Genomic DNA, 532839 nt, shown 5'->3' with positions numbered 1-532839 from the left:
AAAATAAGAGGCCACAGAGTTAGTTACAAATAGAGGATTGTGGCGAAGTTTTGTAAATTCACTGAGGCTTGCAGACTAAAGATGTTTGGATAATTATTTTGCCTTGCGTTTAACATTTTTATATTTTTTGGTCTCGAAAATGATAACTCACTTTAAGCCCTAATGTGAAAATGACTACACCATCAGGTCTTCTGGCGTTTATATTACAAGAACGGACGGACTTGAAGGACGCGTCCCACCATAACGACAGCATCAAGTATTTTCCTCAGCCGGGCTCAGACGGTTAAGGCGCTGGCTTTGTGAGCCCACGTTGACAGGTTCGATCCTGTTAAGTCCGGTGATATTTGAAGGTGTTCAAATGCGTCAATACCGTGTCGGTAGATTTACCGGCAAGTAAAAGAACTCCCGAGGGACAAAATTCCGGCACCTAGGCGTCTCAGAAACCCGTAAAGTTAGTTAATGGGACGTAAAACTAATAGCATTAGGCTTATTATAATTAATATGTCCTCCTCTGTGTTGTAGTGGTTACTGTGATTAGCTGCCACCCCCGAAGGCCCGGGTTCGAAACCCGGCTCTACCACGAAATTTGAAATATTATACGAGGGCTGGAACGGGGTTCACACAGCCTCGGGAGGTCAACTGAGTAGAGGAGGGGGGTTCGATTCCCACCTCAGCCATCATCGAAGTCGTATTCCGTGGTTTCCCACTTCTCCTCCAGGCAAATGCCGGGATGGTACCTAACTTGGCGTCGTCCTGATTGCGAACAAGTGGGTGCCTGAAGGGGATGATTTGTGTTTGACACACATTAATGAGTCGAGATTGCGGCCAGACATACAGTAGAGGCGCTTAAGCGAGAATATAATGAGCAAGAATATATCATTTTATAATATGTCACGCTGCTTATCTAGGTGGATCACTAGAGGGACCTACAGTCTTCTGAAGTTCTTTAGAAAGCCGCTTCAATTATTACCAGGGAGATTAAAATTTATTCACAAACCAGCTCTGGCAATAAAGAAAGCAGCCAGAAAAATTAGCCCTCAGTTGGTTCACCAAGTTCTGATACACACAATTGGAATACTGGGTAATACACAAAAAAAAGTTTAAAGCATGTAAGAAAAAACCCACTTGTTTCCAAATAAATTATTTCACTTCTTATGTATTATTTTGAATAGTAATAATAATAATAATAATAATAATAATAGAATAGAAAAAAAATGATGACCTCTACAAATACACCGAAAAAATCACTGTCACCATGCGAAAGCGAAGGTTAAAATTCTATGGGCATCTAGAAAGAATGGATGAGAAACGGTTAACTAAGAAAATATTCAAGTACATCACTGGACTGAAAGCTTCCACGAAGAGGGTAGAAGAGGTACAAAGAGATGCAATAGAAAGTGGACTTACAATTGATATGGTTCACAACAGAAAAGAATTTAGAAGCCGAGTGGACAGCATCAAAACATTCCAGGTGAAACCACCAAAATGTAGACCCAAACTGGTCATATCTGAGAAAGAAAGGAAGATCAGAAATGAAAGGATGAAGTAGTTCTGGGAGGAGGAGAAGAAGAAGAAGAAGAAGAAGAAGAAGAAGAAGAGAAAGCCTTAAGTTCAATGCGGTCCATAGGCGGCCAAATTCGGAAACAAGAAATAATAATAATAATAATAATAATAATAATAACAATAATAATAATAATAATAATAATAATAATAATAATAATAATAATAATAATAATAATAATAATAATAATAATAATAATAATCAATATTCTAAAGGCTAATGCCTTGTCGATGCAACCACTCACTTCTTTCATTGACATAATAATAATCATACCGGGCGAGTTGGCCGTGCAGTTAGGGGCACGTGGCTGTGAGCTTGCATCCGGGAGATAGTGGGTTCGAATCCCACTGTAGGCAGCCCTGAAGATGGTTTTTCCATGGTTTCCCCATTTTCACACCAGGCAAATGCTGATGTTGTACCTTACTTAAGGCCCCGGCCGCTTCCTTCCAACTCCTAGACCTTTCCTATCCCATCGTCGCCATAAGACCTATCTGTATCGCTGCGACGTAAAGCCACTAGCAAAAAAGAAATAATAATAATAATAATAATAATAATAATAATAATAATAATAATAATAATAATAATAATAATAATAATAATAATAATAATAACCTATTAATAATACAGCTCTCACTAATCCGCCATAAACAACTACCCCTCTAGTTATGTTATACAATACCGAGCTCGATAGCTGCAGTCGCTTAAGTGCGGCCAGTATCCAGTATTCGGGAGATAGTAGGTTCGAACCCCACTGTCGGCAGTCCTGAAAATGGTTTTCCGTGGTTTCCCATTTTCACACCAGGCAAATGCTGGGGCTGTACCTTAATTAAGGCCACGGCCGCTTCCTTCCAACTCCTAGCCCTTCCCTGTCCCATCGTCGCCATAAGACCTATCTGTGTCGGTGCGACGTAAAGCAACTAGCAAAAAAAAAAAAAAAGTTATACAATAAAAAAGATAATCTTCAAAATAATGGTAAGATTACCTCAAAGTAAATTATTACACATTTTCAACAAGAAAAAAGGTTTTAGAAATATGGTTAGGTCATCTAAAACATCCCAATGTACCAGTTAATGTTAATACTGAAAATGAAAAAAATGAAAACCTACAACCTGTTTTCCAGTCATTGACCGGGTCAGGAATGAAATGAATGAATCATATATAGGCTATTAGTACGATGGGGTCGCCACTCCCAAAGTGATTTTTATTAATGACTGATAGATGCCATGAAATGAGAAAGGAGAGTGTTGCTGGAATGAAAGATGACAGGGAAAACCGGAGTACCCGGAGAAAAACCTGCCCCGCCTCCGCTTTGTCCAGCACAAATCTCACATGGAGTGACCGGGATTTGAACCACGGTATCCAGCGGTGAGAGGCCGACGCGCTGCCGTCTGAGCCACGGAGGCTCCTCAATGGTAATACTACTAGAACAAAAATGACATAAATGAGACTGTTTTGAAAATTGTATCTGTTTTATATATCTCACATCAACACTAATCTCTTGTTCGCAATCAAGACACAACCCCTAACTTACGTACACTTCCTTCCCTCTTCCTTGTCTATCCCTTCCAATCTTCCCATCCACCCCATCAGCCCGCCACAAGCCACCTTTTCAGCATAACAGGTGATGCCGCCTGGGCAAGGTACTGCCACCCCTTTCCAGTTGTATCCCTTCGACGCAAAGTCTCACGCTCCAGGACACTGCCCTTCAGACGGTAGAGGTGCGATCCCTGGCTGAGTCCGAGGGAAAAACCAGCCCTGGAGGGTAAACAGATCCGAGGACATGTTTCACTTCTTTCTATTCGACTCCCATGGGTGACCTGCGCGTCTGGATGTGGAATGATGGTGAGATGAGGTAGGGAGAGGTTGAAACCCGGTGTCGAATAACACCAGGTGGCGAATTTTTTCTCCAGCAACGGGACTCGAAGTGGCTAACCATTCTGTAGACCATATAGATTGGACGCCTTTAACGATCATACTCAGCAGGCTTATATGATATCGGCCGTCATAAAGCTATTTGAGGATTTGTCTCCCCACTTCTTGCCTGATGCTGTAGTTCTGAGTAGCCACGATACCAATCTGAGGAGAAGAGGTTTAATATTATAATTCTGAAGGGATCAAGTAGATAATGAGGCCCCTTTGCTTGTAGGGAGGTCCCTTAACATGCATTGCATGCAGTAGAGAATTGAAGTGAACCTCTAGCATGCATTAATTGGCGCCAATCCGAACTTCTCCTGCTGCCCCCCACCCGACCCCCTCTCTTCTACGTCCCTCCGATATCATCTTGCATAATCCTCTTATAGTTAGTCCTCCCCTCCCCCACTCCCCTCTTACATGCACCGGGCTGGGATTTCCCGTCGCCATTCAGCAGCTCTGTTACACAACGCATTAAGATAACATCGTACATTGCGATTCTTACGTTCTTCAAACTTTATACGTAGGTGGTTCTCAGTAAAACATTGAACTTCACAAGAAAACAACTCAGAAAACAGCTTTCTCTATTTTATTTCTATTAAAGGAAGCATCAGCGAAGAAAGCAAAGAGTTCAGTCTTAAAATGTCCAGAAAACAACATTCATAGTAAGCAGCAATCTGACGGCTAATGTACGAGAGAAGAAAACCCCAGACTGCACAGGCGAAGGAAGCTTTCTCAAAAGAAAAAAGTCTCTACTAACACCTAAGACCAACTGCATGGAAATACGAAAACACTTTGTGAAAAGTTTTGTATGGAGTGTTGTAAGCTATGGCCCAGAAACATGGACCCTGTAAAAAGCGGAAGTGATGTAAGTCAGGGCCTTTGAGATGTGGTGCTGGCGTCGACTATTAACAATACCTTGCACTGTTAGTCACAAACGAGAACGTTCTCGAAGGAGAAAATGAGACACCCACCTTGGTTGAAACCTTGAAAACAAATCCACAGTTCTATCCCTTCAGGAGAGTAACTCAATGTAAGTTACTAATATTAGGTAAATATTGTTACGAGGCAGCCCCGTGGTAACTCATTTCAGTACTTCCAGGAAGGGGCTCCCAGCCGGCCTGTGGGGTGGGGCCGGCCTTTCCGTGTATTGTTCTCGGTGGCCGGCCTAGTTGCGAGATCCTTGGAGATTCAGCGGGAATGTTCTGCTTGTAGTGACATCGTGAAATTTCTGGATCAAATCACGTGAGCTATAAAAAGACGGGCTAACAGCGGACAGTCAGTCAGAGTTGGGAGAGTCAGTGTGAGACTCAGTGAGCTGGGATTCAGTGGCTGGGCTGAGGGTGACAGAGGTGTTGGCTGTCGCCAGTGTCCCACCGAGGTCTGAACTTCTGTTGTAATGTCGGAGAGACCAGTGAATGTGTAACTGGAGGCGACAGAACGGTAGGCTGTACTGTGTTTTCGTGTAATTCTGTGGACTGTGAATCGCCATGAACCAGCAAGGAAACGCCCTATCGTGAGTGCGAGCATAAATGGACATGTGTTAATGTTCGCCGTTGTGAGTATCGTCCTGTTGTTGAATACTGTTGAGCTGTTCAATTTTCCGCTGCATGTGACTGTGTGAAGTACTGGACTATATCACTGGAGTCGAACCGACGAACAGTCGTCGTGTGTTGTATAGCCAGAGGCACTGAGTTCAAATCCAGCTGTCTACGCACAGTGCCTGTAGGAGGTGACTGGACTTGGAGGAAAGTGAAAGTAAGGATTAGTGTCCCAGGTAAAGGAACGGGCTGGACCCTCGCTGCGCCATAAGGTAGAGAATTGTTTATGTTTGAATATGTGTGTGTGCATTTATTAGGTCATCTTGAAATAAATTAGAGTAATGAAACACATGGAGTTATATTCGAAACAATATAATAAAGTATGAGAATATATTCCATATTTATTTATTCCTAAAAAATACAATCCTTTTCTTAATCATCGTTATCCAGTCGATTGATTAGCAGTTTGTCTTTTTTCCACTACGAGCGCTAATGTGAGTCGATACAGAGTTTCATTTAAGCCCTTATGACATTTTTCAACAAATAAGAAACGCCTGAGGGTATTGAACCAAGGAACACATTACAGAAAGAAATGTGTAAATAAGTTAATTTGGCTAGGATTTGAAGACGCGTAAAGAAACAAGTGATTTTAGGCTGTTTTTCCGGAACTGCATTTAGGCCGGAAGTGATATTCGAAGTTTATTTCCTTAGTTTGATAGAGCTATCCAAGATTTACAATTTGTAATAATAATAATAATTCTATTTGTTTTACGTCCCACTGACTACTTTTACGGTCTTCGGAGACCGCGAGATGCTGGAATTTAGTCCCGCAGGAGTTCTTTTACGTGCCAGTAAATCTACCGACACGAGGCTGTCGTATTTGAGCACCTTCAAATACCACCGGACTGAGCCAGGATCGAACCTGCCAAGTTGGGGTTAGAAGGCCAGCGCCTTAACCGTCTGAGCCACTCAGCCCGGCATTTACAATTTGAAACCTTTCCGGGTTGCCCTTCAGTTTTCGGCACAATTGAGGAAATTGCTTAATTTTATGTTTTTCGTACAATAGGGAGCCCCCCATTGTGAGCTAAGAATTGTTTATAACATTAAAAGAGCCATTTATTTATTTATTTATTTATTTATTTATTTATTTATTTATTTATTTATTTATTTATTTATTTATTAAGTGGCGAAGTTAGGGCTCTTGGCCCTCTCTTACACTTAACCACGTACAATTTTTTTACAGTAATAATTTAAAATGTATTGTATGTCATACTTTATGGCAACCTTTAAAGTAATTATTTTATTTTCCTAGTATACGGTGATTACAAAGGATGATGCCCGATTCGTTGGCTGAATGCTCAGCGTACTGGCCTGCGATTCAGAAGGCTCTCGGATTCGATTCCCGGCCGGGTTGGGCTTTTAACCTCCATTGGTTAATTCCAATGGCTCGGGGACTGGGTGTTTGTGCTGTCCCCAACATCCCTGCAACTCACACACCACACATAACACTATCCTCCACCACAATAACACGCAGTTACCTACACATGGCAGATGCCGCCCACCCTCATCGGAGGGTCTACCTTACAAGGGCTGAACCCGGCTAGAAATAGCCACACGAGATTATTATTATTATTATTATTATTATTATTATTATTATTATTATTATTATTATTATTATTATTATTATTATTATTATTATTATTACTGTGTGTCCTCCGCGCTCAGCTCCGCGCCTACAAGCTCCGCAACCCGCCGCTTCACCAATGTTTCCAGAGCCTACGAGAGGACTGCACTGCGCCTGGCATGCTCGTCGGTGACGTCAGCCAAGCGTTATATAAGGAGCGACAATCCTCGCCTTACCGAGGACTACCCCAGTGTCCAACAGCCAGCCCACACCGCAAGTCAAACACGGAGGCATTCCTCTTAAAAATGTGTCTTGAACAGGTGGACAGATTGCTGGTTGTGAGGTCTCACCTCCGGACATTGCCTCATCTTCCCTGATTCTCGTAGCCACGTCGAGCCCCGAGTCATGCATTCTGCTACACTCTCAAGTCCTCACCAGTGCTCCGACGACTATCTTAGCATTCTGCGAATTAAGATATTGATGCAAGTTCCTTGCAAGTTTAAGTCCAATAATAGCATTATACTAACGCGACTCTCCCTACAAGTTACGCTCGTTACCCCACAACAGATAGTTTTCGACTATCCAAGGACATTTCCCAGTGGAATAGACTATCTCCTCAAGATAGGTGTGAATGTGTACATAGGACTCTCTCTTTGTAAATATATATTTGTGCCACAGACTTTCAATCTAGCATTTGATAACAGCATTAACTGCGTGCAATCAATCAAGCTTCAAGACAAGTTTCATTTTATTTCTTGTAAATACTGTATAAAACTCTTGAAGAAATAAACTTTATGTTGTGTTACTGTATACCAAGTTCCTTGTATATAACTATTATTATTATTATTATTATTATTATTATTATTATTATTATTCCTTCTTCTTGCGTTCCGGCCTTCTAAGAACCACGTTACAATTTCAATTGTTCCTCCTTAGTTGTTCTTTCCTTTTCTTCCAGTATTCTTTCATTGTTTCACTGTGTTTCTTTTTCCTGTCTTCAGTCCACTTTGTGCCTGTTTTCTTTTCCTTCCTCCCTTGGAATCCTTCCATTTGTAAGACTTTCTTCCTAAAAATCTTTCTTTCCAATAATTCTTCTTCTCGTATGTTGTTCCTTCCCAGGTCTTTCTTGACTTCTTGAATCCAGGTGGTAGTTGATTTCTTTTCCCAAAGGTACTTGAAGATTCGTTTAGTTAGTCTATTGTCATCCATTCTGTAAATGTGTCCAAGAAATAGCAATCTCCTTTTTCTTATTGTTTCTGATATGTTTTCTACGTTCTGGTAAATTTCATTGTTACTTCTTAATTTCCAAAACTCTGCAATTCTTGGAGGACCTAATATTTTCCTTATAATTCTTCTTTCTAATATTTCTAATTTATCAAGCTTGTAGTTCAGTGCTAGACATTCGCTGGCATAAAGGCATTCTGGTTTCACTACTGTGTTGTAGTGCTTTATTTTAAGTTTTCTTGATAAGCACTTTTTGTTGTAAGTATTCTTAGTTATACCGTATGCTCTTTCCATCTTTTGTATCCTCTCCTCTATAGCAGATTTTTCTAAACCATTTTCTTGAATTGTCTCACCCAAATATTTGAATTTCTTTACCTTTTCTATTCGACCAATATCCGTTGCTAAAAACTTTGGGGCACTTTTTATATTCGTCAAAAATTTTGTTTTCTCGGCAGAGATTCTCAAGCCTGTCATGTTGGCTGTCTTTTCAAGGAGATTGACTTGCATTGCTGCATCTGTAAGGGTTTCTGAAAGTATGGCAAAGTCATCTGCAAATGCTAGGCAATTTATTGCAACACCTTTGTTCTTCTTCCCCAGCATGAGTGGCAATATTTTAGATTCTTTCAGTTTTTCATTCCAAATTCTTACAATTTTCTCCATGACACAATTGAAAAGGAGTGGAAATAGACCATCGCCCTGCCTGACACCTGTATTTATTTTTAAATTATTATTATTATTATTATTATTATTATTATTATTATTATTATTATTATTATTATTATTATTATTATTATTATTATTATTATTATTATTATTATTATTATTGCAAAGGATGATATTTTGCACATTTTGTGCAAACGCAGTGTTGAACACATTTCGTTATGTATGAAAGAAAATATATACGCATCGTACAGAGTACCGTAGTTGCTTGCGCTATCTAATAACATCGTAGGTTAGCGCCCAGAACAGCTGTTTCTCCTTGCACGGAGAGCTGTCAGTCAGCTCATGACCTTTTATCGGCGCTAAGTGAAACACTGAATTTACTCACGAACGGGACGAAACTTCAGCGTTCAATCATAATAGTAATCATTGCTTCAGTTCGGAGGGCGTTTGAAACTAACAGTAATTAGAATTATATTTAGCTTAGTGAAACAGTGCTTTATTTGCTTCGGCCTAGTGCACGCCACTGACCTTCTTCTTCTTCTTCTTCTTCTGCTTCTTCCTACCGGGCGAGTTGGCCGTGCGGTTAAGGTCGCGCAGCTGTGAGCTTGCATCCGGGAGATAGTGGTTTCGAATCCCATTGTCGGCAGCCCTGAAGATGGTTTTCCGTGGTTTCCCATTTTCACACCAAGCAAATGCTGGGGCTGTACCTTAATTAAAGCCACGGCCGCTTCCTTCCAACTTCTAGGCCTTCCCTATCCCATCATCGCCATAAAACCTATCTGTGTCGGTGCGACGTACAGCCACTAGCAAAATAAATCTCCAGCTCGGCCACGAATCTATTCCGATGCCGTCTGATTGATCGGGAGGCCATTATGTCGATCATTCAAAGAGCCGGACGCCACATTATTATTATTATTATTATTATTATTATTATTATTATTATTATTATTATTATTATTATTATTATTATTATTATTATCTGCCTGCTGTCACTTCTTGATGGATACAGTACTTTTGCATCCATCTCTTGGCACAGGCCAGAGTAAAGTGTAGCTTCCACCAAAGTCCCAGTCAACATCTATGGCTGTGACAATATGGAAGTTGCTGAGGTATGAGTAGTGCTGAGTAATGACATTCAGAGCATGACTAGTGCATCTGAGTTTTATGAGAGGTGCTGCTCATATGGTCAGTCATGCTGCAATAGTACTTTCTAACCCAGTGAGGAAAGCAATGGCAAACTACCTCACTCCTCATCTTGCCTAGTATGCCTCATTTTGGTGCTGCCATTGGTTTTTGGGGTCTCCTTATGACCGCATAACCTTTGGTGGTGCTATTTGAGGATCCAACCAGCCCCTGGGTTGATGACCTAACAGATCTTATTATTATTATTATTATTATTATTATTATTATTATTATTACTATTATTATTATTATTATTATTATTATTATTATTATTATTATTATACATCAATGCCATTAAGACAGTGGTTGAAGTTGAATATTAGATGATTATCCAATTTCGTCTTGTTTTTTCTTTAATCTCCTCATTCTTTGACTGTGTTGTTGTTTCCTTTCTTCAGTCCATATTTCCCCTGTTTTTCACTCTCTTTTACTTCAAATTTCACATTCATTATTTTAATTCTGAATAAGTTATGTTTCTTTCATTTATCATTGCCTTGTCGATACCTGCTTGTTGTAGATCTTTTTCTATTTCTTTCAGCCAGTTGTTTTTCTTTATTGAGCTATTAGGTACATCAAAAATCCTCTTTGTGAGTCTATTTATGTATTAATGATTTAAATCCACTAGGGAGCATTAATGGCTGCTCGCTTGGTTCCCAATATCTCTTGAGTCCTTTCTTTCCTATGAAAGAGGTTTGCGGGATTTAACAACGTTTGTTAGAGAAGACCACGACACGAGTTTACCATTTTACTAAATTTGGGACGGTCTGAGACATGAGTACCAAAAATCCCAGCAGAAGCTAAGGTTTGTTTTGTTTTGTTTTTCATTAAGCCACATGCTACCGTCTTGTAGCTTTTGATGAGTGAGATCTTCGTATGCCTGCGGTCGTCCATTCTCAGCTGCCCATAAAACTTTAGTCGCCAACGTCGCAGGCTAGTGTTAATGTTACTGTTGTTGAGCCGTCAGGGCGTGCGGGATTTTGGAAATGAGTTCGATTCAACAGGAAGTCCCGTTGCTATGATCAAGGTATCAACCGGCACGTAAAATTAATTCTTTAGGTGTTGGTGAAAGAAATATTCAGTCTTGACAGGGTCCCCGTAGTCGTCGCACACGCTTCTCAATTTATGAGCCTGTTGGGGGAACCTCGGGAATTTATCTGGGGGCTTTGGGACATAAAGGAATTAAGACATTTCTTGGTATAACGTACTGGCTGGGAGTGTACTTGAAGACGAGGGGGAAGCAGAGGAGAGCTAATACTCCCCCATCCCGACCCATTCTCACCCCTTTCAACCCCCTCTCTCACAACCTAGTTAACAAAGTCCCGTGATTCTAAACTCATTTGCATAAATTAAACATTTCCTTTAATTGCTTCAGTACGTAGCCCGCCGGTTCTCTAGGGTGTGCCTGCCTAATTACGTAACAAATCTTTAACAACTTTCAGGCAATGAGGATCTCTTCCCCTACCCCACACTAGAAGAGGAAGAATACCTAAGTGTGTGGTTACAACGGAGAAGACTGAAGAATGGAAAAGTAGGTGGTTGTACAGGAAGGAGATAGTGAAAAGAAAAAAAAAAAAAAAAAAGGAAATTGAGAGGTAAGTTTAGAACTTAGGGGAAGAATATCAAAGTCTTCACTTCGATCATTATTTTTGAGTTCTGGATTTCTCTCAAACTTACTATAGATCTCTACCTGTTTAACAGTAAGGCATGAACTCCGAGAGTAGGTATTACATTGTACTACTACTACTGAACGTTTTCATTCCTCCCCTGAAGGGGGAGGCGGGCCTCTTAGACGGTGACGCCGTCTCTCAGGCCGGGAGATTTGTTACGGTGAAGGAGTTGTGTGGAGAAGGTGAGAGGGTAGGCAGCCGTGGCCTATATTACGAACTGTCCCGGCTTTCGCCTTAGTGCAGGAGAATGGAAAACCACGGAAAACCATTCTCAGGACAGCCGACGGGTGGGACCTGGCGTGAAGTCCAGCACTGTACCCCTAGGCCCGTCTCCCGAATGCAGAGGCGTGGAGCCACGGTAGAGCAGTGGCCAACTTTCCTCTGCTCGGTTGGCCGGTCAGAGTACAGAGCTTTTGGGACAACAACCCACTGTGCATCTACCGACCTACATTGTAGCGAACGAACGAACATAGTTATTTCATTCCCTCTCCTCATACGAGGAGCGGCGGGCCATCAGCTCAACAAAGGAGCTCTTTGGCCATATATAAAGGGATGAAATTCAGTGTAGGAGATTATGGTGGATGGGGTATGTTCATACATACCAGATGGGGAGGACCGTTAGTGAAGTTGGCGTAAGGGCACCGTCACAACAAGCGAACCCCTTCAATACTAAAGGAGAGGGAAAAGGAAATTTACTTATTTTGATGCATCTCGGGCGCGCATTCCGGCAGAGTAGTTATATAGAATTACATGAGCATTAGTTACATAGAGTTACATGAGTATATTACATATATTGAGCTGGTATGAGTTTGGAGTATGGAGTAGGGTAGTGTTGTGAGAGAAGGTAGTAAAGGGTTGTGGTAATATTGGTGATGGAAGTGGCCAGTAGGCGAAGAAGGTCTAATGTGGGTAGGGGCGATAGGATAAAGTTCGATTGTGGAGCAGGTAGGTTGATGGCTTGCGGTGGGGTGTTGGGTGGCCGGGTGGGCGATGGGCTATGAGCGGGGCTAAGGTGAGGGGAGCGGTCGGTGCGGGGTGGGGAGCGGGAGTGCTCCACTCGATAGGTTCGCCTGCGAAAACGGACGCCGGTCGTGAGTAGATGGTCTACGTCGCCTGGAGATGAGAGCTGTAGGCGAACCATGAAGGTCGGACCGTTAGCGTTAAAAATACGAAACGCCCGTCGGGCTGGGACGCCTGCCAGTTGTACTTCATCCAGTAGGTCCTGTTCGGTGATGGCGGGGTCTAAGCCACGGATGACACAGCTCGTAGATGGAGACTGCTGTTGGTGCGCCGGTATTGTAGCTGCGTGATCTTTGGAGGTGAGCTAAGCTGCAATGGCGGCATTCTTGGTGGTGGCAGGGGGAGGGTGCTTACTAGATAGCGGGGTAGGTGAGGAGGGGATGGGAGTGGACATGATAGGAGTGTGGTGGCTAGACATTGAATGAAGAAGAGAAGTGGACGGGCAAGTATGGGCAGAAGTGGTGATGGTAGCGGTAGTAGTAGTAGTAGTAGTAGTGGTGATTAGTGTGGATGTGATGACGGAGGGAGGCGGGGGAGACTGTTGGGATGGGCGAGGGGGATGGACGTAAACAGTGGAGATGGGGTTAGGATGATGGCGCCGCGCCTGTATGAATTCCTCCGGAGTAGAGACCACTTCATGGAGTCTGCCAGCGATGATAGCGCCGTTGGTGATCAGGGCTGCCGTGGGTTTTGAGCGGTAGAAGAAGGCCAGAACATCCGGTGAAGGTTGACCTGTGAGTTTGTTTCGGAGCCGGAGTACATCATAAATATCATAACCGGACTGGCCGACTTCACGGGGAATAAACATGTTGGGGAGAGTGATGTCCACAGCCTTAATAAGGCAGGTATAAAGCATGGTGGAGTGAGGAGGCGACAGCCAACTAGGCGTCTGCCCGTTCAATTATTCTTGGGCCGACTGAGTAGCAGCAAAGAAGAGGGTCACCCAGCCGAAAAAATTGTGGACATGCGAATTACGAAGAGTATTGTGAGTGTACATTGTAGACTTCGTGGTCGTCTCCTATACATCCTGATAGCAGATAGAGGGTGCGAACTGTGTCACTCAGTGGCGAATTTCCCATACATGTGACTGATGTGTTACATCCCTTGTATTTTCAAAGAAAAACAAATATTAATTGTTCATGTTTAAATGGAAGTTATTTATATAAAATTCAAACGCACAGTTATCGATACTCGGATAAGGATGGAACGAGCGTCGCTGGCTAATGATTGCTACTAATTGCCAAACTACTTCAGAGATGGCAGCACGAGCATTGGGCCCTTGTAGTTTGTTGATCTCTTTCGTGGGGTTGGAATGCGGAACGAACAGCCACATCCGTGAAGAGGGCGGTGCAAGGTGAGATCCTGTAAGTTATCGCGTGCGGCCGGGATTTATTTGCTATTCGTGAAATACTTGAGTTCTTGCTTGTGAGCTGTTCTTTTCTTGTGCTATAAATGATGATATATGACAAATGTGTGTTGTAATATAAATGATTAAGTTTCGTGCGCTTGTAGTGTAAAACAAAGAAAATGCGGGAATGATGCGATTTTGAAATGACCTCTCACCGATCCGAGAGTAGCGCCAGGGTCTGGCGGTTCTGCCGCGCAATCCGAATTGAAATTCTAACCATTGTGTAACTGAACGATTATTAAGAGAACCATTTAGTACACATTATTTTACGGAGAAGAGCAGAATTATAAATGAAGGACAACCGCGACCAACTCTGAATGTAACTATACAACTTATTTCAACAGAAATATTTATGAAACAGACCATTGGATTAGTGGATGTGAGATCTTAAATAAACATTTCTGTTGGCCTCGTTTGTTTTCTCTTGAAAGATATGTTTGGAATGACGGTCTGTTTGCGTTGATGTTAGCATTTTTTTTTTTTTTACATCCCCTAAACCAGAAGTCAGGATTCGCCACTGGTGTCACTCCCTCTCATAGCTGGGAGACACCTGAAAATTAGGGGGAAAAGATGTGGGTGGAGGCGGAAGAATAACACCACCCACATCCCTGCCTGTCGTAAAAGGCGACTAAAAGGGGCGCCCATGTGCTCTCAACTTGGGAGCTGGGATTGGTGACAGCGGGACCCTTAGCTGAGTCCTACCATTGCTTCCACCTACTTGTGCCAGACTCCTCATTTTTATCTATCCTATCTGGCCTCTCTTGGTCTTCCCCTGTGGGTCCGTGTGTAGAATTACACGCACGGTATCAGTTGCCTGTTGTAAGAGGCGGCCGAAAGGAGTTCCAAGGGCTCTTAACTTGGGAGCGTGGGTAGGCGACCACGAGGCCCTCAGCTGATTCCTGGCATTGCTTACACTTACTTCTTCGTAGAAGGTGACTTAAAGGGGCCCCATAGGCTCTCAACTTGGGAGCGTGGGTTAGCGACCGCGGTACCCTTAGCTGAGTCCTAGAATTGCTTACTCTTACTTCTTCGTAAAAGGTGATTAAAAGGGGCCCCAGGGGTTCTCAAATTGGGAGCGTGTGTTGGCGACCACGGGACCCTTAGCTGAGTCCTAGAATTGCTTACTCTTACTTCTTCGTAAAAAGTGACTAAAAGGGGCCCCGGGGGTTCTCAAATTTGGAGCGTGGGTTGGCGACCACGGGACCCTTAGCTGAGTCCTAGAATTGCTTACTCTTACTTCTTCGTAAAAGGTGACTAAAGGGGCCCCAGGAATTCTCAAATTGAGAGCGTGGGTTGGCGACCACGGGACACTTAGCTGAGACCTGGTATTGCTTCCACTTACTTCTGCGCGGCTCCTCATCTTCTTCTATCCTATCCGGCTTTCCTTGGTCTTCCCCTGTGGGTGGATGTGGTAGAATTACACCCGCGGTATCCTCTGCCTGTCGTAAAAGGCGAGTAAAAGGGGACCCAGGGGCTTTCAACTTGCGAGCGTAGGTAGGTGATCACGGGGCCCTTAGCTGTGTCCTAGCATTGCTTACACCTACATTCATCTATCCTATCCGACCTGCCTTAGTCAACTCTTGTTCTTTTCTGACCCCGACGCTATTAGAGCATTCCAGAGCTAGGGAATCTTTCATTTTCACGTCTTTTGTGGCTCTTGTCTTTCTTTGACCGATATCTTCATTTTTCGAAGTTCGGACCCCTTCCGTATTTTCGCTCTGATTACTGTTATACAGAGGATGGCTGCCCAGTTGTACTTCCTCTTAAAACGATAATCACTACCACCACTGTGCCACGCGATGTTTTCTAGCAACCGGGAAGGCTGTGATGTGAAGTATTGATGGATGGCCATGACTGAGAGACTTATGGAAGGGCTCTGTACCTATCTTAGTGAAATGATATAAATACAAATGAATCGTCATCAGTTTTTGAGTTTCATTTATTGAAAGACATAATCATTTATGATCATTTGATTTTTTGAAGGGAAACTTGACACCGTTTTTCACGGCCGGATGCCCTTCCTGACACCGAACCTATATGGAGAGATGTCTTCACTATTGCGTGTTTCTGTAGTGGTAGTCAGTGTGGCATGTTGCGTGTATCTACGAGGGATGTACTGGGAGTTAACCGGATGCAGTTAAAAAACCCAACCCTGCTGGGATTTGAATCCATGACCCTCTGGATCAAAGACCTCTGCATAGTTCTGACAGCTGATTTTTTTTAAACGTGAAATGGTGGATTCGAACCCCCACAACAGTTTGCCATTTTTACAAGAGGCAGATGCTGAGGCTATAACTTAATTAAGGCCACGGACACTTGTCAATCAATCAATCAATCAATACTGATCTGCATTTAGGGCAGTCACTCAGGTGGTAGATTCCCTTTCTGTTGTTTTCCTAGCCTTTTCCTAAATGATTTCAAAGAAATTGGAAATTTATTGAACATCTCCCTTGGTAAGTTATTCCAATCCCTAACTCCCCTTTCTATAAATGAATATTTGCCCCAGTTTGTCCTCTTGAATTCCAAATTTATCTTCATATTGTGATCTTTCCTACTTTTATAAACGCCACTCAAACTTATTCGTCTACTAATGTCATTCCACGCCATCTCTCCGCTGACAGCTCGGAACATACCACTTAGTCGAGCAGCTCGTCTCCTTTCTCTCAGTTCTACCCAGCCCAAACTTTGCAACATTTTTGTAACGCTACTCTTATGTCGGAAATCACCCAGAACAAATCGAGCTGCTTTCCTTTGGATTTTTTCCAGTTCTTGAATCAGGTAATCCTGGTGAGGTTCCCATATACTGGAACCATACTCTAGTTGGGGTCTTACCAGAGACTTATATGCACTTTCCTTTACATCCTTACTACAAACCCTAAACACCCTCAAAACCATATGCAGAGATCTGTACCCTCTATTTATAGTCCCATTTATGTGATTACCCCAATGAAGATCTTTCCTTATATTAACACCTAGATACTTATTAGATGATGATGATGATGATGATGATGATGATGATTATTATTATTATTATTATTATTATTATTATTATTATTATTATTATTTCTACGTTAGGGTATTCTAGGGACCACGTGACAATTCAATGCTTCATTCTTTGTTGTTCTTTTTTCTTCCTCCAATACTCCTTCATCTGCTCACTATGCCTCCTTTTCCTCTCCTAGGACCAGTTTGAGTCTGTTTTCTTTCCTTCCCGACCTTGGAATCCTTCCATTTTCAGCACTTTCTTCCTAAAAATATTTCTCTCTGTTGTTTCTTCTTCTTTCCAAATCTTTCATGGATCCAGGTTGTTGCTGACTTCTTGTTCAAAAAATATTTGAAGATTTGTTTGGTTAACATGTTATCATCCATTCTGTATAAATGTCCAAAAAATACCAATCGCCTCTTACACATTGCATCTGTTATGTTTTCTATGTTCCGGTATATTTCACCATTACTTCTTGATTTCCAGAGTTCTGTAGGTCTTAGCGGACCAAGTACTTCTGATTAATTCATCTTGTAATTCAGTACTAGACATTCACTCGCGTATAGGCACTCCGGTTTGACTACTGTGTTGCAGTGTTGTATTTTGAGGTTTTTTGATAAACACTTATTATTCTTCGAATGTCCGGCTCCATGGCTAAATGGTTAGCGTGCTGGCCTTTGGTCACAGGGGTCCCGGGTTCGATTCCCGACAGGGTCGGGAATTTTAACCATCATTGGTTAATTTCGCTGACACGGGGGCTGGGTGTATGTGTTGTCTTCATCATCATTTCATCCTCATCACGACGCGCAGGTCGCTTACGGCAGTCGAATCGAAAGAACTGCACTTGGCGAGCCGAACTTGTCCTCGGACACTCCCGGCACTAAAAGCCATTCGCCATTTCATTTTTTGTTTCATTCTTCGAATAACCCATTTGAGGGTACGATAAATCAACTTTGGTTACTTCGTTTGCATTTAACTTTCTTCGTTTCCAAACTTTCTTCATTTTCTTCCGGTTGTTAATTTATTTCTCTCCTGAAATCCTGCTTTTCGTGTTACTTCTCTGAAATGTGTTCTGTTTTCTATCGTGAAAAATGAAAATCCACAGCCTGTTTCCAGTCATCCGACTGGGTCAGGAATGGAACGAATGAATCCCCCATCTAGCGGCGAGGATTGGAAATGTGCCGGCTGCCGAAGCCTGTCGGACTCCTCTGGGGCAATAATAAATGACTGACAGATGAAATGAAATGTTAATGGAGAGTGTTGCTGTAATGAAAGATGACAGAGAAAACCGCAGTACCTGTCCTGCCTCCGCTTTGTCCAGTACAAGGCTCACATGGAGTGACCGGGGTTTGAACTACGGTATCCAGCGGTGAGAGCCCGACGCGCTGCCGCCTGAGCCACGGAGGCTTCTGTTTTCTATCGTATACATTTTAATTCCAGCGTTTTTCATATCCATTTCAATTTCAATGAACCACGTTAACTTGGATTTGTAACTGTTCAATAAGTTGAAGATTAGTTTAGTTAGTATATTGTTATTCATTCTATAAATGTGTCCAAAAAACTGGAGTCTTCTTTTCCTCATTAGAGGTAGCAGTTTTTCAACTTTTAAATATATCTCTCTGTTTGAACGTATTCTAAATTCACCATTGTTGTTTCTTATAGGTCCCAGTATTTTTTTCAAATTCTTCTTTCAACTTTTTCTAATGTTTCAAGATTATTATTATTATTATTATTATTATTAACTCCCACGGGTGGGATGCGATAGAATAACACCCACTGTATCCCCTGCTTGTCGTAAAGAGGCGACTAAAATGGGTCCCAGCGGCTCTCAACTTGGGAGCGTGGGTTGGCGACCACGGGGCCTTTAGCTGATCCTGGCATTGCTTCCACTTACGTGTAGGCCCTCTAATGACCACGATATTCAACTATGTTTTCGTATACTTCATCATTAGATCTTAATTTGCATACTTCTGTTTGTTTTCACAGAGCCTAAAATTTTTCTCATGATTCCCTTTTCTAGTACCTGAAGTTTATCTAATGTATAATTTCGTACTAGGCATTCACTTGCATATAGACATTCCGGTTTCACCACTGTGGTGTAGTGCCTTTTTGTTGTTGTTGCTTTACGTCGCACCGACACAGATAGGTCTTATGGCGACGATGGGATAGGCCTAGGAATTTAAAGGAAGCGGCGGTGGCCTTAATTAAGGTACAGCCCCGGCATTTGCCTGGTGTGAAAATGGGAAACCATGGTAAACCATCTTCGGGGCTGCCGACAGTGGGGATCGAACCCACTATCTCCCGATTTTTTGCCTTTTTTTAGATAGAGACTTTTTGTTAAAAAAATATTTTTTTCGTTTTAGCCGGGCTGGGAGACTCAGACGGTTGAGGCCGTCTGACCCCAACTTGGCAGGTTCGATCCTGGCTCTGTCCGGTGGTATTCAAAGGTGCTCAAATACGTCAGCCTCGTATCGTTAGATTTACTGGCACGTAAAAGAACTCCTGCGGGACTAAATTCCGGCACCTCGGCGTCTCCGAAGACCGAAGAAGTAGTTAGAGAGACGTCAAGCAAATAACATTATGAAAAAAATTTCTTTGTGATACAATATGCTCTTTCCATCTTATGTACCCTTTCTTCTGCTGCAGATTTGTCTAAACCATTTTCTTGAATTATTTCTCCCAGATATTTGAATTTCGTTACTCTTTGCACTGGACCAATTATTATTATTATTATTATTATTATTATTATTATTATTATTATTATTATTATTATTATTATTATTATTATTATTATTATTATTATTATTATTATTGAGAAAGAAGTGCGACGTAAAGCAAATTGTAAACTTTTTTAATGATGTAACAAAGGTATGTATTTAAGAGTACCATGAGTGGTGGTGATTATTGTTTTAAGAGGAAGTACAACTAGGCAACCATCCTCTAGATAACACTAATCAGAGAGAAAAAAAAGGAAGGGGTCCGACACTTCGAACAATGAAGGTATCGGCCAAAGGAAGACAAGGGCCACGAAGGGCGTCAAAATGAAAGACTCCCTAGGCCTCCATACGTAATACCGTCGGGGTCGGAAAAGAACAAGTGTTGACCAAGTAAGGTCGGATAGGATAGATGAAAGTGAGGAGCCTGGCACAAGTAAGTGGAAACAATGCCAGGACTCAGCTTAGGGCCCCGTTGTCGCCAACCCACGCTCCAAAGTTCAGAGCCCCTGGGGCCGCTTTCAGTCGCCTCTGACGACAGGCAGGGGATACCATGAACAGTTCTGTGAAGAAAGCAGAGATCTGTATACTGTAGACGTTTACTCAGGTCCAAGATGTTGAAATATGACAGAAATTGGTTGGTATTATACTGTCTCAGGTCGGTGTTCCGGACTTTCGCAAAGTATTAGAATACGCTGTTAATTTGATTGACGTGGTGGCAGCTGATTTCTAGATGGGAGTGCAGAAATCATGATAGAAAGAACGAAAGTACAGAAGTATGATTTAAGAGAGTTTATGTCACGGATTTCACTGAGTCTGAACAAAAGCCGAAGAGACCGCATGGCACGGTATTTCACTTAGTCTATATGAAAAGAGAAATTTAGTTCGCTATCATGAATTATTATTCCAAGATTATTCCAAGTGGAGTGCCGTTTATTTTATACCTGTGGTTAAGCTCACGTTCATTCAGGCAGTTGGATATTTTAACACTGTTTTCGGCATTAATTTTCAGTTTCCATCTAGTTACCCAGCCGCTGGATAAGACACGATATACTGACAAGAGATAGTATACACACACAAAAAAAAACTTATTGTAGGGAAAGAGGTAGGGGACGAAGACGAAGAAGAATTAGATGATAACGCGTTTTTGTTTCTTGTTTTGCCTTAAGACAATTACAACAAAAATCACCACCACGATTGAACAATATTATTTGCATGTTAGCGAAACTGGGCGTTGAAGCAACAAAGGTCTAAATTAATGAATACCGTATCTCAGTTATCACACCCGGTACCCGGTACAATAAAACTATACTATAAGGCATACATGATCGGAAATTGTATTCTCTATACAGTTTGTTATGTAGTATTTATCGATAGGACCGCTACTAACATAGTTATTTGAGAATTAAATTTTAGAGGTGGTGAGCGTGAAAATGAGACTGCCTAGGCCTCCACACATAATACCGTCGGGGTCAGAGAAAAAAAACAAGAGTTCACCAAGAGAGGTCGCATGGTGGTGGTGGTGGTGATGATGATTGCTTTAATAGGAAGTACAACTAGCCAACCATCCTCTATGTAACACTAATCATAGAGAAAAATTGGAAGGGGTCCGACACTTCGAAAAATGAAGGTATCGGCCAAAGGAAGACAAGGGCCACGAAGGGCATGAAAATGAAAGACTCCCTAGGCCTCGCAAACCTAACAGCGTCGGGGTCGGAAAAGAACAAGAGTTAACCAAGGGAGGTTGGATAGGGTAGATAAAAGTGAGGAGCCTGGCACAAGTAAGTGGATGCAATGCCAGGTATCGGCAAAGGTGATGATTATTGTTTTAAAGGAAGTACAACTAAGCAACCATTCTCTATATAAGAGAACAAATGGAAGGGATCTAACACGTTGAAAAATGAAGGTATCGGCCAAAGAAAGACAAGGACCACGAAGGGCGTGAAAATGAAAGACTCCCTAGGCCTCCATACGTAATACCGTCGGGGTCTGAAAAGAACAAGAGTGGACCAAGGGAGGTCGGATAGGATAGATGAAAGTGAGGAGCCTGGCACAAGTAAGTGGAAGCAATGCCAGGACTCAGCTCAGGGCCCCGTGCTCGTCAACCCACGTTCCAAAATTCAGAGCCCCTGGGGCCCCTTTTATCGCCTCTTACGACAGGCAGTGGATACCGTGGGTATTATTCCACGGCCCCCACCCACAGTGTGATGTGGGGAGTTATTCTAGCGCCCCCACCCACAGGGGAAGCTTTGATGAAGAGACCGATGAACTAGATGATTAGGCCCATTTAAACAACAATCACTGGTGAAGTCAACGAACACCGGATAGAGCTTCTTTGTAGGGTGTCGTAGTATGTAATTTATATTTTCCAATAAGTTTGCTATGGCATGTTCGGTTCCCTTCTTCTTTCGAAAGCCGAATAGTTCAAGCGAATTCGTGTCCTCATCCCGAGGTGGTGCAGCTCAATGGAGGTGAGGTGGATGTATCATTTTAACCACATATCAGCCATCCTGCTATCCTTAAATGTTTCACTATACCGGGAATCGAACCCGGGCCACCGAGGACGGCAGATAATAATGCTGTTACACTATGAAAGTGGAGAGCCGAGTTGTTCATCGGGTACCTGTATTGAGTTCTCTCTTTATGTTATTAGCCTATTGGTTATACTTTTCGAGTAAATCTTTTATATTATTCTCCAACGTGATTCCACGATATGAATTTGTGTCATCCTTCTCGGTAGTTTTGCTGACACATAAAATAATTCCTGCAGGACAAATACTGGTAGGCCTACCTCGGCGTCTTCGAAAACCGTAAGAAAAGTTAGGGAGTCGTAAAACCATTATTATACATCCTGTTCTGAGGGAAACACAGAGAGGTAATACGGGGCAGAATTTATCATATCAGTCTTAAATAGGCCTATTTGACCTTTCCTTTACAATTTGTCCAATGTATTAAGTTATTCATAGATTGCTGAGTTTCTTCACAGTGAAACGTTCCCTGGCTTTAAAAATCGTATCAACCCAGAAGAGGAAGTACCGTATCCAAGAGGAAAACTTAGTATCAGCTGACATCTGTGAGAGATAACATGCCAACTTATTCCCATCACAGTGCTCCCGCTGAAACAGCTTGCTTGTCTTCTCGTCCAGACATTTGCTATCCCGATGATAATTCCAACTTCTTCCTTGTGTTACGCAGTTCTGCATCCTTAATAACTTCCACTAATAAAACTTGGTAGGGAAGAATTACATGGTCCCTAACCTTTAAGATCACATTTCACATCTCCCAAGGGCCTATTCCAGCTGATTACTAGTGGCCTAACTGACATTTCGTTCGACTCGGTCGTTATACGTTGTAGAAGGTCCTTTGTTCTGAAGAGGCGCAGGTTCCGATGGTTAAACAGAGCAATCTAATTTCTCGTGAGTCTTCTGTTCGTAAGATTGGATATGCTCAGGCGTGATATTCTCGCCATCTACCGCACATAGTACATAAAAGCGAGGTTAACTTATACGCCACGATATGGCAGCACTTGTATCCACCGGATGTGGGAGTACTAATTTTCATAACAAAATAACCAGCTGTGTGGCGTGTTGTTGGGGTTCAGGCATTGTAATCAAATCACCAGCTGACAGCTGGCAGATAAGAATCACAGCACTTTCTTTTTGTTTTCTTTGTAGTCTCGCACTGATTGAGGAGAAACGTTGCGTTTCATTTCATTTCTACGTCGTTCGTTAGGCTAATAACACCACTATGGCTTCTCAAGTAAGTAGAGATATACAATCGAGGATATTAACCTAAGAAATTTAGCCTTTATGCGGCACTTTCTGCTTTCACTGTATATTCTTTCAGGTCCACGAATTTAAGGTTGAAATGTCGTGCGGTGGATGTTCGTCTGCCGTCGAAAAAGTCTTAGGAAAATTAAAAGGTACAGTACACGTACTTCAAAACGAACATATTATTCGTGAAATGAGAGTCTATTGATACAGCAATGTGTATTCAGATGTAGGCCGATTTTGAAATGTGTATTGGAAGTTTGTGTACAGTGTGGTTGCTTGTCATTTCAGTTTTACGGTGGGCTATTTTATCACTTTATTTTTGTTGTTAATCTTAGTTTTTTATTCTCGTCACTCCAAAACGTATTAGATTGAAATTAAATAGGTTAATTAGTGTTCATTTTACTAAATGGAGAATTTAAAGTGGTTAAATAATAATCATCCTTATGCTCATTGTTCTCATAGTATTGCTCTGCTGATACTGTCAAGGTTAAAATTACATTTTTATTCAGACAGTTAAGCACAGGCCCAAGGTGAATGATTTTTTTTATCCTTGTAATTTAAGTACAAATTGAGTATCTCATTGCATATACTGAGTGTACTGTAGGCCAGGCTTCTCTACCCTTCCTGTCCCTCACACTGATTGCAAGGTGTTTTCAAGGCCTAGTGTCCATTAATTAGCATCGTCACTCTTTTAAGGGGAAAGAAGTGGATATTTTGATGAACTAATTATGATTCTGGAAACTTTCAAGATATACATTCTGCAGGAGGGGGGAAAAAACTAACTTTTCCCCAAATCTCCTCCAGATGATGATCTGTTTCACAAAATTTTTTATGGTGTGGTTGTCACAGTTACACAGGTTCGGCCAAACTTTCAAGACACATTCCTTGCACGTAGAACAAGAAAATATGTCAAATGGACATCGATGGGAAACTTTTTTTTTCCATGTTAGAACTCATTGTCTACAACTCTACATAGAACAATAAAGGAGAAACACACAGGTACAGAACATACCAGCATACCACATGAAACACTACTGGTTTTTTAAGATGAAATGTTCAAAATGACCCTTTGTTAACAGTCAAATTTAAGCCAGCAATTTCCAACCTTAGTAACATTAATAGGAATTAGAATTTATAGAAATCTTTATTGGAAATGCTTTTAGAAGAGAGATGTGTTCATTGTGATGTACTGGAACCCACCATCCCACCCCCAGAAGTCATTTACTTTTATAACCAAAGAGAAAGCAACAGTTGTCATTGTGTGTTCCTGAAGTACGAACTTGCATTCTTATGGGCCAACGTGAAGTTGCATGTGGAGCATTGTCGTCAATCGCAGTAACCAGATTGTATTACCAACCTGCGCAGAATAAAAGCACAAAGAATGCTGAATGCAGGATTCCTTTCTTATGGCCTGGAACAAATCTATGTTTTAAAAGTTCTGAAAAGAGTCCAACTCGTTGGCTGAACGGTCAGCGTACTGGCCTTCGGTTCAGAGGATCCCAGGTTCGATTCCCGGCCGGGTCGGGGATTTTAATCTTAATTGGTTAATTCCAAAGGCACGGGGGCTGGGTGTATGTGTTGTCTTCTTCATCATTTCATCCTCATCACGACGCGCAGGACACCTACGGGTGTCAAATAGAAAGACCTGCACCTGGCGAGCCGAACCCTTCCTGGGATATCCCGGCACTAAAAGCCATACGACATTTCATTTCTGAAAAGAGTTCAACCGTACCCTAACCAGCGCAGGCTAAAGACCCCCTTTGCTTTTCCCCACCACTATCCTAACCAATCCAGACCAATGGTCTTGTCCCCCTGTGGGTGGGGGGGGCTGTAGAATAACACCCACTATATTCCCTGCCTGTCGTAAGACGCAACTAAAAAGGGCCCGAGGGGCTCTGAACTTGTGAGCGTGGATTTGCGACCACGGGACCCTCAGCTGAGTCCTGGCATTTCTTCCACTTACTTGTGCCAGGCTCCTCACTTTGGTTTAACCTATCCGACCTCCCTTGGTGAACACTTGTTCTTTTCCGACCCCGACGGTATTAGAGCACTTGAGGCCTAGGGAGTCTTTCATTTTCACACCCTTCGTGGCCCTTGTCTTCCTTTGGCCGACACTTTCATTTATCGAAGTGTCGGATCTGTTCCGTTTTTTTCTCTCTGTTTAATGTTATACAGAGGATGGTTGCCCACTTGTACTTCCTCTTAAAATAATAATCACCACCACCGCTACCACCAATGGTCTTGTGCATCCCTACACTAACCAGCACAGACCAATGGTGTTTGCACAGGGGAAACTAGAGGCCTAAGGTCACTTCGCGGCTCTAACCTGTGAGCTTGTCCCATCTTAGTCTTAAATAAAAAGGTTGGCAGCCTTGTCCACTGCCCTGACCACATCCGCCACGAGAAGGAAAGTAAAGACAGTCACTCCGGGCGGACTAATATTGTTAGTTGCAGCCTTAACATTGATAAATGCATCAACCTGCTGTCACATTGAATCCTGGATGTGGAGATGTAACGATTCTCACCTTTTTTCTCTTAACCCTCCATTGCTGAGTCCTTTATTCTCCTCGGTAACTTATCCTCCTCCATTCGCCAATCATGACCCCACCAGTAAAGCTGATTTCTAATTTAACCTGTAACTCTCAGGTTTAAGCTTCACCAAGAGGAAAAGTCCTCTCAGTTTTAATTACTGTGTTGATGGAGTGAAAGTTCCTTATGAGGATCACCAACTAGAGTATGGTTCCATTATACGGGACACTCACCAGGATTATTTCCTTTGAGAACTGGAAAAAATCCAAAGAAAAGCAGCTCGATTTGTTCTCGGTGATTTCCGACAAAAGAGTTATGAAAATGTTTTAAAGTTTGAGCTGGGAAGACTTGGGAGAAAGGAGACGAGCTGCTAGACTAAGTGCAGCCTAAACTTGGAATTGTGACACCGCTATAAGCAACAGAAAACATACGATCGGTTTTAAAAATTACAACATTTAAATAACACTCGATCTTATCTAATTTATTCTTAAATATCCAGCTGTTGTTTATAATTAGTTGACATTGTTTTTATCAAGTTCAGGTACAGAACATTTGGGATTAATGTACCCAAAGATGATTACACTCTTTACCGAAGACTGTTACTATCCCAATGATCTGCAGATTAAAATTTTTTAGTTTTCATTTTCACGAGTATAGACACTATCAATTCTCAATACTCGTAGTGTGTAACGTGGCATTTTTTAATATTATAATTGAAGCACGTTAACTTTAAGATGTTTTTAATGTGTAACATATTTTTCATTGTAATCCATGTATGAATAGACAATGTTTCATACATTTGACCTTAAGGTTACCTACAGGCTGATGATGCCCTTAACAAGGGGCAAAACATGTCCCTGGGAAGTATATATAGTGTAGCACGTGGCTTGTATTGAATAGGTGGTGATAACAGAATAAATGATTTTTGTGATAATTTGCTTATAAGCGGTATTTTCCGAGCTGTCAATGGAGAGATGGCATGGAATGACATTAGTAGACGAGTAAGTTTGAGTGGTGTATTTAAAAGTAGGAAAGATCACAATATAAAGATAAATTTGGAATTCAAGAGGACAAATTGGGACAAATATTCATTTATAGGAAGAGGAGTTGGGGATTGGAATAATTTACCAAGGGAGATGTTCAGTAAATTTCCAAATTCTTTGCAATTATTTAAGAAAAGACTAGGTAAAAAAACAAAACAGATAGAGAATCTGTCCTCTGGCCGGCTCCCCTGAATGCAGATCAGAGGTGATTGATGAAGGATGTAAAGGAGGTCTTTGGTACGACTTAAATTAGAGCCATCTCAAAAGGACTAGGCGAAAGTCGTATGTACTCCTATAATGACAATAGACAGTTGTGCTGTGCAGAGTGCAAACAAATATTAAAGACTAAGATTGGATTAGCTAGCCACATCCAAGCACACTCAAGAAAATATTAATGCCAGGATGTCTTCTGCGACAGATTTGTCAATGAGGACATCATCATCATCATCATTATGAAGAAGAAAATAGCAAAAGCTGCTCTTTCAAACTGTGAAGTAAATTTTTGAACAGCTTCTAATGTTGCTTTATTATTTACATTTAACATTCTGGAGTTATTTCTACTGCACCCTGTCATATTTGACCATCTACATACAGATCAAAAAATGCAATTTAAGATTAGCATAATTAGGTCATAATGCGTAATGTCCTAATTCTTTTGTCTATACTTGTCTGAATTGTAAATTTTCCATAAAATTTCTTATAAAAGTCTAAAATATCTGTTTTAAACCTAAGAGAAATGTTAATCTGTGATGAAAGCTTTTATAATAGCTTTTATAAAAACCTAAACATCCGGACCCTAGTTATTGATTAGATTGTGTGATCGCTGAAAGGAGGAATGAGCACCTGGTGTTGTATGTTCTTCACATTAAATTTTGTCCAGATGGCAGATTTATTATCAGTTGGTTAACTAACCTTTTAGTAGTTATTGTTTGAGTCATCATTCTGTAGACTGGTTTGATGCAGTTTCCATGCCACCCTGCCCTGTGCTAATCTTTTCATATCTACTAATGTCGTCGTTCTCCCCTTAAGATCGCTATTGGTAGCCGCTAAGATGTGTCCTACCAATCTATCCCTTCTTCCGGTCAAATTTAGCCAAATAGATCTCCTCCCACGAATTTGATTCAATATCTATTCATGAATCGATCTATCCATCTCACCTTCGGCATTCTTCTGTAACACCGCGTTTCAAAAGCTTCTATTCTCTTTCTTTCTGAACTAGTTGTCATCCATGGTTCACTTCTATACAATGTCATGCTCCAGATGAAAGTCTTCAATAACATCTTTCTAATTCCTGTATCACTGTTGGAAGTGAGCAAGTTTCATTTCTTAAGAATTTAGCCAAATTTGCTTGTGTTAGTCTGCATTTTATGTCCTTACTTCTGTCATCACGAGTTATTTTACTACCCACATAACAGTATTCATCTACTTCCTTTAAGACTCCATTTCCTAATCTAATATTTCCTGTATCACCTGACTTTGGTTGACTGCACTCCATTACTTTTATTTTGGACTTATTTATTTTAGTCTTGTACTCCTTTCCTAAGACTCTGTCCATACCATTCAGCAAATTTTCCAGATCTTTCTGCAGTCTCAGATAAAAATTACAATATCATTGGCAAATCTCAGGGTTTTGATTTCCTCTCCTTGGATTGGGATTCCCTTTCAAAATTCCTCTTTGATTTCCTTTACTGCCTGTTCTATATAAACATTGAGTAGGAGGGGGGGAGGGTACAAACTGCAGCTTTACAAAACTCCTTTCTGGATTGCTGCTTCTTTTTTTTTTCAAACCCTCAGTTCTTATCTCTGCAGACTGATTTTTATACAGATTGTAGATAATTCTTATTTCTCGGTAATTGATCCTGATCACCTTCAGCAACTCAAACAACTTGGTCCAATCAACATTATAGAATACCTTTCCTAGATCTACAAAGGGAGTTCAGTATATAATGCAACACTTTTTTTTTTCTAATAGCAGGTTGATTTTATTGAGGATTCAAATGCACACCATGTTATTCCCCAATCCTTTTGCTACCATACCTTATTTTTCAACATAATCTCCATTCAATGCTGTGGCCTTACGCCACCGTAGTGTGAGGGCCTCAATGCCTGCATGGCACCACTTGACTGGTCGATGTCAGTGCCAACGTCGTGCTGCATCGATAACTTTTCCATCATTAGTGCTTTCCACGAAGTGCATCCTTCAATTGGCCAAACCGATGGAAGTCAGTAGGCATGAGATCCGGGCTGTAGGGTGGATGAGGAAGAACAGTCCTGATCAGAGATGTTTGCTCGACCTTGTTGTGATGATGAAACACGCCTCGCCCAACGAGTCACCGTGCTTTTGTCCACTACCAGGTCTCCGTAGACATTCTGCAAGCGCCTGTGAATATCTGCGATGTCCTAGTTTTCCGCCAAAAGAAACTCAATAACTGCTCTCTGTTTGGTATGCACCTCCGTTACAAATACCATTTTGAAGGCTAGTTATTGCGCTGCCACCTATTGGAAATGAATGAAACTCTACAAGACAAAGCGGGAATATTCAAAGATGTCATCATCATTTTACAGTTCCAGTTTCCCGGGTACTGTTGGCGAGCCTCTTCCATTCTATCTTATTGAGATACATTCTGTTGTTAATTACGTCCTCCAGTGTCCTTCCCCGATCTGCAATGTCCATCTTTACGATGTCCATCCAGTGTGTTCTTGGTCTTCCCACTATCCGTTTCCTTGCCACGTGTCTCTCAAAGTTAACATAAGCTGTCCTTGTTGGCTCCATCCTCATTACATGCCCAAACCACCTCAGTCTGGACATGCTGACCCGATCTAACAGTGATGTAGCAATCCCAGCTTCCTTCCTAACCACATTTCCTTAACTTGTCCAGTTTGGTTTTTTGAATTGTGGCCCTAAGGAACTTCATCTCAGATGCCTGCAACCTTGATGAGTGAGAGTGCAGGTTTCAATACCATAGGTTAAGATTGGTATGAAGTACTGATTGAACATCACCAGCTTTGATTTTGTTGGTAGTTTGGAATCCCAGAGGAGTGTTTGTACTTGCTGGTAAAAGTGAGAGCTCGTCTGCACTCTATTTGCCACCTCCTTTGTGGCTAGTGTATCTCGAGATATTACACTGCCGAGGTATGTAAAGCTTTCCACACTTTCTACTGGATGGTTTCCTAGCATGATGTTCGCCCATCATCCCTCTCTGTTTATTGCCATCACTACTGTTTTGAGTTCGCTTATCTTGAGATGAAACTCCTAGAACTTAACCATTCAAAGATGTCCCAAAAAAAATTCCAACTTTTTTAAAACCAAAATTGGCAGAGAAATAAAATCTGTTGCATTATATATTGAACGTGGGCTTGTCCTTGATTCTGTTAGTTATTCGGTTTTAGTTATTATCAAAATGTAATTCACCTCCCATGTAGATGCAAACCCTGTTGATACTCACAGCAAATGTATATTTCAGTTGCTCGCTTTTCCCTCACTGACTTGTCCTTGTTTTCATCCTATTGTGTGTGTTCCTATCTTGTCCCTCTCTGACTTGTTTCTGTACCTGCATGGAACTCGCACAGTACCATGTGCTAAATTTTTTTGATTGACTGTACATGAGTTCTGAATGTCTTAGTACAGACAGATTATATATGAGATCCAAGAAAGAACTTACATAAAATGTGTTCTCAGCAATATCTTAATAGCAGGTGCAATTTAATTAGTTTTCACTTAATCTTCAGATTAATTCAGTGCAACTACTGTAAATGGCACTCACTTCCTTTATCATCCTCTTTAAAGAAGACAAGGTCTGAGTCATGCATTCTCCTCTGTAGAGTAACATATGGTATGGATTAATCATTTTTAACATAAATGTGTCTTATGGCTGGGGAGAGGGGTCATGTGAAAACTTGCGTTACGGAAGTTAGTGTGATGGAAGTATTACCTAGCAACCGTGCAGGCTGTGATGTAAAGTATGCATGGATAGCCACACAGTGTTACTTAGCAACTGTGCAGGCTGTGTCTTAGAGCTGGTGGTCATTTGAAATTAGCAGCCGTTGATGGACGGCCATGAGCGAGAGACACATTCATCATCATCGGTTTGCCCTTCCAGCGAGCCGGGTAGGGTGTTTGAAAACGAGCGTCTTCCAAAGTTGCCTATTCAAAAACATTTCGTTGTCCAAGACAGATTCCCAATTCCATCCTCTTCTCTCCACGTCTTCCCTCAGTTGGTCCATCCATCTTCTTCTCGGTCTTCCAGCTGGTCTTCTACCTGTTATTCTCTTTTCCAAATAAGCACATGGTAACCTTGTGCTATTCATTCGTTTAACATGCCCAAACCATTTAAGTCTAGATGACCTAAGTCTTTCCTCCATCGATTCATTTAGACCTAGGTTAGATCGGATCTCATCATTTTTCACATGATCAAGTCGGGTCTTTTGGAGGGCAGTTCTAAGAAATTTCATTTCACAGGCTTGAATCCTACTATAATCCTTTGATGTTAGTGTGCAGGTTTCCAGAGAATATGTAAGGATAGGAATGAAATATGACTTGTACAGGGTCATTTTTGTTCTTTGTGGGACTTTCTGATCCCATAGTAGGTGTCTAACGATGCTGTAAAAGTTAGAGCCTTTGGTTACTCTGTTTGTTATTTCTATCTCAGCTCTGTTATTACTAGCGATTACGCTTCCTAAATAACTGAATTGGTGTACTACTTCAACTTGGTGGTCCTGTATTTTTATGTTGCATTCTGTATAATGTCTGCTGATTTTTAATGCTACTGTTTTTGATGGGTTCAATTTCATTCCATAATCATCAAACTTCTTACACCATGCATTCAGATTATTTTGCACTCCCTCCTCTGTTTCATCCCATATTGCCACATCATCTGCAAACACCAGAGCCTGAAGATCTTTATTACCTTTTCCTTTTAGTTCCTTTAAAATGGTATCCATAACTGCTATGAATAGAAGTGGTGACAAGGCACTTCCCTGTTGTACTCCTTTGGTTGTATTGAACCATTCAGAGTGACCATCTCCAATTCTGACACAGCTTTTACAATTACTATATAGCATTTGGATCTTCCTAATAAGGTACTCCGGTACACCAAGTTTTCTAAGACTTTTCCAAATAGTTGATCTAGGAACATTATCATACGCCTTTTCAAGGTCCATAAACACAATAATTAGGTCTTTTCCTCTTTCCCAGTGTTTCTCTGCCAACATCCTCAAAGCAAATATCAGATCTGTTGTGCTTCTTCCAGCCCTAAAGCCATGTTGTTCCTCTTCTAAGATAGGCTCTAGACACATTCATGATCAAAAAAGTTGCACACTTACCTTGGTAGAAGTGAGTCCTTCTCCGCACATTGGGGCCAATAATAAGGAATAAAATTACATCCATTACTACAAAGAACGTTGCCACTACGGCCCCAAGTTGACTTTAAATTCTGAAGCATTGAATATATTATACTATCTAAGGAATGCATATCAAAGATTTAACAAATCTTTCATCAAGAGATACAAATCACTTGTGCTATTTACAACAATTGATCATTTAAGATTTTATAAAGCACAACTGGTATTTTCCAAGAATATCATCAAGAGTATAATGGACAATTTAAATGTTTTATCTATCATATGACTTACAATTTTAACAAAATTTCTAAGATCTCATTTTAAATGTCGTAATTTGGCAGATTTTAATGTGTCCAATTTTAATAATATCGATTTTGTATTTCTGATATATTAATGTTAATTTATTACAGCTGATGATGTCCCTTAGGGGACAAAACATGTACTAAATATAATAAATTATATATTGTATTGAATAGGCAGACCACTTAGTTTTAATATTTAAGATTATCTTGAATATTTACTAATTGATTATAGACAATACGGGATTAGTATTGCTTGAAATGAAGCTGTTAAAGCTTATCGCTTGTAATTTAGCATCATCTCGGAAACTATCAGTCATTCACCACTGCTTTTAGCGCTGTTGCCCAGGTGGCAGATCCTGTATCAGTTGTTTATCTAGTCTGAGTTGAAATGAAAGAAATTGGAGATCTACCAAACATCTCCCTTAGTAAATATTCCAGTCCCTAATTCCTCATCCTATAAACAAATGTTTGCCCTAATTTGTCTCTTGATTTCCAACTTTACCTTCATATTATGCTTTTTTCCTACTCTTAAGAACACCAACCTTATTTGTCTACTAATGTCATGCCACACCATCTCTCCACTGACGGCTTGGAACATAGCCTACTGCTTAGTCGACCTGCTTCTCTCCTTATTCCTTCCCAGCAGTTGTATTAACTCAGAATTCTGTTAAATTTGGCAGATTTTAAAATGAAACTCTGGATAAATTTTCCAATTACCAAACAGCAGATTTTTTTATGGATTTTGAAACTTGTGTTAATGATTTTAAGCAGATTGGTTCTGTAACACAGACGAGTCCAGATTTCCTCTGACACAGCATGAGGGACGTCAACATGTACGGAGATGCCGTGGTGAGCAGTACATGCCAAATGTTGTCCAGGAAGGCGACCGATTCGGACAGAGTTCTGTGATGGTGTGGGGTGGAATCAGTATTGATGGCCGTACAGATCTTGTCATCGTCCATGGTAATCTTACCGCTGTGGAGTAGATTGAACAGATACCAGAGCGAGAACTGGACATTCAAGAGATGGAATGGCCGGCAGTGAGTCCCCACATCAATCCCATTGACAGAAGTGTTCGTGGACGTCCTGTTCCACCACAGAATCTCGAAAGACCTGGAACAGGCTCTCATTGAAGAATGGGACCTGATACCGCAAACTGACCTCCGTTGACTTATACGGAGCATGCCACGTAGATGTCAAGCTGTGATGAATGCTCGTGGAGGACATACACCATACTGAAGCTCTCCATTTGTGGTAAAAATCCACCTTGGAGGACTGTTATCACTTTGTTTTTGCCCCTATTTGGACATTTCCGTTTGTGTTCTGAAAATGAACGCGAATCCATCAAAGTTCTTTTGTATACTTCAACGGTAAAGAATAAAGGTGTAGTTGGTAATATACCTGGGTGTGAGGTATTGTGTTGTGGAGCATTGCATACATTCAAAACAAGTGTTCCCCTAATTTTTTTGAACTGTGTATGATGGCCCAGCCATCTGTCTTTGCTCCATCATTAGTCATCCCATGAGGCTCGTGATTTCCCTCATTTTCTACACCAGCTCTGAAACTTAAGGTGGGCGGGCCTCAACTTCAGTCAACAGTTTGGTGTTGCAATTGTTACTATAACTTTGATGAGCTGTGTAGTGTCATGTGAGATATGTTTCTTTTGAAATTAGTTTACTTTTGGTACATCACTCTGCTGGAAGAAAAGGTTAAAAAGAAGTCAGAATTGTATGAAAGAGTGGCTAAATGGTGAAGCTTTAAAAAAAAATCCTTGGTTGAATTTCCCAGTGATCCCAAACACTGTCAGTGTAGATATTGTCAGTACAATATTATTGCAAAACTCTCTGGCATTTTTAAGCTTGGAAAAATGTAGTAAACACTTAAAAGGAGCTTTGCTGTTTTATTTGCAATGACAGCCAAATATAGAATTCTCTGTTAAGCATTCTAAAGATTGTAGTTGTGCAGAAGCAACAATATCATTATTTATTTTAAACCATTGTGCTATACAATCCGTGGATCATCTTTGCGATTGACAAAAAATGTTTTAAAAAGGCACATCACGCATACTCTCTGCGCATTCATCGAACAAAATGTAGAGGTATTCCAGATTTGAAGTCTGAACTGAAACAGCACCTCGGGGATTATGTCATTTCGGTGTTCTGTTAGGCAAGTCAGCGGACATAAGAGTTGAAATACTGCTAACGATGTGTATTGTGTACTTTTCACAAAAAAAAAAAATCATAGTTGAACTGTCGCTCCTTTCTCACTATAGTAGAATTGGACCATCGAGCATGTGCTTGTGCAGTTTGATTCACATAGCTATCAATTTGCATTCGGGAGGTAGTGGGTTCGAACCCCATTGTCAGCAGCCCTGAAGATAAATATATTTGAGAGAAATTTCACCTTTTCAATATGCTAAAATATGTATTTACTTATTAAAATATAACTGGATTATGGTGGAACATGTTTTGTCCCTTCGTTTGGGATATCTTCAACCATTTATTGGATAAATATTGTTCCAAAACACAAAATACATACACCAGGTTAAATTCACATGCTCAGTCCAGCCACAAATATTTGATACTTTGATAGAGTATTTTCCATTAAAATCTCCTTGATAGTAGTAAACAGTCAAATGGGCCCATGAGAGGCAATGAAGTTAGTACAATTTTACAATTTACAGTGGTTGACTAAACTGTGTCCTTAAAAAATACAATTATGTGATCGATGAGGTAATGTTCTAAGATGAATAATATGTTAATAGCAGCTGGTTTTTATAAAATAGTCCATACAGCGTTAGCGCTGATGTACTGAACATACATACAGTAAAAAATCCAGTTTTTAGTATTAAAGATAATCCTTACAATTCATGGTTGTAAAATTGGAACAGTTTCAAATGAATACAGCAGAAAGTTCCTAGGAGTGACGCTGTAAAGTTACTAAGAGTAGAATCAGGAGGAACTCCTATTACGCTGATAAAAGTTGTTGGCAGATTGCTGATGCGTGTAGAAAAGTGTTCCCTTGCTAGACTACTTTTGTGGCAGGTTTGTGTAGGACTAGAAGATGGTTTTCCATGGTTTCCTATTTTCACACTAGGCAAATGCCACTCCTAGCCCTTTCCTATCCCATCATCGCCATACAACCTATCTGTGTCGGTGTGACGTAAAGCAAATTCTAAAAAGAAAAAAAGAAAAGGAATTGGACCCAGCCGTTATTAATAGATGGAAAATTTTGTTTCGCAGAGGCTTGAATTTTCAAAGCCTAATTGTCGTTGGAACAGATGATGCTCCAGTGATGCATACTGTATAGAGTTAATTTAACCCTAGAAATGGTCTTTTTAAAGAGGTCAGACCAGGGGAATAGATATGTTTTTATGGGGATTTTAGAGAAGTTGGCTACTAATAAGGGTGGTCTTTAGGACAGTTTTCACTGTGCTGGTATAGGAAATCCTAGTGGAGACAGGTTATCAGACTTCTCACTCACTCACTCACTCACTCACTCACTCACTCAAAATATGTGAGGTTGTTGACCTCCACACAGTTGTTGGAGAACATTGACATTCCTTCCAAGCGAACTTTGGTTTGTCATATCTCTAGAGCTGGGGAGAGGCAGCTGAAAGTAATTCTGCATGTAACACAATAGCTGCTGGAAACCTTGTTAACAGCAAAATACTATGTGATAAAATAGCTATCAAACTATTTCTTTAGCAGCTCATATCAGAATTGAGATAAAACTCTAAATCAACAAACAAGAAAGTCATTCAAATGATAAGAGACATTACAAGAGAAATGCATTGTGTTGTCAAGCATGGAATAAGACCATGTGAACAACAATTAACTACTACTACTACTACTACTGCTGCTGCTCTGTCTTGACAGGTATCAACTGTACATCCTCCATGTCCTGAACATCTTGTTTCATTTGTTTCTACCTTGCTTTACATCTGTTAACATTTCACATGTTCCTCTTCTTCCATCTATTTCTCCCTCTATCACCCTCTGTTGAAATTTAGTCCTGTGCGGTATGTGGTGAGTTTTTCAGGTATCACAAGGCTGTAGCCAGAACAACAATTAACTGAGGTTTTGCCCTTGCTTGTTGGATAATGGGGCATTGCTTAACAAGGAAGGAACCATGGTATATCTTAATTTCAGCCTGACAGTAAGACTCCTCTAGAAACTCCACAAATACTTCCGACCTTCCTTTCCTTCGTAAACTTCCTGGCTTGACTGCAGTTAACTTGCTCTATATGCATCGAGAATAAAACATGGCAAATAAGACAGAATATTCACCAATTCCTATATATGCAGTAATATCAAAATATGCTCAAACATGCACTATGAATGTTTGCCGTATGCCGGACTGAATGGCTCAGACAGTTAAGGCGCTGGCCTTCTAACCCCAACTTGGCAGGTTCGATCCTGGCTCAGTCCGGTGGTATTTGAAGGTGCTCAAATACGACAGCCTTGTTTTGGTAGATTTACTGGCACGTAAAAGAACTCCTGCAGGACTAAATTCCGGCACCTTGGCGTCTCTGAAGACCGTAAAAGTAGTTAGTGGGACGTAAAGCAAATAACATTAATTAAAGCAAATAACATTTATTATTATTGTTGTTTGCCGTATGCCTTTAATTCCATGATATTTGTTGGACCCCAACATTTGGTTGAAATATACCAGGTTAGTAACGACATGCATTTGCACATAATTCTCCCTTACACATTGAATGTTATTTTTTGTCTGTATTGTCAGATTTGAACATATCTTCTCATAACCCAGCCCGGCAATTCCACTTTCAACAACGTAATATGAGAAAAATTTGCCTACACAAAGAAGTCCAATACTGCACACGAGATCAAGTCTGTACAAATACTTTACTAAAAGCAGTTGGAACAAACCTAGACTGTACATCAATTAATCATTCACCGTTTTACTAGTAACTCATCAATTGTAAAAAACATAAGACTTTACTATAGTTCATTCAATGACAACCTTACGAGTGAAGAAGAAAATCCTCGGCAACATTGGAGACACAGTTTAGAAGTGAAGAGAAGTGTTCCTTCCACCGCTCTAAAATTTCTCCATTGTCAGTTAAAATGATGGAGTTGTCAGCAGTCTTCAGTGACCCTGATGAAGATTGAATTGGACCATACATCTCCTTTATGCCAGCATAGAAGTTTTGTAGGTCACAGACATCAGATAGTCTTTGCAGTTCTTCAGCTTTTTCTTGCCACCAGTTATTCTTAATTTTCCTAATTTGTACCTGACATTTTTCTTTAAGTTCCAAGAAATGTGATTTCTTCACATTGGAAGACGGATCTTGAAGATAGGATAGGTGGGCTTCCTGTTTGGCATTGATCAGACATTTAATTTCTTCATTATTTTCATCAAACCAGTCCTGTCTTTTTTTCCTCACAAAACCAATTTTTTCCTCAGCTGACTCAGTGATGACCTTCTGAAGCATGGCCCATTCCTGATTTGTTGTATAACTGCTGACTGGATGGCTAGCCAGTTTGTTTGAGTTTGCATTTCTGTAATCTGTAGCAATGTATTCAATTTGAAGTTTAGAAGTATCGAATGTCTTTCTGGGCAGGTTGTGGATGGATCTTTTTGGTTTGCGACAGACTGAGATTCTCAATTGACAGTCATCTATGTTTCTTGCCGTCCTTGTAACAAGGACATCTTTTTTATCACATTGCCTGGTGCTGGTATAATCAAAGATGTGCCAGTGCTTTGAACGAGGATGCATCCAAGTGGTCTTGTAGCGATGAGGCAGGCGGAATTGAGTATTAGTAATGAGGACTTCATGTTCAGCACATAAACCAATGAGCAGTAGACCATTGGCATTACAGTTGCCAAGTCCATGTTTTCCCATCACATTGCCCCATGATTGGTGATCTTTACCAACTGTGGCGTTGAAATCGCCAAGTAGTAAGAGCTTGTCTCTTGGTGGTTCTTTGGTGATAGTAGTGCTCAGCGTTTGTTATAGAATTGATCTTCAACATCTACATCAGCATCCAAGGTGGGAGCATATGCAGAGATGAGTGTCATAGATTTGGCTCCAGAGAGTGGAATTCCGAGTCATAATTCTTTCCATAACAGCTGTTGGAGTTAGCTGATAATCATTCATCAATGTGGTCTTCACAGTGAATCCCACACCATGAATGCGGTTTTCTTCCTCATCTTTTCCCTTCCAGAAGATTGTGTATCCTGAGCTGAACTCTGTAAGTTTACCTTCGCTGGACAGTCTGGTTTCACTTAAGGCAGCAAAATCAATGTTCATTCGTCCAAGCTCATGGGTGACAAGCACTGTTCTTCTCTCAGAGCTGTTATTGTCTTTCAAATCAGGTAGGGTTCAAACATTCCTGGTTCCTATAGTCAAAATTTTGGTAATCTTCGTTTTTCGACCGCATAAAGGGTGACCCGCTGGGTGCGACCTCCCAGCCGGCTGAGAGTGTGACTACCGATGCTTAGCCCACATTTTCTATGGCCTTCCGCATTGTGGGCAGTGGTGATCCTAAATAGGCCTGCCCAAACACAGATGCAGGACAGAATTCCTGTGTAGTCACGGGGTCTCAGAAAGACGACCATCACACATCTGCTGCCAACGTGCAGGTCCGAACTAGAGGCTTCCAGTTTCACCGGAAAACCTGCCTCCACCATCCTTATCCCATTGCCGTTGGACTTGAGTTGAAGGGAGTGACGGCAGGAAAAAGTGCCATAAGAGGGATTTTGTTTAAGGTGGATCGCAGCTTGCAAGGAAGTGATCCACACAGTATGATCTTGGAACTATATCCTGCAGCACAAATATATCAGATATACCAGGAACAACTCTGTGTATCTCTTTTTTCTTATACCTTTCTCGTCTCTGATTTTATAGGCAATTCTTTCCTCTATTCTTGATTTATCAAAGCTAGCTGTTCATCTAGTTAGGTCCTTTAGAACTACAAATATTTCACTTCTTTCCACACTCAAATCTGTGCAGAAAATGACACTTTATTTCATACTATGCCGTAATTGCCTTCTTCCCATACTCAAGAGTACGGAAAACGACACTTTACCATACTGCAATTACTTTACGTAGTGTTTTATAACAAATCAACAAAACAAATCTCCGATTGGTCAAACTCAGCTTTGCAAGAACATAAACACGGATAGTCAGAGAGATCATGAATCAAGGAACACTAAACTTAACATGGTAGAATTGTTGCAGCACCGTAGTTCCATACTCATCTACACAAAAAATGGCATCTCTGCATTTCCAGCTCAAGTAATCTGCTGCCATCTCAGTATTGATTAATGTATAGGTTAATCCATTTCCAACAGATGGATACTGAATATATCTCAGTATATCATAAATCCTTCATTAATCCAAGACCAGAGAACCCTGTTTACGACTCCGGTCGCTTAGTGGACTGCTTGCCGCTTCAGATAACATTAATTTTAATGCCTTATTACAACATAACCCCATGTTTTCACCTCTTATAACTTTCATAGCAAGACACGAACAACAAAACAAGAAAACATCAATCTGTAGATCACACATGGACGATTTGCAGAGTGGCATATCAAAATTATTTATAAATTCATTTAATAAGTAAATTCCCCATAGTATGAAATAAAATATTGTACGAAGCAGCCATAAAGTATAAGTTTACGATACTTGTTTCTAAATTCCACCTTCATCTGCGATTCTGATGTAAATATCACTTTCCGTGGAGGATGATTATGATGATGCTTGGTGTTTAAAGGGGCCCTAACATCTAAGGTCATCGGCCCCACAGTGGCTGTTACTATTTCCAAAGCTATCTGACATCATTCATTATCTCAATTCTATTTAGAAATGTCCGCTTCAGATGAAATGAAATGTCGTATGGCATTTAGTGCTGGGATATCCCAGGACGGGTTCGGCTCGCCAGGTGCAGGTCTTTCTATTTGCCGTCCATAGGAGACCTGCGCGTCGTGATTGGAATTAACCAATAAAGATTAAAATCCCCGACCCGGCCAGGAATCGAACCCGGGACCCTCTGAAATGAAGGCTAGTACGCTGCCCGTTCAGCCAACGAGTCGGACTCTGCTTCAGATGACGTGCTCCTTCAAAACCAGTTCTAATTCTGGGTAGATTTAATTGGAAGAAGACCTTCAAGAATGTGTTTGCCATGGCTGCCCCAGAGACATTGGAGTTATCCTACCAGCTTAGATCATGATTTCCTGCCAGGTTTAGAGCATAAATGACTGCCTGCCTAACTTCACGTTTGCTAATTTCAGATCAAGGAGTCGAGAAAGTAGACATCTCTCTCGAGGACCAGAAAGTTACAGTGACGTCCACGCTTCCTGCGGACACGCTCCTGGAGGCTATAAAGAAGACTGGAAAGGCGACTACATATATCGGAGTCAAGAACTGAAGACTATTAAATGCTACAAAGTCTATAACTTTCTTACGGGGAAATGCCGAGCATTTTCACCCCATGCAATATCTATACAATCCTGACATTACATAATGCAGCTTATATAAAAAATATTGTATTTTTTGACTTTTGTTGAACATTTGTCTATAAAGCTCTAACATTGTAAATAAGTTTGCCAGTATCATTTTATAATTTTATTGTATACATTGACAGTGTTTCCCGTTTTCGATCTCATCTGTTCAGAGTAGAAAGAATGCAGGTGTCAAGAAATCCCATTATTGTAAAGTGGGAACTATGGAGGATTACTATAAGTACATGTAAGAAAGTAGTGGAATTTGCATTAAAAATAATTTTAATTTGTTGTTATAACTGCCATAAAATGGGAATGCTAATGCAGTTTAAATGGTATCTCTGTGTGAAACTACCTAACTTATTCTGTCATATCTAATTTATCTTAAAAATGTGCAGATATTGTTATTTAATTTTCAGGAGATTCAGCTCATTATACCTTGGCACTTGCTCTAATTCTACCTTGAATTTTATGGACACTCTTAATTTGTGGGACAGAAATGTAAATTACACAATGCCCTATGCTCAAGTTTTTAAAATCTGTAATTTCAGCTACCCATTGACTTGCCGTGTATTGACTCAGATGTTTATTTTTATAAGGTTGTGAAACATATTTCAGGAAGGGAAACTTTTTAATGTATTTGGCAATATTTTGAGTGTTTACTTGATATTTAGCAATACTCCCGCAAAACACTGAATGGCTGATAAGATACTATACCTCACATCCAGTTGACTTTATTATATTACTGTATAGAATCAAAATGATCACCTTTTTGTTTGAATATGTCAGTTAAAAATCTCTCATGTGATTTGATCTCTTCAATAAATCATATATTTTGTGTTATTACAGAGTCTTTATTTTATAACAGCAGTAATGCATATCAGTAGCCACGATTGGCAATAAGAAGTGGGGGGTGAAAGGGACACAAAAATGTATAGACAACAAAAAGTACCCGGGTCTGAAGGATACAGTGTGGGGGAGGGGAATCAAGATTTTTTAAAAAGCCATTAAATGGTAAGTTTTCGATGCTCCGTGAGTGAATTTCAATAAAGACATATAAAGGTCGGCATACTACCAACTTATATGCGGTAGTAATAGTACTATACAATGAAACTTTTACCAGAAGAACATTAATTATGCATGTATTACAATTTCACCAAGAGAGTTGGCCGTTCAGGCGGCTAAAGAATAAAAATGTATGTTTCTCAAGTAAGTGGAGGGGCACCCCCTGCCCCCCCCCCCCCCCCCCCGCGGGAAATCGCCACTATTGATGCCTATTAACATACCGTACTATATCACCCCACCCAGCAGCCCATCTGAGGCTCCAGGTAACTCCACTACCATGGCTGCGTGTGGTATAACAGCATACGCCTAGGATCGCATCCACCTTGCACAACTTGAAAATAAAGACTGCATTTTTATCATGGAATTTTTATCCAAGTTGGAAGCAGATATCAGCCATAGCATCTGTACCTCAGAGAGGCGGTCACAATTTTCCCTGTGTTAAGGGTGGCTGACAAATAGCCTAAAAGGGCATTGAATAGGGCAACGGGAAACACCTCAATTAATCTTCCCCAGGATATGATTGAATCACAGCCATGATTGGACCAGCCGAAAGGCAGAACAACTAATCAAGTACGTAGATCGAGTCATAAGTCATGGCAACTATTTTTTTCTCGCAAAAAGGAGACAACACGGAAAATCTAAGATATGCCTTTGGAAACGTATGGTATGTACTTGCATTTGATGCCACTAGATGGTGTATGTAAACAACAGTGCGGGTCTAAGCATGCCCCCAAAGTTCCGTGTGTGAGAGAGAGCGTCACAAATTGGAAGTAAACGAGCAAGGTGTTCTTGTGTGTCATCCAGTGCACGAGGGGCACACTGTCAATGCAGTTTATTACAGTTCCTTCTTGTTGTACCAATTGCGCTGTACAGTGCGAACCAAAGGTCCAGATCTTTTGGACAGCGCCATATTCCTACACGGTAACGCGACATCGCACATAGCAGCCATCGTTCAGCGTTGCTTACAACGGTGGGAATGGGAGGTTCTTCCACACTCGCCTTATTCACCTGATCTGAGCCCATGTGACTATGATGTAATCCCCCAAAGTCAAGAAGCCATTACGTGGACAACGGTTTACTAACAAATAGGACATTGTAATGGCATTTCAGAGAGATGTGTCGCACGTTAGCGATACACATGCAGCGAATGGTATTCAGCGCCTGCCCCACCGCTGGCAACGCACAGTGGAAACCTTGGGTGATTATTTCGAAGGTCTGTAACCAGTGGAGACCTGTCCTTTGTACGTAGTCTTGTGTATTTGCTGTCTATACCACAATAAAACAATGTTTACCAATGGCCTGTGTTCTATCACTTTCCTACGAGAATCTCCTGAAGTCAGAATTTGTCTTCAGGCACTATGCAGAAGTACATGCCCTATATTTCCAAATGCATATCTTAGATTTTCCATGTTGTCTCCTGTTTGTGAGAGAAAAATAGTTGCCGTATTTTTATTATTGGCCTTGGCTGTCAAACCAAGGACGTTTGAAGAATCGCCACCTGGGCGGCTTGTTCAAGAATTTAATCATTTTCTTTTCCACTAACAGGTCACATTAAAGTCGGGGTTAAGAAGTCAACCCTTCCAGTAATGAAATCAGATTGATATAGATGGCTTAGAACACTTGACAGGTTATATTGTGAATAGATCCTTAATACAGTTGTGAACAATTTGTCCATCTTGAAATTCTACCTCTGGTGCAAGAAGCCATTTTGTATTATATGAAGCCATTTCTTTTCATGATGGCAGAGTGGCTTTGTTGCGGGCTTTTCACCAGATTGGTCGTGGGTTAACCCTGGGCATTTTTGGAATATGTCTCATCCCTGTGGCTTGGATTCCACCTAAAACTGTGGGTCTGCAGTTAGGATCAGTACGTAAAGTTATTTCAAAATATCAAGACTGTCATTCCCTTGCCAATCAAGCAGTCGGTTGGTCGTCTTCTGTATCATGGGTTTACAAACAAAACACGTTAAGGCTGTTCTTGAGATTTTGATATTTTCTGTCAGTAGAAATAAATTTTCAGCATATTGGGGTTGTGTTCAGTACGTATCGAAGAGATGCTAAGTACAGAACAAGAAAGACCAACTGGACACGTACAGGATCTGCACCCAGATCCTTCCAGTTTTACATCAGATGCTTTTACCAGCTGAGCTCTGGTGGCCATGTTCATATTTGTTCTGTTGAAAAGGATCCAAGCTACAGGTTTTGCATTAATGCCAGCCCATCTGTATAGTACTCGGCACGTAAGGTTATACATTAAAAAGCAAATATCGCCTCTTTTTTTGTAACTGCTCATCACTGCTACCAACTTGACTAGTTACATACTGAAATCACAAGACATAACCAGCAACAAACTAACCTCAATGTAAGTAACAAATTTCCCTTTCCAAAGTAAATGATCAATCAAGATATTCACAATTGAGTCAGTTTTCAAACTCAATGAGGAATTAAGGAAATAAACACTTTCTCTCACCCTCAATTTAATTTAATGTTATATATTTCTGCCTTTATTTTGATGTACATATTACTATAACAGTATTCTTTGCTGGTCAGCTCCCTTCTTCAAATTTGCCATGACTTGTCACACTTTTGTGAAACACCGCTGTAACAATACACACGAGCAAGTAATATAATAATAATAATAATAATAATCATGTGGCCTCGGCTGCTGTGTGCAGACATTTCAATTTGACGCCATCTTGCCGTCTGCTCGTCAATTTCGACGTTCTGTTTTACTCAAGGCCTACTAGATGGCAGACCGAGTAAACCGGAACTCTCTTGGGCGTGTATGGCTGAGATTTAATGAATTTTATCAGGTAAACCCCAAATTTGTTACCAGAGATCTTTTACATGCCAACATCATACAACATGGAGTGTCAAATGGACTTTTCTTCCGCCCTTCCAGACTACCTCTGCCGGGTTTGAACCCGCTGTCTTGGGATCCGGAGGCCGACACTACCGCTGATCAACAGAGGCAGCTTAGCAAGTATAAACATGTACATATGGCGTAAGTCAATAAGAATACACAAAGGCTAAGTCTACAAACAGTACCAAAGTCATGACAAGACAAGGTTAGGTTATAGGTTGATAACAAAATTTCCTTCCATTTCAACTGAACTGGTCCTTATGTAGGAGGTTATGTTTCTTTCCTTTTTGGAGGAGTTCGTACAGATTTTTCTTGCTTCTTATACATCCAAATTGCTTTCTCTATACACAAATTGAACGAATTAATGCCATGTTAATAAAATGCTGCTTTTGTCATTTAACACCATCTACGTTATTAAATGCACTATTTGAACTTACCATAATTCTATTTACCTGGTATTACCCAAACAGATTTATAATCCTACAAAAACAAGAAAATATGCTTTACTTATACCTGCAAATGTTCTACTAGTTATTTTCACAATACAGCAGTGGCAATTCGTAAATCTCACAAGTCACGACAAAACCATGACTATACAGTGCCAACATACAAGATAAACAGTAAGTGCACGACGACGTATCGGCAAGTAGGGTCACTAAACTGTGTGGTTAGCAACACTGAATCGAACCAAACAGACAGAAAATAACTAAAAATTGCTACCTTCAGTAAAAAGGGGAGAAAGAGTCGGGTTGTACCCTTAGTGTATAGGCTTACATGCCAGGGAGTACAGTATCAGGGTACCTGTTTTCTGGAAAAACAGGGAAAGCAGGAAAGTAAAAATGCAAAAAAAAAAAAATATATATATATATATATATATATATATATACAGGGAAATTACTTGTCATGACAAAATTAAGTTTTCGATGTGAGACTGGACCCGAATGGAATTATGGACAGAGTCTGATTTGTAATCATATCCAGCAATTAGTGCTTTAAGAGTGAGCATTAATTTAATTCCAGGTCCTTCTCAACCGAAGGCCAGTACGCTGACCATTCAACCAACGAGTCGGACTTCAAGATAATGATTCCAGAGTACGATAACCATACTAGAGTGTCACTCTTATGTACCATGCCCCACTAAATTGAATGCAGCAAAAACTAGAATATTCCGTGGTTAATACAGGGAAAACATATTTAGATTACTAATGTGAACCCTATGTAGATTTACTGTATTTATTTAGCATATGGCTTTACAGGTACAATACATACGTGATTTTGGAAAGAAAACTACATCTTTATGTCAAGGTTGTTTATGTAACTAATTGTCTCTGGAAACGCACAAGGAAAATCACTGATGTTGCCGCTGTACTTTCTTTTTGGGCACTCAGTGGTATGTTGAATGGTCTGCTAAGAGACACCACAGTCGCAGTTAGGTTTAGCAATTCTTTTCCATTTATAGTTGAAATCTGTGCAGTTACCATGGCCCAATTGTATCCTGTTAGGAGTAGGACAGGTTTTTGACGAGGAAGCTCAAATCCAGGTGCCAACGACGAACCAATTTGTGGCAGAGTTGACTCAGCCCTAATATCTTGTCTTCCCTGCCATTCCTTAGTTATATTGATCAGCAGTTGAGGACTAGAGGAAACATTCTGGGAGCTACCTATCAAGCGTATGGTAATGCCACCTACGTACGCTCTTATCATAGATGATGCTTACTCTGTGTAGTGTGTGTGCGCAAATCGCCCATTGCTGGGCCAATTCAGTGAATATTTAATTTTTTTGACTTTGTATATTATATTTCAAGTTAAAAATTTCATGATTGTTCCGTATTGAATAGAAATATTGTTTATTTTTTTGTCTGTGATCATTGTGTTAGTTGTTTTTGGATCTTTATGTCTTAATTTTTGCACTGCTTTGCTTGTTGGCTGATGATGACACTTCAAATGTGTTGAAACTGGTCCCAAATGAACAGGTTGTAACTTCTATTTGGTTCAACTTAACAACAGAGTATTGAAAGGTGGATCCTTTCTACTATATAATGTATATTTGTATATTATATGTAATCTTAATTCAATACGGAACCAATAATGAAGTTTATAACCTTGAATGACTTCATTGTACTCTAAATAAACTTTCATTGCATAGTATTAGAAATAATTATTTGTATTCTGAGAGCAGATGTTGGCAGAGAAAGATAGAATAATTTCAAACATCTTTTTTTCTCAGAGTAAGATTTTTGACTTTGTGTTTAGGCTGTAAACATATGATATAAGGTTTTTCACTGTGCAGTTAATTTGAATCCATTGAACATGTCAACAGGCTTGGAATGTGTAGATTTTGAGTCACATGGCAGGTCAGACAAGTGTCTTAAAGATCTTTTACAATCTAATAACTTGTATCGAATTGAACCTGGACTTATACCAGTGCTTAGGACAGTTATTTAGAGATTCTATCATGAACAAAAGCTGAATTTATATTTCACTTTCTATAAACTGTCCAACTTATAGATGTTATGTAAAAGAAATGGGCAATATGTTTCACCGTTAGAACCCAGTGGAGTTTTATGTTGGTGTAGCTGTGTACATTATAATAGACAGTCTGAACTTTTTTTTGTTGTTAGAAGTGATAGTTTTTCAGTTATGAGGCACACATTTTATATGACCTACAATGGTCTAGCTTTTGAGTGTCATACTGTTTTTATACTTCTTGTTCATCTTTTTCTGCAACAATAAAGAACTGATTCTTGTTAAGGGAGAGCTGGATTATTTCTCCTCATGTAAACCCCCTTCAGACCTGAGTTTTTTAATTTTTATAGGCACTAAATATTTTTTTTTCCTCCTTAAGTTCCAGCTGCTAACACTGGCTGCAGCACTGAATGTGTATTGAGTATACAGTACATGTCACCTGAGACAGTCAAAAATACTGCAGGAGTCTTTTCATTTTGTTCCGAGAGAAAATATGTTGTCTATTGTAATGGGCACTGGATCTGAAGAGGTCAAGGTAGACCTGTAAATATTACATTCTTTGTTCAGATTGGACCATGTACCTTAGGTACAGGTTACTCTTGTTTAGAATACATTTTATTTCTGTACCAAGTCCAGATGGATTATTATCACTGTTACCGTGTTTCTGTGGCTCACAGAGGAACAGGAAGCGCTTGGGTTGAATGGGCAGACAAGCAATAATCAAAGTATAAGTTAAACTAACAAAATTCAAGAAGTTTTATATATTTCTTCTCTAAAAGACTATGATTTAATCACAAGTTTACAATACTTACAAGAGCAAGTTTGCTCAAAGAAGGCCTTACAACTTTGAAACAATACTGGAGCTCGTCAGCTTGAGAAAATAAAATAAGAGCTAAGAAGCTCTGACGCCGGTACAACATGAGCCTATTAGCTCCTAAGAAGTACAGTTATCAAGGGATTGAGCTTCCATTTACATTAACATGACAATGATCGTGATCACTCTTAACAACAACAAGACCTTCAAATTCTCCATTTATGTAAGAAATGAAATCTATTGAATATTTTAGAAAACATCTTTATAAATATTGAACAAAAATGTAACCCGATTTATAATCTTAATGAGATATCGGAGGATATCAATATACTTTTCGAGAAGTTAATCAACAAATTCTTTTCACGAAGGCGCGTGAGTAATACGTTACCTCACGCCTCTCCCCTTACGTCAAACTCCTCTCAACCTCCCCTCACAGTCAGTCCTCAGCGACCTTCGAGGACGTCACTCAGTTAGCCTTATCACTTGAGGTGGAGTGGTCGACGTAGGACGGGCAAGGAGGTGAGTGACTGGATGGGCTCTTAGTTCACATTTTAACGGAATTTTATTCTTCATTTCATTCATATTTTCTTTTTCTTTTTTAGGCCCCTATTGTCAACACACAATCAGGTTCAACTTGCATCAGTATAACTCCACCTCCTAATCAAGAAAGCTATTAAAATGTGGCATCATCACAACACTGTTTTATGTACAATATGCACATAATTTTATTCGCATAGCCACTTACGGTGTTTTATAATTGACAATTCGTTGTTTTGAACAACAGTTTTAACATATGATTTTAATTGGACTTCATGGTTCATTCTGCACCATTTTAACATTGAAGATTGACAAACCGCTATCACGCCGCGTAACAGGATACAAAGACTTTGCATTTACTTATTTTAATGTGTCCTCGCCTTATTTTTAATGTTATGTATTTGTATTTGTGACAAGATGTCCTATAAGAGAACGAAACATGTTTCACGATTGTAATTTAATGTCGTCTTTTTAATAAAGACAATTACAGTATTGTAAAGGTGGAATTATAAAATCTAAATATTCACAAGTTCACTCTTAACAAGGTCGATTTGATACATTCCCAAATCAAATAGATGCTGGTCTGACCATTTGAGAAAGAGACCACGTCTCTATTATTATATTTCCGAACACAGGTCACATCCCATTTCACAATTCTTTTACAGGATCAGCTCCATAGCGGGCTATTGATAGTCTTTCAAATTACATTAGTGATACCCACTTCACCTATTAGGTTATGGCTCTGTTATGAGAAAATATATATAACAATTCTAGTTCTTGTGAAGGGCTGCCATGTTACAACGTAAAAAGAGCAGAACATAATACAATTTTCTCTGCAGTTTAGAAGAGATCTATATACAACAATTATGTGGGCATTTTCTGTTTTCTTTACTAAGGTTATCCTTCAACAAACTTATATACAGAGGTCAAAGGGCTACACTAGTTAGCCACAGCAGAACTAATTTAGAAAAGGAAATCTTTACAGCAGGCTGATAACTAATTAGAAAGAAGACGGACATCAAGTATTGCAAAATGAAAAGATTCAAACCCTAAGTGGGCTGATGGCCCAAAGAAACAAAGGCTAATCCCATAATACGGGGTGATTAAGTGGGAGAAACATCTAAAGCCGAAAAACATACTGCAAGTTCAATTTAAGAGTTAAAAAAATTTAGTCACCCGATTGTTTGAATGGTAGAATTACGAGGGTAACCACTCATGCTCCCTTACATTCACCCAATTTCCCATAAGGAAAATAATTATTAAAGTCCGGATATCAGATGAGGAAAGAAGGTCCTAACAGTTACATTTAAATGAAAGCTGCAAAAATCTTTCCTACACTTCACACGCAGTTAAGTACACTTAGATAAGTGTATTCTGCCATACCTTATTAGCTGGGACTTCCTTCAGGCCAAAACCCCTGTCTTCATATATTTCCGAGGGGAACCCTCTCTCTTCTCTGACGCTACGTGCACACAACAGCAATGCAAGACACCGAGTGTGAAGATGCCTCGGCTTATGTATAGAGAGAGAGCCCAAAAGGTCTGGATGTTTACAATCCAAGGATCGGATTGGACGGCTTCCATTAATCAAGAGCGACCCAAATTTGTTAGAAATATTACATTCTAGCTTAAGATAGGCTGATAGAATTAGAGGAGGTGATAGAGGAAGTATGTGCAACTTTGGAACTACAAATACTAATAACAACAGCATGAACGGAAGGTCTTTGAAGTGCTGTTTTGCCCAACCCCCAGTAGGGCCACATTCAAAATAACAGAGCAGATGTTGTTGCTCGATATCTTCCCTTCTCTACAGTGGCCCAACTTTATCCTAGTTGAGTTGAGGACGGGAAATGCTAGTGTGACGTCCACCGACTCTACTGTACATGCTCACAATGAAAAAGAGTTCATCTGTGTGGAGTTTACAGTGCTCTGCAGTTCTTTCCTCAGAGGAATTGGTTTGAGGCATGCAGGATGTGGCTTTTTAAGAGAAAGATCTTACTTGCTTCAAGTATGAACCCTTAACATCTGTTGATATGGAGGGAAGTTTCTCAATGTTTCATAACGTACTGTCTGAAAATCAATAATCCTTTACCCTTGAGAACCGGGAGATGACTATTGTGATACACTCCAAAGGAGGTAAGGTTTCCGAATTCCAATTTCTGTAATGCTAGCATGGTTAAAAGCCAAACATGATTCCAGTTACACTAATTTCAATTTCTTTCTCCAGGATGCCCATTGTGGGTTCACTGAATTCATTCTAAATTCTGCAAGTACTGTTTTTAACAAACACAGAATTATTTTGTTCTTATGTTAATCTAAAAATATGTCTGAAAGAAGTATTTCACTCATACATTTTTGCACTCTTGTCAAGACAAAATGAAGTGGGCTGGTGGGTGCCCTTACTTTTATATGGCTGTGAAGGTGGCGCCAGCTTTGCCTTGCCTTGCCACTCTCTCAGATTGTAAAAGGTTTTGGATTGACCATAACTACAGACAAGACAAAAATGGATGAAAATCAGATGAGAAGAACCTGTGAAGGGAAAAGTAGTAGAACAAACAGCATCATTGAAATATCTTGGAAGGCAGGTGATGAGGAGCCGAAAGAGAATAGCTTAGGGCTTCCGTCCACTAGAGCAATAAGGAGTCTAGTGTTGTATGCAGGGAGACATGCAATATTTTGAGGTTTTCCACATGCAGGTATGGAGAAGGTGAAACGGATGAACAGTGTGTGAGAACAATCGAGAAGAGGAAACTTATCATGCCTTGGGTACATCTTGAGGAGGGATTGTTTGCTGGAGAGTACTGATAATTTGCCATTATCAGAATTGCTGTGAAAAACACTGTTATCCTGAATCAGCTGTTACTTTGAAACACATGCAACAATAGGCCTAGTTTCAAGGGAGGCACAAACGGACCACTATATTGTAAGTGAGGAAAGAAATAAGAGTGACCAAGAAGAAGAGTTGGAATTCCACTGAAGTTCAACTTGTAGGATTCCAGCAAGATATAGCAGATTCAGGAGGTCAAATGGACTTTATCGCGATTAACATTTCCTAGGGTGGAACACGGGAGACTACTGGCAAAAATGAGGTGTAATTGGACTCGACAAAAGAGTGACTGAATGGGTTGCTATATTTATAGAAAATAGAACTCAGAGAATTAGAGTAGGCAAAGCTTTATCATCATCATTATCATCATCATTTCCCTTTATCCAGCTGTAGCCGGGTAGGGGCAAATATGGTTCCTCTCCACTTTCTTCGGTCTTTCCACCACTCCTCCTCCAACACTGTGTCCCAGTCCAGGTTCCTTTCTATAATGCTGCGTTGGATGGTATCCTTCCATCTCAATCATGGTCGTCCACGGCCTCTCCTTCCTTGGATTTGCATTTCCATCACCTTTTTTGGCATTCTTTCGTCGCTCATGCGCTTTATGTGCCTTATCTGACCCTGTAATAATTAAGAGGGGAATTTCTCAGGGCAGTATTATTGGACCTTTGTTTTCTTATATGTATCAATGATATGTGTAAAGAAGTGGAATCAGAGATAAGGCTGTTTTTGCAGATGATGTTATTTTGTACAGAGTAATAAATAACTTACAAGATTGTGAGCGGCTGCTGGGTGACCTTGATAGTGTTTTGAGATGGACGGTGGGCAATGGTATGATGATAAACAGGGTTAAAAGTCAGGTTGTGAGTTTCACAAATAGGAAAAGTCCTCTCAGTTTTAATTACTGCATTGATGGGGTGAAAGTTCCTTTTGGGGATCATTGTAAATACCTAGGTGTTAATATAAATATAAGAAAAGACCTTCATTGGGGTAATAACATAAATGGGATTGTAAATAAAGGGTACAGATTTCTGCACATGTTTATGAGGGTATTTAGGGGCTCTGGTAAGGATGTAAAGGAGAGGGCATATAAGTCTCTGGAAAGACCCCAACTAGAGTATGGTTCCAGTGTATGGGACCCTCACCAGGATTACTTGATTCAAGAACTGGTAAAAATCCAAGGAAAAGCAGCTTGATTTGTTCTGGGTGATTCCCGACAAAAGATTAGCGTTACAAAAATGTTACAAAGGTCAGGCTGGGAAAACTTGGGAGAAAGGAGAGGTACGTGTTACAAACTTCATAATTGTTCCATATTGAAAGTTGTTATAACTTAAAATCCAATTAAGGTATTTTATTAGTCCACCTATTCAATACTATCCACTTATAAGTGGTTACAAATAGAGTACATACAATTACAGCCACCTTCAGGACATGTTTCGCCCTTTTATAGGGCATCTTCAGCCTTAATCAATCTTAAAATACTAACCTTAAATATTAAAACAAGATTTAGCTAATTAGCCTTGTGACCTTATATGCTTAAAATTCTGGTACACTAAGTGTGACATAGGGACTACACTAAATAAAAATTGTGATAAAATGTCATTGAAACACTATCACTTAGTCATTTTAAAACCATGTGTTCAGAGACTAAAACAGGATCCTCTTCTTATACGAAATTGGGAAATCCTTATTGAATATCACTTTGAACCGTCTCCTATTTCTCCAAATGCACTGGTAAAAACATATGTTCTAACAAAGGAAAATTGATTTCATTAACACAGGAACTATGTCTTGTGTAAGACGTGGTCATGCAGCTACTGTTGTCATTTGATGTGAGACAATTTAAACTTCTCTTAGGGTGGTTGTAAAATGAGGTGCGAACTGGAACCTCTGTATAAAATAGTGAGGCTAAAATGTAGAATACCATGTGGTCACATTGTGTGTAGGACTCGTTGTAGAGAACATTTGTTAGTCTACTGGACCATTCGTTCTGTGTTCGCCATGAAGTGTTACACATGACCTTCCATTATAGCAGTAACAGTATTCACTTGTTTTTTTTTGTTTGTGTTTTTAACGAACTGTTCCCTAGCCTCAGCATTCGATTCTCCATTCCAGTGGTTTATGGGGTCAAAATGTAAATACATCTGGTAACTGATCAATGCAGTTTGATGATTTTATTCAAATAGGTTTTTCAGGGAATAGTTTTTTGATAAAAGTTGTCCTCTTCCAGGGTAACAAGTGAATACTGCTATAAAGGAAGGTCGTATGTAACACTTCACGGCGAACACAGAACGAATGTTCTAACAAATGTTCTCTACAAGGAGCCCTACACACAATGTGACCACATGGTATTCTACATTTTAGCCTCACTATTTTATACAGAGGTTCCAGTTCGCACCTCATTTTACAACCACCCTAAGAGAAGTTTAAATTTTCTCACATCAAATGACAACAGTAGCTGCATGACCACGTCTTACACAAGACATAGTTCCTGTGTTAATGAAATCAATTTTCCTTTGTTAGAACATATGTTTTTACCAGTGCATTTGGAGAAATAGGAGATGGTTCAAAGTGATATTCAATAAGGATTTCCCAATTTCGTATAAGAAGAGGATCCTGTTTTAGTCTCTGAACACATGGTTTTAAAATGACTAAGCGATAGTGTTTCAATGACATTTCATCACAATTTTTATTTAGTGTAGTCCCTATGTCACACTTAGTGTACCAGAATTTTAAGCATATAAGGTCACAAGGCTAATTAGCTAAATCTTGTTTTAATATTTAAGGTTAGTATTTTAAGATTGATTAAGGCTGATGATGCCCTATAGAAAGGGCAAAACATGTCCCGAAGGTGTCTGTAATTGTATGTACTCTATTTGTAACCACTTATAAGTGGATAGTATTGAATAGGTGGACTAATAAAACACTTTAATTGGATTTTAAGTTATAAGTGGTACGTTCCGAGCTGTCAGTGGGGAGATGGCGTGGAATGACATTAGTAGACGAATAAGTTTGAGTGGCATCTTTAAAAGTATGAAAGATCACAATGTGAAGATAAAGTTGGAATTCAAGAGGAGAAATTGGGTCAAATATTCATTTATAGGGATGGGAGTTAGGGATTGGAATCGGAATAACTTAGAAGGGAGATGTTCAATAAATTTCCAAATTCTTTGCAGTCATTTAAGAAAAGGCTAGGAAAATGAAATGGCATATGGCTGTTAGTGCCGGGAGTGTCTGAGGACATGTTCAGCTCGCCAGGTGCAGGTGTTTTGATTTGACACCCGTAGGCTACCTGCGTGTTGTAATGAGGATGAAATGATAGAAGACAACACATACACGCAGCCTCCATGCCAGCGAAATTAACCAATGATGGTTAAAATTCCCAACCCTATCGGAAATCGAACCTGGGACCCCTGTGACCAAAGGCCAGCACGCTAACCATTTAGCCATGGAGCCGGACAAAGGCTAGGAAAACAACAAATAGGGAATCTGACACCTGGGCGACTGCCCTAAATGCAGATCATTAGTGACTGATTGATTACACTGTATGTCGCATACCACCAGAATTTTACGTTTTTAAACATTATATCCCTTCAATGTTTTGTCATTAAAACTGCAATTATGAATTAATTTGGATCTCATTCGTATGTCCTTCATGCCAGTTTTAGATCCTTTTTTCATATATTATTTAGGTCTTTTTACATTTCTTTTTTTTTTTTTAGGTAATTTATAGGTCTTCAACTTCCAAGCCCTAGTTTTCGGTAACCAATTGTCTCTATTCTTTCACTTTTCTTTCCTGGCTTGGCTCTTCATAAGTTTAAGTTTGTGTCAGCAGTTAGTAAGTATAAAGCTCTGAAGAATTCTGTCTTAATCAAAGAATGAAAGCAGGACAAAAAGAATTAAGATCATTTTTTCAGCGTATAATACTGTGTATATTTTTTTCTTGTACAACATTAAAAAGTTAATAAATTATAAATTATCAATGACTCATACATTGTTCTATTCAGTCATGTCTTGAAATAAATTCTTTTTTTTCGCTAAAAGTAATTATGAATAACCAAGGCAAAGTCAAGAAATTAATTATCACAATCGTTCCAGTGAATAAATTATGGTACTAAAAATAAATAAAATAGATATATCCTACAGCTAATATTAGGCTATATAAATATTCAAATTAAAATTGCTCTGAAAAGTCATATCTCCTGAGAGAAGACTCAAATAACAATTGCAAAATCTTTGCCACATGAGTCTTCTCTCTGCAGAAACTAATTGCTCATTTATCATTGTGTTCCTAATTTGTTCTATTTTCCTTTTTTTCTAAAAATAAGTTACTGGCACCGAAAGGGTACAAGGCTTGTTTTGAAAATGTGTTACCACACACCATGTACACTCTGGCCAGATGACTTTGTGATGTTGATAAACAAGTATGGCCAGTTGAAGTAAGGGTGGCAGATTCTTCTGCAACCTCTTGAAGCTAAACTACACAAAGCTACTCCAAACTGAGCTCCAATAACTACAGCAGCCCAGAGTAAAAGGAGCGCCACCACCACTCCCAAGATATGATACTTGTATTTGTTCAGCCATCCCAGAAAAGTCTTCTCTCTGAAACATTGACAAAACATCAATATTAGGAGTGTAACCAGGGGGCAGACTTCCCATTCAACATAGATTATTACTTAAGCCTACATCACTAAACAACCATTCATCTGCTGGACAATGCGCGCAATGTTGAATGTTCTCCTCCCCCCCCCGACCTTCCGATAACACCTTTTGCTTTTCCTTCTCGGTACCTTTCCTAGTATGCGTCCTAACCTCATAAAGTGTGAAAGTTCCTTTGTGCCTAATTTCATTTTAGTGTTACGGTGTTAGTGTTAGGAACGAATGGTTAGTTCGTGACAGTACGGACTACAGAAGAAAGACCTACTGTAACATTGCCTTCTGCATATTTCTTTCTACATAATCAACATGTTCCATGTCAATCTATGTACGGTATATATAAAATAAGAGTTTTGTCTGCACATTGCTCTGAATTTAAAAAAGGATGGTATGTCTGTACCGGTCGTGTCCACATTAACAGGGAAATGCAATTTTTAATCTTCTGCCTGTACGGGCATCACGAGAAAATGGCAGAGGAGAATTTAATGAAAATTGGTATGTAAACTCGGGGAATGATGCACTACAATGTACGCTATAAATAATTTTATTCATGCCGAGTGAAATGGTACTTTAAGGGAAGGCCTAAAATGTAATTCTCAAATATTTGTTAGAGTGGTCCTATCGATAAATACTACATAACTTAAGTTATGTAGAATTGAATTTCTGATCATTTATGTCTTATACATTTTTATCATACCGGCTGAGATAACAGAGATATTAGTGAATTTCGATTTTTGTTGCTAAGTCCATATCAACGCCGAACCACGAGAGAATGGGTGCACAGAATTTAATGAAAATGGGTATAAAAAATCTGGAAGTAAGGTGCTAAAGTCTAGGTTATAAATCATTTTTATTGATGCTGGATGAAATGGTAGTTTAGGGGAAGGTGCCTAAAATGTAATTTTTTAAATACCTGTGTTATTGGTCCTATCGACAAGTATTACATACCAGTACATAAGTTATAGAGAATACAGGTTCCGATCATTTATGTCTTATACAGTTTTACCATACTGACTATGATAATAGAATAACGAATTTAGACTTTTGTTGCTCAGTCCATATGGACGAGGAAAATTGTGAAGATGATTATAAAAAATTAGAAAGAAACGTAAAGGAACGATTACTTGAAGAATAAGAAAAGAGGAATTCATGAAAGAAGCAAGGACTGCCTTTACATTAGATGCCCTGATATCACAGAGTCGGAAGAAAACTAAATGTGAGGCCTACAATATCAAAAGATAAAACAGATCAACAATAATATTATGTTGACCATTGTTGTGATGTGATTTGTCTCTTCTGCTGCCACTCATCTCCAATAGATGGAGTAAAACAGCATGCCTGAATATTGTCGAAAAGTAGCTAGGGAGTTTGATACATTTGCACATTTCAACAATGGGTACTGCAGCTAGTGGTTACATAACGTACTGCCACAATATTTTGAGGAAAGGAGGAAAGCCAGTCTTTCGAACGACCTATGCACAGCAGCTGAGTGATGATCTGATTACACCTCGCCTTCGGCACCGCCTTATGCAGCCAACTTTCTTGCGGCCGTTGAGAACAATGATAGGTCAAATACTCAAATGCAGAAATACGCAAACCTGAACCTGCAAGAAGGGAAACGTGTATTTTCTCCGTCAAAGTTGAAGACTCGTTTCTTTTGCACTGCTTGCAGTCGGCCAATATGTATTGACTACCTCTCAGATACTTGAATAGGGTTTAAGTGATATGTAGGTAGTTAAGAGCAAATAGACAGACCTGAAAGTGAATTATCATTTTCATATATTAATGATACACGCTTAACAGTAGGATACCAATGCAATTATCAAGCGAGCTGCTGATAAGAAACATGATTCCGTGTTCAAAATCATGATGGCCATTAAGTGTGATGCTGATTGAAGTTTTCGGAAAAAAAAAAATGCAGTGGTAGAGAGATTAAACCCAGAACTGAGCAAAAGAAATAAAATTGAATGTATTGAAATTGGTGTTTCCTTAGTGTATTGGTCACAATGGAGATATGCAGCAACTAAGAATCGAACAAGCGCTGCCCATGTAGTAATGAATGTTAGGATTTTGAAAATAGCAAAGTGTGCTTGTATATTTGTGTTTTTAAGTTTTGGTCTACTTTTATTATGTGCATAAAGGTGACAATCGCATATACTGGTGGTTTTATATGCGTAGTCCCACAGACGATTGGTTAGTGATAATGTTGGTCATGTGAGAGGTTAGTGATGAAGGGTTAACCCTAATATTGTAAAGTCACAATCTGTTTAACACAACATACCCATACATTAAAAGGAAAAGCCTCTCAGTATGGCTTTATTGTAATTATAATATAAAGACCCCCCCTCCATATTGAGGGAGATGGTGGTATTGGTATTGGTGATTGGCAATGTCCAAATGGGGACTTGGTCCCTGGCACCGTCACATTAGTTGTTGAAGGTCTGGCAAGATAATGGTATGATGGTAAATGAAGAGAAAAGTCAGGATGTAAGTTTCACCAAGTTTCACAGTTTTAATTACTGTGTAGATGGTGCAACAGTAACTCAAAGGGATCATTGCAAGTACCGAGGTGTTAATATTATAAGGAAAGATTTTCAATGAGGTAATCACTTAAATAGGACTGTAAACAAAAGTTATTGGTCTCTCCACATGGTCATGAGGATATTTAGGAATTGTAGTAAAGTTGTAAAAGAGAGGGCTTGGAAGTCATTGGTAAGACCCTAATTAAAGTTTAGTTCTGGTGTATGGGACCCTCACCAGGATTGATTCAAGAACTGGAAGGGATCCAAAGGAAAGCAACACGATGTGCTCTGTTATGAAAATGTTGGGAACTTAGGGCTGGGAAAACTAGGGAGTAAGGAGATGAACAGCTCAAATAAATGGAATGTTAGATGTATGACTTTTCAGGCGTTTGCTCTATTAACCAGCATTTCATCTTGGGTCTGACACTAGACTCTTCAGAGTGGGATGTGTCAGACCCTACCCACTGATGCTGGGGTGTATGCAGGTGAACTTATCAGAAGCCTTTTATGAGGCACAGTCTGATATGCTCTATTGGTGGAAAAATATCTAATTCCCTCCATGGGCACTTAGAATTTCCATTTCTAAATGAAATGTTCTGAGCTGTCAGCGGAGAGATGGCTAGGAATAACATTAGTAGAATCATGAGCCTGATTGGAGTTTTAAAAGCAGGAAAGGTCATAATTATGAAGATAAAGTTTGAATTCAAGAGAACAAATTGGGGCAAACATTGGTTTATAGGAATAATTTACGAAGTGAAATATTTGATAAATTTTCAACTTCTTTGACATAATTTAAGAAAAGAATAAGTAAACAAATGATAGAGAATATGCCACTTGGATGACAGTCCTAAATGCAGATCAGTGGCGATTGATTGATTGATTGATTGATTGATTGATTGATTGATTGATTGATTGATTGATTGATTGATTGATTGATTGATTGATTGATTGATTGATTGATTGATTGATTGATTGATTGATTGATTTGTAGCATTGCTTCGGGACTCAGCGTGTACACAAAAATAATAAAGATGATAAAACTGGCATTTAATATGAAAAGCGAAATGGTAAAATAACACAGTGGCGGTGATTTCATATCAAAACATGGAAACGTGACGGAAAACTTCTAAATACGCAAAATCAAAGCGTACGCTGGGAACTTATAGGCCTAGTAATGACAACTAAGACAGGATTGTGGAAGGTGCAGAAACCCTATGAGGTCCATGGGAAGGTATGGCGTTATGGGGGAGAAAAGGCTCACAAGAAACACCCTCTAGCTCAACTATATTAAAAATAACAAAGAAGATTTACAAGAAGAAAGTTAAATTACATAGCAACGGGTGCTTGACTCAACGACAGATACAGGTTGACTAACCAAAGCGAAAACATAATCAGGATGCTTAAATCCTTAAGTAAAACACAAGTTAAACGTATGAAGAATTACACATGGGTTGTCAATTAAAATGCAGGTAGATGATTTGAATTTACAACCTACGGGAATCTAGGGCAAGCCCGGACACATTAAATAAATAAAACACTTTAAAAATTACATTAAGCGAGAAAACAGTGAAATGCAAAAGGAGTTAAATTAAATCCAACGAAATCAGAAAACATTGAGAATAACATGAAAATAGCACAGAAATAACACTTAACCGCGGAAAGCTGGAGTTCCCAAGGGGAACTCCTCGAGCGCATCCGCACACGGGGGCGGTCAGATGGAAATGACGCCGAGCGCAAGCATAATTTTTCCGAAGCCGGCAGAAGACCGGAAATGGCCCGATCACAATTAACCAATAAGATCAAACTTACACTAGATTCTCGTTCCTTTTCGCCAATAGGAACACCTTGACTATATATGGTCATTTTAAGATCGTTAGCAATTTCTCGAGTCTTCCTATTGCAACACCCATTTCAACAGCGGTAATCGCACGTGCGGTACAGGATGCCTCAATTTGAAGAACCTTTTAAATGTTTAAATCACATTACAAACCTCGAATTAACATTTGGTCAAGTTACAAAAAAATCCTTCAGTTATTCTACTTCTCCATACAATAAAAAAAAATATTTTCAAATAATTCTTCAAGTTAAAACGTCCCAAATGTCTTTTCCTCACACATGCTGACAATAATTTAAATGATCAATTACATAAAATGTTTATACAAAAAAGTTACTTCGGAAACAATTTCTCGCATCTTGAATGTTCGTTTACAGTTCCATATATCCTGATGTTTCCCTGAATTTCATTTTTTTAAATTATTACAAACATATTCAAATTAATATTCTCCTCCAATTACATACAAAATATTCCAGCATAGTCCAGAGTTCTTACTTCTTCATTTTTCACAATACAAAAATATTACCGACAAAAATAAAATCCTGCTGTCCGTTCTTGATGACCAAATTGCAATTCTGCTGTTCGATCTTGATGACACACCTATCACATCTTCCCCTCCTTCAAACTCGAGCTAAGATCGAGAAAAAAGCACTTAAACTTTACCGAAGGGGTTGTGACCACACTACATCCGACACTTTACATCACAATACTTTCGTTTTCTTCAGGAACGTCTATACAGGTAAAAACAAGCAGAGCGCTGGTATCGCTGTCAAACCAAGGTCTATCTAGGGAGGTCAAGTCACGAATGCTGCTTATGGAGCCGCCATATTGGGTCTCTAGGCGAGCGTAACCAAAGGCAAGTGTATTCGAATTTAGAGGATTTCGGTACCGTACATTGAAATAAAAACAAAATGCCAACCAATTTTGATAAAGAATTTAATTGGGCATCTCCTGGCCATGTACATATAACTGTATAACACTTAAATGATATGAATACATTCACAGCTATTTGAATAGGAAGATAATTAACAGAGCCTGAAATTCTATTTTTTTTTTCCTTTTTTGGGAAACAAGAATCAACAGAAAAACTCATGTTCTTCTCTTTTACTTCCTTACAACTTTGTCTTACTTCTTTTTTAATTAATATCATCTGTCAAATACGCAATCTTATTGACAGAAACATAGAAATCTGTACAGTACCTGTGTCATATTATGATTACCGGTACATGAAATACTGAACTTGAAGTACCGGTACTGTATTTAAAGTACTAAATGACGGTTGTAATAAATTTCCTTCAGCGTTTTCTTTATTAAGAGAGTAATTTCCGATACTGCGTTTCTAAAAGGTTACCCCAGTATGTTGACAAACACTGAATGCCTCTTGAGTTGAGTGCATTAAATTATGTATGGTAACTGTTGTTATCCATTCGTGTGGTATTTCTTTCGGTTGTAAGTCAAAAATATTCTGCACGTATACAACAGGAGTGATGTTCTTAGCTACTCTTAACTAGTTTATTGATAACCCATGCAGCTATATATTACAAAGTGGTGGTGGTGATTATTGTTTTAAGAGGAAATACAATTGGCAACCATCCTCTATAAACACTAATCAGAAGAAAAATGGAAGGGGACCAAAACTTCGAAAAATGAAGGTGTCGCCAAAAGAAACATGAAGGCCACAAAGTGCGTGGAAATGAAAAAACTTCCTAGGCCTCGAATGCGCTAATGCCGTCGAGGTCGGAAAAGAACAAGTGTTGACCAGGGGAGGTCGAATGGGCTAGAATAGTGAAAGCAATATCAAGACTCAGCTAAGGGCCTCCTAGTCACAACCCAAAATAGATTCCCCCGTGGGTGGGGGCAATAGAACAACAATCACGGTATCCCCTGCCCGTCATAAGAGGCGACTGAAAGGGGCGTCAGGCTCTCCTAACCAGGGAGCATGAGTTGGCGACCACGGGGCTCTTAGCTGAGTCCTAATATTCGTGCATATAATAATAAGAAGAATGGTTAAGAAAATTAAAGCCACTGGTTGACACGATTTCATAAGAAAGAGAAATTCAGTCACGATTAAGTTGCATTAACCTAGGTTAGGCTATTTTAGGGATTACATTAGGATATTATGTTAGGCTACGGTACATTAAATTACAATAGTTGGTTAGTGCGAGTGAAGCGAGTGTTGTGATCTTTTAAGTATTTGTCCAGCCATATAATGTACTCTATAGAGCATTTAAGATGAATGAAATTTAGCTGTAAATAATAACTGCAGTACAGTATAAGACTGCTATTATCAATACAGTTGTTGTAATGATGGCCAGCTGGACATAAATTGTTGGTTTGAAGTGATAGACCTATTGTTTGTTGTGATTATAATTGGTAACTGAACAGGTACAAGCATTTCAAATATCTGTAAAACATTTCTACGTTGCATGTAGGCTTAGAATAATACTGTCTCTAGTTTACATGAAAATGAATGGAATGAAATGGCGTTTGGCTTTTAGTGCCAGGAGCGTCTGAGGACAAGTTCGGCTCGTTAGGTGCAGGTCTTTTGATCTGACTCCCGTAGGCGACCAGCGCGTTGTGATGAGGATGAAATGAAGACGACACATACACCCAGCTCCCATGCCAGCGAAATTGACCAATTATGGTTAAATTTCCTGAACCTCCCGAGGATCGAACCTGGGACCCCTGTGACCAAAGGCCAGCACACTAACCATTTAGCCATGGAGCCAGACACACGAAAAGGAAATGTTCATAAACATCAATACTAGTATTACACATTTCCTGTTACTTTTCTTGCTTGTTTTGAAAGACAATTCCCTTTCTTTGGGAGGTTTCCTATTATATGTCAAAGACTTAGGTGGATTAGGGACTTTGAAAATTGTTGGGATGGAATTCCACTTGAGTAGTTTCCGTCCATCTGCCCTCTTTAGTTCAAATTGCGATTCTTCAAAATGATGCTAGAAGAAAATACACCGGACGAGTTGGCCGTGCGGTTAGAGGCGCGCGGGTGTGAGCTTGCATCCGGGAGATAGTGGGTTCGAACCCCACTGTCGGCAGCCCTGAAGATGGTTTTCCGTGGTTTCCCATTTTTACACCAGGTAAATGCTGGGGCTGTACTTTAATTAAGGCGACGGCCGCTTCCCTCCAACTCCTAGGCCTTTCCTTTCCCATCGTCGCCATAAGACCTATCTGTGTAGGTGCGACGTAAAGCCACTAGCAAAAATATATATATAGACATAATAAGACCTATAAATATAAAACATCGTTCATATAAACATACTGTTAAACTTTACTAACCTCGCACAAGAATCAATTATCTGTAGGTTGCCATTTGTCACGCCTACAGTTTTGTACCCACTGAGCTCTCCTTTGCTTATCTCTCGGGAAGCGAAACACTCTAATTCCGTCAGTTGTCTTATTTTAACAATTTGGTGCGGTGGAGTATCCCGTTTTCCTTCAAAATACAAGTAATAACTCACATCAATACATCGGGCACGTCCACGTAACAACTATATTTGAGACCCAATATGGCCGCCACCGCAAAGGATTGTGGTAGCGTGACCAGACCTCCTTGGACAGACCTTGTGTCAAACGAAGGCGCTGACCGCGGCCGATGCCAACGTCTTCAACCACATTGCACTCCCACCATAGCTCTCTTACAGCCTCAGCACAGCCCACCAGCTTAGTGAACTGGTCTATAATAGGCGAAGGTTGCTGGCGCAGCGCTGCCTACTGCCGCCATCAGAAGCACCTTCCCATTCCACCATCAGACATTAGTGGCCAATAGGTGCGTTGCAGGCTCCAAACAGATACCCCAGGTTGAAAGAGGCCGTGGTATTGCAGTCACTGGAACATAAACAGACGCAGCAGAAACTTGGAACTGAAGGAATAAGGCCACTGGCTTGAACTATTGAAGACTTAAAGTTGATCTTCTAGGGTGTTTTTTTTTTTTTTTTAGTAACAATAACAAGACTCCTTAGGGAGGTCCCTTCCCACAGTCTTGGGATAGCCCAGCCCCCTTCGCAAGTGCTCTTTCAGAATTTAGGACAACTTAAAAGACTAAAAGGAACTCTGCCAGAGTTTACCCTTGTACCGAAAACATTACAAAATTCCCTAACTATGCACATTAATAAAATTCTAACCTTACCCCAAAATACATTACATTACAGTATACCTAATACGGTCACAAATGACCATACTCATTACAACAAAGGCAACCCTTAATTAAATTATTAATTATAAGGTCCATTCTCATCAAAAATCAATCAATACTGATCTGCATTTAGGGCAGTCGCCCAGGTGGCAGATTCCCTATCTGTTGCTTTCCTAGCCTTTTCCGAAATGATTTCAAAGAAATTGGAAATTTATTGAACATCTCCCTTGGTAAGTTATTCCAATCCCTAACTCCCCTTCCTATAAATGAATATTTGCCCCAGTTTGTCCTCTTGAATTCCAACTTTATCTTCATATTGTGATCTTTCCTACTTTTATAGACGCCATTCAAACATATTCGTCTACTAATGTCATTCCACGCCATCTCTCCGCTGACAGCTCGGAACATACCACTTAGTCGAGCAGCTCTTCTTCTTTCTCTCAATTCTTCCCAACCGAAACATTGCAACATTTTTGTAACGCTACTCTTTTGTCGGAAATCACCCAGAACAAATCGAACTGCTTTTCTTTGGATTTTTTCCAGTTCTTGAATCAGGTAATCCTGGTGAGGGTCCCATACACTGGAACCATACTCTAGTTGGGGTCTTACCAGAGACTTATATGCACTCTCCTTTGCATCCTTACTACAACCCCTAAACACCCTCATAACCATGTGCAGAGATCGGTACCCTTTATTTACAATCCCATTTATGTGATTACCCCAGTGAAGATCTTTCCTTATATTAACACCTAGATACTTACAATGATCCCCAAAAGGAACTTTCACCCCATCAACGCAGTAATTAAAACTGAGAGGACTTTTCCTATTTGTAAAACTCACAACCTGACTTTTAGCCCCGTTTATCAACATACCATTGCCTGCTGTCCATCTCACAATATTTTCGAGGTCACGTTGCAGTTGCTCACAATCTTGTATTTATCACTCTATAGAGAATAACATCATCCGCAAAAAGCCTTACCTCCGATTGCACTCCTTTACTCATATCATTTATATATATAAGAAAACATAAAGGTCCGATAACACTGCCCTGAGGAACTCCCCTCTCAACTATTACAGGGTCAGACAAAGCTTCACCTACTCTAACTCTCTGAGATCTATGTTCTAGAAATATAGCAACCCATTCAGTCACTCTTTTGTCTAGTCCAATTGCACTCATTTTTGCCAGTAGTCTCCCATGATCCACCCTATCAAATGCTTTAGACATGTCAATCGCGATACAGTCCATTTGACCTCCAGAATCCAAGATATCTGCTATATCTTGCTGGAATCCTACAAGTTGAGCTTCAGTGGAATAACCTTTCCTAAAACCGAATTGCCTTCTATCGAACCAGTTATTAATTTCACAAACATGTCTAATATAATCAGAAAGAATGCCTTCCCAAAGCTTACATACAATGCATGTCAAACTTACTGGCCTGAAATTTTCAGCTTTATGTCTATCACCCTTTCCTTTATACACAGGGGCTACTATAGCAACTTTCCATTCATCTGGTATAGTTCCTTCGGGCAAACAATAATCAAATAAGTACTTCAGATATGGTACTATATCCCAACCCATTGTCTTTAGTATATCCCCAGAAATCTGATCAATTCCAGCCGCTTTTTTAGTTATAAGCCCATTAACTAGAATTTTGCTTACAACTAAATAAATTTCTAATACCTACTAAATTAAATTACCGTGTGCATTCTTAATCACACAACATTAAGAAACGAACCAAAAAAATAAAAGGAAGACTTTAGAATGTTGCAAGGGAACTCAAAACAGGGCAATAAATACTTAAGTACGTTAGCTTGCAACCATTTTCAAGTAATTGAGGTTAGTAAGTCACTATGCGTTTACCATGTCATGTACTCGTAAAATGTTTGCATAGATAAACTCACATTACGTATTACGTGTCACACCAGTCAAATTAAGGCGCAATTGAGCCAGGAATAACAAATCAAAATCTCATTCCATTTACTAACAGGAACTCTGAAATGAAAAATGAAAGCGATGCAAAAGTGCGCATACAGAAATCCAACTCACTGATATAAGAAATAAAAAGGCACAAGTAACGCCTTCATACCAGCGATTATTAGATAACAGCATAACACACAAGACACAAGTGCGACGACTCCTGAATCAGCGTAACCAACCAATGGTAAAAGGTACGAACGAACTCAACACCGACTCCCATCACATGACATCACAAAAACACGCTACACAAATACCCGTGCGATGACACATCAAGTAGTACCCAAAAATGAAAAAAGACAGTACATGACCTCAAGTACACTTGAACTTATCACACGACAATGAGACTGTTAGGGCCAATATCGTACTCCCAGGACATGAATAGCCTCCCAGCATCTTAAGCCAAGACAGACATACAGTATTTTACAAAATAGGACAGATACAGCCTGGCTACCCAATTTTGAACCTTACTCAGTCTACAGAATCCTATACTTCCGCAAATTGAGTAAATAAATGTCGGTGTTTTCTCCTTAATGTAATTTTTGAAGTGTTTTTTTATTTATTTAATGTGTTCGGGTTTGCCCTAAATTCACGTAGGTTGCAAATTCAAATATTTTACCTGCATTTTAATTGACAACCCATGTGTAATTCTTCATACGTTTAACTTGTGTTTTACTAAAGGATTTTTTTTTTGCTATGGGCTTTACGTCGCACCGACACAGAAAGGTCTTATGGCGACGATGGGATAGGAAAGGCCTAGGAGTTGGAAGGAAGCGGCCGTGGCCTTAATTAAGGTACAGCCCCAGCATTTGCCTGGTGTGAAAATGGGAAACCACGGAAAACCATTTTCAGGGCTGCCGATAGTGGGATTCGAACCTACTATCTCCCGGATGCAAGCTCACAGTCGCGCGCCTCTACGCGCACGGCCAACTCGCCCGGTACTAAAGGATTTAAGCGTCCTGATTATGTTTTCGCTTTGGTTAGTCAACCTGTATCTGTCGTTGAGTCAAGCATCCGTTGCTATGTAATTTAGCTGGCTTCTTGTAAAACTTCTTTGTTATTTTCAATATAGTTGAGCTATAGGGTGTTTCTTGTGAGCCTTTTCTCCCCCATAACGCCATACCTTACCATGGACCTCAAAGGGTTCCTGCACTTCCACAATCCTGTCTTAGTTATCATTATTAGGCCTATAAGTTCCCAGCGTACGCTTTGATTTTGCATATTTAGAAGTTTTCCGTCACGTTTCCATGTTTTGATATGAAATCACTTCCACTGTGTTATTTTACGATTTCACTTTTCAATTTAAGTGTCCGGTTTTTTATTATTATTATTATTATTATTATCGCACTATTATCATTATTCTATTTATTTTTATTTTGTGTACGCGCTGAGTCCCGAAGCAACGCTATAAAATCAATCAATCAATCATTCAATCGCCTTGAGGAATTCCCCTCTTAATTATTGCAAGGTCAGATAAAGCTTCGCCTACTCTAATTCTCTGAGATCTAGAAATATAGCAACCCACTCAGTCACTCTCTTGTCTAGTCCAATTGCACTCATTTTTACCAGTAGTCTCCCATGATCCACCCTATCAAATGCTTTAGATAGGTCAATTGCGATACAATCCATTTGACCTCCTGAATCCAAGATATGTGCTATAACTTGCTGAAATCCTACAAGATGAGCTTCAGTGGAATAACCTTTCCTAAATTATTGGACCTTTATGTTTATATATATAAATGACATGACTAAAGGAGTGGAATCAGAGGTAAGGCTTTTTTTCGGATGATGTTCTTCTGTATAGAGTAATGAATAAGTTTCAAGATTGTGATCAACTGCAAAATGACCTCGATAATGTTGTGAGATGGACAGTAGGCAATGGTATGATGATAAACGCGGTTAAAAGTCAGGTTGTGAGTTCCACAAATAGTAAAAGTCCTCTCTGTTTTAATTACTGCGTTGATGGGGTGAAAGTTCCTTTTGGGGATCATTGTAAGTATCTGGGTGTTAATATAACGAAAGATCTTCATAGGGATAATCACATAAATGGGATTTTAAATAAAGGATACAGATCTCTGCACATGGTTATGAGGGTGTTTAGGGGTTGTAGTAAGGATGTAAAGGAGAGGGCATAAAAGTCTCTGGTAAGACCCCAACTAGAGTATGGTTCCAGTGTATGGGACCCTCACCAGGATTACCTGATTCAAGAACTGGAAAAATACGAAGAAAAGCAGCTCGATTTGTTCTGGATGATTTCCGATAAAAGAGTAGCGTTACAAAAATGTTGAAAAGTTTGGGCTGGGAAGAACTGGGAGAAAGAAGACGAGCTGCTTGACTAAGTGGTATGTTCCGAGCTGTCAGCGGAGAAATTGCGTGGAATGGCATTAGTAGACGAATACGTTTGAGTGGCGTCTTTAAAAGTAGGAAAGATCACAATATGAAGGTAATCTTGGAATTCAAGAGGACAAAGTGTGGCAAATATTAATTTATAGGAAGTGGAGTTAGGGATTATAATAATTTACCAAGGGAGATGTACAGTAAATTTTCAATGTTATTGAAATCATTTAAGAAAAGGCTAGGAAAACAACAGATGGGGAATCTGCCACCTGGGCGACTGCCTTAAATGCAGATCAGTATTGATTGATTGGTTGATGTGATCAAAAGGATCCTGACACCCCCCAAACGTTTGTTTTTCATCTTAGGTGCATTGTGCTGCCACCTACTGCCAAGTACTCCATAGCAGCGACCTCAGTAGTCATTAGACATCGTGAGAGAGCAGAATGGGGCGCTCCGCGGAACTCACGGACTTCGAACGTGGTCAGGTGATTGGGTGTCACTTGTGTCAGAAGTCTGTACGCGAGATTTCCACACTCCTAAGCATCCCTAGGTCCACTGTTTCTGATGTGATAGTGAAGGGACACGTACAACACAAAAGCGTACAGGCCGACCTCGTCTGTTGACTGGCAGAGACCGCCGACATTTGAAGAGGGTCCTAAATTGTAATAGGTCGGCATCTATCCAGACCATCACACAGGAATTCCAAACTGCATCAGGATCCACTCCAAGTACTATGACAGTTCGGCGGGAGGTGAGAAAACTTGGATTTCATGGTCGAGCGGCTGCTCATAAGCCACACATCACGCAGGTCAATGCCAAACGACGCCTCGCTTGGTGTAAGGAGCGTAAACATTGGACGATTTAACAGTGGAGAAACATTGTGTGGAGTGACGAATCACGGTACACAATGTGGCGATCCGATGGCAGGGTGTGGGTTTGGCGAATGACCGGTGAACGTCATCTGCCAGCGTGTGTAGTGCCAACAGTAAAATTCGGAGGTGGTGCTTTATGGTGTGGTGGTCCTTTCCATGGAGGGGTCTTGCACCCCTTGTTGGTTTGCGTGGCACTATCACAGCACAGGCCTACATTGATGTTTTAAGCACCTTCTTGCTTCCCACTGTTGAAGAGCACTTCGGGGATGGCGATTGCATCTTTCAACACGATCGAGCACCTGTTCATAATGCACGGCCTGTGGCGGAGTGGTTACACGACAATAACATCCCTATCATGGAATGGCGTGCACAGAGTCCCGACCTGAATCCTATAGAACACCTTTGGGATGTTTTGGAACGCCGACTTCGTGCCAGGCCTCACCGACCGACATCGCTACCTCTCCTCAGTACAGCGCTCCGTGAAGAATGGGCTGCCATTCTCCAAGCAAACTTCCAGCACCTGATTGAACGTATGCCTGCGAGGATAGAAGATGTAATCAAGGCTAAGGGTGGACCAACACCATATGGAATTCCAGTATTACCGATGGAGGGCGCCTCGAACTTGTACGTCATGTTCAGCCAGGTGTCCGGATACTTTTGATCACATAGTGTATGACTCCCGTAGGCGACCCGCGCGTCGTAATGAGGATGGAATGATGATGAAGACGACACATACACCAAGCCCCCGTGCCACCAGAATTAACCAATTATGTTTGAAATTCCCGACCCTACCGAGAATCGAACCCGGGACCCCTGTAACCAAAGACCAGGACGTTAACCATGGAGCCGGACATACAATTTACTTACCGACATTATACGGCCACGCGAACACGCGATCCTAGTGGCTGTATGGTGAACTAAGGTGCCGCCCGTTTTCATTGGTAAATTTCAAGGCCTTGTATTATAGCGTAGGCAACGAAAAATGCCCTACGACGATGTTAGGTTATAATAAGTAAATGTTTCGTGGATCACTGGCCTTGGTAGGTAATTAACCCCATTTTTTCCTTTACAGAAACGATGAAAATGTATTCTAGTTACCTTTCTTTCTTTTCTCGAATTTTCCTCAACTCTCCTTCAAATGGGTCTTCCTTCATCCTTGAAATCTGCACCCTGCAAAGATCAATGAGGGGACATTTCACATGTTTGAGCTGAATAACATTAGCATCCTTTTCGGGTAAGCTCGCACGTAATAGCTCTTTGGTCTTGGGAAGAGTTGTTTGCGTCTCATTGCAAAAAGTTATATCATCCTTATCAGGTTTAGACTTTGAGATTGAAGTATCACTCATCGTAATATTGTTTGTCTCGCTAAAATCCTCTCTTCATTGCGAATCACTTAGCAACCTTTCATCATTATAGCTTACATACTGTTGAAGTTTGTTGATATATTGAATGAATGAAAGAAAGTGGTTGTGTTGTTTGTTTTACTGGCCAAAGTAGTGGGAATGTCAGTCCCGCGCTTCTGTACCGTACATTTGTTTGGGTATCTACTCGCTTAATACTCTATAACCTCATAATTACAGTTGCTCTACACTTAGGGTTACCATAAGGTTTAGGATGAAATTCAGGACACCAACATTGACAAGTTCCAACCATAGCGCCGACTCCACGGGAGCACTTGCCCCCATCAAATAGCGAAATAAAGAAATTATACTTTATGTAAAACACCTACTGGGGCCGATGACCTTAGATGTTAGGCCCCTTTAAATAACAAGCATCATCAGCAACATCGAAACACCTACTTTACAGACCACTCCAAAATTAAATAATATTGAATGTTATTTGCATAGATTTTTAAGTAGCAGATGGGACAGCTCACGTGGAATTACTCATTTCTCAATAACACGGATAAGTGAAAACTGAAAACAGCATTTATTTACCTTTGCTTAAAGATATATATGACACAGAAGAGTGGCCTCAGGGGCTCTGAACATTGGAGCGTAGGTTGGCGACCACGAGGCCCTAAGCTGGGTCCTGGCATTGCTTCCACTTACTTGTGCCAGGCTCCTCACTTTCATCTATCCTGTCTGACCTCTCTTGGTCAACTCTTGTTCTTTTCCGACCCCGACGCTATTAGGTTTGCGAGGGCTAGGGAGTCTTTCATTTTCACGCCTTTCGTGGCCCTTGTCTTTCTTTGTCCGATATCTTCATTTTTCGAAGTGTCGGATCCCTTGCACTTTTCCCTTTGATTAGTGTTATATAGAGGATGGTTGCCTAGTTGTACTTCCTCTTAAAACAGTAATCACCACCACCACCTGACACAGAAGTGCCCTGATGTTCATACCAATCATACTTTTCCGAACTTGACACACTTTTTAGCAACTCATCATATTTTAAATGTAATCATGAAATTCCTGCCAAGGTATTTCTTTAAAATTGTATTGCAACAATAATATTGATTTAACAGATTCTACTTTCAGTCTATATCTGTGATCTGTCTATTGTGAATTCATTAAAGAAAAACTTCTTTCCACACATTCATTATGGCCCAGGTAAACAGAAATAGAATAGAATATTGCTCACTGGATTTACATCGGTTTTAAAAATTGAACCCATTTATAATTAGGTAACATGGATACAAAATCATTTTCATCCTTATCACCGCCGTCTCGATCCTCTTATACTGCCTGTTCTATGCCACTAGTTTAACACAGAAAGGCGCGACTACCAATATTTCTCCAAGTCACCGTAAGTGTGCAGCAGTAGACGCACAATCTTGGCTGTCAGTGTGGGGTGTAGCACTGTGTTATTGGAGCATGATTGTGTGTGAAAACCTGAATTATTTCGTACAATGAGTGTCTGGTCACTTCCGTTCGTACATGAGATATTTTGTATAGAACCGTGAAATGAATTAATCATGTTATGCTTATAGATATGTCAAAAGTGATTTTAAGGTGTTGGTACTTGTTTCTTACCGTTCATGCAAGGTATATTTTTCGTAGAACTGAAACTTCAGATTCTTTCCCCGAAATACTCAACTCTTGTGTACCATTTTGCCAATCTCGGCAAGGTGGTTCGCAGCCAGAAAAGGTACTACTCCATGAAATACCGTCTAGAAGGGAATTAAGAGAAAAGCGGCTGTCGGCTTTATCTAGGTAAGGACCTAATAAAGGAAGAAATTGGATATCCTCAGATTACTCTCGCGTCTGTGCCTTTACACCTTATTTCAGAAGGTGATGGAGTCTCCGCGGCTCAGGCGGCAGCGCGCCGGCCTCTCACCGCTGGGTTCTGTGGTTCAAATCCCGGTCACTCCATGTGAGATTTGTGCTGGACAAAGCGGAGGCGGGACAGGTTTTTCTTCGGATACTCCGGTTTTCCCTGTCATATTTCATTCCAGCAACACTCTCGAATATCATTTCATTTCATCTGCCATTCATTAATCATTGCCCCGGAGGAGTGCGACAGGCTTCGGCAGCCGGCACAATTCCTATCCTCGCTGCTAGATGGGGGCTTCATTCAGTCCATTCCTGACCCGGTCGAATGACCGGAAACAGGCTGCGGATTTTTTTTTTCGGAAGGTGATTAAAGCCGTGTAGGATGGTGGATTCCTTGTGATAAGAATTGTGACGGACAATCACAAAAGAAACGTCTTCATGTGTAGACATTTTGGACAACCTAAATTATCCAGACGATAATATCCCAATCAAACTAGAAACAGGAAATGAAATCGTAATTTGCGAGTACCGGTACTTGGTTCGTATGTTTGAGGAGAGGACGGAGTGTGATATTTGTGTCAGCAACATCTCAGTGCCTAGAGCTTCGACACCGCTGAATGGACTTGGGACGTCTTCCCTTTCAGAATGTTTTTTGTTACAGTGTGAGGTGAAAGAACATGAGCAAACTGTTAGTGAAATTATCTTAACCAAGTTCGTAAGACCTCTAACTGATATTGCGTTGGCAAGAACACAAAAAGTACAGTACCACTCCAAGCCTTCAACCAGGAAAATCTTTGAATTGTGCATGACGGTGACTTCATACATGAAATATTGCCGATATGTAATATTACTGACGTAATTTACGAGCTTCAGTCTGTCGTTATTTTATTCGTGCAAAATGCCTCGATTTACTACCGCATGTGAATATGTCTACAACTTGCTATGTCCCGGGTTGTAAAACGGGTTGCGATAAACAGCATTTAATTTTCACCCCCAGAAGATCCCACTCTCTTGTCAAAGTGGTCGAACTCTATCCCACGTCAATATCTACCTTAAGTGATACTACCCTTAACATCATTTTTCTCAGACGGTTGAGGCGCTGGCCTTCTGACCCCAACTTGGCAGGTTCGATCCTGGTATTTGAAGGTGCTCAAATACGTCAGTCGGTAGACTTACTGGCATGTAAAAACTCCTGCGGGACTAAATTCCGGCACCTCGGCGTCTCCGAAAACCGTGAAAGAGTAGTTAGTGGGACATAAAGCAATTATTATTATTAACATAATTTTTCAGTCAGATTAGAACCATGGCCATCATAAGTACAGCTCAGAAATTACAACAAGCTTACATTTGATCAGTTTTAATGTATTATTATTATTATTTTGTTCCACTTCTTCTCAGGTAAATATTTTTTGCAAAACTCTCAGAATATGAGAGAAACCTCTGAGGGTGAACTCGAGGTATTAGGGAAAGAGAACCTAACCCCCGAGCCCACCGCCCAGAGATTTTTTCACTCTACCATTCATACGAATCATACACACAGGCCGATGAAGAAGGTTATACAGCGGCGATTTCCAAGAAGGATATGTGGCCGCATATCCATCAAGGAAATCTAGGAGATTCGAACTTCAGGAGTTCTCGCCTCCCAGCTATCTAACCAACACCTAAACCACTCGGCCAAAGCGGCTAGGCGGGAGAGGCGGAGAAAAGAGATGTGTCGACCTTCGTGAGTGTTCAATCAGTTCAAGAGTGTGCCACAAGAGGGCCGACCTTTGTGAGTTCAATCAGCTCAACAGTGTGCCACAAGAGGGCCAACCGTTGTGAGTTGAGTTAGTTGAAGAGTGTGAGTTCAAGAGCGCGTAATACTACGAAATGGAATTATCATAATTTCCTTCTTCTTCTTTATCTGTTTTAATAATAATAGAAAAGCGCACAACGTGCATAGATGTTCTGCATATAGCAATTTAGTCGCTACAAAGTTGTATTAGGGATATACGTCCCTGATGGTTATGAATTTCATGTTTTTGGTCCGTATTGAACAATATATAAGTAGTAATAATAATAATAATAACTTAATGTTTCCACCTTTTCAATACAATATATTCACAAAATTACAAAATTATACGGTACTAGTTTCGACCCATCTAGGGGTCATCATCAGCCGTATTGGAGCAAAGATCATTTGTGGCGAAATCCTAAGACACAAATGATCTTTGCTCCAATACGGCTGATGATGACCCCTAGATGGGTCGAAACTAGTACCGTATAATTTTGTAATTTTGTGAATATATTGTATTGAAAAGGTGGAAACATTAAGTTATTATTATTATTATTACTACATATACGTCCCTGGTGACACCATACCGCATGGTGCCGATCACACTGTTCACATACACACGATGGAAACCCTTTTTCTTGCATACGCGATGGGGGAACCCGTACGCTGCGAATCGCGTCAGCGTGTGGCGCAAATCGTAGTCCGCACCTTTCCAGTCTGTAGATGTCATTGCTTCATTCGAGTAGAATTCGAATCAATCAGTCACTACTGATCTGCATTTAGGGCAGTCACCCAGGTGGTAGATTCCCTATCTGTTGATTTCCTAGCCTTTTCTTAATGATCGCAAAGAAATTGGAAAATTTTTGAACATTTTCCTTGGTAAGTTATTCCAATCCCTAAGTCCCCTTCCTATGAACGAATATTTTCCCCAATTTGTCGTCTTGAATTCCAACTTTATCTTCATATTGAGATCTTTCCTACTTTTAAAGACACCACTCAAACTTATTCGTCTACTGATGTCCACCCACGCCATCTCTCCATTGACAGCTCGGAACATACCACTTAATCGAGCAGCTCGTCTCCTTTCTCCCAAGTCTTCCCAGCCCAAACTTTGCAACATTTTTGTAATGCTACTCTTTTGTCGGAAATCATCCAGAACAAATCAAGCTGCTTTTCTTTGGATTTTTTCCAGTTTTTGAATCAAGTAATCCTGGTGAGGGTCCCATACACTGGAACCATACTCTAGTTGGGGTCTTACCAGAGACTTATATGCCCTCTCCTTTACATCCTTACCACAAACCCTAAATACCCGCATAACCATTTGCAGAGATCTGTACCCTTTATCAACAATCATATTTATGTGATTACGCCAATGAAGGTCTTTTCTTATATTTTTATATTAACACCTAGGTATTTACAATGATCCCCAAAAGGAACTTTCACCCCATCAATGCAGTAATTAAAACTGAGAGGACTTTTCCTATTTGTGAAACTCACAACCTGACTTTTAACCCAGTTTATCATCATACCATTGCCTACTCTCCATCTCACAACACTATCGAGGTCACCCAGCAGCCGCTCACAATCTTGTAAGTTATTTATTACTCTGTACAAAATATCATCATCATTCCACTTCTTTCCACGTATCATTGATATATATAAGAAAACATAAAAGGTCCAATAATACTGCCTTGAGGAATTCCCCTCTTAATTATTACAGGGTCAGATAAAGCTTCGCCTACTCTAATTCTCTGAGTTCTATTTTCTAGAAATATTGTCACCCATTCAGTCACTCTTTTGTCTAGTCCAATTGCACTCATTTTTGGCAGTAGTCACCCATGATCCACCCTATCAAATGCTTTAGATAGGTCAATTGCGATATAGTCCATTTGACCTCCAGAATCCAAGATATCTGCTATATCTTGCTGAAATCCTACAAGCTGAGCTTCAGTGGAATAACCTTTCCTAAAACCGAACTGCCTTGTATCGAACCAGTTATTCATTTTGCAAACATGTGTAATATAATCAGAAAGAATGCTTTCTCAAAGCTTACATACAATGCATGTCAAACTGACTGGCCTGTAATTTTCAGCTTTATGTCTATCACAGGAGATACTATAGCAACTCTCTATTCATTTGGTAAAGTTCCTTCATGCAAACAACAATCCAATAAGTACATCAGATATGGTACTATATCCCAACCCGTTGCCTTTAGTATATCCCCAGAAATCTTATCATTTCCAGCTGCTTTCCTAGTTTTCAACCTTTGTATCTTACTGTAAATGTCTTTGCTGTCATAGGTAAAATTTAATACTTCTTTATCCTTAGTCTCCTCCTCTATCTGGACATTATCCTTGTAACCGACAATTTTTACATGCTGCTGACTGAATACTTCTGCCTTTTGAAGATCCTCGCATACACACTCCCCTTGTTCATTAAAGATTCCTGGAATGCCCTTCTTGGAACCTGTTTCTGCCTTAAAATACCTATACATACCCTTCCATTTTTCACTAAAATTTGTATGACCACCAATTATGCTTGCCATCATGTTATCCTTAGCTGACTTCCTTGCTAGATTCAATTTCCTAGTAAGTTCCTTCAATTTCTCCTTACTTCCACAGCCATTTCTAACTCTATTTCATTCCAACTTCCACCTCCTTCTTAGTCTCTTTATTTCTCTATTATAATAAGGTGGGTCTTTACCATTCCTTACCACCTTTAAAGGTACAAACCTTCCTCAACAACAATTGCTTTAAACCCATCCCAGAGTCTGTTTACATTTTTATTTACCATTTTCCAGTGATCATAGTAACTTTTTTAAAACTCCCTTATGCCTGTTTTATCAGCCATATGGTACTGCCTAATAGTCCTAAATTTAATACCTTCCTTTCTTTCACATTTATTTTTAACTACGACAAAAACAGCTTCGTGATCACTAATATCATCTATTACTTTGGATTCTCTATAGAGCTCATCTGGTTTTATCAGCACCACATCCAAAATATTCATCCCTGTAGTTGGTTCCATCATTTTCTGAATCAGGTGCCCTTCCCATATTAACTTATTTGTCATTTGTTGGTCATACTTCCTGTCGCTCGCATTACCTTCCCAATTGACATTTGGTAAATTGAGATCACCCGCTACAATCACGTTCCTTTCCTTATTGTTTCCCACATAGCTGATTATCTTATCAAATAATTCTGAATCAGCATCTGCGCTACCCTTTCCCGGTCTGTACACTCCAAAGACATTAAGTTGCCTATTATCTTTAGAGATGAGCCTTACACCCAGAATTTCATGTTTTTCATCCTTAACTTTTTTGTAGCTTACAAATTCTTCTTTCACCAGAATGAATACTTCCCCTCCTACCATTCCTATCCTATCTCTATGATACACACTCCAGTTCCATGAGAATATGTCTGCATTCATTATATTATTTCTCAGCCATGATTCAACTCCTATTACAATATCTGGTAAGTATATATCTATTAAATTACCTAATTCGATTCCTTTGTTTACAATGCTTCTACAGTTGAGCACTAACATTTTTATGTCATCCCTACTTGATTTCCAGTTCCCTGTTCCCTTAACACCGCTCCCTAGGCCACCCCGTTTCCCTGAATGTACCTCCCTATTACCCTTCCAAACAAATTTTCTAACTTATACGTACCACAACGGTTTAAATGAAGGCCATCCAAGCGCAGATCCCTATCTCGTACCCACCCATTAGGATCTAGAAATTTCACTCCCAGTTTCCCACATACCCACTCCATAGTCTCATTTAAATCCCCAATCACCTTCCAGTCAGTATCCCTCCTACACAGTATTTCACTGATAACAATCTCCACTTCCTTAAACTTCATCCGTGCTGCATTTACCAGATCCCACACATCCCCAACTATCTTGGTACTTATACCAGCTTGCCTTACGTTGTTGGTTCCAACGTGAAACACTACCACCCTCTCCTTTCCTCAACATCTGCCTCAACCTGATTCCTGGATAACATTCTACCCTGGCTCCCTTTCCTCCACACACTTTCCCCACATGTGTAACGATGGAATCCCCCATGACCAGAGCCTCAGCCCTACCCACCTCATTTGAACCCCTCCCCTGCTGGTCAGCCCTATCTTCCCTCACTGCTGCAGAAGCGACTTTCTCCTCCCTTTTCTCCATCCTATGACCCTGTTCCATCTGTCTTTTCCTATCCACTACTCTACATTTCCCTTTCTCCTACTTCCATACATCTCAGCAACAGTTCCCTGTTCCTCATCTTCCCTCGGTTGTTCTACCTGCAGTGACTCGTACCGATTTCTCACAAACACCTGTCCTTAATTCTGATCCTGAACAGAGCCCTTAGCCTGCATTCTTCTCCCTTTTAAAACATTAGACCACCTATCTTCTACAATTCCCCCATTTCCTTCCCATCCCTCCAGCCATATCTCTTTTTTCTTGTTCTGAAGTTCTTCTAAGAGTTCCTGATATGCCTTTGTGGATGGTAGGGACATTTTCTGTCTTAATTGTTCTATGAAGAAAGGTCCTCCGAAAAGCTCATATGTTGGTCTAGAGGGAGTGAATAATTTCAATACACATAATAGTTTCTTAAGATATGTTGCTTTGATCTGCTCGATGTCTTTGAGATTTGATTTGGTGAGATGTGTCCATATTAATTCTAGTCCGTAAGTCACTACGGGCATTATCTTGGTGTTGAAGATCTTTATGGCAGTGGGTACAGGGAGTCTGCGGAGGAGTTGGATGTCATTGATGGCCATTATGGCTGCAGTTGCTCTATTTCTGATGTGCTTAGTGTAGGTCGTTCCAGTTCCACTTTATCCTCCAGGGTCGGTTTTCCCTCCGACTCAGCGAGGGATCCCCCCTGTACCGCCTCAAGGGCAGTGTCCTGGAGCTTCAGACTCTGAGTCGGGGATACAACTGGGGAGGATGACCAGTACCTCGCCCAGGCGGCCTCACCTGCTATGCTGAACAGGGGCATTGCGGGGTGGGGGGGAATATTGGAAGGGATAGACAAGGAAGAGGCCGTGACCTTAAGTTAGATACCAACCCGGCATTTGCCTGGAGGAGAAGTGGTAGACCACGAAAAACCACTTTCAGGATGGCTGAGGTGCGAATCGAACCCACATTTACTCAGTTGACCTCCCGAAGCTGAGTGGACCCAGTTCCAGTCCTCGTACCCATCATTTTGTTATCAATTACTGTAATCCTGGGAATTAGCTAAGAAAAGACAAGTGGCAATTTGGATTATTAAACATAATCCGAGAAGGGAAACAAAATTTCATCAGGCAGAAATATTAAGAGGAGCTAGTAACAACGCTGAACATATTAGAGCCGGGAATGGAACCCGGGCCTCCGGGGGTGGCAGCTAATCACACTAACCACTACACCACAGAGGCAGACGATCGTAATGTCCTTTTTGTTTTGTTTTTAATCACATTTACATATGGTCGAAATGTTTTTGTCCGTAGCCTGTAATATTGTTGGTTCTTCAGTCTTGCCCATGGTACCGTTCCATTCAATTCGTAACTTTCTTCCTGAAATGATGAAACTGTTTAAAGAAGGGTTTGAATTTTCCCTGGTTTTAAATTTGAAATTGATGATGCTGTCAGAGTTGTTTTTTCGTATTTAGGTTACAGCAGTATTACTACAGGATTCATAAGTTAATCTACGGAAGAATAAGAAATCAAATATCGTTTGAGGTTGTCGTAGTGTAGCCAGAATCGCGCGATGGAGGGGGTTATAGAAAACAATGAAGGTGCATGTGCGCGAATGCTATGTTCAGTTTAAGTCGAACTTTGGAGTCTTCTTAGATCATATATTCAACAGATCTATTGGTTCTACAATTATGTCTCTGAATGTTTATTGCCAGGTTCTGTTTATTTTTATTTGTAGAAATAATGCGTGGGTGGAGGAGGTTCTAACTCCCCGTAAGCCCCCATGGCTATTTATTGAACATCTCCCTTGGTAAGTTATTCCAATCCCTAACTCCCCTTCCTATTAACGAATATTTGTCCTCTTGAATTCCATCTTTATCTTCATATTGTGATCTTTCCTGTTTTTAAAGACACCAGTCAAACTTATTCGTCTACTGATGTCATTCCACAGCATCTCTCCACTGACACTCCATGGCTAAATGGTTAGCGTCACAAGGGTCCCGGGTTCGATTCCCGCCAGGGTCGGGAATTTTAACCATCATTGGTTAACTTCGCCGGCACGGAGACTGGGTGTGTGTGTGTGTCGTCTTTATCATCATTTCATTCTCATCACAACGCGCAGGTCGCCTACGGGGTTCAAATCAAAAGACCTGCAACTGGCGAGCCGAACATGTCCTCGGACAATCCCGGCACTGAAAGCCATACGCCATTTCATTTCCACTGACAGCTCGGAACATACCACTAAGTCGAGCAGCTCGTCTTCCTCCTCCCCAGTCTTCGCAGCCCAAAAAACTTTGCAAACCTTTCGTAACTCTACTCGTTTCTCGGAAATCACCCCGAAGAAATAGAGCTTCTTTTCTTTGGATTTAATCAAGTAATCCTGGTGAGGGTCCCATACACTGGAACCATACTTTAGTCGGGGTCTTACCAGAGACTTTTATGCTCTCTCCTTTACATCCTTAGTGCAACCCCTAAATACCCTCATAACCATGTCCAGAGATCTGTGCCCTTTACTTACAATCATATTTATGTGCGTACCCCAATGAAGATCAATCAATAGGCCTACTGATCTGCGTTTAGGGCAGTCGCCCTATCATCATACCATTGCCTACTGTCCATCTCACAACGTTATCGAGGTCATTTTGCAGTTGCTCACAATCTTGTAACTTATTTATTACTCTCTACAGAAAAACATCATCCGCAAAAAGCCTTATCTCTGATTCCACTTCTTTATACATATATCATTTACTAGCTGATGTACCCGTGCTTCGCTACGGGATTTTCAGGATGACTGACTTTGTGGTTTTCCTAACTGAAGTCATCATAGGTCATTACAAAAACGTCAGTAGGAAAGTAGCGATTTAAACAACGTTATCATATGAAATACTCGATCAAAGGAAAAACCGCACATTTTTTCACTTTTAACGAACAGTACTACGGTGCCGATCTAAAAGTCCGAAGTTCCAGAGCTGGAATGACCAGGCCCCAGACAGCCGTAAACACTCCCCTGCCTTTATTCCGTTAAATATGCACACTGCTCATTCCAATCAGTGCCTCAGAGTAGGAATCGAATAGCTCGAATGCTATGATGAATGAACCAGTGTGTAACGTACCAGTAGTATCAGAAAATTTATGAACCAGAGGAATGACATGCTAAAGAAGAGAGTTATCTAACTCCCAGCTAGCTCTCGCCAATATTCAGGCTGGCTGTTATACTCGATACGACCGCGCGAGTTAGCGGCGCGCAGCTGAGAGTTTGCATCTAGGAAATAGTGGATTCGAACCCCACCGTTGGCATCCCTGAAGATGGTATTCCGTGGTTTCCCATTTTCACACCAGTCAAATGCTGGGGCTGTAGCTTAATTAAGGCCAAGGCCGCTTCCCCCTTTCCTATCACATTGTCGCCATAAGACCAATCTGTGTCGGTGCAACGTTAGGTGAATAAAAAAAAAATACTCGGTACGCAGCAGTAATCCTATCTATCGGAGATGAGTGGCAACAGAAGATATGAAGCATATCACAATAAAGAATGGGCAATGTAATGTTATTGTTGATCAATTTTATGAGCTTTCTATATTGTAGGCCTTCATATGCAGTTTTCTTTCGACTTTGTGATATTAGGGCGTCTTATAAAATAACTTATAGCGTAGACTGTAGTTTCTTATTCTCCGACTTTACATACCCGATTTTCATTAAATTCTCTTCAGCCGTTTTCTCGTGATCCGTGTACATACATACAGATAGACTGACAAAAATATAGTGCTACTGTGGTCAATACTGGTACAGCAATACCATCCTTTTTTTTTTTTAATTCTGAGCAATGTACAGACATAAATCTTATTATATATATATATATATATATAAGAAAACGTAAAGGTTCATTAATACTGCCTTGAGGAATTCCCCTCTGAATTCAGGGACAGATAAAGCTTCGCCTACTGTAATTCTGCTATGCTGAATAGGGCATTGTGAGCGGATGGGAAGGAAGGAAGGAAGGAAGGAAGGAAGGAAGGAAGGAAGTGGCCGTGGCTGTAAGTTAGGTACCATCCCGGCATTTGCCTGGAGGAAAAATGGGAAACCACTTGCCAGGATTACTGAGGTGGGAATCGAACCCTTTACTAAGTACACCTCCCGAGGCTGAGTGAACCCCGTTCCACCCCGCGTACTACTTTTCATATTTTGTGGCAGAGCCCCGAATGGAACCTGAGCGTCCGAGGATTGCAACTAATCATAGTATCCACAGAGACGAACCAAAATCACTACTGGTACGTGTATTTGATTGTAAATCAACGAGAAGGAAGTTTACCGGCCTGCGAAAAGACATCCTGAGGTAGACGAACAGCTTAATTCGTACAATCAATCACTGATCAGCATTTAGGGCTGACGCCCAGGTGGCAGATTCCCTATCTGTTTTTTCCTAGCCTTCTCTTAAATGATTGCAAAGAAATTGGAAATTTATCGAACATCTCCCTTGGTAAGTTATTCCACTCCCTAACTCCCCTTCCTATTAACGAATATTTGCCCCAATTTGTCCTCTTGAATTCCAACTTTATCTTCATATTGTGATCTTTCCTACTTTTAAAGACACCACTCAAACTTATTCGTCTGCCGATGTCATTCCACGCCATTTCTCCACTGACAGCTCGGAACATACCACTTTTAGTCGAACATGTAACATTAACGTTCTTATATTTTAATAATGGGAAGTCTGTAAATGAAACTCTGCGTAGAAAATTGAAATTTGCAGATCTTGTATATCAAGCGTGCGCATTAGATTCGAGTAAATACGGTAACTGAATGTAGGAATCAGTCTGTGGTAGGAAACTGGAATTGACCTGAGACTAGAAAACATATTTTGTCATATCGTACTAATTTTGAGAAGTGGCTAAACACCATTTTTACAAGCAGATTTTCAGTTGTATTGATGAAAATCAATCGTGTTATACAGAGGAAATGAATAGAGAGAGATTTGTAACGACTGTTATTGGCCTGTTCCGGTTGCTTCGGCAAGTGTGTTTGGTCGTTACGTTACGTCATTGAGTGGGGATAATCCCACCCAGTGTTCATCAATCCTTCATTGCAAGGGGATTCAACTCGTGACGGTGACATGCTGTGAAAAGTACTCTGCTTGCTACTGTAACCATTTCAAGTAAGAACGTTGAAATGCTTGATTGAAACATGGCCATATAAATCAGTCTATCCCATTGCTGAAAGTCGTGTAATGTGATTTATACCGTACTGATCGTATTAAGATAACTGGGAGACTGATAGGAAGGAAAAGCCTCAAACTGTTTGTGAAGAAAATAGTAAAAAAACAGATTTGTTAGACTCAAATTCACTTAAGAAAATAGGAAAATGACAGATAATTTTAAGAAATGCAAGTTTGATAAGTTTCAGTAGGATGTTTGAATGGGATATGTTGGTGGCATAGTAAGGTCGAAATTGTACAGGACATTGAAAAATGGTATAGCTTAGTAAGAAACTGAAAATAGACTTATTAGGCGATAGAAGTTTTAATGTATACTAAGGTAGGCCTACTCCTGTTTTCGATTATGAGTGGCAAGGGTGTCATCGGGAAGTAGGCCCTACGTATATTTGATTATTTTGTTATAAAAAATGGTGATATCGAAATATCTTACATGAAATGGCTTGATTTATTTCTGGGTTATAGAATGTGTGAGATCAGGTTGCGTCCATGTAAGCTACAACTTGGGCTACATTCCGGTGTTGTTTTCCCAATTAGACGCTCTGAGGATCGACGCAGAGAAGCAGTCATGGAGATCTGAACGGCAATTTGATCAAATTACTTGGTCCTAATGGAGGGAAACAGAATATGGATATTACGTAAGGAATTCATTTCCTGCTCTAGAACAGTAAATACACCGAGGAAGCATTAATAGTTGTTAGCACTGAAATTTGCTGCACTACACCAAATGCAGTAGAGTCTGCACTGTACTGTAGCCTATTTGACTACACCAACAACGTGAATCACCCTCTTATTGGGTGCAATTCCTCTTAATTGAATTGAAGTTCTGTATGTATGTATATATGCACATATTTAACTTTTTACTTTGGTGGCAAGAAGAAATTTATTGGACGATTCTGAACGACGACTTAGTGTAAGGTGTTTCGATTCAGTGTGTAATACGTTTATGTAGTTTAACTGTACGCGTTTCAAGTAACGTCTTATCGAGTGAATAAGTGGAAAGAGTATGAGATCCCACCTGTGTAAAATGATACCGTATAGAATAGCTTCCATAATCTGAAATTTTAACTTGTACGTCAAACGGTTCAGGAAGAACGGCTGGTTTTTTTTTTTTTTTTTTTTTTTTTTTTTTTTTTATCGGGGCCTTAAGGTTCGAAATGTTATTTTCATATTTTAATTCTAGAACGTAAAAGAACAGCTACCTATGTGTAATTTCGACGTTAACTATTTTTGGAGGATTTGATATTCTGGTTTTAGAGCCTCAAAACCCTGAGGGATGAAATTTTTTAAAGCATGTCTTGTTTAACATGTAGGACATAAACGCGACCGTCTTGCGAAATGTCGGCTTGTATTAAGTGGTTTTAGAGAAATGATGATCGTTAGCAGTTCTAACGTTCCCTTAGGGTTATAAGACAATTTGTCGAACTAGATGAAACTGTTTTGGAGGAATGAAAAATTTTGTTTTTGAAGCTAACCCCGATTAAATTTGATAAAGGTTGAACATTTTCCAAGTTTGGCATAAATGAGTAGGTAACCATGATGTGAAATGTTATGTTCGTAAGCGAAATGCTTTTGAAGGAAAGAATGTTTTAGTTTTCGTATATCAGCTATTAATACAGTACCTTTCAATCTAGTCTTATTTAGCAAGTATCGTAACTTATGTGATGCGTCGCTCTAGGGCCGTGAGAAGAGCAATAACCATGTACAATTTCAACTTTGTACACTGAATGGTCTGCGAGAAATGAATATTTAAGTTGTTCAAGTCGTAATGTGTCGGTTTATTATAACTTTGACAATATTACTGTTCTCTCTCTCTCTGCGTTGGATGAAACAAAATTTCTTCTTGCTTCGTTACGGTACGTTTTACCGTGATCAATCTTGCAGATGCTCCTAACTGTATTAACCACACTGATGAGTCTGTTATTTCCTCTACATGTTTGACGAATTTCTCCCCTTTCAAAAGCTTATGGGGCCTAACTGAAATTTTTCTTTCTGCTTCAGTTCCATTTAAAAAATGAAATTCGTCCTGTTTTATGAAACATTTTAATGATAGTCTATGTATATTGTTTGATCAAGAGCTCCGCCATCAGATGCCATAGTTGGCCTAGGGAAATGTTTGCCGTTGCTTTCCTTATCGAGCCAGAAGTTGTCCTGTCGAGAATTTTTAGGCTTGTGTTATTTAAGTGACCCGGAAGTCAAGTGGCTTTAGATCGGGTGATCTAGCGGGCCAGGGAACGGGTCCTCTCCTTCCTATTAATTTATTAAAAATGAGAATATGAAGCGTGAAAATTGGAGGGGCGTGCTTAGGTCAGTGGTTTAACACTCCAGTTGTCGCGTGGATCACAATAGTGATCCAGCCGTTTTTTTTCTTTCCTCCTGTTTTTTTGTATGACTGTTGACCTTGAGCATCTGTGTACCTTCCTCGCGCCCCATCCACTCTCTGATAATGCAGTAGTCTGCTAACCTTGACTGATTATTGTTGCGTTATAAAGCAATTTATTATTGTGGATCACAACTGTGATCCGTGTGATCACTAGCGTGACTTCCTTTGACTTTGTTTTCTTATTACGGTGTCTAATCTCAGTTCATGTGCATATATCTACTCCGCTGTATGAGTTTATATTAATTATTGGTCTATAAGTACAAAATGGATGACTATGGGAATATAAATCGATGGCTGAATGAAGTGAGATACCTCAAAAGCATTATGGAGAGAGACGAATTACAGTATCTAGTCATTTTTCAGGTATTTCTTATACATGCATGCATAATTATATTGTACAGAAAAGAAAGTTCCTTTCACAGTGCATAAGCATATTTGTTGAATAAATAGCATAGCATAGACTTATATCACAAAGAAAGTACGGATCACAATTGTGAGGCTTTTCAGGCATTTGCTCTATTAACCAGCGTTTCATCTTAGGTTTGACACTAGACTCATCACAGTGGGATGCGTCAGACCCTACCCACTGATGCTGGGGTGTATGCAGGTGAACTTATCAGAAGCCCATTATAAGAGGCACAGTCTGATAATTGCATATGGGAGATAAGTCTCTACAATGGAATTATTGCTCGCCTAGCAATTCCGAATGGAAAATTCTAAGCATGCTCTATTGGTGAAAAATATCTAATTCCCTCCGTGGAAACTTAGAATTTTCCATTCACAATTGTGATCCGCGCGGCCACTGACATGACTTTCCTTTGCGCGACCACCAGAGTGTTAACTGCTGCCTTCCCAGCCGGACGTCTGGGTTTCGAAGCCCGGTCAATTCATGTGAAAAAGCTGAGTAGCTCTGATGGTTGAGCGCCGGCTCCTTCCGAACCCAACTTTGCTCAGTCCGGTGGTATTTGAAGGTGCTCAAATAAGTCAGCCCCATGTTGGTAGATTTACTGGCAAATTAAATGACTCCTGTGGGACAAAATTCAGGCACTTTGGCATCTCTAAAAACAGTAAATAGTAGTAAGTGGGATGTAAAATCATTATCTGAATAAACTTGGACAAGGTTGTAAAGAAGATGTGTATTTCCTGAAGTAATGGCAGTCAGGTCTTGGAAAGGCATACCAGCCAATTGACGAGTCCAATGGTACGCTATGGGCCAATTGACGAGTCCAACGATACGCTATGGGTGAATCACTGTACGCAATTCTTTTGTGTCATTCTGTTAATATGTATTCTATTTGTTTCCCTAGCCTTTTCTTAAATCATTGCAAAGAAATTGGGAATTTATTGAACATCTCCCTTGGTATGTTATTCCAATCTCTAACAAATATTTGCCCAATTTGTCGTCTTGAGTTCCAACTTCATCTTCATATTGTGATCTTTCCTACTTTTAAAGACACCACTCAAACTTATTCATATATTATCGGCACACTTTATCTGGATGCATTTGTGTACGGTGGTGAGGAATAAGGAGGGAGCTGTCCTGGTTCCAGTAGTGCTGCCAACTGAATGAAAATGAAACATGAATTGAATCGATAATATGATCGATCGATATGAAGTTTCTAAACCATTATCATCTTAAGCCAACAACTGTGTAATATACACATTATATAACATTTCTCGATGCGAATCTTGTTCCTAGCATGAATTCTATAGTTTGGCTTTGCTGTGTAAAGAACAACAGGACTAGTACGTAAGTGTACGCCAGATGACGCACAACGATGCTTAAGCGATTCATAGTTTGTGTTTCAAAAGTTGCCAGTATGAATCTCGAAGATTACCAAGGTCGACTGATTCAGCACTAAGGGTGTAAATGCATCCAGATAAAGTATGCCGATAATACTAATGTTATTCCACGCCATCTCTCCACAGACAGCTCGGAACATACCACTTACAGAGACTTACAAACTTACTTGCAAACATACCACTTAGTCGAGCAGCTCGTCTTCTTTCTCCCATGTCTTCCCAGCTCAAACTTTGCAATATTTTTTTTAATGTTACTCCTTTGTCTGAAATCACCCAGAAGAAATCTAGCAGCTTTTCTTTGGATTTTTTCCAGTTCTTGAATCAAGTAATCCTGGTGAGGGTCCCATACACTGGAACCATACTCTAGTTGGAGTCTTACCAGAGACTTATATGCCCTCTCCTTTACATCCTTACTACAACCCCTAGATACCCTCATAACCATGTACAGAGACCTGTACCCTTTATTTACAATCATTACCTCAATGAAGATCTTTCCTTATATTAACACGTAGGTACTAACAGTGATCCCCATAAGGAACGTTCACCCCATCAACGCACTAATTAAAACTGAGAAGACTTTTTCCTATTTGTGAAACTCCCAATGTGACTTTCAACCACATTTATCATTATACCATTGCCTGCTGTCCATCTCACAACATTATCGTTGACATTTTGCACTTATTTCTTACTCTATACAGAATAACATCATCTGCAAAAGGCCTTATCTCTGGTGGACTTGAGGGAAATAAAATACCTCTCGTGGAACAAACACAAAACCCCTTGTGGGTGGGGGACGCAGAGGAAGAATACACCCACGGTATCCCCTGCCTGTCGTAAGATGTGATTAAAAGGGACAACCAATTAGAACCATGAGACTACTTGTAATTAGTACCATCACGCAGGGAACAGCATGGGTCGCATTTACTTGCGCGTAGTACCACTATGTTACATATGCAATAGGTTTGTGATTAGTAGCGACAGCGTGTGAATCCGGAGGTGGGTCCAAGAGTACCTGTGATTCATACCCCTATATGAGCGACACCATGGTTCTGCCTTACCTATGTGCAGTTCCCACTATGTGTGGAATACCACAGGATAGTACGAGTCCCTGTGGTTAGTCCACTTATGTGAGGAACGCCATAGGATTGCGTTGCCTGTAAATAGCGCTGCAATGTGCGAAACACCATAGGTGTCACGTGCGCACTACACTACCTGTGAATAGTACCGTAATGTGTGGCATACTGCGAGTCTCCGCTAATTTTGATTAGTACCGCAACATTACACATAGCATGGTTCTACTTTCCTAGCAATAAATACCATTGTGAGGGGCCGATGGCCTGGATTTTGGACCCGTTTCGACTAAAAGAATAATCGATTCAGCATTGTGCTATAGAAGCCGTCCCTTGGTCAGTAATACTATTGTTTTGTGCCAACTTCTATGCATGTGGGGCACTGTGGGTTGGATCCACTGATCGTTTTAAATTCATATCCGTCCATCCATTCATTCTTCGTCCTCATGCTTTGAATTCTGGTCAGAGGAGGCTTTTGGACTTTTAGTTTTTTATTTCATTTCGTACTGTTGGGGGGCCGATGACCTCGATGTTAGGCCCCTTTAAACAACAAACATCAATCAATTCCACTTCTTTACACATATCATTGATATACGGTATATAAGAAAACACAAATGTCCAATAATACTGCCTTGAGGAATTCCCCTCTTAATTATTACAGGGTCAGATAAAGCTTCGCCTAATGTAATTTTCGAGATCTATTTTCTTGAAACATTTATTACTCATTCAGTCACTCTTGTGTCTAGTCCAATTGGACTAATTTTTGCCAGTAGTCTGCCATGATCCACCCTATCAAATGCCTGAGATGGGTCAATCGCGATACAGTGCATTTGACCTCCTGAATCCAGGATATCTGCTATATCTTGCTGGAATCCTACAAGTTGAGCTTCAGTGAAATAACCTTTCCAAAACCTGAACTGCCTTGTGTCGAACCAGTTATTAATTTTGCAAACATGTCTAATATAACCAGAACGAATGTTTTTCCAAAGCTTATAAGCAATGCATGTCAAACTGACTGGCCTGCAATTTTCAATTTTGTGTGTCATCCTTTCCTTTGTACACAGGGGCTACAATAGCAACTCTCTAACTTGGCATAGCTCCTTCATACAAACATTAATGAAAGTGTATCAGATATGGTACTATATCCCAACGCCTTGTTTTCAGTATATCCCCGGAAATCTTAACTCCAGCTGCTTTTCTTGTTTTCAACTTTTGTGTCTTATTGTAAATATTATCATAGGTAAAGTTTAATACTTCTTTAGTATTAGTGACCCCCTCTATCTGGACATAACCCTTTAACCAACAATCTTGACATACTGCTGACGGAATAGACCTACTTCTGCCTTTTCAAGCTCCTCACAGGCACACTCCCCTTGTTTATTAAGGATTCATGGAATGTCCTAGTAACCTGTTTCTGTCCTTAATTACGTATACATACCCTTCCATTTTTCACTAGAAATTGTGTGACTGGCAATTTTGCTTGTCATCATGTTATCCTTTAGCGGACTACTTTGCTAGATTCAATTTCCCAGTAAGTTCCTTCAGTTTCTCCTTACTTCCACAGCTATTTCTAACTGTATTTCTTTCCAACCTGCACCTCCTTCTTAGTCTCTTTATTTCTTTGTTATAACATAGGGGTCTTTACCATTCCTTACCACCTTTAAAGTTGCAAACCCCAGGGCGAGTTTGCCGTGAGCTTGCATCCGAGAGATTTTGAATCCCGCTGTCGGCAGCCCAGGAGATTGTTTTCAGTGTCTTCCCATGTTTACACCAGGCATATGCTGGGGCTGTACCTTAATTAAGGCCATGGCCACTTCCTTCCCACTTGTAACCCTTTTCTATCTCATCGTCGCCATAAGATCTATGTGTGTCAGTGCGACGTAAAGACGATTATGATAATAGTAGTAGTAGTAGTACAAACCTGTTTTCACATTCAATTGTTTTAATTCACACCCCACAGTCTGTTTACATTCTTATGTACCGTTTTCCCACTAATCATAGTTCCTTCATAAAAACCCCATGCCTGTTTTATGAACCATATGGTACTTACTGCCTAATAGTCCCACTTTTAAGACCTTCCTTTCTATTACATTTATTTGTATTTATGACAAAAACTACTTCGTGATTACTAATACCATCTATTACTTCCGTTTCTCTTTGGAGTTCGTGGTTTTTCCAGCACTGCGTCCAGGATATTTTTCTCTATTTCGTTCCATCACTTTCTGAATCAGCTGTCCTTCCAATATTAACTTATCCACCATTTGTTGGTCATGCTCCCTGTCATTTGCATTTCCTTCCCAATTGATATTTGGTAAATAGAAATCACCTGCTACAATCACGTTCCTTTCCATGTCGTTTCCCACATAGCTGATTATCTTATCAAATGTTGAATCAGTGTGAGCGCTACCCCTTCCTGGTATGTATACTTACAGTGGATCAGTGGAAGAATATCAGCCTCCAGATCCCAAGGTAGTCGGTTCAAACCTGGCAGTCCGATTTTTGAAGGATGGGAAAATGTTGATAGGACATTCCATGTCGTACGATGTTGGCATCTGTTGTGACACATTTGATGTTCACCCAAGAAAATTAATACTCAGCCATAGATGCCCAAGGGAGATTCGGTTTATTCCGCCATCTAGGAGGCCAAGAGTAAAACGGAATGTCGAAAGTGACGAGCAGAGAGGCGGATGGCGTCAAATTTAAATGATTGCACATGCATCTGAGGCTATACAATTATCATTATTAGTTAATACTTGTATTGATAGCAGTTTGTATGTATACTTCTTTTTCTTCATTGTTATACTGTACACCAAACAAAAGAATTTAAAGGGTTATTGCGGTGGGCGTGAAAGGTGTAATTAGTAATGGCAAGTAGTTCGTAAAAAAAACCCAGGTGGTCATTCAACCTACAGGTTTTTCCGTGCTGAAAACATGATGAAATCCTGGATAAAGTGTAACATGATGTATGAGGAGTGATTGTGGTTTAATATATATACGACGATGAGGGAAGGACAAAGAAATATTAGACTGAGGCCTAATATAACATCTGAAGAATGGTGTGGGTCATATACTTCTTGATTTTATTTAATTTTTACAGGGCACGTGGGCGGCCAGCATTGAGATAGGCTCCATGAAATCGAACATGAACGTGTTGCTGAAGTATATGGCTGAAGACCAAAACATCTGGAGTGCAGTCTCCATGAGTAGACATCCACTTGACAGCACCTCATCATCATCGGTGGTAGCAAGATGAAGATTAGACAACCAGCCCTGTTAGTGAATCAAGTCGGGAAGTTGAAAGGTAAGGTTATTCTGCCTGTTGCCATTTCTTGATGGATACAGTATTTTTGTATCCGTCTCTTGGCACAGGCCAGAGCAAAGTGTAGCTTCCACCGAAGTCCCAGTCTCATCCATGGGTGTGACAATATGGAAGCTGCTGGGGTATGGGTGGTGCTGAATAATGACATTTTGAGCACAACTGGTGTCTGAGTGTTATGAAAGGTGTTGCTCATAGGATCAGTCATGCTGCAGTGGCACCTTCTGGTCCAGTGAGGAAAGCAATGGCAAACTACCTCACTCCTCGTCTTGCCTAGTATGCCTCATTTGGCTCTGCCATTGGTTTTTGCAGTTTCCCTATAACTGCATAGCCTTTGGTGGTGCTATTTGAGGATCCAACCAGCCTCTGGGGTGATGACCTAACAGACAGATTCAAAGTTCATGTATTTTATGTGTGATTGTTGAAAGAAAACTCCAGTGTTGTGATAGGTTAGTCTCTCCAGATTTGTGTCACAGCTGTTGGATAGTTACAACAGGTGTCTCAGTGTTATCTCCCTTAATGTAGATTTTGATAATCAAAAATATAAAAAATTTAAAAGGGGTCACTCAGGATGTCATGTCATGTCTTGGCTCGGAGATAACCACCATTTCAAACCTTTAGGAGTGGAATATTTTTAAAATGTTGTAAGAGAATATGTAGGACCATAGGAAGTGGAACGGAAGTATTCATCCACCTCCAAAAATGTTCCCTTCAGGATTTATCACCACGTGACTTTTAATTAAATTTGCAGTAAACTAGCATTATCTGCCATGACCAAAGAAGAGCAGGGAGGATTAATTGAAAAAAAAAACCAGGAGTACAGCCCCCATTACGTACAAAGTCATTAAAAAGATCATGCCGCGTCACCGTTCAAACAGAACATCTATACGCAGTATATAAAAGTGACTTCCTGTATCTGCGAGATCCTGCAATGTAGGAAAATCAAATTTCGCACGATGGTTATGTTAAGTGCTCACTAAGAACGGGGGGTTAATAACCTGCAAAAAATGGAATATTCATTTCTTGGACACTTCTCTGAACAAAATTGAAATTTCACGTACTTATTGCTTTTATTTTGTTTACAAATGATTTGTTTTTTCGGCCTCAGTTCCCTGAGGGACTGAAATTTTAAGTTCGAATATGAAAAGAGATATTTCTAAAATTTAGTATTTTTACCTGTCCTAACACTCCATTCAAACTCCTTAGGGTATGACAATTTGTCCACCTGGTACATGAAACTGGTTTTCGCAGCTAATCCTGATTAAATATGATGATAGTGGTAGAACATTTAAAGCGTTTCCCAAATATCTTTTTGGACATAAATCAGTAACCATGATGTGAAATTTCAAGTTCGTAAGTCAAATGATTTTGGAGGAATGATTGTTTTCATGTGTTAACTCTCTGAGTGAGTATTATTAAATTAGGATATAATAGAGCGCTATACTGATGGGTCTATTATTTACTCCGTACCTTTGAAGGATTTTCCCTTTCGTACTGTTTTGAAGTGTTAATGTTCGAAAGGAGGTCACTTCCACTCGTACACCATAAAAGGTATGCATGTTGGCCTACACGTCGTGCATGCTCCGGAAATGATTTTCCCGTTGCGAGAAATTTCAAGCTTCTGTGCTTTAAGTGACCCGACCGGAAGAATGGTTTAAGATCGGGTGATAAGGCAGGCTAGTGAATGGGTCCTCCCCTTCCTATTCATTTATTAGGATATGAAGCGTGAAAATGGTGGCAGGGGCAGCGTGGTTAGGTCAGTGTCTTAGCTGCTGACATTCTTCCCTCACGTCTGAGTTTTGAATCCTGGTCGATCCTAAGTTTTTGTCTGAAAAAGCTAAGCAGTTGAGACGTAGGCTTTTGAGGGCAACTTAACAGGTTTGATCCTGGCTCAGTCCATTTGTATCTAAAGGTGCTAAACTATTTCAGCCTTGTGCCTGTAGATTTACTGGCATGTTAAATGACTCAGGTAGGACAAAATTGACACCTCGGCGTCTCCAAAAACCATAAGAAGTAGTTGGTGGGACATGAACTCAATATTATATGAAAAAATGAATGAGCATGCGTTTGCCCAGTTTTGCTCAGATGAGTACAGGGCGAACCAAATGGATCTGCATGCCTCAGCCCGATCCGAATGTTGTTGGTACCTCAAAGCAAGCACATGCTCTGTTCGTGCTCAGTGTGGATGGTTGATGACGAGTGGGGTAGCCCGAACAGTATGAGCCGACTGCTTCCGCTATCCATATGTAATTTCACTCGTGCAAGTGAATTGACGGAAAAGTGTGAAAGATAATTTCAAGTTGAAATGGAATTGTCCCAGGATAATTCTCTTGTCCTCCTGCAGTACTACCACAAGTATCCTGTTCTGTGGAACCCCAAGGACGAGTTCTGTTACAATACCTTAAAAAAGGATGATACTTGGAGTGAAATTGCTGCCCTCATGCAATTTCTGAAAGATGAGTATGTTGGGTACTCAGCCTGAAGGCTGGTTTGATCCTCTACAGCTCCACTAACAGCTGTCATAGATAGCCTAGGTGTCACTGAAGAGGCATGCTAGGGAAATGAGGAGTGAGGTAGTTTCCCATTGCTTTCCTCACAGAGCCAGAAGTTGCTGTTACATATCAGTCTGCCAAGCTCACTGGAATGCATGCACCAACCGACCCTATGAGCGATATTTTCACACCATTCATAACAGGGACTGGCTGCATAAGGAATGGAATTACTAGCATGGCTCATACCTCGGTCACTTTCATATTGTGAAAGCCATGGATGAGACTAAGACAGGTCAATGAAAGTAACAAATTTATTCTAGCTCATACCAGAAGACATAGTGTACTGTAAACACTACATCTTGGCAGAGTGCTGCAAGAAAATTGAAAGCCTTAAGGGTTCCAACCAGAGGGAAAAGGCAACAAGGAAAGGAAGCAACGTGACTGGATCCGCACGAGGTCCGGACACAGTGAATACTTGCTCAACAGATTGGCATGGGATCGTGCTTGTGCGCTCCCACATTGGCAGCGCACACTCATTCGGGGCGAATGCTCAAGTGTATACGCGGCTTAAGAAGTAGTTGGTGGGACATAAAATCAATATTATATGCAAAAATGAAATGGGAGGAATCTTTCTAAAACTTGGTATGAATTTCTGGTAGTAATGGCAGTCTAGTCTTGGATAGGGTGATGTGTTTTGTTTTGTCATAACATTGATATTTGTATGATTTAATTATTATTAGTTGTTAGCTCCCTATGTGGACCAGCAGTAGTGTCAGCCTCTGAATCCCAGTTGGTTCAAACCTGGCAGAGGTAGTTGGATTTTTGAAGAGAGGAAAAGTGTCCATTACTCATTCCATGTCATACGATAACAGCATGCAAATGATCTCTGGTGACACATTTGGTGTTTACCTGACAATAATTGAAACTGAGCCACGGATGCCCAAGAGACATTCGGTTTACTCTGCTATCTAGTAGGCCTAGAGTGAAACTTAACGTCGAAATTGATGAGCAGACAGCCAGATGGCGTCAATACTTGCACAAGGTAGTTGAGGCCATACAACTACCATTATTGTTTGTATGTATTATTTGTATTTATTGCTGTGTTTTTCTGGCAGGAAGTTCGTAAGAAACAGGGGGTCATTTTGTATGGACTAAAAACATATTTGGAAGGAAGTGTAACATACCTAACATTTGAATGAGGAAATTAATGAGAATTAGACCTATTAAAACATCTGAAGAATATGTGTCATATACTTTATAATTGTACGTTATTTTTATAGGCCCGGTACCTACAGGAGACGAGGCCGGCCAGCATTGACACGGATCGACTCCATCAAATTGAACCTGAACGTGTCACTGAAGTATATGGTTGAAGATGGAAACATCTGGAGGCTGTCGATCCATGCAGTCACCAGGAGTCAGTGTCCACTTGACGAGGTCACTTCCACACGTACACCATAAGAGGTATGCATGTTGTGTTAGTTAATGTGTTGTGTTCAGTTAATACCAGTCATTGGTACACAAGGTTTCTTGCAAAACATCTTTTATTAGAATGAAGCATCAATTAGAGATAATGTGGCAGGTTTTAAAGAAAGAAATTTTGTTGCTGCTCCAGATAAAACGAAAGTAATTCAACAACCCATCAAACCTCAAAAATAGCATCCAACAATTTCCAAAGAGTTAGAATCTCTCAGAAATTAAAGTAGTAGAAGCACAGTGGCCAGCCACAGGGGGAGCAATGCAGCTTAACTGTGTGCCGGTCCCAAGCCCGGGAAAATGGCTGGTTGAGTCCCAGTGGAGGTGCCTCTGGAAAATACTGGGAAATGCTCTAGTTGGCAGGCTCACCTGACTATGCAACCAGCAAATCCTACCCCGTATGGGGATGCGCGAAGGCGAATGCCCGGCGCCTTAAAACAGGGCCTTCTTGGCTAAGGTATGGTAACCCTAACAGAAGGTTCCCTGGTTCTCCAGGTTGGGGGTTGGCCAAGGGGTTAACAGCCCCACCTCGTAAAAAAGAAATTGTTACGAATCCTCAACATACAGAAGCCGGAGGGATTGAATATAGACGACCCTGCAATGATAAATGGGTTAGATTTGGAACATGGAATGTACGATCATTGTACAGAACTGGTGCCCTCAAAAATCTTGTAATATACAAGAATACAATATAGATATCCTAGCCCTGCAAGAGATACGATGGCTTGGGAATGGCATTATGGAAAAGAAGGAATACAACATGTATTATAGCTGTTATGATAAAACACACCAGTTTGGTACTGGATTCATTGTGGATAAAAGTACGAAGCACCTAGTCATTGATTATCAACCTATCACACCAAGACTATGCAAACTGCGTATCAGCGGAAGGTTTAGAAACTACACTTTAGTCATTGCTCATGCACCAACAGAAGGAAGGAATGAATGAAGAGGAGAAGGATTCCTTCTATGAACTCCTAGAAAGAGAATATGGAAAGTGCCCCAGACATGATATTGTGCTGATGCTGGGAGATGGTAATGCCCAAGTGGGTCAAGAGGAACATCTAGTACCAATAATTGGCTAGTATAGTCTTCATAGAGATAGTAATGAAAATGGCATGAGACTAGTTGTTTTTGCAGCCTCAGGTGACATGGTAATAAGAAGTACAATGTTCCTGCACAAAAACATTCATAAAGGAACGTGGACTTCCCCTGATGGAAACAGTGAATCAGATTGACCACATTCTTGCTGATACACCACGACTGACCTGGAAGATGTACAAACCTTTAGAGGAGCTAATGTGGACTCTGTTCATTTCTTAGTCATTGTGAAATTGAGAAGTAAAAGTAAGAATAACTATCAGAAACAAAGCAAATTAAAGAAATATGACATGGAAAAGCTAAAAGACCCAGAAACTAAAATAAAAACTCTATCAGGAGTGGATAAAGAAACATTTTACTATGGTAGAAACTGCTACAAAAGCCAATGACGAAAGTTGGATGGATTGTAAGAGTGATAAAAGATACTGCAGAGGAAGTAATTGGTGAAGTAAGCAGAGATAAAAGCAACACCTGATGTGATAGTGTGCAGAAATAACTGAAAGGAAGAATATAGCCTATAAAGCAATGATCGATAAACGTACCAGAAATACTGTTCAAACATACTGAGGGCTAAGAAGTGAAAAGCAGGTACACAAGAAGAAAAGGTAGTATCATGAAGCAAGGCTCAAGGAAATAGAAGAGATAATTTGGAAGCGCATAACTAAATAAATGTTAAGTGCATCTCAGCAACCATCCATATATTGCAAATTGTGAGACCAAATAAATTAAAAAGGGACAAAACTCTTCATATTTCATGTTAGATAAGGCCTTACCTTATAAAACGAAGTTTAATATGTTATTTCTTCTCATAAAACATGTTGTAGAAACACACGTAATCATAGAATTCGTGTCAACCAACAGGACATAAACACGAACCTAGCGGTGCATTGCTTTTAATGCAAGAAATTGGCTCTCTGTCCAGGCCTTCTAGTATCTAGTAGGCTTTGTATAAGTACAACAGTTTCTATGCGATGTTAGAGACCTTGAGGATCGATACTTACATTCAAAACCTTATTCTAGAGTTCAACATAACCTTTAAAAGTCAACGTAGGCCTAATTTACGCGGCACAAGATTTCCATAAACTGACTACGAACAGTATACCGGTGACTGAATTCTAATGGAAAATTTTAAAAAGGGATTTCACCATCCTGTTGGGTGCTTTTGTATCTCATGTGCTTATTTTGTGTTAGATTAGGGAATTAAAAAGTACTTGCATTAGATTGTTGTTTGGCTTGGTGTAATGGATATTAGATTTCTCGAAGAGTTTGTCTGATCAAAATTGCTGAACTGAAAGAATTTTTCAGAGGAAACTGACAGTTTTTCCAGTAAAACTGAAGGTAAAGTTTTGAGATTTTGAACTCTCGTACTGGTAATTAATGTTTGATGCCGATTGTGCGGTCTAACTTGCCTTCCTCTCATCCAGAGGGTCCATGTTTGATTCCTGGCCAATTCAGGCATTTTTACCTGGAGATAAGGGTTGGTTCCAGGTCCACTCAGCCTACGTGATTACCTTTAATTGTAGAGCTGTGTAATGGTGAGATGGTGGCCCCGATCATGAGAGCCTGGAATAACGGCTGAGAGGATTCGTCACACTGACCATGCGTCATCTCGTAATCTGCAGGCCTCCGGACCAAGCAGCGGTTGCTTGGTAGGCAGAAGGCCCGTTGGGGCTGTGGTTTGGTTTAGGGGTGTTTATAAGATTATAAGTATAGCCTACATATTTTTTTATTTTTTTTTGTTTAGCCAAATTGTTGATGGTTCATTCACTCCTGGAATTTGCAGTTTTCCTGTATTGTAGGTTATTTCTTTTTTTTTTTTTTTTGTCCGTGGTCCCTCCAAAAACGGAGAGTAGAGGTTCCACTGTATTTGTGACAAAAGGTCCTGTCTGACTGTGACTTGTATGAGGGCAGTACAGTACATAGTTTTGTTAAGGCGACACAATACGAGTCTTGTAGTTGATAATTTTATTTTATTCTTATACGTGCAGTACCTACAGGAGACGATGGGAACGACTCAATCAAATCCAACACGAACATGAAGTATATGGTTGAAGACTGGAAATCTGGAGGCAGTCCATCCAAGCAGTCACCAGGAGTCAGCGTCTACATGACAGGAGCTGATGGAGATGTACTTGGTGGTAGGAAAATAATAATAACCAGTCCAGTCAGACGAGTTGAAAGGTAAGATATTTTTACTTTCATTTATTATTTTATGCGTGATTGTTGAAACATGAGTTTTGTTTAAATCTATGAATTTCATTTTTGTCCGTATTGAACTGAGAACCTAAGATAGGAAACATAAAAGGGTCCATTTTTTACAATACAGTTAAATGTTATAGTTTATTTACAACATATATTTACACTTGGAACTAGTTTCGACGCTGTTTGGCGTCATCTTCAGCCAAAATGTGGGAAATAGGCATAGGTGTAAGCGTGCAGACATTTATATTATACATGGTGTTAAATCAGTGTGATTAAATGAGAGACATGAAAATGTGAAGTACAATGTCAGTTTCAAAATGGTCATGAAGGGTGAGTCAAAATTGTATAAACATGAGATAACATAATCACTAAAATAAAAGACATATAAACTGTAATAAAAGTATGCAGAAGTTTGAGATGATTGGCATTGGATATTCAAATTATTTCAGACAATCTTCCATTGAATGTTGCCTGCCGCGAGTGTAGTACAAAACATAGGTTACATTTCAATAAACACAATCGTCTCAAAAATGCACATAACATTTAAAAAAATATTTTTGGGTTGAGATGAAATTTGGCAGTTAGGGATTGAAACCACTTATTGAATAAGCGTCAATTAAAAAAAAACAGCCGTGAAGAGTGTTTGAAAGCTGTTTTTTTGAAAGACTAGAGATTGGAAGTTCATATTCGCAGGATGTGTTCATTAGGGTTGGGCTCTATGTCCCTGTTTCGGTGCACGGTTGTGTTCCGCTGTTCAATTGTTCCGAAACATTCTCAAGCGAGACTGAGACGGTGACTCGCTGTCCCGCCAGAAGCGCCGCTATGCACAGCCCTTTGCCTATTAGCCAACTATCTCTATGCTAGCTGTGTGCTGCCACTTACTGGAGTGTTCCACGTTCTGTCACATCGTCTTTGATCTGAGAGTTCCTTTGCACCAGCAACTGGCCTTCGGTACATGCGAATAATGTAATGTGTTGTGTTTTGTAAGAGTGTTGTCATGGAAGTCTAGTAATATAACCATACGAAAGACTGTAAACTTTGCATGAAGTCGCATCAAAGTCCTGTTTAGGACTGTATTTTAATAGAATTGAACTGGACAGAGTGAGTTACAATTTTTCTTCTTTTTTCTCTGTAAAGGATCTTCAACTGGCACAATGACAAGACATTTTAAACTTTAACATCCCACAATTTTTATTTTCATGTTCTGCTTGCATATTGTGTATGTGAATAGAGTACTGATGAATGTTTCTTCAACTGTGCGAGTGTACTAATGATTGGTGAACATAACATTGCGACATTTGTAAACACATGTATTGCCAGTGTAATTGTGACAGGTGTATTTTGGAATGACTGAAAACATTGTTCTCCTAAAAACATTTCGTCATTATTTTTTTGGGTGTGTATTTCAAAGTTCTGACTGCTTTTTCACGGGCTGTGAAGTTTTATCTTGGCCCTAATTACTCACAATACAGGCCGATACATTCACCTGGTGAAATTATCCTTTGATTAAAATTAACTCAACACCTGTATTGCCATGGTGACAGTGCTATGTGTATTTCATATTGACCGAAAAAATGTTAACCTCAAAGCAGCCTTTAAACGGAATTATTGGCCACAAATTTGAATCTTCGGACTGTTCCTTCACGTTCTGTGCACCTTTATGCTGGCCATAACTACACACAGTACGTCTGGTACAGCAGTACTTTCCTGCTCATATGGAACATGTCATGTTGCCTCTCAAATTTCTCTGTTCTGTGCAGTTACAGTCCTGTATGCTGGCACACTGTACCGAAACACTCCACCTCAAGCTCCTAATGTTCTGGAAGAACTGACTGTTCTTGTCTGCCCAACCCTAGTGTTCATTAGTATGTTCTACAGAAACGATCAGCATTTCAGTCACGTAGGTTCAGCATGTGTCCTGTTGCCTAGTTGGCACTGGGTCATCCATGGGCACTGAGAACATTTTCCATGCATGATGGCATCGACTTGTATAAGGCACGAATGATGTCCTGGAGTATAGCCATCCATGGTGCATTCACCTGGTTCCACAGTTCATCTTTGTTGGTTGGTATGGGGTCGCAGCGCTGCACCCGTCGTTTCACCATATCCCATCATTTTTTATTGGCAACAAGTCTGGTGATCAGGTGGGCCAGGGCAACAGTGAGACATCCTGTGACAACAAGAAGGCATGTGTTCGTGCAGCGACATGTGGTCACGCATTGTCCTGCTGAAATATGGTGTCTGGGGTGTCTTGTAGAAAGGATATGACTACAGATCACAGGATGTCATTCCTGTAGATGAAACTGGTCACAGTGCCCTGGACATGCACAAAGTATGATTTGTGGTTGTACCAGATAGCACCCCACACCATAAGACCTTGAGATGGTGCTGTATGTCTTGTGTGAATGCAATAATCAACGTGATACCTCTCCCCCTGTGTGCGGTGAACCTTAATGTGACCATTTTCAAACGGAGAGAACCTGGATTCATCCAAAAAACACTGTCTGCTGCCATTCCTGTCTTCAGTGATGTTGTTCCATTCACCATTACAGTGTAGCATGTTTATGGACATTAGTCAAAGGTAGGTGGAGAAGCGGACGATGTGCCGTTAACCCAGACTGTAATAAATGGCGACGGACTGTCACTCCTGATAGTTTATGGTGCGTTACTGTACCACTGTTGCGCTGGAGTCGAGAACGCAGATATGTTGTGCAGTGCCATTGGGATGAGGTGCCGATCTCTTTTGTGTGTGTGTGACCAGACCTGTGTTGTCGTTTGTATGACCTCTGAACCATTCTGGACACACCCGTTCCACTTTGTCCCGGATGGATGCATCGTGTTCTCTCATGCCAATAATGCACAGTGTTACAAACTCTCATTTGATGGTACGGTTGTTGCATACGTCTCCGAGGCATCCTTCACATCTGCTAAAGTTGCAATGATCCATTACCTTCGGTTTATAGCGACAACAGGAGCTGCTTGCATATCTTATCAGTAGGTGGTGGTGCACTGCTGAGATATTGATGTGGACCTTGAACCTGAGGGCTGACATAGTTCAAATCCTAATACAGTACTAATGCACATGTCCTGTGAATATGAACTTCCTATCTCCAGTCTTTCATGGTGTTGTGGTTGTTGTGAATAAGAGTATATATCCTTCTCACATTCCCAGCTCTTTTCCATGATCTGCCTCTGAATGTGAAAATGGATTCTACTGTTGACCTTTCACTTCTGAATCCAAATCATTCCTCTTGTGGAACCTGTGGACTGCGAATTAGGTGAAGGTGTGGCATAGGTTGTAGCTTGGCTCCTTCCCTTACCCTTTAATGTAGCCATGAAATTCTCATATTCTCTGCTATTTCTCACATCCTATCTTTAGTTTTTGTTATTGTGACTATTTTGAGAAGTTTTCTTTTACTATATAATGTCAAATTAATGCAGGAAGGTTTGCATTACTCATGTTCTTGGTAGAAGGTACATTTTATTTAATTTGTTTTTTCCAGGTTTGTTATGTGTGCTGACACTGCTGAGATTGAAAATGGAGCATTTCTTGAAACCTAGGAAGATATATGGTGTACTTACCTGTCTTGGAATGAACTGTGTCTTTTAGTGGAAATGTACGGGAAAGACTGGCAGGAATTTTTGCACATGTCATCAAGAGATAATTTGTTTTTTTTTAATATGTAATATTCATGAAATAAAACATTTGTGCATTGCTTGTCTCAATGTTTATTTCCAAAAGTCATGTACAATACTGCATGATATGGAATTTATTGCTGAGTAAGAAATTAAGATATATATGTACTACTGAAGAAGGGGATACACTTACATGTTGGCTGTGTAGGAACAAGTAATGTAAAGTACTGGAGTTGTGAAATTATGTAAGTTGGAGGAATGAATTGAAAATGGGTTACTTGAAGAAAGTATATATGGGGAATGTGTTACAAATACTTTCTGTAACAGGTATGCATTTTCTTTTATGCACTCAATGCAGAACACATCTGTAGAGCTATACACTATTTTTATTATGATACATTTGTAAGATTTAGCTATATAATGAAGTAATGTCATGAATCAGAATGTAACATGTGTTGACTTTGAAATGTCACATATGAAGGTATAGGAATGATAGGGTAATGGATTTGCAATACACATGTATTGTACTATTTATAAACAAGTTGTGCTTGTGATTGAAACTGTTTGGTGTATTTTGCAAAAATGGGGATGTGATGTCATCTTTATTATTACTGCTACCTTTGAGTAGGTTAATACATCAGATGATTGAGGAAGAATGAGATGTGTGGATGGATTTGGAATGTGTTCATTGAATGGTTACATTTTGAAAATAGGTAATATATGTAGAATGTTAAAAGAATGGGAGCAATGCAATTCCCAAGTGGAAGAGCATTGAGCAGGTTTGTTATGATGCTGTCTGTATGAAATGGTGGGGTTTGTCAATCTATATTCCTTGTATGTATAGTTTCTGAACATGAAATTCACTAGTACTTTGTAATGTATGATTACATGTTTGCTGGAGGTTAAGTGTAAAGTCAATGTTCTTCCAGTGGTATAATCTTATTTCAATCTGACATTTGTATGTAAATTATGAGTATTCATACTGTGCCAAAGTAGTACCCCATTAGAGTGAAAGTGTTGTTGATGTATGTACATGCTATGAAATAAAATGTATTTGTAGGTTGTCTTAATTTATTTGACCAAAATAATATATTATCATGTATAAGTAAAGAAATAAATCTTTGACGAATGTATGGCAACAACATTGCAGATTTTATTTTTGCAACCGGTAGACAAAAGACAAAAGACAAAAGACAAAAGACAAAAGACAAAAGACAAAAGACAAAAGACAAAAGACAAAAGACAAAAGACAAAAGACAAAAGACAAAAGACAAAAGACAAAAGACAAAAGACAAAAGACAAAAGACAAAAGACAAAAGACAAAAGACAAAAGACAAAAGACAAAAGACAAAAGACAAAAGACAAAAGACAAAAGACAAAAGACAAAAGACAAAAGACAAAAGACAAAAGACAAAAGACAAAAGACAAAAGACAAAAGACAAAAGACAAAAGACAAAAGACAAAAGACAAAAGACAAAAGACAAAAGACAAAAGACAAAAGACAAAAGACAAAAGACAAAAGACAAAAGACAAAAGACAAAAGACAAAAGACAAAAGACAAAAGACAAAAGACAAAAGACAAAAGACAAAAGACAAAAGACAAAAGACAAAAGACAAAAGACAAAAGACAAAAGACAAAAGACAAAAGACAAAAGACAAAAGACAAAAGACAAAAGACAAAAGACAAAAGACAAAAGACAAAAGACAAAAGACAAAAGACAAAAGACAAAAGACAAAAGACAAAAGACAAAAGACAAAAGACAAAAGACAAAAGACAAAAGACAAAAGACAAAAGACAAAAGACAAAAGACAAAAGACAAAAGACAAAAGACAAAAGACAAAAGACAAAAGACAAAAGACAAAAGACAAAAGACAAAAGACAAAAGACAAAAGACAAAAGACAAAAGACAAAAGACAAAAGACAAAAGACAAAAGACAAAAGACAAAAGACAAAAGACAAAAGACAAAAGACAAAAGACAAAAGACAAAAGACAAAAGACAAAAGACAAAAGACAAAAGACAAAAGACAAAAGACAAAAGACAAAAGACAAAAGACAAAAGACAAAAGACAAAAGACAAAAGACAAAAGACAAAAGACAAAAGACAAAAGACAAAAGACAAAAGACAAAAGACAAAAGACAAAAGACAAAAGACAAAAGACAAAAGACAAAAGACAAAAGACAAAAGACAAAAGACAAAAGACAAAAGACAAAAGACAAAAGACAAAAGACAAAAGACAAAAGACAAAAGACAAAAGACAAAAGACAAAAGACAAAAGACAAAAGACAAAAGACAAAAGACAAAAGACAAAAGACAAAAGACAAAAGACAAAAGACAAAAGACAAAAGACAAAAGACAAAAGACAAAAGACAAAAGACAAAAGACAAAAGACAAAAGACAAAAGACAAAAGACAAAAGACAAAAGACAAAAGACAAAAGACAAAAGACAAAAGACAAAAGACAAAAGACAAAAGACAAAAGACAAAAGACAAAAGACAAAAGACAAAAGACAAAAGACAAAAGACAAAAGACAAAAGACAAAAGACAAAAGACAAAAGACAAAAGACAAAAGACAAAAGACAAAAGACAAAAGACAAAAGACAAAAGACAAAAGACAAAAGACAAAAGACAAAACTGCCTACAACAGTGTTTGCCACACAATACCACTCTTGAGATCTCTCAAAATTTATTGCAAGAAACAGTATCTGAGCTACTCTCCAGAGCTCACCTCAGACTGCCCATCGCTATTAGCATCGAAAAGCATTACCCTATATCGTTTGCCACTACAAGCTTCATAATACAAGCACACTCTGCCATACTGTGCACATGAGAATACTGCCAAATCTCTTTCATGCAGGTGGAATACTAGCAGTCCAGACCTTTACTTCCATCCCACAGCCTCTACTTCTATATAGAGCATGTAGCTAATTTATACCAACAATAAATCCCACCCCAGATGCACATCATATAAAAAACATTGGTGGAGAAACTTTTTTGTCCAAAGAAAATGAAGTTACTTTCAGCCACACAATTCAAAATGACTAACTCTCCATACTGCTACCCGTTGCTGTGCTTCAGGGAATGTCGGATAAGTAGGGTGTATGTTAGATGGAGACAGATATAATGCTCGCTGCAAACACACAGGTTCTTTCTTAGACTTGTGCAGAATTGTCCTAGTCTCTCACAGGTGATTGTACCATTATATTTAACCGCGAGAATGGATATTTAACGCAGTAAAAATTTTGCAGTAGGACGCCGCTTGTGAGGGCGTGATGCTATATAGAGCGCGGGAATCGAGATGGGATTCTGTCTGGGGGAGAGACCTGCCATCTTAACAGAGATTTTTAGCGGGAGCAGACAGGCCCACCACATTACGGAAATTGAGTTGTAATTCCCGAAATTGAAGGTTTCTCAGGAAAATAAAAAGATGGAAATGATGGCCAGAATCTTACGAAGCTATAGATACCTTTAGGTTTATTAACATAGAATTAGATCAATAAATAGGTACCAAGCAGAACCACCGTGGGAAGCTCTGTAGTGGCCACATTCCAGACTCAAGTTGTTTCTCGGGACTTTCCCTGGCGTCCTTTGGTGTGTTGCCTCATATAAAAGCCGAGTGATATGGGGGGAGATCACCCAGTCGACGATCGTATCGCTGCCAGTATGCGTCGCACATCTGCCTAGATTGCGCCAGAAACCTTTTGTTCAGAACAAAGACAGTGTGTAATTATTGCTGTGCGATAACTTTGATCCAGTGGATCGGTGACTTACAGAGTTACAGGTGTTGGATTTATAGGTGGCGCAATGTTCAGATACCTATCAATGAGATCGCGTGTGGTTAATTGTATCAGCAACAAAAGAACGCCATACTTATAGACTCTGATAATAGCGGCAGAGGCGAAGCTCCCGAGGTGCTGAGGAAGTGTGGACAATAGGCTAAGGGGGTCTATACTTATCCTCTGAGAGACTGTTGAATCCAAATTAAGCGGGCATAAAAACACAATAACCGAGTGGATAGTCTCTAGAGCAGAAAATCGTTTGTGGCATAGTGCACAAGTTAGCGAGTATTCAGTTATACGAGAATGGAGGACGAGGAACGTATATTGCGAAGTGTTAGCGCTGTATGTTAGCTCAACCTAAATGAAGTCCAGAATGTTGCGTTGTGTTTAAAGTGAATATTTCATTGTAGTAAGAAGTCGAGACATTTCGAGGGAAGTGAGGTGCAAGAACTTCAGAACGTGGCTTCGAAGACGCTACCTTGAACGAGGCATCCCTCAAGAAGAAGACAGCACCATGGGCCAGCGGGGCGGGAAGACCGGACTCCAAGAATCGACCCTGGCTGAGACCTCTACCGTGATGGGCTAAATCATGATAGCCTACCCGGAGGGACAGAGGAGATCACCATAATGAGATAAGTGGACCATGAGATACTAGACATATGGTAGAGTTAAGGTGTCACGCAGAGATAGTAGAATTAAACTTGTAAATATTAATATAGGATTTGATTGTGGCCCATCAGGCTGCATATTAAGATTGTTTTGATATATCTAAGGGTAAGAGTAGTTAATTTGTTTTTTCATCTTTATGTAAAGCAGACAATGATTTAATCTTGATAACACGGCAAGATGTTGCGTGCCACGCGGATATAAGTTGCTTGAGAGTGGTAGACGGGATATGTCTTTGTGATGTAGATGTTGATTCCCATAGGGAACCTAAAATATTTGTCCTGAATGAGTAAATTTATAATACCAATATATAATTTTCCAGCTAACTCATTCTTGGTTGCCTGCGTTTCGCCCTCGTGTGCTAAGTTTGTGTCGGTCGTTGGATACGTTTTCTTTTCTCTTGTATGATTAGGGTACTTGTATAATCATCCTTTCATCTTATGGGGAAGGGCAGACATATCTGCGTGATGTTAGGAGTGCATGCTAATCGTATTTCAGTCATAGGCATGGCTCTATTTATGCAACTTAAATGAACGTGATCTGTAACGCTGGTGGAGACATTAATATTATTGGACTCTGTGAGACTCTGCCAGACAGGGCTTGAACCACAGACCTTAGGTGACTGTGACCTCGTCGTAAATTTGACGATATTTGATTTATCGAGGTGTAGTACGATCGTAGAATTTTTATGTTATAATTGGGGCCCGTAGTTGTTTGTCAGTGAAATCGGATACATAGTGTAAGATGTATTTCCTCACTTATTTTGTGGCTATTTTGCTTTGTCAAGCGTAGATAAATAAAAGCCCCTTTGTGAAGTTAGCTCTGGGAGCACGAGAACCAGGATACTGGGTCACAGCCGGTCGGTGTGTTTACAAATTTTTTGCTTAGGGCGAGTCCCTCATGGCTAGACGAAGCAGGTCAATGCACGGCCCGCACTCTGGGGGTGGTACAGCCATCTTGGTGTAGCCCGCGGGAAGGTCATCTTTCCTTTGAAATAGAGATGTTTTCTGGGGACACTGTTACCTCATTCATTCGTACGTTTATCTCCTTTCCTTTATTTTTTTGTTGTTTCTGCATTTCTTATGGTTGCATATTTACCCTTAAGTTATCTTGCACGATATAATTATTGTGAGAGTCCATCTGTTGACACGAAGTTCTGCCTGGTGGACGTGGGTTCACGTCCGTGTAAATATGAAATTGAGGGCGCTAGAGTAGGTTATCTGAGATTATTTTTATTACTTATTGTGCTGCTATTTTTGTCTATATAAATATCCCGGTATGGGAGGAAACTTTCATAATAGCGGTAATCTCTGCGGGTATCCTTAATTCTACCATCATATCATTTTATGTCGCAGGCATAGGGATGCGGTTTCCATGTGGGGGAACACATCCGGTCTTTCTTAGTTCACAGATCGACAAACTTCAGCATAACGTCATCATCCAGATTGTATTTTCTTTGTTTTCCTTTTAAACTGTAGATGTGAGCTTTTGGGGCACTTATTTGGGCACTCCAGGTGCAATCATTGTAAATAATTTGAGTTATGAATACAAACTTATGCTCAAAAATTCTGATCACAGTGAAAGTGTTCCTCATTTCGTAGTTTAATGTAATTGTATGAGTTCCCCATGATCCTCTCGTCATAAGAACCAAACTATCGACCATTTCTGCCGACTGCAGCTGAGCTGGTGCCCGTATGCAAGAACAGATGAGCAGGTAGGTATCATCCTGCAGTATTAATGTGCCCTGTAGGGTACATGATATCCACAGTTACTTCATTCATGAGCCACAATTGCACTTAAATCAGGGGATCAGTCTTGGCACATCTCATTTCCAGCTTCCTGTTAGTTACAATTTAGGACTTTCTGAACAATGACATTGGTTTACTGCCATATGTGTGACCATATACCAACCTCCTATCCAAACATTGCCACTGGGTTTCCATCAACACAAAAGCCTAAGCATTGCCTTCCAAACTTCATTACATGGTAAATGTGATTTTACCACCATCATCCCATGGTGGATCCGCACCCCATTTCAGACTTACAGGCATTCTTTCTCCAACTACTTTCTACACATAACACAATATCTTCAGTCATCCTCTTGAATGACCCCTCTTCCTCTTGAATAATTTTCCACCATACTTACAGCATGGGCACACTACAGTAACCTACTTACCTTCATGATTTCCACAAGGCCAGAAGCTCTCAACAGTCTGGAGACCTCACTTCTTGCACAGCACTATACTGTTACATGGTAGCTCCTTTTGGTACTTCCAGGAAGAGGCTGGTAACTCAGACGACCTCGAGTCCCCCAGCCGGCTTTTCTGTGTATTGTTCTCGGTGGCTGGCTTACCTGTGATACAACGGCAATATTCTGCCTCTACTGACATTGTGACATTCCTGGATCAAATCGCCCGACCTATAAAAAGGGAGGATAGCCGCGGACAGTCAGTCAGCGTTGGACTCAGAGTCAAAGTTGGACTCCGTGCGGGAGTCAAGCTGAGACTCGGAGAGTTCTGGTTCGGTGGCTGGGCAGAGGGCGACAAAGGTGTTGGCTGTCGCTAATGTCCCCTCAAGGTCTGAACAAGGAGCTGTTGTTGTGGTGTTAGAGAGACCAGCGAGTGCATGAACTGGAGGCAACAGATCGGTACACTGTACTGTGTGCTCGTGTAATTCTGAGGACTGAGGATCAGCGTGAGCGTGAGCCAGCAAGGAAACGCGCTATCGTAGTGCGATGATAAAAGGACCTGTGTTAATGTTCACTGTTGTGGGTATCATCCACTGTTCAATACTGTTCACTGCATGAGACTGTGTGAAATACTGGACTGTATGTGGAGTCAAACCAACAAACAGTCATCGTGCGTTGTATAGCCACTGTTCAAATCCACCTGTCTACGCACAGCGGCTGTAGGAGGTGAATGGACTTGAGGGAAAGTGAAACTAAGAATTAGCATCCCAGGTAAAGGAACGGGCTGGACCCTTGCTGCGACATAAGGTAGAGAGATCTGTAAATAGACTGGTAATTAGTGTGGCCATTCATAACTGGTTAGAAATGTTTGTGTTTAAATATGTGTGTGTGCATTTATTAGGCCATCCTGATATAAATTAGTGCAATAAAACAGATGGAGTTTCATTCGCAACAATACATTCTCTACTGCATCCTCCTCTTATCAGGGTTTTAAGTGCCTCTGTGATTCTAACACACAAGGGTCAACTCCATACGCTTTACAACAGCATAGCAACCACAGTCTTGTAGAAAATTGTCTCTATACTCTATACCACATTCTCTTCCCACTTTCTCTACAGCAGTATCACAGCAGGGATGTCCAAGAGCATCAAGTTGCCTTACACCGTTCTTAATCCAGAGGTACTCAAATCTTGTCTAACACTGCATCTTACTTACTGTAACTTTCAACGGAATTAATAATTAATTATTCACTTCCTCAGAAATAAACCTTCATATTCTTCCATATTCCATTATTTTCCTCTATACCACGTACCTTCATACATACACTTCCAGGACCAGGAAATGACATTCTTCTATTCATTTGGGGATATTAAGTTGCAGTAATGTGACCAGCATCGTCTTCAGAGCAATAACATATAATGACAATATTCAATTTACACCACCGCATTGTAATCAAAATCAACTTTCAACCTTTCAGGTCCTGTTGTGTACATGTCGAAAAGATGTTCACTACAAAACAAAAATGGCCAAGCGGACACCAGTTGGATCCGAAACCAAAACCTCCCAATTTTGTGTCCCTTCCTCCACCAATTGAGCTATGGTGGCCTACGTCATCTTCGTTCCGTTGCAAAGGATCTAAGCTACAGGTCTAACACTACTGCCACCACACTGTAGAGTGTGTGCAAGTTGCCCGTTGTGGGACAAGTCAATGAATACTGAGGTTGTGGGTTCAGATACCACTGGTGTCCGATTGGCCATTTTTGTTCTGTAATTAACATCTCTTCAATATGTACTAAATATACGTAACACGACCTGATAAGGTTGAACATTGATTTCAATAACAAATAATGTACTGGCAACTGTCATTCCATAGTAACCAGACTCAAGACAGAGTCCCTGTTACAAATGTACTTCATTCCAGGGCCTCCAGAGTCAAGGGGAAGGGTGTTGAGTTAACTATGGAGGGTAGCCATGATCACCTCAGCATATATACGTCACCTTTGAGAACATTATTCCCATCTTTACCTATTTCTATCACCTCAAAATTGCTTCTACATGCCAAATGTTACTCTTCATAACAGACAAAACTTGCATCAAAAGTGATTTAATGGTCATTATGTACAGCACGTTCTGCCACAGCAGACTTCTCTCCCTGCGATGTTCCTTAACCCTAGTTGCTACTTTCCAACATGTTTGGCCAACACAAACCGATCCACAGGAGCAAGGAAACATATATTCCTGCATAGTTTCAATCAATAGGATCTTCGAGACATCGCCAGCATTTGCCCATGATAATAGCGATGCAATGACTACAACTGACTGGCAACAAAGTTGTTTTGAACTGAGACACGCGGTGACCCGTGCAGCGGTCCACGGATTTCACCACAAGGCTTGTGCTACTCTCCGCTTCCACGATCCGAATAGTGACTGTGTATGTCGATGGTGCAATAGACTTTGTGGCCGTTACCACGCTTTGGAGTGCCCAAAGAGAGCCTACTCTCTGAAAAGTCTCTGTAGTGAATAGTCCTATGTATTCTATTCTTTTATTTGACCATTGGTTGCAATAAAGATTTATATAATAGTAGGCTTTAAAATGGCCTCGATATTGTGGCTCCTGAGAATAATGCCAATCCTATCGGTGACAGTTTGTACATATGCCAACAAGGCCACTCACAGGGCGAGAACCACGTGACAATTTGTCTTTTGGATTAGGATGTAGCACTTTGTTAATCTGTTCCCTTGAGTAGCCAATGTTCAGGAATGTTCTGGTTAGGAAGTCAAGTTCACCATTTAATTTATCTTCCACACAAACCTCCCTTGATTGGCGGATAACGGTGTTAACCACAACACCCTTTCAGCAAGTATGGTGATGAGAGGACCCATGAACCTATCTATTTTAGTATGGGTGGGTTTACGGTGGTAAACCGAATGACCTAAAGTTCCATCTCATTTAATGACCATCAAATCATTTTTGATGAAATTTCTGTAAAAGAGAACAATTTTATACCTAGAAACACTTGTGCAGTGATAGAAATTGCTAAACAACTGAATGATTTTAACAAATGTGATGGCTCTACACTGAGAAGATCGTGGCTACCCTCCCTAGTTAACTCAACAACCTTCCGCTTGACTCGGGAGGCCCCGAAGTGAAATACATTTCTAACAGGGTCTCTCTATCTTGAGTCTGATTACTATGGAGTGACAGTTGTTGCTCTGAAGACGATCCTGGTGGCAGGATCGAGATTATAAACATTACGCAACCTAATATCCTTAAATTAATATTATAATGTTACTTGTTGTAATTTCAATATTTCATTATATATGAGAATTGATGGTAGAATGACTTCTTGGTTCATGATACTTACAGTTAGCAAGGCTGTAATCTATCACCTTTGCTGTTCATACTTTACAAGGATCATCTCCTGAAACATATAAAGTGGCAGGGAGGGATTCAATTAGGTGGAAATGTAGTAAGCAGTCTGGCCTATGCTGACCACTTGGTCTTAATGGCAAATTGTGCCGAAAGCCTGCACTCTAATATCTTGCAGCTTGAAAATAAATGCAATCAGTATGGTATGAAAATTACTTATATGCGCGAATGATGCCTGGAATCGCGAGAATCGGTTCCTACGACTCCGAGGCCGCACTCAATGTTGCATGCGAGGAATCTGTTCCCCTATGACGTCACCAGAGTGTGCTGGGCACACTCACTAGAGTGAGTTGTCCGTATAAGTGGGGCAAATTCTAACGTGCAATATGTACAATTTCTTTTGTATACAGTGAAATGTCTTATTGGTTGTCATGAATGAATTATGTCACATAATAATGACATACCAATTTATCCTGGTAGTCTGGAAATCACATTACACATTTCGACACGGGGTGTAGCAATCAATATTGTTATTTGTGCTTATACCGTATTTTCCTAATGGGGTTTTCAAATATCGCTGGTATAAACGCATAAAGTCTGTGGAAGTAAGTCAGATTTTTAATAAGTACAAAACTTGTTTCATAGCACACCTGTCTTCCGTTACATTTAATTTGCAATAAACATTCCGTGCTACTGTATGGCTCATTGGCTGAATGGACAGCGTCGAGGCCTTCGGTTCAGAGGGACCCGGGTTTCATTCCCAACCGGGTGGGGAATGTTAATCACCTCTGATTAATTCTTTTGGCCCGCGGACTGGGTGTTTGTGTTTGTCCCAACACTTTCATCTTCATATTAGGACAACACACTACACTACCAACCACCACAGAAACACGCAATAGTCATCCCTCCATATAGCGTCAGCGTCAGGAAGGGCTTCCCGTCATAAAACAGGGCCAAATCGGCACGTCTCAAACAGTTCGCACCCGCGGCCACACAGGTTGTGGGAAAAGTGGTAGAGAAAGAAGATGATGAAGAAGAATAACATTTCATACTACTGCTAAATATTATTATGAGAAGTTGTTAGAATTACTATTTCTGTTTCCATCACTGCTTGATATTAGTTAAGGTTGACTCTTTACTACAATTGTATTTTGTTGAAGTAGTAGTATTACATCATAATCCCCGTACAAGTTTCAATTTCTTTATAATTCATACATTTTCATTAATCTGAAACAGAGAATCATACATACTCTAATGTGTTTGTAATTTGATCAGAAAATAACTCCAGGACACTATGAGGAGAGCAGGCATGGCTTGCAGAGTGACCTGGCTAAAAGCCAAGACAAACTCAAATTACAGAACACATTCGTGCTCCACATGTTTACGTACCTGCATCATAGATGGTGCTAATAGTTCCTCGGAATCCATTTCGGAACTAGGTACCCGATTCCCCAGGCATATGGAATCTACTCTACGCGATTCCAGTCGCAACCCATCACTAATGAAAATTAGCCATTTCAAGACTACACTGATGTCAGTAGGTAAGAAATTCACCAGAATTAAATGTCACATTGGTGATACAAAGCTGGAACAGGTAGATAATTTCAAGTATTCAGGTTGTGTTTTCTCCTAGAATGGTAATACAGTAAGTGAGATTGAATCAAGGTGTAGTAAACCTAATGCAGTGAGCTCACAGTTGCAATCAACAGTATTCTGTAAGAAGGAAGTCAACTCCCGGACGAAACTATATTTACATCAGTCTGTTTTCAGACCGACATCAATTTACGGGAGTGAATGCTGGGTGGCCTCAGGGTATCTTATTCATAAGTTAGAAGTAACAGACATGAAAGTAGTGAGAAGGATTGATCATACAAAACAGGTGGGAACAATGGCAGGAGGGTACTCGGAACAAGGAGATAAAGACTAAGTTAGGAATGAACTCGATGGATGAAGCTGTACATATAAACTGGCTTCGGTGGTGGGATCATGTGAGGTGAATGAAGGAGGACAGGTTACTTAGGAGAATAATGGACTCTGTTGCGGAGGAAATGAAATGGCGTATGGCTTTGAGTCGGGAGTGTCCGAGGACTAGTTTGGCTCACCAGATGCAGGTCTTTTTGATTTCACACCCGTAGGCGGCCTGTGCGTCCTGATGAAGATGAAATGATGATGAAGACAGCACATACACCTAGCCCCCGTGCCAGAAAAATTAACCAACTATGGTTAAAATTCCCGACCCTGCTGAGAATGTAACCCAGGACCCCTGTGACCAAAGGCCAGCACGCTAACCATTCAGCCATGGAGCCGGACTGTTCTGGAGGGTAAGAGAAGTAGAGGGAGACCAAGACGATGATGGTTAGACTCAGTTTCTAACCATTTGAAGACAAGAGGTAAAAACCTCAATGAGGCCACAGTACTAGTTGCAAATAGGGGATTGTGACAATGTTCATTAAATTCACAGGGCTTGCAGACTGAACGCTGAAAGGCATAATGGTCTATTATGTCAATGTATTTATGTTTCATTATCAATAACTTTCACATGTCGCCAGCCACATTGTGCACAACTCAGGCGAGACCATGATTAACACAACTAATACAACAGTGTGTGGAAAAAAAAAAAAAAAAAGATCAATTTGGAGATAAGTTCAGAAAATCAACTCTCGAGAGGACATTTCAATCAGTCACAGAAGCTGTTGCTAAGCAAACCACACCTGAACCAATCACCGAAGCTTTCTAAATAAAAGTGTGTGGAAATTACGTACCGATATTTTCTGTATAATTCTCTGGGACAAAGAATGAAAAAATCTCCATACTATGCAGTAATTTCCAATTCCCAGGATAAAATTCTGACAACCTGGGAAGAAGCTCTGAAATTGGAAGGAAAAGGTGGAATACACGTGGGCTTAGAAATGAAGTGCATAGCTTTTGCCGATTAACGGATTGTCTTCACCAAAGACAATATATGGAGTACAAGGACCAATGTGAGAGGTATATGGAGATAAAACATGCGAAGATTAAAAGGACAGAGGAGTTCAAATACCTGGATAATTGATCCAACCCAACCGACTGCATAAAGAGGCAAACAAGGCATGGGCCAGAAAATTAGATCTGGCCTATAAGCTAACACATAACAGGTGTAACAAACGGACAATATGCTACACGGCCAAAATACAACATCGCATTATGTGTAATAATTATGACTCAGTAATAAAACTGGAGCAATTCTACAGTTTGGAGTGTCTTCTTTTTTTCAATTCAAAAAAAAGGGGAGCTGCAAGAACTCCAGAAGGAAAGGAAGACTCTGAGGAAAATTCCGGGACTGCATAAGAAAAATGAGCAGCTCTACAAATATAATGAAAACATCACCGACACAATGCAGACAGGAAGCAGTCCATAGTCGGCCAAATTCAGAAACTAACACAAACTTCCTCTTCCGACATACATGACATACAGTCACAATAATGTGGGAACTCGCCACCACCACCACCACCACCACCTTTAAGAAATGTAATTATATCTGCGAACCATGTGACCCTGCAGCGGTGGGGAAGCTTCCACGTCCCAATGAAGCAGATAGCCGAGCCGCAGGTGCAACCATATCGGATGGATATCTGTTGAGAGACCAGACTACGGAATGGTTCATCAAAAGGGGGGTAGCAGCCTTTCGGAAGTTGCAAGGGTGACAGTCTAGATGATTCACTGACATGGCCTTGCAATAATACTCAACATGGATTAGCTGTGTTGATACTGCTACACGGCTGAAAGCCACAGGAAACTACACCTGTAACTAACTCCCGAGGACATGCAGCTCTCTCTGTATGAATGATGTACTGATGATGGCTTCCTCCCAGGTAAAATATTTCAGAGGTAAACTAGTCCCCCATTCAGATCTCCGGGTGGGGACTACACGAGAGGGGGCGATCATCAGGAAGATGGATACTGACATTCTGAGAGTCAGAGAGTGGATTGTCACAACTTTGAATCACTGTGGTAGGTTACAGAATCTGAAAAGGGAGATGGATACACTAAAGTTAGATGTAGTTCGTATAAATGAAGCACGCTGGCAGGAAGAGCAGGATTTTTTGTCAGGCAACTACCGAATTATCAACACAAAATCAAACAGGGGTAATTCAGGAGTTGGTTTAATAATGAATAAGAAAATAGGGCAGCAGGTAAACTACTACAACCAGTATGGTGAAAGAATTATAGTCATCAAGATAGACACCAAACCAATGCCCACCACAATAGTGCAGGTCTATATGCCTACTACTTCACCAGATGATGAGTAAATCAAAAGAATATATGAAGAGATAGAAGATTTAATAAAATATGTAAAAGGTGACAAGAATCTAATTGTGATGGGAAACTGGAATGCAGTAGTAGGCCAAGGAAGAGAAGGTAATACAGTAGGAGAATTCAGATTGGGACAAAGGAACGAAAGAGGAAGTCAGCTGGTTGAATTCTGCACTGATCATAATTTAGTCCTTGCCAATACTTGGTTCAAACATCACAAACGACAGCTGTATACGTGGACGACACATCTGGAGACACTGGAAGGTATCAAATAGACTTCATTATGATTAGGCAGAGATTCAGAAACCAGGTGTTGGATTGCAAAACTTTCCCAGGAGCAGACGTGGACTCTGACCACAACTTGTTGGTCATGAAATGCCATCTGAAGTTGAAGAAATTGAAGAAAGGAAAGAATGCAAAAAGATGGGATCTAGACAAGTTGAAAGAAAAGAGCACGAGGGATTGTTTCAAGGAACATGTTGCACAAGGACTACATGAAAAGGCTGACGGAAACACAATAGAGGAAGAGTGGATAATCATGAAAAAGGAAGTCGGTAGGGCTGCTGAAGAAATGTTAGCAAGGAAGAAAAGATCAACTAAGAATCAATGGATAACTCAGGAGATACTACACCTGATTGATGAACGACATAAATACAAGAATGCTAGAAATGAAGAGAGCAGAAAAGAGTACAGGCAATAAAAGAATGAACTGGATATAAAGTGCACGGTAGCTAAGGAAGAAAGGCTGAAGGAGAAGTGCAAGGATGTCGAAGGTTGTATGGTCCTAGGAAAGGTAGATGCTGCATACAAGAAAATCAACGAAACCTTTGGAGAAAGGAAATCTAGGTGTACGAATATTAAGATCTCAGATGGGAAGCCACTTCTAGGGAAAGAAGACAAAGTAGAAAGATAGCAGGAACATATCCAACAGTAGGATCAAGGTAAAGATGTACACGATTTGGTTCTGGAACAAGAAGACGGTGTTGATGTTCATGAAATGGGAGACCCAATTTTGAGGTCAGACTTTGACAGAGCTGTGAGAGACCTAGATAGGAACAAGGCACCTGAAATTGATGACATTTCTTCTGAATTACTGACTGCCTTAGGAGAAACCAGCATGGCAAGGTTATTCCATTTAGTGTGTAAGAGGTACGAGACAGAAGTGCCATCCGATTTTCGGCAGAATGTTGTTATACCTATTCCCAAGAAAACCGGTGCTGACAAGTGTGAAAACTACCGCACCATTACTTTAGTATCTCATGCCTGCAAAATTTTAACACGTATTATTTAAAGAAGAATGGAAAGACAAGTTGAAGCTCAGTTGGGAGATCAATTTGGCTTCAGAAGAAATGCAGGAACACGTGAAGCAATCCCGGCTTTACGTCTAATCCCGGAGGATCGAATTAAGAAGAACAAGCCCACGTACATGGCGTTTGTAGATCTAGAAAAGGCATTCGATACTGTTGATTGGACAAAGCAATTTCAGATTCTGAAGGTGATTGGGATCAGATACCAAAAATGAAGAATTATCTACAATCTGTATAAAAATCAGTCTGCAGTCATAAGAATAGAAGGCTTTAAAAAAGCAGCAGCAATCCAGAAAGAAGTGAGGCAAGGCTGCAGTTTGTCCCCCCTCCTTTTCAATCTTTACATACAACAAGCAGCAAAGGAAATCAAAGAGGAATTTGGAAATGGAATCACAGTCCAAGGAGAGGAAATCAAGACCTTGACATTTGCTGATGATATTATTTTATCTGATACTGTAAAAGGTCTCGAGAAGCTGCTGAATGGTATGCACGAAGACTTGGGTAAGGAGTACAAGATGAAAATAAATAAGTCCAAAACAAAAGTAATGGAGTGCAGTTGAGCAAAGGCAGGTGATGCTGGAAATATTACATTAGGAAAGGAAGTAGATGTATATTGTTACTTGGGTAGTAAAGTAACTAACAATGGCAGAGTAAGGAGCACATAAAATTCAGACTAGCACAAGGAAGGAAGACCTTTCTTAAGAAAATACATTTCCTCACTTCAAACACTGATACAGGATTTAGAAAGAAGTTTCTGAAGACTTTCCTCTGGAGCGTGGCATTGTATGGAAGTAAAACATGGATGATAACTACCTTGGAAAGAAAGATAATAGAAGCTATTGAAATGTGGCGTTGCTGAAGGTGAGATGGATAGATTGAATCACGAATGAAGAGATACTGAATCACACCGGTGAGAGGAGATCCATTTGGCTAAATTTAACGAGAAGAAGAGAATGATAGGGCACATCTTAAGACATCCAGGACTTGTTCAGTTGGTTTTTGAAGGAAGTGTAGGCGGTAAGAACGGTAGGGGTAGACCAAGGTATGAATATGACAAGCAGATTACAGAAGATGTAGGATGCAAAACTTACATCAAAATGAAAAGGTTAGCACAGGGTAGGTTGGCATTGACAGCTGCATCAAAAAAGTCTATGGACTCATGACTCGAACAACAACAACATCTGCTCAGCAGTCGGGTCATGCAAACTACATCATACACTTCCAAAACATGCCATGTGTTTTAAATAACCAACTCTTATTGCTCTGTGTAAGTATTAACTGGGTTAACACTGACACTGGCCATGCTTGTGTCAAACCTGTGGTCCTGCAGGTGCACTTCTTGCTCATCAAAACAGAGACAATGCTAAGTTCACGCCATGGCCTCTGGGACATATCTACACACACAATTCAGTCAGCAACACCAGAAAAGCGAGCTCCCAACGTCTTAAGACTCCACCAGCTAAGGAAAGACCGACTCCAACAGGAAAAAAACATTGGCCCTCCAAATTGTTGAAGGTTGGCGAAGCACTGCTGACTCCACCCTAACAACTTTTTGATCCCAAATCTGACAAACAGTTAGCCACACTGACCTATTTGACAACTTGAGAAGTGGATCATGAAACTTGAAAGTACCTCATAAAGGTAGCAGCGATTAGGGGGTGCTGGGGAGAGTTTCCCCCCCACTTTGTGGAGGAAAAATGATTTTTATTCCATTCTTGCCACCAAAAACTATGAATTATAAAATGAGATTTCCAAAAAGTGTTGTCTTACCGCCTAATTCTTTCCTTTCATTTCTTTAAATATCAGAAGAATGACATAGTGGAAATACACAATATCCTTCGACGTAGCTAAACAGACGTACCAAGTATTGAAGACTACCATACCAGCATGTACAAGCGCAATAAGCATCTGATGGCCCAAAACCCTACATGAGTCTTGTACGCAGACAGTCCATGTACTGCAGTATCAGTGAACCTTCACTTTGCTACTTGCTGCAAAGTGTTCACATCGGCTCCCAGCAACTACAGTACTGTGATGACGATTATGGTATTATGGCAACGATGGGATAGGAAAGGGCTAGGAGTGGGAAGGAAGCAACCATAGCCTTCATTCGATACCATCCCGCCATTTTTCTAGAGAAGAAGCGTGAAACAATGGAAAACCACATCCAGGATACCACTTTTCAAATTTCATGGCAAAGCCGGGAATCAAAGATGGGCCTCCGGGTGTGGCAGCTAATCACACTAACCACTACACCACAGAGCCGGACGCTGAAAATCGTGACTCATGGTACTAATGTTGCTTAGCACAGCGTAAAACTTAGCTAACTTTACTTTCTACGTTGTATGTTATTCTCTGTAAAACTAAATAAGAATAACAAACTATGGAGATTCCCAGATCAAAGATATTAACACACCATTTTACAATATCCTCCCACCTCCAAATTGCTGTACCAATTTCACATTTGACATTTTCATTTTCAAATGAAATTCACAAATGTTGTTTCTGAGCAATTAATTATTGCTGAAGGCAAGTTTTTGAAAGCACAAATCAGGGAGATCTTAATGCAGATAACATTTATGGCATTTATTACAGCATTATATTTAAAATGTCTAATAATTAGTTTTCCCACTCTTCAGACTCCTACACACTGGTAAAGATAGTCCATCATCTCAAGTTTTGGGAAATTTCTTGACATCACCCTTCACCACTAGGAGTTACAGATGCTGACTGGAAGTACCACTGACTTGGGAAACGCCATCTCTCTTTGGTTTCGGCGATAATAGTATATTACATGTGATAAATATAATTTTTGATTCGTATTGATGATATTTGATTGAAAAATAACAATGAGTTAATTTCTTAATTTGTCCACCTAATCAATACAATAAATCTTGTCTTTGTTGAGTTACAATGACATGTTAATTAAAATGGTACATGTTTCACCTTAGATATAGGCATCATCAGCCATGGGTTTAACCTTCAAATAAAATCAGGCACCTGATTTACATACCGCTAGTACCTCCCATTCAAGTAAAACCAATAGACCTATAGCTACACCCACTTTAATACCGCTCCCTCCAACGGCATCCCACCGCTACAATATGCAGCAATACACTTTCTTCTTTCTCCCCTACCGATAGTAGCTCCCCTTCAAGTACTACAAACACGCCCATAGTCACGCCTGCGCAAACGGATTTCCCTCCAACACAATCCTACAGCTACAACACACGTGGCAAGAACTCGACAGTCGTCAACAACTTGTAGCTCATAACATAACAAGTTACCCTCACCATCGTCAAATGGTAAGTGCACATGATTTCCACCTATACATTTTATTACGATTTTTTCATACAATTAACACCACGCTTCTGGTCTCCTTTTACAGATTTCACTTCTGATTCAACACTCAACACTTTAGCTACATTCAACGGTCACATTGTCTTTCCGACCACCATGTCAACAAATCCATATTTTTAATAACGTTATAACATCATATCAATTGAGATGGTCCATGGAGTTCCAATATAAACATACGTATATTACCGTTCAATGACAACCTCGTACGTTTTCATCAAAGTGAACCACAACATCACCATATGCTATTGACTTTTGACTTTTAACTTACATAAACAAATAATTACAAGTCACTTGACCATCTTTCAACTTTATTTTATTCAACATTATGTTTTAAAAATACGATTTTGATAGTCATTCTCATTATTATCTAATTCCAACCACTAGTCAGTCAACATAATTTCATAGCAATTTTACCACTTGTTTATAACAAACTGTTGCTCTATTAATTTTATTTTTAATAGTAATCTTTCAATGTTACTATTGTAAATACTTTCACCAATTATAAACTTGTCACTTCCAACATTTTTTTAAAACCAACATTGTACTAGTCTTTTATCATACGTTAATTTTCTTTCATGTCTCTTCAAGGCTTTTTATATATTAGTTTTATCTTATTTTTATGTAAATTAGGTGCCTGATTTTATTTCAAGGTTAAACCCATAGCTGATGATGCCCATATGTAAGGCGAAACATGTATCATTTTAATTAACATGTTAATGTAACTCAATAACGACAATATTTATTGTATTGATTAAGTGGAAAAATTTATAAATTAACTCATTGTTATTATTCAATCGATAATAATATATGCCACCAAGCAAGTGGCTGTGCAGTTTGGGTCCCGTAGCTATCAGCTTGCATTCAGGAGATAGTGAGTTTGAACCCCACAATCAGCAGCACTGAAGATGGTTTTCTGTAGTTTCCCATTTTCACACCAGGCAAATGTACCTTAATTAAGAAAATGATCGCTTCCTTCTCACCCTTATTTCTTTCCTACCCCATCATCGCCCTAAGATCTATCTGTGTCGGTACAAAGTAAAACAAATTGTTAAATAACAATAATAAATAGACTGTATTCAAACCTTTTGGTTGGTGTACCCCCAAAATACAACTGTTTTACCTTCGTAACCTCGAAGTACAAGGATATTGCGATTATATCAGAAATAACAAACAGCTGTTGCTGGATGCCAAGTAATATTAACTATCGTCACCATCACCATCGTCCACAGCTTATAATGCTTCCTCACAATGCATGCACTGAGGCATGAAAGAGTTGTGGCCAGGAATTTAAGCTCGCATGCCCTTCCTGACACCATGGGATACCCCAGCAACACCTGGACTTAAACCACGGTTGTCGGGATGACAGCCAAGCGGCTAAACTGCTACACCACCCTCTTTGTCAATACTAACAATAGTGTATTCACTGGGCAAAGGAAACCTTGTTAACTCCATCGGAGTAAAATTTACAGAAGCAGCTCAAAACTGAGCGGTCAGAATTGTTCCTGGCATTTTCGTTTGCTTAATGATAGCCCAATTTTTCGACCATTGGAATCTTCTGTTCCCTTCTCATGCAACGCAGCGAGCCAGACAGATGGATGGAGAAACTTCGTTTTCTTGTAGGTGAGTCACGAGGTTTTCATTGCCTAACAACGACACGCACACACGCATCTTAAGTAAACATTTTTACTTACCTAATCAATCGGAAGTACAAACACACACATATTTTAGAATGAATAGTTAAAAAAGGGGACTCTCTGTAGTGGTAGACAAAGACACTAAATCAAAACAAGATTTTATTGAAAATGAGCACGCTCAACTCATTTCCGAACTACTCACTGAAAACAAAAGCTACGAGAAATCTGCGTACCCTTTGAGACTATACCACATACCCCTAGTGGTATGGTCCTAATCCATCCACCTATCGATTAGATGGAACAATTCCTCTGCTTGATTTATTGATTACCCCTCATGGTACACGTACCACTGGTCTAGTGGCCACGCCATCCTCTTCTTTCAGAACCTAGCAACACAACATATCCTTCTTTCAAGGTATTCATCTTTCCTCCTCACGGTCATTGGATCAGTGGGACAAATAATGTCTGACTTTTTCCATCAAAAGTTGCCTGAAAGGCACGTATAATTGGAACTTACCCCCCCCCCCCCCCCTTTTTTTTGCTAGTTGCTTTACGTCGCACCGACACAGACAGGTCTTATGGCGACGATGGGACAGGGAAGGGCTAGGAGTGGGAAGGAAGCAACTGTGGCCTTAATTAAGGTACAGCCCCAGCCAGCATTTACCTGGTGTGAAAATGGGAAACCACGGAAAACCATTTTCAGGGCTGCCGACAGTGGGGTTCGAACCTACTGTCTCCCGAATACTGGATACTGGCCGCACTTAAGCGACTGCAGCTATCGAGCTCGGTACTTACCCCTTTTCCAGTTTTTCTACATCTGGTAATCCAATTTCCATTGCCTCGTGCAGGAGCATTGCCGCCAAATCATCTAGTCTCTCTCAGAAGCCGCAATCATCCCTTTGTGGGCAGTGGAAATACTTCTGGAACAAACACATTTCAGATATACTGCTTTGCTTCACTTCAAGTTCAATTATTTTTACATGGGTACTTCCTTTTCTTCAAATTGTACCCATCTTACTGGTTTCTACTATAAAGATTAAGCATATTAGTTTGTCAAATCAATTATTTCAATATTCTGACAATTAAACTTCCAAGGTAATTGAAAAAATGTAATTTCTTGAATTAATTCTTGAATTTTTGTTTTCAAATGAAATTTACATTTTTAAAAAAATTTCCTCTGGGCAATTCTAGTTAATTCCAGTAAAAATGTATTCCAATGTAGCCTAATATTTATTCCCAACAGCACCAATAAAATAATATTTGTAATATTAATACATTACCTCTATCACGTAATATGTATATGATTACAATAATAAAATGCTGCCTACATACCTGCTGCCGCCTGATGTCATGTCTTGTCGGGAATACTCCTCGAGAATGAAATCAAATATAACACTGTGTTTTTCCACTTTCCTCAACGCCTCTTTATCAACAGGTGACATCAGAACACGTTGCTCAGATAGTGTTTCACTGCAGATCGCCCAGGTTGCTCGGATAGTACTAGGCGAGTAGATCAGTGTCGAATTGCTTTCGTATTGCCCTGTTGGTGACTCCCCACTCCTTTACGTAGGAAGTGCCAGGGAGTGGATATTGTATTGGTACTGAATTGCTTTCGTGTCCCTTTATTTAGGAAACTGACCCTCAACAGGTTTGCCATAGGATACAGTATTGTACCATTTTTATTTTTTTACACAGTATAAATACTTGAAATAAGCACGGAACGACGCACAGCTGCCTCGGCAATCGTGGCTAGGTAGCTTTCCTAGACAGAAAATCCCTTCCACAACTCAGTACCTCTTGCACCCACTAACAAACCACAAACGGTGACTGAGTTTACATGGTACTTCTCCACAATGTAATTTGATACTGGAACGTAGATTGCCCGCTTCTCAGAGTGCACACCGTGTAGCTGTTGCCGTTCTGTAGGGTCCAATATTACAGAATGACCTCTCTCTGCTTATCGAAGGCTAAAATATCTACTCTTCTCATGCTACCGTTTCCAGCAAAGCAGTTCACTTCCTCATGTACCTCCCGCCCATTATCGCGGAAGGCTTTTGCAACAAGGTCGCGAATTGTGTGATGGCGAGTATTCCTAAACAATGAGCCGAATGGAGAACATGTCCCACGCCAGCAGTGGTTGTTCTACCATACAAGCTTCTTACTGGAGCCACGTCTTTCAGTCTGTTCTCAAGTTGAAAGGCCTATCTTTACTGCAAACCACTTGAGGGTGCTGTGCAAAGAGGACAATTCCTTTACCTTCTTTAGGAAGGCAGCACCAACTCCTCATTTGTAGGCCTTTCCCCGATAGCTCTGCCATTTGTTTTTGTTGTCGATTTCCCTGCATTACTGTTCAAATTACGGAAGCAATCAGCTTTTTCTTTCTCAGTATTTGTCCCAAACAATGCCTATACCTTATTCGATTTCTCTAGAATGTTTACCATATTAATACGTTGAATAAATGCTTCCCACTGGGCCTTAACTAGCTCAACCTTTGTATTATGTAGGTGAATAAACCATGGCATCTGGAACATCAGTAGGAAGTGAAAGAATCTATTTGAGCATCATTCGTAGCGCTTCTCCTTTCCCTTCGTCTAGTCGATATCTTCATTTTTTGAAGTGTCGGACCCCTTCTACATTTTCCCTCTGATTACTGTTAATAGAGGATGGATGCCCAGTTGTACTTCCTCTTTACCCATTGGTCCACACCTTTAAGCATATGATACCTGGCTACAAACAGTCACAGAGAAGCAAGAATCTTTCAATGCTGAGAGTGGATACTAATTTCAAATGAATAGTTCTTCAGACAGAACACACCGTCTCCCACAACCTGCAAGGTCAATCCCCATAAACTCAAACAGGGGTTGCAACTGGTAAAGGCACAGGGACAGGTTCTGCATGTTTAGCATTCTGTCCTTGACACTGAACACATTCATTTTTCTGCTCTGTATTATCCAATATTTCAACAGCAGCTAAGATAAATATGTATTTCTTAATTACAATGACAATGACGTTGTTCCATAAGCACAATGACTGCTGGAAGTTCATTTGGCAGCAACATCTTAAGTTTTCAAGCATAACAATTTGTCTTGACATTCATCACACCTATCTTGTCTAGAAGAACCTGGATTCTATTATTAACACTCCTGTCTTCAGAGACAGATTCCAGTTATGTACTTCAAATTAAGGTCAGTGCAATTACTTTCACCTCTTGTCATTTCACTATATTCTTCTGCCAACTGTTCTGTTTCGTTTTACTGATGAATCTCCTCATCCATCCTATACTGATTCTTTCCATCTGAGAAATTGTAAAAATCCTCAATATTTCGATGGGGGTTTCATTCATTCCATTCCTGACCTCGTAAAATGACTGAAAACAGGCTGTGGATTTTTATTTTCACCTAGCTGGCAATCATAATCTAGAAATGTTCATATTATTTTGGACCTCTCCCTTTATAAATGGTGACGATGAGGGTTTGAAGCACCACATTGTTTCTGCATAAACAGTTTACCATTTCCAAGTAACAATGACCTTATCCTTCCTTACCTTCTTGGGTTCACTCTTCTGAGATCAATCATTCTTGAGGAAGATTACTCGTACATCCGGTGGCAGACGCATTTCACCTTCACTTTACAGTTGGCAGCTTTATACCCAGAAGTAAAAGCATTTCTCTCTCACCCAGTGCCTTGGAATGAGTAACTCTGGTGGCTCTTTTTGCAGAAGATGTAACTTTCCACGTCACTATCATGTAAAGTAGTCACAGAAAGCAAGTTGTCACCTTTCTTCTCAGGTTCTGTTTGTCTTTTGAATGCTTCACAACATCTTGCCTTTCTTTTCTCACACAATTCTCAAACCCTGATTGGGCCAATATAATTTTCATTTTTATTAATTCAAAACGTCAATCAAGTCACTGACTTGGAAAAAGCCTTTGAAAAGTACAGTGGAAAAAATTAATGGACATTCTAAGGAAGAATGAGTTAAATGGAGGAAAAGAACGCAGCTTAAGTAACTATACCGTACCTACAACAGGAAATACGAGTGCAGGCAAGGTTGTTGTCTCTCCCCAATACTGTTTAACATGAATTAGGAACATATTATTCAGAAATGTATGGAAGGAAAAAAGAGGAACGCAGGTTGGTAGTAGGATAGAATGTATTTGACTTGCTGATGATGGTGTTATCGGCAAAGAGTGAAAGAGCAATGCTTGCAATGATGAAGGATTTAAACAAGACCTATGAGGAATTTGGAATGAGAATCAATAAGAAAAAAGACAAAATTTATGGTGATATCTGCAAGAAAAGTAAGGACAAGTGTAAAATTTAGGACGGGAAGATATAGAACAAGTAAGTGCTTTCAAATATCCGGGAAGCATACTAACTTAAGGCATGAGATTCAAGCAGGAGGTAATAAATAATATCGCAGTTGTCAAGGAGGCATTTAATAAGAAGAGAAGGCTTCTTTATGGATGCATGGAGAGGGAACTGAGGAAGGAAGCTGAGACATGGACTCTGAGGAAAGAGAAATAAAGAAGACTGGACATCTTTCACAAGAGAAGAGAATGTTTAGTGAAGGATGCTACAGGAAGAATGGTGAATGGAAGAAGAAGAAGAAGAAGAAGAAGAAGACGAAGAAGAAGAAGAAGGAGGAGGAGGAGAAGAAGAAACCAGATGATTCAGAATATAAGGATAGGTGCTAGTGATGAAGAAACAAAAAGGGTAGCACTTGACAGGATTGCATGGAGACATGCCATGTGAAGACCTGTCCTAGGGCACAAGACTAATGATGACGAATCAAGTCCTGTTTGAGAATTATTTTCTTGGGTCCGTATCTGTTTGGAACTCCCATTCCTCTGCAAAGGCCAGAAACTTTCTTCAGGGACACTTCGACTCAACCACATGAAATAGACACATACTTCTATCTGCAGAATCCAAATTTAGCATCTTCAGTTGTAGAAGTTGCGATTCAAACTTGATCTTCAACTTTAATAATGGCATCTTTTTGGTACGACTTTGGTTTCTGGTTCGCAAAATATTAGTTAAACATCCAACATGGTGGTGGCGTATGAACAGGCTTACCAACATCCATGTATTGTACATAGCTATTGAATAACACGGAAGATGAATTAAGAAATAGATTACAGCTATCAAACACTTTGCCGTGCAATCAGTATGTGCCGCAGCCTCCGTATAATTTCTGTGACACAGATTGGCCTAAGATAAACATGAAAGAATAGGTTAGAACTGCTAAATGAATTTTTATTTCCTTCCTGTGCAAACAGTATGCACCACAGCTGTAGAAAAGAGTCTCTGTAAAGTAGTGTGGCCCCATAGGGGTCACTGCTTCATGACAAGAGACTGGCCTGCACACTGGACAAAATGTGAATAAATGATCAATGATCTATAGGGATATTACGAGCATTGATTCATTCCAGGAGGATGCTATTCATCACCATGTGTACGATTATTATATTAGGCAGGAGCATCCCACTGTTAAGAAATTACTGTCCTCTCTGAAACGGAGTAAGTTATTTCGTGGAGAAAGAACGTCTCTGCAGAGTTTATTACACAAAATCAGTTTTGAGTACTGGCAAATTAATGGAAGGATTCTTTTACTCGAAAGAGGTGACATTGTTTCCAAAAGTTGTGAATTTTTAAAGAAAATTCGGGGCAAGAATTTTAGGGATATCGTATGGCTTGACGAAACTTGGGTGAATGCTGGGCACATACAGTCAAAGGGATGGACTGACGGCACATTGCAAGGGACTATGGCTGGTGCTACCGGGAAGGGAGGAAGAATTATCATCGTGCATGCCGGGACCTGTGACGGTTTTGTAACCAACGCTCTCCTACTATTTAAATCGAAAAGAACTGGAGATTACCATGATGGACCACGATAGTTTTGAAAGTGGTTTGAACAACAGTTACTGCCAAACATTTACCATGATGGACCACGATAGTTTTGAAAGTGGTTTGAACAACAGTTACTGCCAAACATAAAGTCCAACAGTTCACTATAATGGACAATGCCCCATATCACTCTGTTCAGATAGACAAGGCACCTACAATGTCATGCAGAAAGGATGAAATGATCGAGTGGCTCATTACGCATGGCATTGAAGTAGACCGCACTATGACAAAGGGACTTCTTTTGAGTGCAAGTGACTAATCTCATGTTCCATAATTTTAATGTATGTTCCTATTAAGCACATGTAATTAAGTCATGTATACAAAGATTTTATATTTTATGATTTTCTAATAGAATAAGTTTTAAGTTTGTCAAAAATGTTCTAATAGTTCTTAAGTCTTTATTTACGTAAATAACAATTATTTGAGATTCATATTTTGGCTGATGATGCTCTATAAGGGAGCAAAACATGTCCCATATATAACTTTTTAACTAATGAATTTATTTTAATGTAACAACATTATAATGTATTGAACAGGTGGATTCATAATAAAACTTTATTATTGTATACTTCTTTTGAGTGTCATTGATAATGTTAGGCCCAGGATTCCTCGGTATTATGTCGATGAACTTGCTAGGAAACATGGCCACGAAGTCATTAGGCTACCACCTTACCACTGCCACTTCAATCCCATAGAACTCATATGGGCTCAAGTAAAAGATTATGTTGCCAGCAACAACAAAACATTCACCATGGCAAAGGTCCCAAGACTTGTCGTTGAGGGCATTGGTCAGGTAACCCGGGAAAACTGGGAGGATGCCGTAGGACATGTAGAGAGGGAAATAGAAAAGGCGCAGAAACGGGAAGGATGTATTGACAGTCGAGTGGACGATTTAATTATTCACTTAGGCAGTTCTTCAAGCTCCAGTGAAAATGAAACTGAATGTGAAAGTGACAACGAGCAGGATAGTAGCCCCTTCTAGATGACTGATTGCTGTCGGCAGAGCAGTGAGTACTTTTTTTCTTTTTTTTAAAATATTTCGGTTCAGTGCTTTGTGTACATTACATGTCTGTACATTTTATTGCTATTTTCTGAGCAATTATGGGGGAAAGTCTAAATGTCTCCTTAATTCCATTATTGTCATTCATATTCTGATTTCTTTTCTTGATGAAGTATCGTCTTCCTATTGAGTTTATTATACCGTAGTTTATTCCTGAATTGTACAGGTACCGTTAACAATCGGCATTAAAAAATTAAAAAAACTATCAATGTGGGTAGTGTTGTTCTATACTGTAATTAACATGTGCATTTGTTGAGGTTATTGTCAGAAACTGATGTTTTTGTTAGTGATTATGAAATCTTTTATATATCGATAATGTCGTGTTCAGTCTTAAATGCTGGAATTATTAACATGAGCTTAGGAACCGGTCAAGTGTAAATGAATTGCATTTGGCCTAGGCCTACATGTTTTATTAAACACTCAGCCTGTCTGAAGGGTGGTAGGCCACAGATGGAGGTAACTATGACAACGCAGCGTACTTCGTAGTTACTGCTTTCGCCGCTCACCTGTCAGACTTCAACTATCGTGGCCCTACTATACCTTTATGGCGCGGCGGGGATACAATGTGACAGCTGTGAGTACAAACTGCGGAAGCCACCATGTTTGTTCCGAACTCCGCTCCAAATGTGGTAGTAGCAGTAGAAGTGATTATTGTAAGGGCATTCTCTTTGTGTAAGAGGAAGTACACCTAGGCAACCATCCTCTATTAACACTTATCAAATGGGAAAAATGGAGGGATCTAACACTATGAAAAATTAAGGTATCAGCCAAAGAAAGACAATGGGCCATGAAGGGTGTGAAAATGATAGACTCCCTAGACCTTGAATTCCTTAATACCATTGGGGTCAGAAAAGAACAAGAGTTGACCAAGGGATATATGCAAGTGAGGAGTCTGGCATAAGTGGAAGCAATGTCAGAACTCAGCTAAGGGTCCCGTGGTCGCCAACCCACTCTGCCAAGTAAACAGTCCTCAGGCCCCTTTTAGTCACCTCTTACAACAGGCAGGGGATACTGTGAGTGTTATTCTAGCGTCCCTACACACGGGGGTCCAAATGTGGTAACCCTGCGATGACACATCATGTGAACTCTATCGGAGACAATATAGATAGATAAATGTCTTGATTGGCGTAGTTAAGGTCATTGTGTCTTCTGTTACACTAAACCAATATGACTGTTGCCTTCCACAACTGATCACCTATATGGCTTTTAGTACCGGGAGTGTCCAAGGACATGTTCAGTTCGTCAGGTGCAGGTCTTTCTATTTGACTCCCGTAGGCAACCTGCGCGTCGTTTTAGCGAAATTAACCAATGGTGGTTAAAATTCCCAACCCTGCCAGGAATCGAACCCGGAACCCCTGTGACCAAAGGCCAGCACGCTAACCATTTAACCACTGAGCAGAACTGATCACAGCTAATCAATAGCAACAAAGAAATATTAGAATTTTACTTTCAGACGTGGTTCATGTTTGTGGGTTACTGTAGTCACGTCCTAGTTCGTGAACCACGGGCAACGGCTGAGTGGCCTAGTAAGTGGTCCTGAGAGTCGGGATACCAGTTGCTATGGAATGGGAGTGGGCATCTCGGACATATTCTGAGTCCTGGCCCTCCTTGTGCTCAAGCGGCTAGGACTATACAATCCACCGGTGGTCCATAACCCGTTAGAGGAGAGATCCTCACTTGGACTATGTGTAAGTAGGGTAGTATCCTGCTTCATGAATCTACCGAGCTCAGAACATTTTAAGCAAGCCTCGGAGTCCCACTCCCATTTGACAGGCGAGGGACTCCTTGGAAACAACTTGGCGAATGAAATGGAATTCGATGGGCAGCTATCAATATTAATGGGGCTTATGGAAGAAAGAAGGTAGAACTGGCTGAGTCAGCAAAGAGGATGCATCTGGATGTGCTACGAGTAAGTGATATTCGGGTAAGGGGAGAAAACGAGGAAGAGATAGGAGATTATAAAGTGTACTTGACGGGTGTTAGAAAGGGAAGGGCAGAGTCTGGGGTAGGGCTCTTTATCAGGAATACCATTGCACGCAACCTAGTTTCTGTTAGGCACATAAATGAGCGAATGATGTGGGTAGATTTGTCATTTGGAGGAATTAGGACTAGAATTGTGTCCGTGTATTCACCATGTGAGGGTGCGGATGAGGATGAAGTTGACAAGTTTTATGAAGCATTGAGTGACATCGTGGTCAGGGTCAACAGCAAGGATAGAATAGTGCTAATGGGCGATTTCAATGCGAGAGTTGGGAATAGAACTGAAGGATACGAAAGGGTGATTGGTAAATGTGGGGAAGATATGGAAGCTAATGGGAATGGGAAGCGTTTGCTGGACTTCTGTGCTAGTATGGGTTTAGCTGTTACGAATACATTCTTCAAGCATAAGGCTATTCACCGCTACACATGGGAGGCTAGGGGTACCAGATCCATAATAGACTATATCTTAACAGACTTTGAATTCAGGAAATCTGTTAGGAATGTACGAGAGTTCCGCGGATTTTTTGATGATACAGACCACTATCTGATCTGTAGTGAACTAAGTATCTCTAGGCCTAGGGTAGAGAAAGTGAAATCTGTCTGCAAACGAATAAGGGTAGAAAATCTCCAGGATGAGAACATTAGAAAGAAGTACATGGATATGATTAGTGAGAAGTTTCGAACAGTAGACAGTAAGCAGGTTCAGGATATAGAAAGTGAATGGATGGCATACAGGGATGCTGTAGTAGAAACAGCAAGGGAATGCCTAGGAACAACTGTGTGTAAAGATGGGAAAAGGCGAACATCTTGGTGGAATGATGAAGTGAGAGCAGCTTGTAAACGTAAAAAGAAGGCTTATCAGAAATGGCTCCAAACAAGGGCCAAGGCAGACAGGGAGTTGTACGTAGATGAAAGAAACAGAGCGAAACAAATAGTTGTTGAATCCAAAAAGAAGTCCTGGGAAGATTTTGGTAACAACCTGGAAAGGCTAGGTCAAGCAGCAGGGAAACCTTTCTGGACAGTAACAAAGAATCTTAAGAAGGGAGGGAAAAAGGAAATGAACAGTGTTTTGAGTAATTCAGGTGAACTCATAATAGATCCCAGGGAATCACTGGAGAGGTGGAGGGAATATTTTGAACATCTTCTCAATGTAAAAGAAAATCATCCTGGTGGTGTTGTGAACAGCCAAGCTCATGGGGAGGAGGAAAATGATGTTGGTGAAATTATGCTTGAGGAAGTGGAAAGGATGGTAAATAAACTCCATTGTCATAAGGCAGCAGGAATAGGTGAAATTAGACCTGAAATGGTGACGTATAGTGGGAAGGCAGGGATGAAATGGCTTCATAGAGTAGTAAAATTAGCATGAAGTGTTGGTAAGGTACCTTCAGATTGGGCAAAAGCAGTAATTGCACCTATCTATAAGCAAGGGAACAGGAAGGATTGCAACAACTATCGAGGTATCTCATTGATTAGTATACCAGGCAAAGTATTCACTGGCATCTTGGAAGGGAGGGTGCGATCAGTCGTTGAGAGGAAGCTGGATGAAAACCAGTGTGGTTTCAGACCACAGAGAGGCTGTCAGGATCAGATTTTCAGTATGCGCCAGATAATTGAAAAATGCAACGAGAGGAATAGGCAGTTGTGTTTATGTTTCGTAGATCTAGAGAAAGCATATGACAGGGTACCGAGGGAAAAGATGTTCGCCATACTGGGGGACTATGGAGTTAAAGGCAGATTATTAAAATCAATCAAAGGCATTTATGTTGACAATTGGGCTTCAGTGAGAATTGATGGTAGAATGAGTTCTTGGTTCAGGGTACTTACAGGGGTTAGACAAGGCTGTAATCTTTCACCTTTGCTGTTTGTAGTTTACATGGATCATCTGCTGAAAGGTATAAAATGGCAGGGAGGGATTCAGTTAGGTGGAAATGTAGTAAGCAGTCTGGCCTATGCTGACGATTTGGTCTTAATGGCAGATTGTGCTGAAAGCCTACAGCCTAATATCTTGGAACTAGAAAATAGGTGCAATGAGTATGGTATGAAAATTAGCCTCTCGAAGACTAAATTGATGTCAGTAGGTAAGAAATTCAACAGAATTGAATGTCTGATCGGTGATACAAAGCTAGAACAGGTCGATAATTTCAAGTATTTAGGTTGTGTGTTCTCCCAGGATGGTAATATAGTAAGTGAGATTGAATCAAGGTGTCGTAAAGCTAATGCAGTGAGCTCGCAGCTGCGATCAACAGTATTCTGTAAGAAGGAAGTCAGCTCCCAGACGAAGCTATCTTTACATCGGTCTGTTTTCAGACCAACTTTGCTTTACGGGAGCGAAAGCTGGGAGGACTCGGGATACCTTATTCATAAGTTAGAAGTAACAGACATGAAAGTAGCAAGAATGATTGCTGGGACAAACAGGTGGGAACAATGGCAGGAGGGTACTCAGAATGAGGAGATAAAGGCTAATTTAGGAATGAACTCGATGGATGAAGCTGTACGTATAAACCGGCTTCGGTAGTGGGGTCATGTGAGGCGAATGGAGGAGAATAGGTTACCTAGGAGAATAATGGACTCTGCTATGAAGGGTAAAAGAAGTAGAGGTAGACCAAGACGACGATGGTTAGACTCAGTTTCTAACGATTTAAAGATAAGAGGCATAGAACTAAATGAAGCTACAACACTAGTTGCAAATCGAGGATTGTGGCGACGTTTAGTAAATTCACAGAGGCTTGCAGACTGAACGCTGAAAGGCATAACAGTCTATAATGATAATGTATGTATTATGGCCGTGAGTAGGTCACAGCTGACTGGACAGGTGTTGGTGTGTGGCTTGTGTTCGCTTGTCGGCGAGAGGGAGTGTGCGCGACCTTGGCGAGGACGAGAACAAGCTTTTTTCACGTAAAGAGGGTGGCTGGCCGACTAACAAAATAAAATAAAAAAATGAAGGTTGGCGAGAGAAAAAAGTTGCTAGCGCGTGTCACTTGTAATTGCAAGGAACGATATGAATGAAATATTTATAATATCTTTCGTGGCATGACATGCATAATTACGAATGCTCAAGGATTAAATTAAAATAAACTGGATAAATAATAGTACGTTTAGATGATATAAATTAAAAACTAAAATTTTTGAACTAATTTACACGACCTTTTGGCTAAAATGGTGATAAAATTATATATTCATACGGTAGAAGAATTTAGTATCTAAATTGACTTTACTTCCGTGCGTGTGTGCCAGACACGATATTTAAGTCATGTGATAAGAATACTCACTCTCACATACTGACGTGTTCCCGAACTATCATCTTCAGTCGCTCGGAGCCCTTGCCAGCAAGATTTTCAACGTAGAACATCGTGAATACTGTCGTCAGGAATAGTGGCTTCACTCTTGTGCTCTACACTTCTGATAATTGTCTACAATGTAGAACAGTGCTGTGATCAGACGTCGAATGTGCAGATATTAATTCCTTAAGTACGTGTCATTTCCAAAATACAGTTACGTGTGTGTTTGGAGTTTATTCTAAAACACTTTGTGTAAGTTTCAGCTTTCTCACGAGTGAACGTGGAGGACCTGAACGTGATCATTTCCAGAAGAGGACGGAACTTCGTATTATGGATTACCTGTGCTTCACCATGAAGTTCTAAACCATCGATCACCGTCGGCGGCGTCGGGATGCAGATTCTTTCATCCTAGCACGGCTGATTGAGAATCCAGACTTCCAGACGTGAAGATATCTCCTTAAGTTAAGTCGATTACGTCTCATTTATATCTGTTCTATTCTTTCTTTCTTCTTAGTAATTTATTTTGACACATTTTATGGTTGTATCTTTTGCTCGGATATGTCGTAAAATTAGCACATACGATTGCTTAATGACCATGTGGCCATGAATTTGACAGCGAGGGTTCTGATAGAGTTATCCATGTGTTATCGAAACCATCTTTGCTTATCGAGAGAATTTCGTTACGAATATGAGTTGATTTATGTCCGATGGATTTAATGAAAGGATATTTTGTCAATATTTTCAATATTTTCCTTGAAATGGACTTCTACTTGTACCTCGTGTTTGAGATAACGTGTCATCGGGATATTAAGTCTGAATTCTATGTATGAATTTAATGAGAATATGTGCATTGTGGCATGTGATAATTAATTGGGTTAATTAATCATCGAGACACATTTAAGTGGATATTATGTATTTGTAGGACGATGGTAGGTTCTTATATTTTGTGGCTACACATATCTGATATTAGGATGCGACAAGTTAGAGTCGTCATTGTGGCACACTGTACATGTAAAGTATATGGAATAATTGCGCATGATATGAATCTTCGTGAAACCGAGTTTTTCACATGTTAATGTCGTAATATTAGTAAGCCTGATGTTGATTAGGTTGTAATGTGAATATGGATTATTCGAGACGAATGCAGTGTAGTCTAATATTAGTGTCTTCAGATGAAGAAAATGAAAGTCCATGTTAATCGATGTACTTCTTAATTCGTGAGAATATCCCAATTTTGCTCAAGTAATTCAATAATTTCAAGTTGAAGGCACAGGCGAATGTTCACGAAGGCCTTAGGTTTGAAGAACAAATCTTCGATGAAATATCTCAATAATATTTGATTCGTGACTATGCAAGTTCATTCGTTAATGCAATTTTTTCGCTCTCATGAGGTAACTCGATCTTGTTGGAATGTAATAAATCTGTTAACAGGAGAGTGATATAGTTGATCGACACTTGTCGACATGTAAATATTGTAGATATTTTCTTCTTGATAATCACAGTCATCCTGATAATTTCAGTAGTTAGCTGTAGATGTAGTAATTTGCTAGTAGTTAGAGAATTATTTTCTATGTGTTTTGTTCTGATAATGTGTGACACTTTGATATTATCGATGGATAGTGGAGGGAATTTCCACATGGATGATATTCTCTCCATTTATGAATGTTCGTAAGCTCAGAAGGCGTTTATTTTGTTCAATTATTGATCAGATGCTTAAAGTTCAGCATTAATTCTCACGAAAAGAGATGTGGGACGACGTGAACAGATATATCCGACGTCTCGAATTAACTTAGAGAAAACAAAGGCAAATTCAACTTTTCATTTTATAACTACAAAATTGTTAATATAACGAATGTAAATTTTATTTTGCTATAACTGTTAACTTATTGAATCTTGGATATTTCTTTATTATACTCGTTCTTACAATTACTGCATTTTTTCCAGATTGTCGATGAAGGCTTGACCCAGACCTCATTTTTCTGAATAACAATTTTTGATTCAACTTTAAATAAATAATTTAATGACTTTAAAGACAATAAAGAAAATTAACAATGTAAAATACTCTGTTAGAATATTAGGGAAAACAACTGCCGTGTACCATCCCATTTGTTTGCATTTAGGTTTGTTACATCAAGAGCCATATTAAATTACATAAAGTAGTGATCATAGTCATAATCACAGACTTCAGGATGGCGAATATTTCATTTAATTCAATAAAAGTGTCATATTTGTTTTATGCCTTGAACATGCTTATTTTTCGAACCCTATGTTAATCCTGCCACATTCATTTATTTTTTAAGCCTACAGCCACCGAACTGAGCACCCCTGGGGTGTCTCGTGTTCGCTGACTGACTACGTCGGGGACAGTATGTATGTATGTACTTTCAGATTGTCTCAATTATTTCTTACATTCAGCACCCAATGAAAGGGAAGTACACAAGAAATAATGTTATTGGCTTTACATCCCACTACTATTTTACGATTTTTTGAGACGCTGAAGTGCCGGAATTTAGTTCTGCAGTAGATCTTTTATGTACCAGTAAATCTACCGACACGAGGCTGATGTATTTGAGCACCTTCAAATACCACCGGACTGAGCCAGGATCAAACCTGCCAATTTGGGGGTCAGAAGGCCAGCGCCTTAACCGTCTGAGCCACTCAGTCCAAGTACACGCGAAATGACTATGATGACCCAATGAACGGCCCTGGTAATGTTAACATAATGTTGACATATGGCATAGCAACACTTCACATAATGATAGTAATCTTAGTAATGAAACGTTCAGACACTAAAGATATAATAGACTTTTACCCATTAAAGAACATGAGTGCAAAATCTCTATTGACTTAAACATTGACATTTAACCACATGGACGGGCTTCAGTTCAGTGTAGTCTGCTTGATAACAGATAACCACAGCATGAATCAAAAAGGTGTTGGTAGTATAAAACCTTGTGTTACAAACCCAGCTAATCCCTCCAAGTCACTATTTCTTCTGTCTAACAGTATACAGATTGTTGCTCCATCTGTCATAAGTTTTGTTATACGGTACTCCACAAGATCCAGGCAAACATTTCCGCAGGCAAGCACAGATTGTTGTAAAATACACTTGCATCTAAATCACTCGACACTTTAAAGCACATTCACACTGATAGATTTTCACAATATCGATTACATTCTATCTAAATAAATATTTTTTGAGCAATACGAATAGGTTCTCCGTTTATAATCAGAGAAAGGTCTTCCCTAACCTCAGATTGATTCTCAAAATAATGTATAGGTCTATGCACACTGCAGTTTTGTCATCGACTTTAAAATAATCACGATGTATATTCCTAATCCATTTCTCTCTAAATATTTTATTCCGTAGAAAACTTAAGAATAGTTGTAAGAGAGGCATTGCCGTTAAACCTGGTTCACAACACGATCAAAACCAACACATTCTCACATTACTGCATACAATTACAGATCCAAGTGTCCACTGACTCATATAAATACACTCGCACACTTGTATTCTACAAATAAACTAACATTTATCGTCAACTTTCATCTGTATTTGATTAAGGTCAGAGGATTCAAGGATTGGAGTCTGTCTTGGCCATGGCTATGTGTTTTTGTTGTTGTCGGAGAGGTTATGGGCTCTATTATCAATATTATACACGACACTTACGGATTTCGCCTTGCTAAAATGGGAGACAATTCGACGGTGGCGCTCCTAGTGACTTGACCTGAACAAATCGCGCTAAATTCAAATATCAATGGAAATGTATATACGGAAATGGATAAATAAATTACGTCTAGAAAGACAGTGGTATTGAGATATTAACTTCGAAGTTGCTAAAGCAATTCTGGATAAATGAATGAAGAATTATTTACAAGGTTAATATTCAAAGACTGAAATTAGACATATAAACAAGGTGTGAAATGGACTGCTGTGAAATGGCTTGATCTTTCACTTATGTATTACTTTTTTAGCTTTAGCATACCTACCTGAAATCTTACGGTTGGATTTTTTTTTCTTCATTTAAAAACAACGTATCATCACATTAAGACATTTGTCAATAAAAATATCGGCACATTCCTTACACATATGATGCAATGAATTATCATTTAATAGCTGGACAATTTTCCTCTTAACATGAAGCCTATTAACAGAAAGAAAATCTATAAAATCCCGGCTTTAATCTGAGAAGAGGGATAAAAGAAAGAAAAGTTTGAAAATGTTGTCGATAGTGATGCTTTGAGGAATATTTACGTACAATTAGAGTAAAAATGTAACATACCCTTGGCTGTATAGTCGAGGATTTTTAAAGTCGCTGGCCTGGAAATGATCTGAACAGATCTTATAATTCTCATACAAGCGTAACGTCCCTTCTTTCTTGTGCGCTTTATCCAAATCGCTTCTGTGACATTTCAAAACCTACAGATCACACCTACAACAACACATCGGTATTGAAGGTTAACTGCTGCACTATACAATAAAATATGCGTATTATATTTTAAGCCCGTTAAAACATGGGTCGAGCAGGTCAGAAGATTATGAAGTACTATAAAAATCTCTGTCACTGGAAGAATATATATGCAAACACAATATTACTTACATGTTCTTGTCACGAGGGAACCTGAAGAACGAGCGCGCATTTTTCTCTACTTCGTAAATAGGCCTACTGCAGCCAAACACAGCACATACCTTTCCCCTCATGTTGAGAGGAGATATCAAGGAATGACACACGCTACTATTTAATTATGTCAACTCGCTGAAAACGCATAAACAACACCAAAAACTTCACACAAAAATACACGTGCTCTTATGACAGAATCAGTACCGTTCATGTCTATCCGCTAGAGTGAGCTCCAATAGCTGTCCCTCGATATCTCGCTCAGTGTCGTGTATAATATTGTCTCCAAAGAGAATAAGTAGATTGTCTCTAATGTATTTGCTATTATTTCACCACCCAGCCACTACACTTATTATCGTGATAGTACACTTATAATGCGAAATCACACGCTACGATGGCTATGTGTTTGTGTGTTTGGTATGTGCCAAAGAGAATGTGTGTAGTGCACCAAAGAGGATGGTGTGCCATCTGTATTTACAAATACAGTATACTGTATTTGGTATTTAATACATAACTATTGGAATGGCGGTAATAGCCGGCGATTTGAATTTCTATCGCGTACGAGTTCCTGTATTTGCTAGTTCCTAGCAAATTTGGATTTTTGCCGTGTTCTACTTTCTAGCATTTGGGTCGATGATTTGAATTTTTAGAGCTTCGTAGCGTTTTTGTCTTGGATTCTGGATGAAATTCTCGATTTACAGTTATTATTCTGGGCTTTTCTATCATTACGGTGAACTCTGCTTGGTTTTTGGTTTATCGTCTTGGATTCTGGATTAAGTTTGCTTTGGTCTTTGAATTAATAATAATAATAATAATAATAATAATAATAATAATAATAATAATAATAATAATAATAATAATAATAATCAATTTGCTCGGTATGTTTCATTTGATCCATTATTACGTTTAACTCCACTTGATTTTTGGTACACTCTCTTGGGTTCTGTATGGACTTTGTCGACTTATCAGATCTTTTTCTACCGGGCGAGTTAGCCGTGCGGTTAGAGGCCCGCGGCTGTGAGCTTGCATTCGGGAGATAGTGGGTTCGAATCCCACTGTCGGCAGCCCTGAAGATGGTTTTCCGCGGTTTCCCATTTTCACACCAGGCAAATGCTGGGGCTGTACCTTAATTAAGGCCACGGCTGCTTCCTTCCAACTCCTAGGCGTTTCCTATCCCATCATCGCCATAAGACCGATCTGTGTCGGTGCGACGTAAAGCCACTAGATATTTAAAAAAAAAGATCTTTTTCTGTTAGTGTAATATGAGCATTAATTCCAAAAATATTGGGAGAGAAGGAGGAAGTATTCTCTACGCTAATGAATTGCTGTTTGGAACCACTGTGTATTGCAAGCTTCCATATTCCTTCTTCTTCTTCGCCTTCTCCTTCTTCTTTATCTCTTTACCCTTCAGAGTCGGTTTTCCCCTCGGACTCAACGAGGGATCCCCCCTGTACCGCCTCAAGGGCAGTGTCCTGGAGCTTCAGACTCTGGGTCAGGGGATACAACTGGGGAGGATGAACAGTACCTTGTTCAGGCGGCCTCACCTGCTATGCTGAACAGGGGCCATAATGGGGAATGGGAAGATTGGAACGAATAGACAAGGAAGAGGGAGGGAAGCGGCCGTGGCCTTAAGTTCAGTACCTCCTGGCATTTGCCTAGAGGAGAAGTGGGAAACCACTTGCAGGATGGCTGAGGTGGGAATTGAACCCACCTCTACTCAGTTGACCTCTCGAAGCTGACTGGATCCTGTTCCAGCCCTCGTACCACTTTTCAAATTTTGTTGCAGAGCTGGGAATCAAACCCGGGCCTCCGGGGTTGGCAGCTAATCACGCTAACCTCTACACCACAGAGGCAGACCTGTTATTTTTTACTATCTTATTATGCTCATCAATTTTCTTTCTGTAAGCTGTGCTCAAACAGAACTCTATTCTGGACCTTCAGAACTGAATCATATCGGCAACAGCATTGATGTGTGCTTGAAACACCTCATAGCGTCCCTTTAAAACTCTGAAACTATCTAAAGTGTCCACACCATCTTTATTTCAAGCAGTATTTTCTGAGGAAAATAGAATACATGGCCAACAGTACAGTTTAGGGTACGTTTATGGCTGGCACATGTATGCTCGCCCTAGCATCTCGCTGCTGACTATAGCCAAATACTGTATTTGCTATAGTCAGTCTGCTCACCATGGAGCTTTTACCCTGCAGCAGTCCCACACGCTGCTGACAGCTCTCAGCTGTAGTCAAAAATTCAAAACAGTGGAACTGATAGTTAAGGCTGTTTGTATTTTGCATAAATTGATTAAAGATTTAGAGAGGATGAACACTTAGACTACGAAGACGTACTTCCAACAGCTACCTCGTTGAGGAGAAACAACGCAGCTGCAGCTGAAGCTTTTGAAGTGCGGAATAAATTCAGAGATTTTTCTTAGCGAGTGAGTCGCAGCTCTGTTGGCGAGTGTACCGTATCTTACAATAATTTGGTGTACTGAATGTTAAATAAAAAGTGTAAAATTACTCGCCTGGATTTTTCAGTGCATTTCTCGTGCGGGAGTTGATTGTAGAATGAAGCTAAAAATGTTACATTTTGTAATTTAATAGTGTACTATTGAATAATGTACAATAAGGGGTTATGGAGTATCTCATTTTGACTTTAGTTAGGTCTCCTAAACAAAATATATTTACAGTTTGAAAAAATAACTGTCAAACTTTCCATGAAAAACGAGGTATGTAATTCATATAAATCACCTGCTTGTAATGAGAGAGGTCTCCTAAATAGCAGGAATAAAAGAACAAAGTTGACGTAATCGTTCCACATTCTTTTGCCAATTCATTCCATAGTTTGATGATGATGATGCTTGTTTAAAGTGGGCTAACATCTAGGTCATCGGCCCCTGATGGTACGAGATGAGACGAAATGGATTAAAAGTTATAATTAACCCACTGACTAGCATTAGAAAAATAATAATGAGGAGGAAAATTATTATGAATTTAAAGTAAGCAGTGGATCTAATTCGCAATGCCTTATGTTCCTCTAAAATTAAAAAAAGTAAAACATAATAAAATTGAACAAGGCACTGACAGAAGTAAATAGATAGATAAACACTTAGTCAATAGAATAAAATAGTTTTTTTGCTATTTGTTTTACATCGCACCGACACAGATAGGTCTTATGGTGACGATGGGATAGGAAAGGCCTAGGAATAGGAAGGAACAGCCGTGGCCTTAATTAAGGTACAGCCCCAGCATTTGCCTGGTGTGAAAATGGGAAACTACGGAAAACCATCTTCAGGGTCACAGACATTGGGGTTGGAACCCACTGTCTCCTGGATTCAAGCTCACAGCTGCGCGCCACTAACCGCATGGCCAACTCGCTCGGTAGAATAAAATAGTAGTTAACAATTAAAAAACTTCACTTTTAAACACGATAAAACAGGCCACTCTCCCTCATAAAACGGAGAACGAGATCTATTGGCCGCTCGTCATCTTGTCACTTCTTTTATCCCATATGAACCTCTTATGATGATCGCATTGCGTTCGAAGACAGGTTCAGATAGCAAGTGAGCAAGCATCACTGAACATGTGTGTAGAGTGCGAAGAGGGGAAAAGTGGGAGAGCAGGTGACCTTCAAAGAACCAATCACAGTCCAAGTTACAAGAAAGTCGGCGATGGGCCAGGCTCAAAAATCAAACGTGTTTGAGACCATGGATGTGGCGAGGATAGCAGCCAGCAGCACAGCTATAAACCGGGCTCCAGGGTAAAAGCATTGATTGAGATACATTGGTTTGTTTCATCATCGCCTAACATCGAGCAGCGAGGCTTGGCGATGTGCCATCAGCCAGGCTGCAGCATAAATGTACCCTTATTCATTTTTGCACAACGACATAACCAGTCCAGATTTATGTACCACAAGTCATGAAAATATCATACTGTTCTTTTCGATTCCTTGAATAAATTTTTAACAGGAGGCGTGGGTCTACCTTTTTCAATTATGTTTTTCCTTTCTTCAACATTTCTTAATGAAAATGGCATATTCATTAAGCTTTCTATTATACACAAACATTCTGGGCCAGACAACTCAGTTATTTTCGAGGTGGAAGAGACAGCACTCATTTTAATGTTTAATATATTGTGCAGTCCTATAGGCTATCCTTACCTAACATAAATTCACACTTTAATAAGAGAAGTCACATCGTATTATAATAGAAAACAATAACATAATAATATAACAATGCGCTGTTGAGCGCGGCGGAACAAACGGACAGAACAGCTCAGTACCGACGTTACAAGCTTTTGTTTCCACTTTCCACTGTGGTAACATGACTGGAGAACGTAGCAGTATACATCCTAGTGTCGAGGGGAAAGGAGCCTTGCTTGACGCAGGTACAGTAATACTCGTCTAGTTATTAGAAGAGATTCAAAGTGTAACCACTGCATGGAGTGGTAACAGGCTCTTGCTCAGCTTTGACGGTGGCAGACTGCTGCAATAGAGTTCTCGTGATACGTCCCGGGAAAGAAACAAAAACATTAAATATTAATATTAAAGAATATTCGATTTTTATATTTTCAAACTGTTACCAGTGGAAACAGTGGATACTAGCACTAATTTGTTGATGGTTCATGATGTGGGTTACTGTAGTCACGTCCTAGTTCGTGAAGCATGGGAAATGGCTGAGTGGCCTTTTAAGTGGTCCTGAGAGTCGGGATACCAGTTGCTATGGAATGGGAGTGGGCATCTCGGACATAATCTCAGTCGTGTCCCTCGTTGTGCTCAAGCGGCTAGGACTATACAATCCACCGTGGTCCCTAACCCGTTAGAGGAGAGATCCTCACTTGGACTATGTGTAAGTAGGGTAGCATCCTGCTTCACGAATTTACCAATCTCACAACATTTTAAGCAAGCCTTTGACCTACAGGAGTAATGGAGTCCCACTCCCATTTGACAGGCGACGGACTCCTTGGAAACAACTTGCCGAACAAAATGGAATTCGATGGGGAGCTGTCAATATTAACGGGGCTTCTGGAAGAAAGAAAGTAGAACTGGCTGAGTCAGCAAAGAGGATGCATCTGGATGTATAGGATTATGTGATATTCGAGTAAGGGGAGATAACAAGGAAGAGAGAGGAGATTATAAAGTGTACTTAAGGGGTGTTAAAAAGAGGAGGGCAGAGTGTAGGGTAGGGCTGTTTATCAGGAATAGTATTGTACGCATCATAGTTTCTCTTGTATTATGTGTTTTTAGAAATTTATGATTTAATTTTTGCTCTGCTTTGCTAATTGGCTGATGATGACACTTCAAATGTGTTGAAACAGGCCCCAAATGAACAGGTTGTAACTTCTATTTGGTTCAACTTAATAACAGAGTACTGAAAAGGTCGATCTTTCCCTCTATTTAATATTGTATATTTCTCTATTCATTACGGAACAATCATTAAATTTTTAACTTTAAATGTATCTCAATAAGACGGAATGGAAGAGGCTCGCCAACAGTACCCGGGAAACTGAAACTGATGATGATGATGATGATGATAAATAAATTCCCTCAAAAGCAAGACAACAGAGAGAGCACAGCATACGCAAGATAATGGGTATCACGTTAGTATCCAAGTAACACATGAAAAGAAAACAACAGAATTAAATGCACAGAGAAAACGGCCCTGCAGTGTAGGGGTAGCGCACCTGCCTCTTATCCGGAAGCCCCAGGTTCAATTCCCGGCCAGGTCAGGGATTTTTACCTGCATCTGAGGGCTGGTTCGAGGTCCGCTTAGCCTACGTGATTACAATTGAGGAGCTATCTGACGGTGAGATATCAGCTCCGGTCTAGAAAGCCAAGAATAACGGCCGAGAGGATCCGTTGTGCTGACCACATGACACCTCGTAATCTGTAAGCCTTCGGGCTGAACACCGGTTGCTTGGTAGGCCATGGTCCTTTGGGGCTGTTGCGCCATGGGGAGGAGGGGAAAGAACTGAGACAGAAATGTATAGAAATACATTAATAGAATCATTCAGCTTCCAGCCCCTGAAGTGTGCTCAAACAAGAAATACAGAATTTCAGGAGGACTGGCGAAGAGATATTTCTCATCACAAGCACAAGGAACAAAGCTTTACAGAGTTTACAATTTCAAATAGCACAGGCATATAGGTAGAGCCTTGCACGGATGTGGATGTCTGCGGATTTATCCGTGAAGTTAGTGTCTTGGCGGATTCAAACTGTACGGCAGTGTGGATAATTTTGCTGATGGTTCCCAAATAATGACGGTTATTGATTTTCAGTCAGGTATACTCTAATTTTTCTTGTGGTTAGGCGACCCTCGACAGTGGTATGGGAGAATAGTGATATATAAAGAGACTTGAGACCATAAAGTAGTAAATCTGATGTAAGCCTAACTGGCTCCTGCCCGCAATTAATGGAAGGAACAAAGGTCAATTCGTCGATAGTTGTTGCAAGAGAAAATCCCTCATAAAACTGTGACTGTAGGGGTTCTGGTGCCAGGTCTATTGTATTATGTTAACAGATCTCTCCATTTCAATACCTTGGCTGCAATATACCGTAGTTAAATATTTACAATATCCGTGGATAACGATTCACGGACGCTGATAACCATTCGTGGATGTGGATGCAGATGTGGATGAAGGAAGTGCAGATGCGGATATCATTTTGTAGGTACATAGAATTCAAACAACACAAATGGCATCCAGGGAACTATCGCTTAAAATCTATAAGGGGTATTTGATATATAATGCAACATATGTTATCCCTTGGCCAGTTTTGGTTTTAAAAAATTGGAGTTTTGTTTGGGACATCTTTGAATATTCCCGCTTTATCTCGTACAGTTTAATTCATTTCTGATAGATGGCAGTGCTATAACTAGACTTCAAATTGGTGTCTGTAACGGAGGTGCTTACCGAACAAAGAGCAGTTATCGAGTTTCTGTTAGCGGAAAACCAGGGCATCAAAGATATTCATGGGCGCTTGCAGAATGTCTACAGACACCTGGCAGTGGACAAAAGCACAGTTAGTTGTAGGGTGAGGCATGTTTCATCATCATAAAAAGGTCGGGTAAACCTGTCTTATCTTCCGCGTGCCGGCCAGCCGCACACAGCTGTGACACCTGCGAAGTTGGAACGTGCGGACACCCTTATTGGAGGTGATCGATGGATCACAGTCAAACACCTCGCTGCTGAATTTGATGTCTCTTTTGGTAGTGCTGACACACTTATCCACCAGTTGGTGTATGCGAAGTTTTGTTCCCGCTGGGTTCCTCGACACCTAACGGAAGTTATAAATTTTCCAACTAACTCATTCCTGGTTGCCAGCGTTTCGCCCTTGTGTGCTAGGTCGAAACGCTGGCAACCAGGAATGAGTTAGCTGGAAATTTATAATGTCCAATAATGGACCATTTATAATGGTATTATAAATTTACTCATTCGGGACAAATATTTCAGATTCCCTATGGTAATCAACATCTATATCACCTAACGGAAGATCATAAAGAGCAAAGAAGGAACATCTGTGCAGAATTGCTTGCTTGTTATGAGGCTGAAGGTGACAATTTCTTGTCAAACATTGTCACAGGCGATGAAACATGGATTTATCTCTTTGAACCGGAAGCAAAACGGCAGTCCATGGAGTGGCGCCACACCAACTAGCCCATGAAAAAAGTTCAAAACCGTACCCTCAGTTGGTAAAGTCATGGCTACGGTCTTCTGGGACTCTGAAGGGGTTATTCTGTTCGATGTCATCCCTCATGGTGAAACAATCAACTTTGAAGTGTATTGTGATACTCTAAGGAAACTGAACAAATGACTTCAGTGTGTTCATAGCCACAAAAATGCAAACAAACTTTTCCTCCTCCACGACAATGCCAGACCCTGCACAAGCCTGTGCACTTGACAGGAACTCACAAAACTTCAGTCGACTGTTCTTCCTCATCCACCCAGCAGCCTGGATCTTGCATCTTCTGACTTCCATCTGTTTGGCCCAATGAAGGGTGCACTCTGTGAGAAGCAGTACGTGGATGATGGGGAAGTTATCAATGCAGCACGACGTAGGCTCTGACATTGACCAGTTGAGTGGTACCATGCAGTCATATAGGCCCTCACATTGTGGTGGTGTAAGACCGTAGTATTGAATGCAGATTATGTTGAAAAATAGGCTATTGTAGCAAAAGGATTGGGGAATAAAATAGTGTATTTGAATCCTCAATAAAACCAACCTGCTTTCTGAAAGAAAAAATTTTTTGTTGCATTATAAATTGACCTCCTTTCGTATATGAGTGAATTTGAACAAAGTTCACTGATTGGGTAAAGTCGGATTTAATGCAAACCAACAGCATTAACTCCACAATACTTTACGTTATATGACTAATTCGTTGTCAGAAAGCTCCACTGATTGAAGTTAGGCTCCTCCTCCTCCTGCACTTGTCAACTCGATACCTTCTCGTCTGTGCGTATGTTCACTGTTTTTTCTTGGCAGCGTGTAAATTATTAGGAACGCTTTGCAATCTGTTGAGTATATTTCAAAACTGAGGAAGATCCGAGAACCAAAGAGTATCTAGCACAGAATAGCATTCTTCCGTGATCAGAGAACGTGTATACTCTCTTGCTTCACAGGTAGTAATCAAGCATGGCTGCATGCAATCGCATTACTAAGGATGAAAATCCCATATATATATAATGAACCAGCAACCAGCGAAGTATGGAATGCATTGCAGGCTAGGGTAAGCCTTCGTCTGCGATTATTGGAATGACCATTTAGTGATTAGATTTGATTTCATCTTGAAAATAAATATATATTTCCGTTGACTTTTCAAGAAATGCAAGGTTTTTCCTGTAATATTGAGACGATTTGGAAGATTTTGGTACAAACCGCACCTTTTAACTCCCTCCGGTTAAAGACCTCGAGTTTTGTGAAACATACATGGTAGCATTATATATATATATATTGATTCCATAAATTGGCTCTTTTTATTAGCAAGATGATGTGCAAGTGTTATATTGATCTGTTGATTTTTTTTTTTTTTTGTAGCCTCTGGTGCCTGAACACTTCAATTATTAACTATTCCAGCTATCATGTGGCGTGACACCTACCTTATCTGTTGCCATAAGATGCTGCGAATCTTGGGGGAGACCTACAACCCACACCCTGCCTCTCCAGGACAAGGAAGCTTAAAGCGGATGCATCAACTCGGCAACTTCACTTTTGCTGGGGTAGCTCTCTTTCTGAATCGGCAAAGAAACCCAGCTCTCTGGAAAGAGTTGAACTGCGGTAGAGCAAGCAGATTGTGGAGACAGCTGTAGTTAGCTTGACTTAACTGTTTGCAGTATTTTAAACTTCATAAAAAAATGTTTCAAGGCATAATAAGAAAATGTAAGAACAAAATACTTTGCTTCAGCAGGCCTGGGGTAGATGGGATTCAGTGCATGCCACTGCACTGGACTAAGCCAAGATTGAATCTGCCAAATTTTTGTACCATACCTGTATATAATTGAGAGCCCGCCTAGTGGCCATGATCGTAAAGGCGTTCAAGTCTAAACAGTCTGACACTGTGGTTAGCCGGTTCGTGTCCTCTTGGTCGAAAAAAATGTCACCATCAAAATGTTGGCCAGCAGGGTAGGGGAGGTAGTGGTATACAATTTATAGATTCTAGATTCCAGATTGCATGCCAATAGCCTGAATTGAATTCCAAACCTCTACACGGTGGTCATATGGAGTGAAGGCATGTGACGCTGTTGATCGTGATTCGTCTGTCAGATGGAGACATTAAGCCTTGAGCAGACCCCTTGGTGCTATTCGACGGGAGTACGCTACGTGTCAGCACCGGGTTTCACCCTCCCCCTTCCTGCTATCATATATCATGCCAACCATTTCATCTCCTTAACTGCTCCGATGAGGTCGGATGTCATAAAAAGCCACCACGACAGATTCATTTCGCCTCATACCTGACCCCATAGAGAAACAGGATGAGGGTTGGACAAACAAACAACAACCTTTATAACTGAGATTGCTTTTATAAGAGTTTGCTCCACAGCATATGTTCTTGATCTCTAGTTACTTTTATAGTCTTGTATCAATGTGCAATCATGTGAAACATGAAAGCATTTTATTTGCAAGTCTTCCGTAATATTCTGACATGAATTTCCAATAATATTGTTTATGCATGCTTGTTGTTTAAAGGGTCCTAGCTTAAAGGTCATTGGACCGGGTGACTTGGCCGTGCGGTTAGGGGTGCGCGGCTGTGAGCTTGCATCCGGGAGATAGTGGGTTCAAATCTCACTGTCGGCAGCCCTGAAGATGGTTTTCCGTGGTTTCCCATTTTCATACTAGGCAAATGATGGGGCTGTACCTTAATTAAGGCCATGGCCACTTCCTTCCAACTCCTAGACCTTTCCTATCCCGTCGTCACCGTAAGACCTATCTGTATAAAGATAATCCCATGCTTGTACCTAACAAGCAGCAAAAACAAACAATTAAACAAGGGATTGAACCCTTTCCCATCAGACTAACTTTAAACATTTCCAACTGGCTTTCATATTAGACCACAACTTTACAAATGGTAACAAACCATAGAACTAATGTCAATAAATGTAAACCCCATTTTAATATATAAAACAAGTACAGAAGGTACCACATACTTGTATTTTAGCATTAAGGATCTATTTTAATAATGTACTATATATACCAGTATTTTAGTCATGAAGAATCTATATTAACAAGATTATTCTATGTTTCTTCCATTTGACCGAACTATAAAAAGTGAAATTTCATAACTTATATATAAGAATGTAATTAGGCTATTAACATTTCAAAAAAGCGGATATACAGTGACGTACCTCAAACAACGGTATTTTTTGAAGACCCTACAATAATCTCACTATTATCAATGTGCACAAATGCAAGAATAATTTTATTCTATACTTTGTAATATAAATTGTAATATAACAACATATAACAAACAACATGTACTTTTAAACTAAAAAATGTACACACTTTACCATTTCAGTAAGCAATTTGCCAGTGTTTTCATCAAATAGATAAATTATATTGAATGTAATAACTTTGACACTGTATGCAAAGAAGTATAGGACCTATATACGCAATAATTTAGACATAGTGAGCCTATAAATCTCACACATATGTTTTCAAAATAAGATGTACCCACCAACATTCTAAATACAAAAATTTTTTTGACTAAATTGAATTAACTAAAAGATTAATATTTTACATGTGATGTTTTTGTATATATCTTTTTTTATATGTATGTCAACTGGAGATGATCCCTTAGGGGTCGAAACCAGTCTTGACCTAATTTACCAATTTTGAAGTAAATAAATCTGTGTATTGATAAGGTGGTGACTTTTAAATTATCTTTATACTGTGATACTAATCAATACAGAAATGAAGCTAATAGATTATAATAGACCTATCTGTGTCGGTGTGACATAAAGCCACTAGCAAGGTCATTGGTACCAATGTAGTTTAGAACTTACCAATCAAAATTTTGAAAAATCTGACTTAAAAAAAATACAGGGTTGTGAATTTAAATGTCTGCATTGATCAGATTAAATGTTTAGTTACAGTATACAGTCACTAAAGGAACTATACCGCATAGCTAAAGAAGCTCTTCCTATCCATTGCTTTTCTTAAGAGTGGTCACACCCTCCCCACCAGCCACATACAGAGTCCATCACAACTACTGGGATGATACCTTAGTTAAGACATGGCTGCTTCCTTCCCACTCCTAGCCCTTTCCCATCCTTGTGTTGCTGAAAACCCTCAGTGTGTTGGTTCAAAATTAGACCACCACAAGAAAATAAAAAAACAAGTGTGTGAAGGAAAATGAACCTTAAATACATACATGCGATTCTTATTTTATTATTGTTTTTGTTCTGTTTCTGCCGGAAGTTATTTTATACTTGTGCCGAGTTGCCAGCTACTGTTAAATCAGAGCTCAATTTTGTTTGCTTTGCCATTGCTTAATTACTGTTTTTATTTTAGTTGTGTTGTAATTGTATAGTATACTTTTAAATTTGTTTTGATATGTTGGTTGGGAACATATTGCCATTGTGATCAGATCTCCAATAGGAGCTGGCCAGAGGCCACCTTGCCTTGGTGATGATTAATTACCCTAATTTATTTTATTTTGTTAGTTTGCTTATCTAATTTAATATAATTTAAATAAATAAATAAATAAATAAATAAATAAATAAATAAATAAATAAATAAATAAATAAATAAATAAATAAATAAATAAATAAATAAATAAATTAATTAATTGTACTCCCCCCCCCAAAAATACATACATACATTATACAGTAGGAGTGTGTAGACATACATTCCCACTGTACATTATGGTAAGGTTCAATTTCCTTTAAACATTAGCAGAGGAAAATCACATAGAAAATTGTTCTGATGGACTACATATTCAATTGCGGTTGGGAGGTGTGACCAGTCTTCAGAAAAATAATGGATATGAAGATCATTGTCAGATACATGGTATTGTTTCTTCAGTGACGATATGACTGATTTGCCGCATGTGTTCCCTCCCCTTGCACATTACATTTAGTATACAGGCTTCTGGCTACTGTACGGGCCAATTTTTGGATAAGACATGAGCCCATAGAAATTGAAATTGATTGTTGGGGAAAATGTTTCAGCCATGAAGAGATTGAACAGGTGCAGTTGCACTCCTGGGGCTCATGGTTGCTTATCCTACCATCCATGAAGTATTTAAAAGAACACATACTATTGACATTGTTTTTCTTTAAATGAAGTTTTTGGTAGCCTTTATCCATTACACTCTCTTTTCCAGTGTTAGAAGAAACTTGATAACATAGCAATGGTAGCATTCTAGTTTGGACTTTCTCTCTCATTCGTCAGAACCATACCTTCACTTAGAGCTACGAGAGGAGTAAGGTGGGTCCCGGTGAAATCCACAGACTGAGGTCCCAAAGTTTCCGAGACTGGACACATTAGTGCTGTAATAGATCTTCTGGATAACTAGATGGTGACTGGAATTGTTTCGTTAACTTTCTTTAGAGCAGTCTCATAGGCCAAATGAAATTTACTTTCTTTTCTTCTAGAAAATTTTAACCCCCTTTATCCAGTGAAGAAAAGATTGCTTAAGATAAAAATTGTATGGAACTAAGAACACTAGTGTGAGCAAAAATGTAAAACAGAAAACAAAATGTTTATACAGTAATTGCTTTCACTGTTTCAGTGGACCAAACCAGTGGTGCCAATGTAGCAATGTTATCACTGGACCCAGTGCACGGTTGGGGGGTTTAAAAAGTGCAGTGTTCATGTAGGGATTCAGTTGTTATTTCAACTCCCTCTAGCAGCAACTTGGGTTGATAAGTAAAAAATGAAAAATAAAGTGTAAAGAAACTTTAAAACTTACTTATTTAGTGGTTGTCCTCTTGAGAGCCCAAGTTTCTCATACAACCCCATTTTCTTCCATTACAGATTGGAACTTCACTGACGGTTTCCACTATGGTCGCATACAGTTTACCATGCATCTCTTATCTTCTCTAACACAGCTTCTCAATTTTTTTGCTGCCCTCGTGACTATTTAATAAGGCAAACACACCTAGGCAATATTGGAAACAATCACTGAGAATGAGACTGCTAAAATTGTGCTACTATTCTAAAATTTGAACTTCATTGGCGATTTTCTACCACGTGTCGCATACATTTCACCTGGCATGTGTTTACTCTCAAACTTAGTTTCTCAAGATTTTTGCTCCCCTCTTAACTATTTGTGATGGTGACTTTACAGAGACAGTCTGTCAATTCTGAATTTTTAATACAGTGATTTTGTCCTGTTTTTTAATTATATCACACTGCAACCTCACTATAAACACTTATTGTTCGTTTCTGTCTTATGTCATTTGTTCTCACTCTTTTCTTTTAACACACTTTTCAGCATCAATTATGTAAAAATGTTAACTTTTTTCACTGAAGATGTCTCAAACGATTTCTAATGATGAAAATGTGTATATATTGAATTTTTTTCCTGTCATGTCTCTTTTGTTTTTCATTTGTTCCTTCATTATGTTTTTAACATATAATTAGCTTCTATTATATATACTAGCAATTACCCGCGGCTTCGCTCACATGGATTTCGTAATGTGATCAAAGTAATCGTTCCTTGGCATTATTCTAAGATATTATCTGAAAATTCCTAAAGTATAAAAACTCACCCAAAAATTGAGTTTCATTTACCTCAGAAATTCTTTGTAAACCATGTTTGTGGTATTACCTTTTGGGGCTAAGGCGACCATGTGACATAGAACTGTACATGTGAGAAACAGTCTTCTCTCGAGTCGAAAAAATAAATACATAAATACACCCCGCTATTTCCACATCTCTAACATCTTCAGTTTTTGAGATATACATGAGTAGCCCCATAAAAAGAATTCAACCCTTTGATCAGCCCTTCCCCCACCGCCATTTAAGTGTATTTCTCAAAACAAAAATACTTGTTTCTTTATTTTTAAAGAAGATTCCAAATACCAATTTTCACATCTGTAACATACTCAGTTTTTAAGATATAAGTATCCCCATAAAAAATAATTCAACTATTTTTCACTTCTTTTCACCCCACGTTAAGTGCCTTCTCCAAAAACAAAAAGGTACATGTTCCTGCGTTTTTAAAGGACTTTCCAAATACCAAGTTTCTTGTCTTTAACGTGTTAAGTTTTTTGTATACCGGTACTCATTTGAAAAATTCAACCGCTTTTCCAATTCCTTTCAGCCCCCTAACTGGATTTTCCGAAAACAACAAAATACGCGTTTCATTATTTTTGAAGGACATTCCAAATACCAGTTTTCATGTCTGTATGTCTGTAACACCTTCAGTTTTTGAGATAAATGTATACACATAAAAATAATCCAACTTCTTCTTCTTCTTTCCACCCCCCTCCCGCCTTAAGTGGACTTTCCAAAAACAAAATAAATACATGTCTTTTTTTTATTATGAAAGGAAATTCAAAATACCAACTTTCACGTCTGTAACAGGTTCAGTTTTTAAGATAAGTATCCTCATAAACATATTTCAACTCCTTATTTACTTATTTTCAACCCCACCCCCCTTACGTAGATTTTCTGAAAAAAACAAATGCGTGTTTCCTTATTTTTAAAGGAGATTCCAAATACTAATTTTCACATGTGTAACACCTTTAATTTTTGAGATATAAGTATCCTCATGAAAAGAATTCAACTGGTTTTTCACTCCACCCAACCCATTAAGTTGGTTTCACCCCACCCAAATAATTGCGTGACTCTTTATTTTTCAAGGAGATTCCATATACCAATTTCGAAGTCTGTAACCTTCAGTTTCGAAATATAAGTTTCTCTGAAAGAAAATTCAGTTTTTTAACTTCCTTTCACACTCCCCACTTAAGTGAATGTCCCAAAAATAAACAGTACCCATTTCTTTAAAAGAGCTTCCAAATGTGAAGTTCACGACTGTAACATCTTCAGTTTTTGAGATATATGTATCCTCGTAAAAGAAATTCATATCCGTTTCCCCACCCCCACCACAACAAAGTTGATTTCTCCCACCAAAAGAATGTGTATTTCTTTATTTTTAAAGGAGATTCCAAATACCAGTTTTCACGTTTGTACCATCTTTAGATTTTTTGGTATGTATATTAAATGCAAATCATTCAACTAATTTTTCAATTTTTTCACCCCCCTCCCACCATTAAAGGGTTTATCTGAAAACAAAAGAATATGTGTTTCCTTATTTTTAAAGGAGATTCCAAATACCAATTTTCATGTGTGCAACATGTTAAGTGTTTGAGATATACTGTAGATATGCTAATTTTAAAAATTCACCCCCCTTTTTCAGTTCCCCTTAAATGGATTTTCCGAAAATTATTTGTTTCTTTACTTTTGCAGGAAATTCACATGACCAGTTTTAAAATCTGTAATATGTTATGTGTCTGAGATCATTTTCAGATACAGTCTTTTTAAAAATTCACCCCGCTTGTCACTCGTGTTCACCCCGTATTCATCGGATTATCCAAAAACACAAAAATGTGTTTTTTTTATTTTCAAAGGAGATTCCAATTTTTATGTCTGTAACATCTTCAGTTTTTGAGATATAAGTCTCCTCATAAAAGGTGTTCAACCACTTTTCCCCCATTTTCACCCTCTTAATAGGATTTTCCGAAAACAAATAGTACGTGTTTCTTTATTTTTAAAGGAGATTCCAGATACCAATTTCTGCGTCTGTAAATTTTTCAGTTTTTGAGATATAGATATCCTCATTTTAAAAATTGTCTCCCCTTTTCAGCCCCCATTAATTGGATTTTCCAAAAACAAAAAAATACGTGTTTCTTTATTTTTAAAGGAGATCCCAAAAACGAATTTTCAGGTCTGCAATATCTTCAGTTTCTGAGATATAAGTCTCCTCATTAAAGGCATTTAACCCTTTTTTCACCCCTCTTATTGGGATTTTCAAAAAAAAATACATGTTTCTTTATTTTTAAAGGAGATTCTAAATACCAATTTTTACTTCTGTAAACTTTTAAAGTTTTGAGATATAGATACACTCATTATTTAAAATTCACCCCACTTTTCACCCCCTTAGTAACGGAGTATCCAAAAAACATCCCTTTGCGAGCACCTACATTGCAACAATAATGTATCCCCAAAATTTTATTCCTTTATGTCCAGTGGTTTTGGCTCGGTGATGATGAATCATTTAGTATTAAAAACTTCATTTTTTGTCCGTATTGACTCAAGATTTTACAATGCTTAGTAAAGCTAAAGGTTCCACCTATTCAATACGTTATCGTAATGGTCCATTTAGAACATCACATATTTATTTAACTTATCATAAAATACATCTTTGGTACCGGTTTCGGCAATCCACTATGCCATCATCAGCCATTGAGTTTTTTATAGCAAGGAACATTCAAAAATTTAAAAATATGCAATAGCAAGTCCTATTCTTACATGAAAAACATTAAAAATATAGCTAAATAGCATAGGCCCATTGTACTATACAAATTAACATGTCTTTTTTGAAAAATACAATATTATTTAGTGCATCTAAAATTATTTTATATATAATTGGCAAAGTCTATGATTTGGTATACCTTATGTACAATAGAATCATGTAAAATTGATAAAAGAATCTACTTTTTGCCATTTAACCAGTTTTTAAAACAACAAGTCCTATTTTACATGGAAAATATTAAAACTTGGCTAGTTAGTATTAACCCTTTTTTTATGTTATACAAGTAACATGTTTTGTTAAAAAATAAAGTATCTTTTTGTGCGTCTAGAATTGTTTTTTAGGTGCTTAAAAAGACTATGGTTTGATATAGTTGATACACAGGAAATTTGATGTTTCTATAAAAACCTCTGTCATTTTTAACACAGTTTCTTAGTTCCTCATAATATGCGACTTATACTGTTTTAGATAATAAATACAGGTTCTTCTTCCTTAAAACTTATTGAAACAACAGTCTGTTTGACTATGTAAGTCCTGATGTGTTTTTTCTTGTTTGAGTATTGCTTCTAGTATTTTCCAATGTAAATAACTGTGTGGCTGAGGCCGAAACTATGGTTAAGATCTTGAATATTATTTTATGTGCCAGATGGAAATTCTTCAATTCTTTTCTATAGTACCGCGTATCGTTCTCAATAACTCATACTCATTTCACTATTTCCTTTTTAGGTCCGTACTGGTTCGAGATTAACACTATTTACGGCCCATTTCCATCTGGCACATAAAATAATATTCAAGATCTTAACCATAGTTTCGGCCTCAGCCACACAGTTATTTACATTGGAAAATACTAGAAGCAATACTCAAACAAGAAAAAACACATCAGGACTTACATAGTCAAACAGACTGTTGTTTCAATAAGTTTTAAGGAAGAAGAACCTGTATTTATTATCTAAAACAGTATAAGTCGCATATTATGAGGAACTAAGAAACTGTGTTAAAAATGACAGAGGTTTTTATAGAAACATCAAATTTCCTGTGTATCAACTATATCAAACCATAGTCTTTTTAAGCACCTAAAAAACAATTCTAGACGCACAAAAAGATACTTTATTTTTTAACAAAACATGTTACTTGTATAACATAAAAAAAGGGTTAATACTGACTAGCCAAGTTTTAATATTTTCCATGTAAAATAGGACTTGTTGTTTTAAAAACTGGTTAAATGGCAAAAAGTAGATTCTTTTATCAATTTTACATGATTCTATTGTACATAAGGTATACCAAATCATAGACTTTGCCAATTATATATAAAATAATTTTAGATGCACTAAATAATATTGTATTTTTCAAAAAAGACATGTTAATTTGTATAGTACAATGGGCCTATGCTATTTACCTATATTTTTAATGTTTTTCATGTAAGAATAGGACTTGCTATTGCATATTTTTAAATTTTTGAATGTTCCTTGCTATAAAAAACTCAATGGCTGATGATGGCATAGTGGATTGCCGAAACCGGTACCAAAGATGTATTTTATGATAAGTTAAATAAATATGTGATGTTCTAAATAGACCATTACGATAACGTATTGAATTGGTGGAACCTTTAGCTTTACTAAGCATTGTAAAATAAGATGATGAGTCAGTCAGTCAGTCAGTCAGTCAGTCAGTCAGTCAGTCAGTCAGTCAGTCAGGACAAGTTATTTTATATATATAGATAACTTTAACCCCCTTTTTTCCCTAAAGATGACTCAAACAAGTCAAAACATGTTTGACTATTATTACTCCATCTAATGATGGAGTGGTGTTATGTATTGAATAGGAAGACATGTTAAATTTTCCTTTGTAAAGTGAAAACCATCAATACAGAATGATTCTAATATCTTGTAGGAGAGAACATAAGTGAATAAGGACAATGATATTTTAAAATTCATTGAACAAAACTGTTTGTTTAGTAATCGTCAAAGGACAAAAGTAAATAAATGAAACAAAAAAAACCTATTCATTAGGATTTGAATACAGGGCGCAAAATTGTGAATCCGCGACAAAAGCCACTGTGCACTGCATCGGTTGAACTTGCTACATGCTGATAGCCACATAAAGCATGGCCAAAACTTCGACCATAATTTTCTTGGAAACGGTTGAAAAGAAATGGCATATGGCTTTTAGTGTCAGGAGTGCCTGAGGACATGTTCGGCTCCCCAGGTGCAGGTTTTTTGATTTGACGCTCATAGGCGACCTGTGCACCATGGTGGTGGTGGTGATGATGATGAAATGATTATGAAGACGACACATACACCCAGCTCCTGGGCCAGCAGAATTAACCAATGCTGGTTAAAATTCCTGACCCTGTCGGGAATCGAACCAGGGACCCCTGGAACCAAAGGCCAGCACGCTGACCCTTTAGTCATGGAACCGGACGGAAACAGTCAAGTGTCTACGGGATAAACCAAAACAGGTGTTCGCTTATTTCATTGACCAAAGTTTCTAGGAAATCCGGTTGTTACACTTGGCAGGTTCCCCTCATAAGACTGGCGTAAAAAACCTGAATCATTGTGCTCCACCTCATCTGAACCCCACAAGCCACCATCGAGATCGAATGCAAGGAGGAAGGAAAGAATGAAGAAAGCACAGGTCTGTACTATAAGTAACAAGGTATTATTAATTTATTCTTCTCGATCACTATTGCGATCAACAAACAGTATTATTATAACTACAATAAAATATTGAACATTTAAGTATACAGTACATAATTTTAACACATTATACAAGAGCACTCTTTAGAACCAAGCATCATGTTAAACCACCACATACATTTATATTGGTAATATGGAGGGAGCTCGGAAGAAAAGGAAAGTCACTACTACACATTAAAAGTCTATGTCATGGCAGTGATTGTGGTGCTTCAGACCTGATACAAGTCTCCACACCAATGCAATGACTACAAATTAAAAAAATAAAAAGAGCTTCACATGACTGTACAGAAAACAATTTCCACTGGTCATGAATATATTGTACTGGCACATCATTCATTGTTTAGAAGGAATCTGCTAATACTGTGCAAAATTTCTATTTAACCCAGGAAGTACAAAGGATCGCACCTTCCTGTGGTGCCAGGGTCGCTTTTTGAGATCCTCAATAAGTGTGTGTTCCCTTGACTGTTATGTCATCTGTTGGTGAAAAATTCATACTACATCAACTTGAATGTCTCTAGTTCACACTTATCACCACTATTGTCGCTTTTGGTAGTATTTGTTGCAGCATCAAAATCAAAAACATTGCTAACTGAATTTGATAATTTACAAGCTTTTGATGAGGGTAATGTCTTTAGTGAAATTGATAGTGAAAATGATTCTGAGGACATTGAAAATCCAGGCAAAGCTGGAGGAAGTTTGGATAATTTGTCAGATGACAATACACCATCACAGACAACTGAGGAAGTGCGCCGTATGTGCGATGAGAGCAGAAAAGCGAGGGCAATCCAGACTTTGGTATCCATGATGTAATGTGGGAGTCCATGAAACATGCTGGGATCAGTTCGAGCACACAAGAGGAAGAAATCCCAGGAAGAGGAAGTAGGATCAAAATAAGCAAGAAAAAAGTGAATGTTTTCTGTTTTTCCTATTGTGACCTAAAGTTGTCTAGGAGTGCTAATTACCTGGTACAGATTTTCTTGAAACTTTCAGGGTTATTTCAGCATTGTATGGGGAACATTTTGAATTTTTTTTGTTATGATGTCAATTTTTTGTGCAATTTCATTTTGTGTTTTCAAGATAACAAAAATTCAAACCAACAAAACATTTGCTTTTTATAAACGTTCTTTAGTTCTCATTTTTATATGTATTTTATCACGAAATAACTCTTTGATCAAAATGGTGTATATATTGTTGGTTTCTGATAATATTTACCAATTTTATCAGATATTTTCTAAACTACTACAGTTTCAGCATTAATGCCTGGCACTTGTAGGGTTAAAAAATGAGATGGTGTTTGTTTGATTCCAGATAGGCTTGAAAACTACTGGACTGACTGAGCTGAAATTTGGTAAATCTTGAGTCACGCAAGGGACACTTTTGATTTTGTTACATTTCACTGTTTCAAATTAGTGGGAGATTTTACAGGGCTTTGTTCCAAATTTGGGCAGTTTTTGCCCTACCTCAACTGAAATCATGGGTAAACGGTTGGGCCTATCGAGAAATGAGTGCAGCATGTTTTCCTTGAAATGAGATTTCCTACCAGAAACGTCATATGCATTTTTTTTCGTATCTCTTAAGGGGGCTAGTACACCGCGAGATATCAAAGTTTCCGTTTTCTCTCTTTTGCATTTATATGAAAGGCCATAGCTTTCTTAGCACATCTGTTAATTTTCAGAGCTAAATTAGGCATTTTGGAAGAGATATAGTGTATTACGTGAGACCATGTGCACATTTGCAGATACAAAGTGTTGAACTGTCAAAGCTATTTTCCCGAAAGTTTATTTATTTTTTTGGAGGGAAAACGCAATATCTCTGGAACTATTTGAGGAAACTGAATGAAACTTGGCATAAATATCCCTATTAATGATCTCTATTGAATGAAGCATGTTCATGATGTTATATTTTAAAATAACTAAGATATACTTCGGAAATGAAACAAAAAGCTGTTAAATTTTTGAGAGACAATTTAAATTTTTTGTTTTAAAAAAAATAATTTCCAGTATAACATTCATTGTGCTTCATCCTTTAGATTTAAGCATCTTCTTTAAGGAAAAAGGAATCAATCAATGCAGCTCACTATTTTTTGTTGTCATGTTTTTTGTGATTTATAAAGTTAAAAGCCACAGCAACGTACCTGGCTGAATAAATTATGTTTATGTAATACAATTGTACAGTTTGTTTGTTGTTCATTGTTTATGATGTATTCCTAAACAAGCTTTTATGTCAGCCTGCAGTATTTCTATGAGTACCAGTACAGGTAGAAGTCAAAGAAGCATTTAGTTATCAAATGTCACATTACAGTAATTAATTTTGGTTCCTACACATAACTTAATGAAGTGGATATAATTAAATGCATTTACTTAGCACATGGCATTTGTATACAAAATAACTTTTGTTTCCTCACTATAATCTAAGTAGAACCATAGAGAGGAGAGTGAGTTCAACTTCCTTTGCAGGCCAATGATAGCACACCCATGTACACTGATTCGAGATCTGTCTTTTCTTTTATTGTTGCTTCACTGAGGTCTTTGAGTTTTTTACTTTATAAACTTTTTTATTACATCCTCCTTTTTGATACACGAATCCATCTTTTGATGGAGTGGACCTTGGTCTTTCTCTTATAAAATGCCCACAAACATGTGACTCATCAAAGTAGACTGTTCTTACATTTTAATTTGTGATTTTGTCCTCATTTTAAAGTGACATACAAAACTTTTACACTGAGAGGTTTACAACCTTGCCACAAACTCATATTGTTTTAGATTTATCATCATGTCTAACTTGGTTTCTATATTTTCTTTCTCATTAGTTTTGATGATACTCTTTCAACATAATTTCATGTAGCTTATAAAATATTTTTTTCACTAAATTTGACTCAAAATGAGCCAAAACATGTTTGATTAAAAAATCACTTCATCGAAAGATGGAGACATGTATTGAACCGGACGACATAACAAAACCTTTTCTATTGTAAAGTGAAAGCTGTCAAATATGGGACGATTCTAATATCTTGTAATGTCTTTGAGTGAATCTAGCACCGAGACTTCAGTTTTAGTGATGTACCACTTGCAATGAAGTGATTGAAGAATGTGGAATGAAAATTAACACAGAAAAGAGTAAAAGTGGTGTTGTTACATGAGGACCAAGGAATGGAAGAGGTGTAACAATTCAGGGTGAACCAATAGAGGTAGTAAAGAGCATTTCAGTACCTTGGGAATGTGATGTGACCAGTAGATAGGCAGAAGAGTACAGTAACCTGGAGGGTTTTACCAAAGTGTAAGAGGACTACTATGGAGTAAGGAAATCATGTACAAGTTCTACTTTCTACCAGTCATGACGTATGGAGGTGAAACTTTGATAATGACCAAAGCAGAGGAAAGTAAAATCCAGGCAAGTGAGATGAAATTCCTAAGATGTATCCTGACCAAGGCAAGACAGGAGCGAATAAGAAATAAGGTAATACAAGAAACACTAGGCTTATGCGGAGTGAGAGGCAGAACAGAATTACAGAGACTGAGCTGGTATGGGCATGTGAAAGGAATTGGAGGATCCCATCTGAACTGGAAGTTGAAGGCAAAACACCTAGAGATACACACAGAAAACGATGGCAAGAAGAAACTGAACAAGATGTCTTTGATGAAGAATGGTGGAAAGACAGGCAAAGATGGAGATCAATGACCCACAACCCAATATCAAAGTGGACAAGGCGAATGATGATGATAACTTGGAGGCGCTGTTACCAGTGTTTCTTGTCAATTGTGGCATTAAGTGATAACTCCCTAAGATTTTATTTTCTTGTTTGTTGAAAATAGGGTACTGTACTGTTTTCATATATGTTAAAATAGGAGATGAAAAGTGCAGTTTATTCACATTGCTCAGTAGACACCCAGAAAGTCTTCTTTCTGAAAATATTCACCTCGGTAAACAAATCAACAGAAGCCAATATGTTGGGTTCATCAGTACTATATGAGGCAGAACCAGGAACAAAAGAGTTATTAATTATAAATGTCAGTTTTTGACCAGTGGAAACAGATAATTGAAATGAAATTAAAATAATTAAGTAAATAGTAAAACCTTGGATTGTGAGCGTACTGGTCTGCAATTGTTTTGCAAGATGAGCAAAAATTTTCAATGTATTTTAACTTCATAAACGAGTAAGGTTTTCTGTCTGCTGTGCGTCAGGTAGCCGCAAAAGTGCCATTCCCTTTCCCTCATGCTGTGGGATTCTGGATAATATTCTCCCATGCTTGAGTTCAGTTATTGTGCTTCATTTGTACAGTCAACATCCATACGAGTGTATACCAGTACCTACATTACTCTATATTAGAGCATTGAAATCACAAAGCATTTCTTATTTTGTGTCCAAGTACAGGAACTATTCTTTAATAACTTTACTGCAGCAATTGGCCCCATGGAGAAAAAATATTGAAGATGATGGCAGTAAGAAGAAGGAAATGATAACACTGGAAGTTAAGAAGGAACACCTACAAATGTGTGTGCTTAATATTGCAAGATTTTACACAAAGCCTGCATCAACAATCTGCAGGCTCTGGATGCAGCAAAAGGAATCATGAGAATACGAAGGCAATGACCATGTGTTCTAGAAAAAGTAGGAACGTTGCTCTCATGGGGATAAATTGATAGCAATACATATATTTTGGTTGTGGAACTAGTCGTCTAATTTTCAGTTATTTCTTATAGAAAAAAATCACTTTGATGTACAAGTGCTTTGGATTACAAACACTTTTACAGAACGAATTGTGCTCGCAATCCAAGACTTTACCGTATTTAAATGCAATATAAAATCTATCATGTTGTTGAAGAAATAATAATTTAATAAGTTATAATTTATCCTGCCAAGTATGTAGTATTATACTCCAGTAAAATGTACAATAGGTGGAACATCAATATGACACTTTAAAGAAATATTTTTTTTTGGGTTTTAAAGCCTATAGTTTTTCATTCAAATTTTAATCTGGCAAGCGCTAAGCAAGTCTAAATATTATAAAGCAGTTACTAAATAGTGAGAAAAGTCTCTGTGCATACCTGCCAATAACGTATCACGAAAGGAAAATTATCATAGAAATTTGTTTTGTTTATTTCCAGGTACATCAAACATTCCTTACATATGTCACAATGAGAGATGATTGAAAAATAAACTATGTATCCTTTGCCAGTCCAGGCTCTCCAACTGACTACGCTCTATAAACACAGAAAAAGTGATTTTGTATATCATAACAACAGGATCCTTCTACAAGGGATGTATGAAAATCGTTGTTAATTAAACTACCTACCTATGTATCTTTATCAGAGATGGTCTTCATTGGTGTAGGCTATGAGAATTATAAGAATAACAATAACCACTTCCAAGAAAGGTAAAAATTTCATCATCACTTAACCTTTCCAGAAAGCTAGGTGTAGTAATAAATTAGCCTTTTCCAAAATTTTCTATCCAATGATAGTCACTGTTCCAGTTTTTATTGCCATCCTGTATCTTTTAGCCAAGTCTCTCCATTCTAGTTTTTCCCAGATGTGTCCAGACTTCCTCATGGATCCTGTCAGGAGTCATACCACTTTAGTCTGTTCAGTTTTAACATTGCTAGCAAGCTCATTTCCATCCCAAGCTGCTTTGCAAAATTCCTCATTTCTTCTTTCCTCTCTCCTTCTCTGCTGGAGACAGAAGAGGACAATTTTTCTTGTTCAATCATAGTAGCTGATCAAGTTCATAGCTCATGACTGGCACGATATTGATGGCTGAGAATGAAAATATTACAATTCAAAATCCATGGTTTTTCAGGAGAAGAGTTTAAATATTTTAGCAGTTGATTGTCTCTCAAAAACGCACTTGTTACACAATTTTTATGAAAACTGGTGAGTATGTAGTTCTTATATCACTGAACGAGTTGGCTGTGCAATTAGGATCATGCGGCTGTGAGCTTGCATTAGGGAGATAGTGGGTTCGAACCCCACTGTCGGCAGCCTTGAAGATGATTTTCTGTGGTTTCCCATTTTCACACCCAGCAATTAAGGCTACAGCCATTTCCTTCCCACTCTTAGCCCTTTCCTATCCCATCCTCGCTACAAGACCTGTGTCGGTGAGATGTAAAGCAAATTGTAAAAAATATTTCTTGTATCATTTATTATAACCTGGAAAAGAGTTAAAACTCAAATGACCCTTTGGAATTAAGCAAAATTGCTGTCAGAGCATTGAAAACCATTAGAAGTGCTTCCTGCATGAATACATTAAATTTTTTTTGGTAACATTTTTGGAGGTTGTACATTTCAAAATTACCTAATACATTGATTATTAAAATCTCAAAACTGCATTTCTTTTCAGTTGTTACCCTATCATTTCAGCCATTAATATGTTTTATACCAAGACTTTTGACGGTTGAGGAAGAGATCCGTCCTAGGGAAGGTTAAATTGAGAGCTGTAAAAGTGAGAAACAGTTTGTATTTGATCACTGGTTTCATGTTTGACCGTATGATACATCAGGTTTTTAAGGCTAACGATGGCCCAATAGAAGGGTCAAAACAAGTCCTAATATAAATAATGAATAAATAATAAGAACATATAATTTAAGGTGGACCTACCCATCTTTGTTAATAGTGATAAATCATCAATACAGACATAAGGCAATTAATTTCACATGATTTAGAAAGTGCATATTCACTGAAGATTTTGACAGTCAATTTTCTTCGTGAAGACAGATGGGGATGACTGACAAAAAGAACAGACTTTCCTTAAACACAGGGAAATCTATGTTAATTGCAAAAGTGGTCTTCCAGACTGCATAGGCCTGTGTTTGATTCTCAATAGCCTACTCCCAAATATTTAAAATTAGCAGGAAGGCTGATATGTTGTGGAAAAGGTACTCCACTGAGGTGGGGGGGTGCGTGAAAAGAGCTGCACCATCTCGGGATGAGGACAAACTTTTAAATCTAGAATATGTGGAAATAAGGATGAACAATAATTGGAAGAGAATTCTCTTTGAGATGTTACTGACATTTCATCTTTTGATTTTTTTTTTTTTAACAAGTTGGTTTACGTTGCAAGACACAGATAGATCTTATGGCGACGATGGGACAGGAAAGGGCTAGGAGTGGGAACAAAGCAGCCATGGCTTTAATGAAGGTACTACCGGGCGAGTTGGCCATGCGCGTAGAGGCGCGCGGCTGTGAGCTTGCATCCGGGAGATAGTAGGTTCGAATCCCACTATCGGCAGCCCTGAAAATGGTTTTCCGTGGTTTCCCATTTTCACACCAGGCAAATGCTGGGGCTGTACCTTAATTAAGGCCACGGCCGCTTCCTTCCAACTCCCAAGCCTTTCCTATCCCATCGTCGCCATAAGACCTATCTGTGTCGGTGCGACGTAAAGCCCCTAGCAAAAAAAAAATATAAGGTACTGCCCCAGCATTAACCTGGCGTGAAAATGGGAAACCATGGAAAACCATCTTCAGGACTGCCGACAGTGGGGTTCGAACTCACCATCTCCCAAATACTGGCTGCACTTCAGCGACTGTAGCTTTTGAGCTCAGTATTCTTGATTTTCTTTAAATTATAATAAAAATCTTAAGATCATCAGATGACAGTAGGATGTTTTGTCTTTCTGCAATTCCTTCAGCAAACTTTGGCCTATACCTATGTTAAATATTAGGAAAGTGCTGTATTTTTGGAAAAGAAATCTATGAACTCTATACAGTGTCACATCCTCTATTGCCAATGTCAGTTTACCACTTCTTCACATTAGAAATGTTCTTGTAACTTCATGCACTTTGTAGCTTGGCCTTAAATACATCCTTTTGTTTCCAATCTTTGTACATATCAGGGGCCATACCATTTTATTGTATCTATTACTACTAATTTTTACTTATGCTATCAGTGAGGCTTGCAGGCTCTGTACTGAAAGGCATAATAGTCTTTTAATGTATATATTTTACATGAAAAAGAGCATTTCTGACAAAATTTGCCCTTTGTTTTAATTGTAAAGAGAAATTCTCTTTAAATTTCCTTAAAAAAGGATTTTTCCTACTTCACATTTATCTATGATTATTACTACAATTATTTAAGTAAAAGTTATTGGCAGGTATACAGATTGATATCCAAGTATTTTTTTATTCATTTCCTGTAATTCAAGATGAACATTCACTCAATAAAAACCTTGAAGTCATAAAATTGTAATTCTCTCATTGTATCCATATCTTTCTCCATTTATTTCTTTTTCTTGTTTCAAAAACTGAAAGACAGCAATGGGCTGAGAATTCAACAGTCTACTTTACAATGTTTGTTGTTGTTGTTGTTGTTGTTGTTGTTGTAGTCATTGTCTAAGTTATTAACAAAGCAGTACAGTACATTTTGGCACAGAAGCTAACAATTAAAGTTTCTTCCTTTAAAAAAAAAACTAGTACATTGTTATTATTATAATACAATACATTCAACATATAAATTCTATTACCTGTTCACATATCCTGTTTTAAAAAACTGTTTTATGTTCTCTTTATTCTTTAATGTATACTGAAGAGGGACAGTCAGTTCTTTTTAATATATATATTTTTTAAAACACACATTAGGGTACACTCACGGTTTGTAACGCACATTTGAAAAAAGACCACTTTCACACCATTTTTTCCTTTCTTTAGTTTTTCCTTTCTTTCATCAACTTCCTCTTTCTCTCTCTCTCTCTCTCTCTCTCTCTCTCACACACACTCCTAAAACATAAGAAGATCACTCATTAAATTTTAACACTAGATTGTATTTTCTTTCCTCTCTCATTAACCTGTTTCATATTTCGTATGTTTTGGTTCATTCATATATATGCTGCAATGAGTTTTATTCCATTCTACCCATAATTGGAGGCTGCTTAACTAATGATGTCTTAAAATCACAAAAAAAAGTAGCCTATACTGCATTTACAACTAAAAGTAACAGGATTAAGAGGATACTGCAATTAACAGATTCATTTTAATGATACTGAAACTAATTTAAACTTCATTAGTAGACTACAATGCTCAATGTATAAACACACTTCATTAATCTACATGTGTCTCAGGCTGAACTTTTTACAGGAGACAACCTTCAAGGGTATTGTCCCTCTAGCACCAATCATTAAGCCTATTATTTCAATAGATGTTAATTAATATTTCTCTTGGTATTATCAGATGATGGAGTTATAGATCTGACACTTCTGTGGGCTGATGTTCACCCATTTCCATCCTCATGGCAAAGTCAATAACAAAACCGTCACTTGAGCCGTCCTGGATAGAAAATCCTTAGTGTGCTCTCAAAAGAGAAAGTGCACTGTATTCAATATATTGTCCAGCTCCATGGCTAAATGGTCAGCATGCTGGCCTTTAGTCACACAGGTCCCGGGTTCGATTCCCAGTAGGGTCAGGAATTTTAAGCATCATTGGTTAATTTTGCTGGCACGGGGGCTGGGTGTGTATGTTGTCTTCATCATTTCATCCTCATCATGACACACAGGTTGCCTGTGGGAACCAAATCAAGAGACCTGCACTTCGCGACACTCCTGGCACTAAAAGCCATACACCATTTCACTTTTTTATTCAACGTATTCAATACAATTCAATACAATTTATAATATAGATTTAAAAAAATCTATATTATCGTAGGAACAGGGATTTGTATGTTATACTGGTCTCTTGGTATTTCTTTCCACATTCACATACCCAGAACATAATCCGGCAGAGGATGCCATTCAGAGAAAATGTGGGTGGGTCCCCTGAGGTGGCATGGCCATGTCTCGAGAGAAGCGACCGTTTCTGTTACAAACGACCTCACAAAAGGCAAAAATAAATGTTGCACATTAGTCACCGACATGGCAATCGTTCAAAGCTAGGAGGGTTCTTGCATATATCCAGGAAGCCCCGCAGTGCAGGGGTTGTTGGTATTTTTCACTTTTCTTTCCATTTTGATATAATGTGACAATTTTCTCTTTCTTCAAGATTTTAGTCTTCTGATCTCTGTAGTATCAGAAATATCACAGTGGATGGGAAGTTTCTTACCTTCCTGTATTCTCGAAGAATCTTGTTGGTGGTGCAGGCTTGAGGGCACAATGCTACTTCGGACAGGTAGCCAGTACACAGGCATGGATCTGATCCACAGGAGGGCTCCACTATGCTAATCGCGCATTTTACTTAATCAATAGGACAACGACCAATAATACTAAATATCTTGCAGCCTTCCAGGGCTGCATAAGCCATAGTTGGACAATTTTAACCAAAAGATATAATTTCTAACTTTTCATTACATTTTACATACTATCTCCTTTTCAACCATATGAAATATGAAACGGGTAAAAACTGAGTTAAATAATCTAGTGCTATTTGACAAGTTATCCTCTTTAACCAGTTCATATATCACTCCTTTCTTCATTAAGACAACTGGGTGGAGAAGAAGGGGTACGAGGGAACTAAAACTTAAAAACGTTGTAAATGCCAATGTTTAGATTTCGCTTGACTAGTAACAGAGTCATCTTGTGTTGCTCTCACTATGCACACACGGGACAGCACTCTCCATCACGATGGAGTGGGTTCTTGCAGCTCAGCTCGGCACACTTCACAGTCGTACAGGTGATCTGTTTGTCCTGAAAGAAAGAATTCAGGGAAATTAGGGAGAAAATGTATGGGAAAGGTTACTTACTAGCATACCGATACAGTGAAAACTTATTAGTGCCTTCCTCATTAACCTGTTTTCTCGCATAGCACGTCATAAATTCAAAGTCACGATCCCTATTTATATAAAAATACCTCGCTTATTGCATCACAAATGTTCGCTATTACTTCTTAGTATGATCAAATTCTTTCTAGCTCTGAAAATGTTCTTTGTCGTCACTTGTGAGAGGAACATGATTTTTAACACTGATAAGAGCCCCTGCTACACGAGGAAAGTTGCGTGATAACAAGAAAGGGCCTTGAATTCCTGAACTTCACACGGTATGTAGCACCTTTGGGGAGCAAGCCATTAGTTGTAGGAATTTCAATTTTTTACTGGTTAGCAGCAAGATAGCCGAATAACCCAGTGAGTCTGTTTGTGTTTCACATTCCATTCAGAAGTTAGAAATTTATTCTGTGTTGAGTGGTACGGTACTGTACAGTTAAGGGTAGCGAATTTGTTGCACTATAGCTTACCTACAGATTAGGAACATAATCGTGTGCAGTTCACTAGCAGGGTGTATATTTGTCTTGTGATAGTCTAGTTGTGGATATGGAAAAAGTCCTGAAATTGCATATTAATGAAGACAAAATTAAAATCCTTCAGGAAGTGGACTGTCATCTGCATCATTAAGAGCTTAGAGGTGGTGTGAATGTTGAAACACACACCTTCAAGTTTCGTTGCATTCAAGATGGTGGCCCTACATATTCATTATAGGACGAGGGACTATAGATAGGAATAATTTACCAAGAGAGGGGTAGATACACTTCCGACTTCTTTGAAATCTTTTAAGAAAAGCCAGGTAAACTACTGATAGGGAATCTGCCACATGGGCGATAGCCCTGAATGCAGATTACTGATGATGATGATGATGATGATGATGATGATGATGATGATGATAATTCCAGTAAGCAAACAAAGATTTACAATGATAGGATTGTGAAATGTGGAAATTATAGGGGTATCACTCTACTTTTTCACTCACTTAAACTTCTGGAGAATATAACTGAAAGAAGAATCAGGAATATAGTTCAACCATTATTGGAGGAGGAGCAACATGGGCTCAGGAAGAACCGAAGCACTACAGACCTGATGTTTGCCATCAGAATGCTAACAGAGAAGCACTGGGAATATGGTTAGAACTTAGTGATGGTTTTTATGGACATCGAGAAGGCCTATGACAGTGTTCCTAGAGAGATAATCTGGAAATGCCTAGAAGGTATGGGTATACTAAACTTCCTGATCAATTAAAAAAAAAAGATGCTCTATCAAATGTGCTCAAGCTGTGTGTAAGTAGGGGATGGAAGATCAGATTGGTTTGAAACCAAAAGAGGAGTCCAACAGGGAAGTGCCTTGTCACCACTCATGTTCATCATTGTTATGGGTCAGAAGTCCATCAAAGAACATTGCAAAGAGTGTAACACACTAATACATGCAGATGATGTTCTGATCTGCAGAGAAAATGAAGCAGAAGTACAAGAGAAACTAAATCTTTGGAATGGCAAGTTTAAAGAATAGGGACTAAACATCAGTAAAACAAAAACTGTTGAAATGACAATCAAGAGGAAAGGCACTCTACTGCAGTCTGTTTCTAACTTCAAATACCTTGGAAGGATCATTTCAGAAGATAACGCAGTAAACCAAGAAATACTTAACAGGACTCGGAAAGCTTCTCAATTTTATTTTCAAGTGAGAAATCTACTCTGGAATGATAAAATACCCCAGAATGTAATATTGATCTTTATACCTACTTCATTCCAATTAAAACATGTGCCCTGCATAACAACGCAAGTAGGAAAATCCAGTCAAAAGAAATGAAATTCATGAGAACAATGAACCTTCAGACCAGGAAGGACAAGGTTAGAAATGAAGCAAACAGGAAGGAGGCTGGCATCAAAAGACCTGTTACCGAGCTTTTAGGAAGACGCAGACTACGATGCTTTGGACATGATATGAGGATGGACAAGGAATTACTTTGAGAGAAAGGGGAGAGGCCAGTTGGGAGGCCAAGAAATAGATGGATAGACATGGTGAAACTGGAGGTCAGCAAGAAGAATGCCAAGTGGGAGGACAAAGAGGAACAGAAACTATACTTTGACAGGAAGAAGTGGCGAGCGCTTGTACACCACACCCGAGAAACTGGAACTGGAAAATGATTATGATGATGATGAGGAGAAGGAGGAGGATTGTGAAAGAGGCATCATTTGAATACTTGAGGTGCCACATAAATGACGGCTGAGACTTCTCCGATATACAATTGAGCAAGCAGACTTCTTTTCAAAAAATTTGTGACAAATCATGATCTGTCCTTAAATCTGTGCACTTGATTACTTGAATGTTATGTACTTAGCATTCTGCTGTATGGCATTGAATCTTGGACATCAACAGACACTGGAGACTGGGGACATTTGAAATGTGGACAGACCGAAGGATACTCAAAATACTTCGGAGAGCCAAAAATTACCAACGCAGAAGTTTTGAATCGTATGAACAAACGACCTGAAATTCTCAATGCCATCAAGAGAAAAAAAAAAAGTTTACTTTGGTAATAAGTTATGCATGACAATAAGTACCATCTTCTGTAAGTAAAACTCCAAGGAAAAATTAATGGAACACATAGCCCTGGGGAGAAGAATATCTTGGCTCAATATATTAAACCAAATGTTTGAGCTAAATATGGTTTCATGATTTACAACAGCTGTTGATCTTAAAACAGATCATGTACTGATACCCTATGGTTGTGAAGAAGGAGATTATTAATAATAATAATAATAATAATAATAATAATAATAATAATAATAATAATAATAATAATAATAATAATAATAATAATAATAAATTTTTTACACTTTTTTTCTGATTAACTAGAAGAATTGAAAGAGATGGTATGTTTGTGTCTGACATTTTTATGTATTGTGCTCCAGTGAAAACGTTTTCAAACTTGAGGAGGGAAAAATTACCGAAATCAATTACTCAACAGGTGAAAAATAAATTCTTGGTTTATCATCATCATCATCATCATCATCATCATCATATGTAGTTTCTAGCTGTTGGCCAGGTCTGCTTGGAACATAAGCCTCTCCATCTCCTCTTCTCTGCCACTCCTTTTATCCACCTGTCTCTTGGTCATTTTCCTGTTATCTCCATTTCGTGCATCCTCCTCGGTAGCCTTTCCTCTGTCATTCTCTTCATGTGTCCATACTATCCAAGTCTAGATGCCTCTATCCTTCTGTAGTGGCTCTTCTTTTGCTACATCTCTGAACTTCTTGTTTATCATCTTATCCATTCTTGTCACTCCCATCCTGCTTCTCAGAAATTACATTTCACTTGCCTGTATCCTATCTGTCTCATTACCCAAGTTTTTGCTGCACACATCAGAATGGGTAAATAGTACATCCTGTATAGTACATCCTGTATATCACTCTTTTGCTTCTCACATCCTTGCTCCATACCAGGCTTCCGACACTTTTCAGGAATGCTTCTGCTTGACTTTTGACACTCAATTATTTCCTCATTATTTCTTCTATTTTCCTCTATGATACTGCTCAAGTACTTGAAACTCTCTGCCTTCCTAAGCTGTTCCTCTCCAAGCATTATCCTTCTCATAGGTCTCTCCTTCTTTCTAGTTGTGTTTAGTATCTCGCTCTTTTTGGCATTAAATTTTATCCCATATTGTTTCACTTCCTCTTTCCATATATAAAACTGATTAAGGGGTTAATTATTTCATAACGAATTCCCAGATATGCTCCCTTGGTATGCTACCATGAGCCTTTCCGTTGTCTAAGAATAGTTCAAATAATAGTTTACCTTTCTCCCAGTGCTTCTTCATTAATTAATTTTGATGCTACTTATTGACAAAAATTCTTCTTTTCCTTGGCCGTACATTTGTCGACAGTGTAAACTCTCCTAAGTGACACAAAGTGGTGGTTTCTTTTGATCCATAAAGAGTATTCCCATCACTTCTGTAACTGGGTGTCAGGAACATCCTTCCACCTCAAGGCGGTTGTGTGTCCTTGGTCTCTCCTTGGTTCGGCAATGGCAAGAGCTCTCTTTACAGGATGATCACCAGGAGCTTGATGTACCATACCAGTGGAGTTCTCTCTCCTCCAGTTTCTTAAAGGATCCTTGCGTGTGCTCATCATGCACTGAATCGGTCAGAGGAACAACCACAGACCACCACAGCATTTGCATGTCTGTGGTGTTCATTTCCTGATAGTGCTACTTCTGTCTTGCCCACCATGAGGATGGCTCTGATAATCTTTGTGGGCATCCAACCATTGTACGTGACACCTGTTAGGGATTGCCTTTTTATCCTCATACTTATTAACAGAAATGTTGATAAAAATATGTTTTCAATTAAAAATAACCATAATTGTACAAATTATTCCTGTAACCTTCCTGAGCTTAACAACCAAATTTTAAACCTCAAAACATAAGCATTTTGAAAAGGATGACTTTTTTTTTCAAAAGAAAGAAATTCCAAATCTAATTGCTCTAATTAAACAAAATTTAGATTATTTTAACTGCCTCACCAAATATGGTTCAAATCTGGCTAAAATAAAAAAAAAATAGATTATCCAATAGAGTGTAGATATTGCCCAAATTATTCTTAACATGCAGAAAGTTTTGGGACTCTATTTGTGCTGAATCAAAAGATGATGGAAAGTCCAAATTCCCAATAGGGAATTAGAGTTATTTTCCACCAACAGAGCATTTCAAAAATTAGATGGAAGGTTTTTCAGAAGTTTGCTCTATAAAAGCAGTGTTTCGTCTTAGGCCTGACACTAGACCCATTAGACTGGGACATGTCAAGCCTTATTCACGGATGCCAGGGTGTATGCAGATGAATTTAACAGAAGAAGAAGAAAGGGCCTCTGATAAATTCACCTGCTTATACCTAAGTGTCAGTGGATAGGGCCTGACACATTCCACTCCCATGATTAGTGTCTGGTCTAAGACGAAACGCTGGTTTTATAGAACAAATGCCTGAAAAGCCTTACATCTAATAACAAATCAAAGGATCATCACTGTTCTCTTACACTAGCCCTGTTGTTGTGAAATTCTCTACACAATTATTATAGAAGAAATGTGGTATGTCTAAAAAGTGTGTGCTTACCTTACAGATGCAGTCTGTACAGTTATCCTTCTTCCAGACTTCATTGTTCTTTCTCCAATCACCCTCACTATCAATACACTTGTTGGAAGAATTGTGTTTTCCCATGCCATTGGCTTGGCAGTGATGTTCCAACTTTCTAATCTTCCGCCTGAGCTGTTTAATGGTCTTCTGGAACTCTTCCAGTGCTGTCTCGATGCCTTCTATCCTTTCTTCATCCACTTCCTCTTCGTCTGCAGTTCGGCCAGATGATGACGAAGAAGACGAGGGTATCTCATTCTCGGTGTGGTCCACTGTGGGTAAAGGTCCGCTGGTCGAGCTGATGGTGGTATTGTCGAAGTATGGATGAGGTGTAGTCGAAACGAACATGGGCTTGTCACTAGCATAGGAATAGTCTAGGGCTCGCCTAGATCTTGCCGATGAGAATGGGAGTCTAGTGATGCTGTTAAACTGTCCTGAGTTACTGCAATCTGTGGAGAAAACATTACAATCAGTGTAAATACTAGATTACAAGATTCAGTAAATGCAACAAAGTCAGAACTATGTTCCTGGGTTAACCCTGGAGAGGACACGTAAAAATAACCCTGTGAAGATGCGCACACAGTGTTTCAGACTGAGTATGGAGAAAACAGCACAAATGAGTAAATATTACAATGTCAACCAACACTTAATTCATAATTAATATTTATCCATGCCTCTATTGGAAAGTTTGGTTTATGACGCATCACCCCAGGTGAGCGTCTCACTATATTTCGTGCAGGTGTTCTCGTATTTCTATTCCTTGGAGGTCAGTGGACAGCCCATGTTATGTTGTCTTTTCCAATGAACCGAGGTCCTTGGCACTCAACTTGCTCCTATTCATTAGCAGATTCCTCTGCTCCTTGTATTTGTAGCTTGTTTTCCATGTGATCATCTGATGCAAGTCGTCAATCACTTCAACAGCAGGTTAATCGATAAACTATTGGCGCCTAACCATTCCTGGATTTTCACTTCTCTCCTCTTCTCTTGCCGATTCCTTCTCAACTCTTTCTAGAAGTCTTTTGATTTCTCTTTCCCTATTTCTATCCATGATGAGCTGGACTTCAGTAAATATGAAGGCACTATTTTACACAAAAATAAAACAAAACTGACACATTTAAAAAAAATAAAACTTAGCTCAGAAATACTCATACATAATGAGGCACGCCGGGAGTTTTAGACTGGGTCCATCAAACAATGCATTCAGGTAGATTCTGAGGAGCATGAGGGGTGAATTGTTTATGCACATTGACAGTGGACGAGTCGAATGTAAGGTACTGAGGGGATGGAAGCTAGCAACCCACTACGTTAAGAACTATAAACATTTATCTCTGAACCCGGTCGAAAAGACCGTGGTGCACCCTCTCCAGGGTTAATAATCTAATTATAGATAATTACAGGTATGAAAATTACAATTTGAATGAATATGCCACATGCTTCAATATAGGAATTCACCGGATGTCAGATGATACTATAATGAAATTGTAGAACTCCCTCAAAATACAAAATATCACAAATTTCTCAACCAAACCAATCTAAACTGGGGCTGTAGTATTAACGTTTCCACACCGGCAAAACAAGAGTGGACATTAGCCTTGAGGACGGGGACCCTGCTGAATGGATACTTTCTGCTCTCCACTTTCTTGGTCCCATTTGTTCACATTGTTAAGACACAATAGGTTGACTATTTTTTGTTAAATTGGGTATATACAGCATATTCTCGATTATCCGGGCTAATCACCAGACAAATTCGCACGGATAACTGAAAACTTGGATAATGTGATTTTGTGCATTTTAATGGAAAATGAAACTTTAATAATACAGAACATACAGTACTGTTTGAAAATGTAATAATGTCGAACAATCGATACATTCAATAACCACTTTTATCAATAAAGTACGCTAATATTAAAATACTTATGTCTACTATTGGTAAAATATCTGAGGCACCGGTACAAAAGTATTAAAAATCTCAATCCCATAATCATTCACTAATTTCTTTACTGATTCTCCTTCAATTAATTCAAGCTTTCGTTTTAAAGTTAAAGCAACTTTGTCTTGCTTCATAGCCATGACTGCTATCAAATAACTGTTATACAGCACACTAGCGGTCGAGAGCTCAAATTTCAAGCACGCTGTTCACAATTATTCAAAATGCCGTGACAAAAATAAAGGAAATAAAATAAATATATAGTAAACACTTCGGAGGTGCATGGATATCCCACAAACCAGATATTCCGCATCCGGATAATTGGGAATTTGCTGTAGTTCAGTCAAATATTTTTGTCATTTTTGTTCATGCAAAGCTTCCTGTCCTTATTTAGATACGTGGATTTGAACACAGCACTGGCAGAGTTAAATCTTTCCAGTTTTCATTTTCTTCAAAGTCACTGCCCAATATGAGGACAAGAGATTCATCCGTGGTATTCAGTTTTTCATACATTATGAAATATGGTAATACATTGGCAGTGAACAGCAATTACGTGGCAAATGACTTGCACAAAAGTCACTCCTCAAATTAAAATAGTAATCAATTATAAATAAGATTATAATTTCATAAAGCATTTTTTAAGGCTGATTAACCCATATGCACCCAGCTGCCATGTTCACTGACATCGATAGGAATCCGCCAATCTTCTAGTGTGCAGCGTTGGTGTTATAGACTGCAGTCAAAATGCTTTCAGCAGGACTGTTCCAAAATGCCACGTACAAGTTTGAAATTGCCTTATCTGCAACGAATAAGGTACTGTAATAATAGGAAGAAAAGAAGAAGCCGTATTTGATCGAATAAGCCCTCATCAACTCTTTTTTTCTTTCTTTCTCCACTACTTTTCCTAAAGAAGATGTAAGAAGAAGAGAAAAACAAGGAGTCATATTTGATTGAGTAAGTCCTCATTAACTGTTCTTTTTGTGTCTTTCTCCATCACTTTTCCTAAAGAAGACGAAGATGACAAAGAAGAAGAAGAAAAAGAAGAAGAAGAAGAAAAACTGATGTCATATTTGATTCAGTAAGCCCTCAGCCACTGTTCTTTTCTTTCACTCTCGCTTTTTTAAAAGAGGAGAAGAAGAAGAAGAAACAACCGATAGGTCCTTTTTGATTCAGTAAGCCCTCAGCCACCGTTCTTTTCCTTTTCCCTAGCTTTTCTTAAAAGAGAAGAAGAAGAAGAAGAAGAAGAAGAAGAAGAAGAATAGGAGCCCCATTAGCTTGAGTAAGCCCTCAACCATTGTTGTTTTTCTTCCTGTCCCCACCACTTTCCCATTACTCTAATGGGGTTACGGATGCGGACCAGTACATTTATGGATATTTGTCCTGTAAGACAGAGCGCGTACCAGTCCGCTTACAGGTGCATTTGGGTTACAAATTTTTGAAGGAAAAGTTGGAGGAGGTGCCCTGCATTTGAATAAATACAGTAAATAACAGAATGTAACACTTTTTGTTTCTTGTTCATCTTTAGAATATTATTATTGTATAGGCTAGTTGGCATCCCTGGAGAAGAAACACATTAATAGAGGTTTGATTTTGGTTATACAGAGCATGTACCTGAACAGCAAGCAGAGTTCAGTTCAAATATAGGGTTGAGCCAGTCCCTACTTTCGATTATCGGGTGGAGCGCTGCAAAATGTGAAAGAATGAACACAGGAGTTGCAGGACCAGATAAGGAAACTTAGAAGGCTAGTATGAAGATTAAACTTTTGACTGGTAACAGAGAACTAGAGGTGTTAGAGAACTCTAAATACTTAGGAAGTGTTCTGCCGCAAGGTGCAAAACTATGAAATGAATTAGATAAAGAATTACACAGGCATTAAGATTCTACCACAACATCAGAAGTCTTTCGTAGAAGGAAGAAGTGCCTGTTGAGTGCAAGAGAATGCCATTCCTGGAACAAGAGACTAGGACACAGCCTCAAGGTCAACCATAGAAATGGTGGAATGAAGCAATCATAGAGTGTATAGACAAGGGATGTTGATGTACACAAGATAACGTACCAATAGGGGTAGTTAGATAGACAAAGATGGATGGCCTCAATATAATACCCAACCCATGTAGCTGGAAAAGGATGATGATCAGTGTTTTCGCCAGAAATTTTCATCAGCCGGGTGGCAGGAATTAGTAAAAATTGAATATGAAAAAATTTCAGTTTATTCCTCTCGCAGCATTAACAATAATATCAGACAGGTAAAAATTAACTGCAAAACTGAACTATTTTAGTGTTAAATGAAGTTCAGGAAACTCATCACGAAGAAGACATAAACAGAGTATTTTGAACTTTTAGCATTCTACTGCTCCTTCATAACCATGTACCAGCGGGCTTAGGCCTGGAGAGCCATATGGGTTTGCAACGTCATGCGGAATAGAGTGCTCGGATGTAATTCCACGCTAATTCAGACACCGCTCGTGCATGACACTATGTGACAGCAAAAATAAACATTTAAACTCCAATATAACTGATGCAATTATGCTGACAATAATGATTTATCATTTAAATCAACAGTTTTACAGTAATTACATCTTAATTTGGAGCACCCAATGACTCAAATATGTATTAATATTATGTAACTAGCCGGGCGGCCTGTAAAAACGGCAGGGAGAACACTGATGAAGATGCTATTGTTGCTTCTGACAAAATTAAATAAATCTGGTGATCACAGGTGACACTTTAAGTTGTTCATCACTTCATCTGGGCTGCATAAATCCTTATGATTACCTCTTCCATGAGTTGGCCAATATTAACAATTGTAGACTTGAGGTATAACATTTGTGGCAGATCCTCTGCCATCAACTTGAATTGTTCCATTAGAGTGACTAACATGTAAACACGCTTATTATTCTTAAAATTTCCTTAAGAAGAAACTTACCATGACAACATTCTGTCCAAAATCTGAGTTCCACCTGAGGTATCTCACTGCAGGACTGGAATGCAGGGATCTGGCGTTTAGGAAGAATGAATACATTCCTTGTAACGTCAGTGATGTCATCTCCATTGTCACACAAGACTCGTGCTAGCGAGGTTTGTTTGATTTGAGTCAATTGCTCTGGTTTGAATACTGATGGATTCTCATACCAAAACCTGAGAGACAACAATAAGAACATTAGTAACATATTGAAGAAAATAAAGAAAATGACACCCACATTTGCAGCTAATTGAATCATAACACATCATTTTTAAAGTTCAAGCAATGAATCTGAAGCTCATACAGGCCGAGAATTTATGTATACCAGCAAATCAAAAGATAACACACATATTTGGGAGTACTTTATTTTATTTATAGAATTTTTCTTATCCACGAACATTAGGCAATAATAATGATGATGATGATGATGATGATAATGATAATAATTGTTGTATGTCCGTCGCTCCCTTCTCGATCCGCCAGCCAGCTACAAGCGTGCCAGTGTGTTATTCTTCGAGCCTCAACGTGCAGCCCTCAGTGTGCGTGCCTGGAACGTCGTGTGTGCTATATAAAGGAGCTCCTAGCCTGTCCAGACGCCCACTGACCCCGGTGTCCAGCTCCAGAATACACCCTACGTCGAGCACGGAGGCTACTCCTCTTGAAAATGTGCTTCAGCCAGGTGGACTGAATTTCTGGCAGTAAGAGGTCTCACCTCGGGTCACCGCTCCTCTTGCCTATTCCGCTGTCCATGCCCAGTCTTACCATTATATGCCACTATCATTCCCTAGCTAATGCAAGCTCCCATTATCGACTTAGTTTCGCTAAGTAGGAACTCTTCAGTCATTGAACTTACGTTAATGAACTCAGACACTTCAACAAGAAAGGACTCTCTGAGATATTTACGTCAGTGCTTCTGATAGTTTTCGACTATCAAGAACTTTTCATGTCACAAAGACTATCTTTCCGAAATAGTAGTGAACGTGAATACTCCAACGTGTATATAGTGTACAAAGACAGACTCTTTCTCCAAATTCATAGTTCAATTTGCTTCGAGATAACTTTCAGTTTTGTTAGTGTAAATATTGTAATTTTACTTGTGAAGCAAATAAAGAAGTTGTGCTTTTTGTAAACCCAACCTTGTTTACAACAATAATAATAATAATATTGCCTTAGCTACCATGTGCAGACATTTCGATTTGACGTCATCTAACTGTCTGCTCGTCAATTTTGAAGTTCTGTTTTACTGTAGGCCCACTAGATGGCAGACCGAGAAAAGCAAAACTCTCTTGGGCGTCTATGGCTGAGATTTAATTAATTTTGTCGGGTAAACACCAAATGTATCACCAGACCCATGCCAACATCGTACAACATGGAGTGCCAAAATGACTTTTTTCCGCCCTTCAAAAATCCCACTACCTGTGCCGGGTTTGGACTTGATATCTTGGGATACGGAGGCTGGCACTACGACTGATACACAGAGGCAGCTAATATTACTGATTTTTTGGAGTGCCAAGTTTTCAACGAAGTTCAATATACTTTTCCTCTACCCATATTCTGTACTGTTGTGACAGATAATTGAAAGGTATATCCTTTTAGTATAGTTCTGGTGCTTTTGTGCCTTTTTTTTTTAATGTACCGTCTATGGAACACGACAACCCACTGAAAAGCTACCTTGAATCATAGTCCATTTCTCTTTAGGAGCATTAATTCAACTGCTAATCATTAACACAGTTGGTAAAACTGCAGATCTCTGTGTGCTCGTCAAGTTTTCTGCCATGAGGGATCATTTTGGGATTTATTTCTTGTCATTAATGCCACAGATGCGACCAACAGTTATATCATACTCTATGACAGGGATGGCGAACCTGTGACACCCGAACAGGACTTTTGTTGCACGTCAGGCAACATACTAACATACTTGAACTTTCCTTTTTTACAATTTTATTTACGTCTTATGGTGATGATAGGATAGGAAAGGGCTAGGGGTAGGGAGGAAGCAAGCGTGATCTTAATTAAGGTACAGACCCAGCATTTGCCTAGTGGGAAAATGGGAAACCACGGAAGAACATCTTCAGGGCTACCGACAGTGGGGTTCGAACCCAGTATTTCCCAAATGCAAGGTGATAGGTATGTGATCCAAACCATGTGGCCACTTGCTTGGTCTTTGAATGATTTTAAAATGTAATAAACAGATCAGAAATCTAGCAACATAGGACATTGTAACATTACGCTTTTAATAATGAAGTATGTCTCAATTAATTTTATGGCCATATTTTTTACAAAGGGAAGCCTCTGTGGCTCAATTGGCAGTGCGCCGGCCTCTCACCGCTGGGTTCCGTGGTTCAAATCCTGGTCACTCCATGTGAGATTTGTGCTGGACAAAGCAGAGGCGGGACAGGTTTTTCTCCGGGTACTCTGGTTTTCCCTGTCATATTTCATTCCAGCAACGCTTTCCAATATCATTTCACATGTCATTCATTAATCAGTGCCCCAGAAGAGTGTGACAAGCTTTGGCAGCCGGCACAATTCCTATCCTCACTGCTAGATCGGGCTTCATACATTCCATTCCTGACCTGGTCAAATGATTGGAAACAGGCTGTGGATTTTCATTTCATTTTTTGCAAATGATATTAGGATAAAGCAAAAATATACCTTATTCTTAAAGTTTACCTTTTTGTTTTAATGTAAATAAAAAAGAGGTAATTTTTGTTTAATGTAATAACCTCCAAGGCTCAGGCGGCAGCATGCCGGCCTCTCACTGCTGGGTTCTGTGGTTCAAATCCCGATCACTCCATGTGAGAGTTGTGCTGGACAAAGTGGAGGCGGGACAGGTTTTTCCCTGAGTACTCAGGTTTTCCCTGTCATCTTTCATTCCAGCAACACTCTCCAGTATTATTTCATCTGTCATTCATTAATCATTGCCCCAGAGGAGTGAGACAAACTTCGGCTGCCGGCACAATTTTTATCCTCGCCGCTAGATCGGGGCTTCATTCATTCCATTCCTGACCCAGTCAAATGACTGGAAACAGGCTATGGATTTTCATTTTAAATGTAATTTTCAGTGATGCTGGCAAAATAAAATTATGAAACATTCAGGTATGTAATGAAAACTAATATTTACATGAAGTCAGATGGTGGGTTTCATGGTGATTTTAAAGGAAAATAACTGAGGCACACTAGAGAGTAAACAGTAATAAAGAAGACCTTAACTGAAAATCTACTTCCAAGAACGTGTGTGCACACTCATAAATGTGTTAGGGTATTTTCAAGATCCTGAATGGGACCTTATATTACACAGGTATATATTATCAAAGAACAATATGTTATGCATTAGTGCTGGTGGTGATCATTGTTTTAAGAGGAAGTACAAGTAGGAGTGGAAAAAAATAAATTTAAAAAAAACCATTTATTTAATGAAGGAATTTCAAAATGAATTACAAAATAAAACAAAAAACTATAATATTAAGCCAAAAAGGTCACTAATGAATCCAAAGGGAACATAAGTTCTGTGAGTAACAGAACACTTGAAATGTACATATCCTTAATTAATCCACTGTCGCATATAAACCAGTATTGGAATTATAACAATAAGTTAATTTATTGATTTCACCACCTAATCAATACAATAAGTCTTGTCTTAGTTGATTTACTTTGGCATGTTAACTAAAATGGTACCTGTTTCGCCTTGAATTTAGGCATCATCGGCCATTATCTTAACCTTAAAATAGAATCAGGCACCTGATTTACATATATATGAAATAAAACAAATTTTTTAAAAAACCTTGGAGAGACTTGAACTAAAATTAACATATGGTAAAAGACTTGTGATGAAGTTGGTTTTAAAGATATTACAATGAGTGGGGAAATATACAGTTGGTGAAAGTAGTAGTAATATTGACATTAGAAGGCTTCTATTATAATTAAAATGAACAAAGCAACAGTCTGTTATGAACGAGTGATAGGATTGCTAAAACATTATGTTGGCCGATCAGCTGTTACAACGAAAATGATGATAAAAATTGTATTTAATAAATAATGTAGAATAAAATAATAATGAAAGATGGTTAAGTGACCAGCAATTATTTGTTTACAAGGGATAAGAGTCTAAAATCAATGGCATATGGTGATATGGTTCAGTTTGATCAAAAAATACAAAGTTGAAGTTGAAGGTTGAGGAATGATGTTTAAATAGGACCTTTATGGACCATCTCAATTTGATGCAATGCTACAATGTTGTTAAGAATGTGGGTTGATTGACATTCTAGTTGAAACGGAAGTGTGACAGTTGAATCATTAGACGATGGTGAGGGTAATTAGTTACGTTATTAACTGAACGTTATTGTCGACTGTCTGCTTCTTACTACGAGTGTTATAGCTGTAGGTTTGAGCTGTATATGGAACATGTAATATAAACCAGTAGTCACGTCATCCACTAGTATGCATTTGGGTGACTCCTGCAGGCCAGAGAGATCGGCACACTCTTGCGAAGACGTGGGCCACGGTGAAGTCGGCACCACAAGAACACAACATACTAACAGCAAATTAAAATAATTCTCATAATATTTGCATTTTTCACTTTTTAAGTTGTAACAGTATTTATGGCTAGACTAGGAGCTCTTAAAAGCAGGAAACATCATATATGAAGATAAAGTTGGAATTCAAGAGGACAAATTGGGACAAACATTAATTTATAGAATGAAGAGTACGGGACTCGGTTAATTTATCAAGGGATAAGTGTGATAATTCCAAGTTCCTTGAAAACATTTAAGAAAAGTCTAGGTAAACAACTAATAGGGAATCTGTCACCTGGGCGACAGTTCTGATGATGAGACCTTGTACTTGCCAACATGAATGACATGGTGTAGTATGGATATTTTCGTCTTCAAACATCCACCCTCCTCGACAGTGATGAAACTTGTGTGGTGGAACCATTTTGAGTATCTGAGCAATGGTCATGTAGGAGAAATAAAACGGAATACAGGTAAACCCCGTCATACGCAAATTCGTTATCCACGATTTCGCACATACGCGATTTTGGTTTTAAGTCTAGTGCTGCCATCTGTTAACAGTATGGAGAAGCTGTAACTCCTTAAGGCTGATACAGACTGCGTGCCAAACTCTGTAACGTACACAACGTCGCGCGCCGAGGTTAAGCGGGGCAAGCGCATCTCTACGCACATCTTCTGTCGTGGTTGTCGAGACGTGAATCGTCAGTTCCGGTCAGTAGAGCTGTGAAGTTGCACTTACAGGTTTCGTATTTAAAATGCCGAGTAAAAGGAAAGAAAGTGTGTCCGTCGAAGGAAAGAAGCGTGTACCAAGGTCGCATTCGTTAAAAACAAAGTTAGAAGTTTTGGATCGCTATGAGAAAGGTGTGCGTATTGTTGACATTTAGCATGCTTTGGGACTTAGTGAGTCCACTGTGAGAACTATTCGTGACAATGCGGAATTAATTCGAAAAACTGCTCAATCTACTAACTTAAGTGTGACCAGATCTTGCTCGGAAGCGATGGAAAGAATAGATTGGATAGAGCATCACAACCACATGCCTCTCTCTGGAGCTGCTATTCAAGCTAAAGCAAAGAACTTGTATGCAGAGTTTAGTTTATTCTTGTGTTTTTTCAGTGTTAAATTTTTAAGTGTATAAAGTTTGCAAAAAAATGTGTTTCGGAAACATGATAATTTTTTTTTTGTAAAAATACTAAGAATCTCTATTTTTTTTAAAAAAATTATGCGAGTAAAAGGGAACCTAACCCTATATTTCACATATAAAATGAGTCTTGATTTACGCAAATTTGGTATCCGCGATAATTCCACGGAACGTAACTATCCCGTATAACGAGGTATACCTGTAATTAACCATACTGAAAAATAATATAGAAATATAATTCGCTTTTACCTGTCACCGCTCCTAAGGCGTTTAAATTGTTCCACTAGAAGGCATCTGAAAGTTGGTCCCACTTTAGCACCGTCAGCCAAATCCTCAAGGATGCCTCCCACCCAGATATCAATATTTCCTGGACAGAAAAAAAAAAAAAGTAATTTTTACTTTAATTTCATATTTGAGGAAAAAAATTTCAATCCTTAATATAAACTGAATAATAGTCTGTTTGTCTTGGTTTCACATAAAAACTATTCAACACATTGAATTCAAATTTGGCAAGCTTACATCTGGTACATTCTGTGAACATAACAGTAAAAGAAAATGTGAAGCAGATCAGGGGATCATTAAAAGTGAATGCACTGCCTAAACGGTTATTCCAAATAAAACATTGAGACTGCTAGATGTACTAAAAATTCATTTTCTTCTAACTCTGATAGTTTTTCTGGAATAATAATAATAATAATAATAATAATAATAATAATAATAATAATAATAATAATAATAATAATAATACTGGGCGAGTTGGCCGTGCGGTTAGGAGCGCGCAGCTGTGAGCTCACATCCGGGAGATAGTGGGTTCGAACCCCACTGTCAGCAGCCCTGAAAATGGTTTTCCGTGGTTTCACATTTTCAAAACAGGCAAATGCTGGGGCTGTACCTTAAGGCCACGGCTGCTTCCTTCCCATTCCTAGGCCTTTCCTGTTCCATCGTCGCCATCAGATCTATCTGTGTTGGTGTGACGTAAAACAAATGCCGGTAGCAAAATAATAATAAGATACGTCACTATGAAACAGTTCTGAAGCCAGTAGTTCTATATGCAGCCGAAATCCTGTCTCTAATTGCCAACAAAGGACTCTTTGAAGAAAAGGAGAGAAAAGAGCGCAAAATTGTGAGAGAAATCTTGGGATCGAAGTACAGAAATGGAATCCATCAAAAGAGATCCAACGAGGAAGTCTACAGCAAAATAGAGAAAATTACGGACACAATCAGAAAAAAACGGGCGCGATTTTACGGTCATCTGAAAAGAATGGACGGAAGAAAGTTAACTAAATAAATCTTTCAATTTTTTGATTCAAACCCCAAAACCACATTTCCAAATACTAAAGAAGACCTGCAAATGCTACATATCTCAGCTGAAGACGCCCTTAATAGAGATCCCTTCCGCAAGAAAATATTGACGAACGGGCTAAACCGAGACGAGCAACCGAAGAGAAGACACGGTGCCCCTTGGACAGAGAAGCGTAAGCAGGCTCACTCGCAAAGAATGAGGGAATTTTGGACTCTAAAGAAGGCTAAGTTCAGTGTCAAATGCAACAAGACTTAACATGGTCCTTGATGGCCCCAGCGAATTATATATAATAATAATAATAATAATAATAATAATAATAATAATAATAATAATAATAATAATAATAATAATAATAATAATAATAATAATAATATCTCGAAACTAGAGAGGGCATATGGATTGACAAAGAATAAGTCATAAATGAAAGAAAAGTTCCACCTAATCAATACTATCAATACTATTGATTAGATGGAACTTTTCTTTCATTTATGACTTATGGTGACTATCAATACGGAACAAAAATGAAATTTATCAATCAAGATTGACAAAGAATATTGACAATAAGAGGTTTTGTAGAAGGTGAAGGGGAAGAGGCTGGCATTTCTCACACATTTGTACAGAATTAATGGAAATACTTATCAGGAAAATAAATTATTTATTCAACTATGTGAGGGTGATAGACGTAGAAGCTAGAACCAGCGGTGCTGCATGCGCATTGTGGCCGGAGAATTCGCTTAGCTGGAGGCGAAGGGCATAAATATACAGATGACATGGCAGATGCACTGTGAATCCTCCTCCTCACTCAACCACTGTCACATCAGTATATTTTTTGTTACTTTTGAAATAACTCTCTCGTATGCAATTGCAGCAATAATAAGGATTAACTTTAAGTAAACATTTGGTTGGTGTGTAATATGTTACAGAATATTTTTACTTTTTTTGCTATTTTGCTTTACGTCACACTGACACAGATAGGTCTTATGGTGACGATCAGACAGGAAAGGACTAGGAATGGGAAGGAATTGGCCGTGGCCTTAATTAAGGTACAGCCCCAGCATTTGCCTGGTGTGAAAATGGGAAACCATGGAAAACTATCTTCAGGGCTGTCGACAGTGGGGTTCGAACCCACTGTCTCCCGGATGCGAGCTCCCAGCTGCTCGCCCCTGAACGCACGGCCAACTTGCTCGGTGAATGTTTTTACTATGGAATACCTTCAAAATCTTTTTGAACAGGAACCCTAACTTTATTGGGGATCCTCATTTGAAGCCCTGGTGCGGTAAACTGGTTGTACCAGCCTAGCTATGCCGCTGTGTGACTGGCTTTGTAATGTGCACAATCACGTGATCATCTGCCCTCTCTGATAACAAAAGTAATGAAGATGACTTCTAAGATGAGGAAAAAAATGTGAAGGAATGAGCACTCAAGGAATAAGAGGTAAAAGAATTCAAAAGGAGAGGGGGAAGGGCAAGGCCTCGGAAAACCTAATGTCACAGAGCTAAAAGAAAACAAAATGTGGTGATCTACGAAGACCCTAAAACTGATCAGCAATAACATAGTAAAGATTGACTGTTGTTAGTTGAGAAGTGCAGGGTATGTGAACGAATCATATACATGAAATTTCATTATAATTTTTGTCCTAAATGGAAGACAATTGCTTTTATGCAAATTAACACTTTAGCGTTGACGTGTACATTTGCTTTTTTCGTGGTAAACTGCTGAAATGCGATATACATTTTTCAGGTTGTTGTGGGCTAGGGATGTTCGTAATTTCATTTGTAGATGATAATCAAAGACATAATTTATGTTGAAAGTTACTATTTTTGTGTTATTAGGTTGACTATGCAACAGAGAAAGCGCAGGGGTGACGGCCTTTTTACCTTTGTTGTTGTTGAACACTATGCTCTGTGTTGTGAGCTGTTGATTTACGCGCCTTTCAATGAGTTCCTTGTAATTTACAGTTTTGTGACAAGAATTTAATTCATGTTATGTGTCTCTGTGTTGAGTAAGCCATGATTACCGATAAAGAGATAAAAGAACAGCTTGAAAAGGGTTTGAATGTTCAATCAAGAGATGCTGACATTTAGGGCTTGCAATGTGATGCCACCTTTTCTGAGTCAGAATTCGACAGTAGTTTGTGTAGTGAGGACATTAGCAAAGATTCCGATGCTGCATAGGGCGATGATTCAAGCAAATCACCAGCCAGTGTCCGCCTCCGTAGTGTAACGGTTAGTGTTATTAGCCTCCGTCCTCGGGGGCCCGGGTTCGATTTCCGGTACTGCCACAAATTTAAGAATGACAGGAGGGCTGGTATATGGTTGAAATGGTACATGTAGCTCACCTCCAATGGGGGTGTGCCTGAAAAGAGCTGCACCACCTCGGTATGAGGACACGAGTTTACGTTTACCAGCCAGTGACAATTACTGGGGAACATTCTCAGGTTTGCAGAAACATTTTTATTCACACGTAGCCCCAGTTTACAATTTCATCTGAGTGCTAAATCTCAACCAGTATGTAAGAATAAAGCAATAATAAACTCCAATCCACATTATTTTCCTTGTCATTAATAATTGAATTCTGATGGCTGGGGGTGACAAATGTCAGAGAAATTCCACTGTCTGTTGCGCAATGCACAGCATGGTGAGAAAGGAATGGACACTGCGCTGCACTGTATGAACACCTTACGTGAACAAGCAATGCAATACAACAGCGAATGGTAGCGCTAGTTTTATGCGACAGCCTAAAGCTGAGAGGCCTGGACACACTAGCATGTCACCCCATGAGGGGTGACATCGCCTTCAAAGTGTTAAGAGTAAAATTAGTGGTAAATGAATAAATACAATTATTACTAGAGAAATATCCACATACACACTTTGCTATATTAAGACTATGGATTCTACTACGTCACAGCGCTTCAGTATGTCTTTTGTTCACGAAACACTTTAGTGTGTGAAGTCTTTGCTCACTTCTTTAAACTTCTTTACTTCTTTGTTTGCTTTACTTGATGTTACTTGGTGGGGTGAGTGTCGACTTGTGCCCATAACTCATTAATTAATATAATTATTGGTCTAGGGATCATGCTATTTTTCTTCCAATAAAAATCAAATTTGTGTTACTAATGATATTCTTTTCACCTCCATTTTCCCCATTTGAACTGCTCGCACTAGTTATGGTGGACAAAGATACTAAAATACACAGGCATAGCACTTCCATTCCCTGGACCTCAGAAAGGAAACAAAAGACAGCACGATGAAGTGGATTGCCACAGAACAGAGTCATGACAGCAGTCGCCATAATTGGGTATCTATATTTCTCTAGTAATAATGGTATTTATTAATTTACTGCTAATTTTACTCTTTATTTGTGTAAAAAAAAAAAAAAAGCAATTATCCTCCATTTAGGACAAAAATTACAATGAAATTTCATCGATATGATTAGTTTACGTAACCGAGATGCGCTTCCACTCATCTCCACTAGGTGTCACTACTGCTGCAATTGTAAAAATCTAACCTCTCAAAAAGGGGGCTAACAGCTGGTGTGGTATAATAGCAATGCTAGTGATAATCAGTCTGCAGGGGAATAGCCAGCAAGAGTAAAAATCTTGACACAAACATGAGGCTAGAATACCAGGTACATATCTTACAACAGGTACTTGTGAGAAATGGATCCAGTTAAGTGGAACCAAGATATATCCAGGCCTAAAATGTTTATATCCAGAATTTCACATAAAGAAAATGGTGCTCATTTCCTTACCTGGATGTCCATACAGCTTCTTGAGTCCTTCTCGTACAGCACGGTTGCTGATCTCATTCTGTAAATCATCAAAAGTCTCAGCTTCAGTCAGATTACAGAACTTTCTCCAGCTGTTGTAGGCTGGTATACCATGATCACGCCCTCTCTGGACGTTGATCGCAGCTAGATCCAATGCTACTGCATGCGCTACTTCGAACAGATGCTCTGTCAGCTCTGTGTTCAGGTTCTGATGGGGAACCTTGAGTTTGGCAGGTACTGTAAATAGTCCACGGAGCAATGGATCCACACCACCCTCTTCAACCAATCTCCAAGGAGAGAAGAATGCCTTCTGGAGAGGGATGTTACCTTCTGGAATAGTCTGGAAAGTCTTATTAAGTCTGTGAAGTATAGGATTAATTAAGGAATGCCCAAATCTCAAAGCTGCTGTAGCAAACACATTAGAAATACTAGGTTCAACTGTTGGATCATATCCTGTGTATTCACCAAGCATTTCCATTCCTTCAGGACCTAAGACAAGAGGCAGCCAGTGCGTATATGTGATGTGTTGCACTTCAGCACCTACAATTTTCCGAGCCTCATGATAGAGCATGTTGCCATCCCAGTGAGGGTTGATCTCTCGAAGTCGTGTTGCGACACGGTTGTGTTCTCGGAACCATATCGTATGCATGGCTAGCAGTCCCAGTTGCTCATTGGAACGTATGTCACCGGCGATGAAACAGCCGATGTCGCTCTCAGTCGGGTCACGTCGGCAGTCGTTTGGTTGACGGTCAGCCAGGGGGAGCAATGCCTTGCGGCCAGGCAGTTTTATCCCTTCCCGTAAGAGACCATAATCACGAGTGAGATCTCTGAGATCACGCGCAACTTCTTCAGAGAATCCATACACCTAGAAACATAACAGAAAAAAAATGTAATTTTAAATTCATAATGACAGTTATATTTCGAGGAAGCTACAGATATAAAGAACAACATACAAATATTAAATTTGTAAATCGATATGATGACTAGTCTTAGATAAAAACAAAGCATGTCTAGCCTTAGACCCGTTTTCTGATACGGGGTCGAAGATGAGGCAAGATGAATGTATATGACATGTTTTTTACGGCCAAATGCCCTTGCTGACACCAACCTGTTAATGAAGATGAAACAAATGTGTAAGGAGGTGGAAGGAATCAGGTGTGGGCTATGAACAGGAACTGTCCCAACATTTGCCCGGAAGTGAAAATCGGAAATGACAGGAAACCATTCTCAGGACAGCCAATGGTGGGGTTTGAACCCAATCATCTCCTGAAATCTGAGCTTGGTTCTATAGCCGTAGCACATTAACTTCCAGTGACAACCTGCTCCCGGAACTTCTTTGCTACTGGTCCATTGCTACTGAGACAATCTTCTTTTTTACTAACACACTGGCATTGCTACTCTGTTTGCTGTACTGGGAAGTTTTGTTACTGCTATCCGCTAATGGTCCGGCGACAACAGAGTTGTTTGTGGTTGTGCTGTACCATTAAGGTGGTTGTGATAAAAATAAGACGGGAACATATTGGTACAATGTTTCTTATTTCATGTGAACTAAAAGAAAACCTCACAGTAACCTACTTAAACATTAAAACGTGTCTACACATTCTTCTTATTATTAATGGTTGCTTTTGTTAGGATAGTTACAATATATGTCTCAAATATTATTACAATATTTATAAGTCCACCTGTTCAATACAATACAATATAATCCACTATTTCATATGGTTAAAATTTATACATAATACATAAAAGTCAATGGTACATGTGTCCTTTATGGGCATCATCAGCCTATATCAATCTTAAAAATAATACATATGGAGTCTTTCTAATCTTATAAATTATAGGGTAAAATGTTGAACCATGATTTCATAAAATATTAGACTATACAATAACATCTAAAACAACGATATTGCACCAAAGTGTGTTAAAAAAAACACAGTAAATTAACAGTTTTTTAAGATTAAAACGTGGTTAAACATGAATATTTGAGAGTTTAAAACTAAAATGGATCCTGGTTCAGTGGGGAAAGCAATGGGAAACTACCTCACTCCTCGTTTCCCACTTTTGTGATGCCTAGGCAATTGACAGCTAATGGCTGAACTGTTGAGGATCCAACCACCTTCGGGCTAAGGAATGAACATGCAGTATGTAAACTTGGAAGATTCGATCCTGGCATAGTCCGATGTTATTTGATGGGGCTCAAATACAACAGCCGGGTGTCTCGGTAGATTTACTGGCACGTTAAAGACCCCTTTACCAGGTGAGTTGGCCATGTGGTTAGGGGTGCGCAGCTGTGAACTTGGATCCGAGAGATAGTGGGTTTGAACCCTACTGTTGGCAGCCCTGAAGATGGCTTTCTGTGGTTTCCCGTTTTCACACTAGACAAATGCTAGGGCTATACCCTAATTAAGGCCATGGCTGCTTCCTTCCCTCTCCTAGGCCTTTCCTATCCTATCGTCGCCATGAGAGCTATTTGTGTCAGTGCAACGTAAAACAAATTCTAAAAAAATAAGGAACTCCTTCAGGACAAAATTCTGCCACCTCGGCGGCTCCAAAAAACCATAAAAGTTGTTAGTGGGATGTAAAACAACACCGATTCTCGCCAGCTAGTGCCTCCTAGCAGACCACCGGAAAGTGCAATCGCCAGCCAGAGCGGGACAGCCAGAACTGCTACGCCTCATGGACTCTGGTAAGACCAGTAAGCTGCCTTCTTTCTACTCTCTCTATCCAGCAAGGGCCCCTACACCGTAAGCTGGCGTGGTTCCCCAGTGGAGCTTAAAAAAAGCATTCAGACAGGTGGACTAAGCGGCCTCTCGAGGGGTCTCACCCCAGGACTGTTCACTTGGTGTAGGGGCCTATGGAGGGCAGCTGGAGGTGTCTCCCGGTTCAAACGGGCACACCCAAGGACCCTCAGGGGTGCCAAACCCCAGTAGCTCTACCCAACCGTAGACATTATATTATATTATATTATATTATATTATATTATATTATATTATATTATATTATATTATATTATATTATATTATATTATATTATATTATATTATATTATATTATATTATATTATATTATATTATATTATATTATATTATATTATCATGACAAATTCTGCTATTACACATTAACATGCTATCTTTCCGTGGAATAGCTCTTGCCCATTTTACAAATTGATTTCTATCCTTTATTGGTGGAAAAAATCACCTGACTTACAGCCAGGCACGAAACAGTACAGCAACCTCAACTGTTAAATTAATCAAGCCACATAAGATACATGCTTGAGTACACAGTACACCATTAACTGAGTTTACAAACTGAAAGCAAAGAAAATTCAAGTTATTCACTGAAATATATTGCACAGTAACATCTCCCTTACTTCTTTATACCTAGCTTGCCGGAACTACTGGAGCACGTGTGGGATATAATCACTTGCAGTGCTTGCAGTGCTTGCAATGACGGGGCCACAAACTACCATGTTATAATGGCTGAGTCCTCACACTTGGTCTTATGATCGTCATGTCCAGACTGTCCGCTTAAAACAAAAATCACCACTACCATCTCTTAACCCTGCCTGCTCCGACATCTGCATCTCACAAACACTTTCACAGTTGTACGGGATAGCGAGAGCGTTGCCCAGACATAGTTGTGCTCCTGGAACCTGATAGTATGTGAGGAGCGCATGTCTTGGCCACCAGTGGTGTGTGAGGTAACAAATAAACTAGTACTATGAGTAAGTATCTTATCCATCTGTCTGTGGATACATCTGTCCATAAAGAACATAAATATAATGAATTAAATTACCTGTGAAGCATCAATGTACGATGTCAACTGATTGATTTGTTCCCGGGGTACAACATTTTCGAAGAACACAGAGGTATGCCCAGAGCCACAGATGGCACTGCTGCGAACAAAGTCTATGCACCTGCGGTTTCTTATCCTTGGATCATTTGGCGGGATCTCTATCGGATAACATGGAGCAGCATAATCACAAGACCTAGAGGAGAGAGAGAATACACACTTCAGTATATGTACCATGGACACCCACAGCTGGTAAATTTGTTGGGATTTTCATATACATGGTGTATCCATGATGATATTACAAACTTTCAGGGAGGTGGAGGATGGCAAATGGATCAATTTGAGATCAGGAGCTATATTCCGGAAACGATCGAGTCAAAAGTTGAGCAAAATTTTACTCATTTAAGTCCATTTACCTGCACAAGTTTCACAAGATGCTCCATTTAAAACAAATGTTCAAAATGGCATTCACCTGCATCAATACTGGCATGGAATTGTTGCACAAAGTTCTGTCATACCCGTTCGAATATCCCCGGTGTCGTTTGAACAGCGTCACAGGCAGCAACCTATTCTGCTCGTCGGGGTTGTCACCTCTATTGTACTCCTAGCACGTGTAGTGTACAGTACGGTCAGAGGTATCAGACCGATTTGTGCTTTAACTTTTGACTGCCGGCCGCAGTAATATAGTGGATACGTCGTTGGTCTACTAATCCCAAGTTAACGGGTTCAAACCCGACTGAGATTGGTGGCTTTTAAGGGTGTTTAAAGGTGACAATCCCATTTCGTTCACTTCCGGCATGTTAAAGAAATACTGCGACACCCCGGCGTCTGTTAAGAATGGATGGACATAAAACAACTTGGATCATTAGTAACTATCGACTCAAACGTTTCTGGACAATGGTTCTTTTTCTCAAAGTGATAGATTTGCAGTCCTCCATCATCCCCCAAAGTTTGTAACAACATCACAGATACACCCTATAAATGTAGTAGTTGGTAATGAACAATTTGATTTTCACATCATTAAAGATAATCAGCCTCCATTGCCATTTGATTTAAAGACATGAAATTAAGAGTACTGTGAAAGAATCCAGTAAACTAAGTCTGAACGATACTGGTTTTCTCCAGGTCTTTTTAACAGATATTTAGGTTGTGCCATATTCTTCAACTAGTGGAATGTTCTAACATGAACAATTAGGGCATCTTCGTCTGTACAACTTTGTTATAAACAGGCATGGTTGAAGACTACCAGTAGTTGGTAGTATACTGAATGTACAAAAAAAAATCTATAATTTGTGCAACACATTACGGGCCTAGGGTCTGCCGAGATGACTTTGCTCATACCACAGATATTGGCATGTCACGTCAAAAAATGATGATTTTCTAAGGAATTTTGCTTGACTTTCTTTACTGAAAATTAAATTTCATATTAATCTTACCCGGGTGAAAATTTATGTAAGAGTTACCGTACCTGTCTGTATTCTTGCACATTGAAACCCGTATACAGGCTTACATAATACTTTGAAATATTTCAGGTTCTCTGTATTAAAATAGTTTTACAGATAGTCAACAGATGACATAAGCTGCACTTCCAAACATTTTAAAGCAGGATGCTGGTGTTAAAATTATATTACGCACACTTCTTTGCGAGTCATCAGCTGAGTTCATCGACCGTGCATGGTTGAAGAATATTGTGGTTTAAATTTTCATTTTTTTCCTCTACATTTTTGGCAAAATGGTTGAAAGAAAACTAATCAAAAGTGATGAGATACAGGCAATATTTAATGAAAGTGGCAGCGAAGTGTCAGAATGTCATTTAGTAACAGTGAAGGTCAATCTCCTGAGATTTCTAGCAGCAGCAGCAGTGAACGCGAGAGCGGCACAAGTGACCATACAGACGATAGTGCACATGCACCCAGCTCTGCCTGGACAGACGTGAGTAATTTTGATCCTGGCCCATCTACAACAATTCCAATATATAATATTCAGCAGGGGCCTATAATACCATCACATTTTCATCAAGATACTGATCCACAAGAGTATTTTTATCTTTTGTTTGATGAGGATATTTTTTAGATAATTAAATATGAAACTTGTATTCAGGAAAACACAAATAAGAAGAAAGCAACACCCGAGACTAAAAGGGCAAGAATTTCATCACGGTCTCCCCGAAGTGCCTGAGATATGAAAATTGTTATTGGTGTGGTGATTATCATCATCATCATCATTATCATTATTATTATTATTATTATTATTATTATTATTATTATTATTATTATTATTATTATTATTGTGCTGTCTCTTTCATGTGGTATTTGTTCAGTGAACAATTGTTACAGTGTTAACAAAATTTGGAACTGTGCATAGCTTATTTTCAGGATTATTATTCATTAATTTATTTATTTACTTCCTTCAGGCTAGCAACCTGTCGGAAGGACATTTGATTGCTTTCAAGGCTTGCAAAAAGAAAAATGCAAGACCGTAACGGGACACATGGCCCAATACTTGGAAGGAAGATGATGATGATGATGATGATTTATTTTATTTAAATTTTTTAGTCAACATAGGACTACTTCAGCCAGCTTTATGGAGGTCTTTCTTCTTTTTGTCAGCCCAATACTGTTTCATTCTTTCTGAACATAATAATAATAATTATTATTAGTCTTTTTCATATGGTATTTATTCAGTGGACAATGATTACAGTAATAACAACAACATATACACAGGTTTATTATTTTAAAAATAAAAAACAACCTCCTCTATTAACAGGCTGCCATGAATGACAAAATAATATAGATCACACCTGACAGAGACTTTACAAAGGAACAGATATAGAAATTACATAATCTCTGAAGTTTTTATCAGTAACGACATTATGTGGTACCTCACATGGAACCTCAGAGGGTTATTGTTATTATTTCGTGAATGCCCTCCATGGGTAGCGCTTCCATGTGTCAGGTGAAGTGTCGAGGTATGGTGCTGCATGCTTCCAGCATTAGTCTTATTACTTCAGTCTCTTGAAGATTGTAATTTGGCTTGTAATAGGGGATTGTGGGTTTGTAGATCTCTTGTTTCTTTATGTTTACCTCTTCTGGTTGGCCTTTGTGGTGTTCGATCTGTACAGTTGGGTCTATGATGAAACCTTTTGGACTGTACATTGATGATGATGATTATTATTATTATTATTAGAACTGTTAGACTCTTTCCATTTCAATGCTTCATTCTTTGCTGTTCCTTCTTCTTCCTCCAATACCATACTCCTTCATCTGCTAACTATGCCTGTTTTCTTTCCCTCCCGACCTTGGAATCCTTCCATTTTTAACACTTTCTTTCTAAAAATCTTTCTCTCTGTTGCTTCTTCTTTCCTTATGTTGTTTCTTTCCAAATCTTTCTTGACTTCATGATTCTAGATTGTTGTTGACTTCTTGTTCCAAAGATATTTTAAGATCTGTTTGGTTAACCTGTTATCAACCATTCTGTATAAATGTTCAAAAAATATCAATCTCCTCTTCCACATTGTATCTGTTATTTTTTCTATGTTCTGGTATATTTCATCATAACTTCTTGATTTTCAGAATTCTATTATTATTCTTGATTCGTTATGCCCGACTAAGGAGTGAGTTTGAACTTATTAGAACTTTTTTGGTGTTTCTTCTTCTCTTCACAATATCTCTTCATCCTCTTACTGTGTTCCTTTCTATGTTGTTCAGTCCATCCTGTATTTAGTCGGGTGGGCTTTACAGAAAATGTGTGTTTGTGAATTAAGGTTTTGAATTTTATTCTATCTTGAATGGTTTATTCATTAATACCAATTTCATTTAGATCTTCACTGATTTCTTTTAGCCAATTCTTGTGATTTTGCATTGATAAGGCTAAGTTTAAAATTTTCTTTGTGAGACTGTTACTAGCCATTCTATGCAAGTGACCATAAAATTGTAATAGTTGTTCCCTGATTGTATCCGTGATTTTTTCTGTAACTTGATACATTTCATGTGATTTCTTTTTCATCCAAATTCCATTTTTGCATTTCAGTCCTAAGATTTTCCTGAGGATATTTTTTCTTGTTTTTTGATCATCTTTATTCAAGATCTGTCATCAATTATAATAGTTTCAGATTCATAAAAGTGTTTCTATTTTAACTACTGTGTTATAATGTTGTAATTTAGCCTTTTTATTATTATTATTATTATTATTATTATTATTATTATTATTATTATTATTATTATTATTATTATTATTATTATTATTATTCTCTGTTCTTGTATTTAGTCAGTGAATTGTGATGATAGTAACAAACTTACAAGAACAATTTCAAAAACTTCATTATACCAGTAAAATTGTTCAGAGATACTTGTGCCGTTCTTGGAGTAACAAATTTTTGCAAAATAATAAAACTTGTTCCTTGAGAAGATCAGTGCATAAATTCAGCAAAACCCAAAATATACATTCTTTTTTATAAATGAATGTAATGTAGCATAGTCTTAGCAGTATTTGCATCAAATAACCTCTTCCCAAAATTCACCTTTCACGTTTTAAATAATGCAAGGAATTAATAAATTGGTTAATTAGTAGTAGGTCATCTTTTAATCCTTGTTCATTATATACATAATATAAACAATGACATTATTATTATTATTATTATTATTATTATTATTATTATTATTATTATTATTATTATTATTATTATTAATTTACCACAGAAAAATAAACCCTGAACTTAAGTATTACAGATGATCAGCATTTGTTACTACAGCCCACTAGTAAATTTTAATGTTTTTTGTTGTCAACAGGAAATTTCTCTCTTTGTGAAAGATTTCACCTACCGTTTGCAGTCGATTCCATCCCAGCTCTCACTGCTGACAGATGGAATGGCATGATCCAGGTCGTGGTCAAGGAATTGGCCCCACTGCATCAGCATGTGTGTCAGATGTTCATCAGGGGTTATCACATCCGTGCTTATAAGTTCCGTAGATATTAGACGAGCACTTGGTTTCTGAAAGCCAAAGTATTTCTTGCTTTTCTTCCAACCTGTGAACACAGAGATAGCAGATGAATAAAATATCAGGAAAGAGAATGAAGCTAAACACGACAGAATAAAAATTTCTATTATTCCAGTCACCACAGAGAATCAAGGAATCCGGGATATAAATACTTGAGTAGGGAAGCTAACTGAGATTGGCTTTGTATAAGTTGAGGAAATAGATGGGGCAGCAGTAATGTACACGATAGGAATGCAGTTAATAGCACTTACAAAACTTAAGATTGTCAAAAAATTTCAATGCTTCCTATGTATGAAATTATATTTGCTATTAACAAGTAGTGGACTTCTTTCAGGATATTTACCTTCAGAAACATTGCCAATAGTGTGTTGATGGATAAGTTGGTAACACTTGTTTGTGGTCTGGCATCACTGCAGTTGCTTGCAATTTTTTATTGTTTATCATTTGGGGTGGTATTATTGCACTTATGGATACACTTTGAGTTTTGCATATTTAAAGAAAGTTAGTGTAATTTATGGGCCAAAAAAAATTAATTGGAATCTTATAGATTCTCACCATTCAGTAATTAGCAAGATATACACTGAGTGGCCAAAAGTCATGAGAAGACACTGAATGTGATGTTAATAATGAGTTGCTCCTCTGTGAGCCCTCAAAACAGCAGCAGTACGGCAGGGCATTGATTCCACAGTGTGTTGGAATCGTTCCGGAGGGATCTGGACCCATGCATCTTGCACTGTTACTTACCCACAATTGGTCTTGTGTATAGTAGGGCCCACGAGAGTTGAAGTCTGACAGGTGAGCGGCAAAAGCTGTAACTACGAAGTTCGCTGCGTTGTCATAGTTACCTCCATTTGCGGCCTACCACCCTTTCAGGCAGGCTGAGTGTTTATTAAAACATGTAGGCCTAGGCCAAATGCAATTCATTTACACTTGACTGGTTCCTAAGCTCGTGTTAATAATTCCAGCATTTAAGACAGAACACGACATTAACGATATATGTAAAATATTTCATAATCACTAACAAAATCATCAGTTTCTGTCAATAACCTCAACAAATGCACATGTTAATTACATAGTAGAACAGCACTACCCACATTGATAGTTTTTTATATTATTTAACTCCGATTGTTAATGGTACCTGTACAATTCAGGAATAAACTACGGTATAATAAACACAATAGGAAGACGATACTTCACCGAGAAAAGAAATCAGTCAGAATATGTATGGCAAAAGCGACTGAGAGCAAGCCAACCCACGTGGTGATAGCGTTCTAAAATGTTGCAGCTCTGTTATCGTTGCCATAGTAACAGGCCATTTTCGAGCAGCGTTAGTCAACTTTTTCTCGCCGGTGATGCTAAACACCAGACTTCAACTCGTGTGGGCCCTACTGTAGTTGGTGCGATGTTCATGTAGCATACACCAGCATCGACAGTGTCCCATAAATGCTTGATCGGATTAAGACTGCAGGATCTGGAAAGCCAAACCATAGTCGTAATTTCACTGGATTGCTACTCCAACCACCTGCATGCCACCACAGAGCGGTGACATGGCGCATTGTCCTGTTGACACATGGCATCTCCATCAGGGTACTCTAGGGCCAAAAACGGATGCAGATGGTCTGAAAGAATGTCCAGATAACTTGCACCTATCAGCACTCCCTGCAGCTGGAAAATGGGGCCTAACTGCGACCAGGAGAACACCGCCCAGACCAGAATTGAGTCACTTCCCGCCTGGACACAACCTTGTTGACACACAGAATCCAGAGCTTCACTGGGGAATACGCCACACTCCCAGGCGCCCATCAGCTCGATACAACTGAACCGGGATTCATCGGACCATACCACATGCCTTGTTGAGTGCGGGCCAATGCACGACATTAAGCTCCGTGTCGAGGTGTCATCAAAGGGACACGAGTTGTCATCGGCTGTTGAAGCCTATACGGTGCAGTTGCCTCCTTACAGTTCTGGTAGAAATGGGATCCTGTCTCCCAGCATTCAACTGGGCAGTGGAACGCCCAGTATGGTTCTACAGAGGTGATGTGATGTCCGTTCGTTAAATACCTGTGGTCTTCCCATGCGGCGCTGTACGTGGGTGGTAACATTCTCTCTGTGATATTGAAGATCCACCCCTGCCACTGTTGACCTCGGAAACCTGAATTCGCGTGTAATGCTATGACCTGGGCGCGGGATGATCATCCAATGTTGAGAGTTGGCTAACTCGCGACGTGTTGCCATCTTCACGACACTAGTATCTGTGACAGACCGCTCAGCTATGCCACAGGTAGCCGCAACGCTCAGGGGTCGTACACGGTACATTTTCTATATGGACACTCCTTCCCATGACGTTTGGCCACTCAGTGTATATACCTAATATTAGAACATGTTTCAGTCTGTGAGACCTTCTTCGGCTAATGAAATAATATTTTTATTTAATTAATGGTGGAAATATACAAGATTCTAATAAAGAAAATAATTATATTATAGAAAATGGAGCATTAAATGGAGAAAAGTGAATACTTGTGAGGCATTTTTTCTAATTTTTTTTACCAAGAAATCATGCTCATGACTAACAACTTGAGAAGAAAATTCTCAAAATACTTTTTTAGCATCACACTAAAACATCCAAGGTTTTTGACAACACAAGGATAGGAAAGGGCTAGTACTGGGAAGCCGTGGCCTTAATTAAGGTACATCCCCAATATTTGCATGCTGTGAAAATTGGTAACCATATAAAACCATCTCCGGGCTGTCGATGTATTTTTCTTTTTTGAGTTTAGTAGAAGGGCAAAAGCATCTCAAAACATTTGCAGTGAGAAATTACAGCAAGGAAATGATTTAATTGTTTTAAACATGGCCACTTTGACATGGGTGACTTCACTCTTTCAGGAAGACCATCGGACTCTGATAAAGAGAATGTAACGAACTGTGACCAGTTATTCACGATGCGATATTTGCACTCTGTGTAAAAGTTCAGAAATTGGTTGAGTGGGCACTGCATATTTTAAGCAGATAAGAACAAAACAGAAATCAGCAGTTAGACCTTTGTGCTTTTTTGCTTGTTCATTTTTGGTTAACAGCAATTATTCCTGTCTAGGAGAGCGTATTGCAGACACCTGAGACCATCCATGAGAGTAACCAGGATCTCCTTCCTGATATGTTTGGGCAGTGCCATGCTACCTGATCTCCATGCTCCTGTTGGCATGAGCTGGCTGAACAACTTAAGGTAAGTCAGCAGATTCTTTGATTGCAACATACCCATACACCTGAAAGCCAAAGTTTATAGGAGCATTTTACACCCAGTCGGGTTCTATGGTTCTGAACGTTGGCCAACAGCCGCTAAACACACAAACTATACATGTCATGAAGATGCATATGCTGCACTGGGTGCTTGGTCTGAAGCGACTTGATTGTACCGAGAACAGTAATGTCCAATCAAGTATGGGAGTTTGTGAATTCAATGTTCATAAATGATTCATGATGACAGTTGCACCCATAACTGACAAATTGGGAGTGGCTCCTTTATGCTGGTACAGTCATGTTATGCGCAGTGACAAGCAATCAGTTGTCAAGACCGTCCTGTGCCTCAACCCAGATGGACATTGGTGTCTCTCCTTGTTGTGCCCTTGATCACAGACATGACGACTGGCATGCAGACCAGCAGAACCTATGGCAAAGCAGGAAAAGTGCGAAGAAGTAGAAGAAGAAGAAGAATCCTCACCTCTGTCTCTAGTAAGGTTACTGGTGATGAGACTATAACTTTATCTGAGTATTCAGAAAGGAAAGGAATGACTGAGCCCTGACAGCAAAGCAACTTTCTGTCGAAAAGTTAATGCCAATCTGCAGAAGGTAAAGTTAAACATCTGGTGGGATAAGGATGGCATTGTGTTTTGGGTGGGATAAGGATGGCATTGTGTTCTGGGAATTGCTTCTGAGAAATGTAACCGTTAACATTTCAAGTGGTTTTAGAAAACTGACCAGGAAGAAGACAAAGTGTTGCTGTAACTTTGTAAAGCATGCCTACAGAAACTTGGGAGCTTGGTTGGGAGGTTCTTCCACATACTTTTAATTCCCCCAATCTTCTGTATTCAGATTTCTATCTTTTCTGTTCTCTATCCAACAGTATCGAGGGAAACTCCTTTGATAATGAAAATGCTCTTCGAACTTGGCTTGAAGATATCTTTAACTCATTTGCTTAGTTTGACGAGTGCCACTCGTGCAATACTTTTTGAGCCCTAAGATACTCTGCTGAGTTGAACTTACAAAGTCATCTTTTTTTTTTGTATTTGCTTTACGTCGCACCGACACAGATATGTCTTACGGCGACGATGGGACAGGAAAGGCCTAGCAGTGGGAAGGAAGTGGCCATGGCCTTAATTAAGGTACAGCCCCAGCATTTTCCTGGTGTGAAAATGGGAAACCACAGAAAACCGTCTTCAGGGCTGTCGGCAGTGGGATTCAAACCCACTATCTCCCGGATGCAAGCTCACAGCTGTGCGACTCTAACCGCAAAGTCTTCTGCCATTAATTTTTGGCCTTTAAATTGTTCAAGTTATGGGAGGAATTCACTGAAATTTTCAACTCATGGAAGCACAGCCTTTTTCATAAATAATACTTTGTTTCATGCTTCTTCCCTGTGTGTCCATTAGTCTAGTTATGGGCATTCATCAGTCTGCATGAAAGTCTTTGCATGAGCATGATGGGTATTTGTGCTAATTTCCTAAAGACTGCCTGTTGGATGGTTGTAGAGATACTGAAGAATGTATCTCCATATCAGAGTGAAAGTAGCAGCAGTAATAACGAAGATGATGCCGTGAGTGGAATGGAAGCTGCAAGTAGATCTCTTGTCAATGTACCCGCATATGACAACACATGGCAATGGTTCACAACATTCCATTTATACGTGAGAGTGGTGTAAGTGAAGAAGTTCACAAGAAGTTCTATATTCCAAATGTAATACTGAACTAAGCGTGTATATCTTCACAATGTGCACTGCCGATATGTTGCCAAAGGTTTAATGCAAGGATAAACCAAATATTGTAATCTCATACCAATGGGCATACTGAAGCCGTTCTCATACTCTGGCTTGAGAACACGTCGGAAGCCAGTCAGGGATGCTCCCCACATAGGATGCTGAAGATTGTTGCATGTTCCATCGATAGAACGATACTTGCTGTGGAAACACATGTCTGAACAGTTGACATGTGGACGATGAGTCATACAGCCCGACAGATTTGCCACAAGCTGTAGATGAGATGGTGACAACAGGTCCTTGTAGGAGAAGTCTGTAAGCAAAATTAAATGTACTTTTATTAGAATACAGCACCTTTAGTAGTTTGAAAACAAAAACAACAACAACAAAAACAAATTTAAAATTTGTTTGTTTGGGAAACCAAAACAGCGAGAAGCCGAATTACAGAGTTCCGCAATGAAAGAAGTATTTACAATGGAGTAGTACAATGCAAACTTAAAAAAATGAAAGAGCAGTGAAGAAAAATCATCTAATGACAAAAGTAACAGAAGAAAATTAAAAACTAACAAAATAACTGTAGAGAGACAACAATTAATAAGATAAAATGGGAAAAGAAAAGAAAGAAGAAAATTAAAGAGAGAAAGTAAAACGAAGAAAGGAACTTATAGGTAGGCACAGTAAGACAATACAGATGACACATTAAGTTAAGGATACTATAGTAAAAAGTAAATAAATATTACATTATGTACAACTCCATCGATTTGGGTCTAATGTTTGGGAAGCCAGGCTCTGCTTGTCACTAGTCTGGACAAAGGGGGAGCGATAGAGGAGTAACACCTCTTTAAAAGTCCTTGGTCCAGCTGATCCAGCTGGTAGTTCCACATAAGGTCCCTTGCCAGGGTTACGATGACGACCTCAATAGCAGTGAAGGCGGGGAAGAGGGACTTCGAAATGGTGGAACTGGTGGAAAGGACAACCTTCCTATTCTGGGTAAATAGAACAGGAAGTGCTGCCTTGCAGTAGAAGTGGGAACTTCAAAGGCTAAGGGGAAAAAGCCCCGACAGAAAATCAGGCTTAAGATGGGAGCCCCGTCAAGGCACTTGGAAGCAGTGGGTTAATCACTCACTCTTCTTAAATAATCTGATTATAAAAACCAAAGTGAAATTACAAAACTGGACAGATAACCTGATGACAACCTTCGGCATGAAGAGGAAAATGAACGAAGTCCTGGAAGAGGACGATCAAAATGGATATCACAGAGGCTGACAGGACCTGGCGTGAACTTAAGAAAATGGCCAGGAACCATACTGTGTGGAGAAATTTCACCAAGGATCTATGCTCCAGAGGAAGCAACAGGAAATAAGTCAAGTAAGTCAACATTGTGTACAATAGATGGGATAGCAATGAGAAGGGAAAAAAGAAGATGAAGGAAATGAGCTAGGTTAAGTTAAGGAAGAATCAATTAAAGGAGGCATACAAAAAAAAAAAAAAAAAAAACATCCAAGTTCCTGTCAGAAGATAAAGAGTTAAAGAGGGTTGGAATGCAGATAAATAGTGTTCTTTGAACAAGAGAAAGGAGGGAATACAGAATATGAAGGGGTGGATTTATCCTTGTTTTGTGAGTTGGGATAGGTAGGGAAAAGAAGAATGCAGGTTCAGGAGAATGAAAGAAACCATTAACAACATTATAACGGAATCTAAGGTTGGCTACTTTCCTTCAGTAAAGAATGAGCGAAGGTTTAATTTGTCGAGTATCTCATTGCCACTCAAGTTTCGACAATCAAATACTCTGACTCTAACAATGGCATACAGAAGAATGACTATACACGATCAATGTGATTCGAATTAGTAGGTGAAGAGGTAGACCAAATGGGAGATGCGAATTCAGTAATCGGTAGGATGCAAGATACATAGTAGGTTCTGAGGGCGTGGATGTCGGTGATGTCAGAATATCTACAGAACAAATCGAGAAGTGAGATTGCTCGTGAGGTTATCTTTTTTATATGGGGGACAAATAAAAACATTCCTAAGTCATTTTGTTCTGTTAGAGTTGGGAACAGGTTACCGAGGAGGGAGTATTTACTAAGAATAGGGGATTTAAAAAAGCGTGATCGAGATGGAGGAACACGGCAGGATTAGGCTAAGATGCCATGTAAATGAAAGAAGGTGAAGAAGGAACAACTAAGGATTGGGAACAATTACGTTGTAAACACTAAACACAATAATCATATGTAGAAAGATAGGAACATGCATAGGAAAACATCATAGGATGAACATAATGAGAGGTCAACGTAGGAAAAGAAGAAAAGGACCAATATGGAAACATAGTAGGGCAATGACAAATCTGTGCTGTTTTCACATACATGTGCTCTCTACTTAGTCCTTCTGAGCTTCATAACGAGGGTGGGTCATCTTGGTAGATATTCCATCTTAATGTGGGAAGTGAAGGAAAACACAAAAGAGGAGCATAGCAGATTAGTATAAAGTGGTGTTGGTGGTGGTGATTACTGTTTTAAGAGGAAGGTACAACTGGGCAACCATCCTCTTTATAACACTATTCAGAGAGAAAAACTGGAAGGGATCTAGCACTTCAAAAACTTAAAGTATCGGCCAAAGAAAGACAAGGGCCATGAAGGGTGTGAAAATGAAAGACTCCGTAGGATTCGCAAACCTAATACTGTTGAGGTCGGAAAAGAACAAGAGTTGACCAAGGGAGCCCGGCACAAGTAAGCAGAAGCAGTGCCAGGACTCAGCTAAGGGCCACGTGGTCACCAGTCCATGCTCACAAGTTGAGAACTCCTGGGGCCCCAAATGGTCGCCTCTTACAACAGGCAGGGGATACCGTGAATGTTATTCTACTGCCCCCACCCACAGACAGAACCCCATAATCACCAAAAGTCTCTGGAACTGTAGAAGGCCTAAAAAAACCAAACCCCATCACACTACAGCCCTTGAAGGGCCTTGGCCTACCAAGCGACCGCTGCTCAGCCCGAAGGCCTGCAGATTACGAGGTGTCATGTGGTCAGCACGACGAATCCTCTCGGCCGTTATTCTTGGCTTTCTAGACCGGGGCCACCGTCTCACCATCAGATAGCTCATCAATTCTAATCACGTAGGCTGAGTGGACTTCGAACCAGCCCTCAGGTCTAGGTAAAAATCCCTGACCTGGCTGGGAATTGAACCCGGGGCCTCCGGGTAAGAGGCAGGCACGCTACCCCTACATCACGGGTAGAAAGCCTAAAGGCGTATTCAAATTAAGGTACTGTTTCGATTCTTCATCGCCAGGATCTTCCTACACTGACCCACCATTGTTATGCATTCCTATCTCTCTATACACGACTTGGTTCGTTACTTGTTTTTCAAAATTCATTTTTACAATTTACTTTACATCGCATTGACACAGATAGGTCTTATGGCGATGATGGGATAGGAAAGGCCTAGGAGTGGGAAGGAAGCAGCCACAGTTTTAATTAAGGTACAGCCCCAGCATTTGCCTGGTGTGAAAATAGGAAACCATGGAAAACCATGTACAGGACTGCCGACCATGGGGTTGGAACCCGCTATCTCCCAAATGCATGCTGACAGCTGTGCACCCCTAACCACACGGCCAACTCACTGGGTATTTGTCTGGTCCTTTCCATGACATATCCACAGGTATTTTTGGCAACTGTGGGAGACAAAAAGGTAGCGGCTGGGACTTTTGTTAACTCCTTCGCCTTGGGTCTGCGTTGCGTGTGGGTGCTACCATAATGTGTGCTATGCCGTGGGTTTGCATTGCCTACGAGTAGTTCCACTATGTGAGGAACACTATGGGTCTATGTTGCCTGAGAGTAGTTCCACTAAGTGAGGAACACTATGGGTCAATGTTGCCTGAGAGTAGTTCCACTATGTGAGGAACACTATGGGTCTATGTTGCCTGAGAGTAGTTCCACTAAGTGAGGAACACTATGGGTCTATGTTGCCTGAGAGTAGTTCCACTATGTGAGGACCGCATTGGGTCTGCTTTGCTTGCGAGTGACATCGACAGTGAAGGAGTACAAACTCGGGCTTGTGCAGCTTTGCCTTTATTGCTTTGATTGTAGCCAAAGATGAAGGCAAACACAATCTCTTGCACATTATTGGAAACACAAAGATATTCTCTTTGCAATAGCACTGCTCTAAGTATTTATCCTCCTTGCGTGGCTGAAGTAGAGACCAAAGAATGATGCTAGCTGCTGTTTGTTTACACTATGGCTTCCTCACCGTGCACTGTTTCATGTTCTTTGCTAAATTATGATATGGAAAGAGAATTGTATCATCATAATTATTTATTTAGTGAAAGTGATAGTTCAAGTTAACTTAGTGATGATGAAAATATCAATCGTGATTAAGCTGACAGTGGTATTCTCTATTGTTTTACCATCAACAGGTGGTGGTGGTGGTGACGGGACCTCACACTACCGTAAATTGCCCCAAATTTGTAGTGTCTGTTATTATCCCCAATAAAATACAATTCACTAGGTAAGCAGGTTTGAAAATGGAAATTTCCAACAATTTTTCATAGCTGGACTTCTAAAAATTAATTTTTTTGAATGACTTTTATTTTACAAGATATTAGAATCATTCCTTATTGACGGTTTTCACTTTACAAAGGTGAAAAATGAGAGTATCCTCCTAATTCAATACAATAAATATTCCGTCATGAGATGGAGTAAACAAATTCAAACATGTTTCGGCTCGTTTGAGCCATCTTCAGTGAAAAATGAGGGGAGATTTGAAATAATTTAGTTTAGTTTAGTTTAGTTTAGTTTATTGCCTTTCTTATATGGCGGGGCTCAGGCTATGAAGCCTGCTATTATGCCAAACCATATTATACAACAGCTTTATAAAATCATTTTTACATGTATTTCTAAAAATCACTAAAAGTAATTTACTTAACCTCTAAAATTTCTATGCTTATTGATAATTAAGAGCTAATTATTAAATTTTACGTTGGTGAAATCTACTATTTACATATTTGAATACCACATTAAACATTTCCTTTTAAATAGCCTCGGATTGCCTATGCCTCTAATTTCAGCTGGGATTGAGTTCCAGGAACGTATGGTAGCAGGTATGAATGAGTTGTTGTACGAGTTACTGTGGTGAATGGGAATGGACAAGAGGGAACGTGTGGATGACCTTGAGGGAGCTCTAATAATATAAGTTGAAAAAATGCTAAAAAACATAATGAAGGAGCAAATGAAAAAACAAACTTCACTGAAGATGGCTCAAACGAGCCGAAACATTTGTTTACTTCGTCTAATGACGGAATATTTATTGTATTGAATTAGGAGGATACTCTCATTTTTCACCTTTGTAAAGTGACTTTTATTGTTTTAAGAACATTAATTTTCTATGTGTGTCTGTATTTCTTGTTTATTTACATGAGCTTGTAGGGCGCTGAGTTGAAAGCAAGGCAGTTGTGACTAAGACAGTGAAAGTGTTAAGGTACAGCATTGGCATTTATCTGATCTGAAAATGGGAAACTGCCTTGAAGGTTGGCAAGGTTGGAACGTTTAAATAGGAGAATTTACTTTCAGACTATGCATCTTTTTAGAATAGAAATAAACTTCAAAACAATCTGTTTCTCTGATAAGGGATGGTTACCTAGTTCCAGAGTAATTATCAGTAGCAGCGATTAGGGGGCGCAAGAGGGAGCAGATGCCCCCCCCCCCCCACTCCCACCACTTTGTGGAGAAAACATTTAATTTTTATTCCATTTTAGTTGGCTGAAACTAGGAATTAAATGAATTATTAAAACAAGCAATTTGTACAGCCCTGTTGCCTTATCGGCTAACTATTTCCTTTATTTTCTTTAATTGTTAACAAAATTATTAGCGGAAACATGTACAAGATGTCGCTCGTTGCGGCTAAACAATTTGTATAGCGTCACAGCAAGTAGTGGACTCTTTGCGTGTGATGTGTGGAAGGGAAGCAGGAGTATATATTTTTTTGGCAAGATAATGGACATGGAGGTTTACTCACTTGCCGTGCGCATTTGTAAGTCTGGCAGTCTCTTTAATGAATGTTAGATTTTTAGTGTGATTTCAAATGCTAAAAGATTCTTTATTTTCTAATCACACCATCCTTCTATTTAATTGTAATGCATGTGTAATATTGTTTCTTTGGTGAAAGTTTTATTGCAGAGAATTGAATCAAAATCTCAAAAAAATTATTACCGACTTAAGTTGGTAAACTGTCAACCTTAATCTCTCTGTCAAAATTTGCTCAGAGAACATAAAAAAACTTACCATTGTGTAGCTTTATTTTCAGTTTTGATATATACACTCCCCACTGCGCCCTCTATATCCCACAAATCCAGGTACATTTTGTTGTCTGTACTGCCCCCACCACCACCACTACTAATTCCCAATCGCTGCTACTGGCAATTACCATTATTTACGATATGTATGGAACATAATTTATTTAAAAAATAAGACTCTACCTGTTGTGAGATTCAGCTTCATGCCTGCTTCCACGTGTTTCCTGATGTTAATTAGCGTCCGCTCGTAGACTTCGGCCGACCAAGCAACGTCTCTAGCAGCCTGGTTGGGGAAGCGTAACAATCGGAAGAGTTCGCTTGGAGAGGCAGGTTTGGAGCTCGTTGCAGGATCTCGTGAAAATAATTTCCTGATAGTGTCGTTGACAGCTCTGTCGACTGCCGTGCTTGCCTCTTTGAATGCCACCCTTACAAAGCGATCACCAGGTCCCATCAGAGGCTCCTCTGTTTAACATGAAAAGTAGTCCTGTTACATAAAGTTAAAATACAGTATAAACCAGTTTGATAGAATTATACATCACTTAAGACTCTACAAACAAATTTCACATAGAGGGGCAGTATGAGGTAGTAACTGTTACTGTAAATTAATTGCAAATATACAAAATAGTATTGTCAAATACAAGCTCTTAACCATTCTTTTAACACGAGATATATCTAGCTATACTGGAATCACTACATGGTGAACACCATGGGTCTGTGTTGCCTGTGAGTGGTGCCATTATGTGAGGAACACAATGGATCTGTGTTACCTGTGAGTGGTGCCATTATGTGAGGAACACAATGGATCTGTGTTACCTGTGAGTGGTGCCATTTTGTGAGGAACACAATGGGTCTGTGGTGCCTGTGGGTGGTACCATTATGTGAGGAACACAATGGATCTGTGGTGCCTGTGAGTGGTGCCATTTTGTGAGGAACAAAATGGATCTGTGTTGCCTGTGAGTGGTGCCATTATGTGAGGAACACAATGGATCTGTGTTACCTGTGAGTGGTGCCATTTTGTGAGGAACAAAATGGATCTGTGTTGCCTGTGGGTGGTACCATTATGTGAGGAACACAATGGATCTGTGTTACCTGTGAGTGGTGCCATTATGTGAGGAACACAATGGATCTGTGTTACCTGTGAGTGGTGCCATTATGTGAGGAACACAATGGATCTGTGTTACCTGTGAGTGGTGCCATTTTGTGAGGAACAAAATGGATCTGTGTTGCCTGTGAGTGGTGCCATTATGTGAGGAACACAATGGATCTGTGTTACCTGTGAGTGGTGCCATTATGTGAGGAACACAATGGATCTGTGTTACCTGTGAGTGGTGCCATTATGTGAGGAACACAATGGATCTGTGTTACCTGTGAGTGGTGCCATTATGTGAGGAACACAATGGATCTGTGTTACCTGTGAGTGGTGCCATTTTGTGAGGAACAAAATGGATCTGTGTTGCCTGTGGGTGGTACCATTATGTATCTGATACACCATGGGTTTGCATTGCCTGTGATTAGTACCACCAGGTAAGTGGCACCATGAGTATACGTGGCCTGTGATTAGTCCCACTACGTAAGGAATACCATGGGGCTGTGTTACCTGTGAGTGGTGCCATTATGTGAGGAACACCATGGGTCTGTGTTACCTGTGAATGGGTGCCATTATGAAAGGAACACAATGGGTCTGTGGTGCCTGTGGGTGGTACCATTATGTGAGGAACACAATGGATCTGTGGTGCCTGTGGGTGGTACCATTATGTGTGTGATACATCATGGGTTTGCATTGCCTGTGATTAGTACCACCAGGTGAATGGAACCAAGAGTATATGTGGCCTGTGATTAATCTCACTATGTGAGGAATACCATAGGTCTGTGCTGTTTGTGAGTGTTGCACCTATGTGAGGAACACCATGGGTCTGTGTTGCCTGCAAGTGGTGCCATTATGTGTAACATACCATGGGTCTGTATTACCTGTGATTAGTACCACCATGCGAGGAACACCTTAAAAGATCAGATGTGAGTGCAACTTTGTGGTAAAAATCTTCAGGAGTCTGTCCATTTTTTAAGGACAAGATGTCACATGTCATTTTTATCTGTAAGTGAACGTGTTTTTCACTGTGCGTATGTACTAACATCTATGTGATATTTTTTATAAGGTCTTTTATTCATGTTTCCATTAATGATGTCCTGCTAGGGATGAAACTGTATTGTAAAGGTGGAATACGTGATCAGGATTGCTAAAGTGACAACCTCAAAATTGTTGTTTATGCACTTACAATAGTTTACCTCTGATGCCCAGAATTTCTTTCTAAAAATTGTATAATTACAAAATCTTTCTAAGGACAAATCACCTTTCACTGTTAATCTTCCTTGAGCTCTCGATCGTCCATTCTCATTCGTAGCAGAACACTCGTACACTCCAGCATCTTCTTGGGAGACATTTGAGATGTACAGACTTCCAAGCTTGGATAACCTAAAATCAAATATACATTTCATACGATTTGAATAAAAGCATGAACAAAGTTTTTGTAAATATTCAGCAACTCGCCAGGAAGTAGAACCAGGTTGGTACGATCTGGAGCACTAATCAACAGCCACACCTAATATGGAGATGAGCCGCCCACTATGGGTTCAGACACTCAAGAGGAGAGATCGCCAACAGGATGCAAAAAAGCTCTGCCTACTACCATCAAGTCAGAATCATTCTTCGGGATGCTAAGGTTTGAAAGAAAGCAAAAGTAGCAATGTTGAGCAGCTGTTTCATACCAATCTTGACCTATGGTTTTGTAGGTATCAGAGATGAAGTTCTTGAGGTCCATTATCCAGAAGACCAGGACAGACACACTAATAAATGAGCAGGTTAGGAAGGAAGCTGAGATAAAGACATCTCTACTAGACTGAGACGGCACATTCGAACTATTGTCATTTGGACATATGATGAGAAGGGAGCATATGAGAACTGCCTGGATGTATTTGGAAAATGCCTGATTGGAAGAATCAAAACCTTCTTCTAAACAACATGCCCAGTCTCCCAAATGATGGTGATCAATATCAACAGTGTTTTTCTATCTTCAGTAACATGGTAGAGTTGTTTCATGGTTTTTATTCCAGTCACGTCTTGAATGTTCTTGAGACATGATGTTTGACGTTTTCTTCTTTCTGCCTACTTCTCGCTGTTCTTCAATTTTTCTTTCTAAAATGAGGTGCCACATAACACAAACATGCCCCAGGTATGCAATTTTCCTGCATTTAATGGTGGTCAGCAGCTTTCTTGAGTGTGCTCTCTGCAATATCTGTTCATTAGAGACATGCTCTATCCAGGAGACTTTCAGTATTCTTCTATGAAACAACATATCCAGAGCTTCTAGCCTTTTTATGACAGTTGATTTCAAAGTCTAGGTTCGGTTCCATAACGCAAAATTGACCAAACATAACATTTAACCACACGCTGCCTCAGTTTTCAATTTAAGGCATTATCATACTGTAAAGCCCTCATTTTCTTGAAGGTTAATCTTGCTATTCCTATACGGGTCTTAATTTTGAGTCCTGAGTTTAAATAATCTGATATCGAATAACCAAAGTATTTTGTGACCTGTGCTGTGAGAGTTAATATATCGAGCCTACTTCAAGTAAATTCTGGATCATTTAAAAATTGTATTCAATTTTACCGTTGGCATTTGTGGGACTGTACTGCACATGTAGATTTTTCTAGGACTTGCACAAGACCCAAGCTTTGAGAAGTATCCAAGGACAAGATCACCAGTGTCTTATTAAAAATTGAAATTTGATTGGCTTCAAAAAAAAGGACTGAAAGGCAATTCCTGTGTGGTCATTGGTCATTAATTTTGCTCTGCTGTTTCCTGTTGCACCACCCAGTGGGGGCTACCTTCGGGAAGCACATCACAGGGTAAATTCATTCTATCTTCAGGATCAGCTCTGTGCTCCATGCAGAGCTCTGGTTCTCTTGAGGTAAGCAATCTTCAACTCCCTAATTTAATTTAATTTCAGTTTATTTCACATTTTAACTTGTTACAGGAGTTTACCCATTGATTTTATCAACATTGAATCGAAATAAATTTATGATGGGGTGAGGTGCTTTACACCCATCCTCAAGTTTGCACAAGGTAAGCTTTTCTAACAGTTTTGTACCTTACAATTAAATGGCTTACTAAGCTTGACTTCAGTAATTCAGATTCATTTTAAATTGTTTTGCTATGACCTGTATTTTTCTGTAGTGAAGGTGGTTGCTTCACATGTTAACTTGTAATCGATTAAGAATCTTTTCTTTGAATATAGACACACTCTATACAGTGGACCTATTTGCCTTCACACCTAAACTTCAAAAGGTATTTTCCTTCAAGACTAGTACCGGCAAGATTGTAAGACTGCAACTTAATTTCATCAGGGTTCGCATTTCTATTTTGTGTTTATGCTACTGGTAGTTAACCGTATTTCCTTTTCTTTGATGTTTTTTAAAAATAATAAATAGGTATTAATTAAATTATTCTTTGTTGAAGTTTTGGTTGCAAAAGTCTTTCAGTCCATAACCTCATGGGGTTCCTTCCACTATCCACAGCCTGCATTTGGTTGCCGTGTATTTAACTTAGTTTAATTTTGATGTTACAGTGTTTTAACATTTTTAAATGAGTGAAAACCTACAACCTGTTTTCCAGTCAATGACCAGGTCAGGGATGGGATGAATGAAAGCGAAGATAGGAATTATGCCGGCTGCCCAGGCCTGTCGCACTCCTCTGAGGCAATGATTAATGACTGACAGTGGAGAGTTTTGCTGGAATAAAAGATGACAGGGAAAACCGGAGTACCCAGAGAAAAACCTGCCCCGCCTGCACTTTGTCTAGCACAAATCTCACATGGTGTGACCGGGATTTGAACCATGGTATCCAGCAGTGAGAGGCCGGTGTGCTGCCGCCTGAACCATGGAGGCTTAACATTTTTTAACATTTATTTTAATGTTTACAATTTATTCCTTTTATAATTGTTGTATTAAGCATCCAATTGCTGCTACATATTTAAATGTATCAACTTGTTAGAATTGTTTTGACCTTTCAGTTTCAGAATAGCAGTCATTGCCCATTCATTTTGCTTTGCTGTTTCCTGTTGCACCACCCAGCATGGAAGCACGTTGCAGGGTAAATTCATTCTGTCTGCGGGATCATGTAGAGCAGATGTGTTGTCCAGGAGCTCTGGTTCTCTTAGGGTAAGCAATGTTAAATTCCCTAATGTAATTTAATTTCAGTTTATTTCAACTTGTAATCGATTAGGAATCATTTCTTTGAATATCAACACTCTCTGTGCAGTGGACCTATTTGCCTCCACACCTAAACTTCAAATGGTATTTTCCTTCAAGACTAGTAATGGCAAGATTGCAAGACCAACTTAATTTCATCAGGGTTCATATTTCTCTTTTGTGTTCATGTCTTCCTTGACTGAAATCTATTACAACCAGCTGGATGGATATGGTCAAGATTGACATTGCAGCTAGGGGAAGGACACTGGATGATGTCATGAAGAACAAGACGTTAGTAACAGTGGAACTATACACCAATGATGATGATGATGATGATGATGATGAGTCTGATCTACTTGGGGATAAAGAATACAGTACACAGTTATGGGTGCAGTTTATAAACTTACCTGAACCTCTTGGTAAGAGTGAGTGGCCTCCCATCCTTGTTCCAGCTGATGGTCGGACTGGGGTCACCTGCAGCCTTGCAGGGAATCTCTATAGTACTTCCGAGCGGAGCCTGCATGTTGTATGGCGAGACGACAAGGCGCGGGGCCAGACTACCATTACCGACTGCGCTGTCCTTCTGAACGACGTGCGGCACCACGTGTTGACCGTTGTCTCTCACGGTAAGATAGGCGCTAGTTTCCGTGAACCCAGCCTCGTTCTGAGCCCGACACACATACTGGCCAGAGTCTGACTCTTTGGCATGCTGGATGAGTAACTGTTGACCTGTAAAACACCAGTGAAATTATGGGATTTTGGGTTTGTGGTCAACAATGGGATTTGAATTGACAAGCCTACCAGTTACGCATCACTACTGACTTTCTCAGTAGTCACTGATGATTAATGGAACACTACACAATAGAAGAACATCAGAGATTTGCTGTCTCTAGGTAGCACTTACCTGCTCTTTCAATGGATACTCGTCCTCCTGAAGTTATGGAACGCCCATCCTTGAACCACGTGATTTCTGGTGAACCCTCAGCCACACATCGCATCTCTGCTAATCCACCGCTCTTCAGAGTCAAGTTCTCTGGCCGGGTTATGAAGCTAGGAGCAACTGTGACAACCGAAGAGGAATAAAACACATTTTGAATGGACATAAAACCAGAAAAAATAAACAAAGGAGTTGTTAAACAGTCTCCTACGAAAGCAGATAATTGAATGAATGAATACACATTTAGATACCATTAATTATATATTTTCATGCCTTTCAATAATCAGGTTACTATCATTTATGCCTATGAGCAAACTAATGCATTGTATTCTATAATATCAGTGCTCTATTTGTAGTTAACGCTGTGAATTCTTCTATACATACATTACTTTTCCTTCTGCTTTATTCAACCTATCCATTATCTTTTAGGTCTTCCTCAATCTCTCTCTTAAGCCCTATTGGTGTTCGGCCCTTCACAAAATTCTGAATTATTCACAACCAATCAGCCCGAGAACTTCTTTCTTCATTTATAAAGTTATAAGTATTTTACATAACTCTAACTAGATAACTATTCTTCTAATGTATACATTTTAGTTTCAAATTTATTTTCAAACATTCATCTAAATTTATTGATTACCCATATTAAAATGTTTAATTATATGGGATGTTTCTGAATTAGGCTGACATTTTTTTTGGGATTGAGTAGATAACTTTCTTTTAAACATTTTTTGTGAAGAAACCGATGGGCTGCAATGCTTTGTTTCAGCGCAAGAAGGTTTTATTTTGTGTTACATCGTTTGATCTTAAATGAAGGGATTAAATTAAATATTTATGTGAAAATTGTATAAATTTCACTCTTATATAAGCAAGAAAGAATTATTGTAATGTACAAAGAAGAAGAAAAAGAGGAAGAAGAATAAGAAGAAGTAGTGAACAGCATCACAGGGAGAATGATACGGATCACAGGAAGTGGATGAGTACCGTAAAATGGGGTAACTTCGGCCACTTTTTCGTATATTTTTAAAAATAAAATGTGAAATATTACCTCTAATTTTCTGAAAAATATAATATAAATTCTGCCATGTTTGTTCTTCATTTTTAAATACAAACATCATTCTAATTGTTATTCAGTAATGAATAATGATTATTGAAAGAGTGGCCGGAGTTACCCCATGTTTCGGGGTAACTTCGGCCGCCGTAAAAAATAACTCAAGAAACGAAATTTTCTTCGATGTAGTGTTACTTCAGCCACCGTGAATGTTTTTAAAAACTTGCAAAACGTCCAGTATCAACAATCACAAACAAATTAAAACGATTTATGGTGAAACAGATGTATAATGATCAAATTCATTTTTCCCCAAAGAAGAAACTATTTTATTTAGCCTAAGCGTACAAGCATTGTATGATATTACAAATTACATGTTGCATTGCATAAATATTTGTAATGGTACAAAAGATAATAAATAAAATATACGGAAATCATAAAGCCCGATTGTATGGAGAGAAAAGGCGCTCAGAAAAGAAGCAAACTTGTAGACTATCCTCCTAATACACTGTCTTCAAATTAGAAACTATCTGGGCTGTCAATCATGTTTTCTAAAATGTGTATCGTCCATGTCAACTGATATCCGTCTATTTATCATTGAAAATGGAAACTGTCTTTCCCCTCCCTGTCGAGATAAACTTCCCCGTTTATTGTTATTATGCCTTTATTAATCTCTTCTAAAGTGTTCTTGAAGTAAACAGGATTGTAATTACAATATCCGCGGCCGCGTAATGTTTTCATGTACGTTCTTGGGATGGTCGAAGTTACCCCGGAAGAGGATAATTTTTATCACAAAACTATTCCCTGCAAAACCTATTTGAATAAAATGCATCAAATTGTGTTGATCAGTTACCAGACAAACTTACATTTTGATCCCATAAACCAGTGGAATGGAGAATCGAATACTGGGGCGAGAGAACAGTTTGTTTTCTGTTGTTACCAGAGAAGACAATAGTCGGAGCTGCAGAAAAAATTGATTGACTCAACAATGAGCCCGCCAATGTTATTTGGACTACCGAGTGTTGATAGAGGATTCTATTGTATGTGCATTTTAGTTGTTGCAAGTGGTTTATCTTTTCCAGTATAGGAGGCAGGAGAAAATAAATGTTGCTATTCGTCAGTGGCCGAAGTTACCCTGTATGGCCGAAGTTACCCCACTTTACGGTAACTATTGACCTGAAAAACATCAATGGAACTATGTGATTTTGGGTCTGTGCTCAGTAGCCAATGATGACTAGCAGAACTTACAAAACATAGTACAATGGAAGGAAGAAAACAAACTTGCTTGCAGATGTTACCGAGTGCAGAAAGTAAACGAACTGAGTCAAAGAATGACATTGATATGATGGAATAAATATGCTAGGTAATAGCATTAATGACATAAACCTTTCTTGAATTGAAGCGGAGCATCAAAGCTTATGGGTTCCTTAACAAAAAGTTTCTGAAAGAAGGTAATCTATCCTATCCTAAAGTTTTTTGGCCTAACTTAGAAACACTCAAGAAAGGTCTAACAGTGAACAATGTGCGGTCTTCATTGTTCGAAATTTGAACATTACATTGGTTAATCTCTGCCTAAAAGAAGGGTGATCAACTGGCAATGATATCTTACTTACTACCAAATGATGAGCAAAGGCAGTTTTGTAGGCAGATGTGTGGTAAACAGTACTTCAGAAGAAGAATCACAACTGATTTACCTCTTTTCACAAATTGACAGAGAGCAACTGTATGTTTGTGTTATTAGTGGATAACTAGTTTATGTATGCTGTTGTCTATCAGCAACATAAATATGAACTCAATCTGTGCAAAAAATACTCTTTTAAAAACATCTTTTTACATTATCTCAAATGTTTTGTTTGGGCACTTTGCACATTTCTATATTTAAGGTATCCAATTCATCCTATCTGGAGTTGTAAAGCTGTATTTTGTACAAAGAATATTTTGTGATCTACCCAATTCATTACTACTTATCACAAGTCATTGGGTCATTGTTGGAAAGATAAATAAATGCCCTTGGATCTCAAAATTATGTGGCATGACATCTAGTCTAGGACAGACTCAATTCTGTATTTGAGATGCAGACCATACCTGAGGATGTTTGACCAATTGTGTCTGCTTGGGAAAATGTCAACAATGATTTGGCATTTTTGGGTTTATTAATCTATTCTGATTGCCATCTAACACACACACAAAAGAAAAAAAAAATACCAGCTTACCAGGCAGGGCAACCCTGGGTAATAACTTGGCCACCTCTATCATAAGAACAGATGCTGTTGATAGTCTCTCACAGCTCCTTCACCTATCCGCTGTTAAGTCTTCAAACTCTTGGCCATGTACTGTGTATTGTAGGGATATTTCTTCCTTGTGGGTCAACTCGTCTGACCATACCCATTGGGTCAGTGGTTAGTAGCCAATGATGACTAGCAGAACAAATACAATAGTTGTCAGGGTGTCAGGATAGTTCCCGCTGCCTTACATTGAGCTGTAGGGTTACTCTGTTACCGTAGCAGAATTTCTCTTGTCTAGAAAATGTTTTGATGTCACTACATTTCCTTACTCGGAGGCTGCTTTTTGTTCAGTCTCTAATGTGTCCTCAAATACTTTAAGACGAGGCTGTTCCCAGACAATTACATAAGCTGATTGAGAAAGCTCTAGTATAAGTAGAATTTTAACACTGTGCTATTTTACAGACCACAAGAAAAACCTTGATACACTACAATAATTAGTGAAGTTGTAAGAAATTACATTCCAATCATCCTGTAGAATATACGTGCAATGTTTCAGATCTCTAACCTATAGGAATGTTAGTGTAAATTTTTGGACTGAAAAATCTTGTGTAGGCAGACATATTAAGAGGCTATAACCTAGTCATTACTGACTTTTCTGTTTGACCATACTATTTGTGATTTAGCTGTGTCTTAATGACATCCATTAAAGTATTGCCATTCATTAAAACATGGCTATTATTGCAACAATCTATTTCGAACTAACCATATCCGATATTAATATTGTATGTGGAACGATTGTTGAGTCTTGGAAGCAGCAATCGTAGTGGTCTAAAATGGCAAGCATAAGTTGAGAGTGATACCGATGTCATATCACTAAAACTGCCAGAAACTGCGGCAGAAGCGTTGGTTTATTACCGCAAAAATCAACGAGGATGTATGAAAAATTCTATGCGCAGTTCATGGACCTCTGATCGTTTTTATCTTTATCATTTGTTTTTATGGTTGTAAATTGCCAAAAATGGCTGAAACATTTACCTTTAAAAAAATCTTAGTTCTTAAAGTTTATTTAAGACATGCTGTGTACTGACTAAGATGGAACCTTTTAGTAGGATATTTTCTTGTAAAACACACCCCTAGCAGGTGCATACTACAGTAAGTCTTTCAGGTGATGGCTAACAAAATGGTTGATGCTAATGTACATCATGCCTGCCATCTGTTGCAATATTCAAGAACAGGCTAAATCATCACCGTTTCGTTCTCCAAAAAGTAAGAAACAGTGGCAGCTCATGTTCTATTCAAATGGGTATGCAACATTTCTCTCCTTCGTACTCATGTTCTCTCTTTCTCTCTCTCTCTCTTTCAGATACACAAATGTGCACATAAACGGAATAGCAGACTTACGTTTCAATCAGCCGTTGACAACCCCCATCTGGCAAATTTATTTATTACCGGAAATGAAGGAAATGAGCACATGGCCAGGCATCAAGGCATGAAAGGCTGCACACCTACACACCATTCACTCAATTAGCCTGGTCTAGCAAGCCTGAGTAATGCACCTGACTGGGGGTGAGTGAGTAATTAGGGTCTCCAGGAAGTGCTGCAGCCTGGCGTTAGCCAGTGGTGCCGAAAGTTCTTTGGATAGTGTAGAAGTTTCTTACACACCACCCACTGCAACTTACAAAAGTGCAATGCTGGCAACTAAGAAACAATCACCAACATGGGGCTTCTCAGGATGTCTGCTTAGGTTGCATGTGTCAGGTTCTGAGATCACAATAATGCTAGCTGAAAATTTTTTAATTTAAAATTTCCAATAACAGACCAATAATATTGGAACTATGCATAGAACCTGTCGCAAATCTTCTCCTTTTCTCCAGAGACTGTCTTATCCCTGTTCCCCGGTAGCAGTTTCGGTTCCACAAAATCACAGTACAGCTCGCATGAAAGCATTATTTCCATTCTTCTAGGAAACAACATGCTCATGAGAGGTGACTGTAGCATAGTTTGTTTACATGATCAGAAACTCGTATTTTCTTGAACGTTCCTTACTTTAAAATAAATGCATGTTAACCAATACAGGTATGCTCTTGTGAGTATGCAAATAGCCAGATGAATGGAGGATATATTGTAAAAACTCAAAACCTAGACATTTAAGTATGGTCAAATAAAAGCAGTCATATGCATCTTGCCTATAATGGTAATTAAGAAGCTTGTATGAAAATTATGAAAACTTACTTACACTAATTTCATAAACATACTCCTGTCTTAATAAATGTCATTATAGGCTTGTTGTATAATATGCTATTAAGCAGTCACTGACATGGGGCTTCTCAGGATGTCTGCTTAGGTTGCATGTGTCAGGTTCTGAGATCACAAATAATGTGCTACATGAACAAAATCATGCATGCATGCTGTGCTGGGAGATCTACCTACAGTAAGATGCTATGTATCTGATTAATTATTACCTTCTGCATGTGATATGGTTTCTAAACAGGGGGGAAAATAGAGAGAAACAAATATTTAAATTAGTCAACACTCCAATAGATTAAATTAACAAAGCACTTCAAGACAAAACACACAAATATCATAGTATATTGTTATCAATAATTCTAAAGAAATAGGGAAGGAGTCCACATGTTACAAGGTAATGAATGCAAGAAAATAATAGGCAATGGAAAAAAAAGTACAAGACTACTCAACAGACTCCAAAATCTTTGTCGCAGCAAAATCTTATTCATTCAAACAAATATGGGATATTTTAAACTTTCTTCAGTTTGAGTTGCTAGAAGCACCCTGGCTTGTTTTGGGTTTCCATAGAGAGTTTGAGGCTGCATACCCTTTCTGAAATCACATGGTTTTTCAGAGGGAAATTCCAACCAAGGTTACTCTGGAATTCTAACCCTTGCTTAGGCAGCTAAAACACTGTGCTGATCACACCACCCATATCTGGTAATTAAAAGCAAAGTCAGGATGAAATAAAAGTTGCTCTCCTCAAGAATTTGTTCTCATTTTGCACAGATGTTTGTGCATAAACATATGCACAAATGCCATAACTCGAGAAACAAGAATTCCACGTGTAACTGGTGTAAGTTAACAACTATACTGTTCATGTTTATTGTCTTCCCCCCTCCCCAAAGTTGCACTGCTACTGAATATAGTGTTGGGATGAGTCTGTTATTAGTAACGAATTACCTATTCACCAAAGATCAAGATGTTTTTATGCTACAATGTTGGTGAAACACAATAAAAGCAAACGGCATCACATCAAGGAATAAAAAATTTGTACAAATGATTTGAGGAAACAGGTAATTTTATGGATCTATACCAGAGGTGCTCAACTGGGCCCCCATTGAGGCTAGCCCAGTGCGGCCGGGCAGCTCACGTAGCAAGCCTACATCACAGTGAAGCGAGAGAGTGAACATACTTGACAGGGAAGGCAGGAGTGACTTCTATTGTAATTATGAAGCTCTCCTCCGTCACTCAGCGAAATGTTGATCGGGGTACTGTATTTATGACTTAAATGTAAGTTATATGAATTGATTAAAATGCTCCACTGGGCGAGATGGCTGGTAGATAGTGGGTTCGAACCTCACTGTCGGCAGCCCTGAAGATGGTTTTCTGTGGTTTCCCATTTCCACACCAGGCAAATGCTGAGGCCGTACCTTAATTAAGGCCATGGCAGTCAGTTTTATTTTCTTATATTTATTCATTCAAACAAAAAAAACAGACATTATCATTTTTGTGTTACAATCTACAAAGGTTTAAGCATACAAGCTACAATTTACAATTCCTTGGATGGAAAATACAGTATTTCCATTTTATTTAAAAAATCATTAAGCAAAAAAAGTAATAAAATTACATAATTCAACAAGTTTACTGCTTGATTTTGCATAGTATTGTAGTGTTGTGTAACTTTTTCCGTTCACTGAATTTCTGAAAATGGTATTTAAAACTTATTAGGCATCCAGTGATAACAGCTAGTCTCTAAATGGTGAGGGAATTTCATCGTGAGTGAGGACATAGATGTTTACAATCCTAGATTAAAGTTCAACAATACCCTAACAACCGATTTTATTTCTGGTAAACATGATTCGATTGTTGGTGAGTTTAACAGATAATTTATAGCCAAACAACCACAAACCACAGCTTATCCACCTTAACTCCATATTATATTAGAAGTGTTTCTAAAGTACCTCTTAAAATGTAATAGTGAAAGTTGTAATTCATTATGAACATTATAAAAATATTTGAGGTTGTAGTCCTAATTCTTTATTGTATCTGGTCAAAATGCATAAACTGCATTGAGCATAAGGCTCAGAGTTGTGTCAATAGTCCATGCAAGTCTGACAGAAAGAGGCCTCTTGAGCAGTGGATTAATATTTTCACTGAAACCGAGATGATATTGAGCAACGTTTCTACAAACATTACATGAAGACAATCCTCAGGGTCATTTGAAATTTTTCTTGATCCTGACTTTGAAAATACTTCTATGAAGCATCGTTTAAGTTGAACAGCTAAGTAAATATGTAAATGTGTTTACTATGCTACTGAAAAGCCACATGAAGTCATCTCAGAAGACTCCTGGTGCTTGGGATGAAATTAGGAGAGGAGATGTCATATACCATTTTGACAATGGATGAATATCTGAACTAAAGATCATGTGCCGTATATTAGAATATGTGACAGTAATAATGAGCTTCAAATTCCCTGATAAAAGGTACTTGAGACTGACTGGTTAATGTAAGACAACATGTCTTGAGATTGAAGGATATTTAGAGTAATATATGCATTGTTTCAAATGCTACCATCTCGGTGCTTCGTAGATGTTAATTCGTTTGGTACAAAAATTGCCTGTAGGGGAGCAAATAATAATTTTCCAACTATTTTCTTGTCAAACAGGAGACAAATAGATCAGTTTTTAATATGATTAGAAAGCCATGCAAATCTATTACTTAAATCCTTCAGTCTAGAGAAGGTTATTATTCTTTTGTTCACATTAATATTGAATAAAAGAGATTTTGCTGCAAAATATCTTTTAAATTATTTATTAATAATGATTTATTAATTATTATTTTCAATGATAATTTCATGAAGAATTTAGATTATAAACATTAAAGAAAAACAATAATATCAAGAAGGAAGTAGATTTATATTAGATATTTTTAATGAGTAATGCCACATCAATGCACTTCCATGCTACAAGTAGAGAAATATTACATAAGTTTTCAAACTTCAGATTTTAGTTTAATTTTCTCTCTAATAATTGTTCTGTGTATTGTTTTCAATGTAGATGCTACATGAAAGGGTTCATTAGCCTCAGTGGCATATTCTAACCAATAAATTCAAAATTCAAATTCTCATTCATTAACTCTTGTTCCCTTGTGACCTTGGTGAGGCTCTTCTGTATCTTTTGCTGATACTGAAGGGTCTGATATCTTCCTTCTTCTCTTCTGGTTAAAGTTATGAAAGGATTATCTCCTAATTGTGCTAGTATTCTATTGCCCCCATGCACACGGTGTAGAAAATATTGTCGCAGGGATTATGAAATTTGTAAGAATGGTTGTACTAGTTTTTACTTCCCCTTAAAACAGTAATCGCCCTCACATAATAATTTCCCTTCTTAAGTACTGTACTTCCATTTATTGGAGGTACAGTACAGTTTTGCAGACTCGACCTATGAGTTATCTATCATATAGCCAGTACCTAACTCGAGTTATAAAAATGTTGAGTTTCAAAGGACTTGTGGATGTGTTATATAAAATTCACTTCAGGTTATTTTAAAATACTGAAATATTATAACTTCAATGTTACAATGTACAAGTACCAAGAATTGTCTGCACGCACTCAAAAGACAATGTTTGCCAGTACAATCAAATATACACTCAAGATCAGAGAATACATTTTCTCAAACAGTTGTTTTGAATAAACTGAATTTACTTTCAGAACACACAATAATTTAATAGAAATTTTGGCACAATGCACAAAAATGCAAGATTTGTCACAAAAACTTTTAATTCCACTATTTGTGAATTTTAATGTGGAGTGCATCATAACTGTGAATTTTTATATTATATCTAGATTGTTTTCAGCTCAGTACAATACAAGCTGTATCTTAAAAATGTCCGCTGAAGATGACTCGCAAATAAGGGCTGAAATGTATATTTTTAAGGTAAATTTGACATGAATTTGTAATCCCCTCAGGGAGGTTGAATAAGGTATTTAACAGGAGGAAGAAATAAAGGTTTATATTTCGTACAATTCAAAGTTAGATGCAAAAAGAAAATATGTAACCAAATCTAAAATAATTCTACATCCTTTGCATTTTTATTTACATTTTCCCCTTTATCACATTCAGTTTGATATCTGCAGTCACGTGTTTTGTTTTCTCTTCTTCTCACTCCACATTTTCACTGATAAAACAACATTGCGTTAAACATGTAAACTTTTTCACACTACGAATCACTTAAAAATAGCAACAGAAAGATTAACTGAAATAAATTTGTGCAAGTACTGCAAACCATTTAATCCTTATAATATATTTTTTTTCAGAGGAAAGTTTGTCTCATGTAAGGACTGGCTAAAATAGAAGGGAATTCAGTAAGTGAAGAGTAATTTGAGTGAACTGTCCCACATTCAAAAGCTATACTTGGGGATATGTAGGATTTTCCCTGTACAAGTCACTTGTCATTGCATGAAATGAATTTCATGGTTAAAAGCCTGTTTTTATGGTGATTAATTATATCTTATAAATATTTTGAGAGAAGTCCTCCTTTTTTAAACACTAAAAACAATGTATTCACTTATTTAAATACAATTATGTCAAGTGGAACATGTTTCATCTCTTCTTCTCAGACATTTCAGCTACTTAATGAGCGAGAAGAATTCCAAAAACACAGGAAAGATAATATACATTAAATAAAATTATATGACACAAGATGTCTGTCTGTCTTAAAAAAATTCACAATAAAAAAGTCTTAAAAAAACATAGTCTTGATGTTGAAGGACAGTCAAATAAGCCTATGTAGGGCAAATATTATATTAGCATAATTACACTTGAAGTAAAATTTATTATTTAAAACTTCCTTAAAAACTTGTGGTTAATGAGCGTAGATATTTTAAAATTACAATGGAATATTTTTAACCTGTGAGGGGTCACATCACTGTCTTTTAGACTGGGCGCATACGTATTTCATTCCTTCAAAATAGTTTCATGGTATAAACCTTCATACCTTCCTGTACCTTTTAATGCACTCGTCCATTACATGTGCTTATGTTTGCTGTTTCCCACTCTCATCAAAAGTCGGTCAGTGGAAAGCTTTTTGTGTAGGCCCGGTCATTTCCACCGTGCGCGACTCCTGGTGTTGCCTTATTACATGGTCCTTTACACTGTACGCGAACCCTGACGTTCCCCGTCCACAGTCTTTGTTGTCAGTATAGAAGTGTTTTGTGAGTTTCATGGATATATTTCTCCTCAATAATACAATGTGTTTTGCTACAAAAACTAGTATTTAGTTTCACGGTGGGATTGTCTAATAATATGATGTGTTCTGCTGTGTGTTTTGTTTCATGGATATATTTTTACTTAACAATACAATGCGTTTTGTGAGAAAATTGGTATTTTGTTTCATGGATAAATTTTGATTTATAATACAATGTGTTTTGCTATAAAAACTGGTATTTCATTTCATGGACATATTTTCCCTTGAAGATAGAATGCGTTTTACTACAATACTGGTACCGAGCTCGACAGCTGTAGTCGCTTAAGTGCGGCCAGTATCCAGTATTCGGGAGATAGTAGGTTCGAACCCCACTGTCGGGAGTGCTGAAGATGGTTTTCCGTGTTTTCCCATTTTCACACCAGGCAAATGCTAGGGCTGTACCTGACCCATCGTCGCCATAAGATCTATCTGTGCGGTGTGACATAAAGCAAAAAAAAAGAAAAAAAAGAAAACCAAACACAATACTGGTATTTTATACTCCCTGGTCAAATCGATTGCACGTAACCCAATATGTAACCTTTTTGATGCAATCCCTCATGGGTTATGTAAGCAATGCATTACATTTTTATGTAGCTGGTTGGACTGGGGTGAAGTCCTCTCAAAAAATTCAATGAAGGAAGTTCTTGAGTAATCAAACTGGCAAAAAGAACAACTTGAATGTACTCGTGAAAGATCCGTAATGTAGAATGATTTTTATTGCACGATGAAGGAGGAGTCTAAAAGAAAAGAAAGAGAGAATTTTGCATGCTCTACATGTCCTAGTTGACACAATTACTGTATATTTTAATAAGTGAATAAATTGTTTTTATTATTGAAGAAAATCAAAAGGTGGACTTTTCTAGAAATATTTATAAGATATAATCAAGTCAACAGGATTTGAGCAGCATGTCGGCCAGTCTACTGAAGTTCATCTTGAAAAGCAGAATATTTACACGCCTGCCATTCCGTTCTACAAAAATAAATACCAGCTGAATGAAGTAGAGATTATCGGCCTAATGATTGGTGCTCGTGGGACAATATCTGCCTTGTTCATAGAATTCTGGAAGAAATTCGACCTGCCTATGAACAGCATTGAAAGAATAGTAACCACCACCATACGTGGATCTGTACACATCCTGAAATCTCACCTGTTCGGACCTCCATAATCTAAAAAAATCCATATAATTGCTATCGTTCTATGTGATGAAACATTGTCTATCCTGATATGCTTTACTGTGTCCATTGTGGCAACCCGTAATTGCGCAAAGTCATTGATTCGTTCAATAAATATATTTCTTATACGTTAGAGAATGTTACAAAATTTACTGCCCCTAGCCTACCGCTCTACCAGTGTAATTAGAGTTGTAAAATTATAGGACTAATTTCATGATTTATCCACTGTGAAAAAAAAAAAAAATCAGATACAGAGTTTTACAGAATGTTAATTTACTGAGAGTTGAGCTTCCAGTGACTCTACTGTATTGGGAAAACCTAATTTTAATTCTTCTTAATCCTACTTGTTCCCTCAAGTTATTACTACGTAACTTGGAATAAATAAGTGGATAAATAAATGATAAAACGTACAAACAGTTAAGAGAAGTCAATTATCATTTTCCACATATAAACACATTACTCTCTCTATTCTAATAGAAGACATGAAGAGGAAACAATTGAAATTCCTGAGGACTGGAAGATGGGCATTATTGTACCTCTGTTCAAGAAAGGAAGCCAACGAAAATGTACTAATTACCGTGGTATCACACTACTGTCTCATGTCCTGAAAATATTGGAAAAAATAATAGAGACCAGAATCAGAGATATTGTTGAACCAATTTTGGAAGAAGAGCAGTATGGTTTCAGACCAGGAAGGTCAACTACAGACCTTATATTTGCAATTAGGATGCTAATGGAAAAATACTGGGAGAAGAACAAGCCTTTATTTCTAATATTTTTGGACATTGAGAAAGCATACGATAGTGTACCAAGGGAAAGAATTTGGCAATGCATGAAAGAACTTCAAGTGCAAGACAGCCTCATAGACAAAGTGAAAATGTTGTATAGTGGGAATAGAAGCTGTATTCAAGTAGGATGTGGTTTGTCAGACTAGTTTGAAACAAAGAGAGGAGTGCAGCAGGGCAGCTCATTGTCACCACTTCTATTTATTATTGGGATGGATGTAGTAATGAAATCTATTAAAAGGAAAGAACATGGAGATATCAAAGCCTTCACATTTGCAGATGATGTTGCGATCTGGAGTGACTCAGAAGAGGAACTGGGAGAGAGAATACAAAGCTGGAATGAGGAGTTTAAGAAATATGGTTTAAACATCAGCAAGACCAAGACAGTGTTGATGAAAGTGTATGGGGAAGGAGCAGAACCAATAGTCATGTTAAATGAAGCTCAACTGGACAGCGTCCCAGTTTTCAAATACTTGGGTAGCATTATATCAAATGACAATCTGGCAAAACATGAGGTGAACAATCAAATCAATAAGGCAACACAATTTTACCACCAGGTAAGATGCCTGTTGTGGGATGAGCAAATACCCATGAAAACAAAAATGACATTGTACAAGTCCTATTATACACCAATTCTTACGTATAGTCTCGAAACCACAACACTGACCAATAGAGATAATTCCAAACTCCAGGCAGCTGAAATGAAATTCCTACGCACTATGATCCAGAAAACTAGGAAAGACAAGATTAGGAATGAGAAAATTAAAGAAGAAGTAGGAATAGATGATTCTCTCCTCAATAAGATTCAGAAATCAAGACTGAAGTGGTTTGGTCACATGAAGAGGATGCCAGTAAACAGACTGCAAGGAAGGAATTTGACAGAAAGGTAGAAGGAAGACGACCCGTGGGAAGGCCACGAAGGAAATGGATAGATTTAGTTAAGAGCGATGTACTGCTGAGAGGTCATGATTGGGACAAGTTGGTGGAGGAAGAATGGTACAAGGACAGGATGAGATGGAGGAGGCTCATATACCACACCCGGGAAACTGGAGATGGTTTAGGATGATGATGATGTAGAAAACAGTATTAACAGAGAAGACACAAAGATTTTAAGACAACACTTTAGTTGATGAAACTGTCAAAACCATTATCCCTTACCATTTACTCGAACTTGTGCCACAGATGATATTCTCCCCACAAAATTGGCAGCAGTACATTTATACGTCCCTCCATCCTCTCGTTGGATGTCTGTGATTGTAAGAGTTCCATCTGCACCAATCTATAAAAGAACAGAAGAAATGTTATGCAGCTTGACTACAGCTCCAGGTAGCAAATTACAAGAAATGATTACACTATCATTTGGTACATGATTGATGAGGAATTTATTTTGGATAATATTGGTCAACAGAAAGCTTCTCAAATGTCTATGTGGAAGATGAGATCTGAACACCATTGGATGACACCATCAGAAAATCTAGCTGTCGGTTTCACTGAAGAATGACCTATATGGAAAACACTAAATAGCTCAGATCAGGAGTAGCAAGGTCAAAAGATAATTTGCAGAAATGGGGTTACACAACGTCATCAATCATTCGTGACTGTGGAATTCAACGAACTATGGAACACTTATACCAATGTAGACTATGTCCTGCAAGATGTAGCATTCATGATCTGATGTCTGCAAGCTCTGATTGCTAAATACGGTATTGGGCTAAAGTTATTTAAATTGTTATCTTTGTCTTTTGCCGGCTCCGTGGTGTAAGGGTTGTGTGCCTGCCTCTTACCCGGAGGCCCCGGGTTTGATTTTCCACCAGGCCAGGGACTTTTACCTGGACCTGAGGGCTGGTTTGAGGTCCACTCAGCCTACGTGATTAGAATTGAGGACCTATCTGACGGTGAGATAGCGGCCCCGGTCTAGAAAGCCAAGAATAATGGCCGAGAGGATCCGTTGTGCTGACCACATGGCACCTCGTAATCTGCAGGCCTTCAGGCTGAGCAGAGGTTGCTTCATAGGCCAAGGCCCTTCAAGGGCTGTAGTGACATGGGGGGGGGGAAGGATCTTTGTCTTTTATCTCCTCTGTCGTAATTGTATGTAAATATTATTATCTATTATGTATGATGTGATGTTTTTGAAACAAACAAACAAACAAACAAACAAACAAACAAACAAACAAACAAACAAACAAACAAACAAACAAACAAACAAACAAACAAACAAACAAACAAACAAACAAACAAACAAACAAACAAACACAAGTGCATTAATTAATTAATTTAGTAAACTGAATTATAACAGCATGGTGTGGTGGTTCTGAGTTGACACTGACTAGGTGACCTGCGTGTTTGTGAGGATGAGTCTCTACCTGAGATGAATTGTAATATTGAGGACAGCACAAACACCCTAACCCTGACCCACAGGGATTAACCAATGAAAGTTAAAATCCCCGACCCAGCCGGGAATCGGATCTGCAGTTCCTTGAATCAAAGGCCAGCATTTTAATTATTTAACCGTCCAGCAGGACAGTAAATTGAAATATAGGAAGATAAGAACATGTAGGAATGACTGTAATGAAAGTAAAATCCACTGTTCTAGTCCTTCAGACCAGCAACTCAATGGTGAAAACATCCTAGGGATATGAGCTACGAATTTTAGGTAAATAAAATATAATAAAGTATAAGAATATTTTCTTTATTTATTCCTAAAAATTACGATCCTTTTCTTAATCATCGTTATGCGGTCGATTAGATTAGTATTTTGCCTTTTTCTACCACTACAAGCGCTAATGCGAGTCAATGCATTGTTTTGGTAAGCACCACTACGAGCGCTAATGTAAGTCAATGCATCGTTTCACTTAAGCCCTTATAAGTACAGTTGGTGTGGACGTTTTTCAAAAATCAAATAATGCCTGAGGGTATTAAACCAAGGAAAGTAGGGAAAGTAAAGAAACAAGCACTTTTAGGCTGCTTTTCACAAACTGCATTCAGGCCGGGAGTGATTTTTGAAATTTTTTTTTTTAGTTTGATAGAGCTGTCCAAGACTCTTAATTTGAAACCTTTCTGGGCCTTTTAGCTCTTCAACGTTTGGCACAATTGAGGATGTTTTCAACATTTAAAATTATAAAACATATTTCACACAAAATATTGCCTGTCTGATGAAAAGACAAGGACTGTCTCTTTATCAGTGGTGACACTGTTGGATGCATACAGGGAAATGGAACCAGTATTTCACTTCTATACACAATTCAGGTTGATACTCAACCTTACGTGAATTTGTCCATCCGATGCTCCGTGTGTGAAGAATTATGTCGTCTGTGAGGGACCGGTCGAAAGTGCATCAGAGTCCCAGTAACGTGAAGGTGATTGTAATTCTGGCGTAAGACTGTGACGGTATTATCTGCAGCAATGACAGACATAAATGCACAGTATTACTGTTCATTTCAGGGAGATTATCTGTGACAACACTTTTTGCCTCTGCCTCTGAAGGTGGCTGGTTTATATGCTAGATGGGGTTTGGAAGCATCTATCATCCTCATACTTTCCAAACTTAATCCATATGGTTTTGGTTTGATACAGAAGATAAAGGAACCACTGTTCTCAAAGTTCTACAGGCGACAGACTGCTCCTTTCACATCAGCCAGAGAACACGCATTGCTGGCTTCCACATTGCTGGCAATAGATTCTAAACAATCTTGGGGACTACACTGAGGGACTAAGACGTTTCACACAGGAATCTCTTCGACATCAGATGTAATTAATAATACCACTAATGAAGAAACAGCCCTCATTGTTACGAAATAGGAAGTTGTTGCTTTCTGGTCTGTAGAGACAACTACAGTACAACTTGTTCTAAACAAGACAATGTTGTATTCAGAGTGTGATACATTATCCACTGATAGAATACAAACCTGAATTCTTTCTGATGGTACAACAGGAATGTCGTCCCTGGTCCAAGTGAGGTCCGGTTGAGGCTGACCTGCAGCTGCACAGTACAGTTTGATGGTACCGCCCTGTGGTGTCTCTTGGTCCAGCGGTGTGCGTCGGAAGTGGGGTTTCACTGAATACACGAGAGAGAAAAGTTGCATCAACAGGAGGCAGAAAGTGTATAATATTTATATAAAAGTGTAACTATGTTTGTTTGATTGTTTTTCCTGAATGGACTCTAAAAATACTGGACTGATTTTGCTGAAAATTTCACAGTTTGTTCTTATTACTCCTGGGAGTGTTTAGGAAATGGTTTGAATGAAGTCCAATCAGTCATTTTTTTATGATGAGTACTGTAATTTAATGCTTGCTTGTCCAACCCTTCTCCCGTTTCTCTACGGGGTCGGGTATGAAGTGGGGTGAATCTGTCATGGCGTGTTTTTATGACCAGATGCCATACCTTACGTCAACCTCATCAGATGAGTTAATGAGACAAAATGAATGATGTGAGTAGGAAGGGGGAGGGTGAAACCCACTGCCGGCACATAGCCTACTCCCGTCGAATAGCACCAAGTGGTCTGCTCAAGTCTTAATGTCCCCATCCGAAGGACGAATCACCATCAACAGCGTCATATGCCCTCACTCCATTTGAGCACTGCAGAGAGGTTTGGAATTTAATCCAGGATTTTGGCACGCAATATAGTGATTAGAAATTGTATACCAGCACCTCCCCTACCTTGCCGGCCAACATTCTGATGGCGAAATTTCTTTTACCAGCGGGACTCGAACCGGCTAACCACGGTGTCAGAACGTTTAGACTTCAACACCTTAATGATCATGGCCACCAGGAGGGCTATGATGAGTAATTTTATGTAATTAATTTCATCACAAAGCCTCAAGAATGGTTTGACCTTGATGAACAGATTGTCGCTAGACGACAGTGACTTACTCTGTATCTGGTAAGAAATGCTGAGTATAAGAGGATGGGAACACACTGCTATGTTTTATGAAGTATCGTTTCAGTGAGGGCTTTTAAACCTAGCAGGACTTCACTCCAGGAGGCTCCTCCAGGTTACAAAGGTAACCAAAATGCCATATGCAGACGATGCTGCAACACCTACACTCACACCAGAGGAATCGCAACAGTGAGTTAACTGCTACAAGAGTACATGTGATCATTTTGGTCTCACTTAACGTTCAAAAGACCAAGGTCCCGGCACAACCTTCACCAGGCACAACCCATCCACATTTCAACATCTCCATCTCGAGATACTTCACTGGAGCAGGTAGACCACTTTTTGTATTTGGGCAATATCCTGTCTGTACGCTGTAACTGTGAGAAAACTCATGGTGTATCATGCTGTTGTCATCACAACATTGCTGTATGGTTGTGAAACTTTGACCCTTTACTGACGTGACTTGAAAAAGCTTTGAGGGCTTCCACCAACAAAAACTTTGATCCATCCTTAGGATCAAAAGGGAAGACCATGTCACCAACATTGTTGTTCTTGAGAAAGCGCATGCCAAGAATATAGAATTGTCCATCATTGGTCATCAGTTTAGATGGATTGGTCATGTCGTCGGATGAATGATACCAGATTTCCATGCCAAATCCTGTATGTGAACTTTGTTCCGGCACCAGACTTCGTGGAGCCCCCATGAGGTGCTACAAGGACCAGCTTAAGCACACTATGATGACAGGTCCCAGTCCACAAACCTGGGATACACTTGCTCAAGACCCAACAATTTGGCGACGGACCACCGCTGCTACTGTAATTCTGTGTGAAGGGGAACGACGCAGATGTGAAGAGGCCAAGAGAGAAGCACGAAAACTCCGTGCAGCACAACCACGCCCTCCTCCAACAATTCTGTGCAATCTGTGTGGATGCTTGTTCCATGTTAGAATTGGTCTGTTCGACTATCGAAAGTACATCCACAGACAGAAGCGAATTTAATGAAATAAGTGAATTACTCAGAAACAAGTTAAAGCAGCAGCCGCCGCTGACAACGGTAGATATAAAGAGAAGAAGATGATTTTACGTCGCACCAATTCGGACAGGTCTTAGGCGACGATGGGGGAGAAAAGGGCTGGTGTTGGGAAGGGATCACCCATGGCTTTAATTACAGGTAACGTAAGCCGCAACATTTGTTAGGCGAGGAAATGGAAAAACCATCTTCAGGGCTACTGACATTGGGGCTTGAAGGCACCATCTCCAGCATGCAAATTTATAGCTAGGCCTTCATGATCCGGTAAACTTAAACTTACCTCTCTCCTTCTGATAGTTCATCCTCGCTTTTCGGCTCTTCACCTCGCCAGCAGGGTTCTTAGCCATACACTCGTAGACTCCGACATCTGCGTCGGCTGTGTTTTCGATCATCAGGGTGCCATCCGACAGCTTCGAGTAGCGGGGATCACCGAAGTTTATTTCGTTGCTGAAAACAAAATAAAAATAAGAAATACGTTAGGAGTTATGACAAAGATGGAGAGAAATCTGAAGAGATATCAAAACGACAAAATCAAACGATCCCGAAGCCCTCAGGATGTATATAATTGCTAAGGGCAGGTTATGTAGAACGAGCCGTAAAGGAAATCAGAGGAGAATTCGCAAAAGGACTCACAATCCAAGGAGAGGAAATCAAAACTCCGAAATATGTCGACGATATTCTTATTATATTTGAGTCAGCAGAAGATCTGGAGAAATTGCTGAATGGTATGGACAGAGTCTTGGGGAAGGAGTGCAAGACGAAAATAAATAAGTCGAAAACAAAAGTAATGGAGTGCAGTCGAACGAAGTCACATGATGCAGGAAATATTAGATTAAGAAATGAAGTCTTAAAGGAAGTAGATGAATATTCTTACTTGGTTACTGGAATATCTAACGATGGCAAAAGTAAGGAGGAAATAAAATGCATACTAGCACAAGCAAGGAAGATCCATTCTTAAGAAAAGAAACTTGCTCACTTCGAACATTGATACAGGAATTAGAAAAACAGTTTTGAAGACTTTCGTCTGGAGCGTTGCCTTGTATGGAAGTGAAACATGGACGATAACTACCTCTGAAAAGAAGAGAATGGAAGCTTTTGAAATTTAGTATTACAGAAGAATGCTGAAGGTGAGATGGATAGATTGAATCACAAATGGCGGGATACTGAATCAAATTGGTGAGAAAAGAACGATTTTACAACATTTGACGAGAAGACATAGCATGATAGGACACATCTTATAAGGCACCCAGGACTTTTTCAGTTGGTTTTTGGAGGAAGTGTAGGCGGTAAGAACGGCAGAGGTAGATCAAGGTATGAACAGGATATATTTTTTTTTGCTAGGGGCTTTACGTCGCACCGACACAGATAGGTCTTATGGCGACGATGGGATAGGAAAGGCCTAGGAGTTGGAAGGAAGCGGCCGTGGCCTTAATTAAGGTACAGCCCCAGCATTTGCCTGGTGTGAAAATGGGAAACCACGGAAAACCATTTTCAGGGCTGCCGATAGTGGGATTCGAACCTACTATCTCCCGGATGCAAGCTCACAGCCGCGCGCCTCTACGCGCACGGCCAACTCGCCCGGTGAACAGGATATAGTAGTCATGTAGAAATGAAAAGCTTAGCATAGGATAGGGTGGCGTGGATAGCTGCGACTAACTAGTCTATATACTCATCACACAATCAACAATATGTAAGATATCGGTGTGCTACACGTCCAGATCACAATGAGCTTTAAGAAGAACAAATCGATATATTCTCATTACCAACTGAAGAAACCTATTCTAGTTTAGTTACATTTATTTATATTTATGTACGTTTATTTACATTTACATTTATTTACATTTTATAGCTCGATAGCTTCAGTCGCTTAAGTGCGGCCAGTATCCAGTATTCGGGAGATGGTGGGTTCGAACCCCACTGTCGGCAGCCCTGAAGATGGTTTTCTGTGGGTTCCCATTTTCACACCAAGCAAATGCTGGGGCTGTACCTTAATTAAGGCCACGGACGCTTCCTTCCCACTCCTAGCCCTTTCCTGTCCCATCGTCGCCATAAGACCTATCTGTGTCGGTGCGACGTAAAGCAACTTGCAAAAAAAAAAAAAAAAACAAAAAAAAAAAAAAACAAAACATTATAGCCTTTATTGGATGACCAAGAAGGAATTTCAACCCTCCCTGGGGATAAACAGTACAAGTGTCAATAATGTACCAATACGTTTTCGCGAATTGTTGCTCTCGAAAAACACAATTGCATCGACTCGGAGGTGAGACTGCACAAGTGTACAACATGCAGTAATATATTTCTACGAAACGAACTAGGAAATAACCTGCTCCTCAGGATCTGCTCACCTCATGAGTTAAACTGAACACTGCATAGCCCTAAGGGGATTCACAGGGCTATTTATTTATTTATTTATTTATTTATTTATTTATTTATTTATTTACGGTTTTAATTTATTTATTGGACGAATTTATCAATTTTATAAAAAGGGTTTTTCAGTTTTCTGTCAGCCCAATACTTCTCCATTCTCACGGGTCTTAACTTTCTTCGTCCGAAACCACCCGTCCCATTGTCCGTCTGTTGATCATGATTGCATGTCTATGAGTTCTTGGTTTTACTTCTTTAGTGTTTAAATTAATCTATTGTAATTTGTAGTTTCCTGCTATCTTCCTTGATTTCTGTAATACTGTATGTCTAATGTTGTTCTTATTTTCCCGTAATTTTTCTACAATTCTCCTGGTGATCCTATTTTCTAGTGTCCGGAGTAGATGTCCAAGGAAGTCTATTATTATTATTATTATTATTATTATTATTATTATTATTATTATTATTATTATTATTATTATTATTATTATTATAACAACAAAGGTTCTGAATGTTACTAACATGATGTAGATTTATCTCACGTTTTTCCAAAGCAAAGATATTTTTCGTTGAATGATTAAATAAGTTCCCACGTATTGTGAAAAGGGACGAAAGTTGTTTAAATACGAGCAAATTATATATAATTTTTAGCATAACCCAAAAATACTGCCGGAAGGTAATTATATTTCATTTCTCAATATTTTTTTGTTTTGAGTTTCCTAGGTTATTCGTAGTCAAAGTGGTTTCTATGAAAAGACCTGTCAGAATATAAAATACTAGAAATTAAATTTAACACAAGTTTCTGTTAGAAAGACTTCTAAATAAACCTAGCTCTCTGATCGCTTTCAAAATAACATAATGGTAATAATTTCGTGTGGCTATTTCATCTAAGTCTCTGGTAATACCCCAACAATGCAGCCCTTGTAAGGCAGACCCTCCGAGGAGGGTGGGCGGCATCTGTCATGTGTAGGTAACTGCGTATTATTGTGGTGGAGTATAGTGTTATTTGTGGTGTGTGAGTTGCATGGATGTTGGGGACAACACAAACACCCAGCCCTCGGGCCAATGGAATTAACCAATGAAGGTTTAAATCCCCGACCCGGCCGGGAATCGAACCCGGGACCCTCTGAAGAGAAGTCCAGAACGCTGACCATTCAACCAACGAATCGGACAAAATATCATGAGACCATTTCAATCCCCCCCTCTTAGCCATCCCTTCCTCCTTTGAATAGCGTAATAACTAGCACAGCATCTAAGTTAACACAACTGTAAAATATATGCCAAATTTCATAACAGTATGTCCCGTCATTTTTTCGGTATACTTGAGCAAACAAACAAACAAACAAACAAACAAACAAACAAACAAACAAACAAACAAACAAACAAACAAACAAACAAACAAACACATAGTTACAGAAAGACATTTAATCGATACTTACTAAGGTCCATGAAATGGAACGGTTTGGTAGTTTAACAAAATCAGTACGGTATCATAATACACACATCCCCGACACCATTTTAAGTGAACGTACCGGGCGAGTTGGTCGTGCGGTTAGGGGTGCGCAGCTATGAGCTTGCATCCGGGAGATAGTGGGTTCGAACTCCACTGTCGGCAGCCCTGAAGATGGTTTTCCGTGGTTTCGCATTTTCACACCTGGAAAATGCTGGGACTGTACCTTAATTAAGGCCACGTCTGATTCCTTCCCATTCCTAGGCCTTTCCTATCCCCTCGTCACCATAAGACCTATCTGTGTCGGTGGGACGTAAAGTAAATAGCAAAATTAAGTGAGCGTCCCCTGAAAGGTATGGTTGCCTGCAAGACGTACAGGCAGAAGCATAGGATATGCAACATGGCCTTGCCGAGTTACGTTCTGTTCCGTTGTCCTTATACGGCCACAGGATGCCACTCGTTACGTCCCTTGGTTTAGTACGTAATATATCCGTCCAGTGGCTATATTAGTCAGAACACCGTAATGTATGCACTATATTTTCTCCGGCGATCGTGTTATAGTTTTGTGAAGTGCCTGGAGGAAATCGGCCCCGTGGCCAGCCGGCTGAAGAGACAGTAGTTCTACAGAACCAGGGAGGAGACATCCAAGTAATAGACCTCAAATCCGAAGAAGCTGTTGATAGGTAAAAGCGGGCCCGGCACCATCGCGGGATACACGCTAACAAGACGAAGACTGTTGACAAAAGTTATTAAATGCTCACCTGTCTCTCATCCAGATGATGTCCGGTGCAGGATCTCCCTCTGCCTTACACGAGAAGAAAGCTGTGCCTCCAAAATTAACTTCCACATCCCGGGGATCTTCAAGGATTTTTGGTTTCTCTGAAATAACAAGACAGGACACCAACTTAAATGAAATTCTTAGATCACCGGAAGCTTTACAATTGATAAGATTCAGTGCTTTACTTTCTCTGTAGATTAAGTACGTCATGTCATTGACACGTTCTTGTGTCTTACCTAACCTAACATAGCGTACTCAAAGATAAGCTACTTTCATCACGAAACAGCTTTAGAAAGATTATGCCAGTTTCGTGATTCCATTCTTTTGAAGCATCATTTAACAGATTAATTTAAATGTCCTTCAATAATAATAATAATAATAATAATAATAATAATAATAATAATAATAATAATAATAATAATAATAATCTTTTAAGGGATCACTGGAAGTACCTAGTTGTTAATACATGGAAAGATCGTCATTGGGGTAATCACAGAAACAGGAGGACACAGATCTCTGCAAATGGTTATGCGGGTATTTAGTGGTTGTAGTAAGGATGTAAAGGAGAGGACATCTAAGTCTCTGGTAACACCCCAACTAGAGTATGGTTCCAGTGTATGGGACCCTCACCAGGATTACTTGATTCGGAAACTGGACAAAATCCACAGAAAAGCATCTCGATTTTGTTCTGGGTGATTTCCGACAAAAGAGTCCGTCTCCACGGTTAAAAGGTTAGCGTGCTGGTCTTTGGTCCCAGGGGTCCCGGGTTGGATTCCCGGTAGGGTCGGGAATTTTAACTATAAGTGGTTAATTCCACTAGCACGGGGGCTGGGTGTATGTGACGTCTTCATCATCATTTCATGCTCATCAGAACACGCAGGTCGTCTAAGGGCTTCATTACAATTTATTTCCGACAAAAGAGTAGCGTTACGAAAATGTTGCGTAGTTTCGGCTGGGAAGACTTGGAAGAAAGGAGACGAGCTGCTCGACTAAGTGGTGTGTTCCGAGCTGTCCGTGGGGAGATGGCGTAGAATGCATTAGTAGACGAATGAATCAGAGTGGTGTTTTTAAAAATAGGAAAGATCAAAATATGAAGATAAAGTTGGAATTCAAGATGAAAAATTGGAGCAAATATTCATTTATAGGAAGAGGAGTAGGGGATTGGAATAATTTGCCAAGGGAGATGTTCAATAAATTTCCAAATTCTTTGCAATTAATTAAGAAAAGGCTAGGTAAACAACAGATATGGAATCTGCCAACTGGGTGGTGATTAATAGAATAGTGCTTTATAGAGCTCGTACACTAATGTCGATTGCATGTTCAAAGGTACGCATTATATTTGTTTTAGGAATCTTGCCTTTATTTTCTCTAAAGAAAGATAGTTCTTCTGGTTTCAATAACACAGTTAGCAATAGGACTTTTTAAATTATATCGAGATGCAATATATGTGGTCTTCTCTCCTCTGAAATCTACCTTACCTTTAGAATCATTTAAGAGCAGAAAACACTTTCCATGTATTGCAGATCTCTCGCACATTCAGAAGCTGCCATATAAAACAGTTTCTTTCAGGGCTAGGCACAGAAGTTCTGTTTCAACAGGCCTCAGACATGAATGCTGAATGTTGTGCTGTATGTCGTGCGGCAGGCGGGATTGCTTGCTTGACAGGTGCCGCCATCTGTCTTGTGTGTTTATGTCTCTATGACAGCAGACTCCATTGTTATGCCAGGGCGAAGGAAGGGTCTGGAATAGAGCTTTAGAAACCTACCTCCGCTCATATTTCCACCGTGAATGACAGCATTCTCAACCGCAACAATGTAATGGGTACAATTCATATAATCATTTATGCCACCTGTGCGTTTGCTCAAGTTCATAGTTGAACAGTAGAGGAAGTATGTAACATAACTGTGACATAGTTCTGTGTTCAGTACAATGTTGTTCCTTATGAATCACTGTCTGTCAGTGGCCATGGTCGTTAAAGCGTCTGACCACAGTGTGCCGGTTCGAGCCTTGTTGGTGCAAAAAAATCGTCAGATTGTTGATCGGCAGGGTATTAGAAGTGGTGGTATAAGATTCTTAATCACTAGATTGCGTGCTTAAAGCCTGGGTTCAATTACAAACCTCAGCCGCAGTGATAATATGGTGGTGGTGAAAGTACTTCACGGCATCATTAGAAGATCGATCAATCAATCAATCAATCAATCAATCAATCAATCAATCAATCAATCAATCAATCAATCAATCAATCAATCAATCAATCAATCAATCAATCAATCTGCATTTAGGACGGTGGCAGATTACCTAGCTTTTTCTAAAATATTTTTAACGAATTTGCAAATTTATTGAACATTTCCCTTGATAATTTATTCCAATTCTTTCGTCCTGGTCGTATAAATGAATATTTGTCCTCTTGAATTCCAACTTTATCTTCATATTATGATCTTTCCTACTTTTAAAAGCTCCACTCAAGATTATTCTTCTGTTTATGTCATTCCACGCCATCCCTCCACTGACAGCATTGAACATACCGCTTAGTCGATCATCTCCTCTCCTTACTCCCAAGTCTTCCCAGTCCAAAGTTTGCAACATTTTCGTAACGCTACTCCTTTTTCGGAAATGATCCAGAACAAATAGTACTGCTTTGCTGGCGAGGATCCCGTGCACTGGAGCCATACTCTAACTGCGGTCTTACCAGAGACTTATACACCCCCTCCTTTACATCCTTACTATAACTCCTAAATACTCGCATAACCATGTAAAGACGTCTGTAACCTTTCCCTGCTTCGATTATATGATCACCCGAATGAAGATGATTAGGTGTTAGTGGTAGTGATTATTGTTTTAAGAGGAAGTACAAGTAGGCAAGGCAACCATCCTCTGTTAACACTAATCAGAGGGTAAAAATGGAAGGGATGGGACACTTGAAAAGAAGGTATCGGCCAAAGAGAGACAAGAGCCTCAGCGGCGTGAAAATGAAAGACCCTCCGGGCCTCGCAACCTAATACCGTCGCGGTCGGAAAAGAACAAGAGTTGACCAAGGGAGGTCGGATAGGATAGATGAATGTGAGGAGCCTGGCACAAGTTAAGTGGAAGAACTGCCAGGACTCAGCTAAGAGCCCCGTGGTCGCCCACCCACGCTCCCTTGGAAATAACACCTCGTCCCCTTTTAGCCAACTCTTACGACAGGCAGGGGATACCGTGGGTGTTATTTTACCGCGCCCAGTATAAGGAAAAAGTTTCAATGGGGTAATCTAATTAACTAGGCTGTAAATAAAAGTTACGGATTATGGTTATGCGAGTATTAAGGGGTTGTAGTAAGGATGTAAAGGAGAGGGTATGTAAGTCTCTGGTAAGACCCCAGTTAGAGTATACTCCTAACGTTGTTTGGCGGTGTTTGTTTGTATTCTGTAGTTCAGCACTTTACCACTTAACTGTCAGACAATCTCGAAGTCATGAATGAAAATCTACAACCTGTTTTACAGTCAGTGACCGGGTTACGGATGGAAGGAATAAAGTCCCCATCATGCGGCGAGGATAGGAATTTTGCCGGCTACCGAGGCCTGTCGCACTCGTCTGAGACAATTATTAATAACTGACAGATGAAATGATAGTGGAGTGTGTTGCTGGAATGAAAGTCGACAGGGAAAACCGGAGTAACCGGAGAAAAACCTGTCCCACCTCCGCTTTGTCCAGCACAAATCTCACATGGAGTGACCGAGATTTGAAGTACGGAACCCAGCGATGAGAAGCCGACGCAATTCAAAGTCATATTACTCACAATTGTCGATATATCGAATGATATTTGAAGCGCAGATATAAAGTATTTTTCTGTAACTCTGTAATTCTGCGCTTATGTGTACGCAAATACCCCAAGATTAAACTAGTTTCTGAAGTAATAACCTAAACTTAATTCTTTGCCTTATACAAGAATATTGATTTTAGTTAAGAGGGGACTGTCTGACTAGCCGCCTGCTATGGTACCTTAACGGTACTACACTTTGCTGGAATTGCCACACGCAATATCCCCCTGTGGGTGGGGGCGGTAGAATAACACCCACGGTATCCCCTGCCTGTCGTAAGAGGCGACTAAAAGGGGCCCCAGGGGCTCTGAAATTTGGAGCGTGGGTTGGCGACCACGGGGCCCTTAGCTGAGTCCTGGCATTGCTTCCACTTACTTGTGTCAGGCTCCTCACTTTCATCTATCCTATCCGACCTCCCTTGGTCAACTCTTGTTCTTTACCGACCCCGACGCTATTAGGTTTGCGAGGGCTAGGGAGTCTTTCATTTTCACGCCCTTCGTGGCCCTTGTCCTTCTTTGGCCGATATCTTCATTTTTCGAAGTGTCGGATCCCTTCCATTTTTCTCTCTGATTAGTGTTATATAGAGGATGGTTGCCTAGTTGTACTTCCTCTTAAAACAATAATCACCACCACCACCACATGCAATAGCAGCGTAAGAACCTACTTCAGACTACTTAGCAACGCTGGATCACTGCCATGGAGAAGAGATATGAGCGAAAAAATATACAGACTTTTAATACGATATCTAATATTCAAACTGTAGATGTAAGCAAATTTGCTTTACGTCGCTCCAACACAGATATGTCTTATGACGACGATGGGGGAGGAAAGGGCTAGGTATGGGAAAGAAACGGCCGTGGCCTTAAGATACAGCCCCAGCATTTGCCTGGTGTGAAAATGGGAAACCACGAAAAACCATCTTCAGGCCTGTGGGATTCGAACCCTATATCTCTCGAATGGACGCTCACAGCTGCAAGACACTAACCACACGGCCAACTCGCTCGGTATGAAATAACTTAACGCGTCTTTTGATATCCGAAATAACCTGAAAAGGTAAAAAGAACTTTGGTACAAAATGAATTTAAAAACTCTCTGTAATAAACTAGAACATCGTGTGTTGTTAAGCAGCGGGTTTAAAGTTTCAGAGGGCCTTGTCATTCGTGCAAAGCAACTGTTCCAGACAGCGAGTTCTGTTGTTTAATGTTTTGATAGGATGGAAAACAAATATTTGGCATGCATAATGCACTAGATTCGCTCTGTGTTTAGACTGTTATTCTCTATGAAACTCTAAACTCGCAAAGCCCGCAAACTAGCAACTTGTATTACAGGCGACCTCAACGGCCGTGTTTGCAGTACACAACTAATTGTCATTTCATCCCCCAGATGGTGCTCGCTCTTGACCTGCTATTGTTTGTCCCATCTTGTTACAAAAACTAGTACGTCTAACTGTAACTGATTACAAAGTTGCGTGCTATAGATATTTTAACTGGCAGAAGCTAAATAGATTGGTAATCAGAACTTTAGTATTACAACAATTAAGGGAGAATCTCTCATCCGATAAAATGGAGAGCCTCATAATACTGGTCCGAGCGCTCTGCACTCCGACCGACCAACCGATCAGAGGAGGGGCCACGGCAGAGCTGGGGTTCTACGCCTCTGCATTCGTGTCCCCACAGTCGGCTGTCCTGACAATGGTTTTCCGTGGTTTTCCATTCTCTTGCACTAATACCATTGCTGGGCCAGTTCCTAGTATAGGCTAAGCCACCAACTGTCTCACCTTCTCCGCACATCTTCTCCGTAACAAATCTCCCGGCCTGAGAGACGGAGTCACCGTCTAGGAGGCCCGCCTTCCCCTTCAGGGGAGGAATGGAAACATTTAGTGGTAGTCAAATTATGACCGAGAGCTAGCTTGTTTACTAATCGTACGGCTTTTACTCTAGGGGTGGCCTGCACCATCTTGGAGTAAATTACTACGGAAGTAGCGTTTGCTAAACAAGTCCATACTACAGAAGTAAATTACTACGGGAGTTATTTACTCCGGAAGTAACGTCGGAGAGTTGAAGTACAATCTACTCTTTTAGTTACTACTACAGAAGTAGCGTTCGTTACTCGCGGAGTAGTGCTGTGTTCGTGTATCTTCTTTAAAGAAATCTAAATAGATAAGGTTATGTGCGATAGGAAACGGGGATAAAACGTAAGCGAAAAAGATAAATGCTTGTTAATAGAGATAATGACGATCTATGCAAAGGATATAAGGTGTAAGAAACACAACATAAAGATGCTGGATAAGAAAAGAAATTCATGGAAAGTCGTGACGAAAGCATTCAATGCTTCGAGTGGCGGAAAACGCAGTGAAAAGCAAGTTAAGATTCTGTAGAAGGACTTAAAAGCAAAGACGGAAGCAAAGCAGAAAGTCATGGACACGCGGGAAAAATTAAAACTGATGGCGGTTTCTTCATACAGATGGCCTACATCCACAGCGAAATTTTCCCATTTTCACACCAGGCAAATGCTGGGTCTGTAGGCCCTACCTTAAGGCCACGGCCGCTTCCCAATCCCTAGGCCTTTCCTCCCCTATCGTTCCCATAAGACCTATCTGTGCCGGTGCGACGTTAAGCAAATTGAAAAAAAAAAAAAAAAACCTTTCCCGATTTCTGCAAAGTTCATCGTTGCCACCGAGAGGGCAATAAATGGGAATGTGCGTGCAGTCACAGTCAATTGCACCCACGATGTGTAGAAACCTGCCAGCGTGAAGAATATCCTTTTATTTTCCGAACAATCATCATCATTTGAAGGCGTACCTCCCTCTTAGCCTCAACTAGTGCTTTAACCACGCGATGAAAGATACGGCTAGCAGTTGTGCGGTAAACGTTAATTAGATCACCTGCAACTGTACTGAAATGTTCCGGTACGAAACACTCGTAGGACACACAGCAACTGTAATTTGAGAGATACAACAAGATTAAGACAGGAATTCAGCTGTAAGTGATCTCCAAGTAGATTTAGAAGGAAAGTAAAGGATTCCTTCCCAAGACCAAAAACGTTCCTGGCGCGCGGCTGTGAGCTTGCATCCGGGAGATAGTAGGTTCGAATCCCACTATCGGCAGCCCTGAAAATGGTTTTCCGTGGTTTCCCATTTTCACACCAGGCAAATGCTGGGGCTGTACCTTAATTAAGGCCACGGCCGCTTCCTTCCAACTCCTTGTACTTTCCTATCCCATCGCCGCCATAAGACCTATCTGTGTCGGTGCGACGTAAAGCCCCTAGCAAAAAAAAAAAAAAAAAAACGTTCCTGAAACTCGCCGTGTTCACATTACACGGCTCTCGCCTTTCACGCACTGCAGGCCTACGCACTATTACATTTCCCATCATTTACTGCGTCGAGATCGTCAATATAATCTAAGTAATCTATAAACACGTTTGAAACGTGTTTCCTCTCATACACGGCACGATATTATCATTAGTCAACAAGTCTAAACTTAGCTTACTCCATGCACGACGTGAGAGTAAATTCTAACCTATATTCGTACGTTATTTACTTCTTTAGTAATCTACAAGATGGTGCTCTTCAACATTTTACTCTTGTAGTAATTTAGTCTAGGAGTATCTGAAAGGACTAAAATACTTCGGAAGTAATTTACTCTCGTATGGAAGTCGCCGAATGCTGACTTCAAGAGTACTTTTATACAGATGTTGAACTTACTCTTGGTTGGTGCACGCCACCCTAGGAGTATCCGAGTACATGTTCGGGTCGCCTGGTGCAGGTCTTTCTATTTGATACCCATGGGCGACCTGCGCATCTGGATGTGGGTTGATAATAATGAGGTAGGGAGAGGGTGAAACGCGGTGTCGGTACGCAGCCTGCTCTCGCCGAATAACAACCAAGAGGGCTGCTCAAAGCTTTACATCCCCATCCGACGGACGAATTAACATCAACGGCGTCAAACGTACACACTCCATATGAACATTGTGGAAATGTTTGAAATTTTATCCTGGCTTTTCGCACGCAGTCTCTGTGTACCATCACCTCTCCTACCCTGCCGGCCAACATTCTGACGGTGAAATACTTTTTGACCAACGGGACTCGAACCGGCTAACCACGGAGTGCAGACTTGACACTGACTCATAAGGATAATAATATACGTGGCGTGGATCTCTTCAAGCATTGGGAAACCACAGGTACAGAGCCTTTTCTATATATGTCTCTCAAGCATGGCCATCCATGAGTACTTCACATAACAGCCTGCATGGTTGCTAGATAACTTCGAGTCATTATATCGCTAATTTCAGACGAGCCGCAGCCATAAGACATATATGCCAATAAATCAATAATTTTAATTCCATGGATCAGAATAATACAGCAGAGAATTACACACTTAATTGAGTAAGTATTCTGAGGTCGTCCTTACATTGTTTCTATTCTAGGATACCAGGATCAGGTCTGACGAGTGACCAAGACCCTGCGTCCAACCGATTTCAAAGATCTTCAGTCTACAGTAACTCTTGTATAAGGGTTTAGGTAAATACGCTTTCGTTTCCGAAAAAATAAGGTCAAATTTCATGACCCATTATTTTCTTCTTCTTCTTCTTATTATTATTGTTACGCGGTTTTCGTGGATCACAGGGGGGTGAGAGACGCCTGGGGGTGAATGGGTGGACAACGAATTAATTAGAGCAGAACTTAACACAACACATTTTGAAATTTTATTCCTTTCCTCTTTTTTTCTAGTTTAAAATTTGATAAATAGAAAATCTAAATAATACAACAATAACAAGGACTTGAAAGTCGGAAAAGCAGGTACAAAATTTAGAGTTGTTAATAATTTGGTTGATTTACATAGAAAAGAGCGTTAGTGCTCTTGCCAGGTACACAATTTTATAAGAGCTAGAAAAGCTCCAGGAAGATACAGTTCGTAGGAGTCTGCGCTCCAACTAAATCACAGTCCAGCCTCGCAGAGGCATCAGTTTTCTCATGGCGCACTTATAACCTATCGGTTGTCCTTACTTAAAGTATTTACACACAGTTGCCTCGATTGGGCTATCTATTGCTCAACAGTTATGTGTTTCACTGTTCCCAAAGGGGAACTAACCCCAGAAACTCTACACGTACCTATACATTTGCAGGGGCGCAATTGCCCATACTAAGCGGCCTTAGTGTAAAAAGAAAAGGTTGAACACGAGTGGCCATAGGCAAAATGCTAGGAGGCAAAACATTTGCCCTCCTTATGGAAATAGATAAAACCCTAAGTGGGCTTCATGACCCAATGATACAAAGCCTAGACCTATTCTACAGCGGGAGACTAAGAATGAAATATTAAAGCCAAATGTGTTTAAAGGAATTTAGAATGTTTGAAAACCGTAGTCACTCCATGCCAAGTTGAATGGGAACCAACAGAGGGTAATCGCTCTTTGTTCCTTTACATCACATATTTCCCAGTAGGGAATAGAATAGAGTCCTCAGAATGGCCGAACATTCTACATTTAAACCACCAAATTTAGAACGTTACACAATTAAAAAAGATTTAAACCTTCCCCTCAAGCTATCCGCAGGAGCTATCACACGTTTATGAGAATTCTGCCATTACTTTGAGTTGCTGGGCCTTCCGAACACGCTGCACTCACAATAACATGAGCAATTCATACAATATGGCCCTACAGCTCCCAGCTTTTATAGTATTTTTGATGGGAAGCTTCCAGAGCTCTTTACTGATAGGGTGGATTCCTTTACATATACCCCAATTTTAATTGGATAGAGAAAATATTTACAAGTTTCTCATAGGTTGATTACTATTGAAGAAGGAACCAGCAGAAGTGTTGACAACTCAAAATCTAAGGTTTGCCAACGGCAAAAATAAACTTTTCTTTAAAAATTAATTATAGTTAATCCCGCTAGAGGGGGCACTTAAACCGAAGATAGAGACATCTAACAGTTGAAAACCAAACTGTCTCGTCATACACTAGTGCAAGCTTATGAAAGGCTTGCAGTTTAATTTGCCGGAGATGGTGTACCCCGGGTAGAATTATTATTATTATTATTATTATTATTATTATTATTATTATTATTATTATTATTATTATCATAAAAAGAAGAAGAAGAAGAAGAAGCTACCATTGGAAGAAACTTTTCTCATCCATGGTTCCCAATGTAGTTTCTGAGAGGTGGGTTATAAAGAAGAAGCCATCACAACGTGTCAAATGAAAAAAGGTTGTGCGAGATACGGAGGAAGCTATTTATGAAGGGTGGGGTTTGATACTTGTTTGAGGCCATAGGAAGTCGTCAATCTGCCGCAACCTCCTGTCAATGAGAGACGTAATGGTTGTATTGTCTCGAGTGTCGCGTTAATTTGCCGGAACTGATAGCAGGCCTTGCTTCCGGTGTGTCAGTCAGTCAGTAAGCGAACTAGCCTACAGAGAAGACAGGATGCGTTTTTGTGTGTTAGAAATTGGACCGTGCTAATTGCTGCCCCCTTGGATTGTCCACTCTCCCACCCAATACTGCCCATTGGATCCAGTGTCGCAAACCGTAGGGAGTTGTCTCTACGCATAGCAGAAATGTTTGAATGGCGGTTGTTCTACACAGTACAAGAGAAGTTTGGTTTTAGCGACACTTCATCCATATTCTATGACATTACCCGGGCTGAGTGGCTCAGATGGTTGGGGCGCTGGCCTTCTGACCCCAACTTGGCAGGTTCGATCCTGGCTCAGTCCAGTGGTATTTGAAGGTGCTCAATTACATCAGCATATTGTCGGCAGATTTACTGGCACGTAAAAGACCTCCTACGGGACAAAACTCTGGCACCTCGGCGTCTCCAAAACCCGTCAAAATTAGTTAGTCGGACGTAAACGAACAATAACATTATTGAGTCTTGCTTAATACGATAGCATGCAGAGTGTAAAAAAAAATCCACAATTCTAGTCCTTCAGACAAGCAACTCAATGTTAAAAACATCCTAGGGATATGAGCCACGAATTTTAGGTAAATAAAATATAATAAAGTACGAGAATATGTTCGTTATTTATTGCTAAAAATTACAGTCCTTTTCTTAATCAACGTTACCTGGTCGATACGATTAGCAGTCTGAGTTTTTTCTGCCACTAAGAGCGCTAATGCGAGTTAATGCAGAGTTTCACTTAACCCCTTATAACTACATTCGCTGTGGATATTTTTCAAAAAAAAAAAAAAAAAAAAAAAGGAGAGTATTGAACCAAGGAAAACATTACAGAAAGAATTATGTAAATACGTCAATTTGGCTAGGATTTGAATCAAGAAGAAAACGAGCTAAGAAAGGAGCGATTTTAGACTGTTTTCCCGGAACTGCGTTTAGGCCAGAAGTGATTTTCAAATTTTTTTTTTAGTTTGTTAGAGCTGTCCATAACTTACGATTTGAAATCTTTTCTAAGTATCTCAAGACGATCTACAATGTATTTTATAAGTTTGTGTAAACAGGTAGCTCTAATATGGCATTACGATTCTCCGTTATATTAATCATATGAAAACGAGAGCCATAATCCTTTTTATGCGTAAGTAGATTAGATCGTAACCTTATTGACGAAGATGTCGAGATCTTGTAGCCTGCGTTACACCGCTGTAAGGAAAGGAGGTATTTGGTTATACCGGGTGGTCCACATGTGATGTTCAGCACGGGCTGTAATCATCGCAGGCGTCTGAAATCTTGTATATACTGTATGATAACAAAGCTATGCACTCGTTTATTATACCCCAAACATTATTCGTTCCAAATTTTGCTGCTAGGCGAAAATATGGCGCTACAAGCAGTCCGAAATTGCAATTTTCCGTAACACTGACGTCAGAATGTTCTTCCGGCGGAAGTGTCTTGTGTCAGTTCCTTGGCTGTTGCAGAAACAACCATTGCATTCAGCTTATATGACTGTTTGGTGTGGTTATACAAGCTCCTTCATTCTTGCAGTGGCGGTTCGTGACATTTTACTCTGACAGGGCTGTGCCGTCATCTCTTTCCCCTCCGCAATCGGTCGAATTTTCACTGACCAGATGAATAATAATAATAATAATAATAATAATAATAATAATAATCCGATGGCACTAACTGAATAGAAATCTGCTAGCATTACAACATTTATTAATGAATTAACTACACTACAATGGCATTTATACACACACATTAATAGGCTAACAGCTAATGGAATCTCGACTATTATGGCACTGCACTGTTTCAATGATCACAATCACAAGTGATACGGTAAAAAATGCCGCATGGTCTTCCGAGACCTAATGCCAATAAATATTTTTTTTCAAAAGAGGTAATAACAACATTCATGAAAACAAATCTGTGCACTCTCGAATTTCTCTCTCCTTGCTCAAATTTCAAAGCATGGCAACGTATTTAACAATTTGCTCACACAACAAATAGTGTCGTCACGTTATGGTTACATTTAAATTTTTTATTTTAAGTTCTTTGTTGTTTGAGTCATCAGTCCATAGACTGGTTTGATGCAGCTCGCCATGCCACCCTATCCTGTGCTAACCTTTTCATTTCTACGAAACTATTGCATCCTACACCTGCTCTAATCTGCTTGGTATATTCATATCTTGGTCTACCCCTACCGTTCTTACCACCTACACTTCCTTCAAAAACCAACTGAACAAGTCCTGGGTGTCTTAAGATGTGTCCTATCATTCTATCTCTTCTTCTCGTCAAATTTAGCCAAATCGATCTCCTCTCACCAATTCGATTCAGTATCTCTTCATTCGTGATTCGATCTATCCATCTCACCTTCAGCATTCTTCTGTAACACCACATTTCAAAAGCTTCTATTCTCTTTCTTTTTGAGCTAGTTATCGTCCATGTTTCACTTCCATACAATGCCACGCTCCACACAAAAGTCTTCAAAAACATCTTTCTAATTCCGATATCAATGTTTGAAATGAGCAAATTTCTTTTCCTAAGAAAGCTCTTCCTTGCTTGTGCTAGTCTGCATTTTATGTCCTCCTTACTTCTGCCATCGTTGGTTATTTTACTACCCAAGTAACAGTATTCATCTACTTCCTTTAAGACTTCGTTTCCTAATCTAATATTTCCTACATCACCTGCCTTCGTTCGACTGCACTCCATTACTTTTGTTTTGGACTTATTTATTTTCATCTTGTACTCCTTACCTAAGACTTCATCCATACCATTCAGCAACTTCTTGAGATCTTCTGCAGTCTCAGATAAAATAACAATATCATCGGCAAATCTCAAGGTTTTGATTTCCTCTCCTTGGACTGTGATTCCCTTTCCAAATTTCTCTTTGATTTCCTTTACTGCCTGTTCTATGTAAACATTGAAAAGGAGAGGAGACAAACTGCAGCCTTGCCTCACTCCTTTCTGGATTGCTGCTTCTTTTTCATAGCCCTCGATTCTTATCACTGCAGACTGATTTTTATACAGGTTGTAGATAATTCTTCGTTCACGGTATCTGATCCCTATCATCTTCAGAATCATAAATAGCCTGGTCCAATCAACATTATCGAATGCCTTTTCTAGATCTACGAATGCCATGTACGTGGGCTTGTCCTTCTTGATTCGATCCTCTAAGATCAGACGTAAAGTCAGGATTGCTTCACGTGTTCCTACATTTCTTCTGAAGCCAAATTGATCTTCCCCCAACTCAGCTTCAACTTGTTTTTCCATTCTTCTGTAAATAATACGTGTTAAAATTTTGCAGGCATGACATACTAAACTAATAGTGCGGTAGTTTTCACACCTGTCAGCACCAGCTTTCTTGGGAATAGGTATAACAACATTCTGCCGAAAATCGGATGGGACTTCTCCTGTCTCATACATCTTGCACACTAAATGAAATAACCTTACCATGCTGGTTTCTCCTAAGGCAGTCAGTAATTCAAAGGGAATATCATCAATTCCAGGTGCCTTGTTCCTATTTAGGTCACTCACAGCTCTGTCAAACTCTGATCTCAAAATTGGGTCTCCCATTTCATCAGCATCAACAGCCTCTTCATGTTCCAGAACGAAATTATCTACATCATTACCTTGATACAACTGTTGGATATGCTCCTGCCATCTTTCTGCTTTGTCTTCTTTCCCTAGAAGTGGCTTTCCATCTGAGCTCTTAATATTCATGCACCTAGATTTCCTTTCTCCAAAGGTTTCCTTGATTTTCCTGTATGCAGCATCTACCTTTCCCAGGACCATACAGCCTTCGACATCCTTGCACTTCTCCTTCAGCCATTCTTCCTTAGCTACCTTGCACTTTCTATCCACTTCAATCTTTAATCGCCTGTATTCTTTTCTGCCCTCTTCATTTCTAGCATTCTTGTATTTTCGTCGTTCTTCAATCAGGTCTAGTATCTCCTGAGTTATCCACTGATTCTTAGTTGATCTTTTCTTCCTTCCTAACATTTCTTCAGCAGCCCTACTGACTTCATTTTTCATGACTCTCCACTCGTCCTCTACTGTGTTTCCTTCGGCCTTTTCATTTAGTCCTTGTGCAACATGTTCCTTGAAACAATCCATCACACTCTTTTCTTTCAACTTGTCTAGATCCCATCTTTTTGCATTCTTTCCTTTCTTCAATTTCTTCAACTTCAGACGGCATTTCATGACCAACAAGTTGTGGTCAGAGTCCACGTCTGCTCCTGGGAAAGTTTTGCAATCCAACACCTGGTTTCTGAATCTCTGCCTAATCATAATGAAGTCTATTTGATACCTTCTAGTGTCTCCAGGTCTCGTCCACGTATACAGCCGTCGTTTGTGGTGTTTGAACCAAGTATTGGCGAGGACTAAATTATGGTCAGTGCAGAATTCAACCAGCCGACTTCCTCTTTCGTTCCTTTGTCCCAATCCAAATTCTCCTACTGTGCTACCTTCTCTTCCTTGGCCTACCACTGCGTTCCAGTCTCCCATCACAATTAGATTCTCGTCGCCTTTGACATATTGTATTAAATCTTCTATCTCCTCATATATTCTTTCAATTTCTTCATCATCCGCTGAACTAGTAGGCATATAGACCTGCACTATTGTGGTGGGCATTGGTTTGGTGTCTATCTTGGCGACAATAATTCTTTTACTATGCTGGTCGTAGTAGCTTATCCGCTGCCCTATTTTCTTATTCATTATTAAACCAACTCCTGCATTACCCCTGTTTGATTTCGTGTTGATAATTCGGTAGTCGCCTGACCAAAAATCCTGTTCTTCCTGCCAACGTACTTCACTTATACCAACTACATCTAACTTTAGCCTATCCATCTCCCTTTTCAGATTCTCTAACCTACCACAACGATTCAAACTTCTAACATTCCACGCTCCGACTCGCAGAATGTTAGTATCCATCTTCCTGATGATCGCCCCCTCTCGTGTAGTCCCCACCCGGAGATCCGAATGGGGGACTAGTTTACCTCCGGAATATTTTACCCGGGAGGAAGCCATCATCAGTCCATCATTCATACAGAGAGAGCTGCATGTCCTCGGGAGGTGGTTACGGCTGTAGTTTCCCGTTGCTTTCAGCCGTGTAGCAGTATCAACACAGCTAAGCCATGTTGAGTATTATTACAAGGCCGTATCAGTCAATCATCTAGACTGCCGCCCTTGCAACTACCGAAAGGCTGCTACCCCGCTTTCTTTATAGAACTGAATTGTTTAAATAGTCACTGTAATGGAATTCATTGTTTTGTAAAATGTTTTGAAATTAATCTATAACAACAATTAATATAAGGCGTGGGGGGAAAAGCCTAGGTATATTGTAAAGTGGTTGGCGTTGTTCTGAGGGCTACGCCGTTCAGCACTTACAGTACACCCCCCCTGCGCTCCTCCTTCCCCTGACAAGCCTACATCGTTCTTCCAGGCTCCTCCAGCATCCCGCACCCCGCACCCTTGCTAAACTCTGGGAACATACTGAGGGCTCTGCCGGACAGACCATACACCCGCCTGCACTCCTCCTTCCCCTGACAAGCCTACATCGTTCTTCCAGGCTCCTCCAGCATCCCGCACCCCGCACCCTTGCTAAACTCTGGGAACATACTGAGGGCTCTGCCGCACAGACCATACACCCGCCTACACTCTTCCTTCCCCTGACAAGCCTACATCGTTCTTCCAGGCTCCTCCCGCACCCTGCAATGTGTGGGACCTGCTCAGAGCTCTGCTGCCACAGTCCGAACGCCTCACGACTAAATACAAAAACACCAAGCGTGCTGGACAACAGTCACGGTCTGAAAGCCGTTGCCAATTTCTTGAAAATAGAAAAGCAGAATATTTACAGCCGAAATAATAAAGATAACATTGTATAACCGAACAGCACACCACTATCATTTCGACTTCGCTACATTTCTCCATCTCTTTATGTAAACAATTACAGAGTGAAATAACTTTAAATGTTTTTGAAAAGGCGGTGGGGCGGTGCCCAAAAGCCCTTCATGCACGAACCGCCACTGCATTCTTGATCCGTTTTTCTTTGAGGAGATGACGCCTCGCGGGCCTGTTAGGTGTACAGTGACATCTGCACATTATAGGAATCCTCTTGAGCAACATGCGATTGCAGTTTTGCAGGAACGCGACTGTGACCACACAGTTATTTTCATTCAAGGTGGGGCAAAACCACTGGTCACTCCACCGGTGAAAGATCTGCTGACAGAAACCTTCAATAACGAACGCAACATTTCTGGGCATTTTCCAGATGCGTGGTCTTCAGTATCCTCCGACCTAAATCCATGTAACTTCTGGTTGTGGACATATTTGTTGCCATACAATGCAATGTCTTTCTGCTGCGGGCAACTGTCGACCATGCGTGTTGGAGGCCATATCGAACAGTGTTTGTAGCCATAAATCCTAATAAACGTGGCAGAATTATCGTTATCATGCGTTTGATCTTTGATCTGCTTTTTTCAGCGACTTCACCACTGCTTACAGCGCCGTATTTTCGCCTGGTGGCAAGGCTTGGTACTAATAATTTTCGTGACATAATTCGCGAGGGCAGTGCTTAGTTAGCTTATCTACGGAAGTTTAGAATCCTACGATGATTACAGCCAGTGCTATGCCGCACTGAACACCCGATACCTTTTAAAACGCCCGTTATTTATGCAACTCTTTAGACAGGTTTGTTGCGTGGGTTACAAGACTTAGGAACCAATGAAACTTACTTGTGCAAGGGACAGATAAATAGAATGTTTTTGAATATTAAATGCCATATGTCTACTAATATAAAGAAATGTAACAGATAAACGGAATCTTATTTTAAGTTTGAAATATTATACTTACTGCAGTGGAAATCACTCTCTGTCATGGTGGATAGAGACTTGCCCTGCATGTTCACCGGAAATTGGCAAGTAGCTGCTGCTTGCGTCTTCTTCAGCTTGTCCTTTAACATCTTCACCAGCCACATCATCTCACAGTCACAGACGAGTGCGTTGCTGTCCAGGCGTCTACAAGAGGAAAGCAAGGTTAAATGTAACGCGTACTGGAAGAGAAGAAACTTTAACTGATTGCCTCATTACAGAGCTGGACATAGAGGGTTACTTTTTCATAGAGGACAGTGAGTACTCTTCAGAATACAGGGTGAAGGAAAAAAAGGAAGATGGAGGGAAAGACAGAAAGAGAGGAAGGAATGCAAACACAATATTTCGCAATCGTCCATTCTCTTCAAAACACGGGAAAGCATAGAATCATGGCACTTCTGGCGAACTCAGTAGAAATAGCTCTGAAACAGCTCAATGCACTTAAATACCAGGTTTCCAGAGTGGGATTACAGCTGTCTCTAAAAAAGACAAAATACTTCACCAACATCAGTGATACTCCCAGTTGGAACAGTGCCAGATTGTGAAAGTCAACTGGGAGAATGTTTGGAATCCAATTTGTCAGATGGGGTGGCACTAACAACCCGGATTAACAAGTTAGAGTTAGCATATCGACTGACCAAGAATATTTATAACACGAAATGTCTTTCGTAGCACCAAATTAAGGTACTACCAGACAGTTATCCTACAAGAAGCCCTATACGCCACAGAATGCTTGATACTGATCTGGAAAGGATGTTGGACAAACTGGAGTTGAAGGAGAGGAAGATCTTGAGAAAGATACTAGGACCGATCAAAATAGATGGCGAGTACTGAAGGCGAGCAAACCACGAGCTATAGTTATACTGAAAAAATCACAGACAGAGCCAGGAAGAGACGTCTGACTTTCTATGGACATGTCACGAGGATGAACCCAACTAGGATGACCTACCGGCTTCTCAACTACTGGAAGATATGGAGACCATGGCAAACAGAAGTGGAAACAGACGTACAGGAACGGAGAGTAACTGAAAATATCAGAAATTGAGCACCTTTCAGAAGAATAATCAAACAAAAGAGGTTTCCGGACAGACCATCATGTAAGAAAACAGGCGCCCTCTAGACAAAGGAAAGAAGGGGGAAACAGAGCCAGATAATGCGTGAATACTGGGCGAATATAATGTGGGCGTTGCTAAAAAGGCGGCACCATTTTTAAATTACGTCTCACCCAGTAGTTGGCCGTGAGGCTAAGGTCGCGCAGATGTGAGCTTGCATTCGGGAGATAGTGGGTTCCAACCCCACTGTTGCCAGCCCAGAAGATGGTTTTCCGTGGTTTCCTATTTTCACACAAGGCAAATGCTGGGGCTGTATCTTAATTAAGGCCACGGCCACTTCCTTCCCATTCCTAGCCCTTTCCTATCCCATTGTCACCATAAGACCTATCTGTGTCGGTGTGACGTAAAGCAACTTGTAAAAAATGAAGTAAAAATAAATTTCTTCTTCGGTTACGTCCGGAGCAGAGGTGACTTGGTGGTGGATAGTCGCATCCAAGCGAACGAACTCCCGAGGACGAATGGAAGTGGCCGCACCGAGCGCTCTGCTTGACTTGGCTACGCGTCTATCCTAGCGGACGAACTGGTCTGTTTCTCCAAGCTTCTATCCAGGTAGAAACGCGAACTTTCTTTTGTACTTGATGTACCTTTTGTTCACTTTTAACTGGATTTGCGCGCATTTTTTCTTTAAATGAAAATTGAAGTATGTACCAAAAACAAAAGGATACGTTGGTCTTTCACTCACCTCAAAGTAACGACTAGTCGTTCTTTGGATGATATGCATTTTCTATAGTTGGTGACCTGCTTTTGCAGTGTTACTTGAATTTTAGTAAACAGAACGTTTTGTAGTCATTCGTAAATATACATAAAATGTGTCCGGATGATTTCGTAACTGTTCGTAGACAAGATTAAACGACCCATTCACGGACCTAGGCCCAGTTACTTTCTGTACCCAACAACAAGAAGAAAGCAAGTAGAATAGTTGGAACTTCAAACGAGAATTCTCAGTAAGAAGACACGTAGCCTTAAAAGGTACATACATGCATTGTAACCCCAATAATCTACCCGTACGTATTTTTGGATTCAAAAAACAATGGAGCAGTTTGTAGGAGCAAAATAAAATAATATTGACTTTTTTCATGCATAATATTTATGAATTCCAGTGTTAACGGGAATTTCTTCCACTACAAAGTCTAGTGGAGGAGGCCTACTTGATTGATGAAAAGAAAATAATATAAATACCAGAAGGGAACAAAAAAACTAAATTACAATACCGATAATAACGGATGCAGAAATCAAGAAAACGTAAAAGAACAACAGGTTATTTTTCTCAATTGAACGTTAAATAGAAGCTCGCTTGTTACTCCTGCAGTACAGCAGAACTTATTCACCACCCGGTGGTACAAGTTTACTAGCACGCTCATGAATACGACGACTTATTGTGCATACATTTTAACATTACCAGTTAGGTCTGTTCTCAAGAGAGCAATCCAATAGTACTAATTGCAACGTAAACAAGATCTCATAAACGGAACAACTTGCTCAACGCGTTGCGAGAAAACTAATCTTATAAACTCAGATCTGTACATTTCTGTTCGCAATCCCAACTCCAACGTAGCATTCTAGACACTAAATTTAACTAACCAAAACAATTGTAACATACAGAGAAAGAAGATAAATAGTTTTTGAGATGAACTCTTAAGTGAAATAAATTCAGAAATGAGAATGCGCACAGTAAAAGTGTTCTAAAAGTAAAATAAATAAATAAATAAATAAATAAATAAATAAATAAATAAATAAATAAATAAATAAATAAATAAATAAATAAATAAATAAATAAATAAATAAATAAATAAATAAATAAATAAATAAATAAATAAATAAATAAAATAATTTATAACGGGCTAACTCACACTTCTTTAAAAAGGAGAAAAAATTACGTTTTGTGAATGAAGTTGAAGCAAAATGAATAATTATTTTTATTAATTTTTTGAACATGTGATTCAAGCAGTCTGTATAAACTGATATTTGTTACATACGGTTCTCTTTATTGTGAGGTCTATTCCTCCCAGACACTAATACTTGAATGAAAAAAAATATTATTCGAACATTTGCTTGAACATTCACAAAATATAACTTGTATATAAAAACATTTCTATTCACCACCGCCTTAAAGTATTCATTAAATCCCTCGTCTAGCTTTTCTGAACATTTTCAACATTTTCCTTTCCTATTTCCCCCATTGTTTCTGTGTAGCACACCAAGAAAAACATCGTGTAAAAACCACAACTGAAGTAGTTTTTACTTATTCGTTTCTTAAAATTATATGAGTATTATCATGTGAACATTTTATCTTTTAAAAGCTATAAATGCTGCTTATCGCACACTTTATAAAACGTATTTATTAATGCTTTTTTCATTTATAGTATTTTACTCTACGTTGACTCTCCTGGTTATGTAAGAGTTGCGTTACTTTCCACAAGAGACCAGATGTGGCGCGATGATTGGTTAGCCCGTTCTTACCATTATAGAAACATTATTCCGTGAAACACCAGAATGACTTTTTCTTTCTGTATACAACGCAATACGATCGTTTGGGCTCAGATAAATTTAAAAATTGGTTATCATTACAGACGAGAGATGCAGCACTTATGGTTCAGGCGGTAGCGCGCCGGCCTCTCATCGCTGGGTTCCGTGGTTCAAATCCCGGTCACTCCACGTGAGATTTGTGCTGGACAGAGCTGAGATGGGACAGTTTTTCTCCGGGAACTCTGATTTTCCCTGTGATCTTTAATTCCAGCAACATTCTGCAATACCATTTCATTTGTCAGTCATTAATCATTTCCCCAGAGGAGTGCGACAGGGTTTGGCAGCCGCTATAATTCCTATCATCGCCGCTAGATGGGGCATCATTCATTGCATTCAGTCGAATGACTGGAAACAGATTCTGGATTTTCATTTTCATGCAGCACTTATCTTGACATATTTGATTTTCAGGGTTAGCCCATTTATTCGGCATGACTTAAATTATAAATAATATTAATCTTCGTCACAACCTCAAATATGTTGTTTACAGACTTTGGAACAATGTAGAAATATACATCCGCACCGAAAAAATATCAAGCGTAATCCGGAAAAAAAGGATAACTTTCTACGCTCACCTCTTCAGATTGCCAGCTCAAAGAATCTGTAAACGTTTATTATCCTACTTCAGAAGTCTTAAAACGATTCCTCCTTGGTTGGTGGAGATCAATGAGGATATTTTAAAGTATGGAGTCATAGAAACAGACGTTCAACTGCGAGCACCACTCAAACACAAACTCAGACAGGTTCATCAAGAAGAAGTCCCAACTCGACTGAAGCATGTCCATTCTGATGCATGAAAGAAAGCACACTACGAAAGGATGAACATCTGGTGGGCCCGCAAGAAGACGAACAGTTGAGATCTTGCGGTCCTTATTGGCCCTAACGATGACTAATAATACAAAATCCTTTAAGTTCAGAACCTGTAGTTACACAGCCTACCGAGGTCAATAAAAGGACCGGATGAATCCGGGAAGTTAACGACTGAATGAATGGTAGTCGTGCCCAGGATCACGTAACAACAGAAATCAGCCAAATAACAAACATAGTCTACGTTAACAATACTACATACATATATATTGTGGCTGGGGATCATCCGAAAATATGGGAAACGAAATACAGTAGTGTCATATAGCAAAATGTGTGACTTGATGTTACCTAGCAACAGTACCTTGAGGGATGCATGTCATGGCCATCTACCAATACTTTACATCGCAGCCCGCACGGTTGCTAGGCAACCTTGCGTAACATGTTCTACTGAAAGACATATTTATGATCATTTGGTTTTCCCGTAGCGAAATATATTTCAGTGCTTATTGAGGCACGTGTGTCTGGAATACTCACCTAGTTTTTGAACATTTCTGATAAAAGCTGTACTTATTAAAACCGTGTAGAGGGTGTACCCGAAATAGTTTTAAGGAATGTAATAATGGGTATCTCTGTAGGATAGAGATATGGATTGTTCTGCATCAGTGAGAAGAGGTGCCATGTTGCCAGGAAAATGAGACTACAGATCGTCAGAGCAAGTTTCAAAATGGTAAAGGCGTGTTCTATCAATGGTTATGAACACACAATATTTTGTATTACATGTCTACAGCAAACAGCGCAGTTCGTAACTTTATCAAGGGCTTGTAAATCGTGACAGTATTGAGAGGATCGTACTGTGGTAGCACTGGTTCTCTGCCTGGGAGGAATGAGAAGTTACGAACTGTCGTCAACAGACCAGAGTAACCGTAGACTGCGGTGAGCCATATATGATGCTCTTTGCCTCCAGGCATTTTGCTCATGAAGCAAACAAACTTCTACCGCTTTGTTCCAATCAGTGTACCGCCGTCTACTTCGCTCCCATTATCAGTCACACGCTCGCTGTCGTGCGTCTAACGACTTCTTACCGCCTGCTTCACAAGTTCCGTAATACAAACACTTATTTCTTCGAAATAATGTACTTTCTAGACATGCGGTTTGCACAACATGACCATCCTGATGCTTGTTAAAAAGGTTTCAGATACACATTATATTTATATACTTACAGTCTTTTCAAGGATTCCAGGTTTTTGAAGGCTCCAACTGGAAGTCGCTGCAGCTTATTATTATGCAGGAACCTGAAATTAGTGGCAACATTATTATTACTCAGTTTATGGAGCAGTAGAGATTTTAATTTACTTGTCTAATTAGAAAATAACTTTGTATCCAAAATTTCCTCTCATAAGAGCCGCATAAAATTGACCATGATAATGGTGTGTTCACCAGACGGCCGTGAAGCCCCGTACTTTCTACTTGTAAGTGTCCCGCATGCACTAGCGATGAATGGGTTGCCTAGTCGCTAGTTTACAAAGGAGCACTATAAGGTGCTGTATTTTGGAAGTGATGCAAGTAGCACTCATTTTACTACACACGCTACGTAACAGGGTGTACTTGCGAATACGACAAAGACGCAGAATATAACCTTTAATAATTCATTAATTTATGCACGTGCAGTGATTCCACACTACCAAAAAGTTTCTTGTATGCGGTATGAAGGCCACCACACACACAGAATGCTAAGCTAACATACGCTATGCTACGCGATCCAAGAAAAATATCGCTCCAATGAAGTTACATGGAATGGCACACACAGACTGCTATCCTAAGCTATTCTAACCTAAACGATGGCAAGCTAAATTTTACAGATCGCCGGCGATTTTCATAGCTGTAGCTGGCTTCGTGCATGCGCATAATCACTTTACTGCCCGGCGTCTAGCATGTATGTGGCTTTCGTGAATTACCTCAAGGCAGTAGCTACTATATTGCTTTCTTTTCTTGTGTGTTTGATAATTTTTATGGACGGCAGACGAAAGGAAGAAAGACTGATTGAAGAGATACAAAAATATACTTGCCTGTTGAATTATTAAGGATAACAATGAAAGATAACTGTTGGCAAGAAACAAATGAAACTCTGGAAATTGATGGTGCGTATCGTTTATTGCTTTTACATACATTTTGACTCTACATTCTATAATTTGGGTACTTCACATTCATTTTTAATAACGTACTCACTAACAGAGGGAAGTTCACGAGACTGTTCCTGATTTAGACGAAATAATTTTTAATTTTTCATCATTTCCGCGTATTGCTTGAATCAAATGATGAAATTCACCATGAATTGTTCTCCTCCTAATTTGATGTATTCAGAATCTTCTTCTCTTTCTGTTTCTTCATCTTCCACGACAGCGGCCAATAACAAGCGTACTCTTCAATTAATCCGCAATCATTTGTAGGCTGCCTAACATAGTGTACCTTAGCTTTTTATTCGTGATATAGTACAACATAGCTTGACAGTACTTAGCATAGCTTTCCGTGTGTGGTCGCCTTAAGCCTTGAACGAACGAACTATTACCTCTTAATTGCTACTCTGTTCGGCGAAATACGAGTATAGAAGGCAGGCGGCTATTTCGAAACTGCTGCGCAGACCGTTTGTGAGCTTCAGATGCATTTTGACCCAGATTCTACATGTATTAAAATTGTGCCAGTGTATTTGTCGTTACTGAACACACGAGCCATAGTCAATGTATTGACAGCGACTCTAGTGCTACTCTACCAAATGCCAGCATACTACTATGGTTTCCAAAACGAGGCTTACTAATGCAAAGGGCCGCATTAAGCGTGTGGCGTTGTGGAACATGCAACTAGAGGTCGTCCAGTTTTTATCTCTTGGTATTTTGACGTAAACTGCCTGCAGACAGTAATGCCCCTGTGAAAATCACACATTAGGCATCCCATTCATCATTAGTGCATGCGGGACACTTGTAAGTAGAAAGTACGGCGCTAGAGGGCCACCTGCTATATGAGATTTAAATAGGTCTGGTTTTAAAATATTGTACTCCTTGAATAAAATATCAGTGAACTTCAAGCTTACTGTGGACTCTGAACGTTGTTGTACAGCAGGGATCATAAACAGACTGCCATGTGTGCACATACCAGCATGCATTGCAGCTAGTAATGTATTTTAATAGAAACACGAGCAATGCAGGCAAAAACTGTCCCGCATTACATTTTAATTTCCGCTTAAATATTCAGTGACCGAGAGCTGACGATTTAAAAAAAAATGTGGAAGAACATGTGTTGCGGGTCAGTATTTGTGATCGTACTACAGGGGATTGAAGCAAGAAACTATGCAACCCGCGGCACGAATTAACTTATTGCTTCTACTATTGAAAAATTATCACACACATTATTTAATGCTTTAAATGTTTACTTGAATATTTGTGACAAAAAATCACAAGTAAATATTCTTCGTTTTCTTATTTACTTTGCGATACATATCTATATGATTTGTTTGATGCCTTTCTAATTTTAATTAAAATGTCAGAAAAAAACTCTGTTTACTTAATGACTAGACATCGGATTTGTGTGCAAATGCACATGTTGTTTGCAGACCTCGAAAACCGACAAAGTTTAATAGTGCATATATATGACATTGTTTGTCCAACCCTTGTACCGCTTCTCTACGGGGTCTGATATGAGGTGAGATGAATCTCTCGTGGCGGATTCTTTTACGAGCGGATGCCATTCCTGATGTCAACCTCATCAGAGGAGTTTATGAGATGAAATGAATGACGTGATATATATGACAGCAGGAAGGGAGAGACCGAGCTCGATAGCTGCAGTCGCTTAAGTGCGGCCAGTATCCAGTATTCGGGAGATAGTGGGTTCGAATCCACTATCGGCAGCCCTGAATATAGTTTTCCGTGGTTTCCCATTTTCACACCAGGCAAATGCTGGGAATGTGTCCCCTTCCTATCCCATCGTCGCCATAATACCTATCTGTGTCGGTGCGACGTAAAGCACTTGCAAGGAAGGGAGAGGGGAAACCCGCTGCCGGCACATACCCTGCTCTTGTCGAATAACACCAAGAGGTCTGCTAAAGGCTTAACGTTCCCATCCGACGGACGAATCACCATCAACAGCGTTATATGATCAGCGTCCATATGAGCACTGGCACGCAATCTAGTAATTATAAATTGTATACCACCATCTCCCCTACCCTGCCGGCCAAGATTCTGATGGTGAAATTTTTTCGACCAACGGGACTCGAACCGGCAAACCTCGGTGTCAGACCGTTTAGACTTCAACGCCTTAACTATCATGGCCAGCAGGCGGTCTGGATTTCTTGTGCATGTTTTCGACTTTTATTATACACATTTTAACATGTTCTACAAGCAGTCTTCAAGAAAATATAAAGTAATTAAAGGTGTGAAATCTTTTGCAGGGAAGTGGTTCAAAGGGAACTGGCAAACATCAAGACACACTCCCAAATCATACCAGCTAGAATCAGTCAAGGAGCTAGAAACACGTGTGTTGCGTTCTGGTAATTCGCCAGACATTATTGAGAACGTGAAGCGTGAGCTGGAAGGTATCCCAGGAAGCTTCGAATTCAGTTTGCAAACAAAATGTCGTGATTTCTTTGAACGAAATCCGTGTATCTGTAAACAAATATTTGGCTGGTACTGATAATGTGGATCTACAAGAATGTTTAACACCTACAATCGCTCTCGAATTCAAGTACTGTCCTCTCCCATCGGTAGATCATTCTCCACGTTGAAGCTAGTTTTATTGGATGAACGTCGCAGAAATATTGGAGAAACCTGTTGTAGTGTACTGCAAACAAATTATGGACAGGAAAAGCACGCTGTGCATTATAATACGAAAGAGGAATGATAATGTATTTAAGTGTGTTTTTCCACGTTTGTATTTTTTTACACGGTTTTGTTACAACCTTACTAATTGATACATAATGTGTATTAATTAACACACTGTGTCTTATCTAGGAGTCGTGTGCATATTATTTTAACACTAAACACTGATAGACTGATACGCCTCACAAACTATGCACCGACTGCTTGTAATAGCGCAGCTGTAAGTAGTTTGATTTTTTTTGTTTTTAATCCATTTGTTTATTCATGATCACGATTTTATGTACAGGTGCGGGTGAATCGCGTGAGTCTAGTAAAGGAATGTTACGTTTACATTTCATACAAGTGTTTAATAGCATGACAATAAGTGCATACTTATACGCATATTTCACTGCTTTTTTCAGCATAGTTGCATGCTTATATTGGTAATTTATATAGCATATAAATCCGATGTCTATTAATAACATAAGTTTCGATGTTACCAACAGTGAACTGCAGCAATCAACTACTATTAGAACATCATTCATCGTAGCTATTAATTATATACATATCTGTGATTGTACAATTTTTGGTTGTCGACTCCTCTTCCATAAGCAAAGCCTGGAGTTCACTGTTCACACACAAATATTGATTATAATATTTATTTACTTATATTTAAAAATATAATCCGTCGACAGTTGAACTTTGATAATCTCTCACTTCTAAATTGAAGTTAATTTACAATTTATAGCTACATTCAATATCACTTTGAAATAATATATGTTAAACGGATTATTGTAATATATAAGGCTATCACGGAGAGAACTAAATAAACATTTATTTGTCTAATGATATTTATACTAACAATCACAGTTCTCTAATTTATAATTTTTCTGTCTCATGCATAGTATATCTACAGGTAAATACTTAGTATTCAGTAACCAGCGCTCAATATGTCTGCTAAGTTCATTACTGAGTGAATATTGAGCAGAGCATACGACACAATCTATACTAAATGGTGATGTTTCTAAGACTAAATTATTACTCTAAATATTACTAAAATAATTCAACTTATCAAGGTACTAAAAAAGTATCTGGTAAATATTATAGGCTATCGGTATTTCTTTCTTGAACTGCTTCAGGAGCCGAGTTTGCTATAAACATCCTTCGTTATTTTATAAGAATTAAACTTTTTCTAAAATACGCTAAAAAGTTAGAGGAATATTAATATTTAGCTGAGATATATTCATGACCTGAAGTTCCATGCTATAACATTTCAGATTCTATTTTGATAACATTGACGCTTCACACTAAATTATTTCGCACTCAATAATTTATCTTTGTATAATCGTGTCAATTTATAGCTTTTATTTGAGGTCGGTAATGTCATCTTTTCTATTTGATTTAGAGTCCAGTGTTTTTCATCGTAATTCATTATTTTACTCTTTATTACATTTAACTGGCTTCCATATAGAAGCTAAACATTTTGGCCTAGAAATATCCTGAGCGTTCAAAACACCCAATGATTTTCTAAAATATCTAATATCTTTAGAATCAATTTACGATTAAAACGAGAGTAAAATTAAGTTGAAAATACAGTAATTATCCATCACACGATGAAGACAAACTTTATAACTCCAATTAAATTACATTGAATTCTGACCTAGTCATGGCTAAAAGAAATATCGTCAACTGACTACGATTCTTATTACTACCAAAAGTGAGCAGTTTCTACCAACTATAATACAGTTTGTCACATAAAGGATACAAATACTTATTGCCAATCGAAAGAACACATTCTTTAAATTCAGAACTTGTATCACAAGGTAACTGCACAATGATGGAATTTCATACTACATTTTCTGTCTACATGTTATTAGGTATAGGCATGGTTATTACATCATTCATAGTTTAGTGCAAATATTCTAAATGTGAAGGGAATTGAATTGAAATAAAAATCTGACGTACAAATGATCTATGTTCTATGACATCTCAATATTTAGTGTAACAGCTCGTTCATCTGGTGTTCAGCTAATCATTATCAGTGAGACGATTCAGGGAATTCGATGGAGGAACATGGGCATATGTGGTTAGAAAAGGATAGGGTCTGCGTTCAGTGCGGTTATTTACTTCTTCAAGCTCTGTGCAAGAATAGCGAAGCAGTCCTCACTTCAGCCATTTCTCTGTCCACTTAAGTTATTTTCACTAAAAGGCTTGCTCTATTACACATATTCGCCGCTGAACTGTTTAACATTCCCCATGTTGTACCACAACTTGCATATGTGCTGTTAGTTATTATATAGAAGATGTCCCCGGCCTCGTTTTATAAATAGTAATTATAATAATACCACTAGAAAACAACACCATAGGTAAAGTTCCTGCAGGCAAGTATTTAGGAGAATGGATCTCAGCAAGCGAGAGAGAAACATTGGCCATAGACACCAGAGTGCACCAAGTTAGAGAGGGCCTATCATCTACACCTCCAAGTACCGCTCCAAGAACCTAAAGCTGAAGCACAACAACTCAGTAGTAGGACCCTCTGTACTCTACGCCTCTGAGTGCCTCTTCATGAATCGAAAGGGCCCACTCAGGAAACTAGAAGCTAAGGAGAGGAGGATGGCACCTACAGGATCAGGCACATCAGCGACCTCTACGAACATCAGGAAGACATAGTCACGTGTATGACGAAAAGGCGACTGATGTATGGGCATACGAGCCGCCTCAAACCCTGCAGGATCACCAACAGAATCCTCACAGTGACAAGTAGGGGAAAGGCTTCCAAAACCAAGTCGATCACCTCGGTAAAATCAGGCCTAGAGGAATTACAGATCCCATTAGAGACCACAAAGGTAAATGTGGCCAGTATCCAGTATTCGGGAGATAGTAGGCTCGAACCCCACTGTCGGCAGCCCTGAAAATTGTTTCTGTGGTTTCCCATTTTCACACCAGGGCTGGGGCTGTACCTTAATTAAGGCCAGGGCCGCTTCCTTCCCACTCCTAGCCCTTTCCTGTCCCATCGTCCCATGTGTCGGTGCGACGTAAGGCAACGTGTAAAAAAACATAGAGAACCGATCTCAGTACCGAGAAGCCACCCTACACGGAGTCTTCCCACTGTCCCTCACTAGCAGAAAGAGTACAGGGATCACCAGACCTTAGTCGACGGATGGGAGGAAGCAGGCACACAGCCAGAATATGAAAATGTACTGGGCCAAGAAAAAGCAGAAGACGAGCCAAGAGTTAAGGTGAGCCCCGTGGTCTCTAATAGGCCAAAACGAACCAAAGAAATGGTTGTTTGGGTCATCAGTGCATACACTGGTTTGATGCAGCTCTCCATGCCACCCTATCCTGGGCTAATATTTTCATTTTTACGTAACTACTACCTCCCACATCTATTCTAATTTGCTTGTCATATTCATACCTTGGCCTGGCCCTGCTGTTTTTTATGACCCACATTTCCCTCAAAGCCGGTTTGAGTGGCTCAGACGATTGAGGCGCTGGCCCTCTGACTCCAACTTGGAAGGTTCGATCCTGGCTCAGTCTGGTGGTGTTTGAAGGAGCTCAAAGGCGTCAGCCTCGTGTCGGTAGATTTCCTAGCACGTAAAAGAACTACTGCGGGACTAAATCCAGACATCTCGGCGTCTCCTAAAATAGTTAAAGGGACGTAAACCAAATAACATTATTATTTTTATTACTTCCCTCAAAGACTATCATTCCTATCATTGATTTCAAAAGCTTCTATCCTCTTTTTTGTGAGTTATCGTCCAGGTTTCACTTCCATACAACGCAGCGCTCCGGTTTTCTAGTTCCTATATCAATGTTCGAAGTGAGCAAATTTCTTTTCTGAAGATAGGCCTTCCTTGCTTGTGCTAGTCTGTATTTTTTGTCCTCCTTACTTCTGCCCACGTAAGAATATTCATATAAAGACTTCGTTTCCTAATCTAATATTTCCTGCATCACCTGATTTCGTTGGACTGCACTCCATTACTTTTGTTTTTGTTAGTAGCTACTAGAATTAGCTTCAGTATTAGGGGAAGTCCGTGTAGTTTGGACCTGTGTGTAATTTGGACCGATAATATTTTTGTTATTTGTAAGTTTGGTCACTCCCTGTCTGAGGCAAGGTCAGCAAGACAGCCGAGGGTAGATTTCTTCCTGGAAGTTTTTTTCTAATGCACTTAACGCTGAAGGGGAAAGAGTAAACCAGTCTTAATAATCACATTCCTTGTACGCTTATACGGCGACAAGTAAGGGGGTTTAGCTTTCACAAGTACTGATGAAATATCTAATCAAGTTTTAACATAGTTTCATTCATAAATTTTAAATACTTTGCATAATATTATTTAGCTGTTGATTAAATCTTTCCATGCCGTGTAATTGGACCGTTGAAAGAATGGTAACAATTGTTTCTTCGTGATTCTAAAAGAACTTGTTTAATAATTTGAGGCCGGCCCTGCGGTGTAGCAGTGGCGTGTCTGCCTCTTAACCGCAGACCTCGGGTTAGATTCCCGGCCAGGTCAGGGGTTTTTGCCTGTATCTGAGGGCGGGTTCGAGGTCCACTCAGGCAACGAGATTACAGTTGACGAGATACTGACGGCATTTTATGTGACAGGTATTACGATGACGATTGCATCCAGTGCAATAGTTGCAAACTGTGGGCTCATGAAAACTGCGCCAAAATTCAGAATGAATTTTTTTTTATCATTTTCCTGCATGCCAAAGGTTGTGACCATAATTCATAGTGTCGTCTTTTATTGCTTACTATCTTATAATAACATTCATTAAATAACTTTTAATTGTTTCTATTTGTCAGTCCAAATTACACGATCTCCTGGACCAAGTTACACGCTATCCGTGCAATTTACGGGTTTACCAATTTTCGAATAAATATTACTTTTAAAATCATGAGACATATTTTCACCAAGTTATCTGATACATTGTACTAATTATCGTGTATAAAATTCGAGAAATGTTCGTTAAGGTCAATAGATTTATGGACATTTAAACATAAGTGGTCCAAATTACACGGTCTTCACCAACTCCCTCAGTCTCTGTTAGGCTTTGAATGGTTGATAAAATAATTTAGAATGTCCATCCCAGTGATACAGAAGATTGCTATATACAACGCTTTGATACGCTTAGCGAAATTTTCTGACATAATACCAATCAAGATTCTTATTTTGTGTGATAGGACATACTGGGAGCACAGGATCTACATACTGGCTTTGACAGGGATGAAGGAACAGAAGTAATCAAATACCAAACGTGTCTTTCCGTTACATTGTGATACAGGCAATCATGTCAATCTAACAACATGCTATTGGAACAGAATTAAACAAACATACTCACTCTAAACACTCAAAATGTCCTTCAAAGCTCATACCTACCTGCACTAGAAACAATTCATCACAAACAGTTGCAATGAAAACAAACACAACGTGACAAGCATTTCGTTACGAGTTATTCCTGAATTACATTGATAAATATGATAGAACTTTAGAAGAGTAAGTACACTCCACTTACTTTGAACAGATCCTTTCGTAATATTGTAAAATATTTAACTGATTTATAGGTTTTTATAAAAGTACTGCTTACTCATTTTTAGATATTATTAGAGTTCACATATTTTTAAATGAGAGATGGGTATATTAATCAACCTCACTACAAACTAATTAGAATTTTTTATGAATGAGTAAAATTTAGTGATGTGAACATATTTGGAATTTTATGCGCAAAATAAATGAGAGAAATATCTTTCGACAAGATATCCATGAGGAAGAGAAAATAAAGAGATGCATTCCATTTTTGTCATAATGATTCAGTCTTTGTAATAACAGGCAAAAATATAATCAAATATTTACTTTTCTCGATGAAAAACAAATTTAATAAATTGTAATATGACATAGTTTCAAGTAAAATTAATTTTAAAGAGAAATAATGCCAACAGTTGTATTGCAATTCATAATTGTACTTTATGTCAATTAATGGCACAGTATGGTTTGTTTATCAAATTCAAGGTAGATTTCAAACTTTCAACGACCATCCTTCATTGTGGGCTGTCACAAAAGTTACTATCGTTTGCTGACCTGTGAAAACAAGGATATACGCATATTCACATAAAAATCTACGTACCATGAACGAGCCGCTTGTATTCAGAAGGAATGTTATTAAGTGTGATGTTCCAAAGAAATAAAGTAGCTGTTACAATGAGTTTTACACAGAGAAATTTTAAAAGTTAGTTATGAAATACAATCCTTCTTTAGTATTCTTTAATACGTATCATTAACTCAAACAATAATGGAATCCAAACTGATGATTTGACAAAGGGAAAAACAAACAAAATTCAAAAAACACACACACAAAAACTATGTTTAGAATTGTACTTATCTTTTTCTCTTTCCATAATATCAAGTAGAAAGCTAAAACATCCTTGTTTTTACAGTATTTGTGAGAGTTCTAGTAAATTTGTAACTGGATAGACGCGTAGACCCACAGTTTTCATTGCCACTGCTTTTGTATGCATACACATATTTATAAACCAAGAAACACAGGACATTAAATATTGTGCGTGAGTGGGAGATAGTCCAAACACCCAAGTTAGATAGTAAAACACCAAGTCTCAAAAATTTGAAAACTATACCAAAGGAATAATTCCACACATTGAATTACAAAGACATTTTGGGAAGCCATATCTATCTGTGTTATTTTTTGTGTTACTTTGCTACGATGGAAACGACAACGAACTAAATTCCGACAAATTGGCGTCTACGAAAACCGTAAAAATGTTAGTGTGACGTAAAACAATGACATTAAAAATAACTAGCGGGAATAAATAATCCGTTGTAAGTACATATGTTTGGTTATCTTCTTCATTTTTGGGTCTTATTTAGCTATTTCTAAGATATCTGCCTGCAAATTTGGTCAGTTTTTACGTCCGAAACATTCGAACCCTAGCGAAAAATGTAATTGGCGGTACTCTGTTACTATTCTAACGTCCGCAGGGCTTTCTGGGTTTCGTAGACTTACTTCTTAGAAATAAAAGACAGATATTATGTGTAAATTTTGTTTAACCCTCTACTGCATGAATTATTTTTCGTTTCCGTTTGGTGAAGAAAATTTCAAGCTTTAATGTTCAACATACGCTCAGTGGTTTAGATATACCAGCAATTCTTAACTGGGCCTAATAGCTTAACACTCATATGTGATGTGGATTGTCATATTGGAATGTATATACGATTTTCAACGATTTTACGCTAAGCTTTTAACATTCAAAGACCGAACATTACTGCCTACTGGCCCTGGGTACGTAATGCAGGGCGCAAGTATACTTGCACGACCGTAGGTCGGTAATGTCTTTGAGGTTGAGCCAGAGGTACTCCTGAAGCCTGTGGTAATATGATGGGGAGGGCCCACGTAAAATAAACGGTGGTTGGTTCGCGTGGATGTTGACGGGGTGGAAGGAGTACCTGCGGACGTTAGAATAGTGACAGAGTACCGCCAATTACATTACAATTACGTCACACTAACATTTTTACGGTTTGGCTGTAGGGCTGTTTTGTCTTACGTTATGTAAAAAAACAAGGCATCGCTGGGATATGTGTTTAATTGACTATACAGTTGAAGGTGTGCCGTAAAACTACCTCTGTCTATAATATTTATCCATTTAAACAGGTGAAAAGTTATTTGTTGCCTAATGGCAACAGTATGCAGTAGAGGGTTAATAGCACGCGACTCAACAAAGCGCCATCTTATGACGGAGTATGCGTGTGACGTCACATATTTAGCACAACGTTTTCCTTACTTTGAAGTGCCTTTTCATGAACAGGTTGCCTCCTCTTTTGTTTGTCAATTGAGACATTAAACAAAATTGTAATTTAAACACTGTCGGCGATATACGCGTCCTACCCAAATACAAAAAAGGTTATGACATTTTTCTTTCCATGTTCGTGTTGTCAACGAACGTAAATCTATGGTAAAACAATTTCAATGTGTAGGTTTAGTAGAATATTAATTTTTGCCATCACATAATATGAAACTAACAGTTTTAATTTTGTAATTAAAATCACTTGGATGACATTACATTTTATAGCGAGTTTCTAGCATACATCAAAATAGTTTAGTGAAGTCATAGATATGGCTACCCATAATGTTTTCTATGAAAACAAAAGGAAGGTGAATCAAGATACCAGGCAGGTTTCTACTGTAAAGCAAACGTGCAATAAAACCCGCCTCCAAACAAAAGAAAATCAAGGTAAGAACAACCAAAGAGAAGTCCTTTGACCAGGCTATTATTAATCTCCAGCCCTTTATTTACTTTCTCTTTCCTTTTTTCTTTTCGTTTACTTACAGCCGCTCGAGATTCCTTAAATCGTTAAAAACACCGGGTCCTAAATTTTCAATCTTGTTGAAATGGAGATATCTGTAAAAAGTAGGTTTAACAAAGAAGAGAACAACCTTGCATTAGACATATCTCGCCACACACAGCAACATCAACACAACAATTAGGACAACATGGGACACTGAACAGTCAACGAACAGCACTTGTGTTTCAACGACTCCCTCTTGGTTTACAAAACAATCTGCCGTAACAGTGCTAATCTGTAACTGATCTTGGAATAGTAGTGTTTAGGATTTTATTTATGTAATGCGTGGCATTGTGGGACAGGGGGACATCGGATGATAACTGGTTCAGAAGCAATGTTTATAATTATTAACAGTATACAGTATACTACAGGGTTTAATATACGTCGCTGTGTCTGAAATTTTCCTTGAAAAATGACTTATGTAATGTGTCTTTTTATATAGTCTCTCACACTTGAACTACCTCACGGTATCAATGAAAGATGTCCGAATTCAGTTCGTATCAAATTTTTCAGTCTGGTGAAACACTAATAATATAAAATACCTGTAAAATAAGATTGTGTTGATTTTTTCAGGTATGTTATAGTGTTTATATCAGGGCCCCTCAAACGCCTAAAATCTCACGCGTGCAAATTGAGGCGCAAGAGCTCCGTGCACTGTGCATCGGTTCCACTCGGCTCGGCTCGAACCAACGCTTCGTCTCTGGGCTACTCGGCTAAGATCGGCTCAACTCGGCTCGGATTTGGAGCGATACGGAGCAAGTGAGGAAGAGGGAAACAAGGGGGAAGCGAACGAGACAGGCGTGGGGAAAGAGAGAGACAGCGCTATTGCTCCAAATCGAGGAGTGGGGGTCTGCACTCTGGGCAACCAAGCGAAGTCATCTTTTGCACCGTGCACAGTGTATACACCAGGCGCATGCATCCTGAGAGGCCCTGGTTTATATGATCAAATAGGGGGTCCCTCAAGGTACCAATACTGTACCTCTATTTCTTCTTATATATAATATGCATGAGCAAAGAACTGAAATTCATGATACGGCCTTAAATATGTTATAATTTTTGTTTTTTACAAATTGAAAAGCTTCAAAGCTGCATTAACTAAGTCGAACCTCTAAAGTATGGCTTTCACCTGAATCAAACATCTTACCCTGTCCGGCGGTTTAACTGTAACTATATTATGTGAGGATGCAATGAATTTTCGGTCTCGATAAGTAAAGATATCATATCAGAGCTCGGTGTACAACGCTTTGTCATTTTTATTTGCAACCGCTCACAATCCTGTAACTTATTAAATACTCCATACAGTGTAACATCCGCAGAAAGCCGTATCTGTGATTGCAGTTATTTGTTCATATTGTATATTACAAGAAACAAAGGGCCAATAACGGTGCCTTGCGGAAGCCCCATTTAATCATTAAATAATCAGTTGATACTTCTCCTACTCTAATTATCTGAGCTCTTTTATCTAGAAATTTAGCCACCCATTTTATAACATTTTTCAAGTCCAATAGCTCTTACTTTCGTTAGTAGTCTCCCATGACCCATCCCCTGAATGGCGAACGTATGACTCGCGTGCCACTAGGTGACACGCGAACACGACTTCTATGGCCAGCCACACAATATTTTGAAATATATGCTATGGTGGTATATATTCGACCTGTTTATTATATTTAACATTACGCTTTAATAAAGTATTATATCCTATTGAGTTATATGGCCATATATTTTATACATTTTAATAGATCAAAGTGAAAATTACCTGATCATAAAATTTAGCTGTTTTTAAAATGTAATTTTCAGTGATGTTCGCAAAATAAAACTATGAAAAATTCAGTGGAATGGATTTATATGTAATGAAATCTAATACCCAAACAAAGTCAAATGAGGGTTTCATGATGATTTTTCAAGGAAAATAACCGATGGCACAGTAGAGAGTAAGAGGTAATAAATAAGACCTTAGCTAACACCTAGTCGGAACAGGTTTACCATCCCTGATCTATGAAAAGTCTTGGACAGGTCAATAACCATATAGTCTGCTCAACCTCTTGGATCTAGGTTGAAATTTAACGTCATATGCCATTATTATAAGGGAAATGTTTTGCTTTAAAAATGTATCGTCCTATACGGAGAGAGAGAGAGAGAGAGAGAGTGTGGTTGGGGAGGGGGTGGGGGAGAGCAGGGAGTATACTAGAACGGTCTCACGCTTCACTTATTTTAATACGATTAAGTCGTGTGTGCTTGAACAACAATGCGAGCGCCAAGCAGAGGGCTATGGAGAAAACACAAGCGCTGTTCGATTCGAGCTCCAACACAACCTCACTCTTACTTACAATCTCTCTAACGAGGGTAAATTAGAAAAAGTGTCGGATTCTATATCGACCAGGTCATTAAAGTGAAGATACCTGCAAAGAAATAAGAACACAAGAAGAAGGAGAAGAAAATACATATCGCTTAACTACGTCTTTCGAAAGAGAAAAAATAAACGGACAAGAACAGGTAAACAAACAATAAATATATAACAATCCTGAAACGAGAAACGTTCGTTAGTAACAATGCTGTAAGAGGGAAAAAATAATAATATCATTAATGTTTACTCATCAGAAAATCACTTACAAGATATCAACTCATAAAATGCAACACAACACATTCAGTTTCAAAACGTATTCTCGTTCTCTGGAAGCTGAAAATTCTTGCAATGGCGGTGGGCTCAAAAGATCACAGGGTCACGATCCGTTCAATAAACATGAGTTTTTAATTGTTCAAACATACAACAAAGAGGAGGGGAAGTGTTGGGGGGTGCTGCCTTGTTGAATCATTCTAAACAAATGAAAAGTGTCATCAGATTTGTGCACGTCAGATGATGCTGCAGGCTAAGTGGTTGACTTGACAAGGGAAAGACATCACCAAAATATTCAGCGCTTTCAGATTAGTAAGGTAATCCAGGTTTCATTTGTGATGATGGTCCTGCTTGTTTAAAGGGAGCCAAACATCTAGGTCATAGGCCATTAAGTAGAGTGGTAAAAGCAGTTTTTAAAATGACTTCTCCCCAATGTCGTCTCATAAAATTATTTGGACTGTGTTGAACGACATGGTGTATAATTTATTATGATACGCTACCCGTGAATATTTAAAACATATTTTAGAATATTAATGCACAAGTAGTGTAGCCTCCGTGGCTCAGGCGGCAGCGCGCCGGCCCCTCACCTCTGGGTTTCGTGGTTCAAATCTCGGTCACTCCATATGAGATTTGTGCTGGGCAAAGCGGACCGGGACAGGTTTTTCTCCGGCTTCTCTGGTTTTCCCTGTCATAATTCGTTCCAGCAACACTCTCCAATATTATTTCATTTCATCTGTCATTCACTAATCATTGCCCCAGAGGAGTGCGACATGTTTCGGCAGCGGGCACAATTCCTATTCTCGCCGCCAGATGGGGGGCTTCACTCATTCCATTCCTGACCCGGTCGAATGACTGGAAAGAGTCTGTGGATATTCATTTCAATGCACAAGCGAGACATTTTACAACTTCGCGCATGCTTCTCTTTGATGTTACCTACTTGTGTACCTGTTTTATCTGTTAGAGAATTGTGTGTGAAGAAGTTTCCGGATCTGTCCTAACAAACACTCAGATAATGCTGACTATGAACCAGACTGATTTTAGGTGCTGACATTGGTGAATGTATGAGTGAACATTGTGTCTTACTTTGAACTCAGTTTCTGAACATTGACCTTTCTTCACATGCCTGACCCATTATCTTATGAAGTTACAAGATACGGAGATCATTTTTTTCAGAGAGTTATTTTATGCCTTAACGCATCTACTCAACTAGAAAAAAGTATTTTCCTTTGCTGGTTTCTAATTTTAGCGTCTTTTTTCCTAAAATATGGATCATTAAAAAGTTAATGTATAGCTAGCTGTTCACTCAATCCACTTCGTCCTGTTTCAATCCCTAGGGGAAGGTTGTAATTATCAGTGGTAAAAATTTCAAAATATTAACCTTAATCGTTCTTGAGATATTGGGATATGTTATCTGTCAAATTAACATTTTCAAGATGGGATTATCCCTCTCCGCTTAATGAAAAGAGATGAAACGAAATGTAATAATAATTAATATTTACTCATTGGTTAGAATTTAAAAATGATGACAAAGAAAATAATTATATGCCGGGCTGAGTGGCTCAGACGGTTAAGGCGCTGGCCTTCTAACCCCAACTTGGCAGGTTCGATCCTGGCTCAGTCCGGTGGTATTTGAAGGTGCTCAAATACGACAGCCTTGTGTCGGTAGATTTACTGGCACGTAAAAGAACTCCACTTAATGGAAAGAGATGAAATAATTAATATTTACTCATTGGCTAGAATAAAAAAATGATGATAAAGAAAATAATTATAAATTTAAAATAATCAGTGGATCTAATTTGCAATGCCTTACAAATTTTCTTACAAAATGATTTAAAATATATTAAAAATTAATAAAATGGAATAACGTATCGCCCTTGAAATGAAATCGTGTATTTCATCCAAATTAAATATTAAAGAATAACATCAAAAATACAAAAAAAATAAAAAATAAAAATAAAACATAGTAAACAGAATTAAATATACTTAAGAAAATTGAGAAACATACTAATTTTTCACTTTTAAATGCTAGAAAACAGGCCTCTGTCCCACACGAAACGGATGACGAGTTCTACTGGCTGCTCGTCTTCTCGTAGAATAAGGGGGATGTTAGTCGGTAGTTTAAGAGTACGGAACAGATCTGTCAGGCACACGCACTCCGTAAGGATGTGTATTACGTTCAGATGACCGCCGCAAGTACACACCGCGGGGGGAGGGGGATTCTCCCTTCAGTAAGTAGGAGCGCGTTGCTATACTGTGGCCGATCTGAAGATGGCATAATACCACTCCTTCTCTTCGAGAAACCTGAAGGGAAATCGTCCATACCTTCATAGTTCCTTTAATCGTTTCCAGCTTATTTGGAAGAGAGGTGGCCTGCCACTCCATTTCCCAATGGGACTTCACCAAATGTATCAGCTGAAAATGAATATCACTGGCTGGGACCTTGTTAGCCAACGGGGACTAAATAATAAGAATTATTTTTCCAGTATAATAGTTGACACGAAGCATTACTCCGAAAATTATAAATTCAGCTGTTGTTTTGGGGAAGGAAAGCATTGTTGTTACGAGTGAAATATGTAATGCGAGTGGAATGTATTTTTTTTGAAGTCTTTGTATGTAAAATGCAATATGATATTTTATTTTTATTGACCTAACCTGTACTGTATAATGTTGTAACATAGGCATTTGTAAATAGTAGAATTCTGTCTATAGTTCCTGGAAAGATCTAGAGAGTTACATAACTTTTGTACAGGGTGTGTTACTTTGTTGGTATGTGTTCTAGAAAGCGTGTTCTGTCTATTCTGGAAAAATACGACTTTCGCGATCATGCGTATTCTAGAATGTTAGTCAAAGTTCTCGATCGAAAGTAAGGTTGTGATTGGTGAGTCTAGGTGGCGATAGGGAACACGTGCACGCTGATTGGTTGCCTCCAAGGCCAGTAATTCCTATATATAGTGAGCGAGGCAGTGTTCGAATGAATTCGGTATCCTGATATCTGTCGGTTTTGGTCTACCCGTCTGCGAGCAGCCTATCTGGTTGACGTCCCCCGGTTTCCGGGATGGCACTCTCCTCGGGTAAGCACTCTTGAATTCCGTTCCTGCTAAAATTTCCGTAATGTTCCGATTTGCTTTTCATACAGGAGTCTGCCCTAACCTCGCCTAGATTCACCAAATTAGCTACTTATGACGCCTTAGATTTTCAGCTAGACTTACCTGTTCGTTTCCGAGGCATTCCCGTTTTGTTTCACTAAAATATGTATATTGTAGTTTAATAGTATTTCCCTTGGGGTTTGCCTCTGATAGTTCTGTATCACTTTAGGTACGCTAGATTTTGGATAACCTGTAAATTGCATTGTACTACTGAATTGGTAACTAGATGTACAGTTCATTTGTAATTTGAATTTACACTGCTACGAATAACCTATGTATATCACTGAACTTATAGCTCATAACTTGGAATGTGTATGTAGAATTATCTTGTAAATAATATTTTAAGAACTAAGGATCACGGTGATTCATTTCGGAATCCGCTATCTAAGCCATGTCCATGCCTTTGGTAGGTTCCCAGTCCTTCCATCTTCCCGTTTTGTCGTTCACTAGTTGGCCCTACTGATAGTTACGTACTTGTTTTGTTGGAGATCCGCGTAAAGGCTAGTTACTGTTTTTCCAAGTGTGTAGTGTTTTCTTACATTGTGTATTGTACTCTTACCTTCCCCTTTTAACTGTGTTTGTGCCTTGTTTGGTGTTACCACTGTAGTAGAGGTAACAATTGTCATCAACTCTCAGCCATTGTTGGTATAACCTTTATTGTTTCTACATTTTCCCCTCTCCATTTGAATACAACACTTCTCCTCGAACTTCCTCCTTATTGTTTTCATTTTTTTTTACCACCGGCACGGACATATTACGGTGTTAAAATGACTTCTCTGACACTGAGTACTTGCGCAGTGATCATTTATATAAAGAGCTTTAATTCATGCACCAAACTAAAGCGTTTCGATTTCGACGGGACATATTGGGCAATTATATCCTATATTCACAGTACACATTTCATTAAACTTTACGGATCAGTTAAAAAACCGTCAATTTGCAGTATTCCAAGTCCCTCGTAAAAAGCCCACCAGCTAAACCTAAAAAAAGAGGAGGACGAAGGGCAAATAAGCGTGTTCTATGATGCGTTTCAAATTCATTAGTTCCATATATTCAATATCCAGTCGATGTATGTCTGTTATTGGAGCAGCAAACACTTTACGAGGACCATTTGAGTGTTCCAGTTAATAAACAGCATTTTCCACTTTATGGAATTGATTGTTTCGGAGAGAGCATGGATCTACAAATATGTGACAACGGAAGGATTAGTTAAAGATTTTCAGACAAGTATTCATGCAAATGAGGAGCATTTAGAGGGAAAATCTTCTATTTGTTCCGATTTTTTTTTTTTTTGCAAAAGAGTTTAGAAATACTGTGACTTTTAGAAATTACTACTAGCTGTGCAACCTTTGCTGACGAGTTAGCTTTTGTAATGGGAGCAGTGATGCCATCCAGCGGAGATGAACGACACCAAAAGAGAAAGAGCACACTTCAACAACAGCAGTCAGTAACTATAACGTTAATGTTTACAAGTTTTAGGGGCTTAGGACATTGTAGGCCATCCCATTTTGTTTCCTTCCTGCTTCTTCCTTCCCGCTCCCCGTCATTCTTCTAGGGATCGTTATTTCACACTTTTCTTCTCATTTCAATCAATCAATCAATCAATCAATCAATCAATCAATCAATCAATCAATCAATCAATCAATCAATCAATCAATCAATCAATCAATCAATCAATCAATCAATCAATCAATCAATCAATCAATCAATCAATCAATCAATCAATCAATCAATCAATCAATCAATCAATCAATCAATCAATCAATCAATCAATCAATCAATCAATCAATCAATCAATCAATCAATCAATCAATCAATCAATCAATCAATCAATCAATCAATCAATCAATCAATCAATCAATCAATCAATCAATCAATCAATCAATCAATCAATCAATCAATCAATCATCTGCATTTCGGGCTATCACCATGGTGGCAGATTACCTATCAGTTCTTTTTCTAATTTCTTAAATGATGTCAAACATTTGCTAATTTACTGAATATCTCCGTTGATAAATTATTCTAATATCTAATTCCTTGTATTATAAGCAAATATTTGCCCCAATTTGTCCTCTTGAATTCGAACTGTATCTTCATTTTATGATCTTTCCTATCTTTAAAAATTCCTCTCAAGCTTATTCGTTTACTAATATTATTCTAAATCCGTCGCTCCACTGATAGCTCGGAACATACCACTTAGACGAGTAGCTCGTCTCCTTTCTCCACAGTCTTCTCAGTCCACTACTCTTTTGTCAGAAATCAACAGAAACAAATCGCGCTGCTTTCCTTTGAATCTTTTTCGGTTCTTGAATCAATTAATCCCGGTGAGGGTCCCATACACTGGAACCATACTCTAGTTGGGGTCTTACCAGAGACTTGTATGCCCTCTGTTTACATCCTTACTACAACCCCTAAACACCCTCATAACCATGTGCAGAGATCTGTACCCTTTATTTACAATCCCATTTATGTGGTTACCCCAATGAAGATCTTTCCTTATATGAACACCTAGATAATAACAATAATCCCCATGAGTTACTCTCATCCCATCAACACAGTAGTAAACACAGAAAGGCCTTCTTTTGTTTGTGAAAATTACAACCTGACTTTTCAACCCGTTAACCATTGACTACTGTCCATCTCACAAGTTTGTCGAGGTCTTTTTGCAGTCGTCGATAATCCTGTGACTTATTTATCTTATCTTATCTTATCTTATCTTATCTTATCTTATCTTATCTTATCTTATCTTATCTTATCTTATCTTATCTTATCTTATCTGTGATTCCAGTCCCTTACCACTCATTTATATACGTATATATAATAAAACAAAGGTCCAATAACACTGCCTTGAGGAACTCCCGTCTTAATGATTATGGTATCGGTTAACACTTCTACTACTCCAATTCTCTCCATTCTATTTTCCAGAAATTCAGCCACCAATTCAGTCACTTTTTTGTCTAGTCCAATAGCAGTCATTTTCGACAATAATATTTCACGATCCACCTTGTCAAATGCTTTGGATAGGTCAGTAGTGAAGGAAGTAATTTGACCTCCTGAATCTCGAATATCTAATATATCTTGCTGAAATCCTACATTTATTACCATTCCAAACAATAGGAACCTAAGGACCATGTGTTTTATCACTAAGAGAAAGGTCTTTCAGTATTAACAGGGGAGAAAGTGTAAGGTTGTTCCCTTAGTGTATATGCTTACTTGGCAGGGTGTATACATTTCTTTCCCAGTAGCACACCATTCCTATGTCTTCTAGCAACTTCTTCACTCCCTCTACTCAGCTGTCCGGTTTTTTAAAATCTCAACCAACACTTATCTATTCGTTTCGCAATATCTGCCTTATACTCACACCTTCGCACATACAGCTTGGCAATCTCATAATTAATTTGTAAAATTTTACAAACGAATACATATAAAGCTACAATGCCATAATCAATAGGGAAATGAGCCATTGGCATGCAGTGTTCCCGAGCGGTCACCCATCCAAGAAGTGACCACGATCAATGTTGCTTAGCTGCGGTGATCGGACAAGAAATGGTCTATTCAACATAATTTCCGTATTAAGAAAAACATAAACACTCAGTCTCCGAGTTAGAGGATTTAACCAGACGGGGTTAAAATACCCGAATCGAACCCAGAATCCTCTGAACTGGAGGCCGCTTTTCTAGCTATTTAGACAAGAACTGGGACAAGTGCTGAAATGAGATAGAGGATTTGGCAGCATCCAATTCTTGAAACTCAGTAGCACCATATCGACGGATAAAGCTGCCTTCATACGGCGGTGTATGATGAGGCTGTCTTGTTTTGTCCCCTACTATAAAACAACATTACATACCCCATTTAATTTTATAGTCGCATGGTATCGGCAAGTGTTTCACAATTTCAAAAGGATTATTGGATTGGAAAGAATGGGGAGGCACTGAGTTAGACGAAACCTTTTTGTACGCCGGCCATTCGCCTCTTTCAAGAATAAAGTCGGTGCCGCTACAGTGATCCCTTGTTTGGGTGTTGCTGTCCCACTAAGTGAGTTACATTGTTATACGATCTCGCAGTGTATAGATTACAGAGTCCGCCTTCCAGCTACCCAACTAATACATAAAAATCACCAACATCATCATAAAACTAGGCGTATCACACGTCCTAATATGGCCGGAGCTACGCCCTACTTAATGCGGGGTCCAAACGTAATTACACACAGCATAGGGTCATAAATTTCTCCTCATCTGCTTGTCGGTATTGGGGACATTATGATGATGTACTCCCACACGCACGGACTAAACTGATACTGATTAGTGTTCAGCCTGGAGCTCAGCGCATCAGCATCCGCGACCGAGGAAAGGGACCACCCAGCTTTCAGCATTCAGGAGAGTTCAGACTTCTGATGACGAGATTGTCAGATACTCTGAAATTTGGGAAAATCTTTAAAAATATTTTTCAACTTATTTTACGCCAAACCGACACAGATAGGTCTTATGGTGAAGATGTGATAGGAAAGGCCTAGGAGAGGGAGGGAATCGGCCGTGGCCTTAATTAATGTACAGCCCCAGCATTTGCATGATGTGAAAATAGGAAACCACGGGCATGACGAATAGAATACCAAGTGTGATCACTCCGCTCTCTCAGCATTGTCGTTGGTGGGCCCGCCGGAGTGTGGCACTACCGTCGCATTGCACCAGATGCAAAAACAGGTACGCCAAAGGTCATAGCGTGCAGGCGTAGTCATGGTGATGATTTTAAGGCCTATCGCGGGGATTTGCCGTTTTAATATTCTCCTAAAATCTGTGTTAGTATCTGTGCAGTGCTTTGGGTTTGCAATCAACTAGTTTTCTATTATTTCCAGAAAATGTCGAACTGTTTCGTTCCTAGTTGTAAATCGGCTCACGATTTTTTTACACCATCAAAAGAAAATAAAGTTTGCGAAGTGAGCGAGACTTATTCCGCGGAAAGATAAGCAATTGTCGGGCAAAAGCAGAATATGTGACCCGCATTTTCCCGCAAATTTAATTACAAATATTACGGACCCAGTGGCTCGAGGTTTCTAACACGTCCATTTATAATTGTGTGTGACATTCTTTCCCAGACTGAAAGGAAAATTCATGAAAAACTGAGCTCGTTTAGGTCGAAGTGGGGCGATATCTTTTACGAGTGACTTGACTCGATTGAGGCGATTTCAGTTGTGCCATCAGGAGCTGGCTGTTGTATTGAACGCAATTTGGACATTTTTCCTAAACTAGTCTACCACTATTTAAAGTGCCGATTTTTCTTCAAGATCGACAATCTGCTAAGTCTACTCGTAAACTATCAAAAGTGGCCTCAGAGTAGTTTTGGTGGATAATTTTAGTCATTTACTTTATTTGAGGAAAGTGTCAGTGTTATTTGCAATCTGGTGTATGTTTAATGTTTTATGTACTCTGTTTAAAGAGTATTATGTAAATCACAACATTGCTTTCACGTTTTGTATGTTCCATTTTATCTTGGATGGTTTCTTATAAAAATTCGAAGATATTTCTTCGTGGAGATTAAGAATAGTATTCAAAATTCTCTGACAGTATTGTTCATAAGCCTATGGAATTGAGTTTTGTATTTGCGTATCAATGTAAAACAGCTGTCCGGGTAGCGTTGGTGTTAGGCTCAACTAGCGCCGCTCTGCGGGAGCGTGCTTGAACTCAGTGAGTGATCTCATTAGATATTCTATTCGTCATGCCAGGAAAACCATCTTCAGGGCTGCCGGCATTGGGGTTCGAAGCCTCTATCTCCGGGATGCAACCTCACAGCTGCGCGCCCCTAACAGCACGGCTAACTTGCCCGGTTAAGAAAGGACCAGGAGTTGTATATCCGGTGCTATCATGATTGCTTTTGGAACTGCGGCTTTAAGACCGTCTAATGGAAACGAAGGGACCAAAGTCCGACTCGTTGGCTGAACGGTCAGCGTACTGGCCTTCGGTTCAGAGGGTCCCGGGTTCGATTCCCGGCCGGGTCGGGGATTTTAACCTTAATTGGTTAATTCCAATGGCACGGGGGCTGGGTGTGTGTGTTGTCTTCATCATCATTTCATCCTTATCATGACGCGCAGGTCGCCGACGGGAGTCAAATAGAAAGACCTGCACCTGGCGAGCCAAACCCGTCCTGGGATATCCCGGCACTAAAAGCCATACGACATTTCATTTCGAAGGGATCAAACACATCTCAACTAACAACAATAGTCCGTGAGTGCAATGTTATTTATTTTGACTATTTACCGAATCTTTACGAAATTAAATAAGTAAAAATAATGAAAGTCCGCCTCTGTGGTATAGTGGTTAGTGTGATTAGTTGACACCCCGTGAGGGCCAGGTTTGATTCCCGACTCTGCCAAATGGTATGGATGCTGGAATGGGTCCAATGAGCCTCGAGAGGTGGTAAACTGAGTAGAGCTGGGTTCGATCCCACCTCAGCCATCCTGGAAGTGGTTTTCCGTGGTTTCCCACTTCTCCTCCAGGGAAATGCAGGCATGGTGCCTAACGTAAGGCCACGGCCTCTTCCTTCCCTCTTCCTTGTCTATTCTTTCCGATCTTCCGGTTTCATATGATCCTCTATTCTTTAGAGAAGGGAGCACCTACACAACGTTGGGCAGAAGCGATATATCGATAAACAAAACTACTGTCACATTAGATATTCAGTCCGTGAACCTCGACAACTCTGCCATCAGCTGTCACAGTTCGCCTAGACGTCACTGAAGAAGCATTCTATGGAAATGAGGAGTGATGTAGTTTCCCGTTGCTTTCCTCACCGAGCCAGAAAATGCTATTACATACAATCTGCCAAGCTCACTGGAATACATGCACCAACCGAGCCTATGAGCAATATTTTCACACCATTCATAACAGGGACTGGCTGCATAAGGTATGGCATTACTAGAATCACTCATACCTCAGTCACTTTCATATTGTCAAAGCCAAACACGAGACTGAGACAGGTCAATCAAAATAACACATTTGTTTTAGCCCATATCAGAAGACTGAAAACTACTTAGGTCTCGCCAACATGAGATATGCAACAGCAAAACAAGAACGTTCCCAACTCTTGGCAAGCTGAGTGGCTTAGACGATTGAGTCACTGGCCTTGCGACCCCAACTTGGCAGGTTCGATCCTGGCTCAGTCCGGTGGTATCTGAAGGTGCTCAAATACGTCAGCATTGTGTCGGTAGATTTACGGGCACGTAAAAAAAGAACTCCCGAGGGACAAAATTCCGGCACCTCGGCGTCTCTGAAAACCGTAAAGGTAGTTGAGTGGTACGTAAAGAAAATAACATGATGACGTTCCCACATCCATGTTTCGCCGATGAAACAAGATATAAATATGTCTTAGAGTTGGTGGTCATCCGAAAATTTATGTAGCGAAAGTGTGTCATATAACAAAATGTGTGACGCAACGTTACCTAGCAACAGTACCTTGAGAGCTGAATGTTATGGCCATCCATAACATCACAGCCTGCTCGGTTCCTAGGTAACATCGCGTCCTACATTTTATTGGACATATTTATGATCACTTCATTTTCCCTAAAGGAAATTTAGTGTAGGTTTTTCGTTTTTACTTACTGCATTCCATCACACTGAAATAAAAGACGCCTGGCTGAGTGGCTCAGACGGTTAAGGCGCTGGCCTTCTAACCCCAACTTGGCAGGTTCGATCCTGGCTCAGTCCGGTGGTATTTGAAGGTGCTCAAATACGACAGCCTCGTGTCAGTAGATTTAATGGCACGTAAAAGAACTCCTGCGGGACTAAATTCCGGCACCTCGGCGTCTCCGAAGACCGTAAAAATAGTTAGTGGGACGTAAATCAAATATCATTATTATTATTATGAAATAAAAGACAAGTATTTATTGTTTGGGAGGACGTCACAAGCGTGGATATCAAAACAGTCAATGCGCAGTAACAGCTCTCCAAGAAATTTTGGAATAAGGCGGATAGATTTCTGTTTCCGACTGTATATCTGTCTCTGGCTGCATCATGATCCAAACAAGAGTATCGTACATATTACCGGTACTCTCGAAAACCTTTCAGAATCCCTGCTATTCACATAAGTTATATAGACTCCTGAGACGAGGTAACTGGATGTCTAGATCTCCTTAAGGCTGTTTCTCGTGAGATATCGCCCACAGGCGTTAGCTTTTCTCTTCTGAAATTCTGATCAGCCAACACCGCTCCCTATATTTATTAAGGAATGTTAAGGGACTGTGGTATTGCCGACCCACCCGAGTGATGGCCATTGTATTCTGATCATTTCTGAAAAGTTCGGTTTCCGTGGGCCTCGGAAATCTGAAGTATTACCCTTCTTATGTATGCATTAGATGGGAGACTGGAAGGAGGGCGAGTAGGTGGTAAGGGCCTGTCTCGTTTTCTGCGTTAGAGGGGGAGGAGAGAGGGAAGAAGTAGAAACACGCTCGAGAAGATCAAGGATGTCCAACATTTAATTCTGTTATAGTAAACGTATTCTTTGTTATAAAAATTGTAGTCTCCAGAAGGAAACTATAATTTCATTCATCGATTGAAAATGTTAGTAAAGCTCCTTCAAACATTTCAGTCTTGAAATTGCCAGCGTTTCGCCCCAGTGTAGCAATCGAACAGATGGGGCGAAACGCTGGTAATGTCTCGACTGACAAGACCTAAATTGCGTTAATGTATTCTTTCTTGTTTCCTTCCGTATAGTCCGTTGAACATGACGATATTCTGTTTTCAGAGACTCCGTAGCTCAGGCGGTAGCGCGTCGGTCTCTCACCGCTGGGTTCGGAGGTTCAAATACCGGTCACTCCATGTGAGATTTGTGCCGGTTTTCCCTGTCACCTTTCATTCCAGCAACACTCCCCAATAAAATTTCATTTCAACTGCCAGTCATTAATCATTGCTTCAGAAGAGTGCGACAGGCTTCGGCAGCCGGTGTAGTTTTTATCCTCGGCGCTAGATGGGGGCTTTATCCATTCCAGCCCTGATTCGGCGGAGTGACAGGAAATAGGCTGTGGATGTTCAAGTAGTATTAAGTTGCTAGTGAAAAAATTGAACTGTTTTTTCCTGTGAGGTTATTTGTAAATGGAGATGACACCAAATTCTCTTAAAAAAATGGAAGTATGACACTGACAATCTACATTCAGCCGCAAGTAGAGCAATTACAAATGTGAAAAATCTGTATATATGGACGTATAGAAAGAATCGAAATCAGAATGTGAAAAATCCACAGTATTTAGAAATTCCAGTGCCTGGGAAAAATTATCACCTTCGATCCCCGACCAGGTCAGACAATTTTATCTGGATCTGAGGGCTGGTTCGTGGTTTTGGCATTTTGTCAAAATGTTGAAAGACTTTTTGTTTGTCTTTCTGAGTTCATTCGGTCCAAGTGACCTTAAGAAAAGAAAGTCTACTTTTCCTGAGGGTATCTAATAATTTTTCAGTACTCAGCTTTCCTTGCTGCAAATACCTTCATTTCCATTTCCTCTAATTCTTAATTTTCTCCTTTACTTTTTTATAAGACTAAATATTCTGTTTTATGACAATGTTGTAATTTTGGCTTTCTATTTTAACTGAGAATGTTTTGTTTTTTTGTTAACTGATAGGTCTGTTCCCATTTTCTGAGCTCTATTTCTGTTTGCTTCTTCATCTAGACCGTTTGTTGGCTGTATTCTTTTCCACAGGTATTCGAATTGATTCACTTTACCGATTCTGTCGTATCTTATTTCTAGGAATCTTGGAGTATAGTTAATATTCGTTACGGAATCAGGATTCTCAAAAGAATTATTAAAATAATCAGTATTATTATTATTATTATTATTATTATTATTATTATTATTATTATTATTATTATTATTTCGATTAGCCATCTTAAGACCACATGAAACACACTTTTCTTCTTCTTGTATTCCCAAATCTTCATCATTTGTTGGTGTTGTTTTCTTTCTTTCGCCCATTTATTGCTTGATTTCTTCTTGGATTTCTCTAAAAATTAATGCTTTCTTAAATTCTTTAAATTCTTCTCTGTTTGAAATTTCTTCTTTTTTAAATGTTGAGTACTTCCGAATCTTCTTCGCTTAAAAAATGCTGGTTTGGATTTTTTAATTGCATACCGAAGGTCGCTCGGCATCTCTGGTGATGAGTTTGAAGGCTGTTGGCGGCGCTGTTATTAACTTGAGCACGTCAAAACGGGGAGTGTTGATTAACGTCAGTACTGAGAACGTGTGTGTAGACTTTTCTGACATTATCTACAACGATGCCGAAGCGAACCAGGGCTACACAGCAGCCCTTTCCGATGCTAATTATAGCTATTCTGCAAATCAAGATATTAGCAAGAAGCGCAATTTCTTGATAGCAGTGCCGACTGGGCTTAATTTCCGAGGAGAAAAAAAGGCAAATCCACGACCAGTCACCAGCCGTACATTAGAAGTGGTGAGGAAAGTAAGGCCCTTGCCTCAGCTGGTAACCCTGCTCCCCAAAGGTCTATCTACGTAATTTGGGGATGTCTGTTTTAATAGTAAACACCACAATGAAGAAGCACCTGCAATTAGAAAAGCGGCATAAGCGCCGAGTTCACAAGCTGTTGCCTCGTCATATTTCAGAACGTCGCAATAACGCAAGAAAGCTGTATGAGGGCAATCTGGCAGAGGACAGATGGAAAAATGTGGTGACATTAGACGAAACATATGTGTACCTTAGTAACTGTAACAAACTCCGCTCGATTTACTAACGCCCCAGAGACAAAAAACTTATCAAACATTGTATAAAGAATGCCAGGCAAGTTTCTCAATGGGTTTCATGATCATCGCCGGATTCTGTTACAATGGCAAGTTAACCATTAGCCGTGTCGCTAATAATGTGAAGGCGAACTCTACATACTATCAGCAAGAGGTTTTAAGTGGCTGAGAAGGTTGAGGCGCTGGCCTTCAGACCACAACTTGTCTCAGTCCGGTGATATTTGCAGGTGCTCAAATGTGTCAGCCTCGTGTTGGAAGATTTACTGGCAAGTAAAAGAACTCCTGCGGGACTAAATTCCGGCACCTCAGCGTCCCCGAAAACCTTAAAAGTAGTTGGTGGGACGTAAAGGAAATAACATTATTATTACTAGAGGTTTTAACACACATTTGCAGCACAGATATCCCAGCACTGTATGGGTACATCAAGATAAAGCATTCAGCCACACCTCCCGTTGACTCGTGTGGAAACTGGAATACAAGCAATCACTTTTACTTTTACTGACGTTCCGGTGAAGAAACCCGATGGGTCACCCGTGGACTTCTGTGCATTTGTACTCCTAAAAAGAGCGTCATCAACACCACTGCAATTGAAATTACGTTTTCGGGACACACCTAGAAATGCTGCGTTCCAATTGAGCGTGATCGTTGGTGGAGACATGGCTTTTTAAAAGCTAATTACACTTCAAACTTCGTCCCCAGGAATCCTGAACGACATTCTGTAGTGTTCAAATGTTTGTCTTTGCCCATTTTGTACAGGTGACCAACGAATCTTAATCTCCTTTTCCTGAAAGCATGGTCTATTTTAGCCGATACTTTGTATAAATCTTGTTCTAGTCTTAATTGGTACATGCTATCCTCCCAGATAGGTCCCGCAATTTTCCTTTTCTATTTTCTGTTTTGTGTATTCTGCTATCTGAGAAGGTGTAAAGCTATAAAAGTGCTGGAAGGATTACAGTTTTGTAGTGTCTCAATTTAGCATTCCTGGGTACCGATTTTTTGTTGTATATCATTAGAGCCCGGATTTTTATGCTTTAATAGGTTAGAATGCAAACTTACTGACACGAGTAGCAAGTATAGTCTACCTTCACAACGATTACGCTATGGGGTTTGCATAAAATTTAGGGGTACAGCCCATCAGAACCCCTATGGTTTATGTTGCTGTTGGTACATTATGGAAGAGCGGGTGGCCGACACTTCCTACTAATCAAATTAGTTTGCAATCTAACCTGTTTCTGCATAAAAATCCGGGCTTTATATATCGTATTAATCGTTGGGTGAATTCCTATCTTCATCCTCTCCTTCTCTACAGCTGTTTATTATTATTATTATTATTATTATTATTATTATTATTGCTCCACCTAAGTATTTGAATTTGTTGACTCTTTTAAATGTTTGTTTTTATATTTGAATTTTTGCATTGTTGATGCTATTATTATTATTATTATTATTATTATTATTATTATTATTATTATTATTATTATTATTATTAGAGTTCATGGTCTGTGTACTATAATTAACCGTGGCCTTGTTGCCCTCGCCGGAGGAGTACTTCCTCAACAGAGCGTTCCCTCGACGCTGCCTGTGTATGCACATCAGCGTGCTAAATATATGTTCGTGTGGATTCTATTCTTATGCAAAATTCTACTTGCGTGGTCCGTCCGTTCTGTTATAACTCACATGCATGTTCGTATGCTTGAGGGTCAAATTGCTGCTTGCACCAATAAACATCCAGCATGGATGTCACGTGACGTTCAGTTCCTGTTTTACATCCTCCCTTTACGACTGTTCTCCTGCAAAAATTCTGACGTATGGCTCATATACAGTAAGTTAAACCACAGTGGACGAGTATGAGAAAATACTGATGACGGCTGTGTTATTTAAGGAGGCTAACTACAGGCTGGGTTGTAATACTTTCTGGAATTCTTGTCATCATGCTTTAAAACAGTTCAGTCAAACGCACATCTCTTCTATAGGGCGGGTGTCACAATAAATACATCGCAGTAACGTTGGCAAGTCATCCTGCATTTCCTGGGAGAAAGAGCGTGCTAAATTCTCCAAAGAGAAATGGGCCAATAATGAAACAATAAGAAAAAGGAGATTGCTATATTTTGGACATAACTATAGAATGGATGATAATTGATTGAGAAAAGCAGATATTCAAGTACCTTTGAGGGAAGTCAACAACGAGCTGTATAGAAGAGGTCAAGAAAGATTTCGAAAAAAGTAAAATAAGAAAACAGAAAACTATGGAAAGAGATATTTTTAAAATAAAGGAAGGATTCCAAGGAAGAATGAAAAGCTGGTGATGATGATCCTTGTTGTTGAAAGGGGCCAAGCATCTAGGTCATCGGCCCCTAATGGTACGTGATGAGACGAAATTTAATGGCAATTAAAATTCAAAAATTCATTCACTGACCAGAATTCGAAACGTGGTGATGAAGAATGAATGAATGAATAAATATGAGTTTAAAATAATCAGAGGATCCAACTCACAATGTTGATAGTTAAAATAATTCCAAAATCCATCCACTGATTAGAATTCAAAAAGACGACGATGGACAGTGATTATGAAGTTGAAACAATCAGTGGATTCGACCCGCAATGTTCCACCTTCCCATAACTTTAAACAATGGTATATATTGAGCAAGGGGCTGCTTCCAAAGCGATGATGCTTGTTGTCTAATGAGGCCCAAACTCCAGGTCACCGGCTGCTCATAATGGTACTGGCGAAGTGGAACCAGGGTGGACCCATGTTGCTGTACTAATCACAAGTGTAATGAAAATTAAACCCGGTCCAATGCGGTCTGAGGAGAGAAAAATAAATCATAGTGCAATGCGGAAGTACAGAGGAAAAAAGAAGGAAGGAGGAATTGAAACAGACGTGTCCTCCCTAGCAGACCTCGTCATAAAGCAGAAGAAGAAGCAATGGTTATGAGGTAACACCACACAGTTGACTATGCATAAGAAATTCATGCCCACTGAGTGGAGGTGAAGATCATTATACTCTACAATTCTCTGTGTTCACCGCTCACTTAAAGGAAAAGTGAGTTCGTAACTCGATAGGATGTTCAGGCTATGCAAGGAAGCGAAGAGCTAAGGCAACACGTTCTTGAGAGTCGCATGGTGTCAGCTTCAGTGTGATATAAATTGTATGCGGATGCCACTTCACAATGGTTTGAGGCAATTTTGGAATGGTAAACCATTGCCGCAACGCAGCTTGTGCACTGTATGACTGGTTGCGCACAGTGGTATACCACAGCAACGGAGATTTATTCAACCTCCGTACGGCAACCGATCACCGATCTCTTCCCCGTCTGACATCCAATTTCTCCATTTCCTTGAGCTTCTTCGTCATGTTTCGGAAAGCAGGCGTGGAAGACGGAGACTCCGTAGTCCTTCATATTGTCGAAGTGTAGACCCAGCGTTCCTGTTACTTTAATGAGAGAGTTTCATCAACAAAACCCTGCTCTTCTTGTCAGAGCCCATGTTGACAGTTGGACGACTGCAGCGCGTACTGGTCCGCGAGGCTATCAACACCAATGTTAGAGTGCAAAATAATTTTGTTATTAGGAAGAGTCCGCTACCCCGCTCTTTCGTAGTGTAGCAAGAGTAACATACATTTTAGGGGTTCTAATGGGAAATACCCCTACGATTTATGCAAAGCTCATAGCGTACCGCTGTGGAGGTTGGAGTGCACTTGTTATTCATTTCAGTAAGTTTGCACTCTTGTCATGGTACTAACGGAAGCGGTCAACCGTACAAATCTTGTTGTTGTTGTTGTTGTTTGGGTCGTCAGTCCATAGTCTGGTTTGATGGAGATCTCCATTTTACCCTAATATTTTCATTTATACGTAACTAATATAGTATATCCTACATCTGCTTTAATCTTTTTGTCATATTCATATCTTAGTCTACCCCTACCATTCATACCGCCTACACTTCCCTCAAAAACTAACTGAACAAGTCCTCGTGTTTAAAACTCTGTCTCTTCTTCCGGCCAAATTCCTCCAAATCGTTCTTCTCTCACCAGTACGATTCAGTATCTCTTCATTTGCGATTCGATCTAACCATCTCACCTTCAGCATTCTTCTGTAACACCACATTTCAAGAAGTTCTATTCTCTTTCTTTCTGAGCTAGTTATCGTACATGTTTCACTTCCATACAATGCCACGCTCCAGACGAAGGTCTTCAGAAACGTTTTTCTAATTCCTGTATCATTGTTCGAAGTGAACAACATTTTGTTCCTAAGGAAAGCCTTCCTTGCGTGTGCTAGTCTACTTTTTATGCCTTCCTTACTTCTGTCATCACTAGTTATTTTACAACCCAAGTAAACAGAAATGCATCTTCTCCTTTTAAGACTTCAATTCCTAAACAAATATTTACTGCATCACCTGACTTCATTTGATTGCACTCCATTATTTTGTTTTGGAGTTATTTCTTATCATCTTGTACTCCTCCTCCATACCATTCACCAATTTCTCCACATCTTTTGCAGACTCAGCGAAGATAACAGTATCATCGGAAAATGTGAGAGTTTTGATTTCCTCTCCTTGGATTTTGATACCTTTTCCAAATTCCTCGTTGATTTCCTCTCCTTGGATTTTGATACCTTTTCCAAATTCCTCTTTGATTTCCTTTAACGCCTGTTCTATAGAAACATTGCCTTTCTGCGCTTTTTCATAGCCTTCGATTCTTATCACTGCAGACTGATTTGTGTACAGATTTAGTTAATTCTTCTTTCGTGGCATATGATTCCGATGACCTTCACAAATTTTACAGGCCATAATGTCGGCACCATTCCTGCCAAGACTGGTACGTACACTACAAATGTTTTCCTGTCTGTAGGGGGTTAATTATGGAGACTTTAATTGTAACCGTCCGGTGTGTATACGTCTCTGTCGATACAACTCTCGATAAGAAGTTCGGATGATAAATAAACTTAAACGAACTCTACATTGACCTTGTCTACACGAATGTAATTACATGTCTTGGTTCATGTCATGTGTTATGACTTAGATAAAAACTGTCAAGTTTCTGAGGAAATATCTTGCTTAAGACTAACATCCCACTCATTTGAACAGTGTACGCAAAGCACTTAATTTCCGCGATGATTCGGATCATAGGATGGGCAATGTCACTATGGTCCACGCAAAATTCTTTTATATTCTGCTGCCTTTTTAAAAATTTGAAATGAACACAAAAATCGCAAATAAATGAAACTGCACCTCTCACCGCGATCTTCAATAAAACGAGTGAAATTCAAAGACAGATATTATTATTATTGTACCGCGGTACACCTTCTCCGTCCTGTTGAACTGCGCGCATTCTAGAAGGCCATCTTTGCTATGAATCTTGAACTAATACTTTGGGCCTTCAACCATTAGATGTCTTTACTATCGGCCTATGTGCTCCCTCTGGCGGAATTAAGGACAATTCATTTAGGGGAATTCCTATTTTCAATGTTTGTAAACCTTAAGTTTTGTAGATCTTTTTAAATGTATCAAAGTTGTTAATCCTTCTATAGCTTCCTTCTTTCTTAGTTATTAACCAATCACGAATTTTGTGTATATTTCTGTTGCCAGTTAAAACTGGGGGTGTGTACGGACAACCTCCTCTCGGAAATGCTATAAAAGCTTGGCGCTTTTGGGCTGTAATGTCATTTTCATCGCTCCAGTTTAGTGACTGCGGCAAGTTATTCGGAGGCAGGGGCTGCAAGGCAGCGTTCGGAAGGCCTAACTACTCAAGATGACAGAAATTTCTCAACATGTGATAGCTGCAGGCAGATAGCTTGAGTGGAAGGTTTCAAACTTCTTTAATTTGACGTAAAGTCCAAATTTTAGGTTTTAGACGTAGATTTTTGGCTAGTCTGAGGACTCTGTTCAAATCCCTGCTGCAAAACATGTAAATTAAGGGAAAAAGGTGTGTTCTCCCTCTGTTGATTCCAATTAAACTTGGCATGGGGTGACTCAAATCTAACTTATTCACACTACTTCGGCATTTAATATTTCTCGTTTAGTCATCCCTCTGTAGTACAGGTTTAGCCTGTGCAACTTTTAGCCCATTTAGGCTTTCAAGGGGTTGTGTAAGTATTTCGCCTCCTAGCCTTTGTTCATGGACAATCATGTTAAACTTTAGTATGGGCACTCACTGCTCCCGTTTTTATTGTAATTATTGACAGACGAGTGTGTAAAAGACTGGTGAGCTGAAGTGAGTGTAGGCACAGTATTTGAAGTTTGTTAGACATAATTTTTGTAAGAAGCTTGTGCCTCTGAGAGGCTGGACTGTAGTAACTTTTGGAGCTAAGTCTCCTAGGATGTAAACTAGTGGAGCAAACATGCTCTTGTAATAGTGTACCTGTTCAGAGGTATAGCGCTCATATCTTATATATCTTGTTGATAACTCTCACCAGTTATTGTACCTGATTTTTGGACTTAAGAGTCCGCTGTTGTTATCAGAACTGACGAGGGCATTTGTTATTCTAGTTAACTGTTGTTTCTTCAACACTTCTATCACATTTTAGAATAAAAAATGAAGGAAAAACATAAAATTTGAAAATTTAGTGCTTTAACTTATTCACCCCGACACTTTCTTACACCTCTCTGTTCCAAGACATTTCCGTAACAGTATTATTATTACATTATTATTGTAATATATTTTTCTTTCCGTAAGTGCAGGACATCTGCCTGGCATCCCAAGTAACCATACAGATACAGAATGCAAATATAATTTTAGTAGGGGAAGTCCGTGTAATTTGGACCGATAATATTTTTGGTATTTGAAAGTTTCGTCGCCCCCTGTCCGAGGCAAGGTGAGCAAGACAACCGAGGGTGGCTTTCTTCCTGGAAGTTGTTTCGCTAATGGACGTAAGGTTTAAGGGGGAATAGGAAAACTATCTTAATACTCACATACAGGAAGCTTATACAGTGACAAGTAAGTGTACTGTGAAATAGTTACTTCAGCCTAGAGAGTGTTTAGTTTTTACAAGTACTTGTAAGTTTTAACATGGTTTCATTCATAAGAGTTAAATACTTTGCATATTATTTAGTTTCTGATGAAATCATTGCATGTGGTGTAATTTGGACTGCCCGAAAGTGTGTACTTTGGAGCGTTGAAACGATTGTAATAATTACGTTTCTCCGTAGTTTTACTGGTGATTCTAAAAGACTTATGTTATAATTTGAGGCCGGCCCTGCGCTGTAGGGGTAGCGTGCCTATCTCTTACCCTGAAGTCCCGGGTTCGATTCTCGGTCAGATTAAGAATTTTTACCTGGATCTGAGGGTTGGTTCGAGGTCCACTCAGCCTACGTGATTCCAGTTCAGGAGCTATCTGACGGTGAGAGAGCGGCCCCGGTCTAGAAAGCCAAAAATAAACACCGAGAGGAATTCTCGTGCTGACAACACATTTCGTAATCTGCAGGCCTTCGGGCTGGTCAGCGGTCGAGAAACTGTTCACTACAGTCGCAAGAAAGACATCAAACACTGTTTTCATTGTGTGTGACAAGCACTCAAATTAAGAGCCTGTTATTCGTAGAGTGAGCACTGAAATGTGTATGAAATACTGGACTGCATTTCAGTCTTTTGATGTAGTTCCTGGAGTGTAATCGCTACAGTGAGGTAGTTGTCGTGAGTTTCTCTTGCGGCCATTATAATAAATCACGAAATGTTCGTAATTTCGTCCCCCTTCATTTTATTTGTTATTTATGATGTTTATTAGTATTTTCAGATGGGAAAACGAAAGAAGTGGAATAAGGAGGCTGTGATAAAGGCTATTAAGGCAGTGAGGGAGAAGATAATGGGTTAGCACGTGCAAGTAAAGCGTTTGACATCTCACGAGCAACGCTGAAAGTCTGTGTTAAAATGAATATCAAGAAAACATTTTTCATAAATTTTTCATAAATGACCAAGTCATTCATTATAAGGAAACTGTTTGGTAAGGTCAGAAAGGAAACGTATATATTAAAATTAATTGTACTATTTATAAATTTGGTGGGGGACGAAATTACGAACACATGTTTGGTAGTTTAGTTTTTGCAGTGTTTATGTCAAATATTGACTACCTTACGTTATAACAGTTTCATTGTAACTTGCCCTTAAGTGGAGAATATAATTGAAAAATAGATATACTCTGCCTCTGTGGTGTAGTGGTTAGTGTGATTAGTTGCCACCTCGGAGGCCCGGGTTCGATTCCCGGCTCTGCCACAAAATTTGAAAAGTGGAACGAGGGCTAGAACTGGGTCCACCAAACCTCGGTGGGTCAACTGAGTAGAGGTGGGTGCGATTCCCACCTCAGCCATCCTGGAAGTGATTTTCCGTGGTTTCCCATTTCCTCCAGGCAAATGTCGGGATGGCACCAACTTAAGGCCACGGCCGCTTCCTTCCCTCTTCCTTGTCTATCCATTATAATGTTCCCATCCCCCCGCAAGGACCCTGTTCAGCATAGCAGGCGAGGCCGCCTGGGCGAAGTACTGGTACTGGTCATCCTCCCAAGTTGTATCCCCGACCCAGAGTCTGAAGCTCCAGAATACTGCCCTTGAGGCGGTAGAGGTGGGATCTCTCTCTGAGTCCGAGGGATAAACCGACCCTGCAAGGTAAACAGACAAAGAAGAAGCAGAAGAATAACTCAGTTTCCTAGTAATCTTAAAAACTTTTGGGATGCTAACAGTTAGGAACAAGTACAAATTTACCTGTTCTGAGAGTTTTTAATTTATAATGCAAAAATGGAGTAAGATATTCAAGTTCAAATATTACCAATTATATGTCACTTTTCCGGGTAATGTCGTCCCCATCTCATTAACAGGCGAGGAAGAGTAAGCTTACGTGCCAGGGAGTATATTCAATGAACCTGATCACAAGGTCAGTTAACACTCAACCTGTGCTGGTGTTATGCACTTGAACTGCTCTACTAGTGTGAAAGCCCACCAGGAGATTTAAATGGTTTCCACTCTCTGGGACTGCAGGATTGGGCCAACTAGAAATAATTACTGCATGTGCCTCTATGTCTAGCGCTCAGTGACTCGTGAAGGCTGTGCATTGACCCTCGAGCTCTCTCTCACAATCCTCCCGATAATGTTCCAGAGCGTTGAAATGTCAAACAGTGATGGCAGATACACAGTGACCCACAATTTGAATCCAAAAACCATTCTATACAAGTCAGCAGATATTAGAAGTCTCGTTAAAATGCACATTTTTCAGCGGGTGTTTCCATCGAATATTTGGAACTTTTGACATAAATGCGTCATCAAAATAGCGATACCAAATGTGTGACACAGTGTTATCTAGCAACCGTGCAGGCTGTGATGTGAAGTATTGATTGATGGGCCATGATTGAGAGACATGTTATCAAGGAGGGGCGTGAGAGTTCAGATGGTCGATGTGATGTTGCAGGCTGTGAGGTGAACAACTGATGGGTGGTCATGACAGATTCATATACAACGCTCTTTTATCAAAGAGTCCTCCTCTTATCATACTCCAGAGCAGGGCTTCTCAGGGTGCGTGCACTGTGCACGGTGCAAAGGACGACTTCGCTTGGTTGACCGGAGTGCAGACCCCCACTCTCTCTTTCCCCACACCTGTCTCGCTCGCTCCCCCTGTCTCCCTCTTCCTCACTTGCTCCGTAGCGCTCCATATCCGAGCCGAGTTGAGCCGAGCTTAGCCGAGTAGCCCACAGACGAAGCGTTGGTCCGAGCCGGGCCGAGTGGAACGGATGCACAGTGCACGGAGCTCTTGCGCCTCGATTTGCACTCGTGTGATTTTGGGCGTTTGAGAGGCCCTGGTCTAGAGCAACCATTACCAAACTGTGGTCCGTGGATCCCTGGGAGAGAGCTTGGGGGCGACGATAATCCAAGGGATCCGGGATAATAACGTAAGAGTGAAATTTTATTGTACACATACAATTCACAGAACATTATACTAAATTCAGGAACTATGTCTTCACTGTTGTATAACTTAGTATATGTAACTCTTAATCTGGCCGATGGATGGTAGAATTTAGCAGAGGAAAAAGAAGTACTACAACGCAGTGTAAGTGATATAACTGTGAGACACTTGGAATTGCTGCTATCCACACTCACACCATATTTTCCGCATCTGGTTGAGAAAATCTCGTGAATCAGTAATTCCTTCTTTGAAACGGAACATGAATGGCCCTTTCTTGAGGAAGATCAACTAGCCGAAGTATCTTGGCAGAGAGAAGGTGGAAAATAAATTGAAGTACGATATGGGTGGAGAATCAGATGGAGTGGCATGTTTAGCTGCAGGAAGTTCCATGAATGTATCACATCTCCACGTCTCTGATCGACTTTTGGGATCATGACATGCGTTTAATGCCTTTCATGACAACATACCTGTGTGAGTGTACCTTTTCTGCTCTCACACAAACGAAAACAAAGTCCAGAAACAGAGCTAATGTAGAGGCTGATCTTTGGATTGATTGACTACGCACCATTGATCAAACAACCACAGCGAATGATTTATTGAAGAAAGTTTCCAGATCCAGACTGTTGTAATTATTAGCCAAGTGTCACATTGTTTTATAATTTCTGTGCATTTATAAAGTATCTCTATGTAAACTCAGTTAAATGAAACTTTCAAAGAAATAAAATATTTGTCCTAAATTATAAATTAAACAAGGTATCATTACAAAGTTCTATGTTTTGTTTACTGAATGCAGTGTTGTGTTCTGTGGCTAAGGGATGCATGCGATTTGCTCAAGGGGCCTCAGAGACAAAATGTATGGGAAACCGCTCTAGAGAGCTGATTATTTCATTCGCGGGAGTTTCATGGGCCCTGCGTTAGTTTGCCTCTTTACATACACTGCAAAGAATAAGCTACCAAACATGTGTTCGTAATTTCGTCCCCCACCAAATTTTTAAATAGTACAATTAATTTTGATATATATGTTTCCTTTATAACTACTCTTGACTACAAATTCCATGCAGATTGTCTCTGGAAAACGGTTCGCTACATGTAAATAGATGAATTATTATCATCAATTTCATTTTCATCCTTTGAAAGACATATTTATGATTATTTTTCCGAAAGGAAATTTGCTATTTGCTTTACGTCGCACCGACACAGATAGGTCTTACGGCGACGATGGGACAAGGAAGGGCTAGGAGTGGGAAGGAAGCGGCCGTGGCCTTAATTAAGGTACAACCCCAGCATTTGCCTGATGTGAAAATGGGAAACCACGGAAAACCATTTTCAGGGCTGCCGACAGTGGGGTTCGAACCTACTATCTCCCGAATACTGGATACTGGCCGCACTTAAGCGACTGCAGCTATCGAGCTCGGTAAAGGAAATTTGACACTATTTTTGTTAATAATAATGTTATTTATTTCACGCTCCAACAACTACATTTTATGACATTTTGGAGATGCCGAAGTGCCGAAATATTGCCCCCAACAGTTCTTTTACGTGCCAGTAAATCTGCCTGCAGGAGGTTGACGGATTTGAGCACCTTCAAATACTACCGGACTGAGCCAGGATCGAACCTGCCAAGTTGTGATCTGAAGGCCAGCGCCCTACCATCCGAGCCACTCAGCGCGTCTCTATTTTTGTTACCAACAGATGTTGACAAGAAATGTTGGTAACATTTCTAAAAACGCTTCTGACTATATCTCATGTTCGCAACACATTTTGGCTGACTGCCAACATCAATTTTAGTGTCCGTACACACCCAATCCCCAAGCCGGAGAAACTGACCACTTAATTTTCAAATACCTGAGCCGACCTGGAATCGAACGCCGACCCCTGGGACGAAAGGCCGGCATTCTAATTATTTAGCCGTACAGCAGGAAAAGATATTCAATAATCTTCAGAAACTTTATGAACAGAATGTGGCACGTGATGGCACATGATTTTTTTTATCACAACTGTACTAACGCAATGAAACATTTCATCGTCATTTGTTTTCTGCTCCAACAATTAGGTGCATTGTTAATTAAACAATTCAACGCAAACCGCACAGCAGCCAGCCTTTACTCTATTTGCACCGCTTCACCGTGTGCTCTTGCCTGAGGTCATACGAAATAAAGGATGCATTTCCTTCACAAACTTCACAACTCGTTGAATTATCATTGTCCGTGAAGGTGTTCTGGTCATAACACACATTCCACGCGAAAGGCGGCAACACTTGTTACGTATCGATACTGCCATCGCTGTGGTACGAGAACTACATAGTGACAACTCACAGGTGCAAGCAGTTGTTAAGTTATGTCTTCGTTGCTGCGCGGACTGGTCTAGTGTGTTCGTCCAGCTATAGAAATGGAGGAAAATAAAGAAGGGCAGAGAAGTGTGGTTAATTTCCTGGTGCGCAGCGCTATGAAGACACTTTGCAAAAACTGTGACGCGCCATAAAGTCAGAATGGCGTGGAATGCTGTTGGACGGAGTCATCCTGTTGCATGATCATTTTCTCCGCCATATTTCCAATCTGGCGAAAGCTACACTTCAGCGATTTGGTTGGGAAACACTTCAACATCCTCCGTACAGCCCGGATCTGTCACCTTGTGATTTTCACTTTTTTTGGCGACCTGAAGAAAGAAATTCGTGGACGTCGGTTTCATTCGGGCGAGGAAGTGCAAGATTCGGCGCGATTGTGGATCCGTCAACGACCTACCTCTTTGTACAAAACTGGAATTCGTCTCGTCTTCCAGTGGGTAAATGCATTAACAATTCTGGTAATTACTTTTGAATAAAACCATTCCAGGGTCACATGGTAGCGGGTGTTCGCTTTTCATTTGACTGTCCTTTGCACATTCTTTTTAACTCATGATGGAGCAATTTCGAAAGCAAAGCAGAATTTTACCATTATTATTTTATTCCGAAGACATTACATGAAAATATGAACGAGTTCACTTTTCTATTATTGTCTGCGCTCCATTGAAAGGCAGCGAGTTTACATCCATGGATATTACAGTCTGGATATTGAATTCAGAAGGCCGTAGTCATAATGTCAGCTATTGCAACTTACGTTTAAGAGAGCGAGTGAAAACATCTGTGACGGGGTTCTAGAACATTTATCTCACAATACTCGCTGTGCTGATCACGGCTGACTGGGGGGGGGGGGGGGATGTCAGATCTGATATCGCCTTTATTGGTGGCGAGGTTAAGACACTGGCCCCTTCCTTACACAACTCACCACTATTACATCATTTGATTATACAGTACAACTAAAAAAATTAAGAAAATAATAATAATAATAATAATAATAATAATAATAATAATAATAATAATAATAATAATAATAATAATACAAACTGAGCAAGGGCTCTGCCGTTTGGATCACGAAGCTATAAGCTTATATTCGGGAGATAGTGTGTTTTCCGTTGTTTTCCATTTTCACTCCAAGCAAATGCTGGAGCTGTAACTTAATTAAGACCACGGTCGTTTTCTTTCCACTCCTAACCCTTTCCTATATATCGTCACCATAAGACCTATCTGTGTTAGTGCAATGTAAGACAGATTTGTAAATAAAAAAAATAATACAACACAGTCATCAAAGCGGAGGAACTTTATGAATCCGAAACCCTAATAACTGGCAGGTAACAAATAAAAACATCGAGAAAAAAGAGAGGAAAATTCTCAGAAAAATCTTAGGAACAAAATATGAAAATTTTATGAAAACAACAGGATATGGATCTAATCACAGGTACAATTAGATAAAAGGCGATTAAAATTCTACACACATACACAGAATAGAAAACAATAGACTAACAAAGAAACTTCTAAAGCTAGCACTATCCCTGAACAACCGCAACAATTGCTTAGTAGAACGAAGATCTACAAGAAGTTGGCATTACCGAAGGTATCGTTCAAGATAGAGAAAATTTTGTAAGCTTATTAAGCAATGATAAGTTTTTCATAGAATCCTAAAAGAAAATATTCAGGACGGACAGACGAACGCACAAAGGATCACAGTGAAAGAATGAAGAGCTATTTGGAAGAAAAGAAGAAACATTGTACTAAATAACATTAAATGCGCTCCTTAGTTGGGCAGAAATAATAATAATAATAATAATAATAATAATAATAATAATAATAATAATAATAATAATAATAATAATAATAATTAGATCGTTGAATTTTAGGCAGTAATAAATTAGAATGAGAACTAATTTGGCTAATGGGAAGCATGGTCCAGCTCGTTCTCCCTCAATGTAACGAGAGTAACATAAATTGTAGGCGTTCTGATAGACTACCCCTAGTGCTTATGCAAATTTCATAGCGTTATCGCTGTACGGGTTAGAGTATACTTCTTACTCGCTTCAGTAAGTTTGCATTCTAACCTAAACTGAGTTGCCAAAGGTCATTGGAAGGGGTGCCCCATTAGAAAATGTGCCGTATATGACCTCTGAGCGTTGCAGATAGTTGCGGCGGATGTGAGCAGTCTGTCACAGAGACCAGTGTCATGAAGATGGCAACACGTCGCGAGTTAACGTGGGATGATCATCGCGCACGGCGCATGGGTCATGGCATTGCGGAGATTACAAGCGAATTTCGGTTTCCGACGCCAACAGTGTCCAGGGTGGGTCTTCATCATCGCAGAGGGAATGTTACCACTCGCGTAAACTGCCGCACGGGAAGACTACAGGTGTTTAACGAACAGACATCACGTTGCCTCCGCAGAAGCATACTGGGCGCTCGACGGGCTACTGTGAGTCAGATCACTTCTCAGTTGAATGTTGAGAGTCAGGAACCCATTTCTACCTCGTCTCTAAGGAGACATAGGCTTCACTCATGTCCCTTTGCTGACATCTCAACACAAAGCTCCACAACGTGCATGGGCCCGCGAACATCTGCAATGGACCATGGAACAGCGACGGCGTGTCGTATGGTGCGATGATTCCCAGTTCCAGTTGTATCGAGCTGGTGGGCGCGTGAGAGTGTGGCGTATGCCTCATGAAGCTATGGATAACAAGGTTATATCCAGGCGGGAGGTGGCTCAGTTCTGGTCTGGGTGGCGTTCTCAAGGTTGCAATTAGGCCCCATTCTCCGGCCGCAGGGAGCGCTGACAGGTGCACTTTATGTGGACATTCTTTGAGACTATCTGCATCCCTTTCTGGTACCCTGATGGAGATGCCATGTTTCAACAGGATAATGCACCATGTCACCGCTTTGTGGTGGCAAGCAGGTGTTTGGAGGTGCACTCCAGTGAAGTTACGGCCATGGATTGGCCCACCAGATCTCCCGATCTTAATCCAGTCGATCGTTTATGAGATGTTGTCGATGCTGGTGTACTGTGTGTTCTATGAACCCCCGCACCAACTACACAAGGCCAGTTGTTGGTAACAGTACAAGGTGCATGGGTTCAGATCCCTCCAGAACGATTCCAACACCTTGTAGACTCGATGCATCGCCGCGTTGCTGCTGTTTTGAGGGCTCGCGGAGGAGCAGTTCGTGGATCAGCGGTAGAGTGTCAGCCTCCGGATCCCAAGATAGCGGGTTCAAACCCGGCAGAGGTAGTCGGATTTTTGAAGGGCGGAAAAAAGTCCATTCGACATGTCGGCATGTAAAAGATCTCTGGCGACACATTTGGTGTTTACCCGACAAAATTCATTAAAAATCTCAGCCATAGAGAGATTCGGTTTACTCGGTCTGCCATCTAGTGGTGGCCTAGAGTAAAACGGAACGTCGAAATTGACGAGCAGACAGCCAGATGGCGTCAAATTGAAATGTCTGCACACGGTAGCTGAGGCCATACGATTATTATTATTATTATTATTATTATTATTATTATTATTATTATTATTATTATTATTATTATTAACATCAAATTCAGTGTCATCCCATGACTTTTCGTTACTCAGTGTGTTGCCTAAAATTCCGGACTCTAATAATAACAGTATTAATTCTTTGAACACGTTGGTAACAGTAGTGAACGGTTCAGTAGTAACTTATCCTCGATCAATCTTTCGGTAATTTTTCATCTTCCTTTAGCCTCCATCGGGAGAGTTGGCCATACGGTTAGGGTCGCGCAGCTGTGAACTGTGGGTTCGAACTCCACTGTCGGCAGCCCTGTAGATGGCTTTCCGTGGTTTCCCATTTTCACACCAGGTAAATGTTGGCGCTGTACTTTAAATAACGCCACGGCCGCTTACTTCCAATTCCTAGAGGGCTTTCCTGTCCCATCGTCGCCATAAGACCTATCTGTGTCGGTGGTACGTAAAGCAAATAGCCTTTAGCCTCCGCATCAATTCGCATAGCCAGGGAACATTACTTGAACAGAGTGATCCATGTAAAGTGTGTGGTTTTAAAAATAACATATGTTCGCTCGTACTGCACGATTTATGTTTTAAATGACACTGCAACTATGCGAATTTAGTTTCATAAAGTATCGGTTGGTATTCATGGGCCTGAAAACTTCAGCTTTATTTATAGGTATTCCGCAACATCACGTTTTTACTTTAGAGCATCGGTCTACAAACTTTCTCCACACGAAGTACAGCAGAAGTCATTGTAGACTTCACTCCCGCTCGTGAACAAGAGTAATGGAGTCTACAATAGCAGAAAATTATGCGGACTGGATACGTATCTGTGATACTCCCATATCAGGTTCGGGAATGTGATAATTAAATTTTGCATCAACTGTTTGTTGTTTCTCCATTATTAGCTTTGCTCTCACTCCTACTAACGCTACACGGTTAATAAAGGAGACCATGAAAGACTCCCACACTGTTTTAAACTGGAGTTGTCGCGCAGTTAATTAAGTCACTTACTTTGCTGCATTTCTTGATATTTCAAGATTCTGAATTCTCACTAAACGTTGTGTTGGCCGGAAGAAAAAATTGTTACTATTGGGTAAATATATTGAGAATACTTTCACGGTTGTGAAATATTTTGAAGATCTGAGCCAATATCGTTGTAGACAGTCAAATGTTTAGTGCAATCCTTATTAATATAGAAATCTGAATGTATCTTTGTCTTTCTTTCATGTAAAAACTACTCCACCGATCGAGTTCAAATTTGGCAAGCTTATAGCTAATCATTTGGGTTGAAATACAAAATGCCTAAAATTACGCTCTGACTTAAGGGGGCGATGCAGCGAATGATAATGTGAAGCGATTCGGCGGTAAATGTATGCCTGGGAACCTTCAAAGTGATTACGTTGCCTAAATGGTTAGTCCTATTAAAACGGAGCTTACCAAGTTTATTTTGAACTCAATTTTTTACAGTTTAAGGTTAAGTACTCTCTGAATAGGTGTCATTCTTTCAGCCAACACATAGTAGAGCAGTTTCTACTTACATTTTGAATAATGTTTTATCAGGTATAAATTCGTCTGCTTGAAATAAAGTTCGATGAATTTTTTGTGAAACCTTTACAAAATCGTACTATCTGAAATTATTTGATTGTGCATTTTTTAATTTCAGAAGACTTGTAGTCCGACTTCTTGGCTGAACGGTCAGCGTTGAGGCCTTCGGTTCAAAGGATCCCGGGTTCGATTCCAGGCCGGATCGGGTATTTTAATCGCGTGTGTTTAATTCTGTGGCTTGGTTCTAAAAGGACCAATGTCACAAAACCTGTTTTTGAGCTATGATCATTTGAAGTTTTGCTTATAGTTTTCCAACTATTTTTTTTCAACAACTAACTTTAAATAACTTTGTACTTTCTTTGTGGAAGTCATCTGATTTAAGACTAATTTTTTCTATCGTATTCTTAAAAAAATGCCAGGTCTCTAATCTTTATTCAATCTAACATTATTGGCAAGGGCTTATTTAATTAAACGTTAAATGTTCGTTTAGTACTTAACAGAGACATTGGCCCTTTTAACATATTGTAAGTCAGGATAAAACGCGTTTGTATCAGTTAATATCTCAATTTCGATAAAAAATGACATTGGCCCTTTTAGAACCAAGCCACAGAATTCTTCTGGCAGCGGGTCTGGTTGTTTATGTTTGTTCCAATACTCTCCTCTACATCTTCAGACAAAACAATACAGTACTAACCACTACAGAAACACGCAAAAGTGCGTATATCCCTCTACATACGGTTAGCGTCAGGAAGGGCGTCGGGACGTAAAACAGGGCCAAATTCCCATGTGCGACAGAGTTTGCACCCGCGATCCGCAAGGCGTGGGACAACGGTAGAAAAATAATTGTACTTATTAGGAAAGCGTTTATGGCGAAAATGAACGTACCGATAAATAACAATCATAACGCATTTTTTAGAAAAATAGTAACCTAATTCATGTTTAGGTTTGGAGTACAGTATCATAATGTGAACTATTTCAAATCACGACGAAGACAGAGTGCGGGTCTTTAAAATACGAGTGGGGTTACGTCGTATTAAATGTACTAAAGCCGACAAAAGTCACTAATTTTGTAAGGGTTGTGAGAAGTTAAAGAACAATATTTTGATACACATAATTTAAAAAGGAAAAGTCAAAATTTTTTGGAAATCATCTGCGATTAACACTTTCGTGACTCCCATATAGGCTAAGCACAAAAATTTGGAAATTTTAGAAGAAGACAGCCAAGCGAAAAGCATCGAAGGCTAAAATAGGAATGGGATAAAATGTGCACTCCCAAATGAACACATCTGTTCTCAATATATAAGAATGGTTCACCGCACTTATTTAATTAATACTGATTGATTTATTGATCAGTAACTTGGTTACGTGATTGAATGCAGACTGCTAGATTGGGTAGATATTCTTCCATGAACAACGGACTCAAGTGGATGACTGATATAAGTAATCAGATTGAAACAATGGCGTTCATAGACGTGACAAAATCTTAGAAGTAAGGTCTTGTGAACATTTTTCGACAGACTATTCCATAATGAGAAAAATTCTATTTCTCAAAACAGACAATTAAACCTTCGAAAATTAAACTGAATGTCAAACAAAATTACAACATTAGATAATTGTTTTATTTATGTCTGGCTCACAAAACATGAACATTTTTCAGTGGAACTGCAAACTTCACCCACTCCATGTTTCATGGCAGGGTACCAGCAATACAATGCAACCCATCATTGTCAAATGTATGCGGGTGGAGTGTCCTTCAAACCGTTCACACAGTCCCTGCTTTTAGTCTGTCTCTCTCTTGTCGTGCATCATTTGTTAGTTCAATATTTCACTGTTCAGGGCCTTTTTCACCCGTAAATATAAGTTTACCCAAACTCTGTCATGTCAATTTAGAACACAAGAAAATGAGGATGTACCAGCGCCTTTGAACGTCTCGTTCTTTAAATTTTGACAGAGCGTTATTATACGAGAATACATGAAAATGTAAGAAAAGATCCCTTAGTGTTCACAGCAAATTCGAAATTGTGCTCATTCCACTGGTGTTGCCATCTTCAGGAAGTCGTTCCTTATTGTTCGCGTCTGCACCTTGACACTAGGGACTAGGAAGTGACGTATCGTGTAAATGAAAAACACGCAAATATGTGTGTTTCTCTTAGAGAACATCAAATGATCATAAATAAAAATACTATCTTCAGCTTGTCCCAGTTATTTCTGGGATTGCTGGAGCCACCCAGGCTAAAGTTTTTGGTTTTGGCCGGGAGTTTGAGACGGGATACTTTTCCTGACGTGACGTGATTCTACAGATGAAAATCTCGACCCAGAATTGACCGGGATTCGAACCTCAGCCTTCCGTATGGGAAGCCAGCAGCTAAGCCACTGAGATAATCACGTCCCCACAAAAGATCATAAATATATCTTTGAATGAAACTCAAACTGATAACTATGAATGTGTTTGCATCAAACGTATAGTTTTGGAGAGACATCCGTATTGAATCAGACAAGTGAGGGATTCAGTGCATCGAGAGGGGGAAACTAACTCACGGTCTACTACCACGAATGAAATAATTGGTTCTCTAGAGTATGTAGTCTCCTTGATAACATGTCTCTCCAGTCAGGGCCATCCATCAACACATCACAGCCTGCAAGATCACATCGACCATCTGTACTCCAACGCCTCTCTCTGATAATATGTTTCTCAGTCATGACCATCCATCAGTACTTCACATCACAGCCTGCAAGATCACATTGACCATCTGTACTCCAACGCCTCTCTCTGATAATGTGTCTCTGTCATAGCCATCCATCAATACTTCAGATCACCGCCTGCATGGTTGATAGGTAACATCGCGTCACAAATTTTGGATCGGGAATTTAATGACGAAAATTATCAGATAACTCCCAGCCATAAGACATATCTCACACGAAGTGCTACACTACATTTCAGTACCTCTAGACGCCGGCGTTACTGAATCGCCTGATGACGTCATAATCTTTTTGCTCTTTACAGTGAAATACTGAACACTACCGTCACACCTGTTCTTTATTTCGATTTAAAGACATCCATTATTTTGTAAGGATCGTCAGCTCAAGTACTGATCCAGAACTGCACGTCAGTGAGCTTTCCACCAAGGACAAATCATCGCTCTTAATTGGAATTTCAAATCCGAGTAAGAAAGTTTTCTCTGGCTATCATTACCTCTTCATTGCTCGTTAGTTAGTAATTCCCAGTAATTAATGTTTAACTTTTCGTCATTATCTTCATAAAAATGAGAGAAGATTATATTTAGATGCAATATGATGCTCCCTCACGGAGAAGTAGGGATGTTCGAAAAGGCACTGTGTTCCTTCCCTGGAAGTAAATAAGTATTGAAGAAATGCTTTATTTCGGATATCATTTTTATAACTGAAATAATTTTAATCAAACTTCGATTAACTTTTCGTCATTATCTTCATAAAAATCGGTGATAGGTTATATTCAAGTTTTGTCTATTTGTTTGTATCAAAACAGCTTAACAGAATTTCTCGAGTGGGCTCTAGGCTATATATCTGCGGAGAGAATAATCTGTTCGTATCACCATTTCGAACGCCTGGAAGGTATGCATGGCCACTCAACAGCGTGAACGGACGAGTTGCCGACTTAACTCCTTGTCATTCCAGGAGTAAGGGCACTGTAGAGCGGATTGTGGCCTCTCCAGTGTGAATATTCCTGCTGTAAGGACTACAATGCGAACGGACTTACATTCTCGCCAGATATTATCTGATCATTAAACAGTGGTGTAGCAATATTAAGGGGATGAACACAGAAAGTCACACATTCCTCTGTAGCAAAACAATTGTTACAAAATTGTACAAATAACCACAGTTATTACAGTTGTGACAAATATTCGATTTAGCTGCAATCAGCAATAGCACTACACTGACCATAGTTGGTTAAGATGTTCTTCATCTCCTCTGCTACAATTCGCTTCACTAGATGACATTACAGCTGAAGCAATGATAAAGATACGTTTTTTTGAACTGCACAAAAATTACCCTTCAAAGATGAGTACAATAGAGAGTGTGTTATCACCTTTTAATGCCTTAAAATATGGGGTCTAGTTTTCTAACTTTCATGTATGGTCTTAGTCTATTCAAATAATTGTTATTTTATGGAATAATGTTACACTTTGTTGACATTCTCAAAATCCCATTTTCATGTGCCATCTGACTGTGTACAGACCGGACATTGCCCACAGATTTTTTATTGTGTAATAGTATTAAAAATACTCTCCCAGAGGGCTGATTGAGCGTCACTCACTTCAGCGAAGAGAGATACATCTTTAAATACACCAATATTTCCGATGCAATTTCAGCCAATGAACGTATAGAAGACCTTACGTTCATATTAGGGAAACTGATAACTCAAAAATGAGGTATTTTTGGGCCCATCGTGATATGAATTTCCTACATATAAGTAATCTATTACTGAAACATTTCCCCGTACATATATAACATCCTGTAAATACGCTGCTTGTGCGGTTCTTGACACACACAAAGCAGAGTGGGTTGATCTCCACGGATATGCAAAACACAAGAAGGTAAATATATGTGACCAAGATTTTGGGACAAAGCATCGCCACCTCCAGATGTTATTTCAGTGTGATTAAATGTTAGAAATCAGAGCCAGAAGATGCTCCTTACTTTTAAAGCAATGCATTCCATTTCAGCAACAAAAAATCAAATTTAAACTTTAAATTATTTCTTGTGGACAGTTGTAACTCTTTAGGAAGAAATTATTCAGCTTGAATGTACATTTTATTTCTTTGAAATTAATCCAGCGATATATTAACACTTAATCCGAGCCCACCATTTTCCGACTGCAAACTTACAGCTACGAGACTATTACCACGGAGCTGTCTCACTCTGTGATTGAATGACTTGGTAACAACTGATACAGTCCACAGCTGTCAGGTGTTTTGGTATCTTTTGTTTTATTGAAAGGATATCCTTGCTTTGATTCCTTCCATGCGACTACCATAACTGGATTTCAAATAATCTTAAACTTTATTAGTGATTTGATCAAGGTGAGATGTGCTCCTTTCTCTATTGCATTGTCATTACACATACGTAAACTAAAGAGCATAATTTGAAGACAATTCTGTCTTTGAACACTTTTTACTGATTCTTCAGAATATTACAAAACAACTTTAAAAATATTCCTCACAATCCTTGAAAACAATATTTAAAAAGTAATTGACACAAAATAGCTCACATTAATCTATGGAACATCGACAATCACTGCTAAAAATACAAGAAATAATGATGAGAATCATTTTACATGACAAAATATTTTGTAGACGGTTCTGGAAGGAGAAATACACTGCATTATTAGTTATGTTCATTATCGATTTAGCAACAGTTTTTCATTTCTAAAGTAATACATGAGATATATCGACCCAACAGTAACGGCGCAGTAGTTAGTAGAGGCAGTGTTCGACATTGCTGTTGGAATAAAGCCAGTGTTATTCTCACTAGGACATGAATTCTCTACCAGTGACATGCAATAATGATAATATAATCGTAAATCGTTTACGATCCGTACCATAAACATGAAAAACAAAGGATGGCTTCCAACTTGAACACTCGTATTGATATTGGCAGAAGTAGCTAGTTTATCACGGAACGGAAACAAAGGAGAGCTTTATACTAACAGATGGATGATGGTATGAAATTTGAATTATATTACCATTAACAAAAGCTTTTAATTTTTTGATTGATAATGCCTGGACATTTATTATATTACCAGTTTTCATACAAGAATTATCATTGTTAATTTGAAATTTTCCATATAGTCAAATAAGAAAAAAATATTTTGTGGACACACTTCGAACTGTGCAAAGTACTTTCTTTATTATTACACCGGTCACTGTTAAGTGTTTCTATCTGAAGAAAGCTTAGTGATACTTATTAGCATGGTATTGAAACTGGGAACCTCTGTGGCTCAGGAAACAGCGTGCCGGACTATCACCGCTGGGTTCCGTGGTTCAAATACCGGTGAGAATTGAGCTGGACAAAGTGGAGGTGGGACAGGTTTTTCTCTGGGTACTTCGGTTTTCTCTGTCAACTTCAAATCCAGCAACTCTCTGCAACATCATTTCATTTCATCATTGTCCCAGAGGAGTGCGACAGACTTCGGCAGCCGGCATAGTTCCTATCCTCGCAGCTAGATTGGGCGCTACATTAGTTAAATACATGAGTCTGCCGAATGCTTGGAAACAGGCTATGGATGCTCATTCACGATGTTGAAACTCGTGAGAATCAAATTATTGTACGTAGGATTTGTAACAAATTGTCTCATATTAGACAGTTTATGACTGCATATTTGGAATCACCTACTTCGAATTCTATAAAATCAGTCAGAAAATTCAATTAAGCAGAAACGTGTAATGATAGAACGTAAAAGGTAATCCCAGTAGACGATAAACCCTAAACACTGTCAGAGATGTTTCTATGAAGAATTGAATACTGTTCTTTAAAAGATAGGATCTAGACGAGTTGAAAGAAAAGAGTGTGAGGGATTGTTTCAAGGAACATGTTGCACAAGGGCTAAATGAAAAGGCTGAAGGAAACGCAATAGAGGAAGAGTGGATAGCCATGAAAAATGAAGTCAGCAGGGCTGCTGAAGAAATGTTAGTATGGAAGAAAAGATCAACTAAGAAACAGTGGATTACTCAGGAAATACTAGACCTGATTGATGAACGACGAAAATACAAGAATGCTAGAAATGAAGAGGGCAGAAAAGAAAACAGGCGATTAAAGAATCAAGTGGATAGAAAGTGCAAGATAGCTAAGGAAGAATGGCTGAAGGAGAAGTGCAAGGATGTCGAAGGTTGTATGGTCCTAGGAAAGGTAGATGCTGCATTCAGGAAAATCAAAGAAACCTTTGGAGAAAGGAAATCTAGGTGTATGAATATTAAGAGCTCAGATGGAAAGCCACTTCTAGGGAAAGAAGACAAAGCAGAAAGATGGCAGGAACATATCCAACTGTTGTATCAGGGTAAAGATGTAGATAATTTGGTTCTGGAACGTGAAGAGGCTGTTGATGCTGATGAAATGGGAGACCCAATTTTGAGGTCAGAGTTTGACAGAGCTGTGAGTGACCTCTATAGGAACAAGGCACCTGGAATAGATGACATTCCCTCTGAATTACTGACTGCCTTGGGAGAAACCAGCATGGCGAGGTTATTCCATTTAGTGTGTAAGATGTAGAAGACAGGAAAAGTCCCGTCCGATTTTCGCCAGAATGTTGTTATACCTATTCCCAAGAAACCCGCTGCTGACAGGTGTGAAAACTACCGCACAATTAGTTTAGTATCTCATGCCTGCAAACTTTTAACACGTATTATTTACAGAAGAATGGAAAAACAAGTTGAAGCTGAGTTGGGAGAAGATCAATTTGACTTCAGAAGAAATGTAGGAACACGTGAAGCAATCCTGACTTTACGTCTGATCTTAGAGGATCGAATCAAGAAGGACAAGCCCACGTACATAGCATTCGTAGATATAGAAAAGGCATTCGATAATGTTGACTGGACCAAGCTATTTAAGATTCTGAAGATGATTGGGATCAGATACCGAGAACGAAGAATTATCTACAATCTGTATAAAAATCAGTCTGCAGTGATAAGAATCGAGGGCTTTGAAAAAGAAGCACCAATCCGGAAAGGAGCGAGGAAAGGCTGCAGTTTGTCCCCCCTCTTTTTCAATGTTTACATAGAACAGGCAGTAAAGGAAATCAAAGAAGAATTTGGAAAGGGAATCACAATCCAAGGAGAGGAAATCAAACCCTTGAGATTTGCCGATGATATTGTTATTTTATCTGAGACTGCAGAGGATCTCGAGAAGCTGCTGAATGGTATGGATGAAGTTTTGGGTAAGGAGTACAAGATGAAAATATATAAGTCCAAAATGAAAGTAATGGAGTGCAGTCGAACGAAGGCAGGTGATGCAGGAGATATTAGATTAGGAAATGAAGTCTTAAAGGAAGTGGATTAATACTGTTACTTGGGTAGTAAAATAACTAACGATGGCAGAAGTAAGGAGGACATAAGATACAGACTAGCAAACGAAAGGAAAAGCTTTCTTGCGAAAAGAAATTTGCTCACTTCAAACATTGATAAAGGAATTAGAAAGATGTTTTTGAAGGCTTTCGTGTGGAGCGTGGCATTGTATTGATGTGAAACATGGACGATAACTAGCTCAGAAAGAAAGAGAATAGAAGCTTTTGAAATGTGGTGTTACAGAAGAATGATGAAGGTGAGATGGATAGATCGAATCACGAATGCAGAGATACTGAATCGAATTGGTGAGAAGGGATCGATTTAGTTAAATTTGACGAGAAGAAGAGATAGAATGATAGGCCACATCTTAAGACACCCAGGACTTGCTCAGTTGGTTTTTGAAGAAAGTGTAGGTGATAAGAACGGTAAGGGTAGACCAAGGTATGAATATGACAAACAGATTAGAGCAGATGTAGGATGCAATAGTTTCGTAGAAATGAAAAGGTTAGCACAGGATAGGGTGGCATGGAAACTGCATCAAACCAGTCTATGGACTGATGACTCAAACAACACATGAAGGGCGTGATGGTCGAGTGACATTGCTACTAGGCTGTCACTGAGATGGCCGCGCTTTGAATCCAGGCTAATGCAAATGGGACTTTTGAAGTCAAAACTGACGTCCATATGATTCGGAATTCACATAAAACGGCACATCCAGCGGCCATGATCGCTATATGAAGTCAACTAAACATGCCAGCTAGCATTTATTGCTTTGGTTCCTCTTCCTGCGAAAGTTTAGCCCTTATGAGCAGGATTAAATGTTTCTCCATTCGAAGGTATGACGCTATGTTTTCGTTTCTACCCTTGTCTTAAACAAAACTTCGTCTTATTGTTTAGACAAGCATCTTCAAGACAAATATACCCAATGAACTGACATCTGAAGGACTCGGCATTGAGTATTACATCGAACAATCTGGCCACTGTGGACAGTATCGTAACAATAGCCCTCAAAGAATTAAGCATTAGGAGGATATTTTTTCTATTTTCACTATATTCATCGTTCTCGAGCCTTCGCTATATATATCTACGAAAATTTACTTGAAACTAAGGGAACAATCACTTAAATTCTTCCCCGCTGTGGGGATACTTCCTACAGAACCTTAGTGAAGGATGTATGATGGAATCTGTGAGATTAACCTTTAAAAAACAACATGAAACTTAAAATATACACTGACTTAGCAAATGTCATGGGATAGCATGTGGGGCCTCCTCTGGCCCCGCGAACTGCAGCGAGACGCCGTTGAAGTGAATCGACAAGGCCCTGGTAGTCCTCTGGACGCAGCTGACACCAAATCGTTTGCAGAGCGGCCGCCAGTAGAGTCTGTTCGTGGGTGCAGGTTCCATGGCATGGAGCCTGCGTTCCAGGACATCCCAGATATGCTCGATAGGGTTCATATCGGGGCTCCTGGGTGGCCATGGCAGTCGTTGGACCTCCGCTGCATGTTCCTGGAACCATTCCCGGACGACGTGGGAGCGATGTAGCGGCGCGTTATCATCTTGAAACACCGCAGAACCGTCTGAGCGCTGGAAGGACAAAAAATGGGTGGATATAGTCTCTGAGCAGCTCAGCATACCGCGTACCATTCAAAGTCTCTTTCAGAACAACTAGAGGGCCCATTCCATACCAGGAAAATGCACCCCAGACCCTAACAGAGATACCAGCGCCCTGGACCACACCTTCGCGGCAGGCGGGATCCATCGCTTCATGTGGTCTGCGCCATACACGGTGCCTCCCATCGGCATGGTGCAATTGAAATTGTGATTCGTCCGACCATATCCAGTGTCCATCCCTAGTGACTGGCGACAAATGCGCGTCGTTGTGCCCGATGACGTTGGGTTAACAGTGGCACCCGTGTGTGGTGCCGGCTCCCGTACCCCATAGAACTCATGTTCCTACGGATTGTCCACTGGGAGACATGCCTAGCATGGCCTGTGTTGAATTGAGCCGTGATTTCTTGCGCGGTTGCCCGTCTGTCACTATTGGCAATCCGTCTCAGATGTCGCCGGTCACGGTCATCGAGGGTGCTGGACGGCCGGTTGTTCGTCTGTTGTGGACGGTGACACCTACATTCAACCATTCACGATACACCCTGGACACGGTTGATCGTATGCAGCCGAATTCCCGCACCACTTCCGAAATCGCACTTCCCATCCGGCGGGCACCGACCACCATACCCCGTTCGAACGATGTCAGCTCACGACGACGTTCCATGTTACACCTGGCACATGCACAGCCACTGCTCACGAGGTCTCCTATACAACCGCTGCTGGCACAGGGGTCGTGGGGTGCGCAGACAACACACCTGCGCATCAGTGCTCCGCTATCCCATGACATTTGCTCAGTCAGTGTACATTGCTGTATATAATCACGGGGCTTCTGTCTGTAAAAGAATGCACAAGGATGTACGCTGAAGTATCTGAAATATACTATAGGAAGAGTTTGTTGAAACCATAGATATACTATATTTGATGAATACGTTCATACTTTGCGATACAATATTATACAATATGTTATAATACGATACAATATGACTGAAATTGGCAACTATTTACTATTGCTTATTGCAATATATATAATTTTTTTGAAAACTGTCTAAAGAATGTTTAAAGACAGCTTTCGTTAACGGCAAAGTAAATGCATTTTAGAATTCCTGATCCGATATGCAAGGCTTCCTACACGTAGGAGTGTGGGTCCAGTATGCCTTACGGAGCTTCTTTGAAACAATAATAAAATTCAAATTTCTGAATGAACTATGAAGAATATTCCGCAGAAAATACTGTAAGTTCAGTCATGGGTAGAATTCATGTTCTAGTGCATACAAATGTACACATAAACATAAAGCAAGATGCACCCTGTGAAGAAGAAGCAGTGATGAATACATCTCGAAGGTATGTCACATAAATAAGCCATTGATTAAGGTGGACTGCATCACGAATACACCGATGATACCAACAGTTGGTTAATGAGTAAGAGGTAGATGAAGGGAACAAACGGTAACGGAGTTTCAAAATAATTTATGCAAGACTAATATACATATTAAGTCTGTAATAGAGAGTAATTTGAATGTCAGAAACCACTGGCATTCTCAGTAATTTTCGTGACGAATTTGTAATTATATTACTTAACAATTTTTCTTTTTACTTACAGGAATTATTAAGTTTCTCAGTACTAATTAGAAATGATTACGTTTCATTAGGCTAACAACACATACACAGCTGTTCTTGTACATTTAGTATTGTGTCAGTTATTAAAGGTGAAAAATTCAAGTGTGTTACGTCTGAACGTGAAAACATTGACATTCTTGTTCCTTCTGTGTACCCTTCATAAGCACTAAAAGCGACATGTTCCTAGAGGAAACATTTACATCATTTAGCATGTGTGTCTTCAGCATTTCAATGTTATCCCCTCACAAACTTATTTTCATTTCTTAAGTCCGCTTATGACGTCATGGGCAGTCCACCTCTAGACACAGTAAATGATTAAAGCTACTGAAAGCCGAAGCGGATAAAGCGTACTTACAGTTGCTCCAGTTTTGGAAGGCCTTGGAACACCTTGCTTTCAATCTCTCGCATCCTGTTCTTGTACAGGTACCTGGCGGGACAAATGCATCAGTTAGCCATGCAAGCGCACAGACCAGGAAAGAGTAAGCAATTAAAATAGATCAGATTTAGCTTTGACAAGAGGAAGAGGCATAAAGCGAAACACAAACACATTACTGTACTCCGGTACAATAATCTGTCTCTTATTCAGCAATATTTTATAAGTTTCACAAAGATTTCACACTGAAAAGGAAGGGAGGAGTCCACTGTTAAGTTTGGGAAGAATGTTAGATTCCACACGGGTTTCGGGAGATACATTCTTGTGTTTGAAACCACATTTCAGCCAGTGTTGAGTAAATTTAATATATGCGTAAACATTCAGCAACAAATGTATCAATTAACAAGTACTAAATTGAGATCCGCAATAACCAATGTCAAAAATGGGTTTTATTGCGGAAATGACACATTAATTATTGTTAAGAAACTCAATTATAAGCGACGTTCTTTCATTTTATTCGAAATCTCTTGTCACATTTTTCGTGTTTGTTTATGAATAGAACCTGGAGTGTTATGCAGTAACAGACTAGAATGGTTTTTAGTTTGGAAATGTTGCCTACCCCGTTATTCCATTATGTAGTGAGTGTAACATCAATTCTAGGCGTTTTGATCGACCGTACCCCGGTTGTTTATGCAAAACTCATAGCATGACCGTTAGGTCGTGCAGTATAGGCTATAGTTGTTATTTGTTTTGGTAAGTTTGCATTCTAATCAATTACTGCCTAAAAATCCAGCTATATTTATGATTTTTTACTGATTAGTAGTAAACAACTGAATAATTACTGAAGATGTAATAATAATTATTATAATATCATCTCTACATATAAAACAGAATGTCGGCCTGTCCAGCCGTTCCTTATACAAATCAATACCGTTCCACCAATCTGAACCAAATTTTATATACTTACCTTTTAGGACCCTGTTAGTAATACTATCTACAAGAAATTTTAACGGTCCTCTCCATTCTCTAGATTTAGGCCCTTTGGCACATTGAAATAGGTTAATATAGGCTAAATATCGAATTTGTCATACAAGGACGAGACAAGCTCATTTTAAGCCTCACGACGCGAAGAACAAAACTCGATAACGCCCCAAAAAACCATGTTTTAAGGGCCTAAAACCAACTATTATGGAGATATTGGAATCACACTACCCCACTCTAGTAATCGGATGAAGAAATGACCAGCCGTAACCATAGCAACGTTAGCTCAAGGATTCTACTGTAGAATACAGGTCTGGTGTTCGAAGTAAATGTCTGAAAAAAAGCACTGTGGAGGTAAGCCACCCCTAGGAGTCAAGAGGGGAGAGGGTGGCATATAAAATAATCGAAATAGTGTTGAATCCATAGGTTTCGGGGTACTTGAGGGGCTTAGAAGGGATGAAAAAGAAAACCGAGATTACGGATGAATGTGTGGATGTTCCAGCGTTGCTCTCAACCAAATATAGAGCACGTATGGTTTTCTATCTGAGAAAACAATGACTTGAGGAGGAAGGACTCCCCTAAAACCGTGACAGTCTGGATGCCGTTTAAGTCTTTCTTCATGCCCAGTCAGAACTGAGGTTGGGAAGGGGTGGAAAAGAATGTGCAAAATGGCCGGGAAACAAACTAATATATACATTAAACTTGAAATTAAACACACACACACACACACAAAAAGGAAATACACAGTAAAAAAATTAGTGGAACATGTCTTTCAACGTATGCCATGCTCCATAAAACAATACCTCACATCCAGGTATATTACCAACTAAACCTTTATTCTTTACCGTTGAAGTATACAAAAGAACATCGATGGATTCACGTTTATTTTCACAACACAAACGGAAATGTCCAAATAGGGGCGAAAACAAAGTGATCACAGTCCTCCAGGGTGGATTTTTATCACAGTTGGAGAGCTTCAGTATGGTGTATGTCCTCCACGAACATTTATCACTGCTTGGCAGTCACGTTGCGCTATCAGGTCCCATTCTTCAATGAGAGCCTGTTCGACGTCTTGAAGAGAGTGTGGTGGAACCGGACGCCCAGGAACACTTCTGTGAAGCCTATCCCACACGTGCTTGATGGGATTAAGGTCGGGAGTCAAAGTTGGCCATTCCATCTCTTGAAAAGACAGCTCTGGTAATGTGCGCTACATGAGCCCTGGCATTGCCGTGCATGAGTACGAATTCAGGACCAACACTGTATGCAGCAACCAACACATGCTGTAGCAGTATCTGCTCGATGTACCCCGCAGCGGTAGGATTATCACGGACGACGACAAGAACTGTACGGCCATCAATACTGATGCCACCCCACATCATCACAGAACCTGGACAAAATTTGGCATGTACTGCTCACCACGGCGTCTCCACACACGTTGAAGTCCATCACGTTGTGTCAGGAGAAATCTGGACTCATCTGTGAACAACACAGGTCTCCATTGGCGAAGTTGCCAGTTGTCGTGGGTACGGCAAACAGAAGGTGAGCTGCGCGATGTTGCTGCGTTAAACGGGGCACTCGAACAGGACGTCTGGGTCATAAGGACACTTCTCGTAACCTGTTCCTTACTGTCTAGTCAGATATCATGACTCCCGTGATCTTCCTCAGGCAGTTGCTGTACGATGCCGCAACGCACATATGGTCAGATATCGGTCATCCTGTGGGGTTGTCATGCGTCCAAGACCTTGTCCAACCCTCCTTGTGAACTGACCTGTCTCATTGTAGCTATTCCACAAGCGGTGAATAACTGACAGAGAGACATTGATAACGTAAATCTGAAGTACAACAACTCAGTAGTAAGACTCTCTGTACTCTACGCCTCTGATGAATCGAAAGGGCCCACTCAGGAAACTAGAACCTAAAGAGAGGAAGATCTTGTGGAGCATACTAGGACCCATAAGAGAGGAGGATGGCACCTACAGGATCAGGCTCAACAACGAACTCTACCAACATGAGGAAGACATAGTCACTTTTATGAGCATAAGGCGACTGAAGTTCTACAGGCACATGACCTGCCTGAAACCCTGCAGGCTCACCAACAGTATCGTCACAATGACAAGTAGAAAAAAGACTTCCTAGACCAAGGGATCACCTCTGTATAATCAGACCTAGAAGAACTGCATATCCTACTGCAGACCCCAGAGAATCGATCTCAGTACAGTCAGGCCATCCTACAAGGAGCCTTCGTGTCTCTCACAAGCAAACAGAGTACAAGGACCACCAGACATTAGTGGACGGATGGAAGGAAGCAGGCACACAGCCAGAAAATGAAATCGTAGTGGGACAAGAAAAAGCAGAAGACCGTAGGTAAGAACTAAGACGAGCCCCGTGGTCCCTAGTAGGCCAAAACGAACCGAAAATAATGATAATGTCATTAAATAATTTAAATTCTATTGGCATTTATTTAGAATGAATGAGAAGAGAATAACGAAAAGGATTTTTACAATACTAGACAGCAGACCTAAAATGTCCGACAAATGGTTCAGGGAGGTGAGAAAGGATATCAGACTGAACAAAGTTTAAGTCAGTGATCTACAAATTCCAGGAATTGCTTGACGAACCAAAACTTAACCGTGGGTGGACGGAAGGAAGAAGACAGGCTGCCAGAGAAAGCTTGCTAAAGTTTTGGGCTGTGAAGAAGGCTTCCAGAAACATATAACTGTTACCTAACGTGGTCTCTAACGGCCGTAAACGAATATACAGGGTGAAGCGAAATTCGCGCACTCGGGCGTCGCAGCGCGACTCCTCACATGCCAGCAATAAAAAATGTCTCTCACAAACGTTCGTCCTGCGAGTATTTTCGGGAGGAAAAGGTCGTTGAAGAGTGGCAATCTGGCAACACTGTAACCACTTGTGGGGTAACTACCTCTTTCAGCACACATTAGTCGTGCTGTACAGTTGGAGCAATGGATAGAGTTTTGGGTTAACATGCACTAGGTCGAGGGGTCGATCCTGGGTTGAGGCGTACGTTTTTTATTTCGTAAATGTAGTCCAGGTGGTATAGTATCTGGCATCTTAATCGTCAACAGCGATTGCAGCGGGTTCTTTAGAAATGGACGAACATTCGTTTTCATTGGTCAGCTTTGAAAGACGCCCTTTCCACGTCATGTGCGTGAATTTATTCGCACCATTTCATCTACTAGATGCGTTACAACGTGTTCAGCGTTACTAAATTTTGTAAATGTAGGATACATGTGACGTAAGAAACGGTGTCTTACTGTATTACAGTATGTAATGTCCGATGGAAATTAGAAAAAAACCCTCAACCCAGGATCGAACCCTCGACCTCCTACATGCTAACCCAAAACTCTATCCACTGCACAGCACGACTAATACGTGCTGACAAAGGTATTGCAGCGATTACCCTACATGTGGGTACAGTGTTGCCAGATTGCCACTCTTAAACGACCTTTTCTTCCCAGATATACTCGCAGGACGAACTTTTGTGAGAGACATTTTTTTATTGCTGGCATGTGAGAAGTTGCGTTGCGACGCCCGAGTGCGCGAATTTCGCTTCACCCTGTATATGTATAACTGTTGGATTTAGGATACAAGGTATAGAGCCAGACTGTGGGCAATTAAAATAAAATGTCTATAGATATAAGATGAATTTGCCACTGTATTCCGCATATCAGAAGGTAAAAGAGTTTCCTGTTGGAACAGCCCTGTTTATTCTACAAGTCACTTCACCTCCTTGAGGTCAACGGTAGCGAAAAACAAGAAGCCAGGGAGTTGAGCGGTAAATAAACAAGAGAAGCTCACAAACATGCTAGGAAATTCAGGCACAGCTGGTAGCTAACTAAAAGGAAGTTATCTGGAGAAAAATCTCTCTCTCGTATAAAAGGTCTGCCCCGCATCTCTTTATGGCAGAAGACGGCTGAATTAGTTCAAAAACCCCATTTTACGATCCCACGAAGCAGCAGCAGTAGGAGAAACATTTGAACATGATATCTTCTCTTCTTGCTCGATTTAACTTCACTGGCGGAATTAAAAAGAAGGCCGACTACTTAAAAATGAGTATGAAGAATAACCTTCCTTACACGTAATTCAACCATGACGAGGTTATCGTACCCTAGCAGTAAGAGAAGTCCTTAAATAAATTGATAGAATTCAGAAGCCGCCCACGAGCGGTTAGGAAACAATCTTTTGAAATATCTGTGTGGATGCGGGTCATGACTCGACTAAGAGATTAAATCATTTCTTTTCAAGCCAAAGGAGATTGCTCAAGCGATTCATCAAATCAAAGAGCACCCACTCAGCAGTTCTTCTTCTTCTTCTTCTTTAATGGTTTCATATATATATATATATATATACACACACACACACCGAGGAGGCCATGTATTGATGTTTTCTGACTTGAAGCACGAGGTCTTGGACAACGTCCGCTGCCATGGAAGTGAATAAGAGACACGGAACTAAATTTTCTTCATTCAGAGAGGATGTTTACACGAAAGTTCACCACGTTGGAGTGGTGAAGGTTGGAAATGAGTGGTAGAATTCTAAATCCCAACAACAGATATGGATAATAACAAATAAAAGAGCAGCTTTTTCATCTTGAAAATTATATACTGATAAAAATATTAATCGACCCAACTGAGCAAGTTAGTACGGGTCATATAGCTGTGAGTTTGTATTCGGGAGATGGTGACTTCGAGCCACGCTATCGACAGGCCTGTTTTCACAGCAGGAAAATTATAGTTCATTATTTTAATTAAGACCAGTGCTGCTTCCTTCATAGTCCTATTCCTTTGCTATCCTATCGTCACTAAGAGACTCGTCTAAGCAGGTGCGACAATACAATACAATACAATACAACACAATACAATACAATGGATTTATTTTGTCTGGCAATATTAAGGCCATTAGGCCCTCTCTTCCATCTAACAGAAAATACAGTACCGGGCGAGTTGGCCGTGCGCGTAGACGTGCGCGGCTGTGAGCTTGCATCCGGGAGATCGTGGTTTCGAGCCCCACTGTCGGCAGCCCTGAAGATGGTTTTCCGTGGTTTCCCATTTTCACAACAGGCAAATGCTGGGGCTGTACCTTAATTAAGGCCACGACCGCTTCCTTCCAACTCCTCGGCCTTTCCTATCCCATCGTCGCCATAAGACCTATCTGTGTCGGTGCGACGTAAAGCCATTAGCAAAAAAGAATACAGTATCGAGATGTATAAAATTAAAATAAATACACTTAAAATTGAAACATATTGAACTACTAAACAATACAATATTATGGTAAAAATAAAAAAAAATAGGAAAAGGGAGAACGATGATGCTGGTGATTATTTACACAATTATGACATGATTAGCTAATTTCTATTAACCTTGGTAATAGCAGGGAGATTATATAAAGTCTATAGTTTGAGGAAGGCTAAATCTACAATATTTCCATAATATACGAATAACAATATATCACTTAGTAGGTAGCGGTGACAAAGTTCCCTAAAACTAGCGGGTGAGGCTCCTCGGACAGAGACGGGTAGTGCCTTCCATTGTCGTGCCGAAGAAATAACAACTGAGTTTGTGTATCGTGTGGTGCGGTGAGGTGGAATTGATAGGAGTGTATCAGATTTTGAACGTGTTCCGAAGCTGTGATTGGATGAGAGGTGGTGAAATTGACTGTACAAATAGGGAGGTGAGCATGGGGAGAGTATTCGATGAAGAAGGCATAAAACATGAAGATTAGGGCGGTGTTTGAGTTTCAGCGAGTCGAGTTCATCGTAGACAGGTGTAGGCCGCCAGAAAAGAAATATGGACCCATCATACCGGGTGGGAAAATAAGACTGATGTGGAAGTGAGTCTTGTTAATGAACAGGAGAACTACCCATCACAGGAAGTACTGGAAACCGTGATTTTGATGCATCAATCGGTTGCTGTCACATGTCCGCGCATCTCCTCAGTACGTCGCTGTGTCATTACGTGTCAGTGAGTGAAAGGAGGTGACGTATTGAGTGACCACTTGATTCGTGCCCACGATGAAACAGCCCGTGTTCACTGTCGAGTGTTATGTGAAGCACGATTTGTGGAAAACCTGTGCGAAACTGTTTGCGCAAGAGTTTAAGACTGGAAGTATTTTGGTAAACTGGGCGTAACGAATAAAAACCGTTCCAACACCAGAAAACATTGCTCGAGTGAAGGAAAGTCTGAAACGAGGTCCGACGAAATCTCAACGCCGTTTATCGGTCGCGTCCTCGTGTCGAAAAGGACCTGCGTCTGTATCCTGGTCATGGCCATACATCAACGGCTGCTAAATTCAGATCGTGATCAGCCGTAAGACAAAGCCTGCACGGTTGCTAGGTAACATTGTCTGACCATCCATACATAGCTTACATCACAGCCTGCACGGTTGCTAGGTGACATTGTCTGACCATCCATCCATGACTTACACCACAGCCTGCACGGTTGCTAGGTGCCATTGTCTGACCATCCATCCATGCCTTACATCAGAGTCTGCACGGTTGCTAGGTAACTTTGTCTGACCATCCATCCGTAGCTTACATCACAGCCTGCACGGTTGCTAGGTGACATTGTCTGACCATCCATACATAGCTTACGTCACAGCCTGCACGGTTGCTAGGTAACATTGTCTGACCATCCATCCGTAGCTTACATCACTGCCTGCACGGTTGTTAGGTAACATTGTCTAACCATCCATCCATACCTTACATCACAGCCTGCACGGTTGCTAGGTAACATTGTCTGACCATCCATCCGTAGCAAACATCACAGCCTGCACCGGTCGAGTTGGCCGTGCGCGTAGAGGCGCGCGGCTGTGAGCTTGCATCCGGGAGGTAGTAGGTTCGAATCCCGCTATCGACAGCCCTGAAGATGGTTTTCCGTGGTTTCCCATTTTCACACCAGGCAAATGCTGGGGCTGTACCTTAATTAAGGCCATGGCCGCTTCCTTCCAACTCCTAGGCCGTTCCTATCCCGTCGTCGCCATAAGACCTATCTGTGTCGGTGCGACGTATAGCCCCTAGCATCACAGCCTGCACGGTTGCTAGATAACATTGTCTGACCATCCATCCGTAGCTTACATCACAGCCTGCACGGTTGCTAGATAACATTGTCTGACCATCCATCCATAGCTTACATCACAGCCTGCACGATTGCTAGGTAACATTGTCTGACCATCCATCCACACCTTACATCACAGTCTGCACGGTTGCTAGGTAACATTGTCTAACCATCCATCCACACCTTACATCACAGTCTGCACGGTTGCTAGGTAAGGAAAATTGCTCCACATTCTCTGCATTTATTAAGATAAGTCTAGGCACGCATTTAATATGTGTTTGCGAACTTTCATTCAAATTTCTTGAATATTTTAAACACGTCAACACGACCTGATTGTCTCTGGCTTTTCGTTGCCCGAAGAGCACAGAACGCTTGCACACAGTGGCAAGATTTGCGAACTCTAAATACCAACATATTCGCTGGCAGGACAATGAAGTGTCCAAGTGAAGACGCTGTCTGATGTACGAGCAAGTCACAAAGAGATTCAGAAAGTTCTTAATATTCTCCAGTAATCTAAATTGCAGCCAAAGAGCGTTTCCAGATAAGATTCGTTATTCATAAGCTCTAAAGAGAAGACGTAGTAGGCGGCTCTGTGTTTTGAAGAACGCTGCGGTATTCAGCAGCGGATTCTACATTCCAGAACTTTTGTGCGGGAGGGAATGAATATTCAAGTTCTACTTCCAATTTCTTCGTTGGAGTTCTAATGTCAACAAAAGGAACAGCATCCGAAATCTCTTTTAATGTATATTTGCATTCACATTGAGTTAGTTCATCTGAAGTTCATTTAGAAGGCTTTGTTGACACGGATCCCACTTCGCAGTCGCCAGGTTCCAGGAGACTTTGGAAATCACGTCGCGCCGACCGCGAGACTAACTTGCTGGATTTTGTTTCATTTTACACACCTTCCAAGTCAGTTGTGTCTGTGATTGTAATGAAAATGTATTTGTCATTTTTTAGAGATCGAATTTCAATGCAGGAACAGCTTGTATGGAGGCAAGCGTCTTGTAACATTGCGTTACATGAACGCCAAGGCTGCAGTCACCCTGGAGTAGATGGTTAGCACTTGGGCGGTCATCTAGATAAGTAACGTAAGCAAACAAACAATGGGGAATATTCAACAGAGGTCTTTTGAGCGAATTCATGTTTATTCACAGAATTTGTGTAGAATGATCCACATTGTCGCTGGTTATCCGTAAAGTCCAAATATATAAGCATTTATAGGTTAGAATGTCCGATATATCGGAAATGTTTTAACTCCCCTGTGGGTGGAGTGAAACGATGCATTACCTGTGCCCCCTGCATTTCGTAAGAGGCTACTAAGAGGGGAGCAAACAAAGAATCTGTACTATTTCGTCTTCTAAGCTCACAAAACATATCCAAGATTCTTTGCTTTTCCGTGTAGCACAAACATTTACATACATCTTTTTTTTTGTCTACATCATTTCATTAGGATGAATAGTGCAAGCACTTCCTCTTCGTCAGAAGAACATATTTCCAACAGATACAGAAGCCACAAGTGTACTACGAGCGAGCTTCCCTGCCTGCAATTGTGTACAGCTGTCTGTGTTCGACGGTTCTCATCCATATCATTTGGACCACCTATCTTTAAAAGTTCATAACTCTATTGAGCTTATGAACATTTCTCATATTTTATACACGATAATTAGCACAATGTATGGAATTATTTGGTGAAAAGTCAGTATCTTTAGAATTTATTTGAAAGTAATATTTATTATAAAACTCATTACCGTGTAAATTGGACTGGCAAATATAAACACTTATAAGTAATCTAATAAATTTATTATGAAACACTAAGCAATAGAATATGACGCTATGCGTTGTGGTCGTCACTTCTGGCGTATAGGACAATGATAAAACAATTAATCCTTAGTTTTGGCGTAGTTTTCATGAGCCCACTATTTGCAACTACAGTATTGCACTGAATCCAATAGTCCTCATAATACTTGTCACATACAATGCCGTCAACTGTAATCACGTGGACCTCGAACCAGTCCTCAGATCCAGGTAAAAGTCGCTGACCTGCCCGGGAATCGAACCCGGAGCCTCTAGGTAAGAGACAGGCGCGCTATCCCTACACCTCGGGGTCTTTTAGGTCTTTTAGAATCACCACTAAAACTACGAAGAATCATAGTTATTACAATTGTTTCAAAGATCCATATTACACACACTCGGGCAGTCAAAATTACACGCCATGCAAAGATTTAATCAACAGCAAAATAATATGCAAAATTTTTAAAATTCATGAATGAAACTCTGTTAAAACATACCTAGATATTATTTTCATCAGTCTTTGTAAAAGCTAAGCATCCTTTTGGCTGAAATAACTACTTAACAGAACACTTTCTTGTCACCGTATAAGCTTACAAGGAATGTGAGTATTAAGATCCCCCTTCAGCCTTACGTCCATTAGCAAAACAACTTCCAGGAAGAAAGCTACCCTGGGCTGTCTTTCTGACCTTGCCTCAGACAGGGGGGTGAACAAACTTGCAAATACCAATAATATTACGGGTCCAAATTACACGGACCTACTCTAGGTGGGTTTTTTACGAAACATATTTCAAACTAGCAGCTTCACGTGGTATTCGATACCTCCCTGGAACGAGAGAGAGAGATCTGTCAATGAGATTACATCAGTCGCTAATTATCGGATATAAAAGAGCAGTAAACACTGTGCAGTGAGGTCATTAGGACTCCCATCTTAATTAACAGCCAGAACAATGAGCTGACGCAACAGGAAGGTGTTCCACTTCAACTTCACTTACTCCTTTTTTTGGATATTTTACTGAATTTAATATGACTCATTTCCATTATTAGCTTCATCACCAAGGCTGTTATCTTCCTCTGTGGATCAGTGCAAATCTTCCGATCCCAAGGTAGCGGGTTCAAACCCGGCAGAGGTAGTACGAGTTTTGAAGGGCGGTAAAAGTCCATGTGGCAGTCAATGTCGTACGATGTGTGTTTGTAAACATACCTGGTCTTTAGCCTACAAAATTAATAAAAACTGAGCCTTAGATCACACAGAAGAGATCCGGTTTCCTCTGATATCTTGTAAAGTGAAACAGAACTTCGAAATTGACACGAGAGCAGCCAAAATGGCATCAAATTAAAATATCTGCACACGTTAGTTGATCCCACGTTATGAATAATAATATCGTATGCTGTGGTGTATTTTCATTCCTACGTAACTAATACATCCTATATCAACTCTAATGTGTCATATTCAGAATTTGGTGTACCTCTGCCGTTTTCACCGTCTAAAACCAACTGAACAAGTACTGGGTCTCTTAAGACGTGTCCTGTTTTCCATCTCTTCTAAAACCCCATGGCGCAACAGCCCCACAGGGCCTTGGCCTACCAAGCGACCGCTGCTCAGCTCGAAAGCCTGCACATTACGAGGTGTCGTGTGGTCAGCAAGACGGATCCTCTCGGCCGTTCATTCTTGGCTTTCTAGACCGGGACTGCCATCTCACCGTCAGGTAGTTCCTCAACTGTAATCACGTAGGCTGAGTGGACCTCGAACCAGCCCTCAAATGCAGGTAAAAATCGCTGACATGGCCGGAATCGGGAAGCAGGAAGAAGCAGGCACGCTTCCCCTACACCACGGGGCCGGCTTCCATCTCTTCTACTGGTCACATTTACACTAATTGATCTTCTCTCACCTTCAGCATTTTCTGTAAGATCATATTTCAAAATCTTCCATTCTCTTTCTTTCTGAGGTAGTTATCGTCCAAGTTTCATTTCCATACAATGTCACACTCTAAAAGAAACTCTTCAAAACATCTTTCTAATTCCTAAATGAATGCTCGGAGTGAGCCTTCCTTGCTTGTCCTACTCAGCATTTTATGTCCTCGTTTTTTGTACTCTTTTTTTTTTGCTAGTGGCTTTACGTCGCGCCGACACAGACAGGTCTTACGATGACGATGGGATAGGAAATGGCTAGGAATGGGAAGGAAGCGGCCGTGGCCTTAATTAAGGTATATCCCCAGCATTTGCCCGGTGTGAAAATGGGAAACCACGGAACACCATCTTCAGGATTGTCGACAGTGGGATTGGAACCCACTATCTCCCGGATGCAAGCTCACAGCTGCGCGCCCCTAATTGCCCGGCTCTCCTTTCTTCTGACATCGTTAGTTATTTCACTACCCAAGTACTTCATTTAAGACTTCATTCGAATACACTCCATTCCTTTCGTTAGATTGTATTTATTTATTTGCATCTTGTCCTCCTTCTACATGATTGCCAGTATCGTCCAGCATTTTCTCCAGATCTTCCACAGACTCACATAAAACATTATCGGCAAACATCAGATTTTGATTAACTCTCCTTGGATTGTCATTACTTTTCCAAATTCCTCTTTGATTTCCTTTACCGCCCGTTCTTTATGAATATCGAAACAGAGAGGAAAAAAGCTGTAGCCTTGCCTCACTCCTTTATGGACTGTTGCTTCTTTTTCATAACCTTCTATTCTTATCTCTGCAGAATGATTTTTGTACAGATTGTGAACAGTTCTTGTTTTCATAGCCTTCTATTCTTATCTCTGCAGAATGATTTTTGTACAGATTGTGAACAGTTGTTGTTTTCATAGCCTTCTATTCTTATCTCTGCAGAATTATTTTTGTACAGATTGTCAACTATACTAATTTTTCATAGCCTTCTATTCTTATCTCTGCAGAGTGATTTTTGTGCAGATTGTGAACAATACTTATTTTTCATAGCCTTCTATTCTTATCTCTGCAGAATGATGTTTGTACAGATTGTCAAAATACTTATTTTTCATGGCATTCTATTCTTATCTCTGCAGAATGATTTTTGTACAGATTGTGAACAATACTTATTTTTCATAGCCTTCTATTCTTATCTCTGCAGAATTATTTTTGTACAGATTGTGAACAGTTTTTGTTTTCATAGCCTTCTATTCTTATCTCTACAGAATGATTTTTGTACAGATTGTCAACAATACTTATTTTTCATAGCCTTCTATTCTTATCTCTTCAGAATGATTTTTGTACAGATTGTGAACAATACTTATTTTTCATAGCCTTCTATTCTTATCTCTACAGAATGATTTTTGTACAGATTGTCAACAATACCTATTTTTCATAGGCTTCTATTCTTATCTCTGCAGAGTGATTTTTGTACAGATTGTAAACAATACTTATTTTTCATAGCCTTCTATTCTTATCTCTGCAGAATGATGTTTGTTCAGATTGTCAAAATACTTATTTTTCATGGCCTTCTATTCTTATCTCTGCAGAATGATTTTTGTACAGATTTTCAACAATACTTATTTTTCATAGCCTTCTATTCTTATCTCTGCAGAATGATTTTTGTACAGATTGTGAACAATACTTCGTTATTGATATCACATTTCAATCACCCTCATAATTAATAATAATTTATATTTGAAGCCATTTAGCCTTCTTGCGTGTGTATTTCAGCAACCTATTTTACATACCGCATGTTAGAGGAACTTGAACTGTGGTTGGTGGCCTACGACGGAGTTTAATTTATTTTTGTCCAGTAAAACGAATTGTGTCACCAGAAGTCCTTTACTTGCTGACATCGTGTGGCAAACTGCCGAATGGAATTTTCTCTCCCCTTCATAAACCCTGCGTAAATTTTCCGTGTATGAACCTGCCACCTTGGAGTTCGAATGGCATATACCACTGATGAGATAAAGGGCGTCATTTATAATGATTCCGTACTGTTTCGTATTGCAGAGCGTAAGCCAACTTCAATAACAAGCCAACAAAGAAGGTATCTGTTTCTGTCTATTGGTTCGCTGGATAGAGCTGTTGTATGAGGCTTTGGCTCGCAAGGTAGGACGTAAACAGATTGAGCTGGCGGAAATCCTCTTCTGCTACTACAGCGAGTGGAATACTAGGCTCAATCGGCTTGTTGTGTGTTCGGCTGACTGGAATTCATTGTCACTTAATACTGTACATTTACAGGACAGTAAACGGTTGGAAAGGTCGTGTAATTAGGCCTGGATTACTGATTAAAGCACGCTGCAATACTACGGAACAGGAACACTGAAATAGGTGGAATTCATTATGTTTTTATGTACATTTGTATGAATCAAACACAGCTGTGTTAAAAATAAATAGGACACTGCTGCGAGTTTAAAGATCCAGAAATATGTCCATCGAGGCTGTACACTGCCATCAGTGCTAATTATTATTACCAAAGTGAGTCTTTTTGGGGATCATTGTAAGTATCTGGGTGTTAATATAAGGAAAGATCTTAATTGAGATAATCGCATAAATGATATTGTAAATAAAGGGTATAGATCTTTGCAAATTGTTACGAGGGAATTTAGGGGTTGTAGTAGCGATGTAAAGAAAGTGGATTAAGTCTCTAGCAAAATTCCAACTAGAGTATGGTTCCATTATTCGCCTTGTTGATTGAAGAACTGGAAGAAATCCAAAGAAAAGCAGCTCGATTTTTTCTTGTTGATATACGACAAAAGAGTAGCGTTACAAAAATATTGCAAAGTTTGGACTATGAAGACTTGGGAGCAACAAGACGAGCTGCTCGACTAAGTGGTATGTTCCGAACTGTCAGTGAAGAAATGGCGTGGAATGACATTATTAGACGAGTAAGTTTGAGTAGTGTCTTTAGAAGTAGGAAAGTTCGTAATATTATGGTAAAGTTGGAATTCAAGGGGACAAACTGGGGCAAATATTCGTTTATAGGAACGGGAGTTAGGGATTGAAATAACTTACCAAGGGAGAAGTTCAATAATTTTCAATTTTCTTTGCAATCTCTTAAGAATAGGCTAGGAAAACAACAGATAGGGGATCTGCCACCTGGGCGACTGCCCTAAATGCAAATCAGTAGTGACTGAAATAAAATGGGCCACAGTGTCAAGTGATAGGCACTTAATTCAGTGTCAGATACATGAATTTAAATCTATTGTGTCCATTGCGTTCCGTCAGCAATTAATTAATTAATTAATATGACAATTTCAATTCATTTCCTATTTTATTGAGATTACGTAAGTTTGATGAGAAGTATGTGGAAATCGTACTCTTGGGTTTCAGTATTAATTTCTGGGTTTCGAACTTAACCAGTTCAATCTATAATTAAGAAGAAGTTCTATGTACGCTAGGCCAAGAGGACCATACGCAAGGTTATTGATCAGTAGATGAGTACACATTCTAGGGAGAAGTTAAAAAGTTAGCCCCGTGAGTTGAATCAAACAGGCAACCCATTCAACACAACTGCTTGGCGGGCTGCATAGCTGCACAGGAAAATCACCTGCTGGAATCTGCCGTACACAAGGGAGTAATTTCATTTCTTGTGTTACCTTCTTTTTCTCTTCGTATCCTTCATTATATTGTTTTGTTAGTTACGTAAATCCCTTCATTTCTTCGTTATCGAGCTTATTCATTAAAAAATATTGTTTAATTAGTTCACCTGTAACAAGAATTGTGGGACATTATCATCACACTGCCTGACTGAAATGATACAGGTGATGTATACAGTTTATGATAAGAGAAGGTTGTCAGTAAATAATTACTAAGTCTGTAGAGACCACTTAAGAAACTCTCTCTATTCCAGGTGGAGTGGAAGTGAGTCTTTCATCTCTTTGTATCAGGGGGATTTTGCTCGTTGCCTGAACACATTGGTTCACTTCTGTTTCAGGCTGATTGAACTCTGAAACATTTCTCTATTTAGAAACGGAGAACCTGTTTTTATATTACTCGACTTTCTAACAGGTAATAGAAGCCATGTCCTCCCGGATGGATCAAACCTGTCTTTGTCGTTTCGTTTAAACATCTTCACTTACCTCTTGAGAATTGCATCCAACTGTAGCAAATAATGTAAACTCGTCCACCCAAGAATCAGAATACTGATGAACTTCCACTGAGTATGAACATCTTAACAAACGACCACTCTGCTAACTTTCCAATTAACTATGCAAAGAAAAATCTCTCTTAATATAACTCCATCTATTAGCGATAGTTTTTTCCAATACCCCATAAACGCAATGTAGTTTATGTATCTTGGTAAAAACCACCTGTCTTTGGGAGTAACGGTCAAACTTTTGTTTGATTTACTTCTTTTAAAAGACGATTTTTAGAATTAAATCTACCATAGACAGTACATATCTAAAACTGAAATGGTGTCCGTCTGTGCTCCGAAATAACATGGTGTCTAAGATATCCAAGACGTCTTCCAAGGGCACTTCACTTCTAAAACATGTTTCCTTTCTCCAATCACTGTATAAGAATGCAGTGACTTCCCATCGGCGGCGATGATGGGGAAGAGGAGAAGGATGGTTGTTTTGGCACAGGACTAAAGAATATGATGCGACAAGAAGAAGCATTAGGTAACTTCGAAAATATACAAATCGTCGATTTCAATGGGAGATCGATTAGATTCTAAACGTATCAACAGATTTTTCAGTTCACTTGAAGGGAGTTTGAAAAACGAAATTGTTTTAAAGAAAAGAGCTTTAGGAAGATTTATTATTTTTTGAAAGGCCGTGAAAAATTGAGTATTATAAACACATATTGTGAACCATATGCGTTCAAATCATATACATATATCTAGACCGCTGACTTTTAGGCAATTATAACTCGCTCTTCCGTAATGTAGCGAGTGTAACATAAATTATAGGGGTACCCCCCAAGTTCATGCAAAACTCGTAGTATAACCATTGTGGATGCTGGAGTATATTTGTTACTTGCTTCAGTAAGTTTGTATTCTATTACTGCCTAAAATACCGGGCTCTCTATACGACAGTTTTAGTATAACTAAAATGATCGAATAGGGCTGTGTCAGTATGTTAAACATACGAACTGCATCGATTTATTTCTCCGTTCAATTTTTCACTTCCTCGAAGCTGTTTGTCAAAACCATGGTTTTTGCCTAATTCATCGGAAGTTGCACGCGTTTACGAGGCTCAAAATAAACTGAAGTACCTGCTCCAGTAGGCTGGAGAATAGGTCAGGCAATATGGGATCTCCTCCTTGGATTCCTCTCCTAACTTTCAAAGTCCTTATAGCTTAATTGCACTTGATTGTTGTTTTATTTTGATGGTAGATAAATGTAGTGTTTTTATATAAGGCTTTACTCCTCCTTGATTATATGAAGCACTCAAAAGTCGTATTTGTTCCTCCGTAACAAGGGCTTTGCTAAGATCAACAAAGGCTACATATAGAAGAGTAACCCCTCTTTTGATCTATTCTTGTACAAAATATATTCATACAGACTCTCCAGCCATTTCTCGCAAGATAGAATAAAGTGAAAGGAAAATTCATGCGGTTACTCTGCTCTAACCATTTCTATTCCATTTTGTGCTGGCAAGACGCGGTCTTGTAACAAGCAGATAAGTCGCTTTATGTTTGAAGTCCGGTGTTCTAATTGACAGTAGAAAATCCCGATAAGCTCGTTTAAGCATTCTGCAGTGGTAGAGATTCTGAATTATCGATGCTTTGTGTGTGCGTATGTCCGTTAATAAGACTTTAGCAGATACAAACAAAATTAAAGGAAATCAAAGAGTTTTTCAAATTACATGTTGAATAGTCTAGTACTTCGTAATCCTATTCACTTCTAAAACAGCCTTTGAAAACAAAGCTAAATATTATCCGCTAGAAAATCGGCTTATACTTTGTAAATGAAGACACACTGAAAGTGGATTTATCAATCGATCTATTACTTTTTAAAATCAGCGTATTAACAACTTCGTTTACAATATTTGTCAAGCGTGTAATGTCGGAATATTTATTTGTTCCGTTCGTTTTATTTGTGGCTGAAATTAATTCAACAAAATATTTGGTGTTATTACAAACTAGACGTGTTTCATAAATGGCTAAATATTTATTTTGTAACTTCTGATGGAACTTGGTCCTGGATCAGATGCTCATGCACAATTTAATTTTTCAATGACGCGTGTTAGTGCATATGTCGCTGAGTTATTTCAGAACGGTTGATTCTGAAGGCAACCACTCAGGATAGTGAGCGCACCAGTCCAAGAAGAACAACTTTGCCAGGGGAGGGATTTGAACACGGCCCTCCGAGCTGACAGGATCGTGCATAGCAAGTACGGTGCAGCTACAAAGCTGAAACGCAAGATATATTGGTGTTTGGTGCCAATTTCTTGGCATGACTTTCAAGGCGGTATTAAACCACGTACATTTGAATTCGCCCGCGAAGCGATCTGATTGGCTAAACGGCGCGAGATATCGAATTATTTTTTCAAATTATTTACGAGTACGACCAACTCTCTTCAAGTTATTTAGCTTCTCTTTGTTCCGTAGTGACTGAGTATTTCTTACAATACAGCCACTACATAAAGGGGCTCATGGGCTGCAGTGGCAAACTGTAATCAATAAATACAATTCAGATTAAATTCAATCACAGATGCAGATGCTTTCTTTTTATTACTATTACAGATGTGTGTTTCCTTTTGGTACAGATTTAAAGGGGAGCTTCAGTTTGCCCTCCATGAAGAAGAGTCGCAGCTATTCCAGACGAGGCCAAAGCAACGTTGTCACTCTGAAGAACTTGATCTAACATAACTACAGCCCGGATCTTTAGGCAGTAACAGGTTAGAATGCAAACGAATTTCGTTTGTAAGAAATGTCCTCCATTACATTCTTCCGTATTGAAGCAAGAGTAACAAATGGGAGAACCCCTAAATTTATGCAAATCTCATAACATATCCTTTGCGCGGTTTGGTATATGCTTGTTACTCCTTTCAGTAAGTAAACTTCCGGGCTCTAAATACAAATTTTGAGAGGGATGTTCTGACACTACCTTTGGGTGTATGAAGGAAGAAAGTGCCTCCATCACAAGATTCTATTTGCTGTAACACAACATCACGAACTTCCTTTTGTTCTGGAAGAAACTTTGTATTTGCTCTGTTGCTTGCGCTCTTAATAAAGCTGTATCATAATTCAATTTTGTACACATGTCTGTAGATGCTTCCCCTAGGCGCACCGGTCGAAATAAATAGAAATAGCAACGACGTACACCTACCATGAAGATTATGCGCTCAGCCTAAGGCAAGTTTTTGTGTAAAGGTGTTGAAAATACTTAAGTTATCCATGCATTTTATGTGACTATGTTTTGATTATTGCTATACAACATTTTATGGCATTACGAGTGAATTTCGCAGGGAATGCGTTGTAATACAACGTGTTTTTAATAATTATTTTCACAATTTTTTTAATACCCGTATATAGATGCATGGCTAACTCACTGACCGAAGGAGCTAGAAAATTGAAATTTGGCATGTTAATATCCTTTAGCCTGCAACGGACGGAAATATTTACAGCCTGATGATGATAACGATAAAGATGATGATGATGATGATGATGCTGTTTGAAGGCGTTTAGCATCTAGGTCACCGGCTCGTAATGGTACGTGATGAAGTGCGATGATATGATTATCGAAATTCAAAAAAAAAAAAATCCACTGACTAGAATTCAAAAAGACGGTGATGAAAAATGATAACGGATCCGATCCGCAAGCCCCACCTTCTCATAAAATAACTTAAAATAATGGTACAAACGGAACACGGGACTGCTTCCAAAGCAAAATACTATATCCATGATGCTTGTTGTCTAAAGGGGTCCGAAATTCAGGTCACCGGCCCCTCATAACTGTATCAATCACAGGTAAGGCAGAACCACGGAGTTCTTATACGCGTATAATGGTACTACTCACATCAGTGGCGTGCACCTGCGCTGCTGGGGTAAAGAACTTCGTATTAACATTTTCTAATTATTCCTTAGTACCGTTTTAATAATGTTTAAAAAGTGGCGATCATCTAAGCCAAGCCAAGTACAGCTGTCGCGACAATCCGCTCGCACTACCGCAGTTAAGCTTCTCCAGCGAGCTGGGTTTCCCTGCAGACGCGATAGAGAGCTACCCCCAGTGATATTTAAGGTCGCTTGGGTGACGCATGCACTTGAAGCTTACTCCAGGCGGAGCTGTGGCCCCTCCCCCGACAGCAGTTTACGGTGACAGGCCAGCTAGCATAGGTAAGGGGTGTTAGTTTTAATACTTGACACTCGAAGTCTTCAACGCCACACACTTGAGACTGCAAGAAAAATATCAACATCGTCCTGCTAATAAAAAAAGCCAATATATGAAATAAATCATAATATAGAAGAATATATTTTATTCACGGGTTTAGGCATGTATACAGTTTTTTCGAGCGATTAATTGATGGCACGTGTAGAGAATGTGTTCCGATAGCCACAGGAAAATATTTAGGTTGGCCAGCATGAACACAGAGTTAAGCGCGAATGGTTGTCTGTGTTGGTGGTATATAGTTAATTTTTGTAGTGTTCCTCTTGGATTATAGGTGAAGGTTTCGCGAGTTTTGTGGCATTCTTCATGAATATAACGTGTGCTATACGTCGTGACAAATATTTTCCCTCGTTTGTGGGGGCATGGATAGAGACTTGAGGAAGCGATTCGTGAAGTGCTTTGTGTGGAGTGTTGCACTGTATGGAGCTGAGACTTGGACATTGAGAAAAGAAGACGAAAGAAGACTGGAAGCATTTGAGATGTGGATTTGGAGGAAAATGGAAAGTATACAATGGATAGAAAAAGTTAAGAATGAAGAAGTCTTGAGAAGAGTTGGGGAAGAGAGAAATATATTAAAAGTAATCAAGAACAGAAAGCACAATTGGATTGGTCATTGGATGAGGAGAGATTGCTTGCTTATAGATGCTATAGAAGGAACGGTAAATGGAAAAAGACAAAGAGGACGGAGAAGATATCAGATACTGGACAGTATCAGGATAGAATAAAAGTATGGGGAAACAAAGAGGGTGCCAGGAGACAGGATTGCGTGGAGAGCTGCCATGTGAAGACCTGCCGTATGGCAGAACACTGATGATGATGTCGTTGATGCACGTAAACTCAGTATGCGAGTGAAAGGATAAAACTTCAACGACGGTAAAATACCAGTTACATTTTGCTGATTAGTTTAGATTAGGCTTTTTAAGTAAAATACAAATAGTTAGTCCCAGTGAATTTTTGTGAAAATCATGACTGTCATATCACGAAGCGTCACCGGATGAAACTGTAAGTACATTGTTTAAAATTTGCTACAGATTAGTTTATGATGGTGTCGTCACTGCCGTGAATGTCAATTTGGAAGTATGTGCGGGCATGTGGTTGAAAATATTCTTGAAAGATCTCTATCAGGTAGACCTTTCCACGAACTTTGCAGCCTTATAAAATGGTAACGTTGACTGTAGAGAGTGTAGTGGGGCTACGATTGTTTATATTTAAAAGAATTGCAGTTTGGGTAATGAATATGTTCACCGCACGCCGCTCACTCACAGGTAACGCGGAACCATGGTGTTCCTTACATAGTGGTGTTAATCGCAGGTAACGTAGACCCCTGGTGTTCCTCACTTAGTGGTACTAATCACAGGTAAGGTAAACCCATGGTGCTCCTCCACGAATGATACTAATCACCGACACAGGGTGTTCCTTACATTATGGTACTAATCGTAAGTCAACCCATGATGTTCCTCGCGTAATAGTACTTGTACCGGGGGTACACCTTCTCCGGCCAGAAACTGCGCGCCTTCTATAAGGCCATCTATGTAATCTAACTTGAACTGATGTAGTACAAGATGGTTTGGTTAGCCACCGTTAGATATCTCTATCATCGGTTTTTAGTGCCCCCTCTGGCGGGATCAGCGATAATTAATCCTTAAAAAGGAAACTTCATTGTTACAATTGCTAAACCTTAGGTTTTTAAGATTGTTTTGCTCATGAACCAAAGTTGTCAACACTTTTGCTGGTTCTTTCTTCAATAGCAATCAACCAATGATAAATATTTTCGCTAGCCAATTAAAATCGGGGGTGTGTACAGGAATCCAGTCTATCACTAAACAGTTCTGGAATGTTCCCCTCATGTATACTATAAAATCTGGGTGCTTTAGGGCGGCATTGTCTTCTTCATTGCTCCAGTTAATTGAGTACGGCGTGTCCTAGCGGAGGCAGGGGCCGCGCGTGGCGTTCGGAAGGCCCAGCAAAGTAAGGTAATCGCAGAATTTTCATAAATATGAGATAGCTCTTGCAGATAGCTTGAGGGGAAGGGTTCAACTATTTTATTTCGTGTCAATTTCTAAAACTGGTGGTTTAGATATATATAGTATATTCGGCCAGTCTGAGGACTCTGTTCTATTTCCTACCGGGAAATATGTAATGTAAGGAAACAAAGAGTGATTACCCTCTGTTGATTCCCACTCAAATTGGTATGGGGCGACTAAAGTTTCTAAACTTCTCAAATTCTTAACACTCTTTTGGTATTTACTGTTTCTCATTTAGTCAGTCCGGTGTAGAATAGGCTTAGCCTCTGGATCATTGGGACATAAGCCCACTTAGGGTTTTAAATATCTCTAGAAGGATTGCAAGTGCTTCTACTCCTAGCCTTTCGTTTATGACCAGACACGTTCAATCTCTCCTTTTTTATATTAAGGCCATTTAGTATGGGCAATCATTGCCCCTGTTTATTCGGCAATTGCTTATGGAGCAGTGTGTTGCAAACTGTTGAGCAATAAATGAGCCCACATCAGGGAAACGATGAGTAAATACTTTAATTAAGGACAGGCGATAGGTTGTAAGTGCCTTTGCGAGGAGCTCGGACTCCCATATACAGTAGTGTAAAGGTCAGGAGTAAATCGTGTAACACCCAAGAGCAATCCAGCTCTTTTCTGTGTAAAACGACGTTTAAGTTTTGTACCTGACTTTTGGACTTTAAGTCACTGTTACTGTTGGAGCCGACGAGCTTATCATATAGTTGTTATTTATTCAGATTTTGTATTAATCAATTTTAAATTCATAGAAAAAAAGGAAAGAAATCTAATTTCGAAATTTATTGTGTTCAATTCTACTCTACCGAGCTCGATAGCTGCAGTCGCTTAAGTGCGGCCAGTTCCCAGTATTTGAGAGATAGTGGGTTCGAATGCCACTGTCGGCAGCCCTGAAGATGGTTTTCCGTGGTTTCCATTTTCACACCAGGCAAATGGTGGGGCTGTACCTTAATTAAAGTCACGGCCGCTCCCTTCCCATTGCAAGTCCTTTCCTATCACATCGTCGCCATAAGACCTATCTGTGTCGGTGCAACGTAAAGCAACTTATAAAAATACATACTCTAGTTATTAGCTCGTCCGCCCATTCATCCCTCACGCTTCTTACACCGCTGCGAACCACGGAATCCCCGGAACAGTGCCAATCACAGGTGATCTCATGGTTCCATATCCATCATCCCTTGGTCGCCACTTCTAGTCGCCTCACACGACAGGCAGGGTACCGAGCGTGTATACTTCGTCTGCGTCCCCACCCTCAGAGGGTTGTTTATTATATTATTATTATTATGATTATTATTATTATTCATCTTGAAAATGAAACCACCTCCTTTGTACTGATATAAAATTGCAATCCTAAGATAATCCGTGACATTATCCAGCCGACTGTGACATCGAAAAGTCTTGTTTTTGATTTACACTGACTGACAGAGCAAATGCAACACCAAGGAGGAGTGGTTCGAAAGGGATGAAAGTTGGGGAAAAAACAGAGACGGCACGGACGAATAATTGATGTTTATTTCAAACCGATATGCAGGTTACACAATGCGCACGGCATCGACTCAGTAGGATGTGGGACCACCGCGAGCGGCGATGCACGCAGAAACACGTCGAGGTACAGAGTCAATAAGAGTGCGGATGGTGTCCTGAGGGATGGTTCTCCATTCTCTGTCAACCATTTGCCACAATTGGTCGTCCGTACGAGGCTGGGGCAGAGTTTGCAAACGGCGTCCAATGAGATCCCACACGTGTTCGATTGGTGAGAGATCCGGAGAGTACGCTGGCCACGGAAGCATCTGTACACCTCGTAGAGCCTGTTGGGAGATGCGAGCAGTGTGTGGGCGGGCATTATCCTGCTGAAACAGAGCACTGGGCAGCCCCTGAAGGTACGGGAGTGCCACCGGCCGCAGCACATGCTGCACGTAGCGGTGGGCATTTAACGTGCCTTGAATACGCACTAGAGGTGACGTGGAATCATACGCAATAGCGCCCCAAACCATGATGCCGCGTTGTCTAGCGGTAGAGCGCTCCACAGTTACTGCCGGATTTGACCTTTCTCCACGCCGACGCCACACTCGTCTGCGGTGACTATCACTGACAGAACAGAAGCGTGACTCATCGGAGAACACGACGTTCCGCCATTCCCTCATCCAAGTCGCTCTAGCCCGGCACCATGCCAGGTGTGCACGTCTATGCTGTAGAGTCAATGGTAGTCTTCTGAGCGGACGCCGGGAGTGCAGGCCTCCTTCAACCAATCGACGGGAAATTGTTCTGGTCGATATTGGAACGGCCAGGGTGTCTTGCACATGCTGAAGAATGGCGACTGACGTGGCGTGCGGGGCTGCCACCGCTTGGCGGCGGATGCGCCGATCCTCGCGTGCTGACGTCACTCGGGCTGCGCCTGGACCCCTCGCACGTGCCACATGTCCCTGCGCCAACCATCTTCGCCACAGGCGCTGCACCGTGGACACATCCCTATGGGTATCGGCTGCGATTTGACGAAGCGACCAACCTGCCCTTCTCAGCCCGATCACCATAACCCTCGTAAAGTCGTCTGTCTGCTGGAAATGCCTCCGTTGACGGCAGCCTGGCATTCTTAGCTATACACGTGTCCTGTGGCACACGACAACACGTTCTACAATGACTGTCGGCTGAGAAATCACGGTACGAAGTGGGCCATTCGCCAACGCCGTGTCCCATTTATCGTTCGCTACGTGCGCAGCACAGCGGCGCATTTCACATCATGAGCATACCTCAGTGACGTCAGTCTACCCTGCAATTGGCATAAAGTTCTGACCACTCCTTCTTGGTGTTGCATTTGCTCTGTCAGTCAGTGTATATGACATTCGAAGATGTTATTTGTCCTTCATTTGAATTCATCTTCCTTTTTCTGATAGTGTTCAGATATATTTGACATCATTAATAAAAACACACGAGTGACAGCCGCAACATCCGGCCACTTGTGTTTTATCCTGCGTGTTCAGTCTAGTACGTACCAGGCCTCCTGTGTCAGAGCTTGTAGCCCGCGCGTTCTGCCCGCTATAAAACACAGCAGCTATTTGCAAAGAGAGGCAGAGGGGTTTGTTTTACACAACCGGGGAGGGCCAGTAATCACTAAATGATGTGGTCTGGTTTTACACGAAAACTATACTAACTAGCATGGGGAGAAGGTTTTAAGCACTAATTAAATGTTACAGCCCCCAAATGGGTTGTGAAAATAACTCAAATCACATTATGTATGACGTGCGAATAATGCTATATCAGAGCTAAATTGCGTTTTGTGTTCGTTCCTAACGATGGCGCTGGTCAGCTTTACAAATGAAATCCGAAGCTAGGTTAATTTTTACACAACGCTGCTGGTTTAATACATTGTGTTATCTTTTCTGGTTAGAATATTCTGGCATTTTAATAAAAGCAAGTTAGAAAAAGAGCATTAATTGCATTCTTCATGGCCATTGTAAAATACTGAGAATAATCAGTGCATAAAATTTCAACGGGGTTTGGGTAGCAGATACCATGATGATCTTTGTTGTTTAAAAGGGCATAACAGCTGCGTCATCGACCGCTAATGGCAGGAGGTGTAACGAAATGAAACGACAATTAAAACTAACATTTCAAAATGACTATGACTATGATCTAAAACGAATGATGATGAAAAATTGACATGAATCCAAAAGAACCAGTGGATCCAAATCACAATGCCTTATTTTCTGAGATGATGCTTGTTGCCCAAGGGGGTCCGAAATCCAGATCACCGGCCCCTCATAGTGGTACTGAAATGGCGTATGCCTTTTAGTGGCGGGAGTGTCCAAGGACATGTTCGGCTCGCCAGGTGCAGGTATTTTGCTATGACTCCCGTAGGCGGCCTGCGCGTTGTGATGAGGATGAAATGGTGATGAAGATGACATATACACCCAGCCCCCGTGCCAGCGAAATTAACCAATGATGATTATAATTCCCGACCCTGCTGAGAATCGAATCCGGGACCCCTGTGACCAAAGGCCAGCATGCTAACTCTTTAGCCATGGGGCCGGACATAGTGGTACTAATCACTGGTAAAGCAGAGCCATAGTGTTGCTAACACGGTGTTACTAATCATAGGCAATGTAGATCCACGGTGTATCACACAGTATGACACCAGTCATACGTAACGCAGACCCATTCTGAAGATAGCGGAACTAACACAATTTAGCGTAGCGCACGGCACCTTCTCATGCATTGAAATTAGTCTAGATCTGGGCCTGTCAGAGTGCAAGACCCCCACTCCTCGATTTGGAGCAATAGCGCTGTCTCTCTCTTTCCTCGCGCCTGTCTCGCTCGCTCCGCCTGTCTCTCTCTTCCTCACTTGCTTCGTAGCGTTCAAAATCCCAGCCGAGTTGAGCCGAGCTTAGCCGAGTAGCCCAGAGACGAAGCGTTGGTCCGAGCCGAGCCGAGTGGAATCGATGCACTGTGCACAGGAACTCTGAGCCTCAATTTGCACGCGTGAGATTTTGGGCGTTTGAGAGGCCCTGCTATAGGTAGTCGAGTGCGCCTACCCTTCCGACTCGGTGATACGCACATGATGGTACTAATTACAGGCAACGCCCAGATCCATGGTTTTCCTCACATAATGGTACTAATCGCAAGATACGTCGACCCATATTGTTCCCTCGTAATGGTACTAATCATAAGTAATCTCATGTTTCTATTTGATAACCCCTTTTATTCACCTCTTATGACAGGCAGGGGATACCGTGGGCGTATTCGTCTGCGTCACCCACCCACTGGGTGTGATGGGAGATACTGGGTCTTGTTTTGCGTAAAATTTTCTCGTTAGCATGGGAAGTGGACTATGAAGACTAAACCCAGTTGATAATATGAAAACACTGTAATTATGTACGTTTTCAGGACGATGAGAAACGATATTTGGGTCAGTCATTTCGATATAATGTTGTTTGCCGACATTACTTCCTTATTAGTGCCAGCGACAAGTACACTCTACCTGGACAACAGTTCTGCTATAAGATTTGCAGAATTCTTAGGGGCCCGGCCTATTAGGATCCCTTGAAATTATGTTAATCCCGCTACATTACGGAAGAGCTGGCTAGAGGACTCTTCCTACTAAACAAATTAGGTAGCATTTTAACCTGTTACTGCCTAAACATCTAGGTTCATATAATAACAATAGTTAACAACAGAGGCCTGAATTTTGAGGAGTAATATTTTCGAATAAAAACTCAATGAAAGGAGTAACAAGTATACACTAGCCCGCACAACGGTTATGCTTCTCCAAGACTCCATTACCATTCAGCAATTTCTCCAGATCTCCTGCAGCCTCAGATAAAAATGATAACCTTATCTTCGGCAAATCTCGCTGTTTTGATTTCCCCTCCTGGATTGTGATTTCTTTTTCCTTAATTTCCTTTGACGCCGTATAAGAGTATTGCTAAGGGACACCCGTCATCACAGTGTGAGAGTAACCTTAGGCCCTTGAAGTGGAGAGTTTATGAAGAATTACACTGTATCTCTTCCACGGGGTGTTGCCTGCCATCCACTAGTAGACTCGAACAGCTGCTATTCTCGATCCAACCATCCGGTTCGAAAGAGACTGATCTCAGACCAAGGAAGTTGACGAGGAAAAGAAGATAATTTATGAACCGTACATTCCATATCTGAGTGGGAGACGTAACATTTGTCCGTGATGAGCCTGCTATTTGCAAGCAGAGGCGGTATACCTACGCATACCTGTAAAATGTTGAAAAAGCTTGGAATCCAGCACACGACTCTGGAAAAAAATAAGTGGAAATTTTAAAGGATTCAGTGACCATTTTAAATCATCACTTATACTGTTCCTAAATGATAAATCCTTTAGTGTCTCCTTTCTGTACAATAATTTTAATATTTTCCGTTATCATCGTTTAAATGGTAAAACTCCAGGGTTTTTGTGGTCATTCACTGTTTGTGAACTGATGTCTTTCGAAACTACCATAAACATTGAAAGGGACAGGGGAAAACTGCACCCTTGCCTCGCTCCTTTATGGATTGCTGTTTATTTTTCTTAGCCTCCAATTATTATCACTTACTTACTTACTCCTTGACGCTACAGTCCTTGCAGAACCTTGGTCTCCACAACAATCTTCTTCCAAAGCTCTGTGTCGATTGCCATGGTCCTCCATCTCCGGACTCCCATGGCACGTAGATCAGCTTCCACCTATTCTATCCATCGCTTTCTTGGTCTACCTCTACATCGTATTCCACCTGGGTGCCCCTCCAGCACTTTCTTAGGTTCTCTTGTAGTCTGCATTCGATGGACATGTCCTAGCCAACGCACTCTAGCAGTCTTCATCAAAGATACTATATCCTGCTCTTGGTACAGGTCTCTAAGCTCCTGATTAGATCTAATACACCATCCCAGTTCAGTTTTAACTGGCCCAAAAATCTTCCTCAATACCTTTCTTTCCCATGTAATTAACCTATATTCTTCTGTTTTATGTAATACCCAGGTCTCAGCTCCATATGTAACCACTGGTCTAATGACAGTCTTATAAATGGTCAACTTAGCTTTCCTGGATATTTGTTTCTTTTTTAATGTTGGAATTAAGGCAGCATAGCATCGATTTCCTGCAGCCAGTCTAGAGCTTATTTCCTTTTTTGTTTCATTTTGTGAATACAGACTGATTTTTATACAGATTGTAGATAATTATTCTTTCTCAGTATCTGATCCCCGTCATCTTCACGTTCATAATAATTCTTCGTTCAAGAAATATCTTCGCAACCACCAGTCTCAGCTCGAACAACTGTGAAATGTGCCATCACCATTAAGCTGATGGTTGAAAGAGACGAGGGTTATTAATCTGAAGTTATTATCAATGTTATTTCGCTTCGTAAATTCACAACTTAATATTGTGGCGTGAATGCTTGTTACATTAGAATTCGTAATGCCGAGTTTAGCTGTAATAAAAATATTCATAATGTCCATAAAATTAATGTCGAAAAAAATAAAAATCCTGATTCATTACCTCCATAACAATAACGGCGGCTGGGTAGCCACACAAGTTAGTTGATTGCTATATCAATTTGGCGGGGGTTTATTTCTCGTTTTATGGGATCTGTGTTGCAGTTACCGCAGCATTCAGTCATTTTCCGTTAAAGGGTGACCGCAGAAACGAGATTATAAAATGGGCCATCGATAACCAAAGATATATTGAAATAGACGGAAAATATCTCATGTTGTGAGATTAATGTGTTTATTTCAATTATTTGTGGCTGTGTGACAGGATTTACAGTAAGCTGTTCACAAAACTATCGAACACTAGAGTACAGATGAGGATATATTTTAACGCAAGCAGTGAAAACTTGCTGAAAATTGGAATATACAGGGTGGAAAAAATGAAACTGGCCAGGAAAATCTTTGCTGCCACAAGTCTGCGCGCGGGAATCTTCCGCATGATCAACGCGCGAAGGTTCGTCTGGATGATGCACAACAGAAAATTTTTAACGATACAGATGGTCGTCCTTTTCAATAACATTTCGACGCCACGATCTCTTAATTCTTACTTGGACAGGCAGGCGGCGCTGGGATCGTCGGAATGAATACAATAGGTGAGAACAGAACGATTTGTCGAAATTTGACCAGAAGAAGAGATACACTAGTGTCCAAAAGTTAAGCATAATCACTAAACGAGGCCATACCGCCTGATAGGAATGTCAGACGGATTGCTGAACAAACGGAAGCTGAATCACACACCACATGTCACACGACTTGTCCAAAGAACGGTGTCAGAAAGGTTCTGATAGCTAAGGTACACCTTTGACAACAATTAACAAAACTTGGTAATGTCTTCCACAACAAAATATTATTTAGTATTAAAAACTTCATTTTTTGTCCGTATTGACTCAAGATTTTACAATGCTTAGTAAAGCTAAAGGTTCCACCTATTCAACACGTTATCGTAATGGTCTATTTAGAACATCACATATTTATTTAACTTATCATAAAATATCATAAAATACATCTTTGGGACCGGTTTCGGCAATCCACTATGCCATCATCAGCCATTGAGTTTTTTTATAGCAAGGAACATTCAAAAATTTAAAAATATGCAATAGCAAGTCCTATTCTTACATGAAAAACAAAAAAAAATATAGCTAAATGGCATAGGCCCCTTGTACTATACAAATAACATGTCTTTTTTTGAAAAAATACAATATTATTTAGTGCATCTAAAATTATTTTTTATATATAATTGGCAAAGTCTATGATTTGGTATACCTTATGTACAATAGAATCATGTAAAATTGATAAAAGAATCTACTTTTGCCATTTAAACCACAGTTTTTAAAACAACAAGTCCTATTTTACATGGAAAATATTAAAACTTGGCTAGTTAGTATTAACCCTTTTTTTATATGTTATACAAGTAACATGTCTTGTTAAAAATATAGTATTATTTGGTGCGTCTAGAATTGTTTTTTAGGTGGTCTCAGTACCTCCTCCCTGTATCTCCGAGCATTAACAGTGTTCCTCGGACCAACCATGAAGATGTGCAGGTCTGTACGGCCATTCAACATGATGCCGCCCAACACAATGACGCAATCACCACCATACTGGTCCCGTTCCACGATTTTCCTGTGGTTGTATCGGCTACCCGGTTCTCTCCAGAGTAATGTGCGGGAAAAGTACACTCGTAAGCATACAGATGGACGCCCTTTTTAATAATATTTCGACTCGACGACTTCTTAATTCATATTTGCACGGGTAATCGGCGTTGAGATCTTCGGAATGAACAGAATAGGCGATGGCAGAACGATTCGGCGAAATTTGACCAAAGGATGAGATAGAATAATATGACACATATTAAGATACTCAGGGCTTTTTCATTTAGTTTTTGAGTATTTAATCCACCCGATAGCCGCCCCTATTAGGGAATGACGAGACCGGCCTCCTAATCAGTTCATACTAATGATATTTATTTGATATCATGTTGGGATTAAACAGCAACTGAGTCTGAACTCAAGATTAAGATTGCCATCATCAGGCAGATTGCCTCTTTCAATACGTCGTACTTCAAGGCAGGAAGTATAAATGGTGTCTAACAGTCGCCAGTGAATTTTTCAACGGAGAATACCATATTATCTGGATAATGGTGTCCGAAATTTTGTTTATTCTTAAGAAGTTCAGTGTCTCTTTAGGAATTATCCCTCTAGCGCCAATCATAAGGCAAATGACTTCCCATTTTGTCATTTTATATTTCTCTCCGAGATTCTAAATGCATGGTTCATATTTATGGTCTATTAAATATGACACAAACAACCTCCTTACCAGAATTTTCTTCAAGTAAGTCTGAAAAGAAAGGCAGATTTTTTCCTTAAACAGAACATCCATTGAAATTTACCCTAATCCGATGTTGATTCCTTTCAATCTCTCTTTTCTCCAATCTCTTTTATAGATATATCTGATACGGAGATACCGTACTGTATATCTACTGCAACCCACTCACAGGAGCTCTCTTACAATGACCTCACTGGCCGCGGTATAGCACTTCACACTGTGCAGTCTGGGCTCCCACAACTGACCTTTAGCAGCACGTCCCGCGGATCGTGTGTCGCTATTTCCTTACAGGGGGCTGACATTTCCGAGAGGAACCTCTTAAGGAAATACGATCTACATTCTGCCCACCTTCTTAGACATACAATGGAAATGAAAGTCCCTGCTTTCCATACGAGATTCATTTCTTGTGCCTTACAAGCAAGACAGACCTACGGAATTTATTAAGAGACTAGTACAGGAACCTGTCTTTGACAGTCGAAATTACTATCTATAAAGTAATTGGAATTCTAAATGGACTGTTAATATATCTTAACGATAAAATTTACAATTTCCAGGTTTATACAGCATTTGATTGGAATCAAAAACAGGTATTGTAGTATTTCCTTAAAAAACATATTGAGTGTAGTTGTAGCTCGGAGTTGTACTTTGATGTCTATGGCTCTGCGTACTCTTGAGAAACCTACATACAACTGTCCAAAACAAATCACCATCAACAGCCTTCACTCCATATGAGCACTGCGAAGAGGTTTGAAATTAAATCCATGCTTTTGGTACGCATGTAACGTTCCAGACGTCACAGTGTAATTATGTTAATTTCATTATGTGTAATTAATTCAGGAATTTAACGTCATGATATTTATCTTGGTATGTAATTTTATTATAATTCATGTTTAATCATTTGCTCACTATCATTTCATTACTTTGTAACTACGACTTGTAAACGAGGGCTGAATATCCTAATATTAACTTAGAGTCTTGCGACATTCGTTTAAATTTAACTTGCAGTAGATTTTCCTCTATCTTGCCACATCACCGAGGAAGAAGGAAGGACAAATTTAGACATCAAATTCTGGGAAAAGCGAGCACGTGTTCAAGCGTTGTAACGAAAGCTACTGTATTTCGACCAGAATAATTCAAACTGATCACCGCCTATATTTTCAAAGGAGCGTCATGTTGCCATGGATACTGAGTGAAAGGGCTAATAGAAGAACAGTTGATATCTTGGTTGGGACCCATCAACTCTAATATCTGGAGTGGGGAGAGACGTGTCAACTGATTGGACCACGTGTAGCGACCTGTAATTAGAGCCAGAAAAGGTTATAAAAGGGCGTGTTGGAGCTCTTGGCATCATCTTCGGGATTCTTCTTGATTCTTCTATCTTGTATTTCGCTTTAGGTCTGATAACTTGTCTTATGGTTGTTGTACCATAGTGGACCAGTGTGATAGTTTATCACTTCTACATTCATTACTTCGTTACCACGACGTGGTACTTAGGAATTTCTGAATGATGGGTGTATATCCACTCTCATCAGGAAGTACGAACAGCTCTGTATTAGACCAGTTTATACCAGTCTAAGACAATAGGTAGTATTAAACTAGATAGAAATGAAACTTCAGTGCACATTTTCAGTAAAGTTGGAAGGATTATTAATTGAGTATCCTCTCCACATCACCCAAGGAGGTTTTTCTAACTATGACTTAGGGCTCATCTCCAATATATGGGATAGAGCATAACAGGGAGTGATAGTTTCAAAGCCATCATCCAATTAGTGGTTGATGCAATTTGCAAGGCAGGAATGGTACTTAGCTGCAGATGAAGATATCTCAAAGACGACCGGTCATGTCCCAGCTACAAGGATGGAAGCTTTCCAAGGACCAGCAGAACAAGACTACATGGTGAGCAAGCGAGTTAAAAATACTGCAAGTTTTCGCGAAGTAGAGTCATTCAACTTTTTGTTAAATTCATTTCCTATTTTAAATTCAGTTCTCGTTAAACCGTCGTCATTTATATTCAATATAATAAATAGTATTTTCCTAGTTTACTTTAATCAATCTGCCTTAATTAGCCTTTTGATTTCTAATTCTCCTGCTTAATGATTAGTGCACTATCACCCCACCCCTGTGATAAGAGTCCGTCCAAGCTTGATTATAAATTTTTATCTTTAAGTCATCAACTTAAAGATTGGCGCCCTTAGCTTGCATAGTTGCATTTCTCGTTCAATTATTGTTCTCCAAGAGGGGAAGTCACACGCAATCTAGTGATTAAAAATTATACAACGTCCTCCTCTGTGGCATAGTGGTTAGAGTGATTAGCATCCACCTCTGGAGGCCCGGGTTCGATTCCAGGCTCTACCACGAAATTTGAAAAGTAGTACAAGGGCTGGAACGGGGTCCACTCAGCCTCGTGAGGGCAACAGAGTAGAGGAGGATTCAATTCCCACCTCAGCCAAATTCGAAGTGGTTTCCCACTTCTCCTCCTGGCAAAAGCCGCGATGGCACCTAACTTAAGGCCACGGCCGTGTCCTTTCCCTTTCCTTACCCATCCCTTCCAATCTTCCCCCCCCCACAAGGCCCCTGTTCAGCATGACAAGTGAGAACGCCTGGGCGAGGTACTGGTGCTCCTCCCCAGTTGTATACCCTGACCAAATGTCTCACGCTCCAGGGCACTGCCCTTGAGGCGGTAGAGGTGGGATTCCTCGCTGAGTCTGAAGGAAAAACCAACCCTGAAGGGTAAACAGATTAAGAAAGAAGTTATATAACGCCACCTCCTCTACCTTAGCGCCCAACCTTCTGACGGTAAAAATATTTGCAACGAACAGGACTTGAACCAGCTAACCACGACGTTTGGCCACATATACTTGGCCGTTAACGGCCACGGCTACTAGATGGGCTGCTCTATCAATAGAGATAAAGCCCTGAATGTAAAAAGAAAGATTAATTCACTTCAATGAAAGCTAGTACTTTTTCACTGAACCATAAAACCAAACCCCATGGCACTACAGCCCTTGAAGGCCCTTGGCCTACCAAGCTACCGCTGCTCATCCCGAAGGCCTGCAGATTGCGAGGTGTCGTGTGGTCAGCACGACGAGTCCTCTCGGCCGTTATTCTTGGCTTTCTAGACCGGGGCCACTATCTCACCGTCAGATAGCTCCTCAATTCCAATCACGTAGGCTGAGTGGACCTCGAACTAGCCCTCAGGTCCAGGTGAAAATTCCTGACCTGGCCGGGAATCGAACCCGGGGCATCCGGGTAATAGGCAGGCACGCTACCCCTACACCATGGGGCCGGATTTTAACTTAACAGTTCAGGTATAATGTTCTGATAACTCACAACTGGTCTTTTAAATATAACTGTGAAAGGCCACAGAAGTGGGGAATGTACACAGTTGGGCATCATGCCGATATAGCTCTGTACCTACGTCATCATGGCGACTTCGCTGATAGAAACGTATTTTTCTTTAAAAAAGTACAGAAGTCTGGTCGTGAGAGGTTCATTGTGTTTTTCTTGTGAAGAACGCATAACAATCTGTAACTGGTAACAATTGGAATCTTCTCGTTTTTCTGAATATCGCTGTAAATGACAGACAGAATTAGGGATTTTATATATATAGATCGTTCGTACTGACCTTGAAGGAGTTCGAAGAATTGTTCTATGCCATAAATAGACAATATTCAAAATATCATTGAAGTGTTTGTATCCTGAGATATAAAAAAAGAGACTTAAAGTAGGGTTGCTGATTAGGATGCCCACCTCAAATAATGCAGGTTCGTATCCCGACAGTGTGCTCATTAACCCCTTGCTGGCAGCTCTAATGGCGGGATATGGAACCTCAGTTTAAAACAGTCCGAGCAGGTGCTGCGTTAAACGATGTAGGTAACTGAAATCCTGTCACATTTTTTTCCTTCCAACCCAGCGTCATATCCTACGCCCCGTACTAATGGTGATTTACAGGAAGAAATAAGAACACCAGTCTACGCACGCAATGTTGCCATATCCCAGGCAAAAGAAAAGAATGCTTCCATACTTCCATACCCTCGAGTATTTTCCACTACCACATCTCAGACCGCACCCCTGCCAAGTGAGCTATTGCGACGTTTCACAAGCAGCGGGCATTTCCCAGCCTATACAATACCTGTTCTTGGTCTGTATGTACACCCTCTGTTGTAGGCTAAGTGTTCTTGGTATCTGTGCTTGTTTTACGAATTAATTCTGGGAACCCTTAATTAATTTGTAGTGGCACTCCCGATTCCTGATGTCTTCTAGCATGGAAGCCCGCATAAAACTAGATCGCAAGGGGAGGGTAGACCACCCGGTATACATGGTAAATAGTCATATTACGGGAATGAACGGTCAGCAGACTGGTCTTCGGTTCAGACAGTCCCGGGATCGAACCCCAGCCGGATCAGAGATTTTAAATCTGTATAGGTAATTCCTCTGGTTCGGGGACTGTGCATTTGTATTTGTCTCCATACATAACCACACACAACAGATACACTAGAAACGACCACACAAACACAAAATAGTAAGTACACCCCTCCTTATACGATTTGCGTCAGGAAGGGCAGCCGGGAATAAAACTGGACTGAATCGACGATAGAGCTCACCTGAAGTCACTGGAAAAAGGTCACGGAGAGGAAGAAGAGCAGGACAATGCATATTGTTCCACCAAACGGCTTGATTTCTTGACGTTTCTGTTATTCTCTTTAAGGTGAGCGTAGCTGAGCAATATTTAGTGGAAAGACTTACTGCTAGACTTTGGTTATTTGGCCAGTAATAGGTTAGAATGCAAACTAATTTGGTTATTAGGAAGTGTCGTCTAGCCCGTTCTTCCGTTATGTAGCGTGAGTAACATAAATTCTAGGGGTTCCGATGGGCCATGCTCCTACAGTTTATGCAAGTCTCATGCCATAACCGCTGTGTAGGGTAGGCTGTACTTGTTACCCGCTTCAATAAGTTTGCATTCTAACCTAATACTGCTTAAAAATCCGGACTCTACTTATGACATGCTGTATATTATTGTTTGTGAGGTTGTACAGTCACTCAAAAAATGAATGCATGAACACTCTCTTCTCAGAAAAAATGGACCCATAGATATGTTTGTTGTGGGCATCAACAGGATTGTATCTACTCGTACATGGAAGGTGAATTCTATTTTTTTTTTTTTTTTTTTTTTTTTTGCAATTTGCTTTACGTCGCACCGACACATAGGTCTTATGGCGACGATGGGACAGGGAATGGCTAGGAGTGGGAAGGAAGCGGCCGTGGCTTTAATTCAGGTGCAGCCCCAGCATTTGCCTGGTGTGAAAATGGGAAACCCCAGAAAACCATCTTCAGGGCTGCCGACAGTGGGGCAATTCTATTTTGATGTATGTATGTGCATGTTGGGTACACAGCCCGAAGGCTGCTTTGATCGTCAACAGATCCACCAACAGCTGTAGTACATAACCTGGGCATACTAGGAAAGTCATGATTGATGTACTTTCCCGTTGTTTTCATCACAGAGCCAGAAGTTGCTATTACATTTAAATTAAATCTAATCAAGTACTAAATATTGGTAAAATTCAATACCATGCAGTCTTTACTTTTGAGCGATTATATGTTGATCTATCATGCAATTACAATTATCCGCCCCTGATACAATTTCGAGCATCCAAGGCAATACTGAAGTAGATTAAAATGGGCGAGAATTTTCAGAATTTACAAGAGACAACACTGGAAAATATGGTTTCAAAAAATTCTGAAGCACTGCAATTGATAAATAAGCATCTTTTCAGCTAACAAGGAGTAGTAACTTACAAGTATTTCAGCTCTTTCAGACCATTGAAGACTCCATTTTGGAGGCGTGTTATGTGATTGTTGTTCAGCAACCTGAAACAGAAGGGATTAAATTATATGGTGAGACCAAAATTTCAAAATACGAACAAAAGGAAAGAACCTACATGGTTTCGTAATTAGTTTTACCAGAACTATAAACAAGTATCTAACTCAAAATGATTTTCATTATCACTCGAATGAGGCTCAGAAACTCCTTCATTTATTTAATTATTTAATTTGTTTCCATTACGCCAAAGCATATCCTAAAAAATATTTAAATTAAACTACATAATTAAGGTTACAGTGGCATATATTCACTGTACAATTTGGTTTATAAATCTACTTGAGTGGAGTATACAAATGATTGCAAGCAATCTCAAGGGAACACTTCAGAGCCAATAGAACTACGTTCTAAATACTTGTTTATGTATAGCGAAGCGGGCACAACTGTGGCAAAGTAATCTGGGAATTCACTCCCTTCCTATGATCGTAACGCGTTTGGATTTGTAGCATGTTTACATCATTTAATTTCGTTGGTCAGCTACCAATGGCTGATCTTAATCAGTTTCGAATTGTACTCAGGGATCACTGTATAAACATAACAATTCTTCTTTCTTTCTTTCTGACTTTCGATCTTGGCCATCCGTGGACCACGTGAAGTAACTTCATGCTTTTCTTCGTCTCCTTGCCTTCCTGACTTTCCAGTATTTTTCACTCTTTCGCTATGTTCCTTCCCCCTTTCCTCCCCCCAGACAGATTTCCTCTGCTTCTCCGCTTTCTTTGGAAACCCCACGCTCCTTGCAGTCTCTTTCATCCTTTTTCTGAATATTGTTCTCTTGGGGCTTTGGGTTGCCATAACGCTGCTACCCAACCATATGGGCACGTGATCGTTATTACATCACCCTCAGCTGTATTGCTTCCCATTCATAACCGGGTCATTGCCTCTCGTATCAAATAGATCCCAAGTTGGTGTCACGAAGCTCAGTAAACCTTCGAGCACTGAGTTTGCAGTTAAAATTCCTGAGCGGGCGAGTTGGCCGTGTGGTTTGGAGCGTGCAGCTGTGAGCTTGCATCCCGGAAATAATCGGTTCGAACCCCACTGTCGGCAACCCTGATGATGGTTTTCCGTGGTTTCCCACGTTCACACCAGACAAATGCTGGGGATGCACCTAAATGAAGGCCACGGCCGCTTCCTTCCCTCTTCTAGCTTTTTCCTCTCCCATCTACGCCATTTCTGTATCAGTGCTACGTAAAGGAAAATTGTATAAAGTCCCTGAACTGGTCGGGAATCGAAACCGGAACTTCCAGGTAAGGAGCACGCACGCTAGTTTGCTTAGTGAATGGCCTTTTTCATCCGACAGAGCGAGTTGGCTATGCGGTTTGGCTCATATTGCTGTGTGCTTGCATTGGGGATATCGTGGGTTCGAATCACAATGTCGGCAGCGAGGAAGGTTGATTTCCAATTTTTAAGCCAAACAAATGCTCGGGATATACCTTAGGAACACGATCACTTCCTTCAAGCTATATTTCTAGGATACCGATCTCAGAGAACTAGGGTACGTGAGGCAGTACCTAATGCCGTCAAAATAAAGAGGGGGTTCCGCAAGTCAGCATCATTGGACCTGTACTGTTTCTTATATATAAATGATATGAGTAAAGAAGTGGAATAACAGATAACGCATTTTACAGATGTTTTTATACTAGACAGTGTAGTAAATACGTTACAGAAGAATAAAGAAACTGGACTAAGTTATCTAAGTTGTGAGGTGATCACCAGACAATTGCATGATCAAAGTAATTGGGTTGAAAAGTCACGTTAAAAGTTTAACCAAGAAGAAAACTCAACTCCGCTTGAATTATTTTGTTGATAGATTGAATGTACATAGATATTAGCATAACTTTAACAAGATTGTAAATTGTTAGAGGTCTCTTCATATGAATATGAGGGTATTTAGGGTTGTAGTAAGGATATAAAGGAGAGGGCGTGTGAGTCACTGGTAAGACCTCAATTAGAGTATGGTTTCAGTGTTTGGGATTTCTTGATTCGACAGGTGGAAAAGACCCAAAGGAAGGCTGCACGATTTGTTCTGGGCGACTTCCCACAAAAGAGTATGGTTACAAAAATATTGCTAACTTTCAGTTGGGAAGACTTGGGAGTAAGGAGACGAGCTGTTCGACTACGTGGTAAGTTCAGAGTTGTCATTGCAGGGATTTCTTGCAATGATATTTGTTTACAAATAAGCTTGAGTGGTGTTTTTAAAAGTAAAAGAATATCACAATCTAAGAGAAATGATCCATAAATTTGCAAGTTCATTAATGTAATTTAAGAAATGTCTTCGTAAACATTTGATAAAAGATCTCCCACTAGAAGATAAGGAGGTTGATTGTTCTATCTGACTTGTCTGTGTCGGTGCGATATAGAAACGAATATCAAAGGCATTTTTGTCTAACGTATACCACTTCAAGTCTCATACGGTCAGTTTGATGCTGGCTTTTATGTCCTGCTGTATGAACGGCCGTGCCTTAGCGTAACATTCACCATTATAAAGCGCATTCTCGCTCCACTTACTAATGCATACGATGGTATTGCAAAGCTTTCGATGAATAGGAGATAATATACATGATTGGAGTGCATTCAGATAGCTGATTTATCTCAACCATACCCATTAACGTAAATAAACTTAGCTGAATGGCTGTGATCATCCTTCTGATACCTACAATATTTAGTACGTATTTTTCCCAAATGGTTTTCAAACTTATTTTAAAGCATTAACGCTTGGAAAAGCTGATGTCTGACTTTGATAGAAGGTTCTGGTTATGTGGCGGCTGGATGTCACCAAAGGGGGGTCATGAATGGAATGTTCTAGGCGGGCCATGACTACTAGTTATAAAATTCTAACAAGTCACAGGAGGCCATGAATTATTATGATTAGCTGCTGCTTTGTAACTATAAAAGAAGCAGCGTAGGATTTTATATGCTTTTATGTCTATGTTACGTTCAGAACATACATTTTATTGCATTCTTTAAGAACACATGCAGGTCGTAAAGAGATCGTTTGAATGTCTCTTACGGGGAAACTGGATTCATATATAGGTGGGTGGCAAGTATGGGCATTGGGGTTTTAAAGGAGAGACTAGTGAACAATTGTGTTAGTTGGAAAAAGACTTAGATTAACAACAGCCATCGGTCCTTGTTATGGCGGTGGTGTAGAAGGGATTTTATAATGTCCATAAATTTGCTGCGTCATACAATACTCGCATTCTCTGACAACAGGGTAGCCTTACTGGGTTAGTAAGTCTGTTCGTAAAAGGAGATCTTAGTGAAAATCTTATTTTCTATAATTTTGGCCCTATTTTCACTGCTGATTAATATGGCTCTAAGACACATTTAAAATGTTGCTTACATATGGCGAGTATTACTGAAATTAACGCACATAAAAGCTATTTTTATTCATTTTCGAAATGGCTTGATGCATGATGGTATATGTACATTGTTTCATGTCTCCTAATAAAGCTCTCGGATCTTTTTGGACAAATATGCATTTGAAGGACGGAGTAATCGATAAGACTATCCAGGCTCCAAAAGACTGTTACATCGCTGTTGGAAATATTCTACGACATAATTATTTTTAAAGGAAAAGCAGAGAAGGAAAATGAAGACCAAGAAAGAAGATCATATGAGAGGTGCCCTAATGTATGGCATACCACGGTTACGACGAAATGGGGAGGGATATCGAGAGAAGGGATGAATATCCCCATTGACAAGGAAATGTTGATGATGACGATTCTTCTTCTTCTTTCTTTGATTTCGGCCTACTTCGGACCATGGTAATCAACTGAGTTGCTGGTAAGTCATTTTTTGCTTCTCCCAGAACTCCTTCATCATTTCGCTGTAGTTCCTCTGTCTTTCCTCGGACCACATATTCTTGGACTCTTGATTTTGATGTTCCTGGAACCCCTTGAATTTAATTTTTTTCTAGGAGCATATATCTATTAAAGATTTCTTTCTGATTCCAGCCAACTTCCTTCTTGTTTTTCTTCTTTCTACTACCCATTTAGTATTTTGTTTGAATTTGGTGTTGTAGTTAAAGTTTTTTCTTTGTCAGTCGACTCTCGTTCGTTCTTGTGGGGTGTCCATAAAATTTCGGTCTCATCTTACGAATCGTGTCTGTGATCTTCTCTATTTGTCTGTATTCTCTTCATTTCTCCTCTTCCTCCATTACCATTCTTTATTTTTTCTGGTCCTAAGATCTTCCTCAAAATTTTTGTTTTTCTTCTCTATCTCATCCGTTTCCCCTTTCTTACTCAGTATCAGACATTCTGAACTGTAGAATTCCTATGGATTAATAACCATGGTATAGTGTCTCATTTTTTCTCTGAAAGATATCGTTCATTTATTCTGTACTAATCTCTAGGCTAACTCCATCTTTCTGGCCCTTCCCTTATTTGCTTCTCTATCAAGCCCATTCAGCTGGATCCATTCACCATTATTATTATAATTACGAAGACTGACTCCGTAGCTATCTGATTAGCATGCTGGCCTTTGGTTTGGATTCGATTCCCGGCCGAACTGTGTTTAGCCTGGGGTGAACTATGCCATTTCAGGTGACTATACAGAGCAGTGCGAGCTTCAGTCAGTATTTCCGTTTCGATAGAACGTTTTGAGATGTTGAAGGTAGTTTGTTAATAAAAGGAAAGACATTTTAGAAAAAGAGAACTAGAAAGAGAATAATGTTGGGAATATACGGTGATCGAGTATCGGAAGAACAATCCAATGTTAACCTGCCTCAAGATTTAACCGCAACTTCGATTTTTCTTAAAGAGTTTCCCCCGTTCATCGTATTTTAAATTTAAGTCTATCGTCATCCAAAAGTTATTTAGAGTACATAATAAAAAATATAGCAACAGAGGATCACTTTCTAGGACCCGTAACGCGCATAGATTTTATTACAAATTTGAACATTGACTTGTGGAGTGGTTTAACTCAACATGAAGGAATATTTTATCTCATCATCGTAATCATATGTGTTTTTATTTCATATGTGCAAATGTTCGTATATTAATACACGTTTTCTACCTGAAGATGTTCCAAATTATAGGGACGAAACATGTACTTTTTTAATCATTTAACTAGACTTTAAGCTGAAATATGTTTGTAATTACATTAATTAACCATAAAAGCAAATACGTATTGAAAGGTGGGATTCTTTATTCAGCCAAAACGTTAGTTGAGTTGATGTCAATACGGGATAAAAATGAGATTTATAAGTTATAAGGATTTTAGCTGTCGATCGAATATGCTAATTCATTGCAGAATACATTCATAATCTGTATTGCATACAAACGCTCTGTTTCCTAGTCATGTTCCGCGTTGCTCATTTAGATGTGAGCCTTGCTGGGCTGAAGGGGTTTAGAAGTAATTAGGATCAGCTTACACCCCCATCAAGTGTCATCAGTTTGAAATGTCAAGTCCAGTTATGGAACATAACCCGCCACACGAGGCTTGCTGTGCTCTGTCTTCCACAAACTAAGCCCCCATAAAACAGGCAAAGGCCACCGCAACTGCAATAACAAGAGTGTCGTAACCGCTTCGTGATAATTCACAGCCCCGTAAACTATATTACTGGCCACACAGTAATTGTATTGTTTGGTTGGAAACTAAGGCAGCCGCATGCTGTGGCTACGGACAATCCGATTTCACAATGAGACGCACAGGATTTTCATAAACTCGCCCTGTGGGTAGCCGCCCTTCGTACTGTGTGCGAGAAGGAGCGAGCGAGCGACCTCTGCGGTTTATTTAACCAGCGGCCATTATAATATACAGAGCGTTTTATACTTTTCTTTGAGGGAACCTAGAAATGCGAGAAGATCAGAAAACATATTTTGGATTTTTGAACTCTGTTTCTAGTCATTCGACCGGCTCAGAAATGATATGAATGAAGCCCCATCTAGCGGCGTGGATAGGAACTGTGCTGGCTGCCGAAGCCTGTCGAACTCCTCTGGGGTAATGATTAATGACTGACAGTAGAAATGAAATGATACAGGAGAGTGTTCCTGGAATGAAAGATGACAGGGAAAACCGGAGTACCCACAGAAAAACCTGTCCCACCTCTGCTTTGTCCAGCACAAATCTCACATGGAGTGACCGGGATTTGAACCACGGGACCCAGCGGTGTGAGGCCGGCGCGCTGCCGCCTGAGCCACAAAGGCCTTTTTTCTGGACAAAATGGTATATAATTTTTATAGTGTTACATGTGTACCTAGTTCTTAAAAACATAAAAGACTGCGCTTTGTGAACTTGTAATACCAAGTTTGATCTTTAAATAACATTTTCTCGATACTAGAGTTCCCGAACCGTACGTACCCCAACAGTAGAGGCGATTTACAATTAGAATTGGGGGGGGGGGAGCAAAATGCACATGCAACAGAAAGTACTCGGGGTTCTGGTATACAGAGTGTACCAAAACTCGGCGGCAAAACTTTAGGAATGGATTCCTCACATAGAGAGAAGAATAAAAAGTTTATGACAACATGGGTCCGGAGACATATACTTACAGATTTATTTAATCTTTTTTACATTTACAGCGTACATCTGTAACGGCAGCTGAAACACTTTGATCATGTATCAGAGGAAATGTCCAAAGTGGCGACATCTCGTCGTCGCATGGAGTTACGCACGCGATCAAAAATGCCTGGTGCAGTGAGTACTGCCTGAGAGGTTCTCACAATGCGCTCACATAAAGTTGCTTCATCAGGAACAGGAGTCGCATACACGAGAGACTTAACGTGTCCAAGTCCAGGAGGTTCAAGTCAGGAGAGCGTGGTGGCGGCCAAGCAATCGGCCCTCCTCTACCTATCCAGCGCTCAGAAAAATGGGTATTTAGGTACCTGCGGGCAGCAGACTGAAATGTGCGGGAGCACTATCTTGCATGAAAAACATTTGTTGACGGGATGCAAGTGGCATGGCTTCCAAGTAATCAGGCAAGAAAATCGTGTAGTTCTATCCAGTAAGTCTATTCAGAAGAACGTAGGGTCCCGAAAAGGAATCACGAACATTGCCTGCCCAGATGTTAATGGCGAAGCTCTGTTGATGAGACGATTCGATGATTGCATGAGGACATGTAAATTATTATTGAAATTAATTTGTGTCACAAAGTTTAAATAAATATGTAAGTATACTGTGCCGTTCCACAGTTCTTCATAAGAGCTGTTGGAACAAAAATGGAGTCTCTGCGATCAAAATAAAATGCATTTAACGTCAGTACGGGCCGAAATGTAAGTCCTTTCATCGGTCGATTACGGAAATAACCGCATACAGAAGGCGCTGAAAAAAATGACAAATGGACATTATTTAAAACCATTATTCAAGAAAAATGTGCTCATCACTTATTATATAATCTGAACTCGAAGCTGTAAGAAGACTCAAGACTAGATTGAAAGGGATTATCCAGCGGAGCTAAAGATTATAAGTTGGAAACGAAAGATAATTCGCGACTACACGCCAATCAGCTGATATCAAGATTAAATCGTTGCGCGGAAGATTAAATACGTAAAAAAAAGAAGAGATAAATAGACTACAGTAGAACTACGTCACGAAGTGGCGCAGGGCTTCAATAAAATTTTCCCGATACTATTTAATGTTGAAGGACACCTACTGATCAGTTGTTGAGTGCATTTACGCCAACAAAAGGATAGCGGAAAGAAATTTATTTTCAAATTGGAATATATACCGAACATCTGTCTTAGTCGATTTAGAACTAGTTTATTGGATCAACTGTACCCTAACGAAATCTATGCAATCTGAGCAACGCAAGAGATATATTAATTGGAAGATGTCAGCAATGAGTCAAATTTTCTATTCTTGTTCTGTTTCATACGCACGAGTCTCCACCATGGGTCTGTAAGGAAGCAAGGCAATGCTGCTTGGATCCTGACAAGGCGATACGATGTTAGCTGTCCCGGATGACTAGTGATCAGTGTCGAGAAGCTACGATGTACCCGACCACTTGAGGAGGAACCAGATGACGAGATCCTAATCTCAGATGACCGGAGATGAGGAAACATCGAGACCATCTTGAGCAAAGCTAAGTCCATTACCTAAGTCGTTTTCGTAAGTAAGAGTATATTATTTCCTTTATTGCATGTTGATGTTTGTTTTGTGCGAAGACAGTGCGTAGATAAACGTCTTGCTGATGTGATTGGAAGTAGGTATTCATCCATATGGTATGTTAATTCCACTTGTAGGCGTGGTCACCAAGTGATTTTCCGTTCGTAATGTTTTCCAGTGATATGTGAGGAGAGATAGCTAGAGTTATTATTATTACCAGTGTTGAGTAAAGAGTGAAGTTGGCATTAATACGTGTGTGTCCTAACTTAATCAATGTCAATCAGTCCGAGATCGTATATAGGATGTGTTTTGTGAAGGAATATGGCAGTATACTACTCCAAGTTCATGTTAAATTTGGCACTATGACTGTAGTAAATAAAGTAGGCATTTTATGAATGTCACGGCACGTTGATGTGCAAGTTAAGGTAGTGATTTACATATGATGAAGTGAAAGAGTTGTTATATATGAAATATGAGTATTAATTAACGCGTCATAGATATGATATAAGGATGTTAATGATTTATGATGGCGGTATTTATTGTTTTCTTCGAGAGAGAAATAGTCATAGTTGTGCGAAATGAGATCTAGTCATTTCAAATGATGTTTCGGAGAGTGTCACAGAATTCTCGCCAATTCCATGTAATAATTCTGGATCATACGCATTGTACATAGCTTAGGATATGATCTCGAGACGAGTAGTGCAATGTTTTTTTATCCATGTTAGGATTACCTAGAGAATCATATATGTACTCAAGATAAGATTTGAGCCTTCACTGATTTACTTAGGATGATCTTGAAAACTCTCACGGTGTATAACTTTATTTCTGGATAAATTTCAACCTAATAGGCTGATCACTGGTGACATAGATTTTCATGGGTGAATTATTTTTTTTTATTTGTGTCCTCTGACCAAGTAGATTTTCCGTTGATAGTATGTGTTATGATAGCTACATATGATATGTGTGGTGACGTTTCTTTTTGCAACCATGTACGCACGTAGTCTGATAATTAGTAAGCTAAGGTCATATTACCTTAAGTTCATAAATTAAATCTTGCGATAACGTTGCTTGTAGGGTGATTACGACTTACAATGGACGTAGCTTAGCTTATGGTGTGACACAAGGAAATATGAGCGTCTAAGAGGCAACCAAGTAGGCGGAAGTGAATGTTTAAAATGTAAAACATACAAGAGAGTACTTGTCAAATCAAAGGAAGAAGAGCTTTGTGATAGCCTTTATTGAGAATTTTAAACCTGCATCTAGACAAACAGTCGGTGAAAATTTAGTGATGTGACAGTTTATAGAGTAAGGAATAGGTGGTAACTAACAGAATCTAATGCTTATCCCAAGAATAATTGATTCAGACAACTTGAACTCCATTTCTTGACTGAACATTAACTCGGCAATTCTACTAGCGTTTCTTTATTTTCTCAAGAGAGTATCACTAGAAATACTGTAAATAGTAGTTAGTACAATTTTTATTTTTCTTCTTTGAGGATGCATCCTATATTCTTAGTATACTTGATTTTAATGTTTATTTTCTTGCCAGTATGGCACATGTAAATACCATTATCTGTATTCACATTAATTTATTTTGTTATCGCCCAGCTTTGTAGGTGAGTTGTATACGAAGGAAAACATAGCTTTTTCAAAAGTTTCCCAGATGTTACATAGAATTTATTCTAATAATTTATGATTTTGGAGATCAATGGGCTTATGAAAGGAAATAATATGATCCGAGAAGACATTTATTTAGGATGAGTTCGGAAGATGTAATTTTTCCGAAACGTTGTTGACGGATATAGACTATAGGGTTGACTGTGAGTCACTCATTTCAAGAACTATTTCATTGGTAAAATTGGAGATAATTTTCTTGAATATTTGACTTAATATTTAAAATAAATATGGAATAGTGAAACCTAAACATTCTTTCTCTGTGTTCTTAGAATAAGAATTAGTTGTAAAACTGTAGTAGTTTCAAGCGACGACAATTTCTATAAGAGCTAATACGAGCATGGTATCTAACTGGATACGAGTAAGAGACGTCTTTCTGCGTTAGTTAGAAATTTCCATTAATCGACCTGGGCGTTCTTCTATTACGGAACTCACACCCGTAAAACTCAGTCACCGGATTAATTGAATTTAGAGCTAGTCAGGATCTCTTGTGTCCATGCCTGGACGCGGGAACGGCGCAATACGTCTCCTGACCCATGTTGCCATAACCGTTTTTCTTCTCTCTATGAGAGGAATCCATTCCTAAATTTTTGCTGTCGAATTTGGTACACCATGTATAGCGTGGGTCTGTTTGTATAGATATATCAAAACTGGAAAAAGGTACTAAAAGGCAAGTTTTTACGCTCTCTGAGCAGTTTACCAACTTAAGCTCAAAAATAATATTTTTTTTTGAGATTTTGATTTAATAACATACAATAAAACTTTCACTAAAGGGCCAGTATTACACATGTATTACAATTAAATAGTAGCACGCCGTGATTATACAATTAACACCATTTAGTATTTGACTACACACTAACAGACACTAAAGAGACTGCCAGACTGACGAATACGCACGGCAAGCGGGTGTGATTCATACCTCAGTGTCCATGAACTTGGCCCCCTGCTATCCTTCCTCACAGCACATGAATTCTCCACTACTTGCTATGGCGCTATACAGATCTGTTAGCCGCGACGAACGACTCATTTTTTTGCGTATTTCCTCCAGTAATTTTGTTAATAATTAAAGAAAATAAAGGAAGTAATTATCTGCTAAGACAACATGGACTGTACAAATCGCTTGTTTCCAGCCGGCTAAAATGGAACAAAAATACAATGTTTTCTCCACGAAGTTTATTTCCTTTTTACAATTTGTTTCACGTCGCACCGATGTAAATCCAATGAATTGTAAATTGAAGTTCAAGGAAAATAGTGAGAGAAAATAGACAACAGATATTTTATAAGCTCGGGTGGTGGGGTTGCAGTTAATTGGATTTAATAAATTTGTACAGGCAACACCGGGTACTACTATCCCATCATATCGCCCCAAGAAAAGAATGGGAAAAATTAAATGTGTTTGTGAAAATATCTGCAAAAATAAAATGCCCTAAAGAAGCACCAGCTGAATAACAGAACCAGGCACAGATAAAGATTATAGCGAATTTCTGTAGGAGTACAAGTGGTGCCGTGATGTATCGCTGCATACCAATGCTGTAGAGTATGAGAATAGTATAATATATATACAAGTAAATAGATGACTTGTCTCCAACAGTGATAATCTGCCGGCGATTCATTGCGCGTTACATGTACCTGAGCAACTCAGAAGGAAACTGAAGTGAGGCATTGAGACGATGGCTGTTCCCGGCATTGTGCTCCCTCCTTGCGAATGTATGAGACTGTTAAGTAATGATTTTAATAACTCAGGGCAAAAAATGCTACATTATTTTTCTTTTTTTCCTAATGCAATATAAATTATAATATTCTTTAATCACGATGAATTATAGGTATCCTAGCAGGGGTGTGTTCATTCCTCTTGCTCCATATGAGCAATACTGTTTTCTTAACACGGAATGATCTATGTATGTATGTTCAGTCCGTCAGTGATTCCGCTGGTGGTATCCTCAACAGCTCTGCCATCAGCTGTCATAGATGGCCTAGGCATCACTGAAGAGGCGTACTAGGGAAATGTTCTTTCTATGTGCAGAATAAATAATTTTGTTCGATTGTTCAATGTTTCCAATGTAAAAAATTAACTTCCCAAAGGGTTTTATCTACAGAGTGCTGTCAACTGGAGAAAATGTCTCTGATCCAGGGAGATTTGAAGAGGACGGGATGGCGCTGGTTAATAATAAATCTCGATTACTGGGATATGAGGATTATATTTTGAAATTGCAATTTCTAGCTACAATTAAACGAGTAGTCGCGAAGTTTCTATAGCGCTTACAGTACACATTATATGTTGGCAGTGTCCATAAAATACAGTTCGTGTGTTTTGTTTGTCCTACTACCACCTGTGCTGTGATTAATTTTCTGTGAGCTCTTAACTTTATTGCATTCCTGATCGCCGAATTAAAATCAATACACTGAAAATGTAGGATAGTTTACATTTGAAGCAACGTAAAATACTTCATTATAAAAAAGTGGAATGAAAGGAAAGCGAAGAGAAACAATTATTGAAATAAATATATATGAAATCATCTTTCTGTCGGTAGCTTTTAAATATTAAACTGATAAATCATGTCAGTGAGTTCCGTGCTCGTAGGCCGTGGTTCACTGACATGTGATGGTCCAGACGTTTCACCGAAGACTGCGTTCAGCATTATCAAGGGTTCCGACACGACTTCGAGAGCAGCGAAGCTCACAGTGGAATGGAGTCAGCAGGGACCGACTCGTTGGTGTCTGGACTTTGAGAATTTCAGCCCGTTGGCCTACTGAGGCCTTGAGTGCTGTTGCATGATGAAATTAAGCTAGTGACTGGACTGTTTTGAGATTGTGTCGCCGGTTTTCGTTAGAATGTCTTGTTTTACAAGTTGCTTACGTCGCAACGACACAGATACGTCTTATGGTGACGATAGGACAGGAAAGGGCTAGGAGTGGGAAGGAAGCGACCGTGATCTTAACTAAGGTACATACCCAGCATTTTCCTGGTGTGAAAATTGAAAACCACGGAAAACCATACTCAGGGCTGCCAAAAGTAGGGAACCCACTATCTCGTGAATACTGGATACTGGCTGCACTTAAGCGACTGCAGTTATCGAGCTTGGTCGTTAGAATGTCACCTGGCGACTAATGGCGGTGAGGGCGGGGGTTGCCTTTCGACGGGGGGAGGGTTACGGCAAGGTGGGGGTGTGTGAGACTAACACCTTAGGCCTCTTGTAACGGAGACCTTCGGTTTCATACTTTCCAAGCTCCCTAATAAAAGGGTTCCGGATGTTGCCGAGTCTGGCCTAGAGCTTCCTAGCTTGCTTCATAATGCGCTCCGTAATGGAAGGTATGTTATTGTCTCTATGGAGACCTGAATTCCGAGTGAAGCAAGGCTCCCCTGAGATAAAAGCGCAGCGCGCTATTCTGAATGTGCTGCACCCTCGCCAGGTACGTCTTATAGCTGCGCAGCCTCAGATAGGACTGGCATATTCTAGCGTCGGACGTATTGTAGTCTTGTACAACAGGAGTCTGTTTTCTCGTGTGAACCTATTCTCGACTTTCATGAGAGGGAATAGTTTGGAAAGTCGGCGTCCTGCTGTTGCCACTGTAATATTGACATGTTAGCGATAGATAAGTTCGCTGTCTAATGTAACCCCTAGGTACTTGGTAGCGTCTGACCACCTGATGACCTCCCCAAAGAAGTTCAGGGGAGGCGGGGGGGGGGGGGGTGTCAGGGTCGCTTCTGGTTCTCTTGGAAAAGACAGTGGCTGAGCTTTTCTTTACGTTAATTTTAATTCTCCAGAAGGTTGGACTGTGCTCTAGCGGGCTGCCATGAGGCTGAAGATAGCCGTATCGTCCGCGTAAAGACAAAAGCTACGGCGCGCTGCTTGCCTACTGGTTCCCCATGCTGGAGGGGCGGCCACTGATTGGCTGTTCTTTGGCCAATGATTAAAGCATTATGGATCCCGATGTACGTCGACCTAACTTATCACCCGTTGCGTTTTCTAGCCTGCCGCGGCTATTGTGTCCTCCATGATTTAAGGTTTTCAGGACTGGAAACCAGGCTTTGTTTGCCCGTTCAGATTCCTCCTTATGATTGAAGCTATTTGTGTGCTTCAGGATTTCAATGCCGTCCCTTTGTAGCTGGACGTGATAAGACACAGCAGCTGGCAGTACTTTGGTGTCGCTGTACTGTATGTCATGGCCTGCTAGCAGCGAGTGTTCAGCGACTGATGGTCCTTCTACTTGTCCTAGCCGTGTCTGTTTTGCCCCTTCAGTCGTGTGGCGATGCTGCGTTTGGTAGTGCCTATGCATAACTGGCTGCAGCTGCATGGGATCTTGTAGACACCTGCTGTTATCGAAGCCAGTCGGAACCCGGGACTACCACGGCCTACACGCCCGGAAAATTCAGACATGATTTATAACGCCGGCCTTGAAAGCTTCAATTGCTATATTAACCTCATGTTTTGTTTTATCCCATATAGGAGAAAGAATGGTCTGTGCCAGGTTCAGTTTTATTTTCGTCAGGTTTTTCTATTACAACATCATGGGGAAAATGGATTTTAGTGAAACTTGTCTGACTCCTTGGTTGAATGGTCGGCGCCGAGACCTTCGATTCTGAGGTCCCATGTTCGATTCCTGGCCGGATCGGGTATTTTAATCACGTTAAAACTGAAGATAGCGTAGGAATATTAGGGCAAGGTTAGAAACAAATCCCTCCAAAAAATCACTTCATCGTCTAGCATAGGAAACGAACATATATGTGCAGGTCTGCCCACAAAGTGATCAGACTGCTGATATTTAGACCATATAAAACAAAGTCTGTGCAGGAACTTCACCAGAGAGATTTTGGCGCAAAACTAAGATAATGTAATTGGTTACGTGAAAGTATTTACAATAGAAATTGGGATTCACAGGTAATGTTTGTATCTGACAAGGTATCGTTCCATATTTTCGGACATATAAATTCCCAAAATGTGCGATTGTGTGGATGTGAGAACCAGAATATTGTACAAAAACTGCCAGTACAACCCATTAACACAGAAGTATGGTGTGTGGTAAGCATGCCGTGGATAACCGGGCCCATGCGAGAACAATTTTGCGTCCATTTTTTTACTGATCTGACAGGAAGAAAAGGATTACAGATATTTTCAACAGGATGTACCACAGTCCATACCACTTTATACACACTATGTCTAGTTTTTGATGGGAGGATAGTCACTGTAGTACAGGTCTGTGACACATTAGATCAACCAACCTAACTTACTGTGTTTATTACCTTTTTGGGAAAACTGATGATGATGCTTGTTGTTTAAAGGGGCCTAACATCTAGGTCATCAGTCCCTAATGGTACGAAATGAGATGAAATGTAATTACAATTTGAAAGTTGACCAGAATTCAAAACATGATGACGAGAAAGAATGGATGGATATGCATTTAAAACAAATCAGTGGATCCAACCCGTAATGCCCCACATTCCCAGGAACTAGCCTTAAACAATTGTACATATTGACCGAGGGACTGCTTCTAAAGCACAATCCTGAATCGATGATGCTTGTAGTCTAAAGGGGTCCAAAATCCAGGTCATCGGCCCCTCATACTGGTACTTATCGCTAGGAAAGTAGAACCATGGTATTTGTCCTGTTGCGGTACTAATCAAAATTAGCGTAGACTCGCGATACTCCACACATTATGGTAGTACTCACAGCCAACGCAAATCTATGGTGTTGCTCATATAGTGGTACTAATCACAAACCTATTGTGTACCTAACATAGTGGTAATACGCGCAAGTAAAAGTGACCCATGGTGTTCCCCACGTGGTGGTACTAATTACAAGTAGTCTCATGGTTCTAATTCGCTCATCCCTTTAAGTCGCCTCTTACGACAGGCAGGGGATAGCGTGGGTATATTCTTCGCCTGCGTCCCCCATCCACAGGAGGATGGGGAAACTAAAGACAAAGTTTACTAAAATAATCCTTGTGCTATAGAAAAGAACCGAAGGCCAAAACAACACGCGCAATACAGTCTACTACCGAAGCGAAATTACGGAAAATAGCAAATAGTTTGTTGAAACGATGCGAGACATGTCATATTGCAGAGGGTAAGTGCTCAGTTTGTACAGTATTTTCAATGATCATTTTTTAATTCATGAGCTTATTTTATTCTGTACTCGCTAAATGTGTTTGTTGAAAACAATTCTTACCAGACAAAGTATGGGTCCTCATACTACGAATTCGTAAAATTAACCAATTTCCTCAATTGTGCGAAAAATTGAAGGGCTAAAGGGCCCGAAAAGGTTCCAAATTGCAAGTCTTGGATAACTCAATCAAACTAAAAAACACATATCGAAAATAACTACTGGCCTAAATGTAGTTCCGGAAAAAGATCTAAAACACTTGTTTCTCTACTCGTTTTCTTTTTAATGAAAATCCTAGCCAAATTAAGTTATTTACACAATTCTTTCTATAAAGTGTTCCTTGGTTCAATACCCTCAGGCATTATTTGATTTTTGAAAAATGTCCGCACCGAACGTAGTTATATTAGCGCTCTTAGTGGTAGAAAAAGCAAACTGCTAATCTAATCAACCGGATAACGATGATTAAGAAAACGATTGTAGTTTTTAGGATTAAATAAAGAATATATTCTCATAATTTATTATATTTTATTTACCTCAGATTCGTAGCTCATATCCTTAGGCTAGAAGTGGGTATTGTTTATTGCCGGTGGTAATCGAACACGCTCCCCTTATCTAATATTTCCTGCATCACCTGAGTTTGTTTGACTGCACTCCATTACTTCTGTTGTGGGGTATTTATTTTTATTTTGTACTTCTTCCCCAAGACTCTGTCCATACCATTCACGCTGGCCGTTCTGTATTAGTCGTATACTTGGTGTTTATACCAGAAGGATGAAATCAAATCAGCAGACAGACAGACAGACAGACAGACAGACAGACAGACAGACAGACAGACAGACAGACAGACAGACAGACAGACAGACAGACAGACAGACAGACAGACGTATATAAAAATGATTAATTCGCACTTGCGAAAGCCAGTGTTTAAAATATCACTGTATCATCCTATTCAGAGAGGACATCGATGGCCACTTATTTATCAATGATATTACTTATCTGCAAAGTCTTGAAGTTTACTCGACTTTATTTTCAGCTCGTGGAAAAGTATTAGATGTCACGGGTAAAGCAATTTGTTAACCCTGTCAACAAGACTAACGCCCACAGTTCGCATCTCCTCCTGTATCCACTGCCTGTGACCCGGAGCAATACATTACGCGGAGAGCACCGGAAGCGAGTCTTCCGGTTTCCGGTCGCTCGTGGCTAGCAACAAGATCGATGTCTCTTACTCTTACAAGCCAGAGTGGAAATTTCACGAGATCGACGGAGCCCGATTCATCTTACTGCAATGTTCATTACAAATTTAAGAAATAATTATATAATAACACATAAACTTCTCCATTACACATTGTTCCAACGGTCACTATGAAACGTTGCTGGTTGGGACATAAGTATAGACTGGTTTGATGCAGCCCGCCATGCCACCCTATTCTGTTCTAACTTTTACATTTCTGCATAACTACCGCATCAGGAGAGGAACTAATGTAACAGACATCCTAGAGAGAGTAGCAAGACTAAAATGGCAATGGGTAGGACACGTAGCTCGACAAGGCTACAACAGGTGGACCTCTAGGATTGTTCACTGGAGACCATCGGAACACAAGAGAGGCATTGGAAGACCCCAGAAGAGATGGCTCTACGACATAAAGCTGTTGGCTGGAACACGCTGGTTCCAAGTGGCTCAAGACCGAAGACGATGGAAGCATATGGAAGAGGCCTATATCCAGCAGTGGATTGAAATAGGCTAGAAAAGAAGAAGAAGAAGAAGAAGAAGAAGAAGAAGACCACATCCTACATGCACTCTAATCTGTTTGTCATACTCATGCCTTGGTTTACCACTACCGTTCTTACCGCCCACATTTCTTTCAAAATCTAACTGAACAAGTCCTGTGTTTTTTAATGTGTCCCAGTTACTGCATGGAGACTCTGGAATACACTCCCAACGGACATTCGGCACGTTACTTCCTTACAAAAATTCAAATCTGCCTGCCGAAAGTCTTTCCTGGGAACTGAGTTGTCTGAGTCATTGTGTGTATGCTGTGTGAATGTATTTTAAAAATCTATTATACATTTCAATCATCATCATTATTCTTCTTTCTATTATTATTGTTCCCTATTGTCACACTCTTTACCGTACTGATTGTAACTTAATCTTAGTTTATTTGTCGTTAGTATTATTTCTTTGTAGAATTAATGTATTTTACCTTTTAATTTACATTTTTAAATTTTATTGTTCAAAGTGGTGAAGTATAAGAGAGGGCAATGAGCCGTAACTTCGCCACAAATATAAGACAGACCGACCGAAATAAATAAATAAATAAATAAATAAATAAATAAATAAATAAATAAATAAATAAATAAATAAATAAATAAATAAATAAATAAATAAATAAATAAATAAATAAATAAATAAATAAATAAATAAATAAATAAATAAATAAATAAATAAATAAATAAATAAATAAATAAATAAATAAATAAATAAATAAATAAATAAATAAATAAATAAATAAATAAATAAATAAATAAATAAATAAATAAATAAATAAATAAATAAATAAATAAATAAATAAATAAATAAATAAATAAATAAATAAATAAATAAATAAATAAATAAATAAATAAATAAATAAATAAATAAATAAATAAATAAATAAATAAATAAATAAATAAATAAATAAATAAATAAATAAATAAATAAATAAATAAATAAATAAATAAATAAATAAATAAATAAATAAATAAATAAATAAATAAATAAATAAATAAATAAATAAATAAATAAATAAATAAATAAATAAATAAATAAATAAATAAATAAATAAATAAATAAATAAATAAATAAATAAATAAATAAATAAATAAATAAATAAATAAATAAATAAATAAATAAATAAATAAATAAATAAATAAATAAATAAATAAATAAATAAATAAATAAATAAATAAATAAATAAATAAATAAACCTTTTTCCTTTCTTGTGATCAAATTTCGCCAAATCGTTCTCGAATTCGATTCAGTGGTCCAACCTACCCACCTCATCTTCAGCATTCCTGTGTAACAAACAACAAATTTCAAAATCTTTTATTACCTTTCTTTCTGAGTTCGTTATAGTCCACGTTTCACTTCCAAACAATTCGACGCTCCAGAGGTAAATCTTCAAGAACGTCTTTTTAATTCCTATATCACTATTCGAAATGAGCAAATATCTTTTCTGAAGAAAAGTCTTCCTTGATCAAACCAGTCTGCATTTTGTCCTCCTTACTTCTGTCATTGTTAAATTGTTCTACTACTTTCTTTAAGACTTCATTTCACAAACTAACATTACCTGTTCGACTGCACTCCATTACTTTTGCTTTGTATTAATTATTTTCATGTTGTATTCCTTATCCAGGACTGTGTCCATACTATGAGCAATTTCTCGAGATCTCCTGTGGGCTCAAATAAAATAAAAGTATCATCGGCAAATCTCACAAGGGAACATACACAAAGGTGAAGTCGCCGATCGCGATGAAACTTAGCAAACACATTGAGGTACATGTAAAAACAAAGCCAGCATCAATTTTAGGCGCCAACATTCATTAACGCGTTAACTAAGGGGCCTAAAAGTTGCGACATTTCAAGTTCCGCGCGAACAGCGATGAATTCCTCCTGACCAATGCTTAGCCGGAACACTGCTTTGTGCCACACCTCTGCTCCTCCTCCTCACCGCACGGCCTGGTTCAGCACCACTCGTTTCCCTCTCCCCGCGCTGCCGTCTGCTTAGCTGTCGAACAGAACCTGTGCTACACTGCGTACGCTATCAGCCGTCCTCATAGCTCTTCCTTGGAATTTCCACATTGTATGGGCAGTGTACATTTTATGAAATATTTATGAAAACATTTGCGACGAGTCCTTAAGGGCAATGTCACTGAGCGTGTCAAAAATTATTTTTCATCTTCAAGCAAAGCACGGAAGTCACGGTGAAGACGGTCCGCTGAACTTTCGGGAGCTGCAGCTTTATGACGCGATTGAGGGTGAGTGTTAAGCAGTCAACTATTGTCAAATAGGTTTTGACGCTCACGGGGAGATGTCACACTGCGGACATAGGCCGTAATAACGTAGCTTGAAGCGTGGTCTTTTGCGCTGCATGTGAAATTGTAGGTTTATGATATGTTGATACCGATAACTCTGTCCGACTCGCTGGCTGAACGGTGAGCGTACTGGCCTTCGGTTCAGAGGGTCCCGGGTTCGATTCCCGGCCGGGTCGGGGATTGTAACCTTAATTGGTTGAATCCTACGGCACGGGGGCTGGGTGTATGTGTTGTCTTCATCATCATTTCATCCTCATCACGACGCGCAGGTCGCCTACGGGTGTCAAATAGAAAGACCTGCACTTGGCGAGCCGAACCCGTCCTGGGATATCCCGGCACTAAAAGCCATACGACATTTCATTTCATTACCGATAACACTCTCGTTGTTTTTAAACGAACAGTTGTGTTCTCCGTTGTTCCTGTCAATACATATACACATAACAACATGTATTTTAGTTATTTGTTTAATTTCTTTTCAGAGCTTATAAGTTGCTGTCTTGAAGGTGACAGTCTCTATTTGGAGGACGTTACAAGTTTGACGTACAAGTCTGATCAGTCGGAGGAAACCGAAAAGGATATTGAATATAGCGAGCCAGAACCGGGACGAAGCCAAGACAGTGCCAGTTCGGCGGACACCGTAGACTTACAGTATAAAACAAGAGCAATCAACTTCTGGAGGAGTGGAAAACGGAAAAATCTTAAATTTACAACTGTGCAAAAGCACTTCCGTCGTTTACATAGTGTGTCACAGCTCTCCGCCTGGAAAAAAGTTATGGATGAAGGAGGCTCTCTCCGAGACAAATTTGGTCTTATTGCGATGGATTGCAAGAAAAACTTTGACGCGGAGTACCGTACATCCATCCATGACGCCACAATCAAACACTGGGCAATGCAAAGTGCCCGCTCTCGCGGGCTCCATGACTTTAAAGCGTCCTCACGCTGGGTGTACGACTTCAAAAAGAAGTTTGGGATCACATCCCGAAAAATTACTGTCGTGACAACAACGAGAAAACTTGATAAGGAAAGTGACGTTATGGTGGAAGCCCAAATGTTTATGGAAAACGTAAAAGAAAAAAATACAGTTATACAGCCTATCACATGTTTTTAACAGCGACCAAAGCGGCTTTAATTTGGAAATGTACACCGGCAGAACATTAGCGCGCCGAGGAGAAAAGTCGATTAGCACGGTGGTCCAATCAATTCCCTCTACTACGCACAGCTACACGATTATGCCTACCATGTCAGCAGAAGGTGAGCTACTCTCCCCGTTGCTAATCGTTTTAAAGGAAAGAAATGGCGTTTTTGGTTCCCTTGTTAAGAAACGAATATTTTCACACGAAAATATTCATGTCGTGTGCACCACGTCTGGAAAGATGGGCAAAGCAGAAATTCAGAGCTGGTATAATGACATCTTGAAACCAAGTTTACCCGATGGACAAAATATTTTATTGTTAGATTCTTTCTCTGGCCACAATGCGCTTGTTCATGGCACGGAAGTTGAAGTTATGAAGATTCCAGCCGGCGCTACAGCCGTTTGTCAGCCATTTGACGTGTATGGGTTTCGGATTTGGAAAACATACACCAGACGAATGTATTCCGGGCTGCGACTTATGAATACCGGCATCGTGCTGCATCACCGTAACACCATCTTAAAGTTGCAATCACTGTTACATTTCCAGCTGACATCTCCTCGATTCATAAACATGTGGAAGTACTCGTGGTACCGCAGTGGGTACCTTGATGATCATCCTGGACAATTCGAACACCCGGTAGTGTATTCCTTTGACAGTGTTGGCTTGGTATGTTCTTTGTGCCCGAATACTGGTTTTGTCAAATGTGCGTGGTGTACAAAGGACTTGTGCGTCGCACACTTCTACGAGGAACACCACTATTGTAAAGCATACGTCCCTTGAGAAAAGTATGGTGCCTGTTGTTAATTGTGTTTTGTTTCAGTCGTCTTTTCACTATTTTGTAATGTGTCGAATAGACCATAAATTGTTTTTGCTTACTATTATTGACGAGGAGTTTGCCCGATGTAATGTATATGGAGTCATTTATTGTGGTGCCTTGTAATTTTTTGTTGTTGTACCAGTTCGTACAATAGCCATGTACACTTTTACGTATGTAACTGCCATTTTACCCAGAAGACTGTAGTGTGATACTTTAATATGCCTAGGCCTACTTGTTGAATACATAGACCTCTGTCAGCTATAGCGCAAAAGTACGAGTAAGTAGGACTACAGCTCTGCCTGTGATTATGGTATATCTACTGCATATATAAATGCTATTTTGCTTTACGTCGCACCGACACAGATATGTCTTATGGCGACGATGGGATAGGAAAGGCCTAGGAATTGGAAGGAAGCGGCCGTGGCCTTAATTAAGGTACAGCCCCGGCATTTGCCTGGTGTGAAAATGGGAAACCACGGAAAACCATCTTCAGGGCTGCCGACAGTGGGGCTCGAACCCACTATCTCCCGATTACTGGATACTGACCGCACTTAGGCGACTGCAGCTATCGAGCTCGGTCATATATAAATGCACATCTTTAGTTCTTTTTAAAGACGTTGCTTATTACGTCAATCATTCCATGTCATACTCATATCAAAGTTGTCTATGCATTTAATTGATTTATGTTCGACAACCATGGTTGCAATTGAAATGTGTTGTGCCTTCCACTGCAAAACATAAATACATCGTTCAATACAAGCACAAATAAAAACATTCTATCTAGATTCCTTATACCAGAGTACGTAATACGGGAAATACCAGCAGTTTCTAACTCGGAGTTTATAATTGCTGTTGTTCGCGATTTCGTTTCGTTATGACACAACTGATAGCGTACACAAAATGGGGGTAGGGGAGTGGACATGAAAAGAAGGTCTGGACCTGTAACCATATTTTGATATGCCGAGGTAAAACATCTCATTACATTCATTGCGATCCTCTACCCGGGCACGTAATTTCTTTAAATAAAAGGATATGTAATGTTGTTTCAAGGTGGGTGATTTATTTTAATAAATTTCATATGTATGTCCACTCTAAATGACACTACCGACAGCTTCAAGGTGTTTCAGACGTAAATAATAATTTAAGCCTAGGTCGGACGCGGTACCTTATACCACGTTTGTCCACGCCCGATGGTGCTTAACTCGGGGTTGTACCCACGAATTGACAACTCACCGGAATTAGCAGGAATGAAAATATAACATTTGCATAAAATATTAGTAAATACGTTTAGGTTATTTATTATCATTATGTGTGAAACGGAACGTGATTTAAAGGATTTCAATAATTATAGTACGTAAAGAAGCAAAATATAGCGCCGGTCTCGTTCCACAGCCAAGCAGCCGGACAGCGCGAGGAGAAGGGAGGGGAACGTGCCGGGGAGAACCACTTGGAGGGTAAAAGGCGGTGCAGAGGGTGTGTCTCCGGACGGGAAGTGTGTGTGCCGGTTTAGCATTGGCCAGCAGGTATTCATCGCTGATCGCGCGGAACTTGAAATGTCGCAACTTTTAGGTCCCTTAGTTAACGCGCTAATGAATGTTGGCGCCTAAAATTGATGCTGGCTTTGTTTTTACATGTACCTCAATGTGTTTGCTAAGTTTCATCGCGATCGGCGACTTCACCTTTGTGTATGTTCCCTTGTCAGAGTTTTGATTTCTTCTCCTTCGATTGCGATTCCTCTTCGCTTCTCTTTACAGCCTGTTCTACATAAACAGTGAAGAAGAGAAGGAACAGCCTGCAGCCTTGGCGCACTCCTTTCTGAATTGCCGCTTTTTTCATAGCGCTCGATCCTCATTGGTGGACACTGGTTTTTCTATACAGTCCTACAGTATGCAGTCCTCCTTTCTCGATGTCTAGTCCCAATCGCTTTCACAATATCGAATATATTGGTCCAATCAACATTTCAATACTCTTTAAATTAAGTAAATATCTCCGCAATCCTCAGGTGCTGCCTAGGCGGAGCGGTAAAGGCGTACGGACGTACTTTCGATTCCCCATCACGAAGTCGGAACATTAATAAAGAAATGACATAATCGCTTCTGCAGTGGAACGAGGTCCTAAGGTTCACTGGGCCTACGATAAACGTTGAGTAACATATTAATTTATGGGGATACAGAGCTAACCACTCTACCCCTCTAAGTAGCGAGACTTTACCTTCCACCCCTTCAAGGGCCTTCATGGCCCCTACGGAGATGACTTTGATCTGCTTTGCTTTTGGTTTCCTTTCTTTTGTTTTTGTTTTGCATCACTTGACTAACCAAAAAAATTGTCATTTTCAGATTCAGTTTGACTTAAAAACATTAGTGTAGAATATATCACATTTAACCTAATTTTATTGCACATTTAACCACAGGATAATATTCTTTCAGATGCCACATCGTGTGTTATATCGATCATTTTCGTCTACAGACCTCTTTCAAAAATACCTGCAATTTTGAGGCGTAATTCAGACTCAGAAATGGCAGTCACTTTATACAAACATTTAATTTAATGATTGAGGGGTTGGCGTTTGGTCAAAATTCGTTTCTCGCGAAACCATGTTGAGAAAAATATGTCCGAACAAAAATGGAGCAATAATAATAATAACAACAATAATAATAATAATAATAATAATAATAATAATAATAATAATATAAACAATCGTCTCTTGGAAAAGTGATGTATAACACCATGCAATTAAGTAAGCTGAATGGACCTCGAACCAGCCATTAGATCCACATAAAAAAGTCCCTGACCTGGCCGAGAATCGAAAACGGGGCCTGCGTATAACAGTCCGTAGACTGTGATGATGATGCTTGTTGTTTGAAGGGGCCTAACATCCAGGCAATGTTCTACGAGGCAGAAAGGACGGGTTTCTACATCTCAAAGAAAAGATAGAAGACAGGCGAGGAGCTGGTAGACCACCGATGTCATGGCTCGAAAACATCAAAGACTGGACTTGCATCAACAACATGGAACAACTCTTCAAGTTAGCTAAAGAAAGGTGTGCTTTCTCCAGGGTGATCGCCAACGTCTCGGGGGTCGCATATTACACTTAAAGAAGAAGAAGATGAAGAAGAAGATCTAGGTCATCGTTCCGTAATGGTACCAGGCAAAACGAAATGTAATCTACATACTAAAAGAGTTTACTGAAAACAGTTTTGGCAAATCCATTCATCCGTTCTAGGGGACCGATTTGCTTCATGTTTGTTTTATTCCCTCCAGAATTACCTGCCGGTGAACCATGAGACATTGACAGGTCTCTACGTTCAGCCAACTTTGAGTAATCATAAAATGAAATCACGAAATGATCACTCCAATAATTGCAGGCGAAGGCTTATCCTATCCCTCAATACATTCTGTACTTAGCGGGTTGCTAAGCGACTGACACTTTCATTAATATTCTGATATAATGTGACGTCCATCCTCAGTAATGTCATTGCAAGCAGCATGTTTGATTACAACCTGTTAAGCCACAGAGTATACACTTCCTCCGATCACGGAAGAATACTGTTCTCTGCTAGATACTCTTTGATTCTGTAACCTTTCCCAGCTTGCAAATACATTCAACAGATGGCAGAGCGTTCTTAATAACTTATATTCTGGTAAGAGTATAAAGACTGCGTACAAACAGACCCCACTATGACATACATCTGGAAACACCTATCGAAGGATAACCGAGCTACACTAGTAAGAGTGACAAGCATGTATCTTAAAAAGTCATTTGCCTGAAGAAAACGGTGCTTCAAGACTCACCTACGAGCTCAGAAGACAACCGTTCTATATAGAAGAACTGCGATTAATGATATCATTGTATTTTACAACACAATGCTAGGCTTTACTTCAGAAACTGCAGGATAAAGAAGAGAATATGTGGATAGATTTTTACCAAACAGATGGCAGGATGATATAATGGATGAATTCTAACTACGAACTGCCGCATATCATGACTTGCATCTTGTTAATGTTCATAAAACCATTCAAAATTGCAGTAAAAACAATATGACAACGACAGGCATATCAAGATGCTTTATCTTACCTATTCATAACTAACGCTCCTCTAGTAATAATTAAAATTTTGGAATGTATCCACTGACTAGAATTTAAAACAAAGTGATGATGATGATGATGATGATGATGATGATGATAATGATTTCGTGTGGGTATTTCTAGCAGAGTGAAGTGCTTGTAAGGCGGACCCTCCGATGAAGGTGGGTGCCATCTGCCATGTGTAGGTAAGTGTGTGTTATTGTGGTGGATGATAGTGCTATGTGTGGTGTGTGAGTTGCAGGGATTTTGGGGACAGCACAAACACACAGCCCCTCAACCACTTGAATAAGGTTAAAATCCCCGACCCGGCCGGGAATCGAACCCGGGACCCCAACGAGTCGGACACAAATGATGATGAAAGAATGATTATGAATTTGAAGTAATCAGTGGATCTAATTCGCTATGCCTTATTTTCTTATAAAATGATATAAAAGATGGACTAAAATCGAATAAGGCATTGCCTTTGAAGTGACATCATATACATATTACAAATTAAAACTAAGAAACCACATACAAATACACAAAGACAAACTTAAACAGAGTTAATAGAATAAAACGTAGTTAGTATTAACATAATTATTAAAAAGAAATAGAAAATTGACTTTCATACACGATAAAACAGACCACTCAATCCCTCATAAAAATGAATGAGGAGGTCTGCTGACTGCTTATCATCTCGTAGATTGAGGGAGATGGTACTCGGAATCTTCACGCATCCGGCATATCTTACACTAGCGTTAGTTGAAGTATACTCATACAAATACAGTAATGTAAAACACACAGAAAAGAATGGAAAAAATTAAAAGCAAAAAGGAAAATAATAAAACAAATTTGGTTTAAAATTCAAGAGCTCCCAACTATTCAACTCATCCTTGTTTGAATATAAATAAACAGTTCGTAATTAATGACAATCAAGCTGAAAGCAAAAACCAGTCAAAAATTAATGCCTGTTGATGGCGATCCTCCGGCTGAAAGCGTTTGACGCTTGGTTATGTTGATCTCTGGAACTACAATAGCACATCATCCTCTTCATTAGTGCGATGGTGCATTAATGAACACCCCTCCCACTTCAGACCTGTCATTTAGTGAAATACAATTCTAATAAGCCAAATTGATTCGAAGCGGACTACTAAAAGTGGTTTATATTTATATCGGCACACAATGGAATCGATTAAACCCTGCGGCAGTTTTGTATTCCTCATTAGCATAGCGGACATGTGACCGGAACAGGTATCAGTGACAGGATCGGTTTACAGGCCATCATTATCTGATCTGAAATGGAGGAAATGTCGCTATATGCCTTACATCAAAAACATAAATGTATTAAAGAACATATTCTTCTGAAGTTATCGAGCGAGTGACTCTGCGTTCTGCGTTGTGTAGCTGTCAGCTTGCATTCGGCAGACAGTTTGTTCGAACCCCACTGTAGGCAGCCCTCAATATGGTTCTGGGTCTGTACCTTAATTAAGGCCACGACCGCTTCCTTCCCAATCCTAGCCCTTTTCCCATCTCCCAAAATATAATGAATACGTCATAAGTTGTAGGAATGTGTTAAAAAATTTATATTAATTCATTGTACTTTGGCACAGCATTCTAAATAGAGCAATTTAAGTCCACACAGAAAATGTAAAGGAACTCTTTGAATAATGATTGTTCCATTCAGGGTTACCTCAAGGATCTAGCATACCACTAGCATTATTTACTATGTACATTTGGGGAATATTTAACTATTACAATAAGTACCCTACTGATATTAATGGTAGAGTTTAAGACCTTATATTCACAGTTTATGGGAATTATATTCTAAAGAAGGAAATGTGCATACACACAGAAGATGTAAATGTTAGAATGATTAGTGTTTTTTCCTTTTTTTACTATTTGCTTTACGCCGCACCGACTCAGATAGGTTTCATGGCGACGATGGGGTAGGAAAGGGCTAGGAGTTGGAAGGAAGCAACTGCGGCCTTAATTAAGTTACAGCCCCAGGATTTGCCTGGTGTGAAAACAGTTAACCACGTAAAACCGCCTTCACGGTTGCCGACAATGGGATTTGAATCCACTATTTCCGGATGCAAGCTGTCAGCAGTGTGCCCCTAACCGCACGACCAGCTTGTCCGGTAATTAGTGGTTCAAAGCTTTCAGAGGATACTTGTGGATTATAAAGAAGTGTATTACAACATTTCGTACCTCGAAGGTAATCACGAAAACTGTTAGATGGAGACTGTCAATCTCAGTCATGAGAAACCTGGTGGATTGTCGACGGAACCAAATGCGTATCCAGTAACACCGTCAGCTCGAGCATGGAGCCACAAAGAAGTCGCAGCGAAGTGGAGGCGCGTTGCAGAAACTAAGGCGCATCATAAAGTCCGCGCATGGCATTCCCCCCCCCCCCCCCCCCCCCACACACACTGAAAATTCTGTGAGGAATATGCCTCAGAGTTTTGGGTGAGAAATTGTTGAACAAATTCCCTAAGCTGAGATCTCTCACCATGTGTGATTTTCACATTTTCGGGGGTGCTGAAGAATGAATCCGCGCACATCCCTTTGCTTCGGATGACGTGAATGTGAGTAGACAGAGATGTGGTTCCATTGTCAGCCTTCTAGTTACTTCAAGAATGGGACTGACCGTTTTATCGCCCTATCTGTCTGTTAGGTCATCAGCTGCTTGGATCCTCATATAGCACCACCAAAGTTTATGCAGTTATAGGACAACCACATAAACCAATGGCGGCACCAAACTGAGGCATACTAACCAAGATAAGGAGTGAGGTAGTTTGCCATTGCTTGCCTCAGTTCTGATGTAGCGCGTCTAACCCTATGAGATAAACCTCTCATAACAGCCAGAGGCATCACTCAGCACCATCATACGTCTGCAGATTACATTTTGTCACAGCCATGAATGAGATTGGGACTTTGGTAGAAGCTATATTTTGCTCTGGTCTGTGCCAATAAATGGACGAAAAAGTACTGCATTTATCAAGAAATGACAGCCCAGTGGGATAAATGTGTTCATTACATTACTTTTGGCGTAACAAAATGTTGTACTAGAGTTTTTGGCACATGACCAGTTTTAATTTGACTGCCATTACAAGTTATGTCATTATTCAGAGGAAATATAATCAGAATTGAATAAAATACATTAGAATATCCACTATCTGTGTCGGAAATAGAATAGCAAACAATGAATTATATGACGTTTAGTATTGTCTTTAAAATTCTCAAATATTAATTCCTAAAATAATTTAAATTTCAACGCTCAATTGAACAAGTCCAATAAAACCGTTCAGTTCCAACTTTTAAAACAATGTGTCTGAGGCAAGTGCATGCTCTAGGAAGCATTTAAAAGAAGCTTCATTTGATATAATGTTTTTGTGTTGGTTATCAAGGGGATAAAGGATAATAAGTTGATTTCTAATCCCTTTCAACCCCTTAACTATGAAGTGTACGTAACGACAAGGAGCGTACCTAGTAATAAAGATCAGTAAAATAGCGGAGCGCTGGTATCAGGAGGGAAAGAAAGACCTGGCAGAATTGAGAATACAAGGTACGAAAATCAGCATCAGGGATGCTTACAAGTCGAAGATCAAGAGGTTTCAAGAAAAACTCATGTGCAGTTCAGAGACGTTTACCTTTAAATAAATAAATAAATAAATAAATAAATAAATAAATAAATAAATAAATAAATAAATAAATAAATAAATAAATAAATAAATAAATAAATAAATAAATAAATAAATAAATAAATAAATAAATAAATAAATAAATAAATAAATAAATAAATAAATAAATAAATAAATAAATAAATAAATAAATAAATAAATAAATAAATAAATAAATAAATAAATAAATAAATAAATAAATAAATAAATAAATAAATAAATAAATAAATAAATAAATAAATAAATAAATAAATAAATAAATAAATAAATAAATAAATAAATAAATAAATAAATAAATAAATAAATAAATAAATAAATAAATAAATAAATAAATAAATAAATAAATAAATAAATAAATAAATAAATAAATAAATAAATAAATAAATAAATAAATAAATAAATAAATAAATAAATAAATAAATAAATAAATAAATAAATAAATAAATAAATAAATAAATAAATAAATAAATAAATAAATAAATAAATAAATAAATAAATAAATAAATAAATAAATAAATAAATAAATAAATAAATAAATAAATAAATAAATAAATAAATAAATAAATAAATAAATAAATAAATAAATAAATAAATAAATAAATAAATAAATAAATAAATAAATAAATAAATAAATAAATAAATAAATAAATAAATAAATAAATAAATAAATAAATAAATAAATAAATAAATAAATAAATAAATAAATAAATAAATAAATAAATAAATAAATAAATAAATAAATAAATAAATAAATAAATAAATAAATAAATAAATAAATAAATAAATAAATAAATAAATAAATAAATAAATAAATAAATAAATAAATAAATAAATAAATAAATAAATAAATAAATAAATAAATAAATAAATAAATAAATAAATAAATAAATAAATAAATAAATAAAGAAATAAATAAATAAATACATGCATGCATGCATGCATGCATAAATAAATAAATAAATAAATAAATAAATAAATAAATAAACGTTTAGAAGTCACATACTAGCAGACTACTCAAGTACAAGTATGAAGGATGAGTTCTCCACCTAATCAATACTTTATTTTACATAGTGTCGATATTATTTACATAAAAAGGCAGTAACGGTTTCGACCTGTAAATAGGTCATCTTCAGCTGCTAGAGAACTTACTTAATAGCGACTGTACAGAAGAAATACTACTAAAATTAAAATTAAACTAGGATGCCATAAATAAACATGAATGCCACTATTCTAAAATTACTTAATGTGAAGATACATACATATGGTACAGTTTTAGGGGTTGAAGGGACACTGGCCCCATGATTAGTACATATTACAAAAGTTCTATTTGCTGAGGTTGAAATTGGATACAATTCTTAGAGTTGATGAAGAATCATTGACATTCTGGTGTCAGGCTCAGATATCTAATGTTAAATGCCAGTATTATGTGAAACTTACTATAGTACACCACACTGTAAAACTCCTTAATTGTGAACTACCATCCCAGAAATTTGACTACAATCACAGAGAACCAAATCCGGGCTCGGAACCTCCGACTATGGAAGAAGTCAGGACCATCCTCAAGACCTCGAAGAACAATAAAACGCCTGGAGAAGATCGGATAATTGCAGGCCATCCCGCCAGATGGATGTCCACCAACGTTGATACATTAACTTCACAAGAAATGAGACAAGATAGATGTTGATAATTACAGGGGAATATCGCTACTACCCATGACATATAAGATCTTTTCAAAGGCACTGATACATAGAGAAGAAAAACAGTTGGAGCCACAAATTGGTGAGTATCAAGGAGCTTTTAGAAAGGGCAGATCATGTGCGGAACAGATCCTTAACCTCAAGTTGACCATTGCATATCAGAAACAAGAAATTCGTGCTCACATATGTGGACTTCAAAAAGGCCTACGATTCCGTAAAAATGGAAACTATGATCTATATCCTAGAAGAACTGGGTCTAGATAGGAAGACAAGAGAATTCATTAAACGGACAGTAACGGGCACAAGGTCAAGTTCAGAGGGAACCTATCAGAATTTCTTGGGATTCAAACAGGGATCAGACAGGAAAATGGGCCATCGCCCCTTCTACTCGAGTGTATTCTTGACAAAATGATTACAGTGTGGCGCCGCAAAATGCGAGGAATAGGCGGTGTACGAATGGGATGCAAGAACAAAGGAGTTGACATTTTAGCCTTTGCGGATGACATTGTAGTTCCGTCCGAGTCAATAGAGAAGGCACGGAACTAAACTCTCCCACTACAGGATGAAGCAACTAAGGCAGGCCTACGGATCTCCTTCGAGAAGACACAATACATGACCAAAATCAAAACAGCACCCAGATGGGTGAAAGTTGAGAGAGAAAGGATTCAAAAAGTGGAGAAATTCAAGAGAGTAAATAGAGAATAACCCGTCAGAAAGAGAGGCACTCTTATCAACAAGATACTATGAGCACTTACAACAAGAAGAATATCTCGATCAATGCAAAACTCGGACACTAGCAGACAGTGATCAGCCCGGAGGCTTTATATGCAACTGAATATTTATCTCAGATACCATTCGGAAGAAGAGAGCCATGTTCTTCGGACATACCTACATAATGAACCAGGGAAGACAGACCAGTCGGATAATAAGATTTTTTGAAATCAGGAAACTTACGGTGTGTTAGTGTCAGAAGGTGAAGAAGGACCTGGAAGAAATGAGAATACAAGGAACGGGATGCTTACAAGTCGAGGATCAAGACCACCACGAAGTTTCAAGAAAAATTTAGATCCAGTACCCAAGCGCCATGGACAGAAGAAAGGAGGAGATTGCAGACTGAAAGGATGAAGGAGAACTGGACGAGGATGAAAGCCCAGAAATAAATGAAGTTGTATTCGAATTAACATGGTCCATAGTCGGCCAAAAACAAAATAATAATAATCATAATAATAATAATAATAATAATAATAATAATAATAATAATAATAATAATAATAATAATAAATAAGCAGCGTTGCGGATTTAAAATCGCTCAGCTAGAAAGCAAATCACATATGATATTGGACAGAGGAGACACGGAATTATGCGAGGTAACTTGGTTCGTAGTTTTCTGCTCAAGATCAACGGGCTATAACTTGAAACTCCATCCTGCAATATGCACGTTTTTAGTTTAAATCTCGGAAGAAGGGCTAAGCGACTTTTGAATGCTAACAAGACTAGATATACGTTCACTTTTCCCTCCACCGACCTCCATACCAAACTGCTGACTAAATGATATCGACTTCAACTCTGCCCCAAAGTTCTCATGTCCGCATCATAAAGCATGCAGATTCTTCAGATTTCAATTACACTTCGCAAACTCGACTCCGAGATAGTAGCATTTTCCAATAAAATCAGAGAGAGAGAGAGAGAGAGAGAGAGAGAGAGAGAGAGAAAGAGAGAGAGAGAGAGAGAGAGAGCGAGCGAGAGAGCAGTGTTGGCTCGTACAAGTTCTATAAATTACGGCGAAGGACGTAAAACATTCTATTGAAGGTTTTTTAATCTGCTTGATAAATTCTGACCTTTCGGATAAGGGGAATCCCATATAAATATATCAGAGCTCCAAGTGACCGTGGTCTAATCCAAATTGATACCCTCCACCCTCCGTCCCCTTAAGTCTCTTATAGGAGGACGCCCTCCAAACCCCTCTAATGTCGCCTTAGGCAGTAACGCTAATGAATTTGATTTTATACCTTCGAGCAGTATCACATCGATAACAATGTTTTTGTTGCCATAGCGAAGACATTCTCATCCACGGATACCGTATCTAACATTACCTCGGGAATCACGCCATTCTGTAGATATGGTATCCAATGTTATTTCTTAGATCAAGTGAAGTTTCCTGAAACAGAGAAACGTACCCTACATTTTCTCTCTATCTATGATGGATACATTTTCTTCCAAGTTACTTTACGTCACACCGACACAGATACGTCTTATAGCGACGATGATGCAGAAAAGAGCTAGGAGTGGGAAGGAAGCGGCCGTGGTCCTTTCATTTGCCTGGTGTGAAAATGGGAAGCCACGAAAAACTATCTTCAGGGCTGCCGACAGTGGGGTTTGAACCCGCTATCTCACGAATACTGGATACTGGCCGCAGGTATCGAGCACCGTATAAGAGAGACATACGATGGGGCACCAGTAATGGCAATATAATGGGGGAAATATCGTTAGATCACGTAAAATACCTTTAGAGGAGTTTTGATGTCATTACCACAGTAATCGCTTCCATCCCCGCGATTATTTCTTATTATTGAACAACACAGCGCACTTTGATTTATTTTACAGCAGTACAGTATGTGCTGTCATAGTGAAATATGTATTATTGCAGTGGAATGTCCGGGTAATTTTGCTCAGATAGTGTATATAGGTTTCTGAATGTTACGTAGAGGGAAGAAGCGAAGGAAAGGGTATATCCTATAATTCTTCCTCTGTTTTCGCCTCACTAGATGAAAACAGAAAGCCTTTATCGTATTTTAATAATATGTAATATAAAAGAAACACATTAAAATACGCTAGGTCGATAAATGTATCATGAGTGCATATCTCCATCACCGATGCTCCTTCATACGTCTACTTAAGTAAAGAGACAAAAGTTCACGGGAACTTCTCCCTGACAGAAGTGACTATAAGGCATTCGTTTTACGAAAGTTGCTTCGTTGTAAGTAGATTGTAACACATCTATGTCCAGTAACTCGCGCCAGGAAATGGTATAAGTTTCCTAGGACTGGATCCTTCTCTTCTGGCAACAGCTGTTCCCTTAGCTGTCATAGACAGACTAGGCGCCACTAAAGTGGCGTACTGTGGAAAGGAGGAGTGAGGGAGTTTCCCGCTGTTTTCTTCACAGAGCGAGAATATAATTCTGTGAAGCCAACTGAAATGCACCCATCAAGCGACACTATGAGCGACAATTTCTCTCACCATTCATAAGAGGAACTGGCTACATGAGGAATGGCGGATCACAACACATAATATACCTGTTCTAGCTCTCACCGGAAGACATAGTGTACAGTAATCACAAATGGATATCTATGAAAATATTTCAATAATTCTGTTTGTATTTTACATCTTCCTTAAATGCTTCGTATTTACCTCGGATTAGACATACAAAATTGTTTGTCACTTTACTTCTTTTTTAAAATAGTTTTTAGTTACGGGATCACGGGGAGGAGATTTCACATCATACACTGCTTTTCCATGATGATACACATTTTAAAGGATGCTGAAGAAGGGAAGTATTTGTCCGGAAGCGGCTCAGGCGTACATGATACGCCAAACCGGTTTTCCGTCGATTGTATGTCGCCCTGTGGGTGGGGGTGGGGGGCGGTATTCTCTGCCTGTCGTAAGACGCGACTAAAATGGCCCCAAGTGTTCTTGATTGGGGGCGTGTGTTTGCAGCCACAGTAGATGACTCTGGCATAGCTTCCATTCATTTGTGACAGGTTCCTCATTTTCAACCCCGACGGTATTACTTGTTCCGGGCTGAGTGGCTCATGATGAAGACGTTCTCGTTATTTAAAGGGGCGTAACAGCTAGGTCATCGGCCCTTATGATACGAAGTGCAACGAAATGAAACGATATTTAAAATTTCAAAATGTATCCAGTGACTAGAATCTAAAATGAATGATGAAAAAATTATGAATCGAAAACGAGCAGTGAATACGATTCTCAATGCCTTATTTTATGAGATGATGCTTGTTGTCTTTTGTTCGTCTCTACGATAGGTAGGGGATGCCGTGTATGTCCCCCAGCCACGGGGGGGGGGGAGGGGGAGGGCGCTGAGTGGCCTTCTGACCTCAACTTTGCAGGTTTGATCCGGGCTAAGTGCGGTGGCATTTGATGGTGCTGAAATACGTCAGCCTCCTGTCGGTAGATTTACTAGCATGCAAAAGAACTCCTGCGGGACACATTTCTGGCACCTCGGTGGCACCATTAAACGTAGTTTGTGGCACGTAAAATCAATACTATTTTTATTAGTCTTTCATTTTCACGCCCTACGTTGCCCTTTTCTTTCTTCAGCCGATACCTTCATAATTCTATGGATCGGATCTCGTCCTGTTTTCTTTCTGGCAAGTATTAGTAGAGTATGGTTGCCAAGTTGTACTTCCTCTTAAAACAAGAATCACCACCAACTTAAGTATGACCTAAAATACGTTTAAGCTTGTTGTCCAGTTAGGGAAATTTTCTGCCATTGTATCCTTCCGATTCTGCTGTCTGTCTTAAGAATCACGTGGGGACTGATAAAGAGAAGGAACTAGCTGCAGTGAATGGTTTTCTATTTCTGTACGTGCACACGCAGAGTATATCGTGTCACCTCCGTGTTGAAGGAAATGAGAATCTCCAATCTCAGTTGACCATCTCCTTTCAGAGGCTGTCAACACTTGATTTACGGGCTCTATCTCAGTGTGACTTCGTTAGAAGACGAGAGAAGCACGTCCAAAAGATGAGTGATGGCGCCAAACGTTAAAGATGAGGGGAGGATTTTAATTCTCTCTAAGAGCTGGAGGGATGGTGGGAGAAGAACTAACAAGCCATGAATCGTTCAATAGATTCACTTACCGAGGAAGTAGTAGCAAAGGCCACTGAAACCAACAGTGGAAAGCATTTTTTCATTAATATTATCATTCCTTACTCCTGATTATCTCATATTCAGCATTATGCTCAAAACAGTGGGTGTATTCACTACGAGGATGGTAGACAATCAATGAAAGCATAACTACTATGCCTTTTGACATGAAGAACACTAACTAATGTGTTACTGAGGTTTGTTGGCGCCGTCTCTTGACTATAGACTTCTGAAGATGAGTGAGCAAAGGGAGGATGAATTTACAAAATTCGGAGGATGTTCAGCACTTCTTAATGGGGAGTCTTCCACTTGTATCTTCTGGATGCCTTCCTGTTACAGCCTTTCACTTTTAGAATTTACGGATCTGTTGATAAACCATATAGGAGCCAAGGTTCGGTCTTCTTATTGTTTGCTTTACGTCGTACGTTTTATGGCGATGATTGGATAGGAAAGGGCTAGGAGTGGGAAACAATCGACCGTGGCCTTAATTACTATACAGCCGCAGCATTTGCCAGGTGTGGAAATGGGATACCACGGAAAATCGTCTTCGGTTTGGTCTTCCTTATATTCTAGACCAATAGAGTTTCTGCAAGGTTTGTTGTTTTTGACATAAAGATGTCTTAGATATGGGGGTCATCCAAAAATATTATTTGTGTAACGAAATAGTGTCTAACGGAAGTGCAGGCTGTGATGTAAGGTACTGATACCTAGCAACCATGCACGTTGTGATGTAAGGTATGGACATGACCATGCAATGTTACCTAGCAACCGTGCATTTAGTGATGTAAGGTGTGGATAAATGGCTGGGCAATGTTACCTAGCAACCGTGCATGTAGTGATGTAAGGTATGGATGGAGCGCCAGCAACCGTTCAGGTAGTGATGTAAGACATGAATAAATTGCTTGACAATGTTATCTAGCAACCGCGCAGGCTGTGATGTAACGTAATGTTACCTAGCAACCGTGCAGGCTGTGCCTTACGGCTGGAGGTCATCTGAAATGAGCAGCTATTGATGGATGGCCATGGCGAGATATAAATTATACATATTTTAGATCATTTGATTTTCCCATAAGAGGGAAGTTTCACACCATTTTGTCCCATAATTGTTCTCTTCAATTCTAACAACGTGTCGTACCCATCCTGTCCTATGACCAGCATGGCAGGTTATTTAAAGAGTTGCTCCTATTCACACTTATGCAGATGCAGCGGCCTCACGATTCCATTTTCAAACTTACACGGTGGTAGTGGAGGTGATTATTGTTTTAAGACGAAGTATTTCATATTTGAATACAAAAGTATTCCTTAATATTTTGCTCTAAAGTGTCTGTATTTTCGCAATTCCTCCGTGTAATCGAATATGTCTCAGACTTGTAAATTAGAACTGATCTCAGCAATGTCTTATATACAGTAGGTTAAATTTGGTTCTACACGTAAGAAGGCGTGTGCTCAATAAATCTTGATTGCTAAAACAGAAAATAGGCTATTTTTGCGTAAATCAAAAATCATTACTAATAGTAAAAAGGGGATATTCAAAATTACAATCAAAATTCAAGTAGGTAGGACTTTTAATTCACACAGGGTAGAATCGTCAAAAATTCCTGGTTTGTGCTTGCTGCGTGGCTTAAACGGTAGAGCAGTTTCAACCAGTGTTGCTAGATCTTGTCTGTAGGCTTCGAATATTATGAGCTACAGCGTAGTAAATATCATAAATGCAATGCATTAATATGCTGATTTTAAGGTGTAACAACAATAGCGTTACGCAATCACTAACATATTTACGCAATTTTATTTAGTCACGAATGGACCAACGTCATGAATACCAACATATGAAATGTGAAACTTACCCAGTTATTTTAACAATTTTGCGACTTAAAATTGTACTAAATAAGTTCAGAGGCTTACTTGCTGAACTTAAGGTATTAAGAAATTGTAAGGGTGGTAAAGAAAAGTTGTCTTAAATGAAAGTCTGATCCGTTTTCGAGTTATCTATTAATTTGAAATAGTTAAAAGTGCTACTCTAGTAAGTTCTCATGCAATATTTTTGCTTGTTTTGTTTTTTTGCTAGTGGCTTCACGTCGCACCGACACAGATAGGTCTTATGGCAACGATGGGATAGGAAAAGGATAGCAGTTGGAAGGAAGCGGACGTGGCCATCATTATGGTGCAGTCCCAGCATTTGCCTAGTGTGAACATGGGAAACCCCGGAAAACCATCTTCAGGGATGCCGACAGTGGAATTGCAACCCACTTATCTGCCGGATGCAAGCTCACAGCTGTATGCCTCTAACCGTAAGGCTAACTCGCCCGGTGGAAGTAGAGAGGTAATAATTGAGACATGATTCGCATGTCATGGGGTTTTGTTGACACCAACATTAAGTACACAAAATGACCAACAGATGGCGCTGGACAGCAACATGTCAGTGATGAGACCAGTGTATTGTATAAGAGGAGCTGTCGTGAGAGAGGACGTCCGATTCACCTGCAATCGCGGCATGTTGACGTTACCAGAAAAGGCACAGTTAGTGAAACTTCAGTACTTTATATTTTGACGATGATATTTGTTGTTTAAATGGGCCTACCAGCTAGGTCATCCGCCCCTAACGGTACGAGGTGAACGAGATGAAAATTAAAATTTCAAATTGTATCCACTGACTAGATTCTGAAACGAATGATGATGAAGAATTGAAAAAATGATCGTGAAACAAAAGTAACCAGTGGATCCGATTCACAATATCTTAATTACAGCGATGTTACTTACTATCTAAAAGGGTCCAAAATCCAGGTCACCGGCCCCTCATAATGGTACTAATCTCTGGTAAAGCAGAATCATGGTGTTCTTCCGATAGTGGTAGTAATGACAGGTAACGTAGACTCATGGTGTTCCTCGCATGGCGGTACTAATCATACGTTATGTAGATCCACGGTGTAGCATACATTACGATAACGCCCACAGGCGTGTTCTTCACATAATTGTACTACTCTCACGCAACGCAGATCCATGTTTTTTCTCAAATAGTAGTACTAATCACAGGCAACGTAAACCCATTCTGTTTCTCATAAAGTGTTTCTATCCATATTTAACGCAGACCCATTCTGAACACATTGGAACCGACCGGTGGAATACACACGATCACACTTATCACAAGCAACGCCCGGATTCACAGTGCTCCTCACATAATGGTACTGGTGCTGTATAACGCAGACCCCTAGTTTTCCTCGCTAAGTCGTACTAGTCGCAAGTAACGTTGACCCATGGTGTTCCGCACGTAATGATACTAATTACTAGTTGTCTCATGGTTTTAATGCCATCATCCCTTGGTCGCCCCTTTCAGTTGCCTCTTACGACAGGCAGGGACACTGTGGGTGTAGTCTTCACCTGCGTCCCCCACACACAGGGGGTAGAGAGAGAGAGAGAGAGAGAGAGAGAGAGAGAGAGAGAGAGAGAGAGAAAGAGAGAAAGGATCAAAGAAGGGTTTCGACACTTCGAAAAATGAAGTTCCGCACAGAGAAAGACAAAGGCCATGAAGGATGTGAAAACGAAAGACTCCCTAGGCTTCGAATGCTCCAATACCGTCGGTTTGGGAAAAGAACAAGAGTTGACCAAGGGAGGTTAAATAGCATAGATGAAAGTGAGGAGCCAGGTACAAGTTAGTGGAAGCAATGCCAGGGTTGAGCTAAGGGCCCCGTGGTCACCAACCCGCGCTCCACAGTTGAGAGCTCCTGGGGCCCCTTTTAGTCGCCTCTTATGCCAGGCAGGAGATACCGTGGTGTATTATTCATCTGCGTCCCCTACCCACAGGGGTTGAACTTTAATTTGGCGTCAAGGAAAGCCCATGTCACGCCAATCATGTGTCTCACTTATTACCTCTCTTCCTCCAATATTACGTGAAGTATTGTCTCGTCAAATGTTAACCGTCTTTCGGGTCACCCTGTATTATTAGCAACATCACAGGCAAAGAGACTGGCACCGCTTCAGTCCTCGACAAACACCCCCGGCTGAGAACTTCTATACCAAGAACCAAGAACTGTTATAGATAATGATGCCGTAATGAGTTTCTATCTGCCCTTTACTGTACAACTTCTTGCAGCGTCTCCTCACAAACAATTAGCGACAAGATATAATTTGCTCTAACTATCAATTTCATTACATCGAAATGAAGTTCTTTCAAAGCACGCAGATAGTTTAGGTTCTCCCTAACACGAATATGTGATCGCCAATAAAGTAAGAGCGTGTGCTCACAAGAACTTTACATTACATGTAACTAATGTAAGTGAATACAAACCATCAGATCACTGTAAAAGCACAATAACACACAACATTATTCACGTAAATTTCCTTTGTTACAGACGCATCATCATTCAAATATTATGAAAGGAACAAATCAACTCCTCAAGATTTTGGATTGACGTCCCTTTTGACTAAAACTACTACGAACGGAAAATCTGATCGTAAAAAGAAGACTAGTTCGATGAAACTAACTAATTCAACATTTTACTGTTCAAAACTATTAAATTACAGCAGCAAGCCTCAAAATTAAAGCTGAATTCCGACGTATCCAAGATTTTAATCTTCAGACACCAATCAGTTTTAACTATAATTACGACTCAAATTTTAACATAGAAGTCAAATTACAATTTTTTTAATAAACTAGAACTTTGAGAAAACAATTTTAGCCAAAACATTTTCAACATTTGAAGAATTAACGGTTATTCCAATTTTAGTATAGTCATTCATATTGTTAAACTATTAATGTGTTCATAAATTCCTATGTTTATATATTTTATTACTTAATTTTAGAATTATAATTAAGCACAAATTTTTGAGATGATGATATAGGCTGAGGATGCTTGAAATTCAAGCGAAACATGTCACTATAAAACAGTGTTGTAGTATTATGATCTAACAGCACACAAGAACTTTAGAAGACACTTCTAATATTATCTGATATGTGTTTCCAGATTCCTGTAACATCCCCGTTAAAGATAAAGGCCTGCATATTATAGGTTTTCCGCTCAGCCGACTGAGGACACGATAAGTCCCCCTTATTCACAAAGAGCCCAAGGAAGGAAAATCATCTGCGACGAAGGGGAAATTTTATGTTATAAAGGGCTCTAGGGTACATTCCTATAAATAATAGGAGATGATAATAGTAAGTTCTTTCTATAAACACAGTGTTCCAGTTCCCATACATTTGAAAACTTGTGCTAGGAATAGTCAGGTCAGAAAGTTTTTGCTTCTTACCAGAATTAGGAACTAGGGTTTAGCCAGGTAAAGTAAATTTGTTACACTTTAATTCTAGAAAACGTTACTGATAAAATTATCTCAATAAGAGCAAGAAATATACCGACGTGAGGTTGGTATACTTGACCCTGGTTGGTGCATCTATCAGTGCCAATGGAGGGCGTTTTGAACATTTGATATAGGAAAGAATTTCATGAAGTATGGTGATACACTCTGTTCCTGTGAGTTTCTCATGCTTAATTGTCCATGTAGAGTTGTAGAAAACGTCCGAATCCTTGAATGATTGGTCATAGTTAAAGCTTCGGTACAGACAGTCCCGAGTTCGATCCACGGCCGGGTTGGAGATTTTAATCGACTCTAAATAATTCTTCTTGCTCTGGGGCTTCCTGAGCAACCAGAGAACTGAACATCTTTCCTCTCTCACTCAAGCTGTGGACGGATAACTAGCGCTGTGCTGCCATCTTGACATCCTAGCCTGCAATACAGTTCAAATTACGAAGACCAGGTGTGAACACTTTCGTAGCAACCAACGAAGTGACGCCGTCACCCCCCCCCCCCCAACGCAGATGGACTCGTCCGCATAAGAAACTCATTTAGTGCGCAGCTAAAGTTCCGTGCCATCAGACAGTAATCTGCCTTTATCACACCCATCCTTAGAAGGGACCTTGGAAAGGTGTAGCATTATAACTGACGATCCTTTTCCACACTGGGACGAAACAGTGGTTATTTAAAGGTTGCTAAGAAGTCTGAATACTGATATACTACCTTAGTTTTGCCGTCGTCATGCAGAGTAAGCCATTTTACTCTGCTCTGAGATTTGGAATTATACACTGGCGGAAAAAGAACATCCAAAGAAGAAGAAGGGGTTGTGCTAGATTAACGAACGTTAGTAGGCGTGTTTATACATCTGAAAGATGACGTTGATTCAAATGTCCCGCAAATCGCATTAGGGGGACGCTAGTAGCGGCCCAATGACTTTGTACATCAGGTTTGCTTTATATACGGGCTGAACTGGGAAAGAGCGTTAGTTACCTGTGAGATTTGGACGGAGTGATTCTCAAGCGAGAGCTCATTGGAGAATAGAGTGGAAGTCCGTTGTGTTTTCCGATGAAAGCTGGTTTTGACTTGGTGCCAGTGATAGCCGTGTATTGGTTAGAAGGAGGCCAGGTGAGCGCCTGCATTTCACCTGTCTATGGCGTCGACACACTGGACCTACACCGGGAGTTCTAGTCTGGGGAACAATTTTCTATGACAATAAGAGCACTCTCATGGTCATCCTACGCGCCCTGACTTCAGATGTGTATGTTCGTCTGGTGATTCGACCTGTTGTGCTGACATTCGTAAACAGCATTCCCGGGGGGTGATTTCCAACAGGATAATGCACGCCCCCATGCCGCTGTTGTAACCCAACGTGCTCTACAGGGTGTCAACATGTTGCCCCGACCTGATCGATCCTCCGATCTGTGCCCAGTCGAAGACGTATAGGACATCACTGGATGAGCCCTCCAGCATCATCCGCAACCGGCATTTACCGTCCCTGTACTGACCGACCAAGTGCAACAGGCATGGAACACCATCCCATAAGCTAACATCCGACACCTGTATGACACAATGCATACACGTTTGCATGCCTCAATTCAACAGTCAGGCGATTACACAGGTTGTTGTTGGACCAGCGATGGCTTATCTCACACGGATAATAACCTGTAATCTTGTACCTTTGTTTAATTAAATATCTTACCGCGATAAATATACTGCCACAGATTCCGTATTCTTCATTAATGGTGTTTGGACATTTTTCTCCGCTAGAGTATTTAAAAAATATCTGTCTATGTACCTGTTTCAATGTAGTGTATACAATTAAATTAACACATTTCACCGATTCTGTGTGGAATAGAAACCATGTTTCAGTATGCATATTCAATCGAAATATGTCTCTGTTTCTACAATTGACATGAAACCATACAGTTATTAAAATATCACAAGATTTTAAAATATGTATCATGTTGGAGATAACATAGAGCCTGTACTAATTCGTACAAATTTATGTACGTCATTCACCGGCATAATAAATAGCATCCGGCCGACAGGAATGAAAACAAAATAATTCACATCCCTGTGAATTTATTTGCTGTACAGGGCATTGGTATTAAAAAGAACTGCAGCATATTATGGACAATGTAGATGCTTGCAATGTTTGTAGAATAATTCAAAATATTCACAAGGTTGTATATAGAATGGAATTAATACACGCGTATTATTATAATTATTATTATTAATAATATATAATGCGATTTGCCCTCTTTGGGGCACGTAGAACCATTATTTAGCACTAGACTTCTTGTTCATCTTATCTTACCAAAACTTCCCCGTCCTTTCACTATGGGCTTGTCTCCGCTCTTGTGTCCAAGTATTTCGTGTTTCAAGTTCCTGGCTGTTGGGTTCTTGGATGTCAACTTGTGTGAAATGATTTTCTGTCTGAATGTGGTTTGTGCAGTTACCAGTGGGTCATTATTCATTTCTAGAAGGTCGCTTTGAGTGTCTATCAACTAGCGTAATTTGGTTTGTCGGGTTCCGTTAATGATGAAGAGGATTTCTTTTGTTCAGTCGAGAGTCGTCCGCTCGTGCGATGTGTCCGTAAAATTTCATGCGCCTCTTTCGTGCAACTGAGGAGAATCGCTCAGTCATAGAATACAGTTCTTCTGAGTTTTTATGCATCCAGATACCGTCTTGAATCTTGGGGCGAAATACCTTCCTGAGTATCTGGTGTTCTTTTTTCTCTATGTTCTCGGTGTTGGTGGTTAAGGATGACGTCTCAATTGCGTAGAGTGCTTCTGGGAGAAGAACTGTGTGGTAGTGGCTGAATTTGGCTTTGGTGGAAAGCGATTTCTTATTGTACATATTCTAAGTGATTGTGTAGGCTTTACGTAGGTATTATTTCACTTCCAGTGTTCCCAATAATTTCACCTAAGTACTTGAGGGGCTTAACTTGTGTGTTGTTGCCATATTTGCTTGCTTTGGTTCTTGGAGTCAGTGTATTGTGTTTTCTCGTAAGAGATTTGGAGGCCTGTAATTATTATTATTATTATTATTATTATTATTATTATTATTATTATTATTACTTTTACTTTCTCATGTTCTATATCAGTTTCCTTTTCCGCCAGTACTCCTTCATCCGTTGGCTTGTTCGTGCTGAGAATACTCCGTTCCTTCTTATATTCTCGTCCGAGACATCTTCGATCTCCTCCGCAAGTTCTCTTCTGAAGACTTTTCTATTTATTATGTCCTTTGCGCTGAATCGACACTTTTCTAGATTCCGATGGACTTCTTTCACCCATAGGACTGGCGTTTTCCTGTTCTCCTGAAATGTGAGAATCTTCTTGGCAACCCTTTGTGGTTCCATCCTTTTAATATGTCCATAGAAAGTGAATCTCCTTATCATCATTGTGATATTTTCAAATCTTTGGTACAGTTAATGGTTTGCTCTTCAGAGGAAAGTAACATATTGCAGTCTAAATATCGGGGGTTTGATAATAACAATCAGCAGAACCCAAAATTGTAGGCAATAACAGGTTGAAATGCAAACTCATTGAAGGGAGTAACAAGTGTATACTAGCCCGCTTACATGGTGTGCTATGAGGTTTGGATAAGCGTTAGGGGTACACCCTATAAGAATCCCTAGAATTTATGGTACTCTTGCTAGATCGCAGAACAGCGGGTTGTGATAGTAACAATAATGATCAAATATGATCACAACTTTCACCATCAGCTTAGAAATAACTAGTATATTCTCACAAGAATCGTGCTGCATTTAAAGAGAAAAATTGGTGTGTTTAGTAAAAGGGAGAGAAAACTACGAAAATAACCTGGACAGTAGCGATGGCTTCGACAAGTATCCCTGGCGAAATCAGGACCTCTCTCGTACGAAGCGCAAATTCTATTACAATTTTTATCTTCTCCCGCCTGCACAGTTTAATGTGCTTTATCTTTTTACTCCCGCTCTGTACTGACCTCCGCTGGGGATACGTACCCTCACTTCCCCTCCCCCTCCATGCAGAACATCCAGTTGCGGTTCGCTCGCGATGAAAAATTCAATTTGATTACACACGTTTCATATCTGGAGAAGTAGTAGTAGTCTACAAAAGTCAATTAAAAAGTGTCTTTTATGATGAGGAAAATAAATTAAAGCTAGCCTCCCGCTGTTTGAAAGAGTAATTTGATGCTTGCTTCCACAGTCTCTAAATTACTGCCAAGCTTAAAACCCGCCCGCCTATGGGGCGAAATGAATCTACAGAATAAAAAATATATGAAGGGTAAAGTACAACGGGATAGAGTTATTTTTAAAAACATTGGACTTGCTGTACTCACAAGGGGATTATGAGATTAGAAGTATGATTGCATTTGAAAAACACTTTAGAAAATTGATAAAAAAAGTAAAAAAAAACATCTTTTTCTTATAAATTTACAATTTCTTAAAAATCCAATTTTTGAGCGTTGACATACTGGGGGTGGTGATTACTGTTTTAAGAGGGAGAACACAAATGTTTATGACATCATTTTAACACACCAGCAAAATTTCAACACGAGAGAGAAAAAGTCCCGTTTAATTCAAAACCTACTTTCGGAAAACCAATGATAAAATATGTTTTACTTTCCCAACTTCAAGCTGGTGCGTTTGACTGATAAGAACAGCAATGCATTTCTCGAGGACATCCACCTTTGACAACTTTCAGCTGCTTCCATTCAAACTAATGTAGCTAAATCAAAACAAAGCTATTTAGGGAGTAAACTGCCTCTCGAATACCGGGTAATTTAAATAATTGTTTGTTGCATACATTCACACTTATTCACCAGTAGCGTTACATCATAAACTGGAGGCTACGTTCATAGGAAGATACAACTGGGTAGTACAAAAGTTTTTATTTTTTTGCTTTTAGAATTTGCTTTACGCCGCACCGACACAAATAGGTTTTATGGCTACGATAGGATAGGAAAGGCCTATGAGTGGGAGGGAAACGGCCGTGGCCTTAATTAAGCTACAGCCCCAGCATTTGCCTGGTGTGAAAATGGGAAACAACAGAAAACCATTTTCAGGGCTTCCGATAGTGGGGTTCGAACCCACTATCTCCAGGATGAAAGCTCACGGCTGCGCGCCTCTAACCGCACGGCCAACTCGCCCGGTAAAAGGTTGAATAGTCTTTATTCAAGTTTGTATGTAGTCTGACGAAGATTAAGATTCTTAAATAGTATTTTATTATGTTTAATGTGTTTTTACAAGACTGCAGGACAGAAACAAAGTTTTTATAGTGTTTAATAATGGACATGTAAATGGTATTCCTAATTCATTAGGACTCAACCAAAAATGGAATGTAATTTATTATATAGAGCTTTATCATATTTTAATGTTTGTGATGTATAGTTTTTAAGTTTATCTTTGTAGCTGAAAATGGTGTCAGTAACAGACCGAAACTAGTACTACTATAAACGAGATAGAATAAAATTCTACCATACAATTTACAAGGTGGAAGTGTCCAAAATAAATTTAAAGCTACTGAAACTAGGGAATCAAAACGCACATTATGAAAATCATACATTATCATACGTACATAAATACCCTACTTAATTATAGACTGTTATGGATTTCAGTGTTCAGTCTGCAAGTCTCTGTGAATTTACTAAACGCTTCGACATTCCTCTATTTGTGATGATGATGCTTGTTGTTTAAAGCGGCCTAACATCTAGGTCATCGGCCCCTAATGGTACGAAATGTAATGACAATTTAAAAGTTCAAAGTCATCCAATGACCAGAATTCAAAATGTGATGACGAGAATGAAAGGATGGATATCAATTTATAACAATCAGTGGATCCGACCCGCAATGCCCCACATTCCCAGAAACTAGCGTTAACCCATATGCATCCACCCGCCCTTTGCTTTGACATTGCTAGGAATCCGCCAACTTTTTAGTATGCAACCTGGGTGTTGCAAGCTTTCGGTTAAACCAGTATACTGGGTGATAGACTGCGCGTATTATCACGGGACCTGTTGTATATTATTGAGAAATTCCACACTGTTGCTCATGACACAAAAAAACAGAACTTTACAGAAATATAACACATAAAAATTCCTTTGAAATCTTAAATTTTTCATTACCTTATCTCACCTCGGAAGTTCTTTAGTGTGCGTTATGGCCTTAATTATACGGCACGAGCCCAACATTTGGCTGATTTGAAAAAAGGAAATAATAGGAAACCAATGCGACATGAGCCTAACATTTGCCTGATTTGGAAATAAGGAATTAATGGGAAACAAGTCACGAGTAAGTGAATGAAGAGATTCGAACCTATATCCCAAATACGAACTTACAGCCGTATGTCTCTCTCGGTGTATTATTATTATTATTATTATTATTATTATTATTATTATTATTATTATTATTATTATTATTAAGATTCAGTCTGAGGATCAGTGGTAAAGTGTTCACATCCAGGTACCAAGATCGTAGGTTCAAATCCGGCAGTCACAATCGGATCTTGAGGGGCGGGAGAAAGTTCATTCAGCATTCTATGTCGTACGATATTACTACGCGAAACATCTCTGGTGATATATTTCGTTTTCATTCATGCACAGGATCACTAATAACATCCTCACTAATACTGCTGAAATCAGAGTGTAAAACATCAAATATGCTTTGAATTTCGCTATTACTGAGCATTTCGCGCGAGCAAGCAAATTCCTTCTCAGTCAGCCATCTTGTCAACAACAGAATACAGATTTCTCGATCGATATTTTAATCAATTTTCTTTGCCAAAGTTGCATACCAGAGCACTCTGGTGACACTTTGAGACACCAAGAACAGATTTCAATTAGAAATGTTTCCGGAAAATGCCAACAGATGTCACAAATTTCTCTAATATGCGACCTTGCATCCCGGCGTACCAGTCCGCTTGTGGAGTCCTGGCCCAGGCGCTCGAGCGCGTACCAGTCCGCTTGTGGAGTCCTGGCCCAGGCGCTCGAGCGCGTACCAGTCCGCTTATGGAGTCCTGGCCCAGGCGCTCGAGCGCGTACCAGTCCGCTTATGGAGTCCTGGCCCAGGCGCTCGAGCGCGTACCAGTCCGCTTACGGGTGCATAGGGCAATATTATATACTGACCGAGGGACTGCTTCTAAAGCACAATGCTGAATCGATGATGCTTGTAGTCAAAAGGGGTCCAAAATCCAGGTCATCGGCCCCTCATAATGGTACTTACCGCTAGGAAAGTAGAACCATGCTATTTATCATGTTGCGGTACTAACCAGGAGTAGCGTAGACTCGCGGTATTCCACACATTATGGTACTACTCACAGGCAATGTAGTGCGCACATGTAACGCAGACCTGTGGTGTTTCTCATATAATGGCGCCACTCATAGGCAACGCAAACCTATGGAGTTCCTCACATAGGTGTACTAATTATTGGGACTCGTCCTATCTCGTGGTGTTCCTCACATAGTGGGTACTATTCATAGACAAGGCAGAACCATGGTGTCGCTCTTAGAGTGGTAATAATCACAGGTACTGTAAAACCCGCCCTGAATCACACACTGTCGCTACTAATCACAAACCTCTTGTGTACCTAACATAGTGGTAATACGCGCAAGTAAAAGCGACGCATGGTGTTCCCCGCGTGCTGATACTAATTACAAGTAGTCTCACGGCTCTAATTCGATCTGATTGGCTAACTTCAGCAGCTGGTAGAATGACAACGAAGCGAGAATGGACCTCTTTTTTTTTTTTTTTTCAAATTGCTCATCAGTATGACGAACTTTCTAACGCTCACATACCGCTTCACTTTTTTCCGACAAATGTGTTTAAGATAAATAATTGTTACAGAGATTTTCACTGGTTTTCCTATACTGGGACAAACGGGCAAACAAAAATATAGAATTTAGATCGTTGAAATCAATAACATTTGAAATGTAGCATACTAGTAGTTACTTGGCAACCGGAGTGTTCTTTTCAGAAGTGCAGTGAAGTGCAATGCAGAGCTGTACAACATGCACTATACATTCCAGGCGGTACAGTGACATCTCAATGAGAGGTGCTGTAATACGAACTCTGGAGCCCTGGTACTTTACATAACTCTGTCTCTCTGCCACACTCAATCAATACATGCATTAGGACATACATTAGCCTGGGAGAACCACTTACAGCATGACAACTCGACACTGAGGAATCAATGAATACAGAGTACGGAGACAGCAGTTGCTGCTTACCAAGTCAATGTACAGACACCACAGTAAGTTATGATGCCATTTTCGGATGAAAGATACAACTAACGTAGACATTCACTCACTTGGAAGTACGACGATGCCTTCCGAATGCGTTAAAGTCATCTTAAAGGGAGTCGTAATCGAAATATTGTACTAATGCAGTTTTTTAGCCTTCATCGCCAAATATTAGCAGCCAATACGTGGTCTTGAGATAAATTATCACACAAACGTTTGAGAATATTGGTCAATCAGTTTTTGAACTATAGATCTCGTTATTGTACTTTATCCGTGCCGAGTGGCTCAGACGGTTAAGGCGCTGACCTTCTCACCCCAACTTGGCAGGTTGGATCTTGGCTTAGTTCGGTGGTATATGAAGGTGTTCAAATACATCTGCCTCCTGTCGGTAGATTTACCGGCACGTAAAAAGAACTCCTGCGGGACTAAATTCCGGCACCTCGGCCTCCGAAATCCGTAAAGGTAGTTAGCGGGAAGTAAAGCAAATGACAGTATTATTATTATTATTATTATTATTATTATTATTATTATTATTATTATTATTATTATATTTTACTTCGGAAGACGACAAAATGCTCCTTGCTAAGAATGTTTAATTTCTGAAGCTTGAATTTGGTCAACTGATCCTTAACACATATATAATTATTAGGTGTTCTATTTTTGTTGTCAGACAACAAATGTACGAGGTAAAATATTAAGTTCTCTCGTTTTAAAAAATTAAAAAATAGTCGTTCTATGTTCTTATTTCTTAATCCGCTCACCGTCCACGGTTGGTTTATTCTTCCCCTGGGACTCGGAGAGGGATTCCACCTATGCCGACTCAAGGACAGTGTCCTGGAGCGTGAGACTTAAGGTCGCGGGACACAACTGCGGATGAGGACCAGTAACTCGCACCGGCGGCATCACAGGCGCTTTGTGTGGGGGGATGGGAAGATGGGACGGGATAGACAAGGAAGAGGGAAGGAAGCGATCGTGGCCTTAATTTAAGTACAAACTCGGCATTTGCTGGAGGAGAACTGGGAAACCACGGAAAACCACTTCGAGGATGGCTGAGGTGGGAATCGAACCCCCCCCCCTCTACTCATCTTACCTCCCGAGGCTGAGTGGACCCGTTACAGCACTCTTACCACATTCCAAATTTCGGGACAGAACTGGAAATCGAACCGAGGCCTCCGGGAGTGGCAGCTAATCACACTAACCACTTTACCACAGAGGCGGACTCTATGTTCTTTTAATAAGCAAATCGAACAAAAGAATATATAGTAACTTTTAATTCTTCAATATTTTCAAAGGTTTTATGAAAGTTTCACAAGAAGATGATAGAAAATGTGCGGAAAGAAGCATTTTGTACATGATAAAGAAACATTTAAAAATTAGAAAATAACAGTTGAAAGCGTGCACTTGCTCTATTCTTAAAAAAGTGACAGCTTGAGTTTTTAAAAATAGTTGTAGGGTGAAAGCAATTACAATTTTCGAAAGAAGAAGCATTGAAGAACTTTTAGAAGCCCAAAATTAAAAGAAGAAATGTTTATTTGGACGGAAATGGTTAGAAGTTAAAGTCATGACTCCCCTCCATAAACCTTAAAAAAGCTCAGCCGCACTGCTGACACATGTTGTTTTCCTTGGTTTCCCCATTTTCAAACCAGAAAAATGCTGCGGCTGTATCTTAATTAAGGCCACGGTCGTTTCCTTCTCACTTCTATTCCTTTCCTATCCCATCATCGCCATAGGACCTATCTGTGTCGGTGCGACGTAAAAAAGAACAACTTTCAGCTTATTTCTCTCCAATTTGACACTCAATTCTCTCAAGTTTCTTACCAACTGATATCAATTTAGTCTTGAAATGGTTCATTTTCATATCATACTCATTGAATAATCACAAATAATTTATAAGTTTCAACTTAAAATCGTCGTCTTACGGACATAAACATGTTATCGTTGATAATCTGTTAGGAAGTGCATCTTCTAGTTCAGCTGCGTCTCAATATGTTCCATTAAAAATAAATATCTGTACGGATTAGTTTCATCATCAACAGCCACTGTAGTTAGCCGTATACAGTAATTTGATATTCTCTTGTCCTAATGTATAAAATCCACTAAACTTCTTAGGCATCTTGAAAAAATACATTCAGATCATTTCGGTAGGTCAATTTGATTTGAAAACTGAAAACCAGAGAAATACAACAAATAGGAAAATATTGCGTTGGGAAGCAGTGTTGAAAGACTGCAACACATGAGTGTCATTATTTAAGATCTGTTTAGTTTAATCTAAGTATACCGTTGATTGAATTTTGTACAAGTACCGTACAAGAGAACTCGCCTAACTTTAACTTCCAAACTTAATTTGCAGACTTTTAGGGGGTCCGCAAAAATTACAGATCCAGATAGCCTGTTATCGGAACCATTGTTTAAGATGTATGGGGAGACCACACGATGCAGTTATAGCATTCATAAAAGGTTATAAAATATTATCTTTGGGAAAATGAAATGATCATAAGTATGTCTTTCAATGAAGTGTGTGACGTGATGTTACCTAGCAACCGTGCTGACTGCGATGTCTAGTATGGCCATGACACACAGTTGCTAGGTAACACAGCACACAAATGTTCGCATGGCCCGCAGCTCTAGGACATGTTTATGCTGGGTTAAATGCAGAATGTCTGTGATAATGTAAAGCTCGTAGAAATAAAACTGGTGCAGCTCTACAGTAATCCCATTACAGTAAACAAAGCCACCTCACTGTCGTGCTACTCAGCTCAGCTGTGTGTGACTCACGGAGTATAAAATGCTACCATATAAACAGACTGTTAAAGCCTTTATGAGGCCGATGGCTCACCACCTCTCGGTCACTTTCTTATCACACTTCGCTACTAAAGTAGTAATAAAAAGTTAGGCATGGTGTGTACTAATGGATCATAATATTGTATCCTCTATTTGTTGGGATATGAAAAAGCAGAGCTTTGGGTTCAGCAGCCAATGTTTACTTTGAACCACCCATGGGTCACGTATAGTTTACTGTAATTACCTAGTAATTATTATTTTTAGTTTGTTTGGGTCGCCTGTAGACCACGATGTTTGAGCTTTATCTGTGTTGTTTTTGTCGTCGATTTTTGTCGCTTCTGGTGTTCTTGATGGTGGGTCTGGCTACTATTTTCTTCCTGGTACCTTGAGCTTTTCTGTTTGTCCAGTAATCCTTCAATTACTTTCTGAACTCTATTTTGCATTCATAGGAACATTTCCTCGTCTCAATGTGGCTTGCTTCTGTAAGGGATGTTAGGAAGGGTTTGGTTTTGATATTTGAAGGTTAGTTACTTCTATTAATTATTATGGCATGATTAAATTTAGCTCTACGACATCCTTCTCTACCTGATGGATCCATCGGTATCCAGTGGCTTTGCCGTTGCTGGCTACTTTAAGGATCGTATAGGACAACCTGTAAGACTCCATTCTACACAGGTTTCCGCAGAAGACCAGCCATCTTCTTCTGATGTCATCTGTGAGGGTTTCTTGGTGTTGTAGGGTTTAAGGTTTTGTTTGTACCATCGCCTTCCATCTGATAGGATCCTTGGTCCTACTGTTCTTCTCAGGTACTTCCTCTTTTAGAGGGAATGGGGTCTTCTTAGATGGAGATAGGCACTCTGATGCGTGGAGGACTTACTGTCTGACTCTTGTATTATAGTGTCCTAGTTTGACATTCGTCGATAGATGTTTTGAGGCGTACAGTTTTCTGCAGGTATGGTATGCCTTGTCTAGTTTGATTCTCCTCTATTAGAGAGCTACAGTTTCACTAAGGTGTTCTGAGATTCGTTGTCTAAAGTCCTTCACAGCTTTGACTCCTTTGATATGCTTGGTATCCCTAGCTATCATCGTTCTAGGGGCGTCTTTGATATTCACAATGAACTCGGTCTCTCCGATGTTCATCAGGAGACCTGTTTGAGTGTAGTGTTTGGAGTTTATTTATAAATTTATTTATTTGAACGCTGCAGGATTGCCAACAGTGAGGAAGAGCTTTCAGATTATGCTAACAAGAGTCAAGAATATGAGTCTTATGCAAGTACTGGAGTTCAACGTTACTACATCATGGTGATTGATAGAGCAGCACTGGTTGACTTCACAGAGATGGATGTAGCGCACGACTTCGTATATTCTGGGTCAAGTATCAATGATATGGGAAATTCCTAGAAAGAGATAAGGGGGAAGATTTTGCGAGGACAAGTCGCTACGGTGAAATTAACTAAGATCTGGTATTATTAAAAATACAAAGATCCGTCTCGTTGAAATCCTTGTATTCTCTGTTTACTCTTATGGTTGTGAGACCTGGACCTTGAAGGCTTTGGATATAAAAGTATTGATGTCTTTGAAATATGGTGCTGAAGTAGAAACCTACATGTGTCTTGGACCGGAAGAAGAACCACTGAGTACATTCTTCAGAAGTTGAAGATTTTATAATTACTTTCTTCTAGTATCAATGAAAAAGGTATTTCTGGTCTGGGGACACATTGTGAGGCAACCTGGAGAATATGTAGAGAAGTTAACTATGGAAGGGAAGGTTGAGGGAAGAAGACAACGGGGAAGGATGGGACAAGTGAAGACTATTACAGGTTTATCTTTCCAAGGTGTCCTGAGGAAAACCGAAGATCATCCGTGTTGCCAACGTTAAACCAGAGATGTGAACTGCAAGGACAAAACCTGTGGGGTCATGTTTACAAAGAACGATATTTGTACAACTAATTCTAAATCAAGATCTAGGCAACTACTAACTTATGTTTAATAAAACTAGATAAATATTGAAACTAGAAAGTGGAAATCAATATAGTACAATTGTAATAAAAGTCAGGCTAAGCAAACTGAATTTATGGTACAAAAGGTTTACAGGCCGATGACCTAGCTGTTAGTCACCTTTAAACAACAAACAAGAACAAAACAAACAAAAGGTTTACACTTTTACAAAATTCAAACAAATTCTGGTAAGGAATTCCGCAAAACGTTGGTTAAAGGAGTACTGAAATGTAAGGCACTATTAGGGCTTACTACGAACAGCTCTGTTGAAGATACTGCATATTTGGTTCAGTGATGGGTTGATGTCCTACTTCTTTTGTTTGCAATAGTGACATTGCTCCTTGAATTTATGCACGGTACACGAAATTTAAGAGAGAAAGGAATTCTGTATCATAAATGGAAATGTTTATAATTGTTTAAGGGAATTTCATAGCATCTCTTTTCTTCGCGTTTCTACACTATTTCAAAATTTAGTAGAAATTCCTGATACGGTATCAAATACGGAGAGTGTCCGGCTCCATGGCTAAATGGTTAGCGTGCTGGCCTTTGGCCACAGGGGTCCCGGGTTCGATTCCCGGCAGGGTAGGGAATTTTAACCTTGATTGGTTAATTTCGCCGGCACGGGGGCTGGGTGTATGTGTCGTCTTCATCATCATTTCATCCTCCTCATGACACGCAGGTCTCCTACGGGAGTCAAATCAAAAGACCTGCATCTGGCGAGCCGAACATGTCCTCGAACACTCCCGGCACTAAAAGCCATACGCCATTACATTATTATACGGAGAGTTTGGACATTCTTGAGTAATATGGATATTTGAAGAATTTACTGAGACATATATTTTGCATCTAGGACTCCACCTGACGCGTACCAATTCTAATTCCGGTCTGACTAGTGCATTGTAGCGATGGATTAGTGTATTTATGATTTTGCGTTCCTTATAAAGAATCTCACTATCTTATTTGAGTTGGCTGAATTTCATTTGATGAGCAACTAGTGAAGTCCAATTCTTACCCAAAATATCTTGGACTGATCACTGACTTAGAGTGAACATCTCAATACAACATCTACTAAGATCAATACCCGTAATAAAATCTAGTACAAACTTTCAGTAACTGGCTGGGGAACAACTTTATCAACTTTCACAGCATCAACTCCAGCCCGAGTACACAAAGTTGCTGGATATTCTAGCCAGTGTGGCTTTACAGTAACCACAGAAAGAAGATCGACACTCAACCGCGTAAGACAATGTTCAGTATATGAGGAACAATTAGGTCCATAACACTAGAATGGTTGCCAGTTTTATCTAACATACGACATCGTCGGCTGTTAAGACGAACGGCACCGAAAAAACGATAGCTCAAGTGTGCTGTGACTCGCCCAATACGTGAGGAATGCACACATGGGAATCTGTACAGTGCGAGGCTGAATGGAGAGTCAAACCGACAGTCATGATTTGATCTCGGATCCATTCGAGCATCAATGAGATTTCAACCAATTTAGGAAGATAGGGACATCATTAAATCGAATAAGAAGACAGCGTCGTAGATGCCAGTACTGGAAGCGTAAGTGGAAGGTATCTGAGAACATTCGGATCATTTTCCATATTGCCATGGACTCCGAAAATTCAGTGGTACATATATCAGATGTAAGGCTTTTCAGGCGTTTGCTCTATTAACCAGCGTTTCGTCTTAGGTCTGACACTAGACTCATCAGAGTGGGATGTGTCAGACCCTACCCACTGACTCTGGGGTGTATGCAGGTGAACTTATCAGAAGCCCTTATAAGAGGCACAGTCTGATAACTGCATACGGGAGATAAATCTCCACAATGGAATTATTGCCCGCCTAGCAATTCCGAATGGAAATTCTAAATTCTCATGGAGGGAATTCGATATTTTTACCCAATAGAGCATGTCAAAAATATATCAGATGTGAGGCTTTTCAGGCGTTTGCTCTATTAACCAGCTGTCAGACCCTACCCACTGACGCTGGGGTGTATGCAGGTGAAATTATCAGAAGCCCTTATAAGAGGCACAGTCTGATAACTGCATACGGGAGATAAATCTCCACAATGGAATTATTGCCCGCCTAGCAATTCCGAATGGAAATTCTAAATTCTCATGGAGGGAATTCGATAATTTTACCCAATAGAGCATGTCAAAAATATATCAGATGTAAGGCTTTTCAGGCGTTTGCTCTATTAACCAGCTGTCAGACCCTACCCACTGACGCTGGGGTGTGTGCAGGTGAACTTATCAGAAGCCCTTATTGCTAGCCGGGCAATAATTCCATGTGGAGATTTATCTCCCGTATGCAGTTATACGAACTCTATAACAACCAAAGAGGCATTATAAACATAAATGGTGAAATATGGGAGGCTTATATAAAGAAAGGAGTACGACAGGGATGCAATTTGTCACCAGTGCTGTTCACCTGTATATTGAGAAAGTCATTGAGGAATGTAAAGAGGAAATGGAAGGGATAAAGATAAATGGAGTAGAAATAAAAATGATAAGATTTGCTGATGACATAGCTGTCAAAGAGAAGAACGAAGAGAAACTACAAAGTGCATTAATAAGAATGAATAAGATATTGAGAGATAAGTATAACATGAAAATTAATACAAAAAAGACCGAAATTATGGTATGCAACCGCCAGCATATTGCAGTCGACATCAGAATTAGTGATATACCACTAAGGCAAGTAAATGTCTTTCCCTACTTAGGAAGTAAAATCACTCCAGATGGCAAAAGTTCAGTCGACATAAAGAGCAGAATTTCCCAAGCAAAAATTGCTTTTTACAAGAAAAGGATACTACTTACATCAAGGACTTTAAATGTGGAGACCAAGAAGAGATTTATTAAGTGCCATGTCTGGAGTGTGGCCTTGTATGGTTCAGAAACGTGAACTATTAGTGCACGTGATAAGAAACGTTTGGAAGCATTTGAGATGTGGTGCTGGAGGAGGATGGAAAAGATCTCATGGAGAGAAAAACTCACCAATGAAGAAGTTCTTCGACGAATAGGCGAAAAAAGATCATTTCTAGCTACAATAAGGAAAAGAAGAGACCAATTAATTGGCCATCTCTATAGGCGCAAGGGTTTCAAAGTTAATGTCATGGAAGGAATGATTCAAGGTAAAAGAGGAAGAGGAAGATCTAGACTGCAATATTCAAGACAGATCAGAGATGACGTAGGAACAGGCTCATATGTCGAAATGAAGAGATTAGCGGATTACAGAGAAGAGTGGAGAAGACGAATTGCTGCCAACCAATCTTAGGATTGAGAATTAAGAAGACGATGCAGTTATCAGACTGTGCCTCTTATAAGGGCTACTGATATATTTTTGACATGCTCTATTGGGGAAAAATATCTCATTTCCTCCATGGGAATTTAGAATTTCCATTCTAATACTGGACATCCACAATGTCTGAGGCGAAGCAGTCAAGTTATTAAACATGCTCGGCATTGAGCTATACCTGTAATTGTTAATTACGAGGGATATAATCTGTCCTTTTACGTACATATGTTTTAAAATAACGTACCATTTTATTTGTATCCCTATGCCATATCAGATAATAATCAGATTAACAAAAATATATCCGAATACATTTTAGAGGAACAAGTCAACAGAAACCTGAATTCAAGAAGTCGAGATATATTTGGAAGAAAATGATATAACAAGAAATCAAAGAATGAGGTATTTTTACAAATGAAACGATAAACGTTATATATGGAAGGATTGCAAGGCAAAAGAGAAAATAGAACTGTAAAGGTGGTCCGAGTAGATCAAGAAAAGAAGTACAATGAAAGGATGAAGGAGTTTTTTCTATTTTGTTCACGTCGCACCAACACAGATAGGTCTTGTGGCGACGATGGGATAGGAAAGGGCTAGGAGTGTGAAGGAAGCGGCCGTGGTACAGATCCGGTATTTGCCCGGCGTGAAAATGAGAAACCACGGAAAACCACCTTCAAGGCAGCCGACAGTCGGGTTCGAAACCACTATCTTTCTAATGCAAGCTCACAGCTCCGCGCCCTTCACCGCATGGCCAAGACGTTTGTGGATGGAGGAGAAATGGAGAACACGGAGGAGGGAACATCAAATGATGGGGAATTGTAATTGGTACGTGATCCCTAGCAGTACGAACGAGAAGATAATAATAATAATAATAATAATAATAATAATAATAATAATAATAATAATAATTGTACCGGGCGGTACACCTCTACACCGTTTATTTAAAAGTTGCGCCAGTTGAAACTCCTCTTCTGGAGGAAGGTTGAACTTTATCTACTCTATTAATTCTCTACTTTCTCAGAAGATTTCACCACGTGGAAAATTTTGAGTTTTTGAACTGTGTCACTTTTGATGTGTTTTTGTTTAGCTTGAAGTAAGAAGTGTGAACTTTCTCTTCTAGAGGACACTACTGAAGATCAACAATAGTGCAACCTAGTGCGGAGTCAAAGAACTATTTTGTTGAAGAAATTTTTATTTCAAATGTTTGTTCTTTGCTAAATTTCTTTCTGTTATTGTTTAAGTTGGCTGTATACCCCTCTCTTTCCCCTTGTTTTGCATGTAGCCAATCCCGAATTTCTTAAATTAATTTCTATCCAATCAGATGTATCTTCCCCCAACTTGAATCGATTGCGGGGTCCTAGCCAATAAAATAATTGTGGGCGGGTGTTTTCATTCCCCTAACGCCTAGAACCTTCCACGAGAGGTTATAAACTGCTGATTTTTGGGTCTCCGTGCCACTTCTGTTCCATCTTTCAGTGTATTAAGTACATCGCAGGAGGCGGGTAGCGCCTCTTTCTTCTGCAGCGGTCAACAATAAGGTAATGGCCGATTAATAAATTCTTTCTTTTCTTGCTCAGCAGTTTAACTCTCGGGGCGGGTGCGAAGCGTTCTACCATGTAACCTTTTCCTAAAATGTAACTACTCTTTTCTTCGATTCTCTTGTAAAGCTACATTCTGGGATAGAGAGTGCTAACCCTCTCGAGCTCCCACTCATATTGTTTTGAGGTGAACTTATTTTTCTCAACCTATTCTTCGATAATGTAAAACAAATTGTTCTCTTCTTAAGTCACCTCTTTAGAATGGGATTAGCCCTTGCATTAACGGCCTAGCGCCAAGTAGGTCTTAATCAAAGTGTATTAGGAGTGCAAGTTCGCCTCCTCTCAAATTGTTTTAGAGGTCATTTAATTAACCTTCTTGTCATTTAATAGACCTCAGTAGGTTGGGTATTTTACCCCTGTGTATATGTCCTTTGAGGACAGCTTAAAGGTGGAGTTTGGTGTGGCCTGGGAGAGGCTTAAAATTGAGAGCGAGTGGCTCTTTTGAAAATGGTATATTGTATGCCTCGAGGAGGCTTTTCAGTGTAACTTGGAGCAAGGGCTCCTAGGTATGAATGGGGTTTTCTGCCCCTCTGTTAAAATTGTGTTTGGGGTAAAACTGAGCTGATTGCCCAAGAATTATGTTTCTGACTTTTGAAGCCCCAAATGGGGTACCTATGTAAATGTATTTTTCAATTGTGTTTCGGCTACTAAGTACCTGTTCTATTTGTTGTTACCTAATTTTGAAAAGAAAATATAACCTTGTTAAATTTTAAAATTAATTTTACTTTAGTAGCTTGAGACCTGTTCACCACCCCGCACCTTCTTTCACGCATAACTACCACCAAAAACACGGTAACAAATGGTAGCAGAGCGTGGTTGAATGGGTCTCAATTTAGCCCCTTTTGACGGCTAAACACTGTTTTGATCCGAACTCTAACCATTTTCTCAGTTGCTGGAAATTTTTTATTGAGGTTGTTCAAAATTTTTTCGTCATCATGCCCGGCCCTCGCGATGTTCTCCTCCTTAACTATTTGCGCAAAGAGGAGTTGATCTACGAATTAACTATTAGAAACGTGCAATCTGGAGGCACGGTTGCTATCGACACTAACAAACTTAGAGAGTCCCTTGATTTGCCCATTTCCATCCCCAATTTGGGAGAGAAAGAAATTGATGACTCTCTTTCCACGATCGTCGAGAATATTTCTGGGCTAGCATCTGTAGTTAGTTTTTTTGATGAAAATGATCCGTCTCCTAATCAAATTAAGCGTGTGCAAGGCAGACTATATCACTTTTCAAATAGAGTTAATGATCTGTTGTCTCTAAAGGTGAATGACGTTCAGAGGAAGGAAGCTAATACGCTCCTTGAAACTATTTCTGAATTGTCTAGTAAAGTCACTCAATTGTTAACTGGGGAAGTTCCTCCCAAATCTGATCAGCCCACCATAGTGAATGCAGGTAGTGAGGAAGCGCCTCCCAAGGGAGAAGTCAATAGGATAACCGTTGCTGCTCAAACTACCCCGGCCCCATTGGACACTGAATCTGAACGCCGTGCATCGTTGAGTAACATCCGTTCTGAATTAACTTCCTTACCATTGAAACCTTTACCTACTATGTCACCCGGGTTTAGCAGCTTGCCTCATCCATTGGCAATGTTGCTCAGAGGTATTTCTAAGTTTTCTGTTAACACCACCAGTGATGTAATTTCATTTTTAAGATTTCTAGTTGAATTTCAGGATCACGCCCTTGTGTTTTCTCTTTCCCCTTGTCAAATTTTGCAAATTATCTATCCTTATGCTATTGGTGTTCTCTCAGGTAAAATAGTAAGAGCTATTGCTGAACAGTCATCTATTGAAGATTTTCACGCACACTTGCTTGCAAATTTCATTCCTGCCCGCGCGAGGTCATCTCTGATTCAGAAATATTATTATCGGGTACAGCGCTTGGATGAAAACTTGGCTGATTTCATACAGGACATTAAGTTTTATACTAGGGTGTTTGCTCTCCACTTCCCTGAGGATCAGATCGTGCAAGCTATTGTTGAAGGGATCTCCCCACCCTACAGGTCATATTTGTGTTTCGCGGCATGCCCGCAAACTTTCTCGGAACTTGAAGCATTGGCCGTCTCAGCGGAAGGAGTTAGATACGCCGATTCCTTGCGTGTTGCGAAAGAACCCCCGCCTTCCTTTAGTAACACTCGGCCTCCACCTCGCCGATCAGTCACCCCTCGTAAATGTTATGCTTGCGGGTCGCCTGACCATCTGCGCAATAAGTGTCCTCTGATCAAGTCTAGTAGGGCAAATAATGGAGCTGGTTCATCACAGGGCTGTTTTAAATGTGGGGCTTTCTCACATATCGCCAAGAATTGTCCCAATTCGAATAGCACCCCCTCCTGCTCAACTTCTGGGGTAACTTCCAACAACAGTCAAAAGTGACTAGTGGCTTCGGCTGAGTCAACTAATCCATCTTCCCAAGGCTCAGCCCCTGGCAAAAAGGTCGAGAATTCAGGGAACGATAAGTCTTCGAATACATCTTTTGAATGCCCCAAAGAGTGTCTTAGGATTGCGGCGGATATCCCCGCACCTGTTCCTTTTCTTAAGATTGAGATAAATAACGAACCTATAACAGCTCTATTAGATTCAGGCAGTGTTTGTTCCATTATTTCGGCTGAATGGTACTCCAAATTGAAATCTGTTTGTAAACTACCTGTCTATGACTCTTCTCCTGTTAAATATGTTTCGGCTAATACATCTCCATTAGAAATTCTAGGTTCTTTACTGGTCAAAATTCGTATTTTTAAGTTTACATGGAAAATCAAACTGTTTGTGGCTAAGCACTTGTCTTGCCCCATCATACTGGGAGCGGACTTTATTTCTCACACTGGTCTTGTGCTCGATCTCCAGTCTAGGTCGTGCACATTCAAATTTGCTTCTAGTTGTAAAATCCCACTATTAACGTGTAATTCTGTGTCATGTTTCTCTATTTCGCCTACCCAGGATGAGATGTTGTTAGACCTTAGACATCTACCTGAGGAGCAGGCTAATAGTATTCGTAAATTATGTCAGTCATTTCCAGAGGTATTCACTGATACTCTTGGTGTTACTGATCTTATTGAATACAAAATTGAGGTCACGGATTCGATTCCTGTCCGTTTTCCACCTTATAGGCTATCTCCACCTAAAATGAAGGCTCTGAAAGAAATCATCGATCAGATGTTGAAGGATGGTATTATTAGGCCCTCTAAGTCGGCGTATTCATCGCCTATTTTTCTAGTCCCGAAACCCCAAGGAGGCTTCAGGCCTGTCATTGATTACAGGGCTCTCAATCGGAAGGTGGTGTTGCAATCTGTGCCCCTTCCTGACCTTCATTCTTGTTTTTCATGGTTTTGTAAGGCCAAGTTCTTCACTATCTTGGACTTGAATCAGGCCTATAATCAAATTCCCCTTGCCGAAGAGTCTAAACACCTTACAGCGTTTGCCACGGACTGGAATTTATACGAATACAACCGCGTGCCTTTCGGGCTCCCCACGGGGGCAGCTGTGCTCACTAGGCTACTAGATAGGGTCTTCTCCGACATCAAATTTGAATACTTATATCACTACTTGGATGATGTCGTCGTGTTTTCGGAGACCTTCGAAGAACATCTAGATCATCTGCGAGAAGTTCTGAATCGCCTTCGTAAGGCTGGGTTAACTGTTAAGTTGTCCAAGGTTGCCTTTGCTAAGCCCTCTATGTCTTTCCTAGGGCATATTGTGTCACCTGATGGTGTAGCAGTCGATCATTCTAGAACACAGGCCATCCGTGATTTTAAACCTCCCAAGGACATTAAAGGCATCGCCAGGTTTATTGGTATGGTGAATTTCTTCAGAAAGTTCATTCCTAACTTTGCTAATAGAGCGGCGCCCTTAAACCTTCTTCGTAGGAAAGGCATCAAATTCGAGTGGGGACCTTCTCAACAAGCCGCTTTTGAAGATCTGAAATTAGCTCTCTGTAATGCCCCTGTCCTTGCTATGCCTGATTTCTCAAAGAAATTCATCGTCCAAACGGACGCGTCGTCGTCAGCTGTAGCTGCAGTCCTTCTTCAAGAGACTGAACTAGGGAGGCGACCCATCGCCTATGCATCTAGGACTTTGTCGGCTCAAGAAGCCAATTATTCCATCTATGAGCTCGAAGGTTTGGCAGTCTTATTCGCCTTAGAGAAGTTCCGTCTCTATCTGGAACATGTCAAATTCGACCTGGAAACAGATAATCAAGCCTTAAGCTGGGTCTTAGGTAGGCCGCGTCGTACTGGTCGTATAGCCCGTTGGGCCATTCGTATTCCTGCCTTCCAATTCGATGTCAGGCATATCAGAGGTACTGAAAATGTTGTTGCTGATGGACTCAGCCGTATGTTTTCAAACGAGGTCGAGACCCACGAACCGGTCGACAGTTCATCACCTTCCGAGTCCATACTATCCGAGGTTAATGCCATCCTAACAGATGCTCCCATGCTTTTTAGAGATATTGAGAAATACCAACGTGAAGATCCGACGCTGGCTCCGATAATGGAAACCCTTTCTTCTGGGGAACAGGTTGTCCCTTATGTTCTGAGGAATGGTGTTCTATGTTGCCCATCGAGGCATGATAAGATGATGAAAGTTGTCGTTCCAGCCGTTCTGGTACCTATGATCTTCAAGTATTATCATGAGACCCCATTAGGAGGGCATCTTGGAATCTTTAAAACCCGTGAAAAGATTCGTGAAATGTTCATCTGGAAAGGTATGGACGGTGAAATCCGTGAACTTGTAAAAGCTTGTAAATCATGTTTGCTGAGTAAACCCACCATGTCCACCAAGGTAGGCCTTTTGTCTTCGCATCAAGCGTCGCGCCCCATGGAACGCCTGTATATTGATTATGTAGGACCCTTCCCCCAGTCAAAGGGTAATGCCAACAAGTTCATCTTTGTATGTGTAGATGGTTTTACCAGATTTTCTTGGTTATTTCCGACTAAGCTGGCTACCGCTCAGTCCACCATTACCTGTCTAAATTCCATTTTTGCTTCTTTTGGTCCGTGCCAATATATTGTATCTGATAATGCTAAGGCATTCACATCAAATCTTTTTCGTAAATTCTGTTTTGACTTGTCCATCTCTCATGTAACTACTTCTGCTTATTACCCTCAACCATCTCTGGCTGAACGGGTTAACCGTAATCTCAGGTCTGCACTTATTGCCTATCATCATGAAGATCATTCCAGGTGGGACACGTCCCTGCATTGGATAGCTTTTGCTTTGAATTCGGCGGTTCATGAATCTCACAAGTTTACTCCAGCTTCTTTGATGTTCAAGTTTGTTCCCAACTCGCCGCTCTCTAACCTCTGGTCTCTGAATGACATTCTACCCGAGACAATAGATCCGGATAACATTAAAGATCTTTGGAAGAAGGCTAAAGCCAATCTTAAAGTGTCTCATGAAAAGGTTAGGGAAAGGTATGATCGTGGACGGAGATCCACCCCTTTGAAGGTAGGTGACCAGGTTATGGTCAAAAATTTTGTTCCCGCGGGCAAGCTTGCCCCCAGATTCCATGGGCCATGCATCATTCTCGATTTTCTCACACCGGTTACATTGTTAGTAAACAATCCAGCCACCGAGAGGATATTTAGGGTTCACCTGTCCCAGGTGAAACCGGTGTAAATTTTGTGTCAACTTGCTACATATAATTTGATAGGAATATGATGGTTATATTTTTTTTTTGAGTTCCACTTTTAAGGCATTCTGCTCCTTCTATTTTATTTTATATGTAAGCATTTCTGTAAACCTCCCCCGATTGTTAAACTGCCATCCTGTCCTTGTCACGGCCATTACCACGCTCCCGTCTCCTGCTCCACTAAATACAGTGGCTGGCTTAGATGAAATGCCATGGATATCGCCACGCCGCTGGCCCCTCAATCTACATGCCTGTGCCCTCAAAAAAAAAGATGATGGTCCAACACAATTTTGCCGCCGAGCTTTTATGTTTCAGTGCCCCCGCAGCCGCGCAGCGCCGTGCAGCAACTGGGGAGGGGGATGGGCCCCCTCCTCTCCAGCGAGGACGACATGTGTACGGCGAGCCGGAGCTCTCCTCCCGGCCAAGGCTGATGTGCGGCGCACGACCTGCTACTGGCCCGCAGCCTGTATATGTTCACCGCGGGCGCGGCGTATTTCAACACCTCTGCTCCCCTCATAGTGCGGGCGAGCGGTATCTCAGGGTACTTGAGGGGTCCGAGCGGCCTCCTTTCGACGCAAGCTGCAACGGCCGGTCTGGCCATCCAACTTAATCTACATCAACTACATGGACAGTCACCATAAGCAATAATTACACTTGGGAATTCAACAACAATATTTGGTGGACATTGCAAAATTTTCTTCACTTTTAAGTAGTAAAAGTTTATCTTCAGAAATTCAAATTCTACAAACATAAAGACTTTCATTCACCTGCAACAACAACATTTTGAAACTGAATTAAGAAATCTTGTAAATGCTCCTGCTATCTATCTTTATATCAACATCATTACTTGGACTTTGTTTCAATCTGATCTCATGCGTCACCCCTGGAGGAACTTTTGGGGGGGGAGGTCTGTACCGGGCGGTACACCTCTACACCGTTTATTTAAAAGTTGCGCCAGTTGAAACTCCTCTTCTGGAGGAAGGTTGAACTTTATCTACTCTATTAATTCTCTACTTTCTCAGAAGATGTCACCACGTGGAAAATTTTGAGTTTTTGAACTGTGTCACTTTTGATGTGTTTTTGTTTAGCTTGAAGTAAGAAGTGTGAACTTTCTCTTCTAGAGGACACTACTGAAGATCAACAATAGTGCAACCTAGTGCGGAGTCAAAGAACTATTTTGTTGAAGAAATTTTTATTTCAAATGTTTGTTCTTTGCTAAATTTCTTTCTGTTATTGTTTAAGTTGGCTGTATACCCCTCTCTTTCCCCTTGTTTTGCATGTAGCCAATCCCGAATTTCTTAAATTAATTTCTATCCAATCAGATGTATCTTCCCCCAACTTGAATCGATTGCGGGGTCCTAGCCAATAAAATAATTGTGGGCGGGTGTTTTCATTCCCCCAACGCCTAGAACCTTCCACGAGAGGTTATAAACTGCTGATTTTTGGGTCTCCGTGCCACTTCTGTTCCATCTTTCAGTGTATTAAGTACATCGCAGGAGGCGGGTAGCGCCTCTTTCTTCTGCAGCGGTCAACAATAAGGTAATGGCCGATTAATAAATTCTTTCTTTTCTTGCTCAGCAGTTTAACTCTCGGGGCGGGTGCGAAGCGTTCTACCATGTAACCTTTTCCTAAAATGTAACTACTCTTTTCTTCGATTCTCTTGTAAAGCTACATTCTGGGATAGAGAGTGCTAACCCTCTCGAGCTCCCACTCATATTGTTTTGAGGTGAACTTATTTTTCTCAACCTATTCTTCGATAATGTAAAACAAATTGTTCTCTTCTTAAGTCACCTCTTTAGAATGGGATTAGCCCTTGCATTAACGGCCTAGCGCCAAGTAGGTCTTAATCAAAGTGTATTAGGAGTGCAAGTTCGCCTCCTCTCAAATTGTTTTAGAGGTCATTTAATTAACCTTCTTGTCATTTAATAGACCTCAGTAGGTTGGGTATTTTACCCCTGTGTATATGTCCTTTGAGGACAGCTTAAAGGTGGAGTTTGGTGTGGCCTGGGAGAGGCTTAAAATTGAGAGCGAGTGGCTCTTTTGAAAATGGTATATTGTATGCCTCGAGGAGGCTTTTCAGTGTAACTTGGAGCAAGGGCTCCTAGGTATGAATGGGGTTTTCTGCCCCTCTGTTAAAATTGTGTTTGGGGTAAAACTGAGCTGATTGCCCAAGAATTATGTTTCTGACTTTTGAAGCCCCAAATGGGGTACCTATGTAAATGTATTTTTCAATTGTGTTTCGGCTACTAAGTACCTGTTCTATTTGTTGTTACCTAATTTTGAAAAGAAAATATAACCTTGTTAAATTTTAAAATTAATTTTACTTTAGTAGCTTGAGACCTGTTCACCACCCCGCACCTTCTTTCACGCATAACTACCACCAAAAACACGGTAACAATAATAATAATAATAATAATAATAATAATAATAATAATAATAATAATAATAATAATAATAATAATAATTGTACCGGAAGGTACACCCCAACACCGCGAATTTGAATCTTGCGCAAAAAAAAAAAAAACTCTACAGGAGAAACACTGAACTTGAAACTAGACCTATTTAAACCTTTACTCAAAAGATGTCACTAGTGTAATTTTGTTATTGTGAAGTTTCCAGTACTGTGAATTTCAACTTGTTTTTGTTTTCCGTTCATCAAGAAGTTTGGACATTCTCTCATAGATGTCACTGCTAGAAAACTATAATCATGCACCCTGGTGCGAAGTGAAAGAACTTTGATTTGAAGAAGTTTTGTGTTCATAAGTTTTTTTTACTAACTGATGTTCATTTATTTTTGGGTTGGCAATATTTATCTTTTCTTTCCTCCAGTTTTGAATCCAGCCAATCCCTAAATTTTGTAATTAATGTCCAACCAATCCTGGATTTCTTCTTCGACTTTGAGTGTAAATTTTGAATCGTCCAATAAAATTGAGAAGGTGTGGCTTGATTAAGGTCTCGAGTTTTCCCCGAGGGTTTATATATTGCGGATTTTCACGTCTCTTGGCCAATTGATCGTCATCTAACTTAGTATGTGTGTGTGTGTCAAGCAGGAGGCGGGAGGCGCCTCTTTCATCAGGCAGCAGTTCTTCAGCAAGGTAATGGCCGTTTAACATCTTTATTTCTTGCTAGCCCCACAGTTTAATCCGAGGGAAAGGTCCGAAACCTTAACTATGTAACCAACTTCTCTGAAATGTAAGTTCTGCCGGCTAATGTGAAAATTTTATAAAATCTCTACCTGTAATTCGGGGATAGAGAGTGATTTACCCTCTCGAGCTCCCCTTCATATTGGTTCGAGGTGACTACGTTTTGTAACTGGTTTTCTTCCTTCCCGTAATGTCTTAAATTATTCTTATACGAGTCACCTCCATAGCTTGGGAATAGCCCCTGTTTCATCGGCCTAGTGCCCCTTAGGTTTTCAGACTTCATATCTTGGAGTGCAGCTATACGCCTCCATTCTATTGGTGTTTCGAGCCATTTACTTAACCTGTTCTTTTCTATTACGGCCCAATAGGTTGGGTACTCGATACCCCTGTTTCAAATTTTGTAAGTGGTGTCTTGATTGCAAGTAATTGTAATTTTCTGATATTGCTTTGAGTAGGCTTGAGAAGTGAGAGCACGTTAGCTTTTTTTCTAGTGTTATAAAAGTGCCTATTGGAGGCCTGATATTGTAATTGCTGGAGAAAGGGCTCCATGTAATAGGGGATTTCTGTCCTTAAGTAAAATTGTGTCTTTGTAAATTTTGAGCCTAGTGGTCAATAATTGTGAAGCGAGGGTCTGGAAGCCCTGATTACTTATCAGTCACTAAATTTTGGATTTTCTTGCTTTGTCTAAACTTTGTCATGGTACCTGATATGTCATTGTTATCTCACTAAGTGAAAAGTTGTTAAAGTTTTGTTGTTGATTTTTAATTCCTAAAGAAATATAACCTTTCTTACAGTTTTAAATTAACTTTGATTTGGTAGTTAGACCCGTTCACCCCGGCACCTTCTTTCACCTCTGCTGGTCCACGGGTAACCCCGTAATAATAATAATAATAATAATAATAATAATAATAATAATAATAATAATAATAATAATAATAATAATAATAATAATAATAATAATAATAATAGAACCAAGATTTATTAATCAACAAACTTTTCTTCGGCGTTCAACACAATGTCCACATCTGTAGCAATGTTCAGCGAACTTGTAACTACTCTTTCGATAGAACTCCATCCCAGCGGCTTGGAGACTTTAATGATCTGCCTTTAATGTCCTCTGTAATCTCGTAGTGTTGGTCTCATGCCTATTCCTTCAAAATTCGAAAATATGATGTTCAGAGGTAAAGAACATGTTTAGCTCATACCTAATTCCCATTAACCTGACTGTAATATATACTTCTTTACTAAAGTGGAAATATATAAAAAGGATATTTGAGAAAATTTGCGTGAATGTTGATACAGAAACGAGAGAACAAGTGAATAATTTCATTAAAAAGTGCGTACGTTTTTAGTGCATACAACTCCTTAAAGCTCGATGAAACTTTTATGTGCAGCAAAGTTCATGGATACGGTCATTTATTTAGAAAACCTTTCGAGAAAAAATACATTCCTATTAGTTATTAGTAGAATACTTCTGCAAACACCATTCACCACCTCTCCTTATTCTCTGAGAGAGATGGATGTGTTACTCTATCTGCAGCTCTTCCTGAATGAACGATGAAGCCTTGTACTCTGAATATGAGGCTAATGAACATGCAGTGTATAATAGGCCCTTGATTACGATGAGTTGCCCTTGTTGACTTAATGTCAATATCGAGAAGGTAATGCACTCTAAACGGAGTAGTGTGAATCGAAATGTTTGTGGAAGGCAATCAGATGTTGACAGGGATATCATAACAGACTCCTTCATATTAAATGTTAGTGTTAGGAACAAAGTAATCTCATCAAGGTATTCTTAGCAATGAAAAGACTGCTCAGCGGAAAGCAAAGCACGATACGAATGGAGGTTCACTGGCAGCTGAACGCAAGCAAGAGATGTAAGAAGATCACAGTAATGATACTGATAGACTATCTCAGGAGAAAACTGAACTCGCTACATGAACGTCTTTAAAGATAGCTTATTTATTATCATCAATGAAAAAGTATCAGCAACAGTTTTACGCAGACACGTCAACATTGGTGTGATCATCATCATCATTATCATCATCATCATCTTTACATCCCATCAAGTTTCTCACATCCTCGAAATATGTCTTCCTTTATCTTCCTCTTCCATTCTTTCCTAGCATTTTTCCTTCAAAGGAAGTCATTATGTCTCAGGATATGACCCACAAGTTTTATCATCCTTCTTTCCATATCCTTTATCAGTCTCTACTGTTCATTGGTTTCCTTTAGAACATCTCGATTCATCTTCTTTTTTCAGTCCAGTATGTCCTCCTCATTTTGCCCCAGATTCAAATTTCAGTTTTTTCCAATCAATCTCTTTCCTTTCTTTCGAACAGTCCAGCTCTCACAACCGTAAAAACAAAGGACATTACAAAAGCCTTTCTCGTTTCTAAACTTGTATGTGTATTTATTAAAAGACTTCATTTATTTTGAAAGGCCTGTTTTAGCAAGAACTAATCTTCTTTTGATTTCCTTGGCGCATCCATTGTCCTCAGTTATAATGCTTCCTAAGTAACAGAAATCTTGCACTTGTTATATTTTCGAATTTCATATTCTAATGTTTGTGTTAACTTTCCTGCGATGTTTGCTCACAACTAAAATTTTGGTTTTCTTACTACTGATTTTAAGTTTGTAATGTTTCAATGTATCACACAGAACAGTCAACATTCTAATTAATTCCTTCTCAGAGTCTGCTACTATGGAAATGCCGTCAGCAAATCTAATAATGTGAATTCTTTTCCCATTTTTCCTTTATTCCTTTCATTTAAAATACAAACTGCTTCTTCAATAAACAAATTGAAAGGGGATGGTGAAAGTGGACAACTCTCCCTCACTCCTTTCTTAATTGTTGCCATTCTTGTACATCCATTGACCACTGCATTTTGTACACTGGTTCTTGTAAATTGGTGTGATCTACCATAAACAGTTTTGGATAAAATATTTATAAACTTAGTCAATTATGAAACAAGCCTCTAATGACAATAATTAAGACAAAGTTTGTTTATAAGACGAGTGAAGCGAGTTTTATGATTTCCATACGAGTGTCTTATAATTACCATTATAGGCGAGTTGCCTACGACTGTTTGTGCTCGACGATAATTATAACTCTATTTTTTAAATATTAATAAAATTCTGTGGAGATGTCGCTTGACAGTTGATCTTACTGAAGAGAGTGCAGAGCGCATGCGCTGGGTTATTGATCTTCAGTGAGTGGATCAGAGACCTTGACAATGTCATGTGTTTACAAATAGAAGGTTATCATAACCTAGCTTTATTCCATATACAAATTATTTCTTGTACAGTTGGTGAAGTGGATTTGCGGGAATGTGCCGTGTGGTTGTGGAATATTGGAGGTAGAAGTTGCATTGATGTTTAATATGTGTGTCCGACATGTTTGATTTTGGAAACAAGTGCGAAGCTAGTCCGTTGAGGGCAGGTGCGATGCTATCCTTATCTAATTGGTCAGACAGTTGTATCATAAATAAAATCTGAACTCTGATGATGATGATGATGATGATGCTTGTTGTTTTAAGGGGACTAACATCTAGGTCATCGGCGCCTGATGGTACGAAATGAGACGAAATGCAATGACAAAATTAAATATCCAAAATCCTCCACTGACCAGAATTCAAAGTGTGAGGACGAAAAATGAACGGATGGATATGAAGTTAAAAGAATCATTGGAGCCGACCCGCAATGCCTCAGTCTCAGAAACTGACGGAAAACAACACTAATACTGACCAAGGGACTGCTTCTATAGCTCAATACTGAATCGATGATGCTTGCAAGCTAAAGGGGTTCAGAATATAGGTCATCGGCCTCTGATAATGGTACTTATCGCTTGTAAAGTAGAACCATGGTATTTGACATGGTGCGGTACTAATCAAAAGTATCGTAGACTCGCGGTATTTCACACATTATCGTACTGCTCATAGGTAAGGAAATTCGCACATGTAATACAGACCTATGGTGTTTCACACATAGCGGCGCCATTTGCAGGCAACGCAAACCTATGGTTTTAATCACATAAGTGTACTAACCACAGGGATTCGTACTATCCCGTGGTGTTACTTATATAGTGGGTACTAATCATAGGCAAACCAGAACCCTGGTGTCGCTCACATAGTGCTACTAATCACAGGTACCGTAAAAGCCTGACCGCACGGTGCTCCTGATTGCTACTGATAAAAAACCTATTTGGTACCTAACATAGAGGTACTACGCGCAAGTAAAGGCGACCCATGGTGTTCCCCGCGTGGTGGTACTAATTACAAGTAGTTTCGTGGTTCTAATCGAATCATCCCTTCGTCGCACCTTTTAGTCGCCTCTTACGGCAGGCAAGGGATACCGTGGGTGTATTCTTTGTCTGCGTCCTCCACCCACAGGGGGTTGTGTGTTTGGTCCGCGAAAGGTATTTCATTTCACTCAAGTCCGCCGGCAAGCCGGTTAGGACACCCCTATCCGCCACCTGGGACGCGCCACGTGAGAGTATCACCTCTCCCCCTGCTGCGCCAGCGTAGTAGGTTCGTGGAAAATCTGAACACTGATTGGTGGAGAACCTGTATCATGATGAAACTTAAACTATAATAAGCCTCATTAAGATTCAGTTTTCTGGCATATAATATTTATATTTCGGCATCGTCGAGCATAGAAATATTTTACCTACAATACCTACAATTTTCGAAAAATTAATCATCAAGAATATATGAAAAAACATAATTTGGAGTCTCGAATACGTTTTCCACTATATACTATTTCATATCAATCACTCCAGTACATTTGACGTAATTATTTCACAAGCAGAATGCCGGAGGTAGATGCAAAGAGTCTTTATGCACGTATTTTGAACATTTGCTGTGTATTTGTCATAATTAATAATCCATCTGGGTTGAGTGACTCAGACGCTTGAGGCGCTGGTCTTCGATCTTGGCTCAGTCCGGTGGTATTTGAGGATGCTCAAATACGCCAGCCTCGTATCGGTAGATTTACTGGCTCGTAAAAGAACTCCTGCGTGACTAAATTTGGGCACCTCGGCGTCTCAGAAAAAAGTCGTCAGAAAGTATTTAGTGGGACGCAGTAAAGAATAACATTATTAGTTAAAAGCCGCTTATCAATTCTAAGTGTTTTTCTGCTATATGTGTTTTACGTCGTACCGACACAGATAGGCCTTACGGCGACGAAAAGATAGGAAAGGAAGGGAAGGGATAGGGAAGGAAGCGGCCGAAGCCTTAATTCAGGTACAACTCCAGCATTTGCCTGGTGTGAGAATTGGAAACCACGGAAAATAATTTTCAGAGCTGCCGACACTGCGGTTTGGACCCAGTGTCTCCCGGAAGCAAGCTCACAGGCGCGCGCCCCTAACCGCACGGCGAACTCGCTAGGTAATTCCAAGTGTTAAAACAAAACCAATTAACACCACTGGTGGAGGTGAGCAACTGTCCTCATGATTTTCATGTATATTTTGTTTTTTAAGCCGTAATAATTAGGCATTACTTTAATAATTGTGATATAGGAATCCAGAATATTACTTTTCAATTATGAGACATGGTTTTCCTGACATTTGTTATGAATAAAATTGTTTTTAATTACATTTCTACCTTAGGTAAAGTTTATTATCAAATTTTAGTTGTGGTATTACGTGGTGGTGACTACCAGAACAGGTAATAACTTTTTGCTATCAATGCCCGAAAAGTTCGGTGATATCCATAAAACTATGAACATTAGCATGAGCGAATCCTGCAAAACGATTTAAAAGTTTACATCTTCATCACTTTCGCCTGACTCACTAGGATCCGTTACCTTCCCCTCAGGGCGTTCTTAAGCAATATCTTCAACTTCACCGGACGAAATTTCGCGTAAATTGCAATTAAATTCACAGTCCAAGCGTTGGAATCCCACGTCAATTGTTTCCTCAGTCAGTCTCGGCAATTTATACATTTCTTACTACTCCTTCCAGCAGTATAGTGATTAATGATCGACTGTCTGTCCCAGCTACACTAAAAAAAAAAAAAACAGGCAACAATGACGCAACAATGAACTCTCGCCTGACGCTCTCATTTTTCAACCCACAGAATATCCATCAGAGACAAATGTTACAATTGTTTAAATCAATCATGTGTGAGTTTGGACCTGGAAATATCACTTGAGTCAATGAATGACACCCCACGTTTTGTCTGCGACTGTTAGTATACTATTTAGGGCCAGTTTCATCAACCAATGTTAAAAATCCGCTAACGGAGTGAAATATATTACTGTCGTTATATGAAATGATGCTTTGGTTTTAAAAAACAAGCTAATATATTGACGAAAAATATATATAAGGTAGGTCCTACGATAGTTCCTTGTGGAACACTTTTATATCACCATTTATATTTAAACTTTCAACGTGGCGTTATGGAAATCGCATTTCACAGAACACTATAACAAGCTCGTTAACTAACAGTAATGTGTGGCATTAACATCATTTCCCTCTTCTGAACGGTGCCGGCCTAAATGTCATTCATTTGTCACCTTTCACCTGTACTCTTTTTGCGCTGAATAAGAGGTGCCATTTAAAACTGAATTTACTTGATGGTAGGACGAGACAGTTAATTACACTAACCAAAGAATAAAATTACGTGAAAAGGTGACGGGAAAAAGACTTCGCGGCAGTAACTTTATTTCACTGGTGAAAGAGATTATGACAATTTACTTTCTAAATTTGGGAGAGTTTATGACAAATAAAAGACAGATGATATACCGGTATCCGTAATGCGTGGAATGATTTAGCAATAGAATTCAATAGCCACTTGAATGTTACTACGCGGTCAAGGAAGACTTGAAAAGAAGCGCAAAATAGGATTAGAAGAAAAATTGGAGCGGTACAAGACCGGAGGTGGTAGACTTTTTCCGCCATCTACACAGATAGGTTCGAAAATTATTCCATTATTTTTACTGCGTTTATAATTTTAAAATGAGCTAACATCATTGGCAAACAATAGAAACAAAATAGGTCTTAGAACAGTTCCTCGTGGAACACTTTCACATACATTAGAAGGGTTTACGTCCAATTTTATTATCTGAACATATCATTAATAACTTCAGCATATTAGAAATTAGATCTACCATGTTATACATGATGTAGACTACGTGTGATTATGATCTTTCTTCCTTTGAGTTTATACTTCAGTACAAATATTTGTTACATATGAATACGTTAATGGAATATTAGTTTATGTACTTGTCTCTCTTCTACAGTTCGCAACATTGGTATATCCCATAGTGATGTGAAATATCCCGTTGCATATATATGTACAATCAGTCATTGCTGCATGGAAGATACAGGTACTCCAACGTTTTTTAATCTTGAAGTACTTATTTTACTCACGACAGACCTCGATATCTCCCTGGAAAATGGTTTTCTGTGAGGTCTAGGATATCATTACTCCTGCGTAAACTTCTTGTCTCTCAGCATTGTGATAATCTAAACAGAGAAACAGAGCACGAAACACAAAATCTCTTCCAACCATTTTTATTTTAACACGACGTTTAACAACTTAACGCTACGTTAAATAAACGAAGAGTTTAACGGACCATTAGCGTTAACGAAGGTTGATGAAGCAATCATTCGGTTAACAAGCTCGTTAAAGTAGTTTAACGTGAGGTTAAATCTTTAACCGTGTTTTATGACAGTGGCTCGTAGAGTTGGGGAAAATGGGTATTGATGTGGAAATGAAGCGTTTTCGAATCAATGTCCATATCAAATTTTCTTCCTCTACGCGCGAGGAATGCGTCCTCACAATCTGGTCATATATTTTTGTTACACGCTATATATGAGGAATAAATTCCTCAAGGTTTACCGTTGAGTTTTTGTACACCCTGTAGTACTCAGGGTCTATTACGGAAGATAGCTTTGAGAGCACTGCGCGTACAGGAATCATGAGCGTGTGAGTCATGTTGGTATGCCTGGTGTGAGAGTTATAAATCATATTCAGACGGCTCGGTTCATGTTACTGCTGGGTGTGTCTCCACGAATTAACCACGATTCTTCCCTTCTCCCGTGCCCGTGACTACGGTAGGTGGAGGGACATAAAAAGAATGGCTTCAAGCTGTCGTAAGTCGTGGCAGTGTACGTACGTAGCGGGGAGTAGAGCTTTCAAATGTCAGTTGTATGAAACCAGTGACGCATCAGATTAATTCTGTTCGGCCACGAAATAAGTAATAACACTGAGACACAACATGATTTTTGTTAAAGAAGACCTGACTTTGACGAGAGAAATTGCGTAAAAATACACCACATATAGGAGATACGATATAGGCAAAGGAAAGTTAATATACTAAGAACTGCTGTCACCTGAATACATGAAGTACGGTATTTATACATTAAAAATGAGATAACATTATTGATATAAAATAGGTCCCAGAATAGTTCCTTGTGGAACTCCTTCTTACAAATGAAACTGTTTCTCCATTTCGGTGTTCAGATAACACGTTCGTTCAGCTGAACACATTTCTAGTCATTTTTGCTAGGGGCTTTACGTCGCACCGACAAAGATAGGTCTTATGGCGACGATGGGATAGGAAAGGCCTAGAAGTTGGAATGAAGCGGCCGTGGCCTTAATTAACGTACAGCCCCAGCATTTGCCTGGCGTGAAAATGGGAAACTACGGAAAACCATTTTCAGGGCTGCCGATAGTGGGTTTCGAACCTACTATCTCCCGGATGCAAGCTCACAGTCGCCCGCCTCTACGCGCACGGCTCTAGTCATTTCAGTGCAATCCTTATGACCGTTATTTTACTTAATGCTGTCCTAGTTTTAACATGGTAAATTGAAGAAGGAGCCGTTTAAATTGCAATGAACATGGCTGAGACAAACGTACACTGCCTGAATATTTTTTATTCCTGGTTGAAAATCGCACTAACACACGGTACGTTTTTGGCGTCGCAAGGATGGGAAAGGTAGGGTTGGGGAATAACTATAGCCTTAATTAATATTAATAACAATGTCCGCCTCTGTGGTGTAGTGGTTAGCGCAATTAGCTGCCACTTTCGGAGGCCCGGATTCGATTCCCGGCTCTGCCACGAAATTTGAAAAGTGGTATGAGGGCTGGAACCGCGTGCACTCAGCCTCTAGAGGTCAAGTGAGTAGAGGGGCGTTAGAATCCCACCTCAGCCAACCCTGAAGTGGTTTCCGTGGTTTTCCACTTCTCCAGGCAAATGCCGGCCACGGCCACTTCATTCCCTCTTCCTTGTCTATCCCTTACAATCTTGCCATCGCCCACACCAGGCCACTGTTCAGCATAGGAGGTGAGGCCGCCTGGGCGAGGTACTGGTCCTCCTCCCCAGTTGTATCCCCCGGCCCAAAATCCAATTCTCCAGGACACTGCGCTTGAGGTGGTAGCGGTGGGATCCCTCGCTGAGTCCGAGGGATAAACCAAGCCTAGGTGTAAACGGATTAAGAAATAATACTAATAATAATAATAATAATAATAGTTATAATAATAATCAAGGAGAGCTGAAGACGATAGCGAAGAAGACTGGGCTATGCGTATCGTATGAGGGGGAGTCTAAGTTCATCCCCAGCATCACAGAAGACCTCCATTACTTTAAGTTGAGAGATAAAAAGTTAGAGTTAAGAGCTTTGAGTCCTTTGGGGAAGGAATACAAGAAAACGTATCGGAAAAAGATGTCATTAAGGAGCGGGCGAGAAGAATGGGAATGGCTTAATGTTTAACGAAAGACGCATACGTTGGTAGGTTATGGCGCACAATTAAGGCACACAGACACCGTCGTCAAACTAGAATGCTTGTAGATTACTACCTGATGACACAAACCTGCGTGGAGATATGAGTTTGGAGAGGAAGAAAGTTAGTGGAAAGGGGGGGGGGTAACTACTGCTGTGTTTCTCACTTGAGATCAGAACCCGCAATACTGTTACAGTTACTGAACACTTTCGTAGCAACCAGCGTAGTGAAAGTTCCTCCCCTCTCACTCACGCTGCAGAACATAGACTCGCCTACATAAAAAAAACTCATTTGGTGTGCAACTAAGGTTTGGTGCCGTCAGGCACTACAGCAGAAACGCTGGAGTTGATTGAGACATTGAGTCTCAAACCGAACAGAGAATTGCACCAAAAGACAGGGAGAGTGGTTGAAGTGATGAGGAAGACGGGGTAGGATTTCTATGGTCACCTGCTGAGGATGAATATGTATAGATTGACGAGAAGAATATTCGAGTTCTTCAGGAAGAGGAAGATAGGAGTCGGAAATGTTTTGAGATGGGAACGAAGGAATAAGTTACAGTAGACAGGGGTTGATTTAGAAAACAAGTGAAGACGTTCAGGCGTTCAAATTTCTCCAGGAAAGAGGAGGAAGAGCTGGTGATGAGCAGATCCTACACAGAACAGGACAATGGAATAAGAGAAAAGCTGTAAAGTTCTTGGCAGAGTGTGAAGGTAGAGAATGTGGAAAACAATGTAAACACAGTCTACTCCCATAATAATAATAATAATAATAATAATAATAATAATAATAATAAATGTTTATTTATACGCGAGTATTTATCCTGGACAGTAAGAAAGGCTGAGCGCCGAAGAATAGATGCATTTGAACTATGGTGTTGGAGAAAACTCCTTAGAGTTCCGTGGACTGTGAAGAGATCTAATAAGTCCATATTACAGGAAATCAACCCAGGCTGTTCACTGGAAGGTCAAATACTCAGGCAAAAACTAAAGTACTTCGGTCATATCATGAGAAAACATGATTCACTGGAAAAGACCTTAATGCTGGGGAAGACTGATGGTAACAGGAGAAGAGGGCGACAACGGATGAGGTGGATTGATGACATCAAGGAAGCCACGGCTCTCAATTTAGAAAGACTTCGGAAAATTGTATACGACAGGAAGAAATGGCGCACTTTGGTCTATGGAGTCACGGAGAGTCGAAAGCGACTAAACGACTAACAACAACAACAACAACAACAACAACTGGAAAGAAACATTATACGGAAAATACTCGGCCCGCTAAGAATTACAGAACTCTAGAAATCAAGAAGTAATGATGAAATATACCGGAACATAGAAAACATAACAGAAATAATGCGGAAGAAGCGGTTGATATGTTTTGACATTCATACAGAATGGATGGAAACAGGTAAATCAAACACATGTTCAAATATCTTTGGACCAAGAAGTCAGCAACAACCTGGATTCATGAAGTCAAGAAAGATTTGGGAAGAAGAAGCAACAGAGACAGAGAGAGATAGATTTTTTTAGAAAGCTGTGGCCATAATTAAGGTATAGCCTCAGAATTTGCCTGGTGTGAACATGGAAAACTACGGTAATCTATTTCCATGTCTGACGACAGTAGAGTTGGATCTCATTTCTCGAAAGCAAGTCCAAACCGCGCAGCCATCTCACTCAATTATTAGAGTTATTTATCAAGGTGATTGATGCACTCTATACGAGGCAATCAGGTAACTGTAGTCTATCTTACCTCCTTGGGGAGAGTGATTACCTCAGGTCAAATACGCGTTCGTTAGTGGCCTTGATAAAAAATAATGTACTGTATTAATGTTGAAGTAAATATTAAACTCAAGGCTGATCACAATAAAACTAAGCCCCAGTGGTTTTACTTTACCCAATGCAAAGCTCTGGAGGCGAGTCACAAGTGCCCAAATCTCATTTTCATTCTTATTTGTGATATGCCTTAAATGGTATTTAAGTCTGAACATCGTAATGACACTGTTAACAGCTGCTCCCGTTCGTAGCGTGTCTGAAGTGTTGCAGATACTGCAGGGCGATCATTATTCCAGTACAAGAACCATCTGTTCTTATCCCATGAAATAATAAAAATGGCTATGAGTTTTGCAAATGGAATACCAAATGTACAATAATGAGAAACATTTGTATTCCGAAATATACATTTTAGTATCCCTTCTTTAAGCTTCGCAATTAAAGAGAAAATAATTACATCGAGAAGAATGTAGCTGGGGAGAAAAAGTTAAACATGGAAGTAGAGGATGGAGTTGTTAAAAACAATGGAATGAGCAGTAGGAGAGACGAGGGAAAGTGTAGGAGTGAGCGAGTGAGAGGTGGGTGGAGGGGAAGAACCGCATAAAAAAGCACAATGCTTTCGACAATTAAAAAAAGAAACGTCGTCGTCTTATCAGATACCCTCTGGACAGAGGAGTATTTACAAGGTTTTACTCGATAAGACTTGTATCCGTAATAATATTAATACATTCCCCATAATGATTTCAAATTTGGAATGAAATATGCTGTGCCAGACATTTAGTATTAACATTCAGGATAGGTTCTGAGAAGTATGTAAATAAATCTGAAAGTCTTAAAAACTCTAAGACAATAGCATGAATGTTTTCGGCTTTCTGCAGTACTTCTTCACTGTGTAGTCTCTTGGGCATGTTATCTCATGCAGATTGGTTGCGAAAACACATATGTTGTTCAGAAAAATAATTTATTGGCCTTAGGTAACAAACCAAAATGTTCCAGAAGAGTATGTGTTGCTGACCAGGGACATGTACGTCCGTCCCTCTACAAAGGTGAAGTCTAGTTCTGGTATCTCTGGGAGGTTCACTGTAAAGGTTGGTGTTGATCAAGGTTCAGCTTTGAGACGAATCTTATTCAATATAGTTATTAAGTATCTCACAGAACAACTGATGGCACAAATGCCATGGACCTTTCTATACGCTGGCGACATCGTCCTAGTTGGTGAAACATGTGAAGTGGTCGAGGCAGCCTTCGAACTTTGGACACAATGGACCCAGAATAAGCCGTAAGAAGACGGAGTATATGTTCTGTAACTTCGCCAGGCCAGTAGTTAAGATCCACTCAATACAATTTTCTTAGCGGTTTAAAGACTGTCAATAACGAATAAATTTATGTAGCTGGGCTCAGTTATTAATAAAGCACGGATTTTCATGGGGTAACAGGTTAGATTGCAAACTAATCTGGTTAGTAGGAAGTGTCGGCCACCCGCCCTTCCATAATGTAGAAATAGTAACATAAATCATAGGGAATTCTCAAGGGCCGTACCCCTAATATTTCTGCAAACCCCGTGACATAATCGTTGTGGAGTTAGACTGTACTTGCTACTCTCTTCGGTAAGTTTGCATTCTAACCTACTAATGCATAAAAATAACTTATTACCATCGATACAACGATTGATGATGACGTGAACCATCGCATCAACGTTCGATGGACTAATTGGCGTCTTATATGACAGGCGGATGACAATAAAGCTCAAAGGCAAGATATACAAGACTGTTATTAGACCCGCCCTCACTTACGGCTCCGCGTGTAAAGGCAAACGAAGCATGTTCAGCAAATGCATGTAACGGATGCTGCGATGGTCAGCGGGTGTCACCCTCTTGGACGGAGTGCGCAATGAGCATATACGAGGATCATTTAGTACGGCCCGTAGCTGTGAGAAATTGGAAGCAGTTGCGCTTGTACGGACACGTATAACGTCGAGATGAAGATCATGCCTGCCGTTTAGAGAGCTCTTGCAATCTAGGAACAAAGGAGAGAGAAACATGTGGCGTACAGCCGAACAGGCCTTCCAGGTAATCTAGTGGCAGAGACATCCAACCGCAGGGAGTACTCTCTAAGGATCAGAAGAGCCGACAATGAGTGATAATTGGGAGTGTCTATTGTAGGCGCACATAGGGCCAGAAAAGAAGAACAATAAGAAAAAGAAGATGATAACAAACTAAACAGCCAGCTACAAATACATCTGAGCCAAAAGAAAGGATAAAGAGAAGATTCAAACTTGCAATACATATACTTATTACTGTACTTCGATTTCACAGTTTTTATGTTTCTGGGTTCTTATACAGTGTGTTCACATGCACATTGAGAAAATAAACTATAAACATTGCAACTGCTGTCGGAGAAGTTATTTTTTGCCGGTATTTCATCACTGCAGATCTTATATTCTTAAGTCTGTGTCTTTTATGAACGTGGCAATTGCTTCATACACCTCTGGTTGTAGCGAGGATGAAAGCAGTGGGAGAAAAAATGTTCATTTTTTGCGATGCGCATGATAAGGTTGGCACGAGAATAAGATGCGATTGCTTGGCAGTCACGGGAACAGCAAGTTGATCCGATCCGATAGAGAGGGCTTGCAATACTTCCGTGATTGAACCTCACGCGAATAATAAAGTGACGTAACGGCGACTAGTATTCCACTTGGAGAGCCAAGGTGAGTGTGGGGTGTATGATTGTACATGGTGGGAAAAATAAACCTAGCCCTTGTTAATGGACAGCAAAACTATCCATCATAGGAAATGCTGGAAATCGTGGTTTCGATGCACCATTCGGTTGCTGTCGCATGTTGCGCGTGCCTATCTCCCGAGTACGTCGTGTCATTACGTGTGATGACGTGTTTAGTGACCAGTTGAATGGTGCTCACGATAAAACAGCGTGAGTTCATTGTCCCGTGTTATGCGAAGCACGATTCGTGGAAACCTGGTAGGAACTGTTTGCGCAAGAGTTTAAGACTGAAAGTGTTTGGAAAAATGAGCGTGAAACGGGTTCTGAAAGCAAAGCAAAGTCACCTCCGTACAGGCCACGAAGGCCCTTGGAGGAGTGGAAGGTAAAGGCTTCCACCATTGTTAACCTCGGCACGTGATGGGGTAGGGTGGTTAGCTCTACGCTCGGCCACTTTTGCCGCCAGGAATTAACCTGGTACTCATTTTTGGTGTAGGCTGAGTGAACCTCAGGGCCATATGCACCTCCGAAAGTGGAAATCTCGTTTCTTAAATTTTTCGACTTGCTGACGGGGATTCGAACCCACGTCCTTCCGGGAGAACCGAGTACGCCTTTACCACCTCGGCCAGGCAACCCCTGAAACGGGTTCCGTAGCCAATTAAAACCGTAACTATCCGAATAGAGTTGGAACACCAGAGAACATTGCTCGAGTGAACGCCCTTTATGTATTCAAGTGGGGATTAAGAGATCGTCGTGTCGAAACGTTAGCAAAAATGTCCTGCATCTGTATCCTTACACATTTACTGTTATGATTGCGAGAAAGAGTCCATATTCGACAAATTTGACCAATTTCGTTCCTTACTTGTTCCGTATCGACTAAGTTCATATAATACTACGGGTGATGGTTTGGTGCGCTCTGTCAATATATTATCAAGTTCGTAATTTTATGCCTGGCCGAGTGGCTCAGATAGTTGAGGCACTTGGTAGGTTCGATCCTGGCTCAGTCCGGTGGTATTACGTCAGCCCCACCTCGCTTCATCAGCGATTTCTGCCTCATAAAGCAAGACTTCCCATATCTTAAGATCTAACATCATTCAGCTACACATACAATATCGTCAATAAATAACCTTATTTTAACACACACACAATAAACATGTCTTGATAATGTTTGTTATGTAATAGAACACTTTAAAACACGTATTAAAACGTCAACTGTTTTCCTTAGAAAAATCAAAGATAAAATGTTTCTTACCACTATTTGCTATGTTTATGTTTATTGTTGTTTTATTTAAGTCTCGAGACGAACCTTCTCGTGTTGAGTTCTGCCGGTGATTTCTGAGTGAAGTGAAGTCGGGAGTTTTAAATCTCCAGTGTTTCGGTTCTTCAGATGAAACCATCTTCAGGGATAATCATTAATAAGGGTCAATCCCGTTTGAGTCCTATTGTAACTACTTTGCGGGCCAGTTTCATTTTGCTCATCCAGTACAACAGCGTATTGCTTGCCCCGCTGCACTCTTCTTTCTCTCTTACTGCAAGCCCACCTTTCTTCTGCATACAGTGTTTAGATGTCTAAGTTTAGCCCGGTACGATGGAACCTGTTTATTGCAGATGTTCCTCGTCACTTGAAATGTCTTTTTCACTTTTCTCGTCCGCTATTTAATGGCATTCTTTTCCAACCAATTCCCTTGCAATTTTTCTCCCAAATACTTAAAGATCTCATTTTTTCGTCTCAACAGCTAAGGGGCTCTGTAATGTGGGTTCCTTTACGCCTCACCGAACAGGTAGTTCTTTAGACGACGATGAGACATGAAAGGGGTGGGAGTGGGAAAGAAGCGGCCGTGGCCTTAATTAAAGTACAGAATCCTGGATACTGGCCGCACTTAAGCGACTGCAGCTATCGAGCTCAGTATTATACTTTTTATGTATAGTGCAATGTGTTAAGGGCAGCGTGCCGGTTTCTTACCCGGATGTCCCAGTTCGACTCCGACCAGGTAAGGGATCTGACAGGGCGAGTAGGCCGTGCGGTTAGAGCCGCGCAGCTGTGAGGTTACATCCGGGGGATAGTGGGTTCGAATCCCACTGTCGGCAGCCCTGAGGATGGTTTTCCGTGTTTTCCCATTTTCACACCAGGCAAGTGCTGGGGATGTACCTTAATTAAGGCCACAGTCGCTTCCTTCCAACTCCCGGGCCTTTCCTATCCCTGAGGATGGTTTTCCGTGTTTTCCCATTTTCACACCAGGCAAGTGCTGGGGATGTACCTTAATTAAGGCCACAGTCGCTTCCTTCCAACTCCTGGGCCTTTCCTATCCCATCGTCGCCATAAGACCTATCTGTGTCGGTGCGACGTAAAGCAACTAGCAAAAAAGGGATCTGAAGGCTGTTTCGAGGTCCACTCTACCTGCGTGATAACAGTTGAGGAGCTATCCAACGGCGAGGTAAGGGTTCCGATCTAGAAAGCCAAGAATATCTGCCGGGAAGATACGTCGTGGCGACCACAGGTCTTCTAGCTGAACAATGGTCGCTTGGTGTGCATCTATATCAGGGATGGCGAACCTATGCCACGCGTGACACGGGAATACGATTTCGATGGCACACCACATGAACATAATAACGTTTTTATGTGCGTCTTGAACGATAGTGTTTCAGACTTAAGAAATAAATATCAAAAATCTAAATATAGTTCCATTCGGACGCACATTATAGCAAGACTGCAACATTGATAGGTCCGGAAATCAAGTGAGATAAATGTCAGATGCGGTCGGCGATACATTCGCTCACCCACATCACTCAATTAGTGAAGTTCGACGTTTGTGTGGATGATAGCAGCGCGTAAGTTTTCTTAGTGTGTAACTTAACTGTTTTTAATTTTGTAAGACGAATAGTTGCCAAGAGAGTTATCCCAATTACGAGATTTGGAGAAAATATCGCACTTAATTTCAAACCCTCATATTGCACAAATGAGTAATACTGAGGTCATTTTTTTGAGTAGTTAGAAATGGAGTTGACTGAGTTTCAAAAAAGCAGTACATGGGAGAACAAATTCGTACAAATTGGTGAAGCATTGGTGTGTTACAATGGGCGCTTATGTTAGGTATTATTAAAACTTACATATTTACAAATGTATTTTTGCAGTATTGGCAAATACGACCAAGGAACATGCAAGCAAAAGTTTTATCTTACAAGATATATGTAATAAAGTAATAACGTATTATGAAAATATAATTTGAAATTAGGGATGGAAGTCAGGGGTGGGGATGGGGCGTGGGTTGTACCTACTCCAAAGGAAAATAACTGGGCCGATGACATTCGATGTTAGGCTCCTTAAAAAAACAAGCATAATCATCATCAAGGAAAACTAGTGGCACAGTAGACAGTTGATAATAATAAACCAGACTTAAAATGGCACACTGTTTAGAAAAGGTTCGCCATCCCTGATCTATATCATGGGGGAATAACTCAAAGAAAATACATTTCTGACTATTAAAACTGTTTCATGGTTGAACTTCAACACTCTGACGTCCTCCGAGTTTTAAGTAGGTGTTTATTATCATTATATGTACATTGGAATGTGACACTAAGTATTCTTCGCATGTAAGACGATATTACATGCAGCAATGTTGCATGATGTCACTGGGCGCCTTAAAAGGGATTGTGGTAATGGCAGCTTTAAAAGATCTAGGCGCCAGTCTAAGACGCGGTGTGGGTAAATCTAGGCACAAGGACAACTTGTTGAGGGCTTTATAAGGACATCGAGGGAATTCAACTGAAAAAAGACACATTTCCTGCAGCTTACTGTTCGTTAGTTATTCACTAACCTTGTAAGGAGTAAACAAGAGTAGTGTATGTGTTTATAACAATTTGCGACCCACTTTCAAAGTAACTTTTTACGATATCTGTATTCAAATAAATAAGACATTTTGCGCTTTTGATGCATCTGTATTTAAGAAGTAATTTTAATCTCACATCGCTTCGTAGCAGAAGAACGATTATTTCGTAATAAAACCTACAATACAATTAATTTGATTCCACAGAACTTTTGAAATTTGTTTCATTTCGTGTTCCACAAGTTAGTGCTCGCAAGAATACAGAACATCTCGTCACTTCAATTCACCATTTATTAAAATGCTACGTTTTTACAACACCTTTTCTGCAGGAAAATATTTATTTTCAGCATCACACATTGTTACTAATAAACATTTAAAGGCCTCTGTTTTTAATATATAAATTCAGATATTATATTCTCTGTGAAAATCGGTGCTGATTAAGGTATGTATTATTGTCTTTTAATAACTCCTTGTTTAGTTAAATCTCTGTTTTATTCCTATATTTACAAAATATGGAAAAATCCCTGATGTACTTTAGATCGTTATTTTTTTTCAACGTATACTTACGTCGTTCGACAACGGGTACATGGAAGGAACAAATTTAAGACGCTCTTAGTGTTTGAGTAGAACGCCGGGAGTATTTAATTTTCGATTATGTTTAATATTTCAATTGACAAATAAAGGAGGAAGCTCATCATCAATGTCTAAAGGCAATGGCTTGTCTGTCCTGTCCTCAGCTCCTCCTTTGATGTCATAGTAGGAACAACAATGAAGGCTTTGTGCCAAGTCTTGTTGTCCTCGACCTTTCTTCTCCGTGATTTTTCCCTTACAGCAGGTTGGTAAGAAAGATATCATGTCGCAGCATGTGGCCAGTGAATTTATCTCTTCTTCTTTGTATCGTTAGCACCAGTTCTCTCTTCCCTTGAATTTCTTGCAGAACGCTTTTGTTTGGTCTCTTTTCAATCTATTTAATCCAGAGCATTCGTTTCCAGTCCCACATCTCAAACGCTTCCAGTCATTTCCCATCCTGATCTATGATTGCCTAAGATTCAAAGCCATACAATAGTACACTAAATACAAAATAAGTCACAAATTTCTTCCTAATTCCAAAATCTAAATTTGCATTGATTAATAGATTTCTCTTTTTACTAAACGCATGTTTGGCAAGCGCTATTCTCCTTTTGATCTCTCTTCTGCATCTGTGATCAGGTTTCCTAGATAAGGGAAACTGTTGACTTGTTCCACTATCTTGTCAGTAAGCTTGATGTTGGTGTGAATTTGTTCAGGATGTTTATCCACAACTAATATTTTGGTTCTTCTTGACATTGATGTTTAAGCGTGAATCTGACAATGCTGATTCAGACAATACATTCAGCTACAATTGCTATGTCATCTGCAAATCGAATACATTGGATGTGGTGCCGTTTACGTTCACTCCTTTGGTATTTGCTTAAACATATTTATGGCTTCTTATTGAGCACATTAAAAGGTATGGTGAGAGAGAACAGCCCTCCCTTACACTTTTCCTGATTTTTGCTGTCCGGTTACTTCCTCGGATATCTGCCATCGTGGTCTGCCCTTCATAGCTTGCTGTCTTTCCAGTCCAAACTTGTTACTTTAAGAATTTTAAATAGTTTGTACCGACTCATGTTATTGAAATACTTTTCAATATCTACAAACGCTAGATAGGTGTTACTATTCTTCTCCAACCTGATGAATAAAAAGCAACTGAAAACCTGAAAAGTAGCTTTCATGAAATAGCACTAAATATGTGACGTCACACGCATACTCTGTTTTAAGATGGCGCCGTGTTGAGTCGTGCGCTCAATTGGAGGTTAGATGAAACAGCGGAAACAATTTAGTAAGTCTACAAAAGCCGGCCCCGTGGTGTAGGGGTAGAGTGCCTGCCTCTTACCCGGACGCCCTGGGTTCGATTTCCGGCCAGGTCAGGGATTTTTACTTGCATGTGAGGGATGGTTCGAGGTCCGCTCAGCCTACGTGATTAGAATTGATGAGCTATCTGACGGTGAGATAGCGGCCCCGGTCTAGAAAGCCAAAAACAGCGGCCGAGAGGATTCGTCGTACTGACCGCACGACACCTGAGCAGCGGTCACTTGGTAGGCCAAGGCCCTTCAGGGCTGTAGTGCCATGTGGTTAGGTTGAGTCTACGAAATCTCAAAAACCTGCGGCCGTTACGAAAATGACAGCCTGCCGCCATTTTCTTCTTCCTTGTCTTCTCTTTATCCTATGATAGGATTTATTAAATAAAACATTTGGAACCATTCCGACAAAGCTATATTATCGCCAAAATAAATCGCACCTATTGCACTCCTTTGCATTTATGACTACTCTCCGAACCTGCTGTAGTAGTAGTTGTGTCATCTGCCCTGAATGATCACGCTTTCAATGTATCCATTCCGGTGGCTTCTGACCTTGCCATATCTGCGCTAGAATTGAAATGAAATCAATTATCCTACAAGTAATATAGCATCAGAGTTAAAACTATTACATGGTTGAGAATGATCTAATCATCACAGCTCATAATAAAATTTTCTCTTCCTGGATTGTATTATGAATCTCAAAGCGTGTGTCCCGGTTAACGACGTGCTTGGAAGTCGCCTTTTTCACTTTGCACTGCCAACGCTAAAACTCGCTAAATATAAAAGCAGCGGCTATGTTTAACGATCTCTTTAACACTTGAGTCGAAGTGAGCTCCAGCAGACATAACAACAATCCAGAGGCGCCTGCGACCGTCATAACTTTTGTTACACTTCTGCAACTCTTTCATCAAATTAGAATTAGAAATGCAAGTGCTGTTTTTATATCTTCTTGTTTATATGAAAAAAATGCGCACAGAGAATGCCCGAAAATTGGAATATACAGTTATTGAGCTTGATGTTTACATCAGGTGACCTTCTAACCCAACTTGACAGTCCGGTGGTGTTTGGAGATGCTCAAATAGCCTACGTCAGTTTCGTTTCGATAGATTTTCTAGCACGTTCAAAAAATCCTGAGGGACAACAATTTGGCACCCCCGCGTCTCCGAAAACGGTGAAAGTACAGGGTGGCCCAAAAGTCCGGACGAGGGAATACTTCACGGATTATTGGAGGTAGAGAGGTGATAATTGACACACATGATTGGAATGGCATGGGATTTTATTGACACCAAAATAAATTACACAAAATGACCAACAGATGGCGCTGGACAGCAACACGTCAGTGATGCGCATGAGCCCTGTGTTCGGTGTAAACCAAGCGTCAGATGCGCCTGCAATTGCGGCATGTCCTGATTGACCTCCCCGTTCTCCCGATCTCAATCAGTGTGATTATTGCTGGTGGGGTCACCTGAAGTCGCACGTCTACCGCGATCGTTCGACCTCATTAGGGACGCTAAAAGACAAGATCCAACGGCAATTTCTCACCACACCTACGAACATGCTGTACAGTGCTGTTCATGACATTGTCCCTGGACTACAGGTATTGCTGATGAATGACGGCCGACATGTTCAGCAGGTGTTATAAAGAACATCTTCCTTGCCAAACGTCGATTGTTATTTCTTCTGTATCGTGTGAAGCACCACCTCTTGCTCATTTTGTGCACTTTATTTTGGTGTCAATAAAACCCCATTTTATGCCAATTATGTGTGTCAAGTATTACCTCTCTACCTTCAATATTCTGTGAAGTATTGCCTAGTCAAATGTTAACGAACTTTTGGGTCATCTTGTAGTTGGTGGGACGTAACAAGTTTAAAACTGTTACAATGCCAGTTTGCAACTCTGCAGGACAGTGCTAAAATATCCTAAAATACACAGTTCTTTGGATACAGTAAATGGTCTGCGTTAAGGCTTTCACAGGGTGCCGGGTTCGATTCCTGACCAGGTCGAAGAAGTTAGCCGTCTCTAGTTCAATTCCTCAGAATCGAAGATTGAGCGTTGGTGCTTTCCTCAGTACACACCTGTTTATAGGAAAATAAATTAAGAATTGGAATACTTTTCGAAGGGATTTGTTCCATAAGATTAGAATTAATTTGAAATTATTTTGAGAAACGACTACATAAACAATTGATAAGGAATCCGTCACCTGGCGACGGTCCCGTTGATGGTGGTGATTCCTTTCGGGATTTATTTTACAAGGTGGAAAACAGTGCGATCATCAGCCCCTGTTTGACAGCAAAGTAATGAAGATGTTTACCGAAATTAGGAGGGAAACATGATCGTGTGATGACCAACAATGTTCTGAGCTGCTAGAACGCATCATCTGCCCCTAATGGCACGAGGTGCAATGAAATGAAACGATAATCAAAACTCTAAAATTAATCCACTGACTGGAATGTAAAACGAATCATGATTAAAAAATCACAGTGAATCCAAAACAATCAGTGGATCCGACTCACAATGCCGTATTATCTGAGATAATGCTTGTTATAAAAAGGGGTCCAAAATCCAAGTCACCGGCCCCTCTTAATAGTATTGATCACGGTTAAAGCAGAACCATGGTGTCGCTCATATAGTGGTACTAATCACAGAACACGGTGTTCCTCACATATTAGATAAGCTAACCCGTTAGCGACAGCTAGTTTGTCCCTTGAGTTGTATACTATCAGCCCTAGCCACAGCCGAGACCCCACACAGAGCAGACTGTACAGCAGTAGAAAGGGAAGGAATACTGTAAAACTTTCCCCTCATTAATATGGTAAACCTATTAGCAAAAGTTGGGGCTCGAAGGGGAGGGGATACACTAGACTACAGCTCCTCGTGAACAAACCTCCGGGGTAAAGCATCCTTTTGGTTACGTATTGCGTGAGAAGGGGAGGGCAGGTAATGCGAGAGTTGTTTGGAATGATAATGGATTATTTTTATTATTATTATTATTATTATTATATATTTTTTTTGATTCGTTGTGCCCAACTGTGGAGTGCGTTTGAATTTATTTTGCACAATGTTTCTTCTTCTTTTCTTCCCAATATCTCTTCATTTTTTCACTGTGTTCCTTTCTGCGTGTTTCTGTCCAGCCTGTATTTTTTCTTGTTGGTTTCTCTGCAAATTTATGTTTCTTTACTAAGCTTCTAAATTTCATTCTATCTTGAATGGTTTCGTCCTCAATACCCATTTCTTGTAGATCTTCATGAATTTCTACTAAACAATTGTTGCGGATTTTCAGGGTTAGAGCTAGATTTAGAATTTTCTTTGTCAGCCTGTTGTTATCCATTCTGTGTAGGTGTCCGTAGAATTTTAGTCGTCTCTTTCTGATGGTATCTGTGATTTTTTTCTGTGAATTGAAAAATTTCGTGTGGTTTTTTTTCATCCAAATTCCATTTTCGAACTTTGGTCCTAGGATTTTTCTGAGAATTTTCCTCTTGTTTCTCAACGCTTTTCATTTGTGACCTGCCGCCAATGATCAGTGTTTCAGATGCATAAAACATCCTGAGGCAACCTCTGAGGCTCAATACCTTAGTTGTAACTATGAGATTGAGAAAGATCAATCTCCCCATTATCTTCAACTTACTAGCATGATGGCAACGTCAGTTAAGGATACTACTACCACAGGCCCTAGTATTCATACTAGGTTTTCTCGGTCATCGGATTCTGGGGGACCGAGAACATCATGCGGGAATGTATCGGAGCTTCCCAAATCTCTTCGCACAAAGGAAAAACATTTTATTGGCACTTTAAGCATCAACACGCTTCGCAAAATTGGAAAGTTGAAGCACTTAACAGACACATTAGACCAACTCAACATCCAAATTCTGGCACTCCAAGAAACTAGGTGCAGTGACGAAAATCATTTTGACTCAGGAAACTATAGAATTTATAAAGGTAAACCAGCTACCCTCCTTCCTAACAAAATATTACAATTTGGCACTGGTTATGCAGTGAGAAAAAAATCACAAATCTATTATTATTATTATTATTATTATTATTATTATTATTATTATTATTATTATTATTATTATTCGCTAATCGGCCAAATAAGGATCAAATTCTGGCGTGTAATCGGTTCTCGACTGATCCAGTAGATTTTCATTACCTCGCTATGTCGAGCGCGGAGTTCATCCGAGCACTTTGCACCAGTTGTTCACTTCGCATCTCGGAAGGCCACAAAAGTCACTACGCTTGTTCTGAAGAGACTCGTTTGTGCGCGCCGTCTGGTCATAGGTCTATTTGTTCGAGGTCTTTCTTGACCTTAACGTACCAGGGAATTTTTGCTTATGGTTTTTTTGAGTGAAAACTTTTAAAAATGTGATTTGTCGATCGGGAGTCGTTCATCCGTCGTGAATGACCGTAGAAGCGAGCCCTGAATTGTGTCCGTGATCTTCTCTATCTTTCTTGTCTGCGTTTTCTTACGTACATGCCTTCTTTTTGTGGTTAAAGCCAAGAATGTTATGGAGAATCTTTCTCTCTTTTTGCTCTAACTTAACGAGAGTACTTTTCTGAGAGAAGATGAGACATTCCGACGCATGGAGAGATACCAATTTGATGACAGTGTTATAATGGTGAATTTTTGTATTGATAGAAAAGCACATTTTGTTATAAATGTTCCGGGTTGTTTGGAAAGCTAAGTCTATTTACATTGCTCTGGCCGACAAGGGCTCTGTATGTAGTCCGTTTGACTGGATCCACTCCACAAAGGTATTTAAACTTATACACGCGGTTTATTGTTCCATATTTGGTGTCCAGTTGCGTCGTGCTGTTTGTGATGTTTGACATTACTTCCGTCTTTTCAAAGGATATCTGCAAGCCTGTTTGTTAATAATGAATATTATTTGCTTTACGTCCCACTAACTACTTTTGCGGTATTCGGAGGCGCCGAGGTGCCCTAATTTAGTCCCGCAGGAGTTCTTTAACGTGCCAATAAATCTACCGACACGAGGCTGACGTATTTGAGCACCTTCAAATACCACCGGACTGAGCCACACAGCCGTGCGTGTTACCTCTTTCAGCACATTCATCTCTTTCTGTTGCAGTTTCAAAATGTTCTGTCATTATTGCTATATCATCCGCAAAAGAGAAGCAGCCAATTTCTACCCTATTCTTCTTCGTCCCAATCCGTAAAGGTCTGAACAAGTTTCTACCTTGGAGAATCTGATGCCACTCCTGTATTACTTTCTCGAGTACGCAGTTGAACAAGAGTGGTGAGAATCCATCTCCCTGCCTAACACCCGTTTTAATGTCAAAGGGTACGTCTTGGAATTTTACTTTGAACATGGTATTAGCGAGGGTTGCTCCTATTACCACTAGAAGTTTATGCAATTATTTGAAATAACACATCGTGGTCAATGGAGTCGTATGCCTTTCTGAAGTCTACAAAGTGCACATGTATGTTCAGCTTCTGAACATATGACATTTTATTATCGTCTTAAAATTGTGAATCTGCTCTGCTGCTGATCGGCCTTTCCGTAAACCTCCTTGGTATTCTCCAAGTGAGCGCTCAACTTGCTGTTCTAGTCGTTCTGGGATGAATAACGATAGAATCTTGTATGCTACTGGTAGTAATGTGAAAGAACGATAGTTATTTACATATTTGATATTTCCTTTTTTATGTAAGGGATGGAGTAAAGCTACTTTCCAGTCGTCCGGTAGTTGTTTCCTTCTCCCATATGTCATCATCCTCATCATCATCATCATCATCTGTTTACCCTCCAGGTTCGGCTTTTCCCTCGGACTCAGCGAGGGATCCCACCTCTACCGCCTCAAGGGCAGTATCATGGAGCTTCAGACTCTTGGTCGGGGATACAACTGGGGAGTATGACCAGTACCTCGCCCAGGCGACCTCACCTGCTGTGGTGAACAGGGGCCTTGTAGGGGGATGGGAAGATTGGAAGGGATAGGCAAGGATGAGGGAAGGAAGCGGCCGTGGCCTTAAGTTAGGTACCATCCCGGCATTCGCCTGGAGGTGAAGTGGAAAACCACGGAAAACCACTTCGAGGATGGCTGAGGTGGGAATCGAACCCACCTCTACTCAGTTGACCTCCCGAGGCTGAGTGGACCCCGTTCCAGCCCTCGTACCACTTTTCAAATTTCGTGGCAGAGCCGGGAATCGAACCAGGACCTCCGGGGGTGGCAGCTAATCACGCTAACCACTACACCACAGAGGCGGCTCTCCCATATGTCAATTATTATTATTATTATTATTATTATTATTATTATGATTATTATTATTATTATTATTATTATTACGTAGGTTGAGTCATAAGTCATGGCAAATATTTTTTTTCTCGCGAACGTGAGACAACACGGAAAATCTAAGAAGTCTGTAACTTCAATAATAATTATAGGGAAAATCATTTATGAAGTTCTAAAGTATTACTCTCACTATCGCTCAGTATCTCTGTTAAAAGAAAGGAAGACAGGAATAAAAGTAATATATTTTTGTTTACATACTTTAATATCCTTCCAGTCCCATGCGAAGAGAATATCAGTAATCTCTTTAAGATGGCAATTTCTACGAAATAATCGGTAATTGCAAGAGTAATTTTACGGATTACTTGTTGAAAAGAAAAAGGAATTTGTAATTGAGGAAAATTATTTCTCAGGTACCCAATTACTTTATTACTGTATGTGCTTTTCCCACCACTCCCTAGAACTAAGGGAAAGCAGTGTCTTCTCCAGATATTTTTGTCAGCCGTGTGGGAATATTACGTAAAAAATGAATGTGATAAAACTTCAATTTACTACCTTCAGAACATTAACAATATCAGACAAGTAAACAATGACTGCAGATTTTGAACTATTTAAGTATTATTATCACGAACAAGATAAGAGTATTCTGAACTTCTAGTGTTCTCCTGCTCTTTTATAAACATGGTTCCAGCTTACCACTCGGTTGATGTGGAGTGCCACACGGGTTTGCTTGTGTACACTACGCTATTTTCTAATGTTTCACAACTTGCTTTACGTCGCACCGACACAGATAAGTCTTAAGACGACGATTGGATAGGAAAGGGGTAGGAATGGGAAGGAAGCGGCCATGGCCTTAGTTAAGGTACAGCCCCAGCATTCACCTGGTATGAAAATGGGAAACCTCGAAAAATCATCTTCAGGGCTGCCGAGAGTGGGGTTCGAATACACTATCCCCCGGGTGCAAGCTCACAGCAGCACGCCCCTAACCTAACGGCCAACTCGCCCGATGTGATAGTCACGCTAAACATTTAAACTCTTATGTAATTGATGCAATTATGCTTGCAATAATGAATATTTATAATTTGAATACACAGTTTTACAGTATTTATATTTTAATTTGGAACACACACAGACTCAAATACCGTATGTATTAATATTATGTAACCAGCACATGTCTAGGTTATGTTAGCCGGGTGATTTGTAAAAAAGGAAGGGCGGTGCGCCTGTTAACAAGGTCCCAGATATTAGACTTGAATTTTTCTGTGTGTGATTTGGTGAATTTACAGTAGGTTATTGCAGAATACCGCTAACAGTCACACCGAGAAATACTACAGTACTGTATCTTTAAGAGAAATACACATCTGAAACTAGTGGATACACGGGGATGTTGTATACTATTTGTTCGAAGGCTGGTTTTCTACTTTACATTCCCAGAAGCGCACTCTCACAAGTTCTACTTGTATGAGGTGTAAACAACGGAGTAGCCTCAAGGATTCTTCCTCGGCCCCAAACCATTCTACATGTCTTAATGCCACGACAAATAGTTGTTCCCTTTCACTCCATCCCAAAGTCCTCTCGCCTCACATATCTCTCTCTCTCTGTTTTAAAATGACGGTAATAAATTACAGTTTACAACCCCTTTAATTGGAGTGCTGTGGCCCTCGGCTGTTTAAAACCACCCTCTCTCTTCCTCTCGTACACACATACATTGTGTGTTTGTTAACAAACGTGCTATTGTGTGTGCGTGCGTCTGAGCTCTGAGTTTTGTGTAGTGAGGGAGGAAGATCGGTTGGCCACACAACAGCAAGCAAGATCAAACATGTCATATTATATTCTATCTCTTGGACTTATATTATTATTTTCATCGCATTATAGCGTCAACGAGTCTGAATGTAATTTTGACTTGATGATGATAGTGCTCTTTGTTTAAAGGGGCCTAACATCTAGGTCATCGACACTTTTTACGTGAAACCATGTCTTTAGTTGTTTGCAGACACCATCAATAGACATTCATAAAGAGTGCCATCGATGACGTAATGCAATAGGGAGCATATTTTCGCAATTCACTCATCCTGGGGAAAAGCGAGATAAGCATTTTTTTCTTTTTTGAATAATTTGTCAGTAAGCTTTGATACTACCAAGATAAGTCATTTCGACATAATATTGAAGAAATAGTAAAATTATACCTCCAGCTCATTGAATAATACAAAACAGTCCCCAGCAAAAATCATATAAGCTGAGTTATTTTGTTAATATTCTGAATATTGTTAATAAAAACAGCTTCAACCAGATAAATATTATGTGTAATACATTTTCTGTGGACGTGAACATATTATCTTGTACATGAATTATTGGCAATAAATTTACGCAGCTTTTTCTCTTAAAGAGATCTATTAAGTCTTGCACAAATGTGACTTACATGCTTTGGTTTCTACTGGTCCACAGGAGAAAGGAATGCCTGATTAGTATAGAACAACTCAGTTTCATTCAAGATTCTAGGTAGATACTTCAATCACTTTTTTGAGTTAAACAAAATCCAACAAAGAAATAATTAAAAAACTGTTTGACAACATTTGGAGAATCGGTGATTTCATACTGTTTTTAAACAACAATAGGTTCAGACAGCCTCTAATGTTGTATGTCCGGCGCTCTCTTCTCGCTCAGCCAGCCAGCTGCACGCGCGCCTGTGTATCATTCTGCTAGCTTCGACGCGCAGCCCTCAGTGCGCGTGCCTGACCATCGAGTGTACTATAAATAGGAGCTCCCTGTCTGCTCACTTGCCCACTCGCCCCGGTGTCCAGCTCCAGAATACACCCTACGTCGAGCACGGAGGCTACTCCTCTTGAAAATGTGCTTCGACCAGGTGGACTGAATTTCTGGCAGTACGAGGTTTCACCTCTGGTCACCGCTCCCTTACCTGTTTCCGCTGCCTATGTTCCGTAATTCTTTTACAAGCCATTGTCATTCCCTAAATTATGCAAGCTCCCTTAGTTTCGCTAGGTGGAATTTCTTCAATCAATTGAACTTGCTTTTTAGGAATTCAGGCACTTCCACAAACAAGGACTCTCAAAGACATTTATGTTAGTGTGCCAGATAGTTCTCGACTATCAACGTGTCAATTCACAAAGACTATCTTTTCAAGATAGAAGTGTATCTAAAGACTGTAAACCTGTACATATTGTATAAAGACAGACTTTTCTCAAGATTCAATATTCCTTTTTGCTTCAAAATAAATTTCAGTTATTTGTGTAAATATCATAAAGTGAAGCAAATAAAGTTGTGTTCTGTAAACTTCAACCTTGGTTACAACATCTAACCGGATGGCCAACTCGCCCGGTAGCAGAAATGTTTCCCGGGATAGAATATAATTGTTACTCACTTCAGTAAAATTGCGCTCTAGCCTATAAACGTCTGAACATCTGGGCACTAGTCATAATAATTGATGGCTTGCAACTAGAAAGGAATCGGTTTTTAACAGTACGTTAAGAACTGTGTTGACACTGATCTAGATTTGAAATAAGAAGCCACTTCAATAAAAGTCTAGGATGACTAAACTTGAGGTTATTATTAAAATCGTTCGTGAGTCTCCTGATACAGGGAAAACCTTTCATTTTTTGAGTCTTAAATTTTTTGTATAAATAATGCCCTCGGTTAAATTTGTAATGAATTGAATTTTTGGTTGGAACTGTCCATAATCCTGTCTTTCTCCTTGAAAGAGAAATAACACTCAACATCTGATTGAAAATTGAAAAATAGTGATATCTGTTACTTACAGAGTGTTCAATTTCTTCATATCCTTGAATGCATTAGGTGGGATGTCTCGTATCTTGTTGAAGCGGAGATCCCTGGAACACACAAACAAATACAAAATTAGTTAAGTGTCACGGCAATGGTGGACCATATACTCCAAAGTACTGTGCTAAGTTCAAATGGCATCAGAAAGTGTACGGTGATACAGTTCATCATCATCAACAACAACAACAACAACAACAACAACAACAACAACAACAACAACAACAACAACAACAACAACAACAACAACAACAACAACAACAACAACAACAACAACAACAACAACAACAACAACAACAACAACAACAACAACAACAAGTTCAGCGAGTAGAGGCAAAGCGTAACAGGGCGACCGAGTGTAGAATAGTCCACTCTTCTAAATGCTGTTTATTCAACAAATGCCGTCGTATACAGGTCGAAAGCTACACAGTATCTGATGTATGTAACCTATGCTTCATTTAGCAATCCAGAAAGGAGTGAGGAAAGGCTGCACTTTGTTCCCCCTCCTTTTCAAAGATGATATGGAACAAGCGGTAAAGTAAATCAAAGATAAATTTTGAAAGCGATTGATAATCCAAGGAGAGAAAATCAAAACCCTGAGAATTTCCGATGGTATTATGGTTTTATCTGAGACTGCAGAAGACCTGAAGAAGGAGTAAAAACCGGGCGAGATCACCGTGCGGTTATGGGCGCACAGCTTTTGAGCTTGCATCCGGGAGTTAGTGGGTTCGAATCCCACTTGTCGGCAACCTTGAAGATGGTTTTACATGATTTCCCATTTTCATAGCAGGCAAATGCTGGGGCTGTACCTTAATTAAGGCCACGGCCGCTTCCTTTCCACCGGGCGAGTTGGCCGTGCGCGTAGAGGCGCGCGGCTGTGAGCTTGCATCCGGGAGACAGGAGGGTTCGAATCCCACTGTCGGCAGCCCTGAAGATGGTTTTCCGTGGTTTCCCATTTTCACACCAGGCAAATGCTGGGGCTGTACCTTAATTACGGCCACGGCCGCTTCCTTCCAACTCCTAGACCTATCCTATCCCATCGTCGCCATAAGACCCATCTGTGTCGGTGCGACGTAAAGCCCCTAGCAAAAAAAAACAACTTCCTTTCCAGTCCTAGACCTTTCCAATCCAATTGTCGGCATAAGACCTATCTGTGTCGGTGAGATATAAAACAAAATTGATAAATGGTTGAAGGAGTACAAGATAAAAATAAATAAGTCTAAAACAAAAGTAAAAGTAATGGAGTGCAGTCGAACGAAGTCAGGCTATGCAGAAAATATTATATTATAAAAATGAAGTCTTAAATGAAGTAGATGAATATTGTTACTTGGGTAATGAAATAACTAACCATGGCTGAAGTAAGGAGGAATTAAAGTGCAGACTAGTACAAGCAAGGAAGGCCTTTCAAAATTTGCTCGCTTTGAATATTGATTAGAGGACTTTCGTATGGACCGTAGCATTGTATGGAAGTGAAGAATGAACGGTAGCTACCTCAAAAAGAAAGAGAATAGAAGCTTTTGAAATGTGGTGTTAGAGAAGACTGCTAAAGGTAATTAATGGCGTATGACTCCCGTAGGCGACCTGCGCGTCATGATGAGAATGAAATGATGATGAAGACGGCACATACACCCAGTCCCCGTGCCAGGGAAATTAACCAATTATGGTTAAAATTCCCGACCCTTCCGGGGATGGAAGCCGGGATCCATGTGGCCAAAGGCCAGCACGCTAACCATTTAGCCATGGAGCTGGACACGCTGGAGGTGAGATGGATAGATCGAATTACGAATGAATGGATACTGAATCGAATTGGTGGAAAGAGATCGATTTGGTCAAATTTGACGAGAAGAAAGGATAGAATTCTGTCTATCGATGGCTCCGAAAACCGCAGATGGAGGTAAGTTAGTTAGATGACTGATAAATTAAACATTATTAATAGTAATAGTGAATTTATAGAATATTATTATAGTTTAACATCCACTACAATTGTTATAGACAGTTAAAAAACGCAAATATATCGAAAGCTTGTCCCGCAAGAACAACGTAAGGGCGATCATTTGCAACAATTTAAAACTGAGCTCAAGGAGCAGCGAACTTGGGAACAGAAGGTCTGACTTCGCCACTGAAGTCTGCATGCAATGACGGCTAGGGGATACGTTTTAGAAGACGGAAGGAAACATTTTCTACTTAACCTTGGAGTTTCCTTTCAGTATTTCCCTATAGAGAGAGCGTCGTAAGAGTTAGTTTGTGTCTGAAGAAAGAATAAAGAAAGGCCAAATCCCTCGAGATGAGAGTCAATCTGGCGACCTTATCAAGTGCACAACTTGTATTTGTCATTCACCGTGGGCCAACAGTTCTCCAGGAAGCACAGATTAGCCGGCATGAGCGATGGCTGTTGTATTGACTGAATGCCTCGCCAGTTGGCGATACAAAGACTGGCTGATGGATGGCTACTGTACTGAAAGAACTCTATAAACAGTATCAATTCCAGATGTACTTTCTGGTGTTTACTTAGAAGCTTGTTATGAAAGATAATTATTACAAAAGAGAAGATGGGAGAACGGACGATTTTTATGCGCATTTTCCCTGCGTGAACAAAACCTTAGTCCGCCTCTGTGGTGTAGTGGTTAGCGTGATTAGCTGCCACACCCGGAGGCCCGGGTTCGAATCCCGGCTCTACCACGAAAATTGAAAAGTGGTACGATGTCTGGAACGGGGTCCACTCAGCCTCAGGAGGTCATGTATATGGAGCGGGGTTCTATTCCATCCTCAGCCATCCTCGAAGTGCTTTTCCGTGGTTTCCCACTTCTCCTCCAGGCGAATGCCGGGATGGTACCTACCTTAAGGCCACGGACGCTTCCTTCCTTCTACCGTGTCTATCCCTTCCAATCTTCCCATCCCCTCATAAAGCCCCTGTTCAGCATAGCACGTGAGGTCACCTGGGCGAAGTACTGGTCATCCTCCTCAGTTGTATCCCCCGGCCCTGAGTCTGAAGTTCCAGGACACTGTCCTTGATGCGGTAGGGGTGGGATCCCTCGCTGAGTCCGAGAGGGAAAACCCATCTTTGGAGGGTAAGCAGATTAAGAAGATGATGAAGAAGAAGAAGAAGAAGACTTTAGTGGATATTTTCCATTTTACAGTGTCTTTTAATAATACTCGTTTACAGAGCAAAATGTACAGTGAATACCGGTGAGTTACATTCGACCGAAGTCTGTCTTTTAGAAATAATTTTCAAAAGGCAGCTGTCAAGCTAAAGACAAATCCCCTGAAACCTCTGTGGAACAACTTGGGGTCAAACTCAACAACTCTTCGTTGCTCCGCCCTTAGACTTATATATTCAGCTGAATATTGGGCACCAGTATGGTTAATCAGTAGTTACGTGAAGGAGGTCCACACTCCATGTGTTTGATGTCTGGAAGTTTGAAGAGCACCCCAGTTTAATGGCTTCCCATCCTAAGACACATCCCTCCACGATTTTCAAATGCAGCACCTTATCAAACTATAGATATTTTCGCGCAGACAGGCCAATATATGTATGCGGGGACATGGAATGAAGCGAAATGAACCTAATTTATCGCACCTTTTTTCGAGAGATTACTAAATTTTGCCATCTATTCCCTTCTAATCCATGGTACAGCACCTTATCTCCCCACTTTTATCTGCGTTTTTTTTAAATTCCACACCGAATAATTATTCTCTTCTTGAACATACTTTTAAAATTTTGTTTACACAGAAGTCAACATCAGTCGATAAGCAAATATTAAGATACAATTTATGACGAACACCAGTAACTCATATCCTAGCAAGAATGGCCATCCTGCAGCTATGAAATCAAATTAAGAGACAATGTTGTTGCAAGAGTTTAAAATAAGTTGAATTAGTACTGGCATGAATTTAACGGTTCCATCCATAGACTGTATACTCTCTTGTTGGCCGTGTTAGTGTTTTATCAGTCCAACCCTGAATGTTTTTTTCGCAACACAAAATCATACCGAAGGTTTAGAAGAAGTTATGATTCAGAGTTTGGAAAAAGTTGATGAATGTTAGGGAGAAACTTGATGAATTTGCCAAAAACGAATTTGAATTAAATTTAATGAATAATCGAGATGTGGAAACGTTTGAACTCCCTTTGTGAGTGCTGACAAGATGACAAGCGGAGTTTCTCTGTGTATAAGGATCTATTGATCTCACCGCATGAGTGACTTACTTTCAAAACATTAAGTGTGGTGGGTAATTGAATATAACATTTTATAAATTATTAGAACCCAGTAAACGGGATAGGGAAAGTTCAGTTCATGCAAGTGGCTTAAACCTTAATAACGTCATTTCCTCAACAACTTTCATGTATGTATTTTCAAATCATTTTCCCCCCTTTTCTGACCACACTTTCCACCTTGTAATCCTCTCCTTATTAATAATCAAGAACTGCCCAACGAAGATTTCATAGGCATATTCGCCTTGGTCAACTACATTAGAGGCACCCCTCGTTTCAAGGAAGTTATCGACAACAATTTTGACCTGAATATTGATCATGTGAAAGGGCAAAACTCTAGTCTCCAGAGTTAGGTGGTCTACCCTGAATTACGGAATGTATGCCTGGATTTGTTTTTACCGGGGGACGTTTGCTTAACTTTTAAGCGCGTGCAGACAAAGCATGGAGTTTGTCAATACTTTTTAGGTAAGTGGAAAGTATTTCACCTTGTCCCTTTCAAAACTCTTGGATCTTAAACAATTTAGTTCAATATTTGAACAAAATTTTGACGCCAGAATAAAGAAGACAGGGAAACGATCTGTTTTTGGAGAGAGGCCTGTGCGTTTATTTAATGGGATTTAATGGGATTGAATTGTGTTGGTGAGAGCAATGGTGCATGTGGTACTGAGTCGTGCTATATGGAGGAGAGGTTAATTGTGTACATACGAAGAGAGCATCTCAAGACGATGCGCAGTACTGAAATGAACAGGGGTGTACAGCATACACTGAGATATCTAGGAGTTCCAAAATACTATTATAGGACTTCTTAGCTTCTAGCATTTCCATATTTTCTATATTATCTTCCAGCGATAGAACTGTTTCTTTCCTTTACCCTTCGCTCTCAATATCGCCAGATCCTTGGAGTTGTTTGGAGCTAAGCATCCTGGAAAGGCATAGCTGGTCCAATATTGATGAACGCAAAGGGCATGGCCTAAGAAAAATGCTATACATGTATGACCTAGTAACACTTCTGTTGCAGTAATATCTTATCTGCGCCATGAAAGCATAAATTGTTATTTAAAATGTTTCTCTGTTTTCATAATTCTACACCTGCCGTTTGAATTTATTCTTGCCCTGCACAATATTGTTACACGTAAAGCAGTACTGAAATACATTCATGCACACTTACTGAAGCGGGTGGCAAGTATACGCTGCCTGCACAACGTTTATGCTGTGAGATTTGCATAAATATCACGAGTACGACCTATTCCAACGCCTACAGTTTATGTTACTCTCGCTACAGTACGGAACAGCGGTCTAGACGACATTATATTCTAACCAAATTATTTAGCATTTGGCTAAAAATCCGGGATCAAGATGTATATGCTTATGCATTATAAGCAATCACAGTTGCCTGGAACCAATTGTTAATTGCTTGGGATCTTATAAATGATCAGATTAAGGTGACTCATTCTGAAATGATCGTAGATAATCCTTATTTATGTTTGTAACAACACAATCTAAAGAACAGAAAGATATTCCCAGGTCGTCTTAGAGACAGCAAAGGTACATTGTGTCATGGGCATTAGTCAAACAAAGATTCTTCTTCAATTTCACGTCAGTTATATGATCTTGCCCAAAATGGATTATTGTGTTCGATACGAATGTTTTCCCCAGTCAAGCACTGACCAACTGCAGCAGTATAAGCCCTTCTAAACGATTCATGAGAGGACTCTTAGATCTCCCATTTCAGTGATTTTAAAGCTTAAGACAAAATTCTTCTCACTCTGCAGTGTCTTGAAATTACCAACAGTTCGCCTTTGGGGCACAATTCCAGGGCATGTTCAAGGGTTTCAATGGCACTGCGGTTTGCCTACGGCAGCAGATTGTGCTAGATTTTAGGCATGGAGTCTTCAGGGCGTTCGCCCATCCACAGCATGAATTCTTCTTGTCTATTGTCTGTCATATCGTCGGTGCTAGAGGAGGAAAGGGGATGAAATTATCAGAATCATTTCAATAAGAATGCAACCTTATTTCGCTTGTAGGACGTGTTGTCTAGCCCGCTCTTCTGTAATGTAAGGAGAGTAGCATAACTTATAGTGGTTCCAATACGCCGGGCCCCTAATATTTATGTAAACCTCATAGCAGAATCGTTGTCCGGAGTAGCATATACCTGTTATTTCCTTGAGTAATTTTGCATTCTAACATATAAATGAATAAAGATTCAGGCTCTAATAATATGAGAAAGTGTGAAAATATAATTGCAAGGAGTGGGATGCTGATTGTTTAGAAGTGGCAAGAAATGAGGTTAAGCGTCTAGACAAGGTAAAATACACTGAAGGTCGAAAAGATACCAGCCAACTCTAAGGAAATGAATGGGAAGTAAGTTCAGTTAAACATGAAATAGAACGTAATAAATTGTACCATACCGGAGGTTCCTAAAATTTCAACCAGAAACAGTTCGATGCAAAGGCCTAGGAGCTTTCGTAAGATTTCAGATTCCAGTGCCGATGGGATATAGCTGGCAGTACAAATCGTCCTGGCTTTGATGTGAGTATTTAAACACCATAATCTGGTATCGAATCTCGCACACCTGAACGGGAGACTGCTCCTCTAGCTCCTAAACTATGCTAGCCATCAAACCACTACTGACAAGTTGTCCTACCCCTGTGTGGTGCGTGCAATGCCCGCCTGCCTAACTCGCTGGCTAGATGCAGGTCTTGTATAAACACAGAGCTGTATATTTATCGAGCCGTGGGCTATTCCTGTACTTAAGAAAGCAAATGCTTCTCCTCAGTACCCCCTTCTCCAGTCTTCGCGAGATGTACAGTCCGCAACCGCATTCCCTCTCTCCGTGCCTCTTAGATGGACATAACTCTTCTTAGTCAATATGTCTTTACACCGAGTAGCCTACAGTTTTTCTTCACTCTATGGTACAATATGAATTAATAAAGGTACTCTGTATATTTTTATAATATTGGTTTTGCGTTTCACTATCAACTCATTCGATTTTCTGAGGCGTCAAGGTGCCATAATTTTGTCCCACAGGGGTTGTTTGCGTGTCATTATTGTTGTTATTATTAATTATATACTGAGAAACTAGCCTGCAGATATAACGATAGGGAGCTATGGAAAAAAGGCAGCACTACATAAAGGAGTGAGGTAAGGCTGCAGTTTGTTCCCTCTCAATCAAAGGGGAATTTTGAAACGGAATATCAATCCAAGGAGAGGAAATCGAAACTCTGAGTCTGCAGATGATCTGGAGAAATTGCTGAATGGTATGGACAACACCGACTTGGAGATGTACAAGAGAAAAAGAAATAAATCTAGCAAAGAGTAATGCAGTGCAGTCGAACGAAGTCAGATGATGCAGGAAGTATTAAGTACGCAAGTCAAGTCTTGAAGGTAGGAGATGAAAATGATTACTTGGGTAGTAGAATAACGATGGCAGAAGTAAGGACATAAAATGCAACCTAAAGTAAGGAAGGGAGGACTTTCTTAAGAAAATAAATTTGCACATTTCTGACATTGAAGCAGACATTAGGAATACGTTTTCGAAGACTTTCGTCTGGCTTTACTGGAAGTGAAACACTGACAACAACTAGCCAAGAAAGAAAGAAAGAAAGAAAGAAAGAAAGAAAGAAAGACGTTTTTGAAATGTGGTGCTGCAGAAGAATGCTGAAGATGAAATAGTGTGATTGGATCACGGATGAAGAGATACTAAATCAAAATGGAGAGAGGAGAATGATGTGACGAAATTAGTCCAGGAGAAGAGGTAGAATGATAGGACACATTTTAAGAAACCCAGGATTTGTTGAGTTAGTTTCTGGACGAAGTACGGGCGATGAGAACGGCAGGGATAGACCAAGATATGATTATGACGAACAGATTAGGACAGGCATATCAAGACGAGTTATCTGGCCTATTTATAAAGAATGTTGACTCAGGAAACTATAGAATTTATAAAGGTAAACCAGCTACCCTCCTCCCTAACAAAATATTACAATTTGGCACTGGTTATGCAGTGAGAAATAATAATAATAATAATAATAATAATAATAATAATAATAATAATAATAATAATAATATATTTAAGAGGAATAAAATGTGTTTGCATGAATTTTTCTGTCCATTAATCGGAACTCTCTTTCTCTTCGTTGGCAGGAGTCAAAGCAGAGGAAATGTACATATGAGAATTTTTTTATTGGCTCCGTTTCCAAACCAGACCTCAATTATGAACGATTGAAACGTTTATAAATAAATAAATAAATAAATAAATAAATAAATAAATAAATAAATAAATAAATAAATAAATAAATAAATAAATAAATAAATAAATAAATAAATAAATAAATAAATAAATAAATAAATAAATAAATAAATAAATAAATAAATAAATAAATAAATAAATAAATAAATAAATAAATAAATAAATAAATAAATAAATAAATAAATAAATAAATAAATAAATAAATAAATAAATAAATAAATAAATAAATAAATAAATAAATAAATAAATAAATAAATAAATAAATAAATAAATAAATAAATAAATAAATAAATAAATAAATAAATAAATAAATAAATAAATAAATAAATAAATAAATAAATAAATAAATAAATAAATAAATAAATAAATAAATAAATAAATAAATAAATAAATAAATAAATAAATAAATAAATAAATAAATAAATAAATAAATAAATAAATAAATAAATAAATAAATAAATAAATAAATAAATAAATAAATAAATAAATAAATAAATAAATAAATAAATAAATAAATAAATAAATAAATAAATAAATAAATAAATAAATAAATAAATAAATAAATAAATAAATAAATAAATAAATAAATAAATAAATAAATAAATAAATAAATAAATAAATAAATAAATAAATAAATAAATAAATAAATAAATAAATAAATAAATAAATAAATAAATAAATAAATAAATAAATAAATAAATAAATAAATAAATAAATAAATAAATAAATAAATAAATAAATAAATAAATAAATAAATAAATAAATAAATAAATAAATAAATAAATAAATAAATAAATAAATAAATAAATAAATAAATAAATAAATAAATAAATAAATAAATAAATAAATAAATAAATAAATAAATAAATAAATAAATAAATAAATAAATAAATAAATAAATAAATAAATAAATAAATAAATAAATAAATAAATAAATAAATAAATAAATAAATAAATAAATAAATAAATAAATAAATAAATAAATAAAGCACTTGAGTGTGATGCTACAATTTTCTACAGTCACATCGAAACCTCAGCCAGCCATTCTCACGTAAAGGGTAACTGTGGATATGTGTACAATGATTTTTCAAGTTGGCAGGGAGCAGTGATCATGTAAGTGACGTTCACAACAAGATAAAACATTAAGTTAATTTTTCTACACTTGGAATAAAGAAGTAAGTACAGACTAATATCGATTATGTCTACTTTCACTAGCACCGACTGTACTATATTTATTTGTTCCCGTAATGCAAATTTCTCATAAAATATAAATTACTCAGTGGTAATTAGTGTTTAGTTTGCAGAACACGGTACAGAGAAGCAAATTAGACATTACACAAGAGCTCCCTTATTAAAAGCTTGGCGAACAAGCACATGCAAATGTGACTGTACAAAACTTGGTTCGCTCTGCTCTCTTCTTTTTTAGTTTGCAAAAAACAGAGGTAGATAATTCCCACTTCTATTGTACTCGGTATAAAACTTAAAACGAGAAAAAAAAAAGGAAAAGAGGAACTTCCCCTTTCTCATAGAGTTTACATACGATTTCAAGCAAGGCAGTGTTGTAAATGCTCAGGCGTTTATTTCCCTAACTTATTTCGACATTATCCTCAAACTGAATAATAATAATAATAATAATAATAATAATAATAATAATAATAATAATAATAATAATAATAATAATAATAATAATAATAATATCCCAGATTCTTCTGCAGAAATACGACAAAATGCAATATTATTTTGGCGAATATGAAGTGTCGGCAAGCACCCTGCTTCGTTAAGAAGCAGGGTTGCATAAATCGTAGGATCCTTTGATAGGCTGTAGCTCCTAACGTTTATGCAACTTTTAATACAATATGGCGGACCAGATGAAAACACGGATTGAGAACGCTCTCAAAACGATAGTTAATATTACAGAAACAGGTGGTTACCTTAAAAATGAGAAGAAAGAAGAGATACTAAAAGCGGTAAGTGATCTGAGAAACTGCTTTGATATATTAACTAATGTAGTGATAGACAAGAACAACGAAATGATCGTTTCTGAAAGCGAGGTTATGGAATACCAAAGAGAAGACGTATCAGAGGGAGAAGACAGTTTGATTCCGAGACAACTAGCGCCATCTGATGGCCACAACCAAGAACCTGTAAGTAACTCCAACTGGCAGCTACTTCCATCTAGCGGCCACACCCAAGCAGGAGAAGGTAGCTCGACCTCGGAACAAATAGCTTCATCTCCCGGCCACAACCAAGAACCTACAAACAGCAACAACAAGCAACTTCAACCATCTGACGGCGGAATGCAAAGCTCGCATTTACTTGAACGGACAACCCAGCTCATTCAGCAAAAGAAAGCCGTGGCCAATGAATCTACAGATCTAGCGGATTTAAAAGAAACCGTAAGATATATGATGGACTTCATAACGAATAAAATAAATATAATTATTGAAGAAAAAGTTACGCAGACACTGAATAGGAATGCAGTGCTTACTCACAAGGATAATGAAGTACCGGTACTCAATAACAAAACAGACGGAAGGGATAACGATCATAACTATAGAGGAGAAACAGAATGGACAACTGTAATAAATAAAAGAAACACACAAACCATCAGAGGGACAAGGGTTCAAGAAGATGATCTACAAGCTGCTGACAAAATGGCATGGCTTTACCTAGGCAATCTGAAGGGAAACGCAATAGAAGAGAAGGTTAAGAAGTACCTAGAGAAAAATGGAATTAAAGATAATATCCATTGCGAAGAACTTCACACACGAAGTGAAAACAAGGCCTTCAAAATAGGTTTCCCTTTCAAATTCCTTGAAGATGCTGTACGACCGGAATTCTGGCCAAATAGAACAATCGTAAGAAGATTTCGTTTTCGGAGAGCAAACCGTGCTGAAGGAGGAGAACTACAATAAACATACACATATGCTCCTATGGAACATTGAAGGCATAAAAAACGCTCTGCCTCTCTTTCCAATAGAGACATTAAGCAACTACAACGCCATTATACTGACAGAAACATTCTTAACACAGGATTTCAACATTCAAGGATATTACGGAATTCATTAATTCACTCGTCAGACCACAGGAAGACCATCAGGAGGGGTCTCCATCTTTCTCAAACCGAACTTAGGGAAAATAAAACAAATAATAAAAGAAGAAAACACAATTACCGTAAAGACCAGCCTACTATCAATCATTGGCATGTATGTTCAACCACATATGTCAACAGAGGACACAATCGAAAGAATAACAGAGGCCTTGTCACAAACGCAAACAGATGATAGAGTAATCTTCGCAGGCGACCTAAAGAATAGACAAACCAACCGTCAGAACAGAATTGATTAAAGAGGCTCTGGAAGAAGCCGGCTATGTCCTTGTTAACAGTCCCTACATGAAAACGTACATAGCCTCGAATGAAAGCAGCGCCATAGATTTAGTCTTTTACAGAGGTGCAGACATTAAAATATTCAGTCAAAAAGCATTATGGACTTCAGCCATAGCTCCGATTAGGAAACATATACCAATCTCGATAGTCTTTGAAATTACTCATAAAGATCAATTGCCAATACAACCAAGTAAGAAAATATCCAGGAAATTAGATCCAGAGAAACTAAGACATATCGGTGATGAGATAGATAAAGCAAGGCTATTAGTTCAACGACATGAACTAACTGAAGCAGTGGAAATGTGTGCATGAACCCTTCAATCATGCCAAACTCATACGAAAGTAAGGAGATCACAACCATGGTTCAATAAAGACTGTTACAATGAACGGAAAAAGACCCTCCTGGCACTACATCGAGCAAAGAACACATCGAACCCGAGTCACCTGGCCCAATATGCCGAACAAAGAAGGAAATATAAATCACTAATCAAGAAAACAAGAAACGGAGTACATTGAGGAAGACTCCAGGAGACGTGCTGCAAACGCCCAAAATGACCCGTTCCTAGTGCTTAGGAAACCAAAAACTTCAGTAACAAATAATATCTCAATGGAGTCATGGGAAAACCATTTCAAAAGCATTCTCAACCTCCAACACCGATCAACAGCTTTTGAATTAACTCCAGTAACAATGACGGGAAATCACATCCCCATAACGAGGCAGGAAATATATAATACAATAACAGCAGCAAAAAATGGAAAGGCCCCCGGCCCAGACAGCATTTGCACAGAACACCTGAAAGACTCTTTACCTGTCATGCTAGACTACTGGGTAGAACTATTCAACACATGCATGCACACTGGGGAAATTCCAGAGCAATGGAGATTGTCAACAATCAAAATGATATTTAAGAAAGGAGAAATTGACAATCCTGATTCATATCGAGGTATAGCCCTCGAAAATACATCACTCAAAATCTTCATGAAAATCTTAACAATCAGGATTGCAGAAGAAATAGACTCCCAGATACCAGAAAATCAATTCGGCTTCCGAAAGGGAAGAAGCACACTACATGCTGTAAAATATCTAATAGAACAGGTCCAAGATACATTGAGGCATCCAGGAAAGAAATATTTTGTAGTCTTCGTAGACTATCGTAAGGCTTTTGACCTTGTTGATAGAGCAACACTCATCCGGAAACTCAATTACCTAATAGGAGCTACACATCCGATAGCAATCATAATCTCGAATATCCTCAAATATAACTATGTCCAAATATCAGACAACATAACCCTATCCAAAAACGTAACCCAAACAAACGGAGTCCTAAAAGGTGACCCAATCAGCCCAATTTTATTCAACATCATGACAGCAGACATCACAGAAATAATCACAGATACCTCAGCATTGCTTATACTTTACGCAGATGATATGACAATAGGCTCAGAAAACATAGAAGAGCTCCAAGAGGTCCTCAATAGGCTCACATCATGGGCAGAAAGAAACGAAAGAAACGGTTTGCAAATAAACCACAACAAAACTAAACAAATGACCTTTAGGAAAGGAGGAAAACATGCACCTAAAAATACAATAACCATGCACAACAAACCTCTGGAAGTAGTGCCGAAATTCAAGTACCTTGGAGTCACCCTCCAAACTACTCTAACATCCTACAATATCCACGTCAAAGAAAGAGTAGCCGCAGCAATAAAAGCCATCTACAACATTCAACAACCTCAACAAATATCATTGGGTACAGCAATGCTACTGTTCAGGACAGCCATATCACCAATAGCAACCTATGGGATTAGCATCACCTGGGAAAAACTCACACTCAGCGACCTGATGACAATAGAAAAAGTCAAGGCCCGATATCTCAAGAGAATACTAGGCATTGGGAAGTCAGCCCCTTCAAGGTTAACGTATGTTCTAACCAAGGAGGACTATTTCATTGACGATATCAAAACACAGTTTTGTCTACCAAACACCAAGCCCTACGAGAATGCGCGCCAAAATTTAAACGAGAAAAGGAATGCTATTTGGTCCGACTTCTATTCCACGGACGCTATAATGATGGAAGAATGGAAGCAAGCAAATTACGAGCTACGGCACGTAATTACACGTTACGCCACTCATGGATTTCACCACAGATTCTGCCAAACCAAAAACTTCCACCAGCCGAACGAAGACTGTATATGTAACCTGTGCAACGATCATTGTGAAAGATACCATGCACAAAACTGCAAAATGAGGACAACCTCAATAATAAGAATGGCATTAGCATAGTTGACCATCTGTACAAAAACTGTTTTTGCACATTGTGCGCTTTTCATTTAATAATAATACTACAGGACCATTATTCAGGCTACACGATACAATCTGCAGGCTTAAAATATATTGTATTTTACATTAAGGGCTAGTTCTACCTCCTGATGGTAAAGTAATGGGTAATTTATCCTCCGTTTAAATGGTTACTTACTTCCGAGCAACCCCGTATGGTGCTACTAGCAGTCTGACGGATAAGTTATCAGCCACTTCGAGGTTAACGTAAGACTTTATGAACAGATCATTATTAGCAGTATTTTTTGTGACATACGACTTAAATCACTTCAGTATTTTGACAAAAACATGATACCGTAACTGTGTTCGGTATAATTTTGTTGTTGCTACTGGTTCAACTTCGTACTATCTTTTTTCGATTTTCGATCACGCTAAACAACTGGCTTTCTGGTTAGCCCTTTACCCAGAGCTTCACCATTTCGCTGTGGTTACTCTTCTCCTCCTGTGACCACATATTCTTGGACTTTTAATTTTGTATTCCCTGAAACCCCTTGAATTTATCAATTTTTGTCGAATCATATCTATATTAAAGATTCCTTTGGATTCATCCCAACTTTCTCCTTGTCCTTTCTTGTTTCTTCTACCCATTTAGCATTTGCTTTCAATATGATTATTAGTACTATATATTTATTATTATTTACCTGTTTGGGATTTTTTAATTAACCTGTCTCTGAATATCTCAGATTACTTTAATATATATACCTTAGCAGCCGCCTTCGGTACAAAGGAGGGATATTATTATAAAGTATCGTAAACTGACCATGATTTGAATCTACTGGTATATGACTAGTTATCTTAAATACATGTGCTTCCCGAGTTGCTAAAGTTACATCACTCCCTCGCGTATGGAGTGGCGCGGACACCAATTATGTCAAACTTTCGTGAGGAAAATGTACATGGATACAATATAACTTACTCGGAAATAATCTCGAATGGGCTTTAATGCTCGAAATTGCAGTTTTACTTACCAACAATTACTTACGACAGGGAAAAATACCAGATAGAGGAAATCGACATAGTAGGTCTGATGATTGGAGCAAGGGGAACGATTCCCGCTTTTGCCGCTAATTTCTGGAAACAGATGTCTCTGCCAGTTACAGCGTTACGGGAGATTGCCATCATAGCCTTAAGGGCTCACTGATAATTCTAAGAAATCACTGTTATAATTAGGTTACCTTCAACATTTATCAAGTACAGTATATCTATTTATCTTCTAAAAATAAATGTAAAAGTATACTTTGTCGCAAGGCAGCCTCTGCATGAGAGGAAGTATTTCATAAAATAATCGTTATATATGCTAGCATTGAGGGTAGCGGTCTCGTACTGCACTGGTCAAGACGCTGGCTTCCTAGCACAAGGAATACAGGTTCGAGTTCTCATAAATCCATTTAAAGACACTGATGTAATATTTATCTCTTAAAAAACAAGAATTTTCAAATATTGGTTAAGACTGAAAAGGAGAGAATGTGGCCAGCTTCTGCAGAAGGAATATCACCGTCAGAGCACAATATTGAGCGATGGTACTGGTTATGTAAGGTGTAGTAAAGAGATTGGGGTTAGGAAATTATTGGTAGAAAGACTACGACAGGGTTGAGCTTCCGCTGGGTAAACAAATTATCATATGACTTTGGGGTATTGAAATACAGTGGTTGGTGTCCGATTGTAAGACCAGGGCGACCGTCTCAGATTTCAGTAGGGTAAGTCAGGGTATGAACATAACTATTGTGAATGTAAATAGAAGAGAAACACGAAGTTTAGTCTCATGGACATTGGAAATGTATGAAAATAGGGGAAGGATTAGGAAAACGGATACAGTAAGATGTCTTATCTGAGTTAAAAATAGGGGAAAAATTCACTTGCCAAGATCTTGTAAAGAAATCCCAGCGATCAGAAGTAAATTTATGAATAGTAATGACCGACATGTGTTAAGTCAGGATGAGAATGATTAGAATATCGTCAGAATGATAAACAAAGAATGCCCGAAGTCTAGTAATCTTTGTAGGTAAATACACGTATATGTTTGTTTTCCCTACAGGGTCGGGTATGAGGTAAGATGAATCTGTCGTGGCGTATTTGTATGACCGGATGCGCTTTCTGACGTCAACCTCATGAGAGGAGTTATTGAGATGAAATGAATGACGTAATATATTAAGGTAGGAATGGAGAACGTCCGGCATATAGCCTACTCCTGTCATATAGCATCAAGGGGTCAGCTTAAGGCTTAACGTCGCCATCCGACTCGCGAATCACAACCAACAGCGTCATATGCCCTCACTCCATACGAGCACTGCGGAGAGCTTTGGAATTTAATACAGACTTTTGAAAAGCAATCTAGTAATTAGAAATTGTATACCACCACCTCCTCTACCTTGCCGGCCAACATTCTGATGGTGAAAATTGTTTCGACCAACAGGACTCGAACCGGGTAACCTCTGTCTCAGACCGTTTAGACTTCAACGCTGTAACGATCATGGCCACCAGGCGGGCTTTGGTAAGTTAATGTTAGTCATTAGAAATATATCCAATTGCAAGATTATGAAATACATACAAGCCAGTCTAAGGCTGTATAAATAAGGTTGTGTCATAAATCTCCTATTACAGGAAATAACTTGTTAATAGCGGTAATTAGTCCGCCTCTGTGGTGTAGTGGTTAGTGTGATTAGTTGCCACTCCCAGAGGCCCGCGTTCGATTCCTGGCTCTGCCATGAAATTTGAAAAGTGGTACGAGGGCTGGGACGGGGTCCACTCAGCCTCGGGATGTCAAATGAGTGGACATGGGTTCGATTCCCACCTCAGCCATTCTGCAAGTGGTTTTCCGTGGTTAACCACTTCTTCTCCAGGCAAATGCTGGGATGGTACCTAACTTCAGGGCACGGCCGCTTCCTTCCCTCTTCCTTGTCTATCCCTTACAATCTCTCCATCCCCCCACAAGGCCCCTGTTCAACATAGCAGGTGAGGCTGGCTGGGCGAGTTATTGGTCCTTCTCCCCAGTTGTATCCTCTGACCCAATGTCTCACGCTCCAGGACACTGCCCTTGAGGAGGTAGAGTTGGAATCCCTCACTGAGTCCGAGGGAAAAACCAACCCTGGAGGGTAAACAGATTAAGAAAGAAGGAAAGAACAGTGGTGGTTCATTATTGTTCCTTTAACGTTGTTAACTGTTAAAATACATGTAAATATTTCCGTTTCCATTCATTCATTCATATTAAGGGCCTCTAGAGTAAATAATGGTAAGGGTCATGGCATGTTTAATAGCAACCACAAACTTTTCAATGCTGTGATTCACTTGTGGTTGCTCTTCAGCGTGCCATGACTCTTACCATTATATTCTCCGGAGCCCTTCTGAATAATGAATCCTCTCTCCCCCACTCCTCCTCCTGCGAGAGAACGGTTTTTGACATGAACATGTCTTTTGGCTGGGGTTCATCCGAAAAATTGTGTAACGGGACAAAATGTGTGGCAGAAGTGACGTCACATTAGTCGTTACGTAGGCCTTGGTCGCCAAAGATGCTGCGGCTGTGGATTTGTGTAAATAGTGTGTATTGAAATAGAAAGTTTACCGTCAGTGACGTCACATTAGTTACCTTAGGTCTTGGTCGCCGATGATGCTGTGGCTACAGTTTAAGTTCCTTGATATAACATTGTTTGTCAATTGTAGATAACAAGGCGTCTTGATGATAAAAAAAGAGAATCTCTCTACCCGTGTCTGTGATATGATGCAAAGAAATCGTTTGTTATCAATATTTGAGTATCATTTATTGAAAGACATAGTCATTAGCTTTTCGCAAAGTGAAAAGTTTTCTCTCTAATGCTTACTGGTAGGAAGTTCCACGAGGTAGTTCGTCATTGATCTCTTCACTGAGCAAGAACTTGCTATTAAAGCACGATCGACTCTATGAGTAGCGTCTTTCACAGCATACAGACGCATTAGTCGTGTTACTCAGCGTCATCTGTACTGTGACAGAAGACTAATACGAAGAGACAGATGCAAAATAGTGTACTCATCAAAGAGGGATGGAGCACCGGTAATGTACGCTTTCTCCCTTCCTTATAGAATCCTTACACAGCAACATTACATCACTCATTTCCATACAATACATTCGTTAATAAGGTGCAGTTTTCAAAGCTTTCCTTCGCAGTCAGCAGTACGTCCCATATTAGCGAGGTAATGACTTCACCATTATACACTGCTCAAGTAGCTATGACTTGACGTGAAGAGACCTCGGAGAAATTTGTGATAACAAACTAATTATTACAACAGAAGATTCAATTGCGATATTTGTTCCTCATTTGCACTTCATTTCATCTCTAATTGTGTCACAAGTATTAATCCCGTGGGATACCGCAACCAGCAACGAAGAGAGTTAAGGATAGTCTGATTCAAACCAATACAGATGAATACAAAAGCTCAGGTAACACAGCATCACGACGGGTATTTGTTAGCTCTTAAACAATGCGGACTGTCACCTAATACAAAAACAACAAGCAAGCCTCCAATTTTACCTGGTTATTGGTAACGTTAACGTAACCACAGTACCTCACTGTTCCCGTGGAATTTGAATCACAACGACGTGTGTTACGATTGTGTATTCGCGGGAATTCAAAACACGGCCAGTGAGAAGTAATTCACACGTGTCCTACAACAATCTTCGTTATTTATCAGTTTTAAGTCATACCAACGCACGTCTTATTGTGATGATGGAATAGTTTGGAATTATTTTAAAGAAATTGAAAATTTACATGACGACTCCCTTGTCTAATTTATTCCAGCTCCTAATTGTCCTTCCTAAAAAAGAATATTTGCGGCAATCTGTCGTCTTGAATTCCAACTTCAACTATTCTTCGAAACTCTGTTCAGGAGCATTCGTCCACTAACTTCATCCTACGCTTCTCTCCACTGACAGCTCGGAACATACCGTTTAGTCCAGCAGCTCGCATCTTTACTCCCAAGTCTTCCCAAATTAAAGATTGTAACACACACTGAAACCAAAATCTAATTGGGGTTTCACTAATGACTTGTACGCCCTCTGCTTTACAACCTCGAAACACACTCACAGCCGTATGAAGATATGTGCAACCCCAGTTTGATAAGTTGCTCGTAATATTTTGACATCTCGATAATTACAAACTAACAGCTGATTAGCGATAATTAACCTTTAAGAAATGCGGGGAAAATTCCTACTTACTTAGGAAAGCTGCCACTATTTGCTGAATAGGCTCCGTTCAACGACATTTTAATCATCAACACAGCCTGGGTCAATTTCACTGAGATCTACATGGATGAGTCTAAGAGTTTAAATGCATTTGCTTATGGCTTCTACTGTCTATCAAAGAAAGTTGTACGAATTTCATTACCCCATGAAGCATTATTTTCTCTGTCGAACTCTTGGCAATACTATCAGATGTTGCATACAGCGAGAAACGTTTTAAAATAACTTTTATTCTCACCAATTCTAAAAGCGTGCTTCAGAAACTTGCAAAACCCCGCTGGAAGTCATACGAATTATAAAACAGAAATTCCTCCTTCACCTTTTCATTCACCAATATGTTTCCTTTTACTTCACTCTCGCTGAAGTTCTGCCCTACCGAGCTCGATAGCTGCAGTCGCCTAAGTGCGGCAAGTATCCAGTATTCGGGAGATAGTAGGTTCGAACCCCACTGTAGGCAGTCCTGAATATGGTTTTCTGTGGTTTCCCATATTCACACCAGGCAAATGCTGGGGCTATACATTAAGGCCACGGCCGCTTCCTTCCCTGTCCCATCGTCGCCATAAGACATATCTGTGTCGGTGCGACGTAAAGGAAATAGCAGGAAAAAAAGGATGTTCTGCGCCAAATCTTCCCTGCACAGCTTACAAATGTGTTTTAAAATTAGGTCCATTCTTCTTCTACACTTTCTGTTTCTGATTTAGGGATGTGCTGTTTTAATTCCCCCTGAAACTTTTCCTGAGTTCATTTATCTTTTAATTTCCATGCTTTCATTTTCTTATTTCTTTTACTCTCACAGTTTTACCTATTTTAAATTTTTCTACCATTACTCTGTGTATCCATGAAACGCCTCACTGGTAGTGTTGTTACATCCACTTACAGTTAACGATTTCTTTTCTCAAACAAAAATAATGAATAACTGTTTTTGTCCTTCTTTCAGCCCAGCCGTATCTAGCGAGCGATCTTTCTTCTATTCTTCTTCCTAACCTAAGTGTTACCCACAATCATTTCATTTCTCTCACAAAAATCAATCAACTTATCTCCCTCGCTGTTTCTTTGTCCGTATCCAAATGGACTAATCACTTCTTCTTTACCAGTTATGTTATTTCCAACAAGCGCATTGAGGTCTCCTATCACTTCCACATAGATGATTACTTCCTGGAGTGTCTCGAAGAATTTCTCTATATTCTACTCAATGTTTCCGGTTTTGGGTGCATAAACTTGAGTGAAATATTTCACTCCTTTTTCGATCCATCAGGAAGTTTTCGAAACAATACAGAGCGGAAGAGCAATTCAATTATTATGGATTAAAAGTCATGTTGGCATTTAAAATCATTAAATGAAGGATGAGTTAAGAAAGGAATATTACAAGACCTGTTTGAAGGAATGGAATTACCGCACACAGACATCCACCGAACAATGGCATATGAAGCATAGAACGAGTGCACTACTTCCCAACGTGCGAAACGTCAACAATACGCATGCATTCACCCTATCATCTCACGTCTTTTTCTTAACCGAAGACATATCACTTGCATCGTTAGGATAACGCTCGGACATGCCATCCAAGCCATCTACACAAAATTAATGTTATTGAATCGCATATCTGTCCATCAGATCCCGGTGAGGTTGCATATCTGAATCACATCATATTGGTTTGTATAAAATACTCACAACAGCAAGAAAATTTGTACCAAACGCTCAGAGAATTGCACGTCTCCCAACGAACTTCAGTTCGCTGCTTTTTATGTTCTGTTATCAATTTCAGTATAGATCTAGGCTAAGCTCAACTTGTAAACCGTTTAGCCTGTTAGTTTTGTGTCGAAACCATCCTCAATCATCACTAAAGCCCGGAGGATTAAGCAGTAATAGGTTAGTACGCAAACTAATTTGACGAATATGTGGTGTAGCCTAGCCCGTTCTTGTGTTACGTAATGAGAGTTACTAGGGTTCTACGAGGCTGGGCCCCTAACGTTTATGCCAACCTCATAGCAGAACTGTTGTCCGGACTGGCATATAACTGTACGTGTTACTCGCTTTGGGGAGTGTGAATGTTCTCACCATGCTCCTTCACCGCGGTCTACCGCCAAGTATCGAAACTCGCCATGGCGCCAAGTGTTAGAATCCCACCTTATCCTTAATATTTCTACATTGTTGACTGCATGGTCCTTCGGAACGAATGCCATTTAAAAAAAGCCATTTCAACAGATTTACAAAATCGTCTGGTTAGCAACACTGTTTTAGAGCAGACCGCTGGGGTGAATACGACTAGCATTTTCTTCTGTTGTTTACACCTGTTTATTCCAAAAAGAAACCACATTTCCCGTTGTGAAAATCCCTATACAAGTTCGCCCTGCCCAATACGCAACCGGCATACTCGTCATCCGTTCCGTCCGCGCCTAACCTTACAACAGCGCTCGATCTTGATAACTCGCTACCCCATACCGACATACATCCTTTGCATCCTTCAAGCACAAAATTAAACGATTCCTTTGAAGTCCTCCCCAGGTTCCCATTTTCTTTCTAACTCTGTAACCGACACTTGCAGTTATCGTTGCCATTGTCATTGTTGTTAATTTACGGTTGACACTTAATAGTTTTGTTTATGTGATCGTTATCTTATTATACTTATTTAATTTTTTTATATTATTCGTGTCAAATGGTCTTCTATCTGCTGTACCTAATATTTACATAAACAAAAATGTATAAATGATCATAACTTTGTCTCCCGGTCATGGCCATTCATCAACAGCGGCTGATTTCAGATGGTGACCAGCCATGGGATATTGTCTGACCATCCATCCATACCTTACATCACAGCCTGCAGTGTTGCTAGGTAACATTGTCTGACCATCCATACCTTACATCACAGCCTGCAGTGTTGCTAGGTAACATTGTCTGACCATCCATACCTTACATCACAGCCTGCACGGTTGCTAGGTAACATTGTCTGACCATCCATACCTTACATCACAGCCTGCACGGTTGCTAGGTAACATTGTCTGACCATCCATACCTTACATCACAGCCTGCAGTGTTGCTAGGTAACATTGTCTGACCATCCATACCTTACATCACAGCCTGCACGGTTGCTAGGTAACATTGTCTGACCATCCATACCTTACATCACAGCCTGCAGTGGTGCTAGGTAACACTGTCTGACCATCCATACCTTACATCACAGCCTGCACGGTTGCTAGGTAACATTGTCTGACCATCCATACCTTACATCACAGCCTGCACGGTTGCTAGGTAACATTGTCTGGCCATCCATCCATACCTTACATCACAGCCTGCACGGTTGCTAGGTAACATTGTCTGGTCATCCATCAATACCTTACATCACAGCCTGCACGGTTGCTAGGTAACATTGTCTGGTCATCCATCCATACCTTACATCACAGCCTGCACGGTTGCTAGGTAACATTGTCTGGCCATCCATCCATACCTTACATCACAGCCTGCACGGTTACTAGGTAACATTGTCTGGCCATCCATCCATACCTTACATCACAACCTGCACGGTTGCTAGGTAACATTGTCTGGCCATCCATCCATACCTTACATCACAGCCTGCACGGTTACTAGGTAACATTGTCTGGCCATCCATCCATACCTTACATCACAACCTGCACGGTCGCTATGGTTACAATTCTGTCACGTTACACAAATTGCCGGATGACCCCCTGTCACAGGACATATTTATGTAAAAAATGTGCACATGGTTGACCACACTAACTGGGAACGCACCTTTCAAATGAACGTTACTTAACTGGGAATCATAATTTTCTCCACTCCTTGTAGCAAGTTTCTTTTATAAAATTACTCACTTTTGAAGTGTCGCCAGATCTTTCTCAAGTAGCGACATTCTTCCGCTACTATTATTAAGCATACATGGTTCTTCGGGTTATCTCCCTCCTTCATCAGTTTCGTGATGACCACAGGGAAGCAGCCGTGATTCTGATTTATGAGCGCTTCCAACCCGCTCCTAGCTACAGTAATTTCCTTTAATGGCCTGCCGTTTGTCCTCCTTAAAAGCTGGTATCACACGAGGCTTTCTCACTCAATTGCCCGTGACGTGCTCGTAGAGATGGAGAATAATTAATTTCATTCAAAATATAAAAAATGGGAATGATAGGGTATGCCAGTAAGTGAAGGGTTCGAACCCACCTGAGGGCCTGATAACCTTCGAGGGTTGTTATTACGTTACCTTGAATCCAACCCTATATCATAGCATTTCCTAAACTCGTCATAATATACACTCGCCCAGCTTCAGGAATGAGGCCAGTAAGGTGCGGTAGATGATTTGCTATTCTTCGTCTAGCGCTACCTCTTCATAGAAACTTGTTCGTAAAATTCCGAAACCTTAGAAATTTCACTCTCATCAAGATGAACCTTTATCAGTTCGAGCTGTTCATTTTTATTTTAACTGTTCCCGATTCCGTACAACATACCTTTGATTTTCATCGAATATTCAAATGAGAGATAGTTTGCATTTATTTTTCTCTGATATATCATACTGTTATTTGTGTTCATGTCTCACTAATTCATTTTATACCGAGGTGCCTGAATTTAGTCGCGCAGGAGATATTTTAGGTGGCAGTATATCTCTCGACAAGGGGCTGACGTACTTGAGCATCTTTAAATACCACCGGCCTGAACCAGGGTCAAACCTTCAAATTTGAAGTCAGAAGGTCAAGCGCTCTGCAATCTGAGCTACTCAACCCGGCTCTCTGATATATATTGTTGATTCTAAATATTCTTTCTTAGAAAAGTAGAATTAATTGTCCATTTTCCACTTTAACTGCACAAAACTTAAATAGATTTCTTGTTTTTACAAAAATAAGTTTCTATTGATAATCGGTTTTGTTTTCTTTTGAATTAGACGGTTGTATAGTTAATATTTATTTCCTTTCTATTTCTAACTTTTCACGTTTTTATTTATTGTGTCTCTGACAACTAATTTTAGATTACACAATTTATTCGTAAATCAGGCTGGTTATATTGCGGACTGAGTTTGTACAAAGTACGGAGATTCTAATGTTGTCAAAGGTCGGACTTGCGGTTAGGACCGCGCAGATTTGAGTTTGCTTTCGGGAGATAGTGGGTTCGAACCCTTCTGTCGACAGCCCTGAAGATGGTTTTCCGTGGTTTCCTATTTTTATACCAAGGAAGTGATGGGGGCTGTACCTTAATTAAGCCCACGGTCGCTGCCTTCCTTCTCCTATACCCTTCCAATCCCATCATCGCCTTAAGAGCTATCTGTGTCGGTGCGACGTAAAGCAAAGTTAAAAACAATATATATTTTGTGTGCAATAGATCAGTGTTTTGTTCCTCTTTAATTCCTTTCCATTTTTAGCTTTTGATTTATTTATTTATTTGTTTATTTATTTATTTATTTATTTATTTATTTATTTATTTATTTATTTATTTATTTATTTATTTATTGTACCTCCGAGAACTAATTTTCGGTCTCATAACTTACTTACTAGGCTATGAATTGAGGATTGAGGGTATGCATAGCACGGAGATTCTGACGCTGTCGAAGGTTGTTTTACTGGTTTATAGGCTTATGTAGATCTTTCTGAAAATCTGGACACTCAGTCCATTAAAATGCTGAGAATTTATTTTACTTCCAGTCCCTGAAGAAACATACCTCATTCGGGGAAAAAGTAATTACAACCTTATTCATCAAAAGTACAAGAAGAATCATGACAAAATAAGATGGCAATGGCCAATTATTGAGAGGATTCTTATCAGTAGGCCTACAGAGAAAGCTATTACATTTCTTCTTGTCAAGATACCAAGTGGTAAGTGGTTAAATCTCACCTGCACTACGATTATGTGAAAAGATTTGCATAATCAAAAGGGGCATTGTAACTGAGAACTGTCACTTTTGTAAATCGCCTCAGGGAGCCGCATTGCGGGATGGATAAGCATAAAAACTCAATGGATACAAGTGTAGCAAATCCTATTAGTGCATGAATTGCACGCTCTAATGACTAGCTTCTATAGTGGAACTCTTTTGACGACATTCTAGCCAGTGACTCAGGATTTGGTCTAATGTCACCACAAGACCTTCATACTCCCAGACTGGGTCATAAATGTCACTAGTATCAGCTGTTCAAGTTTCTCAAACCACAGGCGGTTGGTGCCGTTGGGTCCAAATATATCATCTGCCGTGACGTTATCTTGAGTCATAAAGAACTCTCTTTATGGGACATTGACAACCAACTCAGAGAGTTCATAACCCTGTTCGTCAAGGCTCCGCTACAAAGTTACTTCAGTTGTTATTTAAAGTTCTTAATGAATTCCTTCGTCTCCTTCACGCACACTGGTTCGCTTCTCCTCTCGTTTCTTTTGAAGTCGTTTTCTTCATATATAATTTACATCAAATTCCAGGGATCATACAAGAGACACCGACGAAGAGACGTAGCTTGCATTCGAGAGATAGTGGGTTTGAACACCAATGTTAGCAGCCTTGAAGTTGGTTTTCCACTACCACACCAGGAAAATTGTGGGGCTGTACATTAATTAAGGGAAGTCATGATCGAAATGTTGCGATGATTGACCAAACAATTGAATTTTAAATCTTGATCTTAAAAATCCCCAATTCTTCCTCTATCAAATCCCGTTATGATATTTTCCCTAACGCGATTTTTAACGGCTCTATATGCCGGTAGCGGCACGCCGTATATAGAACAAGCCCACGACTCTTTCTCCCACGCTGTCGGACAAAATTACCTACAAAGTTCTGTCGGTCTACCATTTCAATAACAGTGCCGGGATATATTTACCTTATAGCAGACCTACTCTTTGCGTAATATGAATAAGACATCTCAGGGAGTAATTTACAATTCAGGGCAGTTTTAAAGTAAGTATAGTCTATTTCTTACAACTTTAAATTGCTTTTATCTGCTTTACATTTTTTCAGCTCTTTGCTCGTTTCGACAGAGTTCTTATCAGCATCACCTGAAATTTTCAGAGAAGGTTTGAATCTGTACAGAAATTAAAAGTACTTTATGTGATCACCAGCCGCTAGATGGCACCGTTGTCTACGTCATCGGTAGGTTTCAGCGTTATCATATCAGTATAGCTTGTGCTGTGCGACGTAAAGGTGGCCGCGACACTCTCGATTTGCACCAAGGAAGAACAGTAATCCGTTTTTTGGTATCTGAGGGAATACCAGGAGCGGACATTCATAGTAGACTACAAAATAATACGGGGACAATGTTTTGCCATAGCGAACAGTTCAAAAAGGGTTGCAAGAGGGTGAAGGAGGAAGAAAGATCCGGGCGTCCATCTGCAACCGTAATTGACGCCAATATTGAACAAGTGCATGATATGGTCCTGAATAACAGAAGAGTGACTGTTCATGACGTGGCAAACCACATTCAAATTTGCTATGCGTAACAGGCTTAACTTTTACGAAGTATGTTCGAGATGGGTGCATACGTGGCCTGCTGCGCAAACAAAAACTTTTTTGAAGAAGTTATCAGAAAGCCTGTGAAACGGTGGACCATGTGCATTGAAAAGCAGCGAGACTATATTAAAAAATATATCAATAAAATTGTCTATTATTTTTATAATAAATTATAAATAATAGAAATTGTTTGCAGACACTTACTGACTTTCCCTCGTTGTTCTGCATTTTATTACCAGTTGAATATTACCTTCACATTGTTACTTCTGAAATAACACGAAGGTAGATTTTACCTATTGTATGAATGATGAACATTTGAGTATTGTTGAAAAGTGTGACGAATTATAGCCTCCCCCCTATAAAATGAAAACGGTGCCGCTAGAAGCATTTTCTTTGCAACATAAAACACAAAAGTTATTTAACTAATCGACTCCAAATTTTGTGCGACGGTATATCTTTTTAATATGTGCTTGTATTTTAAATTTGGTTTTGGTAAGAAGTAAATTGTAAAAGTTCAAAATTTCACTTCTGACTCCCCTTAACAGTGTTGCCAGTTCTCCCAAAATTTCAGGAAATCTCCCGATTTTGGTCCAACACACCAGAAAACACGAAGAAACGAAAAATCTCCCAAAATTTCTTCCAATCCAAATTTAAGAAAATTGAATAATATTTGATAATATCTGTGCTGAAAAAATCTTCCCTCGACTCACTGCGTGACGTTTTATCGATAACATTTTACCGCACTCATTTTAGGCTCGAATTACGTAATCTCCCCCTCTTATTGAACTCAAAACTCACGCTTGGCTGCATCATTCGAAGGGAAATCCCCGACCCACATATAATCAGATCAGGATGTTAAGCGAGTGAGTCCAGTCAGTCGATTAGACTATTTCTAGCCGCGTGTTGAAAATTATTTTTAGGATCTTGACACTGAATGGCGGATACTAAGAAATACGGAGGTCAATGTTAACAGTACAGATCCAATAAAATTTTGGAATGCAGTATCAATCCTGATGTTGTCACTCTTGTGTTTGCCCCGTTTATCTGCCAGTGTTGAAAAGGATTTCTCTGCTATCGATCGAACGTAAACAAAAACCGGGCAGAAATAGTCTGAGCACTCAAACTATATCCGGACTTCTGCATTCAAAAAGGAACACAAATCTTGCTTCTTGCTAAGCCTTCGAAATTGGCACCCAATTTCTACACCTGATGAATAAAGACATCTTTAGGAAGAGTGGGCAGAAAGGAGAAGAAGAAGAGGAAGAAGAATAGATTGGCCAGAGAGTAAGGGTGAGTGAAATTCTATAATTTTCTCATAATAACTTCACATGTCTTTTGCATTCTTTAATTTAGTTATATTATAAAATTTCAGTGCTCGAGGAACTACCGAAATTTTCATTAAAACTCCTGAAATTTTTACGAACAATCTACCGATGTTTCACTTATAGACCTGAAAACACTGACCCTTAAGACCACGGCCGCTTCCTTCGTTCCCACTCGTAGCCCTTTTCTATCCCATCGGCGCCATAAAGCTTATCTGTGTCGGTGCGATGTAAAGCAAATTGCAAAAAATAAAAGAGATGGGAACAAACTGTGTTTTACTAAGTGATCACTGGTATGAAACGAATTATTGACTTACATATCAGAAACTGCACTGCAAGGACAGAAATTAATTATATCTCTCTTTCTTTAAAATCACATCCTCTGTAGCATAGGTGGCAGTGCGGTGGCTTTTTACCGCAGGGTTACGTGGCTCAAAATCCCGGTCACTGCATGTGAAATTTGTGCTGGAAAAAGCGCAGGCGGGATAGGTTTTCCTCCGGGTACTTCGCTTTCCTTGTCATATTTAATTTCATCAACACTCTCTAATGTAATTTCGTTTCATCTGTCAGTCATTACTCGGGGCCAGAAGAGTGCGGCAGAGTTGTCTATGTGAAGTAAGACAGGAAAGATGAAATTGGAAGATACAACCAGCCTTATCTACGGAGACGAAGAATGATATTACAGATCTTAGACTGTTTTGTTGTGGAAATTGTTACATAACACAACTGGAGTGTGCAGTTGATTAGAGCTGAATCAATCAGCCTTGGTTACCTAGACCGCTCATGATGGAACTAATGGAAATGCCCGATGTACACACACAACTTGCAGCCTGTGGACACAGCGGTGAGCGACGTTGTGGTGTTTGTAGGTATCTCGATGACAGATTTGTAACCATGAAGCTCGACAGATCACTCGCACAGTTTGCTTGCCTGTGGTTTTGTCGGCGAGTTGTAACACGATGAGGATTAGTTTGGGGTCCACCGCAAGACGTAACAGTGTCGTCCTGAAACAAGCAGCCGCTCCAAGAAACAAGATCACTGAGAAAGTATCGCACCCAAAGTAGGGAAACCGCACATTTGTCTGAGCGGGTCGGCAACTAGCCGCGAGATTCTTCGGAGAGAACAGCAGGTGCTTTACGTCGCACCGACACAGATAGGTCTTTTGGCGACGATGGGACAGCAAAGGGCTAGGAGTGGGAAGGAAGCGGCTGTGGCCTTAATTAAGGTACAGCCCCAGCATTTGCCTGGTGTGAAAATGGGAAACCACGGAAACGAGTCCTTTCTATCCGCCAGGAAGAAGGCGAATATCGTTTATTATTCTCCGACAAAAGCAAAGCTAGAGTACCGATCAAAAGGTTAGGGCGATATTAAAAAATCATGATATGCCATCTTGAATCTAAAATTGTGCTACTAGACCTCTGTGTTTGTTTCCCTCAGATCTCGCATCTAATATGATATACGTCGCCTGATTACAGTGAGTTACGCCAAGTATTGTAGAAGTGATACCTTTTTAACTATTGGAACGTCACATCAGAAAGTCAAAATTTTTGTAAATATTAAGTACTATATACTCTAATTGGTTGCAAGTATCACCACCAAGATACTTTTGTGGACTTATCAATAGGTGGAGGTCATTTTAGTGTAAATATAAAAATTTAAAAATATGCGGCATTGATTATTGCGTGTAACGTCAGTCGTCGCGTGCGGTGGAAAAGACCGCGCAAGAATTCCATATCCTTTTTGTATTTTAATTTGCTATTTATATTTGTTGTGTTGCTATATTTTTGTTTGCTCTCTATTTTCATCTTTAAAAATACAAATATTATTTATTTACATTTAAATAGCGCTTTAAAATAATACAATAACTAACATTACTTTCTACTTAACACACATAAAAATACAGTGAAATTGGAAGAACATAGATGTACAGAATTCACAAAAGTAAACTCGTAAAAGAAGTATAGTGCAATGTACCAGTAATTTACAACTATCAGTAAAAATATGTACAAAACAAAGTTACAGCAATATAAATAAGGTAAGAGCAAGGCTACAATAGATAGAAGGGGAACTGTTTACTAAAGACAGTTTATTTGTCATTCTTCATTATATTCGTGAGCTGACTGTGTCCTTAGATAATAACACGGTCATATTCATTTTCTTCATCTTTACCTGCTGTCCCCATATTGCAGGCTTGACAGGTGAAGATAGTGTGCTCCCGGCATATGCACAGAGAGCAGGTTGCACACGAAGTCTTCGTCGTTCTGTTTCCTTTTCCACACCATCAATCAATTTGTTTATCCTACCAACTTCTTCGGAATCCATTTTCACTCACAACACAAGTAAACAGTAAAACAATTCCTGTATACCAACAGTTGTGCGTCCAGGCTTAGAACCAAATTCAACAAACGGCAGTAGTCGCCCGCGGTCGAAAGCACCGCACACTCACATAAACATCCACAGCGATAACAGAAGAGCAATTTGAGAGCTCTACCTGGCTATAAACACTAGAGAAAGGTTGCGGGGTAGATATTGTGGAGGGCGAAATCTGTCCTGTAACAATCGTAGACAGAGTAACAAAAGAAAAAAGACCGCGGTGCGACGTCCCGAGGGTTAAAATGATCAAATTTTCCTTGTCCTTGTCATTGTTCTCAGTGTGAGCTATCGGCATCAGAAAGGTGTTCTTGTATGCCATCTGTAGAGTACAAATGAAACCATCAAGGCAGATGAGTCTGACGCAGATAGGTCAACCCAACACCTTGGGCCATATATGACAAAGACAAAGAAAATCAACAATCTTGGTGCTGCTTTGAAAAAATTAAAACACGCAACAAAACCGGTGCCGCATACTTTCGGAATTTGTATATTTATACTTAAATGGCCCCCATCTATCGATAAGTCCACGAATCTTGGTGGTGATACTTGCAACCAATTAGAGTATACATTATATTACACAATTTTTTAATTTTTTGGTGTGACTTTCCAAGAGTTAAAACTTCTGCAGTACTTGGACTAACTCAAACAAATCAGGTCACACATATATCCTATTAGATGTGAGAGCACAGAAAGAAAATTAAAGAGGTGTAGTGGCACAATTTCAGGTTCTAGATGACATTTCGTAATTTCTTTATGTAGTATGCAGTAATGAGAGTGAATTAAACTGGGTAAGGGGCTGGAAGGAATCACTGTGGCCCTGTGAAAAGAAACTGTCCAAGTATTTCCCTGAAGTGAAAATGAGGAACTGCCGAAAGCCTTTCTTAGGATAACCGACGGCCGGGTTCGAACCCACACATGCCCCGAATGCAGAGTTTGGATCCATAGCCGTAGCGCGTTAACACTCGCGACCACCTTGGACTAGGTTATTACTATGTGACGTAACTAGCGTTTGGACATGCTTATTGGAAATTACATTGGGTACATTTTATTATCTCTTGTTTGTTTACCCTGTATGCCCTTCTTTCTTGTAATACCCATGACGTACTTGGTGAGCGTTGAGTCATGGCTGAATGTGGGGTAACGCTGCAGTGGTAGCAGAGCGTGGTTCACTCCAACGTAACCCCACATTTCTCCCCATGACGCAACGCTCACCAAGTACGTCATAGCGATTACGGTAAAGAGATCAGAAAATATATCAAATATAAGTTCCAATAAGCATGTCCACAACGCTAGTTACGTCAAAATTACTAGCAGTTATACACGTTCTTCGCACGGGAATTTGCAATGGATTACATGTTTGCTTCAAGAATTTATGCGAAGTTACGTGCCTGTACTCAAACGTTTAATACGGCATGTTAAACTTATATATTTCTACGAAAACGCGTGGCAGTATCGTGAAGCACGATACAGAAGAACAAAATAGAGACAGAATGAGGACAGTTACGTTCTTCTGCTCGGAATCTATTTTTATTAACTTATTTCCTTGTTGTTTCTTGAGTACACTGTACAGGTCACTTCAAAGCGTAATTTTGTAGCGCATAGTGCAGTAGATACTTCATACTATGTAAAGTACCTAATTGTGGTTTTTTCTCCCAGGGCGCAAGAATTATGACCTAATAAGCAATCGCTGCTCAGCTGGTAGACCTACAGATTATGAGGTGGTGTGTGGTCAGTACGACGAATCCCCTTGCCCGTTATTCTTGGCTTCCAAAGAGAACTGAGCTAACGTCACGTGGTTCCCAAGCGTTCGCCCATCCAAGTACTGACCACACCCAATGTTGCTTAACTGCGGTGATGGGACGAGAATCGACATGGTATGGCCGTTGGCTATTGTGGTTTTAGTAAATTTTCATTAAGACATACACGAGATTTCTCAACAAAATGACGTGGATGTTTTGAATAACTTCACTTGGTTCGTGACGAACCATCTTAATATTTGTGGTACTTGACAATTTCAGTATAGCTACCGGTTAAATTACGTTAGTGTTCCTAGGGAAACCTTCTTCTTACATCAATATTACACTCACCTTAAGTGCAACATTGTTTAATATATTGCTCTACACAGCAACGCTAGAGAGGCAGGCGTTAGTTTAGAAGTGTACTAACGCTAACATTTCACCGTCTCAAAACAGCAGGTTCCCTCATCAATCGCGTTTCTACACATGTATACTCAATTTTCCGTCAACTAGCGCTAATGGGTGTGAAGAACGTACAGAAATGTGTCTTCTATCGCAGAAATAACTGTATTGAAAATGGAAGCTTATATTAAACGTGGTTGAGTAAAGTTGAGATCTGTTTGTATAGGTCTCTCTTCCCCTCCCCTGACATTAATCTTGTCTGTGGCAGCTGACCGAGTAACATTCTGACAAATGTCAGCCCTGTCAACTTGGATCACACAGATGACCTTAACTCCTAACTCCCGAAGGAATCAAAAGACAGAATTAATCTTGTTGAAGTCAAGGCAATGAAGATAACTTTTCTATGATAAACGGTGAGGGCGAAATTTAAGTTCTAACATAATAAAGAAAATGTATGTCATCATCATCATCATCATCATCTTCATCATCAACATCCTCGTATTTTAAAAAGTAATAGGTTAGAGTGAGGACTAATTTGGTTGTTATGAAGGGCTGTCTCACTGCACTTCTTCCACAGTATCTTCTAACTTTTTAATGTTTTATTGGTAAAAGCAAAGCAAAGCAAAGCAAAGTCATCTCCGTACAGGCCATGCAGGCCCTTGGAGGGGTGGAAGGTAAAGGCTTTCACTATCCGTAACCTCGGCACTTAATGGGGTAAAGGGATGAACTCCATGCCCGGCCGCCTTTGCCCCCAGGAATTAACCTGGTACTCATTTTTGGTGTAGGCTGAGTGAACCTCAGGGCATATGCACCTCCGGAAGTGGAAATCTCATTTCTTAAATTTTACGACTTCTTGACGGGGATTCGAACCCACGTCCTTCTCGGTGAACCGAGCACGCCGTTACTGCCTCGGCCAGGCAGCCCCTAATGTTGTATTGGTACCTTTTCTTAACCAGGGTGACGTTTACAAACAATCAAGTCAGTGGTGGCTGGTAGCAACGAATTATAAACTGCTCATTTGCGGACCCATGCTTACTAACAAAGGGGAGGTCACGATGTTCGCAACACCGATTTTGTTCAAACATTGTAGTTTGGTAGTACTTTCTTTCTTTCTTTCTTTCTTTCTTTCTTTCTTAATCTGTTTACCCTCGAGGGTTGGTTTTTTCCTCGGACTCAGCGAGGGATCCGACCTCTACCGCCTCAAGGGCAGTGTCCTGGAGCTTCAGACTTTGGGCCGGGGTATACAACTGGGGAGGATGACCAGTACCTCGCCCAGGCGGCCTCAGCTGCTATTCTGAACAGGGGCCTTGTGGGGGGACGGGAAGATCGGAAGGGATAGACAGGGAAGAGGGAAGGAAGCGGCCGTGGCCTTAAGTTAGGTACCATCCCGGCATTTGCCCGGAGGAGAAGTGGGAAACCACAGAAAACCACTTCCAGGATGGCTGAGGTGGGAATCGAACCCACCTCTACTCAGTTGACCTCCCGAGGCTGAGTGGACTCCGTTCCAGCCCTCGTACCACTTCTCGAATTTCATGGCAGAGCCGTGAATCGAACCCGGGCTTCCGGGGGTGGCAGCTAATCACACTAACCACTATACTACAGAGGCAAACAGGTTGGTAGTAATACATAACGAAAACACACTGGCAAAGTAGTAGCTTTCAACTCTCAAACATTTTCGAAAAAAGCGATTTTGAAAATTTCGAAAAAAATAAGAGAGGTTTAGCATGCCAGGTACCACCAAGCGAGAGTCACGCTGCTACCAGATTTTTATTCCCCTTTCCCCCTTTTTCATCTGTTAAAATATATTTTCTTCTATTAATGTTAAAATAGATTTAAACATTTTCTTTCTCAGCAATTCGGCGTCTTCTGTAATCTCTACAGAGTCGCCGGGATTCAGAAAGCGATTTATACAAAGAACGTGTTCGATGTAAGCCATGGCCCTTTTCAACTATTTATTTATTTATTTATTTATTGCTTGCTCTTCTGGGAACTCGTTTGCACTTTGCGTAGGTTCACATTCAAAAACACTTTCATTCGAACATAATTCAACATGTGAGATCTCCATGTCGATCGAACATGATGACCACGTCTGGTTACATCGTAGACAACCGTTACACAACACAACGCGGTCAAACAGTGAATAACTGCTGCTCTCATTCGCAACACGAGGAAATAGGGGATCAGGAAATTTCAGAAAAAATGTTGAGGCGAGCGTGACTCGAATTCGCCATCTTCATAACTGAAGTGGAGAACGTTAACCACGCGACCACCGCGCCACTGTGTCTCGCTTGATAGTATCTGGCATGCCAAAGCTCTCGTAACTTTTCTCGACATTTTCAAAATACCTTTTTTTAGAAAATATTTTAGAGTTGCGCGCTACCACTTTGCCAGTGTGATTTTGTGATGTAGTACTACCAACCTACAAAGTTTGAACAAAATCGGTGATGCGGACATCGTGTCCTCCCCTTGTAAGATTTTTTTGCTTCTAGTATCATGTACTTAGAGTTTCTTAAATTTGTGTTGTTATTCATGGTACACCCTACATACATACATATAGCATAACAATTTTTTAAAGTTAAACGGAATAGTATATGAACAAATATATATATATATATAAATAAATAAAATATTTACGAACAAGAGTTTGGTCATCAGTTTTGTTGATTTAAAAAAAGGCATATGATAATATCTACCGTGAGTCATTATTGAATATACTTAAGGAATTTGGTTTACATGTCCGCCTCTGTGGTGTAGTGGTTAGTGTGATTAGCTGCCACCCTCAATGTGGTACGAGGGCTGGAACGGGGCCCACTCAGCCTCGGGAGCTCAACTGAGTAGGGATGAGTTCGATTCCCACTTCAGCCATCCTGGAAGTGGTTTTCCGTGGTTTCCCATTTCTCCTCCAGGCAAATGGTGGGATGGTACCTCACTTAAGGCCACGGCCGCTTCCTTCCCTCTTCCTTGTCTATCCCGTCCAATATTCCCATCCCTCGCAAGGCACCTGTTCAGCATAGCAGGTGAGGCCGCTTGGATGAGGTACTGGTCATCCTCTCCAGTTGTATCCCCCGGCCCAGAGTCTGAAGCTCCAGGACACTGCACTTGAGGCGGTAGAGGTGGGATCCCTCACTGAGTCCGAGGGAAAAACCATCCCTGGAGGGTAAGCAGATTAAGAAAGAAAGGATTTGGTTTACATCAAAAACTTATTAAGCATTATCGGAATCATGCTTCATAAAAATACTAAATCCAAAGTTAAATTCAGAATTGAATTATCTGAACCATCTGAAATTAAAGCTGGACTTCGACAAGGGGATGGACTCTCACCATTACTGTTTAATTACCAGTTAATTTTGTGAAGACTTAGGTGTATATGGTTTGATTTAAGTGCTCCAACTTGGGCGCCAAATATATAAGTAAAAGAATATAAGATATATATATATATATATATATATATAAATAATGAAAGATGAATATATTAAAAAAGAAAACTAAATTAAATATAGCCTTTCCTCTTAAACCATTACGTAAAAATTCCCAAACCATAAATTTTTAACAACATGAGCAAAATAGACAATTTATCCCACTTTACTATTTCAAAAAGGAAGATTTTCATTTAATTTACGGGACTTTTCATATTTTCAGAATTTTTTGACGGAAAATACATGCTTAAAACATACCGTAACGTTCTTCACGTCGTTCCCGCAGGCATGTGACAAGAGGGTGACCCGCTGTAATTAGCGCTTGCACGAACATCTGAGTGCTTACAGCAAGCATGCGGGTTCTATTCACAAAGCGCACACAATGAGCTACACTGCTGACAACTGTTGTTAATGATCTGATTCCCAGTATACTGGCATTGACTGAATTATTGGCGCTTCGTCTCCTTCCTATACAAAAGTGTCTTTTATCACAGGGTTACGCTGATAAATACAGGGAGGAAATGATTCCGCGCGGTTACATACGGTGAACTGAACAAAAGAAATGGCACAGGTAACGATGCACCCTCCACTGAGCATCCTCATTACAGAATATATTGTTAAATTCAAGTTATATACAGCATATACGGGTGTATCAAAAGTTAATGGAAAAACTTCCGAAATTAATTTGTAACATAGAAAGAATAAGAAAAAATGTTTATAAATTTTCTGTTTGAAAATCAAATGATAATGAATATGTCTTTCTATAAATGAAACTCAAGTTCATGAGGATTAATTTATTTGCATTTAAGGGATATTTTCCGAAAGACAACTGTGTAGAATTTAGCGTCGGCAAATGCAAAATTCAACTTGCCTCCGTGGCTCTGGCGACAGCACGTCTGCTTCTCACCGGTGGGTTCCGTGGTTCAAATCCCGGTCACTCGATGTGAGATTTGTGCTAGACAAAGCGGAGGCGGGAGAGGTTTTTCTCCGCGTACTTCGGTTTTCCCTGTCATCCTTCATTCCAGCAACACTCTCCACTATCATTTCATTTCATCTGTCAGTAATATTTATTATTCTGCTGCAGAGGAGTGCGACAGGCATAGGCATCCGGCACAATTCCTATCCTCGCCGCTAGATGGGGCTTCAGTCATTCCATCCCTGATCAGGTTGTAGGTTTTCATTTTCAACTGTAAAATTCAGTACATCGAAAGGAGGGGGGACTGACTCAAGACGTACGAAACGACTACGAATGAAATTTTGGAGTATGCTGAGATGATGCTTCTTTGATAAAGGAGCCTTCTATGCTTCTCAGTCACCGCCATCCATTAACACTTCACATCACATCCTGCACGGTTGCTAGGTAACATGGTTTCACACACTTTGTATCGCTAATTTCGAACCGCAAAATTTCAGATAAGGCACATTTATGTCAAAAGGGTACGACAACATGAGTCCTGCTATTATAACTTATAATTACATAGATAACCGATCTTTGGTAAGGTTGGTGCAATCCTACACTCCCAACTCCGTCACGCTGTTGCACTTAAGACGTCTGTAGTGCCAGCTAGGACACTTTGTTCACGTATTAGATGAAATATTCAAAATAATTTTCTACCACCTGGATATAGGCCTCCCTTCAGCATTGCATGCGATACAGGCTGCCACATTGAGCACACCTAGTTCAACAATAGCAACAGCTTCCGATACACCTCAGAAGTGAAAGACCAGGGGGTTAAAGCCAGGAGAATGTGCTGGTCAGATAATGATTCAATTATGTATTTCCGAACACCTTGTTGTCATAACCTTCTTTCTATATGAGAAAATGATTAGTGAAGTTGTGCCGCTGAGATCTGATTGTTGCTAACTGGTAGAATTTACCCGTTCACACTGGATTTTTGACTGATAACGTATTTTTTTGTCATCAAATTTGTTTTGATACTTTCATCTCTTGATGTACCTCTAGGCTATAAGCATTTTTGTGTCAACAAAAATACGAATGTCATTGAGTTTATTAGCAGCATTGTGCTCATGGAATAAATTAATAATAATGTACAAAAATTAAACAGTCTTCATAAAAACAAGCGCTAAGGAATACTTTAATACAAATGTGAGACTTCTAGTCTATTTAAACCAAAGCGAAATTTTTAAATCGATCTTTCTCGAAAATGGGAGGGGATGGCTTTGAACTGTTCTGACCATGCTCTCTAAACCCAACAAAAATGAACCGAAACCCAGATGACACGTGCGTAGTGTCTCCTTATAATTCTGGTGAGTACTGAATTTCTTAATAGCATAGTGTTTACAGGCAAAGTCAGATTCAAGACCAATAAATGACATTCGTTTGCTAAAGAAACTTACTTTCTCGGACGAATATATATATTTCCTTAGGAGCTCCAGACTGGATGTTGTGTGTTTACTGATTTTAGTTGTAAATAAAGGTTACACATCTCTTCACCTGATTATGAGAGTTTTAGGGGTTGTGGTCAGGACGTAAAGGACAGGACATTTAAGTCTCTGGTAAGTCCAGTTTATTTATAACTGTTAGCCTATCGAAACTCATTTTGAATAATTTTATAAACTATCAAATAACCATAATATGCTCACTACTGTATATTGTACTTGAAAAATAAATCTTAATTAAAATAGAATGGCATGTTTTATTCTTAAAATTACACCAACTGATTCTATCAAATCACATTCAAAATATTTAGAAATACATTAACATGTATGTTAATTTCTGTTTAAATTCTTAAACTTTAAATTAGTGGCTTATCTTAAGAAGTCCTCTCTTTTCGCCGCTCTAGACTAGAATGCGAGATTCTCCAAAACCGTTTCTTTGTCGGTGGCGCGAGTCCTGCTGGCTAGTCAGTGCGTTGACCTTCCGCCATGCCACGCTTCCCGCCCTGGCTAGGTTAGCGACACGCTTTGTTCTGAGGGATTTCCGATAAACGAGCTGTGTTACGAAAATGTTATAAGTTTTGGGGTAGGAAGACCTAAGAGTAAGGAGACGAGCTGTTCGAATAAGCGGTATGTTCCTAGCTGTCAGAGGAGAGATGGTATGGGTTTATATTCATTTGAGTGGAGCTATTTAATAGTCGTAAAGTTCACAATATAAAGTTAAATTTTAAATTCATATGGACAAACTGGAACAAAGTGCTGTTTGTTGCACGAATAATTTACCAAGGGAGATATGTGATAAATTTACAACTTCACTGACATCACTGAAGAAAAGGCTAGGTAAACAAATGATTAGGAATCTGCCACCTGGGAAATACCTTTATGGCAGATTAAACTTCAGCCAGTGTTGGCTAGATTTGAAAAGAGGCAAAGATGTAAGTTTCCTTGCTTGCTTGCTACTTTTCTTTAACTTTGAGGATTGACGACCACACCAGCCTGAGTGATATCAAAAAGAAGTCTAAGCTCTTTATGAAATGAGATAATCTTTTCATCCACGGAATGTCTTGCATATGGTGGACTCAATTAAAGAAAGTACAAGAGTGCATGGAATGAAGCAAAACATGGCGCGCCGTCTGGGGTCCTTGGAGACTCGTTACACAAAGAACGCTGAGGTAGGCTCGGAATTGCATATAAAAGTAAATGGGGCAAGCAGTAAGGTCGACAGAACGAGGAGACGGGGAGAAAGGGGGTGTATGGATGCGTAGAATTTGCCTGGTACTGCAGTTGGGACATAAACAGTGTAACGATAACAGCGCTGCCGTGGCAGACTTGTACAACCTGCTACAAAGTTACGGTCGGCCATTTGCACGGAGAAGGAGAAAAAAATATGCAGGGAACATACTCAGACGAGAGGGGTTAAAATTTAGTATACAGTCGAGCAAGCAAATTGCACTTCTACTGAACAGCCTTCAATAACATGTCTGTTGAGATGTTTCAAAAAGAGATGTCGTGGTTATAGACGTGTGAGATTTAAATTGTAGCACGCTTAAGAGAGACTGAGATGGAGAAACTGATACAATACTGGAGCAAATAAGAGGTCAAAGAAAGAGATTGAACGAGGATACAGAACACTTTGTAGGCTTGGAAACTAGAAGAAATATATTTACATCTTGAAATACAGCAGCGGAAAGAAATCCCAAGGATTAACAACCAGAAAGGACATTGCAGAAACTGAAAAGAGAGCAAGAGAGATTTTAAGAAAACTCTAGGAGCAAAGGGATGTGCTGATACATACCGATTAGGCATCAACAGAGAAGTATATAAAACCTGCAGCAGGATTTCAATAACAATACGCAAAAGAAGGGTTAAATTCTTTGGACATATTTCAAGAATACCCGATGACAGACTCACTAAGAAACTTTCTAACCATTTCAATACGCCCATTAGGAAAGGAAACTCTTATGACAAATGGTTTGTTAACACCAAGAAGGCTCTGCAAGAAATGAACACCATGGATCAAGACATCCACAACAGAACCACTTCCAGGAACTAGATAACACACAATTGACTGGTTCCTAGAGCCAGAAACTGCGACCAAGATGAAACAACATTGGAAAGAGCTGTTATCAAGACAATAAAGGAACACTGGCGCCAAAGAAAACAAATCATGAGGAGTTTATTTACGTAATTGACTGTTGGTCAAAATCGATTATGATGAAATAGGGGACAGTCTAATATTTGATGACCAACCTCGAGATATCAGTAAAGTCACTTACTTTCTCTCTCTCTCTCTCCTTTTCTTTTTACCCTTGATAGGTTTTGGTGACATTTCACTAATAGATGGAGAGTTATTTTTGCCATGCTGATCGATCTTCAGCCAGTTGCAAAGGACTTTCTAACAACTGTCCTGATCCGATCGACTCATCTCATAGGTGCCCGACCTTGAGGTCTCCTTCCTGATACTTTCCTTTCTACCACAATAGAGTGCCTCCTCCTTCTGCTAGGACCAAAGTATCTCAAGAATTCTCGGTTGATCTTCTCCGTGAGCATTCATTGATCGTGGTCTCCTTAGGAGCCGAATAGTTTATGACGTGTTCTTTTCTAGATTTGCGCAGTACTCGACACTTGGCTCATATTTCCAGCGATCCTGTCTTCTTCTTGTCAGCTGTTTTAACTGTGCGTGTCTCATCGTCGTATGGGGCGAACGGAAATATCAACGAATTTACTAATTTAAGTTTGTCAGTCGCCAGAGCAAGGCATCCCGTTATCACAATCCCAGCAGCCTCCGTTGTTGGAGATTAGAGTTGCCAGGTAGATGCATGTGCCCACCACCTCAAACCCAGCTATTGTACCCATGTGTGGCAAGTTCTTGTTCGCTCTGTGCACAATCATGACTAGATTAGCAAATACATTCTGCCCTACATAACGGTTATGTTATGAGTGTTGCATAATCTGTAGGGATACGCTAAGTACGAACCCCTACATGTTATGTTACGTTTGCTACATAATGGAAGAACGAGCTGGACAATATTTCCTAATAACCAAATTTCTTTGAATTCTAACCTATTACAGCTTAAAGTTCTGGAGTCTAATCGTGACTTTCGTCTTCTTCGGGTGAATATGCGGTTGGAAAGGAATTGTTTGCAAGTGTTTTAAAGTCACGCCGACTCAGTCGGGTCTTTTGGCGACCATCGGGTAGCAAAGGACTAGGATGCAAAGGAAGCAGGCGGGTTGTTAATTAATATTAATCCGCAGCATTTGCGAGATGGGAAATTGGGAAACAATGGGGAACTATATTCAGGCCTGCCGGTGGTTGCGCTCGAATCTACTATTAACCCGAATGTAAGCTGACAGTAACGTGATCCCCAAACCGCTCATTTATTTACCTTTCTACTGATACGTGCATGTTGTTCCCCAGTAAGGTAACAAGGTGGAATAATAATAATAATAATAATAATAATAATAATAATAATAATAATATTGGTTGCGTGTGTCCCACTAACCACTTTAACGATGCCAAGGGGCCGCAATTTTATGTCACGGGAGTTCATTTACGTGCCAGTAAATCTACCGACACGAGGCTGATATATTTGAGCACTCGCACTACCCACGTGTGCCAGGTTCTTGTTCACTCTGTCCTCAATCATGACTAGATTAACAAATATAGTCTACCTTACATAACGGTCATGTTTTGAGCCTTGCATATTATCTAGGGGTACGCTACGTATGAACCCCTAGAAGTTATGTTACTTTTGCTACATTATGGAAGAACAAGCTGAGCGGCGATTGGAGTCGCTAACTTAGCTTAGAAATTCATCGCTCTACGGCGAGAACTATTCAGCACGGTGACGAATGAAATACTATAGGTACTGCGCTTGAATCTGCTTCAGGCTTCCACATGCACAATCTGTAGTAACAACACAGCTCTTACAACAATTAAACAACTAACACGACTAAGGCGTGTAAAAAAGATTTCGTGAATGTTTTGGTCACAATCCTTCACGCAAACACAGAAAAGCATAGAATCTTGGATAAGTGTTTGGTTTTATAAGACGACAGTGCGAGTTCTCCTCTTAGTAGTCTCTTACGACATGCAGGGGTTTCGCTCCACTCAGAGTAGAGATAAAGAGTTCCGATAAATCGAAAGAAATATGTAGCATCATGATCTACGTCCAACAAAATGGCAGCTGATTTAGGTCAAAATTTTAATAAAAATTCGCAAGATACGTTTTATCATAAAGATTCTGCTTTCTTCGCCGACATTAGTATGTGTAAGGAGCTTTGCTGTGACACAGAAGAACCGCCAGTCAAGGACAATGGAAACTCATTTAAAACACGGCGCCATTTATACCTACTGTATATAGAAGGCAGTGTAATAACGTGAGGAAGAAGGTGACGAACACTGGTTGTCTGGTTACCTACTGTATATAGAAGGCAGTGCAATAACGTGAGGAAGAAGGTGACGAACACTGGTTGCCTGGTTACCTACTGTATACAGAAGGCAGTGCAATAACGTGAGGAAGAAGGTGACGAACACTGGTTGTCTGGTTACCTACTGTATATAGAAGGCAGTGCAATAACGCGAGGAAGAAGGTGACGAACACTGCTTGCCTAGTTACCTACTGTATATGGAAGGCAGTGCAATAACGTGAGGAAGAAGGTGACGAACACTGGTTGCCTGGTTACCTACTGTATATAGAAGGCAGTGCAATAACGCGAGGAAGAAGGTGACGAACACTGCTTGCCTAGTTACCTACTGTATATGGAAGGCAGTGTAATTACGTGAGGAAGAAGGTGACGAACACTGGTTGCCTGGTTACCTACTGTATATAGAAGGCAGTGCAATAACGCGAGGAAGAAGATGACGAACACTGGTTGCCTAGTTAGCTACTTTATATAGAAGGCAGTGTAATAACGCGAGGAAGAAGATGACGAACACTGGTTGCCTGGTTACCTATTGTGTATAGAAGGCAGTGTAATAACATGAGGAAGAAGATGACGAACACTGGTTGCCTGGTTACCTACTGCATATAGGAGGCAGTGCAATAATGTGAGGCAGAAGGTGACGAACACTGGTTGCCTGGTTACCTACTGTATATAGAAGGCAGTGTAATAATGTGAGGAAGAAGGCGACGAACACTGGTTGCCTGGTTACCTACTGTATATAGAAGGAAGTTTAATAACGTGACGAAAAAGATGACGAGCACTGGTTCCTGGTTGCCTTCTGTATATAGAATGCAGTGTAATAACGTGAGGGAGAAGGTGGCGAACCCTGGTTGCCTGGTTACCTACTGTATATAGAATGCAGTGTAATAACGTGAGGAAGAAGGTGACGAACACTGGTTGCCTGGTTACCTACTCCATATGAAAGGCAGTGTAATAATGTGAGGAAGAAGGTGACGAACACTGGTTGCCTGGTTACCTACTCCATATGAAAGGCAGTGTAATAACGTGCGGGAGAAGGTGACGAACACTGGTTGCCTGGTTACCTACTGTATATAGAATGCAGTGTAATAACGTGAGGAAGAAGGTGGCGAATACTGGTTGCCTGGTTACCTACTCCATATGAAAGGCAGTGTAATAACGTGAGGAAGAAGATGACGAACACTGGTTGCCTAGTTACCTACTGTATATAGAATGCAGTGTAATAACGTGAGAAAGAAGGTGACGAACACTGGTTGCCTGGTTACCTACTGTATATAGAATGCAGTGTAATAACGTGAGGAAGAAGGTGACGAACACTGGTTGCCTGGTTACCTACTGTATATAGAAGGCAGTGCAATAACGCGAGGAAGAAGATGACGAACACTGGTTGCCTAGTTACCTACTGTATATAGAAGGCAGTGCAATAACGCGAGGAAGAAGGTGACGAACACTGGTTGCCTGGTTACCTACTGTATATAGAAGGCAGTGCAATAACGCGAGGAAGAAGATGACGAACACTGCTTGCCTAGTTACCTACTGTATATAGAAGGCAGTGTAATAACGCGAGAAAAAGATGACGAACACTGGTTGCCTGGTTACCTACTGTATATAGAAGGCAGTGTAATAACGCGAGGAAGAAGATGACGAACACTGGTTGCCTGGTTACCTACTGTGTATAGAAGGCAGTGTAATAACATGAGGAAGAAGATGACGAACACTGGTTGCCTGGTTACCTACTGCATATAGAAGGCAGTGCAATAATGTGAGGCAGAAGGTGACGAACACTGGTTGCCTGGTTACCTACTGTATATAGAAGGCAGTGTAATAATGTGAGGAAGAAGGCGACGAACACTGGTTGCCTGGTTACCTACTGTATATAGAAGGCAGTTTAATAACGTGACGAAAAAGATGACGAGCACTGGTTCCTGGGTGCCTTCTGTATATAGAATGGAGTGTAATAACGTGAGGAAGAAGGTGGCGATCTCTGGTTGCCTGGTTACCTACTCCATATGAAAGGCAGTGTAATAACGTGAGGAAGAAGGTGACGAACACTGGTTGCCTGGTTACCTACTGTATATAGAATGCAGTGTAATAACGTGAGGAAGAAGGTGACGAACACTGGTTGCCTGGTTACCTACTGCATATAGAAGACAGTGTAATAACGTGAGGAAGAAGGTGACGAACACTGGTTGCCTGGTACCTACTGTATATAGAAGACAGTGTAATAACGTGAGGCAGAAAGTGACGAACACTGGTTGCCTGGTTACCTACTGTATATAGAAGGCAGTGTAATAATGTGAGGAAGAAGGCGACGAACACTGGTTGCCTGGTTACCTACTGTATATAGAAGGAAGTTTAATAACGTGACGAAAAAGATGACGAGCACTGGTTCCTGGTTGCCTTCTGTATATAGAATGCAGTGTAATAACGTGAGGGAGAAGGTGGCGAACCCTGGTTGCCTGGTTACCTACTGTATATAGAATGCAGTGTAATAACGTGAGGAAGAAGGTGACGAACACTGGTTGCCTGGTTACCTACTCCATATGAAAGGCAGTGTAATAACGTGCGGGAGAAGGTGACGAACACTGGTTGCCTGGTTACCTACTCCATATGAAAGGCAGTGTAATAACGTGCGGGAGAAGGTGACGAACACTGGTTGCCTGGTTACCTACTGTATATAGAATGCAGTGTAATAACGTGAGGAAGAAGGTGGCGAATACTGGTTGCCTGGTTACCTACTCCATATGAAAGGCAGTGTAATAACGGGAGGAAGAAGATGACGAACACTGGTTGCCTAGTTACCTACTGTATATAGAATGCAGTGTAATAACGTGAGAAAGAAGGTGACGAACACTGGTTGCCTGGTTACCTACTGTATGTAGAATGCAGTGTAATAACGTGAGGAAGAAGGTGACGAACACTGGTTGCCTGGTTACCTACTGTATATAGAAGGCAGTGCAATAACGCGAGGAAGAAGATGACGAACACTGGTTGCCTAGTTACCTACTGTATATAGAAGGCAGTGCAATAACGCGAGGAAGAAGGTGACGAACACTGGTTGCCTGGTTACCTACTGTATATAGAAGGCAGTGCAATAACGCGAGGAAGAAGATGACGAACACTGCTTGCCTAGTTACCTACTGTATATAGAAGGCAGTGTAATAACGCGAGAAAAAGATGACGAACACTGGTTACCTGGTTACCTACTGTATATAGAAGGCAGTGTAATAACGCGAGGAAGAAGATGACGAACACTGGTTGCCTGGTTACCTACTGTGTATAGAAGGCAGTGTAATAACATGAGGAAGAAGATGACGAACACTGGTTGCCTGGTTACCTACTGCATATAGAAGGCAGTGCAATAATGTGAGGCAGAAGGTGACGAACACTGGTTGCCTGGTTACCTACTGTATATAGAAGGCAGTGTAATTATGTGAGGAAGAAGGCGACGAACACTGGTTGCCTGGTTACCTACTGTATATAGAAGGCAGTTTAATAACGTGACGAAAAAGATGACGAGCACTGGTTCCTGGTTGCCTTCTGTATATAGAATGGAGTGTAATAACGTGAGGAAGAAGGTGGCGATCTCTGGTTGCCTGGTTACCTACTCCATATGAAAGGCAGTGTAATAACGTGAGGAAGAAGGTGACGAACCCTGGTTGCCTGGTTACCTACTGTATATAGAATGCAGTGTAATAACGTGAGGAAGAAGGTGGCGAATACTGGTTGCCTGGTTTCCTACTCCATATGGAAGGCAGTGTAATAACGTGAGGAAGAAGGTGACGAACACTGGTTGCCTGGTTACCTACTGTATATAGAATGCAGTGTAATAACGTGAGGAAGAAGGTGGCGAATACTGGTTGCCTGGTTACCTACTCCATATGGAAGGCAGTGTAATAACGTGAGGAAGAAGGTGACGAACACTGGTTGCCTGGTTACCTACTGTATATAGAATGCAGTGTAATAACGTGAGGAAGAAGGTGACGAACACTGGTTGCCTGGTTACCTACTGCATATAGAAGACAGTGTAATAACGTGAGGAAGAAGGTGACGAACACTGGTTGCCTGGTTACCTACTGTATATAGAATGCAGTGTAATAACGTGAGGAAGAAGGTGGCGAATACTGGTTGCTTGGTTACCTACTCCATATGGAAGGCAGTGTAATAACGTGAGGAAGAAGGTGACAAACACTGGTTGCCTGGTTACCTACTGTATATAGAAGGCAGTGTAATAACGTGAGGAAGAAGATGACGAACACTGGTTGCCTGGTTACCTACTGTATATAGAAGGCAGTGTAATAACGTGAGGAAGAAGGTGGCGAATACTGGTTGCTTGGTTACCTACTCCATATGGAAGGCAGTGTAATAACGTGAGGAAGAACGTGACGAACACTGGTTGCCTGGTTACCTACTCCATATGGAAGGCAGTGTAATAACGCGAGGAAGAAGATGACGAACACTGGTTGCCTGGTTACCTACTGCATATAGAAGACAGTGTAATAACGTGAGGAAGAAGGTGACGAACACTGGTTGCCTGGTTACCTACTGTATATAGAATGCAGTGTAATAACGTGAGGAAGAAGGTGGCGAATACTGGTTGCTTGGTTACCTACTCCATATGGAAGGCAGTGTAATAACGTGAGGAAGAAGGTGACAAACACTGGTTGCCTGGTTACCTACTCCATATGGAAGGCAGTGTAATAACGTGAGGAAGAACGTGACGAACACTGGTTGCCTGGTTACCTACTGTATATAGAAGGCAGTTTAATAACGTGACGAAAAAGATGACGAGCAATGGTTGCTGGTTACCACACTGTAGGTTTTCTGTCCACGATAAATTGGTGAGTGTAATTCCAGATAGACCATTAGACCAAATGCAAATGCATGTTAAATGAATGAATGAATGAATGAATGAATGAATGAATGAATGAATCAGTCAATCAATCAATCAATCTGAATTTAGGTTTGTCACCGCTATTGCAGATTCCCTGCGGCCAAATTTTTCTTAAACGTCTTCAAAGAACTTGAATAAATAATTGAACATTTCTCTTGATAAATTATTCAAGTTCCTTTCCTCTTATCCTGTAAATGAATATTTACCCCAATTTGTCCTCTTGATAAATGCTGCGTATTCAATCGTGACACCAAATTCGTTATCGTCAGGTGATAATTGTACCTACGTTGTTCTGGAAGACATCAACGTTTTAATACTGTGGTTCTCGTATTTTCAATTGGTAACATCCCATTTACCACCGAGAAGCACACGAGAATATTCCCATTAGTTAATCAATATTAATAAAATCTTATTACTGCACATATCTTTGATGAGATTGTAATGCAAATAACTCCCAAACCGAGCGTTAAAAGTAACTCATGAAAAGAGTGTGGCGATGAGATTCGATCCGTTAAACATGACTAGAGCCTTGATATTTAGCCAATAATCGGCTAAAATGCACAGTAATTTGCCGAGTGGGAGGTGTAGCCTGGTCCGCTCTTTTGTAGTGTAACGGAAGTAACATAACTATTAGGGGGCCTAAGATGCCGTTCTCCTAATGTTTATGCAAATCTCGAAGCAGAACTGTTGTCCGGGTAAGTGGTGTTCGCTTCAGTAAGGATGCATTTTAATCGATTAATGCCAAAACATCTGAGCTCTAAACACGACCTTGTGAAGTGGAGTACTTGTTCTTTGCGTTGCATGTTTATTGTGAGGGGAATTAGTCGCGTGCTGGTCTTGTGAAGCACTCTATAAATATGTGCATTCTATTTCCCTGGAACTGGGTGGGAGATGCGTCTTGGAATTTCAATCGGTGAAATTTGTCTGCATTGTCTGCACGTAGTTTGGAAATGGATCAAATTGGTGGGGCAACGTTGGCAAGAACTCCTTGTCAGTATTTTGACACTATTATTTGAGTGTTTGATAAATGGACAGTAGATGTATATTGTTAATATGCAGTAATACTGGATGTGAGACTAACTTTATGAGCAGCCTGTGCAGTAACTATGTTAGTGTTACCAATGGACTAGCACATTACGTAGTTCCCAGGGGATTGTATCAGATCCCCTGGCGCCTTCCCCAGTACCGCATTATTACCGTTATCTATTAACCCACACAGTTGGTACAATACCGCATCGCATTCCTGGTAAGCGAATTAAACCGGTCAACACATTGGACACAGAGAATTAGTTATTACCAAATGTCGCAGTAATAATAATAATAATAATAATAATAATAACAATAATAATAATAATAATAATAATAATAATAATAATAATTCGAAAAGCTAGACTCTGTTAGCCGAGAAAGTTGAAAGAACGTTCTTTCGCATGATAATGTGCTGGAAGATTGTGGATGGACAGTACAGATTAAGAAGAAATGACGAATTATATATATTTTTTAAATCAGCGGTAGGCTCTGACTATTGTAACGGCCGCAGTGTTTTGAGACGCCGGCCCCGTGGTGTAGGGGTAGCGCGCCTGCCTCTTACCCGGAGGCCTCGGGTTCGATTTCCGGCCAGGTCAGGGATTATTATCTCTACCTGAGGGCTGGTTCCAGGTCCACTCAGCCTACGTGATTAGAATTGAGGAGCTATCTGACGGTGAGATAGCGGCCCCGGTCTAGGAAGCCAAGAATAACGGCCGAGAGGATTCGTCGTGCTGACCACACGACACCTTGTAATCTGTAGGCCTTCGGGCTGAGCAGCGGTCGCTTGGTAGGCCAAGGCCCTTCAAGTGCTGTAGTGCCATGGGGTTTGGTTTGGCAGTGTTTTGAGGGTTATATAGACTAACTTATTAGAAATAATACCTTTTTCATGATTAAATTTGTTTTTCTATACTACTGACCAGGATGTATTCACAACGACAGCTAACCTCCAATTGAGCGCGCGGGTCAACATAGCGCCATCTTGTAACAGAGTATGCGTGCGACGTCACATATTTAGCGCTATTTCATGAAAACAACGCTTCACGCATTATCTTGCAACAGATAGCCTCATCTTTTACCTGTCAATTGAGACATTAAACTCGACACTCAGGCGTTCTACCCAACACCAGAAGCGTCTTAAATGTTCTTCTTTCCATGTACCAATGGTCGAGTAAAGTAAGTGTACGTTAAAAAATGAGTGTTATTGTTTTTACGTCCAACTAACCATTTTTAACTGTTTTAGGAGACGCCGAGGTGCCGAAATTTTGTCCCGCACGAGTTCTTTTACGTGTCAGAAAATCTACTGACACGAGGTTGACGTATTTGAGCACCTTCAAATACCACAGGACTGAGCCAAGATCGAACCAGCCAAGTTAGGGTCAGAAGGCCAGCGCCTCAACCGTCTGATCCGCTCAGACTGGCACTGATGAAATCGATAAGGAAACAAAGTCTGACAGTCTTTGGACATAAGTTAAAATAAATGTCGTGTGGCTATTTCTAGCCGAGTGCAGCCCTTGTAAGGCAGACCCTCCGATGAGGGTTGGAGGTATCAGCCATGCGTAGGTAACTGCGTTTTATTGTGGTGGAGGATAGTGTTATTAGTGGTGTGTGAATTGCAGGAATGTTGGGGACAGCACAAACACCAACCCCTGGGCCATTGGAATTAACCAGTGAAGGTTAAAATCCCAGACCCGGCCGGGAATCGAACCCGGGCCCTCTGAACCGAAGGCCAGTACGCTGACCATTCCGCCAACGAGTCGGACTGGACATAAGTTGACTAGTTGACAATAGTACTTACAGTTTCGAACAAGTGGTTTCAGGGGGTCAGATTCCAACAGGTTTGCACTGAAGCGGGGAGACATCTTACATACTACAGATTGAAAATTAACAACTTCAAGGGCTTCAATAAAGGACCTTAGTAGAACAGCGGATGGACGGGGAAAACAAGACAGGCTACCAGAGGAGGCATACAGCGATTCTGTGCTGAGTGGCTCAGGCGGTTAAGGATCTGCCTCTCTGAGCTTAAGTTGGCAGGTTCGTTCCTGGCTCAGTCCGGTGTTATTTAAAGATGCCCGAATATGTCAGCCTCGTGTCGGTAGATTTAGTGGCACATACAAGAACTCCCACTGGTCAAACTTCCGACACCTTGGCGTCTACCGAAAACTGCAAAAGTACTTAGTTGGCCTTAAACCATTATTTTTAATTTAATTGTGCCATTATTGCAGTAGAACTAATAACGTGTTCTCAGTTCATCAGCAAGTAATTTTGTTGAAACTTCTCACTTTTCGGCTTAACACTTGTATTTTTACGAAGAGTTTCCTGTCCATGGATAAACATATTGAACAATTATTAACAATTTTAAGTTTGTAGCAGTATTATACGTAGCCATCTATATTGGAGTACTCTTGAGTTTTCTCAGGTCAGCGATAATATGTTTAGAGCCAAGAATTTCAAGTAGGAATTAGTAAGTTACAAAGGAAGTGATTAATAAATGTACTCCTGCCCACACGACGGATTTGTTAATTGATTAGCATACATGTTTAGGATACAGTCTGCTCTAACCCCTGCCATTTATGCAGCTCTCACAACTCAAAAGTAGAGCAAGCCACTCGTTTGCGCTCAACTTGTTTACCTGATGAAATTCTTGGTTTTAATTATTAAGTGGCACATGTAAATTTATTTATAGCTCCAATCATACAACATATCTTTACTACATTAACATTTTTTCAAATAAATAAAATTCCCAAAACAGAAAAGGAAAATCATTACGAAAGTCTTTCTCCCAGTGTGCATGGAAGGAGTGTGGATGAAAAGGTGTTCTCCTCAATTATACCAGAATTCTGAGGAAATATAACACACTATTAGCAAGAGATGTTTGAAATTTTTTGGTCATATTCAAAGAATGATCAATGAATGAATTACTAAAACAATATTTAATTATGCCTCTTATGTCAAGAATAACTGAATAATTGAAATTGAAAAAGAACTTCAGGGAATCAGCATCACAGGAGAGACCTAGTTTTGGAACATTGATGAGTATACAACATTTTGCTGGAAAAGTCAAGATGAGTATCACTGCAGCATGGACGGCGACAAGATGAGGAAATTCAGGGGAGAGAAAAAAAAGATTCTACTAAATAAGTTCAAACGAACTCCTTACTTCGCCACGACGTTGTGAGACAAAATCCAAAATCCTAATATGTAATAACATTTCAGTTCTATTAAAAGAATCGATTGGAATGTTCACCTAGTCAATACTTGTCAAAACTACTTGAAATATCAGTACATGTTTCAACCCGTTATGAGGTCATCTTCAGTTGTTACAATAAAAACATAATATAGCTCAACTCTTGTTAAGAAAAGTGAATTGTCATAAAACAAAATACAAGGTAAAATCTCACATTAAAGAAAATCTTTCTGAAAAACTGCACTTTAACTGGCAATACAAATTCACTTGATAAGCCTGGATTGTTGATGTTAAAATGAAGAATCAAAATTAAATTTGTAAGAAAGTTGTAAAATCCTAACAGGTCAATGTCGAACGCTCTGAAGCTAAATGCTACAAGTGAAATCTGTTCCTAATGTAAATTTGTAGACAAATCGACCACAAAGGAAGCTACAGCGATTGAGGTGAGAGTCTCATTTTCGATCGCTGGTGATCAGTGCGACCTCCTGGGAGAGGGGATTGCACAAATTGGCCGGCTTCTGTAACACGGTCTAATTTAGCCGGACATGATTGGAACTGGGTGGGGACTTCCCTTGTCTCCTTCATTAAACCTTACATACTACCTCGTTGATTAGACCCTGTTCCCTGTCCAGGTCTCAAACCTAGCCTCCTGTTTGTTTCCCTGATTGAACTGGCGGCACCCAGATAGCTTGCAATAAGATTTACATGTATGAGGTCTAGTTCGAGTGTGCACAATTCTGGATAAAGACAAGTCGGAGACCAGTAATGAAATAATATAAACCCTCAAAATAATGGTAAGTTGATCAAGAGAAGAAAGCGAAGATAATAAGCAGAAAGAGACCAAAGAGGGAGGAAGAGAATGAATGAATTATGTGCACAAAGAAGGGCTAAGAAACACCCTAAGTACTTTGCGTGCTTATAAATTTGCTTATTCAAAATTAGTTGCAATAATTAGAAGCAGGTTGTTTAGCTAGTAATAGGTGAGAACGCAAACTAATTTGACTAGCCCGCTCTTCTGTAATGTAGCGGCAGTAACATACATTCTAGGGGTTCTAATAGGTCGGGTCCCTAATGTTTATGCAAATCTGATAGCAGAACTGTTTTCCGAGCTACAACATACTTATCAGTCGCTTGAGTAAGTTTGCATTCTAAAGTATTAATGCCTAAATGTTCGAGCTTTAATAATAATACTATTTTGAATATTAAAAAAATCTATTTCCCCTAAATTCGAGAATGACTAATCTGGCATTCTGCAATTATGGATTGATGGCCGTCATCGAGAGTAATATATATATTATCATTTCATGTATATATATCATACAATGCATTCGATTTGCAGATGGCATAGCAATTGTAGCAGACCCGAGAAAGAGTTGTCTAAGATGCTTGAATGTATTGTCATCAGAATTGCCAGATTCACGCTTAAATATTAATGTCAAGAAGAACAAAATATTAGTTGTGAGTAAACTTCCTGTACGAATTCACACCAGCATTAAGCTTAATGATAAGAGGGTGGAACAAGTCAACAGTTTCCCTTATCTAGGAAGCTCGATCACCTATAACATCAGGTGCAGTAAGGAGATCGAAAGGCGAATAGCATATTCCAAACAGGCGCTTAGTAATAAGAGGAATCTTTAAATAAGTGCAAATTTAGATTTTGGAATTAGGAAGAAATTTTTGATTTCTTATGTATGGAGTGTGTTCATGTATGACTTTGAATCTTAGACAATCAGAGATCAGGATTGGAAACAACTGGAAGCGTTTGAGATGTGGGTCTGGAGACGAATGCCCAGGATTAAATGGATTGATAATAGGACAAACAAAACTTTGTAGAAGAAATTAAAGGGAATAGAGAACTGATTTTAACAATACAAAGAAGAAGGGCTAAATTCACTGCCCACATTTTGCGACATAACACCTTTAGTACCAATCTGCTGGAAGGAAAAATGACGAAGAAGAAAGGCCGAGGACGACCGAGGGAACCATTTCTTCAAGACTTGGCACAGAGTCTCCATTATGGTTCTTATTATGAAATGAATCGAGGAGCTGAGGACAGGAAAGAATGGTTGCATAGACAAGGTGTTGCCTTTGGATACTGATGATTAGAGTCCGGATTATTAGGTGCTGATAGGTCAGAATGCAAACTTACTTAAGCCAGTAACAAGTATACCCTACACTGTACAACGGTTATGCTATGAGGTTTGCATAGATATTAGGGGTACAGCCTATAGAACTCCTTGAATTTATTCTACTCTTCCTACATTGTGGTACAACGGGTTGCATAACACTTCCTACAAACCAAATTACTTTGCATTCTAACCTATTACCACCTACAAAATCCGAGGTATACTAATGATATATACAGTATATCGCCAAGCATGCGTGATTTTCCATAACTACTACCACCACCACCACCAATTGGTCCGAGAAGCGTTTTAAGGAGTTCCAACGACTGCTGTATACAGCTCGTTCGCCTGATTTGAACCCTGCTGATCATTTATGAGACGTGATAGTGAGGTCCATAAGCACCCAAGACACTGCACCTGCAAATAGCAAGACGCTGTGGGTAGCTATTCAAAGAGTATGGGTCAGAATAACCCCACAGGTGTTTATTCCACTTGGGGAATCGATTGCAGGACGAGTTGCTGCACTTGGTTCAGGTAGGGGAGGGCCTACATGATACTAGGTAACTTTTAGCATGTCAGTGTAAAATACAAGGATGTATGTTACTGGGACCCTAAACCGAAGGCCATGATCTAATCACAGGGAAACGAATTCAAGTAAATGTAACAATAATTAAGATGTTTGGGGTTCGATCCTGCACATTTAAGTACGCGCCAAACAAAGTATGGTAGAGTAGGTTCGTCAAGAAGTCTATACTTGCTAGTAATTTTCTAATGACCACAATATGAGAGACAACATAACAGTGTATTTCCTTAATAACATCGATGTTAGGAACAGGAATTCGGCAGCACTCTTCCGGGTCGTATGCCGAGTTTATTTTCTCCTTACAAATTCTCTTTTCTCCCCTCTATTCACATTAGTTATGGCCTCTCTCGTTTCGGAACTTGTTGTGAAGGCAAAGGGGAGTAGGGGACCTCCCACGAGTCTGTTTGGCTGTTTCTCGGCTCATTTCCTTTCCTCTGTATTAACACATTCATCAGTAGCCCACCCCTTGTGATCACAGCCGCCCTTTAATTGGCTAGACGCTTCGCATCGTCTCTAAAAACACCACAAGTTAGTGTCCTTGTAGACTTACAGCAAGATGATGTTTTCTTCCAGTGATGAAGTGGCGACAACAACTGGGACCTTAACGGCAAAGTATTTTACAAATAGTAATTTGATTGTAGTCGTGTTATTTCGCCCCAACTGCAGTAAATATACTCAAGATTTCAGATTAAATTAGATTTAATTCGATTAGATTTATTTTTTCTGGCAAAATTTGGGCAATTTGTCCCTTTCTTCGAGATTGCATACGCAATGACAATGAGAATTAAAATTGCCTAAACGATTAACTTAATGGAATACTAATACCGATGATACTAATACCCTTACATGGCGAATCTTGTTGATATTTTATGTAGTTCTAGGAGTATTCTAGCCCGCATTTATGTTTTGTTGGAAAAGCAGCATAAATAGTAGGTTTCTTTTAAGGGAAGCGGGAAGTGTGATAGGCTCAAAAATGTAAATTTTCGTTTTGAAGCTGAATAAATTCTGCAATATTTCCTGAAGAATTTGGTGTATCAATTATTGTGATGAAATTATATTTGAGACAGTGAAATTAGGTTTAAACAACTTTTCATGCTGATCATCATAAGATGTCAGCTACCAATCAAACATTCTCCTTGGATTTTCCGTAAGTCGTATTTTCTGAAACTTTGTGTACCTTTTCGTCAGAAACTATCACATCAATGCATATGAAACTTCGTAGTCCCTTAGACTCTACAGGAATTTGCTTTTGGAAGTAAATTTAATAAGATATCTTGATTAGTTCATGGAGGTCAGCTTGAGGAGAACTGAAAATTCTACAGAAAATTTCAGTTTTCAACTAGGATAAATAACTCTCAACTCCTGTAAACAATAGGACAATAATTTCACTTCAGCAGCTCAAAAACTGTTTCAATATTATGCATGCAAAGTTTCTTGAGTCTGGTTTCAGTATTTTCTCAGAAAACGGTACATTAGTTGAAGACATTCTTATCAATATTTTTGAAAAATATTATTTTTATAATGTTTTCTGACACAAAATATTAAACACAGAATCTTCATATCCTACCATAAATTATGATGAATATATTCCAAATATACCACAGGAACATTCAAGGAAATACCTATTTTATTTTCCGAGATGTGTAACTAAACATCGTAAGTTATATTTTTCTAACGTTTCACCCTTCGGGGTTACCTTAACAGATCGTGCCCCTAATTAGTATGAAAATGTTCTTACATAAGCGATATGTGGGTCCAGACGAAGCTCGGCACTACTTGAAATTTAACCTAATTACTGCATAGTATCCGGTCGGTAGATTAGAGGTTCTTTTCATAACCTACGATTGGTTCAAAATTTCATTACGAATAATATATACGGTGGAAATCGGTTGTAACGACTGCGACGAGACCACAAAACGAACACTCCTTATATCCCATAGTCGCACAAACCTGTTTAATTTTTTGTTGCTAAAAATGTAATATCTGTAAGTTTTAAGGTGCACGCTTACATTTTTAATTAACATAATGTTAAGTTAAAACTATAAACACAGTGACTGAAGTAAGTACAGCATCTACTGCCAGTATTTGTGGAGTGCGACAGAAAGGAATTTCATTAGCTTTCCCTTGAAGAACAGGTCTATTGAACGGCACATCATTTGTTCATTGCTGCTTTGTCCTTTTTCCTCAGATGATCTCGCCCGCAATTTTTTTAAATATTAGACAACGGGAAACTCCCTCACTCCTCATTTCCCTAGTATACCTCTTCAGTGACACCTAGGCTATCTATGACAGCTGTTTGGGGAGCTGTGGAGGAACAAACCAGCCTTCGGGCTGAATACCCAACAAACATACATGTATACATTTGAAAAGATACCCTATTTTCTGTCTGTTCATCCATATTCAGAGTAATACACCCAATTCCTCCGCGATGTTTACGTTTGCTTCCTATTTTCCAATTGCCAAATTATGTGCGACTTTTCTTCAATGTTAAATATTTTCCATTTTTTGCGACATCTTCACAACGATGTTTGTATTGACTATTTAACAGACAGACTGATTTGAAGTCTTCAATAATAAGCATTACATTGTTTTCAGCAATCCCCAAATACGTAAAAAAATTATGGACTTTATAGCCGATACATTTCTTGAAACATATGATCAAAATGATTGGACGTTATAACCGATACATTTCGCGTAACATATGATCAAAATTATTGGACGTTATAGCCGATACATTCCTCGAAACATATCATCAAAATTATTGGACGTTATAGCCGATACATTTCTCGCAAAATGTGATCAAAATACGTCGTTTTATACGATATAGCGTAATAAGCAAGTTTTAAATACAGTGTTTATATAGAATAGAGACGGGACCGTTAGATTTCGCCATTATATCCAAATATTCGTTCGTTAAAGGACTTGACTGTCCTGACTTTGGGATCGAACACGAACGACAATCGACATATTCTCACTAGGTACGACTAGATCGTCACTTACAGTGAGCACTGATACGAACTGTTGAAAAATGTTAAGCAAACATTATTTTGCAGAAGTTTACACTGAGGTTTGCATCTGTAAATTTGTTTCGCAGACTTCCACTTTAGTTCCAATTTTCTAAATGTAATTCGAATTGCTTAAACTTGATTTCTTTGGATCTCAACATCAGACTAAGTCCAATGGAATTCCCTGTGCGACGACAGGAACGGAAAGGGAAGATCTAATAAAATAAACTTTGAAGGACAGAAATGGCTACCTCCTGGCGCTAACAAAAAGGAAACGCGCCTTGGAATCCTATTGAAAGTAAAAGTTGCGACGGTACACAAAAATTCCTCGAGAGTGTTGAAGCAGATAAATTAGGTTAACCGACCGCGTGTACACGAAGAAGTGGACGACTTAACGCGTGTGTTTTGTTTTATTCATGTGCTCCAGGCGGTGGACGAGATTGGGGGCTTCCAGCTGGTGGCGTAGCCTGGTGGCATGCAATCCAATTAGAGAGGCTTTGGTGGGGGAGAAGAGGGAAGGAATGAAGGCAAGCAAACCCCGTGGAGTCCCATCAATAATCAATTACGAGTCAAGCAATTTGTGAGGGACCGACCGAGCTTGAAGGAATTCGCAAGAGAGCCTAAGCCGATGGAAATTCACTCCCCGCTTCCCTCACAGGACAGACTTGTTTTTCAAGCGAGAAGGTGTTAAAGAGGATCAATGAAAGGAATGAGTAGTCTTCTTAGTTTAGGCTGTATTTAACTGTTGGCACGACATCAGTGGCACGATGATGATGATGATAATGTTTTTTAATGTGGAATAACATCTAAATCATCGGCCCCTAATGTTAGGAGATGAGAAGAAATATAATGTCAGTTCCAATTCCAAAATCCATCCAGTGACTAGAATTCAAAAAGACGATGATGAACAATGATTATGAACTTACAACAATCAGCGGTTCCGACATGCAATGCCCCACTTTCCAATAAAATAACTTAGAGCAAGGGTATAAACTGAACAAGCACAATCCTGAATCGATGACAGTGCAAAATCCAGGTCAGTGACCACTAATAATGGTACTAATTGCTAGTAAAATGGGAGAATGGTGTTCTTCATACAGCGGTACTAATCTCAGGTAACGCAGACCTATGGCATTCCTCACATCGTGGTCCTAATTACAGGCAACGTAAACCCACGGTGTTCCACACATAGTGGTCCATCACCGTTGATACTAATTACACAGTGGTATTAATCGCAACTAAACTCGACCCGTGGTGTTACTCGCGCAATGGTGCTGATCACAGGTAATCTCATGGTTCAAAATCCGTCATCGCTTGGTCGCTCCTTTTAGTAGCTTCTTACAACAGGCAGGAGTCACCGTACGTATATTCTTCGTCTGCGTCCCCCATTCACAGGGGGTAATGGCACAATCAATCGTTATGGCCATTTGTTTGGTTGTTGCAGTTAAGACTCTGGCCACGAGAGTGGGTGATTGTGCTGATTTTACTTATATCAAGTTACATGACAGATCTTCTTGATATTTTATGTGGTTCTAAATGTATTCTAATCCGCATTTACGTTTTGTTGGGAGAGCTCCATAAATAGTAGATTTCTTTTAATAGACCGTGCTCCTAATGGGTATGCCAATATTTTTGCAGAAGTGATGTATGTGTCCAGATGATGCTCGCTATTAGTTGAAATACATGGGTAGTAGGCTTATACGCTTGGTAGATTATAGGTTAGTATCAGAAGGTAGCCAGTTCCATCCTTCAAAGTTTATTTTATTAGATCTTCCTAATTCCCTTTGCCTTCTTGTCGTCACATAGGGAATTTTAATGGTAAGTCGCAGGGTAGTGGATTCGATCCCGAGTAAGGTCGATAGCACTTAAAGCACTTTAGCAGCAACAGTTTTGACTTTCCTCTCTGGACACATTGAATAACTCTTGTGAAATCGAATGAAAACACCGCGGATTCATTTATGAACAGGTTTAATTTTTTTATTGTTATTCAGAACTTGTCGCCTTGATCAACAAAATAGTTTTGGGCAGGTGAAATAGTTCTTAGAGCAAGGAAACGAGGTTAATGTTTAAGCAGTGGTCTAGGATTATCTTTGCAATCTCGGTCTGGAATGTGGACACGTCTCAAGGCCTACTTCGAAAAGCTCGAGGTATTCCAAAAGAAAAATGATGAATTCTATGCTTGACCGTGTTCGAAACAAAATGATTCGCGAAATGTGCTACCATCAGACGCCTAAGAAATAATATTTCAAACACGCGAATCTATTATTAGATGGGTACTCGAACCTGATCTTAATAGATTTTAGATCGCCATATCATCTATATGGAGATCAGAATTGATTATAAATATTTATTAATAGTTGCAGATCTCTTTTAAATGTCTGGTTAGCCATGATTAGCTGGTTCGAATCTTGTTGCTCGGAAGCATGTTCACTATCTGAATGTTGGTCGGTATGGTAGGAGATTTTGTGATATACAGTTTCTAATCACTAGATTCGTGTCAAAAGTCTGGATGCTATACCAAACCTCTCGGCAATGTTCACATGGAATGAGGATATATGATGTTGTTGATTGTGATTGATCCCCGCCTTAGTGACATTCCACAAGATTAGGCTACGTGCCGGCACCGGGTTTCACCCTTTCCATTCCTACTATCATATATCACGTCATTCATCTCATCTAATTAACTCGTCAGGAAGGGCATCCGGACTTAAAACTTCCACTCGTACATTTTGTCCACTAGAAGGAAAAACATGGAACCGTGGACATGTGTTTGGACTTAGAGAGAAAGAATGGTGAAGCTCATGAATTGTGAGAAAATGAAAGGCATTCTAGACCTCGTAAATATATTGTTATTAAGCACTACAGTGTAGAGATAGCGCTCGTGTCTCTTATTGAAAAGTTTTCGGTACGTTTTCCGGCCAGTTAGAATGAGGATTAGAATGGGGTTCACTTGATACGAGATTTTCTCAAGCTCTTAGTTACAGGAAGAAAGTGCACAGTGAGAAGATGGCGCTACTGACCGAGTGTACATAGACGTACAGTGGTTGTCATGGTTACAGTGGTGTCGAGGAACTGATGACGCTAACTCGAGATAGTCCGAAACCTTATCCATGTTAAATAATCGTTCTTTTCTGTTACACCACGTAATTATCCAAAACTTAGCTGGGTTTCAATTTACCGAATGTCAATGCCGAGCACTCAATCGAATATGGACCGAACATGGCCGACGTAGTGTTCAATCACAGAATGGAGATAGCGGACACCATGGAACCACTTTTTTTTCTTGCTAGTGGCTTTACATCGCACCGACACAGATAGGTCTTACGGCGACGATGGCATAGGAAAGGCCTTCGAGTTGGAAGGAAGCGACCGTAGCCATAATTAAGGTACAACCCCGGCATTTGCCTGGTATGAAAATGGGAAACCATGGGAAACCACGGAAAACCATCTTCAGGGTTGTCGACAGTGTGATTTGAACCCACTATCTCCCGGATGCAAGCTCACAGCCGCGCGCCTCTAACCGCATGGCCAACTCGCCCGGTCATGGAACTACTTTAGTGGCTAACAGATACAGGCTGTTCAACATATTGCCCCTGAGTGCCCGCTTCGAGCTTGATAGGGCAGTCTGGCAGATCTGCATCTCGCAAACTATGAATTTATAACATTGCGATTTTGTGATTTCACTACATCTTTCCTCTATTATGCAGATAACTTCTATAAACAATGACATGCAAAACCAAACCAAGAGGTACTTGGCCTACCAAGCGACCGCTTCTCAGCCCGAATGCCTGCAGATTACGAGGTGTCGTGTGGTCCGCGCGATGAGTGCTCTCAGCCGTTGCTGTTTGGCTTTCTCGACTGAGGTTGCTATCTCACCGTCCGAGAGCTCCTGAGCTACGTAAGCCGACTGGACCCGAACCAGTCCTCAGATCCACGTAACAAATCCTTAACCTGGCCGGGAATCGAACCCTAGGCCGCCGGGAGGGAGGCAGGTACCTACGCAGCGTGGCTGGCAAACATTCATATCATCATACAACAAACAAACAAACAAACAAACAAACAAACAAACAAACAAACAAATAAATAAATAAATAAATAAATAAATAAATAAATAAATAAATAAATAAATAAATAAATAAATAAATAAATAAATAAATAAATAAATAAATAAATAAATAAATAAATAAATAAATAAATAAATAAATAAATAAATAAATAAATAAATAAATAAATAAATAAATAAATAGCAATTTATGTATGCAGTAGTATGCTTCATTTTAACGAAAAGAGCTGTCTAATGTTTCTTTGTAACCTGAAGGCAGTATCACCCCGTATACAATGCGGCTGTTGTAGTGCGCCGGAGACGTTGAAGGCTTCATTACTGGTGTCTGTCACGATGAAAGGATGCCTGAGATTTATCACAAGCACTAACCCCTCTTGTCACACTGTGCGGGCCGTGTCGTGCTCCTTGTCACTGGACTTTCTAACCTTTCGTATAGTTCAGATTGTTCTATGCTTAGTGGTACAAGGAGACTCAGAGTAGTCATTGTATTGAGGGAATCGTATGGAATATATTAAAGGGAGATGCAGGTTCATTTTTAAACTACAGCATTCTCCTGCAACTCGCAGTACTGTTTCGTAGATGGATCTGCGAAAAAAAAAAGAGGTTGCCGCCTGTTATTTATGCAACTTTCCCAACAGAATCGCCGTGCGGTGTAGAGGACACCTGTAATTGAAAAAGCAATCAGACAAACCGGTATTACAAAACGCTGTCAAGGCCTTGGCCTGCTAATACGACTGCTGCCCTGTCAGATGGACTATAGATAACTTATTAGGCTCGCACGAGGTCACGGAATGTTTTCTAGGCCTCAATTCCTTGGCTTTGGCGGCCGGATCTATTATTATTATTACTAAGAAATACATTTAAATTGGGAAATATCCCAATGTACCTCTCTTATCAGACAACTTCTGAGGTGATGTCACGAGTCTAAGTAAACCCCGTTCTTGGCCTCAGTCTAGAATTAAAATGCCTGAATTGACTGGGAATCGAACAAACGGTCTCTGGGTACGGGGCAGGCACGCTACTCCCACATTAAGGGGCTGGTGTATATTCACGCATCAAGGCTGCGTGTTTTCTGAGGAGAGTTATATGACAAAAATTGAAATGAAGAGTAATAGATACAATGCAGTGACGTTTCGGTTGCAGTCCTTGGTATTTTGTTAGAAGGAATCGAGTGCATAACCCAGTACCTTTCAATGAGTGTGAAGAGCAGTTAAGTGGATTACTAGTATCTAAAGCACAAATAATGTAACAGGTAAAAAGTAGCAAACATTATTAGTTACAAATAGCTGAACAATTTACTACGAGGGTCTTTGTAAGAAAGAAGCCTCCGTTTACGACTTGGGCGGTGTTTTAGAGTCAGGTACCCTTCTAGTGCCACATGCTGTTGTTATTTTTGAACGTCCAAACTGAAATAGATATTCGTGTTGATATTAGGTCATCCCATCATCAACTTCTTTTATTTGTCTTTTTTCTTTTTTACAAGTTGCTGTGCGTCGTTCCAACACAGACAGAGCTCATTGCGACGATGGGATAGGACAGTGCTAGGAGTGGGAAGGAAGAGGCCGTGGCCCTAATTAAAATACAGCTCCAGTACCTCACAGCTACGCGCTTCTAACTGGTTCTTCTTCTTCTACTTCCCTGTGATCGACAGAGGTCTGAGCGGCTCGAGGCAAAGATCAAGACTGTTGTTCGTCCCGTTGCTCGCTCTCAAAGGAACAGAGTGTTGGCCTGCGATGTCAATCTCTATGTGACAGAAATGCGAATGCTTCGTTGGAGCCTTGGTCTCACGCACAATGTTCACGCCACAAATGAGGATGTTCGCTCACGACTGGGTGTGTCACTAATCGTGAAAAAAAAATCAGGGAGCCGATGCTGAGGTAATATGGGCAAGTTATTAGGAGCCAGTATTCGTACGGTTGCTAGTACCGTTTTAGGTTAAATTCCAGCGGATTGCGATCAAAGGGAAGGCCCTAGAAGTGGTAGCTGGACCGAATTAGCGAAGATGTGAAGAAAACCAGCGTCACCCCCGAAGACCTCTTTAACCTTACTAGCTAGCGCAGACATTGCACATTAGTGGAAATCGCAAACAAACGTGAATAACGCCTAGAAAGTGAAATTTATTATTATTATTATTATTAAGTCGGTGATATTGCAAAAATGTCTCTTCTTTATGTGCTCAGTAGAGAAGTGATGATATAGGATGAAATACAAGCTCTCAGAATCTCCGAACAGATGCAGCTTGTTCCCAAGGCTGAGCCGTGCCCTTGCGCCTGGATGCACCGCAATGCACTTCCTGTGTGTAACACAATCAGCTGTTTGAGAACCGTCCCCAGTTGTGAGTCACACAGCCTTTGTACCTCGACAGCACAACGTGATTTACCATCACTTTGTCATTCAGGTACCTGCCAGTTCGAATACCGGGCTGACAATTCCCTTTTACGCCCTTCAAAGCTAGACGCTCTTAACAACATCCACTGAAAGCCTTCTGTGTGCTCTCCTAGCGCTTCACTCACGGAGAATATCCATTAATTACTGCGCCGCAAAGGGGAGGCTGCAATGCAAGGGAATGGAAGAGGATATCATAACCGGCGGCCAATCACTTCCACGCCCTGGAATACTTGCACAGAAATATTAATATGTTCGTTCCTTCCTTGGTGTGTTAGAATTAACAGATGGGCTTGATTGTAGGACGTGCTGCTGATTCACAATAGTTCCAAGGGTTACCGCAAGGATCGCACATTAGACCTTCATTGTTCATGGCTTACTTATGTTATTATGTGGCATAAAGAAGCAAAGTGGGATTCCTTTGCGTAAATTCTGCAGAATCTATGGTTTTAAAGTAAGACTGTGTTAAATTGATTGTGTTTTGACATTTCGAAAGATAAGTAATAGTGAGCATGTTATGGAAAGAGCCGTGATCCATGGAGAGGAAATTTGAAATTTGCCGAAGTTTTTATTTCATTTCAGTCTCCAGATGTTCTGCATAAACTGCTGAATGATATGGATTCCGTGTTGAAGGAGTTCAAGATGAAGGTAAACAAATCCGAAACAAATGTAATGGAATGCAGTCGAAGGAATTAAGGTAACGCAGGAGATAGATGTATAGATAGATGAATAGATTAGATAAACAGATTGATGCTTGTTGTTTAAAGCGGCCTAACATCGAGGTCATCGGTCCCTAATGGTACGAGATGAAACGAAATGGCATGATAATTAAAATTAAGTGTCCACTGACTAAAACTGAAAACGAAAGGTGATGAAAAATGAGTAGGAATTTAAGACAGTCAGTGAATTTTATTTCATAATGCCTTATTTTCTGGTAAGATGATAGAGAATATAGATTACACTAGAATGAGGAATTGCTATGGAAAGCAGTCGTATAAACTGTTCAGATTTGAACTTGTAGTACACAAACACAAACTAAAACAGAGTCAACTTAATTAAATATAAAACCAGATCTAATATAATATAGCCTACTGTACACTTTAGATACTTTAGACACTTTAGGGAATTAAGTCTTAAGGGAAGCAGATAAAGGTTGATACGTGTGCAGTAGAATAACGAACTATGGTAGTAGTAAGGATAGTTTTCATTAAGAAAGTAAATTTGCTCACTTCTTCAACATTGATATATAAATTATAAAGATGTCTTGGAAGAATTCCGACTGGAACGTGGTAGTATATGGAAGTGAACATGGGCAATGCCTAGCTCAAAAAGAAAGACAATAGAAGCTTTTGAAACGCGGCGTGACAGAAGAATTCTGAATGTGGATTAAATCACGGTTGAAGAGATAATGAATCGAACTGGTGAGAGGAGAACGAATGCAAAGTTTGATGGAAATAAGGGACACAATGACAGGACACATGTTAAGACAATCAGGATTTGTTCGCTTACTTTTTGGGAGAGGTGTAGGCGGTAACAACGGTAGGGGTAGATCAAGGTATGAATATCATAAACAGATTAGGTCGTAGTAACGTAGAAATGAGAAGGTTAGCGAAGGATAGGGTGGCATGGAGGGCTGCATCAATCTAGTGTATAAAACATAAAAATCATCATCATCATTATTATTATTATTATTATTATTATTATTATTATTATTATAGTTTATAATCTTAAAATATTTTAAAAAGAAAGATTAAGAGTTCAGTTTGTTAAAGATGAACAAAATGAATGTTAGGAATTGTTTATAACAACAAGGCTTCTTGAAAATATCACGCAATGGTTTAGAAAATACAAGATCACAATTGTTCTGGTGGCATTCCAAACACGGGGCAGGAGAAAAGTAGATGAATCACTGTGTGAGCTGAACCACAAAAGCATAAATATCCATCTGTAATTTGGATATTAAATCGGTCAAGGTAAGATTTAAATCTTCCATGTCCCGACAGAAATTGCGTTAGGACAATGTTAGCCACTAATACTTTACTCTGAAGTCGATCTTTAACTTCGAGGAAGAATAGTTCTCTTGTAACAGATCCTTTCAAGCTAGTAGTCCAGCTATTGTTCCACTGATGTATATTTCATGATTTGTTGCTTAACATAGCACATTGGAGGTTCATCAAATGTAATTCCGATGTTAGATGTGGCGGCTAATTTTTCTAAAACACCTGCTCTTTTATTTCCATCAAATCCTCTATGACCACGAAACTAAGACATACAGATGTTAGAACATTCTTCAGCTTCTGCTCTTTTACTAGCGGCTATCGGATTCTTATTGTACTTCTTGTCAATGGAACTCAACGCTGCTTGAGAATCATGGTGTAACTTCACATTCTTATTGTTAGTTTCACACCACAACACTGCTTTCTTTATGGCCCAGAGTTCAGCTTTGAAAACTGAGCAGCTATTTGAAAGCCTATACTGGGCTGAAGAAATTTCAATACCATCCTGATAAACTACATAGGTACATCCAACTTTGAGAATTCCATCAGTACGAAGTACGCAGGAGCCGTACGTATAGATTGATACTGTCATGTTTATGAGTAAAGTTAAGGTAAAGCCAAGGACGGTAATGCCATTAAGAGAACACGAAACTCGGCTGGGAAAAGTACTTCAAGTAACCTTTAGCACATACAAATCATGGTATTACAAAACTGGGAAAATGATAAGGATTATTTTAATTTCGCACTCTTATATTTTCTCTGCAATACGGAAAAGCATAGAATCATGGAAATGTTCTTGAGCTTGGTAGAAGACGAGGAAAAGCGAGTACAGGTTCTTTGGTTGTTGCCCTTTTAGTAGCCTCTTACGACATGCAGGGGCACCCTTTGACTCCACCCACAAGGGAGATAGCGAGTTCCAGTAAATGGGAAGAAAAATGAGCGTGTCCACAGAAGAAGGGCAATGATAATGAATTGTGAGAAAAAAGGCATTCAAGGCCGCGTAAATATAATACTATTATTATTTTTCATCTTTCTTCTTTCATTTCGGCCAGATATTTACCAGGCTATTTCAACCTTCATCTGTCGTGAGCTTCAAAACTCCCACATCCTTCCATTCTTCGGTCGACGTCTTGCTTGTCTTCAGTTTAGGATTTGTTCGAAAACTCTGTAGACCTTCAGGTTTCTTCTTTAAAGTGTCGCTTTGCAAGATGGCATGACGTAAGATCCCAAATTATTGTAAATACTTTTCCTTCTATCTTTAGTTTTCTTATTCAAAGAAAAGAATGAACACTCTTTCTGGTCTCATTCTTGTTAAGTGACCATACAAAGCTATCCTTCTTTTCCTAACAGTACCTGTTATTTTCTCGATATGCAGATATAATTCATGATTGTGCCTTCTCATATATTCTCCATTTTCCTTTACTGGGCCGAAGGTCTTCCCTAGAATCTTCCTTCTGGTTGTTCTGCCAGACATTTCTTCTTCGTTCAGAGGCATTCTGCTGCATACAGAAATTCAGGTCTAATTACTGTACAGCAATGTCTAAGCTTGGATTTGACAGATACAGACCGTTTGATATAGATATCTTTGGTAATGTGGTAGGCCATTTCTATCTTGTTGATTCTTGTTTTGAATGCCTCTTTCTCAGAATTATTATTATTATCATCAGCCAGCTCTGTGTAGTAGGGGTAATGCACCTGACTCTTATTCCAAGGCCCTGGGTTCGTTTTACGTCTGGTTCAGATATTTTTTTGCTATTTGTTATACGTCGCACCGACATAGATAGGTCTTATGGCGACGATGGGAAAGAGAAGGGCTAGAAGTGGGAATGAAGCGTCCGTGGCCTTAATTAAGGTACATCCCCAGCATTTTCTTGGTGTGAAAATAGGAAACCAGGGAAAACCCATCTTCAGGGTTGCCGACAGTGGGGTTCGAACCACTATCTCCCGAATACAGGATACTGGCCGCACTTAAGCGACTGCAGATCGAGCTCGGTCAAATATTTTAATTCTGGACTGAGGATTAGAACGGGGTTCAGTTGATAATACACTATCTCAAGCTCTTAGTGACAGGAAGAAAGCGCACAGTGAGAAGATGGCGCTACTGGCCGAGTGCACATAGACGAACAGAGGTTGTCATGGTTACAGTGGTGTTACGGAACTGATGACAGATAGATCCCTAGCCCAAACATATATCCATTTCATGAAACAAACAAAAGCTAGAATATCGGGCGACGAGACACACTTATGGCGTCAAATATCTACCTGTTCGATAGTAATACGTTTAGATTTCGTTACCACGCCTTCCTCTAAGATGTGTAAACGAGTTTAGAATTAAGAAACAAAAGATGAACAATATAATATGAAATATGTTTTACTTCATAAATTGATTTTAGAACGAGGTTCTGGTTGAAAACCGTTACAAGGGTTACGCAAGGGTCTGATATTTGACCCTCACTGTTCATAGTTTACTTATATAATTTACAACATGACAAAGTGACAAATTGGGATTCCGTTGGGTAAACAATTGGCATTCTATATAATGTATGATTTAAAGACAGACTGTAATAAATTGTTTCAATTTTGGCAGCTGTATCCCCTCCCCCCAACATAATTCTGTTTGAATTTATCCCTTTTATTAAATTTGTCCTAGGGAGAACATTTTAATGGTTACAAAAGGATTTATCTAGAATTTGTTAAAAGACAGCGTAATTAACCAGTGTGTTCTCCTCCATCAATGGCCCATTGACCACAGTGCAAGGGAGTAACATAAGACTACCGAGATGACTGTTGACTGTATCGTGTTTCAAATTTCCTCTCTGACTAGAATTTCCCTTGCACCAGGCCTTCATGTCAGCAAGGCCGCAGGTTGCGAATTGCACCAGCAGCGACAGCATTTCTCACTTTGTGAATGTTTGTTTACTCACGCTTCTGCAACGGAAGGGTCAGCAAGCAACAGGACACTTACCTGTGAACAAAGGAGAAAAGGAATTGAAACAGGAGGCTAGCAAAAATTCTATCCTCTACAAATTACACTCTTCAGTACATGAAATACATCAATATAAAAATAATTACTATTGATTGAACTAATTAAGAGGAATTTGAAATAAGAATTATTGATAATAACTGTTCGCATCCTGTTAAATGAGTGTGCAATATTAAAAATGAACAGTCACGTTCCATTGGTTAATTATGAGGATAAAACTATGTAGATAGGTAGAAACATGTCTTTATTGGCGTAGCTACAGCCATTAGGTGTTCTCTTAAACTAAAAAGAATTATTGTATATTGAAATCATGATTAATACTATCGCAATGAGTACTAAATACTGAAATGTTATTCTAACACAATCGAAGTGTGTTATAACTGATATAAAATTCCAGGACTGTAAAATTAATAGTAATAATGTGCATGTATGGCGGAAACCATGACGAGAGTAACGTACCAGTCAATGAAAAAATGGAAAGGATATTCCTTAGGAAAACCTTAATTCCAACGAAGTCACTACAATCTCAACCCATGTTCCGACTGAGACCGAATTGAAAACTTCACGAAAAAAGTTGAGAAGATAACAATTGCTATGAGGAGAAGTAGACTATAATTTTATTGGCACATTAAGAGGATGACTCCAAAGAGCTGTTCACCCAGGATACTTAGAGTACAAACAAAAAATGGAAAAGACAACCTTTATGGCTTAAGGAGGGTCACAAGGACTTGGAAGAAGTGAGATTCCAGGAGATACAGGAAAGAACAACATTTAGTATGAACAGTGTGGGAATGAGGGATCCACCGGAGAAACTCTAGCAAGATCGGTTGAAGAAGGACAAAGGAGACGTGAAAAATATCTGGAAGGGGTGCAAAGAAAAGGGATTAAGTTTGACAGTTAGAAGATTTGGTCGATTGTGTAAATGTGGTCTATAGATGTCCTTAACTATGAAATAATAATAATAATAATAATAATAATAATAATAATAATAATACTATAAGCTAGCAATAACACAATCAGTGAAAGACTAGAACTGCACAGTTCACTCGCATCCTGCTGTACCTCGGAAATTTCTTTTAAATAGCTCTGTCGTTGGTGCTGTGGCTTATCATCGTAATGAGTGTAATTACCTACAATGTCAAGATTGCTTATTTTGTGAATGTTTCTATCTGTGCCATATATAGTACATTTTTAACAGAGATAGAAACAATTATTTCGTGAGCTGAACAAATATAAGCCATGTTTGAAAGAGTATTCTCTAGATTATGAATTTACTCTCAAAGAAATGATTTACATTAAAAACAATAACACCTACGAATTTTATCAATTGAACCCTGCTGTTCTGGTAGATGACATATCTATGAAAAACAAAGTTGATATCGACATCTTCGTTAATAGTTACCGAGCGAGATGACTATGCGGTTTGGGTCACGAAGCTGTGGGCTTGAATTCAGGAGATGGTGTATCTAAATCCCATTGTTGGCAGGACTGAAGATCATTTTCCGTGGTTTCCCGTTTTACACCAGACTTGTGGCTTAATCAAAGGAAGTCGTAAAGGCTCAAGTCAGCAAATTTTGACATTTACAGTTTTTTAACATTTTATTAACATGTGAATCATTCTGTTTAATGTGCCATTTGTTTCATTCAAAGATTCGAATATTTACTATTTTAAGTGATTTATATAGTATATTGCTGCACTTCTATTTCAAGACACGTTTTGTGCAATGTGACACTGATTTACACATATCTCAGGGACTATTCACTCTAGAAGGCTGTGGTTTGAAGAGAAATATACGTTTCATTAGTTGGTCAGCCTGCTTGAGCTGCAATAGCGAAACGCAGTGTTGTTTTGGCGGCGGATTTTTACTTTTAAATGTTATTTACTCAAAATCAAACAAATTTTTCGATACAAATGTTCCCTTTTCAACAAACCTACTGGGTGTATTTCCAGGAAATGTTTACCAAATGTTTGTGATACTCTTGTGGTGGTATGAAACTACTGTGCTTCACATTTCTTGAATATTTTATTTTTTATAATGAAATATCACCAGAAAAATTAAAAATTGCGGAAAATTTTGAAAACATTCATAACTTCTGTCGTAGGATATATTTTAAAGCTATTATAGGTCAGTGAATTTAAAATACATAAGTTAAAATCATAGTAAAAATTCATATTTCTATATTCAATGGCTACGAAGAAAAGATCACTTATTTAGCTATTTTAACATTGACGAGATACAGCATTACGACTCCCCTTAAAGCCATGCTTGATTCCACCCAGTTCTAATCCAAGTATAAGGACATATTGGTGTCAGAGCGACATGAAAGAAATGGGGAGTAGACTTTTTCATAAGTCATTTAATAATCTGAAAATAGAATGTCAATGTCTTTAAGGAACGTAAAGCTTTCTTTGTTTTCTATTGGTAGCGCTTTGACATCACATTAGCCCCACTAAAGATTTTCGGCGAGGCAAGGATTAGAAAGAACTATATTTGGGAAGGTAGAAACCCCCGTCCTAAGGTAAAGCCAGGTTTGAAAAATAGGAAACCTCAGAAAACCAAAATCAGGGCTGGCAACCGTGGGGTTCGAGCTCGCCATCTCTCGAATGCAAGCTGGCAGATGAGGGATCCGAACCATGCTGCCTATTCACTCGTTATGGGGTTTCTTAATAATGCACCTTGTAAAAATTAATCATTTAAATCGACTTCACTTTCTCATATTATATATTTATTAATACGACCTCGTGTAAGCGGTCGAAGGAGCCTGGCCCGATGTATTTATACAAACACCATTACATCACTTTAACGACTACTTTGGCTACACCACCCAGCACTGATGAGATGCTATGAAAGGCATACCACCAGCGAGCCCTTAATTAGAAATGACATTTAGCACGATAACAAAAAACTATACGATAAGTTGTATCCGAACATTATCCACTTGCTGCATGCCATTGTCTCGCGTAATCGCCCCATTAATTACTCTCTCTCCCGCTAATGATACGTGTTGCAGATGTTTTTCGTAGCTTTAGCAAAGTAGAGAGAAGATCGGTGTAGATATACACAGAGGAAGGAGGAACATCGTGAAATACATGTGATAATCAGTGGCACAGCTAGAGATAAACGGTGTTAATAAGTTATGAATTAAAATAACAATTTTTGGCCAAACCCCACTGAAATATTGGTCCGGACATATCCCAAAAAGCTGAAAATAAGATTTCGGTCCTCGTGAATTCTTCAAACATCGGGAAAGATACCTTTTTCATATGCGGTCATTTGTGAAGTTCTCGCCTGTACGTCTCAATCACATTTCTAGTTTTGAAAGTTATAATACAATTACTTGGTATATGTTGGAAACAAGAGGGTGGGTCATACTGATAAACAGACCCCGGAATTTTAGGTTGTCTACCCGCTCCCTCGTAGTGTAGCAAGAGTAACATAAGTTCTAGATGTTCTGGTGGGCCATACCCTTAGGTCAATGGAGTACTCATAGCTTAACCGTTTTTCGGGCTAGACTATACTTGTTACTCCGTTCCGTATGTTTGTATTCTAACCTATTACTGCCTAAAATTCTGGAGTTTAGTAATCATAATTTTCTCTCTTATCTTAAACCGTGAGGTTGGTGGGTTACATGCATGTCTTCCAAGAGTTTCCTTTCTTTGACCAACAGCTTCAAGTGGCAGGCAATATGTGTGCTTGTCTTATGTTCTCTGTAAATTGCACTCTAGGTCTTCCTTTGCTCTTTCCCTCCAAACAGGGTGCTGCAACAGTAAGAATGACTAAGCAAGTAGCAATCGAAGCTATTTATTCTCCTCATTTGCTCTTTTCAGAAGGTTCTCATTTGTGAGTATCAGTCCAGGGTAGTTTTAATAGTCGGCGCCAGCACCACATCTCAAACGCCTTGAGTTTCAGCACTTCCGCTTTGCGCAGGGTCCATGCTTCTGACCCATAGCTTATAACACTCCATGCAAAACTTTTCACGAAGTGTACCTCGATGACCTTCGATGTTAGTAGAAACTTCTTTGAGAAAGCTTCCTTCGGTTATTCAATCCCGGCCAGAAGAGTCATCCTTAAAATTATTACAACTTCCTTGAAAGTAAATATCAAGTACTCATATAAATCATTCGGTAAAAATTCAGATATTTACGGTGAGATAAGTAAAGAAATATTAATGATAATGGTTACTTGTGAACATGTCCTAGGGATACCTAGAATGAGTGAGTTGGCACCATCGCTAGAGAGGAGGATCTCCTCTCAACACCGGTCTGGATGTTAAAAGCTGGTTTTAATTTATTGTTATACCGGAGATAATCCCCACAACGTGTATTATTTATACTCCTGTAGCCGTGGGATGTTTCTCAAGACAATAAACGACTGGAATCTGGCCGAGGTGTGTCTACATTCCTAACGGGTGAATTACTCCAGCCTGCCTGGGAAGCTGCAGTCCACATTGAAGGAAAACACATTGTACACAGAATAATTATGAAACTTTTAAGGCTAACACAGACATTATAGGTACAAATCGTCAGGTCCTTCATTGTACAGCATTATGAAGAAAGAGGCTCATATTTCACTTCACATACAAAGGACATCTTCAAGTATTATTTATGAAGTTTGATATAGTGGGTAATTTATTTTATTGACTACATTGCGTATGTCGAGCTCGTACCACTATAAAATGAGGTTTCTTCTTGGTATTTATTTCTCCCTCTTCCAACATAGCTGTAATAATAATAATAATAATAATAATAATAATAATAATAATAATAATAATAATAATAATAATAATAATAATAATAATAATAATAATAATAATAATAATAATATTGCATTTACGTCCCACTAACTATTTTCACAGTTTTCGGAGACGCCGAGGTGCCGTAATTTCGTCCCGCAGGAGTTATTTTACGTGCTAGTAAATCTATTGACACGAGGCTGACGCATTTGAGCACCTTCAAATACCACCGGACTGAGCCCGGATCGAACCAGCAAAGTTGGGGTCAGAAGGACAGCGCGTCAACAGTCTGAGGCACTCAGACCGGCAGCTGCAATTATTATTATTATTATTATTATTATTATTATTATTATTCTTGTTTCGTTTCGGCCAACTAAGGACCACGTCATTTCAACTGTTTCCCTTTGAGCTTTAATGTTGGTCCAGTATTCCTTCATTCGTATACGGCGTTGCTCTTTTCGCTCTTCCATCCATGCCTTTCCAGTTTCAATCTTCGGCTTTGGTAGGAAACTCTGATGTTCTTTAACTTTGTTCTTAAGCGGTACACGCTCCTGGATATCTTCAAATGAGATCCCAAGCTCCTGCAGATCTTTCTGTACCTCACTGAACCATGCCCCCTTTGCCTTTTTCTCTTGGAGGAAATTGAAAATGCGGTTGGTTAGCCGTGTTGAATTCATTCGGGCCATGTGTCCATATTATTATTATTATTATTATTAAGAGATCACTTGTAACCATTTTCCCCTTTGATTTACTGGTTCAGGGTAAGAATATCATCACATCCATCTTTTGAAGCATTCTCTTTAGGTGTAATATCTTCTTCATAATTTGCATTACTGTCACTATCACAGTCATTTTGTATGTTGACAGTCCACAAACACACTAAACCGCCCGTCTACTGTTGTCATAGCCATGTTCTAAAGTTCAGTCAACATAAACTTAGAACATATTAACGCTCACTGGGGTGCGATACGACCTCAAGGCCATTCCACAGTGAACATCACCACGTGAATTCCACTCTCTTACAGACCGATGTGAAGTTCGAAGGGTGAGTGCAATTAGAGTATGGAACAAAATGAAGTCGTCTGGGGAATCTCAACACACCTTGTGAGCATTCTAGGGTTAGCAGTTCTTTTTTACTCAGGCAGTGAAGAATTTCTCATGACCGACTCCTTTGCTGAATTGTCAGCGATGACTCCTTTGGTTCAGAGTGTCTCAAGTTCGATTCCCGGCAAGGTATGTGATTTTAATTAATTCTTCTGGCTTGCAGACTGGCTTTTTGTGTTCTTCCCAACACTCTTCTCTTCATATTCACACAACATATCACACCACTATCCACCGAAGAAACACAGGACCAAATCCACCACATGTGCGACAAAGTTCCAATCAGAGACTCTGAAGTGTGGGAAAAGTTGCAGAATAATAAGAATAAGAAACGTAATGCATTTCTCATAACTTTTATGACAGTGGTGTTAGTAATGTACGTAAAATATTATTGGGAATGAAGGTGGTCACGGTTCATGATGGCAATCAACCGGCTTTTAACAGTAATTTGAGGAGTTGATTGCACAATTGCTTCTACTTCTTGTTACAATTCCCGTATCAAAGTTGCTGTGTCGTGGATGTCTAATTTCTGTCGAAGTTTCTTCGCCCACATCTATGCATCCCTTTTATCTTGTCTTCTAAGATCAGAATTTTCGGTCGCATTAGTACTTCCAACCAACGATGTGACCGAAAAAAGTTTTTCTTTCGTGTTTTATGCCAGTCAAGACTTCGTATGATTTTACTGCATGGTGACCCCATCGAACTAAAAGCTTATGTAATCAAATTTGGTGAATCAAGGCCTCGGCGTTTTAAAGCGAGTCTTCATCCAGAGTGTG

At 39.7% G+C, this 532839-nt stretch overlaps 2 protein-coding genes and 2 long non-coding RNA genes across 4 annotated transcripts; 2 read left to right on the top strand and 2 right to left on the bottom strand.

Annotated features, from left to right (window-relative positions):
- Positions 1-23069: 23069 nt before the first annotated feature.
- Atox1 (Antioxidant 1 copper chaperone) lies at positions 23070-45740 on the top strand. Its single transcript, XM_067156373.2, has 3 exons — positions 23070-23257; positions 23345-23420; positions 40748-45740. Exons 1-3 carry the CDS (start codon positions 23246-23248, stop codon positions 40882-40884), a joined length of 225 nt encoding a protein of 74 aa, XP_067012474.1. The 5' UTR covers positions 23070-23245; the 3' UTR covers positions 40885-45740.
- LOC137502831 (uncharacterized) lies at positions 41603-47634 on the bottom strand. The gene is made up of 2 exons (XR_011018872.1): positions 43483-47634; positions 41603-43417 (listed from the first exon to the last, which is right to left on the bottom strand). It is a non-coding gene; the product is annotated as an uncharacterized lncRNA (long non-coding RNA).
- Positions 47635-84052: 36418 nt separating this feature from the next.
- Positions 84053-104875, top strand: LOC136884552 (uncharacterized). The gene is made up of 5 exons (XR_011018881.1): positions 84053-84173; positions 92584-92787; positions 96575-96758; positions 99860-100052; positions 103577-104875. It is a non-coding gene; the product is annotated as an uncharacterized lncRNA (long non-coding RNA).
- Positions 104876-160751: 55876 nt separating this feature from the next.
- On the bottom strand, positions 160752-457141 carry Pxn (Peroxidasin). The gene is made up of 22 exons (XM_067156835.2): positions 457076-457141; positions 358956-359027; positions 321688-321759; positions 278659-278730; positions 264354-264425; positions 258675-258838; positions 241629-241746; positions 237337-237503; positions 235055-235203; positions 232308-232428; positions 218414-218569; positions 217917-218238; positions 214613-214734; positions 212448-212726; positions 206061-206294; positions 200836-201040; positions 196019-196211; positions 192207-193089; positions 187403-187520; positions 181471-181682; positions 176599-177065; positions 160752-171414 (listed from the first exon to the last, which is right to left on the bottom strand). The coding sequence occupies exons 1-22, from the start codon at positions 457093-457095 to the stop codon at positions 171319-171321; spliced, it is 4314 nt and encodes a 1437-aa protein (XP_067012936.2). The 5' UTR covers positions 457096-457141; the 3' UTR covers positions 160752-171318.
- Between the last annotated feature and the right edge of the window lie 75698 nt (positions 457142-532839).

Source organism: Anabrus simplex, chromosome 12 (genome assembly GCF_040414725.1).
Source record: "Anabrus simplex isolate iqAnaSimp1 chromosome 12, ASM4041472v1, whole genome shotgun sequence".
Classification (NCBI taxonomy): domain Eukaryota; kingdom Metazoa; phylum Arthropoda; class Insecta; order Orthoptera; family Tettigoniidae; genus Anabrus; species Anabrus simplex.
Note: the sequence above shows the minus strand (reverse complement) of the source record. Positions and strands in the feature narration are given on the sequence as shown.

Excerpts from the sequence above, each read along its gene's own strand:
- Atox1 (XM_067156373.2), top strand. Across the intron at positions 23,421-40,747 it reads AGTCTTAGGAAAATTAAAAG|ATCAAGGAGTCGAGAAAGTA; the intron begins GTACAGTACACG and ends TGCTAATTTCAG.
- Pxn (XM_067156835.2), bottom strand. The coding sequence starts at position 457,095 with ATGAAGAAATTGAACACTCT. Across the intron at positions 196,212-200,835 it reads GATGGAATCGACTGCAAACG|GTCTTGTGATTATGCTGCTC; the intron begins GTAGGTGAAATC and ends TCTCTCCTCTAG. Across the intron at positions 187,521-192,206 it reads GAAGCTGTATGGACATCCAG|GAAATATTGATATCTGGGTG; the intron begins GTAAGGAAATGA and ends TTTTCTGTCCAG.